The sequence below is a fragment of the Cheilinus undulatus genome, linkage group 9, assembly GCF_018320785.1.
Source record: "Cheilinus undulatus linkage group 9, ASM1832078v1, whole genome shotgun sequence".
Lineage (NCBI taxonomy): Eukaryota > Metazoa > Chordata > Actinopteri > Labriformes > Labridae > Cheilinus > Cheilinus undulatus.
The window spans coordinates 46,650,692-47,085,788 of record NC_054873.1 but is presented as its reverse complement, the minus strand read 5'-3'; the positions used below and the strand labels follow the sequence as shown (position 1 = coordinate 47,085,788).

General features: G+C 39.7%; 8 protein-coding genes across 13 annotated transcripts in view; 5 read left to right on the top strand and 3 right to left on the bottom strand.

The window, feature by feature from the left end:
• The first annotated feature begins 138,181 nt into the window (after nt 1–138,181).
• lrrc29 (leucine rich repeat containing 29) lies at nt 138,182–155,743 on the top strand. 2 transcript variants are annotated; one of them, XM_041796474.1, is made up of 12 exons: nt 138,182–138,245; nt 138,497–138,568; nt 141,752–141,853; nt 141,940–142,074; nt 145,339–145,518; nt 148,455–148,760; nt 149,093–149,309; nt 149,495–149,652; nt 149,746–149,961; nt 153,158–153,367; nt 153,448–153,665; nt 153,817–155,743. In XM_041796474.1, exons 2-12 carry the CDS (start codon nt 138,515–138,517, stop codon nt 153,983–153,985), a joined length of 1,965 nt encoding a protein of 654 aa, XP_041652408.1. In that variant the 5' UTR covers nt 138,182–138,245; nt 138,497–138,514; the 3' UTR covers nt 153,986–155,743. The 2 variants fall into 2 exon arrangements, with proteins under 2 accessions (XP_041652408.1, XP_041652407.1); XM_041796473.1 differs by having other exon boundaries at nt 138,201–138,400.
• A 6,108-nt stretch (nt 155,744–161,851) lies between these two features.
• Nucleotides 161,852–221,602, bottom strand: elmo3 (engulfment and cell motility 3). 2 transcript variants are annotated; one of them, XM_041796398.1, is made up of 21 exons: nt 221,348–221,602; nt 198,292–198,400; nt 195,655–195,695; nt 193,762–193,834; nt 188,410–188,460; nt 188,036–188,205; nt 184,593–184,692; nt 184,311–184,462; nt 181,486–181,564; nt 180,591–180,641; nt 180,333–180,455; nt 179,369–179,491; nt 179,156–179,260; nt 178,701–178,809; nt 178,444–178,580; nt 169,047–169,210; nt 165,145–165,257; nt 164,684–164,788; nt 164,476–164,555; nt 163,297–163,377; nt 161,852–163,206 (listed from the first exon to the last, which is right to left on the bottom strand). In XM_041796398.1, the coding sequence occupies exons 2-21, from the start codon at nt 198,367–198,369 to the stop codon at nt 162,994–162,996; spliced, it is 2,148 nt and encodes a 715-aa protein (XP_041652332.1). In that variant the 5' UTR covers nt 198,370–198,400; nt 221,348–221,602; the 3' UTR covers nt 161,852–162,993. The 2 variants fall into 2 exon arrangements, with proteins under 2 accessions (XP_041652332.1, XP_041652333.1); XM_041796399.1 differs by lacking the exon at nt 221,348–221,602 and adding an exon at nt 201,604–201,657.
• A 6,759-nt stretch (nt 221,603–228,361) lies between these two features.
• On the bottom strand, nt 228,362–254,616 carry e2f4 (E2F transcription factor 4). The gene is made up of 11 exons (XM_041795799.1): nt 254,241–254,616; nt 249,578–249,687; nt 243,341–243,502; nt 241,067–241,110; nt 240,909–240,973; nt 240,643–240,831; nt 236,934–237,021; nt 236,674–236,817; nt 236,406–236,453; nt 236,240–236,284; nt 228,362–232,927 (listed from the first exon to the last, which is right to left on the bottom strand). Exons 1-11 carry the CDS (start codon nt 254,403–254,405, stop codon nt 232,812–232,814), a joined length of 1,176 nt encoding a protein of 391 aa, XP_041651733.1. The 5' UTR covers nt 254,406–254,616; the 3' UTR covers nt 228,362–232,811.
• A 5,958-nt stretch (nt 254,617–260,574) lies between these two features.
• Nucleotides 260,575–299,672, top strand: c9h12orf4 (chromosome 9 C12orf4 homolog). The gene is made up of 14 exons (XM_041794669.1): nt 260,575–260,675; nt 263,309–263,497; nt 263,589–263,734; nt 268,186–268,367; nt 269,960–270,059; nt 270,249–270,373; nt 273,701–273,807; nt 274,004–274,201; nt 274,612–274,740; nt 277,498–277,566; nt 279,353–279,555; nt 290,019–290,076; nt 292,754–292,821; nt 297,749–299,672. Exons 2-14 carry the CDS (start codon nt 263,317–263,319, stop codon nt 297,839–297,841), a joined length of 1,659 nt encoding a protein of 552 aa, XP_041650603.1. The 5' UTR covers nt 260,575–260,675; nt 263,309–263,316; the 3' UTR covers nt 297,842–299,672.
• An 8,260-nt stretch (nt 299,673–307,932) lies between these two features.
• Nucleotides 307,933–395,238, top strand: slc45a3 (solute carrier family 45 member 3). Of its 3 annotated transcripts, XM_041795467.1 has the most exons (8): nt 307,933–308,005; nt 317,371–317,487; nt 346,056–346,141; nt 368,923–369,286; nt 378,753–378,943; nt 379,084–379,747; nt 387,041–387,306; nt 387,436–395,238. In XM_041795467.1, the coding sequence occupies exons 4-8, from the start codon at nt 369,139–369,141 to the stop codon at nt 387,874–387,876; spliced, it is 1,710 nt and encodes a 569-aa protein (XP_041651401.1). In that variant the 5' UTR covers nt 307,933–308,005; nt 317,371–317,487; nt 346,056–346,141; nt 368,923–369,138; the 3' UTR covers nt 387,877–395,238. The 3 variants fall into 3 exon arrangements, with proteins under 3 accessions (XP_041651401.1, XP_041651400.1, XP_041651402.1); XM_041795466.1 differs by lacking the exon at nt 346,056–346,141; XM_041795468.1 differs by lacking the exons at nt 307,933–308,005; nt 317,371–317,487; nt 346,056–346,141 and adding an exon at nt 347,353–347,448.
• A 6,109-nt stretch (nt 395,239–401,347) lies between these two features.
• LOC121515042 (fibroblast growth factor 6-like) lies at nt 401,348–424,258 on the top strand. The gene is made up of 3 exons (XM_041795602.1): nt 401,348–401,872; nt 402,403–402,506; nt 416,455–424,258. The coding sequence occupies exons 1-3, from the start codon at nt 401,536–401,538 to the stop codon at nt 416,629–416,631; spliced, it is 618 nt and encodes a 205-aa protein (XP_041651536.1). The 5' UTR covers nt 401,348–401,535; the 3' UTR covers nt 416,632–424,258.
• Nucleotides 424,259–427,207: 2,949 nt separating this feature from the next.
• Nucleotides 427,208–429,245, top strand: LOC121515041 (fibroblast growth factor 23-like). Its single transcript, XM_041795601.1, has 3 exons — nt 427,208–427,483; nt 427,852–427,955; nt 428,052–429,245. Exons 1-3 carry the CDS (start codon nt 427,276–427,278, stop codon nt 428,478–428,480), a joined length of 741 nt encoding a protein of 246 aa, XP_041651535.1. The 5' UTR covers nt 427,208–427,275; the 3' UTR covers nt 428,481–429,245.
• A 2,847-nt stretch (nt 429,246–432,092) lies between these two features.
• Nucleotides 432,093–435,097, bottom strand: part of tigara (TP53 induced glycolysis regulatory phosphatase a) — a 10,792-nt gene continuing 7,787 nt past the window's right edge. For both annotated transcript variants that reach the window (XM_041795599.1, XM_041795600.1), the window contains exon 6: nt 432,093–434,694. In XM_041795599.1, coding sequence (XP_041651533.1) covers nt 434,305–434,694 — 390 coding nt within the window. In that variant the 3' untranslated portion in view covers nt 432,093–434,304. The remainder of the gene's footprint in view (nt 434,695–435,097) is intronic.

Here is a 435,097-nt window from a genome sequence, read left to right as displayed (position 1 = left end):
ATTTCATGGAGCCAAGACTAGGAAGCTATTTCAGTTTAAAATGCACGAGCAGGTTCTGCAACAAAATTTTGCTTGAAGCAAGCATAAGCAAGCGGCAGAATCTGGGTAATGCATGAAACTTTATGGTTGATTAGAGGTCTGCAAACATGAGGTCAGGATCAGTTCATATGGAGCATGCACACAAGTTTGCTGTTGCAAGGTTTCTTCACAATTAAAGCCTTTTATTGCACTTATACTGTGCATGGGACAGCATAAGAATCCTATATAACACTGGTTCTCAACTGGTCCAGCCCCAGGACCCACCAAAATCTTTGACGACAAATTGCCTCCCAAATATCCACACATTTTCTACAATGCAGGTTTAGAAAAATAAAAATGCTGCACTTAAGAGCTAACCTTGCAAAGCAGATGGATTCATCCGTTTCCGTGTTTCTCACTGGCAAATCCATCTTGCAAAGCTCCCGTTTGAACCATTTGTTGAAAGTGACAGGACCAATCAGCAACGAGGGGCAGTAGAAATTGTGACAGGAACAAGAGACAGGACAAAACTCACATGTTTTACAACCTCCTTTCTCCATGATAATGTGTAAATTTTGGGCAATTTTCCAGAGATCTTGAGAAATTACTTCACTTACATGGTAAAAGCTGCTCTTCTATCGCAAGAAAAGGAGAAATAAGTTGAAATATTGATACAAAAAAATTGATTTACCCAGTATCACTGTAAAACAGAGTAAAATAAACGATATGGTTGCATGTTCTTCATAGATTTTTGCCTCCATTTTTTTCCAGACACACATCCGTGACCCACTGAAAACTGCTCCGCAACTCAATTTGGGTCCTGACCCACCAGTTGAGAACCACTGCCATAAACTAAACTAAACTAAACTAAAAGAGTTGAACAGTTTTACTGTTTTTTCTTTGCCTCCAAGTTTGAGAACTTTAGACACCTTTATATTTTTATACAAATGGAAAAACTATAATTAGGTATCCCAGCAAGGGCTCAGAAATGTGTTCTCTCATTCATAAGGTGAGAAAATAACCCATTTTGTGTTGAACTTGAGTCCTAATCCCTGAATTCACCCTTCATATATCTTCCATGCATTAAAATAGCCTTATAAATAATAATGATGTGCTAATGTGGACATGATGTGGCTTTATAAAGCTGCTATAGTGGCTCTGTTATCCCACCGTGAAACAGCTGTTGACATTATTCACAGCCGTGCTGCGTGCATCTGTGTTGGATGACTCTGTGCTCCATTGGTCGGGCCTGCAGGGAGGCTGGAGCGCTCCTCCAGTAGGCTGCTACAGTATGACGACATGAGATTTGCACAGAATGAACTGGAGCGGAATCGGATTACATAGGCTCACACAAATGTGAGTAATCTGTCATTTAGCAGCGACCCTAAAATGCACTCACAGCAGAATGCGAGGCGACCTCTAAATTAAACATGCCGGTTTAGACACGTGGGCGGGCTTTAATATAGAAGTGCATTAGAGCTGAGCACGCTCACACTATAGAAGTCTCACACAAGAGCAGACACGAGAAGGCGGTAAAGCCCACTGTGGTCTCTGTGGAAATGTAGAAAATAAAACATCAGTGTCTAAAATAATCTGACTTTAATCACAAAGTTTCTCATTTTCCTCTCTGAACAATAATGAGTGATGAACTATCCTGGGCACACACTGAGCATGCTCTAATCCATGAAGCTTTCAAACTAGTTATGTAATTACTCATTCAGTCCAAGTATGTCACAGCCTGCAGACCCGGAGCTCACATCCTATAGAGCTGACCACGGAGCGCCTCAGTGGTGACGTAACCACGGGGCAGGCGTGAAGAGGAAGAAGACTACATTCATCCCATACAGGAGTGGAAAGTAACTCATGACATTTACTCAAATTACTGTAATTGAGTAGCATTTTTTTTCCGATTTATCTGTACTTTTTTGAGTGCATTTTGAAATCAGACAGTTTAGTTTTACTTTACAGTGCATTCACAAAGTATTCAGTCCCCTTCATTTTTTTCAAATGTTGTAGCCTGATGCTACAGTCATATATATATATACATATATTTTGTCTTTAATCTATGCATAATAGCCCATCATGGCAAAGTTGAAACAGAATTGTAGAAATTTTTGCAAAAATATTAAAAATAACAAACTGAAATATTACACTGACGTTAGTATGCTCCTCCCATTTCTCTGGGTCTTTGCTGAGGTGTTTCCACACCTTGATTGGAGTGGTAAATCAAATTGATTGGACATGATCTGAAAAGGCACACACCTCTCTATAGAAGGCCTCACAGCTGAAAATAAATATCAGAGCAAAAACTGAGCCATGAAGTCAAAGAAACTCCCTCCAGAGCTCAGACAGGATTGTTGACAAGCACAGATCTGAGGAAGGCTACAAAACAAGTGTGCCACACAGAAGGTCTCTCTTCCAAGAGCTGGTTGTGCCAGACCGAGCTATCAGGGGAGATGGGCCTTCGAGAGGTGACCAAAAACCTGATGGTGACTGAGCTCCAGAGACCCTGTGTGGAGACGGGACTAAGTTCCAGATGGACAATTGTTACTGCAGCCCTATAGAGTTACATTTGTGCTTCAAGTCTGAGGGACTAATGAGAAACTTTTAGCAAAGACAAATACATTGTGTGAGCAAACGAATCGTATTTTAGGAAAAATTAAAATTGGGCGAAGAAAAATCAAAATGTGCCCATTATGTTCATGCTCAAACCTCCCCTGTGCACTCGCTAAAGTTGTGCACAGCTTTACAAATGTGCCACAAAGTCAACCAATCAGAGAACTTGGGGGTGTTAAACTCTGATTGGCTGCTTTGGCTCCAACAGGATTGCAGCATCTTGGAGGTATGTCTAACCAATGAAGAAGAGCATGGAGAGAAACGCATTTTTGGTAATATTGTAAATATCACAATCCTAGCTACTAACTACAGCATCTCTTCTGAGCAGGATCAAAGCACAATCTACTGACAGGTGGCTGTTGTGGAACATTTTGGTCTGGTTTTCAATCTTTTTTGCCCAAGGCACACCGAAGATCAAGCCAAAATTTCAAGGCACACCAAAACCATGTCTACACAAAACAGCCTCTTACATGTTATAGTAAATCAGATGTAAAGCATTAGTTCAGGCAGGCCATGGAGTCAAGCGCTGCCATTTAACTGAGATCAGCTGATCTCACACAAGCCCTCATCAGCTGAAGGCAGGCTTATTCATCCTAAGCATGCTATTGGCCAACAGCACTCATGCTGCCATATTAAAACTGCTCTTGCCTGCTGCTTTGCCTCTTTTTACAGCCTACCTCCACCCCAGCTCCTCCTTTATTCTGCCTCTGAGTTTGTTAGTGTCATAACTGCTAATAATAAAAAAATTATAACCAAACACTATGTGTGTTTCTTGACAAAGTCAACCTGACTGAACTTAAGTTATTGTGTAGTTGTAGTAATTACATATGGTTGTACATATTCCCACGGCACACCAAGAGTTGGCTCAAGTTGGCTGCAGTTTGCAGCCAGGATAATACTTTCTCCTGTTAGAATTATTATTATTATTATTATTATTATTTTAAAATTTATTTTTGGGTATTTGTGTGCCTTTATTAGATAGAGGAGGACAGTGGATAGAGTCAGAAACAGGGTCAAGAGTGGGGGAGAGACATGCGGTGAGGGTCCTCAGGCCAGATTCGAACCCGGGCCACCTGCTCCCCCTCCTGTTAGAATTTTTGAGAAAACTGTCTGGACCGTCCATTGAAGTATTAGTAATTCACGTGTAATACTAAGAGAATTTTATTGAAAATTTCAGGGATTTCCATTGATAATTTTGGGATTATTTCTTGGAAGTTTTCATGGATTTTTTTGTGTATATTTTGTACATACTTCTGTATATTTTGACAGTTCCATTGTAAGTTCTATTGCAGTGAAATATTTGAGTATTTGCATGAAAATTTTGGATTTTTTTATGCTTAGGAGATTTGGAGGGTTTGTCATTTTTGTGTCGATTTGGAAAATGTGCTAGTATTTGGGAGGAATTTTATTTGATTTTTTTTTTAGGAATGATTTGCTTTGAAATTTTTAGGTATGCTCACAGAAACTTAGGGATTTTATTTTTTGGGAATTTGATTTGTAATTGGGAGGTGGTGTATCCTTTGGTGTTGCTAGAATGTAATGGAATTTTCAGAAGAATTTGTTGGCATGTTCGAGGGGAATTTTCTACATTTTTCTTGGAACCATGGGACTATAATTGTTTTGGGGAAATTGCTTTGGAATTTTGGGGATTGTTTTGGAACATTTTCAGGAATTTAAATGGAATTTTTAATTAAAATGTGGGCTTTATAATAAAGTTTAGTTGAAACATTTGAAGTAATTTTTATGGGAATTTAAAAAAAAAAGATTTTTCGAATTTTTCACAGAAATTTGGGTAGTTTCTTCAGAATTTTAGAGAATTTCTGTTGATATAGGAAATCAAATTTGTCCAAATGGACTCCTGTTAAAAGACAAAGCGGAGCTTTTCAAACCTATCAGGTCTTAATGATCCCGAGTAAGTGGAAGAAACAAAATCCATTCCAAACAAAAAGGTTTAAGAAGCAGCCAATCAGAGTTTAACAGCCCCCCCCCCCCAAGTTCTCTGATTGGTTGACTTTGTGTCACATTTGTAACTCTGTGCATGACCTGAGCGAGCGCACAGAGTAAGCAACCCGGGCTTTATGGCTGAGTGGCTAGGCAGACGCCTCTTCTCATTGCAAAAGTCATGGAAGCCTGCTTGGAGTTTGTAAAAAAGTCTACATAAAAGCTCATTTTTATGTCTTTTTCTGGTGTTATGTCTTCAGTTTAAAAAGCTGAGTATGTCTATTTATTTATATTCATAATTTATTCTATTTTTCAACTAGAAAACTTAACATTTAACTTGCCAGGCTAACAGCTAGGACTTTAGCTTTAAGGAGATAAATCTTGACACAGTATGATAAAAATACTTCATCATTATAAGGTTAAAAAGTCATCATATTTGTCCATTCTGTTGCAAAACATGATCGCTCTTGGCCAAAGTTGAATGTTTTGCAGCTCTGCTGAGGGTGTTTCCCAATAGCTTGGGAAATAACATGAAGTTCAATTTCACCTTTCACTTCCCAGCCATGTGAAACCCCAGATTTTGAAATAAAAGACAAACTTCCTATATCCCTGTGTCGCGTATCTGAGCTAATAAACTCTTCTGTCTAAAAGGCTTGGCTGATAGCTTCAAGCACATAGCTGTGGTAAATTCTTAAAATGCTTCAAATGCTTCTGAGCTGTCTGAAAATATAAAAACACAGTCATGGGTGATGCAGACATCACGGGTGAGAGGCAATCAGATGATGACAGACGGACACACAGACAGACAGACAGATGGTCGGGGCAATTATGCTGGATTAATGCAGCTCCCCAAAAATTCATCACTGAGGACAAACATGATTCACGGGCCAGAACTACAAATCCCAGAGAGCCAGGATAGCACACAGGTTGATGTGGTAAATGGAGATGTATGCTACTTCATAATAAGAGGATTCATTTTTAATAAGAGACAGAGGTCGACTGCCAAATCTAGACAGAGATCAGCTGAATTATGCTCAAGAAAAGGGAACTTTTCATTAACTAGACATGACAAATGTGGCTAAACTGTTATTTTAGTTAAAGAAAAGGTGAGTCTCAGCCTCTAGTGTAGCTTTCTGAGGGGCTTTTTGAATTTTCAGCCATGGGATGTTCATCTTATTTCTAAAGCAAACTGAGTTTCCCTTCCATCACTAGCCTATTAAATGACTCCTTTATTTAACCCCTTAAAATTCTATGTAATATCAGTCAAAAACTCCTATCCAGGAATACAAATTAGATTAAAGGCTGTGTTTGAATGTTTTAGAGTACCAGCACAAACACGGTGTCTCTAGAAAGGTGACACTCAAGTTTTGTCCCAAGCTGTCTGAGTCATTGTTGCTGCTGCTGGTTTAATAAAAAATTAACCTTTTCCCTGTCTGAATTTTATAGAAAAACAGAGGCCTGTAGACGACTGTAGGTGGGAGGGATTAGCTGGAAAACTCACCTAAACCAAAGCATGAAGCCTTGAGGTTCAAAGCTGATAACAAAAGAACAGAAAATGAGGATTTACACCTGTTTTTATGAGGAAAGGTCCAGCTGCTTTTAAGTAAGCCAGTGTTTACTCACCTAAATACAATCTTAGCACAAAAAGTGAAAAAGTCTCTGTTTGGTAAATTATTTCTTTGTTGTGATGCTTCTTGACAATAAATCTTACACTGTTAAAAAGCCTGTTTATTTCCCTTTTAAATGGTGCCACATTTGTAAGGAACATGCCTTTTTGGGATGAGCAGCAGAGCTGAGTATGTGGGTTGCACCCATGAAAGATTTGCCGGATCTTCTCTTTCAACACCAGCTTATTCAATAGCTTATTCTACCATTGACTCTTGTTTGGTGGATTGGATGATTGAAGTCAGAAAGAATAAGACATCTTTGCAATTTAACAGTTTATTCATTTAACAAACAGAAGCCTCAGTAGCGTGTGGAAGAACCATACACAGTCAACAGCCTGGCACCTCCTCCTCATACTGGTCACCAGTCTGGTCACACACTGCTATGGGATGGCATCCCATTCTTCCACCAGCATTTGTCGCAAGTCAGCCAGCATGGTTGTGTTGTTCACTCTGGCACCAACAGCACACCCAAGCTGATCCCACAAGAGTTCAATGGGGGGGAGGTCAGGACTGCTGGCAGGCCATTCCATCTTCTCCACTCCCAAATTCTGGAGGTAGTCCCTGATAAACCCCGCTCTGCTGAGGTAAGCGTGGTCATCCCGGACGATAGAGTTCAGACACCAACTGTGGAGATATGGGATTGCCACTGGTTGCAGAATCTAATCTCTGCATTGAGATTTCCTCCAATGATGACAAGCCTCGTTTTTCCAGTAAGGATGATGCCGACCCACACCATCACACTGCCTCCACCAAAAGATGTTACTCTATCGGTGTAGCAATCAGCAAAGTGTTCTCCACATCTTCTCCACACTTTGACCCCATGATCCAGCTGCTGTAGGCAGAATCTGGGCTTTTTGCTGAACATCACATTCCTCTTCATGTTCAGGTTTCAGTGCATTTATGGCCAACACCAGCATAAACAGGCCTGACCGTGAAGGGCAGTCATGACAGGCCTCCTGGCAGTCCTACGATACTGAATATTGGCTGCTTGCAGTCTGTTCCAGATTATCTGGGCAGAGAACCGTCAGCCATATCATCCTGCAAACTATAACTGCGAATCAGTAGAAGACAGCCTACGGTTCCTTTGTGATTACGGCATAAGGAAACAGTCCTCTTGGGTTGTCGCCATGTGGGATGCCCACTTTGCAGCCTGTCTTGGACATTTCCTGCAATATGGAACAGGGCCTACAGTTTGGACAGGGTGCTAGGGCTCACTTTGAATAATGCCACATCTTGATTTTGCAGAACACCAGCTTGATCAGATCAGTCAAACGTGGCGTGTCACTTCTTGGAGCTACCACTGTTGCAGGGCCCATGCTCACGGGTGCAGACAATCATGTGTCTGGGGCACCTGGGGGGTACTAGAAGCTTAATACAAGAATCAGTTGCAGTTTGGCATTGGCAGAGAAGATCTGGCACATTTTCATAAGTGCAACCTCCATACTCAGCTCTGCTGCTCATCCCACAAATGCATGCTCCTTACAAATTTGCCAGTATTGCCATGTTTACAAAACTGCTCTAATTCTGTTAGTTTAGAATAAATCTGATAGGCTCTTTTAAAGGAGTCAGCTGAGGTGGTTAAAGCACTTGATCAGGATGCCTCCAGGTCACCTTCCTGTAGAAGTCTTCCAGGCTCATCAAACTGGGAGATGGCTTCAGGGTAGACCCAGAACTCACGATAGGGATTGTGTTTTCCATTAGGCCTGGGAATCCCTCAGAATCTTCCAGGTAGAGCTGTTGCTGGGGAGAGGGGCATCCAGGCTGACTTGCTTAGCCACCATGATAAGGAGAAGAAAATAAATGGATGGATGAATTCTAACTAAATTTCAAACAGACTTTTGTTCGGATCTCTTTTTCAGGTCATGTTTTTGTCCTCACCAGTCACATGCTCAAACATCGTCCCTGTAATATTTGTTTTCAGTGTCTGTCACCGACAGCACGGTCTGAAAGAAAAGAAGACAAACTGTTATTAAGTTAGGAAAATATGAAACACATGCAGCAGATATGATGTTGTAATTACAGAGACTCACATGGCATATTTACTCTCTTGTTGGATTCGCTGGTGCCTATATTTGTGTTGACACAGGACAGAGTGCAGCCTGCAGGCTGAGAGGACACACACATGGACTGAGTCAAACACAAGTAGATCAGGTGAGGATGTGGAAAGTACACAAAAACACTGCCTGAGTTTTCACAACACTTCAAACAACTTATGAAAACAAACTTTAGCAATATTAATCAGGGATGGCACAAATAGATAGCACACGGACCTGCTGGTGGGCTAATAGGTTTTCTGTGGTGTGTTGAATGTTGGAGCATTAAATCATAAGTTCTGAATGAAATAACAAGAAATAATAATGTAATTGAGAATAAATGGTTGTGCCTAAACCATATAAATATAAACTTTATCAAGACTGTCAGCTTCACGGACCAAAACATGCTACTCTGACCCCCAGTTTCCACATACTCCACCACTTCCTCTCCAGTCAATCTGTGCAATTCCACTCAAGTCCATCTCTGATGGGTCTCAGAAGCGCCAGGTCTATTTTCAGATTCAGTTGCTGCCAAAACGTGTCAATCCACATAGAACAGATCGATCCAAACAGGAGGAAAAATGTGCAAAGCATCCAGTCAACTTCACTTACATAAGTCAATACAAGGACTGATAGGAAATTACTACTGTAATAACATCATAACTCATCATTTTTGCAAAAGTAGGTCAGCAATCATTCAGAGGGTCACACAGCTCTTTTGGTACCATTGATGAAGAAAAGTTCACTTTTGACATGGAAAACAACAGATTTGTTATTCTAAGATTTTTAGGGGGGCTTTTTGCGGATAGAGTCAGAAACAGGACCAGAGTGGGGAGAGACATGCAGCAAAGGGCCACAGGGTCAGGCCACTTTTCCATTAACAATTTTGACTTTTATTTCATATTTTGACCTTTTAAACTAATTATTTAAACTTTAATCTTATGTTTTGAGCTTTTCAAATTTGACTTTTTATCCCGTATTTTGACATTGTAGACTCACAATTTAGAATTTAAAATCATATTTTTACCTTTTAAACATGGGATTTCAACTTTTATCCCATATTTTAAACATAAGAACTCTTTCTTTTGACTTTCATATCATTTTTTACCCTTTAAAACTCTTCATTTATATTTTTATCACATACTGTGACATTTAAGACTCCTGATTTTGAATTTTTACTCATATTTTGACCTTTTAAACACATTAATTTGACATCTCATCTTATGTCTTTGCCTTTTAAAAACATTTTATTGACTTTAGTTTCGTGTTTTGACCCTTTTAACTAATTGGTTTGACTTTGCAGCTCTGATTTTGTGCCTCAAACTTTTCATTTTGACATTTTTAAATTTCAGAATTATTAAAGTCAGTGCCTAGTTTCTTCCCCATGATTCATAAATTACTGATGAAAATGAGTTTGAGAGTTTCTGGTTGAATGTTTACCCTGTTAAACCTAAAATCTGGATTCCGGCCCCTGCTGTGATTGAGTCTCTGTCCTAAACTGTTGGCTACTGCTCTTTATTATATTCAGAGTGTATTTTTTAAATCTTACTGCTGCTGAGAAAAGAAACCATGCTGAAACAGCTTCTTTGTTTTTTCTAGTTTGTCTTTTTTTCAGATTTATTTTGAAGGCTTTTTGACAGGAAAGAGGATAGAATCAGGAACTAGGAGGAGACAGAATGAGGAGTCACATGAGCCACAGGTCAGTTTGAGTCCAGGCCGTCTATACTGAGGACAGCAGCCTCTGAACATGGGTTATGAGGACATAACTAGAGACCCTGACTGTGCATCATTGACGTGTGTTTATTTGCAGATCATTCTTCATTAGCCCTTTGGACTTATGCATATTTTTCGGAAATTGCCTCCCTCTCATTGCACTCCTCTGACACTCAACAATATTACATGCAAACCTGAGTGGTAAACACCCCGTTCTATCTCCACTCATGCCCATTTAGCTTCTGCTTTACTCTTTTAAAATGCATTTTTAAACGCGTGTCCTGCATTTCCCCTCTGCTCCTCCAGTGCTGGTGGAAAACATGCTCAGTCTCTGGTGACCTTGACCCCCATAAAGCAGTGACCTCTGCACTCCAGTGTTTGGTCCCATGGGTCCAATTATGACCTCACACATGTTAGAATCAGGGATGTTTCTGGGGTCACTGACATGGATGGCTTCCCTGACTTTTATTTACATTTCTGTTGGAAGAATCACTCAGGTTGATTTTACATGTAAATGGGACTTACTATACTGTACTCTACTATACATTTCATAGGCGCTGTATAAAAAGTACACACAGTGCATACTGTGCATACATTTTCCCTTTCTATTGTTCCTGTTTAGCTGCTGTGGTGCGGAGGCCATGAATATATCCAGCTCTACTTTTACGAGGCTTGATTACCTTGATGATTCCCCTCTTAGCAACGATTAAGCTTTATAATTAACTCAGCAGCTCTACCCACTTATATGCCAGAATATTCATTAAAGCATCTATTTGTCTTATAAACTTTTGATGAGCAAAATTATTTAATAAACCTCTGACAATAAAAACAGAATGATCTGAGTCTCTGCATGAATGACGGATCTGCTAATGCTGTTTTCCTCTCTGTGCTAAAGCAGTTTTGTGGTTTAATGTTGGTATATGTGAGAGTGTGGTGTTCCTGCCTGTGAGATCTGGTGGTTAGCGCGCCGTCTCTACAGAGTAAACAGAATTTAGACACGCCTGACAATGGTTTTGGCATTGACTACCTTTTTGATTGAGCTACGGTATTTCCTCAACAACAAACAAGAGGCATAAATTACGACGCAGAGCAGTAAATGATCGTCCCATATGCCTCACACGCACCAGTGCATGACGTGGAACAATCAAGCAATTTGTCATGCCTTATAAAAATGGAGAGCACTATTTACAGCTTCTCTCCATCTCTTTTATTTCCTTTTTGAGTGCTCGGCAGTAACATTTTACTAAACGTTCTGTGATGTGCTGTCCTGTCTTGTGTTTTTGTTCCTCCAGCAACGGTCTCTGGGAGTTTGTCGTTGAATCAGGACAGAACGGACACAGCCTCCTGGGTCACGGCCAAGGGGAAGGGGGAAAGCTGAACCTAGAGTCAGGAGCATGTGGGAAACAGAACTAAGAGGTTGAATCAAGAACTCACTTGTCTGACAACACAACACATCACAGTGCCATCTAAAGAAATTCATGAACACAGGGGGCCAGATAGAGACTTTGGGCCCCCAGAAAGAATGTGACACAGGGCCCCCCTAAACCGGCTAGCCAAGCGACAAATGTTGCATCATTTCTACAAAAATCTATGTACTTTAATGTATTTTTGAACCATGATTTACTCATTTATGAGCAATATTTTGACTATAGGTAAATTTAATTTACTTGCATTATTTTGCAGCACTGGACTAAACCATTTGGGGCCATCAGTACTGCATTTTACTCAACTTGATACAAATTTCAGTCTGTTGACCGATGCATTTAGAAAGGCTGGGAAATTAATCGCATATTAGATCAAATCGCAATATGGCCTGCTGCAATTTTAAAATCGCAGAAGTTGCAATATTTCTTTAACTTGAAATGTGTCAAAATGCCAGTGTAATAAATCATTTTTGCACCTGCAGAGATTTTATGCACATTATGCAAACATTCAAGTGTCAGGTTTTATGTTTTATGTATGTTTTTCTTAATCAAAATGAGTGACATGAAAATGATAATGTCCTTTAACAAAGCAAATGACATCACATTTGCAATACCAGCAAAAATAGTTAGCTCATTCCATATAAAACTGATGAAGCCTAGCGTTACTTCATGAAAGTCATACCCCAGCTGTGATCGGCTGTAGCCAGCCTCACCTCCTCCACCCCAGCCGCCTCCTTTATAGCTTAAAGCTGGTCGCACCCCCATATTCAGATTAATGCTAGTATGGACTAATTGCTTCTGAATTGTTTTCGATAAACATGGTCTTATTTATGAAATTATTTATTGCTTGAATTTGTAGAAAAACACATACGATTTACCCAAGAATAATCACATATTAAATTGCAATCGCAATATTTGGGGGGAAAAAAATCACAATTAGATTCCTTTTGCAAAATGTTCATCCCTATCATTTAGTCACTTTTGATTCAATAATGAAGCTTGTTATTAAGAATTTTTTTTTAAAAAACACACGTTTCATTGCAGGCTTTTCAAGAGCCCCTCCCTGCTGTGGGTCCCGGTAACCAGTACCCAGTAACCGGTAACCCAGTACAAAAGAACCCAGAACAGCATCTAAAGACCTGCAGGCCTCATTTGACTCAGCTCAGGTCAGAGTGCATGACTCGACAATAAGAAAGAGACTGGGCAAGAATGGCATCATGGGAGAGTTCTAGGGCTGACCAAAAAGAATACAAAAGCACATCTCACATTTGCCAAGAAACATTTTGATGATCCCCAAGACTTTTGGGAAAATATTCTTTGAACTGAGCAGACAAAAGCTGATGATCTGAAACAACAACAGTAGAAACATAAGAAATCAGTAAGGGGACAAAGACTTTTTCACAGCACGGTAAATAGGATGGTTGTGGTTGTTTTTCTTATTTTTTTACCACAAAAAGTTACAAATCAAGATTGTTATAAAGGTCTATAAAAGAGGCAAATAAAGGATACTCTACTTAAATGAAATATCATGATTTTAAAGTACCACCATTTCCAGACAATAAAAATACAATGGAGGGTCAAGAAGAGGGGCAGAAGTCGTCTCTGTGGTGACTGATTTGTTGAAATTTTGGGATAAACATGAGGCCCCATGACCTTGATCTTTGACCTATGACCTCAAAAATTTAATCAGTTTATTCTTGAATAAGAGTTGAAATGTAGTCAGAGTTTCATGAAAGCCTTCTGGAGATATTACGCTCACAGAAAATGACCTGGCAGGCGCACAGCCAGACAAGATGATGCCTCTGGTCTCTGCTATCGTGGTTACAGATAAAACATGTTTCTTTTGCATTCATTTCCATCTGAATCCTAATTTCCATCTCAACCAGTAGAAAGCTGTGTTTTCTTTTTTTTCTTCTTTCTTTATTTGTGTTCCACAAAATATTTCAATGCTGAATGCACACAGGCCTCAGTTTCTGACCTACCAAACATTTCACATAGCATCAATTCATGACAAGAGTTATCCCAGGACACTTTCCAGAGAAGCTAGGTCCAGAGCATACTCTTCACTTTATAATTCATGAAAGAGCTCAGCAATAAATAGCATTAAGCAGAGTTATAGTGGGAAGGAAAAATGATCCTTTACCGGGCAGCAGAACCAGACTCATTCTGATCAGCTATTGGCTGAGTTTGTGTTGGGGTTAAAAGTGATGGAAGGAAATAAGGAAAGAGAGGAGTAGGGAAGGATGCAGAAAGAGAAAAGGGAGGTGAATAGAAGGAGAGAAGAACTAGATCCAGAAAAGGACAGAAGGAGATGCAGCTTTGGTGAAGAGGAAGATGCAGAAAAAGAAAAGAGGGAACTGCAGGAAGAGAGAGGAGATGTGGAAAATGAGCAAAAGGAGATGAAGTGAGAGAAAAAGAGAGAAGCCTCAGAAAGAGAGAAGAATGAGGTGCAGAAAAACAAAAGAGAAAATACAGAAAGAGAAAAAAGGGAGATATACAGTTAGAGACTGGTGCCGAAAGAGAGAAGGGGGATGTGCAGGAGGAGAGGAGAGAAAGATGAAGAGTAGAAAAAGATAGGACATGCAGAAAGACAGAAAAGGGTGATGCAGAGCAAAGAGTAAGTAGCAGAGAAAGAGAAAAATGAGATACAGAGGAAGAGAGAAGTTTTAGAAGGAAAAAGAGAAGAGGGAGCTGAGAAAGAATAAAGAATGAGATGCAAAAAAAGAGGATAATGCAGGAAAAGATAAAAGGAGATGCAGAACGAGAAAAGGAAACAAGAGGGATGTGCAGAAGGGGAGAAGAGGGAGATACAGAAAAAGGGAAGAAGGAGATGCAAAAGTGTAGAACAGAAAAAAGGTGATACAGAGAGAGAAAGAGAAGTAGCAGAAAGAAAAAGAGAGGAGGGAAGCTCAGGATGAGAGAAAAAAAATCCCATAAACACACTCCTAAACCTTGTGGAAAGCCTTCCCAGAAGAATTGAAGCTGTTCTAGCTGCAAAGGGTGGACCAACGTCATATTAAACCCTATAGATTAAGAATGGGATGTCACTTAGGTTCATATGCGAGTCAAGGCAGGTGAGCGAATACTTTTGGCAATATAGTGTATTTTTGTCACTTTAGTACAACAACCCTTGCTGCCGTGTAAAGGTGATAAAGCTGTTTTTGGCTGGTCTACCACTCTTAGAGATGTTATTCCAGTAACCATGCTGCGACCAGCGCTGCCCATCAAAACCAGCCCAAACCACTGACAGATAAAAACACCTCTTTGTCTGGGAGCTGAAGGCTGATAGTAACCACCAGTTAGTAAGAGAGAGAGGAGGAAGAGTTTGATTGACATGGACAACCCACTGGCCTCGACATGGAATACATTTAGAAATCAATTACAGTCCTTGATGATGGAAGGAACACCCCTCGGTGGCACATTACCAGCTCCTAATCAAGGCGGCTAAATCGGAAAAAAAGATTATTGTGGAAGTGAAGCTGCACACGTCATTGACACAGCATGTGACTGCAGTTAGACATCAGCGTGTAAAAGATACAATCACGCTGTAAAACAAAGGGTTAATGTGGTGAAAACAACAGAGACGCTCATGCTCGACATGTCAACACTGTGAAGACTGCTGTGGTTATGTAATAACTAGGCTATCATATCTGAAGATTAGTCATAGTGTTGACTGTATCTAAGGAGAAGACACCTCTGAGCTGTTGAAATGAAAACAGCTTTCTTCTACAGACCACATCTGTAGCTCATGCTACAAGACTGACTTCTCTCTGGTGTCAAACTGAGCAAACAAGCTGACTGAAATCATCATAGCTGCATTTTCCCAGAAGTTTTATGGATCATCAGGATGTTTTCAGTCAGACTTGAGATGAGCCTTTGTGTTCTTTTTGCTCAGCAGTGGTTTTGGCACTGGAAAGTTCCCATGATGCCATTTTGCCCAGTCTTTTTCTTATTGTTGAATCATGAACTCTGACCTTAACTGAGTCAAGTGAGGCCTGCAGGTCTTTAGATGTCCTGGGTTCTGTTGTGACCTCCTAGGTGAGTCTTCGATGGGCTCTTGAAGTAATCTTGCTCGGCAGGCCACTCCTGGGAATACGGTGGCCCTGAAGGCCAACAGGATTAATATTTCAAAAGTGGAAAAATACATTTCACAAAACACAAAAATATTTTACAGAACACTAATGTATTTCAAAGAGCACAAAATAGATTTCACGGAGCACGAAATACATATTAGGAAACCACAAAGGGTAGGACCCTGGTACTTCTCACTGATTGGACGAAACCCAAGTCATTTCTTGATTCCAGTGGATACCACAACAGCTGATCTTTTTTTTTTCTTTTTTTAAAGGTTTGTTTTTGGGCCTTTTTGTGCCTTTATTTGATAGAGGAGGATGGTGGATGGAGTTGGAAACAGGGTCGAGAGGAGGGGAGAGACATGCAGTAAAGGGCCTCAGGCCGGATTCAAACCCGGGTCGTCTGCGTAAATGAGGCACCTTAACCTCTCGGCCACCTGCACCCTAAATCCACAACAGCTGATCTAGCGCGAAATTTAGTGTTTACCAGGATGGAAGAGGACATCCAGCTGATATAATGCTTTAACAAGGGACATACATGTACATGGGTAACGCCTTAGACCGCTAGGCTATCTGTGTGCCTCACATCTACCTTTTTTATTGATCATCATCATAATCATAGCGTGGCACAGAAAATTCACAGTTCATAAAACATAAAAAATGCTTTGCTAGATCAGTCTTGTTATCACGTAGCTATTCACTGAGAATATTTTATTTTCTGCAGACAAATTTATCTCCTTCAGCCTTTAATTTATTGTGGACTTTCTTAAAAGTTCAGTGCTTCCTGCTTAAAGCACAGCAGGAAAAAGAAGAGCCTTTTCAGATGATGATATTTCAATTTCCCCTTACAAATATATCTTCTTGGAGATGATTTAGCTTTTATCTTTTTTCCCTCAAGGTTCAATACAGAAACTACTCCCTGTAGACCTCCTCCTGCACATCAGTGCGCTGATGTAGGAGACAGGATTGAAGCTTCTATGTTAAGGTGAAAAAAACAGTAGCTGTAAAATTGAAAAAAGGGAGATGAAGCTTAGCATAAGTTCAGTCAGGAAGACCATATTATCCACGCTGGTTTAGTAGTCCATGTCTGCACTATTTCATGCATTCCCTCCTTCATGCTCTCTGCCACATCACAATCAGCTGTTCACATCACCTGGTCACACCTATCTGATAGCATTGCTCCACTTCCTCATTGTTAGCCTATCATATCACTGCTGCCCCTTTTAAATGTGGCTTTCTCCTCCATCAGTTCTTTCAGGCGTGGTTCCAAGTGACCCTCTACCTCCCCTTCACCGCCAAGTCTACAAGGTTATCATGTTCAGATGGACTAAGATGACTTCTTCAGGCGTCACCACCACCAGTGTCTGGACTCCACGAGGGGATAGATCTTTCCGCCGCTCAGGGCAGACACCCTTCGTTCACACTATGTCCTTGTGGAGTTCAAGCGCCAAAGAGACTCTGACAGTAATTCAATATCACATCTATGTTAACAAATCTAATTCATCATAACACGTAAAATAAAATATTATCTTTACATCAGTCACTGGTCACTCTGATTGAAATGTAAGTATCGAAAAGGCTATCTTTTTTCTGCTGCGCTTTAAGCAGAAAGCGCTGCACTTACTGAGAAAATCCACAAGAAACTTAAGGCCTTAGGAGAACGACTTATTTTGGGCAGTCTCAAGTTGGACAGTCTAAGGCTGGCCTCACACTAGATGATTTTTAATCTGAAACGATTGTAAAACCGTGGGAGATCACAGACTTCAGGACAATTTCCAAAGATTTTTCATCTTTAATCCTCTGAATGCACACACTAGATGACTCAGCCAGATTGTCAGATCACACACCCCCTGACCTGCCTACGACCTCACGGGATCACACGACTTCAGAAAAAAAAACACAGATGTCTGTTGATACCCTCTTGCTATCTCTCCACAACAGGCTGTCCTGGCACATGTTACAGGTGCAGCAACAATCATAAAACAGGGGAAAGACTCAGGACGAAATCCTGGCTGGAATTAAGGTACTCTTGTGTTTATGGTTGTGAGTGGTGAAAGTACGTATGATTTGTCAGGTGATGCTAGCTGGTGTGCTCTCCTTCATTGGTTGTTTTGTCAGTGGGACTACGACCTAGAATCGTAAATATCAAACATGTTTGATATTTACGATTCCGGGTTTGGGAGGCTACGACGTGATTTGGAGCAGTAAATTTATCATGTTGACACCACACACATGCAGACCATAGACTGTAGAAAGAATTGGACAAACCCCGTGTGACGTCAGTCGTCTGCTTACAATAGGCGGACTCAAACGGCTCTTGAAGCCAATCCGTGGAGGCTTCCATATTGAAATCATATTGAAAAAAAGTCACACGTTATCAAAAACACATGAAAAACACTGACTGGGCAATACTGTTCATGTACAGACAGATTTATCGGGCAGTAAATCACTTTACTACAGCCTTTTTGTGTTTCCTGTGGTCTCATGTAGACAGAGATTGTTCTCAAAACAGTGCTGTCTAAATGAGGATCTATTTGAAAATGAAAGCATGGAACAAAGCAGAACGTTGTCCTGTAAGCAAGGCCTGCAGTGAAAGCCTGGTCAAGCATCACAAAAGAAGAATGCAAAAGTTTGGTGATGTCCATGGGTCACAGACTTGATGCAGTTATTGCAAGCAGAGGTTTTTCAACTAAATATTAAGTCTTAAGCCCCGTCCACATGGAGGCGAAAACGAAATATATTTCCATTTTGTTTTGAAAAAGTTTTCTGTAAACACTGGATCGTTTCAGGAAATGCACTGAAAACAACTGAAAATCCTGTAGTATGTATGCCAAGCCTGTAAGTGGCACTGTAATGCTGCCACGGAAATGCACCAAAAGAGAGAAGAAGATTACGGAAAACTGCCACAAACTTTCTCCTGGTTGCCCTTCTGGTGGTAAAGGAGCATCAGATTTTGCTGTAAAAGCCATAATACGCTCAGTAGCTTTGGCAGCACGAACACAACCCTGTAATCCACCATTGTTGTTTTGGTTCGACAGCACATGCGGCGTAAGTGGGCTATGCTACCTCCTTCCTCTTGGCCTGATTTTTAAAACGCATGGTATATCTTACCATCTGTATGCAGACGACACTCAGATTGACCTGCCAATAAAGAAAAATGATGGCACCTCTCTTAAAAGTCTGCTAGACTGTTTTAAAGACTGGATGGCCCTGAGCTTTTTAAATTTTGATGAAAATAAAACAGAACTGATCATTTTTGGCCCAAGTGGAGCCCAGGAGGCATTTCTCAGGGACCTGGACCCTCTTTTACCATACATTAAACCCACAGTTTTAAATCTTGGTGTAAAAGTTGACAGTGATTTTAAATTGGATCAACAAATAAATTCAGTTGTTAAATCCAGTTTTTATCACCTGAGGCTTTTATCCAAGATTAAATGGGTTTTATCTTTTAATGACTCGTGCTTTTATTTCTACATGGTTACACTACTGTAATGCTCTTTATGCTGGTGTTAATCAGGTTTCCCTCGCACGCTTACAGTTAGTCCAAAATGCTGCTGCTCATCTTTTAACAGGTACACGAAAACATGACCACATTACCCCGATCCTGGCATCCCTCCACTGGCTTCCCATTCATTTTAGAATTCATTTTAAAATGTTATTGTTGGTTTTTAAATCTTGGATCAGCACCCCAGGACATCTCTGACCTTTTAAATGTCTACACTCCCTCGCGGTCCTTGAGGTCTGCTGATCGGCTTCACCACGTCGTCCCAAAAACCCGATTAAAAACCCGAGGTGATCGAGCCTTCTCTGCGGTGGCTCCCAAATTGTGGAATGAACTGCCACTCGAAATTAAAACATCCCCCACCCTACCAGCTTTTAGATCGCGTCTTAAAACTCATTTTTATTCTTTGGCCTTTAATTCAGCATGAGAGTTGTGTGATCTCTGTCCTTTAATGTCTTTTATGGTCCTAATCCCTGTGTTTTTATGGCTTTTATTTGTTTTTGTGTGTTTTTATTTCATTTTAATTGTTTTATTGATGTTCTTGCCTGCTTTTATGTCTTTCCTCTTAATGTTTTTTTTTTTACTCCTGCAGTCTTTGTGACTTCTTTGATTTAACTGTGCAGCACTTTGGTAAACTTGACTGTTTTTAAAATGTGCTATATAAATAAAGTGGACTGGATTGGATTGAATGCTATGTGTGACATCATCGTCTCAAGAAAGAGGTGGTTGGCTGTTCACACAAAGACGAGACGGTAAGCGTTTACAGATTTGTTCACTCTGGGACCCATTTTCACAAAGTAGCATTTACTGCCTCCCAAAACGCTGTCTCCGGGTGGATGAAACGCCGATACTACAAAAAACTTTTGAATATACTCCTGAATTCGTCTCAGTGTGGACGGGGCAGATGTATATACCTGGAAATTAAAGGTGAAATGTTGATCTCTTGTTTCATATTCATCTTTTGATGTCAAACCCAAATGTTTTTAGTCTACAGCAGAAATTTAAAGGAATGGCCTCACTTTTCCAGTACTTCTGCAACTCTGACGAACTGAATACATTTGACTGTACACAGTCAAGTTCAACCACCAACGCAGATCCTACCTTGGCCCCCCTCAGTGCTTTCATGATCCAACTTTATATACCTCAAAGGTGCTTATACCAGCAATCGGTGGTTTTATTTACCTGGAGACAAAGTCTTGCAAGAAAAATACCTGCTATGAAAAACAAGGTTTCTTTGCAAAAATAAACAAAAGACTGCCCAGGTTTTGAAAACAAAGTCTGTGGTAAACAGCAGTGAAAGCTAAAGTGTGCTGATGTACAAGAAAGTCCTTTTTTGAGCAGTGATGTAATGCACACTGTAAGTACGTTTAAACTGTCTTTATGTCCCTCATTATTTGCACATATATTGCATAAACACAAAGTTTTGCACCACTACATATGTGCAGGCCTACATATGCATGAACAGAGAGCCACAGATGGAAAGACAAACTGTGTCCAGAACATGTAAATTCCTGTCTGTCTGTGAAGCTGCAGCTGCTGTGGTCGTTACGTAACCTGCTTTCAATATACATGAAGATTTACATCCTATAGAACAGTGAAGACACACATATGACAATGAAATGCATGAATTCACTGTACATGAAGGCAGCTGCGCCCCCAAGATTAGATATGACAGGGTTCAGGGAGGTCAAAGTCGAGAGACAAATTGAGAATAACGCCCACACTGTGGACTCCACTTCTCGCAAAAACAAACTAAATGTTGTGTCCTTGAAACTCAGCCTGTCAGCTGAAGGCCCGTGTGCCACCGTCTCTTTCCTGTTTGACTGACTGAACAGCACAAGCCATGCATGCCATGGGAAATCAGAAAGCTTCCCTGGGTTCCACTGAAAGAATGTCTCTCTTCTTCCTTGTGATGAACGCTCCCACGGTCTGAACACCAAAGCATCAGAGAGCGTTAATGATTGTTATCTCGGAGTGAGCTTAAGCGCTCGGCTAAAGCAGTTAGTACCCACACACAAACACAGAGGTAGGGGCGTTTTTCCGCAGCAATGAGAAAACATTTCCTCCTCCCCCCGGGGCCGTGAGTTCAGCTGAGTGTGTTCCAGAGAGTGGCAGGCAGACTGGGTTTCACACTCCTCTGTTGGCAGCGCTGAACCCCTGGTGAACTCCAGCGCAGTGGAGGCAGCGCAGTGACTGAATGACTGATTGAATGACCCCACCTCCTGCAGACTCAGACAGTCCCAGCCAGGTTCGGTGGTGGCTGCAGCATTTCAGGCTGTATCGGAGATCACAAGTTGGAGTGACGCCCGCTGGAGTCTGCAGGAAAGAAGCTTGGCTAGAAGGAAGATAATTGGAGAAAAATATGGTAACACTTCACAACAAGGTACTCAAAAATGGGTAAGGTGACATATTAGAGCTAAACAGTCAATGAAAAAGTGGCAAAGTTATAAGTTAACCAATGAGGAGCTTACTGCTCGGTAACACAAGTGTCATTCTCACTACATATGCATATTGTTAGTTTGTTTGCAATATAACTCAAAAAGTCATGGACGGATCTTCATGAAATTTTCAGGAAATGTCAGAAATGGCATAAGGAAGAACTGATTAGATTTTGGGACTGATCTGGATCACTGTCTGGATCCAGAATTATTTTTAAGGATTTTGTACTATTGGGAGATAGGGCTAATGGTGGAGGTCTGCGCTGTTACCACTTTACACCAGGAGATGGCGGACATGAGTAACTTCAATCCCATTAGCATTTGTGGGTGTGTTTCTATTCAAAGTTTTGGAGTTTATAGAGTTTTAAAGATGCATGCCCGGTCGAGGAGACGAGTCGGACCGTAACAGAGAGAAAGACAGTGATATGTAGCAAGAATACTCACAGTCCTGGGAGGAATAGAGGAATATTCACCCTCTGCCATGACCTTTAGTCGTCTGGTGAGACCATGGGTGAGACTGTCAGTGCATCTGTTGGCACCGGAAGGACAATGCTTTCACCATGACAGTCCACACGTAGCAAAGCCAATGCTTTACCTCACCGGAGTATTTGGGGAATTACATTTTGGGAGTGATCTGGATCCAGGAAGGTTTTTAAGGATTCTTCACTATTGGGAGATAGGGCTTATGGCAGAGGTTTGCGCTCTCTGAGTGCTTTTCTAGTTCATATATGTAGTAAAACTTTGGCGAAATGGGATGGAAAATGATATAAACTGGCAAAAAAAAGGGTTAGCTGAGAAATAAAAAATAGGCAGATATTGGCAGAAACTGGTTAAACTACCAAAATTGGGCATATCAAATGGTGAAATGTGGTTAAAATGTGAAAAACTGGGGAGCAGGTGGCCTAGTGGTTAAAGTGGGCGTACGCGGGCGGCCCGGGTTTGAATCCAGCCTGAGGCCCTTTACTGCATGTCTCTCCCCCACTCTTGACCCTGTTTCTGACTCTATCCACTGTCCTCCTCTATCTAATAAAGGCACAAAAATGCCCAAAATTAAATCTTTAAAAAAAAAAGTGAAAAATTGGTGTACAGAGGGTTTAATAGTGGCAATAATGGGTCAACAGAGGCAATTTTAAGCTTAAGTGGCAAGAATTAGTTTAGAAGTGGCAAAAAAAAGGCAGAAAAAAGTGGTGGAAAGTTTAAAACTGACAAAAATAGGTGTTAAATGGCAAAAATGTGTCACAATTGGTGGGAAATAACCAATGAAAAGGGTAAAAAAATATTGCAAAATTGGTGTAAAGTGGCAACGGTGCAATTTTAAAAAATATTTTTAGGTTTTTTAGAGCATTTGGAGACCCCCTCAAAGTGTCTCGCGACCCATAAGGGGGTCCTGACCACAAGGTTGAGAACCACTGATCTACTCACTAGTCAACAACCGAGTGACTGAATGCAAGTTAACCTGGGAACAAATGAGGATTTACATGCTAATGAACTTTTAATTAACTTGCAGATGACAAGGAAGTCCTCATTAAAATTATTGGGTACCTAATGATTTCTTATTGATTAACAGCTGTTAAATGTGGCACTCAAATGTTTTGTAGTTATTAGAGAACGAATGAGGAATTAACTGTTACCATTAGTGAACAGGTAGATATAACCTTGGAAAGCAGATGGATTTGCCAGACTCCATGTCTGTCTTCAGGCAAATCCATCCATCATTCTGCAGTGTGCTGTGGTTTGGACCAACCAGCATCATCAGAGGAGAACTAGGTAGTAGCTATGGGCAGGGTTCAGTTGTAATCAAAGCCAATAACAATGGCTGCTGCCAGTGCGGTGATTAGCTCGGACGTAGCACAGCGGTCCCCAAAGTAGGGGATAGGCGAGACTTCGAATCTCTAAACTCTCTGCACCTGAACCGCGCGTATCAGGAGCACAAGACGCTGCACACATAAAGGCAGTCTGTAAGCCCTGACTTGTTAACATGCAATCAAACTGAAAATCCAGGTGTGTCACGCTTCCAGTCTAAAACAGGCTTTACTGCTTTGTTGTTTTTGTGACAATGACAATAAATCATTCATTTATTTATAACTAGTCCCACTGTTACATTACTTTTGCATCACTTCTTGTCCCCAGAGATCTCCTGTAACTTAACTGCCAAGAAAAATACACTGCTTAACCTTACATATTCACACTTAAGTGTAATAAACTGTAATGGCACTGTTCCATGCAATGAAAGAAGTAAGGATACGTGATGCCAATACAATCAGTAAGTGCTCCACAAGAAGTTAGTCTACAGTCGAGCACACCTACGTGTAAAGTCTGGTTGAAAATGTCAACAAAGGATGATCAGTTACTGATTTGTAGAAGTTAACTTGTAGTTAGTTTCCCAGTTGTTTCCAAGTTAACCAGCATGGGGTTACATGTTTATAAAGTTAGCAAGCAGTCTTATTGTAAAGTTCAGCCTGATGTATATATCATATTCCTCAGGCTGAACTGCATATATAATACTGAAGAATGCCACAGACAGAGATTTCTCATCCAAATCTAGTTTCCTCTCCCTCAGACAGCTGGGATGTACATAAAGAAAGCTGGCACAAAGCCTCGCCTGCAGTTCTTGCTGGAAACTCGCCGACCTCCATGCCCTTGATAACCTTACATACAACCACACATCCTGTTTACTGGGAGAGAGAGGCTCAGAAAATAGACAAGACAGATACATTGGACATGATTTGGCCACAGTGACTCTTCATGTTGGAAGGAAGTTGACTGCATGATGAATGTTGTGTGAAACACAATGCCCCATGGCACAGTGACTACCTCTGTAATCCTTCCCCTCTCCTGTTTGCTCCAATAAAACACTCTAATGGCAGCTAATCACTTAAGCTGTGCAGTATGCTGTGTAACTAAAGCACCGTCCATCCGGGGTCCTGAGGTTACGAGTGGAACTGATGACATATTCTCAGATGATCTCACAACAAGAAGGCTTTAAACAGTGCTGCTAATCCAAATGGACTGAATGAGTCAGGGGTCAGGAAGACAAAGACGACACTGATGGGTTTTATAGACAGAGTTTCAACAGTAACCAGTGGCCTGTTGAACCAGCTTTACACCAGTCCTGTCTTTAAGTTATGGTGCTACAACATGGAAGGTTCATCCTAACGAGTGTCACCGTCCAAACCAGCAAAACCAGTGAAGATATGACCTTTTCTCTCCATTTGAAGAAATAAAAAGACCTCAGTGTTTGGTGTGCTGCCTCTAATTCAGGCCAACAGCTGACTGCAGTAAAGCCTGATGCTTCTGCATCAAATGTGCATGGGAGTGGACCTTCACAGTTTTTTTTTCTACCAAAAGACCATTGTCTGACCCATTTATTAAGTGCTTTAGCATGATTTTACCTATGCCCCGTCCACACGGAGACAAAGTCAGGCGTATACGCAAAAAAATTTGTCATTTTGGCGATTCATCCACACAGAAACAGCGTTTTGGGTGACTGTAAACGATACTTTTTGAAAACGGGTCCCAGAGTGCATAAATCTGTCAGCAACTACCATTTTGTAGCCGTGTGGACGGCTATCCACTTCTTTCTTGAAACAATTGCAGCACACACAGAGTAGCTCCCTTAAGGCGCCTGCGTGGGTCCGACCAGAACAATAATGGCTGATTACAGGGTTGTGTTCCTGCTGCAGAAGCTACTGAGCTTGTTATGGCTTTTACAGCAAAATCTGATGCTCCTTTACCACCACCACGAAACGCACACACCATATGTTCTTAAATCCAATGCGGAGAACAACCTGAAGGGCAACTAGAAGTTTGTTTAAGTTTTCTGTGATGTTCTTCTTCTCTTTTGGTGCATTTCCATGGCAGCAACACAGCGCCACATACAGGCTTGACATATCACTACAGCGTTTTCAGTTGTTTTCAGTGGTTTTCAGTGGTTCAGTGCTTACGCAGATATTTCCTGAAACTATCCTGTCTTTACGGAAAACATTTTCAAAATGAAGCGGCAATATATCGTTTCGTCTCTGTGTGGGCCTTAATATTTGCTAATCTAATCTTGACAAGCTTAGAGCAAACAAAGCCCCTGACCTTTTAGACTCACGATTTTAAATTTCAAGTCATATTTTCACCTTTTAAACTTGTGAATTAAAATTTATTCCCAAATTTTAACCTTTAAAATGCACAATTTTCAATTTACTCATAATTTCCAGTTTTATCTCATAATTTGACCTTTCAAACTTATTATTTTGAATTTTATCTTGTATATTTGACTTTTACACTCATGATTTTTACATTTTATCTCATATTTTGAAGTTTAAAATGTATTATTTACAATTTTATCTCATATTTTGACCTTTAAAACTTATTACTTGATCTATATCATATTTGTACCTTTAAAACACATGATTTTGACTTTTTTGATGTCATATTTTGACATTTCAATGTATTATTTTGAATTCTAACTCATATTTGGACCTTTTAAACTTTGTGATTTTGAATTTATCTCACGTAATTGCCTTTTAAAGACTTTTTCTTGACTTTTAATTTCATGTTCTGACCTTTTGATTGTAAAAGTTTGACTTTTTATCTCAGATTTTTAGCCTTAAACTTAACATTTAGACTTTTTAATCTGAAAATCATCATGTCAGCAGTCCTTAGTTTTTTTTTTTTTTTTTTTAAATAATTAATTAGTGATGATATAACAATGACAGTTTCTGGTTAAATGTTGACCTGTTCTGCCCTCAGGTTAGACCTAAGTTCACAATCCAGCCCCTGCTGTGATTGAGTTTGACACCCCTGCCCTAAATCTATGGCCAGTGTAAAGGACAAACTGTGAGATTTGATGGTCAGCTACACATGTTGAGATGTTTCAATGCTATGTAAGTACTAAGAATCCTCTCTCATCATATATTCGTGTCTGAGCACAATATTAACCTCAAGAACCAGTAAAGTCCTCTGCACCTGATCCTTCAAGTCATCCACCTTTCAAAATAAAACACCTAAGATTTAATTGTAATTGGGGCCGAAGTGGACACTAGCTAAGCTGGTGCAACACCTTAATAGTGCTGTTAGCAGTGCATAAATTCCACCATAGGGAGGAATTTCTATTCAAACTAGTCTACATTTGAGCTGCTGCAGTCTGGAGCTGAGTTATTGACAAGTGGCAGTAAGACTCAGTGCAGACATGAAGCTCTGGCAGAGCAAAGCAGCAGGTCCTCCAGAGTTTAAATTACATTTTCTACTCCACTGCAAACTATAAAATAGAGTCTCCATCTGTGATTAATATAGTTACTCAACATTATTCCACAGTAGCAGTGTGCCGTCATTCTCTCTCTCTGTTTTTCCAGAGGACAGATAGGATGCACATCCCGCTGGGAGCAAGCAGCTGGACGCCTCTGCAGAGCAACTGCCGAGTCCTTGGTGGCGATAAAATGCTCAATGTCCTGTCCAGATTGTTCAGGAATGCTGGAGAAGAGCTCAGTGATCCATATGTTCTTTTCCACATGGCACAGCTATCTGGACTCCTCAGATCACATCCAAACCAATGTGTTTCATTAGAGCTGGCTGTACACGCTGCCTGTGGGGGATTAAGTCTATAAATCACAGCCCAGTTACTTATTGAAATCAGCAGCGGGCTTGCGAGGAGATATTCCCAGCAAATCCCAATCGACTCACTGCTGACGTGAGGGGCTGCACAGTTTTAGCTGTCCACTGGTTAGCAGGAGGGGTTCAATGCTGGAGATAGCAGTGGGAGACTTCCTTTATCACTCTCTCTTTATGTTTGCTTCCTTCAGTTGCAAGGCATGGACAGAACGGCCATTTCAGACCAGGTCTATGGTAGCAGTGTAGCAGCAATGCAAGGCTTGATCTTCATGTTGGTGTGCATTAATATATCAGGGGTTTCAGTCTACCTGCATGAGCATTACATCTCACAATCTTTACAATAGAAGACTCGTCGATTTTTTGAGCTGCAGTCAAAATAAACAGGAAAAATACAGAGAAAAATATTTACACTACATGCACAAAAGTAGTCAGATGCCTGCCCATTACACCAAACTTCTCTCTCAAACTTTTCAGCCCGAGAACCCCAAAATAAATGTGCCAGAGACCGGGGACCCCCACTGTACCTGAAGGTTGACCACAGCCATGAATATTTAAGATTAGTCATGTGCAGACAAGGCTGGCCATAAGGGGGGATAAAGAGGAGAGCTTTCTGGGGCTCAGCTCAACTTGGAGACCATGGAGGTCAGCAAAATCATAGTCCATTGTAAAGTTAAGCTGTGATAACCATATTTTAAATTTAACCTGAATGATAACCACTCATATCGTAGCAACAGATATCTATTTTCTAGTCATTCATGCCATTGGATATATCCATCTTAAAATTGTTAATCCCTTTTCTTAAAAATGGAATTAAAATGGGTTAAAATGGCAATAAAGGTGGTTGAAAAGGAGGTGAAATGAGATTTTAGAAGTAGCTGAAATGGGTTAGAAGTTGCCATGATTTGATAAAAGTGGCAAAAAAGTTAGCAGAAAATGGCAAAAATGGGTTAAAGGTCACATATTTCACCCCTATAAAACAAGTTAATGTTGGTCTCAAATTCAAGTGAATAAATAACAGAATTTATTTATTCATTAAATTGTGTTAAAATAAATACGGTGAATAAATCACATTTAAATTATTAATGATGCTCCAGCCTCCGTCCAAAAGGTCTTCAATTAATAAAAATATAAATAAATATATTTTTGAATTACTAGGTTATTTTAATTGATATATTGACATATTTATACCCATTCTATACACACTAAAATTTCCCAGGCAACTTGAACAGATCATCATATAACCCTGCATTAGCTTGTTAAGTATGCTAATTAGCATCTATCCTGCCGATTTCAACACAGACTTCAGCACTGGATAACTTTTGTAACCAATGGGACCTACTACAAAGTTTGGGAGAACTTTTCACAGCCCATCCTGGAGGATAAAGAGGTTAGAGCGGTGAGAAATCTGAGGATAACTTTACCTATGATGTAGCTGCTGACATGATGGAGTCCTCTCTCCCCCTCCTCCGAGGCTTACAGTTGAAGGTACGCATTTAGAGTTAATTTTATTTATAACACCAGAGCTCCCTTTTGAATAAAAACTCTTAAATCAAAGGAAATTTATAACCAGCTGGTGAGACTTTTTGTTGTTCCTTCTTGTTACAGTGACGTTCTTGTTTGAGGGCCTTTTCAAATGCTTTGATTGGTCTGCTGGACGACGTGTTGGCAGCGACACACCTGCTGAATAATGTAAGCGCTACTGTTGTTGTCTTTGTCCACTGTTGCATTTTACTGGGAAAGAAAACATCCTAAACAGGACACTTCTATCTGGGAATACTCAGGCTGTTGCTGTCATTTGCTGTGGTTGTTTGGTTGCCAGGACAGTGTGACAGTAAGTATGTTCTCTGGTTTTCCCTCTGTGTATGAGCTTCGTTCAACCTGTATCCGTTCGGTAACCGTCTGTACTGTACCTTCTTTGAACTGTTGCCACAAAGTTGGAAGCAAAGCATTGTCCAAAATATCTTGGTATGCTGAATCATTAAGACTGGCCTTCACTGGAAATAAGGAGCCTAGACAATAATCATGAGATGACTTTTATCTCACACTTCTAACTTTTTATCTCACAATTCTGACTTTTTATCTCACAATTATGACGTTTTATCTCACAATTATGACGTTTTACCTCACAGTTATAACTTGCTATCTAACAGCTATGACTTAGGATTCTTTCAGGGGTTTTTTAGAATTGCCTAACTTTCACATTTTTTTAAGTGGGCTTCCATACACAAAGCTCTCTTTCATACATAAACAAAAATGGGAAAAAAAAGGCAACCCCAATGAGATTCAGCCTGCATTGTTTGCATGAAAGAGCTTCCTCTTACAACCTGCTTGTTTGGCGAACGACACATCCCTCTCAGTTCTGGCTCGTCCTTGGGGCTTCTAACTACAGCAGGCATGAAATAAAAAGATAAAACTCTCTTAGAAATTGACTTTTCTTTTCTCTGCACTGATACAAACGTTGACTCTGTACTCACCTTCGTAAGGTAGAGATAAATTTCATGGTTAAATGATAAACTGAAATCCTGTATTCCTGCAGAACCAAAGGGAAACAACCTTCACACTGGTCTCTGCATCGGCCCTCTCAGGGTTTCAATCGACATAAAATCACTAATGCAAAGCTCACTTTGTAGCAGACAGGACGTCAAAGCTCAGCAAGGACAAACATCGGTATTTCTGCAGACATGTTTCATACAATCAGAGTGCGGTTAATCCACGAAATCTGAATTAAAAAGAGAAACCTTGACAATGTACTGATTATTCCCTTTACTCTGCATAGAAGTGCTGAGTTTTTCAGGTTAAGGAAGCAGAGGGAGAAATGCAGAGCGGTACATATTTCTTTTTTGTGGTTCTGGTGTATAAGAATCTAAGTGCTTCAACACGCATCTGGATTCGAAATAATTCTTGTACCATTAAAAGAGGCTTTGCACCAAGTCTACTGAGCATAAACGTGAAGTAATACTATCATTCCTGTGTGCACGCACAGTTCCAGTGTTGTATCAGTTCTTTGTCTCTATATCAGCGTTACTCAACACTGCTCAACCAAAGAGCCAAATGTTGAAAAATGCATTTGTAAGAGCCACAACCTAAGTGGTGAAAAGTGGCAATTAAAAAAGGTCAAAGGTAGCAAAAATGGTCAAATATCGGCAAACACTGGGAGAAAAAGTGGCAAAAATGGGTAGGAAGTGACCAAAAAAAAATTAGTTAACGGTGGCAAAAATGGTCCCAAAGTGGCAAAAACATGGCACACAATGAGTGATAAGTGACTAAACTGGGCAAAAGGTAAGAAAAATGGGCTGAAAGTAGCATATAATTGCAAAAGGCAGCTTAAATGGGCTAGAAGTGGCAAAAAAAGGCAAAAGGGGCAAAGAATTGCAAAAAGCAGGATCAAAGTGCCAAAAATGAATGAAAAGTGACAAAAAGAAGTGGCAAAAATGAGCTAAAAGCAGCAAACACTGGCAGAAAGTGGCAAAAATGGGTGGGAAGTGACCAAAATGGATGGAAAGTCACCAAAAAATGAGTTAACAATGGCAAAAATGGTCTCAAAGTGGCAAAAATGTGGCACATGATGAGTGAAAGGTGACTAAACCAGGCAAAAGGTGAGAAAAATGGGCAAAAAGTGGCATCTAATTGCAAAAGGAAGCTTAAATGGGCGAGAAGTAGCAAAAAAGGCAAAAGGGGGCAAAGAATTACAAAAAGCAGGAATAAAAGTATCAAAAATTAGTGAAATAGACAAAAAAAGGTGGCAAAAATGAGCTAAAAGCAGCAAACACTGGCAGAAAGTGGCAAAAATAGGTGGGAAGTGACCAAAATGGATGGAAAGTGACCAAAAAATGAATTAAAGGTCGCTAAAATGGTCTCACAGTGGTACTGATGTGGCAAAATGAGTTAAAAGTGACTAAAATGGACAAAAACAGCATCAAAGAGTGGCAAAATGGCAAATAAGTGGCATTTAATTGCGGAAGGCAGCTTAAACGGGCGAAAAGTGGTGAAAAAGGGCGAAAAGGGGCAAAGTATTGCAAAAAGCAGGATAAAAGTGTCTAAAATGGGCTAAAAGTGACAAAAACAAGTCTAAAATGGGCTAAAAGCATTAAAAATGGAATAAAAGTAGCAAAAAATTGCAATTCAAGGCAATAGTAATACACAGACAAAAAAAAACAGAGCTTGACAATAAAGTCTGACAATTAAAGCCGACTGTGTACATGTGGGAAACAAACTGATTAATAATAATTTCTAAGGTCAAATTTTCCTTTTTAATGTTTTCTGGGGGAATAATGTTTCAAATTAAGACATAAAAGATCCACACATCATCAGCAGAGAGCCACATGTGGCTCCAGAGCCACGCGTTGAGTATCACTGCTCTATATGTTTCACAGAGGGAGCTGCAGGCCTTCACAGCCTCTCTGATTACCAGGATTTCTCTTCACTCACTAAGGGTTAGGCTCTGACAGGAGAGCCAGCAGCTTCTGCTAAGGTGTCAAAAAAAGGCGTACGTAATAAAGCAACCCGCTGCCTCTACCCTTTACACACATGCAGAGACTCACATGTGGATCACGGTTATCGTTGACATCAGACAGGTCTGCTGATTCTGCAGACCCATTGACCTTCTGCTCCCTGCATGCAGCCTGACTCATGTCATCACTGGACGACCTCCTGAGTGTTTCGTGGTTAATTTGGTCCGCGGGATGGGTCAGAATTATCACAGGATCGTGTCACGTTAGGGATGGGGCATGATTCTTGAGTATCCAATGAGTCATTAATTAGTATCAATCCAAGGTAATAACGCTGGAGAGAAGTGTTCTGGATCTGAGTTTGTGAATTGTGTTAGGGGATAGATAAAAAGTGGAAAACCAGAGTGCAGTGAATGTGTCTCAGGGACTGTACTAAAGAGACACCTGTGTCTGGAAGATTCAGTCACTGATTATTCAGTATTCCTGGCTACCATTACACCATGAGGACAAAATAACACTCCAAGCAACTCAAAGAGGATTATTGAAAAGTATAAGTCAGAGGATGGATATAAAAAAACATTTAAACATCACCCAGAGTTCAGTTAAATCCATCATCAAGGAATGGTAGGAATATGGCACATGTGTGACTGAAGGAGTTTCAAGCTTCAGCAGCTGAGATGAGAGAGACTCTGCCGGGTTCTTCACCAGTCAAAGCTTTATGGGAGAGTAGCACAGAAAAAGACCCTGTTGAAGAAATCTCAGATTCAACCTGGACTAGAGTTCACCAAAGGTCATGTGGAAGTCTCCATGGTCAAGTGGAAAAAAGTGTAGAGAAATCAAAGACAATATTTTTTACCCAATATTAGAGATAGATTTGCACCCTTCCTGATTTCTTCTTTTCTTGCATATTTGTCACACTTAAATGTTTCAGATCATCCAACAAATTTTAGTAATAGACAAAGAGAACATGAGTAAATACGAAATGCAGTTTTTAAATGTGAATATCATTTCATAAGGGAAAAAAGCCATCTAAACCTAGCTTGACCAATGTAAAACAAGTAATTGTCCCCCTACACCTTGTGTTATCAAACAGGAGCATAAATTAAAGCCGGGTGTACACTGTACGATTTCAAGCCGACCATACGACAGTTGTAGAAGAATGTCATCTCATACTGTGCGACTGAATTGTTTACAACACACGACCATCGCGCATGAGTTGTGTGCTCACACTGTACAATCTGACTGTAGCGCACGACCTGAGTGCTTGAGGATCCTTCAAGATGTACTGTGACAAAACCCGAGGAGCTTCCTTTTTCAAAAGTCTCAGGGTGGGGGGGTGAAGTGTTTCCAGTCATACCACCACCAGAAAGTGATTCCAGCCGTTGTCATGGTAATTTAGTTCATGTCTGACAGTTTACAAAGGAAAACAATCCCCCAAAGTTGTTTATTCTGCTCACGTTTCTGCTCTCACTGTGAAGTCTCTGGGAGTTGTAAGGTCAAAATATCAAACATGCCAGAAATCCTCACGACTTGTCGAGAGCAGGTCATCAGGTCGTAGTCGGGCCGTGGTGGGCCTTCGTACCCCCCTGTACACAGCACAACAAATGGCGCCCAATCCGACTGAAGCACCCTATTTAAGAGTGAGTTGTGCAACTCAAAGTTCGTGTCTGAATGAGAAAAAAAAATCACACAATGTACACCCAGTTTAACTGTGATTGACCACACTTTGTTGGACAGCTAAGTTCAATTTCACCACACCCAGGCCTGATTACTGCCAGACCTGTTGAATACAGAAATCCCTTAAAAAGAACCAGTCTGAAAAAGTGAAGTAGAATTAGAGATCTCAGGACATCATGGCGCCATCTAAAGAAATTTAAGAACACATGAGAAACAAAGTCACTGGAAGTCAGTCTGGAAAGTGGTTACAAAGACATTTCTATGGCTTTTGGACTTAAGTCAACCATGGTGAGAGCCATTATCCACAAATAGAGAAAACAGTGGTGAACCTTCCCAGGAGATGCCGGCATACCAAATGACTACAAGAGTGCTTTGAAAACTCATCTAGGAGGTCACAGAAGATCCTAGAACCACATCTAAAGACCTGCACTCGGTAAAGGTCAGTGTTCATGATTCATAAATAAGAAAGAGGCAAAAATGGCATCATGGGCTAAAACCACTGCTGACCAAAAAGAACTCAAAGGCTCGTCTCACTTTTGGCAATAAACATCCCGATGATCCCCAAGACTTCTGGGAAAATGTTATGAGGACTGGCCAGACTAAAGTTGGACTTTCTGAAAAGGTGTCCAAAAAGTGTCTGGAACATCTGGAGTAAAAGTAACACAGCCTTTCATCAAAAGAACATCATACCAACAGTCGAACATGGTGGTGGGTATGGAATGGTATGGAGCTGCTTTGCTGCTTCAGGACCTGGACCACTTGCTGTAACTGATGGAATCATGAATTCTGCTCTCTTCCAGAAAATATTTCAGTGTGACAAATATGCAAAAGAAAAAAGAAATCAGGGGCCGCGCATCTGCCTGGGTTTGGGTCCGGCCTGTGGCCCTTTGCCACATGTCTCTCCCCACTCTGAAAAGGCCCAAAAATAAAGCTTAAAAAAAAAGAAAGAAATCAGGAGGAGACAAATACTTGTTCATAGCAGTGTATCTAAATATGATTATCTTTTGTGGTTTTGTTTTGGATCCCAGCCTGCAGCATAGCTCTTCATAGTCTGCAGTTAGACTTTTAAACTGAGGCAACCCCTTTAAACTTTTGATTTTAGAAAATTAACACCCAGTTTGCCTAAACCTAAAGCTTTTTTCACCAAAAAGAGGAGAAAGAAAAAAGGGATTTAAGGATTTTCTGGTACTTGTTGATCCTGTTCATCATCTAGTCCTGTTATTTTTGCAGAACTAAAGATCCTCATAAGGAGAACCTGTCAAGAACAATCTGACCTGACAAAGAACTTCCTTAGTTCTTCTTTCTTTCTCCTCCTCTCTCTTTAATATTTGTCCTTTTTAAGGACATTCAGGCATCAAAAGATGACACACTTGGTGCCTCCTAGCAACAGGAAGAAGGTCTGCTCCCCTTTGAGAGTTCCCGTTAATCTCTCCCCTCGTCTCAGCCTTTATGACCACACTGACGTCAAAGGCCGGCCCGCTGTTATTGTTTCTCCAGGATTCAAGAGCCTCAGACGCGGGATTCACAGCAGCGCCCTGCTTCCTGTCAGAGTCCAGAATAGCTGTCCTCTCTCACAGACTGACAGCGATCGTTGAAGTCACCTACAGTTCTATATGTGCTGTCGAGGGCCAGCTTCGTGACAAGGAGCCCGGCCTCCCAGGAGGGGGGTTACAGGCTGTAAATATCGCTGTTGTTGTTGAAGTGGATGATGTGCTCTGTGGGGAGGAGATGCACAGCGCTGGGTACACTCATGTTTGTGTTTGTGGGTATAAGAGAGGACTCAGGTAGGGGGCGTCCACGTGACTTACAGCATGTAGAGAGCTATGGATAAAGGGTCACATGCAGCTTTGTGCTGCTATAGGAGAAAGGCAGGTAGCACTTGTGTCTCTGCTTGAGTGTGATGATTCATTAGTGACCATGGTGTTTATGTCTAACATGTGACCATATCCCTCTGAAATCATGGTTCTTTCACATCCCAACCCTCAGCTACGGTCATGAACTTCTCTTATTGAAAGACAGAATTTCATGTGCAAGTGGCAAAGTGAGTTTTCCCTGCAGGATGTCTGGTTTAGGTCTTAAAGATCAGGGTAGAGGCAGTCTCCTCGACATCCAAAGGAGAAAGTTGTGAGGGTTTAGATATATGTTGTCTGTTTAAGATCCTCCAGGAGACCTCCTTTGGAGGTTTTTTCCTGAGGTAGCCAGGGAGCCCAGCGTAGACCCAGAACTTGGTGGAGGAATTAAATTTCCTACCTGACCCGGGATTGCTTGGGGATCCTTCAAGAACCCAGTCAAATGTACCAGTGAGAGAAAAGTCAGTGCTTTTTGCATTGCTTCTACCCCTGTTATGTGAAATAAAACAGATGAATGGATGGACAAAAGGCTGTCATGATGAAGGACGTCTGAAAGTACAAAGGAAAAAAAATGCAAAATTGGCCATATTTCTGATTAAAACAAAATATTTGAGTTTAATCAGCAAAAATAAACAGCCGCTATCACAATTCTCACATTTAGCCTCTGACTGGATCAGTGGTCCCCAACCTGGGGTCCAGGCAGGGGGCATGTTAGTGATCTCAGGGGGGCCACAGAATCCAGTCTAATCTGACGTTGTCATAAAAATATGTACATAGAGTTTAAAAATAACATGAAAAATAATGGACAATGATGTATTAGGGCAAACCTGAAAGATTAAAAAGAGAATCTGTTAATTTTTATGGAAAATAAAGTTGTTGTTTTTTTCTTGTTTTGGAAAGTCTTACATGTACAAGACAATAATGTCAGAGTTTAAAAATTCAGAAAATTTACTGAAAAAAAAATTCCTGAATTTAAAAAGCCTTACATAAAAAAACATCTTATTGTCAGAGATATACACTGACACATTTTCCCCATTTTGACATTTTAACCCTTGTCACCCACACCCACACAATAATGTTAATGTTTCATGTTTATTTATTTATTAATTTTTGTCTAATTTATTATTATTATTATTATTATTATTATTATTGTCTTTATTTTTATCATTTTATTTTTTAAAGTCTTAAATTTTAAGATACAAATATTTAAAAAATCCAAGTTTTTAAAATCAAACACACACAACAGCGTTAAGTCAACAATTTACAAGAAACCAAACTAAAAACAGTAGTTGGATTTTCCACTTTGTGATTTTAAAAGATTTGTCATTTTTTGGTCCAAAAATATTTATGACTGTTACACTCAGAAATTTCTAAATTTTTTTCTAGTCAATTATTCAGTTTTCAGACTTGAGAATTCCAAGTTTTTTCTTGAGAACTAACAAATCCTCCCAATTATTATTTTTTTCTAGAGTGGCCCTAATACACCATCATAATAATGAACAATACAGAGATCTTTGGGCAGCAACAAGTGTATGCATGCATGTTGTGTTTGAATTTTGTCAGTCACAATTAAAATTGAGGTGAATTTTTTTTTAACTGGGTCCCTGGGGGCGTCTTAGCTTTTGTTAGGAAGGAGAAGGGGGTACCTGGGGAAAAGGCTGGAACCACTATACTAGATTTACCACTGAGAGAGATAACTCTACTATTTATTCCTATGATGATTAACAATAGTAAAACAAAACATTTGTGCATAAAACTATTTATTTATGCAAAACATTTACTACAATAACTGATCAGCCATGCATTCACCACTATGCAAAAACCCTTGAGTCATCCTTTCATTATTGTGTAATAACTGCTTTTTTTCTTTACTGACTTCACTTTCTTTTGCTGCCAGGCCTGGTCAATCAGTTTCAACAAATACTCTATACGGACAATTATTTGGCACCATTGCACCAGCAGGGACTGTAATGACATTCAAATACATGTACTTTAATATGGAGTTGGCCTCTTTTTTGCAGCTATGGCAGCCTCCACTCTTCTTCAAGATTTTGGAGTGTTCCTATGGGAATTTGTACCCATTCATTCTGCAGAGTGTTTATGAGGCCTGGCTAACAATCTCCATGCCAGTTCACCCCAAAGGTGCTGGATGGGGTTGAAGTTCTGGCTCTGTGCAGTCCAGTCAAGATCTTCTACATCAAACCATGTCTTTATAGTCCTTGCTTTGTGCACTGGGGTACAGTCAAGTTGGAATAGAAAAGGACCTTACCTGAACCGTTGCCACAAAGGTGGAAGCATAGCATTGGCCCAAATATCTTGGTATGCTGAAGCATTAGGATTGGCCTTCACTGGAGAAAAGCTGCTCCTACCATTACACCGTCTCCACCAAACTTCACAGCTGGAACAATACAGCCAGACAGGTTATGTTCTCCCAGAATCCACCAATCCCAGACTCACCCATCACAGAGAAGCAGGATTCATCACTCCAAAGAACATGTTTACACTGCTCCACTGTCCAGTGTTGGTGTGCTTTACACTACTCCATCTGATGCTTGGCACTGAACTTGGTGATGTGAGGCTTCTCAACCATGGACACCCATTCCATGAAGCTCCCGTCTGGGCAGTATACGGGCCACAAAGTCTGGGTGCTTTGAAGGAATCTACACTTGAAATGAGACACGGCTATGATTCCAGTAAATAAGCTGAGTCTCATGTGAGAGGACAACGTCCAGGATGTGGATGTGGTAAATAGATCATCAGCATAAAGTCATTTCTCTTATTTGCCCTCCATTCTTTTTCACTTTTCTCCTCTTCTGTCTGCTTCTCCCTCTCTTCTTTGCTTTGTCATCCATCTTCCCTCTGAGTAAAATCGCTCCCTCTCTCCTCTCCTCTGCCTCACTGGTTCATCTCTGTCTTGTGTTGTTTGTGGAGGCTCAATGGAGCGGCGCTTACTGGCCCCTCGACAGATTCCAGACTACACAGTGCAGCTGTGGCTATAGAATAGACGTTAGCAGAGCTGGCACTGCGTTGCTCCAAATTACCCGCTTTGCTTTCAGTGTTTAAATAATGGTCTTAGCACAGAGTTAATGGCAGTGGTGGGAGGCCGAGTGATGAACGCACTGTTTTTTTTTTGGTGCAAAGTGCTCCTGCTATAGTGCAGGCTCCGGATGGCCTGGGTCCCCGGGTTAATAGGAGCCGGGGAGTGATATGTTGTCATAATGGAAATGAAGGCTGCTGGAGGGAGGACATTACTGTGATTCTTCCATGTGTGATGTTTGGAAGACGTGAATGCAGTCATTATTTCCTCCGCTCTTGTTGCATCTTTGGGGGAGGGGTCTTACAGTGAATGGGTTACAGAAAGCTGGTTGCCTTTTGTTCATGGTGTTAGTTTACATGCAAAAGGACAAAAAGCAGCACATTGATCATTGTGCACATGTCTGTCTTTTCAAATATCCCCCCTTTCTTGCTCTTTCTGTTCCCTTCATTGTGACTGCACACGCTTCAAAGACAGTAAGAGACAAAGTGCAGACATTCCTGTCGCCGTGCAGCCTCTTTCCTTTTTTTCTCTTGCAGGCCTGTGTTGCGGTAAGAGATTGTTTCATTAGGGGAATATTCATGGGTGGGGAGTGCAGGCTCAGTTATTGATGCAGCTCATTGGCTTTTTGTGAGGCACAATGGGCTCCCTTGATTGATTGTGCTAGACGGCCAATGATGTGACACAGAGGAACAGCAGACATGTAGAACTACAGTATGAGCTATCGTCTGAAATAAACCCCCACTGAGCACGCTCACACAATCATGCATGCAAACACTGCTGCATGTATGCAAACTGAACAAACATGACTCTGTAATGAAAGCATCATTGTTCTGTGACAATATCTCATCTTTAAGGATGAAGAGAATCTGACAACCTGCAGAAAAAGTCTCCAAGGGCTCACTCATTCTAGGCCTAGTTGCCCCCTACCATGCTGAAGCATGCTTGTACCATCATCCCCAGTCTCCCACTGGCCTGCTTTCACATTGCTTAAACCCAACAGAGCCAGGGCATAGATACATCGTTGCATTTAGAAGACAAATGCAATTTAGCAGCTCTCACAGAGCCTGCACAATGGAGGAATATGCAGACAGTACAGTGGTAACTTTCCTCACTTTCAGGCTCATTTTGATTAGTTTTAGTCTGACACTATGATCTTATTATCCATGCTTGCATTTGCTATCCAAATGCCCAAAAAGAAATCACTTAATGCTGTAAATGCATTGTCTGAACAACCCAAATATGAATGTTTTTATGGTGTAGTAACAGCAGGTCTCCACTGGTGGAGCTGTTGAGGAAACATACTGTAAAACACCTGCTAAAAGCCAAAGATTTTGTGCAAATATGACTCTACTAACGACTACAGCCTGTTATTTTCAAACTGACTGTATGTGGAGTATGCATTCAACTGTTACCATGCTGTCTATGTTCCAGGGTTAAAAGGCGACATTGAAGAAGCTTTAAGGTCACATATTTTACCCCTACAAGACAAGTTTTTATTGGTCTCAGAGGTCCCCAAAACATGCCTGTGAAGTTTGTTTCTGATAAAACACTCCACTATTGGATTTTTGCATGTCTAAAAACTCTGTTTCAGCTCAGAACAAGCTGTTTCTGTGGCTTTAAATGTCAATGAGCTGTCTGACCCCGCCTCTGACTTTGCCTCTCTCAAGAAATGGATGTGGCTCCCAATTGAGAGGAGGATCCAAGGAACTTTCTTCCAAGTGGGGAGGGCTAACCAAACCTGGGGGCGGGGCTAACTCCCCACATGACATCATGAGGGTTATATCTGAGAGCAGCTTGTTTTAGCACAGATTTTGGAGAAAGAGAGGGGGGCAGGGAATGGATTTTTCTGATTCTTTGGGGGATTATGGACAGGCCAGGACACATATTCTTGTTCGAAAAGCCTGAAAAGTGTATTTTGCATAATATGTGACCTTTAGAGGTGTGAAAGGTCCCCAAAATGGAAGCTAACTTGAAGATTTAACAAGGGAATGGACAACTTTAAGTCTTAAGATGGATAAAGAGTAACTCTTACTCTGAATCCACTCTTTATAATGTGAATACCAGAGTAAAATGTGATTAACTATGTATTACTTATTCACAAATCTACATATCAAATCACAAGCACGATTACACACCTTGACAAAATCATTGGTACCTTTCTGTCAAAAACAAACAATCAAACAAACAAACAAAAAACCAACCAAAAACAAACACTATAGAGTGGTGCAGGAATGAGTCCTAAGTGAGTTAGCATTTTAGCACTTCCGGGATTTTTGACTGAGTTTTCAGTTAAATGCCTGAAATAAGCTCTGTGGTGAACACAAGCTCAAGAGAATTTAACTTTTTTATCCTACAACATAAAATACATCTGAAATGTGCCCCACCTTTGAACTGTGTATCTTTTCACATCTTAATAAAGGTGGCTGCTAAAGGGAAGCTAACGAGGACTACAGCATTTGTCGGGAAGACTATAAGTTATCATCTGAATTGCAGCAACTGAGCCTCACTTGTACCCACAGGTGATGACGTTAAATTCAATTGACCGTGTTGTAGTTCAATGTAGCAGGATGCTAGCTTTTAACTTTTGTTGGTTATATTAATGAACGAGATGTGATGCTTATATTATCAATTTATGAAGTAGAGAACTAAAACGTGTAAGTTTCATAAACCTTTATTGGACACAGATCTCATTTTCAGCGATGATCAAAAAAATCCATAAAAACAATCGAATAGGCTTGCCGCTGAGGGAACCCATGCGACAATAACGTCCAGGTTTTGCCCACAAAATTACATCTCGACTGCACCACTCTATAGTCAGAAGCATAGAGAATCACACAAAGGTTGCATGTAATAATTGTACATGATTGGAACAGCTGCACAGCTAGAGTCGCTTTAAGATTCATGTTTCACCGTGATGCTGCTCATTTAACCTGAAACGCCAGATGGATGTAAACCTTCCATGGACGGTGTTTGGGAAAGGGCAGAGGCTTTGAATACACCCTCAGTGGGTGATTGGATGAATGTTCTGTCCGTCACATCTTTACGGGCCAATCAGAGCAACAAAACACGTGACATAGCTGGTACCGAGGTGCGCCACTACCAAGGAGTAAACTTCATAGACAGCTGCTTAACGCCAACCAGGGTGACTGTAGACATGTCAGTACACGACTTTTGTCATCTTTGAAAAGAAAACAACTCACTGCTGTTCTTTGTTTTGGTTTTTTTAACGCAGAAATGTCGTCAAGGTCTGATAAAACTGGCGCTTAGCTGCATCCTAATGTCTTTCACCATAATTACAGCCCTTACTAACGTCACGACTCTGCTGCGCCCAAAAGTACTGCCCTGCGTCACTGATTGGTCCTGTCACTTTCTAGGCGGGCCCTAACTGTTCAGACTGGAACTTTGCAAGATGGATTCGCCAGTGAGAAACACAGAAACAGGCAAATCCATCTGTTTTGCAAAGTTAGCTCTCGTCTCTTTCGTCAAAAACAAAAAAACATCTTAACAGTGGTAATTCCACTGTGCAATGATGCCCTTGCTGCCTACCTTCCACAGTCACAGCTACATGCTAACAGGAGGGAGAGAAACAGAAACAGTGTCTACTGTATGCTTTGTGAAGCTTCTCTTTTTTATTTTTGTGGCATCGAGGAAACACTGGAGTTTTCTTTAAGTAAGAGAATACTTTTATGAAATGGGTAACTGTAACTTATAACCATTATTTAACAGTAAAACTAAGCATTACATCATGATGACAAAGTAATCTAAGTTCTCTTAATGAGCACCTGGACACTGCTCATTGATTAGCAGACTTGTTGTATTGTTGTAAAAAAAATGTTTCTTTTTTTTTAATGGAGTGGTTTAGCAGGAAGATTAAACCCTTCGAAGAAACCTTTACGTGTCTTTTTCTGAAAGAGCAAAGTACTTCAAAAGGCCTATCCTAATATTTCCCTTGTCCGTCTCCATCGTCTATTATTTCCTGCTGAGATGAAGGCTGGTGAATGAAGTGGCGTGAAGCCACTACAACCAAGGTGGATTGAAAATGCACCCTGGCTCTCCTTGCTGCAAATACCATCACATTGCTCGATTGATTTTTAAGCGACAATTCCAAAGAGGAAAAGCATCACACGGATGCTCTAATACTTGGCTGGAAATGTACTAATATCTCAGTAGGTTTCACTGATCGAGGAACAAGAGCTGATTTTGGATGACAAATTTAACAGACTGTAGTGGCCAAATGAGCCTGCTCTGATCTGGTTCTGTTTTCCCCCAAAAAGCTTATCAAGACTAAAGTCATCTTCAGTTTCTGAGGAGAAAAGATCAATGCGCTGTGCAGTTTTTGTTCATTTGTGAGAAGGCATGCAGCCCGGAGCTAACCAGATTTGGTCCGAGTGGATTCTTTTGGCTTGTGACTCCACAGTGCCATAGCTTATTAATCAGAGGAGTGTTCTGCTCTCTGTGATAAGCCTGCATATTGTGTGTCTGTGTCTGTGTGTGGCTCTGCAACTGTGTGACCACCAGCCAGGATGTGGGAGCCTGGGCTGAGCTTGTACAGACAATACTGCACAGAGCAAACACTCTAACCAGAGGCTTGGTTTCATCCAGCAGCAAGCTCGCTCATCCCTCTGACCCCCTCCTATCCTCCCGTTTCTTCTCTTCTTCCTCCTCTCCTGCCCATCTGGACCTGTTCATTTATTCAGTTGGAGTCTCAGAAGGCCAGTGTGGGGGTCTGAAGCATGCTGGCATCCTCCTGTCCATGTGACTCCTCTGCGCTTGTGTTTCATGCATGTGAACCATCTGGGGGGGCTTACCCGTCCGTGCACAAATCAATGGTCATGTATCGATGCTGCTTTTATGAGGCACTTAACAATGAAAAAGCAATAAGCTATGACATGGATAATGTGGTGGGGCATCACGGGCATTGCAAAGCAATTATAACAGCCCTGCTCCTCTCCGTATGATTTACAGCCACGCCTGGTGTCTTATAAAGCTTTTTGATACCGGCAACATTTCCAGGAAGTGAGTGGAGGATTTACAGGACTGTTTGCTTCGTTTGTACCGCGTCACCTCGTCTCCATTTTCAGGGTTTTCACTGATATTGAGCTCAAGTGATATCATTAATAAACGGGGTGATTGTGCTTCTCCCTGGAGCCTACAAAGGTGCCGATGGGTGTGTAGGTGTTTCTAAATTGTCACTTATCACTCTTCACAGTCCATCATGGCAGATCTGTGCAGCGCTAATATTATAAAACCCAGCGGTTGTATGATTGCGTGTGGGTTGATAATATTGTTTGTGGATTTGCCCACAGCTTGCTTACCCGCTGATCATAATGCCGGATTATTCATGAAGTGAAACTGCAGAGAATTACTGTGAACTTAGTGTAATTATACAGCACCTCACACCGGCCCTACGTGGGCGACTGAAATGCAAAACTCACATGTTGTCAACAAAACTCCATATTTGATGAAAACTTTAAGATTGTGAGGTCGTCTGTCTTCAATCTGTCAATCTTCATGCTGTTGTGATTGACACATTTTGTCTTTGTGTGTAGGTGTTTCTGCATTTTCATGTTTAGTTTCAGTAAAAAAAGGTACAAACTTATTTTTTTTCTAATGAAAAACATAAAATATTATTCACCCAGATATACTGTAAATATGGAGCCATTATCAATGTGGTTAATGCCACATATGTTTATACATTGCTGTATACACATACAGAAATATAGAAGAAAGCTGTTCTTAAAATGATTTCATGCAGATTTTTTAAAGGATATATTTTTGGGCTTTTATGCCTTTATTCAGAGAGGAGGACAGTTGCAAACAGTGATGGAGAGTGGCCACCAGGTGGACTTGAACCCAGGCCACCTGTGCACACGGGACGCGACCGAGCCCCTAGGCCAGTCGTTCTCAAACTGGGGTCCACGAAATGATTCAAAATAAGTTATTAAAGTAATTCCATGTCATTAAAAATCAAATAGGGACCACAGTGCCATAAAACAACCATACTAAACAACTGACTCCCACATATGTCAGTTATTGACCAATAAAAACTCAGATGTGGTTGTGAGATATCACGTAAATCTATCACTCCTCACCTTTCAGTCACTTGGACGCATTTGGTGTGCAGGTCCAGCTAGCAACAATGGATAAATATCTAAGCGCATTCACTTCATCAAGTGATGCAACGCCCAACCCAGCTAAACTGAGAAAATCTGATGACAGCTGTCTGGAGTTTGATTTCACTGAGAACCGCGACAGAAAACCAAAATGTGCTGTGTGTCTGTGTTTGCAAAGGAAGCCACGAAGCCCGCCAGGCTTAAGCAGAAAATTTTCTGTCCTGTAAGGGGTCCCTAGCCCCGAAAAGTTTGAGAAGCCCTGCCCTAGGCCATCTGTGCCCCTCTTTCACAGTTTTAAGAAAACTTTTTCTATCTCTGATTTTGTTCTAAGCTAAGAACCAAATCTAACAATACTCCAGAGCACTCTTTCAAAAAATTAAGTGCAAATATGACAGGATAAAATTTTTTATTTTGCAGTCATGTGCTCCAATGTGCAAGGTTAAGAATGACACAGTAAAGTTGCATTGGTATATAATTAGGTGATGTGCAAAAATGCTTGACATGAATATAGTCAGGAATGAACTGAAACTTGCAGTGTTTGATTTGCACTGCAAAATTTTAAATTATTCTAATAATTTTGGAGAGGGACCTGGATGCAGCCAAGGACCTCCACTTCAAACCTGAAATCGGATGAGTGTCGCCATATCTCGTCTTGTAATACCGGAAGTCACTTGAAATGAACGTCTTTTTCGTTGTTTTCTTCGTGCATCACCACTATATTGATAGAGGCAAGTCCACCACATAAGGAAATACAAGTAGATGAAAAACACGGGAGTTTCCAGACTAACAAGCACAGTGATAACATTACATTAATTTTAATAAATCAATTTATGATCCAAATTCACATATCACTGGGCGCAGACATAATGTAACAGGAGACTGGCACCAATGTTGTTGCCATGTTGCCAGAGGCAAGTCCACTACATCACCCAATATAGTAGACAAGGATTGCACAAGTTTTTGGAATAAATCTGGTACTTTTTCCATTAACTCCACCCATTTTAATGGGACGGCTCAACCTAAGTTACATAAGTAAATTTAACTTTAAGTCATTGCAAAGTAAATTTTATTTCTTAGAGTGAACATGGAGCCTTGTGTCCATGCTCATCCATATTTCTGCACGTTTTCTGGAATAATTGGAGTTTGGAGCAAACGTTGTAACATTGACAGAAATTGCAGGGGCACTGTTGAGTTTAGTAGCCAACAGATTAAGGCAGACAAGCAAAACACAATAACAAAGAGTACGAGGGAAAATGTTGGAACTTTTAAACTTCAGATTGAGTGAGTTGGTGAGGAATGTAAAACATATAAATGACTCAAGACTCTCTCTTTTCTTCTAAGAGCCTGTAAGCTCCTAACAGACCACACATGAGCTCATGAAAAGCTTCTAATAGATTGAGCCTCTCTAAATGACACATGTTCCCCTCTCACACAGACTAGTCTCTTTTCCTCCTCTCTTAGTTCCACAGTAAAAGTCTGGATGGTTCGTACGGGTCGTTCTTGTTTCCACCCGGACATTAAGTATCTGTGACTAATGTTTTTGTGTTTCATTGTGCGTTTGTGCAGGTGTGACGCCGGTGGATAAAGCATTGACGTCACTCAGGCTCTTCTCACGCAGCATGAAACCACACCTCCTCATCGTTCTCTCCCTCCTCCGCTGACTGTCATTCCTCCCTTCACACTCTCTCTGCTGTCCTCTGACACGTTTCCTCCTCTCCTTTTAAACGTGTGTATCTCTGAAACAGCCTCCATGATCCTTTTATCACTTCACAGGTGCTATCTCACACCTGCACACTTCTCTGATAGTTAAAATGAGGAAAGGAGTAGTGAGATTAAAGGTCAGGGAGTCATTTCTTTTATAGTCAGAGTATTTTCTTTAACTCAAGAATTATGGGGACATTAAGCTTAAGCTTTCTATTTTTTTAAGATTTATTTTTGGGCTTTTATTGATGGATTAGGACCGTAGATAGAGTCAGAAACAGGGACAAGAGAATTGGGGGTCTTTAGATGTTCTGGGCTCTTCTCTGACCTCCTGGATGAGTCATCAATGTGCTCTTGGAGCCATTTTGGTAGGAGGGCCACTCCCGGGACGGTTCCCCACTGTTCCAAGTTTTCCCCAAGTTTTGTGGATAATGGCTCTCACTGTTGTTCACCGGAGTCCCAAAGCCTTAGGAATGATAGAGATGTCGATGACTCTGTTTCTCATCTGTTCTTGAGATCTTTTAGCCAACTTCACATTGTCAGAGAGGTTCTTTTTAAGGGGTTTCTGGATTCAACAGGTCTGGCAGTGATCGGGTCTGGGTGTGGATAGTGATACTGAACCCCGGTAAATACTTTTTCACATCACTATATGATTAGTTGAGTATGCTGATTAAGCCCAAATATTTCGAACAGTTTAAATGCCAGAGAAAATCTTTATCACCTCCACCAAAGAGGTTTTGTGATCAGCAGGGTTTGTTAGTTAGTTTGTTGGTTTGTTAGCAACATAACTCAAAAAGTTATGGATGGATTTTGATGAAATTTTCAGGAAATATCAGAAATAGCATAAGGAAAAACTGATTCAATTTTGGGATTGATCTGGATCACCATCTGGATCCAGGAATTTTTCAAAAGATTCTTTACTATTGGGAGATAGGGCTAATGGTGGAGGTCTGCGCTCTCCCTTTTCTAGTTTTTATAGTAGTTATAGTCTTTGTCTTGTAAAAGTACAACACATATCCCTGTCACCATGAAAATCCTGGATGTTATGTCAAAGAACGCTACATAAGGAAGTAAAGTTCTGTTCTTCTCTGTAAATCATGCTTTGCACTACCTACTTGTGATGGACCATATTTATTCTCAGACTTCTGCATGTTATCAACTTAACCTTGATAAAACCCTATTCCAAAAAACTTGGGACACTGTGTAAATGTAAATACAAACACAATGCAATGATTTTCAAATCTCATAAAGCCATATTTTATTTACTTTATTCCATGCTAATTGATGTTCACTGCCATTCTTTGTAAATATTTATTGGTTTGTTCATTTGATAAGCTACATTTCAAAAGTATAAGTAAAAATTAAAAGACATTCATGAGTACATTTGCCATTTTCTATGCCTGCAAAAAAAACACCTGTTCCAAAAAAAAACTTGGGATGCAATGCAAAATGTAAATAAAAGCACAACACAATAGTTTGCAAATCTTATAAAAACCCATATTTTTTTCAACAAAACACGTGATGCAGCAGCTATCGAGCTGCCCGTGCACAGCTACTGAGGAATAATGTGAAACATGGCGACTGTAGACATGTAAGTACTCGACTTTTGTTGTTTTTGAAAAGAAAACAACTCACTGCTGTTCTTTGTTCTTCTTTTAATGAAGAAATGTTGTATGTTGTCAAGTTCTGATAAAACTTGCGCTTTAGGGGCAGCAGGTGGCCTAGTGGTTAAAGGCGCTCCCCATGTACACAGGCAGCCCGGATTCGAATCTGGCCTGAGGCCCTTTACTGCATGTCTCTCCCCCACTCTTGACCCTGTTTCCGACTCTATCCACTGTCCTCCTCTAGCTAATAAAGGCACAAAAATGCCCAAAAATAAATCTTAAAATAAATAAATAAATAAATAAACTGGCGCTTTAGCAGCATCCACGCTAATCTCTTCCTCCATAACTGCTCCAGCTCTTGCTGCTGCTTGTTTACGTCTCGACTCTGCTGTGCCTGAAAGTACCGCCCCTCATTGCCGATTGGTCTTGTCACATTTTAACCGGGCCCAATTGGTTCATCTGCTTTGCAAGGTTACTACAGTACAGTGTCATCAAAAGATTCAGAGAATCTGGCAACAAAGTCTGGCTGCAGACTGCCTCTGTTCTTGCAGACCACTACTGTGAGACGGCACCACTGTCAGGACGACAAATCAAACACAAAGTGTGAAAATAGAAATGGATTAAACTTCTGGTTAGGTTTAGAACATCTAAAGCTAAAAACCTGACGTAAAACCTAATTTTAAAAATATTGCAAACATAGCTAAAGCGTACAAAGCTGTTTGCTACATTAGCTAAAGATAACATTGCTACGTTAGCTTCGTTACCTAGAAAGACAATGCAGCTGCGTTTTCTAACATAGCAATGTTAACTACGTAGCTAGCGTAGCTCTGTTAACTTCAGTGATGAAGCTAAAGCTAATGCTGCTAAAGCAGGAAATGGGAATTAGATACAAATTTGCCTACATCCTTTCTGTCCTAATGGTGGTGGTGTGTCTGCAGGGGTGGGTCTGAGACCATCCTGAAAAAGGATGGGCCAAATCCTATGTAGAATAACATTTTTATCCTGGGACAAACAGTTCAAAGGCATGATTTGTCTTCATATGTGCTGAAACAAGAATATGGATCAATCAGAGAGAAAAAAAAATCAACCATCAGGCGAGGCAAAATCTGGCCTGTTAAATTCAACCATCTAAATGTGCAGTGGAGGTCATCCCTGAAGGTTTTTGTTTTGAATAAAAAGCGTCAGTTCTTTTTGTAATTATGGGAAACTATGACCAAAAACTATGAACAATAAAAGAAAAATCTCTCCAGGCTAAAATGATGTTTAACCTGAGTTTATACACAAATACTGGTTTCAAATGATTATCCCATCCAAGAGGAGCCTACTGTGCTCAAAGAGTATAGCTGGAGCTCCCACAGCCTTTTTCCTCTCCTCCTGCTCTCTGTGAGTATAGGAGCTGTTTCTCCCTCAGAGGTTTACTGCTCGTCTCTCACTCTTCGCTAAGAAAGGAGCCTCTCGCTCTCTCCCATTCTCCTTCTCTTGTTCCTCACTCTCTCCACCCCCCCCCCATCCCTGTTGCCTTGTTTTGAGGAAGAGAGAGAGAGAGAGAGAGAGATGCTGGCTCCCAGAGGCAGACTGCTCATCCCTCAATAACTCCAGCAGGCTCCCTGCGGTGCTGAGCCCTGTCCTCCACCACTCAATTACTCCCCTCCGTAAAGACGTGCAGATGGGCTGGGATGTAAACGTGCACATAAGACTCTCCCACACACATTAAAGCAGACCTGTGCACGTTTCCATGCCAATTTACACACACACATAGGAGCACATGCACAGTAAGAAAAGAACACCAGCAGAGCTCCTGCACCGCTTGTTTCTGCTCTTCTCCTCTCACGGGCTCAGAAATGGAAAGAAAACAAACCTTCTTTCTTTATTTACAGGATTTCAGGCCAAAATCATGAGTGTTTTTTTTTTTTCTTCTTTCACCTGCCTTCTCCATCTCTCTCTGTCTTGCAGCATCAGATTCTCTCGCTGTCTGTCTCACTGTGCATCCACAGGCGGTGAATGTGAACGCAGCACAGACGAGCTCACCTCCCTCCCTGGCTCTGTTCAGCAGCAACAACTCAGTCTGACAATGACTCCCACTCACTATCACAGAGAATGCCAATAAAACCTACCTGATCCATTAAACATTTCTCTTTGTCATGTAAAATGGTTAGAAATTTTGTGTGATGTTAAAATGTCTGTAAAGCCACTTCCTGGATGGCAAAAAGGATGTGCAACTGACTGGACACCAGTGCTAAAAGGAGCTAATGTACAAAATCCCTATGGGGATCTGTGTAGCGCACATTTTGTACAAGAAGAGCTAAAAATGTCTGTATCAGATGCCTGCAAGTACAAACCCAGTTCCAAAAAAGTTGGGACAGTGTGTAAAAAAGGATTGCAATGATTCGCTTATCTTATAAACCCAAATTTTATTTATAATAGAAGATAAACAACATTAGATGTCAAAAATGAGACATTTTACTATCTCATTAAAATAGAAGCTCGTTTAGAATTTGACAGCAACACATCTCAAACTAGAAAAGCACTCTCAGACACAGACCTCAGCCCTATCTCCCAATAGTGAAGAATCTTTTCAAAAATCTCCTGGATTCGTCCCCATGTTCCCCCCACCACAGCATTCGCCGATTACTCCCACCCCGATGGGGTGGACATGCAGTGAGGCAAAGCACTGACTTCGTTATGGGTCGACTGTCATGGCGGAAGCATTGCCTGCCGGTGCCAACAGATGCACTGACAGTCTTCCCCATGGTCTCACTGGACGAATGGAAGTCATGGCAGAGGGTGAATATTCCTCTATTCCTCCCAGCATGGTGAGTATTCTCACTAAAATTCACTGTCTTTCTCTCTGTTACACTCTGACTCGTCTCCTCGACCGGGCGTGCGTCTAACAAAGTCTATTAACTCCAAAACCTTGAATAGTAACACACCCTAAAGTGCTGCTGGGATTGAAGTTACTCATGTCTGCCATCTCTTGGTGTAAAGTGGTAACAGCGCAGACATCCGCCATTAGCCCTATCTCCCAATAGTACAGAATGCTTTAAAAAAATTCCTGGATCCAGACGGTGATCCGGATGGCTCCTAAAATCTAACTAGTTCTTCCTTATGCCATTTCTTATTTTTCCTTTTATGACGAACCGAATATTAACTACTGGTGAAAGGTCTGGTCTCTGCAGCATGGCCAGTTCAGCACCAGCACTCTTCTATTGTGAAGCCATGCTGTTGTGATGATGTGGAAACTTTAAAGGACTCATTTGAACACAACAATTACTTCTTAACAAACTTACTACATACTTTTTAGCTTCCAAAGGATGTAAATGTTAGCTATGTTAGCTAATGTTAGATTCTGATTCAACACAAATTAAATCATGTTAAAAAATTTAAAAAACGAAACCAGACAGTAAAATATAGAGTTGTTCCGATACTGGTACCAGTATCGGAAATACGTCCAATTCTGCTTAAAATGCAGGTATTGGTATTGGTTTTGCTTTGTTTAGCCTTGCTAAATGTTAGCGCTATAAACCGGAGATCAATCCTTCGCTGCTTAAAAGGACGGCATGCACGAGCTACCATTTTAGAGCAGTGAAGCAGAACCGAAGGACCCGCTGCAGCAGCAAAGAATGGTTGCTGCGTGACATTTTTTCTCTGAATGTGACCGTTAAAATGCCTTCCAGACCAGTGCCTATGTGGCAGCATTTTCAGCAAGCCTGGAACTCATGTGACTTTTGGGGACTTTAATGAAAAAATCCACACCAGTAAACCGGAAATTGTACTTTTTAAATCCAATTATGCTTGCTTAAATGCTAACCATCATATTGTTTAGCCAATGGCAGGCTGTTCTGTCATCACCTCATGCTTGAATAGAGCATAATGGAGATAGAGCCTGTGATGCAGCCCCCTGTATTAATTTTGTTTTAATATTTAGCAGTAAAACTCAACAATCAGCAGAAAAACAACTTAAGGGTCACATAGATGCTGTACATGATGATTCTGTTGAGCCATATTCTGAGTCAAGTATAGGTCTAAAATAATTTTCTAGTCTGTGCAGTCAGTCCAGAAAGTTCACACTGGTATCAGATCGGTATTCGGTATCAGCCGATACCCAACACCTTGGTATCAGAATCGGTATCAAGAAGGAAAAATGGCATCTGAACATTTCTAACAAGAAACATTAAGGGAGTGACTGGTTACTGGGTTTGAGGGGCCCTGAAACTTCTGCATGCATGATGCATGCCCAGCAGAGGTTGCAGGGCTGAGAAGGACAAAGCAGGACTAAGTCACTGATGTCATAGTTGTCTCGTCTGCCAAAAGCCAGTTGTCCCATCTGCCTTATAGCGACTTGTGATGATAATTGCTTACTGTCTTGTTGCTATAAATTGCTTAATAAAATCATAACACCACAGCCTATTTATATCCCTTCCTTTATAAGAACAGTAAATGTATCTCAGCTTTAATAAGTCGTATCTGGCAGGGATGAGTGTTGGCTGTCGTCACTCAGAATCTGTCAGCTCTCTGAAGCTCCCACTGCACACAGAGGTCCCCTCTCAGACCGTCTTCACTACAACTCCACCATCTGCTCTGCAGCCGGAGACACACTCAGACACATACAAACATGACTGCACACTGACGGCTCAGTGAGACTTTTATTACCTCACATTTGCTCAGCCTGTGAGCCGGGTTTGTCATAGGGAAACATCATATGTGTTAAAAACAAATCTGGTTTGAAAATGTTCCTTATTTTCATGGATTAAAGCAGCAATGTGGAACTTTCTCAACACAATAGTTTCAAAGTTGATGTCGCAGCACATTGACTTATAACAGGGACAGTTGTGTCTTTCCCATTTCCACAGAGGGCCACAGTCACCTGCTTTCAGTACTACAGAACTTTGTGTAACTTATTCACAACCGTGCACTTACACTTAGGCAGTTTCAGACTATCCAGGCCCTGATCTGCGTTCACTTGACCCCAAAATCTGGCTCATTTGATCAGTATGAACACAAGCTTCCCAGACCTAGGCTTGAAGAGATGCAATCCAGCACAATTCATGTGCATTTAGCATGAGATGTGATCGCAGCCATAAGGGCTAAGAAAACAGGCAGCTCTATGGCTGAAAATGGCAGTTTTAAAGGTATTTCACTAATAAAGACCACGCTAGTCAGATATTAGTTTGAATAGTTTAATACTGACATGATGAAATGGTAGAGAAAGGCGAAGGGATGAGCTTAAGGGTCGACAGGCGCAGGGATGAGGTTGAGGGTCGAGATGCTGTGGGAAGAGGATGAAGGTCAAGGGGCGAAGGGAGGAGGATGAATGTCGAGGGTCGAAGGGAAGAAATTGAAAGGTCGAGGGATGAGGGCATGAAAGGTTGAGTTTATGAGAAAAGGAGCGGATGGATGTAGAGATGATGTGTGCCATCTTAAGCTGGTCAAATCTGAGAAACGCTGAAGATTCGGGACTTGCGTTGGTAGTGAGGGTTGATGATAGCAGGATGATCAACTGGCTTGAGCTGGTGATGGTGTAGCTGAAGGGAGATTGAGAACTTGAGACCTGGATGGAGGGGTCCGGTGACTTGCTGGTATTTGCAGCTGTTGGTACAATGTCCTGGAACCATAGGGGTAGAGACTCTGGGTGGGGGGACATCTCCTTGTTGCTCTCAGGCCCCCTTGGTCGGATCGGCATTTCGAATGACTGTAAACGAATTTTTGAAAATGGGTCCCAGAGTGCATAAATCCGTAAACAACTACTGTTTTGTCTCCATGTGGATGGCCATCTGCATCTTTCTTGAAACAATTATATCGAACACGGCGTAGCTCTCTTACAACGCCTGCACTGGTCTGACCGAAACAACAATGGCTGAATACAGGGTTGTGTTCGTGCTGCAGAAGCTACTGTGCTTTTTATGGATTTTATAGCAAAATCTGATGCTCCTTTACCACCACCGGGAAACGCATACACCATATGTTCTGAAATCCAACACGGAGAACAACCAGAAGGACAACTAGAAAAAAATTTGTGTCAGTTTTCTGTGATCTTCTTCTCTCGTTTCCCGAATTTCCGTGGCAGCACTGCAGTGCCACGTACAGGCTTGGCATATGCACTACAGCGTTTTAAGCAGTTCCGTGCTTCCGTGGAAATTTCCTGAAACAGTCCCGTATTTACTGAAAACTTTCAAAACGAAACAGCAATATATCGTTTTTGTCTCCGTGTGGACAGGGCCTAAGTAAGGAGCCCTCAGTGGTTCCTGTAATAAGAGACAAATTAGAAATAAAGGGGTTTTGGGCTGGAGGGATGTGAAAGCAGAGTCAGAGGCATATGAATGAGTGAGGCGTGCTTATATACATTGGGTAGCGAAATGGGATTAGGTGGAGGCGCGGTCTTAGTTCCTGGACTTTGTTTTTTTAAAACAAAAACTTCATTTTCTACTCATTTCCTGCCTCTTCAAAAACAATTGTATCTGCACAGCTCGGGTCCAGTTGCATGTTAGATGAGGAAGGACAGTTTTTAAATCAACTATGACAGAAGGATGGGCTCTTTTATCCAAATATAGCATAAACAAATGTCAGCTTGAGTGTTTGGTTGCTTCTTCTTCATTCTTCTTGGCAGATTTTCCAGCTATGTGCAAAACACCACCTACAGAAAAGACTGAGGACATACGCAGATGTGCTTGAGAATGTGAGGATGATACTAATGTGAAAGCAGACCAGCAGGGTGCAATCATACTCAGACATGGCACAGTACACCCATGTCTTAGTGGCACTTGGTTAGCTCCAAATCCAACAAACTAGATCCTAACATACTGCTGCTTTGAATACGTGTTTGAGTATCTAAAACTTACATTCCCATTCATACACAAAGATTTAAGTTGTTCCTTTTTCCATCTGTAGCTGTTTGCACACCCTCAGTGTTGTTGATTTTCTTATATCCAAGTCAAGCATGGCATGTGTACTGTCAAAATCAAGAAAACAAAGCGTCTCTCTACACATCCACATCCACAAACATCTACTCAGCGTTTTCTGCAAACACTCGCTCTTACACACAGAAACAAACATCATCTCTCAGTGTGGCGATCACTCTCACATGCTGTGTCACTCAAAGCTGGAGACTAAAACGTACTGAACACAACAGCAGCTTAGCGGCAGACACAGAGAAGTGTGTTCCAGCATATCTGTTTTTATACGGCTTAATAATGAGCCCTCCTGCTGGGACCATCCCACTCTGAATACTCTTTATATCAACACCTCGCTCGACTCATGATTTACTTTTTACATTATTCACGTCTGTTTATTCTCCCATGATTTCTGGGGTTATTTATGGTGCTGAATATCTTGGGTATAGCAAGTCATGAATGAATAAAATAACCGCTCTTATGTTTTTACTCATTTTTATGCATTTATTGGTGAAATGATGGACTTAGAGGGAGTGTAGCTGGACGCTGCAAAACACTAGGCCATATTCAGATAACATAGTGGTCTCCAATGGTGGGATGGGACTCAAAGGCCTCGTAATTTAATCCAACTCACAGCATAGCAACATCTGCTGATACAGCGATAAAGCATCTGCCCCCTCCCAGTTTGCTTATTTTTATGCATACTTGTCATTCTTAAATGTTTCAGATTATCAAACACATTTTTATATTAGATATAATAACCTGAGTAAATACAGAATGCAGTTTCTAAATGATGATTTTTTTTTTTTTGTCTTACCTACCTGTCCCTATGTGAAAAAGTAATCACCCCCTAAACCTAATAGCTGGTTGGTCCACCCCTGGCAGCAACAATTGCGAGCAAGCATTTTTGATAGCTGTCAATCAGTCTTTCACATTGCTGTGGAGGAATTTTGGCCCACTCTTTTCCAGCATAAACGACCTGTTTAAGGTCAAAGCATCACCATCAGTTTTAAGTCCAGACTATGACTAGGCCACTCCAGAATCTTCATTTTGTCTTTTGAAGACACTCAGAGGTGGACTTGCTGGTGTGTTTCAGAGCATTGTCCTGCTGCTTAACCCAAGTGTGCTTGAGGCTGAAGTCATGATGGCTGGACATTCTCCTCAGGATTTACTGGTAGACAGCAGAATTCCTGGTTCCACTGATTTCAGCAAGTGGTCCAGGTCCTGAAGCGACAAAGCAGCCTCAGACCATTACACTACCACCATGTCCAAATGTTGGTATGATGTCCTTTTGATGTAATGCTGGGTTGGTTTTACTCCTTCCAAAAAGTTTGACTTTTGTCTCGTCAGTCCACAGAATATTTTCCCAAATGTCTTTGGGATCATCAGGAAGTCTTCAGTCAAATGTGGGACGAGCCTTTGTGCTCTTTTTGGTCAGCAGTGGTCTTGGAACTCTCTAATGGATGCTGTTTTTGCCAGTCTCTGTCTTATTGTTGAATCATGAACACTGACCTTAACTGAGTCCAGTGAGGCCTGCAGGTCTCTGGGTTCTTTTGGGACCTCTTGGATGAGTCGTCAATGTGCTTTCGGAGTCATTTTGTTAGTCTGGCCACTCCTGGGAAGGTTCACCACTGTTCCAAGTTTTCTCCATTTGTGGATAATGGCTCTCACTTTGGTAACTGGAGTCCCAAATTCTCAGAGACGTCTTTGTAACCCTTTCCAGACTGATAGATGTCTATGACTTTGTTTCTCATCTGTTCATGAATTTCTTTAGCTTGCTGCGTGATGCATTTCTTTTTGAGATCTTGTAGCTACTTCACGTTGTCAGACAGGTTCTATTTATGTGATTTCTGGATTCCACAGGTCTAGCAATAATCAGGCCTGGGTGTGGTTAATGAAACTGAACTCAGCTGTCCAAAAAATATGGCTAATCACAATTAATTCATGATTTAACTAAGGGGAGCAAATACTTTTGCACAAAGGGTCAGTTAGGTTTTGATGGCTGTTTCCCGTAATAATTATAAATATCATTTAAATACTATATGTTGCATTTACTCAGGTTATCTTTGTCTAATATTATTATTTTATGATCAGAACTATTTCAGTGTGACAAACATGCAAAAAATAGGAAATTTAGCAAGGAGGTAAATACTTTTTCACTGCACTGTGTACCATACATATGATATATATAGAAAATTAAAGATCATGAGCATCCAGAATTGACCTTCAGCCTTATCTCCTTTAAGATTGCTCCAAATTCTCTAAATCTTTTATTAATATTATGGATAAAGATGGTGGGATATTCAAATTCTTTGTAATATTACAAAGAAGAACTTTTTTCTGATCATTTTTGGATGCTTTTTCTTTGCAGATTGGTGAACCTCTGCCATCCTTTACTTCTGAGAGACTCTGCCACTCCAAAATGCTCCTTTAATACCCAGTCATGTCACTGACCTGTTGCCAATTTACCAGTATTGGTTGCAAAATGCTCCTCCAGCTATTTTTAATCAGTAGCACGTACTTCTCCAGCCTTTTGTGGCTCTGTCCCTACTTTTTTGAGATGTGTTGCTGCCATCATATTCTACATGATTCTACATAATATTTTTTATGAAATGGTAAAATGTCTCAGCTTCACCATCTGATATGTTGTTTATGCTCTATTGTGAATAAAATATGGGTTTATAAGATTTGCAAATTATAGCATTGTTCTTTTATTTACATTTTTAAATTGGGTCCTAAGTTTTTTGGAACAGGCATTTGGTTTTTTTCTTGCAGACCTAGAAAATGGCAAGAGTACTCATGAATGTAATTTTGTCTTATAATACTGAAATGTAGCTTATCAGATATGTAAACAAAGATTAAACAACAAAATATTTGCAAAGAATGGCACTGAACATCGATTAGCATGGTCGCACATCAAACCATAACACCGGTAGAGCATTGACAGTTGCTCTTGTTTATGCTCTGATTCAGGACGCAGTTAACTTTTAAAATTTTGTGTACCGAGGCTGACATTTGGTCGAAAGCTTATCTGCCTAAATGTCGATTTAGCATTTGACCTCCTCCTCTGAACTGGGACAAAGCAAATAAACTAAAGGTGTGAAATCACCTGTAATAACTTACTATCACGACCAAGTCTAAAGTAGATGAGCTGGTTAAAGCTAAAGTTTCTATATGAGGTAAGGAGGACAGAATGTGTTACTGATGTCGTCCTGTCTGTCTGTCACTTGTGACACGTGCAGTTATAATTATCACAGTGTCGTTAAAGTGACTCAGTGCGAGTGGCTGCCAGGCGTCTTTATTGGCGCCTTTAATCTATGACCGCTCCACGTCTCATTATTAATATGGTAATGGATCTCCTTGAACAGATTAAGGGATGGAGTGCTTGGTGGTGACAGTAAAAGCTATTTTAGATTGGAGAGGCCTCGGAGGGAGGGGGAGATACTGAAGTAGATTTGATGTAGAGTGTTTTTTTCCACAGCTGCTGGCCTCTTTTGTGGTTTTTTTAACTAAATTGTGAAAAGTGAAAGTGCTCTTGTTTGAGACCTGTTGATAAATATAATCGGATGTGGAGTTTGAGCTCTGAGTGCATTTTATGTGTTTTTCAGTGTAACGGTGAGATTTTCAGTCTGTAAATGTCAGCTCTGCTCAGCGAGAGGAAAAGCACAGGTAACTGGCCGCTCCACGGTCCAAACGACGCTGCACTCTTTCTTTACTTTCCTTGTATAAATTCCCATTTCATTACCTGACACTTCCTTCAATGCTTCCTTCATATAGAGAGCATTCAGACCCCAGTCTGGTGCAGCCTGATGCTACAGTAAAAAAACAGAAAATCATATTTAGTCTCATTAATCTACACTCAGTACCCCATCACGACAAAGGGAAAACAGAATTTTAGAATTTTTAACAAATTTATGAACAATAAAAACTGAAGTATCACATTGACGTAAGCATTCAGACCCTTTGCAAAAACACTGTAAATCTAGCTCAGGTTCCTCCCATTTCTCATGAATGTTACAGAGATGTTTCTGCACCTTGATTGGAGTCTACCTGTCGTAAATCAAACTGATTGGACAAGATTTGGAAAGGCACACACCTCTCTACAGAAGGCCTCACCGCTGACAACAATATCAGAGCAAAAACCAAGCCATGAGGTCAAAGGAGCTGCCTACAGAGGTCAGAGACAGCATTGTTGACAGGCACAGATCTGGGGAAGGCTACAAAAACACTTCTGCTGCTCTGGAGGTTCCAAAGAGCACCATGGCCTCCTTAATTCTCAAAAGGAAGAATTTTCGCACAACCAGAACTCTTCCAAGAGCTGGTCACCTGACCAAACTGAGCCATTGGTGTAGAAGGGCCTAAGTAAGAGAGGTGACCTAGAACCTGATGCTCACTCTGACTGAGCTTCAGAGATCCTGTGTGGAGATGGGACAATGTCCCAGAAGGACAGCCGTCACTGCAGCCTCTCCACAGTGCAAAACACATAAAACCCTGCTTGGAGTTTGTAGAAAGCATGTGAAGGACTCTGAGACTGTGAGCATCAAGATTCTCTGGTTGGAAGAAACCAAGAGAGAACTGTTGTTCTCAATTCCAAATGTCACGTCTGGAGGAAACCAGGCACCACTCAACACATCTGCTCAACACTATCCCAACAGTGAAGCATGGTGGTGGCAGCATCATGCTGTGGGTGTGCTTTTCAGCGGCAGGAACTAAGAGTCTGGTCAGGGTTGAGAGAAAGCTGAATGGAGCAAAGAAAAGCGATAAAAGAGACTGGAGCAAAGGTTCACCTTCATCATGACAATGACTCTTAGCGCATAGCCAAGACAACACAGGCGTGGCTTAGGGATGACTCTGGGAATGTTTGAGTGTGGCCCAGAGGCCTGACTTGAACCCTATTGAAGATCTCTGGAGAGACCGTCCTCATCCAACCTGACTGAGCTTGAGAGGATTTGCGAGAAGCATGGCAGAAAATCCCCCAATCCAAGTGTGCAAAGCTTATTGAATGATAAAAGGACTTATGTCATGTGATATTTCAGTTTTTTATTTTAATAAAATTGCAAAAAAAATTCTAAAATTCTGTTTTCACCTTCTCATGATGGGGTACTGAGGAATTAATGAGAGAAAAAATGAATTTAAACGACGCTAGCATCAGGCTGCAACATAACAGAACTGAAAACAGTGAAGGGGGTCTGAGTATTGTATTTATGCACAATATATTTTTTCCTTATTTTCTGGCATTTGTAAAACATCTGCCTCCTTTCCATTTCTTTCCTTTGCTTTCCTTTTTTCTTTGTTTCCATTCTGTTGAATAAACAGAAAGGCCTCAGACAGACGAGGTGTTTAACATGACTGAATCTCGTCCCGCCACCTCCCATAATGCCCCTCTAACAAAGTCGTTTACAGAAGTCCTCCGTGCATGCCCAAGGACTTGCATGTCAGCAAAAACTGTCCTGTTGTTTATGAATAATGCATGGGGGAGGTTTTAGGAGTCATCTTTGGGGAGGGTTGAATCCCTGGAGCAGATAAATCCGTCATGTGTCACCGTGTTATGTGTTTATGTGAGAAGATGCTTATGTAGTATATCCAGAGATTAGACGCTCTATCTTCTCCTTTACACATCTTTCATCAGCACACCTCTGCTCTCGTCCTCCCAGGTATCCAGGCTTCCTCTCCTCCATTCCCCGCTCCATATGGAATTAAATAAATCCCAATCCATCGCCTTTTCCTCTGCAACACATTCATGTTTCAGCAGGATGGATTAGACCCGGGAAAGTTTGATCTAATCTCTCAAATCTGCAGCAAAATTTCCATCTGACTTTTTCCCCTGGCTGTGTTTCCCTTTGTCTTTAGCCGAGCATTTCAGCCATGTCAGAAGTACTTAAGTCCTTGAATCAAAGCAGAGAGAGAGAGGCGTATCACCCCCCTAAGGTGAGAGAAATCTTGCTTCAAACATATTAGTGCACTTCATTAGATTTGTTCATTAAAGAAGGCTCACAAGTAATGACTTTTCTGCACCATGTGACCGCCAAGTAGATTACAGTATTGATAATTGCATTAGTTTTATGATGAATATGTAAAAAGTGGAAAAGGAGAGTGGGCGTGTTTAATATCGCTGAATTAATAACATTTGATTTCGTCTCAGCCTCGATCTCAGTGATGTGTTTTACTGAGGGGATTATTATACATCTCTGCTGGATGGATGATATTCAGCCGTGTGTCATAAAAGAAGGAAATATGAGACAAAGATAGACGGATAAGAGATTCACACTTCTATGTAGACGTAGTTTATCTTTGCATTATTTTACAGCTTTCCTACTGTATGTTTTAACCATGTGTGCATGAAACACATAAATATGTCCACTTTCTTTGTCTTTTCCTGCAGCAGCATCGTACAAACTGAGCTGTGTGGTTCATGAAAGCCTTAAAATGTAACTGAAAAGTCAGAGTAGGGTTGGCTTTTAAATCCTATGAGATTCCCTGAGAATAAGATTGAAAAGACCTCTCAGTTTTTGGTCCAATACAAAATGCCTGACAGAAAGATGGTGGCATATGCCTTTAATGAATTAAACTCCTGGAAATACTTTTCTACATCAAGACTGAGGCAAAGGGATGGCTGCATGTGGGTGGTGGGCAAGTCTTAAACTAGTCTTAAACAGTTCAAATATGTTTAGAATTTGTCACAGTGAACATTTTAACCCTTAGGCATCCCTTTAAATGACTACACACACACAGTATGTCCCTAGGGGACATTTCTGCACCTACTTTAAATGCAAAAATTCATGATTCATATTATTTTTAAAAACAATTTTTGTTTATTTTTTCTGTTTTCTTTTATCACTTCCAGCTCTGTTCATGCCATAGCACATTTTTGGTCATTTTCAGGATTCAATGTGTTTTTAACCCTTTAAATGCCAGTTTATTTATTTTTCAATAAATTTCATGTTTTGACCTTTTGAACTAATAAGTTCGCCTTTTAATCTCAGTCTTTGGCTTAAAACGTATTATTTTGACTTTTTTCACTCAGAATGATTATTATCAGTGTAATTTATGTTTTTTCATATTTTACTAATGGTGAAAATGAGGTTGACAGTTTATGTTTAAATGTTGACCTTATGAGGCTCTTAGGTAAGGCCTAAATTCAGAAAATGCAATTGACTTTCACAATCCAACACCCACAAACATTTTTATTTCATTTCTTTATGCCTTTATTTCACAGAGCTATAAAAAAAAAAAATCCCTCTGTAATTGTGTCTTTTAAGTGCCCTACGGATACACGCTTTGCCCATAAAGGGTAATGGTGCCATCTAGAGGATAGTAGTAAAAATTGCAAGTCTAAGGTCTTTATTCAAAATTGCATCACAGATAATGGTGTTAACAGTGAAACATGGTATTGCAAATTTGCAATCAGAATAAGCAATGGTAATGGGTTTAAATGTGCAAGTTTTGTACCCAAGGGATGTATATGTGAGTATTTTTCCACAATACCAAACAGGTTAATGTAATGGTGTTGCTTGAAAAATTAAAAATGAGCAAAAATACACATCTTTGTGCAGTTTCATGCCAACAGAACACAGATTGGTGCAAGAATCCAAAACAGAACGTGAAGAATGTGCCTAGGTTTACCAAAGGGTTAAATTTTCATTAAAAATACAGCAAATGCCGTCCTCAGACTGGAAAACCTCTGTTTAGAAAGAAAAAAACACAATGATTACCAATATAACTTGAAACTGACAAAAGTGATAATCAATAAAAATCAACTGAAAATTAGCCAACGAAAGTCTGACATTGCTTTTGAATTGTGGTTCAACAGAATTATTAAAAAAAACAACAAACTAATGAAACTGTCCTGGACTAAAATGATGGTACCCTCGAAAAGATGTATAATAATGTTACCATGGGGACATGTTAAACTCAGGTGAGCCCTGTAATTATCATCACAGGTGTCTTCAAACTTGTAATCAGTCAGTCTGGCAATTTAAAGGGTGAAAAGTGGTCACTGTGCTGTTTGTATCATGGTGTGAACCACACTGAATATAGACCACAGTAAGACAGTTGTCCCAGGAGATTAGAAAGAAAGTTATAGACAAGGTAAAGGCTATAAGACCATCGGCAAGCAGCTTGATGCTCCTGTGACCACAGTTGACTGTATTATTCAGAAGTTTAAGGTCCACGGGACTGTAGCCAACCTCCCTGGATGAGGAGACGATAACAGGAATGGTAACCAAAGAGCCCAGAACTTCCACAGAGATTAGAGGTGAACTGCAAGGTCAAGGTACATCACTGTCAGAACGTAAATCTGTCGCTGTTTGAGCCAAAGTGGACTTAACGGAAGACGACCAAGGGAGACTCCACTGTTGAAAGCAAAGCCACACTGAGATTTGCCAAAATGCAGATTGACAAGCTACAAAGCTTCTAGGAGAACATCGTTTGGAAAGATGAGACAAAACTAGAGCTTTTTGGACAGTTACATCGGCTCTGTGTTCACAGATACAAAAATGAAGCATACAAAGAAAAGAAGACTGTAAGAACTGTGAAACATGGAGGGCGCTACATTATTTTCTGAGGTTGCTTTGCTGCATCTGGCACAGAGGGTCTGGAATCTGTGCAGGGTACAATGAAATCTCAAGACTATTGAGACATTCTGGAGCCAAATGTGCTGTCCAGTGTCAGAAAGCTTGCAGGTCATGGGTCCGGCAGGATAATGAGCCAAAACACACAGAGCTATAAACAGCCAAGAATAGCTAAGAACAAAACACTGGACTATTCTGAAGTGGCCTCCTATGAGCCACCATCTAAATCCTAGTGAACATCTGTGGAAGGCTCTGGATCATACAGTCTGGAGAAGGAACCCTTCAAACCTGAGACAGCCAGAGCAGTTTGGGGTCAAAATACCTGGGACAAGTGCAGAAGTCTCAGTGACAGTTACAGAAACTGCTTGGTTGCAGTGATTGCCTCAAAAGGTTGTGCACCAAAATATTATCTTAAGGGTACCATCATTTTTGTTAGCTAAGAGTAGCTTACATTAAGACCCTTTGCTCTTGTTTTGATAAAGAGATGTGGCCCAGTTCTGATAAAACCTTCCACTCTATGGCTACATCAGAGCTAAATGCTACACTGGTGGCAGCCATTGTACTTACCAGCTTACAGTACATTTACACCCCACCTCATGCTGAATCAGGCCAGGAAAAGAGCAAAAACACCTTTTCCATTATGAAAAGCCTTCAGTACTGTTCTTTGCTCTTTATTTGATAAAGAAATGTGGTCCATTTCTGTCCAGCTACTTCTAAACTAACTGCTACGCTGGTGGAAGTCATTGCTATCAGCATCCAGAACACCCCATAGTTACCGCCTTGTTCTCCTCAAAAGATGCTGATTGGTCAGGCCTGTTTTCAGTCCTGGCACAATTTTTTCAGCTTTGCAAGATTAGCCTGATGGCTGACAGGGATTCTGGCTGTTTTATCTGCTTTGCAAGATTAACGTATCTGCACTGCACCGCACAAGGTCACTTGTGTCATTATTTTAAAGGGAAAAAATCAGCTTGGGTACAACATTTGTTGTTCTGGTTTTTTCTTTTTTTGCAATTTTCAATAAAATGTCAGCCTCTGGGTCCTTTTCTTGAAATAAAAATGAAAATTGGTGTTGTGAGTGACAAATGACGAATGCAAAACACTAAAAATGACTAAATAGGACTATTTACTTCTTTAGTATTTATCAAATCGACCTCTAATAAATCAAATCACCTGATTTTTAATACTGATTTTTAAATTTTGCTCATATTTTTATCATCTGTTGTTACTGGTCACTGATGCACATTTCTCTTTCACCTTTTGCTTACATCCTTCTTTTATGTTTTGAGAACTTCTTGGTATTTTTATCTCTTTATTCCACAGAAAATTTGAACCAGTGATATTACTTTCTTGCTTTAACCCTTCAGCCACTAGAGCGCTAGATTAGTTCTCTTTCATGACTGAAGTCATAATTCATCCTCATTTTGCTTCTTGTTTTTAATGATGATTATGCACATTTCTAATCACTGTATACTGCGTCTGTCTTCATGTGCTAGAGAGAAACGCTGCAGTTAGGAAGAACACAAACATGCTGGCTGTTTCTGATAATTACGCTTAAGATTCTTGGAAAGCTTTGCATAAAAGTGAAACTGTCAAAACACACCTTTAGTCTCCCTGATGCATGTTAATGAGTTTTCATACAAACCTTACATAAACAGATTCAGTCTCTTCTTGATAAACTCGTGTTCTGCTGATGCTCTCACATGGAGCCTGTTTGTCTCTACTACGTGCTCCTGCACACACACATGCAAATAGAAAATCTGAATGAGAGGCGATGACCGGGAGGACAAACTGAAAGAAAAAAACGGCGATGAATGGAGGAGTTGTGTTGGCAGAAGCAGCCGCGGAGCCCTCTCACTGTGTGATGGCAGAGAAAGCTGCGGCTGTGACAGACTGAGAAGGTGTTACTGTGGCTCCTCTACAATTTCTGAGTCTATCACTCGGAGAGAAAAAATATAACCCGTCCATCTGGCCTTTATGGGAGATGATTCAATTTGTCCAGTCTCTTGAAAAATACAGTCTAAATGGTTCTCGTAAAGGAAGGGATCGTCCCAGGCTTCCTACATGTTGTTTTTTATGATTGTAAAACAAAATAAGGCTGGCTACACACTGAGATCTTAAACGATTTAAAACCATAGGAGACCGTAGACTTAAGGAGACCTTCTACAGATTTTTAACATCAACTTCAGCCAGACTGTGAGACCACACACCTGCTGTTCACTGTTTATAAAGAAGCTCAAGAACAGAAACAAAGTCTGCAAAGGATTAAAAAGCCATTTCTAAGACTTTGGGACTAGTCAACCATGGTGAGAGCCATTACCTACAAATAGAGAAAAATTGGAACAGTGGTGAACCTTCCTAGCAGTACCTGGCCTCCTAAGATTACTACAACACTGTATCGGAGGAGGTCCCAAAACATTTCAGAACAACACCTGAACACCTGCAGGCCTCACTTGACTCAGTGAAGTGTTCATGATTCAACAATCAGAAAGAGACTGAGCAAAAATGGCATCCATGCAAGAGTTCCAAGACCAAAACCACTGCTGACCAAAAAGAACACAAAGATTCGTCCCACATTTGACAGAAAACATTGTTGGTAACAGCCCCTGTGGGAAGCGAAAAGTCAGCCTGCGTGACAATGTAAAAGCCTGAGTTGTGGTAGTTTTGGCGGGAAATCTCAAACAAAGGGCCTTAAACAACAGAGGGACTCATCATCTCAGGAGTCTTTGCAGCACTTAACACCAAGGTGTAAAAAGGACACATCTCAGCCTTTCACTGGAGGAGACCTGAGGAGAAACTGCAAGAGGTCTGAGCGTACAAGCTCTTGTGTTCCCCAGTTCCATGCCATCACCTGCAGCAACTATTCCATGGCCATAGCGGTCTTCCACTGTGTTGTTTCGCCTGATTGTTTTGCACAGTCAGTCACAGGCAAGTTGGGTACAAAGACAGTATCTGAAGGACTCACAACTTCTCTCCCACAGCCCTGCTCTCATCCTAAAGAGGATTCCTGTCATCTATCGATTAAGTCGTCCCTAGCACTGTTAATTTGAGCAATGGAGAGCTTCATGGAAATCATGTCCAACATTAGGAAAGCCCAGTGCCTTATCTCAAGCTCATGTGGAGGTTTCCACCTTGTTACCAACAGTCTTTTAGCAGCCGTCAGACCTAAAAGAATCAGTCTTCTCTCAGACTTGTTAAAACTCAATGCAGAATCATCATTCAGGAGTAAAAAGTTGGCTGAAAAAGGAACATTAGTTCCACTAATATTGGGTAAGATTTGTGATACAGTAGACCAGAAATGCTTTACATCTGGGCAGTCCCGATAATAGGTACATAGGTTCCCGCTTCATTACAGTTTCACAAATTACACAATGGTGAGGGGCTGAGTTGAAATCAAACTCGTTTTCTCGGTGTTAAATAAAATCTATGTATAAACTTGAAATTAATCATTTGATAGTTATAATTTTGAGATGAGAGTGCAACATTTTCCCAAACTCTATCCCAGTTAATGGTTCTTGTAATTGCTTCAAGTCCAAATTTCAGACCTTTGTCACACCCATATAGGCAATTTTTTCATGGGCTCAACCCACATCCATGCATGCTCCCTACAAATGATGATGATGAAGATTTGTCACCAGGAAGCATTGTTATAACAAAGAAATGCTTTAGTTGGACATCCGTCTCCAATCACACACCGGGATCAGAAGTAAGAAGCTTTGATTTGGGCAGAAATTGCTGTAGGAAGTGTTCCATGTGCATTCATTGCAAGCTGACTTCATCTTGTTGTCTCTGCTTATGTGTTGTTGATTTACTTTGCTGTGTCCATTGATTTCCAGTACTGTCCATTCACCTACACAACACCAGTGAGACTCCCTTTGAATCAAAGTGCAGCTGCTGGGTGTCTGTGTGGTGAAGTTACCACACTGAGTTTTTAGCTGCGAGTTAGAGTTCTTACTTTGTTGTACAGTCCCCTTGACTGACGAGACAAAAGTTGAACTTTCTGGAATACGATATGGGACCACTAGCGGGTCCACCTGAATAGCTTGGGGGAAAAACAGATGAAGGTTTTGGAGTGGCCTTGTCAAATTCTGGACTTAATCATATTGAGATGCTGTTGACCTCAAACAGGCCATTCATGCTGGAAAATCCTCCGATGTGGTTGAATTAAAACACTTCTACCACAAAGAACAGTGTGCCTAGACTCATCGCCAGTTTTCGCAAACGCTTGCTTGTAGTTGCTGCAGGCAAATTTTTCCCACAGGGCCAGGTAGGTTTGGATGGCTTTTTCCCCTTCATGAATGAAATCATCTTTTAAAAACCGTGCTCAGGTTGTCTTTGTCTTATGTTAGTTTGATAATCTGGAACATTTAGGTGGGACGGATATGAAAAAATCCAACGCACTGTGGACGTAGGTTTGTCTAATGTAGCCCGCTCTCCTCTTTGACTGATGTTGAAGTCTCCTCTATTGCTCAGCCATCTTTAAACCACAGTCAGATATCGTTAATGTGATTTCAAACAAATCTGCATTAAAAACAAGAGTTTACAGCATGAAACCACATTAAGCGGAGTAATCACGTTCAGAATCATTACAGCTTTAAATGACTTGTTAAGATGGACTTTTTGTGTAGTGTGGGCTCACTCAGCCTCTAACCCACCACCCCCTCTGTTCCCTCAATACCCAGCAGTACATTAGCCAGAGAGCTACTATTACAGCTCCAGGTCCCCAGTGTTACAGTAAGCCCTCCCTTGGCTTAATGGTGCAGACTTCTCCCACCACCTCGCCCTGCCTCTCCTCGCCTCGCCGGTCCATCGCCAGCTCTCTCCAGGAGCACCAAGGTCACAGTAAAACAGAGGACACAGCAGCCTCCATGTGTTTCTGTTTGTGTGAGTACAAAGGCAGAAGAGAGTCATTAGCAGGCTCAAAAAGGGGTGAGGTTTTCTCCCTCCAGCTCACCCCCTGTTCACCAAAGCGAGGTCTCGCCATCCTCAAACACGTATGGAAGTGTCTAATCCCCCTCGGTAAAAGAAATTCCGATAGGACAAACTTCAGATCATTCTGCGTTGTGCGGAGTCAAGAGTGCCGTATCGATCTGCTCTGTCTGTGATGAATCCACAATTAGAGGCACGGTGGGCCACGGGGGAGTCTGTCCTCTGTTTGATTGAGCCTGCCCTCTTTGCCTTCACAGCTACAGTATGATACATTAAGCACAGCGCTGCAAGTGTATGTGAGACATCAGCAAAGAAGACATGAAGACAGAAGCAATAGATTGTGGAGATGCTCGCTGTCATTAAGGACGAGGTCGAACGACAAAGAGAGGGAGAAAAGGTAGACATTCCTGGTGGGTGATGTGGTCCCACAGTCTAGGGGGGGTGTGTTGGAGGGTGCACGACTCTTGAGAATCAGCAGAAGAGCAAACAAGAGAGACGAATTTCATTTACCATTAGGCAAGCAATTGCCTGGGGCCTCAAGGAAAAACGTTTTATAGTTGCCCAGGATGCCACCCTCTGAGGGGAAAGTGGTGTGAGCCCTGGATGCTTCAACTTCACCAGGAATTCACTATATGGCTACAGTAAAATCAAAAATCTACCTCCATACTGTCCACATCCTCACCTCTTCTCTTCTTTGCTCATCCAGCGTGTACTTCATCAATTAACCACTCACATTGCACACAACCCACCATGAATGACAGCAGACGGAGAGATGTCAGAGCATCCATGTCCTTGCAGAAATACAGAACTCACTCTTCTGATTGTTCCAAAAACAATTGGGCTAAGGGTCAGAAGTTAGACTCTAAAGTAACTTCTGCAAAAAATGTGTTCTTATGAAGATAATGGCATTTCTCTTCACCATAAGCATTGATGCTATCATTTTACTAGATCATCATTACTTTGCAAACCTACTCAGCATGCTTTTGTATGATCCATGGCTATCTAAGGAATAATGATCAACAGCTACAGAGGAAAAATAGAGAGTGGCAAAAGAAACACACAGTTGATGGATAAAGGTAACCTTGCAAAGCCACTGGATTGTCCAGATTTCATGTGTGTAATCAGACGAATCTAGCTTACAAAGCTTAAAGCTGACACGCTTGTTTCTGGTCAGAGAATAACCAGACCAATCAGCGGTGATGGGTGGCGTTACTTTTGAAACTACTGCGTTACATACTGAAAAAGTAATTGGTTATGTTACTGCGTTACCTACTTCTAAAACTAATGCGTTAGAGTACTTATGGCTTTCTAAATATTGAAACCCTTTAGCCACTCATTCCACTCGGCGGATATAAAAATGACACATAACTGCACGTCTGCATTAGACTGTGCAGACTCTAATGCCAATGTACAGCGTGATTTACAGCCCATAATCTGTGTCTCTGCAGCCTGAGAACACCGCTACCTTTACAGCTCTTTAACATGCTCACAATCTGACAACAAGCTGAGCAGAGGCGGACGGAATCACTCGGACGCTGTGCGTAATAACAGCGCGTAAGTGGAACGGTTGCACAACTGATTCAATGAAAGCAAACTGAGCAGTTAAACTTATGTTTCACCAGGATGCTGTTCTTGTCCCTATTATCCAAAAATCCATCATAATGGGGATAATTCAACAGTGTCATGCTTTCCTCTCTGTCATCTCGCTGGCTAAACAAGCTAACAATGCATGCATAATGGTACAGAACGTTTACCTTCCGCTGGCACGGCGCTACATGCCAACGTGACTACAGGAAGAGAGAAGGACAAACAGAGCAGATGCTTCAAGGGGCTTCCTTTTTTTCTTTCTCTGTTTTTGAAGCCCTGGAAGAGAGAGGAAATTCAGGATTTTTCTTTCAGTGACAGATTACTTTTATTTAAATGTAACTAATAACGAGATTACTTGAACTGTAAAACTGACGCGTTATGTTACTAGTTACAATGAGTACTCTAACGGATTACTTAGTAATGCAATAACCCCAGCACTGGCAGCAGCACACCTGTAGCTACAATGCAGAAGTTACAGGTGTGGTTTAAAGCACTCAAATATTATGTAGCATAAAACATACAAAAACCTGAAGTTATAGCAGTACTGCTTTCACTTGTGCAAACTTAAAGGCCTTTCTAAAGGTGTTTCTGGGAATATGTCTTGTACTACCAAATACAAAAGTAATTGCAGCCTTTTATTCACAGCCTGACATTGCAATTGCAATAGGATAAGGTCATGCAGCACTACCAGTGACCGCCAAAATTTATGGAGTTCATCCTTGAGTCAGGGAGGAAATTTGTGCAAAGTTTGATGAAAATCCCTGATGGCGGTCTTGAGAGATCCTGTTTAAAAGTACGGCCCTGATAGGCACAAAGACCCACCACCCAAAATCACAATCCCTCCAGCCCTATCTAACACCATTGTGGAGGCTTTCAAATCATGATTGTGGTAGCAGAACTGATTCAGCACCAATAGAGTTCCTTCGTATGTGTTAATGAGTTTTGTGTAAAGACACTGAACTATGAGGATGTGGTGACTCTGAGTTATATTGTTCCTTTTTCTGAGAGCTAATGTGTGAGACTGCTGGTTCAGTGTAAATAACATTCAGTTCTGTTTTGACGCCTCAAAAATGTTCACTCGCTCTGATCGCTCTCGGCCAAATGGGATAGAGCCTCACATTAGTGTTTGCCCACGGCCTCCATATCACTAAGACAGAAAATAAAGATTAGAGAGAAGGAGAAAAGTGAGATTTATTCTAGATGATACAGTAGAGCTGCAGTATGAAACTAAATGTGAGTCTATGTCGGAGGTTCCCCCATTAGAAATTGGGGTTGAGATGTTTGAGGGGTTCAGTCTGGAGGAATTTCAGCGTCAGAGCCCAGCAGTGCAGAGCAGGAGGACATCGGGGGCAAATGAGTGTTGGGGGGGGCATACTGCCAACTGGGTCTGCAGCTTAATTAAGTCTAAAGCAGGCGAGCTGCGGGCTGCCCTGTCGCCTTGCATATCAACGACCTGAGCACTTTCTAAGCACCTTAGCAGACAAGCCCTCCTTTGTGAGCCGGGGGAGTCTATTCAACGGGGGCCGCCGGAGCCCGAGGAGCTCCTCTCTTGTCTGTCCTCTGTGTGCTGGTTCTGCACACATAAATACTTCTGGTCCACTGAAAGAGAGCTGTAACTGTCTGTTTTCTGAGTCAAAATACAACAGAGAATTAGAATTATCAGTCCTATTGGTTTATGCTTGTTACCACTAACATACTCTTCATATTTTACTCCTCCATGGTATGGTCAGAAATTCACTTATAAAGAGTCTATGCCAAAGTTCAAGCTATCGACCCATTTAGAACATATAAACAGCCGATCTGACGTTGATGCATGGATGATTTTTGAGGAAAAACATCTATTATCACACAACATCATGTCCGACTGGAGCCAACACATAAACATAACAGTTTTTAAAAGGATTAATGAAGCTGAAAATGGCAAAACCAGACTTGTTAGATGACTTGTGATGTGATGCAGGGACACTGGTAGCCTTGGGCTTACATCCAGGTGCCTGGGTTTAGATCTGGCCTGTGGCTCCTCTCCTGTTTGTCACTCTCTCTCTTAAGTTTCCAACTCTATCCTCTGTCCTTTCCTCTAAATATGAGCATAACAGCCCCCCTGCCTCCCATTAAGAATATTAAATCTAATTTCAAGATACTCTAGTGACTTTTACATCCCCTATCAGCAGATTTCTTAATATTTTGAGCAATTCAGCCTTCCTTTAAAATCATGAAATAAGATGCTAATAAGGACTTAACAGTTGAGTGTGTTTTAACTAGATATTTTGGTAAGAAATATGGCAAAAAAAAACATGCTTAGATTGTCTTTTCAGACAATTTGTTTTTGAAAAATTTGTTTTTGATTTTTAAAGATATATTTTTGGTCTTTTTACACCTTTATTTAGAGAAGAGGAGAGCGGTTAGAGTCAGAATCAGGGATGAGAGAGAGGGGCAGAGACATGTGGGAAGGAAGCCACAGGTGGGACCTGAATCTGGGCCGCTCTTGCACATGGAGTGTGACCTAACCTGGTCATATGCCCCACCAAATATGTATTTTAGCAGGACAAAAGAATACATTTTAACCCTAGCTCCCTTGTCATTTTTAGCTCCATCTGTCCTTGTTTGTCCAGAAAACGGACATGCAGAAAGGTGTTAATTAAAATAATCATTTTTCAACATTTTTTTTTTACTTTCACTGCTTCAAATCTCCTCAACAACTTCAACCCTGACCACTTAAAAAGAAAAAAAAAAATCAATGTTACACCCTTTGTATGCCAGTTATTTTCCACTATGCCTATGACTTGGATTCAGTGAGATAACGTCTATGCTAAACAGATGAGTCTATCTGAGCGTAAAACACGCCAGTTTTTCCATCCTATTCTTGAGCCTCCTCCTCTACCAAATCATATGTGAGCGAATGCATTTGTTCATGTTAGGTTTATTTTATGTACAGGCATAAAAAATCAGGGATATATGTAGGATATGAATCACGAACACGCGCATTTCCACCTCTAACCAAAATGTGACCACAAATATGCCAATTACGAGCATCTATAAATTTACTGCATATTTGAGATATGATATATTCTTACCTATTGATCCAAAGGACCTGTGCATCCTCATGCATGTCCATCCACTTGCTATGAAGTGAGGGTAAAGTTGAAATTGTCCAAATGTCCCCCTTTCTTAGTCCCAGACTGCAGAACTCAGAGGTAGCATTTTCAACAGTAAACACTACACTTACGGCATGTCCGGTTGTAAAAATAGACGCAGATTCACACACGTAGGAGCACACAAACTTTTCCTTACACATGTAGCCCACTCTCAGACATCCATATCTAGTGCCATGAATCAGTTCATTTAATTCTGATGATGTTTAGTGGGTGAAATGGCGCTCCAAACAGTCTGAGTCCATGGAAGGAAAACCATATGTGCGTTGCCGAAGGGGTTAAAATGGTGCACTGGCACAATCTGCTGGATCACTGTGGAATGGTGAAATTTAGATCCCTGGTGATCGAGTGACTGCAAAGAAACAGTTGCTGTAAGTTGTTTTGGTGCCATAGACACACAGTCAAAAAACCTGTTTTAATGGAAGTCTGTGTGTCCGATTTCGGACAGACAAGGATGGATGGAGCTATTTCGCGTCAATCAAGATCTATGGGCAACACTTTTTTTTTAATATATATATATGAAGAAAAATAATAACTTTGGCCAAATGTGATGCCTCAAACTATGAAAATGTGACAACACAAAATAATGATGATAAAAACGATAAATGTCCTCAAAACAGACATAGTAGGATCTGAGGGTTAAAGGGAACACAGAGCATTTAAATTCTATCAAGACATACTGACCTTATTGGATAAGGGTGAGTGTGTTTTATATAGTGCCTATAAGAAGTACGCACCCCTTGGATGTTTCACCCTTTCATTGATTTTATCAAGCTAGTGAAGAACCCGACCAACAGTTGTTGTCTGCAGAGTCTCTCCCATCTCAGCTGCTGAAGCTTGGAGCTCCTTCAGAGTAGTCATAGGTGTCTTGGTGTTCTCTCTCACTAGTCTCCTTCTTGCACGCCCACTTAGTTTGTGAGGACGGTCTGATCTAGGCAGATTTACGCATGTGACATGTTCCTTCATTTCTTGATGATGGATTTAACTGAACTCTGGGGGATGGTCAGTGAGAAACTGAAGCAGGGGTAACAGGATGTTATCCAATAAATTAACAAAGAAAAATGTATTTAAAGTGGTATTTTTCAGCTATTATTGTAAAGTAATTCCTTAAATGAGCTGAATGTAAAATAAAACTAGTTTTAATGTGATATTTCTGCCTTAATTAAAGTAATGCAGACACAAACTTCCAAAAATGTATGTATTGTTTGTTCATGATGACTTGTGAAACATTAAACACCCACCATCAGGGATGGAGGGGGTCCACAGTCTTTTATTTTGGGGTTCAAGAGCTAAAAAATTCTCAACTTTGGGAGCCCCTAATTACTGCACTATAAACCTAATACACAATTTTTGTAGTGTTGTCCAAATTCATCCAGCATTATTATACCCTATGGTGCATTTACTGTATCCCACAATGCATTGTGAAAAGTAGTGATGCTGATGCTCACTATGGCAGTATTATTTACCATCATGCACCACAGTGTAAAGCTTAAGTAAGCTAAAAGTGAGGTTTGATTGCTCTCATACATGGCAGACAGAGAAGAGGAGCACGGTAAGCATGAAAACAGAGCAAAGAAACACATGAAAGTTCTTATTTTGAGGCAGTTTTTACTCAAATCTATTGTCTGTTATGCTGACATGCAAAGGATTTACAACAAAGTAATATTTTCTCCTATACTTAAAAGGGAATGAGTTTGATTTCAGACACAATTTATATTTAAATGTTCTCAAAAATGTAGAAAGTCTATGTTTTTTCTTGCAGATCATACTTAAAAAGACACCAATGTTAATCTAGTTAATCAACAAGTCTGCATTTTTAACATTGTGTTTGTTGAGTCACTTTAGGAAATGCTGTCTAATCTAGGCTACACAATGACACTGAGGGAACTTTTCACTTCCTTAAAATGCCAAACAGGTCAAATTTAGCCTGAATAGTCTCTAAAGGGTTAAACTTTCTGCTTTAGATTGTCAAATCTTTAAAAGGAAAAAAAGGTTATTAGATTTTTTAATGTTATCAGGATGAAAATCTGATTAAACAAGACTCTCGGTGTTTGCAGCCACAGTTAATGATCTGTTCTTATCAGTGAGAAGGTCAGACAAAGCCTTCTGTGATGAAGCGCAGCAGACTGTTCAGGTCTTTACCACCGTCAGCCCGTCTTTACACTGACCTCTAGTGGCCAGAGACGGGATAGATCGCTCATAATGGAGCCTTTCTTCATGAGGGAGACTGAAGCTGATGAAAAGGTGATTTTAAGGTGAGATTTCAGTCCCAACACTAGGACAGTCACACTGCAGGTCAGATGATATCCTTAAAGCAATCACAGAGGGTAGAGTCAGACCTTTATCACATCGTTTATGATACAGAGCCTCTAAATGTAAACTGAATCAGTTTGAAATTTCCTTTAATCTCAGTCAACATTTGCAGTAATGTCTCACAAGGCTGCATCGGTTGTCCAGTTTTATTGTATTTCATCTTATTTTTTTATTTACATGTCTTCCCATGATTGCTATTTCATGCTTATGAGGTTAACTGGTGACTCTAAATTGGCCGTAGGAGTGAGTTTGAGCGTGCCTGGTTGTCTGTCTGTATATGTCAGCCCTGCGATTGACTGGTGACCAGTCCAGGGTGTACCCCGCCCCTCGCCCAGTGACAGCTGGGATAGGCTCCAGCCCCCCCATGACCCTCAACAGGATAACCCGTATAGAAAATGGATGGATGGAACAGTAGAGGTTAGATCAGAGTCATCTCCATGAAGCTGCCAGTCTGTTTTGTTTCTTCTGATCGGCTCCAGTTTCAACATCGTCTCTTCTAAGTCAGATGATAGAGGCAGATGATAATATGATTATTCTAGGCTGAATTCACAAGTGCTTCCTTGTCGCTCGGTCCCAGTTAAACATAATTAGATGAGGCTCTCAGCTGCAGTACCTGTGCAGGGCAAACAGCTGTATCTGGTGATTTTCTTCAATGCAAAAGGCTGTTTTTGAGTTTATATCTCAAAAAATTAACATTTAAATTCATCAATTTGGGACTTTGATACCTGGACATTTTGAGTTTTTTTTTTTTTTCTTAACAGATTTATGACTTTTAAACTGATCTTTTTTCTTTTTCTCAACAATTTACAACTGTATACACTCAAATTTTCTGCATTGGTCTCTTGGAAATATAAGACTTTATAAACCAAAAAGTTTTCTTTTTTAAAAAGTATCATACCTCTTTATTTTATTCTTTTAGCATGTTCCTAAAATGCAGTCTTATTCTCCTACTTGGTGTGCCAAATGTTTGTTTGCTCCCCATCTTCTTTAGTAGATTTATTAAATTTAAATTTGTGTGACTGATTAATGCATACATGTACTGTTAAGCTGACCACTTTCAGAAATAAAATCCTGTCTTTATGCTGTTGTTCATAAAGAACCTTAGCTTTTTTGCATGACTGGTCTATCCCTCTAATACATGCTGTGAATATAGTAATGCCTCGTTTTTACTGTAAATGCATATTGGTACTAAACATGGGTCATCACCCTCATGAAGTAATAATCTGTATCAGCACTGGCCCTTAAAATCGTTAACATTTGACCCCTGCTATCATGAGCTTGTCTTAAATCTAACTTGAACATGCACATAATTAAAAATTTTCTGTCATGAGGACAAACATCATGGATGCTTTACAGTGCAACATTTAGGATTGTGTTTCCTTCATGCATGCACGTATTTGCAGTCCAGTTGGTAGAGATTATCTGATGCACATGCACAGAGACTCGATGCAGCAGTGCAGAGGTCAGATCTGATGTATTCTGCAGAGAGCTCACAGTGATCTGTGATGAGAGCGGGTGGGATTATTAAATTTGGACCTGCTGGCTCCTTCAGGCTGCTGCCTGGCTGACCTTGAGTTGCTGGCTGGCGGCGTCCACGATGACGGACCGGCTTTGTGGTGCTTGGCCAGTCAGCAGACTTATTGACTGCATGCATGTCTGTGGGGAAGACTGGCTGCCTGTTTGGTTACTTTATTCACTGGCTGGCTGGCTGGGAGGCTGATTGATAAGCTGCTGATATGCAGCTCGTTGATTGACTGGCTTGCTGGCTGGCTGTAATTCTGCTGTATATTTCATTAGGCCATCAATTTAGTGGCAGCTCTGCTGTTACAGAGCCAACACTTCACACACATCTGCCATCGCCAACACACCTTTATCACCCAGCAGAGCGCTGCACGTGTCCTCTGTGCAGATGGACAAAGCAGCTTTTGTTCCATTAGATCTGATTGGATCAAATTTATCCCACATAGAGCCGCGGTGGCTCATTTATGCAGGATAAAAGCACTTTAAAAAGCATTTGTACATGTTTTTAATGTAATGTTTGCTTAATTACTTTCATGTTTAACGTTGCCATTGTGTCATTTACACCTTTTCTATCACAAATCCAAAGAAAACAATTAACTCAGCAGATTAGAGCATTAATTAGAGGCGTGTGACCTTAGAGATTAAGCTGATTTAGTTTTTAATGAATGTGTCCAAAAGGTATAATTATTTAATTTGTTTGATCAAGTTAAAGACTGAAACTCCCACAAGCAGCTTTTTATCTGCACCTGAGATCAAATCTTTCATCACCATCAGTCCTTTTTAAATCTTTATCAATTAATTTATTTTTCTTTAACTTGCGGAGGCTGCTGTGAACATCAAACAACACTTTTATTTGATGCATTTAAGATTAAACAGTAGGTGTCTAATTAGTAGTAGTCTAATTTCCACATCTCTAAAGCTCAGCAGACATAAACACTGGTACAAAGCTGAATAAAGCTCCTGAACAAAAAAGGTACTGCAAGATGCATTCATGCTGGGCGATTATTTCAATGATTTAGGGACATGTTGGCACAGAATTAGATGTATTTTGTAGATTTAAACCTAGAAACTGATGCTGAATCCTTCAGAAGTAGGGTCCAGGTAATAACACAGGGCCTCATTCACCAATATCTACCTGAGACCTTTCCTAAATTTGTAAAGTTTCTTAAAAGAACCTTCATCAGGTGCATGACGTGTTCTTAAACAAAGCTGTGCTCTTAAATCAATGAGTGCCTCATGCTTATGAGCTGTTTTTTCCTAATTAGCACAGATAAATGCACCTTTTATGCCCATATAAGGGCATTAGACTGCAGGGCAGTGTGCAAACACAGAAGACACAAAGGACTAAGAAAAGAAGGAGCAAGTTTGAGCAATATCCAAAATCAAATAAACCACAAAAACAATTGCACACTTGACTACAAGTATAAGAAATGCTCTATACTTCTAAAGTGGATGTTTTTGCAGACATTAGCTGTATGCAATGAAGGCATAAATCAGATGATATGACTTATTCAGATAGCGCTGTCATCAGAAACAACATGCATTGCAGTTTAGTAGGAAAAAGTTGCAGCCAGATGGATGTGTTTCACACATCCATCTGGGAAAGCTTCAATAAGAAACATTTGAGAAAAGGCAGAGGTTTTAAAAAGTCCTTGGAGTATGATTGGGTGAACGTTCTGTCCGTCACATCTCTACGGGCAAATCAGCATGCTCAGCTACTGCAGAATAACGCCAAACATGGCAACTAAAGACATGTAAGTACTCAACTTTTGTTGTTTTTGGAAAGAAAACAACTCACTTTATTCTTCTTTTAACGAAGAAACGTCGTCAAGTTCTGATAAAACTGGCGCTTTAGCAGCATCCACGCTAAGCTCTTCCTCCATAACTGCACCAGCTCTTGCTGCTGCTTGTTTATGTCACGACTCTGCTGTGCCTGAAAGTACTGCCCCTCGTAGCTGATTGGTCCTGTCACTTTCAAACCGGGCCCAAACGGCTCAGATGGGAGCTTTGTAAGATGGATTCGCCAGTGGAAAAACAAAGAAACGGGCGTATCAATCTGCTTTGCAATGTTAGCATTTAATAGGAATTTTTAAAAAAGTCAAATCAGGGTTGAGAGGTGCAGCACTGCATCAATGAAGCATTAATGTGATCATGTGATATCTCAGTGTGCTTTAAAAATATTTTTTCTTCAGTTGGTGAGTGAGGCCCAAAAGATCTATTTATTGATAGTACTGCTTATTCTAAGTGTTAGTATTATCTGAAGTCAAATATGCTGGAAAAGAATGTGCAAAAATGTCAGTTAAGCATGGGAAGAGTCATCTGTTGTTTCTTTCCTCTTTGTGTTTGATCATAAAGTATGAGCATCAGCGCTGATCTAATTTAATTTGCTGTCTGTAGCTCCTTAAGAGCTTTTCCTTCAACCAGGAGCGTTGAAATGGTTCAAAGATGCTATCAGCCGACATGGGTCCTATTGGCAAACATGAGCCATCAGCAAATAAGCAATTAATCATGAACCAGTGTCAGCAGCCAACGTCTATTTCTTGTGCCAGACCAATTCAGTGCTGGCATTTAGCACAGCAAACTGATGAATCAATAAGAGATTCTTTTACTGGGCAGAAAAAAATCAACTGGTTTGTGTTCATGGTCAAACACAAGTGAAAGTGTTGGTGTGGTTGGAGTTTTATGCCAGAAGAATAACTAAAAAAAGCATCAGTAAGAACAGGCTCTTTCATAATCAATGCATAACCATATAATTAATTTAGACCATGTTTATTTTTACTACAATAAGACTCATTTCCAAAAACTGCAACATTATTTTGTTTATTAACACAAAACATTTTCAGATCCCTGAAATGAAATGTTTTGAAAAAGGGTTCCAGACTGCAAACTTTTAAAAACAGAAAAGTTTTTGTAACTGAGTTTTCTCTGAAAACAGGAACTTTTTCACACGTGCACCTTACAGTTCCACTCAACCATCCACACGTACGTGGACTACAACAAAAATGGAGTTTTGTCTGGGCTGCTCACTCCCAGTGGATATTTTCCTCAAATTTAGTCGCTCTGTCATTCAGGGTCACTTGTAGGAGCAACCTCACCTCATCATCTGCCCACAGAAATGTTTAAGTGTTCACCAATTTTGTATGCTTATACTTCAAATGCTTTTAGTGCATTGGTTGCTCTTATTAGGAAATGTGAAGTCATGATCAAACTACCAATATAGCTGCATCCAAGCTAGTCTATTAAACAGCTGCCGTCCAACAGAACCACGCCTGTAGCTGCTGCCTCTCTCCTTTAATGACACTGATTGGTCCGGTCAGTCTCTGGCTAGGAACAACCTTCTGTTTGAAGCTTTGTAAGGTGGATCTGCCTGATGACAGACATGGAATCTGAAATCTACCAGCTTTGCAGGGTTAAATACATGACCATTATTATAAATATGTTGTTGGGAGTCTGTTCAATGTGAGGGGTCTGGCTGCAGACCATATATTTCCGGTTTTAGATTTCTTTTAAAATTAAACTCTTTTTTTATAAAAACGTCTGGCAGATCCATTCATGAAATAACCACATTTCAAACATTACAGGCAAAAAAACAATAAAAAACAAAAACATAAATAAAACAGAGAAAAATGTCAAAGGTCAAATCTAGGATTTAATCATGTATAGATCTGTTTTAGTAGTTACACCAACAGTGGCTCGCTTTAGCTACGATAGCTTTAGTTAACTAAGCCAGCTACAAAGTTGATGTTACTATATAAGCAATGCAGCTAAGTAAGCTTTAAAGGTATGAGCTTTAGCAAACATAGCTAAAGAAAACTAAGCTCTGTAGATAAAAACCTATGTAGCCTATATAGCTGCTATGGGAGCTTAGTTTTAGCTATGTAAGCTATGTAGCTCCGTTATCTATAGCTAGATTAGTTTTAGCAACTTGAGCTTCAGTAAACATAGCCAAAGTTAACTTAGCTATGTAGCTACATTATCTATGAAGCTAAGTTAGCTTTAGCTACATAGCTACATTACCTAAAGCTCAGTTAGCTTAAGCAAACAAGCTCTAAGGTACCTACATAGCTTATATAGCTGCTTTGGGAGCTTAGGTTTAGCTTTGTTGAATATATATCTCTGTTATCTATAGTTAAGTTAGTTTTAGCAACCTGAGTTTCAGCAAAACAAGACTAAAGCTACCTTAGCTATGTAGCCACATTATATATGAAGCTAGGTCAGCTTTAGCTACATACCTACATTACCCACAGATAAGTTAGTTTTATCAACCTCAGCTTAAGCAAACACTGATAAAGTGAACCAAGCTCTAATGTACTTACGTAGCTTATGTAGCTGCTTTGGGAGCTTAGGTTTAGCTTTGTTAACTACATATGTCAGTTATCTAAAGTTAAGTTAATTTTAGCAACCTGAGCTTCAGCAAAACAAGGCTAAAGCTACCTTAGCTATGTAGCTACACTATATATGATGCAAGGTCAGCTTTAGCTACATACCTACATTACCTACAGCTATGTTAGCTTTATCAACCTAAGCTTTAGCAAACACTGATGAAGTGAACTTAGCTCTTATGTACATACGTAGCTTACATAGCTGCTTTGGAAGCTTAGCTTTAGATGTTAACTATAAAGCTCTGTTATTTATTGCTAAGTTAGTTTTAGCAACCTGAGCTTCAGCAAAACAAATCTAAAGCCAACTTAGCAATGTAGTTACATTTTTATGTAGCTAAGTTAACTTTAGCTATGTAGCTTCATTATCTGTAGCTAAGTTAGCTTTATCAATATGAGCTTCAGGAAACATAGCTTGAGCTAACTTAGCTACGCAGATAACATAGCTTACGTAGCTGCTTTGTGAAAATTTTTTTAGCTCCGTTGGGTATGTAGCTACGCCATCTACATAGTGCCATCTACATAGCACCATCTAATGGAGCTATGCAAGCTGCATTGGCTGCATTCAAATGTTTTCATGGAGAACAAGCTTTATTCCTGTAAACAGACTGTTTTTGAGGCTTTTTGAAATGTTTTTAATGAGGTTTTGCAGGTCTGCCTTTTGGCATCCTAACCTTTACTCTAACCCTAAATTGAAGTTTATTCTGATTTTATTTTGAAAGTTTTAGCATGTATTTCTGTCCTGAGATATGCAGTGTCTAAGACGAATGGTCTGTGAGAGGCTGTTAGTGGTGTATGGTCTGCAGCCAGACCATCTTGAGTTTAGTTCAATTGGTTAAGTAGGAACTGTAGTCCTTGATGCACTTGCCACGAGGTCCCAGCGCTTTATGGTGCCTTTCTTGCCCCAATCGCTCTCCCCATATTTGTTTCTCATCAGCTGTTCAATCTAAATAAAGGCAAAAAAAAAGAACAAAAAACAATCTTAAAAAATTTTATGGCCTTAATGTGCACTTTTGCAACAAATAACAAAAGAAAAATGTAATTTTCAGTGGATTATTTCTGTTTAAATGTGGCCTTAATCCATCACCTCTTCCTGCTCTGTTTTCTACTTTGGTACAACAGGATCTGTTGTGTTCTCTTTTGATGAAATTGCATCATTCTTACTTAAAGTCTGTTTGTGTTTGATCCTCGGCTTTTATTTTTACCACGCCAACTTGTTGCAGGTTTGTAGACATATTTTCAACCTGATGAGTGCTTTCATTCAGACTCAGTTTGCATACATAAATCAGATCTCTGTGCATGGTCTATATTAGGCCTAGCATTGTTTATGGCAGCTGGCAGGGGAATTTATGAACACCCATAAGCATATAGATCGATCCACTTATTATTCTCAGTAAAAGGCTTTTATTCCACATCATATAAGGGGAACATCCTCCCTAACCTCATCAATTAAACATGACTAAATGTTTCAAATATTCACTCTTTTGTTAGCTTTTAAAGCTCGTCATGTATCAGAGAGTGAGGAGAGTAGCACCCGGTGTGCCACCCTCCCTGTGGGGACAGAGGTATTAAAGTGGCACACCGCGATACTTCTCCTGATCAGTTTGAGGAGAAAAAATAAAAAACAGGCCACTTATGAAAGGCAGATTTCTTTCTTAAGAAGACATCAAAGCGCTCACTTCCCTCCGTCTGCAGGCTGAAGACAGAAAACAAGAAAGAAAGCAAGGTTGGAGGAATAAGCGCAGCGAATTGAGTTTGCCATGGCTGGATGTGATGCCAAGACCGGACGAAACCAAGTCAGAATTCAGGGATATATGCCAAAAGAAATTACTACAGCTTTCAGTAAGCATAATCCTCCACTTCAGCGTGTTTCTTTTTCTCCTCACAGCCAGAGGAGCTCACGGCGTCTTTATTGAACTTGTGCTGTGTACAGTATCAGCTGTCAAAGCAGGAAGCATTCAGACGCTTCAACAACTCTTTCCTAAAGTTTAGATTTCCCTCTTAAGGATTAGGAAACCAAAGAGCTGATGTGAAAATCTGCTTTGATTTCACCATCATCAGTCGGTGCTGGTAGGGATAAATCTGACTGTTTTGGTTTATTTTGAAGAGATCCAGTATATTTTCTTTGTGTCTAGTTTCTGATCTCTGAAAGCATCTTCCAAACCTCTGGAGTAGTTATTTGGAGGAACACCTCAGTTATGAAAATGAAGTGTTTTTACACCGTTACACTAAATTCATTATTACCACAAATGGCCTTGAAAAATTTTACACCCAATTATCACATAAGAAATAGAAGGGTTCAAATTACCTGCACATTTTCTTATTCTGTTCTCAGTTTTCTTTGTGGAATTGCTTCTTACTAAAAGCTTCCTCTGACTAAAGACAGCTGTGCTACCTTGAACCTCTTTTTAAACTACTTTAAATTCTCTCAGTACTCACAGTAAAGTGTTATTGTACGTACATGAGCAAAAAATGATGCAGCAATACCAAACTTTAACATGACTAGCTATTCTGCCTCTTAATCTCATGGTCCATTCTACCCTCACTCTTGAACAAGACCCTGAGGTACTTGAACTCCTTCACTTGGGGCAAAGACTCACTCCCCACCTGGAGGGGGCAGTCCACTGTTCTCCAGCAGAGAACCATTTGGAGACCTCAGACTTGGAGGTGCTTATTGTTTGTTCTGTTGTGGCCTATTATAATACACCAGTGTTAATCATTAATATTATAACAAAGACTAAACCCAGGGCTGCCAACTTGTGAGAAAACCTTGGAGCGAGACTTCGTCATTTGCGTGACTCTCACGCCGATTGCGTGAGAGTTGGCAGCTCTGACTTCACCCTCGTAAGCTAGCTGACATGCGCAACTCCTCCCCATGGGGGATCTGATTTGACAAGAACAGGCTGTCTTCCTGCAATTCAGCCAATCAGAGGTAGCTAGGGCAGGTGCTTGACTGAATTTCTAGAAATGCGTGAGGAATGGGAGGTGTAGCGTGAGTGCGTGTAAAAAGAGTCCATTGTGTGGCTCTCACGCCGATTGCGTGAGAGTTAGTGGCTCTGCTATACCCTTTAATAATAAGCTAAACCTTGTCGGTAGTTCCCACCTCTTTAGAAGAAGAAAATCAAAAGACCAGGAAACATTTTACTTGTATTCTGTTAAGTTTACAACACTTTGGTGGACGGTTGTAGAAAAGAGTGGCCTGTGATGTCAGCATAATTAACTTGCATGAAAGTATTTATATTTTATGCATAATTAATTGAAATTAATGCAATTATTTTGACAGTTCTACATTAGTGGTTCTCAACTGGTGGGTTGCAGAGCCCTTCAGTTGCTCATTTTGTCCTGCTTCTTCAATCCGTCACTATTTTACTAACTTAACCCTTTAGGTGCCAGTTTTTTCAAGAAAATATTCAGTTTTGATATCAAGATTTCAAAAGGCTGTGGCTTGGAAGTGGTTAGAGATAAAGGCATACTGTGAATGAGAAAAATCCTCAGTATGAACCAAACTTTGTGATGGGGGTAAAATCACTCATCTAATTTGCATATTCTGACATCAACCGTGAACACCCCTGCTGCCTCCACCGCCACTGGCTGTGCGTTTTTTCCCCCACGGCTTCTACCACATCTGCCGCTACCTCCGTCACTATTCACAATGTTTTGTCCACCCTTGCTACCCCCACCATATCCCCTCCTCAGCATTCGCCGATTACTCCCACCCCGGCCACAGTGAGGCAAAGCATCGGCCACAGTATGTGCTGCTTGTGGACTGTCATGGCGCACAGACTCGCTGTCGCTGTTCACAGACCCACCGTCAGTTTCAGTCTCACCAGACGACTGAAAGTCATCGTCAGAGGGTGAATATACCTTCTCTTCGGTGAATATACCCCAACGGTGGACAGACCACCCGGCATTGTGAGTATTCTCACTAAAATTGGCTCACTTTCTCTCCTCTCTCTCCAACTACAACTACTACCACTTCCTTGTCTCCTCGACCGGGTGTGCATCTTTCAAACTCTATTTACTCCAAAACTTTGAACAGAAACACACCCACAAATGCTGCTCAGATTGAAGTTACTCATGTCTGCCATCTTCTGGCATAAAGTAGTAACAACATTAGGCAACATATTTGCAGCTATAGCCTGTTTAATTCAGCAATGTTGCTTGTCGCAATTTTGCAACTTTGGCGCTTAAAGAGTTAAGTCCAAGCTGCTATTTTCTTTAATTGAAACGGATTCTGAGAAATTTAGGTCACGATTCCAAACTGAGGAGTTATTTTGACAGCTCCAGATCAGTGGTTCTTACCTGTCAGGACCCAAAAGAGGGTCGCAGGGTCCTTTTCAGTGGGTCCCAAACGTGTGCCTGGGAAACAAAAAGTCTCTTAAATCACGCTTGTCTCATCCTGTCTGTTTGATCTGTCACATTCAGTAGTAAGTTAGGGCCAAGCTGTAGTATTTGTTGAAAGTATCAGAAATTTGGGTCACATTTTCTCATTGAGGAGTTGATGGTGGGTCCTGAGGCCCAACCAGCCTAGAACCACTGCTCTCCAGAAAACACAAGTATGACACTTTTATAAAAAACAAACAAGACTGAGTCTACAAAGGTCTACGGTAAAGCTTTGTAAGGCTTTGTTTTCTGTGATGGTCTTTCTCTCCATGACTGGGCAAACCTGACACGCCAGATGGATTTGTTTCACACATCCATCTGGGACACCTTCCATACACAGCGTTTGGGAAAGGGCAGAGGCTTTGAAAAAAAAAAAACTCAGAGGGTGATTGGATGAATGCTCTGTCACATTTTCACGGGCCAATCAGAGCAACAAAACATATGACGTAGCCGCAACCGAGGTGCGCCCCTACTGACGAGTAAACTCCATATAGAGTCAGTACATGACTTTTGTCCTCAATGAAAAGAAAACAGCTCACTGCTGTTCTTTGTTCTTCTTTTAACGAAGAAATGACGTCAAGTTCTGATAAAACTGGTGCTTTAGCAGCATCCATGCTGATGTCTTCCACTATAATTGCACCAGCCTCTTGTTGCTGCTTGCTTAAGTCACGACACTGCCGCGCCTGAAAGTACTGCCCCTTGACGCTGATTGGTCCTGTCACTTTCTAACTGGGCCCAGATGGTTCAGATGGGAGCTTTGCAAGATGGGTTTGCCTGAGAGAAATGTTGCTTGGCAAAGGTTTGGCTGAGATGCTGTTGTTCCTAAACTCTCCCACTTTCTAATAATATGACTTACAGTTGACAGTGGAATATCCAGCAGGGGTGAAATTTCACAAACCGTCTCATTGCAAAGGTGGCATCCATCACAGTACCACACTTGAAGTCACCGAGCTCTTCAGGGCAACCCATTTAGGATCAGAAATGTTTGCAAATGGAGACTGCATGGCCAGGTGCTTGATTTCTACACCTGAATTAAAAAATGAACAGAAGTGGCCAGATACTTTTGTCCATATACATGTGTATCTTCCACATAAGGCCAGCTTCAGCGCCACCTATTTGTCTATTGTTAGAGTGACTAAGAGAGAGGTAGAATCAGCATTTAGGATCTCAGGACCACCTTTGTTTGTCTTCAGAATGCTGCTTGAAAACCAATAAGTGATATCCCTTAGGCCATCTCCATGCTATATGTAATCTATGAGCCAAATGTGCAGTGTTTTGATGAAATGGCTTCCTTGTAAATCCCCTTCTTCAGCAGCGATAGCTTGTAGGTGGCCCATGTTGAAATATCTTGTTTTACAGGGTCACTGATGTGAATCCATCTGATCCAAAAGCTGTTTTTCCCTCACACATGAATTTTATCCAAAAGCCTGACAGCAAACAAAAGTCACAGCCGTATTTTCTCAAACAATCCAAAATTAAACCCTCTCCAACTTTTTCTGTCACAGCCTGGGGAGACGGCATGCGAGCGTCTGTGTGATGGTGTGTGTGGCGGTGCATCGTGAAAGGATGATGTGCGTTTTCTGTACGAGTTCACGCTCAATGATTTCAGAACAGTCTTTGGGGCTTTGGTGTCCTCGTCCGCAGATCCCACAGCTGAACCTAATACAGGGGAGCGATGTACGCGGGGCAGGGAGCGGAGCGTGAAGGAGCAAAGCGGGGCGGATGAGAAGGAGAGTTTGAGTCGAGCGGAGAGAGAAAGACAGAAAAATCTACAGAATGATAAATACAGCTGTGATTCAATGCAGAATAAAGGAGATCTATCAGCATGTAACTGTGTCCCAGCATGCCTCAGTCACAGCTAACAATAATCCGAGACATGCGTCAGGCAGAGGTCAAAGGTCAGGAGGCGACCCTGGCTTTCATCATCCAGTATATTGGCTCTGGGCCGTACACTGTATGGGAAATGTCAGAGGGGGATGACGTTGGCTGGAGGAAAAATCAATGCTCTGTGAAAACACTGCTCTGCTGCCGGGCTTTGTTTCAGCACACAAACACACTAAGAACATGACGCAGACCTGAAACGACATTTACCTGAAATAAATCAGTCTGAGCCAGGATTTCAGCGGGGTTCAAAGGACAAGTCTGCTTTAATTTGCTATGTATGTTTCTGTCTTACCAATCTGAGTCCTCATCAACACTAGCTATAGATTTTATGATTTGATGGAAAGACAAAACAACAGTAATTTTAAATAGAACTGGTATTTGTAGATTTCCATCATGTGACTGTTATAGAGGCCTGCAGGGCAAGAAAAGCAAAGGGCAATGGCAGCTACCTATGACCACGTAGTGTTGAAGTACATGCATTTTATTTTCCTCTCTTCAAACATTACACATCCTTTCAAAATATGATCTTATTTCATTTCCAAAATGTGCTTGGTTTATAGCCTTTAACAATAAGATAATTCCCTGTTGCACATGCCACAAGGGGCGATTGTTATTTTTGCTGCATGTTTCTGGGGCTGTTATGCTCTCCATCCCTGAGTTTGATGCAAATATGATGCATAGTGCTTGTTGTGCAGGAAACAAGTCTGTTATAAGGATTCTCAAGCAGTGAAAATATTTCTCTGTATTTCTAAAGTTGGGTTGTGTAGCAATAGTAGTGATATTTGCACCCAGAGTGAGCTTTTCCCCTTCAAACAAGGTGCGTTTTGGGAAGCCAGGCTGCTGCATTGTGGCAGATGGGTACAGTTGTGCCACATAATTAAGCAAGTTTAGGGTAAGAATTGGCCAAGAACAATGTTGGTTCAATTGTACGCTTTATCTAATATTTTTGAAGCATTTTATTTTTCATTCAGAAAGCTTCTGTTTGCATTAGTATGCAACGCAAGCTTCAGCTACTGTCCTGATCAGCTTCTTCAGATAAAACAACACACTAAAAAAAAAAAAGAGCAATTTTGACTTTAGTGGTGATGATGTACCATTTACTGTTTTGACCCAGAGTACACAGAAAACAACAACTGCAGATGGAGACTCAACAGGAAGAAAAACGATAAATTTAGCCAGGTTAGTAAACTGTGAGCCCATACCCATGAACGCAGAGAGCCACTGCTGTCAAATGTGGGACTTTTCAAGACTTCTTCAGGACATTTCTGAGCAAGAATAACAGCTAACAGACACCTGCAGCCTTCATCACTCCCCATTAGAGATGAACAATACCAATGCTTTTAAATCGTATATGATACTGTTACTTTTTGAAATAAAAGTGTGTGCAGGTCATTCAGAAATTCATTTAGGGAGAAACTTTTATTAAATTAGAATGTTTGTGCAAGCAGATAAAAATTAAACATTAAAATATAATCATAGCACAAACCTTTATATAGAATTAAAATATCTACAACATAAAATGCCCATTTTTTTCTTTTTTTTAAAATTCAGATAAAGGCCTATATATTAGCTACAAATAGCCAAAAGTTTCAAGCAAAAATGTAGGAAATACCGGTCATCAGAGATTTTCATTTAGCTTATGTTTCTGCAACTTTGTCTTCATACATTTTAATGGTTTTAGCATGTGGTCTCAGTATTTTTTATGTTTTCTTATTTTGAAATTTACTTGGGGACGACATTGAGTGAGAAAGACAGGTGAGTTCACATCACAGACTGTAGAATGAATTCACATCCGAGTGAGTGGAGTTGCTGAAATCTGTTACCCATTTATGATTGGTCACCAAAGTCACATGGTACGGCAGGATCGTATTGATACTTTGCTAGAGGGATCAATACCAGAAGAGTACTTTGTAAATATTGATATATGGATACTGTAGTATTGATACTCCCACCACTACACCCCAGAGTGCCTGCTTTACTGAGCACCGGTGTTTTGACCTTCTTCAACTTTCAGAGGATAAAACTGTAAATGGCTGTGGCTTTATTTTTCTTATGGCTGGTAACTAGACAAGTTATGGTTAGCCTGATATGTTTACCTTCTAAAAACCTTATGTCAGCTGTTGAAGTGGATAGATGTGGACAGATTAATATGAATTGCAGTAAATAATTTCTGCTGTTGATATTTCACATTTAAAATATTTTTGTATCCAATATACCTAACCTTTTAAGCTGTAAATACCAGTGTAACACTGCATCACCCCTTTTTCAAAGTAGGACTAAAGAGCTTGCAGCTATTTTTTTCACCATCATTTCTCGCCTGGACTTTTTTCGTTAAAAGCTTGTAAAACATCAACCCTGTGATGCACAGTCAAGCTCTATACATCTTTTTTTTTTTTCAGGACAAGCCAGCTTTAAGAATATATCTAGAAAAAATATATCTAGAAAAAGTTATAGGGCTCTAAAGACAAAATAAAAATACAAATCAAAATTTAAAACTCAAAGATTTTCATTGATAACACACAGTAAACAATAGTGACAAAGCATTTTCTCTGCGCAGACTTGTTCTCCCATCTCTTGGGGACAAAAGAGTGAAAAAATAAATATTCTGTGACTAACAGTTTTCAAAATATCTACATGTATAGAAAAAAAAGTCCATGCGCTTTTTTGTAGTTAGATTGATTTGTGCTGTTCCTTTAATCAGTAGAGAAGCAACTGGTCGACTACAACTCCCACAATGCTTTGCATCTAAACATTGCCCTCAACAAATACGGCGCTGCCCACCGAAGCAAGCCAAAGCACATGATTGAAAATGGATTAAAAATGGACAAAAGGATGCTTATTATCGGATCTAACGCTGTGGATGTAATATTTAAAGACCCCTAAAAGTCACCGAAGTTCTGGGCTCGCTACACCAGCGTCCTTAAGGGCTACGGAGACATTGAGGGTAGCAAATGAACGGCATTCAGAGGAAAAAAAAAAAGTGTCTACAACGTATGGTTCAAAAGCTGTTAACGTTTTTCTAAACTGTATCGCTTCTTGTATACGACAACCCTGTCTTCAGAGACCCCGGGAAGCCAGCCAAGTTCTGGGCTCACTAGAAAATGTTCTGTAAGAGCTACGAATGCATGAAGAACGTATATAGAAAGGCACAACACAGAGCTTTCACAGGAAAAAACAAGTTAATGCCTATGACTTAAAAGATTCAAAAGCTACCAAGCAATTTACCAAGGGATGTGCCTTAGGGCCTCAGGAGCCAGGTTGACTATCCCAGATTTACTGAAATGCTCCTGGAACAGGGAGCTAGAGGATGATTTTCCCCAAAAAGCACTTCAAAGTCTCTTTTTTATCACTTTCAGTGTTTTTAAAATGAACAGCTTACCCTTTTCTTTGAAAAGCATTTCAGACATCCTTATCGGGCAAGCATCATGATGAATTGCATGTTTGACATCATACAATTGAGGGTTTTTTTAACCAGTAACGCTACAGCGTGCTGTGTTGTAGTTTCTCTCTGCAGTGATTGGATCAGACAGCAGCATTAACACACACATAAAGAGCCTGTTGAATTACTAAAAATGTTCAATTCCCCACAGACCTCTGTGCACTCAGAGCCAAATAACATTGATTCAGTTAGTGAATTTACTTTAGTGAAGAAATAAAATGTGCCTGTTCTGTGCTTTACTTCAGCAGCTGTCAGATTCAGGTTGAGCTACACGGCTGGAGAGTGTAGCTGACACAGTTTGATTTGATATTGTGCAGTCGACACAGCCTCTCCTGTGTGTTTAATCTGAGCTTCTCTGGAAGGTTGTTCCACAGCCTCCTCTGATTACCAGACTCTTACTGTTAGTTAGAGTAGAGACATGAAGATACAAAGTCAAACGTTTTATGCTGTACCTCAAAGGATTCAACTACTGCAATGTAAGATCACCAGTGTCTTTCTAAAAGAGTCCTAACTGAGGATTTTTGAGGATCAGAGATAATTAAAGCGAGATAGAGGACTAGTTTCTCTTGAGAAGCAGACTCACACTGACTACCAGTGAGCTCCACGACCTTAGGCCTGTAATATGAAGCAGATTTAAGACATTATCACTCAGAAGATGTGAGTTTTTATTCAAAATTCTGTGGATTTCCATTGTGAGATACTCTCCCGAGGTAAGGACTGAGTCTTTGCCCCAAGTGAAGGAGTTCAAGTATCTCGGAAAGATTGACAGACAAGTCAGAATTGGCAATACTGTAGATGTTACCAGGTCATCAAAGTGAAGAGGAAATTGATGGAAGGCAAAGCTTTTAATTTACTGGTCAATCTTGCATACCCTCACCTATGGTCAAGAGCTCTGGGTAATGACCAAAAGAACGCAATTGCAGGTACAACCCAGACATCCGGAGGGATTTCAGAGGTAGAGTCGCTGCTCCTTCACAATGAAAGGAGTCAGTTCAGGTGGTTTTGGTGTCTGATTAGGATGCCTCTTGGTTGCTTTCCTGTGGGGTCTTCTGGGCACGTCCAACTGGGAGGAGACCTGAGGGCAGACCCTGTACTTTTTGGAGGGATTATCCCCAGGGGTGGAAAATGACTAATCACATTTACTGGAAATACTGTAATTGAGCAGCTTTTTGTGTGCTTGTACCTTTTTGAGTATATTTTATTACTTTTATTTCAGTACATTAAAGGAAGAGGTCCCATTCAGGAACCTTAGAATTCCATCTGTGCTGTTTGCAGATGATATGGTTCTGCTGGCGTCCTCGGCTGGGGATCTCCAGCAGCTACTGGGACGGTTTGAGGTTGAGTGCAAAGCAGCTGGTAAGAGAGTAAGCACCTCCAAGTCTGGGGCCATGGTCCTCTGCTGGGAAACAGTGGCTTGCTCCCTCCAGATGGGGAGTGATTCTTTGCCCCAAGTGAGAGACTTCAAGTATCCTGAGGTCTTGCTCATGAGTGAGGGTAGAATGCAAACGCTTACCAGAGTGATGAAGAAGAAGCTGAGCTGTAAGGCTGGACAATCTATGTCCCAGCTCTCACCTATGGTTATGAACTCTGGGTAATGACCGAAAGAATGAGATCGTGGTTTCAAGTGGTCAAAATGAGATTCCTCAGGAGGGCATCTGGTCTCGGCCTTAGAGAAAGTGTGAGGAGCTCAGACATCCAGAAGGATCTTGATGTAGAGCCACTGCTCCTACACATCAAAAAGAGCCAGGTGAGGTGATTGGGGCATCTGATCAGGAGGCCTCCTGGTCACCTCCCTGTGGAAACAAACAAACAAACAAAAAAATCAAACCAGCTTTTGGAAGCTGAAGGGTGAAAAGAGGAGAGACATAGATGCTAGAGTGGACCCCTGATTAACTCAAGCATTGTTCAATCACTCTGACTCTGCTTATTGGCTGCTTAGCCAGGAAACTTAACCAACTAAACCCCATTAACTTCCTAATGTACTCACCCATGGTGTGAGCAATAATATGATAGACACATACCAGAAGGGATGATTGATAAATGATAAATTAACCACAAAAATTAGCTTTGCATATATGCCATGCAGTTTTTCTGAGCTACAGATGGATCCATGAAGGAGAGAGAGCTTAAAAGAGCTTGTGAGTGAAAGGAAACCTGCACCAGGGTAAAAGTCAGACAGATTTCTAAGGATTTATGATCACCTCCCTCATCAGTCTAAACTGAAATAAGCTATAGGAGGTGGAACACAAATTGTCTCTGATGAGGCTATCAGACTGCATGGTGCACCACACTCTCTCCTCTGCTTTCAATATCAACATAGTAATTCTTCTTAAAAATGAAGAAGAGGATCCTACAAAGATTTTAAAAACAGTATCCTGAAAATAGATTTATGTGTCTTTGCCATGCATGGAAGAGTTCATCTCATTTCTTGATGAAGGCCTGAGGATACAAGTGTGAATGTAAACACTCATCACTGCAGTGTTTCATGAATCATCGTCTCAAGAATCCATCAGCAGCTTCTGAAGGCTGTCAGGCTCTCTTATTCTGCATTCCTCCAGCTCTCTGCCTCCTGTTGTATTTTTGTCTCCAGAGCCCTGGGATGGAGGGATGGAGGATTTAGGTAGTAATGATCGAACCCACTGGACTGGACAGGGATAACACAACAGAACGGGCTCAGACTCCTCCGTCTTTTGTGGCGATAATTTGACCGTCCACGGTGCTCGGCCCGCTGAATGACCTGGAGAATTGCTGCTGGAGGATGTGGGTGATGGCGGGGATGGCAGAGGTGTGACTGGTGGGTGGAGGTGTAGACAGGATGATATTTTTCTATTTCTGAGGTGCCTGATTCCCACATGTAACGTGGACACAGCCAGGAAGAGGAAGAGTGTCGTAGAGGGGTTTCGTGACTTGTTCTGAAAAAAGGTCTCAGACACTTATTTACATTTTTGATAAGCTTGTTAACGGCAAAATCTCTCACTTTTCTCATTCTATATTTTGTGGAGTTTTTTGAGTGACTTGATTCATTGTCTAGCTTAACTGAGCCAGGAAAAATTATAGTATAAGTATTCAGTTCAATTGAAGCAAGTTTCTTCAAAGAAATGCTAAACCTGGATCTTCCTTTGAAAAGCACAGAACTGTACTTGCACTGTGTTTTTCCTCCCAGTGACATATTCTACCAGCACGGAAATAGTTAGAGTTTGGAGAACAACTTCATTAGACCAAAGCATTTTGGCTTGTGGCCTTCACCAGTCATGAAGAAACACATCAACAACATATTTTACTGATGTGGACATGTGCAGAAGTTTTAGGCATACAGGTGCCACAACCTGGGACCTGAGAGGGGGGAGGGGATGTCCTGAGTCAATTACAATACATATGACTACACGTGTGGCACTCAGCAGCTAAGGTCAAGCTAGACTGCATTTCTTTAGTCCTGGCCTTCTCACCCCTGGTGATGTACCAGTGACCACCAGCAATTTTTGGGACCTTTAGGACATCCACAGCACAACCAGGGGCTTGTGGCAGCAGTACTGCCAGCCTGGGTGATACCCTAGGCTGTGCTTCCACCCCTTACTCCGCCCTAGAGGTGTGGACTTTTTTTTTCAACAGATAATTTCCCATGCCCCTGGTAATATGCAAGGACATCCAGAGCACAACCTGGGTTGTGTCAATACTCCTTCCTGTCCGATGGTGCCCTCAGCAGAGCTTACTCACCACTACATGCTTTACTTCAGTCCCAGCTTTTGGCCCAAACATGGTTTAAAGTTCTGCACTGTACTGTGTATGTGCTTAACCAATGGTATGGCTCTGTATTTAACATTTTTCCTGTCTATTTTGGCCTAAAGACACGTGCAGCTTGTAGAAAAAAATAGGCAAGCCCTCTATTCCCTAAATTCTCTGCAAATTAGAGATGCGTCTCAGGACCATGAGATGCACGCAGTCCTGACTTGTTAACATGGAGGGGTCATATGTGTCCATGAGGCATAGAATTGCCAGACAGTGAAAGAACAGACGGGGGGCTGAAATGGGAGGGCTCAGTGGTGTCTGTCACCTTTTCAAAGCCAATGGATGGACCACATTCCACATCCTTCATCAAGAGGACCCATCTTGCATCTTGATCCAATCTGATAGGTTTGTTATTGGTCAGAGATTGACCTGACCAATCAGCTTCGTAGGAGAAAGTGGCAGTAGCTAGGCTCGGTTAAAGTGACTGCAAGCCTGTAAACAATGCTGGCTGGTGACAAGAGAAGCATTGATGTAGCTAAAGCGTCAGGTTTATCAGAAGTGGACAACATTTCTTTATTAAAAGAATAGCCAAAACTGGCTCAGCTAAGAGTTTCATTACCAACTGTCTCCACTGATAGTGAAGAATTGTGTGTTAACCTGAAAATGTCTGTTGAGCTCCAGTTATGTAGTTCACTCCTTGGGGCAGCGTGCACCTGCTATGTCAAATGTTTTGTTGCTCTGATTGGCTGGTAATGAATTTGACAAAGCTTTCATGCAATCATTCAACCTTGACCTTTGACTTCCAAAGTCTTATCAACTAATCCCTGAGCCAAATTGGACATTAGTAGAAATTTAGAAGATAAATTGCATTTATAAGAATGGCTTTGGATGCACGTACATGGAAATGAATGGACAACTGGAACACACAATGCTTTCAGCCTCAGTCGTCATCACAAGCATGGAGGCATTAAACCCCATGAAAAATTTAAAGCCATAACAGCTTTGGGACTTCTGCCCTCCTTACCTACCAGTGCTCTTTTTATTATTCTCCATCCTCTATTCTCATCTCATGTCACATTTTAACTTCCCCTTGTCCGTCTTTTCTTTCTCACTCTCCTGACAGCCTCCTTGAATCCTCTGTATTCACTTCTTTCATCTGCTTCGGCTACTTCACCCATAAATATTCATCTATGCAGTGTTTATTTTAATAATGGGATTCTTATATGCATGTCCACATTCACATGCTCATCTTTCATGTCCATTTACATCTTCAGCAGCTGATTCTCTGCACCCTTCATTGTTTGATTGTATTCCATGTGCTTCCTTATTCTGGATTCAGACGTGTCTCTGTGCAGAGGCCGTTAACCCACAAGTCTCAGTCCCTCTGCTTTGGATCTGCATCGCTGCTGTTTTTCAAACAGGTGAAGAAATCATAAAACATGCTTCCACTGGGACATGACTGTGCGACTTTACATTTGTTCCATTTGGGAGCCTGAACCTGAACATGTAAGATTCATGATGTAAATATGCAAAAAGAGTAAGACTGACTTAAAAATATACCATATCATAATCTTAACTGGATTTAAAAATAGATGTAAGGAGAGTTTTAAATTATTTTTAACATTATAATGCTCTGAATGCCCATGCTTTAATTCTAGACTGCACACTAGGCGTCTATCTGGCATCAGAAGCTTGCCTGATAAATGTGGCATTAGGAGAAAAACACACTTTTAGGACAGTCAGAGTCATCAGTTGGCTTTCCTGATGGTCATGCATTTTTGCAGACAGACAGAACAGAGAAAGAGCTTATGGTTGAAATCCTGGCTGAGAAGGCTATATAGTTGTTACATCTTTGCTTTCATGTATGTGAGCTGTGAAAGTTCAGACATCCAGTTGGTGATGCCTTCCGGTCTGTTATCCTTGGCTGTAGCGGGTTTTTAGTCAGAGATCACCAGTGGTGAGGCAAGTGAGAGACAACAGAACAAATGTGTAGGTTTTCCAGTAAAACCATCCATCAGAGCTTATGGCTGATGCGCGTTTCAAAAAGTGTGGTCTCCACCAAAGTTCGTCTTCTCAGCTGCCGTCTTCTCTGAGCAAAAGCTCTTTAAAAATGAACTGAGGCCAAGATGAAAGCACAGACGTAGTTTCCAGTGGACTATAGTAGAGAGGGACCATCCAGCTTGTTATCAAGTTCTAAATCAATGCTGAAAAATAGAGAGAGGTTTGAGAGCAACATATGCTCCCATCCAGACAACGTCTCTTCCAGGGAAGGCTTAACTTGAACCATGGTGACTGTAGACATGCCAGTACACAACTTTTGTGGTTTTTGAAAACAACTCACTGCTGTTCTTTGTTCTTCCTTTAACGAAGAAATGTCGTCAAGCTCCGATAAAACTTACGCTTTAGCAGCATCCACGCCAATGTCTTCTGCCATGATTGCACCAGCCTCTTGTTGCCACGGCACCCGAAAGCACTGCCTCCCAATGCTGATTGGTCCTGTCCCTTTCTAACTGGGCCCAAACGGTTCAGACTGGAGCTATGCAAGATGGAATAGCCAGTGAGAAACACGGAAACGGGCGTATCCTTGTGCTATGCAAGGTTACCAGGACTGTTGATTGGCTAGAATTCCACATCAGACAAGAATGGGACAACATTCCTCTCCCAAAACTGCAGCTATTCAATCAAAGAAAGGGTTTTACTCAGAAGATCAGTTTGAAAAAACTGGGGAAGCCTGGCTCCACAATGTATTATTTTTGTCTTCAAATAGCAGGTGTAAATTTTAAGTTATGGTTTTATTCATTTTTTTGTAATAAATATATCAAAAGTATTTTCAGATGGAGCTCTCCGGTATAATTTGGCAGTTTTCTGGGGGAAATAGATGTTTATTAATGTGAAAGTACTGTTTAGTAAAAGTACAGGCCATGTAAACAGATACACCAGACTCTGTTTCACTGAGCTCCAAACTAGATATTGTGTTGCTTATTTTGCACTTAAAAAGTTTTGCAACCCTTCTGATATTTTTATCAGTATTTTTAGTATTTTTAGTTTTCAATAAACACTTCTACAGGGAAGGTGTGAGACAGGGTGACTGCAGAGACAACTTTAATTAGCATTTTTCACAGCACAGAGGTCACAGAGAGAAACATTTGTCAGCTTAAAGTAAGTGAAAGAGTCTTCTATTTAAAAAGAAACTTTTAAATGTGCAGGACAAGATCAGCAATGAGATAAGAAGGAGGGCAAAAACCAACACAAACCAAAGGTCTTACATGGGGCAGAGTGTCCTGCTTGAAATGTATGTGACTGGTGGACAGTGATGAGAACAGTCCAAAGTCCCCCTTGTCAGAGTGACTAGCCCACATTTGGTTGAAAAAAAGGCCCTGAGACTGAACAATTATGGATTCTCAAATGGAGCTGGAATGCTATTGTAATGCTTTTTGTGTCTCAAAACAATGTAAAACCATAATTTCCTAAACTTTTGTTCATCTCAAATGTCAAAGAAGTGTAAAACAAGAGCTCTGTGACCTTGGTCTGAAACTAGAAAGGAGTAAAGTGATCAGACGTAGAACCAGCCTCATGTTCCTACTGACTTGAAGCTAGCAGTTGCTCTGTGACAGCAGGAGCCTTCTTAACAGATTCTTCACAAATTTACAAATGTCTTAATGATGCCTTAAAGTTAAGATCCAACCCATTTATGGATCATAAATCCCATGTTTAAAACACTCACATACGGTAAGGGATGTCAGTTAATGTCCAAGTTCAAATTCCAAATACTCTTCCCACTTCCAAAGCACACTGTGTGTAATTCATCTCTGCAGTTCTACGGCATATCCGTCTCTGGCATGTGCCAGAAGCAGCACTTTGCAGGTTATGCTAGGTTTATACTGCCAAAATAAATCAATCTACCTGGAGATGCAGCTGACTCCAAACTGCAGCGATGGAAAATAACTAACTACACTGACTCAAACTTGAGTAGCTTTTTTGTGTACTTATACTTACTTACTTTCTCAAATGCATAATGATACTTTTACTATTGTACTTCACTATGTAACCATTGTTTGCTTATTATTGTGTAATAATAATGTAATAGATGTAACAGGTAGTAAATAATGTAGGCTAGAAACAGAAGACTAAGAACGTCTGCTGGAGAGCAGGGACCAGTAAAAAGGGTATTTGAGTTATATGATGTGTATTATACAAATTAAAGGTGCGAATGGGATCCCAGTATTTACAACACTGCAGGTTTACAATACAGTTCAAGAGTGTGAAAACTCAATAGTCTCTGACGAATAGTTCAATCAACATGCAAAAATCCAAAAGTCCTTTCTTCCACAAATGTGAAGCAACGTATCACAACCTAGTCCGTTATGTTTATTGTTTAGGGTGGATTGTCCGAGAGCACATAGATGTCCGAGGAGTCGTAGGTGGATTAGATGCGTAGCTTCGAGTTGGAGGGAGAACAGAAAGACAGGCAGCACAGCCTCCTACCAGACCATGGATAGTTGCACACAGAACAGGGAACGGGGTCAGCTCCAGGCCGATTTCACTAGCTCGCCATCACTTTAAACCTTTCATAGGGCACCGTGCCTGTATACACAAACAGGGCCATTAAGAACCACAAAACATTTCTTTCCTATTCATGTGTGTATATAACATGGTAATAACATGAAATGCTAATAGCTAAGCTAGCATTGCTTATGCTATACAACCGACCACATGTTAGCAATTAGCATTAGCATGCTAGCGTTAGCATGCTAGTTAGCATTAGCTTAATCAACTTTAAATAACAAAATTATACACAGAATACAAAGACAGTTTAATTTAACAACATGTTAGCATTAGCATGTAGCTTGTGGCTAATGCTAAGGTCATTGCATTCATTTGTGTTTAAACTCACCAGTTCAGTAAGCACAATGCACAAGACAAGACAAGTTCCCCAGTCACAAGATGATCTATTTTGGTTCCTGAAGAGGGGTATACAAACTCTTAGTTTCAACCGACTTAAGATGAATTGTGAATTGTTTCAAATGTTTGGAGGTACTGACCTGTAAGCTGCTGTCCCTTGACTTCTCTCCCACACAACTGAAGGAAAAGAAGTCAGGGCAGCTTAAACATTACCTCCAAGGGATGTGATTGGATAACTAAGAACATGTGAACCTGTCATGTGGTGTGTATATGGGAGGTGTAGAAAACGTATTAGAATGGAATGGATTGGATTTCATTACTTGAATAGGTGGAAAATGAGCACTGGCCTATAGGGAATGGGATTTCAACAGGGAATGGATTTCAACAGGAAATGGATTTCAACAGTGAATGGAATTAAACCCTGGGTTACACCTACATTTACTTATACTCCGTAGTGGATGCTTAAAAGTCTCAACGAGGATCTGGGCATCGGTTTGGCTCAGTGGGTGGAGACTATAGTCCTCAATGCACTGGTTTCCAGGATCGATTCCCGGTCTCAGTGCTGTTTGGTGCATGCCTTTCCTCACTCTCTCCTCCCATATCTCGTGTCTCTCTTCAGTTGTCCTATCTGAATACAGGCAAAAGATCCCAAAAATAATCTTTACATGAGGAGGTCCAAGCTTTCTGGTCCGTAGTTTGGCTTTGACGACACATGACGGTCAGAAGCACAAAAGAAGAGAATAAGTCCACATTGCATCCAGAAGCAGCTGTTGCATTTACTGCATGGTAAAGGTGTGCTGTACCCTCAGGTATCAGAGGTAGTGCCTCAAACGTCAAGTAAATGTTGAATTAAATACTTTAAGTAACTAATTACATTGAAGCAGATTACTGTAATTGAGCAGTTTTTTCTTGTATCTGTACTTGAGTACATTTTAAAATAAGTACTTTCAATTCTACTTGATTACGTTTTACCTAGAAAACTATAGAGTAGCACAAAGAGAAAATAATATTCCCAAACACATCCCAAAACAGCTGATCCCTAATGTTTTTTTATTTTTTTGCTCATGTGTCTTGGGGGTTGTCGTCGTTTTGATGTGAGACACATTTGCACCCTGAGTGAAGTTATTCTGAGTTAGAGTTTTCTCCTATGACTCTGGGTGTTCCTAGGGATGCAGATTACATACTCTTCATCAGTATGCATTGCGGTGCTATGAGGTTTACTCTCTGCTTTGTTTTGGCCAGAGGAGACCAACTGTGGCACAGATTTTCGTGGGGTAATTGCATCTCTGCTGTAATGAAAATATTTAACCATATGTATATATTAACCTTGCACAGCAGACGGATACGCCTGTTTCTGTGTTTCTCACTGGCGAATCCATCTTGCAAAGCTCTGAACAGTTTGGGCCCGGTTACAAAGTGACAGGACCAATCAGCGACAAGGGGCAGTGCTTTCGTTCTTCCAATCACCCTTTGAGTTTTTTTTTCAAAGGCTCTGACCTTTCCCAAATGCTGTCTATGGGTGGTTTTCCAGATGGATGTGTGAAACAAATCCATCTGGCGTGCCAGGTTATACATGTACAGTGCTTAACAAATGTATCAGACCACCTGTCGTATTTGTCTCAGAGACCATCCAGCATCATGAAGTGCTTTAATGCGGACTCTTTCATTTTCAGTGTGCTCTCTACGTTTAACCATTTTGAACAGGAATGAGGAATTTCAAACTGAATTCACCAAGATTTGAGCCAGCTCACTGGGCTTCTCTGAGAAGTCAGAAATGAATCAAGCATAACATTCAACCACTAAAACTCATTTTTCTCTTCAGGAATGCAGGGAAAATAACTATAATTTGACATATTAATCAAGAAATATTAATGTGCTTTACTATTTTTTCAGTTTTTTAGTAAATCAGTAAATTTGAAAATTCATGGATAATAGTTATTATATTTTAGCATTAAAAATATCATTTGGTTTAAAGAGCTTCTACATATTGGTGTATTAACCATTGCAGAAACATAAAAAATGATTTTGGTAATTACCAATGCTGTTAATTTAGGGCAGCTGTGGCATAAACTTTACTTTGGTTAGGGTTAGGGTGGTCTAATAAATTTGTTAAGCACTGTATATAGTGGTGTATTTTTTTTCCAACTCTGGTAGAAACACATGCCATCTAACAGATCTAATGTGGGGCTAACCAAACACTGCAGTTTGTGGAACTTGCAGGCCATAAACACGTATTTCTTGTTTAATAATGGCACAATGCCAATCTTTGCTCAGGACAGACATAATTTTTATGTTTAACTCACGGAAGCTTCTGGATGTCAGATGCTATTAACCATTAAATGGCATGTTTTTCATATTTAAAGCATTTAAACCCCGCCACCCCTTTTTTTCAATTTACCCCCATTCATTTTGATGGGACATTTTCACAAGAGACAGTGCTGGCATGGTTTCAGAACAGTACCCAGATAGATTTCTCCTAAAAGTACCATTCAGATCATGGATGGAACACAAACAGACACCTGACCATGTGCAGATTCTACATTTCTATCCCTTTATCTTAGGTTTGTGTTCTTCTAGTGTACATCATTTCATATTCTATATTTTTTCCGATCATCTGATCAATTTCAGTAATAAATTCTCACCTATCCTACAGAATAAAGCACGTATGGAAGTGTCAGTTACATTTAAAGTGGAGCTTTTTCTTTTTCAGCCTGAACACAGCCTCGATCTCTCTCCCGTCCTGTGAGAGATAAGTGGCACTGACACACCTTAGTAAGCCAGCCTTCTTTGTCCTCTTTTATTTTTCAGGTACAACACTGAGCACCTCTGGGTTCATTTTTATGCAGCATGAGCTCATGTTAATAAAAGTAGCATCAGACATAATCAGATCATGAATAGAAAAGTTGTTTTCATGACCAGTTCACTGCACAAATGCGTGCCGCATATCGATTTTAGTGCTGATGATAACACGGGAACATTAACGTGATGTAAAACAGCAAACAGCCTTTTGGCCTTGAAGAAACATTTCTTTTTTACCTCCATTGTTTCCAGACAGGATTATTTAGCTGTGAAACAAAAAAAAGAGGCCAACCGCAGAGCTCGGCTGAGCTGAGCTGAAGTCTGTAATTACCCACGAGACCAGGGGGAGAAGAGGGAGAGGTGGTCATTTAGATGGGATGTTAATTGTAATTACCGTTCTGGTGGGATGTCGCCATGGCAACCTCAGCCACCTTTGGTCTCGGCCAGACCAATGGAGAGTTTGTGTGTGGGCGCGTGTGTATCTGTGAGAGTGTGTGGGACAAAGTAGAAGACGAAGATGTCTCAGTGGTGCACAGTATCGAGCAGTAAGGGCGCTAAAATGTTAGCAGTTTAATTTTTACGTAGCTTTATACAGAAATGGAGCACATGATAGTACTGATAAATAGAAGCCAAAACTGTAAGAGCGCCCCCTACTGACTGGCAGCAGTAAAGGCCAGATGAACTTCTTTGATGTTTACAAACTGGACATGTGTGGAGCTATAAAATCATGTCAAATATGTTTTTTCTCAAACACGGTTTCTGTCAGTCTCCACTCCTTTTCATCTCAAAACTATCCCCCTGTCGCTTTACCCTACATCCCTCAACCCTTCATCAATAAACCATTACCCTCATCCATTCATTACTCTGCCTTTACTCTCATACCTTATCTTATCCCACCACCTTACCTCATCCTTTCATCCCTCAGCTCCTACATTCTTCCTTCATCCCATCAGCCAATAACCCTTACCCTCATCCCTACATCCCACGACCTATACCTCATCTCTACAACCATGGACCCTTTCCTTATCGCTTCATCCCACCATCCCTCAACCCTTACCCTTCCTCCCATGACTCCTACTATCATCTCTTAATCCCTTCATCCCTCGACCCATACCCTCATCCTTTTATCCCACCCACACTGCTGCCACTCATCTCCATATCCAGACCTTTTTCATATTTAATTGCATTAAACTTTCTTGAAACCAGTCTGTCATTGGCTTCACTGGCCACCATTGATTACATGTCTGCAGTACAACTAAACCAGTTAACTTAAGTGTATCAGTTTGAAACTTTGCAAGATCAGTCTAACTGATGACAGAAGTGGAATCTGGCCTATTGACTGTGTAAGTACTGTACAACACACCACCACTCATCTGACAAGGTGAGGAGTTGAACTACTGCTGCAAATGTATGTAGATGTAGGAGGTAGCTAACAGTTAGACACTTTTAGCTTGTTTACTCTAAAGTCACGTCTGACCGTGAGAGATTTCTCGTTTTGAGTGTGGAGGCGGGTTGTTGGCGACTGACTCTGTTAGTGTGCTGTGCTGTGATTTGGTCATGCTGTTCCACACAACATACAATAAAAACAAAACTTGTAGATTTTTCAGTGATTTTCATCATGTGTGGGGTCTCTTACATTTTCGAAACGGGTTCAGATTTCTAAATCTGTTAGTGAGAGCCAGGTTTTAGCCCACCACATCTCTCTGGAGGTAGCTGCAGTGTAGTGACCCTTCATTTATCATGGAGTAAGCGAAGCTTAGCTCACTACATGTTACAAGTATCTGGCCAGTAGTGCCACTCAGAATCAATTTCCAACATGCTGCACATGCTCTCATCTCTTCATGCTCCTCCGCCCCCATCTCCTCCCCTCATAGAGCTCGTCCTTCTCCTCCTCTCATCAGTTTTTGGCTTCCTCCTCACACTGTTTGCTCTCTGCTTGGCTGTTTCCTCCTCTCATGTCAGCCGTTAATCAAACATTAGTTGGTGGACGGAGTGTACTTGGGGTTTGTTTACGACGTTTCGACCAAAGACTCTTCTATTTTCCACATTCAGGACTTCACTCTGTGTACATGTGGCTTCAGCTGAGAACTGTACCTGTGATTCATGCCATGCAAAAATAGCCCTTGAAGGAAAACAAGGCATGCTGGGAGCTCTGCACAACAGCAGGACTGTGGTCAGTTCAATAGCAGTTAATCACTGTGTACTGATTCTGGTTTGCATTAGGAATATTACATCTCTTCTTTGCATAAACATGTTTTTCTGGTGGTGAGAGCTGTAATGGTATGCTGTAAACAGAATTATCTCTGTCCTCAGCACTGTGTCCTGCACTTTATTGGCACCAACTATTCAGTCCAGGATGTTTGACAAACTCTCGCTGCATCTATTTTTTACACCAGCACTAGCCCAACATAGGATATGAGAGATTTCAGCAGCAATGATCCGCTGCAGTTATAAAAAACATCTTTAATGGACCTTACAAACAAGAACCAGTGGAGAAATGTTATCTCATTGTGCAGCAGAGTTTCTGTTTGCTGTGTCACGCCTGCTTGCTGTGTTTGTGGTGTGACATGGAGCGGACAGAGGTCAGGCTGTTTGCAGCTCCAGTGTACACAAGATATACCGCTCGTTGAGGTTTTTGTTAGCTTTATGAGTCCCTCCAGTCAACCATAGCTAAATGTTTGGAGCTGGGACTTCATTCAAACAGTTTTGTGTTATTAGGACACGAGAGGTCAGAGTCCATGTTTTTATTTAATGCTCACAGGGAGAAATAAGTTGGCATAAAATCATCAACCTCGACTGAAAACGCATGAGGGCTGAATGGCTCCTTTTTATCTAATCTTCATTTACAAACAAGTAGAGAGGCAGCCATGGCTATAGCAGGTATGCAAACCGGATATCTACAAACAAGGCCAACCATAAGGGGAATAAAGGGAGAGCCCAGCCAAAGTAGTGGCCCATGGAGGTCAGTAAAATCCTGCTCTATTGTAAAGTTAAGCTGTAATAACTGTATTTTATTTTTAGCCTGAATAAAAAGCATTCTCATCAAAGCAACAAACTATGAATTTGTATTTGTTTATGCTGGAGTACAATAGAGCCTTTTTCAAAATGTTAACCCCTTTTTTCCTAAAACAGAACTACTTTTTTATGGTAATGTTAAACATGTCACTGGGCACACTGAACTAAACCAGTCGGAAAGTCAGACTTCAGAGCCTAACCATAATGTGCACAAATTTCAGGATGCCAGAAAATACAGTTGAAAAACCTGACAACTTTTGGTGAAAAATGGTTTAGTTACTGCAAAAAGTAGCAAAAAATCAAATAAAAGTGGCAGATATGGGAAGAAAAAATTGGTGAAAAAGGACCAAAATTTGTTAAAGAGAGGCAAAAATGGGGAAAAGCGGATAAAGAGGTTGGAAAATATCAAAAGTGGTTAAAAAAAAATGTTCGAAGAGGCAAAAAGGGCTAAAACAGGCTAGAATTGGTAGGAGGAAAATGGGTTAACAAGTTACAAATTTAATATTTTATTTAATAATTTATGATTAAGTTTATTATAAAGTTTGCTAAAGGGGAAACTGAACAAAATGGTCTTGGGTTTCTTAAAGGTGGCAGGGGTTTATGTCTCCACACTGCCACCCACTCAGTCCATCAAAATGATTAAAGAACTAAAAATATGACCCACAAACAAAAACAGGTAGGACTCATTCAAATACGGGGAAGGTAAAAAATAATATTTTTGATTTTCTCCCATTCACACACACACAAAGGCACTCACACAAATTCTTTTTTTAAAGTCAAACACAAATAGATAGTCAACTGAAGGTGTGGCAAAAAGAGGCAAGAATTGATAGGAGAAAAGGGTTAAAAAGTAAAAATTAAAAATTAAAACAAAAATAGAAAATAACAAGGTGACAAAGGAAGAGGTGGTAATGAGTCATGACTGGGTTAGAAAAAGGCACAAAGGCTTACAAGCTGCAAAAAAATGGTTAAAATAGGAAAACATTGGGAGAAATGTGGTGAAATAGGGTTAAAAGGTGGACATAATGGGCAGAAAAAGTGCATAAAATGGGTTATAAGGATAATAAAGTGTTAAGAGAGTCAAAAAGATGCTAAAATTGGCAGGAAAATGGGTCAAAACATGTAAAAAAAAAGGGTTTAGTGTCAAATATGGACAGAAAGACGAGGTAAATATAGGTTAAAATGGCAAATATTGCAAACTGTCAAAAATAGGTTAAAAGTGTCCTATATATGCAGAAAAGATATGTAAATATGTTTTTAAAAACTAAAATATGGCAAAGTTTCAAAAAGGGTTAAAAGAAACAAACATTGGCAAAAAGTGACAAATTGTCACAAATAAAGATTTTCAATATCAGAACCCAAGAAAGGCCTGACACACTTTTCAGCTCCAAAATGAGGAAACTGAGAAAAAGGATGCCAGCACCATTGATATCAATAAATCACAACTGGGGTGGGCCCTTTTACTGAGTTTTTAGGGGCCCGGTCAATGCTGTGGGCAGGTCTGCCTACAAACCACAAGCCAACCCGGTCCTTCCTTGGATCTGCCTATACCCGAATAAAACCTGACAGTCCGCTCACAGTCTCCGCTCTCTTGTTACGGTCTGTCATTGTTTTCTCAGAAGCAGAGGAACCGCTTCTAGCAGTGGGTCTCAGTTTTCTGGCTCATCATGTTATCTTGTCTACATTTACATGAAAGTCCTCTCCCAAAATTTGCCATTCTTTTCTAGCAGGGAAAGCAGCTTAAATTCTTTTAATATATCCTTGCCAATCTCCCCCTAGTAGCCACATATCCCTACAAAGCAAATGGTTTGATTAGATCCATGTCTGTCATCAGGCAAATTTAACCTGCAAACAGCAGTCTGAATCAACTCTGCCAGGTCTGAGAATGGGCCAAACAATTCAGCGTCATTTAGCATTTAGGAGCTAAATATTTGGTACATTTTGGTATTAACTGTTTTGAAATTTGTGGTACTAAAAATGTATCAAACTTTGTCTAATCTTTTAACCAGCTACCTTTGGAGAGGAAGTGAAACCAGCTGAATGACAAACCCGGTTTGATTGTGATTTAATCTAAAAACTATACCATCAGAGCTGAAGATGTTTGATTTCATCTACCTCTTTTCTCTGTGTCTCTTCATGAGTCTCTCTGTGGTCCAACATCGTCTGACTGACCAGCGGCCTCCGCCCGCGAAGGTCTGCCTCTGGCGTCACGCCGTATAGATTTTCATTTGGGACATTCACTGCAGCAGAGGAGGAGGACACTGCTCCTGTCATGTCCAATCAGATCGCCTGTTCTTCTTCATCTAACCTGGCTTTCTGTCTGCCTCAGCCCGTGACCTAAACCGCCACAGCTCGGCTTAACTAGCAGTCGAATCCTGCTTGATGTCGAGGGATGGTTTAGCTTCAGATCAGTGTGATAAAAGTCATCCTGGTGAGGAAACATCTTTGGCATGTACAAACTCCTGAAGCATCCTTTATTTCCCATCAGTTTAAGGAGCTCATCTTTCATTTCATCCAGCATTTATTGATTGAAAGCAGTGAGCTGCTTTAAAGTGGAAAAGAAGAAGAGATGAAAAGAGATCTGAGAGCAGAGGTACGAGCGTGGCTTTCAGTTTTTGTCCTTTTAAAGGTAATATTTTGGATTTTTTTGCTCTGAAATGTCTGATTTTAAAATAAACCTTCATTAACAGATTAAACTCAGAGAAATCCTTACGGACTTCAGGGGAGGAGCACCATCATAAAATAAAAGCCCTAACTGGGTCATGGTTCAGTGTACGTAGTCACATGACAACTACATCTGAACCAGTTGAAAAAAACAAAAAAAAAGCAAATGTGACAAGTATTTACCCACCAGTTTTGTTGGCAGTAATGCTGGTACTTGTTCGCTAACCACTATTAACCCACCAATGAAGAAGAGGAAGAAGTTTGCATTTCAAAACACACAAAAAAGAAAAGTTGTCAGGTTCCCGTTGCAACATCTCTGTCTTGTTTTTAAAAGCCTCCGGACGTGGAATTGGAGAGGGTTATTGATATTACTGATGCTAATCCATTTGAAAGACTGCATGAACCGGTAGAAGTGGAGAACATCGGCGACAAATGTGTTTTTAAGCGCTCTGCTCAGACTTCATTGCAACGTCTCTTCCTGCATTAACATGAGCTAGTCAGAGGTCCCTCACTGACAAACGTGAGTCAGGATTTTACACTAGTAACCACTGCACCAGGATTTTATCAAAAACAGTGTTTCAGCACTATTCATAAATAGATGATAAATATGATACAGTGCTCCAATAAGCACAGATTTTAATTTGTGTATTTTGTTGTATTTATTTCTAATATGTCAAGTCAGGAAATATTGGGCTGTTTTCTATTTTTTCTTGTAGGGTTTGTTTTTGTGGTTGGCACGTCCATAAACAGCTCAAAGCTTTGTCATTTTGATAGAGCTTCAATATGCAGAAATCCCCTGCTGCCCCCCTTTTGGATTTCTTCACTGCAGACTAAGGCCTTGTAAATACGAGACTGTTTCAGGAAATACCCATGTAACCACAAACCTCTGAAAACGACTGAAACGCTGTAGTATATATGCCAAGCCTGTATGTGGCGCTGTATTGCTTCCACAGAAATGCACCAAAAGAGAGAACAAGATCACAGAAAACTGCCCCGAATTTTCTTCTAGTTGCCCTCCTGGTTGTTCTCCACAGTGGATTTTAGAACATATGGTATATGCTGTTCTCTGTGGTGGTAAAGAAGCAACAGATTTTGCTGTAAAAGCCTTAATAAGCTCAGTAGCTTCTGCAGCATGAACACAACCCCGCAATCCGCCACTGTTGTTTTGGTTCGATATGTGCATGCGGGTTAAGTGGCCTACGCTATTTGTGACATAATTGTTTCAAGAAGGATGTGGTTGGCTGTCCACATGGAGGCTAAACAGTAAGCGTCTACAGATTTGTTCACTCTAGGACCCGGTTTCAAAAAGTAGCATTTATGGCCTCTCAAAATGCCGTTTCTGGGTGGATGAAACGCTGATACGTCAAATAACTTTTGCGTATACTCCTGAATTCATCTCCGTGTGGACAGGGCCTAACCACCTGCAAGCACATCTGCAAACTCCTTCCACCTCTAAAATCTTAATTTTTCCCCTTTCTGGCCCTCCTCTTGCCCCCTGTATCTTTCTGCTACACATCCATCTGTCCATCAGCTCCACATCTCCAGGCTGAGGAAGCGACATAGCATGATTCTGTCATTTCCTTGGCCTCTGGTCCCCGAGCCATTTGAGGAGGGATCGATACCAAACATTAATGTCTGCTGCGCTCTAATCACAGCGCCACTGGCGGGAGATGGAGCAAAGAAACAGACTGTGATGCTCTCTGTTTTACTCTCACTCTCATTTTCTCTCCTCGTGTTTCTCTGCAGCCAGTCTGACACCTAGTGAGTATGTGAGAGGAAAGCAGCTGTCCTTTGTAGAGCCAGGAAATGTCCATGTGTTTCAGTGTCCTTTGAAAAGCAGCCAGTATCCTACATTGGCAATAACGCCTCTTTGATGTCGTCTTCACGTTTCATATTCATATTTTCCGTCTCATGTCAAGTTTTGATGTTTCTGCAGAGCGTCCTGTTTTCATTGCATTGCACTGAGCACGCCTGTGTGTGAGCAGCGCGTTAATGAATAAATGAATTAATTAGATCTTGTTTGATCCACCATCATCATCAGGCGTCTCTCCCCCTTGGTAATGACCTCAATAATGGGGCTGACTTTAATGGGATTTTAATTGATTTAGCTGCTTTAGTTTTCTGCTACATGCGTGTTTTCCTGAGCTCCTCAGACAGAGGTGAGTGGAGAGGTGACCCTTAACTGCTCTTAACACTGTCTTTGTCCAGCATGTTTCTAACATGTAAAACATCAATTAAAATTAAGATTTATATGTGTAAAGCTTTATTTAGGCAAAGCTGTTGTAGAAACAACTACGGTTTCACTGACTACATGAATTTTAACTAGGAGAGACTATTAATATGTTGCTCTTTGCACGTTTCTCAACTTCAGGTCCTCTTGTTGGCTGCTGCAGAGATGGAGACCTCAAGGCCAAATTTACATGACAAGATATCAGCCAGAATCTCTAACCTACCAGGCTTTTTTAAAAGATTTATTTGGGGCTTTGAATGCCTTTATTTGATAGGAGGAGGACAGTGGATAGAGCTGGAAACTGGAACCCGGGCCACCCGCATACATGGATAGCGCCGTGGACCGCTGGGCCATCTATACGCCCCCACCTACCAGGTTTTTGATTCCGCAACTGCTGAAGCCAACCTGTCAGCTGTTCCTAGGAAGCCCTGGGCTAACCAAGTCCGAAAGGCGCCCTTCTTCAGCCTCCTCAATGCTGGTGCCCACAAGACAGTTACAGTGCCACAACTCCTAGCCACTTCCATAATGTAGGCTTTGAACATGGAACCAGTAGTACCTCCCATGATGCACAAGAAGTTCTTCCTTCAGCGGGAGTTGCAGGTACTTTGTTATAGTAGTGTCATTAGCCTCCAGTGATTTCAGCGAGCGTTGCCCCTTCTAACAGGATGCACTTTGTGAAGCTAGGCTATATAGCACTGCAGTGCTCTGCGTTATTTAGTGAGTTTTTGTTCAAATGAGACAAAAACAATGCTAACAAGGTTGTACACTATATTCAACATTTTAAGTGTTTCATTTTCACCCAGAAAGCCAGTGTGTTTGGCACTATTTTGCAATGGAAGCTTTGTCTATCAGCTACATGCTTCAGAGTAAACAGCTGACACAGCATATTGTGCCAAAAACAGCTTATATAATTACCAGACAAATAAAAGTGTGCTGGATGACAAATTTCCATCCACCAATTCTGGTTGTTTCTCCAGTGTTTTCTTCAGAAGGTTGAAGGTCCATAAAACCCTGTTATGCAGTAAGGCAGGGAACTCTAAATGTGCAGTGATGCAGCCTGCAGGAGTCTGTGAGGCTATCCTCTGATCAGATAAGTCCTAAAGAAGTATTGATGCATCCCTCTTGTGGGTAGCTATGGGTTACAGTTTCCACATCAATGCCACCAGGTAAGCTAACCAGTCTCCACCAAAGTCTCCCTCCCAATATTGTGTTCTCCAGCTTATGAAAGTACCCCCTCATATTCACAGTTCATCATCACAAGTCCAAATGGCTCATTTTAGCTTAACTACTTCTAGCCTGCAAACCCAAACAGCTGTTCAGATAGAGCACATAGTGGGTAGCCAAAGCTTCAGTGCTAAATAGTGCCAAACCCAGAGGCTCTCTCAGTGGAAAAATAAAACCATTCAAAAGTGCTTGATATAGCATGCAACTGAGCCAACATTGTTCTGTTTTTTTTTATTTTATTTTTTGCCCCATATTCGGCATAGCCTAGCTTCTCCAAGTGTGGCATGTTTAAATGGGCAACACTTAATAAAGTCAGGGTAATGGCACTTCCATCACAAAGTACCTTATACAACCCAACTTCAAAAATACCAAAATATCACTTCAAGTGTCCCACTGGGACAGTGGAGTTTCCAGGTGGCATCCTTTCCAGGGCACCACCCAGAGTTTCCAAGGAAGACTTGTTCTCCAAACTGCTGTTTGGTGCAAATATGCCAATGACAATCAGAGCCTTTCCTTTTCCAACCTGAAGCCACGAGAGATGACCCTCTGGAGGAAAGTCCAGCTATATCTAACTGGTAACACTCCACCTCCTGAACCAGCACTGGCCCCTTCCCCACCAGGAAGTCTCCACACCTGAGGGTCAGAACGCTCAGGTCTCCTCCATGTGCCACGCAGCTTACTTTGACCCCACCCTTAAGCTTAGGTGGTGGCCCACAAGATGGCAGCTCTATGTGGTTTCCGAGCCTGACTAGACCCCAAGGAGAGAAGCCCAGCCACCAGACGCTCCCCGTCAAGCCCCACCTCCCCAGTTCTGGCTGCAGGTGGTTGCCCTGTTTTTCCACGTCCAGGCAAGTTAACTCTAATCCATATTTGCTTCATAGGGGTTTGTTGAAACGCTGGAACCAATTTCCCCAGTTTCTCTACCCTACCATGGGTTAGTGCACCCAGCAAACATAGTGCCCAAGTTCACAGACCCCTCCAACAATAAGCTGGCTATTCTTTGAGGGTTGTCCAGAGTACTATCATTTTTTTAAACAATGCCAAATGTCATAATGCAACACAAAACTCAAAAAGACCTGGTCTAATGTGGTAATATGGATTTATAAAAAACATTAGAAATGTGCAACATGTGTGGAGCTAAGGCTGAGGTTCCTAATGCTTCAGTTAACAAGCCATATATGTTGTTGACTGCGTTTTCTTTTAGGTTGAGATTTGTCCCAGCAGGTACACAAAACATGTCAGACTCTCCTAAATCAAATGGTCAATTATGTAACTTTGATGTGCACCTTTTTCACTATAGTAAAAGTTGAAGAATTATAATCATTTTTTCCTGGTCAGTTTTCTTCATCTACAGAGGATCCATGTGTTTCTAACTGTCCAGCTCATGCATATGTGTAGCACAAGTCCAGTTCAGATAGGACATACTGAACTGAACTGAACGTCCTGTACTGACCGGTTCAGACTGAGTAAGTGCATCACTCCTGCCCCTCTATCTCTGAGTGATTGTGTGTAGTTTATAAAAGCCATTCTGTCCTCTCCTCCATGCTAATGCCCCGACCATGGCCTTGGCTCTCTGCGCTGTTCTCCAGCAGCCAGCCGACCGGAAGACAGGATCAAACGTGGGAGGAGGAGATCTCAGCGACTGGAGTCAGACGCTCTTTCATCTCTCCTCTGCCATGCCGGCTCACTCTCTAATGCTTCATTTTCTCCACGCAGAGAGGAGGGAGGGAGTCTCCACAAAGAGAGCTTTCTCAGTGTTTCACTTTCAATTCCTCTTCAACTGATCCTGGAACAATTTCTTATGCACTCCAGTATTTGTTAATCCTCTGGTGTTTGTAATAGTAAAAGTGTGTTCATGTCCACATTTCATTTAAACAATTCTAAACAAGCATTTTCTATAGACTTCATTGGACCAGGAGACAAATAAAGTCCTTTCCTTGAGCTAACTGTTTCAGATCTGCAGACATGCAGGATTTATCTTTAGCCAAGAGGAAGATCAGTGAAGTTTAAATATTCTTATTAATCCAGAATTAGAAGGGAGACTCTTCCAGGAAGGGAAACTTGGCCAGATGATGGAAAAACAGAGCCATAAAGATAGTAAATGTATTTTTTACTCAATGATAGACTACAACAAGAGAACTGCAGCTTTATAGACATTTGTGATTTGTTTTGATGGATGCTGTGTTCAGTCAGAGCAGAAGAGACACTAAAGGACTCTAAAAGATACCCTTTTCTATGTATTTAGAGAGTCGGATCATATGTTGTAAATGTACTTTAATCTACATTAATCTGAAACTTAAAATGCTTACAGTACTGGGGAAAGTATTTGCATCAAGCAAATGTTAATATAAGACAAAGATAGCCAGAGTAAATACAAAATGCAGTTTTTAAATGATGATTTTATTTATTAAGGGTAAAAAGCTCTCCAAAACTACCTGGCCCTATGTGTAAAAAGTCATTGCTCCCTGAACCTGATATCTGGTTGTGCTACCCTTGGCAATAACTTGTAGTGAGTTTTTCCAAATCACTGTGGAGAAATTTTGCAGAATTGTTTAATTCAGCCACGTTGGAGGGTTTTTTTCCAGCATTAACAGCCTGTTAAAGGTCATGCCATAGCATCTCAATCAGATCTAAGTCCAGATTTTGACTCCAAAACCTTCATTTGAATATTTTTTACTCCATTCAGAGGTGGACTTGCTGGTGTGTTTCAGATCATTGTCCTGCAGCTCAACCCAAGTGCTCTTGAAGTTGAGGTCACACACTGATGGCTGGACATTCTCCAAGATTTTCTTGCAGAGAGCAGAATTCATAACCTTGCAAAGCAGATGGATATGCCTGTTTTCTTGTTTTTCAATGGCAAATCCATCTTGCAAAGCTCCCATCTGAACCGTTTGGGCCCGGTTAGAAAGTGACAGGACTAATCGACAACAAGGGGCAGTACTTTCAGGTGCAGCAGAGTCGTGACGTTAACAAGCAGCAGCAAGAGCTGGTGCAGTTATGGAGGAAGAGCTTGGCGTGGATGCTGCTAAAGCGCCAGTTTTATCAGAACTTTTATCAGAGTTCGTCTTTTAACGACATTTCTTTGTTAAAAGAAGAACAAAGAGCGGCAGTGAGTTGTTTTCTTTTCAAAAATGACAAAAGTTGAGTACTTACATGTCTACAGTCTCCCTGTTTCGCGTTAGTCTTCAGTAGCTGCGTACGTGCAGCTTGGTAGCGGCTACGTCACGTGTTGTGTTCCTCTGATTGGCCCTTAGAGATGTGACAGACAGAACATTCACCCAATCACACTCCAAGTTCTTTTTAAAGCCTCTGCCTTTTCTCAAACATTTCACAGATGGATGTGTGAAACACACGGCAGATGGATGTGTGAAACACATCCATCTGCCGTGTCAGGTTACAGAATTCATGAGTCCATCAATAACAGCAAGTGGTCCAGGTCCTGAAGCAGCAAAGCAGCCTCAGACCATCACACTACCACCACCATGTTTGACATTTGATATGTCTGGTTTTCTTTTTGGTCATGGAATTATCCCATGGATGCCATTTTTGCCCAGTGTCTTTCTTATTGTTGAATCATGACCTGTGACCTTAACTAGGTCAACTGAGGCCTGCAGGTCTTCAGATGTTCTGGTTCTTTTGTGACCTCCTGAAAGAGTTTTTGAAGTGCTCGTGAGTCATTTTCATTGGCTGACCACTCCTGGGAAGGTTCACTACTGTTCCAAGTTTTCTCCATTTGTGGATAATGGCTCTTACCATAGTTTGCTGGAGTCCCAAAGCCTTGGAAATGGCTTTGTAAGCCTTTCCAGACTAATGGCTGTCAGTGACTTTGTTTTTCATGTGTTCTTGAATTTCTTTAGATGGTCCCGTGATGTGTTGCTTTTTCTTTTAGCCCACTTCACTTTGTCAGACAGGTTCTATTGAAGGTAATCCTTGAATCCAGCCTGGTTGTGGCTAATGAAATTGATCTCAGTGGTTAAACACAGTAATTTCATGACTAAACAAGGTGGCCATGACTTTTTCCATAGGGCTAGGTAGGATTGGATGGCTTTTCCCTTAATAAATTCAGGAATCATAGTTCAAAAACTGCATTTTGCATATTTTTTAATTTGTTTGATGTTCTGAAACATTTAGTGACATTTCAAAGCCCTGTATAATGCTGTAGACCTGATATTATCATGCAGAGGATCTTAAGTAGTAGAGTCTGGTGATGATCTGGACTGAAAGCTGAAAAAGAGCAGTAAGTCCTCACTGGTTGACCTCCTCTGTGGACATCTCATGGTGTTAGAGCTCACGTTAAAGAGGAAAACAGAGGGGAAATGGTGTGCTGATATAAGGGAAACTCAAAGAGACCCAGATGGAGGTGTAGGGAAAATAATATGTTTAAATGTCTTGATAATAAAGCCTTGATCCCTCTGATATGTTTCATAATTGACTAAAGTCTTCAGGGAGTTTAAAGCCCATTAAATTACTGCAAATAGCCAGCACTGATGGAAAACGCTCTTGTGTGTGAGCATGCATCAGACGTGGCAAAAGCATCTTTCCTCAGTCCCATTTCATCCCAGCGAGTGGCCTCTCGTCTCAGCTCCCTGGTGTTCACAGATGCCTGTCACGTCTCTGTGAAAAGACAAGAGATGGGGGGGGGGCCTGACACCGATTCGCCCCCATCCCTCACCCTTCCTGATGGAGAGACAGGCGGATTGAGAGGTGTAGCTGATCCCCGAGAAGCTCTGCAGGCTTAATATCCCCTCTATATCCTCTGCCTGTGTCGTCTGGTGCAGCGAGTGTCGGCGCTGACGTCAGTGTTATTTCTGTCCATCTTTTGGTCAGGGAAGGGTCATCAACTCTGATGCATTATTCACACGAGCTGCATCAACCTCCACACGTCTTATCTCTGCAGGGCAAAGCAGCCGTCACCCCACCCTCAGTGGCTGAATAAACACCACACTCATGTACTGCCTATAGCTGCATCCAGTAATGATTCAAACTGACGGTGTGAGATCCTCATGGTGTATTTAATAGTTATTTTTGTTTATGTTGAAGGTAATCTGAGTTTTTGCTCATTTTAGTGGCCTTGTGTATATTTTTATGAGTGTAAACAAACAGGCAAATCCATCTTGAAAAACTCCAATCCACATTGTTTGTGCCAACCAAGAACTGTTCGGACCAATCAGCATCATCTGAGGGGAACAAGGCAGTAGCTATGGGCAAGGCTTATCCATCCATCCATCCATTTTTGTCTGCTTATCCGGGCTCTGGTCGCGATGGCAGCAGGCTCAGCAAGTAAACCCAGATAGCTCTGTCCCCAGCAACATTTTCATACTCCTCCTGGGGGATTCCAAGGTGCTCCCAGGCCAGATGAGATATATAATCTCTCCAGCGAGTTCTGGGTTTACCCTGGGGTCTCCTTCCAGTTGGACATGCCAGGAAGACCTCCAAAGGAAGGCGACCAGGAGGCAACTTTCCTGTCGAAGCAAAGGAGCAGCGGCTCTACTTCCAGATATCAGAGCTCCTCAGAGCCCAGACACCCTCCTGAGGAATCTCATTTCAGTCATTACCCAGAGTTCATGACCATAGGTGAGTGTTGGGACAAAGATCGACCGGTAAATTGAGAGTTTTGCCTTCCGGCTCAGCTCACTCTTCAGCACAACGGTGCAGAACAACTTCTGCAGGGCGGGGCTTGGTTGTACCCAAACCTGTTTATAATGGCTGCCTCCGGTGTGGTGATTAGCTTGGATGTACAGTGCTTAACAAATTTATTAGACCACCCTAACCCTAACCAAAGTAAGGTTTATGCCACAGCTGCCCTAAATCAACAGCATTGGTAATTACCAAAATCATTTTCTAAGTTTCTGCAATGGTTAATACACCAATATGTAGAAGCTCTTTAACCCAAATGATATTCTTAATGCTAAAATATAATTGTTGTTATCCATGAATTTTCAAATTTACTGATTTACAAAACAACTGAAAAAATGGTAAAGCACATTAATATTTCTTGATTAATATGTCAAATTATAGTTATTTACTTGCATTCCTGAACAGAAAGATGAGTTTTAATGTTGAATGTTATGCTTGATTAATTTCTGACTTCTCGGAGAAGCCCAGTGAGCCGGCTCAAATTTGAGTGTATCCAGTTTGAAATTCCTCATTCCTGTTCAAAATGGTAAAACGTGGAGAGCTCACTGAAAATGAAAGAGTTCGCACTGAAGCACTTCATGATGCTGGATGGTCTCTGAGACAGATATGACAGGTGGTCTAATAAATTTGTTAAGCACTGTATCTTTAGTATCGAGTCAATTTGACCAGAACTTGACCACAATTCTGTATGAATTAAAGTAAAAAAAAAAAACACTAGAAGCTTTTCATGATGGGAAAGGTGTTTTCACTCTTCCACTGACCTGCTTCAGCACAAATTCACGAGTTAAGGAGGGGAAGGGTAAGTTGCCATGTGAGCGGGTATATTCAGTGATTGCTAGTGGAGCAATTAGCTCAGATGTAGCCACAGCGGCAGTTTTGTCACAACTGGACAACATTTCTTTATTAAAACAAGGGCAGAGAGCAATGCGTAAAGCTTTCTGTGACAGAAAAGATGTTTCCGCTCTTCTCCTGGTCTGCTTTGGCATGGATTTGCGATCTCTATGGTGGGGTTTGTCAGCGTATCTAATGGCTGCTGCTCGGATGTAGCTGTAGAAAAGCAGCAGTAACTGAACCACATTTCTTTTAAATTTTGCCAAAGTAAAAGTTATGTACTCCTGTGAGACATAAGAAGAGAGCAGCTATCCTCCTTTATGTTATTTTAAACTGCACCTTCACAGACTGAGACTAGAAAAGCCCTCAGAGAGCGCAGACCTCTGCCATTAGCCCTATCTCCCAATAGTGAAGAATCCTTTAAAAAATTCCTGGATCTGTCCCCATGTGCCCCCCACCACGGCATTCGCCGATTACTCAGAAACACGGTGAGGCAAAGAATTGGCTTCGCTACGGGTGCCAACAGATGCACCCATGGTCTCACCGGATGACTGGAAGTCATAGCAGAGGGTGAATATTCCTCTATTCCTCCCAGCATTGTGAGTATTCTCGCTACAATTCGCTGTCTTTCTCTCTGTTACGCTCTGACTCGTCTCCTCGACCAGGCATGCATCTTTAAAACTCTATAAACTCCAACACTTTTAATGGAAACACACCCAAAAACTGCTGCTGGGATTGAAGTTACTCACGTCCGCCATCTCCTGGTGTAAAGTGGTAACAGCGCAGACCTCCGCCATTAGCCCTATCTCCCAATAGTACAGAATTCTTTTTAAAAAATTCCTGGATGCTGACAGTGATCTGGATCAGTCCCAAAATCGAATCAGTTCTTCCTTATGCCATTTCTGACATTTCCTGAAAATTTCATCAAAATCTGTCCACAACTTTTTGAGTTATGTTGCTAACAAACAAACTAACAAACGAACAAACCCACCCGATCACATAACCTCCTTGGTGGAGGTAATAAGAGAAAAAACTGTGGATAATTCAGTGAAGATGTTAATAGCTGCTGTATCTTAATGAAAGTGTGCACTGTTGCACATGCTGGTAATAAGAAGGGCTCATATTTGCTCTTAAGTTCATTAGAGACTGTTTTTCATTTCTTCTTTTTGTTTTATTTCTCCATTCAGTTTACATTAAATTAAAATCCTTCTAAATCCCTCACTAAATCCCCCTTAAACCATAAATAAGCAGGTGCTGTATATGAAGCCTCATCTCTGGAGTCATGACTTTATTATTGTCTATAACAACAGTTTTACAGGATGGTGTTACTGGATTATTCTCTGATGTGATTAATGCAGTTATAGCACAGCTACATGTGTTTCTATCAGTCTGATTCTCTTTTACTTCCAAAGAAAGCCCCAGTCTTCTCTCTAGTGTCTCCATTTTGGGAGTCATAACACCAACCAAACGGATCAATCACGAGAGGATATAATTAATCGAAAAAGACCAGAGAAGCTGCATCCTGGGCAACAGATTTTTCCCTGTCGGGCCGAGCTGTTGGAAGAGAGGCACAAAAATATGTTTGCAGGCACCGGCTTTCAGTCAAACAGTGAGACACAAGTCAGAGTGTTGGCAGCCTCTCAGTGTTAGGGCTGTCTGTGCAGTTTCTACAGCATGGCAGTGTAGACTGATACAGGGAACATACTCACTGCTGTCTAGAATTTAAACCATGTTAGTCGCTCAGGGTAATGGAAAGGATACAAGCAGGATGTAGTTCTGTCAAGAAATTAAAGCAACTATATGTCACTTTTCCACCTTTTAATCACATTTTCAAAGTGAGAGTGGTGCCTCTCCCTGATCAGGTGCCTGTTTTCAGGGCTATTTAACTTTGGCAGTGGGCAGAGGTTCTCTAAAAAAAAAGTGTGTATGGCTTCATGGCACTAGTTCACACACCAGCCTTCTGCTCATAAGAAGCCAGTTAGCTCGTCTCTGCATTATTGATCTGATGACTGAGTCTAAGAGACAGAAGGGGGTGGTGACAGATGATGCTAAGAAGAGAAAACAAGAGGGAGTAAACCTTAAACAGGCTTAGACATGTCGGCTTTGCAAAGTATTAGGGTGCAAGTCTAATGCCTGGCTGGCTATGTTGCAGGGTGCAAGTACACCTACGATTAAAAAAATATTAAGATTTAATTCTTGAAATTTACATAAAACAGAATGCAATGATTTGCAAAGCTCATAAATCCATATTTTATTCACAATAGAACACAAAAAAACATATCAGAGGATAAAACTGAGAAACTGTACCATATTACAAAATGTATTAGCTCAATTTGATGGTGGCAACACATCTAAAAAAAAACAAAACAAAACAAAAAAACAAGCATGCGGCGACAAAAGGCTGGAAAAGTAAGTTGTACTGATAAACAAGACTAGGTTGTGTGTTCTGGCAGAGGGCTTCTTGTTGGGATGTGTGACTGTGCTGTTCCTAATGTCTGTGGGTTGAAAATTGAAGGATCTGAGAAGTTGAAAGATCCTGTGAAATCCATGATTTGTGTCTTAACACTGTAGATATGTTGGAATATGGTTGCTGTAAATATGTGAAAACACTGAGATCTACATGTGACTGAAGTCTGGATTTAGACTGTAAGAAAGTTTTTCACCTCTTTCCTGGCTGGGTTTAATGTGGGCGGGGCCAATATGTGGACTCATGATGTCGTGAGCCCACAGTAGGGAATGACTCCGCCCCTCTAACACTACAATATAAAATCACAGAGCAGTTCATCTCAGTACAGTCTGTTGTTAGCTGATGTAACTGCCTTTACTGAAAGTTAACAGTCAGTTAAATGCTGTTTTTCTGTTCATTGTGAGGTCAATTTGCCAAATCTATCAGCCACAGTGGTCTAAGGATCATTTAAAGCATCATAACAGAGATCTGAGCCAGAAAACTGACTTTGTCGCTTCTTCTGAGGTCAACAAAAGGTCAAGAGGCAGGCTAAGGGCATGAGTGCTTTCCTCCATTCAGATTGTAGCATTTCATTAATTTGAGAGGATGGTATATCACCTGAGTGGGCGTGGTTTCAGCTCATTTAACAGACACGCCCACACCATCCTGGAGCAGATTTTACAGCCTCATTTTTCATGATTTTGAAGCTTAATTTTGCAAACTTAGATATGTTTTATTTGACTGAAATTTGAACTATGGGTTCATAACACTGTGACCTGTCATACGACAAACCTGAATACCAATTTTTTTCACTTCACAGGGTCTTTAAAACATAAAGCCATGTCGGCAGGCAACATCAAACCTGACACGCCACATCGACTCATATCCATTGCGTGTTCTTTTATTCTATTTCTTATCTTAGAACATGACACACACATTGAGTCAAACCCAGCCCTTATGCAGAACGATGAGAAGAAAATATCCTCCCTTTATTCTGTGCTCTTTTGTGTGGGGAGGGGACATATCGAGCGAAAAAAACTCTTCCACTTTCAGTGGTGTTCTCTGCACTTGTGTTAATAAAGACATGTTGTCCAGTTCAGACAAAACCGCCGTGGCTAAGTCCGAGCTAATCACTCCACTAGCAGGCCTTGTATACAACCACGCCCAACTTAGTGAGAGAGGTGACCAAGAGCCTGATGATCACTCTAACTGAGCTCCATAGATCCTGTCCAGAGATGGGACAAAGTTCCGGAGGGAAAACCATCACTGCAGCCCTCCACTGATCTGGGATTTATGTCAGAGTGGTTAGATACATGGAAGCCAAGTGGGCTTTCACTGACTTGTGGATTCAGTCTAGCCACTCTGCCAAAAGCCAAGATCATTGCAGTATATGCTGCTGTTGCTGCAAAGTTTGTGTGCTTTAAAAACACACATCATCATGTTTGTGAAGCCTCCTGCTCTCCTTTCTATTACTGCTTTTTGTAGGTATTTCATCAGAGGTAGCCCAACCTGGAATCATAATAACAAACATGTCTGATATTTATGATTTGGGGAGGCTCTGACTCGATTGGAAGTTGTAAAATAATATTATCACCACACATTTGAGGATTATTTGAAAGAATGGTCATTTGATATATGCTTACAAAAGGCCTTTAAATTGTCTAACCAGCCTTCTACCATTGTTGTAAAGAAATTTCTTCAGTCGGTGTGCTTTTACCTGCTTAATGAATATCCACTCTCCTTTTAGCTCTGATTCTGTTTTTCCCACTGACTCCTGGGGGAAATTCCTTGGATCTCTGACATCAAGCTCAGCTCTCACTCTACAGGTAATGTGCTCAATAACCAGCATGAAAATATTTATCACAGAAGCATTAAATCTCTGGCTTGAGTCTCGTTCTGTTCTCTATCTGAGCCTGCTCCTGCGGCTCTCTGGTATTCTCAGTAGACCTTTTTGTTATTCATGTATTTTATAAACCACATTCTCTCTAAGGTGTTTAATGAGGGGCCAGCTTCTGCATGCTTCTGCTCACTACCAGACCCCCTGCTTGTCTGGCAGGGAAACCCCACGGCTGTGGAGCTCCTTAAAGCTTTCATGTCAGTCACAGCAGGAGTTTCTGATAGCTGTTAATAGATAAAAATGTTTTTTTACAATAATATCAGCTATTTCACATATGATTCTGCTGTTAGTCAAATATAACATCCTTACCTTCATATCACATATGCATGAATAAACTTCAGCTAAGGCAGACCAGATTTTTTCATGAATGCATTACTGATTTGCAGACATACAGCTCAGTTTTTGTTTATAATGGTAAAATGGGACTCTCTCCATTTACCTGCAGGTAATAGTTATTCATTATCCATGTCATTTCTGCCCCCATTCCTTCCCATGATCCTTGGCTTACTGTATATAAATGCGGGGTTGAGAAGAAAGCCGGCTGATGGATGTGCGCCGCAGCCATCAGCTGCCTCCGCTAACGCGGTAATTGAAATGGTAATTTTCTGATACAGGATGATGACCTGTGTTCAGCCTGAAATCCCCGGCCTTATTGGATAATGAACATAGGGGGAGAATTGTCCCAACACATCACATTGGCTATTCACTTTTATAGCAGTCACGGCCCCTGAGGTTGTTTTTATGCACAGACTAGGTGAAGTGCTTTCTTCATTCAGTATGAATTTGGTCGTGCATCTTTCTTTGTCTCCTCTGCTGATGTGGAATAAAAAATAAGAAGAGCCAACAACGAGGCTCTGATGTGCAAATAGATGATAAAAATTCTGTCCTCAGACTCACTTTATATGCCTTCAGCTCTTCCTTACTGTTTCATAAGAACAACAGTGCTCAACAATGTGGTTTTAGATGTAAATGGCATATTTGAATATTAGCCATACTGTCATAACCACCTCAACTACCATTTCAGACTCGGTGCCTGTTTGCTGCATGGTGGACCATGTCAACTCCATTTTCATGACACATAAGCTGAGATCACCTGAGTGCACTGAATGTGTCTCAAGTGATTGTAGTGTGAAGACACCTGCTGGAAGGTCCAGTTACTGGTTAATCAGTATTCCTGGATACTATTACACCATGGAGGCAAAAGAACACTCCAAGCAACTCAGAGAAAGGTTACTGAAAAGTTTAAGTCAGGGGAGTGATAGAGAAACATTTCAAATGTGCTGAACATCCCCCAGAGTTCATTTAAATCCACCTAGATCAGGTGGTTCTCACAAACTAAGGCTCCGTCCACACGGAGACAAAAACGCTATATTGCCGTTTTGTTTTGAAAAAGTTTGCTGTAAAGATGGAGTCGTTTCAGGAACCACTGAAACAACTGAAAATGCAATAATGCATATGCCAGGCCTGTACGTGGCGCTGTTACGCTGTCATGGAAATGCACCAAAGAAGAAGAAGATTATCACAAAAAACTGACACAAACTTTCTTCTAGTTGTCCTTCTGGTTATTCTCTGCCTTGGATTTGAGAACATATGATTTATGCGTTTCGTGGTGGTGGTAAAGGATCATCAGATTTTGCTGTAAAAGCCTTAACAAGCTCAGTAGTTTCTGCAGCACGAACACAACCCTGTAGTACGCCATTAATGTTTTGGTCGGACGCACGCAGGTGCCTTAAGGGAGATACGCTATGTGAGACATAATTGTTTCAAGAAAGAAGCGAACAGCCATCCACACAGAGCCAAAACAGTAGTCGCTCACAGATTTATGCACTCTGGGACCCATTTTCAAAAAGTATCGTTTACAGTCACCCGAAACGCCGTCTCCGTGTGGATGAAACACAGATTCAACATATAACTTTTGTGTAGACTCCTGAATTCGTTTCTGTGTGGACAGGGCCTTAGTGAGCATGCAAGAAAGAGACTAGTGAGAGAGGCCATCAAGACACCTATGACTACTCTGAAGGAGTTCCAAGCTTCAGCAGCTGAGATGGAGAGACTCTGCAGACAACAACTGTTGGCCGGGTTCTTCATCAGTCAAAGCTTTATGGGAGAGTGGCAAAAAGAAAGACACTGTTGAAGAAAACTCAGATTAAATCTGAATTAGAGTTTGCCAAAAGGCATATGGGAGACCCCACGGTTAAGTGGGAGGAAGTTCTTTAGTCTGATGAGACCAAAACGGGGCTGTGAAGGATGGTGGTGGCAGCATCATGCTGTGGGGATGCTTCTCGGCAGCCGGCCCTGGAAGGCTTGTAAAGGTAGAGGGTAAAATGATTGCAGCAAAATGTGGGCAAATCCTGGAGAATAATCTTTTTCAGTCTGTAGGAGAACTACGGTTTGAGAAGATTTAAGATGCTTTCACACTAGGCCTAGTTGTTTGCACCGCAGCACATTATGATTCCTCCCCCTCTTCTCTCCCCCCGTCTTGTCTTCACATTAGTGACATTGATTCGTGCCCAGGCCCAGTTGTGCATGTACTCAGTCTGATACAGCAGTATGCACGTATGTTGGTCATGATTGAGTAAAACATCCAAGGGGATAGAATACTTTTTAGAAGCACTGTAGTTGCAAAACGTGCAACTACAGTGCTTATAAAACATTTTTTATAAAACTAGAACGTCTAGATGCACAAGGGAGGATGTTAGTGAAAACGGTGCAGTGATCTGCATTGAAAGTGCACACTGGAGCTAATTTTGCTCGCTCTCTAGTCAACGTTTAGACTTCCACAGCATGCATTCTCTCGTGTCTCGTGCATGGCAGAAGAGCTACTTCGCTCGACTTGACTTTAGAGAGGCACTAGTATATTTAGATTAGCGATAGCAGCCTAGGTGTCGATCCACGTAGAGTAGATCAAGCCAAACAGGAAGAAAAACGTTCAAAGCATCCAGTCAACTTCAAAATACAACACAATGCATGGACCACCATCTGTAAATCCCACCCTTATATCAGCTTTACATCCTATCCTGCAGCAAAAGCAACAGGCCATTAGTGGGTCAGAGGTAACATGGTGCAACGGATGAGGAAAATTTAATTTTTCTTGTGAAAAACCTTAGTATATTTTCATAATACCACATATCCTTTCAAGGAAACCTTTATCTTTTAATTTTCTGATGTCCTCCCCCATGATAGAGCCAAAAAATCACAAAAATCCAAGTGAATAGCAAATCAACCTCAGAATGACAAATAATCAGTTGTTTACGTACTATTATTATTTAATATAATGGATCTTTTGTTACCCTCTCCCAACTTTTTTGAAACATGTTGTTTTTTTCAATTAAACATGGGCTTTTTATGATGTGTAAATCATTCTGTCTCTATCAACCTTTACAGCGTCCCAACATTTCTGGAAAACGGGCTGTCCTTTATGAATGCATTCATTTTCCCTGAGCGTCTGTTTGGCAGGAGGCCTGATAGCTAAATGTGTTGCTCTGTTTGTCAGACAGGTACCTTTGTGTTTTTGTTATTCAAATCATTATTCTAATTGCTTTGCAGAGCTTTGATGGCTTTAGGGCAGCTTGTTAGCGAACCTGAACAATCAGCTCACAGTGACCGTGTCTGTTTTTACTGCCTCTGTCTCTCTCTGGTCTCTTGCCAGGTAACAATACAATCAACCCCCCCAGCTCCTAACATTCACACACCACTCACACACATTTAGTGATTGCTCAAACTCATTAACAACTTGGCTTTTGAAATAATTTACTGTAGTAAAGCTGAGACACACTAGTATTTAGTTCTGGCCTTTTTATGCTCCAATTGGTGTGAAAGGATTCCATTTGTGCTGAAATTTTATTATAAATATACATTTTAGATTCAGCATCTTTTTAAGATTAATTTTGGAGCTTTTGCTTTTCCTTTATTTAACAGGACAGTGGATGTGGGAGGAAGTCAGAGAGCAAGATCGGGGAACCACATGCAGGAAATGAGCCATAGGTTGGACTTCAACCTCGGATGTCTGGTTGTGAACTACGGGCTCTGTATGTGGGGGGTGACCTTAACCGCTGGGCCACCAGTGCCCCAGATTCATCATCTTAACAGAGAACAGAGTTTAAGCTGCAGGAAGCAGGATGAAGCTCAGCTTATGACGTCAAATCAGGAGGTGTTCTTCATTTCTTCTTTTTTCTCACTCTCTATTTAATATTCAGTACACCACAGACTGTACCAACCATCACAGGTAGTTTTAGGGAGCTTTACACTACAGAGCTTCAGCCCAAGGTCCAGTTGCATTTGGTCAGTGTGAATTCAAACGTACCACATGCTCAGGCACTGGGCCTGGACCAAGCAGCAACCTCTGGTTCTGAAAAATGAAGCCAATGTGGAAGTGTAAGAAATTGCAGTACAGTGAGTGTCCATGTGAGGCTGGCTGCAGGAACACCAGAAGTCCCATCTGACCACGTGTTAAAAAGACAGTTTTTACACTAGAAATCAACTGGTTCACAGCCTGGTTCAAAAACGAAACATGTCTCATTAGCTAATGTCTTCACATGCTCTCACTGTATGGGGGGGTTGATAATTTCGTACCACAATCGATTAGATTATATTTAGGAAAACCCTCGCTGCACTCTGATTGGCACGTCACATTTGATTGACAGATAGCTCGACATGCAGAGGCTATGTTTCTGTCAACCAGAATGCTAGCTTGCTAGCTGACAGGAAGTCAAGTTTAGTGCACGGGTTGTTAGGTTGATCCAAAGTTCGGTTGAGACCGCAACTTCAATATGAAAGTTGCCGCAGATTGGCTTCTAAAGCTATCTGAGTCTGCCTATTGTAAGCAGACAGCTGACGTCACACAGGCTTTGTCCAATTCTTCATACAGTCAGTGGCCTGGACCCACAAGAGGTGGTCTTGAGCATAATTCAGGTGGAATCTGGCCCAGTACACATGAAATGTGAGCCCAGCTATGCCCAAATATGACCTTACAGATGACTGCAAGTTGCAGTCAGCCAGGGGAGTTGCAAATAGCGTTGTTGCGATTCCAGTACCAGTGTCGGAAATAAGTAACCTGACACGCCAGATGATGTGTGAAACACATCTGGTAAACCTTCCATAGACAGCATTTGGGAAAGTGCAGAGCCTTTGAAAAAAAACTTGGAGGGTGTTTGGATGAACGTTCTGTCACATCTTCACGGGCCAATCAGAGCAACAAAACACGTAGCCTCAAATCGAGGTGCGCCACTACCGAGGAATAAACTACATATAGTACTGCATAACGTGAGCCATGGCGCCTGTAGACATGTCAGTACATGACTTTTGGCATTTTTGAAAAGAAAACAGTTGTGTTAAAACTGGCGCTTTAGCAGCATCCATGCTAATGTCTTCCACCATAATTGCACCGGCCTCTTGTTGCTGCTTGCTTACGTCATGACTCCGCCGCGCCCGAAAGTACTGCCCCTTGATGCTGATCAGTCCTGTCACTTTCTAACCGGGCCCAAACGGTTCAGATGGGAGCTTTGCAAGATGGATTCGCCAGTGAGAAACACAGAAACAGGCATCTCCATCTGCTATGCAAGGTTAGGAAATAAGGCTTCTATTTCCCTACTTGGCTAAACGGCCACTGAAATTGTTTTTAACTGACTAGTCTAAAGAGGATAAAATCGTTCGAAATCATTTTAATTCATTACAGGGTCGTTGGCAGGTAGGATGTAAGCCTGATATAGGCTACTGTTTAACTAACATTAGCTGCTAGCTCCACAGGCCTACATACCTCTTTGCAGATTTTTATCATGGCTTATGTGGCCTCTTTTCACTTTGATTGAGTAATTGTGCTTGAACATAACCCTCAACAGCCTACATACCACTTAATTTCCCTTTTCTAGTTAAAAAAAACTGAGCCAACCATCACAGGTAGTTTTAGGGTGCTTTTATGCTAGGGGCCTAATACCGTATCCTGGTCCACTTAAACCCAGCTCAGTTGCATTTGGTCAGCGGGAATGCAAATATACCATTCACTTTGGCACTGGGCCTGGGCATGTGAAGGGTGGTCTCAGGCATGACTCAAGTGGAATCTGCCACCGTATCTGGCCATGAGATGTGACACAGCCAACTATCACCGGTAGTTTTAGCAACACAAGATGAAACAAACTGGAACTGTCACTACTGCCAGTTCAGAGTAATAAGTAAGAGAATCCTAGAATTATAAACCCACGACTTCCTGTTGCATTTTTCCTGTTGAACCAGACACATACCAAACTGTGACCCACAAACTAAGACTGTATAGGAAGTTTTAGGGGGGATGCAGAAAGTGAAAGACACAGAGACAAATTTATGGCTGCAATGTCAATAACACTGGTGTACACACTGATGTAAGACCAGCCCTTTATTCAGGGCAGACATCAGTACCTGCTTGTGTACCTGGGTTAAGACTCTTAGTCCACTGAAGTCACACAACCAAGTTTTCACTAGCTTGACATACTGACTGTCACATCAAAACATTGATTGTATCTGCACATTCCTTGTTACGTCCCCTCTTGTAGGATCTATTTGCATTTTTTTCTCTCTATCTCTTCTCCTGTTTGATGTCTTAGACTTTAAATATTGAACGCCAACTATCAGCCAACATATTTGCATTTCATCTAGTCTCAGACATCTTTATAATCACAGTGATGTTTTGTAAGATAAACATGTAAATGCTCAGGTGAGGAGTCGTGACATCTATCTCTGTTAAACTGTGTGGTCCTCGTCTCTCGGCAGGCCTCATTCAAATAGGATGTAATGTAATGTAAATAAGCAGGGATGAGACGGCAGCGAGGCCAGGAAGCCGAGCGGGCAGCGACTGGAACGGGAGAAGAGGACAAAGGAACTCTGAGGCCCAAACACAAAGACAGATCAGGGATGAAAGGAAGAGCCACCACAGCTGACATTATTCGCACAGTAATTGGTTGTTTTTGTCTCCATCAAACGGCGCCCGTTAATGAATGGTTAGGAAATAAAACAGAAACGAGGACGCCTCGGCTCTAGAGGAGGCAGACCACTGATAAGATTCCACTGAAGTTTGCTTTAATGCCTTCATTACTTAAAGTCATTTCACAGAAAAGAGGCTAATAAAAGGCATGCTAAAGGGGTTTAATGCTCTGCTTTCTGTCCTTTAAATACTGAAATAGTCCAGAGAATTCTGATTGTTCAAGCTACATTGCGCTTGTGGTTTGGACTGAAACCACCATCTGGTGGTTAATGTTGATTTTAAAAGTGAACTACAGAGTTTAAGGTGCATCTACCCTGGTATGTCAAAGTATGTGGAGTGGAGAAGACATGTCAACTGACTCTGCCGCAACAATTTTTCTTTTACAATGCACCAAATGTTTTTTTTGATTGGTGAAAGTTCTGGACTGCAGGCAGGCCGGATCAGCACCCGGACTCTTCTATGTGAAACCATGCTGTTGTAATGGTTTAACATTGTCTTGCTAAAATATACAAGGACTTCCTTTGAAGAAATGTCTGGATGTGAGCATATGTCGCTCTAAAACCTCGATCTACTTTTCAGCATTGAAAGTGCCTCTCCATATGTGGAAGCTGCCCACGCCATAGAAACTAATACAACCTCACAACATCAGAGATGCCGGCTTTTGCACTGATAACAAGCTGGATGGTCCCTCACATCTTTAGTCCTCTGGGAATAGCATCCGTGGTTTCCAAACAGGATTTCAAATTTTGTTTCCTCTGACCACAGAACAGTTTTCCATTTTTCCTGAGTCAATTTTAAATGAGCTTTGGCCCAAAGCAGCAGTGTTTCTGGAGTGCATACGGCTTCTTTTTTGCATGGTGCAGCCTTAAAGACAGCAGAGCAACAAGGATTAACTTTTAAAGGCCACTGAAAAATAATAGACACATGTAAGTATATGTTGGCAATGACAGATGTGTCATATGGAATGAATTAGTCTATTTTTCATTCGAAAAGGGAGCATAAATGAGCCTTAACCAGATGTGTAATCAGATATTATTTTGATTTTTTTATGGATTTCTATCCAAACAATGGTGGCGTCTGGTCACAGCAGTCTGCAGAAGCCAGACTGCCTTGTTTGTTTGTCAGTATGCAGTGGCATAAAAGCTGTCGATTAAACCCTGGTGCAGACCAAACAGCTGTACTGAGGGTGCATTCACACCAGACCTGTTGGGTCTGCTTAAAACAAACTCTGGACCATTTTCCTGGATAGTCCACTTCATTTGGAGTGGTGTGAAAGCTCACACGAACTCTGACGTGGACCAAACAAGCGGATTCTGGCTGCATGAAAACAGGGGGTCTCGGTCCGCTTCCAAACAAACCCTGGTGCAGTTTGTTTGAGGTGTGAAAGCAAAGCAGACCAACTTGTAAACCAAAGGCAGGAAGTGGCATAAAGCATAATGATTGACAGATTTATTATGTGGAAAAAAAGACTGATGGAAGGAGATGGATTTTCGATTTCGTCTTCTTCCTTGCCTTCTTTACTTCTTGGTCACCGTTTGCGATGACAGTGCCCCTAACGGGCAGAAGTTGTGGGTGTTCAGTTTGGTCAATTTGACCAAAGGCAATGTGAATGTGAACCAAACCAAAGGAAAGTACAACAATGTTGCAATTTCCGTTCCAAGACGGACCGAGTCCCCCGGACCATCAGGTGTGAAAACGACCTGAGTCTGCTTGAAAGAGTGGGCATCTGCAGGATTCTTTTTTCTTCTGACTTTGAAACAACCTTGATCCTACCTGCAGTAACCACTAAACTTTTTTGGATTAAATCAGCATCCTCAGCCAGTCAAACATACCTGATGGATCTCCTGAAAGAGTTTGGGTGGAAGAGCAGGTCCTGTTCCACGAGAATTATGATGCATCTTAGTCAGTTCTTAGTCTTTGTTCACTTTTGGGAGTTTTCCTTCAGACCAATTAGAGTATTTTCCTGGCACATCAAATATTTTGGTCTGTTAAAAATTAGTTGTATGAACACAAACCAAACTTCAGGTAATCCTACAACAGTGGAACAATTTGGTCAGTGATTCAGGTGAGAGAAAGGGGTGAAAATCCTGTGAACGTCTTCTGATTGTAAGAACCCAGCTAATGTTTGGCCTGTGCTAATCCCATTCCTCCAGCCCCTGTTTCGTACTCTATCCATTTTCCTATCTCAATAATAAAGGCACACCATGGCCCAAAATAAATCTCAATGCATCTAGACCTCAATGCAACAGGCAAAATGTGCACATGCTGAGTGAGAGTGCATTGTCGGTTTGCATAAACTAAATTTGAAATAAGGTCTGTTATATATTTTTTAAATTGCAAATGCTCATATGAGTCTAACGCTTAGCACAACTACATAACTTCTGCCTTTTTAGATGTTATCTAGAGGACTGTTGCAGCCTGGAAACAGTATTAATGAATGACTAAATCAAAGAGGAGCACAAATCAACATCAGCATCCACTCGCCCAGTTCCCTGTTTGCTCCCCTAACTGGACTCTGTGCTGCAGTATCATTTCAGTCAACATTCAGCCGTACGTCAAACTCTGACACCCTGCAGCTTCAGGCTCTGAGTCTTGATGGTGGTGTGACTGGCACAGGAGGGGGAGTCTGCTCTCTAACGTGTTTCAATTCAGGTCCTGGATGCCCTCTGGCATTCCTCTGAGCTGCAATACCCAACTCTCCATTCCCTCCTCAGCTAGTCTCGCTTTTAATAGCTTAGTGCCGCTCCAGCTGCCATTGTTAGTCCTGGCTGACTGCGTGCTGCACCGAGGACAACGCCACATGTGTACCAGACCTGAAATAATGTGCATCTCTGCTTTCTAGAGAATAAACTCTCAGGAAGACTCCCCTGAATCTGAATGCCCTATTTTATACTCCATATGTCTGTTGACTAATGATGGTGCATCTCTATTAAGGTGTTCCCTCAGAGGTCATTGAGGTTAAAACGGTCTCTTCACCTGACCCCTAAAACCTCCTTTGCTGTTGTCCCAAGTTTAACAAGCACACAGCTCCACTCATGGATCTCTGCACTGCTGTGCACAGTGACTTGCATATAATTGCAGAAATATGGTGATTAATTAATGATGGCACATGCACACGCTCACATACACCATTAACTTGCAAGGTCAGCTTTGTGTAAGACCTCAAAGGATTTGGACAGTATCTGTCATTGGGTCTGTATAATTAGGACACTGTCATTTGAATTCATAAAGCCCCTTAGTCCTGATGACGTGTCATTTTTCCTAAAAGTCAAAGTCCTGAGAGGCTGTCAGCAGTTTCTGACGGTAAAAACAGCAGCTATTTATTTCTTGTGAACAAAAAAATAAGCTTTTGACATTAGGAGTCCTTCACCTTTTTTCTTATTGATGATCTTTGCAGAAGAAGAGCAGAATCTTCACATTTTAAAAGTGGTTAAAAAGAGGCAAACTAAGGCTTTATTGAATATAGGTGATACGTTTCTGAATAAAACTGATCCTAATGCTACTTAATTTGTGGTTTCTGTATCCTGAGGTAAACAGCTGTTTGACAGGTCATGGTGGAGAGAGACATTAGGGAGCTCTCAATCAAAACAATAACAAAACATGACGTTGGGAGTTTGGGAGCTTGGAAAACAAATCAGGAAAGTAGCGTAACTTTAAACAGCTTTTCTCCCTCATTATGGGAGATTTATCCATGTAATGAAAACGGGGATTTGTTGTTAAGGAAACATCCTAATGTAATGCAGTTTTTTTTTTTCAAAATCCACAGCCCCAAAAAATTAAGTAAGCTGTCAAGGTGGACAGAACTGTCAGGGCTGGGCGTGGCAATGTCTAGTGGGGCCACACTGTTTGGCTGGAGTTATATGTTATGGGAGAAGTTTGGCAGATGACAGAGAATGATTGTGGTCCATCACAAGGAAGCAGCAAAAAACACGGGATACAGCCGAAGAACAGAAGCTTCTAGTAGCTGTTCATGCTTCCTTCTGTAGCAGTCTTATAGACAGTCGAAAATATCAGATGAAGCTTTAGTAATGAGCACTTTTGAAGCCAGTCTGTAGCCGTACTTTAAACACAGTCTCAAACCATTTTTGATCAACCAAGAAAGAAGCAAAGAACTGAGACTACTGCAGGCCTTAAGGCTCATGTGTGCTCCCTGTACTTAAAAAAATCCATCAATGCCTCTGAATTTCTGCACTGAAATATCTATATTATTCAAACATAAGACCAGTGTTAATTTTGTCGACTAAAACTATGATTAAAACTATTCCTCAACAACCTTTTTTCCATGACAAAAACTAGACTAAACCTAACCAAAATAGATCTGTGATGACTAAAACTGACAAAAACTAAGTTTAGTTTTCATCAAAATGTCTAAAACTAGACTAAAATGTATTGTAGTTTTCGTCTGACATTCAAAATCTGTGATATTTCTCCCCTGCGGGTAAATCTGTCAAAAACAATGCATCTGTAGCTATTCTGCCTCTCAGCTGTAGAAAGCAGGGACCCCAGGTTCACAGGGTGCAGAGAACACACGGACATGATTTAGTACCAGATTTAGGCAAAAGAATAAATGCTTGGACCAAAAGTAAAGACTAAAATGTGAGGACTTTTCATAGACTAAAATGTTTTAAGTTTTCATCGACTAAAACTAGACTAAAACTAAAAAGGACAGAAATGACTAAAATGTGACTAAAACTAAAATGCATTTCATTTCAAGACTAAAACTAAGACTAAAACGGAAAAATAGCACTGCTTTAGACAAAGATGTGGATGTGAGTTCTTTGCCCAAACTGACCTCTGTAACACGGAAATCCCACACTCTGCTCAGCTCCTCTCGCCTCCTCGGCCTCTTCCAAGTCACTCTGGAATAGGTGCACGAATGTGCATCCAGTCTGGGGTCGCTACAGTGTGACATGGAAGTGCCTTTTTCAGTGCATTTCTCCCTCATTATAATAAATGTATGAATGAAAAGATGAGCAGAGCTGGTTATATATTCGTCAGTATTGTTTTAGTTTAGCGCCCCCTGGAGGCTGAACTGTACTTATTGTGATTTTACATGGTCAGTCATGTAGCTTATCTGTTTTTTAGGTTGAACAGTATAATGGAGGTCTCTCCCAGACCTCCACGACTCCTTTGTTGCTGCTCCGTCCATCCTCCACCCAGCTGTACTCTTGTAGTCTCTCTAAAAACTTAAATAATATTCTGGAAAAGTTTTTCAAAAAGTTCTGTCATTTTTCAACAGTTTCTTCTTTTTTTATGATGAACATTTTATTGAAATTTTGTGACATCAAGTACAACTATTTCATCAATTATTTAGTACTTATATACAAAATAAAAGAAACAAAATATATACATGAAAAAAAATCTGGGGAAAAAACAGGCTTGAATAGACAAAAGAGGATTTAAATGTTTCTTCTTTGTTGTGTTTTGCTGCCCTGGGTTGAACTCTTGGCTACTTTGCGCAACACTGCCCCCCATAATTACCGGTGGTATTGCAGCGTTTGGTCTGTACCTTTCACTTCCAACCTGCAGAAAAATGAAAGAAAAGAAAGAACAGAAAGTACAGTCAGAAACTCCCTCTGCATTTAGATTTCTAACAAACTGCCACAGCATGCTAGCATGCAGTCGTATCAGCAGTGCCCCATGCATAAATGTGTGTTCTTCCCTTTACATAACCTAAAGCAATGGAAATATCTGAGATAATATAAGCAACTAACCACCAATATATGTTTAACATGTTTTCTTATAGTCATTCCAATGCAAAAATTCCATATATGCTACATAAAGGATAAAATTAATAATGATAATAATGCATTTTATTTTTACATGACTTTTTCAGCACTCAAGCTCACAACGCAGAGCAAATCTAAAACAACGCAAACGGATTAACCACATAGATTTATATATATTTATATATTATACGATATATTTTTTCTTTTTTTGTGGAAAAATCACTCATGGTGTAGTTGTGACAGGATATGAAAAGATATGGGAGAATAATGGGATCCGGGGGAGATTTTTATCGTAGAAATAATTGTTAAGGACATTTTATGAGTTCTTTAAAAATTATGAATTGGATTTTCACTGCGTTTACAATCAAGAACTGAAAATTCTTATCCTTGAAGATACTTCAGCCTGGTTAGGTTTCAGGTAGACACTATTACTGATAGTTTTGTGTTTCTTGGCCTTTTACTCTGTATTGAACTGTCCTTACTGTCCTCTTCATGGCTGAAATGATGACCCTCCACTGGAAGAGGACAAATGCAACCATTTGACATCATTACCCAGGGTCCATTGCACAACAATGGAGAAAATATCCTCAAAATGTCTCTAAAGAACAAAACTTAGTCTGCTTATTTGACATACATATAGAGGACAGTTATAAAAAAAGTTAATGTAATATGATCAACATTTCTAAATATGCAGGGTTTTAGGATCTAAAACATGAAAAACATGAAAATATTTTTTAGTGAAACCTGAACCACAGTCAGCAATACACATGAATGAAAGCGTCTTATTTTTGCACACACATGAGTCTGAAACTGAGCAAGTGTTTCTTTTAAGACTGGGTTAAAGTCTCTTATTTTATACTGTACTTTTACATAAAAACATGGTGAAACATTTGAGAATTTTTATTTCATAATTTTCTGTAATGTTGACTGATGTGTTTGTGGTCTGTCTTTGTTCTGACTGAGTTTTTGTCTTTGGATAAAACAGTGTTATTCTCACTGCTCTGACCGTGCAAACATCTGCACATGGATAAAACGGTGTGTGAGCGCACTCTACAGGCAAGTGGTGGAACTGCAACATGCAGCTCTGAGTTTTTATGTCTGCAGAAGTACAGCGTTTTGCTGTTTGGGGTTCACATTCAGGGTTATTTCAGGACTTCATGCTCAGACTTTATCATGGGCTGATTAATAGTCTGACACATGATACATTTCTGCAACACTGAAGATGTTACTGATCCATTTCAGGTGAACTGAAATTTTTATCATGTCAAAACTGTTATATAATTTTAACTCACAATGTAAACTAGAATTTTATATATACTCTAACAAGACTAAAAATATATTTCTGTGCATAGTTTTGGAATTACATTGTATTAATGCCATCTGGCATATATTCGTGAGATAGGGACCATGCTAAGAAGACTTTCCTGATAGAGAAAATGATCAACTCTGCAGTAGAAAAGCCGTGTAAATGCTCTGTAGGTTGTTTCCATCCTCTTAATGTCTAATAAACCACAAAAATGTGAATGGAGGACCAGGTATGGAGAGTAAATGATTACATTTACTCAAATTACTGTAACTAAGTAGCTTTTATTGTGTAATTCTATTTTTTTTTTTTTTTGAGTACTTTATACTTTTACTTTAGCTTATTTTGAGGAATGTATTGTACTCTGTTACATTTTAAAAAGCTTTAAGTTTTTAACCTTGCAAAGCCGATGGATTGTCCAGATTCCATGTCTGTAATCAGGAAGTATAGCTTGCAAAACTCCGGTCTGAAGTGTTTGTGCCGGGTCTAGGTCTGACCAATCATAAGGCTTTTCCATTTTTTGGCTGCGCTGAGCCAAACCAAGCCATGCTGATTTACATTTCCATCACCAGTTTGGCCGCGCCGCACTCAAATGGCCCTGTTCATGAGCAGGGCCAAACCAGACCAGCCCCACCTTCAAGCGCACTGCGCTTCTCGGGATCATGACAAATTTTCACCCCACAAATCAATAATGACTGTTCTTTAACATATATGCAGGAAAATTCTCTCCAGAGAGAGAATGTTAAAAGAGCAGCTTGCAGCGCTGTCGGTTTACAGTTTGATTTTTGATTTAACACGATTTAAAGTCAATCAGACCAGACAGAGAGTAGAGGAGGGCTCAAAACACTGTGTCATCTGCTCTAAACGTGCCCTCAAACAGGTAGCTTGGTTGTGTTGGAAAAGCAAATCCCCTGCTGCGCTGGGCCGAGTCAAGCCGAGCTGCGCCATGTAATGGAAAAGCCCCAAGAATCAGTCTCAATTCAGGTGAACGAGGCGGTAGCTACAGCCGGGGTTTAGATGTACTGGCAGTGGATAGCAATGGCTGCCTCAAGTGTAGCAATAAGCTTGGATATAGCTATACAAAAGCATCTGTTGTATCAGAACTCAACCACATTTCTTTATTAAAACAAGAGCAAACAGCCAGGCGATAAGCTTCTCTTAGCAGTGATAGTTTTGCATGTATCCTGATAGACCTTGGCATAAATTTTTCTTTTCCTTTTGATTGGCATGTCGTGATGTGACTGACCAAACGTTCATCCAATCCCCTTCCGAGATTTTTTTTCATGTCCTGCCCCTCCCAAACACTTTCTATGGGAGGTTTCTCAGATGAATGTGAAATACATCCATGCAATGGAAAAATGAAACTGTATCTGGCGCGTCGGGTGGGCCTATTTATGGGATGCCACATCATTGTGGGGAAGCAGTTTTGGAAGCTTTAATCATTCATAGGAAAAAATTAGGCAAACGCTATTTTTGTTCAACCATCCCATTCAATCGTCAGTCCCACTCTCCCTGGAACAGAGCAATAATTGATATTATGGATCATTGGTGAGTGGGAAAGTGTCTAACCGGATAATGGCTATGAAATCTATAGGGACAGGAAGATGATCAAAGGTTACAGTTTCTATTTAATGTGATAAAACTTTCAAAAAATAAAAAAATAACTCTTTATGAAAAATTAAACCCAACATTAACAGCAACAAGACTAGTAAATTGTTTAAATCCATGTAGAGTTTTGGATTTCCATTGTTTTTTTTTGCCATTCCATCGATCCAAAAAGGAAAAGCATATTTTGGGGTGTCAGTCAAAGTGCTAAAATGGCTTTTCTGATCAAAAAAATGGTCAAACTTACAATTGGAAACCTCTGTAAATTCTGTGTAGGCTACAAATAAGTGGTTTCCATCCTCTTAACGTTTAATAAACCACAAAAATGTAGGTGGATAATGTGGATTTCACCACAGGTCAACAAAACCAGCCTGATAAAATCTATCTTGTCCTCTAAAAACCTCTACAAAAGCATAGCATCAAAACCATATTGAATACAGTTTTAATTTGTGGGAATAGTTGATCTCAATTAGGCTGTTTTTCCTCAGAAAAATGATAAATCATTCCTCCCTCCTGAAATAGTTAGGGGGCATCTTCATTATTACATCATATGTTCGAGTTTTTCTTTACTTTTATGGCAAGAACGTTAATAAAGACAGAAATCCAAAATACACCTGAAATGATGCTTCTCAACAGCCAGCAGAGGGTGGTAATGCGAAGCTTTTGGACGCCTCTAAAAAGCGAAGAAGAAAACTCATTACCCAGAATGCCCTGCCCTCTGACGTAATATATACTCTGCAGTCAGCTGGTTCAACCGAAGTCAGAAAGCCGACGGAAACCTACAGCCTCCGGTAGATTGTAAAGTAGCTTAGTGAAGTGACAGCCGGCTGGACAGCTCGTATGCCAGTTATGAAGCATTTTTATTTATTTAATTTATAAGGCAGCCGCATTTTTACCATATTTTATCTCTTAGAAGCTAATGTTTTTAGCCTAGCAGCTAACGCTGGTAAACTGACGAAGACGCCGTTGAACTTGTGCAGCTAGCTTACATTGAAGTGAATGTCTGTTTGAGACAGTTGTGATGGTTTAATTGTTTTATAAGGACGAAGAGGAAGCTGAGATGGAAGACTGCAATGGAGAGGACCCTGTGGAAACACCTGAGCTACCTCTGGAGGTCAGTTCATACATTCATTCATTTATTCACGTAAAACCAACATAGTAAGGGGTCACAGTAGCAGTCCACTGCTGCAGGATGAGCATGTGTCATTGACTGCTCCTATTGAAGGACAGTCAGTCAGTTAATCAGACATTCATGCCTTTAGGTAATAACACTCTAAATGCTGTGGTTCCCACACTTTTCCTGCAGGGCCCCTTTGGCCTATGAAAATATTTTTTCACGCTTCCCCCACCCTCAAAGCACAGACTGACACATAAACATAGATCCATACAGAAGGCACGCACTATAGTAGATATTTCAGGATATTTTTAAACTAGTTTAAGCAAAAAGTGATGCTGATTTATACATTTTAAATTGTAAATAACAGAAGGTCTGTCCTGTACTAGAAGCCACCTCTTTTCCACTAAATTCAGCTAAAATCCAAAGTTAAAAGTTCAACAGCAATGCTGGAGACCATGCAACATGGAACCACACCCACTTTGTCTGGAATTGCTCTAAGATAAAATCTTTATGGGATTGCATAAACTTGGCTCTCTGCAAAGTGTTCATGTTCACAGTTTTCTCACATTTGCTAAAACACTATTTCCCTTTCTCTGCACCAAACAGTCATTTATTGAATTTACTGAATGGGCCATCCTTTAGTAGACAAAATTTGCAAAACTCTAAACATAATCTCACTTTCTAAACTTATTTTTCATTGGATGCACTTGTGATGCAGAATGGTAATCGTCAATGGCAGAAGTTAAACAAAATAAGCACAGTTGTCACTGTTAGACTAGAAATGAGTATCGAAATCTGGTACCTCTGGGGTTAATACCCTAACAGCCCAAATGACGGGCGAGAAATGCGTTATTGAAAATGGGAAATTGATTTATGTGTCAAGTTTAGGGCTGAATGATTTGGGAAAATAATCTAATTGTGATTTTGTTTTACCCAATATTGCGATTGCAACTTGATATGCGAATATTTCTGAAGTTCCTCATTTCATGTATTTTCATGTATTTTTCAACAAAAATAATCAATAATTCATTCTATACTATAGTTACACGATATTAGATAAAAACCAGGGCTGAACAATTTTGAAAAAATATCTAATTGAGATGATTTTGACTTAATTTGCAAATTAGATATGAATTGTATTAAAGGGAATGATCATTTTTTATTCTATATAATTCTCATATTTAATAAAAAAAACAAAAATGAAGAAAATATAATTTTTTTGTACACTATTCTCAAAATATTTCACTAGAATGATTCCATGATATGTAATGCATAATGTCTCTGCCGCAAAAAAGTATAAAACTGGTATTTTGACAGAAATTTCAGGTCAAATAAAAATATTGCACATTCTGCGATTTGAAAATTGCAGCAAGCCATATTGTGACTGAATTTGATTTGTTATTAATTGCCCAGCCCTAGTTAAGTTGCACTGGTTTTCTTTTCTTATATCACGTTTGACTTTTATTTTATAAAGTTAAATCTGTGAATCATTTAAGACTCCCAGACAGCATTTAGTCTCCTGCTGACTTTCAACTCACTTTTTTCTTTCAAAAATATCACTTCAGGTACCGTTTTGGCACTAGCACCATGAAAAAAGTTCCTCAAACAAACCAGTTTAGTTCAAGAGTGATCCAAGATTGATATCAAAATGGATGGAGACAATCTGTGGGTCTGCAGAGGTAGCAGACTTTGAACAGGAGGAAGATCGACACTAAGAGCAGAATATCATCATATCCGTCATACTGTACCGCTCTCTATAATGCCCCTTTATGGATTTAGTATGAAAAGGCAAGCTAAAAGCTTCATGTTGCTTTCAGTTACGCTATGAGGATACTATTGAAAAATCCTTGTTGGGGAAGTGTGGGTGAGGAGTTTTGTTGAGCTGGAGTTTACACTTTTTAGGCTTCTATGAGAAATCTGATGTCAAATGTATATGCAGACTGAAGGATTCTCATAACTCAGTTATTATGCTGCTGACTGTTCCCAGTCATAGTGCTGTACAGTACCAGTCATCCCTGTTTTAATGTGGATGTTTGATTTCGACCACAGAGGTTTTGTGGAAGTCCAGTGAAAACTGGGGTTTGCGTTCACTGTTTAGAGAAAAAGGAAAAAGAGTTTGAGAAATGTGTCTTAGTAATTGTGAAAACCTGGGTTGTCTGGAGAGTTCTGTACATGCAGGAAGCAAATATGGTCAAGGTCTTCCCGTAACTGCAAAAAAGCTATCACTGAGAACTGGCTAAAGGAATGGCTCTCAGCTGATCTAGCTTCACAACCCACCAGCACCTCCTTAACCACAAACCTCAACTCAACTTTCTTAGATAAAAAAACAGTCCTTGTACTTTTGGGAATTTGAGTCACTTTTTAAGGCAGCTGCTGTCTGCAGATACTGTGAGGGACACGTCACGGCCTCTCTGTGTCTCTTTCTTTCTGTTATGATTCATTCAGGCTCTCTTTTTCAGTTTCTAAGTCTGTGTATGTGTGCTGTTCAGCAAAGCATGATGTGATGAGGCCAGTTGCCACGCATCGTGGGATACAAACAGACAATATGGCAGCAGGCTAACCGGCTAACTGCAGGAATGATTGAAAAATGAATTACAACTGCATAAACAGACGTTCAATATCAGAGATTCTGGTGTGGATTTAATTTTTAAAGACAAGCCAAGTTCCAGGCTCACTAGAAAACGTTCTCTAAGAGCTATGAAGGCATGAACAGTGTCATTAGAAAGGCAAAATAGAGGAAAGAAGTAAATTTAAAGAAAATGGGGCAGTTGAGACTTGAGATGGAACAAAAGATGTAATGGAATGAAGATATTTTGACACATCCTTCAAAATAAGAGCACATCATGGACTTTCTGACACGTATTTATCCAGGTGCACAACCGCCACCCACTGAAAGTGGCTTTGTGACCCACTTTCAGGTCCTAACCTAACTGGTGAGAACCAAGGGGCTACAGACTGCTGCACCAAACCACATACAGTGTCTATCATAGACAGCATCCTTGTACAGATTAAAGATTAAAAATGAGGAAGCTGCTTAGATGGAATGTTCTCCATGTTTCTGTGTAATTTAGGCAATGATAGTTAGCTTTATCTTGAATGAAGAATTTTCAAAATAGAATTCAAGCTGTTTCTTGATTGATTTTAATGTTTCTCACTGCTGTTTGTTTTTTCTTTCCATAGATCATAGTTTACATTCTGAGTTTCCTTCACCCGTCAGACAGGAAGGAGGCCTCTCTGGTTTGTCGAAGCTGGTACAATGCCAGCCAGGACCACAGCTTCCAGGTAACCAGAGACCCTTACTAATGAAGTGTATTCAAACATTGACCAAGCATGTCGCATGTTACCTTTCTGTGTCTTTCTCTGTGTAGAAGAACATCACCTTCTGCTTTCCGGCCTCAGCCTCGTCTCTTGAGCTGGTCAGAGGTCTGGGCAGAAAGTCACGGTGCAGTCTGATCATCAGCCAGCTGGATGGACACAGTATGTCCAGATCTCTACTACTGGAGGTGCAGTAAGCGTTTACTACTTAAAGAACTACTCTTTTTATGCCATGCCTTGACCAGGAAGCAACCTTTTGTGAAGCTTACTTGTTTGAACAATGCATTATCACATATTATTTCACTTGACCTTTATTTAACCAGGTGTATTTCCACTGAGATTCTAAGACCTCTTTTACAAAGGAGTCCTGCCAGGACGGCTGCACGATAAGTTCCTCACATGTGACAAAAAATCAGAATAACATCAAAGGGTAACAAACCAGAGGAACATGTGCATTCCCAAATGTCAAATGTTCCCTAGTTCTAGCTTTAAAATGTCCCAAACTAATACAGCATTTTAGCTTAAGGTGACCCTGTAGCTTAGACCAAGATGACAGAGCAAAAACATTAAGGTCTTTTACCAAAGACAGAGCGGATTTGGGGAATTTCATACATGATGAATCCATTTTGGAATCAGTAGAGAGCATAGATAAGAAGGTAATTTATGTAAATGACCATTTAACAAAAGATACACCAGTTCTCCATCCGTGTATTGTTTAAGGCCAACAAAATCTCTCTTTCAAGAGATCACATAGCACACATGTAAAGAATATCACCATAATCAATTATGGACAAAAATGTCTGTTTTGGGTATTCATATACCAAGTAACTGCACTTTAGTACGTGCATTCATTTATGCATTACCAATACATGCGTCTTTTGCAAACAACAGCGCATTTATCCTTTCTGTGGCTCTCTTTTCGTGGGTTGGTACCCCTACATGCTGTGTGCAGTGAGGCTGCTCACAATAAGAGTCAATGGGGTGAATTGCCAAGAGCTAAGAGGATTGTGGTGCCTCTTTAACAGCTTTTCTCCCTCATTTTTCCATAAACTTGCTTTTAAATGGCATGGTAGTATACTGAACTAAGCACAAGAAGTAAGGAAGTGTTTATCTGTTTGATTATTTCTTTGTTGTAACAATGCTTCTTGGTGATAGATCCTTTACCTTTGGAAAGCCTATTTATTTCCCTTTTAAATGGAGCCACATTTGTACAGAACATGCATTTGTGGGATCAGCAGCAGTGCTGAGGATGTGGATTGCACCTATAAAAAATCTTCCAAATCATCGCTGTCAATGCTAAACAGCTTGGCTTAAAGGAGTGAATGGGCATGTCTAATGGGCATAAACCCCTACTAATCTGGTCCATGTTGATTTGTGAATGTTTTAAATGCAGTTTTTGAAATTCCAAGTTAGATCATCTTTAGATAACTGGGGTTTAGTTACCCTTTCAGTATTGCTCATTTTACCGAGAAGACCTGGAGAAGCAACATTTATTTCACACTGAGGCCAAATGAGAAATATTAACAGCAGATCTGATATTTGAAGGGTTAAAATGTGATATTGAAGAGTTCATTTTTGCCAGTGTAAAACTCTCCTTCAGTCCTATAAAGCTGTTGTTTGTTTTAGAAGATACATTGCTGCTCTCATGTGAAGACCCAGTTACTCTGATGTTTTAAAGATCACACGTTTCTTTGTAAGATCAGAAAAGTCTCTACCTTGAGGACGTATGAAAGTCTTTTCAAATAACCTTTTGTCAGACTCAAGTTTGCTGTAATGTACTCTGCTAGGAGCCATAAATTAAAGTCTTCTCTCCTAGAGGGCAATCATAACTGTAGTTATGTTTTTAAAATTCTGTTTATTACCTGGTTAAATCTACTAAATATCTGTTTATCAGACATATCTGAATATCCTGTGATACGGACCAGGATGTTGTTGCTCCATCATGGTAACACTCATGATGCAAAATTGAAGTGAAAGTTTATCACATCCTGATATCACTAGATGTATAACATATCAGATGTTAAAACTGGGACATTTTAGCATTTCTTGAAAAATATTGGCTTATTTTGAATTTGACATCTATGGCCATGTGTACCATTGTGTAGCATCCCCTCTTCTTTTAACAACAGTCTGTAAAGGTCTTGGAAGTAAGGAGACCCGTTGCTGGAATTTTGGGAGAGGAATGTTGTCCCATTTTTGGCTGATGTAGGATTCTAGCTGCTTAACAGTCTTGGGTCTTCTTTGTTGGATTTTTCCTTTTATGATGTTCCAAATGTTTTCTATTGGTGAAAGGTCTAGGCTACTGGCAGGCCAGTTCAGAACCCAGACTTTTCCACTGTGAAGCCATGATGTTGTGATGGATATGGTATGTGGTTTAGCATCGTCTTGCTGAAATATGCAAGATCCTGAAAGAGATATGGTCTTGATGGGAGCATATGTTGCTCTTAAACCTCTCTCTCCTTTCAGCATATAGTATAGGATAGTTCCTTTCCAGATGTGTAAGCTGCCCACGCCATAGGCACTGATGCAACCTCATACCATCAGAGATGTCTGCTTTTGAACTCTGCACTAATAACAAGCAGGATGGTATCTCTCCTCTTTAGTCTGCAGGACATAGCATCTGTGGTTTCCAAAAGAATGTCAAATTTTGTTTCCTGTGACCACAGAACAGTTTTCCATTTAGACTCAATCCATTTAAAATGAGCTCTAGCCTAGAGAAGACACCAGCGTTTCTTGATTGTGTTCTTTGCGTGATACAGCTTCAACTTATATTTGTGGAGGGCATGGCCAACTATATTGACAGACGGTGATTTCTGGAAGTGTTCCTGAGCCCGTGCAGTGATTCCCAATACAGAATCAGGACTGTGTTTAATGCAGTGGCCCCTGAGGGCCCAAAGATCATGAGCATCTAATCTTGACCTTCAGCCTTGTCCCTTGTACAGAGATTTCTCCAGATTCTCTGCATCTTTTGATGATATCATGTACTATAGATGGTAGTATATTGAAAGTATTTGCAATTTTATGTTGAGGAACATTTTTAGATAGTCTTTAAATCTGAGAGACTCTGCCCCTCTAAAATGTTCCTTTCATTCCCAGTTATGTCACTGACTTGTTGTCAATTAACCCTATTTATTGCAAATTGCCCCTCCAGCAGTTTTTCATTAATACCACTTACTTTTCCAGCTTTTTTTGCCCTGTCCTTAGTTTTCTTAGATGAGTTACTGCCATCAAATTCAAAATGATCTTATGAAAAAGTAAAATGTTTCCATTTCATCATCTAATATGTTGTTTGTGTACTATTGTGAGTAAATTTGGGTTTATAAGATGTGCAAATCATTGCATTCTGTTTTTATATCCATTTCACACAGCGCCCTATCTTTTTTGAAATTGGGTTTGTATTTCCTCCCCTGATGTAATTGTCTGTATCTTATTTTCGTGTGTCCTCTCATCAGGTGGGTTTGTGTTTGGGCTCAAAGCTGGAGAGCTTGGCTCTGCCGGGTAGCAGCATAACAGAAGCCTCTCTGCTCGCCCTCCTGCCTCGCCTCACCTCACTCCGCAGGCTGGACCTCAGAGGTCTGGACAGCCTCTTCATGTCTGGGGCCTTCCTCTCGCGGGAGGAGCACAGACAGCAGGTAATATCAGCAGGTGTTTTATATAATGTAATGATATGATTGGATGAAGTACATCATGTTTCTAATCAGACACAGGAGTCTGGATTTTTATCATGGGAAGTGCTTTTGTTTTTAGTGGTTGTACATTTGTAAGCTGAGCTGCATATCACAACTCATCAGGCTTTGGTGTTTACAGGAGACACTGCAGATCAACTGTTATACTTATTTATAGCAACAGAATATAGTTCTCCTTAGATGCATGGAATCTGGTCGATCCATCGGCTATTCAGAATTAAAAACAGGAGGAAGCATTGTCCATGTTAGTGATATACCAGCCCCCATCAGCTACAGATCACTACAGATAATTGCATAAAGACACAGCTAACAATCCATTATAGTTTAAACATTTAAACTTTAGTCACAAATGTACCTGACCCAGTGTCTCCAAAGCCAATCAGCTCCAACCTCTATTATTTTTTCAAACTTAAGATCCGTTAACTGCGAGTAAAGCACATGGAAATCCTTTTTTTCAGGCTTATATCACTAAAGTGAGCCAGAGTGAAGCCTCTGTACACCTTAACTTCCTTGTCCTGTTTTGTATCACCTGATGTCTGTAGAGAAAAGGAAGCAGGTCATTGTGTCATGATCATAAATGTGAATGACTGCCAGAGTTTCCATCATTACTATACTGGATGAATGTTGACCTTTCATACTACTGACCCATGTGACACTTTTGAGTCATGCACACAGCTTTATTATTTTTCCACCAGTGATAATGTTTCAAAGTTCCAAAGTCCCTCCTTGGCACAAAGGATTTAGTTGAAACACAGCTAGCTCAATTAATGACACACCAACTGTTAAAATCATTCCATATGACAACCTTTTACAGACTATTTTTACTAGAAATAAACATGAATGACAACATAATCATAATTTAAAACAATGACATGACATGACAATGACATTCTACTGTTAGAGGTTCTACTCTCATGGTGATGTAAAATAAGGAAGCTACTGCTCTTTTTAATGTTTTGTATTCACTTTAAAAAGTCTGCTCAGTGGACAAGTCGAGTCATCTTCACCTGTGTTATTTAACATTTACCTTTTAACTCTTCTCTTTTTCTATGTTCTCATACTTTCTAACCAATCTCACGTTCTTTTTCAAATGATCAAGCTAATGTTATTACTTTGAATCCACCAGAAGTTCCTTATTTCCTTTCGTAATAAAAGAAGTTCCCATCCAGACAGGAAATAAAGTATCTTTTGACAAAGACGGTACAAATTTCAATATAAAGCATGACAAATCTTGGTTTCTTGAGAAAATCTCTTACCTTAATTGTTGATCTTAACTGCAAAGAAAGCAACTAAACTTGAACTTCTGACAAGTGTAAATGCTGTCACATTAACCAGGGACGGTGAGTCACTTTGTACATGCACTCCTGCATATTTCTTAATTACAACTAGGCCTGAATGATTTGGGAAAATAATCTAATTGTGATTTTTTTTTAAACCCAGTATTGCAATTGCGATTTCAAATGCAGTTATTCTTGAAGTTCCTCATCTCATGTATTTTCCAACAAACACAAGCAATAAATCATTCTATGTTACAACCAACACAAAATTAGATCAAACAAGGGCTGAGCAGTTTTGAAAAAATACCTAACTGATGTTTTTGACTTGCTTTACAAATTGGATATGAATTGTATTGAAGGGACTGACAGTTTTTATGTTGTTCTTGTATATAATGAGAAAAAAGTACAAAAAAAGAAAAAAGTAGGATTTTTTTTTTTGACTATTCTAAAAAAAATTCCACTTAAATGATTGCATGATTATGTAATGCATAAAATCTCTGCAGCAAAAAAAAAAAAGTTTTAAACTGGTAAATTGACATAAATTTTAGGTTAAAGAAATATTGCACCTTCTGCAATTTGAAATTTGCAGCAAACCATATTGCGATTTAATCTGATTTTAGATTAATTGCCCAGTCCTAATTACAACAGTGTTAAAAAAGTGTCTAACAGAAAAAATCTTTGAAGCTGCCTCCCAGCTCCAAGTCATGTCTCATTTAAATTGTAAATCTAAAAGTCAGCATCAAGTTTAAATGCTTCTCTCTAGCTTTATTTGATTTACAAATCAAGACCCTGAGAAGAAATACTTTACATTGTCAATGTATAAACTTAAAATTTGTTTCAGAATACAAATTATATTTTTAACAAGCAGCTTCAACATATTTATTATGATTTACTGTCAAAATGCAGCATTTACTTTACAATTCACTTATTTTACAGCCATGCTTTTATCATTAGTCTCTTCCTTTTCTCTTTGCTTGTAAATATACAGGTTATAAAAATAAACATATACATTACTGTGCAGAAGAAGAAGGCATGTTTGGGCTGAAATTTGAGGCTGAAGTAAGGCGTGTAATGGCGAGTATGCCCACCTGAGTTGCCCCATCGGGCGGGAAGGAGGATTGACACAACCCAGGTCATGCTCTGGATGTCTTTGTACATTATCAAGGGCATGGGAAAATAATCTGATGAAAACAAAACAAAAACCACAAATTTATTGTGGAGTTACAGGTAGTTGTGGCGCTAAATATAGCCTAGGGTACTGTTAGGGTGAGTAGGAGGGCTGCCACAACCCCCTGGTTGTCGTGCGTATGTTCTAAGCACCTGAAAACTGTTGGTGGTTGCTGGGCATTTTACCAGGGGTGCAAAGGCCTGGACAAAGGGAATGCTGTTAAGCTCGACCTTGGCTGCTGAGTGACACACGTACATGTCAAATGTGTCAACACTGACTCTGGCCGCCCTCCCTCCTCTCTTCAGCCTGAGGTTGTGGAACATTAGGAACTGTGAAGAACTGTTAGCGCTCTACATGCCCAAAACTTCTGCACAGTACTGTATGTTCTGAAAATTGCATGTAAAAAAGTAAAATAAAGCTCCATCTTCTTGTTCCAGGTCAGTGCAGCTCTGTCTGGTCTGGAGGAGCTGGACTTGTCAGACCTGCGCTACCTCTCAGATCTCACCTTTAACCGTCTCACCGGCTGCACTCCTCACCTTCGACGCCTCTCACTGGCTGGCTGCCATATTGCCTTTGAGTTCGACCCGTATCGAGGCTGTCCGGTGGGAGCCGTTGAGGACTCGTCAGCACTGCTGTCACTGAGGAACCTGCGGAGGTTGTTGATGGAGCAGAAATCCACCATCAAAGCTCTGGACCTCAGCAGGACCTCCATCACCCCTGAATCCCTGCGAACTATTGCACAGGTCAGTAAATTTTCAGCTCCTTCAACAAAGCCATCTTTGGTCTTTGGTTTATGCAAGAGAAGAGTCTGCTTTACACTGCAGTAGAGTTCACAGACCAAGCAGAAACGGACGCTGTTGCCCTTGAAGCAGGCAGCCCAGGTTCAATTTCAGGTTGTAGGTTCTTCCTGCATGACATTCCCAAGATTCTGATTCTATCTACCGTCCTATTTTATCCCACAGAAGCCCCAAAATAAACCTTATAAGATAACAGTTTCCCCAGGTTTACCTCACAGAAGACTCACACTTTAAGAATCAGAGTGTGTTTGAATCCTTGAATATTCTCTGTGCTCCAGGTTCAGGGTTTAGTCTTGGAGGAACTGTGTCTGCACGGCTGTAAGGAGCTGACTGACTACTCTATGGAGGTTCTGGTGAAGCACCAGCCGAACCTGCAGAGACTTGACATCAGCGCCTGCAAAGAGCTGACAAACAGGTCTGTAGAAGCCATTGCAGCAGCCCTGAAGTCACTGATACATCTGTCCTTATCCCACGACTGGAGGATCACTGAAAAAGGTACGCGGTTTGTTCTTTTGTGTCGTCCAGAGACCTAAATTTCAATTTGTGTATATAAAAGATCCCAAATTCTAAAACCTGACTTGCTTCCTTGAAAGATAGATAGCATGTCTTTTAACATCCCAGCTCTCTGTTTACCATCCCTTTTTTTCTGAGTGAAAGAGACAGTTTCTCATCTTCCACAGGCCTCGCTGACCTCCTGTCCGTGTCGACTCTGAGGAGTCTGGATCTGTCAGAGTGTCTGAATGTCAGTGGCACAGAGATCGTAAGAGGCCTGTCAGGATCTAAGGCTGCCCGACCACAGCTGGAGACACTCAGCCTCAAAAGCTGCACCTACATCAGGGTCAGTCTTCCAGTATGATTGTCCATATACATACATAACAATACTTTTTTAAACACATGGGGATTAGAAAGCTTCTCTTTCTTCTTGCTTCAGGATTTTGCAGTTTTCTCTCTCACCCAGCTTCTTGGGGATTCTCTCCGTGAGTTGGACTTGACGTCCTGCGTGAACGTCACCGACCTGTCGGTGCGTGCCATAGCAACATACCTGCAGAGGCTGATGATTCTGAGGCTCAGTTGTTGTAAAGAAGTGACAGACTGGGGTTTACTGGGGATGGAGGAAACGGCCAAAAATGAGCAGGACCATGAGACGGTGAGAAAATACACACTGTGTTTGTTCATGAAACTTCTAGAGCATCTGCAGCAGATCATATGGTGTGTTCAGGGTCGTTAAAAATGAAGGAATAATTTTCGTATATCCTGGAGGTCACAGGGGTTGATATGATTTTAAATACTCTCACAATAAGACTTCAGTTAGGACTAACTAGTCACAGATAAAAAGACACAGCTATACATAGCTTTCATGTATATAGTATTAATCCTCCACATGTGCCAGTCTGTCTCTAACAACAGACACACACTCAGAAACCCACATACTAGAACGAGCTCAGATATGTACAAAGTATGACATGAATATATTTACTGAGGTTCAGTTTTTCCTGTTTGATATAAATCTACTCCTAATGCTGTTTTATAAAGCTTCAAAATGTTGCATTGCAATTTTGAAATTGTATTCATTTATTAAGAGAAAAACGCCATCCATCTAATTGCTCCCCATGTTAAATCATGAATTAACTTTGGTTAACCACATTTTTTGGAAAGCTGAGTTCTGTTAAATTAGCCACACCAGGCCGGATTACTGCCAGACCTGTTGAATCCAGAAATCCCTTAAATAGAACCTGTCTGACAGAGTGAAGTAGGCTAAAACATCATATGTAACACATCATGGCATTTCTAAGGCTTTAGGACTCTAGCCAACCACAATGAGAGCCATTATCCACGAATGGGGAAAACCTGGAACAGTGGTGAACTGTCCCAGGAGTGGCTGGCCCACCAAAATGACTCCAAGAGCGCATGGACGACTCATCTGAGAGGTTAGAAAAGAATCCAGAACAACATCTAAAGACCTGCAGGCCTCACTGGCCTCAGTTAAGGCTGCTAATTGATGGAACCATGAATTGTGCTCTCTACCAAGAATTCCTGGAGGAGAATATCCAGCCATCAGTTTTTGACCTCAAGCTCAAGCACTATGCATCAGGACAATGATCCCAAACTTTTCCCATCGTTATGGCTGTATAGCTTAGCTTACTTGTTGATACCCCAGCGCTCTCCTTAAAGGGGCAACACACTGAAAGCTAATGCCACTGCTATTGCCAAGTGTCTTATACAACCCAACTTTAAAAAAAATATCAAAATATCCCTTTAAAGCATTTTCATTTCTATAGTACAAAGATATACCATAAAATCAAAGAAATACTAATAAGAAGAAACAATAACTGACTGTAACAAAAAGCAAGAAATGTATAAATTAAGAAGGAAATATCCAGAAGGTGCTTCCTGTGTTTGGTTGTGACTTCTCTCAGTATATAAATGAAAATTAGCGTATTTAGAAGACTATACTTTTCTTGGTGTACTTTCATTGAACAAAGGTGCATACTCTGAGCTAAATGCTCATTCTGGTAAAACTACTTATCCAGAATAGGATTCAGTCCTCTACCCTGAAGACAGAGTGACTAAACACCGTTTTCTACATGTGATCTATAGGTTGTGTAACAATGTTTACTTAAGGCTACACTATGTAGACTCTGTGTCAACAGACTAGTATATTTTGGTACCTTTGAGGCAAGATTTTAAAGCAGTAGCAGCTGAGTCATCAGTCATATGGGAATGATTTGACACAATAAAATATTCGTGACCAAGGTCATGTGTTTTTGCAACATTTGTCCACAGATTTTTATTTCTAAAATGTTAAGTATTTCTCAGCAGAACCAGGCATTAGTGGCTCATTTTCTAGCTTTCCCTTTAAACAGCCCTAGGAAAAGAATATTTCATATATTCTTAACCAGTAAAATCAAATCAAAATCATTCTGCACTGTGGAACACAATGTGTATGGCAGTGTATATCTCAATAGCATTCGGTTTTCAACCCTGACATTTGTAGATACGAAGACATTACATATCAAACCTCAATTCTGAAAAAGTTTGGGCACTGTGCAAAATGTAATGTAATGTAAGAATGTGATGATTTACAAATGTCATAAACTCATATTTATCACAGTACAACAAAAACAACATATTAAATGTTGAAACAATTTAATGAAAAATATTAGCTCATTTTGAATTTGATGGCAGCAACACACCAGAAAAGTAGGGACGGGGCAACAAAAGGCTAGAAAAGTAAGTGATCAGTAAAAACAGAGAATTTTGCAACCAATTTGGTTAATGTGCAACAGGTCAGTAATAAGACTGGGTATAAAAAGAGCATTTTAGATGGGCAGACTCTCTCTGGAGTAAAGATGGGCAGAGGTTCACCAATGAGTGAAAATTCAGAAAAATGTTCCTCAATGTAAAATGGCTAATACTTTGAATATCCCACCATCTATAGTACTAAATATTGTTTCAGGCTGAACCCTGATAAATAAACAAAAGCACAATCTAAAGCCCTAACATCCAGGGTATTAAAGGAAGAGACGGTCAGGAGAAGTAAAGACTGGTTTTCATGACAGGAGACAGAAGCTGGGTAAGCTCACCTGCACGGTGGGCTGGGCCTCTGGCCTTGTTCGCTTTAAAAGGGGGTTGTGGTGACTGGCAAACCCAAGCTTCATTACAGTTCAGTTTTGGTTTGGCTGGGTTTTAATTAAAAAACAATGACTAGTTTCATCCAAGTCCTTGGGATTGGGTTTGCTGCCAAGTCCGTTAAACAAGTTGGCGTCTCCTCATTTTCTCGGTGGCAGCCCCTTTCTATCTGAGTCTTGTGACCTCAAGTAAAGGTGACATAGCAGCAGCTATGTTCGTATTGCTGGCATGGTGCATTCAAGGCTATTGGACAATTGATTAACGTTTCCCACAGCGTAACACACTGTTCGTTTTCTACATGAAAACCAGTCCAAACAATTTACAAAAAGAAAAGAAGAGAGTGAGAGAAGAGAAACTCTTTCTTGCTTATAATTCCTAACAATATCACGAAAAGATTCAGAGAATCTGAAGAAATCTCTGCAAGGAAGGGGCAACACCAAAGGTCAGTATTTGGTGCTGTTAATCTTTGGGCCCTCAGGTGGCCCATCCCTACTGTTTTTTAAAAGCGTTGCTGCCATCAAGTTCAAAATAAGCTATTATTTTGTCATGAAATGGTAGTCTCAGTTCAACATCTGATATGTTGTTTATGGGTTTGTGAGATTTGGCTGTCACTGCATTCTGTTTTTATTTACATTTTGCACAGCATCCCAACTTTTTTGGGATGGATTTTCTGATTGCTGGACAGCACTGAGCTCATTGTCTTTTCTTAACAGGGAGATGAGCCCAGGTTCACCAGGACCTTTGGAAACATGGGCTTCTTCAAGCCTCCTCGTTTGCTCTTCTTGGAGAGACCCAAGCTGGTGACCAATAACGACCTGGAGCAGTTCAAGCAGCACGCTGGATCTTCACTGTTAGCGCTTAGCAGGCTGCAGGAGCTTGACCTTTCTGCGTGTCCCAAACTCACCGACAGCAGCATCACACAGGTGACAGCAGAGGAAAATGTCTCTGATTATCATGTTAATGAAACTGAAATCCACTGACTTTAATATTCTTCTCTCCTCAGGTGGTACGTTACCCAGACCTCCAGCGTCTGTCTCTCTCCATGCTGACAGAGATCTCTGACGCCAGTTTAGTGTCCGTCGCCTGGCACTGCCGCAGCCTCACCAGCCTCTCGCTCAGTCACTGCCCTGGTATCAGTGACTCTGGGGTGGCACTGGCTGCACCGTACCTCTGCCGACTGCAGCACCTCTACCTGTCCTGCTGCTATAACATCACTGACAAGTGAGTTAGAGTCTGGGTAATATTTAGATTTTAGCCATGTATTGCTTTCAGTTAAATAATACCAAGGTGATTTTTGGTCCATATCGCCTGCTATATCTTCAGCCTGTGATAAAAGATGACCCCTAAACTGCATGATCTTTGAACCCCTCAGGTCTTTGTTCGTTCTGATGCAGCACTGTAAGCGTCTGCGAACTCTCGACATCTCAGGGTGCAAAAACCTCTCGATGACGACAGTGGACCTCCTTCAGTCACAGCTGCCCTTCTTGGAAAACGTCCACTACAGATTTATCAGCGGGGCTGATCCAACCCTCGCTCTCTGACTGACAGCATGAATGTCCTCAAAAGACTTCTCAGAAACAAACCTGCCGACCAAAGCCTGCTCTGGGATTTGACTACTTGCACATTTCAGTTTTATTTTAAATAGATTTTGTGGCTTTTTATGCCTTTATTTTAGAGAGAGAAGAGTAGAAAGAGACACCATTTGGAGGAGGGAGTGGTGGACATAAAGGAAAGGTGCCGTAGGTTGGAGCTGAACCTGAGCCGGACTACATGGGGCGGGCAACATTGCCGCTCAGCTTTCTCTTGCACATTTCAGTGATCTTGAAATCTGAAATTAAAAGAAAATGGTAAGTTGAGAGTCGCTGCTTTAGTAAAATTTGTCACAAATGTCTTGTGAGTGATTTTGAAAAGTCAGACAACACTGTACACACTCACTCTATTTAAAGATAGTTAACACCAAGATCAAAGACTTTGGATTTAGTGTTTTTTGTTGACTTTATGTGGTGCATCATCACTGAGGGAACAGCTTTCATCTGCTAAGAGTAAGGCTCTTCAAAGTGTCGCTCTGTTCAGCGTCGAGACAAATCCTTAAAACTTGAACGTACAGCTGCCACAAAAAGAAGAAGCTTGTACATTTATGGCTCTTGGAGGTAAAAGTCTTTGAAAAAACATTAACACTTTACAATATGCTCCACTCTTCAATAGGTGACAACGATTGAGCAGCTAAATGATAGGCGACCACTAAGTACTGATTCATTGTTGAGTAACTACCTAGAATGATGATTCACTGAAATGATGAGTTACAGAGTTTACTATCTACCTGTTAACTTCTGGTTATATAGCAGTTAAAGCACAGCATGTAAATCATGTTGCCAGGAGGCTCTTAATCAAAAGAATAACAAAAGATGGTGAGTAGAGACCAGCTTGGCTTTGTTGGTTCTGCTCTGCTGTTTACTTCTTGTTTTGAATTGAAAACCCAGTTCAACAAATCTGCACTCCACAAGGTGTTTTTACTAAACAGTAAAGCACCGTTTCCATTTCATGGATGAATTTCACATAATAAAGGAGAAAAGCTGTTAAAAGTGGCCTCACATACAATAGAAAATAATCATGGTCCATCGCAAGTAAGCAGCACAAAACATGAATGACAAACAGCAGCTTCCAGCAGCAGTTCCCACATCCTTACAGTGCTGCGATAAAGTTTTTGCCTCATACTGATTTTTTATTATTTTGAGTATTTGTCGGACTTAAATGTTTCAGATCATCAAATTTAAAATTAGACTGAGATAACCTGAGTCAATACAAAAAGGCAGTTTTTAAACGATGATATCATTTATTAAGGGAAAAAGCCATTCAAACCTCCCTGACCCTGTGTGAAAAAGTAATTGCCCCATAACCCTAATAGCTGGCAATGGATCCTTCACATCACCGTGGAGGAATTTTGACCCACTTATCTTTGCAGAATTGTTTTAAATTAACCACACTGGAGGGTTTTCATTCATGTCAGCAATCAGATTTAAGTCCAGACTTTGACAAGGCCACTCCAAAACCTTTTGTTCTTTTTTTTTTTAATCCATTCTGAGCTGGACTTGCTGGTGTGTTTTAGATCATTGTCCTGCTGTTTAGCCCAAGTATGCTTAAGCTCAATAGCTGGACATTCTCCTTTAGCATTTCCTGGTAGAGACCAGGATTCATGGTTCCCTCAGTTATGGCAAGTGGTCCAGGTCCTGAAGCTGCAAAGCAGTCCCAGACATCACACTGCCACCACCATGTTTGACTGTTGGTCTGAAGTTATTTTGATGAAATGCTGTGTTAGGATCACCTTCAAAAAGTTTTGTCTGGTCAGTCCGCAGACTTATTCCCAGAAGTCTTGGGGATCATCAGGATGGTTTTAGTCAAATGTCAAACGAGCCTTTGTGTTCTTCTTTGTCAGCAATGGTTGCCTTTTTCCCCATTCTCTTCCTTATTGTTGAATCATCTTTTGGTAGGTCGGCCACTCCTGGGAAGGTTCACCAATATTTGAAGGTTTTTTTGTGGATAATAGCTCCCATCGTGGTTGACAAGAGTCCCAAATCCTTGGTAATGGCTTTGTAAGCCTCTCCAGACTGATAGATGTCAGTGACTTTGTTCTCATATGTTCTTAAATATCTTTAGATGGTGCCATGTGTTGCTTTCTGAGATCTTTTGGCCTACTTCACTTGGGTGATTATTTTTTCACATAGGGTCAGGTAGGTTTAGATGGCTTTTTTCCTATTAATAAATCAAATCATCATTTAAAAGCTGTATTTTGTATTTACTCTGGTTATCTTTGTCTAATATTAAAATTTGTTTGATGATCTGAAACATTTAAGTGTGACAAATAAGCCAGAAAATAATTATCACAACAATGTATAGAATCTGAGCTTTTTTTTTCTCAATTAATTGACATATTGGTGCAAAAATAAATTACATATAGTGGGTTTTTGGTGCTTTTCAACAGCAGGAACATTCCATAGAACTAGGGACCTGTTGAGGAACTCCCTGAAAAGTATCCGCTCAGGGGCAGTGCTTTCCAAAGACCCAGGAACTATGGGGGTAGGACCTGCAGTGCCTGACATTTCTGACTGAATGAGTCCTACATTCTTCTGTAGTTCTCTGAGTTGTTTCTTGTATCGATAGATCTACAGCTAAATTGTTCTCTCTGATATTTCTGTTATGTATTTGCTGTATAGTTAAATGTTTACAATCTTTCTGGGACTTAAAGCTGCAGTGGAAAGCAGACAACAGTTGACCGCAGGAACCATTTAGTTCCTTGAGAAGTTCCTGGTACTCTTGGTTGAAAAGCACCTATAGTGACTCAAATGTAACTATCAGTTACTCACTAACTATGGTACTTTTTTATGGTACTTTTATTGAAAGTGTTACTCAGATAAGACTTAAAATGCTGTTTGTGAGTCATGAAGCTGCATGATACTGTAATCAGATAAACATTCCCTCATTATAATGAAAAAGAAGAAGCTTGTAGGGGTTGAAATTGTACTCATGATTGTGTAAATATAGAAATGTTCTTATTAATCTAATTATTTAAATCTTATGTGACTTAACTGTAAAACTGAACTGTGGATTATATTTATAAATCATTACATTCCAGTGTACCATCAGACCAAAGCACATTTCTGTTGTTTTCAGCACTAAAAGGATCATTCTTTGTTTAAACTGTCATGTTTTCTCCCTCTGTATAGAGTTGTTGACTGTGTTTTTGATTTATTTCCCTTTATTATTTTTGTACTATAATGCTGGAGATTTTTTTTACATAATTAGTTCTGTTCTGCCGAGGATGGGATGTGCTCAAAGCTGATTTGAAGGAATTGTATAAGGAGGGAAGTAGTAGAGAAATCCTGTCACAAGTCAAATGGGAATCCTCAAACATTTGCTGAATCAATAAACTTGGTGTAATGGTTCAAACTGCACCACAAGAACTAAGATTTAAGCAGCCCATCTGTCTTCAGGTCAGAAATATCGCATTACACTAATTTTAGTCATGCATCTTAAATGCCTAATTTCAAGATATGAAAAAATAAAGCCCACGTCACTCAGAAAAATATGCCAATGTGGCAACAAAATTTACAACTTTAGTTTCTTGAAATGAGATTCACCAGTTCAGACACAGACTTCTCATTTTAAGACACTCAACAAGTACTGTCAAATCTTGGTTATAAGTCATACCAGTACAAAGTTGCAGCTTAACTTTGCCTGTGCAACAATTTACAATATGTTTAGTCTTGTCCACAACATCTAGGCTATTTCTGTGCAGCTCTTTTAATAACTTCTGTTCTCACCAAGCTGATTTTGCTCTGGTAGCTACCGCCAGTAGTTCTCAATTAGTGGGCCATGTATCCATTTTCAGTGCATTGCAAATATATGCAAAATGATGTGCAAAATAGTGGCAAAAGTCAAAAATAGATACTTTTAGTTTTAGTCGATGAAATTAACACTGACAGTGAGACATGAACAAGACATACAACTGTTCCTCTCAAAAATCATTTCAAACAATAGCGGACAGTTAGAGGTCATTTTGTCTATTTGATCATTGTGCTGACTCTGCAAGACTGCAAATTACAAACTGTGTGTTTTATAATATAACAAGATGCCAAGGCTCAGTTTGGTTTGGAGCAACATGAGTGCAGGGCAGTAGGGGGCTGGAGAGGGCGAGTAGGTGAGCTTCAACATGGTGAGGAAGCAGTTGTTGTTCACTATCAGTGAACCAAAACTGGTTGGGATCAGAACAAAAACATCTTTTTCACCAAGAAAAGCATTCACGCAATTCTTTGCTCTTCTATAGATCTGCAGCTTCATCTAAGCTACTCTCTTCACTGGTGGCAGCCATTGTTTGCTGGCTTGCAGTACAACCAAACCATGCCCACAGCTACCATAAACTCATATCAGTCATGCCAAAGCCAGTAGGGAGAAAAGAAAAATACATTTGGTACCTAGAAAAGCTTTCATTACAGTTCTTTGTGCTCCTTTGAATGAAAATGCTCTCCAGTTCTGAGTTAGCTCTAGCTACATTTGAGCTAGTCGCTTCACCAGCGGCCATTGTTAACTGGTTTTCAGTATAACTAAATAACGCCTGTCACTACTATCTCAGTCTCCTTAAATGATGCTGATTGGCCCATAAATTCTAAGACCAGGCACAAACATGTCAGATTAGAGATGTGCAAGCTGGATCTGTCTGATGACAAACATGGAATCTGGACAATCCATTAGCTTTGCAAGGTTGCATTATACCTCCATTTTACTTAATGCATAATTATGACTGAATGGGGTTGAGTGAGAGCGGGGGGGGATGCGTCTTTATGTATTCTAGCACAGTGGTTCTCAAATGGTTGTGCACCAGGACCCACCACAACCTCTTATGAGGAAGTGCGACCCAAATTTTTTAAAATGTTCATGCTGTCAAATCTATTCAATGAAAATCTTTTTGGTCCTAAATGGAAAAACACATAATGAACAAAGAGGCAAGACAAAACAGAGGTTTAAAAGAGCATCATTACAGAAGGACATGCAAGCATACCCCAATTTCCCAAGACAGCATGAAAGTTTTATTTCTTGAGGAATTTCCTTGTTATCTTGGGAAAACCAGCTGTGCTGTCTAAAGAAAAGGAGATATGTTTGTAGAATGCTCAAGACAGATACTGAAATCAGAGGAAAACCTGACAAATACACGTATCATTTAACTATATATCCACTCAGGGCTTCTGTACGTAGAATATTTGCTGCATTTATTTTTCTGGCAAACATTAAAATGGGTCGCTACCCACTTTTGGGTCCTGACCCACCAGTGGAGAACCACTGTTCTAGCATGCTTTGTAACGTGAAGCAGACACTTGCAGGTGACGGCTGCATAAGTGGTCAAGATGGCGCATGTCTCAGCATTGTATACTGGTCATACCACTTTAAAGGATGCTGCAATTTTTAAGATGAAAAATTTGGTATAAAAAGTGTGTCTTTTATTCCAGATTTTACTTGATGAATCGTTCACTCATTGCAAACAATGCAGTTATTATTTTGCTTATAATATCTTGAAATACATTTTTATCTCAACTAGTCAGGTTATGAGATTTTGACCTGAAATTAGACAGAACATACTCACTTTTATTTGAGTAATTTCAAACGGACTTGATTTGATCAGAAGCACCTTTCATTTAATTTTCACTGTAGCCTGATAAAAGATTCAAAAACCCTTTAAACTGTTTGAACACTGCTGATTTTTTTAATGCTTTATAATGCACAATTATGAGAAAGACTGTAAAGAATATGGATAAATTATGTTGATTTTTTTTAAATAAGCATAAATATTTATGCAAAAAGCACACACATGCTTATTTGTTTCTCAGTATAAATCTGTTTTATTCATGTGAAAGTCACCCAAAGAAAACAATTCATAGTGATTTGGATCACATGACAGAAATGCACTGCAGGAACAGCTGCTGAAATGAAAGAACCTGCTACCAGCATCGGCAGAAAGCACTCCAACAGTGTGAGGAGCTGTGGAGCCGTGTCAGTTCATGTTCAGAGTGTCCATCATTTTATGAAAAGTACCTGTTTTTAAACTTGTACATTTTTTTCTTGTCATCCACTGTTCATTAGGGCAAATGCACATTAGATTTGTGTTTACACACAAGAGGAACAAAGTCAGTTTGGTACCTGATGCAGATCTGCATTGCTATAGATGGGAGTCGTACAGTTTTCTAGAGCCAAGTGCACCAGCTGGGCGTACGTAAGGTTGGTCTTGTCCTCAGCATCCAGCTTAAACCCTACCTTCAAACCTTAACTCAGAAGAGTACCTATGCCTGGTCTTAGCATGAGGATTCATGGAGCAGTGAGTGCTTCCTTGATGCATGCTTCCATCCTGTCAAATGTCTGACAGAATATATGGATCATGACTTTTTCTGTAGAGACAAAGAAGTGCTTCTCATGCTGTTAGATGAATACAAACCATTTCTGCCACAGTATTTTAAAATGCCACACACACCTTCAATGCTCCACTGCCTTGATTTTAGGAATCCTTTGAATAAATATGCACCCCTAAAGTTTACCTTACCATAGAGTATATCACTGCTTTCTTTGAATGAAACATAATTGCATAAAAAGGAAGAAAGAGAAGGGACTCATCCATCATTCTGTAAACAAGCTGCAATGGCATGGTGTTTCACTTTAAGTTTTTTTTGTTAATATTTTGCTGGAAAAGTCTGACTTAAACTTAAAACTGCTCTATTCTAGTCATGTTAGTTACAACCAGGTGAAAAAACAGAGCTTTTATCCTGCTGGTGTACAACTTAAAGTTGGTGGCAGCTTTCAGCTCTAAGTTGCACACAGCGTTACACCCAAGTCTACGCCCTGCTGGTGCACCCTGCTCCAGATCATGCAAAGCCACAGGGCTTCATAGAAAAGTAAGTACCTGGAGGTAAATTTAACCAAAATATTGCCAAAATCAAAAACATACCAATGATGGAAATGTGATCTTTATGTGCCACATGTCAAGAAAGCACTGCACTGCAAAAACTAAAATTTAAATGGGTTTTTGTCTGATTTTAGTCAAAAATATCTCATTCAACTTTATTCAAGCAACAGTCACACTACAGGTCCAGGGGTAAAATAAGAAATAGCACACCACAAACTAAAGAATAACCCAACAAGGGCTGGTATAGGAGGGGCATGCTAACAAACGTGCATGTTGTTAAATTGAAGCTAGATGGCATTTCTTCTGTACGGGCTGTTTTACCTCTGGTAATAAGAGACCACCGGTGGTTTCTGGCCATTGGTACATCCACAGCATGACGACTAGCTCATTACAACCTTAGAACCCACCCGTACAGTACCCTAGGCCAGTGTTTCTCAGCGTTGGGGTTGGGACCCCCATGGGGGTCGCGAGACACTGAGAAGGGGTCTTTAGATGCATTAAACAATACTACGAATATTTTTTAAATTGCATTGCTGCCACTCTACACTAATTTGCCTAATTTTAACCCATGTGTATCATTTTTTCCCACCACTTTTGCCAATTTTGACACATTTTTGCCACTTAAAACCCATTTTCATCCATTTTAAACCTGTTCCACCACTTTTTTTCCTGCCTGTTGTTGCCACTTCACATCTAGCGTTGCCTCTGTTGACCCATTATTGCCTCTATTAACCACTTTTTTATCACACTTTACACCAATTTTGCCCATTTTAACCAAGGTTCACTATTGGATCTGCTCAATTTTGCCAGTTTAACTTCTGACTATTTTTCTGTCTCAGTTAACCAATTTTTCCTCCCATGTCACCAAATTTTCCACTCGTTTTTGCCAATTTAAAGCCATTTTAGCCAGTTTTAATTCCATTATACCACACCGTTTTTGCCACTTAAACCTATTGTTGCCACTTTTTGTTTTTTTTTTGCCACTTCAACCCATTTCTGCTACTTTTAAAATCCAATTTCACCACCTTTTCCACCATTTTTTTGCCATTACCAACCTATTTTAGCCATTTTAACCCATTTTAATTCTGGTTTAAATGAAGGGACTTACTTTTGTTTAGAAGGATAATTACTACATAAATGTAAAAAAAATATATTTGTTTAGTGATGAGTGGTTATTGTTCAGGTTAAATATAAGATATAGATACCACAGCTTAACTTTATAATGAACCATGATTTTGCTGACCTACATGGTCCCCCAGTCTGGCTGGACCCCGGAAAGCTCTCCCCTTTATCCCACCTCATGGGCAGCCTTGTCTGCACATGACTATTCCAAATTGTGCATGGCTGTGTGCAACCACCTTCAGGTACGATGGAAGGATGGAATTGTGACGCAATTGTTAATTTCCGAGGCGGATATAACCTAAAAACAGTAGTTCTAGTTACTTTCTTCAAAGACTTTTGGTCTTATTTTGTACTTCCTATACTTTGGAGTAATATTTTCATCAGGATTTGTTGGTTGGAAGAGCCCTAAAATAGACAATGAGATATTTTTGACAAGAAATCAGACAAATACACTTGCTTAGAGTGAGTTTTTGCAGAGTGGTTTCTAGTTAATGCCCATTAAAAAGCAACAAGCAAAGAAAATAAAAGAAAATTAAAAAATATTCAACGCATCATACATAGATTAAGATATATTTAGAAATATAAAATGATTATAAAACCAAACTAAAGTACCATTTCTTGAGTCAGTGGCTAAAGTGTAAAAGGTGTGCCCGTCTCTTTAGAGAAGAGTTGAAATTTCCAGAAAGTGGAAGAGGAAATGTGAGGACTAAATGTAAGTACACGTCTCAAAGACAGGAAGTGAGAATGCGCAGCATTAGTGCAGTCAAAGGTACCAGTCCACACCCACAGCTGTTATTGTTCAGAGTCCACAGGTTTGCTGCAGTTCGTGGTTCCACTTGGACATAATGACGAGGCCACAGAGGAAGAATAAAATGTCAGCATTATAAATCTGTTATAAGTGCATAGATGCACGTGTCAGATCACACCACACACTCTTTGTTTCAGATACACACTCACATATTTACACATTCACTCTCCCACTCTCTACTGCTCCGTCTGGCTAAAGTCGTAGCAGAAGTTGTAGTTGCTCGGAGGTTTAGGGATGACCGGAGCACTGTCGGGGATGGGAACATTCTCTAGGTCGAGGAGGCGGAGCTTAATCTCCATAGAGAGGAGGATCTCCAGCTCGCTGCGCATGGATTCACTGCTCATCTCCCTGCCGAGTAGGACGCTCAGTCCGTCTGTCCACAGGCAGAACTGGCAGAGAGGAAGAGGGTAAAAATACAGTTTAGAAAAAGAATTAAAAAGATGTTTTAATAATATCACTTAGTTCAAGGAAAGGCTTACATCAGTCCTGGAGGGGGCGATGAAGTTCAGGCTGTACTCTTCAACATCATATGTGATGCTAAACGCTAGGTCAAGGACCTCCTGTAACACATCAGAGGTCACATATTATGCAAAACACACTTTTTCAGGCTCTTCTAACCATAATATGTGCCCCTGGCCTGTCAACAATCCCCCAAAGGATCAGAAAAATCCCCCATTCAGATGTTCCCCTCATGATGTGGGGGGTTAGCTCCGCCCCCAGGTTTGGTTGGCCCTCCCCTCTTGGAAGAAAACTCTGCCCTCCTCTCCTGGTCCTCCTCTTAGCTGGCAGCTGAGAGGAGGACCAGGAGAGCCACATCCATTAAGCCAAATCCATTTCCTGAGAGGGGCGTGGTCATGGGCGGAGTCAGATAGCTCATTAACATGTAAAGACACAGCTCATTCTGAGCAGGGCTGAACCAGAGGGGTTTTAGACATGCAAAAATCCAGTACTGGAATGTTTTTTTAGCAACAAATTTCACAGGCATGTTTTTGGGACCTCTGAGACCAAGATAAACTTGTCTTGAAGGGGTAAAATATGTGACCTTTAAAGCCGGGTTTATACGTCTGAGGTGGACCTTGCACCACATTGCAACTGCCCGAAGGCTAGTGCAATTTTTATGCCAGTTCCTTGTCCTAACACCATATTTTCCAGCTTGTTTGTATTAAGTCTACTAAAACAGATACCATGTTGAAGTTGGAGCTGATAAATATCAAGTGGCAGTTGATAATACAGAAGTCTTTGCAAAGAAGAAAAGAAGTGACACCAAAGGAGATGAATGCTTGCTGAACCAGATGAGGCAGAGAATGGGGGAATTTTTTGCACTTCAGAATTGTGCATGGATGAGGAAATGCATGTGACATAGTTTTGGATGCCAGTAAGTATATCTGTCTAGTTGTATCACCGTCTGCAGCAAATTATCCCACAAAAACTTGTGTACACGTTTAAACTGCACAAAAACAATGGCAAATTATTTCAGTGCAATAACTTTGTTGCTTTGGTGCTTCTTGAGTCCCTCAAAAAAAATGCTGCATGCTTTTCCCTGCACACCTGGTGACTGCAGCAATAATTTTCCTCTTTGTCTCACTGTGTCACTTAAAGGGGATAAACATTTGCTTTATTAGCATAAGAAGAAACAAATGACAAGAAGTTCAGCTCACCTTGTTCTGTTTGCCTTTATTCTCCTTCATGTGAGGGCAGTCTTTTCCTGTCAGAAGGCCTTTGATATCGGCTACAGGAACTGAAGAAGCAGAGAGGCAAAGGCAACCATGAAAAGAGATGATGAAACTCATCAATAAATCAGAATCCAACTGTGACCAAAGAACTCCAACTCTCTGATTTTCTCCACAAAACCAATTCATAACTCACTCTTCTCCTGCAGCGTTTCAATGGCTGGATTTTCCGTGTCTTCTTCCACGTCTCCGTAGTGAAGCATTTTGTGATTTGGCGACAAGCGGCAGTACCATAGTTTATCTGGGAAACAATAATCACAGCTGTAAAACCACATGCATCTTCACCTCCTCCAGTGAATGTTTTCACATTTTTTTAAACCTACAGTTTACTATCCAAAAGAAAACCACACAAAATGAATAGTCAGACAAAAACTGTTTGACAACAACATGACGTATTTTGATTTTACAGTTTGAGCTTTAACCTTCCTCTTAACATGGAGGAAGCTTAGGCCTTTACTGCAACCAGTTAGCTCTGTTTGTTTTGACTTTACTTTCAGGCAGTTGTCATGTTGTCCAGCTTTTATACAGTCAATGTTTAAAACAAAGCACACACTGTTAACATCTTTTTTTCCCTGTGTGATGTGTTTTTTTTCTCACCTTGTCTGCGTCGGCTGCTGATCTTTCTGAACATCGTTCCCTGACACAGCCTGTTCAATCTCTGCTGGCGGATCAACTCCAGCAGCTCTGGCTTCAGACGCTCTTTTAGTTCACTGTAAAAAAAAAAGAAAAACAAAAAACAACAACAAAAAAAAATTATTATGAACAGAACTTATAACCTTTACAGTCTTAAAAACAAAGGCAGTGAACCTGCCATGTATAAATGTGCATGGGGAGGCTCTTTTTGAAATTGTGTATTTTTAAGATGCAATTTGGGCCTTTTGCCTGTATTTGTAGAGGGGATGAAGTGGATATCATAGGAATTCAGAGAGGGGGAAGACATGCGATGAAGACGCCACAGGTCAGACTCAAACACAGCTCAAAACATGAGCCACCGTCGTAGATGGGACGCAACCCAACTATAGGCCATCCGTGCCTCTGACTGAGTGTATGTGAGGAAGATGGATTAGATGTAAGATACTTTCACTTTTGAATTTCCAGGATGTGCCAGAATATATTGAAATATTGTTTGTAGTTATTTGATACATTTCAGTGACTATCAGGAACTTTTCTTGGCAACAACACTTCTGTAAAAATGTTTAATCCTATTTGTCTTTGCCCTGGTTTAACAACTTCAAATTGGAGTAAAATGTAAGAAGTTTGCTGATGCTTCTGCTCTTACTGCAAAAAGATGTTAAGGAAATAAAACACAAAATAGCCAAACACAACTAAAAATGACCATGTGTGGATGATGGTCAGTTTGGTCTTTCACATAACAAAGGAGGAAAATTTGAAATTAGTCTTCACTGAGGAGAAATAACCCTCTTAGGCAGAGAAACTGCATCACACTGATTGTTTGGTGACAAACAGCGGTGACATAAACAAGAGTGCAGTCAATCTGACTGGTTATTACATTCCATAGGGGTGGAAACTGTGCAGAGCTGTTGATACCGCAGCTGATTGATCATCTTGTTTTATTCTTTATGTACTCCAATCAAATTTTGTTCTTGCTGTATTTTCTCTGTATCCTGAAATCACTGTTTTTGAGTGAAAATATCATTTTTATTCAGTCTTTTAGCAAACTGTTCTTATTTGTTTGCACTATGCTGCATAAAGAGACGCTTCCATGTTTTGAGATTGTGCACTGAAACAGTGCTGCTTTATTTTTTCAATATTTAAGACGAATTAAATGACAGACTGAAAATTTTACTTTCACTTAAGGAACATCAGGATAAATGGGTGCTGTGAGTAACCAAAACTATCAAAAAAATAGATAAAAAATATATCCTTTAGGGGTGGGTAAAAGTATCGATTAATCGATATATCGCAATATTTCCTCCCCCAATTCAATATCAATTCAGCAAATCCTCTGAATCGATTCACCTCCTGGCCAGTGGGGGTCACTATGTGTGTGATTCGCGTTGTATGGACGGAGGCTGCGCTCGACCAAACAACAACCAACCATAACTATGTTATGTGAGGTTTATCACAATTTCCAAGACGACAGAAATATTATTTAAGTTTACATGCACTTTACGTTTTCAGTGTTTATACAGAACTGCCATGTTTTTTACTTTTGTACTCCATATGCACAAATAAGTTATTATTGTGCAAATTTTTATTTTCAGATGTTTTATTGCTCAAAAATATGAGGTGACTTACCAAATATGTTCACACGGGCATGAAAATAATTATCAAAAATTTTTCAACAGGCTATTTGTGTATTTCTACTTCTTACTGAATTGACATTGAAGGATTTGATTCAATATCAAATCAAATCGAATCGAATCGAATCGCAACCTAAAGAATTGAAATCAAATTGAATCGTGAGGTTCTTAACAATACCCAGCCCTAATATCCTTCATGCTTCAAATGGCCATTTAAACCATTATAAGCAAAGGTTGATTAAACAGACATTGTTAGTACTGGATATAAGCAGTGTTTGCTCTGGATTTGAATTGTCCCAAAAGCAAGACATTAGATCTGTTTAAAATAATTTTTGGCCCAATTCTGGTGGCCTAGAGCAGTGGTTCCCAACCTTTTTTCCTATGAGCCCCACTTACTTGAATTGTAGAGAGGCTGAGGACCCCCAAGACCCACACAAACAAAAGATGATACATGGATGTCAAAAAATTAACATCAAATTTAAAAGTTTCCATTGTTGAAATCTATATAAAATAGCCCCACATAAAGGTTTTCTTATCAAGAAACCTTTGCATGAACTATTTATAGGTGTTTTATCATGATTTTACTCAAAGCAGACAGAGCCTGGATCCTGGTGCCACCCAAAGGGGGTCCCGGACCCTAGGTTGGGAACCAATGGCCTAGAGTATGCGTCTTATATCTAAAGCTCCTGGCGCACAGGAATTTGGGTGTGTTAAACTGTACATAAAACCGGGTAGTAAGGGAGTTGCAGGATGCAAGAGGTTTGATTTAGGTCTGCTCGCTTTTCCATGAAAAGCAAGGTTCAACTACAGGCTGGTGCATTGGTATTTATGACCCTAACTTTTTAGATGAAAAAATAGGTACAGTGCCTTTAAAAAGTATTCACCACCATTGGATGTTTTACCCTTACATTGATTTTTCAAATCAAACTCGGTCAATAGAATTTGGCTTTTTTTAACCAAAAAAAACCAAACCCTAAAATGTCAAAATGAAAACAGATTTCCACAAAGTAGTGCCAAATGAATTAAAATATGCAGAGAAAAATATGTGACTACATAAATATTCATCCCCCTTCAAGTTAGTACTTAGTAAATGCATCTTTGCATCTAAGTTGCTTGGTTGGAGTGTTCTATTGTCTTCATGGTGTAATGGTAGCCAGGAATACTGGTTATCCAGTGACTGGACCTTTCAGACACAGGTGTTTTTATGCTAAAGCTTAAGCAGGAAGACTGTTTTTACCCATTCATTAGTCACCACTCGTTCATATCTCCCTTTTCCATTCTTTCTCTCTTCCTGCTCTGGTGATCAGCTGATTAGTCAACTCTCTAAGTACTCAGCTAATCAGATTCCTCGCTTGACCAATCATCATCAATGTGAACGCTGCAACCCTCCTCCACCCCAGCCACCTCCATTCAGTTCATCAGCATCTAGTCCAGATCCTCACAGATCTCCTGCTCACATCATCCTGCATACCTCAGTCTCCTCCTCCAAGCCACCTCATTGGTTCCTGGTCCAGCTTCTCAGAAGTCTACTCATCATCTGATCCTGCATCCCTCATCAACACCACCATCAGTGTCTAGATTCCATAGGGGGGTGTCCTATTCCTGCCGTTTGCCTCACTACATGAAGTCATCATGATGGAGTCTAATCCCCAAAGACTTTGCACACTTCTCTTTCAATGAATTTGTAAAATAAATTACTGTTAAACTTGTATTAAGTCTCACCTAATTGAAATACTACAACCACCTGAGACACATTCTCTGCACTCAGGTGACACCCATTTTACTAATTGTGAGACTACTGGCACCAATTGGCTTGAAGAGTTTTTTGTAATTTACTGTCAAAAAAGCCAAATTACATTGACTATGACTGATTTATAAAATCAGTAAAAGGGTAAAACATCCAAGGGGGTGAATACTTTTTAAAGGATCTGTACCAATAGTGTCTTTTGCTTTTTTATTGTACAAATAAAAATAAATGAGTTTAATGGAAAAAGGCAAGACACTTGCACTGCACACAAAGAGATTGTAAGATCAACTTTTTGTGTCTAAAAATCATTCTTCAAATTTTTCCTTTTTCTTGTTCATTACTTTCACTGAGTATGAGACTTCCTCTGCATAAAGTGTCATCTTTAGCCATGCAGGTGAAAACAAGGTATCAAAAAAATGACCAAGAAGCATGAGTACAGTTTTAAATACAGAACTGTTATCTAATCTGAGAAGATCTTGATGACTCACAGTACAGGAGGAGCTAGAGTCTCTTCTTGGTGCAGCCGTTCTGTCTGCCTCAGTTTGAGGATCTCGCTGTAGTTCAGAGCGTTCACTTTGTTCTTGAAGAGCTCCAGGGAGGTCGGCTTACTGGACAACGTCCTAGTGATCTGCTCCCTCACCACCTGCATCACCTGTGGAGGAAGAAAACCGGCTGTTATCTTATCAACTTTGAATTCTCTATGAGAAAGTTTACCAGAGATGCCACAGCCCCAAGATCCGTAGATAATAAGTGCAGCTTTCCAGCAGCTCAGCAAGAGTACTTCATTCATTTCCCCATCTTAGCCCCGCCCCTTTCTATTGCTTCATTCACAAAATCTCCCGCCGTTTTCTATTATCAGCTTGAAGTTTAAGAGCTCTCCTCGTCTGCAGTGTCAAACTCACAAAAACACACAGCCCATCCCTCCCCTCTACCACTGACCCATGCATTAGCAAGTCATTGATCAATCTGATCATTATTAACCCTTTATGTGAAAAAACCTCCCAGTAGCCTCGCACTGACCAGACTGAATAAGCTCCTTTAATGACAGGCAGACTGAGTGATTATTCAACCTAACATTTAGGAACAGTTTGAGAAGAGGCGACTATAGTTAAGAGAGGTTTTTAATATTTGCTCAACCCGAGTGATTGTGTGTGTTCTGCATGACTTGTTTGACTGAAGCTCACACAAACGGACATGGGGTGACCTCTGCTATACTGAAACAAGAGTGAAGAGCAGTGGGTCACACAGTCCCCTTACATGTGTAAAATCTATAGCTCCCACAGTGTGCTGCATCAGTAGTAAACGGCAGAAAATCCATATAAAAATCCATAAAATCTACAAAAGCGGGCCGACCCCAGCATTATTTGTCCTGCTGTCGCTCCCTGCACTCTGCTGACCTACATCATTCCTGTTCACACCCCAGTCGAGTTATTGTGAACAACCAGTCGCTAAGGTTTTATTTGAGCCTTTCAGTCCAGGTTTTTCCAAGCTTCTCTCAGCACAATAAAGCAATTTAATACAAAAAACTGTCTGCTGCAGCAGAGAATCTGCATGGGTTGGGTTATTCCTGCTGTTTTCATGGTGATTTCGGGTGTTGTCTGGCAGTTAAAAAAGGAAAAATGCCTCCAAGTTTAGGATTCTGCTCGAGGCTCTGTACTCACTGTGGGAGTGTGAGCAGTCGTACAACCAAAATATCAAACATGCAAGATATCCATCTGACTGATGGGGAGAAGCTGGTCAGGCCGTTGTGGATGTCGTGTCCCTCTTTACACAGCACGTCCGACTGAAGTTGGGTTGACTTCCAAGCAGGACGTGCAGCCTAAAATTTGTGTCTGAATCTGATAAAATTCACAGTGTATGCCCGACTTAAGCTAAAGTATTCTACGATTGTTCACAGTGCAAACCAAGAAGGCCACTTTCACAGCTTTTCTCCCAAATTATGTGAAATTCTAACCTTGCAAAGCAGATGGATATGCCCGTTTTTGTGTGTGAAATACATCCATCTGGCGTGCCAAACACAAAAGTTAAATATCAGTATCAGAAGATATGAACAGCTGATATGTTGGCCGCACATATTGGCAGTAAATATCCTGTATCAACCTTGAATATTGGCAAAAAATAACTGCATCATCAGGTATAGGTGGCCCTCTCAGGGGTCCTACTGTGAGCTCTGAACGTTTTGAAGCTCCAAACCTTAAATAATGACTAGAGCTTCTACTTCCCCACACTTTTCTCCACTTGACTAAGCCTCTCTTTGAACAGATGACACTTGGTGTTCTTTAAGGCCTTGGTTCCCAATCTGGGGTCCACCAGGAGGGCACCAGAGATCGCTTTAGTCAATGAAATTAACACTATTGCATATGACAGATTTAATCATAAATGTTAACACTATATATTGCATATATATTACCGTATATATTACCTTTAAATATCACAGCCTGGGAGATGCTTAAGTGATACTTTATGGTGGATAAATTGTAAGAACTACAAATTTGAAGTCTGGTCTGTGAATGAACACAGACAATACAATATCACAATACATGCTAGAACTGTAATAATAATGGGTCTGAAAGGGACGTCCCACAACTGGACATCCCTGACCTTGCAATTTTTCTTCTACCATGCATTACTAAAGGATTTGTCACCATTTTTTATTTCAAATTCAAAACCAACCCAAGCATTAAAAATGGCAAAAATACCACTGAATAAGCTTTTAAGTGTGTGCAATACATTTGGATAGTGGCCCTTCTTTTTTTTTTAAGATTTATTTTCATGCCTTTTCATGCCTCTATTAGACAGAGGAAGGACAGTGGATAGACTCGGAAAAGATTGGAGAGAGACACCTGGCAAAGGGCCACAGGCCGGATCCGAACCTGGGCCGTCCGCGCACGTGGGTAGTGCCCCAAACTGCTCGACCATCTGCGCACCGATAGTGGCCCTTCTAAGTATTGCCTGCCCCACTGGTAGATTTTTTCATCTAAAATCCGATATTTGGACCATCACCACTGTTTGTTTTTATATCCATAAACAAAAAAGTATGACACAACTAGGATTTATAGGACAATGCTGTTTCAAACAGGTGTATTGAGGTATTTTTGACAAGAAACTAGACTATTGCACTTAATTTGATTTAAGTTTGTGCGCTATATCTGAAGCCAGTGTCAGTGTTTGTACACAAATCTTTTGACAATGTAAAACCACAGAGAATGACATGTTTCCCTCTGGCAGTGGTGAAGGTGCAAATCTAAACTGTCAGTGTAATTTGTGTGAACATGCATGGATACAAAACAAGTGGCTAGAGTTTCACACTGTGTCTCTGCTACAACCTGCTGATCCAAAGTAACCCCACTGTGTAGAGCTGTCATGATGCCAGGATTTAAAGCTTAATACAAAACCAGGTCTGATACTTTCTAATATTTTAAAAAACGTGGTATTTAAAAGTCCGACAACCTTGCTGTACCTCTGAAGTGACACAAACCTCAGGCAGCCTCTCCACACCGTCATGTCATCTTTATTCTTACGCTGTAAATCATTCCTGCTATGTGTCAACATCCTCTGCCTTCATGAAGATTCATGTCTACAGCTGGAAACTTGCCTTATTAAACAACCCACAGACATACAACAATGAAATAATTCACATTCCAGCTGCAAATAAACACACAAAAAAAATCATCCTTACCTCCATCTTTCTTTCTTCAGAGCTGACTATTTTCACAGATTTTTAATCCCAAATTTAAACTGAACACTCAGAGAGGATAAACAGGGAAGACAGGCGGTGAAAGTGAGAGAGAGACAGAGAAAGATCACCTACATGACAGCAGAGGTGCAGGCATGTGGCTGTTTAGTAAACAGACACCCTGATAGTCTCACTCACACATGCACCCCCCCTCCTCTCTGCCCGGCCCCTCCGTTATTTAGCTGAACTGACCAATAGGATCCATGACTGGCAGCTGTCTCTGTTCCCTAAACCCTGCAGCATGTGCACCAGTGATTGTTTGAGTGAGTGTGGAGGATGACCGTTAACACAGGGGTTTACGGAGCTATACAGACCGGCTCATGTAACTGGATAGAAGGAATTTGTTTGTGTTTGTGAAGCAGAAACACACAGAGGGTTGCCACAATAACAGAATTTATATATTTCAATGCAGGTAAGAATTTAAAAAAACATTGATAAGAGCTGCATAATTTGTTGATTTTTAATCAAATTACAGTTGTGAGCACAATATCAAAGAAATAAAAGTGACTCCAAATTATTGCACTTATAATGAGAGCTCCACCCATTAAAAAACTCTTTGCAGTCATCTATTGGAAATATTTTAAGAAATATTATGCTCTTCATTATCTGGCTTATGTGTTAGATTTTACTCTAATAACTCAAATCAGCTCAACTTGCATCCTTTAGTTCTCTTCTCCATGCACACAACTACTCTAAAATAAAAGAATAATAACAATGATTAATTATCATTATCTCAATATTGATCATCTTAATCCTGATTACTGTTTGTTTTATTAAATCATCTAGTTCTAACCTTGATATCTGTTTCCAAACCATGGCAATTTATTCTATAAATTTTTGCAATTTGGAAAGTCTTCTGCTGTTTTTAGAAATATGATACAGACAAGGACTGAGCAATTTTGAAAAAACACGTAACTGCAATTATTTTGACTCGTATTGCAAATTCAATATGCTTTGCTGTATTGAAAGGAATGATCATTTTAATGTCCTCCTCATTTTACAGAGTCAATTAAAGTAGGTCATTTTGCATCTCTGCAGCAAAAATGTTCTAAACTGGTATTAACACACTTCAAAGTTTAAAGAAATATTGCACCTTGCGAAATTTGAAAATTGCATTAAGCCATATTGCAAATTAATCTCTATTGTGATTAACTGATCATCTTTGTTATGGAGTTGTTTTCAATTATTCCATCTCACTTCTCAGTTATGGTCCAGACAGTGAATTTTAAATGCAAAGTGTGTGGATTCCGCCACCAGGGGGCTCTTGATCAAAACGATAAGAAAACATGACATCATGGGCAGCAGGGAGTCATGGGAGTGATTCTTTGCTAATCCATCCCCACAGCCCAGATGTAAACTATGTTATAGATTCATTGACAGACACTTTAGTCTGAAGTAATGCCTCTAAAGACCAAAACACACATGCACCTGATTATCGCGTCACATCATATGACAGCCTCAATTGCCGTCCCTAGCTCACACTAACAGCAGCCCATCTATGGTCAAACTCTCCACCAGCCACTGCTGGGCCAGGTGCTTGATGCCAGAGCTGAGAGCCCACTCCAGGCTCACCTCCCCTCCTCACTGGGTAAGTGCAAAACAACATGAGTAGTTGTACTGCTGCATCACTGGTTGGCTTTCTGGTCAGGGCCTTTATGTGGGGAGTTTGCATGTTCTCCTGTGCATGCGTGGTTTCTGTTCGGGTACTCCGGCTTACTCCCACCAGCAGAGACATGCTAGTTAGTTTGATTGGTGACTCTAAATTGGCTGTTGGTGTGAATGTGAGCATGCATGGTTGTCTGTCTCTATATGTCAGCCCTGCGACTGACTGGCGACTAGTCCAGGGTGTACCCCATGCCTCTCGCCCAATAGCAGCTGGGATAGGCTCCAGCATCCCCACAACCCCCACTGGGATAAGCAGTTTAGAAAATGGATGGATGTACCGCTGCACCTGCAGCCAAGGCCCTCCACTTATTCTACACCTCAAACAAAATACAGCGCCAAATTTATTTTGCTAAGCTCTCAAACAGAGCTGCTACTACAGCAGCAATGATGGACAAAACAGCTGTTCTTTGTGGGAAACCCTCTGCCAGCTGCAGCCAGCCACAGCAGGAATATAGCGCCTGGCTGCCACTGGTGTGGGTTTGTTCATAGAAAAAAACTAGTGGCAATCATTTGGATGCGCATCAGACAGCGCCGGTGTGTTCTGGGTTTACGTATGATCAGACACAAGCGCTACCACTCAGTGCAAGAGGCAAATCATGTCAACGTCATCTGTGCCACGAGACTGCCATTAAGAGCTGGGTCTCAAACATTCTTAGGAGTCAAAAGAGACTATCCAGACCAAATGTGGTTTAGTAACTCATTCAACCACAGAGGGACTACAGAGAAGAGCCAGGCTTAGTGGGCAGATATTCCCAAAAAGAGCAGGATCTTCTGTGCACTATAAATAGATCATAGTCAAGGCAAACCAGGAGATGTTGGGCAACAAAATGTTCAGCAGATGGCAGAAAATAATCTTGATCCATCACAAGAAAGCAGCACAAGGCATGAATGGGATACAGCAACAGAACGGTAGCTTTCAGTAGCTGTTTCCTAGACACTAAAAAATAACTTTTGCATCTTTATAGGAGACCAAAAGGATGTTAGAAACATCAGGATTTTTCAAGCCTAATTCCAATGAGCCTCACTTGATCTCCATTTCACTCTGGTGCAGCCTCAGGACCTACAATCAACTCCTGAATGACCAAAAGTGACCATAAGTTCTGATATATTTGATCAACCAGATGCATTTAATAAAAAACAGAACAGTTTGGGCCACATACAGCTCATAATGTGACAAATCAAAGAGACAGGACAAATGAGCATTTTTGAAAAGAGCTTCTCTGACTGTATGACACATTTTTAGATAGTAGTTTTTAAAAGCTTTGGTCATTTTGGGATCTTTTCATCAACAGAGGTGGTATTGTTCTAGAAAATATGCTATGAAAAAGTACTGAGGTTAAGAACATTTTGACAACTTGAACAGAAGTTCTTCCACTTTATTTCATGAAACCTAAACTCTGACCAGCTCTATTTTTCTCGTGATCCAGCCGTCTCATTCTCGCCCTCTCGTATTGTTTCCAGAGGTTTTACGTCCCCTCTGTTGTTGTGTAATTACTGCTCGTGCCCCGAGCACTTTGTTTTCCTCATTTCCTTCTCCCTCTGTTTCTGCCGCCCACCACGCTTCTCTTTGTCCACTTAATGCCCCTTTGTCCCTGCCCCAAAGCACTCTGGGTAGGGGGCCGGGGATGGAGACAAAAGGCCGGTCTGCTGGCCTGGCGCTCAAACACTGGCCCTGTCCTGAGAGGTCAAAGGGTCAGCGAGTTTTATGAGTATCAAGAGAGAGCTCTGTTGGTGATGAGCGGTTGAATCAGATGCTGAAATGTGAATCAGGACAAAAGATGCAGCTTTAACCTTTCAAGACAGTCGGACTCTCAATATTTCACACAGGCAAGAGCATGTTGATGAAGGCCATTACCATCATTTTGATGCTGAACTTTTGTTGTAAGGTCTCTCTGGGTCTCTAAAAACAGGGTCAGGTCTATATGTGGGGGAAAACAAGGATAGTTAGCACAAGAATGAAACTAGACAAAGTAATAGTCTGTCATAAAACCTCTTTCTTAAAGCTAAAGCCCGAGTCTGAAGCTAATCCTTGGTGTTAAGACTTTCATAGTTCCTAATATAACTCCTGATTGGATTGATGCAAATGTCTATCACTGCAAAGATGCATTCACAGCCAAAAATAACCACCAATCAGTGCTGAGGCTCCAATTTAAACAGAGGTATTTCTGCTTTGTTCCTAGTGGTCAGACAGCGATCATGCATAATCTTGAAAAGCCAAAGGATTTGCCAGATTCCAGGCAGATCCATTTGGCAAAGTTTAAGGCTGAAACTTTGGTTCTTGATCACAGAATGATCAGACCCACCAGGGTCATTTGAGAAGAAAGAGTTAGTAGCTAACTGCATGGTTTAGCTGAAGTGACAAGTAAAGAGATTAGCATGGATGCAGCGGCAGTTTCATCAGAACTGAATGTTTCTTTATTAAAAGAAGAGCAAAATAACCACACTGATGTTTTTCTTGGTGGAAAATATGATTATGCTCTTCCTGACTTGCTTCACTGACAGTTTAATTTACCAACTGGCTCCACTGGTAGTGCACAGTTGGGTATTATTGACAATGGCTGACTGCTGAGCACCAGTCACCCTGCAAGTTGCTCTTTTTTAAAGGCTTTGTCCTTCCCAAACACTGTCTATGAAGTGTGAAACACATCCCATTCCATGGATGTGTAAAACAGTCTATCTGGTGTGTCAGGTAAGATCATGCAGGAGGGAGACAGGAACATTCATGACTGATTTATGTAGCTGTTTCTATGACTGTGCTTCTCCAGTATAACAGCAAACTCACATAAGAGTCCAACATTTCCTAGGGACAACTTTATGTTTGGCTCTTTCACTCCGTAATTGTTTTTTAGAAACTTTAAGAACAACCTCTAAATAAAAATTTCCAATTTTCACTTAATGTCCCTCAGGGAGTTATGGAGGAGGGTTTTTAAGAGGCACAGCATTAATGACATAAAAGGATGCTGCAGCTGCAATGTTTACAACACATCCATGACAGTAGCCAGAGGGAAGTGTGATATGATAAAGACAGTTCTTGCTATTATATTAGTGCTGCGTCATTGACATTGGACTTACCAACTACAGAGCAAAGAAGAACATACTGGCCAATCAGAAAATGGCATGAAGCAGCTTCTTAACACTATAACTACACTATTGCACTGGTTAGGTGATACGTTATCATCCATGCTCAGGAATAATTTGAGTCACAAAACCAGAAGACCATTGTTTTGATAAAGGAATTCAAATCATGGGACGTTCCTATAGGGCAGGTGAGACTTTTTGTTGAAGGGCAGAGGATTAGAACTTATTTATTTTGGCTCTTTTAACTGTAGCAAGTGTTAGAACCCTGCTTTTTCAACAGCTTATGTGGTTTTTGATTGGCTGGTTTAAAAACCCACTTTTTTCCTCTCAGAAATTGCCAGAGAGAGGCTGTTAAACTTCCAAACTGAGCTGTTTTTGCTCTGTTTTTTCTCCTAGTTACAGTGACATTCATGTTTTGTGATCCTGTTTCAAATGCTTTAATCCAAGCATCATCAACTGGCAGCCTGAGGGCCAGATCAGGCCCCCCAAAGCTTCCTGTCCAGCCAGCAGAAGACCATTAAATTCAGAAAAAGAGGAAAAGAAGGTGTTATACTTTTAAGAGTATCTTTTGGTTTTAAATGTCGTCACCTGTTAAATCCTTTCCAAAAAGAATTAATATTGGAATAGCTTTAGATTGACTTAACATTTGATCTGTTTTTATAGAAATCCACTTGTCAGTGATTATTGGTTAATATTTTTTTAAATGGGTTAAGACTGGCAGAAATGTTGCAAACAGGGCCAGATAAAATGGTGAAAAGGGGTTAGAGAGTGGCAGAAGTGAGTGATAAGTGTCAAAATGGGTTGTGGAGTGGAACAAAGGGACAAAAATTGGCAGGAAAAGCTGTGAAAAGAGGTTAAAATGAGGGCTGAACAATTTGAGAAAATAATATAGTTGCCTTTTTTTTATAACCTTATATCGGATTTAGAATGCAATTATTTCTTAAGTTCCTCATCTCATGTATTTTCCAATAAAAACAGACAATAATTCATTCTGTACTACAACCAACACAGTATTTGTAATGGCTGAATGAAGTAGTGAAAAGGAGATAGAAAGTGTCAAAATGAGTTAATATTGGTGCTACATCCCAACTGGGGAGCCCATTCTCTGGGATTGTCAGGGGCCCGGTCATTTCTGCAGGTAGGCCTGTCTCCTTACAGTCTGCTGCATTGTAGGTAATAGGGAACGATCTCACTGGTAATGCCTAAAATGTTACTTAGTTCTAAAAGAAAATACAAATTCTAATACAATAATATGTTAATCAGACCATGCTGTGGTTGTGTGGTTGCCTGGATGGTGTGAGTTGCGCTCTCATTTCCCCGCCAGTACTAACTATAAATGAGTCTTTCTCCGTAGCCCAGCATTCATGCTCAGCCTTTAAAGGCATGTCATGCTAAGCCTACTGTACCTTGTCGAAGTCTTCTTGCGTGGCTCTCATCTCCTTCCAGGTCTTATTGAGCAGCTGAATGCAGACGCAGAAAAGCTCCTCCAGCAGTCTGTCATGACTGAAGAAGATGGGGTGGTAGTCTGATCCCGTCTCTGAGGCTATTTTAGGTAAAAGGGATGGAGAGGATAGAGGACAAAAACAAAAAAATTACATGTTAAGTTTGTGATCAGCATTGGCAGAGAAATGTTACAGCATTAGGAGTTGGGAGGTTAACGTACGAGGCTCTCCAATTCGAAGGATTTCACACAGGATGAGTGTGAGCTGGATGCTGCTTCTCGCAAAGGGACACTCGTGTTTGTCTTCTCTGCTGCTGTTCTCCAGGACAAACTGAGAGAGACAAGATGGAGCAAAATTTAAGTCAGAGTTTATGAAGCCTTCTGTCCAGGCCATTCTTGTGAACACATGCACTCTTTGAGAGATCTTCTCCAAACGCTGTACAAATGTCCACTAAAGGATGTCCTGATTAGATTTTGGAGGCATATAGAATAAGAGGAGGTAGTATATATACTAGTATTATGTGAAAAGTCCTGTCATTCCCAAATACTTTGTATGGGAGGTTTCCCAGATGAATATGAAATATAACCTGCGTAATGTTTGTATGGAACAGTCTATCTGGCGCGTGCAAGTTTTATTCTCTGACACCCTGTGGCATTGGTTGACAAATCATACTCACCCTGCTGTAGGCGTCGGGATTATGTGTAGCAAAATAAAACATGGTATCCAAGGCAAGAAGACCTGGAGGCGTCCGCACCAAGTCTTGACCAGGGTTACTGTTGTTCTATAAAGGAGGTAATGAAAGAGTTTACTAAAAAGAGTGGATAAAAAGTACTAGTAAAAGGACCTTTGATAAGAAAAACTTGGAGAAAATAAAAGACCCCTGACTCACAGAGAATCCTAACTTCTTGAATTCTTTAGCACAGAGCGAGCGTCGTCTCTCGTGGCTCAAACTGTTCTCGCTTTCTGTCTCAAACGCCGCCTGGCGCAAACCATGGAGGATGTCTCTCTGCTCCTGGAGTGATGCAGAATAAGGACAAACAAAATAACCAAAATGTTAAGTTTAAGTATGGTGATTGTAGTTTACAGCACAGATCCTTGTGTTTTGTTAAAATTGGCAAAAATGTACACCACATAATTAACAAAATGCTAAACATATTACTTGAAAGCAAGGAGAAATTTTCCCCAAATTACTTAGCTACAGTCATGGACGAAAGTATTGGCACCTCTGGCATTTTTCTAGAAACTACACCATTTCTCCCAGAAATTGTTGCAATTACAAATGTTTTTGGTATACATGTTTATAGATGGTCTTGTAACCTTGAGATTGTTCATATTTTTCCACAATTTTACTTCCTAAGTACTCAGACAATTCTGGGCTTTTCTTTCTCTTCCCCATGCTTGGTGTGACACACACAGACACTCAACACAAAGGCTGAGTCAACTTTTAGACATTCTACCTGGCTTCAGGTGTGATTTCTAGATCGCCAGCACCTGTTACTGCCACAGGTGAGTTTAAATGAGCATCACATGCTTGAAATAAAATGATTTACCCACAGTTTTAAAAGGTTGCCCACAATTTTATCTGGCCCATTTGTTGAGTTTTGTGTAAAACTGTGTCAATTTTGGCTTTTTTCTTCTGCTTTTTTGTGTTGTTCCAATGCAAAAAAAATAAATAAACGTGTAACAAAAACATTTGTAATTCCAACAATTTCTGGGAGAAATGGTGTATTTTCTGGAAAAATGTCAGGGGTGCCAATACTTTTGTCCATGACTATTAATACTTTCCAGAACAACTTTTAAAATTTCAACTTATTAGTTCGTGTAGGTTCATAGAAATGCGTGTTTGTGCTGACCTGGCTGTAACAGTCCAGCGGTGTCCTCATGCGAGGCTCAAGGTGATTCAAGGTAACGGACTGAAGCACGTAGAGGTAGTGAGCCATCTCGTCCTGGACTGAACCAGAACTGTGGATGATGTTCTGAAAAAGGAGTATAACTGCTTTTTAAAAAGGAAGAGCCCTCTGACATTTATAATCATCTCCATAAATATTAGCTCTTTTTTAATCACATAATCAACTTAATAAAATATTAATGCAAATAAGAAAATGATTTACTTTATAAATGTACTGGCGAAGATTCTTCTTGTTCAGGAATGCAAACATTTCCTGGAAAAGCAAAAGACAACACACATTCAAACTTGGGTGTAATGTCATGTTTCTAACACGGGGTGGCGTCATAGTGTCAGTCTCTGATTAGTAGGTGGGAGGAGGGTTGGCATGTTGGACTCTGACCTCTCTGATGAAATCATCATTCACTGGTACATGCATCTCTAACCCAACCTCGCTCTGTGGAGAACTAATCTCTGATAAGAAGGGCGGATTTGTTGACTGACTGTAAAAGTGAGGAAGTGTGACAGTTTGTTTGAGTCATAGAGAGAGTCTGAGAGACAGAGAAAGGAGGCAAAAGCTAAATAAAGGATCTCTATCCGTACAATGAGAGAGAGGAGCAGGAAGAGAACAGAGGCAGAGAAAGACCCGGCTGTCTATGGAGAAGCTGAGTTGTGCAGAAGGAGAGGGATCGGTTGTTTCCAGATGTCTTTAAATGTAGCGTCTGCAGCACTAGGACTCACATGAGACCTATTAACACTTGCACAAAACTGCAGAAAGTTTTCAGGGTGAGCTGCATGAGTGAGAGCAAATAGCAGAATAATTACTCTTTTTCCTGCCAGCAAAAGTTCACAGTTTAAGACTAATGAAGCTGAGCAGACCATTGATTCAAAGCTGATCAAATGTGATTCCTCTCTTTTTACTCAGAAGTTTGCAGAAGAAGTTACCAGAATGTCTGCATGTAGTCAGAGTGCACAGGTTTGTCTGTTTGCATTAACACATACAATACAATACAATACAATAACTTTATTATACAGCCCTCTCTGTCACTGTGCAGTCGTGAAAGGGGCCCATGAGAAGAGGAAGTTCATAAAAAAACGTGTTAAAACAGAAAAACAAGCACCTGTCGGTCTGAGTCTCCAGCTGTTTGTAGTAGAGCCATAAGCAGAGCCATGGCTTTGGTCTGAATCTGCTGGTTTGTCCTGAAAGAGAGAGGAGAGAAACCATTCAAATGTTAAACAACAGATGCATGAAAAGGCTTATGTGTAGGAGGCTGAGATTGAAAGGGTGTGTATGCTTAAAAAGGTTCATGCCTCACAGTGACATAGTTCAAAATCAAAAACTGAAATCTCACAGGGACAAAGAGCAGAGAGCGATAACGTCACCATCAAAGTTTACATAGTCTAACTTCCTGTTACAGAAACAATGCCATCACTTTTAACACCCCACACACTACAGAAGTGTCACCGTGTGTTTTCACATTAACGGCCAATCATGAGCAGTTGAGACTTTCAGTCCTTCACTTCTTCCTCTATTTGACAGAGAAGCTCTGAGAACATTATGAAAATATCCTCTAAACTTTGAATGAAAGAACTAAGCTCAAATACATTAAAAAATCTCTGTACGATCTATCCACCTGTCCGTTTTCTATGCCATTTATCATCTAGGGTTTTGGGGAGGCTGGAGCTGATTTCAGCTCGGCAGGGAAACCCTGGACTGGCTGCAAACATCTTTTGGGTTTTACAATGGAGTATTAAGGCCATGTTTACTTTACAAGATTAAAGTAGAAACTTGATGAAAATAAAGTTTTAAATCTATACACTTATGGCAGGAATAAGGTTTGTAATTTTATTTTCAAGGGTAAAATGTAACAAGCATCCAGCTGACTGTGCTAGAATGACAAACACTGGTCATTTCTTTTCATTGCTATTGAACTTTTTTCATTAATGAGAAATGAATACCTGAAAATATACAAATAGTCCTTCACAGTGCTTGTCTAATTTTGGATTGCAAAGAAAACACAGTCCCTGCTGACCTGGAAAAAGTTATCCATTCATTTATCTTCTCTCGCCTGGACTACTGCAGCTCACTCCTTTCCGGTATCACAAAAAAATCACTCTCCCGCCTCCAACTGGTCCAGAACACAGCAGCTAGGCTTTTAACCTGTTTTAACAGACGACTGATCACTTTTAAAGCTTGTATAGCGCCAGGTTACATTTGTGAAATGCTGACCCCTTATGAGCCAACACGCAGCCTTAGATCCTCAGGCGGGGGCTTCCTGGTCGTTCCAAAGTCAAGGCTGAAATCTAAAGGAGACAGGGCTTTCACTGTCAGGGCTCCTCGACTTTGGAACAGCCTGCCTGAGGAGATAAAGATGGCAGATTCTGTAAAATCTTTTTAAACCACTCTTTAAAACTCACTTTTACACACTTGCTTTTCTGTGATGTCCCTTTTTATAATTTTATACCTTTCTTTATTATTGCATGTTAATTTACTTTGTCATCTCATGTTTACTTACCTAAATTTTACTTATCTGTCCTCGTTTCTATTACATTTCTGTTTTGAGTCTTATCTTTGCTCTATCCCTACTGATGTGATGTTGTCATCTTCATGTATTTGATTGGTTGTTTGTTTGAATATATGTATTCAACTCTCTTTCCGATACCTTTCGGAAATTTATAATAGGAATCATATTATTTTTCAATGACTCCATTTTACTTTAGATCTTATAATGTACTGCTCTAACTGCCATTCAAGATCTACTTTCTACTTTAATTTTTTTTTGCTTTTCCTCATTGTCCACATTAAGTTCTTCCCTTCTTATTTGAATTTACAGGACTCCTCTTCTGCTCTGATTGTTGATATTTATTTTGTAAAAAACAGTTTTTAAAAGTGCTATATAAATAAAGTTATTATTATTATAGTATGAGGAGGAGACCACAGCTCTATCTTTACAGCCTTGGTGCAAGTAGTATGCACACAGTGTATAATCATATTGTACTAGTATCATGATTGATTTAAAAACACAAATGTTTTCATGTAACTGAGTCAAAAAGGTGCAGAATTACAACTCAGCATACAAACAATTCACATCCAGAAGAGCCATCTGTATAAAGGAATTTAAAGATTTCCCATGAAAAGCCTTTTGAAATACTTCACTCTGCTTTAAACATCTGCAGCTGCTCGAGTTAATAATCAAGAGTTTATTCTCTAACTATGCTAACCTAATAAACTCAGGGACTCACTCTCATCTGTTTAAATTTCAGTCTTGTAATTTTATGACTAAGGCAACCTGTGGGGTTGAAAAATGAAGCCAACAAAGATGTGCAAACACTGCAGTTCCTCGAGACTGAAGCAAGACTTGAACCTGACTGCAGAAGCACTAGGAGTCACATGTGTGCGATCCCACCCAGAAGTCCAATCTAACCAGTACACTACAAGGATTAGTTGCTATCACCATGCCTTTTAAAGCAGGTTTATAGTATAAAAGCTGTTCAGCTCAGTACAAATCTGGGGCATTTTGCACTTATTATTGCATTCAAAGTGGTGCTTCTTATAACCAGTCAATAGACTACAGTGGGTCTGTTCCACTCATTTGGCTTGGACAGGTACGCTTGGTACCTCAACAAAAGGGTAACAAAAAAGTACGGGACAATATGGAACCGTAATTTTGTTTCCTTACCCAGTTTCTGACAGTGGAAATGCCAATCACTACATACTGTATCAAACCAAACTGACCTAGACCACTTGGTGGAAACACAATACACATACCCTAATGATGGAATGTCCATTTTACAATAGAAATAAAAATGTTCACAGGCAGTGATTTTGGTCTGAATATCTCAGTTTGTCATTGTCACACACTGAAAGAGCAGGGGGCGTAGGGGTCTTTAAATACTAGTACTCGGTTAAAGTGTTAGTGCAGTTGAACCACCTTTGTTTACTTACACCTGCAGGTGAGCGATGAGCCTCTCCATAGTGACTTCTTGTTTGACTGCCAGGAAGAGGCTATGACTGCTCAGCACCATGCTCTCCAGGATGTCCAAGGACACCTGCTGTATGGACGCATCGGTCGGCCTGGCGTTGACGAAGCCGGCAATCTGAGGGAAAAGAGAAAAATACAGAGAGAGAAATAAAGAGTCAAGATGATTGAGAGAGTTCTGAGTTAGGCAGAGGCAACAATGTGAATCTGTGTCAGAAAAAACAGACGGAGAGCTGCAGGTACGACACCTTCTTGATGAAGACTGATGACAGGTTCTCCCAGGAAACGATTCCATGATCCATCAGCTCCATGAAGCCTGTCAGTGTGTGGATCATTATCACATTGCTCCTAAAGGACACACAGAAAGATACAGTATTTTTAATAAGGCTGTCAAACTTCTTAATACTTTGAAATGAAAATTCACTGAAGCTTTAGAAAACAGCAGATTTTCTGTCATGATTTAAGCTACATAAGCTGTCATAAACAAGAGGGAATTCATTCAAATACTAAGGCAGAAAATGCTCATAAACTGACAAGTCTCTAGAACTTTAGTGTCTCCAAAAGCCTCTCAGAAATGGCGAACAAAGGCTGTGTCTGAAACCAAATATTTTCATACTATTCAATGTAATTTTGACAACAGATTGATAGATAAAGCAGGTTCTAGACTCATTATATGCAAATTATTTTGTGCATGCAAGTTGTATACTATAATGGCAGCTTGTCCTAAGGCAGTAAATACACATTATTTAGTCTATTTTTCATTTAAAGACTCCTACACTTAAAACAGAAGTGAGCAGTAGAGATGGGGGGGGGGGGGTGCCCCCCACCCTCATGGTCCAATTGTTGAAAAACGCACCCTAAAGTGCCCTCTTGGGAGCCAAAACGTGTGTTGAAGTGCATTCTTGGGAGCCAAAACACATGCTAAAGTGCCCTCGAGAGCCAAAACGCATGTCAAAGTGCCCTTGAGAGCCAAAACGTGTGCTTAAGTGCCCTCTTTGGAGCCAAAACACATGCTAAAGTGCCCTCTTGGGAGCCAAAACGCATGCTAAAGTGCCCTCCTGGTTGGCAAAACACACTAAACTGCCCTCTTGGGTGGAAAAAAACACACTAAACTGCCCCCTTGGCTGGTTAAAACATGATAAATTGCACACTTGGGTGGCAAAAAGGCATGTTTAAATACCCTCCTCATTAGCAAAACACACTAAACTGCTCCCTTTGGTGAAAAAAAACACTTAATTGCCCTCTTGGCTGGTTAAAACATGATAAACTGCCCTCTTGAGTGGTAAAAATGCGTGCTTAAGTGCCCTCCCAGTTGGCAAAACACTATTGTTGCAATGACTTTTATGTTGGGCCCTTTTGTGATCTAAATTGAGCCAGAATTATATCTCACAAAACCAGTTTGGTTTAACTGGTGCTAATATGGTGTTAAAATGCACTAGAATACAGGAAATAGCATCTACTTAATTGAAAATGTTCTGGGGTATTCCCCCAGAACATTTTCACCTCAGGACATCCTGACAGAATGTGTGCCCAGCAGTCACAAATCTTAATAGACAACATGTTATGAGACCTCCGACACCATCACACCCCCTCCTGTAATCTCCGCTTTTCAAACCTCAATCTCTTCTCTCCACCTAAAAGAACCAAGCACCAAACCTGGGAGGACAGAGCCTTCTCCATTGCTGCCCCCTCCCTCTGGAACTCACTCCCTAAACATATCCAAGACTGTACTGACTCATCTACATTCAAATCACTGCTAACTTTTAGGGCTGAACAATTTGGGAAAATAATCTAATTGCGATATTTTTTACCCAATATTACAATTGCGATTTAATATGCAATTATTTCTGAAGTTCTCATCCTATGTATTTTCCAACCAAAACAAGCAATAATTCATTACATACTATAACCAACACAATATTAGATTTTGACTAATTTTGCAAATTGGATATGAACTGTTGTATTAGAGAGAGTTATAATTTTTGTATAATTATTATATTCAACAAGAAAGGCATCAAAAAAAAGAAGAAAACAGGTCTTTTTTGTACACTATTCTGAAAATATGCCACTACAATGATTGCATATGTAATGCGTAGTGTCTCTGATGCAAAAAAAAAAAGGTTTAAAACTGGTATTTTGACACAAATTTCAGGTCAAATAAATACTGTAACTTCTACAATTTGAAAATTGCAGCAGGTCATATTGCAATTTATTCTAATTTGTGATTAATTGCCCAGCCCTAACAAAAACTCCCCTTTTTAAACTGGCTTTTAAAGATTGTTTCTGCTGCCTGACCATCTGCTTGTTGTCTGTTTGGCTGTTATGCCGTCTTTTGGTTGTCTTTTAACTATTATACAGCATCTTTGACTTTTTTGTAAAGCACTTTATAAATAAAATGTATTATTATTATTATTATTATTATTATTATTATTATTATTACGAAGAGAAATAAAGTTGGTGCTGCCAGACAAAACTATGAGACGGAGGAAAAGTTTTCCAGCTCTGACACCAAAATCCCTGCCTTCATGATGTGTCACAGTGGGACAACCATGACTGATCACTACTGTTGGAGAGAAACAGCAGACGTAGGCTACTTAAGAAACCTGGTCAGTGCCTGCCATTAGTATTAGCATCAAGCTCCCATGTCATTTAGCAGACACTTTTGTCCAAAGTGATGTACATATTGGCCCTGAGGACCTTGCCACGGTGGATGCGCATTGTTCTCTGATCAGGATGTGAACCCCAAATCTTCTGTAGCAAAGCCAGCAATGTCAACAACACAGCTAATTAGCTGTGATGTTGAGCTGCAACTGCATCATTCAAGTTTGGGAGAAAAAATAAAAGTTTTGTACAGTAAATAAGCCCATAGTGTGTTTGTTTACAGTCTTTTGTTCGGGGTAGTCTAGTTCCTCCTCTGTACTTTCCAACGTTAAAAATCAGTCACAATGGTTCATTGCATACCTACGCACAGTCTGTCACGTCTGTTGGTCAAGTCACAGCATTAATTTATGGATTTGCGATTGCCTATAGTGACCAACGTAGCAGGCAAAAAAAATGCACGTCAGTGTAAATCACACTGAACCCACTGTACCTGAAGCATGCTTACCCACATAACCTTTCCTCACCTGTCTGCACTCACACAGCTCCAAACAGGGCCTGAGCACAGATGCATCATCACACTGCAATATGCATATGCAGTTTACAAGATGCACAGTCTGACAGAGTCAGCACAATGGTGAAACAACAACCACATGGTGGTAAATCCGTTGATATAGCACAAACGCACTACACCTTTGTTTAAAATGAATGTCAAGAGGAAAAGTCGGAACAGCTGTACATCACGTGCAAGTTGCACACCTGTGCTTGTGTGCATGTGTAAGCAATTTCACTGTCATGAAGTCAACATCTACAATCCATGTCAGAGCCAAGGAAGACTGGAGTTTGGGGCTCATGGTACAGATTGCCTAGTGTGACTGCACCCTTTAGTTTGAATGTTTTTATTTAATATCTGTCTGGTGCTTGTGATCATTCAGTTCTTTCTCTTAAATATGTTTGAAATCAATTGCATTTAATAGGACTAAATATATATTTTTGGCCATAAATGTGCAGTGACTCCCCATCTATCTGAGGATAAGGTTCCACCCCCCAGCTGAGTTAAACATGCACAGACATACAAACAGAGAGTACTAACTCATTAGAGTCTTCTACTATCTTGACCAATAGGAGATGTCCATCTCTGCTGATGAACTCCTGTGCAAATGTGACATCAGTGGAAACGCTCGCCAGCTCCTTCAGCGAATCGCAGCGCACGCCTGCATCTGAACTCTGGATGCCTTTGAACAGATCTTCTGCACAACGACCCTGTGTTTGTAAGCATCAACAAAACAAACAGAAAAACAGAAACATGCCTTTACACAAAAAACCCTCAATTTTCAGCATTGCAGCTGATTCTGTAAGTCACACAGGGTGAAAATTGAAGGACTGAGCTGTAAGAGCGCTGCAGGAATGTGAGGAGAATGAAGTGTAGCACCGTGGTGGCTGAGAGTGTGGTCGACTCAGACTCACCGGTGCCTTGGTCAGACGCAGAATGCAGCCGTTCTTGATGTCCAGACGGTTCTACAACAAGCAAACAAACACACAAACACAGACAGCAGGAGAGAAAAAGGACTTAAAAATACATAATTAGAGTCAGACCACAGCACAGAGGAAGTTTTATGTTACAAATACATAAGCCACGTTCACAGACAAGCAAACTGTAAATCTATATCAAGTGAGAAGTGGGTGTAAAACCCATCAGGTCAGAGTTTCAACTATTTTTCTGAATGGCCATGAACTAGTATTTTTAATATAACTTGTCAGACCCATAATATCAGTTCTGCAGGGTAATGAAACCTTGTTATCTAAGAGCGGCCTTGCTGAATGTGTTTTGCAAATCAAACTAAAATTCAGATAACATGCATGAGTCTCCTGAATTTTTCTGTTCATTAAAACAAGAAATTACACAATATAGGAGGTTTAAGACTTTCATCTTTGCTGTTGTAGTAATGAACCAGGTATTTTTATCATTTGACTTTCACTTAAATCACACCAAAGTTTCAAAGACCCTGTATCAGGGCAAATCTCTGTGCATCCCCAGTTATCTTCATTCTATACACATCTGTAAAGCAGAACTCCATAACACCTATATGCACTTAGTAATGCTTTTTTTCTGCACAGTTAGGCTTTGCATCTGCAAATATTGGTAGTGTTTTTATTTTACACAGCCTACATAGTTTAATAGGGAGACATGTGGTGGAGAAGGTAGCACCGGCATTGGCTAGAGCAGTGTTACTCAACCCTGCTCAACCAAAAAGCCAAATTGTCAAAAACTACCTTTGCAAGAGCCACAATCTAAGTGGTGAAAAGTGTGAAAGTGGCAATAGAAATAAGTTTAAACTGGCAAAATAGGTGGAAAAGCTGCAAAAAGTGGCCAAAAATAGGTGAACGGGGATAAAATAGGCAGAAAATGACAAAGACTGTGTGAAAAATGACAAAAAAATGTGGAGAGAAAGTGGCAGAAGTTGGTGAGACGTGACAAAAAAAAGACTTACAGGTAGCAGTAATGGTAAAAGAAAAAAAAACGGCAAAAACATGGCGAAAAAATGAATAAAAAGTTACTAAAATTGACAAAAAGCAGAAAAGGGTCAGGGGAAACGGGAAAAAGTGACATGTAATGGCAAGAGGCACCTTAAATGGGCAAAAAGGGGCAAAAAGGGGAAAAATGCAACTTGGAAAAGCAGGATAAAAGAGGCAAAAACTGGTGAAAAAGGGCAAAAATGGGATTAAAGTAGCAAAAAGGGCAAAAAAGGGCAAATAAGGGCAATGAAAATGTACAGACAAAAAATTAAGATTGACAATTAAGTTTGACAATTCAAGCCTACTGTATAAGTGTGGGAAACAAATTGCAATGGATAATTCTGAGGTCAAATTTCTCCTTTTTTATGGTTTTCCTGGGGAATAATACTTCAAATTTAGACAGAGAAGAGCCACAAATCCTTACAAAAGAGCCACATGTGGCTCGAGCCACGCGTTGAGTATCACTGGGCTAGAGCCTGCATATAGGGGGCCTGGGTCCATCGAAGGTGGAGATAGTGCAGTAACTTAAACCCAGGTGCTAGGATATGCATCCAACTAATCAGTAACACATAGGGGAGGGTTAGGTTGACATGAAGGATTTTTTCAGTGTTTATCTTTTAATTAAGGCAGAAGTAAATCGTATTTCATGGTGACATCTTTCCAGCATATGACATCCCCCACACTCTTACCCCCAATATGCAACTCTATCCACTGTCCTGTCTCTCCAATAAAGGCAGAAAAGGCCCAGAAACTAACATTAAATCTCACATGATGACCCCCACTCTCTCTCACCATTTTTCTGATCTATCCACATGCAAAGAACTTTTTAAAACTTGATGAGTGCAAGCACTCTAGTTAGGTTTCCAGGTGAGAATGGGTGAGCCAGTGTGGTAATAAACAGGAAAAAATCAACACAAGTGAGCAGGAGGTGAAAATAATGTTTAGATTCTGCAAACACCATTACCATAAACAGTATGGACAGTAAAATGTCCATGCACATAATCGAGCTGCTCCATTATGTTTTCTGTTCTCCAGTACACTCTTCACTTGTTTATATTGTTAGGTGTCAAACCACACCAAGCACTGAGGAAAAGACAGACATAGTTGTTACAGTGTCAGTGTCATTTCTGCATTGTTCTTCTTACATCACATCTAGTCCCCCATCTCCTCTCAGTTTCCTGTTGTTAAGGTGAACGTGTGAACAAATACAGTTAAATCTAGAACACAAGTCACTCAGGGATATAAACCACAGTCAATTTATGGAGTCTGCCACAGGAAAAACATTTAAATTGTCCTTGTACTTAATTATTTTCATGTCTTTCAGGTTAATCCACAGCATGCAATGAATAGAACTTTAACACTTAGCTCTACCATTTCACTGCTGAAATGTAGACAAACCACCAAACTCTGACTGTTGTATTTGAAGGACAATGCACAAAATTAAATTTAAAATGTTGTTTTTTGTCCGGGCGCTGTCCTTTTGTTTCATTGCAGTAATGTCTCTGATGTTCTGTTAGCGCTGTAATGTAGACGGTGATGGCATGTCAATGACTGCAGCTAATAGGCATCCTAATAAACTGAACCAAACATGCAGTTTTTATGCAGATGTGTTACTCTTTTGATACCATCTGTTTTCCCTGGGTAGAGTTTGTGCATCTACTAGCTTTAAACCTCTGAGACCAGCATTGTTATATATGACAAGAAAGAGACACAGGTAATTCAAACTTGAATAATTTTTTACCTTAAATCATAGCTACTTATATTTTTTTCCTCTTGCAGCCTGCTTTGTGCTCTTCTAATGACACTATCCATGTCTTTGTAGCCCTTACATAAGTTTTTTCAGTAACTTCTTTTTTTTTTTTTAAGTTTTTTAGTTTCTGGAGTATCTAAAGATTAAATCCACACCAGTAACGCCAACAATGAACATCTCTATAACCATTTTTAAATCAGTCGTTTCTGCTGCTTATGCTTTGTGAAGGGTTGTGACAACCAGTGGCAGGCTGTTTGTAGATGCGTCATGCTTTGTCAAACTGAGCACGTCTTTACACTCAGATCATGATAGAAAACAGCCTGAGTAGCTCATAACGTAGAGAAAGAGACAGAGAGAGGCTGTGGCGTGTCCCTCTGCGTCTCTGCAGACAGAAACAGTTCAGCACAAGTGCAAGGACTTTTTCTGTAAATATGTGAATATTTAGAAAAGAAATGGTCACAGAATGATTATTTCTTCACTTCTTTTTGGTCCCAGAGATATAGGAGAACAAGTTTGTGCAAAAATAAGTCTTAGTCATTTTTGTTAGCTGTGTGTCATGGAGAAAAATCTTTGACTTTCCATTTCCGTTTAGTTTTTCTTTTGTCTTTAAGTCCAGTAACTTTTCAAAAAATCCAAGTGACATCACTGCAACACACATACTCTTAAACCAAGGTTGCCCTGAATAAAATGATGTTTAGAGCTTGACTGTGCACCACAGCGTTGATGTTTTACAAGCTTTTTAAGACAATAAGTCCAGGCGAGACCAAATGGCTCAGAGGGTTAATAAAGTGGTGAAGCTCTCAGTCTGCCGTGATTGTTGTGAGGCAGATTCACATTCACTTGTTGACTTTCACCCAGGAGTCCTTTAGTCAAACTAGCACTGAATAAGGTTGATTTACTTAACAGTAAACTTCTGTTTTCTTTAAATGCAGTATTATGACCTAAGAAGAGAGAAAAGTAACTAAAAAGTGGCACCAAACCCTGCCAGTCTGGCCTATGTTGTTATGTATTTCAGCAGCTTCTCAACAGTGTAGCAGTTGATTGCAATACAAAACGCATGGGGTGAATTTTAAATCATGTAGGTCTCCTGCAGCATGTGATAGAAGCAGCTGCATGCATTTGCAGTAAAGACGCCACGTCTCAGGACTTTGTACTGGTGTATTGGTTGCTTCAGTGTAAAGGACAATGACAACTTTTTAGACAAAAATTTGAAGTGCAGCTTAAACACCAGATAGTAAAAGTTGGACAACACCACACTCATAACTTGAAAAACACTTCTTTACAAGGACTTTCTGGGATCAGACTGCTGCTGAGAGCAGGAAATCATCATCAATTACAACCCTCCCTGAGAAAAGTGGAGTATTTCTCAGACTCATCAAGAAGCTTCTCTTAAAATGAAACATCTGTTTCACTTTAAGCTAAAAATCTGAAAGCAAGCCTCTTTGTTCCACTGTAAGAGATCTTGAAGTGAAGATCTTTAGTTTTCACATTGTAAAAAGCAGCTTTTTGTTCAAATTAATAATCAGTCTCCAACAGTCTGTGCTTTTTTTTCTGTAATGAAATCGTAATGTCTTCTGCAGACCTGACTTCAGCTGAAAAGGGGGAAGGGCTGTCAGTAGCAACCTTTAAAGGTCACCTGACGCCAAGAAGCTGAGTGTTGTTCCAGCTGCTTCACAGCTAAATCCCAAACTTCTTACCCATAGACTCACAGACTTTGAGCTGCATTCCCCACAACTGCGAGAGTGCCCTGATGTCGACTTTTCAACAACAATTTACACACTTTCTTTGACTGTGCATGTCTGCAGACTTTCCTGGGGGGCTTACCCAGAATTCCTTACAAACATTATAAAAGAAGTTGTTGCCAAGACCCCCTAAATGTCTAGAAATCAGTGTGTTTAAAAGCAGTAGACAATAGAAAAAAACCCTTCATGTTAGTAAATTTAGCATGAACATGATAGAAACAGCCACAGTAAAGTTTATCCGACAACGTAGTGAATCACTTGTTAATATTTAGAGGACATTTGTTGAGTTTGTTATTTTTTAGTCCGATTTTACATTAAAAAGTCTTGCTTTTGTCATTTTATAGTTTGCATAAAGACACATAATTATCATCTAAAGGCTGGACAATTTTCCTTATAATTTATTTGCAGATCTCATTTCTTTAAGTCACACCTAACTGCATTAAAGACACAAGGGTAGACTTTGGGATTTTGGGCCTTTTCTTTCTCGCTCCCTGTTCTCTGTTTTTTCATTTGGTCTCACACATCAACAACACTGACGACAGCCTCTACAGCTGGCTTCATCTGAAATCCTGTCTTCATTTATAGCAAATGTTGAGAAAAACTGCCCACAAAAGCAAAAGAGCTATGACGAAATTGTGATTTATGCCGACCTTGAACTTCTTGGATTTACGATGTTCTCTTTTTAAAGAGAAAGCTTAAAGAGCTGACTCATGTCTGTTAGTTAACATCTTCAAGATGTTCCCTGACATTTACTGAAGCTTCCTGGTACAGAGAGATATTTACATTGATCTGAGCAGAGAAGTGACTCACTGATTCAGTGATGTAAGTCTGGACTCCGTCAGCATACTGAAGAGCGTAGTTATCAGGACCCGGGAGATTCCAGCTACACAGAAAAACACACAAACTTATTTTAGACTACATACTAATACACACAGTTGATTGATAAAACAGGACAAGATGAGGAAACATTATTCACCACACTGGATGTTTTACCCTTTTATGGATTTTATGTCTATGTCAGCATAATTTGGCCTTTTGACAAAAAAGTCTCTTTAATGTCAAAGTGAAAACAGATTTCTACAAAGTAATAGCAAATAAACTAAAACACAGGTAATGTAAAATAAGCAACTGCATAAATATTGACCTCCTATAGTCTGTATTAAGTAGAGTCATCTTTGGCTGCAATCACAGCTCTCACATCTGGACTAGGGCTGGGCAATTAATCGCAAATTAGATTAAATTGCAATATGGCCTGCTGCAATTTACAAATCGCATCAGTTGCAATATTTCTTAAACTTGAAATATGTAAAAGTAGCAGTGCAATACATTCATTTCTTGCAGCAGCTTAAGAAGCTTTACCTACTCCACCCCAGCCGCCTCCTTTATAGCTTAAAGATTGTTGCATCCTCATATTCAGATTCATGCTTCTATGGATTAATTGCTTCTGAAATAATGTCATTTTTTTAATACACATTGTCATTTATGTGTCCACCCATATGGGGATTTCTAGCCATGTGCTCAATGGAAAGTCAAAGCATGCTGCTGAGCTATCTCTGCCAAGTAAAACTGTAGGCTATATCCATTTTGCAATGACATGGTAATATGTATGATGAGTTTTCCTGACTGAATGTAGGTTATAATATTAATTTATTTCTTAAATTTGTTGAAAAATGCGCAAGTTAAGTAATCTAATAATAATTGCATATTAAATCGCAACTGCAATATCAGGAAAAAAATCGAAATTAGATTATTTTTGCAAATCGTTCAGCCCTAATCTGGACACTGTAATTTTACTCCAATCTTTCTTGCAATACCACTCAAGCTCTGCCAGTTTGCACAGGGATCAAGCGTGAACTGCCCTTTTCAAGTCTAGACATAAGTTCGCTATCGGATTGAGGTCTGGGGCTTTGACTCAGCCACTCCAGAACATTCACCTTGTTGTCTATAAACCATTTCTGTGTAGCTTTCGCTGTATGCTTTGGGCCATTGTCTTGCTGGAAATAAATCTTCCACCAAGGCATAGTTCTCTTGCAGACAGATAAGATCGTCCTCCAGGATTTTCTAATATTTTTCAAAATTAATTTTACTGTGTACTTTTACAAGCCTTCCAGGGCTGACTACTGAGAAGCATCCCCACAGCATGATGCTGCCACCACCATGTTTTGCAGTGGGGATGGTGCGTTCGTGGTGACATGCAGTCTTTTGCCTCTTGTCTGATGGCTAAAAAGCTCCATTTCGTTTTTTTTTCAGACCAAAGAACGTTCTCCCACTTGATCCTGGAGTCTCCCACGTGTTGGTTAACTCTAGTCCAGATTTAATCTGAGTTTTCTCCAACAGTGGCTTTCTTGTGTGTCACAAGCTTAATGCCGCCCTTGTCATGTCTTCCAAAAATTTAACAAAGGGGATATTTATACAAAAAACTGCTTTCCTCTGACATCTAGCCTCTTACTTTGTTGCATATTAGCCCCAACAATGGTAACTATCATATTTGTAAGGACAGCTCATGCACTTTTGCAATTCAAAGTGCTTTACAAAGTAATTAAATAACATAAAACACCCAGAAACGCAATTAAGAGCAACAGAAAAAGATTTAATTAAAAAAAATAATTGAGCAAAAACATTTATATTAAAGCAGAAAATGGATGCATGGTTTAAAAGAGGATATAAAATGAAAGAAAGTGAGCAACAAGGTCATAGACTTACCCATCACACACCTCCTTTATGACAGCAGACAGAGGCTTTTTCTGCACAAAGACAAAATAAAAAACAACTTAAACTTGCACAAATGGTATAAAAATGCAGATTAATTCACACATAATTAAACCTACACACCTGTTGAGTATATATGGGTCATAAGAACAGGATAGTGGCTCTACAGTCAGAGTATTTTCTCAGTCAGGGAGAACTGGACACATGCTTCAGTAATGACGGGCTGTTATGGGATTACGGTACCACAGCTATTCTGTCTGGCTGCAAACCTCGTGTGCTGAGGAGAGGAAATCCTAGCGCTCCCCAATGCTTTCTGAACAATGTTCCCCTCAGTGCCCAGATCCCTCTTTGTACATAAATAAAAGCCAGACTACTTCCATGTCTGACTCTCAGCCATGCTGCTCATTAGTGGTCAGCCCCGTGGTCAACCAATCAAAATGTCTCTGGGCTCTGTGGTAGACCCAGCGGATGCTCTGTTATTAGAGCCAGCCAACCAGGGCGTCCAATCAGAGGTGTTGCAGGCAGACGGCTGTGCCAGGATTGGTTGGGATGTGAAATTTAAATATTTTGAGTTGAGATAGGACATTCAGGTCCAGAATGAAAATTCCTAAATGCTCTGTTATTCTGTTTTTTATTTCAGGGTTATTACAACAAAAAGACGAGGAAATATCAGCTTAAGTTTCAGGCACAAGGCCACTATGCCTGTACTGGATGGACCCTTTGTTGGCTAGGGAAAGACGGATGCTTTTGTTGACCACATATGAGGGAGCATTTGACGTAGTGTTGTGATGAAACTGGCCTTTACATGGGTATAGTGAAGGGTGCAGCCATTAGATTGAGAAATACATAGACTGTAGAGTGTTTGATAGGATGCCCAAGACAATGTATTTAGAGCTAGCACTGCAGGGTGTGGTAATAATGTGCAAATACTTTTACTGTGGGCAATATTGCAATTGTAATGATGATGTTATGCATAAATGCTATCATGAGTCTACTTGCTTGGTTATCAAGGAACATGCAGGAAATAATGATTGTTTTAAAGACTGTATTTCTCAACTCAAAAGATACAAATATAAAGTAGCATTAAATAACAGAAGCTTTCACAGTACTGCTTTCAAAATAACTTCATATTTTCTAAAAACAAAATCAAAGTTTGGAGATAAAGGTACTGTGTAAGTGTTTTTGTTAACGTTTCAAACACTAAAAAATACATAAATAATTGCAGCCTTATGCAATTATGCATTTGCACAGTGTGCACATTGCAATTTTTGGATTAAATGTGCAGCACTGATTGATACCACAATGGTTTGATATTTGCTGTCCCCTTCTGCATTTTTACCTTACCACTGAGCATAACAGAGCAAGGAAAACTGAAGCTCCACATGAAGACACAATCACACATTCACACATGCAGCACACCCCTTCCCCATCTCTTGAGAAACTGCAAGAAGTCATGAGTGATGTGATGTAAGTTGTGAAAAATGGAGGGATAGAATCTATCATGGCCACTACATATACCAGGAAATGAAATGAGCAAATGTGCCAAACACAGAGGAAATGTTGTTGAGATGAAAGACAAAAAAGTTTCTGCCATCATTGCAGGCAATGTTTTACCTATCAATACAAGATATTTATAATAAGGCTGCAATCAAAAATTAGCCTATTTTAATAGTGGATTAGTCATAAATTATTGAATTGATTGGTGTTATCTTAGGATGTTTAACATGACCCTTACTGAACAAGTAATCCTCGTAATGAAAGGTGAAGTGTGTAATATGTAGACTAGTTGCATTTAGCAACTCCTTTAACTCATTTAATCCTGTTGGTATTAAGGTCTGTTGTGAGTTATGCTCTTATTTATTAGATATTTTTCACAAAGTTGTCCCTAGATTTAGTCTTTCGGGCACAGACAGGTATGTTCTGTGGATGTGTAAAAGTTTTTAGTGTTGTGGCCTTTACTGCTGTGACAGATTTTAGTGTGACCAGCCTCAGGGAGTTCCCGAGCTGCACAGCTCCTTCGGAGGTTGTGTTTATGGTCACCACTGTGGACTCTGGGTTTACCAAGATCAGCAACTATAGCAGCCTGAGAGGAAGCGCTGCCTAAAAGATGAGAATTTCCCATGGTGGGTCACTGGTGGGAGAATTTAGAAGTCAGCTAAAGCAAAAACTGGGACTGTGATGACATGACATTACTCTATGAGGATGTTATTTTAAAATAGTATCATGAAGAGGAACCAATTCATCCATATTTATAAGAGTTTAGAGATTGACTAACTTTCTATTACTCTAACTGTTTTCTACATTTCTTTAAAATTTTAAAACATTTTTCTACACTTTTGGATACCTTTTTCAAAACATAACAAGGTGGTCTTTATTATATTCATGATTGATTGAATCAAAAAGTACTTCAGCTTTAAAAATCTACAGATCTTCAGTCATATTTTCATCCAACAGTGGTCTCAAGAGAAAGAGACAAAACTGTTCAAATTACACAAAACTCATGGTTAGGTTTCTGTAGCCCAAGGCTGCCACTGGTTAAGTGCAATTCAGAAGCAGTTTAAAAACAGGGATTTAAATAATTGAATAAATATATGAGATATCTGCAGTCATGTGCATGCATGTGTACTTTACCTGGTCCAGTTGAATGAGCTGGGGATAAGCCCCCGGCATCTGGATGGCTATCTTCACTATGTCCTTCTGTTGAGGCATGATGGCACCTCTTCACTCCCCCACTCTCTACCTGTGAATAAAACACAAATAAATCCACTCATCAGTCTACATTTATTATGTTTATGAAAGGAAAATATATGGCTTCTATCCTATAAGATTTAAAAGGATAAAATCATTCATGATAAATTTATTGTGTATCAGATGGATGTACAGGGAAAAACTACCCAAAATAAATCTTCAAAAAAAAAAAAAAAAAAAAAACGCAAACAGTCTGTTTTCAACAAAAACTTGTGATGAGAAAAATGAGACTGAGCTTGAAATAAATCAGTCTATAAACTCCAAGATCAAACAAAATATTTATTTGAGGTGGGTGGGAAAACAAAGTTTCTTCCCACGATGATATAATTCAGTGGAGCCCAAACTATGGCCCGTGGGCCAAAGTGTGCACAGACATGACGTCATCTGTAAAGCACCTATTCTTGGAGTCCAATCTGTGATTGTTTTTACAGTTTATTTCAATTTGGACATTTCTGACATCTAACTATTTCTCTTATTACTCCTGTGTCTTCTGTGTTTGCATACATCTCTGCAGTCTCATGCCCTTATATGGGCATAAAGAGACATCTCTTTTTGCTGATGAGGAAAAATTTGCACAAGTTCCAAATTGAAGAGCAGTTCGGTAGCCAAACAACCTGCTCTACTGAGCTGAGCCAAGAGATTGATTTCCCGTCACAACAAACAAGACTAGACAGGCATCTGCTGAGCATGAGCGCTGTGTGACACCACTTGTCTGGGCTTCAGATGGAGGTTTTTTTAAATCCTGCCTGCTGCATCTGGGACACAAAAGTAGGTCAGGCCAGGCATGAGAGAATTTGCCGGTTTGGCACTTCACCTTATCAACTTTCGTCCTATACTGCTCTGGTCTTCCAATGGCTATCATCCAGGCCTGAGCCAGGCCTATGCCCCATCTCTCCAGGTATCCTACCAGCTGACTGCTCCATGAATCATGCAGCTGCCCTTGGTGTCTGGACCAGCCCACCGGGTCCTGGACACCCAGTATGCGGTGAGCTGGATCAGGCCCAGGAAAGCCCACAGGTGCCTGTAAAAGCGCAGCTGCCATTCTTGCATCAAGCAGCCAACCCTTGGTAAACAGACTTGAGCTTTCACAGCCCTTTTCCAGTCGTCTGACTTATATTACTTTACGCCACATGTCACACCTACCTATTCACACCCTTTTACTCCACATTCATACACTAATGGCAGAGTTAGCTGTGGAGAATTGGCCATCAGTGTTAGCTAATCCCATTCAAACACATTAATACAATTTAACACCCCCCTAATGAAGCAGTGGGAGCAAACTGAGCGTGAGAGAAGACGAACTGCCACAAACTTTCTTGTGGGTGCCTTTCTTGTTGTTCTCTCCGCGGTGGATTTAAGAACATCTGGTGTTTGCTGTTCTCAGTGGTGGTAAAGGAGCAACAGATTTTGCTGTAAAAGCCATAGTAAGCTCGGTAGCTTCTGCAGCACGAACACAAGCCTGTTATCTGCCATTGTTGTTTTGGTTCGACTTGCCACACTATGTGTGACGTAATCATTTGAAGAAAGATGCAGTTGGCTGACAGAACAGTAAGCATTTACAGATTTGTTCACTCTGGGACCCGTTTTCAAAAAGCAGTCTCCCAAAACGCTGTTTCCGTGTGGGTGAAACTGCGATACGACAAAATAAACTGCATATACTCCTAAATTCATCTCTATGTGGATGGGGATATAGTCTACCTTCTGATCCACAGTCATCCATCCTTACTCTCCTGAGCACATGAGCATTAGACACCCACCCTAACATCCATCTATTCGTCTATTTCCTATACCCCTTATCTTGTTGGGGGTCACAGGGGGTCTGGAGCCTATCCCAGCTGTCATTGGGTGAGAGGCGGGGTACACCCTGGACTGGTCACCAGTCAAACGCAGCCTGTCTTAACAATGATACCCAAAAATACACCAAAGGGAAGTTGTCACAAAGGAGTCCAGTCGGCACCTCTGGCCATCAGTCAGCATCCATCCTCGCAAGAGTATAGCAAGACTGGGAGGACTCAGTCCCTAAGACCCTCACTTTAATCCGCCTGCTCAGATACCAGAGACGCCATACTGTCTTGCTCAGCGAACCCGTCGCCCCATGTGTGAGTCCAGGTCTGTGGTTGATCTCAGCCTCACAGTCAGCAGATCGATGGATTACCCTGCCAAGGTAGGGGAACTGCTCTACAACTTCAACACCATTCTCACCATTCACAGACACAGATTTGATGGCGGCATCCAAGGCATCCCCAAATGCCTGGATCTTTGTTTTGGTCCAGGAGACGTGCATTCCCAGAGCTTCAGCCTCCACACTCAGCAACAAAAAGGTAGCTTAACATCATCTGCAAACAGCCAAGGGATGTTGTGTCTTTCAGTTTAATACCAGAACAGCAAACCTAACCGGTGAATCAAAGAAGAGTTTTTATGGGGTAGAAGAAGAAGTCACCTGTTGGACAAACTTTGATGATTCATCATGTGTGAAAATGTAGTCACAGTGGGAGTCTTACACCAAAAGATGTGAAAAAAAGCATTTGTATTGGCATCAGCACCAGTTATATTCTTACTTTAAACAATGGTATGAGTTCTGATTTTCCCACTCAGAGCATCTCTGCATGGTACTGCACTGCTGTGTCAAACTAATTAAGTTAGATGATAGTAAGTAGTAATAAAGTGAAAGCTAACAGAGAGCAGCAGTGAATGTGTGGGCCAAACTGACCCGTTGAGATGTTATAAATGACTCATAAATGACTCACGGCAGTTGTTTCAGCCCTCATTTTCACAGTGAAGCCAAACAACACTGTTCCTCTTTCACTCTGTGTTTATGGAGAAAAGCCGAGAGGGCTAATTACTGTCTGTACACGCACAACGGATTGTTCGCTCCTTCTTTTCAGCTCACACACACACATCGTACACACTTCCTCCTCAGCCTTCACGCACATTCCCAGAGGATACAGAAGAAGCCCTTGTGCCTCCAACCCTTCCCCCTTCCTCTTCGCCGTCAGCACATGGAAACAATACAGCTGGATCGACATTCTTCTGTACGTTCACCATGAGAGAAACACGGCTGAGCTTGTGCCTGCCTGGATAATAACTCTTGGATAGTTAACATACCATCAATCCAGTTTAAAAAAGGAAACTCTCACAATTTATGGCAGCATTCAGAGCTGTCAAAACAACCACACGCCTTTACCGTCCTCTCACCTTGCTCGCCCTGAGGCGGTGTCTTCCCTGGTAAAACGCACCTTCAACGTAAGAATAAACACAGGAGGATCTTCTTTCTGCAGACTGAAGTCCTGCCGGTTTTAAAACAATTAGCAGACAAGAGAGCAATGAAACCCTGGAGCACTGTATTAATTTCACTGGTGCAAAGTTCAACGTTCCCCCAACAAATATCAGTGTGTACAGCCTTAATCTTGAAGAGATTTGGCCGGTGTGTTTGTTCTAGGGCAGCTTATGAGTCAGCAAATTCAGGTGCAAGCTGTGGATAATGCTACGTCATGTCTTTGAAACAACAAAGAGCGTTTGTTGGCTTTACGCTGAGTATCAGTCTGAGCTCTGAGGATGAGTTTGAGACTTAAAGCCATGTGACTGCCAGCTTAAACTTAATTATTACCTTTTTAGCACAGAAAACACCTTGTTTTGTTTATAGTTTCTCATAGGGGTGAAAAAACGGGAAAAAAGAGGCAGCAGGTGTTGGAACTGTCTGGTGATTAAGTGGGTTTCAATTTTAGTTGCAAGTATAGCTTCTCTGGAAGGAAAACAGTACAAAAACAAACCATTACAGTCGAACGAGCCATGTTGTTTCACACTTGTTTTGTCCATAGGTTTTCTTGTCTTTAGGATTAATTTTGGGGCTTGTAGGCCTTTATTCTGAAAGGATGGTGGAAACAAGAGGTGTTGTTCCAAAGTCGATAAAACTGTGAAGAGTTCAGACACCTGACTGCAACTTTTTGAGTATTGGTGCTTGTTTTGAAACCTTTAAAAGTTTATGAACTGTCTCTTACGACAGGTGTCAGAGCTTGGCCTGCATTGCCGGAAGTGGGACTCGTTACTGGTGCGGGTTGGACTCCGCCAGGGCTGCCCTTTATCACAGATTCTGTTCGTAAACTTTCATGGACAGAATTTCTAGGCACAGCCAGGGCGTTGAAGGGGTCTGGTTTAATGGCCTCAGGATTAGGTCTCTGCTTTTTGCAGATGATGTGGTTTTGTTGGCATCATCAGGCCGTGACCTTCAGTTCTCACTGGAACGGTTCACAACCGACTGTGAAATGGCTGGGATGAGAATCAGCACCTCCAAATCTGAGGCCATGGTCCCCAGTCGGAAAAGAGTGGAATGCCCTCTCCAGGTTGGGAATGAGATCCTGCCCCAAGTGGAGGAGTTCAAGTATCTCGGGTCTTGTTCACGAGTGAGGGAAGAATGGAGCGGGAGACTGACAGGCGGATTGATGCGGCATCGGCAGTGATGCGGTCTCTGCATCAGTCTGTCGTGGTGAAGCAAGAGCTGAGTCGAAAGGCGAAGCTCTTGATTTACCGGTTGAACTACGTTCCTACCCTCACCTATGGTCACGAGCTGTGGGTAGTGACCAAAAGAACAAGATCAGGGACACAGGCGGCTGAAATGAGTTTCCTCCGTAGGGTGTCTGGGCTCTCCCTTAGAAATAGGGTGAGAAGCTCGGCCATCCGGGAGGGACTCGGAGTAGAGCCGCTGCTCCTCCATGCTGAGAGGAGCCAGATGAGGTGGCACGGGCATCTGGTCCGAATGCCTCCTAGACGCCTCCCTGGTGAGGTGTTCCGGGCAGGTCCCACCGGGAGGAGGCCCCAGGGAAGACCCAGGACACGCTGGAGAGACTATGTCTCTCGGCTGGCCTGGGAACACCTTGGGTTCCCCGGGGAAGAGCTGGACGAAGTGGCCAGGGAGAGGGAAGTCTGGGCTTCCCTGCTTAAGCTGCTGCTCCCGCGACCTGACCTCGGATAAGCGGAAGAAAATGGATGGATGGATGGATGGAATTGTCCAGATTCCATGTCTGTCATCAGGCAGATCCATCTTGGAAAACTTCAAGCTGACATGCTTTTTCCAAGTCAGAGAATGCACCAATCCGCATCATTTAAGGAAGAAAGAGGCAGTAGCTAATGCATGGTTTAGTTGTACTGCAATTCTCTAAACCAGCGGTTCTCAACTGGTTGGTTGGGACTCAAAAGTGGGTTGCAGAGCTATTCTGAGTGGGTTTTTAATGTGTGTGGAAAAAAGAGGCAAAAAGTCCTTGATGGGCATGCATCTATACATTGTTTTTCATTATTGGTAAAAATATATATTTTCTCATTATTTCAGCTCGTTTATCATAATCGTGCAATACTAACACTGCGTTTCTGAATGTTTATCGCTAACTGTTGGGAAATGGGGTGTGAAATGTGTTAGTTTTGTACTTTTGTATTTTTTTTGTCTTTTCTTTAGGTCATGTATCTTGTTCCATTCAAGATCCAAACTGAGACATTATTCGGTAAAATAAACGTGCATTGTTGAATATTTTTTGAAAATTTGGGTCACAGTTTGTCATTGAAGATCTGGTGGGTCCTGAGGTTGGACCAGTTTAGAACCAAGTCTCTAAACAATGCCAGCAGGGGAGGAGATTAGGATGGATACAGCACTAGCTGCTAGCTGCACTAGCTTTCTTTATTAAAAGAGGAGCAAAGAATCTCACTTAAAGCTTTTCTTTGCAAAAAAAATGTTCATGGTCTTCTCCTTCTCCATCGTCAGAAAGAGCTTGATAAACAAACTGTCTCCACTGATAGTGAACAGTAATAATTGCAACAACTGAAGGTATAAAGTTTGTTTGATATTTACGATTTGTGGCCTGGGAGATACGATGCAATTTGGAGCATTAAAATAATTGTGTGGACATAATAAAGCCAAAATGTTAATCCAGATTATTTAGTCAAAATGAAGATCAAGAACATACATAATTAGGGATGTCAAAATATTAAAATTTTAATCATGATTCATCTCATTAGTTCTGGAGTTAATCACAATTACTCCAATCCTTTTAACTGCATTTAAAAATTCCACTGTTTTGCATTTAAGACTTTCATTTTGGATTTTTCTGATGTCATAAACTAAGGGTAACTGACTTCCTGTTTGGATACAGACCTGACTTTATGGGTAGACTGATTTCTTTTGCAGAAAAAGAAAGAAGGGTAAAAACGTAAAAGTCTGATAACACAAGAATCTTGTCCACTGAGCCCTCTGTGGGTTGGATTTAGGGCTGAGTAATTAATCATAAATTAGATTAAATCGCAGTACGGCCTGCTGTACTTTCAAAATTGCAGAAGTTGCAATATTTCTTTCATTTGAAACGTGTCAGAATAACAGTTTGATATTTTCATTTTTGCAGCAGCAAGGATTTAATGCATATAATGCAAACATGTAAGTGTCAACAAAGTGGTCCATCTAAATATGACATACTGCTCACTAATCCCTGCTGATGCACCACACTGCTGCTGGCAAAGCTTCACCTCCTCCACCCCAGCCTCATCCTTTTAAGCTTAATGCTTGTTGTAGCCTCATATTCAGATTCATGCTACTATGGATTTATTGTTTCTGAAATAATTTCACTGTTTTCAGTACACGTCATAAATGTTTCTGTCCATATGGGGTTTTTAGCAATCAAGCCATGCTGCCTGACTAACCCAGGGAGCATGTTAGGGGCAGAGCATTCTCTGCAAAGTAAAACTGCATATCCATTTTGCAATAAAATGGTCAAATGTATGATGAGTGTGCTCCTGACTGAATGTAGGTTATAATAAAGAATGATCGATTGTAGGGCTGAACGATTTGCAAAAATAATCTAATTGCGATTATTTTTCCCAATATTGTGATTTAATGTGCAATTATTCTTAGGTTCCCCATCTTATGTGTTGTTCAACAAACACAAGCAATAAATCAGTCTTTATTAAAAAAGAGCACCATATTAGATATAAAACTAGGAATTAATAACTTGGAAAAAAAGAAAAGCGATTTTGATTCATATGGCAAATTTGATATCAATTGCTATATTGAAAGGGATGACCTTTTCTTGTTGTTCTTGTTTAGAATGAGGAAAATATAGCCTACATGAGGGAGAAAAGTAGGATTTTGTAAAAAAAAAAGAAAAAAAAAACACAAAAGAAACTTTGTTTGCGAAATGTGTAGACCAGTGATACTCAGCGTGTGGCTCTGCAGCATCGTGTAGCTCTTTTGTGATGATTTGTTGCTCTTTTATTTCGTAATTTTATATATTATTCCCCCCCAAAAACCTTTAAAAAACTTTTTGAACATTTTCACAATTTTTCAGCTATCTTTAGCTGTTAAATACCACCTTATTCTTTTAAGGGTGGGGGGTTTTTGCAACTTTTACCCAATTTATTCTACTTTAATCCGATCTTTGCCCTTTTTCACCATTTTTAGCCACATTTTGCCCACTTAAGCTACCTTTTGCAATTAAATACCACTCGTTACATTTTTTCCCAAATTTCTGCTTCTTCTTTTTGCCACTTTTTTCCCATTTTTTGCCATTACGTACCACTTGTTTCCTTTTTTTTGCCCATTTTTGCTATTTGTTGCAGCTTTTTGCCCATTTTAGACAGTTTTCACTCTTTTTTTACCACTCTCTGACTATTTTCTATATTTTCTCCCAATTTTTGCCCCTTTTCACACACAAACCGCTGCTGCTTTAAGACCATTTTTGCCACCTAAAACTTATTTTTATTGCAACTTCATGCTCTTTTTGCCACCCTTCAACACATAGATTGTGGCTCTTGCAGAGGTATTTGTCAACAGTTTGGCTCTTTGGTTGAGCAGGGTTGAGTAACACTGGTGTGGAGCATAAAACATCTACTGGAAAAAAATTGTATCTGGTATTTTGACCCATTTCAGGTTGAAGAAAAATTGCACTGTCTGTGATTAGAATATTGCAGCAGGCCATATCCCGATTTAATCTAATTTGTGATTAATTGCCCAGCCCTAATCTATTGCTTGAATTGTTGAAAAATACATAAGATGAGAAATCTAATGATAATCACATGTTAAATTGCAATTGCAATATTAGGGGGGAAAAAAATCGCAATAAGATTATTTTTGCAAATCATTCAGCCCTAGTTGGATTTCTTTTAAAGACATGTATTTGGGCTTTTGATGATTTCACATTTAGAGAAGGATAGTGGAAAGAGTTGGTAACGGGATGAATGAGTGGGGGACAGACTAGAGGGAGAGGAGCCAGAGGGAAGACTTGAAACTATACTGCCTGCATACATGTGGTGTTACCTAACCTCTAGGCCATCTGCTCTCAGTCTGCAAGTTTTTAAAGGGAAATGAGACTTTAAGGAGCTGTGGTGGGTGTTTCTTTTAATGTCAAGGCCAAAATCATACTGATTGCATTTAAGATTTAATTAAATGTCTAGCCCTATGTCATAGCTCACCTAATTGACCATGCCAGGGCCAAAGAAGTGGACTGTGCTTGAGTGCAGTACAGCGCACTCACATTAGTCAGAAAAGCTGGACTTTGTGGGTCAGACATGCTTGGGAACGGTACAGATTGCCAAAAAACTGCAAATCTTTCACCTGAGTGGTATAATTTGAAAATATTTAGGTTTTCTGAACTAAAAACTTAACAGCAGATGAATCTTTCTAAAGCATGTTACCATTTTGAAAAGAAGACTTTATGAGACTTATGTGGGGGAGTAAAAAAGCCAGAACAGAGAGTAAAACACATCTAAGACTCCCAACACCCCCGGTTAACCCGTTCCTACTGATGACAGAGCTCTATTAGCCTCCACTCATCCTGACCTGTCTGTGCATGCTTCACTCCTAACATAGAGCTTCATACAGCTCAGGAAACTCTCTACCTCTACCTTCTTTACAACAAGACCAAGCTGGCTTCCTTAACTGTCAGGCTACCTGCAGTGTGACTCACTAGACCTATCACAAACTAAATCTAAACACACTACTGGCTGCAGGACGAGCCACTGAGGAGAACAGATAGAAGATGAGCTTTTTTAAGGGAGTTTCCTTTTACACTTCCACTAAAGCCCTTTCACATGTATTTTTAAAAACCGGCAAAGTTTGTTTCACCCCTTTGAGTGAAAAAATGCTGATCAGTTAAAATATTGAAGAGCTCGGTGTTTCCTTTGTTAACCTCAGCAAAAAGAGAGAGAGAGAAAGAGGGGCGGTGTTCATCTGAGTCTCACTGAGGTTAACCCAAAGTCTGTGCCTGTCTGTGCCTGTCAGTGATGTCCCCTCCATTAGGTAACACACAAACTGAAACTACACGTCTGTCTGCTCTTAGACAGAAGTCAAGTCAAGGTGTTAGTGCACTAATCTGGATGTAAGGAGTCCAGTCGGCATGTTAAGCCATGCTTTTAATGATTAGTAACTGTAGTTGACCCTAAAGCTGCCAAAACGTACAATACATCGATTCTTCTCTTGATTACATCTTCTACAAAGACACTACCTTCATTATTAAGGATTCACTATCACTATCTAACCAGGATTAAAGGGTTTGACATCTTTATTAAAGCTGGAGTCAGCAGTTGGAGTCCCTACAAAGTCAAAGGTTGGCAAATATTGACATTTCTCGAAATCTTTAGGCTTTATGGGCATGAGCAGAGAAGGTGACAGGGATGATAACCAGGCTGCAAATGCAGACACTACCAGGACCTGAAATTCACCTTTAAACTGAGGGGAGTTCCCCCCTTCATTCTTCACATGGGGGGACTTTTTCTTGAACATAAACATAAAGTGATGGGTTTTTATCTACTTGTGAAAAAACAGACTGATGTTAGTGTAAAGACCTCTATTTGACCTTTAACCCTTAGGGGTCCATGTTCATATAGGCATGATTTCATCATCTGCTACTGTTGTCACATGACAGCATGAACACAAAGCCACATTTTGCATTGCAATCACTGAATGTGGGAAGTATGATTTTTAAGCTTTCTTTCAGTTTTTGTTTGATGTGAATAGGCCGAGTAAAACAGGAAATATAATCATTTTAATTTGATATAAAAATTAATTTCACACATAGGAGACAGTGGACCAAACTGTACAGGACTGGCACTGGTATTCTTCTTTTTTTTTTTTCTTTTTTTTTTGACAATTTCAGCATGTTGTAATTTCTTTTTAAAATATCCATTTATACATTTTCTGAGTGGTTTATTGTCAAAAAAGGTATTACAAAATGGAAAAACAACCAGTGGACCTTTAAGGGTTAAAAGCAAACAAAACCAGCAAGAAAAGTATTTTTACTTCTACATATTTAAATCAGTGTTAAGTTTGTCGACTAACTAGACATTAGTTATCAGGGCTTGATCCTGTGTTAACTAGCCGAAAACTTGACTAAGACTAACAAAAACAGATCTGTGATGACAAAAACTGACTAAAAGTTAGTTTAATTTTCATCAAGATGACTAAAACTAGACTAAAATGTAATTTAGTTTTTGTCGGACATTAAAAAATTGTGATTTTTCTCTACTATGGGTAAATCTGTCACAAAAAAATGCATCTGTATCTCTTTTGCAACTTAGCAGTAGAAAGCAGGGACCCCAGGTTTGGTAGAGTGCAGAGGACACACTACTGTGACTTGGCACCAGATTTAGGAAGGGAATAAATGCTTGGACTAAAAGTAAAGACCTAAATGTAGGGACTTTTAATGGATTAAAACTAGACTAAAATGTTTTTAAGTTTTCATCGACTAAAACTAGACTAAAACTAAAAGGGTAGAAATGACTAAAATATGACTAAAACTAAAAGACATTTCATCTTAAGACTAAGACTAAAATTAAAAATACGTAGCTGTCAGAATTAACAGATGACAAGCAGTTAACTGTTTTAAATGCTTGTCATCTCTGCTAATGGATCAGTGTCAGATGAAAATTTACTACTCAAAGACCAAAAGCGCCTTTAACAACAATTTCCACAGACAGGATTCAAAGTGAGCTATGTGTTTATTATTGGTCAGCATCATGTTGAGGATGATTTTCACTCAGTCTGAGATCAATACTAATCCAAAAACAGTGTTTAAATACAGGGTAAGATGCACCACTCTGTTAGGAGTCACTAAAACTAACAATTTAAAGTTCCTGATTGTAATTTTAACTTCGTTTCTCCACTATCATAAATGAAACTAGGACTGTCATCTCTGATCGGGCTGATATCTTTTTCACTTCTTCATTTCAGTTTCAATGCCTGATAACCGTGATTGGCATCATTACTGTTGGTGTCATTGGAAATTACCTTATTGCATTGTATGATATGGTTATTAAAAATGAGACTAATGCTCTGATCAAATTATATTGCACATACATATTTTCTTTCTGTCTTTCTCCTTCAGTATGCTTCTCTTCTGCATCAACACACCGCTGCATTCAGGTCCTGTAAGGAAATTTGTCTCAGAACCTCTGTGGTTCTTTGTTTAACTTCTGACACAGACTCTAAGCGTGATCCTCTGTACACAGGTTTGATCTTAGGAAGAAGGAAAACCATACACGGTGATAGATCAGGTGACTAGGGAGGGTGATCATCACTTTGATTAGTTTTTTGGTCCAGAAACTGCTTTAACGAGAGCTCAGTGTGAGCTGGAGAGTTGTCTCTAGTGCTGCAGCACTCGAGAATGGTCTTGGGCTTGAGACCAGTTTCAAGACCACATTTTGAATGTCTTGGTCTTGTCTCACACACGACAGCATTTTTACTCGGTCTTGTCTAGGTCTTGGACTGGCAGGACTCAGGATTTTCAATCAAGGCTGGTCGAGACCAGCACTGATCTGCTATTCTTCCTTCATTAATGTGATAACAAGGAGAGGCTCTCGCTAAAACAACAAGTAGATACACCTGCAAACACTCAGACATCAGTCCATCTTATTTCTAGTCAGAAATACCTCTGAACACTTAGTTAGGCCTCATTCACCTGACAAATCTAGATAAACATCTTATTTTCAGATACTTAAAATAATTCCAGACTTGTCAGTGGCTTTTAAATACATACAAGGGTTTATTTTTTACAAGAAGTTAGTTGTATTATTTTTTAAGATTTGAGATTTTTGCATGTTGTGCTTTGAAAGAGTTGCAGACACCTTGTTTTTAGTTGGTCAAATTTATTAAAAAGAAAAAAAAATGAGAGAATGCTATTTAACTGTTCTACCTTGTTGTGGTTCTTCAAATTGATTTTTTTGGTCTTGGTCTTGTGTTGGTCTCAGCCTTGACTCAGTCTCGACCCCCAAAAGTCTTGGTTTTGTCTCAGTGTACTTTCACTGTCAACACTCGTCGTCTCGATGAAGAATGAAACCATTTTTCCAGAGTTGTGCTCTCTCTCTTCAGACTTTTTCTCTCAGTTTTTCTAGAACCTGTTGGTAACAGTGTTGATTCACCACTGACCCACTCCTCCAAAAATGATCCCCAGAGATCAAGCTTGACGGCACTTCTTTTGTCCAGGCCTTGTCCAGGTGAAAAGACCTGGACACCTGGATGCCCAGAGATCACCAGCAGTTTTCAGGCCCTTGGGACATTCACAGCACAACCAGGGGCTCGTGGCAGCCCTTCTACTCGCCTGGATGGTACCCTAGGCCGTGCTGATAATATTGAAGGACATCCAGAACGGACTGGGGTTGTGTCAATCCTCATTCTCTCCTGATGGTGCCCACAGGAGACTTATTCACATCTATGCCTTACTTTAGCCTCAATCTTTGGCCCAAACATGCCTAAAAGTTCTGCACAGTACTATATTCATGCAATGTAGGACATTTGGTTAAAGTAGAACCATCAATCTGCTTCTGATGCTACTTTTTCATAGTACAGATCATGAAATAATAGCGACTCAATCACCCAAAAAATCTGTGATACTGATAAAGTTTCAAAAATGTGACATCCTTAATTCATTCCTGGTCTCTGGGAACAACTAAAATTCTGTTGTGTAAATACATAGGCGACATTTTGGTGTCAAAACTGATTATTTCATTATAGACAGCGTCATAAGTTTGCCTGCATTATCTGGCAGCTTAAAACAGCTAAGTTCCCAGTCCTGGTGTCTGGTCATCTGTTTTTTTTGTGGCTGTGGTATCAAAACAGGTACTGATCTCACCTGTGTCTCCTTTCCTCCGTGTCATTCCACCCTCCCCATTTCCCAACCCTTTCCACTGTCCCTCCCTATCTCAATAAAGACAAAAGCCCACAAGTAAATCATACAAACAGTATCCTGTCAACAAAGGCCGACCTACTAATCTAATTTAATGCATAAGCAACATTATATGCTGCTATTGTGACAGTTGATAGAGTCAGAAACTGGGAGTGGGAAACGACGTGCAGAAAAGGAGCGTCAAGTTCAACAGCCCCTGCACAGGGGGCAAACATACACAACCACCAGGCCATGGGTGATGAAGATTTGGATCAAATTATAGAATAATTGATAAAAATTAGGCAGCAGGTTTGCTGTAACAGTTTCAAAGACTCCTTCGCACCATCCAACTTGCAAACAAAGGCTGTATTTATTTGCAACCTTTCTGTACAAGACCTTCTTCAGGCCTGACGAAGATCTAGTACCAAAAGTTGCAAATAAATCGCCAATAAATGCCATGCCCTCTGATGCACCTGTCCAAAGAAAAAGATATGGAAAGCAATACTTCCATAACAACTGAGTTTACAACTTTGATGGGATTGTAGTAAAAATTAGGTCTTATTTACACCCAGGCAACAAAAATAGAAGTGCTAGGCAACCAAAACTGGGTCATGTCTCATTTTTAATGACCAATAGTGGGTTAGTGAGGAGTTGCCAGCCTATTTGTGCAGCTTATTCAAAGCTCTCTCTCCTTCTGTCAAAGCAGCTTTGGTTAAAACTAGTCCTGTTAATATAAACGCATTAATGCTTATGATTAATCTGGAAATCTTAATGCATTAAAAAAATAATAATGCAGTTAAGCCATATGACTAAGTTTGACCACAGCTTCTTTCCGTAGTCCTCCTGCGCGGATGTTTACATCCCTGGGGTGAAAAGGTCAAAGGCGGGTCAAACGCAGCCAGCAGTGATGAGTGAGGAGACAGACCCAGGTCTGCTTCACTGCAAATTTAGATTTAAAAAAGCTGTCCCATGGAGGTCTGGATGAAACTAAAGTTGTACATACTGCTATGATGAAGTGTCATTACACTGAAGCACAACGAGTCTGAAGTACAACCTCTGGGCAAAACACATCTTTGCTAAGGTTAGCAAAGACACTAACAACAACTCGGGGTCTAGTCATAATAGCTCATGTTAGAAAAGATGCTAACAACAACATGGGACCAAGCCATGATAGCTAATGTTAGCAAAGACACTAACAACAACACAGGATCAAGCCATGATAGCTAATGTTAGAAAAGATGCTAACAACAACATGGGACCAAGCCATGATAGCTAATGTTGCTAATGTTAGCAAAGACACTAACAACAACACAGGATCAAGCCATGATAGCTAATGTTGCTAAGGTTAGCAAAGACACTAACAACAACACAGGATCAAGCCATGATGGCTAATGTTGCTAATGTTAGCAAAGACACTAACAACAACTCAGGGTCTAGTCATAATAGTTAATGTTAGAAAAGATGCTAACAACAACATGGGACCAAGCCATGATAGCTAATGTTGCTAATGTTAGCAAAGACACTAACAACAACACAGGATCAAGCCATGATAGCTAATGTTGCTAAGGTTAGCAAAGACACTAACAACAACACAGGATCAAGCCATGATGGCTAATGTTGCTAATGTTAGCAAAGACACTAACAACAACACAGGATCAAACCATGATGGCTAATGTTGCTAATGTTAGCAAAGACACTAACAACAACACAGGATCAAACCATGATGGCTAATGTTGCTAATGTTAGCAAAGACACTAACAACAACACAGGATCAAGCCATGATGGCTAATGTTGCTAAGGTTAGCAAAGACACTAACAACAACACAGGATCAAACCATGATGGCTAATGTTGCTAATGTTAGCAAAGACGCTAACAACAACACAGGATAAAGCCATGATGGCTAATGTTGCTAATGTTAGCAAAGACACTAACAAAAACACAGAAAAAAGCCATGATAGCTAATGTTGCTAATGTAAGGAAAGGTGCTAACAACAACACAGGATCAAGCCATGATAGCTAATGTTGCTAATGTTAGCAAAGACACTAACAAAAACACAGAAAAAAGCCATGATAGCTAATGTTGCTAATGTAAGGAAAGGTGCTAACAACAACACAGGATCAAACCATGATGGCTTATGTTGCTAATGTTAGCAAAGACACTAACAACAACTCAGGGTCTAGTCATAATAGTTAATGTTAGAAAAGATGCTAACAACAACATGGGACCAAGCCATGATAGCTAATGTTGCTAATGTTAGCAAAGACACTAACAACAACACAGGATCAAGCCATGATAGCTAATGTTGCTAAGGTTAGCAAAGACACTAACAACAACACAGGATCAAGCCATGATGGCTAATGTTGCTAATGTTAGCAAAGACACTAACAACAACACAGGATCAAACCATGATGGCTTATGTTGCTAAGGTTAGCAAAGACACTAACAACAACACAGGATCAAGCCATGATGGCTAATGTTGCTAAGGTTAGCAAAGACACTAACAACAACACAGGATCAAACCATGATGGCTAATGTTGCTAATGTTAGCAAAGACCCAAAAACAACACAGGATAAAGCCATGATGGCTAATGTTGCTAATGTTAGCAAAGACACTAACAAAAACACAGAAAAAAGCCATGATAGCTAATGTTGCTAATGTAAGGAAAGGTGCTAACAACAACACAGGATCAAGCCATGATAGCTAATGTTGCTAATGTTAGCAAAGACACTAACAAAAACACAGAAAAAAGCCATGATAGCTAATGTTGCTTATGTAAGGAAAGGTGCTAACAACAACACAGGATCAAGCCATGATGGCTAATGTTGCTAAGGTTAGCAAAGACACTAACAAAAACACAGAAAAAAGCCATGATAGCTAATGTTGCTAATGTTAGCAAAGACACTAACAACAACTCAGGGTCTAGTCATAATAGTTAATGTTAGAAAAGATGCTAACAACAACATGGGACCAAGCCATGATAGCTAATGTTGCTAATGTTAGCAAAGACACTAACAACAACACAGGATCAAGCCATGATAGCTAATGTTGCTAAGGTTAGCAAAGACACTAACAACAACACAGGATCAAGCCATGATGGCTAATGTTGCTAATGTTAGCAAAGACACTAACAACAACACAGGATCAAACCATGATGGCTAATGTTGCTAATGTTAGCAAAGACACTAACAACAACACAGGATCAAACCATGATGGCTAATGTTGCTAATGTTAGCAAAGACACTAACAACAACACAGGATCAAGCCATGATGGCTAATGTTGCTAATGTTAGCAAAGACGCTAACAACAACACAGGATCCAGCCATGATGGCTAATGTTGCTAATGTTAGCAAAGACGCTAACAACAACACAGGATAAAGCCATGATGGCTAATGTTGCTAATGTTAGCAAAGACACTAACAAAAACACAGAAAAAAGCCATGATAGCTAATGTTGCTAATGTAAGGAAAGGTGCTAACAACAACACAGGATCAAGCCATGATAGCTAATGTTGCTAATGTTAGCAAAGACACTAACAAAAACACAGAAAAAAGCCATGATAGCTAATGTTGCTAATGTAAGGAAAGGTGCTAACAACAACACAGGATCAAACCATGATGGCTTATGTTGCTAATGTTAGCAAAGACACTAACAACAACTCAGGGTCTAGTCATAATAGTTAATGTTAGAAAAGATGCTAACAACAACATGGGACCAAGCCATGATAGCTAATGTTGCTAATGTTAGCAAAGACACTAACAACAACACAGGATCAAGCCATGATGGCTAATGTTGCTAATGTTAGCAAAGACGCTAACAACAACACAGGATCCAGCCATGATGGCTAATGTTGCTAATGTTAGCAAAGACGCTAACAACAACACAGGATCCAGCCATGATGGCTAATGTTGCTAATGTTAGCAAAGACGCTAACAACAACACAGGATCAAGCCATGATGGCTAATGTTGCTAATGTTAGCAAAGACACTAACAACAACACAGGATCAAACCATGATGGCTAATGTTGCTAATGTTAGCAAAGACGCTAACAACAACACAGGATAAAGCCATGATGGCTAATGTTGCTAATGTTAGCAAAGACACTAACAAAAACACAGCACCAAGCCAGGATAGCTAATGTTGCTAATGTTAGCAAAGACACTAACAACAACACAGGATCAAGCCATGATAGCTAATGTTGCTAATGTTAGCAAAGACACTAACAAAAACACAGAAAAAAGCCATGATAGCTAATGTTGCTTATGTAAGGAAAGGTGCTAACAACAACACAGGATCAAGCCATGATGGCTAATGTTGCTAAGGTTAGCAAAGACACTAACAAAAACACAGAAAAAAGCCATGATAGCTAATGTTGCTAATGTTAGCAAAGACACTAACAACAACACAGGATCAAACCATGATGGCTAATGTTGCTAATGTTAGCAAAGACACTGACAACAACTCAGGGTCTAGTCATAATAGTTAATGTTAGAAAAGATGCTAACAACAACATGGGACCAAGCCATGATAGCTAATGTTGCTAATGTTAGCAAAGACACTAACAACAATACAGGATCAAGCCATGATGGCTAATGTTGCTAATGTTAGCAAAGACACTAACAACAACACAGGATCAAACCATGATGGCTAATGTTGCTAATGTTAGCAAAGACGCTAACAACAACACAGGATCCAGCCATGATGGCTAATGTTGCTAATGTTAGCAAAGACGCTAACAACAACACAGGATCCAGCCATGATGGCTAATGTTGCTAATGTTAGCAGACGCTAACAACAACACAGGATCAAGCCATGATGGCTAATGCTGCTAATGTCAGCAAAGACACTAACAAAAACACAGAAAAAAGCCATGATAGCTAATGTTGCTAATGTTAGCAAAGACACTAACAACAACACAGGATCAAGCCATGATAGCTAATGTTGCTAAGGTTAGCAAAGACACTAACAACAACACAGGATCAAGCCATGATGGCTAATGTTGCTAATGTTAGCAAAGACACTAACAACAACACAGGATCAAACCATGATGGCTTATGTTGCTAATGTCAGCAAAGACACTAACAAAAACACAGAAAAAAGCCATGATAGCTAATGTTGCTAATGTTAGCAAAGACACTAACAACAACACAGGATCAAACCATGATGGCTAATGTTGCTAATGTTAGCAAAGACACTAACAACAACTCAGGGTCTAGTCATAATAGTTAATGTTAGAAAAGATGCTAACAACAACATGGGACCAAGCCATGATAGCTAATGTTGCTAATGTTAGCAAAGACACTAACAACAACACAGGATCAAGCCATGATGGCTAATGTTGCTAATGTTAGCAAAGACGCTAACAACAACACAGGATCCAGCCATGATGGCTAATGTTGCTAATGTTAGCAAAGACGCTAACAACAACACAGGATCCAGCCATGATGGCTAATGTTGCTAATGTTAGCAAAGACGCTAACAACAACACAGGATCCAGCCATGATGGCTAATGTTGCTAATGTTAGCAAAGACGCTAACAACAACACAGGATCCAGCCATGATGGCTAATGTTGCTAATGTTAGCAGACGCTAACAACAACACAGGATACAGCCATGATGGCTAATGTTGCTAATGTTAGCAAAGACGCTAACAACAACACAGGATCCAGCCATGATGGCTAATGTTGCTAATGTTAGCAAAGACGCTAACAACAACACAGGATCCAGCCATGATGGCTAATGTTGCTAATGTTAGCAAAGACACTAACAAAAACACAGAAAAAAGCCATGATAGCTAATGTTGCTAATGTTAGCAAAGACACTAACAAAAACACAGAAAAAAGCCATGATAGCTAATGTTGCTAATGTAAGGAAAGGTGCTAACAACAACACAGGATCAAGCCATGATGGCTAATGTTGCTAAGGTTAGCAAAGACACTAACAAAAACACAGAAAAAAGCCATGATAGCTAACGTTGCTAACGTTAGCAAAGACACTAACAACAACACAGGATCAAGCCATGATGGCTAATGTTGCTAATGTTAGCAAAGACACTAACAACAACTCAGGGTCTAGTCATAATAGTTAATGTTAGAAAAGATGCTAACAAAAACACAGAAAAAAGTCATTATAGCTAATGTTGCTAATGTTAGCAAAGACACTAACAACAACACAGGATCAAGCCATGATAGCTAATGTTGCTAATGTTAGCAAAGACACTAACAAAAACAAAGAAAAAAGCCATGATAGCTAATGTTGCTAATGTAAGGAAAGGTGCTAACAACAACACAGGATCAAGCCATGATAGCTAATGTTGCTAATGTTAGCAAAGACACTAACAACAACACAGGATCAAGCCATGATCACAAATGTTGCTAATGTTAGCAAAGACACTAACAAAAACACAGAAACAAGCCATGATAGCTAATGTTGCTAATGTAAGGAAATGTGCTAACAACAACAAAGAATCAAGCTATGATAGCTAATGTTGCTTGTGTTAGCAAAGACGCTAACAACAACACAGGATCAAGCTATGATAGCTAATGCTGCTAATGTTAGCAAAGACACTAACAACAGAGGATCAAGCCATGATCACAAATGTTGCTAATGTTAGCAAAGACACTAACAAAAACACAGAAACAAGCCATGATAGCTAATGTTGCTAATGTTAGCAAAGATGCCAACAATAACATGAGATTAAGCTATAACGTCAAGCTTCACCGGCGCAGTCAGCAGACCTGGATTTGTCCCCAAAACTACAACATCTAAGCTAACTAATGCGATCACTAATGGCTCACCAGAGACTGCAGGCCATTGACATCGCTAAAGACAAAGGGCTTCAAGACACCCTCTGGAACACTCTTCCTGCAGACATTCGTAGCGCTCCATCTCTGGACATTTTCAAAAAACGTCTCAAGCACCACCTGTTCACCACAGCCTACAGTCTTCACTAAACCACCCCTTACATTCATCCTACCCCTCACATAGTTTGTCCATGTCTATGTGTTCCTGTAGAGCATCCTTGGGTTTCTTGAAAGGCTCTATATAAATTCAAGATATTATTATTATTATTATAAGACATAATCCGGGTCGCCTCGGATGACCCGTACCACAGAACACCTACGAGAACTACTGTCACAAGAATCCGTGAACTGTATGACAGCTAAAAAGGCAACTAAAGTGGAGCAGCTGGCCCGAGCTACATTTGTTACACCGACCAGAGACCACTGGACATCAGTCAGCAACTTCAGCTACCTCGGGGTAACAGCACACCTGATCATTCACTTTACAGCGCAAGTTATTTTCTACCTGATGTGTTTGTCTGCTGGGCTCTGCTGCAGTTTATAAATATTATTGCTCAGTGAATTAAGACACTCTGATTTACAAACCACAAATAAGTTTAACAACTCTAGTTTGTTTAATATCTCTTCATTTAAACACCATACATGTACTTATTTATCTCAAACAAAAATACAAGTAAATGGTAGTATTTTAAATGTTATTTTATAGATAATTATAATAGTAATAATAAGAATAATAATAATAAAAAAATAAGTGTAAAGCACTTTCAAAGGGCTGTTAACAAAGTGAAAATGAAAATAAACACTTGATAATAAGAACGTTTAAAAATCTAAATATTACTAAAACTAAAGAGCATAGGGATGTGATTAACTTGATTAATTTTCTTAATCAATTAACAGCACTAGTTAAAACATAATGATTGAAAGTCTGGATATTTTATAAGCTTGGGTACTTTTTGATACTGTATCATTTTAAATATATGATACTGAAAATGAATATCATTGTGTTAAGAATTTAAGCACCTCTACAATACTAGCTGCAGCCTTACTGGGCTCTTCATCTATACCATTTATCCCGTTCAGGACCACAGGAGGCTGAGCCAATCCAAGCTGTCATTTAAGAGGCGGGTACATCTGGACTGGTCACCGGTCAATCACAGGGCTGACAATATGACAAAGAAACACTCATGCTCGCACTCACTCCTACAGGCAATTTAGAGTCACCAGCTAACTTAAAAAGCATCTCTTTGGACTGTGAGAAGAAGCTGGAGAACATTGAGAGAACATGGAACATGGAGAGAACATGCAAAATCTACACAAAAAGGACTTGTCTAGTCAGGATTCAATCCAGGAACTTTCTTGCTTTGAGGCAACAGTGCTAACCACTGCACCACCATGTAGCCTCTTATAGTTCAGTTATTTTCATAATTATGAAGGAAAATCAGGCATTATTGCAGGACAAACAGACTGTAGACAGTCGTAGGCAGGCTGGTGATGGTCATTTCCACATGAAAGCGTTATTATAATATTGGGAAGTTCAGTTTAAATACAGTGGCATCTGTCTGTAAATGTCAGATTGTAGTGAAAACACTTATTTCCCCTTTGTGTCAGAATGCCCTCTTTCACTGAGGCTAATGATTTATAAACTTTGATGTGGTAAAGATTAAAGTGTTCACCACATTTAGCAGCTGTCAGAGCGCCTGTGTTGTTCTGTGAGCACTTTGCTTCATTAAACCTAAAACCAGCATCATGCAGAGACCTTTTGTCTGTCAGAGTCCCTCAGAGCGCCTTAAAGACCCCCTGGACTCACTCACCCCCCACCACTATGTGAGCCTGTGTGTGAGTGGAGGAGGAAGCTCTCAGCTGCCTGAAATTCCTAACCTGACACGGCAGCACACAGACACGCAATCACTCACAGGAACAATATATCTCTAATAAAAACATGAAAACTGAGCCATTTAGTTACAAAGGATCCTTCGCAGCTTTTGCCGGAGGAAGCCTGTAGATATGATTATATCTGGAGTAAATTTGAAACTGGCATTTTATAGCAATTTCATACATGTTTAAGTATGCACATTCACAATAAACTTATTGTAAATGTCATCATCCATCACAATAATTTTGGTTAATCATTTTATGTAGGCATGTGATGCTTTCTCATATAGCATGCAGAAATATTAACTATTATGGCAATGGCTCCAGCATTGGCTCTGCTGCTCATCCCAAAAATGCATGTTCCTCACAAATGTGGCACCATTTTAAAGGAAAATAAACACAAACTTTGTTACTTTATGTGCTAAGTTTACATCACAGAAAGAAAAAACACGGCAATGTCACTTTAATCCAGCTTTGGTCAGCCTAATTTCCCATGCAATCAACACCTCATTTAAAACCTATTCATTACATTGGCACAGATGCAACACATTTCAGAGACAGCTCTAGGGCTGCTTGACAGTTTACGCTTCTTCATTTAAATCATACTTTAGCTACTGAATGGAGGTCTGGGTATAATATATGTCTACTCTGACACCATAATGATGGATTTAAGAAGCTCAAGGGAGCTGTCAACTACCCTGGACTAATTGGTGCCAATTATAAGGTGAAAAAATAGGACCTGGGCTAACTTGGGCATGTTGCAACCTTTGCATACTGCAAAGAATTACCTAAGAAAAACTGTGCATATCATGTACCATTGAAACCCACTGTAAAAACAGTTTATTGAAATAATGCATAAATATAACTACATAAACAGACAAGTAACTTAAGGTCAGAACTGCCTGAGAGCTTATGCTTACTCAACAGTGATATGCTGCTCTGGGTTATTAAGTACCCACGAAACTGTTAAAATCAGCTGTATTGATCAAATAGTGCATTAATAGACAGCAATTTCTCTCGAAGTTGCATTCAAAATTGTTGACTATAGTCAAGTAATTGTGAAAACAAACATGTCAGTGTAATAAAGAAGTATAAAAGTCAGCTGCAGAGCTTTTTCTCAGCCTGTGTCCTACCTGGTTTGAGAAGACAAGTCGAGGTTTACTGTCCTGCAGAAACCGCCGCAAACGGAACGAAAAACATTGGTAGGTCTCCTTTCCTCCTTCTGTCTTTGAACAGTCTCACTCCTCAAAAGTAACCTTTTCTTATAGAAAACATTTAAAATGTTCGATAACACAAAGAATCTATCCTCAATAACTTTGTAAGATTTTTTTTAGTTTGGTAAAAAGTTCCGGGTTGGTTTGAGTCGTTCGGTAGAGGTTGGAGTTTGTGTGAAGACGGACCCAATTTGACAATGCATTTCCGGTTACGGCTTCCAGAATAAAAGTAGGTAAGATGGGCAGAAGCAGAATCGTTGAAAACGTGAGTGGAGCTACATATCAGCACTTTATATTACAATATTTGATAATTGTATGTGCGTACATGTGTGATTTTTACAGCTAGGTGGCTAGCCATTCATTAACTTTGTTCCCTGACCGTTAAAGTGCTTTTACTCTGAAAGAATTGGAACAAACCTGGAAATGCTGTTGCTATTTTATGCTTAGCTCGACCATTTTTACTTCGCAAATTTCCAAGAAGTTATAGACGGATTAATTCAAAGTTCCGGGGAGGATAAAGCTGGTTAAAGCCGCCCCCTGCTGTCCCCGTTGTTACAAAGAGCACCTCTTATTTCTTACAAGAATAATAGTTCAGTGTTAATATAAGGCTGTATTAAAATCTTTTGGCCCATAGTGACCCAGTGCTTTACTGGACCAACTACTAACCACATTGTTATACTCCTTGCCTCTATTTCTCAACAAAAAGCAATCATACTTCTTCCCTAATTCATCTCCAAGGTTAGAGTCAATATTCCTTACAATACCAGGCTATAAAATGGGTTAATAACCACTTATGAAAAGGATTTTACTGCTAAAACCCATAGACATGAACAATTAAAGGTAAAAATGGACCGAAAGTGATTTGTCTTGGTTGATATGAGACTCTTCTTTTAGTTTAGGGGCCAAAACATTCAAACAAAGGGGTAGAGGCAAGGAGAAGGCAGTACAAAGACGGGAAAGGAACTTTTTATAATAATGGTCAAGCAGAAGCCAAGTGGACATATTTCCATACTGTTTTTAACAGTGGTCTATTTCATCATGGGTCATTTTGTAGTTGTTTTCTTGAGAACCAAACATTTTTATGTTGATATCTCTACTACACCAAACTGTTCTTTCCTAATGTAATGATTCCTCAAGGCTCAAGAAAACTACTGAATTCCAGTAACAACCACAGGAAACATTTATTATTGAATTCAGTCATCCCTGCTGGATATTCCACAGTCAACTGTGAGCGATATTAGGAAGCGGCCTGCCACAAAGACTGGAAGACCACGTAAAATCACAGAGCGAGGTCAACAAATGTTCCCAATGCTCTGCTGATTCCATAGCTAAGAGTTCTGAGCGTCCACAGGCATTAATGTAAGCACGGTGGGAGCCTCATGAATGTGTTTCCATGGGCAAGCATTTGCATGCAAGTCTCACATCAAGTCCAACGCAAAGCATCAGATTAAGGGGTATAAAGCACAGCAAAACTGGACTGTGGATCAGTGGAAACATGTTATGGAGATTGCGAGCCAGGCATTCTCGTCTAACATCAGTGGCTGACCTCATAAATTCTTCCTTCATCACACATATTCATCACAATATGTGTTAATCTAATATTGACAACCTCAGTGCAGACAAAGCCCTGCAACCCTCAAGATCTATGGTGCCTCTGAAGGGGGGCCCTGACCTCAGATTGGGAACCAGTGGTCTAAACGGCTTCAAATTCAAAATGAATTGAATCACTTTCATTATCTAAATGTCCATTGTCATCTCTATCCAACTGTTTATGGGTCAACGTTTTCTTTATAATATGCTTTACATGTTTATATTTTTATATTTTACTTATAGGGAGATATTAGCTCCTTTTTTCTTTTCAATTAAATTAGATTGTTGGAAAAAGTCTGTACTGCCCCCTATTCTCTTTCTGGTTGTATTTCCGTTACATACAGCTCCTTATCACAGAAGCTTTCCAGCAGAGAGAGCTGACAGGAAACCAGGGAAAGGAGCAGATAGAGGGTTAAACTGAACCAGAGGCGAAAGCAAGGCTTATTAATAGAGAACCATTCAAACACAAAAGAATTCAATGCATTTAAAGACCCAACATACTGGGAAAATAAAGAGAAATATAAAACACGCCTGTCCTAAATGGCATACCTGCTCTGTGCCCCTTATGGTGTTTTAGTGCTCTGAAGTTTCTGACCGGAGATCAGCAGCAGTCTTAGTTTTCCAACAGACACAGCCAGTCCAACCCAGAACATCTTCCTGAGGATTTAGGCCCACAGTTTGCTCTGTCTGTGTTAGACACAGCCCTAAGCCATCCTGGAAGTCCTCCACAAGCTGCAGGGGTCCCGTGGTGGAAAATTTCATTCATTATGCACCACAAAAATTGGTATTTGTCCTACTTTTCTTTCTTACAGAATTTCAAGTTTTTATTTTGGTGATTAATCTTCACTTAGGTCAGGACCTGGGGGGTTGTTTCTTACCCCTCATTGATGGATTTGCAAACCAACCAAGTGCATACCACCACCTGCTGTAAGGAAAACTTTGACCTCTTCTCCCTTTGTTGCCACTTTTAATCAATTTAAATGCTTTTTGCCCATTTTTGACACTTTCATCCTGCTTTTGCATTTTCTGGCACTTTTTGTTTTTTTGCCATTTTTGGTACTTATTTGCCACTTTTTGCCCAAATAAGCTGCCCTTTGCCATTAAATGCAATTTTCCCCCCATTTTTTCCACTTTGCTGATTTCATTTTAGTCACTTTTCAGGCATTATTTGCCACTTTTTGAACATTTATGCCACCTTTAAGTAATTTTTGTCACTTCTCACCCCTTTTTTGCCACTTTCTGTACTTTCTGCAACTTTTCCTCCCCATTTTTGCCACTTTTATGCCTATTTTGCCCCTTTTCACCCATTTTTGCCACTTTTTGACCGTTTTACCACCTTTAAGTCATTTTTATTGCCACTTCAACCCATTTTTGCCACTTTTCACCATTTTGATTGTGGCTCTTGCAAATGTAACAATATTTTCTGTACGTTCTTGCAACTTTTTCTCCTCATTTTTCCCACTTTCTATGACTATTTTGCCCCTTTTCACCCATTTTTACCACTTTTATGCCTATTTTGCCCCTTTTTTGACCTATTTTACCACTTTTTTTGTTTTGCCTATTTTGCCCCTTTTCACCCATTTTTGCAGCTTTTTGACCATTTTACCACCTTTAACTTATTTTTATTGCCACTTTAACCCATTTTTGCCACTTTTCACCACTTAGATTGTGGCTCTTGGAAATGTATTTTTCATCAACTTGGCTTTGGTTAAGCAGAGTTGAGTAACACTGATGTACAGTGAGGCAATCTGATAATATATTATTATCCTATTTTCCCACTTATTACATGGCTTCTTACCAAGTCTGAAACAAAAGCATCATTTGGAAAGGAATGAATGTGTTTAAAATTATTTATTTTTCTAAAAACAGTGTGTTAGAATCTAAAGTTGAAGCTGCAACAACAGCAGTGGTTGACTCTGAAGTCTTGATAAAAAGAACAAACTGGCTCCCACCTGAGACTGTCCATCATTAAAGTGACGTTACAGATGTGAAGTTAGGGTTTAACAGTATGTACCATCAGCTGCATTAACTGGAGGAAGTATAGAAAGTGATCCAGTGTCACTCTGACCCCTCACTGATGGGCTTCCTGTCTACCTCTGACCCCCCACTCTACAGAGTCCTGGTCCACCACAGTGAGATTAAAGGACAGGAGGAAAGAAGTCGTCCAGCTGCGTCATGAGGTGATAGATGTTTCCAATCAGTCAGGTCAGGTGATGCTCGGAGGTTTATGACTGTTGACTCAGCAGAGGCTCGCCTCGCTTCATGAAATGCCATAACCACCTGAGAAACATCTTTATTTGCTAATCTCTGAATCTTGATGGAAGGGCTGAACGATTTGCAAAAATAATCTATTTGCAATTTTTTCCCCCCAAATATTGCAATCACTGTTCAGTATGCAACTATTTTTTGGTTCCTCATCTTATGCATTGTTCAGCAAACACAAGCAATAAATCATTCTATAGTTATATCAGTTATAACCAGCACAATATTAGATAAATTAAAATAGGTGTGAACATTTAGAAAAAAAAAGTACAAATTTGATATCAATTGCTTTACTGAAAGGAATGATATATATATATATATATTATGTTATTCTCATTTTGAGTAAGAAAATCATACACATGAACAGCAAGGGTAGGATTTTTGTAAACTATTCTAATGAAAAGACCTTTGAATGTAATCATAATGTGTAGAGCAGAAAATCTCTGCAGCAAAAATATGGTATCAAAGTGGTATTTGACACATTTCAATAAACTAACCTGAGACCTTTTTTGACTAGTTAATATTAATATAATATTGTTTACATGTTTTTTTATTTCCATCCAAGATGTCTGTAATTTCAAGCCTTTAACACTGAGATCAGTCCTTATAAGTTTAGATATTTCAACTACATATTTCTGGTGCTGTTATGTTGTCTATCAGTTGGTTTAACTCAAATATGCACTCATGATTGGAGAACAGGTACAGGAAAACAGGGATTTTTTTTTTTGAGATTCTTAGCCTGGAAAAATTGTGTTTTCAGAAAGCCTGAAGCAGTAAGTTGTCGCAAAAATTGCAGATTTAATCAAGAACAGACTGATGAGATAGAATCAGAAACTATGAGGAGAGAGTGGGGGATGATATGAGGGAAAGAAGCCACAGGCTCTTTCACCCAGGCCTGAACAGGACAACAGCTTCACTGCATGGTGGGCCCAGACAGAAACTACTAGACTTATTGGTGCCCCCAATTAGGGCTGGGAAATTAATCGCAAATTAGATTAAATTGCAGTATGGCCTGCTGCAATTTTCAAATTGCTTTAACCTGAAATCTGTGCCAAAATACCAGATTAAACCTTATTTTACAGCAGAGGTGTTATAAATTACATATCATGCAATCATTCAAATGACTTTTTTTTTGAATAGTCTGCAAAAAATCCTACTTTTTTCATTTTTGTACATTTTTCTTAATGAATATGAGAATGACTGAAAAATGACCTCTCTCTTCAATACAAAAATTCTTATCCAATTTGCAATACGAGTCAAAATCAGCACAAGAAGTTATTTTTAAAAAATGTGTAGCCCTTGTTTAATCTGTTATTGTGTTGGTTATAGCAGGGGTTCTCAATGTTGGGGTTGGGACCCCATTTTGGGTCACAAGACACTGAGATGGGGTCTCCAGATGCCTTAAAAAACTAAGATTATTTTTAAAATTATACTGTTACCCCTTTACACCAATTTTGCCAAATTTTAACACATTTTTGCCACTCAAAACACATTTTTGTTTGTTTTAAACCCTTTCCACCACTTTTTTCTGCCTGGTTTTGGCACTCCTAAACCAAATTTTGACACTCTCCGCCTATTGTTGGCTCTGTTGACCCATTATTGCCACTATTAACCCGTTTACCACTTTTTACCACACATTTCACAATGCGATATGCCCATTTTCCCAGTTTCACCCAGTTCATCCACTTTCTGCCTCAGTTAACCCTTTTTGCCCATTTATATAAATTTTTTATCCCATATGACCAAATTTACACCTATTTTTGGCACTTTAACACAATTTCAGCTGCTTTTTCATCCCATTTTACCACTTAATGTGCCACTTTAACCCATTTTTGCCTTTTTTTTTTGTGGTTATTTTTGCCACTTTTATCTAATTTTTGGCACTTCTAACCCATTTCTGCTACTTTTAAAATCCAATTTCAACACCTTTTCCACTATTGTTTTCCATTATTAACACATTTTAGCTATTTTTAACATATTTTAATACTGTTTTTATCAAAAGAATTTACATTTTAAGAGGGCTACTTACTGCACAAATGAATTAAAAAGATATTTGTTTCTTTGATAAGCAAATACCACAGCTTAACTTTACAATGGACCATGATTTTGCTGGCCCCCAGTTTGGCTGGGGCCCAGAAAACTCTCCCATCTTCCCCCCTAATGGGCAGCCTTGTCTGCACATAACTATTCTTCAACATACATGGCTGTTCAGCCACCTTCAGCTACAATGGGGTCTCCGGTCTCTGGAACCTTTTGTTTGGGGGTCGCGGGCTGAAAAGGTTGAGAACCCCTGGGTTATAGTGTAGAATGATTTATTGCCTGTGTTTGTTGGAAGTAACATAAGATGAAAAACTTCAGAAATAATCGCATCAAATCACAATATTGGGGGAAAAAAAAAATCACAGTTTGATTTTTTTCACAAATCGTTCAGCCTTATTACGAAGTGCAACATACAGTGGGAACCATGCTCTGTGTAAGATTTACACAAGGTAAAAATGGGATAGAAGTCCACTTCCCAGACTTTCAGACGGTTTCTAGGAGGAAAGGTATTGTAACAGTGGTAAACATTCTCCTGTTCCAACTTTTTTGAAACATGGTGCAGGCATTAAATTCAGAATGTGTAATAATTTATCAGACTGAACATCAAAATATCTTGTTTTTGTGCTGTAATCAACTGAACAATATTTGCAATCACTGCATTGTTTTAATCTACAAAGTCCCAACTTTTTTGGAATAGTGGTTTGTTCATGTAGATATTTTGATCTCAGCTTTCTGGGTAATGAACACAGATCTTCCTGATTCATCTTTGCAGTTATGGAAATAAAGGCATGCCTGAGGTTTAAAGCTGGGGCATGGATGGATCATAAGAATTAAAACATACCTATAAGTCTGCTCATTCAGAATTATCTTTCATGAATAGTAAATGGATGAGGTGTTTAACAATGCAGCAAAGCCTCCCTTAAGGATGACCTCACTGCACTTACAGTAACCGCACACATGACACCATGACAGGAAACTGACACACGTCAACAACGCAACACGTTTCTAAATCTGGAATGGACTGAAACCATACACAACACAAAGAATACCAAAGTGTTTATTTTCTGTCATTCAATGCAACTATACAGCTCAGCAACGGTTAAAAACGGACTGTAGGGTTCAGTCTCACACGCCAACACAAACAGACAACGCTCATTCAGGGCCAGCAGCGCCCCGCTGAAGGATTAGACAAACTCACAACACTGTCCAAACACGACTACCCATGGTGGAGTGGATGAGAACCAACCAGTCTGTTCACAGTGGTGTAAAGTGCAACAATGAGACAGGGTGTAACGGTAAAGCACGACGTTTGGTGGATAAACTCCTTAAAATGTTGAAGTGTAGAAGCCCCAGATTAGTTGCAGTAATAATAAATCTATCATAGGTATAAAAAATAAATGCTATTCTATACAAGCAGGAGAGAGATATACACATTACATACATGTAAGCCAGGGTGAGACATTACATCAACACAAGAAGGAAGAGGAAGCTCTGTGGGAATATGCCAAGGATTCATTAAATTTAAAGTGATAGGCAGCATTTCATTGACCATGAACAAAGAGCTTTAGACATAAATGTTGAACAATCTGTGCCAAATATACAAAAACAGGAGCTTTTATATTGACATGGGGATTCTTTTCACTGCATTAGTGTAAAAAAATCCACCAGGAATACACACGTCATTTTACATACAAATAAACTTGAGTACAATGGTTTCATAAACATCCATAAAAACTGAAAATACACAGAAGTCGTTCAGGAAAGGGGAAGAAAACGTGATTCCTCTGACGTACAAAGTTAAATTATATATAACAGCAGGCAATAAAATCTGCAAAGTTCAAAAGTCCAACAGCAAAACAGAACTAAAGCAAGCTTATTTTTATGTTAACAACCAAACCTCCCAGTGAAAAGCCAAACTGAACCAGTAACAGCGATGGTTCTCATCTTCTTAACCTAAATGTTTCAAAACTTTAAACCATTCGAATTTAATCAAATGAAAAATGCGGCAGTTTGGACCTTAGATGGACAAAAACCTGATTAAACAAAGCAAAGGACCAAAAAAAAAGTTCAAAAAGTTCCAGAAGGCCTGACATGACTTGAATGCATATATTTTATTTCACTCTGTCACATAAATTTTTGTTGTTTTCAAGAGATTTTAAGAGTCAACACATCATCATAGCAAACAAGCTGTGTTCATTGCAAACAGCAAGACATTAAAGCTAAAATCTCCAGAAAACAACAAAAAACATATTTTGATGAAAATAAAATGAAAACACCTGTGTCCACTTGGGGCTTCTGTACATCATTCGATGAGTTGTTCTCAACTGCTGTGTTATGACCCAAAAGTGACTTAAAAGAGTGTGAACAGAGAAAATGTGGCTAAAAGTCTATCGTGTACAAAAAAATCCTAAGCGAATATGCATCTGTATCAGTGGTGAGCAACTGGCTGCTCTCTTCCTCAATCAATGCGAATAAATGGATTTCAAATATTAGGAAAAAATAATAAAATCTGCAGTGAAAATGTGAAAAAAGACATTTTTAGAATGATCTTTGATTATTCATATATCTTGAGTTCTTCACAAGAGGGGCGTGCAGATGGTCAAGTGGTTTAAGGCGCGTGGACCGGGTTCAAATCCGGCCTGAGGCCCTTTGCTGCGTGTCTATCCCCACTCTCATCCCTGTTTCCAAACCTATCCACTGTCCTCCTCTATCTTATAAAGGCCCAAAAGTAAATCTAAAAAAAAAAAAAAAAAAAAAACAAACAAAAAAATGTTCTTCACAAGAAATAAGAGATCAATAAGAGATGGCTGTAATTGTTGCTGTATGGATCTTTTATGTGCATCATTAAATGCAAATAAAAAGGGGATAGTAGTGTAAAACAGTGGTTCTTAACTGCTCGAGTATCAGGACCCACCACCACCTCCTTGAGAAAAATTACAACCCAGATTTTAAAAATCATGTACTAAACATTTATGCGGTTTGGACTCATCAAAAAAAGATGAACAAAGACAGGTCAACTGAAAAATAACCATCCTAGAAGGACATGCATACGTTTCATTTCACTCTAATTTTCTGAGACAGCGTGGAAATTCTATTTCTTGAGAAGTTTCTCCTTATTTTGAGAAAATCAGCTTTGCTATCCAAAGCGAGATGCAAGTAGAAATCTTGAGACAAATATTGAAATTCACTCCTTATCTTAATCAAACTTCAAATAATACATGCATCAATCTACTGTTCATCCATTTAAGGCCTCGGTGCACAGACTTTTGTCCCCTAGCACACACTTTTGACCCAGTGGAGAGAGCTTTGCGACCCACTTTCAGCCCACCAGTTGAGAACCACTGGTGTAAATAGCCTGTAATAGCCTACTATTATTATGTAAAACAAGTTAAAATCCAGCCTACATTGGCCTCAGTTCAGTGTTTTTATTTGATTAAATTAGGTAGTATTTACATTAATGTTAAAAATATAAATGCATGCTCCTTTCAATATAAAATAATATATAATCCTGTTTGTTAAAGTCATTAGACTTTAACAGACAGTGGACCTTGGGAGACTTTTCCTCTAATTTTTTACTTTATTCTCAACATTTCCACTTTGTTCTAGCCCTATCAAATTAATCTTGAGGTTGAATGATTATTTTTTCCTTCTCCATTGGCCCGAATCCTCTTCCCTACTAGGAGAACATACGTCAATATTTTAATTTTACTCTATTTTTCTGTGATGATGGGTAAATGTCAGTTGTTTTCTTGAGATCTTGAATTACTTGTCTCCTTTCTCCAGACAATGACGCTGGTTATGTCTCTGTGATGGTGAAAACCAAGGTGATAATTTAGGTTATCAGTCCTTGATATTCATGAGAACAAAGTATTTTACCAATACTTTAAGGGATTTTCTTCAAACTCTGCATGAATGTCCACTCTGGTTCAAGTATGAACTGGTCAGCAGTCAAAGGTCAAACTCACTGAAAAGAAAACTTCCATACAGCACACTCACACAGAAACCAGCACAGCCCTTCTTGAACCGGTTTTGAATGGTACTTTCACTATCTGGCAATGTTATACCTCACAAACGGTTCAAACATTTATCTAAATACAACTTAAATGTGGAAAATTTGTAAAATAAAAAGTATGCAAGCATGTCTCTGCAGAGCTTATGGAATTAGTTGCTTTCTGTTGTGTCCTGCCTTTTAGTTTGGACCCAAACTACAACATTTTTTATAAAACTACTATAAATGGTTGAGAATGTTTTAGAAATGGGGGTTGCTATGTCTCCTTAAGGAGGGGGTAGTGGGTCCTGAGGCCAGACCAGTCTAGAACCACTCTCCTAGGGCTTTTTAAACATTTTTGTTTTGTCCTTTGCATTTGTTCGATCAAGTTTTCTTCCATCTAAGGTCAAATCCACAACATTTCTCTTTAAATATCTGAGTGGTAGAAATTTCTCACACACGAGTTAGGATCTTATTAAGACGCTGGTGACGATGAGGACTAAGAAACTACTGTTAAGGACTTTTTGCCACAATTTCCCACATTCATGATGCCCTTTGTGGTCCTACTGGAGCTAGTGAGTCAGAGAACAAGGCTGGTTTCGCGCTGTCTTCAAGGAGACACATTTTAACAAGCACCGAAGTTTGTTTCTGTAAAGTCTTAACACTTCCTTGTGACTCTAGCTCTTCGTGTTGGTGGATTTATTAGCTTTAGGGTCAGACCCTCTCTCCCTTTTACTGGCACACAAAGACCGCCACACTCAGTCACTGAGAGGTTTGATTCAACAAACTGAAACGCTCAGTCGAGGCTGAATAATCAACAAAGCACTTCAAACATAAAGCGTGCCTGTTTGCATCTGGTACCTTTGTTTATTCGCAAACGATGGCCCTGCATGCAGTAAAAATGTAGTTCATTATTACACATTAGTTTTGTGTGCTGGTATTACAAAATATATATTCTCTATGTACATGAGGACAGTGCATATTTAACCAGCTGTGTCTGAGCCACGCATAAGCAGATTCATGGAGATGGAAGCCATTTGTGTTTGTCTGCGATGACTCGTTTCACCTGAAAGGAAAAGGGTTTCTGTTTCTTCTGAGATCTGACTCATGTTAAAAGAGCGTTCAATACAAAACTCACTCACACGCTCATGTAAAGTATGCCCACACACACACGGGAAAGCTGATACACAAACATAATGTCTTATCATTAATAACAATCCAAAAATATAATTTGTTTATAATCGCTGAATATTTTCCTTAGAAAAGCAGTAAGTAAATGTTTTGTTCCTGCGTGTATCTCTTCATGAAGCTGTACATCGAGCTCGTCAGCCCGAGCTCACGGCGTCGCTGCAGAGGCGTCTGAAACACTTGCCAGATCACGGTGGCTTTCCTGCTCCTCCTCTCAGCTTCATCGTCAGTGAGGGGGGAAAATATCTCGGGGGTAATCGTAGGTGGATTAGCATGATGGGTAATTGTTTCCCACTTTGACAACAACGTCAAGTGTCAGAGGTTGAGAATGGGGACGTCAAAGAGGTCGCACAGGCCTTCTGTCTCATCCAGGTTGTAGATGTAGTCGTGGTCGCTGGGTGGCGGTGACAGACGGAGGAGAGGCGAGAACACTGGGGGTGAGACAGAGAGAGATGACGCATGTAGGATATTTAAAAGGAGGTGGAGTAAATTTTTCAAAATACAGTTATTACTGTGAATTACAGTAAACATGTACTTTCACTGTGTTTCTTTATCTAATTCTATAAACCTGTGCATCCGAGTATAAAAGCTCAGCCCAAAGTCTAAGTTTTATCCTTTCCTCTCATTTTCATTTAAACTTATTCAAACTAAACTGAAGCAGAAAAAAGAAAATCAATTGAAATAGAAACAATGCAAGCACTTTTTACAAAATGCTCAGACGAAATCCAAAGGGCCATGCTGTAGAGTCATCTACCAGGTTAGGTGCCTGAAAATGTTATTTTCATAATTTTACAGGTACAGGCACTGGTAAAAACAAACTCAATGTAGGTGGGGTGGCAGGTGACAACAATAAAACATAGAAAATCATGGGCTATACAACAACCATTACCACTATTTCCTACTTAAATAAGAGAATATCATTAAGACTTAGTTCCAGGAAGCTTGAATTAATTCTAGCCACATATTTCCTCCATGTTACCTCTTTATTTTCTCATGTGTGGACTTGATCTTTGGCAAATGCTCTGTAGGAGCCTGAGGGACTGTTGTGTGTGTGTCACACACTGTTGTAAGCTTTGAGTTGGTTTGTGGTTGGTAAAGCATGTGTTCACTGGAGTGTGTTAATGTGTGTGAGAGAAAGAAAAGGTGCTGATGTAGGCTTATTCACTGCTCCTTATCGTGTGTAACGTGCACAAGACTGTGAATATCAGAGAATATGCAGAAGTCTACTGCCCTTGTTAAGACGCTGATTGTGCAGCAGCTTAAAAATAAAGAACTTTAAATGAATGTGGCTGTATACATACATCGGGGTGGAAGTAACTAACAACATTTACTCAAATCACTGTAACTGAGTAGCTTTTTTGTGTACTTTTACTTTTTTGAGTAGTTTTTAAAATCACTGCTTTTACTTAAGTATATATTGAGTTCAGTCTTTTACTTGATTACATTTTAAAAAGCATCGAGTACTGAATAAAAAAATAAACCCTAAAAGCCACAACAAGGAGGTCTGAGCTTTCTGCCAACATGAAAACAACCAGTGGTTTGGCTTTTACAACACATGACAGTCAGTACATGCACATAGCGAGAATAATTCCATATTTCCTCCCAAAACAGCTGTTGCATTATACTTTAGGTTATGTCAGACCTCAGAATAAAAAACCTGGTTGGAGCTCCATGTTTTCTTGTTGCTACTACACATAAAGGACAGCTCATATTTCACTGTGAAAGCCCCTTAGGTATCAAAAGTGGCTACTCAGTACTTTGAGTAAATTTTAGATGACTTACTTTTGACTTTTACTTGAGTAGATTTATAGACTAGTACTTTTACTTCTACTCAAGTAAATTTTAACCAAACTAACTGTTCTTTTACTTGAGTACAATAGTCTAGTACTTCTTCCACCTCTAGTATCAAGGTGTCCAGGTGGATCTGGGTATTAAATGGGGAAAACTGCAGGTATCTGGATGTTTTTGGGTTCTGAGCTCCATGAACAGATGCATGTTCGCAGAATTGGAACTGTGCAGGATTCTGCCATGCTGCATTGAAAAAAAATTAAATTATAACATTAGACTGTCATCATAACTTTAAAACCTTGCAGATGATTTGCAAGTTTTGGAGGAATTTTCCATAAAATTCCAGAACATGTCTTATTTAGGGGCCACTTAGCCTTAGCACACTCTCCCTCCATTCCAAGGAAATCAGAGCACCCTACCCTACCTAGACATGAGCGTGCAAAATGTGGCTGAGTTGTAGTGGAAAGGGGTGTATATGGATTGAGCCAAAGTGCTGTCAATCACCATGAGTATGCCACCACCATCATGCATTGTTCAAAACCTTACACCAGGGGTGATCAACTACATTTGTACAAGGGCCAGCTTATCCCTGGGCATTTTGGGGGCCAAACTTTAAATAAACCAAATATATTTTTTTAAAATGGTCTTATTCTTCTTTTCTTTCAAATGTTTTTATTTTATTTTGAATGTATGCAATTTTCAGGCTCTAACAGTGGGATCAGTCACTATATCGCAACCAGCCACAAGGGGGCGACTGAGATATTTTAGCAGTTGTCATGTTGTCTATCACTTGGTTTGATGCTAATATGCTGGGTAAAGATAATGAAAAACTCCAGCATGGAAATTGCACTCTCAATATAATAATGATAAATTTGTGTTTAACATCTATTTGCTAATAATGGCTGGCAGGTGGATTTCTGAAAAATGGATGAAGCATAAAGTCATTCCTGATGAAATTGTTTAAATCTCAGTTATTCTGGGAATCAATTTAACAACTGTGGGGAGTTAAAAAAAAACAAACAAACAAAAAAAACATCATACCAGAATTACCACAACATATTATTTCCTCTGGACGTTTTGAATTTGTTAATGTTCTGGGGGCCAGATGGGAAGTTATGGGGGGCCTGATGTGGCCCCCCTCCAGTTGATGATCACTGCCTTACACTACTGAAAATTGGCCTCCAATTATTCTGTACTGCAAAGGGTTGCATCATGGCTCAAATGCACTGTAGTAAATAACAGCTTTCTATCTCATTAGATCATAATCCTGCATTGAAAGAAAACACTGCGATTAAACAGAGAAGCAGGCATTAACACTAATAACAGTTTTATCCTGACCACAAAGAAACAATCAGTAAAGAAGGGTACATGGTTGTTAATTAAACTAAATACCAGCATAAACCAGCCTGCTGTTAAAATTTTAATTTTACAAATTGGCTGAACTGGGCCAGTCCTCTGATTAACTTGTTTACAGGAAGCATCTTTGCTTTAATCAGGCTTTTATTATGATTGTGTCTATGTTTGTGGCGAGAAATAGAAAAAGTGTTTCATGGTTTTCATTCATTGTATGTATTTAAAATTTTACAGTGTTACTGTTTCATTTGATTTTTTCAGCAGGGATGGTGACAGAACCCAGTTCTGCATTTCTTTAAGCAGAAATCAATAATTTTAGCTTATTAATGCTGCTGAAAAGTCAAATGTTTTCTGTGACTTTAAGTCATCTTCTATTATAACTAGTGCAAAAACAAACATTTAAGGATCATTTCCTTTTAGTTGACACACACAAATACAATTTTCACATTATCAGAGCAAAGCCTTGCACGCCTGAGATCTTTGGCGCCCCCTAGGGGGTCCCATACCCATGGTTGGAAACCAGTGAATTAAAAGACCAGTACAGAGGAATGAAAGAAATGCTTTCAAACTGATTGTAAATCTATGTGTTTATGCAAACTCACCTTCTGATGACATCAAGTCCTCTAGCAAATCTCCGCTCATGATCTCTGTCAGAGAAAAAGTGATTTTAAACAGTCAGTATATAAGGTACTAAAAAAGGGTGAATAAATGGGAAACCAAAGGAGGAAAAATGTCTTATTACTACTATGAATGATGAGAGAAATTTACCTTTAGTTGGATCAAACATGTCTGACAATTCTTTGGGAAAGTCCAACACTGTAAGACAAACCGCAGCATAATTACAGTTTTACAGTGACTACAGGGAGGATATTACCAACTACTGCAGTGGAGTCAGACATACTAGTCATTAAGTTGATAGTTTACTCAGACAGGGACAGTAGTTCCACTTAACCACGCATGTAAATGTACTGAGTACCTTAATTATTCAGTGGTTTCAGAGAGAAAGAATTAAAAAAAAAAACAACGTAAAACGTACATTCAGAAGGATCTGATTTAATTGGTTCAAATACTGCAGAGGCAGACGAGGAGACAGAGCCATCCAACGAGGCAGACGACTGTAGCTGCTGGGTGACTGCAGGAGTATCTGTCGTCGGGGTGAGGGGCGTGATGCTCGTCACTTCTGTGAGAAAATATTGGCCATTACGTTACAACTGATTTAGAGTACATTCAAAAAAGCTGAAATCTTACATTTTTTGACACCGTGAATGGGTAATGTGCCTTATTTTCCCACCCTACCTGTTACTGAGGCTGTCTGGTTGGCTGCTGTCACTGCCGTTGTGACAGGAACGACTTTTGTAGAAGCTGCTAGAGCTGCTTTGGGCACCTGAGAGACACAAAGATGGAGGGAAGAAAAGGGATGAGTTTAAACCTTATTCACAAAAAAAATTATTAAAAAAAGTAATCTGCAATGAAAAGTAAAAGTCTCTGTTACAATTTTTTTTTTTTACCCTTGGGGATGAAGCAATTAAGTGACTCTGAAGCACTGGACTCATTTGCCAAACTTTCTTGGGAAGAAATTTGATCTTAAAACCCCCAAAGATGATTCTTTCTCAGCTTTCTTATATGGGAAATTTTCACTGGACAATCTTACACACATTTGAGTTCTGATTTGCCAGGAAAATGACAAGTGTAGACAGCTTTTACTTCATGTATGCAATGTTTGGTCAGAACAGCAGAACGAAGATTTTTGAATACAAACTTTAAGATTAGCATACAATTATTTACACATTTTATTCACTGTATTTTACATGTCATCCATAATGTTACAGCAAGTAATGTTCAGCCAAATCATGCAGATATTCAAAGATTATGATATGATCAGTGTCTCTTCTGTTTCTGGCTTTTGTTCTGCTCAGATTTGACAAGAAACTCTTTCATATTTTGACTTCATGCTTGCATCTATTTCTAAGGACTTGATCCTCAGAACAAAACCCTCAAGTCTGACTCATGACAGCAAAACCCTGGATTCATTCACAAATTTACAATTCTATTTACATGCCTGTGAGTCACACAGAGCGTTTGCGTGGTTGAGCACAAGAGAGACTGGTCAGAAACACAGCAGAGTGGTGCCGCAGATGACCCAGTGGTTTGAGGTGGGCGCCCTGGGTTCAAGTCCGGCCTGTGGGCTTTCCCATGTCTCACCCCACTCTCTCATCCTATTATTGATTCTATCCACTGTCCTTCTCTATCAATAAATGTACAAAAAGCCTAAAAGTAAATCTTAAATAAAACAGAAACACAGCAGATTGAGCAACTTAAATCTGGATCATCTGCAAATCAGCTAATTTGTTCTTCCTCTCCTGAAAACATATGTGCATATACACACATGCATTTGAGCAGGTGTGCAGTGAAGAGCAGGGACAACAGTCACACAACCAACGTTTCCCTGCTGTTGCAAAATATGTCAGCACTGTCTCTTCTTTATCTGCATAAGATCCCCATTTACAATAGATACAGCAGCGGGAAATTTGCATCAACTCTGTTTCCCTCTTGTATGTATTAATACAGCATACTATAAATGCTGTGTGTCTTTGGCTGGTCCACATGTGCAACAGGAGATCCACATTGTTAATTACCCACGGCGATGAAATCAGCAGGGGGTTATGTAAAGGGTTCCGTATCTTTGTTTGTTTCTTTGTTTGTTTCTTTGTATGTGTACAAGATAACTCAAGAATGGAAAGTCAGATCTTCATTAAACTTTCAGGGAATATTGGGATAGACAGGGAAGAATCGATTAGATTTTGGTGATGATCCGCGCACCCGTTCAGCTTTCTCGCACTTCGAATTTTGAACACCATAGTAATCAATGGGAGCGTGAGTTCCTCGGTGGCGCTGCTTAGGCGTGGGTCTGCCGCCTCAGACGGCCATTCTAGTTTGTAACTAAAACTGTGACTAAAAGTGTTAGTCTACCACCTTTTCTCCAGGAGGACGAGACAAAGATGAGTTAAAAATAAATCTCAATGATTAAAAACTGATGAAGAGTAAGTTTAGTTTTCTTCAAGGTATGCCAGCATCTTCATTATTGCAAATTTGTGCATTTCAAATCAATTAAAGTATTCATGACTTGCATTAATACGATCATTTTACATTTATTTTAACTTTACAATTCAGCTGACTAAATTGGTTCAAAGACATAAAAACATGGTGACTAAAAGTAAATACTAAAATGTGAAGACTTCTTACTAACAAAAACTGGATTTAAATGTTTAGTTTTTGCCGACTTAAATCATTAAAATGTGACTGAAACTTAAGAACATTTTAATCTTAAGAATAAAAGTAAGACCAAATTTAAAAAGAAGCCAAAAATTTAATACTGGACCCAGAAGAGTTTCAGCACTGGAGTTATTTAAGATATACTGTATGTAATGTGCATTTAAAGATGCACTGTCTATGATAATCAGAAAAACATGAACAAGCTAAAACTTGGCATTTATCAATTTAAGATAAAAGGTGCAAATATTTTGCAGTTTAAGAACTGCTTCATGAATATGTCTGCCACTTTTCTGAGAGTCCACTCAAGAGCAAATGTAAGGAAAATCTGGATGAAGCATTGGTGAATGAGGACAAATGGGTGCTTTTCAAACCCAAGTACCAGGACCTCTTCAAAGACTTAAATGGTTCCTGTGTCCCATTCTTGTTTGAGTTTAACCTTAGTCTACAGTTTGGGGATGATTATGCAAATCAGCCCAATGGCTGGCCAATCAAACATATTCTGCATTTCAGGCTGGCCCCAAAGTTCCAGGATCTTCACTCCTAAAATACAACACATACGTGCCCAGTCCGTCTCTGCTCCAGCACGGCATTTGAGCAGATAGGTTTTAGTTTAAGTCAATGAGAGAGCTTACACCAGCTACGCTGCTCTGCATCTCTGCTCCGGCAGAGCTCCGGCAGTCCAAAGCCCTCCACAGCAGATAAGCTGGACTTCTGTTTCTTCCGGATGCCAGAGACCTGTGCGTAAATTCAGCACGGAACAGATCGAACGGGGTAGGAAGTGTCACCGAAACCAAATCAAAATATCTGGTTAAATTTCAGAATAAAATACTCCGGGTTGATGCCAGACAGTATTTTTTTCACTACATCGACAACAAGTCTTAATGGGGCGTAGTAGAGCCCGTAGTTAACAGGTTAGAGGAGCAAAAAGGATCGCATACATTTATAAAGTGTTACTGAACCATGGTAGAAGCACATTAATCTGCATGAAAGGACAAAGAAAGTTCATCCTACTCCTGCAGTTCAGAACAATAGCTTCACATGTTTATGTTTAACAGTTTCAGTAGTTTCTACTCGCAAGGCCAGGTGTGATTCTATAACTACTGCGAAACTCCTCTGTCTCACGGGTCTTGTAGTCCAGTGGGGCTGCTCTGTGCTGTACTGCAAACGCAGTCAGTGGGTGTTGATGGACGGCGGGGCACGCAGTCAAACTGCAGCGCAGTCGTGCTGGAGCAGAGACGTGTCTGGTGTATTTTAGGGGTTCGAAAGTTCTACCTCCAGCGCAGTGGCTTTTCAAGGGGTAAATCTAATACCCCTCAAACTAAATTTAGTACCCTGTTCCTGCAATCAAAACCAACCTACTTCCTATTCCAAGAGAAAGTTGCTACTGTCTTAACACACCTAACGGCTGGTCTCATACCCATCGGTGTTTTGATCAAGAAGGAAAGCTCAAAAGTGAAACTGAGGGGCACAGAAAGCCTCACTGTGAGCCCCCGCCCCGGCACGTGGGTGGCTCATGTTTAAGACCAGCTTGTGGCTCCTTCATATGTCACTACTCATTCTCTCATCCCTGTTTCCAGCTCTATTCACCACCCTCCTCTCAAAATAAAAAAGGAATAAAAAGCCCCAAAATAAATCTTAACAAGAAAATAAAATGAAAACACAGCCTCTCACAGAAAGCAGTTCAATACATTCAAAGAACTGATGCATATAGAGAGCTGATATGTGAGTGGACCTGGGGGGCAGCAGCGGGTGGCTGAGAGGTAGCTGTGGGCGCTGGGAGGTTTTGAAGGACATCATCTGGAGGAGGGACGGGTAAAACAACAGGAGAGGCACTGGATGGGTCCTTGTTGACGAGCAGAACCTCGATGGGACCAGACGAGCTCTTCAGACGGATCTGGTATTTCCTCTGTCCGTTGGGCACCTGGGGGAGAAAGATCACGTAAGCACACCTGAGACATGAGTCAAGCAGAACACTCACAAACCTCTCAGGTAACTTACGGATTCTGGTACGGGGACCTCGAGTTGTGTACCAATGGGCGCTCTGATCGCTAGGAGTGTGTCACCTAAGAAGGAATGACAGGTAGGCGATGAATGATAGAAATTTAGTTTAAACCTGAGAGAAAAAACTATAAATGTAGAGCAAGTGAAATAAATACCTTTAAAAGCCCCACAGAGGTCTTCATGTTTAACATATGCCACAGTACCATGTGTTAAGGATCACTACTACTATAGAGGCAGACAAATCCTGACTAATGGCTCAGAATGGCTTCTGTGAGATATTTAGTTGTTAAATTAGTGGACTGCCCCTTTAAGTGAACAGGACAGAGTATTAGTAAGAGCTACACTGCTGACAGAGTGGGCAGAATTTGTGGAGATATGGTCTCAGGATTATCCTCTATAACATGGCCAGATGGTGGTGAGATCTGATACGTTTTTTTCACTGCTCCGTCATTGTGTCTGAAGCTGAACCCCCTTCCTACGACGGACAAAGAAGCACATTTAGCAGTGTTTATATCCCTGCAATTCATCAGGGCTTGTCTGATAATGGCTTCAAATAATTCACACAGTTTGACACTGCTACCCTTGTACTTAAGGACGTTTTCACACCAAACCTGTTTTGTTTAGTAAAAATAAATCCTCGTCTGTTTGTCAAGTTAGTGTGGTTTGACTGTGCTGGTGTTAAAGCTGTCACTTCAAGACTGCTGTGGTCATGGTTGATCATTTTATTACATGTAGTGTGTCACAATCAAGGCCACAGCTAGGATGTCATGACCTCCTGATGGAAAGTCTAGCATGTTTGATTTTTCTTCTTGCCTTCTGCTATTTGTTCCACCATGTCAGGCACATTTAAGGGATATTTCTTTATCTTTTCAAGCTGAGTTGATTAAGGTATTTGGTAACAGTAATGGTAATAGCCTCCAGCGCACCAGAGAGGAAGCTTAAGGAGAAAATCAGCCAAAAAAAAATAAAATGCTGGCTCAAATGTATGCAATGTCAAAAAAAATTTGAAGCATTTTATTTTTCTCCTAGAACATCTCTGGGCTTGGGGACTATTTTTGATACAAATTTCGACTGTGTTCTTCTGCCTCAGCGTATTTTCACCTCCTGATCAGCTGTTTGGGTCTGCAGCTTCAACAGACAACAACAAACAAAAACAAAACTAAAATTGAGCAATTTCAACTCTTGTGACAATGATGTGTGGTTTACTGTGGAAACTTCTATGAGTGGGAGTACACAGAGGAACAACTACAGATTGAGACTCAGCAGATGGAAAGAGAGGAGAAACTCTTCGGTGGAAACTGGTGAGCAGGAAATATCCCAAGTTATTTGGTGGTGTAGGTGTTTAAACTGTGAGCCTATAACCTGCTATATGCTGCTGTCAGCACTAGGACATTACAGCATTTCTGATCAGATGATAGCAGCTCACAGACGCCTGGAGTTCCCTGCCTTACTGAACACTGGTGTTTAATTGAGCTTCTTCAACTTTTCACGAATAGACTGGAAAAAATAACTCCAACCAGAAGAGCCGAATGAAAATTTTTCATCCAGGTAACTTTATGGCCTTTGTTTGATTCTTTCAATAGCTGATAAATGGAAAGCTACAATCAGCACAATTGTTTACCTTTTAAACACATGATTTGTCAGCTGTTTAAGTTGAAAACTAAGGCAATACGCTGAGGTGGAAGAACATGTAGCCTAAAGTTGCATTGCACAATAGTACCAAGCACAGAAGCTTTGTGGGGGGAAAATTAAACACTTAATTTTTTGATATACTGTTAACTGTTTTTGACCCTTTTGTTACATGGATTTGCGAAATTATGAGAAGCAACTGTATCTTTTGTGCTATATAGTCTTTCCAGTGCCACCAGCATGCTCTCCTTAAAGGGGCAACACACATGAAAATCTCTGGAGGCTAACCCACAATTTCCACATACTCCACAGTGCTCCAGTTTTGCTCCAAGCAAATATTAGCAATTTCACACACTGTCTACAGTGCTGCACAACACAGCCCTGATCAGCTTGAGCTAATATGTTTGCTTCTTTCCTGGTGTCGACTAGCTCAGACCCTCTTACTCCCAGCATTATCCTGTAAGTTGTGATGATTAGTCAGATACCACGATGCAAGTCCGTCATATCTGCATGAATTTGCAGCTCTGAGATCACCTAATCCGACACAGTAAACATGATCATGACAAATTGTGTAGTTTGACCTCAACATTAGGGGTGTGTTCACTCCTGGATATCTTTAGCACTTTATGAAATGTGAATCAGACCATGAGACGGAGCAGATAGCCAGAGCAAATGAGGTATTCTAGGCAAAGTGGCCCTCAGTGCTTCATTACAGGTTACATTTATGAAAAAAAATTACTAGCAAAAAAAAAAAAAAAAAAAAAAAAAGCTCATATGACACAGTATGCAGTGAAGGATATGGGCTGTTGTTCGAGTCGTCTGTGACGTTCTTGATGCTCTGTTGGACCCAGACCTTCTGCTGGTCCAGCTCATGTTCCCTGAGAGCCAGGTCATCCAGCTCTGCCTTTAGATCAATGAGCTTATCTGCTATCTCTCTGGTGTTACAGCCTGGACCTACACCCCTGAAACACAAATACAAAAACACAATTATATACGTACAGTACATAAAGACAGTCAAACACTTTCATAAACACTACTTTCAGTCTTAATCTCATAGTCTTAATAACTCCAGGTCTCCACACCAGCAACATAACTGAGGGCTATGAACTGAGCTGATTCAGAATCAGGGACCTGGTATGATACATGCAGACTCACGCTTAAGTAGGAGACAGTTATCTTTACTGTTTAAAGTAACACCTGTGCCTACCTAATGTAGGAAGTCATAATATCTGTGGCTAAAAAACTATAAATAAAATACAACGGATATGACACAGATCTTTGGATGTGGTTTCAAACACCTGCAAGTTTGAGCTAGTAATTAAGCTTCAGAGTTTTCCAGTACCAGGTGCTTTGCTGCATAACCAGACAAACACAGGAAAATATCACAGTCCCACTAATATTACTCTTCAATGAAGATAGAGCAAAAACGTTCTTTATTGAGACAGTCATTACTCTACTGCCGTCACTGAGTTAAACTGTGATAAAGGCAAAAGGGTGTTTGTCAAAGCAATCATCTATACCAGTGGTTCTCAACCTTTTCAAACCGTGGCCCCAAAAATAAAGGTGCCAGAAACCGGGGACCCCCACTGTACCTGAAGGTGGTTGCACACAGCCATGCACAATCAAGAACAGGTGTACAGACAAGGCTGGTCATAAGGGGGGATAAAGATGAGCTTTCTGGGGCCCAGTCAGACTGGGAGACCATGTAGGTCAGCAAAATCAGGGTTCATTTTAAAGTTAAGCTGTGGTATCTATATCTTACATTTAATCTTAATAATAACCAATCTTATCACTAAACAAATATCTTTTTTATACATTTGTGTAGTAGATAGCCTTTAAAAAATAGTAAATCCCTTTGTTAAAACCAGAATTAAAATGGGTTAAAAATTGCTAAAATAGGTTGGTAATGGCAAAAAATGGTAGAAAAGGTGGTGAAGTTGGATTTTAAAAGTAGCAGAAATGGGTTAAAATTGGCAAAAAAGCAAAAAGTGGCAACAGTGGGTTTAAGTGGCAAAAACGGCATAGACAGTGGTTAAATGGAATTTAAAAATGGCTGAAATGGCTTTAAAATGGGTGGAAAATTGTGCACATGGGTGGAAAAATTGATATAAACATGCAAAAATTGGTTAACTGAGACAAAAAAATAGGCAGAAATGGGCAAAAATGGGTTAAACTGGCAAAAATTAGCATATCCAATAGTGAAATGGGGATAAAATGGGCAAAATGGGCATAAATGTGATACAAAAGTGGTTAAAAGAGGCAACGTTAGATGTGAAGTGGCAAGATTTGTTTCAGAAGTGGCAAAAATAGGCAGAAAAAAGTGGTTAAACAGATTTAAAATAGATAAAAATGGGTTTTAAGTGGCAAATATGTGTTAAAATTGGCAAAAAAGGTGGGAAAAGTGATAGAAATTGGTTAAAATTTGGCAAATTGGTGTAGAGTGGAAACAGTAGCTGCGTTTACATGGACACTTCTAATCGGGTGAAACCCTCAACCTGATTAGAAATGCCGCATGTAAACACCTAAATCAACCCGATCAAGCCCCATCGATTAAAAATCTAATCGGTTGCAGAGGGGTGGTGTACACCTTTTCACGACCCGATCAGAGGGAAAATTCTTCCATGTAAACACCTTCACCTGATTGATCTGACATGTTCTTTCTGCGCATGCTCTTCGTCTTCACGTAACTGCGTGGTGACGTATTGTTGGGAGCCATTCTCGCCAGCAGAAACGGGGGACTAGACTCAAAAGCTGGTAGTGGAGAAGCCAAGACTCAGGGGATGTTGGCCTCAATGGGAGACGGAGAAATAACGTAGCAGCGGGACTATATGCCACTGGAAACCAATAGCAATCATAAATCATGTGACCTGTGTGTCACATGATTTAGGGTTGCTAATGGTGACCGTTGACGCAGTAGCCGCTATTCTGATTAAAAACGGGCACATATAAACACCCGATCAGATAGATTACACACAATGTAAACACTTGACCCAAAACATTTAATCGGGTTGATTTCAATCAGATTGGAATAAAAGTGTCCATGTAAACGTGACTAGTGTCATTTAAAAAATATTCTTAGTATTGTTTAGGGCATCTAGAGACCCCCTCTCAGTGTCTCTTGAGGGGTCCCAACCCCAAAGTTGAGACCCGCTGGCCTATACAATAATAACGTGGCATGAATTTTTTGTGTTTTGATTCTTAAATTAGTTTGTTTGTAAGTCATTTCCATCCACCCTCTCTTCAGTGTGAAAGTCTAAAGCGTAGTTCTGACCAGTGCTGCACGATTCATCTGATTGCAATCACAACATCAGGACAATTAAAAACTTCAGGTTTAGTTTTTTTTTTAGTTTTTTTTTTCTTTAAGATTTCATTTTAGGCTTTTTAATGCCTTTATTGACAGAGGAGGAAAGTAGACAGAATTGGAAACAAGCATGAGACAGCTTGGGAGAGACATGCAGGAATATGCCACAGGCCAGATTTGAACCCGGGCTGACATGAGTACGCCTTAAACCACTAGGCTACCCCCCTGGTTTGGTATTTTCAATGCTACTTCATATTGACATGTGTCGAGTTAAGATACAAATGCTAACTATGATTTTTCTGCATTTTCCTTGATAACTAAGCAAGTAGACACATGAAAAAATCTAATTTATGTATTACATTGTAATTGCATTTGTAAATTGCAATTTTGTCCAGTAAAATTGTTATTGCACATTATTACTAAATCATGCTGCACTAGTTTGGACCAAAGATTCATTTTTGTCACAAAAGCAAATGAAAGAGAGAGAGAACAAAAAAAGGATACAGACTTGGGAGTACAGCTGCTTAATTATGGCTAAAACCATAATCAGTTATTCTGACTGATGCTGAGATCAGGATTATCAAATACTATCACTAATTGATTTTACATTTGCATTTGTGCATGAGCTGTAAATGATAAGGCCTGAGTAAATCATTGTATTTCCTTGTGAGGCAGCTGTAGTTTTGTAACCAAGTGTTACAGTTTCTTTGTTTCAAAAATTTTGGAACCATTCTATACAGGAAAGGTTGAAGAGGCGTGTACTCAGCTAAATCAAATTAATGTAGGTAAATAAATTTTATAAATCGCCCTTCATTTTACCAGCTATTTGCCAAACCTAGCAGCCGTGGTGTAAGCTATGGTACAATCCCAGAAATAGAAAAAAAAATGCATCGTGCTTTTACTTAGAAATGTGTTTAGATGTACTGGAGTGAATTTAGAGTGAGCTTTGAGGGAATGCTGAAGGGATTTGCACCAATCTATGCACTGAGCTTGAGGCTGTTGATATCACATCTTTTGTTATTGTCCCCCCATTAATACCGGAACACTTCCGTTGTTTGGAGGAACTGGTGTCGCCTCCAAGCCTGTTACATGCTTTTTTTGTCAAAGCTGCCCTGTAGCATACCCTGTAGGACCATGCTGCCCTGAACTCCACACAGAGGCCTACCCTAAGTTGCACCTCTTTAAAACTGTAACACGTGGCCTCCTGCGTAGTACTGGGTGACTGCCAGTGTCTGAGTAATGTCTGCAGACATATTGCGTGTACTTGAGGGGGAGATAAGGGCTGCTGATGACCATACAGTCAAATCTACATGCTGTCATCCAGTGTCCTTATGCATAGGTCTCATTCAGTTCCCAAACAAGAGGAAAAAATTGCCCCGTTGATTAAGTGGCTGCACTTTCCATTTCCTACAATGTCTCCTTTCTTTTCTTCATTAAAACGACTGCTGTAGCACAACAGCTCACAACGTTGTCAGCTCCAATAGAATATGCCTGTTTGCCATGGTTTCTGGTACTCAAACAAGCAGGAAATGTGGCAGCAGGATTGTAACTGGCAGAACATTCCCACTGCTGAGCAGCGTTTGGGTGGAGTATTACAGAGCGATGCAGATAGACCAGCACACAAGTATGTAGTGCTCACAAAGTTGCGGATCATGACAGCAGAGTTACAGTGTAGAATTGGCACAGAAGCATAAACCAGGCTTAATGAGCAAACAGTGACTATTCAGACAGGAATTCACCCTGAGAACAGCTGATAACACTGCATTTTTTTAGAAACAGGTGAGCTATAACTGTTGATAAACATTAACTGTAGCCCATGTACGATGCATCACATTTCATCTGCTTGGGAAGAGTCTTTCTAGAACTCTGACTAGCTGTTGAAACATAGGACATGGCTTATGTTCAGCAGTTGGTGGCCTAACAAACTGAATTGCAGGCAGCATGGTCAGCTGGGCTGATTTGAGCTGCAGCAGCTCAGCTGCAAATGTCCCATGCAACATTCTGCAATGGTCTCATTGTGTCATGAATCTGTCGTCTAGACTGCTTTAAAGCGGACATATTTTACCCTTTTAAGACAAGTTTATATTGTTCTCAGAGGTCCCCAAAACATGCCTGTGAAGTTTATTGCTGAAAAACACTCCAGTATTGGATTTTTGCAAGTCTAAAAACACCTCTGTTTAAGCCCTTCTCAGAATGAGCTGTTTTTGTGTATGTGGCTTTAAATGTTAATGAGCTGTCTGACTCCACCCCTGACCACGCCCCTCTCAGGAAATGGATGTGGCACTCCTTATCTCACAGACACTTTTATCCAAAGTTTAGGACCTGACTGGGATTCAACCCATCAATCTCCCAGACCATAGTCAGCATGGTAACCCACTGAGCTAACCAGCATCTCAGCTGGTAGCTGAGAGGATCAGTAGAGAAGGGCAGAACCTTCCTCCAAGCAGGGAGGGCCAACCAAACTTGGGGGTGGGTGCTTACTCCCCATGTGAGGTCACTTGGGTAAAATCTCAAAACGGTTTGTTTCAGCACACATTTTCTGAAAGGTGGAGGTGGATTTTTCTGGTACTTGAGGGGATTGTGGACAGGCCAGGGGCACATATTTTTGTTAGAAATGCCTGAAAAGGGATTTTTGCATAATATGTCCCCTTTAATAACTGTGCAGAAATGGTGAAGGGCTAGATCTAAGTACTTGCAAGTTACATAAATGCTTCCTTTTATCACATATGCTAAGTCATTCTTGTAGACAAACACCATATAAGACCAGAAGAAAACCCCAACATATAAAGTGGCCTGCTAAATGATCATGACGTAACTATTTCAAATACAATTTAAATTTATGTTTTCCTTTACCATTAAGCTAGGTCGCAATGATCCTTTAAAATAGCAAAGATGTGAGGGGAGATTTCATTAGGGATGCACAGATACCACTACCAGTATCAGGTATCAATACCAATACCAGGCCAAGTACTTGTACTCATAAAACACTGCAGATCAGGGCTGAACGATTTTGGAAAGTAATCCACTGCAATTTCCCCCCCCCAATATTGCAGCTGCGATTTGATATGCAAATATTCCTTAACTTTCTTTTATTCCTAAGCAAGGGCTGAACAAATCTTTAAAAGTGTCTAATTGTTATGATTTTGACTCATATTGCAAATTGGATATGAACTGTTGCATTGAAGGGTTTTTGTCATACTTCTATTTAATCAGGAAAGAGTACAAAAATGAAGAAGGTAGGATTTTTTCTGGTCTATTCTAAAATAAATGACACCTGAATGATTGCATATGTCATGCATAACATCTCTGCTGCAAAAAAAAAAGTTTAACAGTGCTATTTTGACACAAATTCCAAGTCAAAGAAATATTGCACCTTTTGCGATTTGAAAATTGCAGCAGGCCATATTGCGATTTAATCTAATTTTCGATTAATTGCCCAGACCTAGTGTAGATCCTGCCCTAAGTATCATTTCAAAGGATAAAATAAGGATAAAAAAGTAAAGGAGAAAGAAAGTTATTCACTGATGAACTGACAAGAGTAGGGATGAAGAACATCTGATGAAAAAAAATGAACCCTTAAAATAAAGTTAGGAACTATGATGGTATTACTGAAGTTGCACTCAGTATTGGTGAGTACTTAACGTAAGTACTCTGACTCGTACTTTGTGTGGAAAAATGTTTCATCGGTACACCCCAAGATTTTGTTCATCTCCAAGAACCACAAAAAGCCTCTTACTTCCACTGGATGCTGTTCTTGGATTTCTTCTCTATAAGTCCGATTCCTTCCAAAACATTAGTGATATCATAGATTCGCCGTTTCTGCCGCACTGCAAGGGTGTCTGCCGCCTGAATGACAGAAGAAAAGAAATGAAAAACACATCAGAGAACGCCGCTGTCTCCTTTAATACATTCACAGATAAAGACACAGACAAAGACGAGCTGCTGTATCTGTGGCAACAGGTTCAATTGCCTCCAACCAAAAACCAATAAATTGCACAACCCAGTGCTGAGAAAACTTCCTCCTCAGCCTTGTGGTGTTTGACAAACATATGATAGGCATTTGGCTGCTGCTGATAAGAATAGATTTGGCACAGGGATCTGTGGTTACATAAAAGCTAAGTTAAAGTATATGCATTTTATACTAGACATAATTTTATTTCCTCGTCCACTCTTGCAAAGAAAATGTGTCGTTACAAGATAAGCTGCTGTTTCTTTAAGGGCATGAGTCTCTGAGGAGAGGGAGAATCCTTGATCAGTGGTGACTGGTTAATTTACCAAGGATGCAGTGTTGTTGTTATTGTGGGTAGGTGAAAATAGAAAATGCATGACTGTTTATTGCTCTAATACCAGCCTAGAGCAAAACAAAATGGCCAACGTGAGTGTGAGCGGGTGTGAGGCCGCTCTCTGTGAAGTCATTGAGGTCACTGTGGAAGAGACACTGTTCTGTTACACATGGTAATGCATGGCTGGTCAGGCTGCCATCTGCTTCACTGTGTTTGGCTGAAACAAACAAGCATGGCAGAATTTGAGGAAGTCTTTCTATTTATATTCCAATTTGACAGTCATAAATCAACATGTATTAATATATAGCTATCCTAACAGCATGCTAGAATCATGTTTTCTCTAGATGAACTGGGGGCTTTTGACAAGATACTGGCTGAGAGCTGTGCATAGATGAATTTGTTCTCAGTCTTTATCTTATCAAAGTAAACAACAACCGGTTCTTCAAGTAACTTAACTGGCCCTTAAAATAACAGAGTACGCTGCAAGAAGGATAAGAGTTTTGTGAGGAAGTTAATGCAATGTGAGTGTGAAAATGTTAGATACTGATCAACAAACAAACACAAACAAAAAGAGGTGCTGTAAGACCATACTCTTTCTTAGATTAGATGTGATATTAGTCTACAATGAGCAGAGCAACATTTAGCAAAGTTACAAGGACAAAGAAAAACTAGCGTTAATGATCAGAAATGTTGAGCAAAGCCAGACTCATAATGAACATCAATCTGCTGAGGCAGTGTTAGACTGTGCTGAGGAGGTGGAATACCAAGAGATGCAAACAGATGACATTCATAGAGACATAAAGTAACAACAACAATAAACAGACAAATAAAAGAACAGTAATAACAGTTCAAAAGGTGTGTTTTAGCAACAACAACTAGGTGCGCACAATATCCTTGTCATATTTCTTCTTCTTACATTTTATCCCCTTTCCTTAAATTTTGCAGTGTGGTCCAAAGACTGAAGTTTTAGGTCTGAACAAAAGCTAGTTCAGTGTTTTTTTCACTAGAGAGGAATGTTTCTTTTCATGTGATTTCAAGCATTTCTTCATATTGTCATACCATCCTGCAAACCTGTCGTTAACTCAGGATAACTGATTTTAATCTGAAGGCACAAGCAGAAAAAAGGGTCAGGTTTTTATTTAGTGCTCTACATTTCTCACGGCCTGTCAGCATGTTTTTACTGTGCCGTTGGTGGCTCTCAAAAACACATGTAATGTGCATGTACATCATGGATTCACAATATTGCATAATATATTTTTGCCGATATCCGGTATGACGATATCTCCAAAGTTATTTTAATTTGATGCTGATACTGATGTTTAAAGTTTGGGTCATCATTCAGAATCTTCAGAGCTCACTGTTGGCCTCCTTGAGTATGTGGCGCCTTAGGTAACCTCCTTTACCTGACAGTACCGTCATGCATTTTGCTGATATTAAGGACCAAATGTGATATAGATTATATATTGGCTTTAAATATCAGCTAGTTCTCATATCTGCCAATACTGATAGTCAACATTTTAAGCTTTTATCTGCTGACACAGACATCATACCGATTATATTGTGCATCTCTAATGTTCATGTGGTGCACTTGTTTTGGTTTTCCTTCTGAAATACATCTATGACTGATTGTAGAATAAATCAAATGTTGTGTGTCTTGTTTTTATGTCTGTTTCTAAAGCAAACAGATTGTTACAATATGAGAGGAACAGGTGAATTGAATTGGTGAAACAGAGGAGAGACTTGACGTTCTTTACAGTAAAAACATGTATATATTAGCCTTGGTATGAGCTGAAATGACTCTGGAAACATCGACATGTCCCTAGGGATGCACAATATCATTGGCTTATCAGTATCAGCAGGTAGGAAAATTACTGTAGATAATTACAACTTATATACATGACTGTAAACTTCAGCCATATGTACGGATAAGTTTGTGGAATTTAAGGACCAACAAACCTTTGTCAGGTGAAGTATTTCTCTATGTTCATCCTTATTCCTTAAACTTTAAAGTGTTTTCAAGTACTGACGTTTTATGTCTGAACTACATTTACATATATCTGTAAAGGCTAGGATGGATTTGTATTGGAATAAATATTAGAGCTATAGAAAAACTTAATATCTTCATATTCTTAACCAAAAGCTCTTGCTCACTGTCTAAAATATAAAAATAATTTGTCAATGTCTTGGTACAAAATTGTATGTATTTTTGCCGTTGTTGGGTATGCACCAATACCATATTGTTGCCGATACCTAGCCTAAATACTTGTACTCTGAAAAGCTTTGCTGATACCATACTTGCTTTTATTTAACAGCATACATACATGATATCAGCAGATACTGGCCTAAAAAGTGAATAGTAAGTATTGGCAGATATGAACATTTCCGTCAATGTTCATGGACGGTACCTTGGCTAAAAAATCTGCCTATATCAGCTGCAAAATAAGTTAGTGGTTTTAGGCTGGACCTACGTCAGCTTATGTCTTTTTCTTTATTCATCATCATTCCTTACACTTTCAAGTGTGTTTCAGGAATGACATTTGTTAATTTGTTCATCCTCAAACTTTAAATAGTGTGTTTTAAGCACTGGAGTTTTAGGTCTGAACTATATTTAAATATTGGTATTGGCCTAAACTAATTTGTAAATATGGGCAAACAAGATATTGACAAAAATATAATATTGTGCATCCCCACATATCAGAAATTGCAAATGAAGAAGACTTTATGGGGGCAGTAGTTTTATGTTGTTTTCCAGTTCTTCTTTGCCTGATTTTCTGAATATCTTTGTTTTGTAAGTTTTTATTCTATTTTTTCTTTTTTTTTAACATGTTTGAATTAAAATTAATGATACATACATTTTGGACATCAGCAGACATCCACATTCATGCATCCCAATAAAATGGTCAGTTTTTAATACTTTTTTGATACATGTTTTAAGAAATACAATATCTCTTTTTTATCAATGGATAGTACCATCAGGTATTAAAGGTATAATAAACTAATATCAAGCATATTCTTAACCAAAAGCACTTGCCTAAAAATATCAAAATAGGTTTTGCAATGTGTTGGTACCAAAGTGGTATGTCATGCATGTAATTGTACTTATTTGTGCAATTTAGAAAGTGTGCAAGAAGTGCCTGCAATTTTTGGTAATCATTAGGAATGAACCAGGCGCCAATACAAAGACTAAGTACCTGTGCTCCTACCTATTGTTAGCACATTGCTCATTATTTGAGCAGGTGAGCATGGTTGGAGCCATGTCTGCAGCCTGGTGATATGTTAACATAAATAAGTGCTACAAAAGTAGAGCAGACTGCAAACTACTTCTGATGAAAATAAACTTTTGAGATATGTTTAAGAACTGTGAAGGTATTATTCAGTATTCATATATGCACTTTGTACATATTTGTATGAAAAAGTGGTTACAGTGCATCCCTAGTACAAACAGGAAATGATCCAGTATTGTGTGCCCTGGGCTTCTATTTTGGTTTCTATAGAGCTGAAGCATGTGTAATGCAGCTTGATTTTACTTAAGCCAAATAAAAATATAAAATTCTGGTATAATGGGAACTCTAAATCAACTTCCTAGCTCAGTATGAGACTTAAACCAGGACTGTTGTGTAGAGCACAGCTAACTTTCGTTATTACAGATGCTACTGAAAGATCACGCAAGTTTAAATGGAGACTATTGGGGACTAACTGAGTGGATCATCGTCATTAGAGAACAAAGACTACCAATCAGGAATAATTGTTCATGTGTGAAGATGCAGAAGGGTTTGCTCTGAAGGGAACGACAAAAGCTGACCCACTTTTATTAACTTTGAATCTGCAGGGGGCAGAGTCTGAAAAGTTGACCGGTATTCCCAAAGATTAGAGTGTAAACTCACCCTGCCCAGTTTTATATGATAAACATAACGTGGCATGATGCTAAAGTGAATGTTTTACAGTAAAATAGCTGTTTAAGGACAACAAAGCCTTCCGAAAAGAGGTAGCACCCATTCAAATTAGCCTGTCACTCGGCTAGGCTAGGCTAACAGGCTAGCTAAAATGAATGTAACCAAACGACAGGCTCAAACTGACATGTGCTAGCTAACAACAAAGACTGGGCTGCCTGCTCACCGCTTTCAGATCCAGAACCCCGTCCTTCGCCTCCTGTAATAAAGTCACAAACTTGGTCGTGAGCAGTCCGAGACTCTTCTCGTGTCTGCTGGGAGTCTGTGGCTGCAGAGAGTCCCCCATAGCTCCCAGTTCGCCTCTGTTACTGGCCGTCTCCAGCTCCATCATCGCTGCCTCCCCGACCAAACCCAGCCAGCGAGCCCAGGAAAGCACGCTCCACCGCCGCAGACAGACACGGAAACCCGGGGGAAGTGTGCGGCAGTAAACGGTAGTTAAATCGGGGAGTCTGATCTGGTCTGCTATAATAATTTTAGTAAATCGAGTTGAACAGGCTGAGTGAGATAATTCAATGAGCGAGCACTCGGTAGAGAGAGCCGTTGGCCACGCGATGTATGACGGGACGGTTGAATTGCGAGGGACCGTCTGAAAATACCCACGTCGATTTTTAAACGTGTGACCAAAATGAGCTGCTAAAATGACACAAGAACAAATTTTTAAAAATCAATCATCAAATCTATGGTATCAGGGTTGTTTATGATAGGTAGTATCTGTTGAAATATTTACCCACAAAAGGAGGGACTATTCGGAATTTATGTGGACGGACTATTTGTACACGCTCCCTAACCTAATCAAACTTGAAGAAAACACACGCACGCGTTTTCGACCGTGCACAAACACATACACACCAAACAGAAAAAAAAACAGAAAAAGTCCATTTAAAAATCTCTTGAAAAAAGTCACTAAGTCTTTATTTAACGTTTTAGCTCTGTTCATACTTCCTGAGATCCTAGGAAAAAGGTGTCACCCATTTTTGAAATGTGATTTCTGTACTTTACAACCTCTTTGGCCTTACAAAAAAATAAACACCAACCGTGTTGACTTAAAAAATGTTAATTTTTAATTTCGCACCATGTACTGTGAGACACATTTCAAGTAAAACCAGAGCCCTATTTAGAGGATAAAACCATTGAGAAAACAGTTTTCAGTGAACACAATAAAACTATTTAAATAACATAATTTTTAATATAAAATAATATATTAACTAAAAGGGAGAATAGCACTCTTGGGTATATACATGGCCTGTCAAGCTCACTATATGGTGCAATATTTTTTCCCCAGCTTTACTCTGGAAATTTAGTAAAACAAATTTTCCTCAACACCCATTATTTTGAAAAAGATGCATTCTGTTTTAAAGTAACATGTAATTTTGACACTCATCTTTTCAAACAAAACTGAATTTTCAAGGAATATGACCACGTTTTTTTACTTGATTGCATTCTGTCACTTCATTCCCTAGAGCTATAAAAGAACTGTAAAAAATCAGCATAATATTATCATATTTTATTTTATTTATACTTAGAATAACACTTAAGTAACAGGGTGGACAGGGGGTATCAAAGTGTACAGGGAGTAACAGGGGGGTAACAAAGTGGCAGGGCTGTGTCTAGCCTTTTCAGGGCCCTGTGTGAGATGCTGTTTGGGGGCCCCTAGTTTGCTAAACTACCATGAAAAGATTCCTAATCCATTAGATCAGGGGTTTTCAAAGTGTGGAAGAGTGAGCCTCCCCTAAGAAGAAATTGTTCATTCGGTGGACCCCCACCCACAAAAAGGATTCAAATTGCAAAAAAAAATAAAAAATTAAAAAAATTAAAAATTAAACAACAACATTTCAAACTTTTATGTCTAATCTTTAAACATTTTTAACATTAATATAATTTGGATATTTTGGTTTGCAAATGTCCTTAAACATCTGCCTCTCCCTCCTATTAAGTTATAATGCCATTAAATACCCCTTTTTTCATATTTTTTTTTGGCTATTTTACAACTTCTTTTTACCTCTTTTCCCCATTTTTTCCACTTTTATCTCATTTTTACCCTTTTTCACCTTTTTGCCCATTTAAGCTACCTTTCATCATTAAATATCCCTTTTTCCCCCATTTTTTGCTCATTTTTGCGACATCTTTTTGCCATTTTTATCCCATTTTTTGCCCCTTTTTTTTAACCATTTTTTGCCACTTTTTGTCCATTTAAGCTTCCCATTGCCATTAAATACCAACTGTTTTCTTTTTCCCAATGTTTGCCTCTTCTTTTTGCCATTTTTTCACATTTTTGCCCTTTTTACATTATTTTCCACTTTTTGCCCATTTAAACTACCCTTTGCATTACATACCACTTATTTCCTCCTTGTTGCCCATTTTTGTCACTCTTGACTGCTTTTTGCCCATTTAAGTCATTTTCCACTGATTTTTTTTGTCACTTCTCACCCATTTCTGCTACTTTCTGACCATGTTTCCACTTTTTCTCCCCATTTTTGGCCATTTTCACCCATTTTTATTTTTTATTTATTTTTTATTTTTTGTGGCTTTTCGACAATTTTGCCACCTTTAAGCTATTTTTATTGCTACTTCAAGCTGTTTTTGCTACTTTCCACCTCTTAGATTGTGGCTCTTGCAAAGGTATTTTTCAACAGTTTGGGTCTTTGTTTGAGTAACACTGCTCTATAGCATAGTCCCTGTAGTAACTATAAGTCTATCCATTTTGTTCAGTGCACAGCAGAGGTTCGCAAAGCTAATCAACTTTTTTCTGGTTTATGGTTCCGCGCCTCCCCTGAAGCTCTGTGGCGCCCCCCAGGGGAGGCCTGCCTCACACTTTGAAAACCACTGCATTAGATAATCCATGAGCAGGCTGCAATCTACCACACTTCATGAGCAAAACAGACTGCAGTCATGATAACCTCTCATATTAAATTATTTATGCTGTTAACCTATTTTTTTCCTGTGGGCAGAGCTAACAGTTATATATAGCACAGTTTACATTACACTTCCTTCAGTTTGTGATATTATGGTTCTTTTGAAAAAAGCAAAACCCTACATCCAAAATCTGACACAGCTGTGGGAATGGAGGCAGGATTATTCAAACTAGCAAACTGTAATGTCACAATAAATATTCTAAAACATGTGGAAAAGAGGGAGACTTGAGAACTTGAGTTTGCAATAATCCACCGCCACAAAAGTCCAAAATATTCAACAACAGGCCAATAGCTATCATCCACTTAATAAATAACTAATGTTGTTTATTTTAGGTCTATAAAGTACACTATTAACTTAATGAATTAGTCTTAAGTAATCTTAAAGTAAAGTAAAGACAGGCAATTTTAATTCTCATCAGATGAGAATGAACATTCAGCTCTGGGGCCCCCTGGTAGCTTGTTGGGCACTATGCATTTTCATTTGTCAGCCTATAGCAAGAAACGGCCCTGCAAAGTGGGCAGGGAGGTAACAGGGTGGACTGTGACTTGTTACATACATGCATACATAAATACTTACATGTAACTATGTATGTATCTTTTGTGCAATATTACATGCATAGATACACTTATGTATGCTAACCCTGTGCGATAATACGTGCATATACTTGTCTGTATCTGAAAATTCTGTGCAGTAGGGCTATGTGCAATCATATTAGCACTTTAAATAAACAGGCCAAGGGCAAATGTGCAATTTTGCACATTCATGGTCATGTTCAATACGCCATCACTTGGGCCTTCTACCTTATACACTTAAACACCTTACACACTTTAACTGCAGCAGTCATTTTAGTCCTGGTCAGTCTTAAGCAGGGTCATGTAGCCACCCTCTGTATTGTTATATGTGAGTCTTCGATGTTTACATCTAGTTTTATGTATATTTTTTATTTTCATATGTGCACACTTTATGTACACTTTTATATGTATACCATCCACCTGCCAGGGATTATGGATGGAAATTAGCCTATGGCCTTAGTCTGGCACAGTTACATGTTCATGTTCATTAATGTGCACTGTCCATTGCAATAAATAAACAAATAATACATAAATATACAATTAAAGTCATTAAATTAAAGCAACTCATTGACTTCCAATCCCCACCATTCTCCAACAACACAATCAGCACCATTTAAACAAACTCGTCCGTATATCACAGTTACACCCTCATGTGATCTGTTGAAGAAAGGCAGCTCACTGACTCCTCCAAGCCTCCAGCATAGAATCCTGTTAGTTAAAGTCAAGTAAATTAAAGTGAAGTTGTTCATGTACTTGTGATTATCACACAGCCTCTGTATTATACGTATATTTTTTATTTTCATATGTGCACACTTTATGTACACTTTTATATGTATACCATCCACCTGCCAGGGATTATGGATGGAAATTAGCCTATGGCCTTAGTCTGGCACAGTTACATGTTCATGTTCATTAATGTGCACTGTCCATTGCAATAAATAAACAAATAATACATAAATATACAATTAACATCATCACTTTTTTGTGTTAAACTATGAAATTTCTTCATGAATCCATTAAAACTAATCTAACACATCTCTTTTGAAAGTGCATGACAAAAAAAAAAAGTAAAAGATTCTACCATTTAAACAAACTCGTCTATATCACAGTTACACCTCATGTTATCATTTTGTGTTGTAACAGGGTGGATCTTTTTGGCTAAACTCAGCCTTTACTTCTCATGTTAAAACTAAGATCGTCATTCTGATCAGTGAGGGAGATTTTGTGAATGTTAATGTTAATCAGCTGTCATGTCAAACTTTCTATAAAATCATGGTTTTGACTGAAAACTAGGGTAACAGGGTGGACATGCTACGGTTTAACCACATCCATGAATCACACACATATGGACAAAACTGTTGGTACTCTTCAGTTAAAGAACAAATACCTACAATGGTCACTAAAATAACTTTAAACTGACTAAAGTAATAATAAACAAGAAAAGCAATCAGCGAGGGCAGACCTCTGCCATTAGCCTTATCTCCCAATAGTGAAGAAACCTTTAAAAAATTCCTGGATCCGTCCCCGTATGATGCCCCACCATGGTGTTTGCCAAGTACTCCCTCCCTGGTGGGCTGAAAACATGGTGAAGCTAAGCATAGGCACTGACAGTTTCACCCATGGTCTCACTGGACAAGTGAAAGTCATGACAGAGGGTGAATATTCCTCTATTCCTCTCAGCATTGTGAGTATTCTCGCTACAATATCGCTGTCTTTCTCTCTGTTACAATCCGACTCATCTCCTCGACCGGGCATGTGTCTTTCAAACTCTATAAACTCCAAAACTTTGAATAGAAACACACCAAAAATGCTGCTGGGATTGAAGTTACTCATGTCCGCCATCTCCTGGTGTAAAGTGGTAACAGCACAGACCTCCGCCATTAGCCCTATCTCCCAATAGTAAAGAATCCTTTAAAAAATCCCTGGATCCAGACGGTGATCTGCTGTGCTCTTGGGTACCGTCAGTGCAGCAGAATCATTTTTTAGCCTTCCCCAGATCTGTGCCTAGCAACAATCCTGTCTCTGAGCTCTGTAGATGGTTCCTTTGACCTCATGGCTTGGCTTTTGCTCAGCTGTGTGGCCTTCTATAGAGAGGTGTGTGCTATTCCAAATCCTCTCCATTCAATTTAATTTACCACGGTTGGACTCCAGTCAAGGTGTAGAAACATTTTATCAACCATCCAGAGACATGTGAAGAACCTGTGCTGAAACTCAAGTGTTTTAGCAAAGAGTCTGAATACTTATGTCAGTTTGATATTTCAGTTTTTAAGAAAATTGCACAAATTTCTAAAATTCTGTTTTCCCTTTATCCTGATGTGGTACGGAGTATGCATTAATGAGAGAAAAAAAAGATTGTTTTCAACTGTAGCAACAGGCTAAAGCATAAAAAATCTGAAAATATTGAAGGGGTTAGAATACTTTCTGAATGCAGTGTATGTGAGCACACTGCTGCTCATACATAAGTTCATAAGTCAGTGTCCCAGGTGCCCCCAAGTTCTTAAAAAAAGTTAAGAAAGTAGAACGTAGTTTAAAGGGGAATACATTTCTGACGTATGCTCATGCACAATGTACATAACTGTGTCTGAAACAAATCCTAATTGAAGTGCCTGTCAGTATGCTTGCATCAAAAACTGAAGCAGATTAATGATTTGAGCATAATTTCATTTTTGGAAATTTAATTCCTTTTTTTGACGAGAAAGTTTACTTTTTCATTACAAAGATAATAATTGTTGTAACAAAAGTACAAAAGTGAATTTCAGTCAAAAATCACCCAGAAATTGACCACCTTTGGTCAGCAGAGGGCGCTAGTACACAAGGAACTACAAAGAGATGGGCTAAAAGCTCAGTGAATTGATCTGTTTGGTCCGCAGATTCGTTACTATGTCTAATAGCACAATACATGAAGGATCGTTAAAAATAGTTAACTTTTTTCTTTCCTAAAAGATAAAGCCTAGAAACACGCGATATATCAGTTCAACTGAAAATATGACCACTAATAACTGAGCCTCAGTTTGGCGAAAGTGCTTTCTACATGCAGTAAGCTACACTCTGAAGTCAGCTGACTCAAACCCAAACAGTCTGCTGCCTCTACACCCTGAAACACCATTCAAACTCAGGTAATTATGCAACTTTAAATATTTATTTTTTCACTAAACGAAACAAATGGTAGTGTCTCGGTCATACGTGCTCATAGCAGGGAGACTGTCCGTTGTTACGCTCAGCTTAGCTCCCAAATGTTAGCTTTGCTGCTAGATAACATGCAGCTAGTTCTACAGCCAAAGGATGAAGTGTGATGGTTCAAGTCGTGGCCGTGCTCACTGGTGACTATCAGCCGAAGGCGTCAGTGGTTGTCGTAGTTAGAAAGGCCATCAGGGACGGAAAGTGTCCCCAACGAGGGCTGCTTGTTATTAAAATACATGTCTTGATGGTATTATTGATAATATGGAAGAAAAAACTCTAAAGACTCATTAGTTTCGACGCCGGACACTACGACAGAGGCAGAAAGTCAGCCGATAGTCACCAGTTAACACGGTCACTCGTTCAATCGTAACAAGGCTCAACCTAGCTTACACTTGGCGTTGGTTTATCTGTCAGTTTATAGCATTGTATGAGGCTTTTGCTAGCTAATTTAATAGGGTTACAGTGATGCCTTCTCTCCGCTTTTATGGCTTTATGGTGGCAATTTTTGTTTATACCCAAAGAACACAATGAGATTACAGTGTTCATAGAGCAAGACATGGACTTGACATTTGCATATTTATGCCCTAAATCAGAGATATAGGTCCATAACATCATTAATCACACAATAGATAGTGTAAAAATACAGAAACAGCAGGCAATACTTCGTCACTGATTTACTAACAACAAAGAATGACACCCATAGTTTGTATGGTCAGTGCCTTCGAAGCATAAATGCATTTGGTCCAGGTATTTCAGGAAACATAAAAAATACCTTGTGTTTTTCAGTGTGAGCTGAGTAAAACAATTAACACCATTATTTAATATTTAGGCTCAAATAAATGACTTAGAAACAGAACAATGCATTTTCTTGCACAGCAAAAGTTACTGGAGACAAAGGAAATGCTCGCACTTGTCCACTGGCATGACTCAAAAATACATCATGAAATTAAACATGGAGCTGTTCATTTTCAGCATTGTCATATATCACATAAATGCCAACATACTGGCTAGTGTGTACAATTTATGCCGCTGTGCATTATCATCATCATGACTTGATGCATTCCTAATGTCACCTAAACAAGATAAGAAGAGATACACCTTTATTGATCCCCCATTGAGAGAAATTTGGTCATTACAACAGTTCAACAGGAGAGGAGAGGAGAGCAATTAGCAATAGCAAAAGAGAAAATGCGAGACACTAGACCAACTACACAGAAGAGCTAAAGGCTGCTACCAGAGCAACCTGGGCTTCTATAAAACCTCAGCAGTGCCACAGACTGATTGCCTCCATGCCATGCTGCATTGCTGCAGTAGTTTATGCAAAAGGAGGCCCAACCAAGTATTAAGTACTGTATATGTGCGTTCTTTCTGGTAGTCCAACACTTCTGTGTTAAAATCCTCTTTTATTATTGGTGTTAACTAATATTCTAACTTTCTGAGATCATGGATTTTGAGTTTTCATTAGCTGTAATCCATAATCATCAAAAGTAAAATAAATAACATCTTGCAATACATCAGGCTGTGCGCAATAAATATATCATATATGAGTTTCACTTTTTTAATTCAAAAACTAAAAAGAATCAGAGTTTTTTTATATTTTAATTTTTTTGAGATGCACCTGTATTAGCTTTAGTAACAGCTGTTTTCCATGTCATGATCATAAGACTGCATCAAAATGATGAGAGCTTGGTCTCCATTCATGAGGTAAATGTATTTATGCTTAGTCAGGAGGCATAGCGAGTTTCCATTAAATAATATGTTTGTTTATTTATTGCATTTGCAATTGCAATTTATTGCAATTGTGATAAAATTGTTTTCTATCATGACGCCCTACTGTTATTTTCATGATGACTTTCTTACTGTCAAACTTGATGTTATATTTCACAACATGAGGTAACTAAATCATCGGCATAGAACAAAGTAAACAGGTCTATTGCTAAGCACACACCCAGAATTACAGCCTTTTTTCAGAGAGCTAATGCATTCAGGTAAACGAGGATAATTTTCAACCTTGTAGATAAACCACTGAGAAAGTAGCAGACAGGCTCCTTCCTGCCTCGTCGAACCTTCATAGTTAAATTTGAACACCAGACGTGTAATTTTTTTTAAGAAGGAACCTTCAGCTCTGAAATTTTACAAACACTTACCAGGTTTAATGTTTCGGTTCATCCAGAAAACACATAAATTTGGAGCTACAACATCTATCAGTGCATACATACACATATACACATACACATGTTTATTAACCAGATTGGGGGTTGTGGTAATTGTGCACTCTTCGAGACAATCCTTGAGGATTAGTCCTAACATTTTAGTAACTATGCATGAGAGCTATAGTCTAGTTTTGTAGCCTGGATTTTTTTCTTGACTTCTGACACTGATATTACGGGCAACATCAAATTAGGTTGTCTACCAGCAAGCCAGATAAACACATCACAAACACCATTGCAGTTCTATGACAGTGCTTCACTGTTTTTTGGAATATTTTCATACTTGATTTCACTGATTGATTGCTAATATCCTAAAGTGTATATTTTAATTTATGGCTCTCTGTTGCCTTCTTTTTCAGCCGCAGCAATGAAGAAGAACAAAGGCAAAGCCAACGTTACAACTGGGAAGGAGTTTGTGTTTGAGTTCAAGGCAGGGAAGCACAACTGTGTCCTTAAAGTTCCTCTGCAGTTTCCTGTACAAGAGAACATCAGTGACCTTCACGGACGTCTAATGCTGCTACATAAAATTCCCTGCTACATAGAGAATGGTGAGAATTCTGCTCCCAAAAACCTTTTAAAGAAATCGAAGTATATTTGATATAACTGATTTTTTCCTCTTGTTTGCATCTTTTCCTGCAGAGCTGAAAAATTCACTTACCAGCTTTGTTGAGAAGGAGACCATCCTGGATTATGACAGAGAGGCAGAGCTGGCCCTGCAGAGGCTCTCCACAGGAGATGTAGACATAAACCAGCTCACCAATGCATGGACAAAGTCTTATGTGGAGGTGATGATGCATCTTTGAATGTTTTGATTGCAAGCAGCTGCAAATAGTTTAAGGTCTCAAAGCAATACGGATGCAGTCCTTGTTAAAAGTATTCACCAACGTAACCGCTTTACCCTGTTATTGATTTTATACATCCGTCATGGTCAATATAATTTGGCTTTTGTGACAAAAAAATAACAAAAAACCCTCTTAAATGTCAAAGTGAAAACATATTTCTACAAGGTAATGTGAGTTAATAAAATATGTGGGTTAATAAAGTGACCTTATAAATATTCATCCCCTGTAAAGTGACTGACCTAATTCAACAGAGGTCCAGCTAATCGGTGCTAATAATCTCACAATTAGTGAAATGGGGATCACCTGCGTGCAATGAATGTGTCGCAAGTGATAGTAGTGTAAAGACACCTGTATCTGGTTGGTACAGTCAATGGTTGATCCGTATACCTGGCTACCATTACACCATGAAGTCAAAAGAGTGCTCTAGGCAACTCAGAAAAAGTAATGGGATGGATACAATTTTTTCCAAGGCACTTGAACATCAGCCAAGCTTAAGTTAAATCCATCATCAGCAAATGGAACCAATATTGCACGTGTTAATCTGCCTATTAGGCCATCTTCACAAACTGAGTGAGCGTGCAAGATGGAGACTAGTGAGAGAGTCCACTAAGACACCTAGGACTACTCTGAAGAAGTTCCAAGCTTCAGCAACTGAGATGGGAGAGACTCTGCAGACAACAACTGTTGGCAGGGTTCTTCGCCAGTCAAAGCTTTATGGGAGAGTGGCAAAGAGAAAGACACTGTTGAAGAAAACTCAGACTCAATCTGGACTAGAGTTCACCAAAAGGCATGTGGGAGACTCCATGGTCAAGAGGAAGAAAGTTCTTCAGTCTGATGAGACCAAAATGGTGCTTTTGGGCCATCAAGCAAGACACTGTTTGGCGGACACAAACACACCATTCCCACTGTGAAGCATGGTGGTGGCAGCATCATGCTGTGGGGATGCTTCTCAGCAGCCAGCCCTGGAAGGCTTGTAAAGATAGAAGATAAAACGAATACTGAAAAATGTCGGAAAAACCTGGAGGACGTTCTAATACAGTCTGACAGAGAACTACAACTTGGGAGAAGATTTATTTTTCACCAAGACAATGAGCCGAAGCATGCAGCAAAAGCTGCACAGAAATGGTTGAAAGACAACAAGGTGAATGTTCTGGAGTGGCCGAGTCAAAGCTCAAACCTCAATCCAATGGAGAATTTGTGGCTGGACTTCAAAAGGGCTGTTCACACCTGATCCCCATGCAACCAGACAGATCTTGAGCTAGCTACTATCCTCCTCTCTGAAACAAAGGCATGAAAAGCCCCAAAATATATCTAAACAAAGAGGGTTTTTAGTCAAAAGTCCAAATTATATTTACCATGATTGATTCATAAAATCAATTAAAGGGTAAAACATTTGAGGACCGGATGTTAGCATAGAATTGACTGGACTCAACAGATAAACATGGCTAACTGACATCAGTTCAGGAAAAATCATTTTGACAGTGGCTGGTTTCTGGCCAATATCGGTCCAGATATTAAACCAATTGGTAAATTAGGAATATAAAAATAGGTTCATATTTCAACAGACTAAATAAAATCATGCACAGTTACATTACTCAGTCATCATGCTTATGTTATATGTAATGCACCAGATATAATTTCTGTTTTAGCCTTGGCAGGTGATTAAAAGTCTAAGACAATGGCTGCTACAATCTGATCGTATATCCACTCTCCCATGTCTCTGTTGTAGTGCAGCAGGATTTCAAATTGTCCTTGAATGCACCGGCTTTCTTTGGTGCAGTCATGGATCATTTAAGTAATTTAAACAGAAGCAGTGCAGTGCATCTGCAGATTGATTATTCATGAGTTCTTTAGAAAAAAGAATCCCATTACATGAGCCTGCACACTGTTTAATGTCTTTTCATTGCACTCAGTTACACTTTGATGCGTTTTCTCCCAGAGGTCCAATACTTGGCGGCGGTCACGTAAACTTGAGAATGGAGTCATCAATTTCAGATCATGGGTCAATAAAAAACAAACACTTTAAATGAAGCATACTAATCCAGCCAGCACATTTAAGTGTTGCTTATTTCAAGCTTAAGGAAGGGCAGTAAGATCGTTAAGTGTTAAAGTTCACGAGTCTAATCTCTGCTGTCACTTGTTCGGTGGCATTTATAAAAAGTCGAGGCCTGCTTCTGCTTGTGTTATGAAGTCCAGTCCGCTGAGACACGTAGGACTGGCTGCTTGTTAACTGTTTACTGCAGTGACACAGAAATACACATGGACGCCTTCCAGTGTCCGTCGTGTTTGTGGTCTAAGGATTCCTGGGCTCGTATAAATAGAGGGGTTTCACATTCTCAGCACTGTTCTGTTGCTCTTTCTAATTATGGAAACGGCACATTGACTGCCCTGCTTAATTGAGCAAAACATCCAAACTGTGTTGATGATGCATTTTTCCCTCAGAAAATTGACACTTTTTTACTGACAGTCAGCATGTTGTGGTCACTTTTACTCACAGTGTGTGTAGCCGTTCATCACCCACAAATGAAAACTTGTTAACTGATCAGCAATCCTGCAAATTTTGATAAACAGTGTGGTGAGGCGGGAAAACAGCCTTAACAAAGAAGGATAAAGCCACTTATTGAGACCTAACAAACCAACTCTTCATCATGTTGAGTACACAGAAATTAATCAGAGTCAGAAACTTTATCAATCCCTGTGGAAATATGGCTGTTACAGCTGCTCTTTTACACCAAGATAGCAGTAAAATATACAGGTGCATCTAAAACAGTGCTTCTCAACATTGGGGTTGGGATCCCCTTGGGGGTTGCGAGACATGAGAGGGGGGCACCAGATGCCTTAAAAAACACTAAGAGTATTTTCTAGATAATACTGTTGCCACTTTAAACCAATTTGACCAAAATGTTAACCCTTTTTCATCACTTTTAAACAGCAATTTTGGAACATTTTTGCCTTTTAAACCCCATTTTTGTCCATTTTAAACCCTTTTCCATCACTTCTTTCTGCCTGTTTTTGCCACTTCAAAACCGTCTTGCCACTTCTGCCTATTGTAGCCTCTGTCGACCCATTATTGCCTCTATCAACCACTTCCTTTTGCCCATTTTAACCACAGTTAACCCATTTTTGCCTGTTGATAAAATTTTTCATCCCATTCCATTTAATTTCCACCATTTTCTCCACCATATAGCTATGTCACCCACTTTTTAATCCCCTTTTACCACTTTTTGTGCCTGTTTTTGCCACTCTACCCATTTTTGGTATTTTTTGCCACTTTTATCTAGTTTTTGCCACTTTTAACCCATTGATGTTCATTAAAAATCAGTTTTCACCACCTTTACACCATTTTTAGCCATTATTTACCAATTTTTGCCATTTTTAACCCATTTCAACAAAGTTTTTAACAAAAGTTCTTTCATCTAAAGAAGGCTAAATAAATAAATAAAGATATTTGCTTCTTTGATAAGAGTCATTATTATTCAGGTCAAATATAAAATATGGATATCACAGCTTAACTTCACATGGACCATGATTTTGCTGACCTCTATGGGCCCCCAGTTTGGCTGGATCCCAGAAACCTCCCCCCTTTATCCTTCCTTATGAAAAGCCATGTCTGCACATGACTATTCTTGAATGTTCCTGGCTGTTCAAACACCTTCAGGTACAGCAGGGGTCCCTGGTCTCTGGCACCTTTATTTTGGGGTCGTGGGCTGAAAAGGTTGAGAACCCCTGATCTAAAAAATAGAATATAATTAAAAAGTAAAATATTTAAAAACTCTTTTGTTTTGACATTGAGGATTATGGCTTACAGCTCAAAAAGAAAAAAATCCACTATCTAATAATATTAGAATATCACAAAACATCAGTCCAAAAAAGGATTTATTACACAGAAAGCTGACCTGCTAGAAAATAATGCTCATTTATGCACCTTAGTAATCAATTAGAGCTCCTTTCACAGAAATTACCACATCTATGTTATGTGTAATGAGCCAGTCACTCTGTTGCGCCGATAGCAGCCTTCAGCTCGTCTGTATTTTGTAGTCTGGTGTCTCTCATCTTCCTCTTCACATTTCCCCAGAGATTCTCTGTGGGGTTCAGGTCAGACCAGTTGGCTGGCCAATCAAACACAGTAATACCATGGTCAGCGAACAGGTTTCTTGTAGTTTTGGCTTCACTGAGGGCAGGCGCCAAGTCCTGCTGGAAAACAAAAACAAATCTGGAAATTAAACTTTCTGAAGTACATCTGAGGAAAAAAAAAAGCTTTTACATGATATTCTGATTTTTTATAGATGCACCTGTAAATGAATGAACAAGGTTGTTTTGGTCTTCCTCTCACCATGTGACATTATGGAATAACTTCTACCTGTCTGTCTTTGTTTTTCCCTTTTCTGTCACAGACTACGCTGGAGCACGCTCGTCCCGAAGAGCCGAGCTGGGACGAGGACTTTGCAGATGTTTACCACGAGCTGATCCACTCTCCCGCCTCAGACACGCTCCTTAACCTGGAGCATAACTACTTTGTGAGCATCTCCGAGCTCATCAGTGAGCGAGACATGGAGATTAAGAAGCTGCAGGAGAGGTGGGTGGTAGGGATAGACACCCTGACTGAGGATGCTTGACTTACTAGCAAACACTGTGTTTTATCATCCCTCTTAAAATAATCCTGTATGAAATAGTCTATTATCAGGGTTTGTAGGCACGGTATAACTCAGTTAATTTGGTTTGGACCAGGATTAAAAGTCATACACTGATGCTCACCCTCTGGTCTGATTAATATTCACCACTTTTTGTTTACTAAGTGATTATACATGAATACCATATAACTTTGAAGCACTACAGAAAATCCAGATTGAAGAAAGTGGATTTTAGATTTTGTTTTAAAATCTTTATATCTCCATTTTTGTTTCAGTGTCTTGGAGTGTATCAAAGCAGTGTTATCATAAGATAAGAATATATTTTCATGTGAACCAGATTGTTAAAATAGTCCTTAAGCTGTTGATCCCTCACTTAAAATATAGATTTTCCTGAAATAAATGTAGTGGTTGTTCTGGGATAAGCATAAAAATGCACCAAGCAAATTCTGCTTGAAAATGGCTTAAGACCTCTGACTTAGGACAATATCAAGAATAAGGGTGTTTAAATCAGTAATCCCTGGGTACTGGTTTTGCTCAGTTGGTGGAGAAGGTGCCCATGATGCTGTCCTCAATGCACTGGTTGTAGGTTTAAATCACAATACTGGTGCTGTTCTCTTTTTACCCATGTTTATTACCTCCTATCAGCCAATGCTCGCCCCCAAAATCTTCAATTGTTTCCATGATACAATGTGATGCCAGTGTGTCTTATTCAGCTTGTGTGCTGATGTTGCTTGAACTTTTCTGTAAAATGGACCTACATAGGTTCTTTGCAGATGAGGTTGTGCAGCAGTGAACACACCTAGGGGGCAAGAAGCCATTCTGCATTAAGAAATGCTACTAAAAAGGCTGAGTTATTTTATGACTATGCATAGTGTCCAAAGTGTGAAATATTAAAATTCTTAACTCTTAAGCTACTTTTGTGCCGTGAAAGTAGTAAAATATTCTGGCTTTTTTTTTTTTGTGACAGAGAAATGGCAGGAATTAAAGAGGACATATTATGCCAGATAAACTTTTTCCAGGCTTTTCTTACAAAATATTGCCTCTGGCCTGTCCACAATCCCCTCAAGTACCAGAAAAAAAGGATCCTGATATCAGATTGAATCATTGTCATAATGAAATCAAATTGTGATACAAGTAAAGATGCAAAGCCCTAATCAATACAAGCTAAACTGTCATTTTGTCCATGCAAGATTTTCTATCAAAATTAAAAGTCACTTCTCTTGAAATGATAAAACATTCAACCCTCATAACCAGAGATTTACACATTTCCAGTAATTCATTAATGAATTATCAGCCTTTTTATCGATTACTATTATGTGAAAAGCTTTTAAATGATCTTCTGTCTCCTTATTGACTCAAAGCGGCAGCGAGCAAAGAGAGTGATTATCTACTGAAATTCACGCAGTGGTGTTTTTATGTCAGTCAACCGTTTCTGTAGATGAAGAGTATGTGAAGCTTTCTCCTGAATTGACCTCCAAAACCGTTTGATAAAAGGTGTAATAAACAGCATATTGATGATAATGTTTTTTTTTTGTAGACAAGCCTCAGAAATGGACAAAGTGATGCATGAGCTGGGGAACACTTTAAGTGACCATGACGTGAATGCCGTTGCTTCTCAACACTTTGATGCCCAGCAGGTAATGAAGAAGTCTGTGAGCTCTCTCTGTAGTAAAGTTGGAGGCAGATGGACCTTAATCTGGTCTGAAATTTATAGTTTCACCTCAGGGATTTTAGGGGTTTGCTTGCAAATGCTTCCTTTCCTTTCAGATTGTTGTCAAAGCAGTAGATTTAAGGGCTAATTTTTATCTGTTTTTCTTGTTTTAAAGGTTTTGGAGAACAAATGGGCCAGTGAGTTAAAGCAGGTTACCGGCATTCAGAAGCAGGAGTATCAGGAGTGGGTCATCAAACTGCACCAGGACCTGCAGAAATCCACCAACAGCAGCAAAATCAAGTGAGTTTGACAATGTTTGTGTACACACTGAGGCGTACCGTGTGTAAACAGGATATATTGTGTGTATGCTGAGGCATCGTCTTTGTTGTGCACATATCTGATATCTGTAGTGTTGAATTACACCCATTTGACCTGAACAGGCTCTGCAAGTTCAGAGCAGATTTTTTTTATTTAGCTTCAAGGTAAAGCCTCAACAGCTGAACAAAGACCATCAGCACTGGAGTCATGTTGCTTAGATGTTTTTGCTTGTTATGTAGCATAAAAGAAATCCTGCAGCAGCCTAGACTGACATCATTAGAAAGAGAGGGACAGAGGAAAATGTCACGTTCTTTTGTAGCTGCAGCAACCTTGGCTTTTCTGGTTTGTGATGGTAAAGGTCAGCTTTTTGTACAGTGATTTAAAGCTACTGTGGGTTATAGAATAGCTATAAAACAGACTGAAATTGATACTACTCCATCTCTATGACCTACTGAGGCAAACTTACATAGCAATGGAGTACATTTTTAACAATTAAACTTGCATTTATAAATGGGACTATGAGTGATTTTAATGATAACTCGGTAAAATAAACACCATAGAACTGATCCAATTAAATGCGAGATATCCTTCATGTGAAATCTATCTAAGGACGTATCAGACTAAATCATGGCTAGAGGTCAAACTAAACTCTTAACTAACAGGATCTCAGCTTTTCCTCTTATGCAGCACGGCTCATCCAAAACACGACACGTCTGCTGCTTGCTCTGTGAAGCTCCGGCTCCATTTACATAAAAATCAGAGCTATTACACGAGGTCAAAAACTCGTCTTACCCTGAGTGATGTTTGGCTTTGCAGCATCAGTTATGAGTGGCACTTTGGGATAATGAGTCTGTGGGGTCAACAGAAATGAGGTCTCAGAGAGTGGTGGTTCAAATTCGATCTCCTACGTTTATTGGATTTTTCATCAAAACACAGAAAGCAGCCAGGATGTATGTGCTAGGAGCTTCTCAGACAATGTGCTGAGTTTGTGTTAGTTTGTGTTAATGATGAATATCATTATCTGTGTGTGGGTGGAACTTAATAATTCTTCATCAGCACTTTGTACACTTTGTAAATCTGCATCTCAGAGCTGCAGCCTCTAAAGGAAACCTGAAAACATAATCCAGGTTAATTTTGTGAATCCTTTGATAACATTTTTCTAATTTCCTGAAGCTTGTGTAATCCGGATATGAACTGCTCCTTCACTTTTATTCTTTTTTTTTTTTTTAAATAAGCTACAAAATACTGCTGAATGCATGAATATTTTAAAAATCTCAACTGCCTTATAAGTTCAGAAACCCTCTGTAAGCAGTAAACAACTCATCTTAGAATAAAGTATTTTATATCTTATAATGCAAATGCTGCAAAAACTGAAATTGTTGTACGTTTACTTGTCTGAATTTCCACTCAGACATATCTACACAGTTGGCACAATATATAATTTATATTTTCAGTACATTACTAGTAAATATTAAATGATGTGATGCCTATTTTGATTCCATGGCAGCAAAAACCTCAACATAGGAGAAAATGGCAGCAACTTGACATGTTTTGTGGCTAAGTTTGAGTCATTTGGGTCAGATGCAGCCCTCTAACACTCCTGAATTTCTCTGTTATTCAAAGCAGCACCCACTTCTGGAGCGAGACACATTACTCTGGCTAAAATTTACTGTACAAAAGTAAAAGTACTGGTCTATAAATCTACTTAAATAAAAGTAAAAAGTATTTAATTTAAAGTGGACTTTAAGCACTGAGAAGCCACTGCACTGCAAAATGTGATTTTTCCTTACTGACAAGAACAACTAGAGAATAAATCTCTAACCAGGTTGTTCCTCCATAATAAAATGAAATACCCAGCAAAGCTGACAATGTTTTTTAAACTCATATAGAGTTTAATTTAACACTTCAAAAGTGTCTATAATGATCCACACTACAGTACTTCCAGTTAAACTAAACTTTTGAACATTTTAAATATTTAACATTATGACAGAGCTGCAGTAACTCCTTAAATCTGAGGTAAGGTGGGTCTCCTCTGGCGAGAACAAAGCAGAGTCAACCCCATAGCAAGGCAATGCATGCTAGGGCTGGGCAATTAGATTAAAATCACAATATGGCCTGCTGCAATTTTTAAATTGCAGACAGTGCAATATTTCCTTAACCTGAAATGTACCAGAATACCAGTTTGATACATTTTTTTGCAGCAGGGGATAGCTTCACTCAGGGTGCAATTGCGTCTCAAAAAGAACAACAATTCATCAGAAATGGAAGCAAAAGAACCACAGTAGGGATCACTGACAAACAGGCAACGTCCAAACACGACTAAACACTCTGCCAGAGGGCATGATGGGAAACTCAACCCACTCATCCCCCCAGATTTTAATCTGCAGTTGGTGGAGCTTTTATAGAGTTGAACTTCCTGTTTGGACTTACTACGCTGGTTTTCTCAACATAATAAGGTAATTCTGCTAGAAACTACCAAAATTTCAATGCTTTTTCAGTCCCTCTTTTTGTTAAACCTAAGTTCCAACAACATTTTTCAATTAATTAAATATGAGCGATTGAACATTTGTAGAAAATAGGCCATATTTTCTCATTAAAGAGGTGGTGGAGAGTCCTGATACCTGACCAGTTAAGAGCGACTGCTTTAGAGCATAACTGCTGGGAGACAATCAGAAAATTATGTTTCATTTTTTGTGTCACCACTTTGTGAACTCTTCTTGCTCGCAGGAGCTTTGGGTTGAAAATATGGCTGTAAAGGCTTATATCTTAGCTAGCTATCTTACATAGCTACTTTTTTAAAGTAGTTTTCTGCACGATCAAATGTAAAAATAATGGATACGAAGGTGTTAACACTACAGAAGAAGTATTGAACATTTTTACAACTTCAATTAAAGCCACATTAAGATGACAACTCAAGGATGAACATAAGCTTAATTTTAAGGTATAAAATGCTAAAAATAAAGCCTCCATTGCTTGCAAAAGGTAAAATATCCAACATTTGGCTCAGATAATTTGCATGTCGAGTGTCTTAAAATAAGATGTCTACATTATTTTACTGTAGATGTACACATCTTATTTTAAGGAAGGAAGTTGTTTATCTGGACTTTATGGATGAATGGGCATAAAATACGCATCATTAGATGTTCTGACTTGAAATCAAACAGATAGACTTCATAAGGTTTGGGTTTTTGCAGTGTAAAATATCCTTAGCCTGGCTTTCCTCAGATTCTGTGAGTTCATTTTTGGAAGTCTTGCTGCAACTGAATATCTGCTTTAGTTCATATTTTTGTTTGTATCTTTGTGTTGCAGTGAGGAGATCAAGGTGCAGCCCAGTCAACTGTCAGAGGTCGCAGATTCAGGGGCGAGGATGTTTGAGGAGCAGCCTCTGCTGGAGGAGAGTTTCACCATTCATTTAGGTGCTTCAAATTAAATGTTTTTCAGTATTTCTGCAGAGCTTGGATGTCAGTAACCATGATCATAAATAAACAGCTTTATAGCATACTATTTTAGTAGCATAATGTATGCATGTAAGGATAGAGACTGCAGTAGACATCTGATTTGTCTGTGTTTGTTTCTTTTTGTATTTATTATGTGTGCATATTTGTCGTCCAGGAGCCCAGCTGAAGACTATGCACAACCTCCGTCTGGTCCGTGCAGACGTGCTGGACTTCTGTAAGCACCGGCATCACGGCAGTGGTGGAGCAAAGCTGAGGCGGCTGCAGACGGCTCTGTCTCTCTACTCCTCCACTCTCTGTGGTCTGGTGTTGTTGGTCGACAACCGGGTTAACTCCTACAGCGGCATCAAGAGAGGTTAGAGGACATATTTAGGAGAGAAGTGGAGGATCTCTTCCCTGGTGGATGGTTGTCATCTTAAAAATCTACAGTATTTGTTCATTATATTGCTGAGGACAGTCAGAGCTCAGCCTGATTTTCTTTTAACATCACTATGAGAATAACTCATTTTTCATGGCGAGTTTATTTAGACAGACAGACAGGTCGTATCCTCTGGCTGTATTTCTTCTCTCAAGGTTTCTCTTACACAAGATAATACAATATATGGTGCCATGGTGATTTAAAAACTATAAGTTGTAACTGATTATCGAGCCCTTTCTCCACATGTTCTCAACCCTCTACATTGCTTATAAATGCAGATGAAATCAGACTGCATATTTAAAGATTTCTTATTTTATTCTAAGCCTTTTTTGTGTGTTTACTTCCAGATTTTGCAACCGTAGCCAAGGAGTGCACAGACTTCCACTTTCACGCTCTGGAGGAGCAGCTGGAGGAGGTGCAGCAGGTGGTGCTGTATGCCCGAGCCCAGCGGAGCCACAAACAGAAGGAACAACCTGGTAGGGCTGAATGAGGCTGGAAAAAACTGGCAATGCAGTGTCTGTTCTTCCTGTGATATACAGTATATCACCATCTGTAAAAATTCAGCAAGTTTTCCAAATAGATGCAGTCAGTTTATGTGGGCTTAGATATCAGTAATTAACATTTGATTATTTAAAAAAAGATGATTTCTATTCTATACATATTTTTAGTTCAGTTCTTACATTATATTAAATATATTTTAAAGCCAGCTACAAGTACTTAATTTTTATAGTTGTAATGGTGTGAGAGTGAGTGAGAAATGGGATGAGAGTGGGGAGAGACATGCGGCGAAGGGCCACAGGCTGGATTTGAACCTGGGCTGCCTGGTACATGGGCTGCACCTTAGACCGCTAGGCCATCTGCATGCCCTAATAATTGTAGTTCTTTACCAGCACCACAAAACAGAGATACAGCCGCTTTCAGTAGCAACTCAAACTTAATTAGCAGGTGTTTTTACCCAACATGCAGAATTTTTACAGCAAAGACGTTAAATGCGCCACTGCAGCTCTGTCATGGTAGCAGCCATGGTGAGACAAGGGACCATTTCAACTAGGGCTGGGCAATTAATCACGAATTAGATTAAATCGCAATATGGCCTGCTGCAATTTTTAAATCGAATAAGGTATATTTCTTTAACCTGAAATTTGTTTACCAGTTTAAGACTGTTTTCAGCAGAGATGTTGTGCATTACATGTCATGCGATCATTCTAGTGGTCGTAGTGGACATAGTAGTCATATTTTTAGAATAGGGTACCAAAAACAATCGTATTTTCTTCATTTTTGTATGTTTTTCTTTTTAATGAGAATAACATAAAAATATTCAATCCATTTAATACAACAGTTCATTTCCAATTTGCAAAATGAGATGAAATCGTCACAGTTAGATATTTTTTCAAAATTCTTCTCCTACTTCAACTGTTAAAAATACATGAGATGAGGAATGTAAGAATTAATCACATATTAAATCGCAATTTTAATACTGGGTTAAATAAAATGCAATTAGATTATTTTCTCAAATCCCTCAGCCTTAATTTCAACCATGAAATGAAGGATTTTACTCATTTTGAAACTGAGCCATCTGAGGCCATTCAGGTACTCAACAAAGAAATATACAATAGTCTAGTATTTTTTGTTTATTTACAAATGTCAGTGTGAAATTCTATTTGCTTGTATCTTTAAGGCTTTAGACATTTCTGAAACTCAATAATAGCACTGCAAGCAGTTTGATCAACCTTAGCTCCTTTTTATTCATACGAGGCTTTTAAAAATGGGTTGCTTTTCTGTCAATAAAAGTTTGCACTGAAGTCCAGGAACATATTTTCTTTCTTATAGGCTTTGACAGTGTTGTAGAATAGTTCCACAGGGACGTAGTTAGGGATACCTGTATGATATGAGAAAAAAGTTAAGTGTTGTTCAGTATTGTTTATAATCAAAGTATAATTCAGAGAATGCATATTAGATGTAGTTGCAGCTTTTGCAAAATGCTTCTCTTGAATCCAGTGAAGAAATCTATTAAGCTTCAACTCTAAATGGGCATTAATAATTTAAGGATCACTGGTTGCTTGCTTGATTTTTACCTGACTGCTACAGGACGTGAAAACATGACCTTTAAACTCAGCATCCACCCAACAGTTGAAATGAGAAACCATTGCATGCTTTTTTTTATTGCAGTAAATTCAGACAGTTGTGATGTGGGTATGCAAGTACTGATACTTTGATAATGATAAAACTGCAGCTTCTTGTACCACCAGGTTATTTTTATAACTTCTCATTTGGCAGGACTGACTGTACATTTTACCCAGGCTGTGGCTAATGTGCTGTATATACCCACTACTGTAGAAAATGGATAATTCTAGACATCCAGACTTTCTATTTTAATCAGCTATGCATTAAAAATGCCTAGCTAACATTTTTATACATGGTATATTTAGCAATGTCCCACAGACTCAAAGCTCTGACTTATACAAGCTATGTACACAATCTCTAAGTGCTTTGTTTCTGTTCAGTTCTGCTAAACATACAGAATAGTTTCACTTTGATGTCAATCTTTTTATCCTTTTTATGTTTTCAAGGCTGTCAAGATTACATTATACTTACTTTCACACCAGTGATTTAAAAGTTAGACTCAAATGAATAAAACATGGTTGGAAACATAAAAGCGGTTATCATTGGGGACTCAAAGGTTCAGAAGCACCAATGTAGAGAAAATAATGATGAAGAAATATTTATAGCATGACAAAAAACATTCAAAGGTCCATTGGTCCATTAGCTGTGCTTTCCTCATGTTTTGTAAGTTATTACTTCAAGAATTAAAACAATTATATAAATAAAACTAGCTTTTAGCCCCGTAGATTTTGATCGTTGTCATCTTTGTAGTAAAACTACAGGTAATTATGAAAAAAATTACATGACAGCATATTTATTTTAAATTGAAACGATAAAAAATTAGGGAAAGGAAAAAAAGCAGCTACCAGTGACACTTAGGGTTGAACAGCAGAGATATAGAACCATTAAATCTATTAATCATTGTCAGAAATCCTTAAAAATCTGGTATTTTTCTCATTTTTAGAGTCGGTCTTTCTGTCCATTTGTTTGTCAGTAAAAAAGTTTGTGCCAATGTCACTATCACAGCATAAACTGAAATGCTCATGGAGTAAAGTTGATCTTTATTAAGCCATTAAACAATACTCATGAATACTGATTTTCTTTGTATCTTCTTATTACTGTCCTGACAGAGGTTCCAAGAAATGGAGGAGATGACAAGAGCAAAAATGTTGAAAGAAATCCCTCAAACATCCTCCCAGGTAAACATCAGTATGTTTCATACAACGACTTTTATACTGATAAAAGCTCCTGTCAGGACTTTTAGCCAGATATGAAAGGGACTGACATTTTCAGAGTCAATTAGGGTCCTGAAGTTTTCTACTCGGGTATAGGTAGTTATTTTGGAGAAATTTTACTGAAGTACAGGATTACTAGTCTAAAAATGTACTCAAAGTAAAAAGTACTTTGCTTGAAATTCTTTAAGGTATTAAGTAGGAGGGGGTTTGGGATTTTTGCTTTAATCTCCCTTTCCCTCAGCTATTATATATTCAACTTATCCAGTGCAGTCTCTCAGGTATGGTGTGGCCTCACTCATGTATGAGCTACAGCCAAAGGGAGATAGTCACATTAAAGACGAGGCAGGCAACTTGAAAGTAATCAGCAACAAATGAAGAGATAAAATAACCCAAAATTAATCAAACGCTGAATTAATGATGGTGTGTGGGGGTGTATTAGTGCCCATGCCGTGGGTTACGTGCACATCTGTGAAGACACTGTTAATACTGAGAGGGGCTGCAGATTTTTGGTGCAACATACTTTTTCATCCAGATGATGTCTTTCAGGAGTGTTCTTGCATAATTCAGCAAGACAGTGCCAAGTAGGGCTGGGCAATTAATCAAAATGTATGTAAAATATGTCATGTTGCTAATTTCAAATTGCAGAAGGTGCAATATTTCTTTGATCTGAAATGCGTTTCAAAATACAAGGTTAATACATTTTTGAGGCAGAGAATGTGTTTGCATCATGCAGACATTCAAATGTCTGCTTTTTTCTTGAATAATTTGCAAAAACTCCCTTTCCTTGTTGTTCAGTCTCAGATTAATCTACCAAATATGGTGCTCATTATAATACAGAATGATTTACTACTTATTTGTGGAGAAATACATGAGATGAGGAACTTAAAAAATAACAACAGCATAATAAATCATGATTGCAATATTGGGGAAAAAATTGCAATTAGATTATTTTTTGCACATGTTACAACAGCATGGCTTCACAGTAAAGGAGTATGGTAGTAGACTGGCCAGCACACAGTCCAGACCTGTCCCATTGAAAATGTATTTCACACTATGAAGCAAAAATAAGACAAAAATAAGACAAAAGAAATCATAATTATCGAGTTAAATGTTTGAAGAAATGATGAAGACACACAGTAGTACACACGGTCCTGTCCCAACCTTTTTGGAATATGTATTGCAGGCATTAAATTTGTGAGAGTGTTGAATGTATTTTCTTCATGCTGTTTTCAGTTAAATATAGGTTGAAAGGGATTCTCAAATCTCTCGTTTCTGTTTTAATTCACATTTCACACAATGTCCCAACTTTTTTTGGAATTGCAGTTTGTAGTAGTCGTAAAGATTTGTTGTCTTTTCCGTTTTTTAGTCATAGGTTTTTTACTTATTAATGGACGCTGTTTAATAAGTGAAATAGGTGTGAAGAATATACTTGAGTCAAAGTAAATTTACTGCTCTTAAAAACTACAAAAAGAGTAAAAGTGCACAAAATACTACTCAACCTAAGGAAATATATTTTTTATTTATCACCCATGGAAATTCAAGTGATTCCTCTGGAGATCGTTGACTGTTAGTCAACAACAAAGATGAGATTTTTTTAAACACTACCTTTACTTTTTCAGAACCCAGTCTGCAGAGACATAAGGTTTATTAAGAGCCACAAAATGTAAAAATCCTATTTAGTGTGGTTGTTTATTATTTTCCTATTTCAAACTGTTGTTTGATATTCTGCCTGCTGTGTCTCCTCCTGCAGGTGAGTTTTACATCTCCAGGCACTCTAACCTGTCCGAGTGCCATGTCGTCTTCCACCTGTGTGTAGACGATAACGTTCGTTCAGGCAACATCACAGCTCGAGACCCCGCCATCATGGGTTTGAGAAACATCCTGAAGGTCTGCTGCACACACGACATCACCACCGTCACCGTCCCTCTGCTCCTGGTCCACGACATGTCAGAGGTGAGAGTATCAGAGTGAGCGTTTCACGGTTAATAGCTACATCTTTATTTTCTTGATATTAATACTGGAATAATAAACGGATTGCATAAGTCAGATTTTATTAGAATAGATAAGAAAATATTTTTGCTCAAAGTACTAGTTTTTAACTCATCATATTTTGCAAGTTTTATTTATTTGACAGTGGTGTGAGTATAATAGCTGTCACATAATTTTTGTTGCATTTCCATCAGATGGTTTTTGCTCAGGTCATTTAACTACCCTATGCAGTTATGTATGTTTCCACCATCAAAGTTTGGAAAAGTACCAAAATAACTGATCTGTCACAGCCTCAAGTTTTGCACACTTCTGTTGGGTTTTTACTTATCGCATAGATTTTGAATGTGCATACCAAAGGGTGCATGGTTGGCTATGAAAATGCAAGCAAGATCAAAGTTTACCACACCAAACTGTACCAGACTGTACTGAACCAAACCGGACAGCTTGGTGGAAACAGACCTTTGATTTAGACTGGGGATCCTCACACCATGAGCAACTCTGAAGCCTAGTAAAGTCCAACGAAATGAGCTGAAACCTGCAGCAGCTTGCACAAGCCACTCTGCAACATTCTGAAAGCCTGTCAGCTCACACTGCTGCAACTGCAAGAGATGCTGTTGTTTCTACTCGTGCTTTTCATGCCTTTCTTGTAGCTGCATGCAACTGTAGCATATGATATTGGTAGTGGTTGCCCAACGGTTCCAATGCTTCCCAGGGTACTTTCTTAGAAAGTGAGCTTGAAGTCATAATCGATCTTCTCTCTTCTTTGTGCAAAACTCCACCATTGCAACCAACTTTGCAACTTGGTTAACAAGCTAACCTCCTCTCTGGGTTTCAAGGTGCTTCTTAAACCAGCTGTTGGTGACTAGACAAGCTAGTTTTTTTTCCAATACAAAGCCAGTATAGTGCAGCATTTTAGTGCTGTTTATCATCAATGCTCGATCAAAATCCAAAAGGGGCAGTGCTTTTTATATCAACTTTGTCAACAGCGATGCCTAAGCTGCAGTGGCAGAGGAAAAAACAATCTCCATCTGCTGCTTATGCCAGGACAGGACAGGATTCCTCTACCTTACTTTATTTTTCATTAAATAAAAGAAAATAGCTCATGGAGCTATTTAAAAGAGACTTAATGGATACTTCTGTGAGAAGAAGAAATAAACTTGTGTAACCTAGCAGTTATAAACACTTGAGATGCGCTCTGGATTGTAGCAACACCACCAGCCAGCCTAATCTGAGCTGCGATGGCTCCCTTCACACAGTTGCAACTGTCCTCTACATCCTTCTGACACAGTCTTGTTTGCATCGTAGATTTAATGCCTACAATTTAAAGGTGAAATAAAATATTGTTGGATTCAGGGGGCTTGGGCTGCAATCACAGCAGGTGTTTTAATGCTTTTCTCATCTATAGCGCCTCATTGTGAATAATTTTATTTCATATTTTTCCCAAAAGCAGGTCTATCAAGTAGGGTTGTTCCGATTCTGATACCAGTATCAGAAATATGTTTGATACTGCTTAAAATGCAGGTATTGGTATCGGTGAGTACATGTGTTTATGCACCGGTCCAATACTGTTGGCTTGGCGTTTGGTGTTATATTTTGCTTCGTTTAGCCATGCTTCGCTGCTGGAGGGCACGTCATGCACAGGCTGCTGATTAAGAGCAGTGAAGCAGAATCAAAAGACCCACTGCAGCAAAGAATGGAGGCTGCGTGACAGTTTTTCTCTTAATGTGATTGTTAAAATGCCTTCCAGACCAGCGCTGTCGTACACAACAAGAAGTGGCACAGCTTATCAAAAGTTAAGTAACTTTTTAACCATAAATCGTTGCCACTTGTTTTTCCTCTTAAAGCTAGCCGTTGTTCCCATTGACGCAATTGATGCTTTTGAATACCTTGTGGCAGCATTGTCAGCGAGCTTGGAACGTTTATTACCACTCGCTCGAATGTTAACGCGAATGATAACCACCATATTGTGTACTCCTTGTTAGGGTCGGTCAGCTAGTTGCAGGCTGTTCCGTCATCACATTATGCTGCCTGAATAGCGCATAATAGAGAGAGAGATAGAGTGATAGAGAGAGCCTGTGATGCAGCCCCCTGTATTATTGTTATTTTAATTTAGCAGTAAAACTGAATAATCAGCTGAAAAACAACTTTAGGATCACAGAGACGCTGTACATTAGGATTCTATTTGTTGAGTCAAATATACTGTAGGTCTTAGAATTATTTGCTGGTCTGCACAGTTAGTCCAGAACGTTCACACTGGTATAGGATCAGTTCTCGGTATCGGCCGATACCCAACACCTTGGTATCAGAATCATACTGGAAGAAAAAATGGTATCAGAACATCCCTACTCTCAAGAGGGATGTGAACAGTGAGTGTGGACGACGTCAATACCCCAAGCTTGTGCACATAAGGCTTAAAATAATGTGACACCTTCAGGAGTTAACTACACTTATATTGAAGATTCAGTTGTCCTTGTTTGATAAATTTCAGCATATGTAAATCCTGCTCCCTTTTTTCTTTCTTCTTCCTTTCTCCCACGTTACAAGGTGACTTACTTTAGCATAAAATCAGTTTAGAGTTAATGAGATTCCTCCAAATAAAATACAGTTAAGGAGCAGATAAAAGGATCAAGGTTTGACTTGGACGGTGAAGTTGTTTGCCTCCAAACACATGACTTAAATGGATTAGGAGAAGGTTGTAAACCAATCAGAGCTAAACTGCTCTGCTCTTGACAGCCCTTGTTTGGTGGCGTTTTCCTTAGGTGGGCTAGGAAAAAGCCAGAATTTAGGGTATGTGGTTACTTAGTGCAGTTACTGCCAACAAAGAGGTTATTCTAACTTGAGAGGCTTATGGAGTTGCTTTTTAATAAAAAATGGCAAGCCCAAGGGGATGGATGCATGGTTTATTTTGCTAAGCTGTGTTAAAGTATTGAATGAATAGGCCAAATTAACTTCTGTCACTCAAATGCAAACTCACATGTCAATGGAAATCACAGAAATTGTCTCAGAGTATCACGTCAATATCTGTTAGGGATTAAATGTTGCTCAGTGACACTTCTGCTGGGTAGATGAAGCTCGAACTGAAATCCTATTAGCATAATATTTCATCTGTTTGACTTTGACGTTGGTGTTAAGTCTAAACAGTTTGTTTTTGTTTGTGGTTGAAGGTGACGAAAATCTGCTAGCGTCACAAGTTTCCGTGGTTCTGGGTGACGGCATGAAGTCTTCTCTTTCATTCTGTCCCGGTCTGACTGCTCAGCATACTCAGCTGTGGTCTCCTCTGTGAGGCTCTGGGTCCAACTGAACATTTCCCAGGTTTAAACCGACAGGCCAAAGTCCTGAACTTCAGTGTTTACTTAATACCTCTGAGATTGTACAGCAGCTCTCCTGTACTCACTCAGTAGGGAGGAGCAACAGAGGCAGCGTTAAATACGGTGGCTCTGAGGGTCAACTGCAAATAACATTTCACTGATAGAAAAACCGTCTCACTTAATGATATATACATTTCACCTTACTTATAAAAATTTAGTGAAACACACAGCATTTTCTGGAATACAAAAACATGTGAGCCCCTTTCACCCTGAAATAAACCTACCCCGAAAATTTCCTGACTTCCATTACACAAACTGTTTTTCATTTTCATGAAATATCTTTGCTTCTAAATAATGTTGATGCTTGGCAAAACTATTTTTAACCAAACTTCTTGTATACTATCGGAAACGTAATTGCCTATCTTAAAATGAGTTTTTGTTTTACTAGATTTTTTTACTTTGTGCAATTTTTTTTTTTTTTTTGCATTTCACAATTTTGTTTTTTACAGTTTCTGATGTTTTAGCATTTATTCAGTCTTTTATGTTTCACAAAATATTTTTTATGTAGAGCAAGATGTTTTTAAAGATATATTTTTGGAGCTTTTAATGCCTATTTAAAGGGAAGGATGGAGTCAGAAACAGGGATGAGAGATTGAGGGAAAAACTTGCAGGAAAGGAGCTACAGGCTGGACTTGAACCCAGGTCGCACACATGGGGTACGAGCTAATGCTAGGCCATTGCAAAAAATGTTTTCATACCTCACTATTTTTTTTTTTTTTTTTGCATAAGGCAAATTTGTTCCATGTAGGTTTTTTCCATTTGACAAATTGTTTTTGCTTTCAAATATATTTTTTTGTCTCACGATTTTTTTTGTTTTACAGAATATAATGACATTTTGTTATAACATTTTTCATGAGACTTATTTTTTTCACAAAATGTTTTTTCGCTAACCCAAATGTATCTTCATTGATGAAGTGTTTTTTTAGTTTCATTAGTTTACATTCCACATGTTTTGCAGTTGACGAAATATTTTTACAAGTCATTTAGTTTTCTGACACATTATGAAATTGTACAACTTTTCAATTATTTTTTTATTTTTTTTCTTTTGCTTTTTTCCTACATATTTTTTCACAACATTGTGCTTTACAAAACTTTGCTTTTAAAAAAATATTTTTTGCCCCCACCCCCCCCCCCCCCACCCCCCCCACACACACACAGTTGTTTGTTGTTGTTGTTTTTTTTTTTTTTGGCTGTTTTTCTGGTCTCACAAAATGATTTTGCCTTTCAAAAAAAAGTTTTACAAAAAGTTTTAAGAGCCTCACAAGTTTTTCTATCTTCCACAAAATGTTTTTCCATTCCACTAAAAGTTTATGTGTTATAAAGAATATCTGTCTGGTTTAGTTAAATGTTTTTGAGTTTCACAAAGTGTTTTTGTGCTTCATGAAAATTTTCTGGGTTTTCAGAAAATATTCACAAAATGTTTTTACATTTAATGAAATGTTTCTGCATTTACCAAATATTTTAGTGTTTAATAAAATGTTCATCACATTTAGTGAAATGTTTAGCAGTTGGCCTTTAGGGCCTCCATATTCTAGTGAATGATGAACTAAGCATAAATCATGTACAGAGGGCAAAATCCCTTATCACATTCAGCTGGATTTTTAAATTTTATTTTTTACACGGTCGGGCTAAAATATTAATGGAATCGGGGTTTTCTGACTGCCAGCTCCATGAAAACGGAATAAACTTTGAATCCCTTTAGATGGAGAGTAAATTCTCAACAAGCCTCAGTCGGAGGTTCCCTCATGCCTCGACTTGCCCGGTGTGATTTTTCTTCTCATGTCTAATCAAGAGTCTTTGTTTATATAACCAAAGACTTCTGAAGCCTTGGGAACCAGAGGGAATTTAATTGATAGCTTCTGGTTTCACATCAGCTCTTCATCTGTCATCTTCCTTTTCTTTTTTGGACCTGTTTGCCATTCAGAGGCCATGTTTGCCTGTTTGTACAAGCCTATTCTTGTGTTTTGGCTCAGAAAGAAACAGACATAGTTTGTCTACATGAACTGTAGACAGCAGTATAAATACAACAGGGCTGTGGCTCTTTTCTTATTTTAGTTGTTTTCTTCCTTGGAAAATGTTAGTTTGAGGAAAAATGAGACAGACATGAAATGACTTTGTGCTCCATAACACTAAAATACATGTTTTTGTGTTCGAAGGATGAAAATTATAAACTCTTAAACCTATTTAGAGCGATAATCACCAAACAAAAGGATTACATAATTATACAACTGTCATGAACTTTCTCTGGTAGCAAAAACTACAATTTTTGTGCCTTTATTTACTGGGCTTAGACCACAGCAGCATTTATGCTCCTTTAAAGAACAACTGCCAGCTCAGCTCCAAAGGCACTGCAAAAATCACTGCCTACAAACACATGAACACAGTTGCTATAAAAGTTTTCACCCCCTTGGATTTTCAGAATGGATTTTATAAATCAATCATGATCAATATCATTTGGAAAGTTAAAAATGAAACAAACTTCTTTGATGTCAAAGTGAAAACAGATTTCTACAAAACAATGTCAATTCAATGAAAATATGTAATGCAAAATAAGTGACTGCATAAATATTCTCCCCCTTTAAAGTGACTGACCTAATTCAGTACAGCTCCAGCCAGCTGGTACTAGAGTCTAGGGTCAAGTGGAAGAAAGTTCTTTAGTCTGATGAGACAAAAATTAGGCTTTTTGGCCACCATTTCCACTGTGGAGCACAGTGGTGGCAGCATCATGCTGTGGGGATGCTTCTCAGCAGCCGACCCTGGAACGCTTATAAAGACAGCGGGTAAATGAAAAAAATGAATGCGGCACAATAAAGAAAAATTCCGGAGGACAATCTTGTTCAGTCTGCAAGACAACTACGGCTTGAGAGAAGATTTATTTCCTGGCAGTACAATGATCTGAAGCATACAGAGAAAGCTACACAGAAATGAAAAACAACAAGCTGAGTGGCCGAGTCAAAGCCCAGGTGACTCTACTAAATAAAGACTTGAAGGGTGTGAATATTTATGCAGTCACTTATTTAAATTTATTACATATTTTTGTTCAATTGACATTACTTCCTAGAAATCAGTTTTCACTTTGATACTATAAATTTTTTGTTGTTGTCATTTTTGTGACAGTAAAGCCAAATTATATTGACCATGACGGATTTATAAAATCAATAAAAGGGAAAAACATCCAAGGGGGTGAATACTTTTCATAGCCACTGAATATATTTTAGTTGAATACTTAAGTTACCCTAAATCCTTAATTTTAATTGTTGTAAAGCCAAGTTTAAATGGGAAAAAAACCTGCCTGAGGACATCCTTAGTTGCAGTTTAGATCATGAGTATGCAGTGCTGCATGTGACATAATAGCTTGTGCTCTGATGCTGTTAGGACGCGGCGTAGATCCAGGAAGGCCAGCATTTACATGCTGTGTGTTTCTACTACATTCAGATTAAAACTCATTTTGAAGATATGCAACACAAAAGTAAGGCCTGAATTGCTTGTAGGAAGTAAAAATTTCTGTCGAATGAATTAAGATGCTCTATTTTTATTCAAGTACATCATTTCAAGACACTCAAGTTCAAATTTCCTTTCATTGTCAGCAGATGTTTTTACTTATTATAAGCACTTGAGGCCTTATTGCTTGCCTCCTATATCCTAAAATAGAATTTGTATGTGGACTTATCACAAAAGTGTAGCTTTAATGGTTACAATAAGATATTTTGACAAGAACTAAGACACAGATGCTGATTTAGATCTGAGTTTTTGTGGTATGTTGCCGGTGTCAGTCAAACAGAAAAGCTCTTGGGTGTGCTGTCCTTTTTGTTGATGCATCACAGAGCAATTGCTCAAGCCTGTGCTGGTTATCTCATGGGCCTCGATGACACCGCTCTGTTCAGTTCATGGATCCGGTTTGTTGACTTGTGGGTGAAAGGCTGTGTGAGTGTTACCAGGGCCTAAGGTTGTCAGAGTTTTAGGTACTCTGATACTTTATGATAACATTTGTTTTAAATGAAATGGAAGAATATGGTTGCTCTAAAACCTTTAGTCATATTTCTAACATAAAGTTGCCCGAGTAGAAAAGAAAAACTGTATTGCACTAGTTTTTAAAAATGTGTGGATATTGTGCAGGTTTGTTTCTTTTGTGCAGTTTAGACATTGTGCGGGATTTTGTCGCAGTTTTATGTTATGAAGAAGAATGGTTTACATGATATTGGGTGCCTCAGACAACCTAGATCATTTTTAAAATGGCAGTATGTAACTACTCTAGTTGTCCTTGCTGGTCAGAGCTGACCCCGTCTGCTCTGCCTCTTTATGAAGCATATATAACCCAGTTCTGTTCTAGAGCTTTACAGTTTACCTTTTCCAGCAGTAACAAACATTTTTACCCTTCTTTTGAGGTGTATTATAAATATGCATTGTTTGCATAAAATTACACCTTGTTTTGGTGTCAAATTGTGCAGAAATCATTAAATATTTTGGCTATGGGTTTTGAGGGTTATAACACCCCTGGGCCATTTTTGACCCTCAAAACCCAACAAACACGATGCATCTGTATTAATAAAACTCTGTTAATTTAGATATTGATCATGAAGGATATTGGCAAAGGGTGTGGTTGGTCACCACCCATGATATTTTTAGACATGTAGGTCAAGAAATACATATGTGCATATTATCTTTAGAAAACAGGTCACAGCTGAGTCCAGGAAATCAGAAAGTAATATCAGCTGTATTTATTTACATAGAATTTAATATTATGTCAGCAAGACATGAAATTGTGGTCTTGATTGCTTATGTTTGAACTGGACATTGTTCCTGTGACTTAATTACCTCCAGCTCTCATCAGATGGTAAACATTTTTCTAGAACTGAACATTTAATCCTAAGCCGAGCACAGGCTGTCTAATGACATGAGAGGTCTACTTGTTTGGCCGAGGAGCGGCGCGAAAAGGGCTCTGAAATTACGCACACAGAGAGGACAGTTCATGGTACATACATGATTGATTCCAATAGGATGGACAGGCAATAGGATGAGTGTCAGGGCCCATCATTGTTTAAAAGTTGAGTTTTCACTCAGCAGAAAAGGGGTTTGGAACTCTACGAGCTGATCAGGCTGCACAGCAGTGCACCATTGAGGGATAAACTTCTCTCTCTCCTCATTTGACTCTGCTTTTTTAATGCACTGATGCCAGGTCAGGTGAAATAACCTGGTGTCAGATCAGATATTGTGAATACTGTGGTTGCTGTTATAGCCTTAAAAAGCAGTATTATAATGAGTAATCAGGACTCCAAATTCACTGTCAGTGGATGTTAAAAACAAATACTTTGATACAAGGACAGAGTTGTGAAAAAGTATTTTCCCGCTTTCTGATTCCTGATTTTTTTTTATTATCTATAACACTTAAATGTTTTGGGACTTCCGGTTATGGAGTCTTCCTGAGCAGCAGGCGATTGCTGAGCTCCGACCCTCTGGGCCTTAATTTTGCTTTTCCATTTAGACTACAGTCACTCAACCAATTGTGCTAATCCTACGTTTTATTCTTTTAAACTCTGACATCCAAAATGCCACGCAAAAAACAACAAATCAAAGAAAATCAAAGTGGAGGAGGACGTGGACGCTTGCTCGGATGGGACTTTGCTAGATGAGGAGGGGGAGGAAGAGGCTAATGCTCACGGGCAAACTAGCAAAGCTAACGTGTTGGCAGCTATACAGCTACTGAGAGTGGATTTCTCAAATCAAATACGAGAGGTCATATCATCTAACCTCGAAAAAAAGAAGCACTTTCTGTATTCACCAAGAGACTTGATACAGCCGAAACTCATATTAGTAAAGCAGACGACATCTCTCCTCGCTCATTAACAAAGAATCGCCCCTACAAAACAAAGTTCACAAGCTTACATGGAAATTGGATGATCTGGAGAATCGACGTCAGAGATCTAACCTGAGGATAATTGGTTTGCCCGAGAAAGCTGAGGGCTTCGTTTCTTCAGTCCTGGCTACCTGAAGTTTTGGGCTCGGATGTTTTCCCCAGTCCATCCGTTATTGAAAAGTTTTGTATCATCAAACCAATTTTAATATCTCACAAAGACAACCCAAGTAAATACAAAATGAAGTTTCTAAATGATGTTTTTTTTTATTTCTTAAGGGGATAAGAAACCCAAACCTATCCAAAACAGGTTAAAATTGGTTTGATGATCCAAAACATTTAAGTGTGATAAATATGCATAAAAATCAGGAATCAGAAAGGAGGCAAACACTTTTTCACAGCACTGTAATATTTTTGTCTGACTTGTTCAGATTTCATGCTAGTCCCGCTGTGGTAATTAACTTCCAAGTCTAAATCTATAGATGTTCTTTGATTTTACTGGAATAGTGATGAGGCTAAAAAGCCTGGTATACTGAAAGCTTTAGTCCACCATCTCCCAATGCTTCATTCTGTAAGCTAAGGTCAACTGCAATGCAAACTCACAGTAGACAGAGGAGAGCAGAGGTGACTAGAGAGGTAGGGTCATACCTTCAGTTGCATGTGAGGTGTCAGCTGTGAGAGTTAAAATGTTGAGTGTAAACGCCGTTACTTTACAGGAGAGTCTGCATTTGACGTAGTTAATATGTAATATATAAAGTTTCTGGTTTGCACACCTACGTAAGACTCTTCAGACATGCCTGAGGAGATATGTGATGTATAATGGTGTTAACTGTCAATGTGACTCAGCTAAAGCAACACCAGCCTTTTTTATACTTTGAGCCCAGAGTAAATACAGTGTTTGTATTTTTAAATCACACACAAACACACTGAAAATAAGTAAACAATTAGCTTCCTTTTTAAAGAGAAGTGAAAAATTAAATGAATATTTTATTTTCTGCTCCAACTGATTTATCATTTAACATGAAAAATCTGTCGTTCAAGTTGAATTCTATTTTTTTGTAATTTGAAGTGGACATTAAAATGACCTTGTGTTTGATTTTCCTGTTCAGTAGATGAGCATTTGTGTCAAAAATATTAATCATTATCATATTTTAGTATCGATTTTCTTCAGAAAGCAGGCCAGTGTCCTAATTTTCTTTTCTTTGCAGGAGATGACCATACCGTGGTGTCTAAAGAGAGCAGAGCTGGTTTTCAAATGTGTCAAAGGTAGGGGAAAGTTGATCTTTGGTGTGTGTTTTTTTTGAGCAAATGTGCCTCTCCAGCTTATACTAACATTCAGTTATTTGAGCTAATGAAACCTTCATTTCCTGAGGGGTTTTTATCTTGCACTAAGAGCATAAAAACATGAAATCATGAATAACAAAGACAGCAAGAACCACACACAAAAAACATCATACTAAAATCATTCACATATGTTACTAAAGCTTCCCATTTGTTTTGAGATGCTGGAGTTCATACTGAATTGTCAGGTTTTATCCCTACATAATAGAAACTTTCCATTTCACACATGGTGAGCTTCAGAGGTATGACACTCCTAGTAGGTTGTTTGCAAGCGTGTGATCCCGAGTGCCCTTAGGGGGTCAGGAAGTGGAGGAAAGCCATTAGGAATGAATGGGGGACTGAGAAGAGTTGGTACTTAACAACTCTAAATGGACCTGTGTGCTGCGCTTTCATCAGGAAATTTCTACATACATTGAATATGATTGCAACACTTCACAAAGAAATGATGTTTACCACAGTTTCACTGATTTACCTGTAATGGAGGCGATCAGTATCAAAAAATTCAGTCCTGCAGGCCTTCTAGTGTCTAGCATCATCTAGACAGATGAAGGCAGAGGAGTCTAGAGGAGACTTGTACTGAGCTAAGAGGCTAGCTGAGCCCCTCTGATTATATCCACATTTCATCATAAACATGCTTTTAATTGAAACGGTGATGTATTGTCAACCAAATAAACCTTGTGGTTAAGAGCTTACGTTCCAGTTTCCTTTCCTTGGCCAAGAGCCAAACAACTAGTTCTCTAAAAAGAGACAGATTTCCTGTCACAACGAGAGTGGCTGGATGTTGGTGAGACAGGCATCAGCTGAGGAAATATGAGTAAAATCAGAGTTTAATGTGCCAAACCATGACAAAACTGTACTGAACAAAACCTGACCACTTTGTGCAAACAGGTCATGCATGAGCTTTGTGTGACGCTTCAGACAGAGGTGTGTTTTTAATCTCTACGTGCTGCTGTTTATCCATTAGTTTTATTGTTATTATTATGTATTTATTTATTATTATAGTGGCTGGATAGTTCAGATCCCAGCAGGAGCACGAGTGTCCAGTGTGGGTCCTTGGGCAAGGTCTTTAACGTCAGGGACACCTGTCCCAGATGTAAGCTGCTTTGGATAAAAGTGTCTGCTAGATGGCATTCTATCATTTTTGCCTAAAGATTTCACTCATTTTAAATGCTGGTTTAATAAATGGTCATGAGAGAAACACACTCTTCCTTTTATTGAATTATTAGCTATCAAAATAGTAAAATTGAGAATATCTGACAAATTTGAGTAATTTTTCTCTCCAGAATTTAGAATGAAATGAATGCTGCCCTCTTGGAAACAGAGTCTCATCCCTGCTTTAAAGTTTTAAGGACTTAAACTTAATAATTTTACCTTCCTCAAACTTTAACTGGTATTTTAAGGGTTAAAGTTTCAGGTCTGAACTACAGATCAGTCGATGGGTGCCCAGCTCTGCTAAAATCATTTATACTTTCCATGTTTGAAAAAAAATTTTAAAAACTTAAATTTTTAAAAAAATATGATAAATCGCAGAATTTCTTTAGTTAGTCATGAATATGCTCCCCATTTTGAAATGCCACTATTCTGCAATTAAACATTTCTGTTTTTTTGTGGATTTTCGTACTGTTCTAAGCTAAGGGTGATTGAATTCTTGTTTGGATGGAGACGTGCTTTTAATTTGAAATAAATAAGGACCTTAAAGTAGTATGAAGTTAATATCATGCACTTGACCACAGAAAAAGGGTACAGAAGGAAGTTAGGAAACAGAAAAAATGGTTGATGAAACAAGTTCTAGATAAGTTTAGACATGTCCGCTGAGCTGTCTGTGAGTTTTAAAGTGAATTTAGACATTAAAGGGGACATATTATGCAAAAATCCATTTTTTCAGGCTTATCTAACAAAAATATGTGCCCCTGGCCTCTCCATGGTCCCGTCAAGCACCAGAAAAATCCATTCCTTCCCACCCTCTTTTTCTCCACATTTCAGGAAATGTGTTCTCAGATTTTCCCCTCATGACCTCATGTGGGGAGTTGGTTCGGTTGGTTCGGTCAACCAGGTTCGGTTGGTCCTCCCTGCTTGGAAGAAAGTTTCACCCTCCTCTCCTAATCTTCCTCTTGGCTGGCAGGAGAGCCACATTCATTAAGCCACATCCATGTCCTGAGAGGGGCGGAGTCAGACACAGACACAGAAACAGCTTGCTCTGAGCAGGGCTGAAACAGAGGGGTTTTTAGAAATACAGAAATCCAATACTGGTGTGTTTTTTCAGTAACAGACTTCACAGGCATGTTTTGGGGATCTCTGAGACCAATATAAACTTGTCTTAAAGGGGTAAAATATGTCTCCTTTAAGGATCAGTGGTGGACTTATTCTACATCACTGTGGCTGCAGAGAGGTGCTGCGCTGGCTTGAAATTGTACTGAAAGGGACAATAAGGAATGCAATTAATGCAAAAATTAATGCACTAATTATGGGCCTAAACTAATCCTGATTATTGCAATAACTCTGACAGCCCTAGCTATAAACAATGCCTAGTTAATGCTGAGCAAAATGAATAGATATATACAAAATAAAGTGATTTTTTATGCATTTGTCGTCTCATTTGTAGGCTTCATGATGGAGATGGCTTCATGGGATGGAGGTGTTTCACGCACGGTTCAGTTTCTTGTGCCGAAGGTGAGAACTTCGTGTACTACACATACTTTTGGTTTCACAACACTCAGTTAAGATGACACACAATGTTTCTTTGAGTAATTGCCTTCCTGCAAAGCTCCATGTTAACAAAAAATGTATGCTCAAGGCTTCTCTTGTACATAGCAGCACAAAGAAACACCTGGCCGAGCAGTACACACCTTTGAGAGCAGGCAGAGGAGAGAAAAGCTGTCCATAAATCATAGATCATAGAGCTTTATGTGCTCTTGACCGTTGTTTACACTGCTGTGATAAAAGAAAGCTGCAGGATTAATGCTTAGTCCTTCACCAGTGACTCTTCATTTACCTCTACATCCAGGTTTAATCTCACGTCTTTATGAATATTGTAAATTTGTCAAATAGCAGATCTGCTTTGGAAGTTTAACTTAAGCTTGAAGGAATCTTTTTTCTGTCACATATTCAGAGGATTGGGAGCTGAGCGCAGGATGAAATATAACACATGATTTAGCTGGATGTTGTATGCCTGTGACGTTTGTGGTTTGTCAGGAAGGCAGCAGCACCCATAGAAAGATCTCATGTTGACAGGTTAAGATGATAAAACAAGCAGCATCAAAGGACTCCGACTGCATCGGCTTCCTGTCAGCTACATGCTCAGACGCCATTTAAAATAGCACTTCTGAAACAACACTGTTGTCGACTCCTCAAAGAGACACGGCGGCTAAATATACTCGCTGTGTTTGTGTGACTGAATACGCGCCTGTGTTTTCAGCTTAAACATTAATACTTAACATTCTTATTTGACGGCTGGCGATGCTTGGAGTGACACGGTATGCTCTCCTGTTAAAGTCACAGCTGCCTGGGTTCACATCCTTTCAGCATCTTGACTGCTGCTCCCCAGGAGGGTAAAAACACCCTGTGATGTTCAACTAAAAGGCCTGTTAACACTTGGCTGTACACAAATGCTCCTCATGTATTTTTGTTTTCATGGGCACACTTTCAGAGGGGTTTATCAAACTGTTTAGTTTGTCCCCTTTTTGAGCTGCACAATACTGGAAAAAAATGCAATATCTTAATATCTGTGTTTGCTGTTAATATCCGGAAAATTTAATTTGCCTATTTAGACCAAAGAGAGCCTTTAAAACAGCCTGGCTTCCTGGCTGGTACAACCAGTGAGTCCTTCTCATACGACTCAACTTCAAAATGGTAAAATATCCCTTTAACAATGATTTATTTCACAAGAGTGTACAGTCCCTTTCTCATCTTTGTGAAATTTCTTTGGCGGATAGACTATCGTATTGCCTTTATGAACTTGAAGGGGGAGTGAGGCAGACAGCAGAATAGGATACCCCACCCTTGAATTCTATATTAGGGCTGGATGCAGGGTTATAGAAATACTGAGAGCCAATATCAGAGCTTACGAGGGAGATTTTGGGGTATGCTACCCCCTGAAAATTGTTTTAATTTCCTTGATCAAACTATGTGCATCTTTGCCATTTTATTTGTCTGCACACGAGTCTTTGCCCCAAGTGAAGGAGTTCAAGTGTCTCGGGGTCTTGTTCATGATTGAGGGTGACAGGGAGCAGGAGACTGACATGGGGATTGGCTCAGCATTGGCAGAACTGCAGGCGTCAATTTACCGGTCGATCTACCTCCCAGCCGTCACCTATGGTCATGAACTCTGGGTAATAACCGAAAGAATGAGATCACGAATACAAGCAGAGTTTTCTCCAGAGGTTGTATGGGCTCAGCCTTAGGGACAGGGTAAGGGACTCAGACATCCAAGAGTACCTGGATGCAACTGAGGACCTCCACTTCACACTGGAAATCAGAAAATTGCCGCCATATCTTGTCTTCTAATACCGGATTTCACTTGAACTGAACATCTTCTTTGTTGTTTCCTCCATTTGACGCCGCCACATTTATAGAGGCAAGTCTGTCACTTAAGGAAATACAAGTAGACAAAAAATAGGTTTCAGTTATAAGTATAAGTTTTCAGACTAAGAAGCACAGTGATTACATAACATTAATTTTAATAAATAGATTTATGATCCAAATTCACGTATCACTGAGCACAGACTGAGACAGCACAAACTTGCACAGTCCTTGTCTGCTGTATTGAATGATGTAGCGGGCTTGCCTCTGGCAGCATGGTGGTGACATCTGTGTCTGGCCAGCCAGCCAATCTCCCATCGCATATTATGTCTGTGCTCAGTGATACGTGAGTTTGGATCATAAATAAATTTATTTATTTTATTTCATTTTATTTTTTTATTTAACCTTTATTTAACCAGATAAAAAAACCTATTGAGACCGAAATCTCTTTCACAAGGGTGACCTGGCCAAGAGGTCAGCAAAAAAAAAAATTAATGTAACGTTATTGCTGTGCTCGGTAGTCTGAAAACTCACATATTTTTTGTCTACTTAAATTTCCTTATGTGGCGGACCTGCCTCTATTAATATTACGGCGGTGCATAATGTTTGAAGAAAACGCTCGTCCGACTTCCGGTATGAAGTGGAGGTCCTCGACTGAAACCAGGTCCCTCTCCAGACATCTGGAGGGAGCTAGAAGTAGAGCCGCTGCTCCTTTGCATCTCAGGGGGCCAGTTGAGGTTGTTTGCAGGCAGCTATTTTTAATTTTAGTCTCACTCTTAGTCTCTGGATGAAATATATTTTAGTTTTAGTCATATTTTAGTAATTTCTACCCTTTTTAGTTTGAGTGGCGTTTTAGTGGACGAAAACCCCCAAAAAACCTTTAGTCCAGTTTTAGTAAATCTAGTACCAGCTTATGGTACTGTGTTCTCTGCACTCTGCTAAACCTGAGGTCCCTGCTTTCTACAGCTGAGAGGCAGAATAGCTAAAGATGCATTATACACTGCTTGGCCAAAAAAAAAGTCGCCACCTGGATTTAACTAAGCAAATAGGTACGAGCCTCCTATTGGATAATTACTGCATGGGCGATTATCTTTCACCTGGCAACAAGTTATTTAACCCCAGCTGATGCGATGAGTAGCTTCTCATTTCTTAAACAATCATGTTGAAAGACACATCCTGTGGTCGTGGAAAAGATGTTAGTCTGTTTAAGAAGAGTCAAATCAATGGCATGCATCAAGCAGAGAAAACATCTAAGGAGATTGCAGAAACTACTAAAATTGGGTTAAGAACTGTCTAATGCATTATTAAAAACTGGAAGGATAGTGGGGACCATCATCTTCCAGGAAGAAATGTGGTGGGAAAACAATCCTGAATGATCGTGATCGGCGATCACTTAAACGTTTGGCCAAATCAAATCGAAGAAAAACAACAGTAGAACTCAGGGTATGTTTAATAGTGAAAGTAAGAGCATTTCCACACGCACAATGTGAAGGGAACTCAAGGGATTGGGACTGAACAGCTGTGTAGCCTTAAGAAAACCACTAATCAGTAAGGCTAATCAGAAAAAAAGGCTTCAGTTTGCTAGGGAGCATAAAGATTGGACTCTGGAGGAATGGATGAAGGTCATGTGGTCTGATGGGTCCAGATTTACCCTGTTCCAGAGTGATGGTCGCATCAGGGTAAGGAAGAGAGGCAGGTGAAGTGATGTACCCATCATGCTTAGTGCCTGCTGTACAAGCCTGTGGGGGCAGTGCTATGATCTGGGGTTGCTGCAGTTGGTCAGGTCAAGGTTCAGCAACATTATGTGCCCAAAGAATGAGGTCAGCTGACTACCTGAATATACTGAATGACCAGGTTATTCCATCAATGGATGTTTTCTTCCCTAATGGCACGGGCATATTCTAAGATGACAATGCCAGGATTCATCGGGCTCAAGTTGTGAAAGAGTGGTTCAGGGAGCATGAGACATCATTTTCACACATGGATTGGCCACCACAGAGTCCAGACCTTAACCCCGTTGAGAATCTTTGGGATGTGCTGGAGAAGGCTTTGCACAGTGGTCAGACTCTCCCATCATCAATACAAGATCTTGGTGAAAAATTAATGCAACAGTGGATGGAAATAAATCTTGTGACATTGCAGAAGCTTATCAAAACAATGCCACAGGGAATGCGTGCTGTAATCAAAGCTAAAGGCGGTCCAACGAAATATTAGAGTGTGTGACTTCTTTTTTGGTGTCCACTTTTTTTTGGCAAGGCAGTGTATTTTGACAGATTTACCCACAGATTTTGAATGTCCGACGAAAACTACATTACATTTTATTCTAGTTTTAGTCATCTTGATGAAAACGAAACTTAGTTTTTGTCAGTTTTGGTCATCAAAGATCTATTTTTTTGTTAGTCTTGTTTTGTCATGGAAAAAAGGATGTTGACGAGCATTTTTAGTCATAGTTTTAGTCGACAAAATTAACACTGGTGGTTTGGGCATCTGATCATGGTGCCTCCTGGTCGCCTTCCCTTGGAGTTATTCCTGGCTGTCTATGTATAGCATGTTCAAGAACAGAATGAATTTCCTCCTTTTTCATAGGATCAAAGACTTTAATAATTTGTATTATCCATGCTTTTGTTGCATACCAGCTGCTTAAACAGATTTTACAGCATATTAGAGGCAAACATAAAAAGATTGATTCTTGAAAGGCTGTGCCATCACTGCTCTTTTCTGTATACAAGCTCTCAGTGTTTGTTTAACATGTAAAAGTACACAGATTCCATTCTTAGTTTTAAAATAACTGAAGATCTCTTGCATCCACACAAAAACAGTCCTTGATAATTATTAATTACAATGACAGCATTTTACAGCTGATGCTAAGCCATAGCTAGGAATGTAACCTGGTATGGACCATGTCATGTGCCTGAGGTAAGTGACCATGGCGCTCTGTTGAGCTGAAAAGAGTGCCATCTTCATGACACAGACCTCGGACTTTTGGCTTTAACAGACCCGGTTTACCCTCTAATTTTGCTTTGTGGTCCACCCTGCATGTCACTAACTAATAAAGGGTTTGTCTTTTTTTCACTGACAGAGTATCTCAGAGGAGATGTTCTACCAGCTGAGCAACATGTTGCCTCAGATCTTCCGTGTCTCCTCCACCCTGACCCTCACCTCAAAGAACTGATGGATGAAGATGCTCCTCATTGAATCCTGCTTATTTACACAGCAGTAAGAAGACAGGAGTCTTTAAGAACTCTTAATGAACAGATATGATGATGTAGCACATTCAAACGAACAGAGTTTTGTGGCATTAAAGCACTTACAATAGAAGGGAAAAACATTTTATGTGGATGTTAAGCCTTTGCTTTTTCTGCAACAACAAAAGTTGCACAGTGTGTAAAAGTCTCCTCTTGAAAGCAGACTAGATTCAGTGGTTCACCAGAACAGCTGCTGCAATTATCATTTCAAGCCTCTGGGGTGTGGTTATGGTGACAGAGTTTTATAACATCATGGCATCATTTAGCGGCGCCGCAAGTATTCCAGTGTTCCTTTAAAACTTCACTGTTTAACAGTGTGCACGTTCAAGCTCCAGCATAACAGAAAACATGGTGTTGATGTTTAATCTCTCTGGTTATGGAGTGAAAATGCAATCAGTCAAGCAGAAATATGACAACAAAGTGTCGTTTCCAGACGTGATGGAGCTGGTTGGAACAAGTCCTGGCAAGAGAACAGATGTGACCCATTGACTGTACATAAATATGGACAATGTCTCAGCTCCTTTACCTTTACTTAAGTGAAGCCAAAATACCCCTAAGACAGGTGCTGACTGATTCTGCTGGTGGAATTGACAGCACACCCCTTCTGCTAACTGCAGCAGACATTGAAGTTACTGATAGAATGTCATAGGTCCTTCAGCATTGATCCCATTGTCACTTTAAAGCAGACGCTCATGGTCATAGAAAGTTAAATGATAGTATTTTTTGGTGCATTTAAACCAAGTAGTCCAGTTCAGTTGTGGCATGGTACAAATTTATTTGTGTTTCCATATTCAAAAGTTGGAAGTGTCGCAAAATAACTGACCTATACAGTCCTACTTTTTTGCACCTATTTGTAGGTGCACCAAATTTACCTTTCCAACCCTAAAGAATTAAATGTAGATAGATAGTAGATAGATAGATAGTAGATAGATAGTCATTTATTGTCATTGCATTGTAAAAACACAACAAAATTATGTTTGGCAGTCTCCTCTGTAGCAGCAAACACAGAAGGTGTAGAAGGTGGTTAGAAATTGGCAGCCTTACGTCATCCATCCTGCTGGCGAGGGAGTGGGCACCCGAGAGAAAGATGCATGGTAGGGCAGGTTTGTGTGGGGTCGCTCTTAGCCTAGCCTGCAGCCCAGCTCGTTTGCCCCTTGTCTGGCGTCAGATTGTAACTTTTTCATGAGCCATGAAACAGCTCATAAAAATCAACTATTTTGCTTCATCTGTCATTATCCTCTAATGTCTCTCAGCTTCAGCTGTTTCATTGAACAGTACTGAAACGGTCTAACTTTTTAGCTGAAGGCTGGTGTGTGAACGGAGGTTGTTTTCACACCATTCACATTGCACTGGGTCAAAGGGACCAAACTGTCTGGAAAACGTCCAGCAGGTGCGTTTGTGATGCTGTTGTCCTAAACAAAGGGCGGTGAAGAAGAAAAGGAGATGTAGAAGAAGACGAGTCTCCTCCGCTGGTCTTTTTTTTTTTTACCACATAAGTAGACAGTGAGGCAGCGAACTGTCCAGCATGTCATTCTTAACATGAGACGAATTAATCGGTACTAAAGAAAGTGAGGCAAAATGAGAGCGAGAGATGACGATGTGTTGCCATGGTTTCACAGATGTGAAGCGAGGTACTGTCATGTAAGTGTATTAAAGGAGACATATTATGCAAAAATCCCTTTTTCAGGCTTTTCTACCAAAAATATGTGCCCCTGGCCTTTCCACAGTCACCCCAAGAATCAGAAAAATCCATTCCCTTCCCCCCTCCACCTTTCTGAAAATGTGCGCTGAAACAAGCTGTTCTCAGATTTCCCCCTCATGACCTCGCCTGGGGAGTTGGCACCACCCCCAGGTTTGGTTGGCCCCCGGCTTGGAAGAAAGTTCCAACCTCCTCTCCTGATCCTCTTCTCAGATGAGAACCACATCCATTAAGCCACATCCATTTCCTAAGAGGGGTGTGGTCAGGGGCGAAGTCAGACAGCTCGGTAAGATTTAAAGCCACAGACACAGAAACAGCTCGTTCTGAGAAGGGCTGAAACAGAGGGCTTTTTAGATATGTAAAAATACAATGCCGGAGTGCTTTTAAAGCAACAAATTTCACAGGTATGTTTTAGGGACCCCTGAGACCAATATAAACTTGTCTTAAAAGGGTAAAATATGTCCCCTTTAAGTGACATAAATATATTAGGTTTATGCCACTTCCTGCCTTTGGTTCACAAGTTGCTCTGCTTTGCTTTCACACCTTAAACAAACCGCACCTGAGTTCGTTTGAAAGCAAACCAAGACCCCCGTTTTTAAGCGGAACCAGAGTCCACTTGTTTGGTCCACACTAGAGTTCATGTGAGCTTTCACACCACTCCAAACGAACTGGACTATCCAGGAAAATGTATCAGAGTTTATTTAAGGTGGACCATACATCTCTTGTGTGAATGCACCTTATTTTACATAGTGCTGAAAGCAGGCAACTATTGCTCTCTGTGGAAATGGGATAGACACCATTCTCCCTGAAGTTACTGTTAGCTTGACTTTGAAACTATTGCCTTGAATTGGAAAATGTACATAGTGTTGCTTTAAAACAAAACTATAAAAAGAACAACACCTCGCCATAATCAGCGTGACTACGAACACATCAGAATCAGGGTTTTAGGAGATATTTTTCGACATGGGGGGGCAAGGGATTATATCCTCTGCAGCAGTCAGACAGCAGGGGGAGTGCTTGATATTTTGGCTTCACTCCCTGGCAGCAGCTGTTACGTCCATCCAAATGTCTATGATGGGACCTAACTCACATTTCTCTGTTTTGACTTTATTTTTACCATAAAAAATAAAATTTATTGATGTAGATTTAAGAGGGCATCATATTTATCAGCTTTTATTTTGTGATTTTTATTTAAGGTCCCTGTTAAGTGAACATTTCATCTATTAATTGATCATTAATTAGTCCTGATTATTGATGTCTCGCCTGACACTCAGCTGTGTAAACTACTACATGCTTATTTGATGTCTGATTTGTCCCAAGAGACGTGGCATTAACTCAGCTCTTCTAGACCTGAAGACTGATGATGTTTCTGCTGTGATGAGCGATGGGCCGGTGTTTTTGTGCTGCATTGCAGTGAGTTGTAGCAAGGACTACTCAGTGTGAGTGCACGTGTTTGTCCCTCCCCTCTACCTCTGTAACAGCAGATGGCACTGTTTTTAAAGACAAAGATGTGAAAAAGACTGCACACTCTTACAAGCTCACTGTATCAGAAGATATGAGTGTTTACTGCCTGTTAGGATTCCACTCAATGGATTTACTCCACATCATTATGAATGAGGAAACATGCTGTGAAAAGTTCAGCCTTAATGCTCATGTATTCTCAGTGTAATTAAAATATTTGTGAATAGTGTTTAATGTTGAATGGTGTTTTTATGTATTATGGATATCACTGGTTCTCAACTGGTGGGTCAGAATCTAAAGGTCTAAAAGCGGCTCACAGAGCTGCAGTGAGTCACAAATGTGTGCCTGGGAAAAAGGCAAAAAATCTATGATGTATGGAAGCCCGAAGTGGTCACACATCCATGCATTTTCTGTCTATTTTGCTGTGATAATTAGTTAATTTTTGAGTGATCTTGTCTTGTTTTTTATGTTATCTTGAGATTGTAAAGCTGGTTTTCCTATGATAATGTGTTGATGTCTCAATATCTTTCAGAAACAATCAAAATTGACATGTTATCACAAGAAACAGAGTAAATAACATGCACGCATGCCCCTCTGCAGGGGACGTGCATGCATATTACAGGCTTCTGTAATGTGCTTTTTGAACATGTTTTGTTGCATCTTAAGTCGATTTATACTTTGATTTTCACTGATTCCAAGCCATACCATATGCTGTAAGCCCATGTAGCCCTGAACCCTACACAGAGGCATGCAGCCATTATGCAGGCCTGCCCAAAAACATGGCTGGGCCCATTAAAAGCTATAAATGGTCCCTTCCAGATGCCGTTTAACATCAGTGCATGCACATTGGATCTGTTGCAAGTGCAAGCCCCCTTGTTAAGATTCGCCTCCTGGGCGTGTCTCGTCAGCTTTGGAGTGGACTGGTAAAAAAATGTTTGCAGGTGGTAGTGTGGCAAAACACTCTTGACATACTATCCAAGTTCATGGAGTCCACCTGGAGTGTTATGGAAAATTTGACATTTCATAAAAGGCAGCCATAAAAAAATGTGTAGTTTTTGCTGCTTGATTATTATTGCTTAAATTTCAGATTCACTATGTCTCTGTTGACATCCATTGACCCCTGCATGACTCTGGGCCCTGAGATGCTTTATTCTTCCCCTTATGGGCAGCCTCGCCCACACGCATCTCCTCAAAAATGTAAATATGTTTTGAAACAATGCAGGCTTCTGCGTCGACTGGCCTATTGTGTGCACTCTAGAATGTCATGAGAAGTTCCCAAACTTCTCATGACCCCCAAAATAACTGTGTCACAGACCAGGGACCCCCACCATCCCTGAAAGTGGTTAAAGCATAAGATGTAGCACAATGGATCGTGCAAATTTACATTTTAAGTAGGTTTTGTAAACATTACTTACATTTAAGCACAAGTTTCACTTATTGATTACTGTTTTATTATTGAGGTGGCTCGGGCATTTTGTCCGGATGCCTCCTTGACGCCTCCCTATTGAGGTTTTCTGGGCAGATCCCACCGGGAGGAGGCCCTGAAGAAGACCCAGGAGACGCTGCAGAGACCCCGTTTCTCATCTGGCCTGGGAGCGCCTTGGGATCCCCTGGGAAGAGCTGGACGAAGTGGCCAGGGAGAGGGAAGCCTGGGCTTCCCTGCTTAAGCTGCTGCCCCCACGACCTGACCTCGGAGAAGCAGAAGAAGATGGATGGATAGATGGATAAGTTTTGTTTTATTTTAAATCAAATTAATTTAAAGGCTATGTTTGATATTTTCATATATATTTTTAAATAACCACTTTACACATTTTAAATTTGTCTTTTTTTTTTTTTTAAAGCTTCTCACGACTCCCCCCCCAGGGGTTCTGACCCCTTAGATACCATTTAAAAGTTTGAAAATGCTCTAGTCACCCCAGTCAAGATGCAATGTAGTGATGGAATCAACAAGATAAATCTCTAAACCAATGATTATCAACTGGAGGCCATCCAGCCCCCTGCTGATTATTAACTTCTGAAAATTTAAGAGGGAAAAAATATGGCATTCAATTGTTTTGAGTTTTTCTTGAGGTATGAATAAAACTTTCAACCTGGCGGCTTATCGGACCAGAAGCACACTAGTATTTCTGTAATTTTGCATCATAAACTTGTAATTATTATTGTAATCTTGATTAAAATTGAAGTTTTATGCATCAGTTTTTCACATATGACTCTCTCAGAGTGCTTTTTCCCCCTCTGAGAACCTTCATAGAAGATCTGTTTCCTGCGTGTTTTTGGCCAATCACGACGCAGCATGTTAGCATCGAACTCACTGACTGACATCAAGACAGCTCCAGAAATAAGTAGCTAAAATATCTCAATCGCCCCCTTGTGGCCGGCTGCAGTATAAGTGATAGGGTTTGTTAAACCCTGTTGTTAACCCCTTGTTAAAGGCTTAAAGTTCCATCAGTTTTGGATGGAATTAATGGTTTTACAAGAATATGTTTATTAGACAGAAATATTGATTTTATTTTAGTTTATTTCAATGTCCAGCCCCCCACAGCATTGGTCTAGAAGAAGCTGGCCCTTGTTATAATGGACCCCTGCTCTAAAGTACCTCCTTGAAAAAAATTTAAAGTCTATATTTTCACAGGTCATGTAGACCTTAAAACACCATTTGAGACATTTCGGCATCAAGTTTTCACCAGGAAGTCGAGCAGGCTTTTACACTCCATGGGTCTTGTGCAGAGTTTACTGATGTAATGCTGTTTATTAGCAGACCCTGACGCTGACGTGATCTCAGGAAAAGGGCATATGAGAGAACGTTGATTATTTATACCAGGGAAGCTAATGATATGCATATTCATGGTAATTCTTGGTCAAATTCAAAGCATTTTGAATGCACCCATGACGATGCCATAAGCACCCCAGGGTGCTGCAGCACCCCTGTTGAGAAAGGCTGCTTTAAAGTGAGTCAAATTTCTGCAGATGGTGATACATTTAGTCAAATCTTCTTGGCGGCATCCGTGTCCCTCTCTGTGGTTAAACAAGTGCAAACAATTCCACTGTCTATCCCTCAGCTGATTCAGCTACAGTCGCTTCAGTCTTCTCTCTTTTCTCCTTTTGTTTCTTCTGCAGTTTAATCAACTGCAGCTCAGTTTTTATCGACTCCAAACCCAACATAACACGCTCGGTTTAGATACCAGTTTCCTTTAAACAATCAAGCAGGAAATGTGGCGACTGGAGCAGGAACTGGTGTGAAAATCACACTGCTGAGACACGTTTGGACAGAGTACTGCAGAGCAAAGTGGACACAGAAGTATAACATTGGCTTATGGTCTGAAATGTATGGAAGCCCATTTCTGGGACCTAAAAAAAAAGAAAAATGTGAAAGATAGGCAATTCTGATGAAAGTCAAAATTATGAAATAACAGTTATATTTATAATTTTGATTTTTTTTATCCCATAATAAATATTCTTTATCTCATAATTTTGATTTTTTTCCCTCATAATTTTGTATTTTTATCTCGTAATTATGAATTAATATCATAATTATGACTATTTTAGCCCACAATGATGACTTCTTTCTCAAAATTCAGACTTTTTCTTATAATCTTGACTTTTTATCTCGTAATTCAGACTTTTTTCTTATAATCTTGACTTTTCACCTCATAATTATAACTTTTTATCTCATAATAATGACTTTTTTCTTATTATTTAGATTTTTTTAACCTCATAATTTTGACTATTGAACTCCTTATAATGACATTTTTCTCATAATTTTGACTTTTTTTCTCATAATAATGACTTTATTCCTATAGTCTTTACTTTTTATCTGGCATGAGTTATGAATTTGTTTTTTGTTTTGTTTTAGAATTGCCTTACTTTGAAATTTTTCTTTTTTAAGTGGCAGACATGGGCCTCCATAGAAATGCAATTTTTTCCTTAAATAAATTTGAGCAGTTGAATATTTTTTGGATATTTAATTTGTAATTTGTCATTAATGAGGTGTTGATTGGCCCTGAGCTTGACCTGTTGAGAACTGCTGTAGTATATGTTAACATTTAATATTTTAATCAAACATCTCTACACTTTGTTGATGTGGTTGCTTCATGGAAATGTTCTAAGCCTATATGACACATTTTGGATACTGTAGTTGTGTTTTCCTCTTTTTAATCCCCCACTTCACAGTGATGCACTTGCAGTGTAATTTGGCGCAGCGTTTCATTTAGAGTTGATGGGTTATCCACAGGCTCATAATCTCTCTGAAGTTAATAACCCATGTCATTCATTGGTATTACATTCCTGCACATCTAATGGTGGCCTACAAGCTGTTTCAGACTGGCTCAAATCAATTCAGCTTGTCAGGAAGTTTACCACTGCCAAGTTCAGTGCTGGGATCGAGATGATTAAAAGAGTCAAGCAATCAAAGCAAGATGCCTCTTCTTCCTTCAAGATAAACAAGATGGTCAGTGGCTGTGTGCTCTCTTTAAAGCTGAAACTGTTTTATCACACTGCCACATGGAGAACCCACAAAACTGTTAGAATATGCATTGCTGTGTTTGTCATTTTTAGGGTTGGTCTCAGCGGCCTGCAGTGTTTGGTTTCCTGACTGAGCGAGAGTATTCTGCTAATTCAGCACCATGGTCCTCCTCTCACTTGTATGTGCGGTAGGTTGTTTAAGAATCAGGGCAACTTTGCATGAAAAGGATTCATCCATATTGAAGTTTTACCCTGCAGAAGTCCAAGTCACCCGATGAAAACAAGCACCAGGCGGCACCTGTTCAAAGATGTTTGGACAGAAGTGAAACCCAAGGCCGTCTTCAGTCACAGCAGCCGGGGTCTGAAGTATTCATTGGACAGATATGTCTGATATGTGTCTCACAGGCACCGAAACATGACCAGCCCTCCGCAGCATGAGATAACCCATAAATTCAAGTCATGGCGGAAACATTGTTTAGGTAAGCTGAAGTGAAAGACACCAGTTCTACCTGAAATAAACTGAACCGGATCAGTGATCTGTGTGGGCCAAGCAATAAATCCAAAGTGAACTTTTTTTCCTTTCTTTTTTACACATCAAAGATAAATTCAAATTAAGGTAAATTCAGTCTTTACAGTGCCAAAGGATTCAGTGATAACAGATTTACTTGCCTTTTTAAAATAATGTGCATGAAATTACAGGATAAGGCTTGATTTTGGGTTTTATAAGCTGCCTTAAGTATTCCCCTATAGATTAACAAAATAAAGAGCACTTATTGGCGCCTTCTGAGTGGACAAAATTTGACAAATTGCCCTCTTTGGTGCCCTTTATGTAGACAAAAGTTGCCAAAATTCCTTTCTGGTGCCCTGAAAGTGGACAAAATTTGACAGTTTTCATCTTTGGTGCCCTCTAAGTGGACAAAGTTTGACTTACTGCCCTCTTTGGTGCCCTTTATGTATACAAAAGTTGACAAATCACCCAGTTTGGTGCCCTCTACATAAACAAATTTGACAAACTGCTCTCACTGATGCCCTCTATGTAGACAAAATTTGACTTGTTGCCCTCTAAGTGGACAAAATTTTAAAAATTGCCCTCTTTGGTGCCTTTTATACAGACAAAAGTTGACAAATTTCCCACTTTGGTGCCCTCTTCATTGACAAATTTGACAAATTGCTGCCATTAATGACCTCTATGTAAACAAAATGTGAAAAAATGCCTCTTCAGTTAAATACTCAAAAATGGGCTCAGTGCACTGTAAGTTGACAAAAATTGGCTCAGTGCTTTCTAAGTGTACAAAATGATAAATTGCCCTCCATGCTGCCTTTCCATTGGACATAAAGTGATAAAATGCCCTGCAGGGTGCCCTATCAGTGGATGAAACCGTGTGTCCAAAAGTGGAGAAAATGCATTGACAAGCCTTTTGGCTGTAAAGGTAATTTTCATTTACATCCCCCATTGTGTACCTTTGTTAAACCAATGGTTAAATGGTTCGTTATTCCTTATTTTTTTTGGTTTGTTTGTTGTTTTTTTGTTTTTTACAGCGATACAGTAGGTAAAATCATCATTAAAAACGGTAAATCATAACCAGGATTTCCAACTTTTTCACAATAAATCTTCGACAGCTTTCTGAAAGATGGTGCCCCACTGCACACAACGGGTGCTCTCATATCATGAAACTTGGTGAAAGATACAGATAAACATGATGCCTATAATTATGAAAACATAACAAAAACAGTAGGCCATTAAACGCAGTGCCTGCTAAAATCTATACTGCTTTCAACACAAAGGAAATTACCAAGCATTTTAGACAGGGGATTGGCTGCTTCATTTCAGATAGCCCTACAAATCAGGTCAAAGTCTTCATAGTCTCCACTTTAGCAAATGGCAGATATAAAGTCTACTTTTATACTCAAAAACAAGATGAAACCCTTTTGTGGAATAAAAGAAAGGTGATTAGAGGTTCAAGAATTGCAAAAGTAAAGGTTTTAAATGAACAGTTGGAATATTAAGAAATATTAGGAATACATTTTAGGAGAATATCACCAAAATCTCACGCCTACACCTTTAAAATTAGCTGTTTATTAATATTTCTAACAGCCTTTTCTCTCTAACGTCACAGGCACTCTTACCGGAAGTTGCTTGGATTTGTACTAAAAGACGAAACTTGACACTTACGTTGCACCTTTTAAAAAGACTTCAAAATACATTTTATATCTATTATTTGATAAGGACGCTTCCTGTGTCGTTATAGTGTATTATCAAGGTCTTTTATGTAGCTAAGTGAGCCCGTTGCGGACGCTTACGCCCTTTTATTTTGAAGTTCTGACCGGATATTGTGTCTGTCATGGCGGCTATCTTGACGGCGGTTGTCACAGCTGGGTATCGCTGCTTCTCTACAAGTTGAGTAACAGCGCTAACGTCGGGACCGAGCAAGTTGCTGCATGGGTTTCTCGGAGCTGCACATAACTTAAGGTGAAGTTTGCTCTTTTTAAACTCCTGTAGTGAGATAAACCTGTTATTTAGCACGTACTGGGAGTATTTGGCCTTGTGTATTAGAGAGAAATCTGACGCGGTACTTTGTAAGTTAACGGTCGCTCTGTGGGTTAAAACTTATTCATTGTGGCTTTTCCTCAACGACTGACCGCGTCAAAGCTGAAGACAACAGGGGTTAAATTTCGACCTAAATCTCGGCGTGTATCGCTGGTTTGGATGCTTATTTCATGCGACGACAGAACCGGTGATTTGTCTGTGCTGAAAATGGAAGACTGAGATTGTGTTTGGCTGGAAGAGAGGTGTAGAGAGGACCGGGGTCCAGCAGCGTGGTGCTTTCTGGAAGTTTTTCCACTCTGCGTCGTAGACTGCAGCTCCACACCGGGCTCCCTGCACTCACTGATGCGGTGCCAAGTGCCATGGTGGCAGCAACTTTGCTGGCTTACCGACTCACACAACCGTCGCTGCGATACTCACGAGAGGCTTCGTGTAATTGGCTGTTAACATTTGGCGCTGTGTTAGCGAGAACCCCGCTGTTTTGACACATGGATTTATGGGGGGAGGAGGCGTTTCAGGACACCCTGTTTGGGAAGTTGCTCCCAAAGTTGTCCAACTGGCAGCAGCATCGACTGAGACCACGCTTGGATGTTTGTGGTTGTTTTCATGAGCTGATCAGTACGGGGTGGGCAACTATGGTGACCCAGAGGTCAACATTAATGGTAGTCAGATTGTTGTAAATTGTAGACACTTAGACGTGTGTACTATTCTGCTACACTGCTATTTTTAATTTTATGATGTCATTTTTTTATTACTCTTCTATTTATGTGCGCTTTTGGTTTTTAGGGACGAGAAGGTGATGAGGCAAAATACATTTCATTGGATTGACTTTACATTGTACCTTTAAATGCATATAAAATAAAACTGAAAAGGAACAGACATAGCCTTTATCACTTACAAACTTACAGACAGTAGAAACAGATATTTTCATATCTGCTGGTACTGATCATTGACTTTAAAGCTAATATCTGCATACTGATATCATACTGATAATATCATACATCACTAAAGAAAGTTATTTCCCAAAGGAATTAACACAGTATTGATTGAGATTTAGTTTTCTGACATTTCTCGGATTCATTTAGAAATGCACTACAGTTTTACCACAATATTTTCTATTAAAGAACAAATAGTGATCAACAATTAGTGTGCAAGTATTTCCATCTAATCTAATAAGGGATGCACAATTTTGGTGACAGGATTATCTATCTATATCAACAGATTGCAGCATACAAAGTTAATTATTTTTATTGGCAGATATGAAAATGTCTATTATATATCAGGAGTACATACTGGCAGGGTGCAATTACGTTTGCACAGTTTAAAGTACATTTTTTCTCTTTTATCTTTATTCATTGCACTTTATAGGAGGACAGTTCTAAAATCTTTAATGATTTTAAAAATCAGGGGAAATTTTAGACAGTTTTAGATTATTTTTCATCCTATAATCCTTTAAATGCATTGGACAACTAAGGAAGGCAGTGAAACCACACACCTGTCATCCAATGTGAGGACATTACAATAAGAATTGCACCCTAGGGTTGAACGATTTTGAGAAATAATCTAATTGCGATTTTTTTTCCCCAATATTGCAATTGTTCCCTAATTTTCTTTTATTCCTAAACAAGGGCTGAACCATTCTTTAAAAGTGTCTAATTCTGATGATTTAGACTCGTATTACAAATTAGATATGAATTGTTGCATTGAAGGGTTTTTTTCATTCTTCTATTTAATCAGAAAAAATTACAAAAATGAAGAAGGAAGGATTTTTTTATAGACTATTCTTAAAAAATGTCATCTGAATGATTGCATGATATCTCATGCATAACATCTACTGCAAAAAAATAAAACTTCTATTTTGACAAAAAATTTCAGGTTAAAGAAATATTGCACCATTTGTGATTTGAAAATGTCAGCAAGCCGTATAGCGATTTAATCTAATTTTTTGATTAATTGCCCAGCCCTATTGAGATCTCACAGAAACTTGTGTGATCAAACGTGACTTAAGAGCAAAACAAATATGGAAATCCTCGGCTGTCTGATGTGTATAGAGCCCAAAGCACACTGGTGCTGTTTGGACGGTCATCCAAATAATTGCCCCCATTATTTTGCATACACCAGCAGCATCCTGCTGCACCTGGAATGGTGCACAGGGACAGTTTACACCACTCCTCTGTTCCCAGCAGGGCTGGCTGTAGCCGGCAAAGTTGTGCAAAGTGTGTTCCTGAGAGAACAGCTGTTTTTTTTACATCTTAGCTACCCAGTAGGAGCTCTATTTGAGAGCACAGAAGAGGAAATTTGACGGTATCAACCATTCAAGATAAATAAGTAGGAGACCTCGGCTGCATGTGAAATACCTCTGCTCTTGTGTTTTTTTTTCCACTTAACCAATAACGCAAGGGGGCGAGCCCTGAGCTAGCCTTGTACCTGGCCCAGTGGTGACACATTGCTGCCGGTGTGTGACACTCGAGATTCGTTATATGATGCGATGCTGTGGCGGTGGTGTGTTTTGGGTTTTCTATACTTGCAGCAAAGGTCAGAAATCTGGTTTAAAACCCTGTATTGTGTGTAGGCAGCTGAACAGACTACTTTGGACTTCAGGCCTTTGCACTAAGTCCATTGTTTCTTCTGAAGTTGCTGCACATTAAAAAAGAAATACAATCTTGTGTTGGTGTTATCATGTTTGACACACAGACTCCAAAACTTTTTTCTGTCTTTTACAGAACAGGGTGTGGGTTTTCGTCGCATCCGTCCAAGTTGTTTAAATGGATGGGCGACGATTCAGAGCAGCAGCAGCAGCAGCTCCCTCTCTCTCTCCTTCACTTTGACACTTCACTTTAACCACTGTGATGTGCCATTTATTCTGTAGACTTCAATTATGGAGCACACAATAATAAGGCCTTCTCCCCATGGAGATGAAAACGATATATTTCCATTTCATTTGAAAAAGTTTTCTGTAAACACGAGATTGTTTCAAGAAATGTCCGTGTAAGCACAGAACCACTGAAAATGGCTGAAAACTCTGTAATATATATGCCAAGCCTGTAAGTGGCGCTGTAACTGCCACAGAAATGCACCAAAGAAGAGAAGAAGATCACAGAAAATTGCCCAAAACTTTCTCCTGGTTGCCCTTCTGGTTGTTCTCTGTGGTGGATTTAAGAATAACTGTTGAATGCTGTTCTCCATTTGTTGGTGGAGGTTAAGGAGCATCAGATTTTGCTGTAAAAGTCATAATAGGCTCAGTCTGCAGCATGAACGCAACCCTGTAATCCGCCATTGTTGTTTTAGCTTGACCCGTGCATGCTGGTTCAATGGTGCTAGGCTATGTATGATGTAATAATTCAAGAAAGATGCGGTTGGCAGAGACAAAATGGTAAGTGTTTACAGATTTGTTCACTCTGAGGCTGGGTTCAAAAAGTAGCGTTTACGGCCTCCGATAATGCCGTTTCCCTGTGGATGAAACACCAATAGGACTACAAACTTTTGCATTTACTCCTGAATTCATCTCTGTGTGGACAGGGCCTGAGAAAGGCAGAAGCAAAAAGATGCTCTCTGTCTGTCTAACCTGTCATAAACAGCACCATGACACACACATGTGCAAATAAACCAAGGCCTCTGTCAGGACCTGATGTTTTCTCCTTCAAGGAGAGAAAGAACCACAAGTCATCTTGAGTTGTCTTTGCAACTTATGTCTTTTACTGTGAACTTTCACAATGAATGAGATTACAGATCAGAATAATGCATTCAGTGTACAAAGACCTTTCAGTTTTAGGTCTGTACTTCAGCTAGTTTTGAATTGTTCTTTTTTAATGTCTAAGCACTCTGTTGTGTTTGTTTTGGGGAACGATCCCACAAACCTGCTGCAAAATTAGATTAAATAACAGGTAATTTCTAGTACTTGGGAGACTTGCTGTTCTTTATGCTTTAAAAAGTGTTGTATTTATAGTGTTTTGGCTCAAATAAATGTAGAAATATCAGCATTTCAGACACTGGAAGAAATCCAACATCTTACATCCCTAGATCTAATGTATTTGGTCTTTTTGCACGGTGTGTAAGAGGCATCCAAGATCTAAATCCTTCATGGCAGACTTTGTCATACTTTATTAAAGCTTCTAGGTTATTGATTTTGAAACTTGACTCACAGTGAGCGAGGACGGGGGCACACATGGAGTGCCAGCCCCTGCTTTAAATGTTGATTCTTGTTGTTTTAATGTGCTGGTCAGGTGTTAAAGAGATTAAAGTGATCAGAGAGCTGGTGAAGCTCAGATATGCTTAGACAGCTGTGACCACATCTTGGCAAATTAAACAGCATCATGTATTCATTGTACTCAGAATAATGAGAAACAACTTTGTTGTGTTCTTTATAAGGAGAAGGTCCACCTGTGTATGAGTCCCACCAGACCGAAGGACTCTTTCACTGTAGCTGTTGGAAGGTGAGCTGACTCAGTGGCTGCTTTTGCTAAGTTTCCAAGCAGTCTTCCTTTAGGAAACTTTGACTTCCTTCTCACACTGATTACTCACTGAATTACTAATGATAACTTGGTACAGAAAATAGCAGGATTTGCCTGTAATGACTAGACTGTTGAAAAAAGAGTTAAGTGGCTGGCACAGGGTGGAAGATATGTGAGGAAAAAAGTCTGCAAGTCAGTGATAATTTTAGAAAAGCTTGTCTGGAGTTTGGTATTTCTTCAGTACCTCATGTTTGAAAATGATACAATTTCTTGATTTATTATATTGTGAAAACTTCTACATACCTCATGCTTTATATTCTGGATCTTCTTTCTAAACATAAAATCTCTATTTTGAGGATACAGCATCAGGAATGTAAACTACATTTTCAACTTGGCGTGCTGCTTCACAAGCAAGCTGCTGGTTTAAAGCTAGCCTGTTTTTTGTCCTGTGAGAACCATTGAGGGTCCAGAGCCACATTAAGAAGGAAGAGGATCAAAAGGTTAAACAGCTCTAGTCCATGACAGAGGGACTTTTATTGTCACCGTGACCATGACTCTGCCGTTACACAAAGACCTCTTTCCTCTCTCCATGGACCACTCAAGTGTGTTATTCATTCTGTTTGGGAAAATAGACTCTTCTCTGCTGCCCTGTTGGCCCCTGTAGCTCCTCTCCGCTCTGCTTTTGATTTATAACATCAGAACTTTTCACCTTATTAAAGAATGAAAAATCAAATTGAGCTCCTTGATTATAGTCTCTATGAGGAAGAAGGGCTGAGCAATGTATTGAGCTTTAAAGATTTACTGATTCAAATGAAATAGGGGAACGCAATATTATTAATGTTGATTCAAAGACTCTCTCTTTCTCCTCTCTTTCATCATTTTGAAAAACAGATTATTTAAGATTACAGAAAAGTATGAGAACCTCAATGTATGCAAATGTTTCCACATGTTTTTGCACAATTTAGAGTTAATCTGTCTGCATTTTTTAATACTGCAAAAAATGTCCCTATTCTTTGTGTCAAGGACGCCTGTTTTTGTTGCCGTGGTGTTAAAGAGGTTTAAATGTGGTTTGATTTTTAATAGACATATCAAAGTTTACAATTCTGCCTGTAGTAGCCACTGAAGCTCAAGTGAAAGCTGCAGCCCTGCTGCTTTAACTAGAGATGGAATACTGAGTATGTTAAAACCTTGTTCTGTATCTTTCAAAACCTGCAAATCTGTAATGTTTTAGTTTATACTGCTACTGAGTCCCAGGTTTTGTGATGTAACATTATTTTTAGTGCTGTCAAACGATTAAAATTTTTAATCAGATTAATCACACGGTTGCTGTGGATTAATTTTGATCCGTCATGATTAAATATCATTAATTTTTAATCTATATTAATAGCATTTCATTTTGCATAAGCAAACAGACCCAAGAAAGAAGACTGTTCCGTCGTGTTTTTTTTTTGTACTCAGATTTCCCATTGAGAGGGCCAGCGTGCTGTTTAGCGTCTTTCATATCGAGTTGGTTGGTCACTACCGGATCAACGGCCCATTTGCGCATGCGTGGCGGTAACCCTACTTGGACAAACTGCCCAAAATGCATTGCCAGAGACGTTTCAGGGATTTTGAGTCATTCTGCGCTGTAGATGGGTTAATTGCGTAAAATTTTTTTTTTTTTAATCATGATAATGGATTAATTAGCATTAACGCGTCAATTTTGACCGCCCTAACTATTTTATATTAACACTGGTGCAAAAAGCTTACATTAGTTCCTGGAGGGGGGACATAAGCTCAAAACATCAGTATTGTGCATCAGATAGGTCATTTCCACCAAGTGGTCTGACTTAGTTTGGTACGAAACGGCACGCATTTTTTTGTGTTTCCATAGAGCAAAAACTTGGAAAGGGTCCCAAAAAACTGACCCATGCCATCCCACTTTCGGCACTCTTCTGTGGGGGTACCAATCTTACCTATCCGCCTCAAAAAGGTGGAGCTACACACACAACAATAGGGGGTTGCACTGACATCACATCAGCATGCAGCATGGCTGCTAGGCTCTGGGCTGCTAAACATAGAAGTGTGCTCTGTGAGGAGCAGGTGAAAACAGGAGACAAACGGACTCATATCTGCATTAATTGGGGATATTTGGACTCAACAGAGATCCACACTGTTTCCTAGTCTGTGGATACTGATAAGTGGCCACAAATCAAGTTTCCTGATGTTTATCTGGACCGGATTTTAAGTATACAAAGTAGGGATGCATATATTATTGGTCTGGTATCGGCAGATATTAGCTTAAAAAGGCAATTATTGGTATCAGCAATATCAAAATTTCTGTTGATATTTACATCCAATATTTTGCCTGTGTATTTCAGCATATATCGACTGTAAATTTTGTCCATATATACTAGTAAATTAGTGGAGTTTTAGTCTGAACCAACAGACCTTTGTCAGGTGAGGTCTTTTTCTTTTTTTAATTCTCATTCTTTAAACTTTAATGTGTTTTTAAGGACTAAAGTTTGTGTTCATGGTCATCCTTAAACCTTAAAGCATCCAAAAGGACTGAAATTATTTGTCTGAAAAGCCTATTTAAATATCTGTATCGATATCGGCTAAAACGAATCTGTAAATATTGGCAAAAATCCAATATTGTGCATCCCTAATACAAAGCAGAGCCTGAATGTTAAGGGTGTTATTATTATCAATAATCCCAAGCCATAATGCTCTTTCACCAAAATGTAAAAACCTTGAACCATGAGCAACGATAGGTTGACGGTTTACTGAGCGTTTGCTAAGCTAAAGACTAGTAAACCTAACTCAGTCATAATTGCATTTAATTGGATGTGAAATTATCTGACTTTGGGCATGACTAAAAATGTTTCAAAGATAATATATTGGTATATATTGTAAGTATTGGTATATATTGTGTTCCATCATTCAGCTCAAAGATATTGCGCTATGAGTTTTGCTGCATATTGCACTACTGTATTAAGAAGATGCAATCTAAAAGTTTTGCCCCTGATGATCTGTGACTGGCGGTCGATCTGATCTGACTAGCTGGGCTGATGTGTGGCCCCAGTAGGTGCTCACGCTGCTCTCTGCAGAGCTCATCTGCCCCACAGTGATTGAAACTCTTCTTCAGCCAGGATGCTGTGGCTAGACCAGCTGGCTGTTCCCCAACTGCTTTCTGACAGGCTAATATACCCCCGAGCCGGGCGCGGGATAATCACCCACCGCTGAGGACACCAAGCTACTTAGGCAGACTGAAGGCTTTGCCGTTTTAATCAGTCGTAGGCTGTTTATCTCCTGCTCCGAGTGCTCTCCATGCTTTCCATGTGTACCTGGATTCTCAAAAGAATTACACTCAGCTCCAGCATATGTTTTTGAAAACAGGTGCTGGATTAAGTGGTGAATGAGATATATTTTCCTTTAGCTAACTCCTCGTAGAAGGGAGGGTCCAAAAGCCTTAGCTGGAGGGGCTCTGGGGAGTGGTGGAGAAAGGGGGGTCTTACTCTTAAGCTCTATGTCCTCTTCAAAGCATTGTGAGCTGCTGTCGCCCCGGTATCATGTGTAACCATGAACAATCACAGGTATGTGATGTGTACAATGGTTGTCTGTCACATCAGAGGAGAGTAGGACGCCAACTTCAGTGGGAAAGCACTTCTTCATGTCTCTCATGGCAGGCTTGTTTCCTTACATTTCTGCCACATGATGATATTGATGTTCTGCTTTAAAAAGACTAGTAGAGCTGAGAAGGTTTTTAAATGAGGGAGAAATATCAGATTTGAAATGTCCAACAGCCCACCTCTTAAATCTCCTTATGGTTAAAGGGCTGTTGACAAAAATTTTCATTGATGAAGTTAACACCGTTGGCTGAGTTTCTGATTGGTTGCAAGTAAGTGTTAGGGAAGAAGGCAATTAATTATTACTAGGGATGGAGCTTGTTAAGTGTAATTGATAATAATACTCTTATCAAAACTCTGAGCTGAGTGAGAAAGGTGAAAAGGTCATTATTTCATATTTCATGTTACTGAAATAACAAATTTCTCATCAGCAAAACTGTATTTATACAAGTTTCTTGTCAAAAATTAATTTTTGAACATTTGAACACATCAGGATAACTTCCTTGCATTCACCTAATTGTCATTTTAACTGAACTGAGCTTAAACGCATCACATTATAACTGTCTGTGTGTTTTCACTGAAATTTGTCAATTTGTTCATTCTTAAACTTTAAATTGTGATTTTTAGGACTAAGGTTTTAGGTATGAGGCTCAGTGTTAGTTCATACAGGACACAGTAGTCATACGCCCAGCTGTGATCAGCTGACAGCCAGCTGATCCAAATTATCGCCTCCCAGCTTCCACAGCCAATCACAGCTCTTTCTCTAAACACAGCTGTGTATTTAAATATCCTTCTCATGAATCCCTGCTTGAATTAATGCTGATGCACCACCAAAGCATCACCTCCTCCACCCCAGCCTCCTCCTTCATAGCATCAAGCTTGTTGCACCCTCATATTGAAATGCATGCTACTTAGGGACTGACTTTATTTTGTTGAATATGCATTGTCATAAATGTATATATTCATATGGGGGTTTCTAGCCATGCCCTCCCTGGAAATTTGATGCATGCTGCTTGACAAACCCAGAGAGCCTCTTTAGAGCAGAGCCTTCTCCGCTTAATTTAACTGTATATATTTTTTGGAATTAAAATAGTCAAATGTATGATGAGACTGTTCCTGACTGAACTATAGTACATTTAAATATCAGTATTGGTATTAGCTTGTACTTATTTGTTAATATTGGCATATTTAATACTTGCATGAATCCAATATTGTGCATCTCTACTTTCAGTGCTGATCTGAACCGGTGTGGAAGAAAATGGTCCTGTAGCTGCTAAAGCCCGTGTTGTGATTGCATGCCACTCCCAGAACAGCTGGAGTCATTTTTTCTTCAAGTGGACAGTCAAAGGTACTCTATTTTGGTTTAAATTGTTGTACAATGCCAATGTGCTTTTAGCATTGTGTATGGATAAGCAAGAACATTATTGATTTTCAGGTTCCATCCTTAATGAGTACTGTGACAGTTGTTTATATCGTTGATCCGATGAAAAGATTACCCATGTGATACCCAATGAAATGTGAAATTTAGTGTTTCTGATTACTTGATCAGTGATTGACTGACCTAAGATTGTTGAGTACAGTCAAATTTTGAGTATCTGATGCTTTTTTAAATCTCAGTGTTAAGCTTTGTGCAACATACCTGTACAACCTGTATACCAGTATGAAATGCTGACAAAAGGCACTATCATGACCAGAAGTGCAGCCTCAACCCTCGCCCTGATGTGTTTGGAAATTGCAAGCAGCTGCTTGAATTTGCTGGAATACATACAAGCACAGACCAGGCTGACAGGGTTTGGCACCACTATTTAACATCTTTTCTCCTTCATCAGGCCGTAGTCCTGCATTTAAGAAATCTGTGGTGATCAGAAAGACTCCTCAGTTAAGGAAAATCAGTGACCCAAGGGGGGGGGGCAGCACTATGTTGTAGACTGGGAGTCTGTACTCCACAGCTATTAAGGTTACTGTAGGATGAAAACTGGTCTACCTCAGTGGAAGCTTGGTGGGTAGCATGCAAGGCAAACTGCACATGGCAAAAAATACAAGAAAAAGCAAACAGATGTCATGCAGAAACAGACTGGTACAGATCCAGTGATGACAAGCTTATCTTTTAAATTAATAAGGGCATTTTAAAAAGAGGATCAACACAGAGCTTCAAAATGGAGAACCCTCGTTGTTAGACGTAGGTGTGAAGAAGCGAGGCTAGACCAAGGACACATGTTAATCTAGAGCTTACTGGAATGAACAATTTGTCCCAGTTAGTCATCCAGAAAGAATGCAGAAAAAAGATACCAGCGTAACCTCACAGGAATCTTCAGTTTCTTTTTGATAAAATCACCACATGAATAAAAACGACAACTTTGTAAATTTCCATTTTGCACTCGTACTCCAAATTTTCATGGTTGCTACCATAATGACCACTCTACTTCATTTCCTAATCAGTAGCATGCAAAGAGAAGAGTAAATCATGAATGTGGCATCTGTTTTTAACCAAAGATAAACTGTTGTTACATAAATTATGCTCTGAAGATAACAAATTGCAACAGTGAGATGCAGGCTACAAGTCTATAGCCAAAAATGTCTGCAATCATTGATTCCAAGCTACCCTTTTATTAAGAATACTTTTAAGGCTTTTGCTTTTATGATGATTGGACAGCTGAGGAGAGACAGGAAACGTGGGAAGAGAGAATGGGGGAAGACATGCCTCAAATAACGCCAAGACTGGGAATTGATCCTGTGACCTGTGTCGAGGACTTTAGCCTCCGTATGTGAGTGCCTGCTCGACCCATTGAGCTGAACTGGCAAATTACTGTAAGTTAATATTGTTTTCAAAATCATTACGGATCTTATAAGTCTTTGTGGTTAATTGCGAATAACCATATCCAGGGGTTTTAATTGGTTGACAGCCATTAAAATGTACTCGAAGAAAATTTTGGGTTAGGTGTAAATTTCTAAACTGTATAGGCTTTTTTCCAGCTATTTAAAGAATCGTTACTCTGATTTTGTTGGAGGCAGAACTGGTAAAATTAAACATCTTCTCTGCAGCAATAGAAAATTATCAATAATGGTATGGATGAAGACTTGGATCATTTAAGAGTATTGATAATGGTATCAGTAATGAATGATCCACATCCATACCCAATTCTAGAGGTCACCATATCACAGCCATATTCAGCTTTTTTTACAATACTTTATCTTTTATTTTGTTGTTTTTTTTCAGTGCCTTTTGATGGTTTTTCAGTGGTTAATACTAAGGCTGTGCAATTAATTGCAAATTAGACTAAATGCAATATGGCCTGCTGCAGAAGTTGCAATATTTCTTTAACCTGAAATTTGTCAAAATGCCAGTTTGATATATTAATTTTTTGCAGTAGCAGAGATTTAATGCACATTATGCATACATTCAAGTGACAATAAAGCAGTCCATTTAAATATGACGTATTCCCACTAATCCTTGCTTACATCAATGCAGATGTACCACTCTGCTTTAGCTGGCAAAGCTTCACCTCCTCCACCATAGCCTCCTCCTTTATAGCTTAAAGCAGTGATACTCAGCGTATGGCTCTTCTGCGATGATTTGTGGCTCTTTTATGTCTTAATTCGAAATATTATTCTCCCACAAAACCTTAAAAAGGGAAACTTTGACCTCAGAAATTATCCATTGCAAGTCACATTAATCCGTTTGTTTCCCACACTTATACCGTAGGTTTTAATTATCAAACTTATTTGTCAACCGTTATTTTTTGTCTGTATGTTTTCATTGTCCTTAATTGCAACTTTTGAACCTTTTTTCCCTTTTAATGCAACTTTCAATCAATTTTTGCTGCTTCTAGCCTATTTTTGCCACTTTTATGCAGATTTTCCCCTTTTTTGCCACATTTCGCCCATTTAAGCTGCCTTTTGCCATTAAATGCCACTTCTTCCCAATTTTTGCCACTCTGCTGCTTTTTGCCCATTTTAGTCACTTTTCACTCATTTTTTTTGGCCACGTTTTTGCCGCTTTTTGAGCCTTTTTGCCACCTGCAACTATTTTTTTTGGTCACTTCTCATCTGTTGTTGCCCCTTTTCACCCATTTTTTGCCACTTTTAGACCATTTTTGCCACATTTAACTTAATTTTATTGCTACTTTAACCCATTTTTGCCACTTTTAGACCATTTTTGCCACCTTTAACTTAATTTTATCGCTATTTTAACCCATTTTTGCCACTTTTAGACCATTTTTGCCACCTTTAACTTAATTTTATTGCTACTTTAACCCATTTTTGCCACTTTTCACCACCCGATTGCGGCTCTTGAACTATTTTTCAACAGTTTGGCTCTTTGGTTAAACAGGGTTGAGTAACGCTGGCTTAAAGCTTGTTGCACCCTCTTATTCATTTTCATGCTACTATGGATTTATTGCTTCTGAAATAATTCCATTGTTTTTAGTACTCATTTTCATAAATGTTTCTGTCCATATGGGGGTTTCTAGCTTTGCTCTCCCTGGATAGTCAAAGCATGCTGCCTGACTAACCCAGGGAGCGTCTTTTGAGCAGAGCCTTCTTCACCAAATAAAACTGTATGACTATTTTGCAATAAAATGGTTAAATGTATGATGAGTGTACTCCTGAATGAATATAGGTTATAATATAGAATGATTTATTGCTTGAATTTGTTGAAAAATACATAAGATGAGGAACCTAATAATAATATATATTATATATATATAACGTATATTAAATTGCAATCGCAATATTGAGGAAAAAAATTGCAATTAGATTGTTTTTGTAAATCATTCAGCCCTGGTTATTACTGTCTGTTAGGTAAAATAACCTGCAACCTGAAGGGGAAGTGTTTAATTTTTGTCCCATGATTTTTCCTGTCATTGCTTTTATGCTTTTGATTTTCTGTGTGAAGGAAATGAGATGATACTTTGACTGCTCTTAAGTGTTTGCCTTAGGGTTTGATGTAATTTGAGCTGTTGACTTCCACGGACAGACTCCATGCTGGCTGCGTCTGTTTCCTTTGTCTCTGCGTGAATGCACATTTAGCAGGCGTTCATTTGTCAGATCTGCACACTGTATTTTGTTGTTATCTTTAGGCAAACATTCAAACCTCTCGGGTCTCGTACATTTACTGCTGAAGTGAATGTGTCCCTGCAGCAGTAATCATTATAAAAACACTGAGCTCATTTGTTGAAACAGGAGGGGGCAGAGGAATGGTGATGGTAAATTGGATGGGGGAAAAGTGTTATTTTTTTCATTCTGTGTGTTTTTTCCCTGGAGGAGAACATTCACCAATGAAAGGCACACAACACCTGCTCACAGAGACTGGGAAAATCTTACAAGTGCTGGAATGAACATCATTAGACCACCATAACTCACTAACAGCAGGGGGAGAGGGCTGAATATTAACAAACCTGTCTGGTTCCTGGATTTCTCCCTGACGGGAAGCAGAGGAGCACAAAAGTTTTTCCCAGCTCTCTGCAGAGCTGCGGGGTCAAAGTCCAAACAGTTTCCCTGTAATAGTGCTCAGAGCCAGCTGGGCTGGAGAGAAAGAGTGCTTACAGGCTCCCCTAATGGGCCAGAGCTCAAAGAAAAGATGACAGCTACCCTACCAACAAGGAATGTCACCTCTGTGACATTGTTATCATTCAGCTTCTTCTTTGTTTCTGACACCACGGCCGCTTTCTCACACTTGTTGCTGGGCGCTGTATTTGAGTGCTTCCTTTTCTGTTTAGTAAGCAGAATTTGAAAGTGATGACTGTAATAGTAGTAAATGCAGGATCTCTGGCTGACCTGAAGCGGATCATTTTTGGTTGATTTTCATTAAAAAATACATGATTGTAGATTGGACTGATCACCGATCACCTGTGTTTACTACTCTGCTGTCTGTGGCTGTGTGCCTCGTACTGTAATAAAATCCTCCAGTCCTGTTCATTAAAGATAATAATCTAATGTTGGAAGTGTGATGAAATCTGCAAGATAAATGCTAATTAGCAAGCTAAATGAGGTAACATGATATTACATTATGGCAGTGTTACTTGACCCCGCTCAACCAAAGAGCCTAACTGTTGAAAAATACCTTTGCAAGAGCCACAATCAAAGTGGTGAACAGTGGTGAAAAAATGGATTAAAGAAGTTAAAGCTGGTAAAAATGGTCAAAAACTGGCAAAAATGTGGCTAAAAATTGGTGACTGGGGTAAAATAGGCATAAAATAGAATAAAACTGGGTGAAAAGCCACAAAAATGGAGAGAAAACTGGCAGAAATGGGTGAGAAGTGACAAAAAATGTGTTACAGGTGGCAAAAATGGTTATAAAGCGGCAAATAAGGTGGCAAGAAAATGAATGAAAAGTGCTTAAAGTAGGAAAAAAGGTAGGAAAAAATGGGCAAATATGGGAAAAGGTGACATTTAATGACAAGAGACAGCTTAAATGGGAAAAAAGGGGAAAAAATACAAATTGCAAAAAGGATAAAAGAGGGAACAATAGGTAAAATGGTAAAAATGGGATAAAAGTGACATATTGGCAGAAAGTAGCAAAAAGAAGAGGCAAAAATGGGCTAAAGCAGAAAAAAATGATTAAAAGTGGCAAAAATTGCAAATAAGGGCAATGGAGACAGACACAAAATAAGGGTTCACCATTAAGATTGACAGTTAAAGCCCACTGTAGAAGTGTGGGAAGCAAACTGATTAATGCTACTTGCAATGGATAATTTCTGAGGTCAGAGTTTCCCTTTTAACCCTTTACCTACTGAGCCGGTGCTGTGTTTTATATGTCAGTTTTATATATGTTTTTTTACTGTAACTCTGTCAAAGTTTGTCTGATCAGAAAAATTCCAACGATGTTGGAAAGCTGAGAATTGTGGGCATGCGCACATATGTGGTTCATTACAGTACTCACAACCATATGACATGGGCATTCATAGCAAAACACCATAGCAAAACACCAGAAGTATCGTGAGACTGCTACACGGATTCTCAACACTGTAACTCTTTGAAAGTTTACTCAATCTAAAAAATTCCAACGCTGTCAGAGAGCTGAGAATCTGTGCTTTCCGGCAATATATGATGTGTGGTATATATATTATGGTAATGTCAAACAGCACCACGAAAATGGCAGCTTTGGCAGAAGACGAATGAGAAAGGAGAGTGAAGGAAGAGAGTAAAAGGAGAGCAAGCGAGAGTGGTGTTTTAGTTTCAAAAAATAGTGTGAGATAGTGGCATATAACTGTACCATAAAATAAACACATTTGTTGGGAGGGGAAATTTGTTTCCTTTACAATATGGAACAGTCCCATAAGCTCCATAAAACCTGATCCACACTAAAGAATTATGGATCCCTTTGTTGTCAGCACCACAATAACAAGTTGGTTAAACTCATTAATACCACTTTAGGCCCACAATCCTTTTTTTGGTTGTTCACGATGGCTCCATGCCAGACTATGCAACAAAAATGTTGTCCCGTCTTGGCCGACAAATTGGCCACACTACAAGAGTGATCCCTACCGCTCACCGTATGCTGACGTCACCACTGTCTCTGCGGCTGAGTGCGAGTACTAAATCTTAATTTGTCATCAGTACAAATCCACAATCGCTGTCGGGTGCTCTGTCTAAACTGTAACACAGCGGCCCACTGCTATAAGCCTTGAGCTTAATGGCCACCTCCTTGCCGCCATAATTGTCTTTAATTTGATGCAGGCAGTGGTAAGCTAATGTCATTGATAGCATCACGTAGGAACAGCACTATTAGCACTGTTTGATCGAGAAACTCGGGATAAAGTCGTCCAGAGGCTGTACCACATTCTACTTACATACAACCAAAGTATTGAGTGACAATATTCAGCAGAGGAATGTGGACATAAACCTGTAAAAGAGATTGAAGGCCTGTGGTGCTAGCACTGCTATTAGCTTCATTCTACAAACCAACAAATACTACCGTGCGTCGTTATGGTGTTATGCTGTTTTACCATTTCAGTGTAAAGTTGGATTACAGAATTTCTTTAGTAGACCGTAGACAAATGGATACGTGCTGTTGCATGCTTATTTTGCATTTTATCAGATGGGAAATTAAACATCACTAATCTGAACCAGTTTTGAGAATGTGAGACACTACACATGACAACCAACAATGACAGATTTAACTGTTTTGTTCTTTGTGTGTGTGGTGTGCAACAATAACATAACAGATTAATTCACCAACAACTGTAATGTCACAGTTCCTCTCCTTGTGAGTTAAATTGTGGTATGTTTTGCAGGCCCTGTTTTGCATTGTCGCCACAGATCAACATGTCGGTCCTCCATTCTCATGTCCACATTAATGCTTTGAGTGTACTATCCTCGCTATGTCTGTGTTTGTTGTGCTTCAATGGGTCATTGTTCTGTTCAAGATAACAATCCACAGAGAGCGTGCTTGGCTATCCTTTGTGTTCATCCACACAGCAGGGTTGTAAATATTGAATGTTTTACAATCTTAAGTCAGAGCGGTTTCGATCACCTCCCTCATGGATCAGAGAGCAAAAGATCACTCTAAACACACCTCATACTACAATAAGATCTGGCAGGATAATCATAACGGCCATCATAATCAGACGTGCATACTTTGGTCAGAAGAGAAGGATCAGGCCAAGTCTTTTGCAGTATGTGCCCCACCCACCAACCAAGTTAATATTCTAAGACTTATTTCATTTTATATACTAGACTAGTTGCAATTTTAAGGCTGTAGAATACTAAGTTTATTTCTCCTTAGGAGGTTTTAGTGTATTTTAGGTGTACCAAGTCAGTAAAAGCATGTTGTTGACCGGATAAGGATAACTTTTTTGCTCCTTTTATCAGGTTATGCTGCCACCTGTAGGAGGTTTTAGTACATTACCAAGCTAAGTAGACGACCAACCCTTACCAGCTGCTGTAACAAAATAAAGAATATAATATCAGCTGAGTGCTCAAGGCATCCCTATTAGTAATGTGATTTTCACTTTGACTTTGTCCACTGTTTTTGAAAATATGCAACCACTTACCAACACCACTGTCACCTTGTGACACTGGCACATCCAGGTCTTTGGACAGCATGCTGCACAGCTGAGCTTCTGTCAGGTCACAGTCTTCTTGGCAGACTCTCACTGGTGTGAAAGGCTAAAAACACGTGAAAGTCGAACATAAAGGTTATCTGTATTCATTTTGTGTCTGGTTTGTTCCGAGACATGAATATTTCCCATCTTGTCTTCAGTTTTTGCAAGAAATCTCTGCATGCCAAAGTGTGTGGGTGCACTGGCACAGGTTCAGTTCTCCAGTGGCTTGCTTGGCCAACTGCTCTTCTCTTTAATCTTCATTTGCTGCTCTGTGTTCTAGTCCATCAAACTTAAATATACTGTATTACAATGGCTGAAGTATTCCTTCTAGACAGCACTTCCTAAAAACAGAAGCATTTAGGAGACTGGTAGAAGGCAGACATTATTTTTGATTATTCTGCAATTTGTAATTAGTTGTATAATTCAGGAAGTTCTTGTTCAATGTACAAAGGGTAACTCAAATTTATTATATCATGAATCATGTTATATCTTTTATTTCTTAGTTTACGTAACTCTCGGACAGAGTACACTGCCACGTGTAAAACTTGCTTTTGTTTGTCACACTGTATATAAGCTCATGTCATCCTGCAATAAATCACAGAGAATTATTGAAACACGCACTTGTTTGTCAGTCATCTTTCTCTTCCTTCTGAATCAGAGATGTTGCTTTTATATTGAAAGGAGAGAATGACTAGTTGTTTTGTGAACTAATATAGTTTCTTTATAACCTGATTGAACACATTATTGCAGTTCAGAAGCCCAGGTTTTTTTTTTCAGCTTACTCAGGGTTATCCAAAACAAAGTTGTTTTTAAAATTTGTTAAAACCCCAAAGTCCGACTTCAGTCTTGTCTTGCCTCTGATGCTCTCAGAACTAAACAAGAGCTCCAGAGGCCTGCATGACGAAGCTGGATTAACAAAGCCGGGATATCTCTCCATTAGCTGGATTGATTTATCGGGACATTCGCAATCCAGATCATCTGTACGACGAAGCTGGTTATCAACTTGATAATTGCAGCCAGGGTTTTCCAATCTGGATCAGTGCGTGCTCACATAAAAGGGGTAGTGTTTGCAACGTTTGACCAATTGCAAACATGGAGAAACCCTGTAGGGCAGCGTATTTCTCAATGGAGGAACAGACAATCATTCTTAAAAAATATGAGGAATTTAAAGCAGTCATCCAGGCCAGAAGCAACACTGTCGCCACAGTATAAGCCAGGAAGGACTGCTGGCAGAAAACTGCCAACTCTGCTAATGCGTAAATTTGTCGGATTATACAATATTATTTCATCAGACAATATAAACTGACAGCACTCTGATCACTCAGTTTCACTTTATTACGGCACAGATGTTTGAGGAAGAGCTTCCTCAGAGAATTTTGTGTTGTAATATTAATTCCTCACCCTGATGGCACGAGTAGTTGGGCGTTCCATTAATCCATGTTTCTGCAGTTATGCCATGTGTGAACATTATTATTAACCCCATTATTTCACATGCAACCCTAGTGAAGCAAAAAGGGCTTGGGAACAAGCGAAGATCAAATATAAAAACAAACATCAAAGCGGCGAGTGACAAGGCTTTATTTCTCCACACTGTCTCTGTTGTGTGGATGAAATCACCGGAATTTATCTATCATCTATCCCTAAATATTCTTTCTCTCTTAAGCACTCTTTTCATGATCCGTGCACCAACCAGGATCTTCTAAGAATGGGCAGGCCATTTTCCAAGAGAACTGATTGGTCAGGAGGCGGTGCTTTTATACTCGCTGATCTCGTATCTAGAACATAACCTGCTCTGGAGCAGGTTAGGCGTTCAGCTTAAGTTACCGCGGTGATTTATCCCGGTAAGAAGTGAACCAGTGTCGTCGTACAGAAAATCCAGAGTTAATCCTTAAGTTATCTCGATAAGAGAAAATCCAGCTTTGTACAGGCCTCTGCTCTGCTCCAACTTATCCTCACTTTGGAGAAGGCAGGTTTTCAATACTTTAGACAGTGGAATGATGGTATGTGCCTTTATTACTAAGCCTTGTTATAATTCACTTTAATCTGATTTGACCTGTTTTGGAGCTTGAGATTGATTTTGTTGTGCCATTGTGTACCCATTTATTATAATCATTTACATTTCACTCACGGGGAGAGCAATCTTTTAACAAAAATAACAAAGACCTGTGTTGTGATGCAAACTGCCTAATTTTCCATGCTTGCATGTTTGTGTTTCTCCATGTTAAATTATATTTTTTTGTCCAGCATTGTGATCAAATTTGATGCACCAATACTGCTTTTGGCCGGTATTATACATAATGTGCTCCATAATTTGCCTCAAGGGGATATGAGTTAATACCTTGAACCTTCCATCAGATAGAAGCACTAAGCACTGGTCAAGCTGCATTGTTACTGCAGTTTTCTTCAAACCAAACTGTTATTTGTTGAGTTGCATTGCAGCTTTTTTGTATGAAAGGGTGAAAAAGGGAAGCGTGACAGCGTAGAAAGTAAAAACAGAGCCAAGATGAGCTGGCGAGTGCTATGAGATGGAAGTTTGAGACGGAGACGGACGATTTGTTTCTGAAAAATACAGCACTGAATCTATCATCTGGCAGTGATTCAGAATTCAAAAGGAAGACAACAAAATGTGGTAATCTGTAGAATATGCTGGGAGATTATGGCTGCACTAACACAAGACATTGCCAGAGACATGGCCCGAGTAAGTGTTGAAAAGCCTAGATTCAAGAGTCTGTCGGCCCACAAAATGATTTACCCAGACTCGATTTTTTGCTGAAAACTCCCTGACAGTTTCCATGTCAGCGAGGGAAAAGGTGGCCCAGCAGCTCGCAACCGTGATCCACCTCTCCAAAACTACAGAGACTTGTGTCATCTTTACAGTTCATAATATCAGCAACTAGAAAAAAAGAAGTTTGTGCCTCTTTTTTTGGTGATGACACTGGATACACTCCTTGCACAAGGTCTGAATGATGCTCTTGTCATTAACTAGTCAGACACTGGTCGAGTGTTCATCAGCACAGATAGCGGACTAATGTAATCAAAGCTGTGAGCCTGAAGGTGGTCTAGACTGCAGGCTTTTGACCATCGGCTGCATCTTGTGATTGGTGAGTTTTTGTGTAGGATTGCTCCACCTTTAACCAGGAAGTAGAGGTAGTGCACTTTGTTTAGGGAGCGGTGTCACTGCATTTTCAACAAAAAAGATGCAATTAAAAGAATAAAAACATGCCACAACATGACCAAAATAATGATTTTATGTTAAGCGCTCTTTAAGAGATAACTATAATCCAGGGGTGGAAGAAGTACATGACTATTACACTCAAGTAAAAGTAACAGTGCTGGTCAAGTAAAAGTGGACAGTTTTTAATTTACTTAAAGTACTGAGTAGCTACTAAAGAGTTGTACAGTAAAATATGATCTTTCCTTATTGCTAATAACAAAAGAATAGGTCTCCAACCAGCTGTTAAGGTAAAGTCACACCTGTATACTAAAGTTAAATACACAGCAACATTGACAGTGTTAATTAAACTCATAAATTAGTGTCCATTTTCATCCACACTATACAGTTAAACTAAACTAAACTAACAGTTTGAAAGTGTAAAATATTTTACTATCAGTCAAAGCTGCAATAACTCTTAAAATCTGTGGCATCAAAGCCAAGAGAGACAACCTCATAGCATGCCAGTGAATACTCATGAACAGTATGCATCATGCAACCTTAACGATCACCTAAAGTCACAGGCAGCAACGTTAACTCAGTGGATTACTTCACTCATGGTGCAAATGCATGTCATTAAAAGTACCAGGGATCACTGTACAGCAGGCAACATCCAACACAACTAAACACATGTAAACACTCTGCCCAAGGGCATGATGGGAAACTCTGCCCACTCTGAATGGAATTAGATCAGTTGACTCTTTACAGAGTTGAACTAAAAGTGGCAGATCAAGCCTTTCAGATAACTACTATACTGCACACCATTTCACTCAGAATGAAGTTAAAATTCACCTCCAGGGTAGGCCTGGGCGATATGGCCTAAAAATCTAATCCCAGATTTTCTTAAAAAAAATTTTGATTTACGTTTTTAAATATTTTTTTTCTTTTCCTTGTTCGAAAAACACACAGAAATGACCAAAAAAGTATGCATGTTTTCATTGTATTTTATGAATTAAATGTAGCAAATACCAACTTAATTATCCTCTTGGGTAAGAGCAAGCTGTAATTTGGTCTCAAAAATGCAACTTTTTACTGCAAGGAGAGTTTACATCAACACAGAAAGGCTGCAACTATTTGCAGAAATCTGACATGGCATACAGAATTCATGTCTGATCATAATTTTTTTTTTTTTTAAATTTCTGTATGTTCAATGTTGTGTTCTGCTCCTATAGTTTTAGGTGTCACCTCAGTAATGCTGAGGTGAGTCAAGCTGCAACTGACTACACCTTATTTCCTATTGGGGGCGTTCAAAATAAAAGCCCTTAATAAATATCAACAGCTACAGACTTTCATTGTGAAGGAATGGTCAGAAGTAGCGTTTTTATCATTGTTCAACCAACTTTCTGCAAAGTGCAGCGTTTACAGCTGCATCTCTTCATACATCTCTGTCTCGTTTAACGCCACAACTCGCTTCTAGGACTGAACAGGGACTTAATAAGCGAGTCAGGAGTTGAAACACATTTCAAACTGTTGAAACAAGCTGAGGCGACCCAGCTTGTGTTAAAGCCCTAGACAGACCGACGGATATGCTCTGCACATCGAACACATTAAACAACAAGTTAAAAAACACAGGTTTAAATTGTTTACTGTATTACCGTCTAAATACAGCAGCACGAGTGAGTGACGTTCAGTTAGTTACGTGGCTGCTGTTACTGCTAGAGCAAAACTTACTGCTGACTGGACTCAGAAAAAGCCGTTTCCATCACTTTGCTAGCCAGTGGCTGTGTCGTGCCTTGTGTGGGCTCTACAGCTGAACACACCCATTTAAAAACTGGTAATGACGGCGATGCAGAAGTCCATTCCGGGGCAGAATTTTTACAATTGGCATTATTGATACTGGTTTACTGTCCAGTGCCCACCACTAGATTTCAGTGCTACTGACTGCTTTAAGTGTGTGTTTGATGGATGTAGTGGTCTTGTCAATTCTGTTGTGAGACACGCTTTCACCACTCGGCTGCTTGTCTCTCTTTGATTGAGATGTTGCATACGTTAGCCGTGCTGCTTCCTTTAGTTGCCACAGCTTTTAAACAAATATTGCAGCGTGCTGTGGTGTGTTTATCGTCTGAAGCTGCAAACCTGAACCAGGCCCAAACAGCTGGCAAAAATATACAGTTCTTAAGGGATGAAACTTAGTATTTTAGGATTAGATGCTCTGCTTGAAATCTCACTGGGGCATGTCTTCAAATCTGCATGTCTCAGATCTTTCTCCAAGTCTTTTTCTCTGCCAACATTTTCTATCAAATTTGACCATAAAACATGTCAGAGTTTTTCCAACAGGTGACTTCTTCTTCCCAACATAAATCATCATCTCTGAATCAGCTGTAGCTTGACATCATTTAACTAATGCCACACACCAGATGTGCATTAGTGATCTCCGTGAAGCAATATTAGCTAATATCAACGTTTAAGCAACAAAATTGACTGAATAGTTGATGGCCTGCCGGTCTGTGTCTAGTTTGTATACCCATACTCTTGCACATTACTTTGTTAAGTCAAAAGTCTTTTATGGTATTGCAAAAGACAGAATATCCTTTTATTTAAAGCTGCTTCCATGTTCTCCCAGCATCAGGAGCTCGCCATTGCCTCTTGTTAGTGTTTGAATATCTGGATTTTCCTCTATCAGGACCACCAGAGTTTTAAACAAAAACTGAGCTCCTGGTCGCTTAGACGGCAGCACTTAGTGGCTTTTAGGTGAGAGAAAAGAACAGACCAACAGTTTTCACTCTCACACCCCCTCTGCTAGCCTAATTCAATTTAGCGACTTTACTTAGTTCGCCCACATGGTTCAAGTGTGGAGAGGGACTGTGTGGCATTGATGGCTAAACAGCCTGAGGTCCAACTCTCCTGAAAGGCGGGGAACAGACAGCAAACAAGCCTAATGCTTCTCCATAATTCCCCGTAAATGAGAGGCACTACTTAGAGAACTGGACATGGCTGCTAAACGGCTGTTTAAGTCCAGAGGAGCCGTGTACTCAGCCTGGAGCCGGGATAACACAGGCCTGTCCTCAGACACTTTCCCATGGTGATAAGGACTTGGCCAGATGTTAGTAATACATATTCACACCACTCTCTCCCTCTCTTTCTCCCCAGAGGGTGTGTGAAGTGGTGAATGTAGAGAGAGCAGGTCTGGCGAAGTATTCAGTGTGCCAAATTTTGACTGACCCCACCACCTCCTGATAATTTCCTACTGAATCTACCAGAAAACCCCGATCTGTGGGGACAGTCAGAGGTTTCCAACTTGATTTAAAGCTCTTTGAAGTTCGGCAGTTTGAATGGGAAAAGAGCATATTATAAGACACCACAGTGTTCTCTTTCATGTAGCGGGCTGAAAGGGATGCTATTGAGTGTTTGAGGGAGTCCTTTGATATACGAGATGCTCTGTGTCTTGTGAAAGGACCAGGCTTATGATTTGACTCAATATGTGTGTCTTTGCTTTGATGGCGGCTCCTGCCAGTCCCACGTTTTTGTCAGAAATGCTTCCTATAGCATACGGCTTATGGGATCAGCCACGATGGGTCTCAGACAGTCCTGCAGCTCACATATGTGTGAAAAGACCCCGCTGCTCACGTACATCGCACGGTAACACTCTCAACACAGGCACTAGCTCTATAATGAAAGTTTTTTTCCACCCTTTACAGTAAACAGCACTCTTTTGTGAACTCATTTGGATAGTTTGATGTTATGAACCCCCTCTGGCGCTCTACAGGACATGATTAAAATGAAGGAAGGAGCAATTTGTCTCGATTGCATGTTCTTTTTGTTGGCAAACTAAAGAGCTGATGATGGATATTTCTTATTTTCCCAGAAGGCTCTGAGTAGCCTTCCGCTTTTTTAATCTGCATTCTTGGGTTGAGAACACAAATACAGCAGAGTTTGAAAACTTTCCTGTAGAGATGCACGATTGTGGCAGATTGTATTCTGTTAACTGGTCCAAGTCTCCCTTGATAACAACATTTCTGTCATGTTTGAACATGAACATGGATCAGAGTTTGTCCAACAAGTCATTTCTTCTGTCCAATAAAAAAACCTCCTCTGTAAATCAGGGGTTCAGTGAGGCAGATGGCAGCATTAAATGGATCTAACTCAACAGATAAACATCTGCTGCTTACAGCGGTTCATGCCACATTATTTTCCGATGGGCTGATGTCTGCCAAACTGGCTGAATACACCCGATACCAGTGTTAAACGAAGAATCCATACTTTCCTGTCATGAAATTGTGCTGTTTTTTTGATTTGCTGCTTTAGCAGAAATTTAACTTGAGTACTTCTAAAATGTAAACAATATTGGTGTTTTAAATCATTACTAAAAGACTAGTTCTTATCAATTCTCACTATTGAAAATGGGAAATTTTAGTTACCACCTTTCGACCATACTCCAACTGAGGCCATCTTCCTGTGATGCCATCTTTGGGGTGGGTTATTCAAATGTTGTTTTCATGTCGTACTGATATATACCAGGTAAATGCCAACTGTAGATCAGGCCACACATAATGTTGGAAATAAATGTGTCAGTCAGGAACACTCGCCATGCATTTTAACATTTTATTGCAAAGTTTATATGCAGTTTTACTTGACAGAGAATGCTTTGCTCAAAAGATGCTCCCTGGGTTAGTCGAACAGCCCGCTTTGACTATCCAGGAAGTACATGGCTACGATCCCCCATATGGATAGATGCATTAATGATGATGCATACTGAATACAGTAAAGTTAGTTCAAAACCAGTTAAGCCATAGTAGCATGAATCTGAATATAAGGGTGCAACAACCTTTATACTATAATGGAGGAGGCTGGGGTGGAGGAGGAAGTGTTGCCAGCAGCAGCATTAATGCAAGCAAGGATTACTTAGAAGTGTGTCATATTTGAATACACCTCTGTGTTGAGGGAAAGAGCTGTGATTGGCTGTGGGAGCTGGGAGGTAATAATTAGGAGATCAGAGCTAAGATTTTTGATAACCACAGACATAAAAGAAGAGGCTTCTGCTAAACAGAGATATTAACAAACATTTTTTGGGCCTGACATGAAGGAAAGAAAGAATTTGTTTGCCTTGACAACTTCACATAAGAAGTGTAGCTCTATGGTAAAGTTCTCGGGCTGGGTGATGCAGACTTATAATCACATCTTCATGGTAATTTTTTTCCTCAAGGGTCATATGTATATAGATTTTTTTTTCTTAAATGAAATAATAAATTGTTGTCTCAATGCTAAAACTATAAACTTTGATATGAGTCTAGTAGACAGTTAACCTAACACTTGGCAAATTTTTATTTGAAAGGATAGAAAATTGCAGAAGAACTCCTGGACTGTCTAAAACTGGGTGAACTCTCTGGGTGTACATTCAGTTTTCATCAGATCGAGACGCACAACTTGACTAGAAGTCACTAACTTTCAGTTAAATAGTGCGTCGTTTGTCATGTAGTGTGCAGGGAAACACAACAGCAGACTAAGGTTTAGGATTAGGGCCCGGCCAGCTGCTCCAACAGGTCGGATGGATTTCTGGCGTGTTCGATCATTTTTGGTTGTATGACTGCACACACTCCCACAGTGGGAGCAGAACCTTGAGCAGAATCCTCAACTTTGAGACATCTTGTCCTTTGCAAAGTGTCAGACAACATCCTAAATATCCATGAAAACAGGAGGAATGACTTTCTAATACAATGTAATGCAACATTTTAACACATGTTGCCTTAGTATTTGTGTAATTTAGATGGTTCTCTCTCCTTTTAACTCGTGGCAGCATTTGTTTAAAAATATGAACCTTTTTTTGACTTTATGGTTTAGAAAAGTATCAAAGTATTGCATAATTAGAAGATCTTAGATGAAGTAATGCTGTCTTTTAATAAAAGTCCACTATAAATGTGACTGCAGGTCTGCTGCAGGGCATAGCGTTAGTTAAAATGATTTAATAGTTGTGTCCCCACGTAATACACGTACGTGGACTGTCGGAGAGTTTCTGTTTCAGTGGGAGTGGGAGGACTCTGCCCTCGTCGTCCATCTCTACCATCTGGTTTGTAAAGCTTTGGAGTGAGGCATTGATCATTGTGCCTCGGGGCCACTCCTGTCCTGAAAACAGCTGGAAGAGGGAGATGGACCTGTTGGTGTCCCCCTGTCTTTACCTCCGTCTGTCCTCTGTGCTGGGCTGTATTAACTGTATCCCTGCAGCTGGACGGGTCATGACCTTAGTGTTTCTAGTTTCTTGAGAAACAGCTGGAAAGGCTTCCCGGCACTTTTCTCTCCATCTGTAACTTACCTCCACCCTAAGCGTCCGATAAGTCAGCCAATGACTTTTCAAAGTATCTTAAAGGCTGCAGATCTGCCTTTCTTCTGGATGATGACACATGAAGTGAATGGGACACTTTAACTGTGCTGGATTAAGTTGAAGTTAAAAAAAATCCTCCTTCAAACTACAAGACTGGGAGCAGTCCATAATATATCAGTCTACTTTGTCAGTAACTTACTTTTTCTCTAGTTGCCAGTGCAAGAACTGATGTTTGGATAAATTGTAAACAATCTGACTGTAAGACAGGCTTTTATTGATAGCTAATTATTGACTTGGTGCATCTTCACACCTATAGTTTGTATGCTCCGGTCTGAGTCATGGACCAGTCTTTAGCATTTTTTACGTAATTCCCCCAAGTAATTACAGGTGGATCAGAATGTGTTACAGAAGGAAATTGTTCTCTTAGTGATCCTCTAGGTGTGCCTCTCTTTAACTCATTAATTGCCAATATGAACTGAAGTCTATGGTACTGGATAAATAGTATCAGTTGCTCCCTTTGTCCAGTGAGGTCGGCAGAAGTGACGGTCATACAGCAGGAGAAAGTTAGTACAACCAATATGGCAGCACCAGGGAAAGGACATTAGGAATGCAGGCAGAGCGCAAACAATGTGGACATGACACATGAGGTTTGCAAGAAGTGCTGCATGAAAATAAAATACCATGGTAATATGCTAAAAATGAAGGCAAGGCTAATGCTAACTCAGCTAAACAATTTAAAAAATGGTGTAGACAGCAATACATCGCAATGTCTGGTATCACAATGCTCTGTGTATTGCAAAATGTTTAAAACCGCAACAATATTGAATCATGGCATAAGTATCGGGATAATATCATGTCGTGGGGCCACCAGTGATTAGGGGTGGGAATTCATGTAGCACTTCTTGCAAACCTCATGTGTCATGTCCATCTCATTCGTGCCTGGCTGTCATTCCTAATGTCCTTCCCCTGGTGCTGCCATATTGTTGTACCTTCTCCTGCTCTATGAATGTCACCGGAAAAACAAATGTCCAATCATTGATTTTATTTTTCCATTTTCATAGACTTCAGTTCATATTAAGCAGTTCAGTTGAAAAAATCAATACTTGTTGGACAAGATGATATATCACCACACAAAATATCACGATACTATGCCGTATCGATTTTTTTCTCCCACCCTTACTAGTGATTTCCACCCCTAAAAATCCTACATTTTCCCCTGAAGACCAATAGTTTGAAACCAACATATAGTGCTTAACAAATTTATTAGACCACCTGTCTCAGAGACCATCCAGCATCATGAAGTGCTTTAATGCCGACTCTTTCATTTTCAGTGAGCTCTCCACGTTTTACCATTTTGAACAGGAATGAGGGATTTCAAACTGAATTCACCTTTTTATACCCAAATTTGAGCCGGCTCACTGGGCTTCTCTGAGAAGTCAGAAATGAATCAAGCATAAAATTCAACCAGTAAAACTCATTTTTCTCTTCAGGAATGCAAGTAAATAACTATATTTGACATATTAATCAAGAAATAGTAATGTGCTTTACTATTTTTTCAGTTTTTTTGTAAATCAGTAAATTTGAAAACTCATGGATAACAATAAAAATTATATTTTAGCATTAAAAATATCATTTGGGTTAAAGAGCTTCTACATATTGGTGTATTAACCATTGCAGTAACAGAGAAAATGATTTTACTACCAATGCTGTTAGTTTAGGGCAGCTGTGGCATAACCCTTACTTTGGGTGGTGGTCTAATAAATTTGTTAAGCACTGTATGTCTACGACGATACTGAGATGCTTCTGTCACTGTGATACCATGAAATCCGATGTTTGTTTTGATATTATTAAGACTACCCGATTGGTACAGTGACAACACTGTTGCTTAATTGATCCTGTTCCCCCAACCAATCAATTGATCAGTGCTTAGGTGTTATTCCAGTAACCAAGTTCTTCTTTGGTTGACAGGCCCTGTTGACAATGGCTGTTTTGATCCAAAAAAGCTCACTGTTCCCCACAGCTAGACAGATTGATATCTGTTCATGTTCTTATTACAAACTAACCTCACCAGAGTCCAACAAAAAAGTAGCCAAGACCCACCAGTCCAACTGGTCATGGTACAGTTTGGTCCAGACCAGGGCTCGACTGACAGCTTTCACTATGGTGCAAACAAACTGCACTTACTTTTTCCTTCTGTTCACTGCTAGAAAAGCCGCTAAATAACATTTCCTCCTAAAGACAATGAGACATTCTCACAGCAACCTACATAGTAGTTTCTGTTCCTTATTTTAGATATAAATATCTTTCTGAACATCGTCCCTTAAATTTCTCTTATTTTCTCTAGAGATTAATGCATGTCCCACAGTCCACTAGAGATCAATTCTCTTATTTCATTCTGAGAAGAGAAAACAGCTCTCTCAAAGTGTGTGTTACTGATGTTATGCCTCTATCCATTAGACCCTTATGGATCTACGCCAGAAAGATAGTTACCTTAGTGATTCTTAATGCAGGACTCTGTTCTGTTCATACAGGAATCTGCAGGAAGAGAGAAAATAACTTCATGGGTTTATTCAGTGAAACGGCGCTACTTTATCTCGGTCTCCTCCCTGTATGGACTCAGAAGATCAGAGATCACATTAACTGAATATTTTCCATCTTTAATGGAGTTATAAAAACGATGAAGATAAATCTCAAGGCTGTCTGTCATTTTGAAGGGTTAGATAACAGAGTGTGATCTGCATTCCACTTTGTGGGAAAATTCTGCACAGAATTACCATATACAGCAGTTAACAATGCCACAATGTGGCATACAGCGAATGTTTGCACAGTTTTGAACAAGACAGACCAACAAAAGAAGCCACATCAGGGAGGATCAGTAGTGCACTAACTCTCTCTGTTTTCCTTTCTCTCATACACACGTTTGAGAATGTGTTTATTAAACGGGGAGGGCTGCCTGACAGCTAATCACTCTACACAGCTTTAGAAATCTAATGTACTTCTGGGCTTTTCTTTAAAGTAATTTAAATGTTAGTTACATTTAGATTGGCACAACAGCAGGTAATGTGTCTGATTGTGGGTTTAAGCATGTATGGAGGTCTGATAGTTTGAGTGTAAACCATGTTTCAGTCAGTGCATTTACATGCAAAGTTAAGTCACACTATAATTACAGCGAGGGGCGTGACGAGATCTCGTGGCACAAATCTTGTGAGACTAAAATGTCCTGAGATTTCTTATTGAAGTGAAGAATGTCTTGCGAGAGCAGTATCTCCCATGAAGTGGTCCAGTTTAACTGGATATTGCCCATGCAATTGCTCCTTACACCCTCGATTAATGAGGCAGCTAGTCAAGACAGGGAGCACTGCTGATCCTCTGTCACCTTTGTGAATCACCACTGACCACAGTTTAGCACACATGCACCAAAGTAACTAAAAAATGGAATAAGCACACACAAGCCAATGCTAATGTAACTTAAGCTAATGCATTAAAGCTCAGCAATGACAAGTACTGCTGGTTTATTTCTAGTGGTTGTATCTTGAAAGGTGTTGCAGACAGTGTTCATTCTGGAAGCTATTTTTAGTTACACTCTTAGTCTTATTCTTTCAATGAAATGTCTTTTAGTTTTAGTCAGGGATGTCTGATATTGGATTTTTGCTGATATCCGATATGCCAATATTTACAGATTCATTTTAGCCGATACCGATATCGATGCTTATATTTAGATATGTTCTACATAACTTAAAATTTAGTCCTTTGAACACATTTTTAGGTTTGAGGATGAAAAAAGAAACTGTGAAGTTTAAAGAATGAGAATGAATTAAGAAAAGATCTGAATTTACATAGGCCCGTGGGACCAGCCTAAAACTCCACTAATTTATTAGTATGTTTGGCCAGATTTTACAGTCGATATGTGCTGATATGCATAGCCAAAATATTGGATGTAAATATCTATAATAATTTTGATATCTGGCCAAAATATCGTGCTTCCCTAGTTTTAGTCACATTTTAGTCATTTCTATCCTTTTAGTTTTAGTCTAGTTTTAGTCCATAAAAAGTCCTCACATTTTAGTCTTTACTTTTAGTCCAAGCATTTATTCTTTTGCCTAAATCTGGTACTAAATCATGGTACTGTGTTCTCCGCCCTCAGCTAAACCTGGGGGCCCTGCTTTCTATAGCTGAGAGACAGAATAGATACAGATGCATTGTTTTTTGACAGATTTACCCACAGTTAAGAAATATCACAGATTTTGAATATCCGACGAAAACTACTTTATATTTTAGTCTAGTTTTAGTCATCTTGATGAAAACGAAACTCACTTTTTGTCGGTTTTAGTCGTCACAGATCTATTTTTGTTAGTATTAGTCTAGTTTTTGTCATGGAATAAAGGCTATCGACAAACATTTTTAGTCATAGTTTTAGTCGACGAAATTAACACTGGTTGAAGATCTAAACAAGATAGAATTTTGTTCCTTAACTGGTCCACTGATTGCCGTAGATCACAGGTGTCAAACTCAGGGCCGGGGGCCAAATCCAGCCCATGGAACAGTTAAATCCGGCCCGCAAGATGATCTCTTATTTCTGTCATAACTGACCCATCAGTCTGAGGTCAGCAGATTTCCTCAAGTATAAAAATGTGAACCTATTCTTGATGATTTAAGAAATCCTTGTTAAGTCATAAAATCTGAAAAAGTAAGGAGTAACAATATTTAGATAAGAAGTCAGAAATGTGGGAAAAGAAATTAATTTGTCTTTTAATTTCACATTTTCAAGACTCAAACTTAGGATTTTGACTTTTTATTTTGTATTTTGAGCATTTCAACTCATAATTTTGACTTCTTATATAATATTTTGAACTTTAAGATTCATAATTGGAAATTTTAAGTGATATTTTGACCTTTCAAACCAATTATTTTTTATTTTACCTCATGTTGTCAACTTCAAACTTTGACTTCTTAATCCCATGGTTTGACATTTTAGACTCACAATTTAACATTTTGAATTATATTTTGACTTTTAATTTCATGATTACAAATTTTATGTCATATTTTGACCTTTTAAACTTGTGATTTTGACTTCTTTCTAATATATTTGCCATTAAAAAAACATTATTTTTCAATTTCAATTTCATGTTTTGACCTTTTTGAACTAATATTACTTTCCTCTGATTTTGAGCCTTTAAACTGAGCTTTTTAACTTTTTAAATATCAGAATCATTTATCATCAGTGCTAATTTTTTTTAAATATATTTTATTACCGGTGAAACAAGGTTGACAGCTTATGGTTAAAAAGGTGACCCTGTTAGGCCCTCAGGTTAGTCCTGAATCCAGAATCCAGCCCCTGCTGTGCTTTAGATTGAGAACCTTGCTGTGGATAGTTACTCATATAGCCCTGTCCATTAAAACAGCAGGTCTAATGTGTAACAGTGAAAGAAGCCCATGAGAAGTAGACATTTCAAGCAGTCAGTAGAAAGTTTTAGTAATTATAACTTTATGATCCTATTCTAAACTAGAAGTGGAGTTGTTTTACTTAAACTGAGACAAATCTGATACATGGATTCTGTCTGGGTACTGCAGCTTCCTCCCACAGTCCAAAGACATGCCCGTTAGGTCAAATAGTGATGCTAAATTGCCTGTAGGTGAGAAAGTGAGTGTGACTGCTTGTGTGTCTCTCTGTCAGCCCTGTGATTGACTGGCGCCCAGTCCAGGGTGTTTCTAGCTTCTCTCGCTGGGATCGACTCTACCCTTAAATATTAGATGGATGATGCTTTGCAGTTCCTTTGTTGTGGACCTGTTTTGACAGTACTACATGCAGATCATGCTTTGAATTTGTAGAAAAAATGACAATTTAAAGTTACATGAATGTGTCTTGTATATAAAACCTGATTAAAAAATCCAGTGAAGAACCTTGATTGTGTTTTTATTGTTAATTTTGAGCTCTGTTAGAAAGAAAATCAGCCTCATCTTAAGTATAATGTATCTTAAGAGAGCTTGAACATCATGGGCTCCTCTTGTTGCAGCCTTATGGATCGATTCATAATTAAATTTTCATTATTTATGATAGTGAGGCAGCTGTGACAGTAGTATAGCAGTGTGCAACAGATGGCTCTGTGTAAGTGCATCACTGATGGGAGTCTTAAGGGGCTGTATAGACGTGTCTGGGGTTATCTATGTAATGTCTTAGTATAGATAACTCCTGGAGAATGTTAACTATCAGGTGCTCAGGGACGCATTGAAGAAGTGCTAATATTGAAGGCGCTACATGTTAAAAGCTATTAGGTATGTATAGAAGCTGTGTGTTTAAGCAGCAATGTCACGTATTTACTTAAAGGTTAATTTGCTGTGGAAACACACAGCGAGTGATTGATCCTTTCCATCGGTGCTATGTATAATGTGAGTGACATTTAGGCTTTATTGGGTCCCTGCTGCTGTGCCTGGAGAAGTGGCCCTTGAGTTCTATTCCTGATGCACTGTTTTGGTTCCCTTGGTTTATCAAAGCAGGGAGCAGCGTGTCATAGCTTATTATGGGCATGCTGGGTTTGGCTGGCTCTGGAGAAGCCGAGCCGAGGTTTGTGGAAAGGGCTACCATGGAATTAAAACAGTCTTTGCCTGTGCAGAGGACATGTGCATATTTAGGAAAGGCTGTAGTCAAGCACACACCCCATGTAAACAACAGACATGTGTTGTCACAATACCACAGTTTAAGCTCTGACTTACACTAGTAAAATATGAATCTATTAATACCTGTTTCAATACAATAACAACAAAAATAGAAAGTTATTTGAAGTATTTTTGGCAAAAAAATGCAAGCACACTTGGGCTGAATGATAATGGGGGAAAATACATTGCAATATTTTCTTTCTGCCAGATATTGTGCAATTATTGCATTATGATAAAAGGAAACTATACCAGATAAATAAAGTGCTTTTTTATGTGCAATAGTTAGATCTTCAATCAGTTATATTTTTTTTCTTTTTTGGGTTTTTGAGTTATTTTTGGATTTTGAATCTGAACCCTTTCCTACTTTCATCACACAGGGATTCAGCCTTCTGACAGCAGCTCTAACACACATGAATTAGGAGGAATATCTCTTTTCTAAATTGGTAATGACACTTTTCTAAGGCTAAACTTTACAATTAACTTGTTGCTTGAAAGCGAACCCTGTGGCTTTGAATCAGACAGAGGCATGTCCATGCTATTAACAGACTGTAAATATGGCCACAACACTGACGAGCGCTGAGATGAGATGCTGCTGAGGCTGGGAATTCTCACACTTAATCAGCCTTACATGACTGAACTGGTTCCCTGGTCAAATGTGGCTGTTGCTTTTGTGCACATTGCAGATGCACTTGTTAAATGGATCGTTCAGCTCTATTGCATGCTGGAGTTGTCATGATACCACAGTTTTAAATTTTGATACAATTCTAGTTAAAATCAAACTATTTCCGTACCTGTTATCATACCACAGCAACAGATATGATCTCCTGGAAACCCAAAGCAGGTCCATTTAGTCAGTTTAAATTTCCAAACAGCACATTAGAAAGTACGACGGCATATTAGGGCCACACGAAGAGAAAAAAAAAGAAAAGAACTAAATTTTTTTTGATATTACGAGAATAAAGTCATAATATAACAAGAATAACGTCGTAATATAACAAGAAAAAACTCTTAATATTACGAGAAAACAAGTTGTAATATTATGAGAAAAAAGTCATAATATTACGAGAATAAAGTCGTAATATTATGAGAAAAATGTAATATTACGAGAATAAATGTATTTTTTTTTATTTAACCTTTATTTAACCAGATAAATCCCACTGAGATCAGGATCTCATTTACAATGGTGACCTGGCCAAGAGGTCAGCAGCACATGTCAAATATCAATACAAAATTAAAAAGGTTTAGGCAATAAAATTAAAGTCATAAGATTATGAGAAAAAAGTCGTAATATTATGAGAAATAAGTTGTAATATTATGAGAATAAAATATTACAAGAAAGACAGTCTGTCATGGCGCCGTGGATCTACGACGGAGTATTGTCCTGTTTCTGATAATAATTTGATGCTGATGTGCCAAAAGATGAAGTTTTTCCTTATTTGTGAAACTGATACTAAAGTATAGCTTCACAAGATGCTCAGCATTGCTCATTTTAATGGAGGCGGTGCCCCGGCAGACTTTCTTTCTTGTAATATTTTATTCTCGTAATATTACGACTTTTTTCTTGTAATATTACGACTTTATTCTCGTTACATTACAAATTTTTTTCTCGTAAAATACGACTTTATTCCCGTAATATAATGACTTTATTCTCGTAATGTTAATATATATAATTTTTTTTTAATTTTTAATTTTTTTTTTTTTTCTCTTTGTATGGCCATAATACTCCGTCGTAAGAAAGGTTCACACCTAAACCAGAATTTGAAACGCTGTTCAAAGTAATTAAAGGCTTTATATAAATGTTTCCTTATACATTTCAGAGAAGAGAACCCAGAAGAAGTGTCTACAGTGATCCTACTCTGTCTCAAATCTACCTTTTCTTATTAAGGTCATTTTATGTCCGTGATTGTGCAGAGCTGTGAGGCTGTCATCAGTCTGCAGGATAGGATGGAAAGGAAGACTTTTAGGGACCAGGAGACATTGCTGTTTCTCTCCTCTGCTCTCTGTCTGTCTGAAACTGAAACTAGGATTAATGCAGGAATCTTGAAGAGATTTTAAAAAGCTTTGGTACTTTGATTATTTAAGAAACAGAGATTCTATTAACCCAAATCACATAGTTTAAAAAAAGTCTTGAAAACTTTTGGCCAACTCAATTGCAGCTAGAGTAAAAGATTCTGAAGCAGCTTCATTTAGTTCAGAGCCGTTAGTAGAAAGCACCGTCAGCTCGTTGGGAAAGAAAGTGTCTGGTATGTTTGGAACTCAAGGCTTTGGGGCCTTTTGGCTGGAGCCTCATTTTTTCTCCGTATACCTCATTATTCTTACTTCATACTGTTCCCAGGACTGACATGCTGATAACTTAGCTGGTGCTTCAATTTTAGGCTGATTGTGTGGCATAGAGGATGTGTAATATGTACATTTGTGCTTAGGTTGCAATGGATAATGTCATACCAATGAGAAAGCAGTGCAGTTTTATTTAGGCTAGTTTTGTTTGCATGGTTGTCTTGGTCCAAATTTACCTAAACTTAAATTTTTGACCCCTCTTGGCATTTTAATCAGTCAGGACTGATAGATTGTAGCCGAGTGAGTGAGCACCCGGCCTTTCTCCAAAATGGGATTTTCAGAATTCTCTTAATTCCAGGCAGGCCGCTCCTGTTGCAGAGGAGTGCTGCCAGCAGCAGCCACTCTCCTCACTCTGTCTTCATATTGATCTGCCTCCAGGCTCCACAAATGGAGATTCCTTAAAGCCAGCCCAAGTCTAATGACATTACTCAACACACCCTCTCCCCCTCCACCCACCCGGTAACCACCCTCCCCATTTAAGATCTCCCTCCGCTCCACTTTTTTTTTTCTTCCTCTCAGTGTTATCTAATTAAAAGCTTTTCCGTAGAGGGCCGCTCTTGGCCTCGAGGCGTGGGGTACGGACGGATATGGCAGCAAGACAGGGCTGAAGAAAGTGTTTTTGTGTGTGTGCATGCAAGCATTTGAGGGTGTACCTCTGTGCATGTCTATTCAAATAGGCTTATTCTTAGCTGAGCTGCTGAACCCAGTGAAGGGTTAAGAGAGACTAAGCCCCCAGACCACTTTTCTCCACTGAAATCTGTTAATGTTGGTCTTGGTGGTGTTAATCAATTCTGGTCCAGATCTCTACATTTGAGTCAAAAGTATTCTACAACTTTTTTGATTGCATTGTTTGAAACCCAGTTATTGCAACTGAATTTTTCTGGCTGATCTGGAGGCAGATGATGCATGTTCATTCCTGCAGAGCTCAACAATGACCACATGCTTTTTCTGTGACTGCAGTGTCAGAAAGTGGATTTCTGTAATAAAATCCTCTGTTATAAAAAAAGATGACTTTGGCGGTAGTAGCAACAGCTAAAGATGCACAGATTGTAACAGCTAGGGCAGACACTGATGATATTAACAACTTAGCTGATCCTGATACAGAGACCTTTTTTCAAAAATGACTTCTGGTGGTGTATATTCATACTTTCATACTGGGCATGTATGTGCTGCATGTATGTGCTGTCATTGCCTTGTCATTTTTCATAAGTTTAACCTCAATCCCTACAAGTGACTTGATTCAGTAAATACTGGAACAGTGCAGGAAGAATTCAAAGTAAAAGCAAGCTGTACAAATGAAGCAAGTCTCCAAAGAAATGCTGTACCTGGGTTTTACTTTAGAAAGCATAAACTGGTTTAATCATAATGTGTTTATCTTTGGTGTGGAAACAGAACGCTTCACTAATAGCAGAAGTTTAGAGAATAACTTTATTTAACAGATGTACTTCAGCTTGTGCTCTTCATCAATGTCATCAAGAAGGAGACTGCAAGCATGTTCAGCCAATGTGGACAAACATATTTGCTGCAGAAGGTAAAGATGGCAGTCTATAATTTTCTTGCCTCTTTTGGCCAAGAACTACACTTCGAAAAAATGGGCAAGCCCTAAATTCTCTAGATTCTCCACACATGGGGCATGCGTGTCAGGCATGTGAGATGCAGCGCTCAGGCAGGAAGTGTGAAAGCCCTGACTTGCTGACATGCAAACCAAATGAAAATCAATTTGTGTTGTGGCCAAGTCATGCATCTATCACGCACATGAAACGGCCCTCAAACTCCCACTTTGCCACCACTTTTCCCTTTTCTTTGACAGCAAATAAGAATTTAGTTATTCAACTATCCAGTATATCAGATGCCAGCATTAAATTAACAGGAATCCACAGATAACTATTAGCCAGTGACATCAGTTCATGCTGAATTTTTTTCTGATGGCTGTTTGCCAAAAGTGCTGTTAAACAAATGCATCTGTACAACCGTACTGACAGCCAACGTTTGCAGGAGTACCACACATTTCCGTGTCAACAGTAGGCTCCACCAATCAGAGACACAACTTTGAATCTACAGGAACTTATTCAAACTTATTCAAACTTATTCCACCTAAAAGCCGTATTGTGAAAAAACTTTTGCAAGAGCATCAGCTGAAGAAAACTGTTAAAATGAGGGCAAAAGAAACTTCAATTCAAACAGGAGACAGCACACATGAATTACTGAACTTACTGGAGAGAAGCCCCACCACCTCTCCCTTTCTCATCCATGCATGTAAATCTGTCACCCAACAGTAGTATTATGCGAATAAAATAATTGCTGTGTTTTTTTAATTTGGCAATTAAAGCTTATCATCTCTGTGTGGAAAAACAAATTATTGATCTGCCCTGCAATGAATCCTTTCTGATGATGGTGTTTCTCTTTTTTTCAAGGATCCCTGGGGGATTATTTTGTGCAATCAAGCCTTCTAAAGCTGAAACTGGTTGCCAAAAAGCCGCATGCGGCTCAAGAGCCCTAGGTTGAGTATCACTTCTCTAGATTGTGTCATGCACAGGAGCATATATGATTGTTTTACATTATAGTGTGTCAGGTAATGCTAGCACTGCTTAGATTAGCTGCATTTTGCAAAACAGTGTCCAGTGTCATGCAAGATGGAACAAAGATGTGTTAAAATAATTGGGCCGGATTTTGGCTGTTTTCTGAGTGTTTATTTGACTTTAGATGAGTCATCACTGATTATGAAAAATCAAATCCACTATGGGGATAATTGGCTGTCTCATCAGTCCCCTCCTTTGTTGACAGTTCAAACTGATACTGCTCTAGACCACTGAGGTCGTAGCCTCCAGGAGACCCTGGTGGAGGGAAGTCCTCTACACTGAAAGACATTTCTGTCCTGTGTCACTGCGGCTTCTTGAGTTTTGCCTCATGTATAAGTAAGTCAGTAAGGTTGTTAAACAGGCTGTGTGACGATGTGGTTTATGTTGAAGTGACTGAGTGTGTCGTATCCCTCCTCTCAGCCATGTGCATAACGCTTTAAAGGCATTTTTGGAAATTCCTGGGTCGAAGCACCTCCACTGAAACTCTGAGGTTTGTTTTTTTTCTTTCAAGGCGGTCATGCAGGAGTGTGAGCTTAAAGAAGGTAATGAGATAGAGGTGGGAGCAGCCCCTGCCCTGAACATGACACTGGGTGGGGGCTATAATACAGAAGTTTTAGGGAGTGGTTACAGCTAGTGAGAGAGGAGAGACAGGGGAGTGGCCTCTGTGTGGGGCTGTTAGATGATATCAGTTCATTCTTTGTCTCCTGCTGTCTGTTGTTCTCCCGTTATACAGCACAGGTGAGTGCGAGTGTGTCGCTGTGCTTTATTTACGGCCCTGTTTTTAGCCTTGGTCTGAATACTCTGACAAAACGCAGAGGGTTAAACTGAAATAAGTATTTTTTTTAGACCAGCGGAGGCAGACAGAAAGCAGCAGGATTCCTCAAGTGCTTTGGGATTTTCCCAATTCCCACCTTACAGGCTGAGGCACAGAGGAGAGAGAGGAGAGAGTGGGGAGGGGAGGGAGAATAATGGGAGGGATGCAAAGGAGGAGGGCTAAATGAGAGAGGAGGGAACCAGGGGCACAAAAAAGCAGCAGGATAAAAAAAGAGTCAGACTCTTGAGCACAGAGTTGAAGCAGGTGGTCAAAAGAGTAAGCACAGATATGCTCAGGCTGAAGCAAGCGTGTTGATTGGATAAAGAGAGTGAGCAGCCTTTAAAATAGATTAGATGCTCAATTTTCAGCAGTGCATGTCTGAGGATGGACCTTTGAGCTTTGCTTCTCTGGCTGGTGAGTGTCCTTTATGCTCCAGAAACTCCTCCACTTTGTCATTAACTTTTCATTGCCCTTTTCATGCTTTCTCATACATTGTCTTACTTTAATTTAAGGAGGACTAAAAGTGTAAAGGATGAGACAGGCGGTATTAAATTTATTTCTTTGTAACGGAGAAGAAGCCAACACATCCATGTGGGATTCCTCAATGCTGTCAGTCAGTCAAGCGTGATGAATTTCCCCTGAAAGTGATGAGTTCATTGTAGCGAGTGATCTGAACTGTACTTCTATATTGTGAGGAAGTGAAAGGTCAGCTGTATCTTTTTATTAAAGAGTCTAATTTAAGCAGCCTTTTTGACAGAGAAGTACCAATGTGACCTTTTCATCATTTTAACAAGAATGCTCTTAATATATGCATGTAAGGCTATTTCATTCCAGGAATTGTCTGATTAAAACACCAGCCAGAGTGGCCTAATTTAACACAGGGTTGTATTTTTATGAAGTAGTTATGATTATTATTTTAATTGTGTGTTTAAAATGCAATTGAGAAGCTCAAAACATCTGCAGGGAGTAACTTTGAATAGTTGTGTTGTGATTAAAAAGATGTAGCTCCACAAACAACCAAAACCAGCTCTGTGTTCAATTAGATAAAATTTGGATTATAAGTCACACCTGTATAGACGATGCAGTCTGTTTTTTTGGGCTTTTCCAGAGGGAGAAAATGCTTGAACTGTTGTCCTGTGCAACATTTTTGACTGCATTCAGTATGGATGCACAGATGCATCGTTTCAACACCAGTACTGGTGATCTCTTCCTTTAGATGCACATCTGCAAATGTTGCATGACCAGATGTCAGAAGCAGACTCAACCCTGTTTTGTAGTGTCAATTTGATTTTGGCATCTAGCTTACCTTACTGCTGCTATAGAGATGATTTTTTTCATCAGGTAGAAGAAGAGATCTCTTGGAGAAACTCTAATCTGCTGACATGTTATTTGAACATCTGTATCAACTCTGTTTTTCACAACCAGTGCATCTCTATCTGCAATGTGAAGCTGTGCATCTCTTTTAGTACGATCTCCTTTTACCATAAAGATCACATCGTTTGCACTCCTGCTACAGATTATATGGTATTTAAGCCCTCTGCCTTTGGGGATTCTTGTGAAATTCAGACTAACAGCCTGTATGTCGCTGTTCCCACCTCCAGTCATTTGTTGTCTTTAACTATAGAATGAGTTCGATTTACTGACTGAACAGTGTTCCACCTTTTTCTTCATATGCTGATATATGACTGAGGAAGGGAGAAAAGCTGTTAAAAAGTGGCATTGGCAGACCTTCTGCCAGGTCTGTGTTGCTGTGCATCCCTGAGAAGTGAAGAGACCACTGTCAAATTTTTAATAGTGTCAGGGTGTGTGAAGGTGACTGAACAAGTAATGATGATGTCTCAGCATGTTACACTGGTGGATTTGCCAGTAAATAATTTCAAATCTGATTAATCGCAAATTAAATTTAGTTTTGTCAACTAATGCCAAGTGAACTCTCTGAGACCGACATCATATATGGCAAGAACAGGCAGTTGTTTAAAGTTAAATAAGTTTTGAAGCCACTTTTTGCTTATTTCAGCTTGCCTTCCACTATTCTAATGATGTCATCCATGCCCACCTAGCCTTAAGGAGGCTTTCCAGATGAGCTTAGTACTTGGATGACTTTCTGGGACATTTAAAGATTAAATCCACACCAGTAACTCAGACAATAAATGTCTTTTTATCAATTTTTATGCATTTTCGATCATTTCTGCTGCTAGCTTTGCATTAGCCACCATATTGTTTTACCCACAATGCATTGTTACTGGCTGTTCTCTTATCACATCAGGCTTTGTCAAACTGCACACATTTTTACACTAAGCTAATGAAGGAGACAGCCTGCATCTGTGATGTGGCCCTCTGTGTCACCGCAGACAGGAACTGCTTTGAATAACGGCTCAATACAAAAAAAGCACAAGAACTTTTTAAAATATGTGAATATTCAATACATAATGTTTTTTTTCCCCTTTTAACCGCTGTTTCATTTAACCTTTCAAGTGACATTACTGCAGCACACACATTCTTAAAGGGGCTGTCCTGAAGGAAAGGATGTGTAGAGCTTGACTGGGTTGATGAAGCTCTTTAAGACAACAAGTCCGGGCGAGACAAAATGGTTAGGGCAAAGAGGGTTATTCCTCGATCTTCCTTGCAGGTTGGCGCCTATATTTCTGATCCGGGTATCATCAGTTAATGCTTGGTTGTATGCGAGTATAACCTTACACAACCTACTTATAACCTTATCACATTTTCTAGGTAAAAATAGTGCTTAAGTGTGCTGTTTCTATAAGATGCTATGGATGCTATTGGTTAAATGTTGTTTACACTCTGGTTAAAGAACATTCTGACAAAGACAGTAGGCTTTACCTGGAGCTACAGTGACTACTTCTTGATGTTTCTCTTCTTAAATCACTTCCCTATATCTTTGGCTGTGCAAAGGTAAAAAAAAAAAAGTCACCTTGGGGTGTAGCTTGAAGGAGGATTTGAGGGGAATCCTGGTCTATTTTAGCACATTATGAGCAGTGAAGCAGCAAAATGCCATGAAAGGGGTCAATAACATAGGGTCTTGTACAATGTGTGATGGTGGCAGCCACTCTTGCAGTCATAAAAAGCGTGTTTCAGTATTTTTCACACCTGTATAAAGGACAAAGTCAACTTTCTAGATAAAAAATGCTATTAAATGCATCTTAAATACTGGATTTTACAGTAATTAATACAAAGATAGGAGTATTTCTGCATCTTCATTCCATGACTGCATGCCACAACATGTTGCTCAGGAAAACCTTTTTAATGCAATTAAGTGTTTGTTGATTAAACCTTGCTTAAACTCTTGACTGCTCTATTAAGTAAATGTAAACACACCTGATCATGGTCGAATGAAATCTCATTAGCGTTTGCATGGCCTCTTATTAGCCCTTTCACCTTGACACAATAGGTTTTCAGTGACTGGAACGCCACGGACCGTGGGGAGGCACGTTATCAGCCACATTGACTCACAAGAGGCCACATGGCTGAACTTTGCTGCTCTCCATTGTTGAGCTATTTGCATGGGGCAGAATGATAACGGTCACTCCCTGAGCTGTAGCGGGTTACATTCTTGTGTGTAGGCTTACCTCGACTCACCCCATGTAGCACACACACACACATGAATACACAAATCCTAACTCCCTAATACCACACCAAGGCAACCAAACGTAGCCTGCATTCCTCTCATGTTCACCTGCTCATGTTGTGTGTTGGTGTGCATTTTTAGGTCTGCGTGAAACCTCTGATTAAGTTTTTCCACTGGTACCCAAATATAACCAACATATTTGTTCCAGTGTTTTCAAGATTAAAGTCTGGATCCCATATTTAAAGATAAATATGTAACTGTACCCTACAGTACAATTCAAATGTGTAACAGTTGAAATCATTGCATCCAGAAAAGTACTTTAGACTGTTTTAGCTCCGCTAAATGAACATTGTTGCTGAAGACGAGAATTTTAAGTCATGGAAGTAATGAGTGATGAGTTTAAGGTTGAGAATGTTTCAAAGTGGTAGGGTGGATGCAGAATCACCAAGAAGACAAAAATATTGTAAATGTTTTAAGTTTTTTCAGTGTGTGCTGCCAGAGGCAACCACTTCTACCTGACTGCCAGTATTTACGGCCATTATTTGATTATATATTACTAATATGTACAGCTAATATTGGCTGTAAAATTCAGCAGAAATGTTGTTATTTGCTGATATCATTATCATACAGATAATATTGTGCATCCCTCATCCTTTATGATAGCCCTCAGTGCTAACCTGATAGGCCAGATAGACTGTTTCTGCATTGCATGGATATATTTCACATTCATCTGGGAAACCTCCCAGAGTGTTCGGATGGGGCAGGACTTTTAAAAAAAATATTAGGAAAAGTGTTCTGTCTGTCACATTCATTATAGGCCAATCAGGCAGGCGCTGATGCAGCTTATGAGTGGTGGATTTTGTTGGCAGATAAAACTCATGCCGAGGTCTTTTGAGAGAGCTGCAAAAAGAAGCTTGTAGTATGGCTCCTTGCTCGTTTTAATAAAGAAATTTTGCTTGGTTCTGATAAAACTGCCTCTATAGCTACATCCAAGCTAAAGGCTACACCAACAGCAGCCATTGCTACTGGCTTCCAGTACAACTAAACCCCTCCTATAGCTACCGCCTCATTGTTCTCAAATGCCTGTTTCCAGACCTGACTCAATCGTTTTAGATTGGAGCTTTGCCAAAAAGATCTTCCTGATGACAGACATGGAATCTGGCCAATACATCTGCTTTGCAGTGTTACCTCAGTGCCAAGCTGTAACAAAGCCACCCACCATTAGCCAGGGCTGTAGCTTTTAGAAATGGCCAATTCAAGTTTCAATTATTGTTGCAAAGTCACTGGCAATTCTACAAAGGTTCAAACAAAGCTCACATAACTGCAACTGCAATATAGAATGAAATATACATGTGAAACCTCACTGTGCTGCAAGAATTAAAACCACAGAAGGTCAAGGGTGTGCTTTTTAGTCCCTTACCATGATTTTGAGTCATCATGGATATTGCTTTGAATGGGCTCACAGATTTAGCCTTGGATCATGCTCATTTTGATATGAGAAACAGCTTTACCTATCTAGAGGAAATTTGTTTTTGAATTGTATTATAATGTTAAATAAAATGGACAGTTGGTTCTGTTTAGAGACGCTAAATTAGTTTTTCTTTCTTAATGGTGGCCTGTAAACAGATTTAGATGTGCTGTAGCCACTGCCTGTCTGGCCTTGGTGCCATATTATAACCAGATTCAGGTGAAAATATTGAGATATGTTTTTACATTGCAGTAAAATCAATTGAAATCTTGTATTTTTAGGGATTGACAATATTATCAATACCAGCATGATAAAAGCTCAGTAAATTTTAAGTATTAGTAGATATGAAAAATTCTGAACGTTCTGAGCTACATGTATAAATAAAGTTATCGGCTAAAATGTATCTGTAAATATTTTGGATGTTAGCAAAAATGCAGAACAGTGCATCCCTAATAAAACTACTAGTGATAAGTTTAACAGACAAGTAATTCTGGTGATGACTAGCGAAGGTCAACAAGTTTTATCTTGCTATTTAAATCATGCTATTACATCATAATTAGAGTGTATTGGTTCATCCCTGCTTGTAGATATGCGGTTAATAAAGGATTAGTGTTGTAAATGAATTATAAACTGCCTTTCAAACTCAGTATTGCACTCTCTTATAACCTGAAGACACTGATGGCATTTCTCTCTGGAGCCATGAACTATTAGTTTCTGTCATCTTTTTGGGTCTTTTAAACTTTAGGGATTTGCTCTGAGTCATCGTCTTAATTAGGTGCAGGGATGGAAGGAGGACTTCACATTTTTGGCACAGCGAGGAGTGTCATTAGACCCTCAAAATGAGACAAGGTCGTCTTTCCAGCTCCTTCATTAGATATATGCTGTTCCATCATATTTTCTCTCGGCGGCACTATTTTAAAAGAAGCGGTGACAGGTTGACTTTTCATCTAACCAGGCTGGAGGACGGTACACACGGAGAATATTAGCAGCAGACAGCTTTGAAATGTTAGGTCGGTCACATGATTTGCAGTGAAAGGCAGGGTCGAGGGTCACAGTGACGGATGTGGGCTTAAGATTACAGGCTGGGGGGCAGGGTCAGCAGAGTCAGAGCTAGCTTTTAAGTGAGAGGAGGCCCGACACAAATCAGACACTAAAGATTTTATTGAAGTAGTTAAACTTGTTCCGTGTTATTATTTAGTTGTCAGAAACAGAAGGAAACGGTGTGTTTGGTAAAAGGTTGTCAGAGGTCGGATGGTGTCCTCATCTGGATGACAGGCCGCGGGACGATGTGGAACAGCTGGTGGAGATGGATTTAAGAGAGGGGGACAAGGAGGAAAGCAGACGGATTGAGAGAGACAGGGGAAAAGGTTACATGTTTAGAAATGTGATATATTACATGGAAAATGTCTGTTTCTTAGCAGTTTCGAAAAATATAATCTTACTGCTGCAAAAAAGAGCATTGTTTAAGTTATGATCAAAGTATTTGCAGTTTGGAGTTGTTAAAGTGAGGTTTTGGGAGATTTTTTGCATTATATTAAAGAGAAGTGGAGGTGATACAGCAGGAGTTTTGTAGACTTGCAAAATGAATAAATGAATAAATGAATGCTTTGCACACCAGAAAGGGTTCACAGCTTCATGCATTGAGACACCATGACGCACACTTTCATATCCTCCTTCTATGTGGAAATCTTCAATTTCTTCATCACAAATGCTGACTGAGGATAACGAAACAAGAACGAAAACTTTATGTACAAGTTAGCGTAACCCTTAACTGAGTGACAAAGCACAAGTCAAAGGTTGAACTGAGGTAATGATGGTCTGAAGTCACACAATGATGGTTAATCTCTGGAGGGCTCAATGCATGTGGACTTCAGGTGAAGGTTGTCCATTCTTCAGTAGTTTTCAAAAACACATTACATTTTCTGTTATTTCAATGAATATGAATTAAAAAGCTTTTGTAATGGAGAGGAATGTGTTAAATGAAATTTCACAGCACATTTCTGCACACTAATTCACGCAAATACAAAGGTAAAGTTTCTGTACTGAACTGTTGCCGAAGTATTTCTGCAATTTAAACAACGTGTAGGAGTTTGGTTGCAATTTTTTGTAGGAAGGAGGAAGTTCTAAATACTTGGTGCCCAAGAATTCTATTTCTGTTACCTTTTCATCAAAACAGGTTTCAATATGAATGGATTTTAGCAGTGCTGCTAATATTCACATCTGAGGTGTTATGACCACCCTACTTTAGCCACCTGCAGCAGATATGGTGTTATCAATAGACCCACTCCTTGTATCGCTGTAGATTAAACTATGTGTTCAGATAGAATATTGTTAGAAAACAGTTGCACATGCGGTCTTTGCAGTCAGATATATAAGTCAGATATATAACATCAATCCAGCAGTCAAAATGCATGCAGTGGCTTGGTTTGAACACAAGCCTTCTGTATGAGTGTAGTGGCAGTTAAATTATCTGTATGCAAAAAAAGAGGAGATGAAACGAGCTGAAAAAATGTAAAGCAGGTGCAACAATCAGACGATTTTAAGAGGTAACGGAAGCTGAAATGTCCTCTCATATCTAAACAAAAAAAATGTGATAAAATGTTGGAAAGGCTTACAAATGTTAGGAAGTGGAGCAGGACTGAACAATAAACAGTGTGCATGTAGTGATCTATAACATCCAATTCAGGTAAGGAAATACACACATCTATTCACTAAGAGATGTGTTGGTGCCTGTCTTCACATGACACTGAGGTAATGACATTATTGCAGTATTGTTATCAAATCATCATTAATTAGCCTCGTTTTTTGTTAATGAGAGAGCAGAGGATGAGAGCTACAGGATAAGGTTGTCTAAATTCGTTGGTGCTTTATGATACAGTCTTTTATTTTAGAGGCTGACAGAACTGAAAAGAGCTTCCAATAACTACAGATCTGCAGTAATATTTTAGCCCAAAGCTGCCACAAAAGAACAAGCAGCAGCAGCTGTGGTCAATTCAAACTGACAGGCTGGTAAATACTGACATTTCTCAGGTACTTTCAGCAGCTCACAAAGATTCAAAAGTTGCATTTAATGTCTCTTACAGTGAAAACTGTCAGAAAGCAGAGGAAGGAATGCAGTGTTTTGATGCTGAAATGCTGCCAATATATTTGTGCAATTAAGACACAGTGCACAAGTTTGATAGCTGCCTTTGGTCTTAAAAAACAATGTATTAACCTCTGTGCTTGAGCAAACCAGGGCCAGAGGAGTTCTGTTGTTGTGTTGTCTGTATGTTTATCAGTAGATTCATCCTGACCATTCTTGTGAATTCAATATTTCTAGAATGCTGTGAGGGATTTTTCTTCAAACTGCAGAACTCTTCACTGACTCGAGGATAAAGTGATTCAATTTTGAAGGCCAGAAGTCAAGTTTTAAAACCAGCCCATCCCTTCTCCACCCACTACTGTACTTTCACTGTCCAGCAGTTGCAGAACTTAGAGAAGCCTTTCCCTAACTTGAGCATGCTGTGGCCCAGTTTGAATGCTGAAATTCTCCTGGGGCCCACCAAAACCCTCACACACCTTAAAAGACTCAAAGTATTTACCTCCATAATTTTGTTTTATAGGCAGAGAGTTTCATTGTGGACAGTTTGCTTTGCCTATCAAAATGACTTCAAACATCCCATCATGCTGCTTGCTTTTATAATGATTCAGCAGTGCCTTCAGTCATTTTTGCATTAATGAAGAAGGATTTGCAGAGTCACCAATTACAGTTAGGATCAGGTGTCTGTTAAGTCACCTATGTTTTCCTTTCTAATATTCATCTCTCTGAATGTACTTTGTGACCATGCAAACTCTCTCCGAGTAATGTCAGTGCCTCCAAAACACTCAAGGGTGACATAAAGGTTAAATCGGGCTTTGTTTGTTTTACTAGTACTTACTATTAAAGGTCAACCAATAGTGCTTTTTCAGGGCTGTTATCAATGCCAATTAGTGCATGATGATGCACGATATATTTTTGTCATTAAAACAGACTGTACTTCAGAATGACAAAGATATAACTGCATAAGGGAAAAATTAAGGAAAAGAATAAATGTAGCTTTATCTCTGTCAACATGACAAATGGCACAGAGCAACACTGTAGCAGACGGAAACAGGAAGTGATGCACCTTTGAATTGACTTTTACTGATTATCAATTAGCAAAATGCTAATCAGCTAAGTGTCAAATAAGGGCATCATAATCGACTTGGTTGATCATCTGCCTTCTCCTATTTATGATTTATTGAATTGTGATTTCTATTTGTTAGATTATTCTTATGGTTTTTTCCAAAGTAAATGGTCTTTTGTGGCCTACCTGCAGTACCTCCAGGGCCCACGAAGGCACCCCAGACCACAGTTTGGGAAACCGTGCCTTACAGAGGCATATTAACCTAGGACTGGCCAGATTCCATGTTTGTCGTTAATCAGATCCATCTGCAAAGCTTCAAGCTTGCTCCAGGTCAGGGAATGGCCTGACCAATCAGTGTCATGCAAGGAAGGGAAGGCGGTCACTATGGGTGTGGTTTAGCTGAAGCGACTTCAGGCCTGTAAACAATGGTGGTGGATGAGGAGATTAGCGTTGATGCTGCTGTAGCGGCAGTTTTATCAGAACTGGAGATCAGCTCTTCATCTAAAGAAGAGCAGAAAGCCACAATGAAGGCTTTTCTTCTTGGAACTGGCTCCACTAGTAGTGAACAATGATAACAGCTGCCTGTCCAGCTCACATTATGCAGTTGACTCCCTAGGGCAGTGCACACCTACTACATCACGTGTTTGTGATTTTATCGGTCCTTAATGAACGTGAAATGTAGACAGTTGTACAATCATCCTCTCAGTTTTATTTTAACAGGTTCTGCCTCTCCCAAAAACATGTATAGGGTGTTGCCCAGATGGATGTGAAATACATGCCATGCCATGGCCCATGCCATGTTTATGTGACACAGCCAACTAGGCATGCCAGGTTAGAGGCATGGAACTGCCAGCAGAGGTTCTAGCTCTTGCTCGTGGACTGAAACAGTGCTGATTTTTTTCTAGTATTGTGTTGAAATTTGAAATTCTGGTTTAATTTGAGTGCCTTACAACAGAGGGAGGACTGTGGGAGTATGTCAAAGAAGCAGGCAGCAGAAAAGCCGGTCTCGCTGCTCCTCCTTGCACACGGTTGGGTCCATTAATGTGCAGAAAGGCAGCGGTGCAGCAGCCATTCAGCCTGAGCCAAACACACAGCCAGAGCCTCCTGCTGAGGTTTCTGCAGCCTCAGCCACGACTCTGCTTGTGGCTCTGATGTCATCTCAGAGCAATTCCTTCCTCTCTTCTTTTCCAAACCCTGCTGTCTGCTGGGAGACCCCCACCTCCATCCTGCTCACCCAACACCACGTACACACACTCAGTCACACTCTCTATAACCTACCATCTGAACTCAGCGTTAATAAAAGACTTGGAAATGGACTTGATACCTCACTATATCACATTTCTCTCTCTGGCACAATGTACACAAAGCCTGTTTTGTATTGTACAAAAACCGCTCTGAGTCATTAGGACTGTTTTTGGGGGGCCTTCAGCTGAATAGAGCTTGGTAATGGAGCAGTGGGAGAGCTAACAAAAGCAGCCCACCACCACCACCACCCCTCCCCTCGCCGGCCAGACTCAGGCTGTAGTGTTTAAATACACCAGGTGACAGGGAGAGCTGCTGTGTTTGTATCTCTGTGGCTGTGGGAAGACGAAGGACAGGACTGGAGCAGACTGTAGAGTCAGAGGTGTCTTTAGTCCACTCGGCATGAGCACTTTTAGCAATTATCAGGACAACCCGCCCTTGAATACTTCCTCAGTTGGTCTTCTACATGTGTCAGTCAAAGCTGAGACTGACACTATAATGCTGACAGAAATACAAGATTGCAGATGAAACAACCTAAACATTAAAAAAAATGTGGGGGCATTTTGCCCTGATTTAGACAGGACAGCCACCCACTCCACCAAATGAGCCAAACCAGCACCCATTAATGGCTTTTTGTGTTCACAGCCTCCATGTCTGAGAGCTTTAACTGCATTTACCAGGGCTGAACAATATATTATATTACAGCCATGATGGAAATCTGCGCCTGTGCAATAGCCACATGGTAGAACAACCAATGTTAGTCACATGACCTGAAGCACACCCTTCTGCCACATCTGTGCTGCTTGATGAAATGATTTTTTAACTGACTAATCTTCGTCAGAATCCTTTCTGATGTCAGCAGCAGTTAGAGGACTGATGGTGCTAAAGCAACATGAGCAACGAGTGTGTGTTTAACTTCTGATAGCGGTGCTAAATCTAAACTTTTTATACGGTGCCTAAACGGTGTCTGAATCAACACTTGTGGAGGAAAAAAGTGTGTTGAAAGTCAGTGGGAGACTAAAAGCTGTCTGGGTATCGTAAATTATTTACAGAAATGTCTTTACAAGATACCAGACGAATATGGGATAAGAAAGGAAACCAGTGTAACACATAAATCACACATATTCCATAAACATTTTCTTGCCCTTCATTTGGGATGGCAGGGGGTCACACTGGGGTGGCAGTGATTGAAATGAAGTTTTGATTTCTGTGTTGTAATTTGGTTCGGTAGGTATTGGATCAGATTTCCATACTCATCCAAAGGCAGTTATGAAAATTTCTACAGACATTTAAGTCAACATCAGCTGTACAAACCTGAAGTGTGAATCACACATTGGCTTTAAATATTGGCAAAGTTTACAAGTGTACCAGGTATCAGATATAGGTGGTTGCCTAGGATTTTGGCAGCTATTTTTAATTTCGGTCTTAAGATGGAATGTCTTTTAGTTTTAGTCACATTTTAGACATTTCTGTCCTTTTAAGTTTTAGTCTAGTTTTAGTCGATGAAAACTCAAGACATTTTAGTCTAGTTTTAGTCCATTAAAAGTTCCCACATTTTAGTCTTTACTTTTAGTCCAAATATTTATTGTCTTACCTAAATCTGGTACCTGGTATCTGCCAAACCTGGGGTCCCTGCTTTCTACAGCTGAGAGGCAGAAGAGCTATAGATGCATTGTTCTTTGACAGATTTACCCACAGTAGTGAAATAACATGGATTTAGAATGTTTGACGAAAACTGCATTACATTTTAGTCTAGTTTTAGTCATCTTGATGAAAACTAAACTTAGTTTTTGTCCATTTTAGTCATCACAGATCTATTTTAGTTAGTCTTAGTCTAGTTTTTGTCATGGAAAGAAAGGATGTCAACTAATAGTTTTAGTTGATGGAATTAACACTGCGCCACACAGTCTAGGAGGTCCACCGTGAGCCCTGAACATCCTGAATGGAGCTCCAAACTTAAAACTGCTACCAGACTGTCTACTTCTCTGCTCCTTTATAAGCTCTGCTCGACTCAACCTTTCTTTGCACAGAAGACACTGTGGGGTTTTTTACATTAAAAAGGTGCTCATCTATCGGTATCAGCTAAAATTAGGAGGAAGGAAATATGGACATATCAGATATTGGCCTAAATACAATATTGTGCATCCATTTTAGCAGCAGAAATAAGAAAAACAGTAAAATGCTGATTTAAAAAAGGATTAATGTGCATAAACACACACAACTTTTATCCAGGAGAAGTCCTGATAAAATAGCAATAAATATGGCAGAAGGAAAACAGTATCACAATGAGCTGAATTTTAATGCTCTGTGGTATCGGAAGTATTAATGACAAACAAATATACAATTGTTATTTCAACACAGTGCTATTGTGAGCGAAGACAGAAAGACAGCGATAGAAGATCAAGAAGGTGATACAGGGCAAACATTTCTTTTTTGGTTCTTTCACAGTGGTTATGCCCTAAAGGAGGTGGAAACACACCAACTCCTCCTCACAAATGTACAGGAAGGTGCTGGATTTTGTTAGATCCTGAAGTCATGCGTCTTTCTGCCTGATGTTTCTTTCTGCTCTGCCTTCCTTCAGACAGTCCACTGCTAACTGCTTTCTTTCACAGGCTGGCTAATACGTTTGTGAAGAGCCTTTAGCATCCTATTAGATGCACATGTTACCTTTACAGAGAGTTGAAGATTAAAGACAGTGAAGCAAAGTGTAAGTTCTGACCTATGGACTGATGATTGTGAGCATCACACCACTTTAAAAAATCTAACAGCCATAAAATATATAAATAAGAAAATTCAGGGGAAATGATTTAGTTGGTCCTACATCACTTGTAGGAAAATCACATTTATTTTGCCTTTCACTGCGATTAACAGTGTCTAATTTTGGTTTAACTAAAAAACATCCAGTCATTTATGTTCACACATAAAAATTTCAGAATATTTTGAGGAGTTTTGTGCACCAAATGGGCTTTTAAGTGAGTGGCGGCGTGGACATGTGGGTTGTCAGAGCACCAATCCTTAGAGGAGGAAACTGAGAGTGCATTGGCCTTAGTCGACTGTATTTAAAAAGAACACTGGTTGTATTTTTACATCTGACTTTGGGCTGGTTATATGGAATGCCTTTATTCCTGCCACCATCTCTTTGCCCTTCCATCCTCCCTCACATCCGTCTGACTTGCCAACGCCACTCGGGTCAAGACTTCAGCAACCATTCAATTTACAAACCCCTGGAATCTGACATGCATTTGGGCAGGCGTCCAGACGAGCCACGCCTGCTTGTACGGACGAATCAGATTTCTCTATTCTTGCCACTGAGGACCCTTCTGTTTTCGGTGAGAACGTCTGACAGAGAGTCAGCTGGGGCGGCAGCAGAAGCTTTCACACTGAGACCCCAGAACCATAAAGGCATAACCAGTCGTGGGCAGATATGTCAAAAGGCTCCTCTTAGAATGCAGGTCAGAGACGGCGCTGACCTCAGGGGTTGAAGAAGGACGAGGAAGAAATGCAGAGATGTGGAAGGAGGAGGGGAGCTGATTGTACATATCCACGCACGCACAGGATATGGTGGTAGGGGGTTGTAGCTGCCAGACAGGCCGCAGGGGCAGAGGCTGGTCCCCTGATGGGTGTCTTTCAGCGTGCCCAGGCTGGGTGGGAATGAGATGTGACGGGTGTGAAATGGTCCTCTTTCTCAGTGACCCAGGCCCCTGCTAGGTCCAGCCTGCTAACACTGTCGCTTTGTCCCACACGTTCTCAAAGAGCCTGACTATCAAAGACTATAAAGGCTGAGCTGGGGCTGTATGAATGCTGGAGGCAGTCTGACAGCATCACTGATGACATGCGGATAACATTTTTGATTACGATGATGCGACAGGAACAAGGAGGCTCAGAGGGGCATTGTGAGCCTGTAAAGCCTGATGACAGCGATTTCTGAGAGTGACTGTAACATTTAAGGACACATGCTGAGTCGATGATTGACGCTGCCTGTTGCAACTTCCCAAACCACTCTGGATTCCTGAGAAATCATTTTTCATATCCTATCTGCTGTCTACGCCAGCATGTTCAGAGCATGTTACCTAACCAAAGTGATTTTCTTAAACCTCAGAAGATTTATTTCCTTGGAATGCAGCATGATTTGATTAGATCATTCACTGAGCCCAGCACATTTCTGTGATTACCCAAGTCTTGCTAGAAATGATGACATCCATTTTGCTGGCTGGCAGAGAACAGATGGGCAGCATTGGCAGAGAAATGTCACACCAAATGCAAATATAGCACCTTGTTGTTTCTGTTTTTGCGGCTGTTCTGACTGTTCCTGCTCTTTCCCTCTGCTAAAAGAACTAACACCTCGCTGGAGGATGATGACGACAATGCTGATCCCGCTTCTACTTTTTGTTTTCGCTCACCAGGAAGTAGAGAGATCTGTATGTAAATCTTCACAGATTAGAGGCAGTCTGGTGGTATTTAAACTAGACATTTTGCTTTTCCTCTGCTAAAACTCCCCCAATTAGTTTGAAGAGGTTTTATTTTGACCAATTACCTGCCATGGTTATTAATAGGGCTCATATAAAGCAGTGTTTCTCAACTGGTTCAGCCTCAGGACCCACCAGTTTCTCTTAAGACAAATCACACCCAAATTCCCCCCCAAAATTGACAGCAGGTTTTGTAAATTTAATCTTCTGAACATGATTAGACCAAAATACATGATATGAAAAGTGGATGTGACAAGATTGATGAGATTTTGAGAAACACCCTCATTATCATAAGAAAAGTAGCTTTATTTATTTCAAGAAAACAATGTTAAATTAGTCGAAATACTGACCAAACATTTACATTTACCTAATTTCACAGTAAAGCAGGGTAATATAAAAGATATCGCTACGGACTTCAGTACTTTTGCCACCATTTGTTTTACAGACACCTATCTGCGACCCACTGAGAACTGCTTCTTGACCCACTTTTGGGTCCCGACCCACCAGTTGAGAACCACTTATGTAAAGCATGTGGTTTATTATCTTTATCCGCATTTAATTTTACAGATCACCAAAATGAAGCATATAAATGACACTATTTTACCTCCCCCCAGGGTCCATCTTTCTCTCCCGGTCACATTTAATGTCCCACCTACACCACTATCTGACTGGCTAGATGTCAAACAAGTACCATCCAATCAACACCGAGTCCTGGGTGCCACTGACATAGTGAACTTACTGTTCTATGTGCTGTTTCTCATGTTGACAGATCTAATGCTAGAGTGTTTAACTTTTTTTTTTATCAAGCAGTATTTCTGTCACATTAAAAGTGTTTTGTTTGTCAAAATAAATACACATCACCAGACAGTACCAGCTGACCCTTACTTAAAATAGTTCTACTTAGAATTCTGGGTAAAATGAGTCTAAAACACCTATCCAGGGATAACCACATTAAATTGAATGCTATGTTTGAACCATTTGGAGTACAAGCACAAACAAGGTGTCTTTAGAAAGGTAATAGTTAGAAGTTTCTTCCAAACTCCAGACTCACTGTAGCTTTTTTTTTTTCATTTCAGAAACACTATAGTGAAAGAGAGGGCTGTAAATGACTGTAGCTGGGAGGGATTAGCTGGAAAACTCAACAGAGCCAAAGCGGCTAGTTCAGGTTCAAAGTTGTTGTGGCACTTTTATTATTGTTTGTGTGTTTGTAGCCTGACAAATGCATTAATTGAGGCTGCTGTAGCAGCTTTTAGCATAGCATGTGGTATACTTATGAACAGTCATTCTGTAAAGCCGGCTGGTTTGTTATCAAATTTTTAAGGGGTCTTAGTGATATACTGATCCGACTTTATAAACTCTGGTACCGATCAAACCTGATACCAGTATTAAATCAATAACCTGCTGTGTAGTTATCACTGTGAGGATGAGACTGGGACTTAGGGAGTTGAAAGCTAGAGTAAAAAAGTAGCCAGGCAGCTGGGCAGTCTAGAGCTTCTTTTTTTGACCAAGGCACACCAAAAGCTTATCTCTACAAAACAGCCTCTTACATGTTACAGTAAACCAAGTGTATGGCATTAGTGCAGGCAGGCAGCGGAGTCAAGCACTGCCATTTAACTGAGAACAGCTGATTTCACACAAGCCCTCATCAGCTGATGGCGAGCTTATTCATTCTGAGCACGCTGTTGGCAAATCACATGCTGCCGTATTTAAACTGTTCTTGCCTGGCTACACTTTGCCGCTTCCTCTGCAAGCTTCTTTTTACAGCCTTCCCCCACCCCAGCTCCTTCTTTATTCCGCCTCTGACTTTATCACTGTCATAACTGCTAATAAAAACTATTTACAGCCACACTGTATAGCTGTAGTGATTACTTATGGTTGAATATATTTCCACGGCACACCAAGACTTTGCTCAAGGTCCACCAGTGCCACACCATTTGAGAACCACTGGTCTGCCGGCATGACCAGTCCCCACACCCAATCTTTCAGAGTGTGAAGTTTATACGGATGGACAGATATCTGTCTTTTGAATGTTATGGTTTTAGCAGGAGTGAATGCTTCGTACATGTCAGGTAAAGCCAGTCACAACTTGTCATTCCCTCTGTTAAGTCAACAAAGAAAAAGTAGGTTATAAGTGAGTAATTGGCTGTTTGGCTGACAGCTGCTGTTGATGGAAAGCTCTATACAGCTAATGCTATTCTATAGTTTTAAAATGTCATGCACTTGATAAATTGATGGAGCATTACTTTGATTGCAGCAGAAATTGAGTTGCCAGTCTGTGATTTAAGAAAGTCTTTGGCCTGCAGCACTGCGCTGCTCTGTAACATCAGAGCTCCTGGTATCTGCAGCAGAGCTCTTTGCTTTAACATCTATTCACATCAGATGTTTTCACACACTGATGTAGAGGTCAGGTAGAGCACCTTTAGAAAGGATTTATGTACTGGCCATAGACTGTAGAAGGAACTGGACAAAGCCTGTGTGACGTCAGCCGTCTGCTTACAATAGGCAGACTCAAACAGCTCTTCAAGCCAATCTGTGGCGGTTTCCGTATTCAAATCACGGTCTCAGCCGAACTTTAGATCAACCTAACGGCCTGCCCTCTAAGTTAGACTTCCTGTCAGCTAGCTAGCTAGCATTCTGCTTGACAGAAATGTAGCTTCTGCCTGTTGAGCTATCTGTCAATCAAATAAGACACTCCAATCAGTCCTCAGTGAGGTTTTTCCTAAATATAATCGAAACAATCATGGTACAAAAAAATTCAACCCTGTACAGTGAGAGCACATGAAGACATTAGCTAATGAGACACGTTTGGTTTTTTGAACCAGGCTGTAAACCAGTTTATTTCTAGAGTAAAACACGGCTTTTTAACAGGTGTTCAGACAGGATTTCTGGTGTTCCTGCAGCCAGCTTTAAGTGGACACTCACTGTATTGCAATTTTTTGCACTTCCATATTGGCTTCATTTTTCAGGACCAGAGGTTGCTGCTTGGTACTGACAGACTACCATGATTCCCTCATGTTTGCATACAGCTTACTTTCTTTCTTCTTCCTTTGTTTGATTAAATGTATAGTTAAACCCTCACCTGTTAAGCGTTTAGTTTTGTCAATGCTGATACTGATGCTTAAAGTGTTTTTTCATCGTTTCCATTGGTATAAAACTCTCACATTACCATAATTTTCACACGTTTGACCACGGAAACACAATAGAATCAGTCCAGCAGGTCACATGATGTGCCCAATAACAAATCCCTTCTCTTAATCAGCCAGCAAGTGTGCTAAATGCCAGCATTTGACACAACAGATAAACATCTGCTGCTGACATCTGTTCATTACATACAAATGTAGTGTTTTTGAAGGGCCAATAGCAGTGTTAACTGATGCCTCAAGGGTTGGCCCATTGTCATCATTACCTCATCTAGCTTTCAGAGTCAGACCGACATCAGATGCAAGGATCGGATTGGTTGAAATCACAGAAGGATTGACTTGGTTGAGGATGAGCACATGCCTTCTTGACTTTATGAAATGGAGAGTGTCAGCTGTTGTCAGTGCAAAGATAACCCTTCTAGGTGTGGTTGACTTGCCTGTCAGTGTGAGATTGTGTGTCTAAAATAAAGAGCCGGTTGTTGTTGGTCACCTTGGTGACAGACAGACAGACGGTACAGTTCCTTAGTTTTTGTGTCTCTGGTACAACTTAAGTGTCTTAACTTTGTAAAATGATCCCTCTCACATGTGACTTAATCTACCTCCAGCCTTCCAGCCTCTCTATAGTCATGGCTATTCAGGAGCTAAAATTGTCACCCACACAGAGCTGAACAATGGTAGTGCTCTCAGAGAATTTCTGGAAGGAGGACTCCTGTACGTGAGAGAGAGCTTGATAATCAGGATAATGACGGGATGGGCAAAGGAAAGGCTGTGTTCGAGAGCCTCCCACTAATACTAGTTATTATGAAGAAGGGAAAGGAAGGAGTGGTGTGGAAAAAAGACTGAACACTTCAACTGAGACTCGATTACTTGATTATCAAATCTCCAGAAAACATGTTTATGAGACTAAAAAAAGGCGAGCGAAGCAGCAGGGGGAGAAAAAAAAATGGTCTTGGCAAATGGCTCGGTGTGTTTGCCACGTCTCTGCAGCTGACTCATCTCTATGTCCGCCTGTTGTTGTTCCTGCTGTCCTGAAGCTGTTGGTGAGGAGCTGAGAATGTATCAATATTATATCCTGGAGACTGTCACTGCTGTTTCCACGTTTCTGCGCAAAAAAATATGTGAGAGTATGTTTTAATTGGATTCTCAAGTCAAACATGAGGTCATTATTTTCGGTTATTTCACACTTTTTTAGTACCACATCTTTATAACATGCTAATTATGATTTATTTAATTAATAATAGTAAAGAAATCTACTAATGCAATCGAAAATGTAAGATCTTCAGTCCCTGTTTTTACCAAAATCTGCTGAGTGAATGGCTAACCCTAACACATTGCATGTTGGTGTCCAATTAAGACATCGTGCAGGAGTTTGCATGCAAGTCTTGGTAATTTAAAACAAGAAAATAGAGAGTTAGAGAGGGAAATGTCTCCTCACAGATGCTGACCTAAGAAAAAAAAACATTACATTCATTTCTGCAAACAAAGACGTTTACTGTAACTCTGCAGAGTAATTTAGGAGTAAAAAGTGGGCTTGAAATCCAAATGCTAGGATTTTAGAGGGCGGGGAGGGCTTTTTATACTTTATTTGAGAGACAGAGCAGTAGATAGTGTTGGAAATGGGAGACATAGAGTGGGATATATGACAAAAAAAGCAGCTTTAGGTGAGCTCATGCCTGGCCTACTTGCCTTGAGAAGAACAGCTGCTGTACATGGAAGATGCCAAGAACCCATTAGACCAGCGGTTCTCAACAATGGGGTCATGAGACACTGAGAGGGGGTCACTGGAAGCCTTCAGAAAAACATTTTAAAATTATTTCAAATTGTGCATTTTACCTATTTTTCTAAAAAGATATGCATAAAATTACACTGAAAATAATGAGTGTAAAATTAAAGTCATGGCCATTTGGTGAAATTTGTGCTTAAATCAAAGTCATGTTTAAAAACATCCTTAGAATGTAGGTCTGCACATGACTATTCTTGAATGTTGATGGCTGTGTTCAACTATGCTTCAACCACCTCCAGGTAAAGTGAGGGTCATCAGTTTCTGCCAACTATTCGTGAGCTGAAAAGTTTAAAAACCATTTCATTAGACCATCGGCACACTAAGGCTGTTAGAGTTTAGATACTTTTTCAATACTACATGTTTTTACACATTTGCTGTTCCTGTCATGAACAAAAGTATTGAAAAGAGGCTATTCTTGAACAAAAATGCATCTGTTTTATAAGACAGCTGCATAGAGGAGGAATAAATTTGTACAAAGTAATTCAATTTCAGTTATTACTGTAACTATTCATTATTCTCTGAATTTTCCTTGATAACCAATCAAGTACTCATTTATTTAAAATCACAAGATCACAATCAGTACACTGTTCAGCTTAATCAATCATACATTATTCCAAATCATGCAGCACAAACTGTAAAGTTACAGGGCAGTTCTACCCACAACTATGAAAACAAGATAATCAAGTTTAAGTGATGACTGTGCTGTAGATTTTATATTTATTATTGATATATTTCTATCATCTTATTTTGTTTGTGGAGTTCAATGGAAATATGATGGAGATGATGTAAAATCAAGTACTTATCTATATAAAAACTATAATCTCATGATCAATCATAATATTATTGATAAGGCTTTTTGCAGTGATTAAGTAGCTCTACAATGAGTCAATCAAAAACTACAGGCATACGCCTACAAATTATTTAGATTGTGCAAACACAGCCTGATATCAAAACAGGTATCAGTATCATTTGATTTTCATTAGGTTTGACCTAAAGCAGCAGAATATTCAATAATTCATTCAAACAGCCTCAATGAACAACTAAACCTCTGCTTATGAAACAAAGATCATTCTATCCCAGCTATCTGGGGGTGTTAATGACTAATTTACATAGATTTGCCCAATTTCTTCAAATAAATCATGACTCATAGCATATCTTTGTGTAAATATCAACTTGTTAATGCTTATAACACAATTCTGAAAAGAACTTAAGAATATTGAGTCGGACTTTTTGCAACATAAAAGAAAAATCATGCAAATAAACTACATTATAAACATATTTTCCTGCAGTTATTTTTATATTTCTAAGAGGTTTAGTTTATGTCTAAGCTGGTTTCATGTTAATAATCCTGTTCCTCATAATCCTTTTTCCAACCTTTGCTTTTTTAAAGCATAAGATGATTCACAAATTTACGAGATTAAGTCCCAAGGAATGTACGCCTGTTTCTTATTCAAAAATATTTTTTTTTACAATTTTAATAAAAGCATCTTTAATCTCTGTCTGGCTTCATTTTAGTTTTGATAGTTGTGATGTTTCTGTGTGAAATAAACATAAATGCATCAAAGATTTGTACTTAAAGCTACTTTAGTTTCCTTGTTAGTTGTAGTTTTGAGCCTTCTATGTAATGAGCATGTGCTATGTAGTAATATGGCCACCATAATGCAGACTTAATGAGTGAGAAAAAGGACGGATCACGCTCTATTAGAGAATACATTTTCGTCCAAGTATAGAAGGAAAATAGTTTCATTATGTGGTTTGTTTCTCATGTTGCAAATGAGAATATGGACCAATAAGTGCAAAGAGAAAAAGGTATCAGAATGGAAAAGTAGACCAATCAGATTCAAGCATACAAACAGTTTGGGACATCCCTACCCCTAACCTGAGGATGCCCACAGCCAGATGTAGAAGCCTGGACATGACCTGGTGAGCTGTGCTCCAGACGTTGAACAGCAGTAAATAAAATGTCTGACATATAGTGAAGAGTCTGTGTAAAAACTGTGTGGCACATTTAGATTGTTTATAAGTTGCTCTAAGTTTCCCCCCTCTCTGCTCCTTCAGATCCAGAATGCTGAGAAGACGATGAATCCTCCAGGTCATCTGAGACATACACGTGTCTGTGCCGCTGTCCCTCCCCGACAGCCCTCCGGTCCCACTGGGGCACCATCTGCCTCCCAAAGCTTGCCCCCCTGTTCCTGCCCAGGTCCCTCCCCCCTCCCCTGCCCTCAGTAGTGGCCATCCCAGAGGGGAGGAAAGACGAGCCAGCCCCCTGTAAATATGCCTGGATGGAGGTCTCAGTGGCGTCTCGTCCTGCTGAACTCCCTGACCTGTGGCCTGGAGATCTGTGTGGCAGCTGGGATCACATACGTGCCCCCGTTGCTGCTGGAGGCTGGGGTGGAGGAGCGCTACATGACCATGGTGCTAGGTAAGGCATGGATAAGGTCCTGTAGAAGGGGAGATCTGCTTACCAGGACCCTGTTGTGTTTTGTTCCTGCTTCATTCTCTCCTACATTTTCATTATGCTGCTTTTATGTCCTCTGTGGCTTGTTTACTGACCACAGGAGTCTTTTGTTTCTTGTCCAAGTGTTTTAAATGTTAGATTTTATATCCTTTAAGAGCCTTTGGCTCACTCTCTAATAACTTTGTCTATTGACATGGGGCTTAAAAGCAATAAGATTTTATTTATTCAGTCTGATTACTTTGTTTGCTGTGGTTAATTTAAAGCCATAATACAAATGGAAAACAATTTCATTAGTTTCAGCTGACGTCATAAGAGGTATTGTAAATCAAAACCGACGTCTCCCTCTAAAAAATAATGTTTTTATAAATTAGTTTTATGCCTGAAGGTGTGTCCAGCATTGTCCAGTCGTGGCTACGTTTTTGTGTAGTTGTATGTAGGCGGTTTCAGCCTCAGGGCTCCTTTCTTCTTTCCCATTTAGCCCATAAAGACATAATTGAGGCTGTTACACAAATCAGCAGCCAGATCATCTGTTTTTTTCTGTTCAGGTCATGATCAGGCACTAATTTAAAGGCAGCAGGAGGCCAAACTGCTGGAGGAAGAGCTTCAGTCTCCAGACAGACACTCTGCATTTCATTTAATTCACTTTACACAGCAAACTAACAAACAAAGAGAAACTGTGTTTCTCTCAGTGAAACTACTCTCTTTTCAGTAGTTTTTAAGCTGTCTTAGGCTGGTTCAACACAGGACGGTTTCAAAATGTTCACAGAATTTAAAAATGTGGGACACCACAGACATGAGGACAGTTTGAATCAATTTAACCACCACACAGTAGCCATTCGTAGTAATGATTCAACAGTGGCGATACCACTCATATAAGGATGTTCAGGCTAAATGCACATTTAAATTACATTTAACAGAGTAGCCTGAAGAAGAACATTCTCAGAAAACAGTCAAATTCATTTCAGGGTTGTAGTGTCAGTGGTTATGACATTAGGCTGGCATGCTGAGTAGAGTGTGGCTAAAATTAGCTGCTAGGTCTGCCATCCTTTGCTCCTCTATGCAGATTATTATCATGTTTAATGTGGTTAATCATCACTTCAGTTAAATATAAGTCAAAGCCTCAACAGCCTATATACAACTTGAATTCCATTTTCTAGTTCAGAATACAGCCGGTGCCAGCTAACCATACACTTTCCTTCGATCAACCATGTGATTGGTTGTCCTGGTGTGCTTTCTGGTTTTCAATGACAAAAGAAATGAGAAGAGAAAAGGTTTTACGGTATGTTTTACACTAAATAATATATTTGTGTTTCTGCCTTCATTCCACAAGCTGGTGTTCTTTTCTAGTATTCTGTTTGACTCGGGGCACACTTGTGTTGCTGTTCTGTCATGTTTGTTAGCTGTCAAAGTTTGCAGCGTCTAGTTGGTGGCTCGTCAGGCTCTGCTATTGGCTGTCATAGATATTCATTAAGGAGCAGCCCAATCAGGAATCATAAATGCCAAACATGTTTGATATTCAGGATTCCAAACTGGGGAGGCTCTGACTCTATACGGAGCAGTCAGGTAATATTGAGTGACACCACACACGTGAGGATGAAATGGACAAATAGTAATTCACAGCGAGCCTCAGATCGGACTAGCCCTAGAAAGTAAAGACTTTTCATTTAAAAAAAGATTATTTTGGGGGCTTTTTGCATGAATTAGGTAGGAGAGAGAGAGAGACTAGAAACACACCAAACATGCGCCGGGATCTGGTTCAGATCTGCAGGTCTGCAGCCTCTGTATATTGAGATAAACCTGTGCCCAGAAATTAAGACATTTTGAAAGTATATTGATTAAATTAAATGGTTTGATTTTTAAGATAAATATTTATAGCATACTCAGAGTTTTAACAATACAAGTGTAAATCTAATGTTATCAATACCTGTTTAGATACCACAGCAACAAAAAGTGATCTGGAAAGCTTAAAAGGGTTTAATTCAGTTATTTTTTATTTCCAATCTGCACTTTAGAATTCTTTATTATTATTTTGCATATTTAATGGGTCTCAGTTTTTGTGCAGATGTGTGAAGCTTTCAATGTCCACAGGTGGAAATGTAAAGAACAATGTTTAGGGACCAGGAGAGATCCTTGTCTCTTTACTCTGCTCTAATGTAAAGTTTGCGTGTAGTATAACATAAGATACACCTGACCTTAACGACATATTCAAAGACCAGTAGATTAAACACTCAGAGAGGCAGAGAGAGAGATGGGCACAGAAATATTGTATAAGTTCTTTAGAGTGTAGCTGCTATAAAACATCCAGAAAATAGCATCTCATTTCTCTATATCACTGCTGTGTTTGTCTCTATAGCATTCACTGTCTTTTGATCACCCACCACTCTCTCTTTTTCTCTCTCAGCTCTCGGCTGCTTTGAGTTAGAAATATGACTGTGCTTTATCTGTTTCTCCTCTCCATACCTTGATTCCTCCGTACTATTAAATAAAAAATACTGGATATTGTATTATTTAAAGCACATGGAATCAAATATCCAAGTACTAAAACTCTGACAACCTCAGCTCACTAAAAAAGTTCTCATTTCAAAGCGTTCTGCAGTTGTATTTCATGTTGCTTTGTATAATGTGCATAAATATTCCATCTCTCCCATACACAAAGGTCATCTATCTAAAACACTTAACATCTGATTCGCTCAGCTCTGTAACAAAGCTTTCCCATGACTTTATGAAGTATAAACTGTACTGTTTTTTTCATCTGCTTCATGTAGGATCTGTAGAAAAATTACCGGGACTATAAATGGAAATAAATGTAGGACAGTGTTTGAACAGAAAAACACTGAAACTCAAACACAGTTTTCACCATAGCAACACCGAGCAAGCATTGTAACTGTTCATAAAACACTCCCTAGTTAGAAATAAAGCAGGAAATTAATCAACCCAGACACCACATTTAGAAAGGGATGGGACTGAAAAGACAAAACAAACCAGAAAGTAAGAATTTTTTTTTTTTTCACATTGAAAGTTTAGAATTCATGTATGAAGCAGGGAGCACGTGTTTGAATGTTTGTTCTCTGTTTAGTCTATGGGGAGATGCTTTCAATGGAGTGACAGACTTTTTTCACAGTTTTATCTCACTGTCAGTCCATTTTTCCACTGTTGAGGTGTCAGACTGCTGCTGAAATAGCGAAGCATGATTGTGAGACGATGATACCACTTTAACTCAGTCCTGCTTTGCAGTAATACATTTATGAAGCCCATGATACACGTGTTTAGATCAGACTTTACTAGAGAGGCATCGGACCAACTGTATGATTGATTTCAAGCTAAAACTAGAGGTTGTGTCGTTTTTCATAACATTGTGTGCTTTTATTGGTTATTTATGAGTCAAAAACATGAATACTTTCAAATCTGGAATATAGGCCACTCTGGTATAAAAGATGTATAGATAAAGGTTTAAACTGTCTAACTGCATAATGATATCCATGAGCTACAGCAAAGACCACAACATGCTTTCTCTGTGCAGCTGTGTAGCTCCTTTGGTGCCGTCTGTTTCCACCATGTGGAGTTTGCACTCCTGCCAGTTAAAACACAGTATTTAGGCTCTCAGCCTGCAGTGATTATTGGAATGTACAGACAGTCGCACAGCCCACCTCTGCTGGTCACTGTCTCTGATGAGTCTTTTCAAACAAGTTTATTTGACTTAGCAGTGTACAGTTCATTCTTTATATGCAGAATAATGACTAAACAAGGGAGAAACCATTGTAGAAGTGGAGCAGACACCCACAAGTCTGTTCTACATTTCCTAGCACATTTGCGCTGCTTTCATTACACATTAACGGGGAGCTAATTTTCAACAGCCAATGGTAAATGTCATAGCATTTTATACTGGTTAAAAGGACAGCCAACATTTTGAATAAGTATTTAAAATGAATTTATAGACTTGAATTTATTGTTTACATTAAATCACCAACTTATCAGGACTCTGAGAAGACTGTAGAGATAAATATTATGTTTTTTTTATACATTTACTAAACTCCAGGTTTAGCCGCTGCACAGATGGGTGACTCCTTCACCTCAACTTTGCTTGTATTGTTCTAGTGAGGCTCCTGCTAAAATGTTTGCCTGGAGTGAGAAAGAGCTGGTTGAAAACACAGCAGGTGGTATTCAGGAAAGCCTAGTGTGAGTGAAAGTCTCCCTCTGTGAGGTGAAAGTGTAAACAGACACTTCAGTAGTTGTTTTCACATATGCATTCCTGAAATTTTCCAGAAATTTCCTGGAGGACTACCCTTGAAATCATTCTGAGCTGCTCGTTTAAGATGCACCTCAAACCAGGAGACTATGCTGCTTGGTTAGTCAGATACAGAGTCTGCTGTACAACCCTACAGGGGGATTATTGTCTTTGTATTAAAGCTATGTGTAGTTCCACACAATCATGTTATCAAAAAAAGAGCAGAGAAGAACACACTGTTTAACAGAAAACAGAATGAAGTGGATTTATTACATACATGGAGATTGTTGCTGCTGCTCAAGGCTAATTTTCCTGAATAATTCCTGCTGACTGGGGTGAAGGCATAGGGAAAAATGGCTGTTTATGTTGAGAGATCATGTTTAGAAATGTACTTTTCAGCCATATAAAAAGACAGAGTGCCCATAAAAAAGTATTCACCCCTTTTAAAGATCAATTTTGGTCAATTTTATTTGGCTTTAATAAAAAACAACTCTTCAGTGTCAAAGTGAAAGTAGATTTCTATAAAATTATGTCAAATAATATGTAATGTAAAATAAAAGAGTGCATAAATATTCACCCCCTATAAAGTGACTTACCTTATTCAACAGAGGTCCAGCCAGTTGGTGCTAGTCTTCTCACAATTAGTGAAATGGGCATCACCTGAGTGCAGTGAATGTGTCTCAAGTAATTCTAGTATAAAGACACCTGTGACTGGAAGGTCCCCACAAACACACCATCCCCACTGTGAAGCACAGAGGTGGCAGCATCATGCTGTTGGGATGTTTCTCATCAGCCGGTCCTTTAAAGGCTTTTGAAATTTTCCTCAAAACTTGACTTGAGGACAGAGCTTGAGCAGTTTTGCAAAGACAAATAAAGCGAAACTGCAGTGTCCAGGTGTGCAAGCCTGATCGAGATCCATCCACACAGACTCGGTGCTGTGCAGCCAAAGGTGCATCCACTAAATACTGACTTGAAGGGGTGAATATTTATGCAGTCACTTATTTGATGTATTTTAATTTAAGTGGCATTCTTTTGTAAAAATCTGTTTTCACTTTGACACTCAAGGTGTTTTTTTGTTATTTCTTTGTGTCAAAAAGCCAAATTATATAAACCATGATAAAATAATAAAATCAATACAAGGACACAACATCCAAGGAGGTGAATACTTTTTAAGTAGGCCCTGTATAACAGATGGAATCACAACCTTTTTAACCTTATAACTCAAACTCTATGCAGTCAATCCAACTACCATTAAAAATGTGTCATTTGTCTTTTCACCAAGAAATAGAAAAGAATAAATACTAATAAGGACTCAGGTCAATGAGGAGAATAGATAAGGGTATGAAATTCTATCCAAATGCATAATCTCGATTGCCTTGCATGAATTTTCTTTAACTTCTACTGAGATTCTTTGAACAAAGCACTCCACCGTGTCCAGGAATTCTTGGAGGAGGCAGGAAAAGCGGCTCATTTTACTGTGTGTGTACAACACACCGTCTTGTGCAACAGGCGGATGTACAGACCACAAACACTCGAGAGAGAATGTGCATCTGATGACCGCACCGTAATGTCTGGCTAAGGTATAATTCAATTTAATCTCTGGTTGTGTAATTGTAGCCTCAGACCGTTCTATCTAAACCCAGGCTGTAAGAGTTTACTGTAACTATTCAGAGCTCGGTCTAATGTAAACATTCAGACAGGCTTGTTTGTTTAGTTCTTTTTTGTTAAATCTCAGTTATCTTCTTGCTCACAAACTTCAGACATGCACACACAGCTAGCTCTGTCATATATATCTGCACACTGTAAATAAGTTTACCAGTAAGAAATGTGAATAGTTGCATTATCCTGTCAGCCCAAATAGCTTTCACATGCTCTCCACTAAAGGCTTCTTTGAGACATTGTCTTGTGACTCTACAGATGATAGCCACTAAACTGAAAGGCTCAGTACGGATGACAGAAGTGTGTATTCAAGTTTAAAGATGAAAAACAAGCACTTCTACTTTCTCTTCTAGTAAATGCAGCTGTAAATATGAAGAAAAATGATTTCATCCTAGACTTCCTCCCAAGCAGCCTGTACTGTAAGCCAATCTGGAAATTGCACTCAGCGTAATTCTCATCTCTCTGTATTATAATGGAGTGCCTGAGTGTTATTTGAATGAAGACAGATAGTGTGTCCTGGGAGGGTTAAAGCTAATTTCCCCAAGCAGTAGTGTCAGGTTCTCAGACGGCTGTTTTCTGCTTTAACTAATCACCATTTGTTGGCTGCTTTCTCCTCCAGTTGTTACTTACTGTCTCCAGTTTCCTCTGTTATAGTGTATCAGATAATGAAGTCTCCATTTATCTGGCTCTTTTAGGATATTTGGAGGATATTTAAGTAACAGGCACAATGGAGAACAGGACATTTCAGACTGATTTATGTGTGTAAACAGAGCTGGAGAACAGCTCGTATTGTACTCAGAAGCTGGAAAGCATTACTTAGTGTGTGTGATATATTATGTAGGTTTATTCCAGGGAGCTCTGAGTGGCTACTGAGTGGAAAGAGTGTGGCTGAGACAGTCAGTCCTCCAGCTGTAGATGCTGAAGATTGTTATGATGGGCCTCCACAGCTGCAGTGAGAAGAAATGTGACAGAGGCGCTGAGAGCCGGCTGCAGTCCTCTTATTCATCTTACTCAAATTGCCTGCCTGTCTCATTTTCTGCACTCGTCGTCGTCGGAGTACTCTCCAGACACCGGAAACACAAGTTGTGTCTTTCCCACTGTGTTTCAGTTTCATATGAAACTGTAGGAGGACATAAAGTGGGCTGAATATTGGTCGGATTCATTTTATCTTTTTTGTGGAGGTTTTGACCCCTAGTGGTGCTGTAGAGCGACATCGTTAGAAGGAGTCTCAGGATTTTTTTATTTTGTATTTTTGGATGTATGTACTAGGGATGGGAATTTCAAGTCCTTTTTCAATAGCATGTGCTTTAAACAAAGGCTGAGCAATACATTAAAATGTAGATTGACTCACAGTATAGCCTAGATAAGAACAGCACCTTAATGACTGACCTTCACTAGTAATTCACAAGGTGCCTTTGAAAAGTGAAACTTTTGCCAGAAAATTGAGACTTTTCAGGTCAGCATGTGTGTCCATGGTGTGTTCTAATTATCCAGACCTGACTACATGTGGAGTCGGAGCTGTGGGGGGTTTACCTCCAGGCAGAAGGCCATCTGTAGGAACGATCACCAGCAGTCAGTGAAGATGGCAGAGGGGCACATGTAGCTCACCTCCTGTTGAAGCGTTTGCATGGAGAGAGGGCTGAAAACATACCACAGAGGGCATGAACACTCACCAACCAGACAGTGACGCTGTTGTGAGCTGAAAAGAGATGTCATAGGTGCATGTGTTATTTGACAAGGATTTTTTTTTAAATACCGGTGGAAACTCAACATGTGATTACAGTTTCATTTTTTTGCCAAACTTCTTTCTTAATACGGGTGCGTCAGAGGGAAAAATGCCCAACAAAAATTCAAAGGAAACTCTGAAACACTCCAACTTGCAATAGAAGTTTCATTTGTTTGTAATGTTTTGGTTCTAAACCTTCATCAGGCATTTTCCAATGTGTGGGAATTTCCTTTGAATTTGTACCAAACTGGTTTGTGACAATGTTTCAGAAGTAAAATTACACATCATACATTTCTTAATTCATATTGCACACTAGAGGTTGGACAAAATGCTAATGCAGCTTTACGCTGCCTTGACTTGTGTGAAAAATTACAAAATTTTTGTGCTAAATATCAATATTTTATTTAAAACAGTAATAATAAGCAAAAAACAGGTTCTGTTCCTACGTCACTCAAGATGTCACAACTTCATGACTCCTCATGAGAGTTCTAAGACATAGATGAGGATAATGTGATCAGAATTAATTGGTATAAGAAGAAGTTTTAGGCAAGAAAAGAGTAGGAAAATGAGAAAATATTGCACTGGCAGCAACTTTTTTCAATATAACCAACCATTATCAATTCAAAACCAGTGTAGTTTACAGTTGTCAGCACTCTGCATCCAAAGCCCAAAAACTAGAGATGCAAGTGAGGGCTGATACTGGTACCAATGTTTTTTTTTTATCACTTTTTTTGATATAAGTCTCCCACATTGCCAACATTTTCAGTCATGTTTGACCACAAATGCAGATCAGAGTGTGTTCAAAAGGTCACGTCATTCTCCCAATAACACATCTCTTCTTTGTTTCAGCAGTTAGGTCTTTTTATGTCAACTAGGGCCAATACAGGCTGTTACCAATGTTAAACCGATGCATCTGTGCATCTCTTGCAAAAAAAAAAACAAAAAAACCTTCAAAGTCAACTTTTGAATACCCAGCACTTGGCAATGTAACGTCTCTGTCAAGGCCAATCAGAATCAAGAAGGGGCAGAACTGCTGCTATGAGCTTTGTCAACAACAATGGCGGTGTAGCAACTAATCCAACTCATTTTTTCCAGGGTTTAATGTTCAGGTTTAGAGCAATAAAAGGACATGATTCCTCCTTCAAATCATTTCTTAGGGATATTTCCTTAGATAAAGGAAAATACTGAGCATGTGGAGCTGTTAAAAGCAGACTTCACAGTCACTCCTGTGGGAAGCAGAAGTCAACTTCTGAAACCTCTTACCAGTAAACATCAGAGACTGAGGTTTTTAGTGCTGCCAGCACAGAAAAGCCATTAATAGACACAGGACTTCATCATGTACTTAACCTTTTTATGGGCATTTTTATTGTTAATTTAATCAGATATTTTTATATTATCATTACCATAGGCCACATATCACATATTGTTTATCATTGTAAGTTTCCCAACCTTTATTGAACTCATTACATTTGACATTTTATTTAACCTTTATTCAACCAGGAGTATTCCTAATGTGATATAAAATCTCTTTAACAGTCCTGGGCAAGACAGCAGCTTCAAAGTCCGATGCACGTGACAAAACAACAGACCAGAAAATACAAATATCTGTAATCTGGAAATCAGCAGCATGTGTCAAACATGTACATTTACTGGTCAAATGTTTCCTAGTTCTGGTTTAATATTCTTAAACTAATACAATGCTCAAGTTTAAGGTGTATATCCCCTTTGTCTCTGTTGTTTCTCCTCTAAAACTACTTTTTTTTTTTTAGTGTTGTCCCAGGCTCCTTCAGTGTACAGTACCTCTGTTTTTTCTTTCACAGGTATTGGTCCGGTGCTCGGCCTTTTGTTCATCCCTCTGATTGGCTCAGCCAGTGACCACTGTAACAGCAGTTATGGCAGACGACGGCCGTTTATTTGGCTGCTGTCTCTGGGAGTCCTCCTGGCTCTTGTCATCATTCCCCATGCTGATGTTCTGGCTGCACGCCTGGCCTGGGGTGGGCGCACGCTCCAGGTAGGACACCTGTTTTTGTTTATAATTATCAGTTTGATGAATGTGACTCAGAGAGCACACAAGTTTAGTACCATAACTCACAATTGTTAATGAGTAAGATGAAGCTTTTAATAATGTTGTATTTGTGCATGTTGATGCAGGTGGGCTTTCTAATCCTCGGGGTGGGTCTCCTTGACTTCTGTGGACAAGTTTGCTTCACACCACTGGAGGCTCTTTTATCAGACCTGTACCGGGACGAGGAGGACTGCGGCCAAGCCTTTGCTATGTTCTCCTTCATGGTCAGTTTAGGAGGCTGTGTGGGTTATTTGCTCCCTGCACTGGACTGGAGTCGTGGTCTGCTCTCTGTTTACCTCGGAGGCCAGGCCGAGTGCCTCTTCTCCCTTCTCATCCTCATCTTCGTCTCCAGCGTGCTCATCACCATGAAGGTGTCAGAGGAACCGTCATGTGCCAGCAGTGGCTTAACTGGATCTGGATCTTTACTGGATACAGGGACTGGTGGGATGGAGGCTGGCCGTTGTGGCATGCCGCGCTCGTGCTGCTATCTGCTTAAGTGTAAGCTGAGGCTGCTGAAGTCTGGACCCCTGCTGTGCCTGCTGAGGACTTGTTGGTCCATGACCCCAGCCATCTACAGGAGCTACTGCCACGTCCCGAGGGTAATGAGGCAGCTGTGTGTGGCTCAGCTCTGCAGCTGGATGGCGGTCATGTCCTTTATGCTATTCTACACAGACTTTATAGGGGAGGGGTTGTACGAGGGCGTGCCCAGTGCATTACCAGGAAGTGTGTCCAGGCAAAGATACGATGAAGGTAAGAACTAAGAACTGCTTTGTCTGAAACCATCTTTTTGTAAACGCTTAGGTAGCTCATTGTGGTTGGATTGCATGTTTGATTAATAGTTGTGTTAATTAATCTCTCTAAACAAGATCTTTACATGAAACCTGTGGCCTGTTTCAAAAGCTTTGAAGAAGGTTTGTCTTAAGTTGGACTGTTAAGTCTGCACTTAACTCATATCTAAAGGTTTTATATGCAACTTTCAGAGTAGATGTTTAGTAGATGTCACACTCTCCTGTGTATCCAGCCAAAACAAAGCTATCTGCACCATAGAACTCAGACAGATTATCACAATAAGGGCTTTACAAGTATCATGTTTCAAAAATCCAAATTCATCACAAAAAAGGAAATAACATTGTGCACACAAGCAATGATTTCTCACTCAGCATGTATACATTTTACATTCTTTCCTTTGTTTTTGTCGTCACATGCTCTACATTGATTCTTGTATCGTTACAGATGTAATAAAACTTCGAAATGCACATCTGCTACAGTGCAGTTAACAATAAGCCAACTGGTGCCAGCAGACATGAATATGCATGATGCTTCAGATCACAATCTAACATGGATGGCAAAGTCTCTCTGCTGGCAGCCAGCCTGAAAGTAAAGATTCTGGACTATTTAAAGACCATAAGATCAGGAGTTGGACATAAGGCGTGCAAAATGCAAACCATTCAAAAACAAGGTAAAATACTGCAGCAACACGGCCAAAATCCATCTACACATTACAAAACAGCTGGCTGATTTGCTGTCAGCAACAACTGCCCATTGGTGAATATCATGCATCCCTAATGCAGATGAAAAACAAAAACACTTTTTGCAAAAACTGGTGGACTTACAGTAAAATAACCAGAATATTACAGTTGAATGAAAAAAAAAAAGTAGATCGGGCAGTAGAGAGGGCCATTTTAAGTAAAATAATAATAGTAATAAATGTATATTGCAGCAAAAAAACGATTTCATACCGTTCTTTATATATTTAATATTGGTCAGTCCAACTTTTCGAATACCCCTCCTCTCCTCCATTCAGCCCTAAACTAATTTAGATCTTTATATTTTTAAGTATTTTCTATGAAAAAGCTGCTACTACTATTTTGGAAAGTCTGTTGGTTCTCCTTTGTTTGTCCTCTTGTGATGAACTCTACTTCCACTGTGCTGGTGAGTCTCTAGACCTATCTTTTGCCATCATGACCTCACTTCTACCTCTGGTCCACGTAAACTGGCATAGGGTCTGTCCTGTCTGCTGTCTGCTGTGTCCCAGCTGGGAAGGATGCACGCACATTCCTCAGGCACAGGTGGAGGACAGAGACCCAGCCTGTGTTCCTGCATGCCTACATACCTTCGTTCTGACCTGATTTTGTCTCCTGTAAAGATATAGGACACAGACAGCAACTATAAATATGAAGTCTCACGCAAGACATTACATGACACGTTGAACCTTCGTGTCATTATGCCATCGAGAAAGACAAAGTCCTTTTGATTAAATAAGCTTCAGCCAATCCAGAAATCTCAGGTATTACTTCCCACCCATGCACTTCAGAAATGTTAAAATATATACGCCATGTCTTTATCCTCTCCCTGTTCCTGCTCTTTTAATCAGAGAGTTGTCACTAATCCTGCGAGACAGTCCTATGGCTTTATTTCTAAGCTATGCAAAAGCTTCGCTGCATGGTTCTACCTAAATATATCCTTTAGATAGAAGGTGTACAGACAGATAAACCTGAACAAATCTGTCCTGTCAGTGGTAAGGAGAGCCAAACATGCCAAGGACTTTGATTTATTTTACAGGAAGATGTTTGAAAAGAACAGTAAAGAGGATGAATGGAGCTGAAATAAACAGATGTGAGGCAGGCGTTCCTGCCCACGTTGAGAAGTTACAGATGTTTTAAGTCTCTTGAGCCGTACTTTAAATAACGCTAGGGAGGTGGATTTCAAGGAACATTACTCTATCAAAGTCTCTTGCAATTATTTGAAGGAAATTCAAAAATTCTATGCGAAAGACTAGGATGTACATCTCAGTAAGTGGGTAACAGATGGTGTTTTTACAGTGCATTACCAACAGTACCATGACGAAGCTCCACAGTCAGTATGTCTTAAGATATTCGTCTTTTCACAAAGGTTGTTTGATGTCTGTGTATTCACATTGTATTTTGGCGTTGTGAGAGCACAAGACAGCATGGCATGTCATCTCCTATGTAATAGGGATGGACACGAGTATTCAAGTACTCAATATGGCCATCATTACTCTAGCAATGTTTCACTACTCACATTATGTTTCAGGCAACAGCATTTTGACTGATTCAGCGTTTCATGTGTACTCAAACTTTCAGGCTGTAACTGAGTAAACTTGTTCATAGATGTTAACAGTTAGAAAATAATAATATAAAGATGCATAACTTTGCAAGCTAAGGCTCTGGCTTTATTAGCACAGTGAACCATAACACGGCAACAACTGCTTTACGGCTGCTAAGCAACTCCCAAGAGGTGACTTTGTAGTGCTGGTTATCACCTGTGTTTCTTCTTGGGAAAAGATTTGCCTGCTCCTATCAAAGCTGGCGACAGGAGATTTTCTCACTAGGTTCTTTGAAATGTGGAGGCTTCAGTGAGTTGATGGTGTTTGAGCAGAAGTAAAAGCCACCATCAAGGCTAACAACAGCTAAGAGAATAGAACAGATGAATGAGGCCAGAGCAGCATGTTGAAAAAGTCACTTCTTTACACCTCAGTAGTGAACATCATGCTTTCTTCTGATATTTAATGGCAGTCAGTGAAGTGCTTTCATATGGCTATCATCTCAGAGTACGTATGCTTACCCAAGTGACGGGATGATTGGAGATTGTAACCAGATGAAACCTTTTACTTGATATGAATAAATGCCTGAAAATTTGAAAATAATCACCCATCCCTAGACTTTATACCAAATTTCTCATCTTTCTTCTGTCTTTTCCATTATTTTCCCCTACTAAACAACATGCTCTTTTCCTCGCTCATTACATTACTTCTATTCTTTCTGCTGTCCATCTAATCCCGGTTTTCAACCAGCCCTCACCACTTTCCCTCCTCTGAGTGTCATTTACAACCATCTATCCTCATTCTTTTCTTTTCCCTCTCTATCTCCCCGTCTGCTATTGTTTACTTTTCACTTTCCCTCTGTCTCCCTCTCCGCTCCCCGTGCTCGCTGGACCTCGAGGAATGTCACACTCACAAAGAATTAATGTCAAGAAATCAGCACAGAAAGAGCATGTTCATTCACGTCAGGTAGACGGCCAAAGGACACGACTCTGAGGCCTGTGTGAGGCGCGTTTGTTTAATCTGAAACACAGCGGATGTTATGAAACCACATCATTCAGCCTGCAGATGTTCCTCTCCATCAACATTATGCACTTCTTGTGTGTAGCTGCTTGGACTTCTTCACAGCAGATGTCTGAGGAGCCTGTGCTGCAGAAACGGCCTGCACTATTCTCCCCAGACAGTTTCAGTAGCACCCTGGCCTGGTCCCAAATCTCTGAGGGCTTGAGCTTTTGGTTTAGGTTAGCTTCTTTAGTGTTTGTGAAGTGGGCTCAGCAGCTTTGCTTTCCAGGAGTAATATGATCCACATTCTCCTTTCTCATGAGTGATTTCTGCTCTGCTGCTGAACTTTTGACCCCCACTGTTCACCGAGAGCGAGCCGAGATATCAGACTAATACAGGCTGAAATAAATTACAGACCAGACGTGTATTCAGCCTATTTTCCATGGATTAGTGCTTCAATAAAAAATAATTAAGGCGTGGAATAAACGAGTAGATAAAAGGGGAAAAATAAAATTGAAAAAGTTTCCCACAAGGACAAACTCCCATAGCTAACTCACAGTCACTAAAACATATATTTCTCAGAATGATTCAATTCTGTCATCTATCAAAAAATGGAAATTAAATTTTCTGCAACAACTTTAAAAGGAGATGAGATTCAAATAAATAAAAAAAATCATTGTGAACTGAAGATCTAAGCATGCATGCTTTAAAAATAAATGCAGTTTCATCTGGGAGAATAAGAACATTGCCTCCATAAATTATCTTAATTCAGGGGTTTAACAATTTGTAGCCAGAGATTACAATTTGGCTTATTCCTCTGTTTTGGGGTTATGATTCAGTATGGGCTCAGATTAACTGAAAAGCCACAAGAAGTCCTGGATGCATAGTTCTTGGTTTCTCTTATTTATTATTTTGAGCTGTCAGAAGTCACAAGTCTGTTTTTCCATCATGTGTTGTTTAAAACCACCTGTTGTAGTTGGTATGGTCTGTAGTATAGTGGTAATTGAACAAAAAAGAGCAAAACGAAATTATGCAAAATAAATAGCAACACAGAAATGGAAAAACATTTCCTGATTTGACATTATGAAATAAATACAATGAAAAAAAGCATGATAAAATGTGTGCATCCTGGAGAAATGTATCACATTTGTGATTTATAAAGCGGTGTAGGAGTTATTCATTCTAAATCACTGCTTTGTGAGCCAGTCATAGATGGCAGACTGATTTATGCACAGGAAGGGACATTATGACATGGTTTGAGCAATTTTTATACACATTGCAGCGGGGCTCCTCAGGTCTGAACCCTGAAAATAGGTCCATACTATAGTCCCTCCTCCACCAAACATCACAGTTGGCACAATACAGTCAGGCAGGCAATGTTTTCCCAGCATCCACCAAACCCAGACTCATTTGTCTGACTGCCAAACAGAGAAGAGTTATTTGTCATTCCACAGAACACGTTTCCACCACTCCACAGTCCAGTGTTGGTGGAGCACTGCACCATCTGACACTTGGCTCTGGACCTGTGTGATGTGATGTGAGGGTTGCATGCAGCTTCCAGGCCATGGAAACCCATTCCATGAAGCTCTAGTCACACAGTTTTTATGCTTACTGTATGTTAACTACTCAGAACTATCCAGCTATGGAATCACCATGTGCCTTAGCACAGTGTTTCCCAACCATTTTTCTTTGGAGCCCCCCTACATGTACCTAAGAAAAGCGGAGCCCCCCCAGGGACCCAAGAGAGAAAAAAAGGCGACACACTGACGCAAAAATCAACATAGATTTCAATTGTTTCACTTACAAAACCCTAAAAGGCCTATGCATGCTTTTCTTATCAAAAGATCTTTGGATAAATTATTCAATAACTGCTTTATCATGGTTTTAGTCAATATTTGCAAATCTGATTTTAGCAGCCTCAGAGCAGACAACGCCTTACCCCTCCCCCAAGATCTTTGTCAGAGCCTTAGCAGATGTTGACTCTGCTCTGTGATATTACATCATCTTCTGCTTCCTGGCTGAGTTGCTGTTGTTCCTAAACATTTCCACTTTCTAATAATATCACCCCTAGATGACTGTGGAATATTCAGCAGAGGTGAAATCTCACAAGCTGTCTTATTGCCGAGGTGGCATCCATCACAGTACCACACTTAAAGTCACTGAGCTCTTCAGAACAACACATTTGGTTTCACAAATGTTAAATGGAGACTGCATGGCTAGGTGCTTAATTTTATACATCTGTGGCAACAGGTCTGATTGAAACACCTGAATTCAATGATTAACTGGTGTGGCCAAATACTTTTGTCCATGTACTGTATCAGCACTTAGCCTTTAAACTGTATAAGCCCTGGTAACTGCTTTGACATGCAGAGGCTTTTTTTAAAACAGAGCAGAGAAGTTGAAGAGAGGGAAACGAAGCCTGCAGGTCTCATAGCTCCATTCTGTGACTTCTTTATAGTTGCTCCTGCATCTAACTTTTCCTTTTCATGTGTTTTGTTGTCTGCTTCTTTATCATTTTCTAGTGGTCAGCAAACAACAGAATTCCCACCTCATAGATTGGGGTGTTGATACCTTTTTTATATTCCTTTTCTTCATTTAGAAATGTTCATTGAGTTAAAGCGTGCATCAAGCCATGACAGTTGAGGACAACAAAAATACTGTCACGCTCTTATCCTTAATGTTTCATACTTCAGTGTTGATCTGTCTTTGCTTTTTGGCTTGAGATTGTTTTGTCAAATGCAGGATGTGTTTCTTCAAAGGTTGTCACTGATTAGTCTCAGAAACCTTCAGCAATCATCATCTATCACCATCTCTTTTGGGAACAGACGTGAATTTCTCCGTGAGTCTAGGGAAGCCAGAGAATAGCGATACAAAACGTGCTACATAGCATCAAGCTGATTAATACTGCAAGTTTGAATATTAACTAGAATTGTTGGCTGTATTTTTAATAAGACATCTGTTATTAGAGGGAAATAAACGATCCTTACAACACTGTTGTTTTCTACTAGTAATGTTGTACATGTTTACACCAAATCCTGCTGATACGTGATTGGTCAGTACATCTTGTACTACAAACAAAAACTAGAACATTTAACATGCTGAAAATGTTGACTCCTGTGTACAGATTCTGTATTTTCATGTAGAATCAGTAAAAAGTGATTAGTCACTGTTTGTTGGTTTAAACTTTAGCCAGTTTAAATAACAAATATTTGGACACGGCATCAGCAAACATGGATTACTCATTGGCCCAAGACTGCATCTTTTAAATCAAAATTCAAACTCAGCCGGCTGGTCAGACCTCATTAAAATACTTGACTTGTTGGCAGACTTGGACCAGGCGGCTCACTGCCGGAGTAAACATGCACAGGCCTGTGTGGGTCTCCCTCTCTGTGGCGTTAGAGGGATTTATAAGGTTAATGCTGTCTGTCCAGTCAGACACCCCTTATGTTGTGTCCATGAGTGTCTATGTCACAGATCTCTCTGAGTGTCTCCAACACAATAACAGACTTGAAAACTCTGGTAGGATTCTTGTGAAAATCAAACGATATCCATACCTGTTTATATACTGGAACAAAAATTAAAGTTCTAGGCACCTTGTGTTGGGTAATCTTGCATTTTTATCTCCTGCACAATTTCCAAACTGCACAAAACTTTGCCGTCGTGTAACTCAGGATCTGATGTTTCTTCAAAGCTTTGGTGCTTTTTAATGCTATTGACTATAAAAATTACTGATAATGTCTTGTTTTTAAGCTGTTGATCCATCACAGTTCAAAGCTAACATATAGCAGGACTGGCAGTGGTCAGGCATGCTGTGCATCTGTCAGCCGATGTGACCAAGGTTAAGAAACAAGAGTGAAAAAACATCTCAGGTTACAAAAGATTAAAGAATAGGCTGTCCTGATATTTCCTGAAACTTTTCTAGCATATATGAGGGCTGAGAATAATTTTCTGAGGGTAATCTTAGTTGTATTTTCTCTCAGGTATCCGTATGGGCAGCCTGGGCCTGTTTCTGCAGTGTGCTACCTCAACCTTCTTCTCCCTGGTCATGAGTCGCCTGGTTCGACACTTTGGCTCACGGTGGGTCTACCTGAGCAGTATGGTGAGCTTCACGGCCTCTGCTTTGGTCATCTGTCTCTCCAAAAGTGTGGTCCTGGTCACTGTGATGGCGGCTCTTACTGGCTACGCGTACGCCACGCTGCAGACCCTGCCCTACACGCTGACCTGCCATTACCACAAGGAAAAAGAGGTCAGTAAAGTTTGAATCACTCTATGGATGTGGGATGTAGAGCTGAGGGTGCAGCAGCTTCACCTGAAAAAAAGAAGTGATGATTAAATCTGATATTTAAGATGACTGTTGCTTTCTGTCTTGTTTCAGGTCTATATGCCAAAAGTCAAAACCAAAAGCTTGCATAAAAATGGTCTAACAGCCAAGAGGGACTCAGTGTATTTGACTCCTGCAGAAGAGGAGGATGGACTGAATCATAAAACAGGGACTCCTTACGGACAGACCTTCTTCAGCCAGAACAGTTATGAGTACTACCCCGGTCCGCACAGCGTGAACGGCTCTTCTCACAGCCCCACTGAACAGGAGGAGACCGAGTCCAGCTGTGAGAAACGCGGTGTGGGTTTGGACTTTGCCATCCTAGACAGCACCTTCCTGCTCTCTCAGGTGTTCCCCACCCTCTTCATGGGCATGATCGTACAGTTCGCTCAGACCGTCACCGCCTACATCGCCTGCTCTGCTATCTTCGGTGCTGTCGCCATCTACCTGGCCAGTCAGATCATCTTTGACCAAAAGGACCTCCTAAGAAGCTGAGACTTCAGTGGATAAGATCTGTAAGAGATGGATTCACGATAATCAATCAGTCTGAGGTTTCATAGTAGACCTCGTCAATGCACTTCTGTTCCCAGAATGCCTTGTTCCAGTGCTGTGTGCTTTGTTTCTGTGTTGGCGGCGTGTCTGAGCAGGCCATGTGAGGTAATCTCTCACAAAGTTTTATTTTGACATCTTTCTGTTGGTTTCTTTTCTCAGGTACCAAAAACAGATTTACTGTAAAACTCACCAACCTCATTAACATCGCTACTAATGTTCATGTTTTTATAATGATGTTATTCTGAGCTATCCACAAAGTATGGCCTGTTTGTATTCTAGACTCGTCTGCAGCATCACCAAGCTTTTAAAGACTGGTCTTCACTAATATGACAGACGTGTCTATCTTAACAGCAGGAGAGTGGAAAGGTTAATATCACAGCATTTTTTCCATTTATTCAGAAAGTAGAATCACAATGAGATGGATGATATGACATAAAACCATGTATCATTCTTTCTGTTAATACTCAACTGAAAGTTAAAAACCAGAAGTGGGGATGCACGGATGCATCACTGTAACAAATGTATCAGCTAAAACCTGCCCTTTTGAAAGACATCAGCCAAATGATGAGTTGCAGATGTTAACTTGTGTCAAATTGGTTAAATGCTGGCATTTATCACATTTACTGTTGTACAAATTCTCATGGTAAAACATGAGAGAAAATGTTGGTGTTGTGGAAGTGTTGCACCAAGAAGTAATGTAACATCGGCATTGACCCTGATCTTTACAATCAGTGTTTCACTTTCAGAAAGTCAGATAATGATTCATTTCTCACTCTTGGTTTCTGAATCTGATACCAGAACAGTGATTTTTTTGTGTCTTTGATTTTTACACTCGGATCAACAGGAACAACAAAAAGGAATATGAAAAAACAGGCCTACAATTTAAATTTATTTTATTCTTAAATTATTTATTTCTGGTTTGTGTGACCCAGTGCAGGTGTTGTGCTAAGAAGAGCCTGCTGAGAATTAGGTCTGAAATTTGGAAAAATAATTTAATTACGATTTATTTTTCCAGTATTGCCAATGTGATTTAATATGCAATTATTTTTAAGCTCCTCATCTTATGTATTTTTCACCAAACACAAACAGTAGATCAGTTTATATAACAACCACCACAATAAAACATTATTACCAGAGCTGAATGACTAGGGAAAAAAAATCTAATAGCGTTTATTTGGACTGATATTGCAAGTTCAGTAAGATTTTTTGCAATAAAGGGAATGGTCATTTAATGTCATTCTCATTTTAATTAGGAAAACATACACAGAAACAAGGAATGTAGGATTTTTTTGTGTGTACTATTTGCAAAAGTTGACACTTAAATATTTTTATGATCTGTAGATCCGCTGCCAGTGTGCATACAGCCCTTTATTGGTATATTAGTATATTATCTACTATCTACAAACACCTTTCAGCCCAAAAACACGTTATTTTCAGCCAGTCATTTCTGACTTCTACTAAGCTAAGGGCAGAAAGCGTTTATAAACAATAAATTGTAGATCATTTGTCAGCAGAGATTTAACCCAACATAAAGAGGACTAAAGTCCTTATAAAGCTGTGCCAGATACCACATTTTAATGACGTGGATGCTCTGGCATGGTGCGTGTGGTTCTCAGCACTGTACATTCATTGGGTCTGGGGGTGGACATTTGATCAAGTTTTGATTTAGATTACGACTTTACTCGACTTTCCCGAGGCGTTCAAAACAAGGCAATAGAGATTAAATTATCTCTGCCATATACCGTGATTTCATGTGTGGTAAATGAAGCGCACCCTCCCTTCCTTTACTGCACAGCATGTGCTTAACGCCTCCCACCAAAAACAGCTCTCATTTAAATTCAAGTGAGGAGCAGAAAGAGCCACAGCATGTACTACAGTTAGCAGAGCTAAAGAAGATGAGATAAATGCGGCCATGAAATACTTTCAGGAATGGTTTTGGCTGCTCCTTAAGACAACATGACAGATTTATACAATCACACATGAAATGATTTTAATACAAGTCAAAACTTCTGTCATTGTGTGTGTGTTTTTTTTTTTTTTTTTTTTTTTTTTTTTAAATCAAACAGCCCTAAGAGGGTCATGCAATTAGGAAACATTTAATATTAAAATCAAATATGACCTGTTTTCCCCCATATTTATTTGTTTGATCAGAGCATAAAAAATTTCCTGGTCTGTGTATTGGATCAATTTTATAAAAGAATACGGAATTGACAAATAGTTTTCCATTTTCTGCCTTTTTGATTTAATGTTGAATATTGCTAAAAAAAGAATGATACATGGAATGAACTTGTAATTCTACTTAATTTCTAATGAAAAGGGACTCCTGGATGAATAAGTATGGCAATTTTATCCAGTTAGGAGGGGTCAGAGACTTAGAGTTAACAAAAACAAGGTGTAAATTTAATGAGTCATTGAGAGGACGTTCTCCAAACACACTGAACCCTATGTTTTCTACAAAAACACTGTCTGTATTCTCTAATCAGACATCCCCAACCTGTCACATGCCATTTAATCTAAACTTGTTGCCCTCAGTTTGATCCAGGAGATCTTTTAAATCTCAATCTGTATGACATCAAACAACCCCGTCTGCTCCATCTGGATTGGTTTCCTCGTCTGGATAAAGCTCCAGAGCAGCAGGAGATGAAATTCAATATTTACACCAGAGAAGTAGTAGTAGTAGTAGTTCCGTTTTGTATGCATACTCATTTAAATGTCCAGTTGACATTGGCCCTATCTGATACCCCCACTCCAACCCCCCCATTCATCAATCTACTGCCATCATTAAATGTAAATATTTTATAAACAAAGTTAATATTGATCCCTATGGGAATTTTTTATGCAACCCGTTGCGGTGAGGTCATTCAGTACGTTTACATGCACAGTTGAGTCAAACGACGGCTTAATTAGGATATTTAACAGGACTACTGTCTTTGTCCCTGTAAGCACCTGGGAAATGGATTTATTGACGTTAGTGTGTCTGACTCATTGCTATGCCCTCGTTCAGCTAGTTACTACCAGACGTTTATTCACCTAACAAACTAGCAAGCAGCCAAACAATAGTATGCCAGTCTCACAGTCTACTGTCTCTCTAGCTTGTGGGGATTTCTGAAGGCTAACAACAACATGGCTTAACATGCATTTTTAAAAGCCCAGTTTCAGTCAGACTAACACAATAATTATTCTTCTAACTGCATGTATATGTACTGATTGACAGTAGTGGTTTAAATATGAAGTGTTTTACTGGGACTGGAAAATCTGCATCAAACATCCTCTGTCTCGATAATCAGGAGCAGTCTGCTGGACTGCTCGCCCTTCTCGACTATACTTGTCAGAAGGACTGCGGTCTCAGGTTAGCACGTTGTCCTTATTTCGCTGATAAACACCCCCTTCTGCCTAAACCTTTATTTTTAACTGTATATTTAAATGACAATCTCAAACATCCAGATGGGCTTGTTATGTTATGTAAACCTGGGGCAGGTGGGGTAGCTGACCACCAGCAACTGTGACTGATAGCCCAAAAAGAGTCAGAGCCACTGCAAACATTTGGTTACTGAAATGATGCAAGAGTAGGTGCTTGAGTTTGAAGGGAAGGTCAATCTAAGGCATGTGTGAGTGTGAGTCTGTGTATACATGGCACAGAAAGCATGAGTAATATTTACATGCAAGGGTAATAAAGTCTGAGTTTGTGCTGTTTTTTTATTTTTCTGTTAGTCCTGATTAACTGCACTGACCATAATTTAACCCTTTAATTTGCTGTATGGTACAACCAGATATGGGGATCAAACCCCAGCTCCATTAGGACCTGGTTAAGCATTTTTCAAAACCTTAAAATCAGAAACGTTCGAGCGTATCAATGCTTCTATTAAGTCACATGGTCCTATAACGTGATAAATTAAATTTAATCAAATCACTGATGCACATAGACCTACAAAAATGTATTAGGGCCACTATAATAGATCAAAAAAATATTTTTATTTCTAACTAAAAAAAAAAAAAAAAAAAACTAAGTTGGACATTAACAAGAAACCAAATTCAGTTTTGAGTTTAAAATGTCTTCATTTACAAGGAAAACAACTACAAATTTTTAAGATTAAATGATGTCAATTCTGACTTTTTAAAGTTGAAATTAGAGATGATTTTAAGATTATAAAGTTATTAATTTAGGACATTCTGAATTCATACATATATGAGAAACTAAACTCAAAAACACTGATTAGATCAGAGTTGTGTTCCAAATTTATCTAGCATGTTGTTTTCCTCTGAATTGCCCTAGTTTACAGCAGCCTCTTTAAAGTCTGGATGCTAATAATATTGGGCTAATTTTGGACTAAATTAACAAGTATTTCCTTATTGCTCAGCCCTTGTAAAAAATTATAACTTAAATAGGCCCTTAACTGCAGTGTTTGTACATGGCAAACATCTGGTGTGATCTTCTTCCATGTTATCAGCCATTTTCTACTTTCTAAACTCAAAAATTGTAATGTTTGTTTCTTAAACATTTACTTCTTTTTTAACTCCAAAATTTCTCAGTTTGGCTTAGTAAATTTCCTAAACTCAAATTTCAAATTTTTCTTATTAATTTACAACTTAATACACTCAAAAATTCTGAGTTTGATTTTGCAAATTTAAGACTTTATAATCAACAATTATTAGACTTTTCTCAAAAATGGTCCTAAAACACCATGGCAAAGATGGTCTAATAACATTTTCTTTGACTGTCAGCTGTAAAAGAAAAAAACAAAAACAAACCTGTCACTTGTCTGCTGCTGCTGCTAGTAATGGGAATTCCAGGACTTTTTAGTAGGGCCGATCGATTTGTGAAAATAATATAATTGTGATTTTTTATTTTCCAATATCGCAAATCGCGATTTAATATGCAGTTATTTTTAGGTTCCTTGTTTTATGTACTTTTCGGTAAATGCAGGCAATACATTATTCTTTATAGTAGCCAGGACAATACTAGATAAATTAAAATAGGGATGAATACTTTTGAAAAAATATCTTATTGCAATTATTTTGGCTCATATTGCAAATTTCATATCAATTGCTCAGTTGTCATCCTCATTTTAAGAAAATACTGTAAATGAACAAGAAAGGTATGATTTTTGTAAAAGACAGTTGAATATTGACATAATGTGTAGAGCATTAAATCTCTGCTGGAAAAAAAGTATTAAACTGGTATTTTGATTAATTTTGCAATTAAATACCCAGCCCTACTTTTTAGTGATCTGGATCGTTTGACTCGGCTCAGTATGAAGAGCCGGCTCTTGCTCAGTCTTCATTCAGTCTCCAGTTTGGCTTCATTTGACCTGTTAACTTTCGCATTGTTATGACATATGATCAGTATTTGTGCTGGCATTTTACTCCATCTAAAAACCAAAACCAAATGTAATGTAATTATTTTTCTCCCTGAAATACCTTGCTAGGTCAGATGAAACCTGCTCACTGACTGGGATGTATGACACTCCTGATATAAAACATGAATGTTACACTATCAAGAATGAGTCATTAATGTATGGTGTTCTTATGTTAGTATGGAGAAAAGATCATCCCTACTTATCAATCACATAATACAGAAAAACACACCACATACAGAAAAATAAATAATAGTTTTAAAGATATAAAACGCCCTAAAACAGGATCCAGATCTTATTGTTCATGTAAAAGAGCTGGCTCTGTGAACCTCCTCGTTCATGAACGACCCATCACTAGCTGCAGCTCACTCATCATCCTCTCCTCAGAGCAGACGTGGCAAGATCCCCAAAAATTTGTGACAAGTCTAATTAGTTAAAGAAATTAATCCAATTTTTAAATCTGTGCTAAAACTTTCAGGATAAAAGTGAGTTATCCAACTGCACAAGAAGACAAAACGTCACATTATGATATGTTTAAGGTTGGGTCACTAAAATGACTGAATCAGGTTAAGGTAACTTAAAGAAACTTAAGAAACTTAAAGAAAAGCAAATTCAGGTTTTGATGCAAAACTTGTATTAAACAGCTGATCAAACAGCTGATTAGAGTTGAGATTTGCCTGTTTTCTTAGTAGTACATATCCTGTATATTCCTGTAAAAAGAGAACTGGTATGTCTAAGACTAAATAGACAACTTTTTCACAATAATATAAAAGTACTGATAAGGACTTTCATCATTAAGGAGAATCTATTCTGGTATGAGTATCATTAAGAGTTTACTATCCCTATCCCTGCTATGAATAGTGGCCTTCAGTTGAACTTTGAAAAGAAACTGGTTGGTGTAAACACCGTGCCTGTTTTAAATCGTTTAGGGGTTCATCTGAGCGTTTTGTATCTGGGGTTGTCTGATCCTACATGAAGAGTGTTGATTTATGTTCAGCAGATACAAATAGTCCTGGAGGATCTTATTGCCTGAGGTGTTCAGTGGAGGATTTGTTTGTCATGTTGACACTGCTGCAAGACAGGAACATACTAGCAACTATATTGTCCTTTTCACCCCGTAAAGTGTCGAGCATATCGCTTAGGTTGTTTTACAAGTGCCTGTACATTTTTCAAACAAATTTTGTACATATGTATTTATTTATTATTCTTTTATTACAGAAATAGCACGTATTAAACTATTGGCCTCTTTGGCATCTTTGGTAGGTGCGAGGGTGAAGGCTGTTTCTGTGAATAAGATAAATTATTTGTATAGATGTGGTGTAAAAAGCATCATCAAAGCTATAATTTATTTTAACATTACCATCTTTATCCTGTAGCTTTGACATCACAGAGTCTATGTCTGATAAGGATGTGTATTAAATGAGCTGCAGATGAAAATAGTGGATTTTATCAGGATTTTCCCTTGTGGTTGCACACTGTGCATCAGCTGAAAACTTTATTTCTGTAACACAGCTGAGATCTGTGTGATTTCCTGACTGATGCAGCTTGTGTGATTCAGTAACCTCTTCATTTTGTCAATACTGCTTTATTTGGGTTTATATAACCACTGTTTTACTGTCAAACTCACCAGATACTGCAGATATCGTTGAACTGGATGGATTGTTCATAGTCCATTTTGCTGTCAACCAAATCCCCTGGTATTTTCAGACAAAAGTGCCAATGTCCCAACTCTGTTTGGAGCGGAAGTTGTCATGCCCCTGTGTTACTGAACTGTTTTAATTTTTAAGTTTTTGTCAGAAGATTTCAGTCCTATGTGTCATTTTCATAAATGCATTCAGCCATAATAAACCGCTGTATTTTATGTTTGTTTTAAATCCATCAGTTTGTATAAATATGCAGTTACCAAATAGATTTTATACAAAATAAAACTGCATTCTTTATGACACGTTGTCCTCGGGTGATTAACTGACTCATTTATGTTTTAAATACCGTACCTGACATGTGACATGTGTCAAAGTCTGCATGGTAATGTTCTACATGATGTCCCAGACATATAACCTTGCAAAGCAGATGGATACACCCCTTTCCTTGTTTTTCACTGGTGAATTTCATCTTGCAAAGCTCCCATCTGAACCGTTTGGGCCCAGTTAGAAAGTGACAGGACCAATCAGCTACGAGGGGCAGTACTTTCAGGCATGGCAGAGTCATGACGTAAACAAACAACAGCAAGAGCTGGTGCAGTTATGGTGGAAGACATTAGTGTGGATGCTGCTAAAGCGCCAGTTTTATCAGAACTTGACAACATTTCTTTGTTGAAAGATGAACAAAGAAGAGCAGTGAGTTGTTTTCTTTTCAAAAACGGCAAAAGTTGAGTACTTACAGGTCTATAGTCGCCATGTTTGGCGTTAATCCTCAGTAGCTGCACACACACAGCTTGCTAGTGGCTATGTTACGTGCTTTGTTGCTCTGATTGGCCCATAAAGATGTAACAGACAGCGCGTTCACCCAGTCATACTCAGAGGTTTTTTCAAAGCCTCTGCCTTTTCTCAAAAGGTTTCTATTGAAGCTTTCCCAGATGGATGTGTGAAACAAATATATCTGGCATGTCAGGTTACCAGACATGATGCATGAAGTTGAATGTTACTTATACTTTGCATCAAACTTAATACTATATTGCTTTATGGTAGAACAAATGTAATACAAAAGAGACACTTTGCTGTGTTTTTGTGAGGTTAAAGGGGACATATGCAAAAATCACCTTTTCAGGCTTTTCTAACAAAATATGAACCCCTGGCCTGTCCACAATCCCCTCAAGTACCAGGAAAATCCATTCCTTTCCACACTCTCATTCTCGACCTTTCAGAAAATGTGTGCTGAAACAAGCCGTTCTCATATCTTACCTGTTGTGACCTCACATGGGGAGTAAGCATCCACCCACAGGTTTGGTTCGCCCTCCCTGCTTGGAAGAAAGATCCACCCTCCTCTCCTGATCTTCCTCTCAGCTGCCAGCTGAGATGCTGGACAGCTCACTGGGTTATGCTGCTGACTGTGGTCTAAGAGATTGATGGTACAAATCCCAGTCAGATCCTAAACCTAAACTTTGGATAAAAGTGTCTGGAACATCAGGAGAACCACATCCATTTCCTGTCAGGGGTGGAGTCATAGACATGCAAAAATCCTAGACTAGAGTCTTTTTCAGCAACAAACTTCACAGGCATGTTTTGGGGACCTCTGAGAACAATTTAAACTTGTCTTAAAAGGGTAAAATGTGTCCCCTTTAAGAGAACAGGATAAAGTAGGTTTTATTCTCAAGCCTCTCAGAGTTGCTAGGGATTCACTGATAGATCAGTTTAACATCTGTAACCACTGATATCAGCCACATCCATTGGATATAAATGATTAGGAATATGCCAGATAATTTTCAGTGATATAGATTTGGATTCTGAATGTAAATAAGACATGAGGAGCAAATAAAATATCATCAAAAAGAGCTTGATTTAAAAAAAAAGGATGTCAAAAAAAGCTCAAAAATAGTTCTGTGGATCCCTATAGATATACTGAAACCAATAATTGGTAGATTACTGTGTGGCATACAATAGATAGAAATGCATGTTATTGGCAGAAGTTCTGATCAACTAATTTTAATGACATTTATGTAGTTCCATCGGGCCTACAGATAAAATATGTTGATGCAGTGTGTTTGCTGGTCAAAGAGCTGAAGAGGAAGTGCTGTTGGCTATTTGGGTGTTGATTAACTGTATAACTGAGATTTGGGTATGTCCTGTTGTTCTCTGGCTTTATTACAGTAAAGAGATGCTATAAAACTGTGTTTTCCAACCATTTTGCCTTGGAGCTCCCCCTACATGTACCTAAGGAAAGTGGAGCCCTCCAGGACCCAAGAGAGAAGAAAAAGTGACACACTGTCATCAAAAATTAAAATTAATTTTAATTGTTTCACTGATAAAACCCTAAAAAAGGCATATGCGTGTTTTTTTTAATCAAAAGACCTTTGTATAAACAGCTTAATAACTGCTTTATCATGATTTTAGTCAATATTTGCAAATATAAGTTTGATTGCCTCAGAGCAGACGAAGCCTCATGTCCCCACTAAGATCTTTGGTGCCACCCCTGGGGGGCCCTGGACCCCAGGCTGGGAAGTAATGCTTTAAAATATGTTGTTCACTCACTATGATTGCTTTCAGCTAAATGCAGAGGGGCCACATATTGGTAAAACAACCCCTGTATATAACTACAGTAACTGATCTACTTCTTTGAGTGTTCAGTTTGAAATGTCCTAAATTCTCCATGCAGTTTGGTGGACAGACACTGAAGACTACGTGCTGCACTCGAGTGGCTACAATGAGCTTGGAAATGGTGCCATCCTTTGGATACTCTGAGGAACTGATGTGTGGAGAGAGACTGCTGGTGCACAACTGCACCGGCTCCACTGACGCATGGGCATGCTGCTGGTGGCATTATCTATTACATGGAAAAGATGATAGGCTTTCATGTTGCAGGGAAAGGCATGCTGACAATGTGTGCCATTCCATGACGGGCCTCTCCAGTTTGCTGCTCATACTTCTCACGACTGCACCAGGAGAAACACACTGTTTACGGTGGACTTACCAAAATATGATACTTATTTAAAATGTCACTCTTGGCCTTGGTTGCCAAACCACAGAGGAAGGAGTCTGTGTCTTGCTCAAGGACGTGTCAGCAGGAGCAGTTTTAGTCATTTGGAGGCCCCGGCGCTTCTTCATTTATCTAAAAGCATTCATAACTAGTGAAGAAAAATAATGTGTTGCATTTATTTTAAATGAACAAAGACACAGACCAGACTACAGGGTATACCCAAATGTGAGTAATCACCTCTTATGTGAGTAACACTATAATCAAAGTCCCAACATGTCTCAAGGCAGTGTGTAACTAATAAAACGTGAATATATGTGCACTGCAGGTACAATATCAGCTCTGCTGCCTTGAAAAATGGACTCAAAATACAACCGCAGTTCTAAAAAAGTTGGGGATGCTATGTAAAATGTAAATAACAGAAGAATGCAATGACTCGTAAATTTCCTAAGCCCATATTTAATTCACATTAAAAACATAAACAAGATATCAGATGTTGAAAATGAGACATTTTATCATTTCATGAAAATATTAGCTCATTTTGAATTTGATGGAAGTAGCATAGTCCAAAAAGTAGGGCCAGTGACATGGCTGGGTATAAAAAAAAGCATTTTAGAGATGGAGAGTCTCTCAGATTAAAGATGGGCAGGGGTCCACTTATCTGTGGAAAAACGGATTTCACAAAAATGTTCAACAAAAATGTGCAAGCACTTTGAATATCCCACCAGCTATATTCCATAGTTTCATCACAAGATTCAGAGAATCTGGAGAAATCTGTGTGCAAGGGACAAGTCTGAAGGTCAAAATTCATGATCTTCAGGCAGCCATGATTCTGAACTGGAAATCACTGCTCGGGTTTAGGAACACTTCCACAAATCCTTGTCTGTCAACACAGTTGGCAGTGCCATCCATGGATGCAAGTTAAAGCTATTTGATGCAAAGAAGAAGCCATATGTGAGCATAATCCTGAAACTCTGCTGTCTTTTCTGGGCCAAAGCTCATTTAAAATGGACTGAGGCAAAATGGAAATCCGTTCTGTGGTCAGATAAATCAAAATGTGAAATTCTTTTTGGAAACCATGGACACCATGTGCTGCAGCCTTAAGAGGAGAGGGACCATTCAGACACCATCTCTTTCAGGGAGAGGCCTTGCTAAACCACATACACATCCATCACAACAGCATGGCTTCACAGTCGAAGAGTCTGGGTGCTCAACTGGCCTGACACCAGTCCAGACCTTTAACTAATGGAGCATCATAAGATGAAAAATCTGACAAAAGCCCAGCACTGTTGAGCAGCTAGAATCCTAGATCAGATTAACCTGACACGCGAGATGAATTTGTTTCACACACCCATCTGGGAAAGCTTCAATAGGAAACGTCTGAGAAAAGGCAGAGGCTTTGGAAAAAACTTGGAGTATGATTGGATGAACATCCTGTCTGTCACATCTCTGCGGGCCAATCAGAGCAGCAAAACATGTGACGTAGCAGCTATTGAGCTGCGTGTGCGCAGCTACCGAGGAACAACATGAAACATGGAGACTGTAGACATGTAAGTACTCGACTTTTGCCGTTTTTGAAAGAAAACAACTTACTGCTGTACTTTGTTCGTCTTTTAACGAAGAAATGTCGTCAAGTTCTGATAAAACTGGTGCTTTAGCAGCATCCACGCTGAGCTCTTCTGCCATAATTGCACCAGCCTCTTGCTGCTGCTTGTTTATATCACGACTCTGCTGCGCCTGAAAGTACTGCCCCTCATCGCTGATTGGTCCTGTCACTTTCTAGCAGGGCCCAAACAGTTCAGACAGGAGCTCTGCAAGATGGATTCGCCAGTGAAAAACAAGGAAACGGGTGTATCCATCTGCTTTGCAAGGTTAGCTAAACCACATACACATCCATCACAACAGCATGGCTTCACAGTCGAAGAGTCTGGGTGCTGAACTGGCCTGACTACAGTCCAGACCTTTAACTAATGGAACATCATAAAATGAAAAATCTGACAAAGACCGAGCATTGTTGAGCAGCTAGAATCCTTGATTTATAGACTGTTGTTAGTAGAAGAGGGGATGCTACACATGGTAAGCATGGCCTGCTAATAAGTTGTTTATGTTCTATTTGGAATAAAATATGGGTTTACGAGATTTGTAAATTGTTGCATTCTGTTTTTATTTACATTTTACAGTGTCCCAGATTTTGGGGAATTTCGGTTGTGTAGGGCCGTCTAGGATTTATCAAGGTCCAACATCAGTGCTCTAATTTCTTTTTAATTGCAGATAATCAGATGATTTATGGACCTTTTTGGCACACTTTAGTCGAGCCACGTCAGCGTCTCCCTGCAGCCAAAGGGATGTAACATAAGTCCACCACTGCTCCTAAATGCTTCCTTTTACTTTAAAACTTGCAGACAGCTGAACGGATAAGTCAAAGTCATCTGCACCTTTTCCAGTCCCCGTATTTCCTTTGCACGTTCATGTTTCCCACAGTGAACATCATGTTACACTCTTTGATCTTCCTATAAAAGCAGGTCTGTATCAAAAGGAAAGTCAGTTACCTTTGGTTTAAGGCAGAAGAAAATCCAAAATGACAAAAACAGGTTTGAATGAAAATAGTGGAATTTTAACATGTGATTAAATGATAAATGGGAAGTTCTGAGATGAATCACAATTTAAAATTATAATCTTTTACAGCCCTAATAATTCATTATCTTATAGATTTGGTGTTTCTTAATGTCTACCTTGCTGTAATTTGCTTGATATTAAGACTTAGCTGGACTTTTACAGTCTTGACCTCAGGGGATTTCATCTGGGCACCGTATTTACATTCTTAAAAATCCTCTTATTCAATAAAAATAATTTTTCACTGATACTTCTAAGTCCTAAGTCTTCAGGCCTCTTGGTGCACAAGGCCCCAGGCACTGCCCACCTTTGCCTAATGTTATTAAAAAGTTAGTGAACGGCAGGCTACAGCAGAAGTGGGACCATGAGAGCCCTGTCATTGCTCTCTGGTGACAAGTGGGCCTGTTTTTACACCTTCATTCTAAATAAGGAAGCGGCCTGACAGACATATGACCACCGACCCAATTTGGGAGCAGCCTTAGTGCCCCATCGTGTCTCACGGCCACTGAACGCCACCAATGAGCTCTCTGCTCCTCCAGTGCAGCTCTGACAGTAAAGACTATTCCCTGAGCTCTCCACAGACTTGGTATTTTCTTTTTTTCTGCTGTCAGCACGCTCTCTCCTCCTGTATTGTCCCAGCCGTGAAGTCAGCATGATGTCATCCAGGGATGCGATAGCCCTGGCGAGCTCGGATCAGGCTTTTCGGTGAGTGGTGGAGGATTTGGAGAACAGAGAAGGGGAAGAGAGAGAGTGTGTGTGAGAGAGAGAGGCGCGGAGGAGCTGCAAAACATGGTAATCACCACCACCAACATCACCACCATCACCAGCAGCACCATCACCTCCAGCTCTGCCGCGCACTCTCCCGTCTCCTTGCGTTTCATGCCCAAAGCCCTGCTCTGCGCTCCAAAAATAACCCTCAGCCAGCATGCCGAAGGAAGCAAAACAAGAAGACAAGAGGTATTTTTAGGGTCATTAAATTGGACCACGTGGGCCGAAGGTAAACCGGATGGCCGTGGCGCAGAGGCTCCTCGTCAGTATGTCCTGCGAGGCCGGCTGGACGCTGAGCGCGCTGCTCCTCCTGGGCTTTCTGCTGGGGATCGTGTCAGCGTACCCGTTACCGAGCAGCAGGACGAATGCAACTTTACTGGAGAAAAGATGGGAGACTCTGTTCTCTCGCTCTGTACTGGGGATCTCTGGGGAGAAACCAGAGCTGAACTGGGAGAGTGACTATCTGCTGGGCATCAAGAGAGTCAGGAGGCTGTACTGCAACGTGGGCATCGGCTTTCACCTCCAGATCCTCCCCGACGGCAGGATCAACGGTGTACATCATGAGAACCAGTACAGTGAGTTATCCCTCCACCCATGTAGACAGAAAAGAGAGGCGGTGAGCATGGAGCTGTGATGGGCAGGCTATTCATTTGCATGATCATATGTCATCCCACTCTGAGGGAGAATTGAGTTTCCTCCACAGCAAAGACAAATCTATTCAAAATCCATCAGTGCTGAGCACCCTCCTCCTCCCCCAGCCTCAACCATGACATGAATGTATGGACGCTTTTAGACACAACTTATTTTTACGCCGCTCTGTGAGGGCGCTCCACACACCAGTAGCCGTGCACGTCAATGCAATCATACCGCAATTACTGCAATAAGCACAATGCGCTTAATTGGCACGCGCCTGGATGCAAATGGAAGATTAGGGGGGGGAAAGGTGCAGAACAAAGGCTCGGCATACTGCGCAGCAATCTGCAAGGTTACACCCATAGACGCAGGGAGAGCACAATGCTCCAGCAGTCACTGTAATCAAATAGTGAAGCAGCCAGGATGATGGGCTGGATTTTACCCTTATGTTGCTCTCTTTGTCTTGGTTCAGGTCTAATAGAGATCTCCACGGTGGAGAGAGGAGTGGTGAGCCTATACGGGGTGAAGAGTGAGTTGTTTGTCGCAATGAACAGCAGAGGAAGGTTATACGGAACGGTAGGTATGCACTGTATTTCATTTATTGTCCAGCAATGTTAGTTAAAGGCATCCTGGAAATAAGACGCACTTGCATCACTTGCATAGTGATGTATTTCGGGATGGGACTCCAGCGGGGGCGGGCAGGAAGAGAAGGGGGGGGCTGCTCATGATGCGTTGTGAAATCCATATATTTTAATTTCATCAGGAATGTATAAAGCTCTATTTAAAGCAAGTGTGCCAGGCCTGGTGGCCTATGGGTAAATAATGATGAGGCTAACAGATGCAGGCTTGAGTCCTGACGCCTCTAATGTGGTCGTGTGTGAGTGTGTGTGAGGAGGAGGGAAAACCCCCTGACGCAAAGGAACCTGTCAGCAGAGCTGCCAATCGATTTTAACGGCAAAGCGCTTATTTAGCTGGAACACGCAGCCTGCAGCTCCTCCCAGCTTCAGAGGAAAAGGAGAAAAGGCTGGATTAGGAAGGAATATGAAATCTTTCTGAAAGGTGTCTTAGAACAGACCTGCAGCTGAGCCTTCTTCTAGAAATAGGGCTTTCACCAGAGCATCCAGAGCAGGGCTGTTCAGTTAGTTTGGAATGGGGGCCACAACCTGGAGAAGCATCCAGAAGAAAGGCCTGAGAGACATTGCATGATGTCCTCATTTTTTGGGGAAAAACTTAAAACCCCCTAAACTTGATAACTGGTTGTTCCACCTTTGGTGGCAGAAACCGCAAGCAAGCATTTGTGATGACTGTCAGTGAGTCTTTCACATCACTGTGGAGGAATTTTGGCCCACTCTTTGAGGAATTGTTTTAATCCAGCCACATTGGAGGGTTTCCCAGCATGCTTTGGCTACTGGTTGTGTGTTCTTGCACTGCAAAATAGTGACAAAAACACAGAGGCTTTCTGGGTTGACACTTCAAAAATTTTTTAGAGTGTGTTAATTTGAGGCAACATTACTTTGTCGCCCATTTTTACCAAAAAAATCGCTGTAACCATCTATTATGCCATGTAGCCTAGCTTCCTGGCCGTTACAACCAGTGAATCCTGCATTTAAAGGAGCAATGCTCAGAACTAGAATAGAGGAGGAGGTTGAGGAAATATCAGAGTTACTGTAAGACCTCAGTTAATAAATTATATCATGTAGGAATGGTCATTTTTTTTTAAAGTAATACAGAGTTTAAGGGGCAGAAATTCTACAAACTGGATCTTTAAAGGGCCACTAAAAATGATCTTGGGGGCCTGATCTGGCCCCAGGGCCTCCAATGAATAACCTGGAGAGCGTCAAGGTGTGCTGTTAGATGTAACAGACGTGATAAAGGTGCTGTGGTAACTTTAGAAGTCTCTGTGCTAGGGCTGGGCAATACATTGAGCTTTGCAATGCAGCGATTATCTTAGGTGGCTTTCACACCAGGTCAGGGTCCCAAACTAACACTCGCCACTCACCAATTATGGGTAGATTTTGTCTCTGGCTGGTAAATTTTTAAGACCACTCGCCACTCTGGCGAGTTATTTTTTTACCAGCGAAAAATCTTTTTTTTTGTGAGTGGAGAATGATGCTGGTATCGGCTGGTTTCCTGGCAGAATAATGTGTATTTCAGGCCGAGATGATCTTTGGTCACGTAAGTGCATCAGTCATGACTCATTCACAGCGCAACGAGGTGGATAGCTGGTTGTTACTGTACCCATACCTCCTTGCAGTGTTGTCAACTTAGCGACTTTGTCGCTATATTTAGCGGGTTTTGAGACCCCTCTAGTGACTCTTTTCCGAAAAAGGGACTAGCGACAAATCTAGTGACTTTGTCTGGTGTTATTGGAGACTTTTGAAGATTCTGACATGAAAGCACGTATCGTTGTAGCGCCTCTTGAGCAGCGGGCGCTGCCGTGGGCCCCTCCCCGTCACAAAGCACTGACAGGCAGCCCGCTTCTTGCGCAGTAGTCCCTCTCAGTTGCGGTCAGAGCAGGAGATGCTCATGCCTCCATGTCCAGACTACAGATTAACCGTGCTGTGAAGGCGCCTTGATAGTTCTTTCTATTGTCTCTATTTGGTCCATTTAGATTGTTAATGAAGACTGTATAAAAAAAAGTAAATAAATTGATTTATTGTAGGCTCTTAAGTGGACCATAAGGTTTAAAACTGAACCAAATGTAAGAAAATTAAACTTCTGAGAAAAATAGAATAATAAATAAATGATAAACCAAAAATAAAATTTAAAGTAACTCTGCCAGAGTATCTCTTGAGTCATTTTGCCTAGCCCACATAAAGGAGGGTTGGAACTGTGAAGTTATAAAAAATGAATCAACAGAAGCAAGTTCATTTGTCGTTCTACACATAATAAGGGTCTTTTTACTCACTTTTTGTCTCTTTTAGCATACATTATTGCTAGTATTAGTGCATACTAATTAAATATTGATTGAGAATCGCATACAAGACCCAAATGACATGTTAACTAATACTGATAGCAAATTACAACACTTAAAAGCAATTTTTATTTGGTTGGCTGGTAAAATATTTGCCTTGCTGGTAAAAAATTTCACTTACCAGCCAGGATGGCTGGAAAGTGAAAAGTTAGTTTTGGACCCTGCACTAGGGGCCCGGTCCCGGATCCGAGTGCACTTGAGCCCAAAGTCCGGTTCGTTTTGGTTATGTGAATGCAAATGAACCATGCCCGGGCCCACTTGGGGAGGTGGTCTCGGACGATTCAAGTGGACTCTAGCACGGTTCAGATGAGATGTGAATGCAACTGTGCTTGGATACGGGACAGAGCGTTGTATCAGCACATCTACCTGCACAGCCACCTGCTGTTTCAGCCAGGGGGGGAAGGGGGAGGGAGAAGAATCTCGCCGTGGTGCGGTTTGAAACAACTGGGCCTAATGTGAAAGCGCCCTAAGATAAAATTTAAGCACTATAGTGATGGCCTTCTGTTCTTCTCTTGTGGAGAAATATCAGAAGAGCCATAACCTTGCAAAGCAGATCCCAGGTCTGTCATCAGGCAGATCAAATCTGGGAAACTAGTACTTGATCTGAGGACAGACAGACCAACCAACGTCATCTGCAGAGATCATGGCCATGGTTGGTGTTTTTGGACTGCAAGCAGGTGTGCAATGGTGAATGGTGAATCTGGCATTTAACTCAGATGTAGCTTTAGTGACAGATTTGATCAGATCAGGACAGCCTTCCTTTATTGAAAGAGGAGCAAAGAACCACACCGAAAGCTTTTCTTGGCAGCGTGGAAGTTTCTGCATCCGTCCTGACCTGCATCTGAATGAGTTTTATTCACCAACAAGCTCTACCTAACCTTGCAGAGCAGATGGATTTCAGACAAATCCATCAAGGAAACTCTAATCCACAATGCCTGTGCCGCACAAAACAGGGTTCAGACCAATCAACGTTTGAGGAGAACGAGGCAGTAGCTATGAGCAGGGATTTAGTCGCACTGATAACTGACAGCAATGGCTGCACGCTAGTGTAAAGCAATTAGCTTGGATGTAGCTGCAGTTTCGTCACAAGTGCGCCACATTTCTTCATGGATTAAAGAGCAAAGAACCACACTGAAAGCTTTTTATGATGGAGAAGGTGTTTTCGCTCTCCTGCCGACCTCCTGACCTGCTTCAGCATGGGTTAGTGATCCTTACAGGGGAGGCTGAGTTCTGATATCTGCCACTGCTGAAAGTATCAGCAGTTGGAAGAAACACAGCATTTTTGTTAGAATTGTGCCACATTTCTGTATTAAAACAAAAGCAAAGAACTACACCAAAAGCTTTGCTTGGCAGAGGTCATGTTTCCCAAGTTTTATCCACATCATGCTCTGCTGTTTATGCGACCTGGCAGAGTTTGCCTACAAAGCTGACGTTACTTTGGAGATGCACATGGGTACAACCTTATTCTGTCTTGTTAATCTGACTGACCTGTTATTATTTTGACAGACAGAACATTTGTCCAATCACCAGTCTATCTGGCACATCAGGTTAAGCTCCACCATTCATAAATTACTATAGTGTCTGCCTGCTGAGGTAATATTCCTTTATGCTCTGACTGGCCTGTAATAAATGTAAAATAGTCTATGTGGTGTCCTGTAAGAAAGGACACCCAATTATGGGCTGTTTGGGCCACTCAGAGGGGCTCATTATTCAACTGACACAAGAGGCTAATAATAATCACATTTGTCATGATAATTCATTCAAGGAAATTGTAATTAATCTCACGCTTCATTGTGCCGTTCCTCGCACTTCAGTTAGGGCACTGCAGTGTCTCCCTGCAGCCACAGTGTTGTTAAATGATTAAACCAGTACTCATTAATGTCTCATTACACTTTAAAAACTCATCTACCTTTGAAAGCAGGTCTGAGGAAGTCAGTTACCTTCTTAAAAATATTATGTACTTTCTTTTAAAAAAAACAGTAAAAGAACTGTTAAACCTTTGTTTTATGGTGTAGGTTTCCATTCAGTGAAACATCTCATGTTTTAGCTGCTAAAGCTCCAATTGTCTAAGATTCTATTGGATTAGGGTCTGCATACATCAGTGACTGTTCTGACTTCAGCTTGTGTTCTGTGCCACACATTTCTCCATTCTTGCCAGTGTGCAAGGTTTTTACTCAAGCTTCTATGTTGTTAGTTGGGCTGGTGTTTTGGAAAATGGAACTGGGCTGTTGCAAATGCCAGGGCTTTTTCTGATCCCAGTCAGTTACCGCCGGTATAGTCTATGTTGGTGTTGATTTGGAAAAAAAAAAAAAAAAAAAAGATTGTTTACAGTAAGAACCACTAATGGCAATATGCTTAATGACTACAAAATAATCAATAGGTAGTCATCATTTTACTGTGCAATATAGTTTATAAGGCACCCTTGTAATATCTTATCCTACTTCTAAAACATTGGCTGTCTCCTATTTACTGGTGCAAGCAATAATCTGGTGTCAAACCACAAGTTATGTGCTGATATTACTGCAAGTCCAGCCACCAATATCACACAGTGAATAAGACCTGACTCTGTGGAACATCTGCCACCATTCAGTATGTCGTGTGCAGGGATACATAAAAATCCAGGCTACTTTCCACTATTTTACGACAGCTTTTTGCCCTCATTATGCCATATTCCTTCATTTAAAGAAAACTGTGATTTACTGTAAAGTACATAAACCTTGCGTAGAGCTTATTTGATTGAAAAGACTCTTGAATTAAAAACAAGTGACCAGAGGAAGAGGGTAAAGCAACTAGTAAGATGTAAGTCTGTGCTTCACAACTACTACTGCAGGTTGACAGCTTAACCAGTTGATTATAGCTAACAGGAGAGCAAACTCTTGTCATATGTTGTGGACTTTGCTTAACAGGGTCGAAATCTTTGTTTGAACCTTTTAATAAATCTGGATTTTACAGTATTTATTTTCAAAAAAGGAGCATTTTCTTTTCTTTCATATATAGTAGTTTAATCTTTTTTAGTTGATTTTACAGATTACAGATGCTTCTGGAGCCATTCTCACATTGACACTTAAAGAACTGTGTTTTCTTTGGTCTTCAGCATTAGTTTCATTTATGAACCTATTAGGTTACTGCTTGATTTGAACCCAGGTCACTGGCTTTGACTGGCCTCTATACATACGGTATATGGACATAACCATGAGGTTACCAGGGCTGCAGTTTTTAAGGTCTTTTTTCATGTAAATGCTGGCTGTTGATATGTAACATTTAGTTTTTGACCCATGTGGATTTGGCTCAGAACTGGCTTTGTCGTTGTAATTTCTTTACAGAAGAAAAAATATCAAAATACTTGCGTCAATATTCAGCTTAAAAAATACTAAGCCCTTTATTCAGAGCATCTTTTACAATATAATGTATATTATTGGTGTATCTAATGCCCACTGTAATTTGTAACTAAAACCCTTTCTGTAGAATACTCAGTCAGATCTTCATAACAATGTCAAATAGAAGACTATAAAGCACCTTTGAGTAAAGGTATATTTCTCATCATACTCTTCATACCACCTAACCTGACATGAAAGATAGACTGTTTCATATTTCCATTGCATGGGATATATTTCACTTTCATCTGAGAAACCTCCCATATAAAGTCTTTGGGAAGGGCAGAACTTTTAAAAAAATTATTGTACAGTGATTGGACGAATCTCCTGTCTGTCATGTTCATTACAGGCCAATCAGAGCCACAAGACAGAATGAGGTATAGGTAGCACAGCTCCGGTAATGTAAGTGCCACAGACAGATGCTGTTTTAGTTTAAAATGGTGAAGCTTATGGCAAGGCTAGTGGGGAGGAGTGCAAAGGGTTCATTGTGGTTCTTTGCTCCTCTTTGAATAAAGAAATGCTGCCCAGATCTGAGTCAAACTGTTGCTAAAGCTACATCTAAGCTAATTGCTTCACCTGCATCAGTCATACTGGCATGCAACACAGCGAAATACCGCTTGTAACTATGCAAACTCATACCGGAGCAGGTCTGGAGAAGAGCGAAATCATCTTTTTCCAGCATGAAAGACTTTCTGTTCAATTCTTTGCTCTTGTTTTAATAAAGAAATGTGGCCCAGTTCAGATAAAGCTGTCGCTACACTACAACTACATCTGTTCTAAACGCCACACTGGTGACAGCCATTATTATCGGCTTCAAGTATCACTATAACCTGCCAGTTTCTACTGCCTTGTTCTCCTCAAATGATGCTGATTGGTCAGGGTTCATTCTCAGACTTGTCACAGTTGTTTCAGATTAGACCTTTGCAAGATACATCTGTCTGATGGCAGACATGACACCTGGCCAGCCCATTTGCTTTACAAGGTTCCCTACCTCTGTCAGATGGTCTGACTCACAGCTACCTGTAAAAGCTGATACCCATAACACATACTAAAATGCGATGTCCAACAAAATTACACTGTACTTGGACAAGTTCAACTTTCCAAAGGCTTTCTTCAAACTCTCTGCTGAAAGTTTAGTACCATCCTATGAGATATGGATCTCTGCTGGCAGCTTAGTGGAGGTTTAGATGACCATAATATAAAAAAAGATTTACCCACCTGTGAATAGAGGATACCCTGAAGGCAAGTTAGCTTATCCTGTGCTCATTACTTTTATATAACAGCATTAAAACACCATGTTTGCATCATATTTATCTATACATCTCTATTTTGCAAGTATGCATGTCTTCCCTTTGTTCCTTCATTGTTTAATTTATTTATGTTATCTTGGGTTTCTAGCACCAACACAGAAAAACTACTGTTTAAACTATTTAGAGCTGAACTGACAATTTACTTTCACGCAGATATTAAAAAGACTGCAGATAACTGCTGAAAGACGTAATAAATTTGCCTCCAGAGCTATGGAAGTTATTAATACATAAATGTTGGAGGTGGGGGAGGACACATTGTGTTGAGCAGAGCCCCGCTGACAAACAGCAGCTGGTTAACTCACTGTGGCACACAGATTTGACAGACAGAATGTGAGTCGGTTATCTGTTCATGAGTGATGAAGTGCTAGCTTGAGAGTGGGCTGAAGATCTGATAAGAGATTGAATTAGGCCACACTGCCTCTGAAGGAGAGCATTTTCTCTGCTGCTGTTCACTGTACAAGCCATGAAATGTCAGCACTGTGTGACACAGCAGTCCTTTTTTTATTCAATGTAGTAAAGCCTCCATGCTGAGTTTAAAAAAGGGGGACACTCATACCTGTAATGTAATGAAAATGAAAAATTTTAACCCTTTTACTTTAAGGTTTATTCTGAAAAAAGTCTTAAAGATTTTAGTGTGTCTATTATTTACAGATAGTTAAATCTTTTGGAAATAACTATTAATTGTCAAAGTGTTCATAGCATTCAGCAGTTTAACTATTAAAGAAAAATTTATAGTGTGAGAAGAAGAAGCTGAAAATTGCACTAATAGCAACATGTTGGCAGTACCAATCATCACAACAGATGTGCTCCTCTTTGACAGAGACTAGGTAATTACATTTTTTATTGAATGCCGCTGGAGCAGCATTTAAGAGTAACTTTTATGCTAATCGTGGCAACCTTGGGCATTGAAAAGCGCATCCTTCCAATGCATTAGTGCAAAAGAACTGCAGTAACTTGAGTGTTCCCTTGAGCCTGGCTGCAGAAGAGGTCAGAAGTCACATGCACACCCCATGTCAATATGGCCATTTTTACCATAGAAATACCAGCCTGGTTCATTAAATGATTTGGTTGGAACAGACCATTTTGTCACAGGAACATGCTGCACTATCCTTGGCATGTCAGATAGACTGTTTCTTATATCCATTACATTGAACATGTATATTCACTTTCATCTGGGAAGCCTCCTATACAGAGCATTTAGAAAGAGGAAGACTTTACATACTCTACACATTCATTACAGGCCAATAAATCGCCAGTAAGGAGGTGTTGTAGTTTCCGAACAGTGGAGCTTGTTGGTGGATAAAGCTCATGCTTAGAGCAGTAGAAAAATGTGCAAAAACATCTTCCCTGCCAAGACAAAACATTCAGTGTGGTTCTTTTCCCTTTCAATAAAGAATTGTTGACCAGATCTGATAAAAACCTGTTACTAAGTTACAAGTGACCTCAAGCTCCACTGGCAGCAGTCACTGCTGCTGACTTGCAATACAACTAAACTCCACCCAGAACTATTGCAAAATGATGGAAAAGCAAGTTGGTAAAGAGTGAAGACATCCTTTTCACCATGAAAGGATTTCTGTGTAATTCTGTGGACCTTTTTTGCTCTTGTTTTAATAAAGAAATGTTTCTGATAAATTTGCCGCTATACAATAGCTACATCCTAGCTAATCGCTCCACCAGCAGCCATCGTATATAACAGCTTACAGTACCCCACCTATGACTATTACAAACTCAAGCCACTTATTTCTCTGTTTCTAGCCTGATAGAGTTCTGACCAAAAATGTGAAGTTGAGACGGAGTTTTTGATATGGTGCCTGCCATGGACCGGCTTTAGAAACCAAATGAGTTACATCACTCAGACTTCACATTTATCATAAAGTCTATGGCTTAAACAGACCTTTAAGACTTTAAAAGACCCACATACCTGAAAAATCTAATTGTTTTGATGAGACTGGATCTATTTCATGGATAAATGGTTTCTATATGATAGGTAGCTTTTTTGAAGGTACCATCGCTGCCAGCATTAGCTGCTGCTGCTTTAAGGCTCATTTATGTTCCCTTTATGTATGAAAATAGATCTGTGCAATTGAAACAATGCAATTATGACTACCCACATACTTAAGCATGTCTGTTACATTGGGGTGGATGTTCTAAAATGAATCCACCAGAGTTCGCTGTCTAACATGGTCCTCTACAACTCCTTTGTTGTTGTCTGTCTCTGTCCCCAGGTGAGCTACTCAAAATTGGCAATATTTCCTCAGAAAGTTTGTGTAAAGCTTTGCCATTTTTTGAAATATTCTTCCTCAATTTATTTTGTTAATTTGGCTTGAATTGTTGGCTACATTGCTCAACTCTGCCCCCATGATTACTGGTGGTATTGCAACACTTGGTTCATATCTGTAAGCTTCAAGAGAACATGCAGAAATATGGACAAAATAAACACCAAGTACGGACAGAAAATCTGCCTGTATCACTGAATTTCAAACATAGAGCAAGGATAAGCCTTTAGCCATGCAGCTGATCCTTCATGGAACCTTGAGGAACTGTTAGTGTTTACATTTGTCAGCTAGCACAGGAGCTTCACATTACTTAGAGGTGGATGCTGTCCAGCCTGGGGGTACAGGGGGACACTGCAGAGAATAATGGTTTATCTTAATGACAGATGATGTCAGGCATCTGGTAGTGCCCACTTTTGGAAACTATTAGCCATCTGCAGATGCTGATATATCCTCTGGGAATGTTGGTGAACTTTCTGGTTGATTCCGGTGTTACCAGGGGTTAGTGATAGATGACCTCTAGCCAAGACTATGTGGTTTCTGTGGGCTTTATTATTTCCAATCTAAATGGAGCTTTGTAAACACTTGTGAGATCAGTTAGTTAGTTAATAGGTTTTAGGTCTTGCTGAAATAGCAGCATCATGATGCAGATTTGTACATTTAAAAGCTTTATCATGTCTGTCCTCAAGAGGAGAAGAAAGGTTTGTTTAATGGAGGACAAATTTATAATTTCTGCGGCATTTCAGGAGGTTTAAATGCCCATGACTTTTACCACACAATGCCAAGGAGACTTCACTCAGGATGTATTTTTGTTCAAGAACATATCAGATCTGCACAGTGGTGTTGACTTTTACTCTTAATGAGACTGTCCATTCTGCACATACTGCTCATTTGTTATTGGTTGGTTCTCTTTAGACTAGAACAAATTACAAACCCAAAACACTTCTACAATATAAACTTAGCACAAAAAGTGAGGAAATTTGTGTTTGGTAGATTATTTCTTTTTTGTAACAATGCTTCTTGGCAATAAATCTTATACTGTTGGAAAGCCTGTTTATCACCCTTTTAAATGATGCCACATTTCTAAGGAACATGCATTTGTGGGATGAGCAGCAGAGCTGAGTATGTAGGTTGTGCCCATGAAAAATTTGCCAAATCTTCTCTGCCAATGCCAAACAGCTGATTCTAACATTGACTCTGGTTTGGTGGATTGGATGATTGAAGTTTGAAGAAACAAGACATATTGGCAATTTAACATATATTCATTTAACAAACAGGAGCCTCAGTAGCCTGTGGAAGAACCATACACAGCCACAAGCCTGGCTCCTCCTCCTCATGCTGGTCACCAGCCTGCCTGGTCACACTGCTGTGGGATGGCATCCTATTCTTCAAACAGCATTTGTCACAAGTCAGCCAACGTGGTTGTGTTGGTCACTCTGGCAGGAACAGCATGCCCAAGCTGATCCCACAAGTGTTCAATGAGGTTAAGGTCAGGACTGCTGGCAGGCCATTCCAGCCTCTACACTCCAAAATTCTGGAGGTAGTCTCTGATAAACCCCGCTCTTTGGGGATGAGCATTGTCATCTTGGAGGATTGAGTTCGGTCCCAGACTGTGGAGATATAGTATTGCCACTGGTTGCAGAATCTCATCTCGATATCTCTCTGCATTGAGATTGCCTCCAATGATGACAAGCCTTGTTTTTCCAGTGAGGGAGTTGCCAAACAATGGGTTCACTCCAAACAATGCCTCAACTTGATTTTGCGGAACATCAGCTTGAAGTTGCCCTATCGCATGGGCCCTATCCAGATCAGTCAAATGTGGCATGCCACTTCTTGGGGCAGACAGCTACTGACCACTGTAGCAGGGCACATGCTCACAGGTGCTGCCTGATTGGAAGCATAAACAGGCATAAACAGGCTTTCCAACGGTATAAAATTTATTGTCAAGAAGCATTGTTACAACAAGTAAATAATCTACCAAACACAAATTTCCTTACTTTTGTGCTAAGTTTATATTCTATATTTCAGTGGAGAATCTGTGAATAGAGAACAGGCTGTGACCATCTTCTTGGGCCTGTGAAGCTAAGGCAGGAGTCAACTTTACTCCCATGTTGGTTTTGGGAGATGTGTTTGCCCTGGCCTGGCCAATCTCAAAACACTTTATGAAGACAATAGATCTAGACTGTATGCTTTATACTCTTTTTAACAGACCTAACTTTAATCCACCATGAGCCCAACACTTGGCAGCATTTAGTGAAGAAGCAGAGGAAAGGAAACGGTCTTTACAAGGCAGAAACCTCAAGCAGAACCAGAAACATGTTAATGCTAAACTGGGTTGTGCTTCTGTTGTGATGACAGAATATGTTGCACTATTTTATTGCTCTTGTTTTTATGTTTTCTGTTCTTTCTTAACTTTACAGTGTTTATGTTAAGGCCAGACACACAATATTGAATTTTTGCCAATATCTGATATGCCGATATTTCCCAACTTTTTTTTTTCAAAACTATCAAAACCGATACATTATATGGACAAAAATATTTGGCAACCTGACCATTACACCAACAAGGACTGTAATGACTTTATTTGTACCTGTACCTCAATATGGAGCTACCCCCCACCTTTTTTTGCAGCTGTAACAGCCTCCACCGATTTTAGAGTGTTTTTGTGGGAATTTGTGCCCAGTCATTCTGTAGAGCATTTATGAGGTCAGGCACTGATGTCAGACAAGAAGGCCTGGCTCAGAATCTCAGTTCCACTTAATCCCAGAGGTGCTGGATTGGGTAGAGGTCAGGGCTATGTGCAGGCCACTCAAGTTCTTCCACATCAAAATCATCAAACCATATCTTTATAGTCCTTGCTTTGTGCACTGGGGAACAGTAATGTTGGAATAGGAAAGGGCCTTACCCAAACTGTTGCCGCAAATTTGGAGGCATAGCATAGCTGAAGCATTAAGATTGGCCTTCAGTGGAGAAAAGGGTCCTAGCCCAAATCCTGAAAAACAGCCCCATAGCATTGTCCTTCCTCCACCAAACTTCATAGTTGGTGCAATAAAGTCAGGCAGGTAATGTTCTTCGGCAACTGCCAAACAGAGAAGCGTGATCCGTCACTCCATGGAATAGTCTTCTGTTTGTCCATCTAGCACTTAGCACTGGACTTGATGATGTTAGGCCATGGAAACCCATCCCATGAAGCAACCTCTGCACAGTGTTTGTGTTTACATTTATGCTACAGTGAAAATTCAGAGCCCCTCAACTATAGAATCAGCAGAGCGCTGAGGATTTTTTTTTTTTTTTTTTAAGATTTATTTTTGGGCCTTTTCATGCCTTTATTTGATAGAGGAAGGACAGTGGGTAGACTTGGAAACAGGGAAGACAGTGGGGAGGGACATGGGGCAAAGGGCCACAGGCCGGATTCGAACCCGCATACATGGGTAGCGCCTTAAACCACTCGACCATCTGCGCTCCCAGCGCTGACGAGCTTTAGCACCACATGCCTTAGCAGTCGTTGACCACGCTCTGTAATTTACATGGTCCTACACTTTGTGGCAGAGTTGCTGTTGTTCCTAAATGCTTCCACTGTCCAATAACATCACTAACAGTTGACTGTTGAATATTCAGCAGGGATGAAAATTTCATGAAATGTTTGTAAATGAACACTGAATGGCTTGGGGCAATTTATACTCCTGTGGCAAGAGGTCTGACTGAAACAACTGAAATCAGTAAGTAACAGGTGTGACCAAATACTTTTGTCCACATAGTGTACCTATTGTAGATATCAAACAATAAAAGCAAGTGTCTTGGTGCAAAGAGGCGCTGAATCGAGCAGAGCTGAGAGTAAACAGTCTGGTAGCTGTTTCTCATTTGGGACTTCGTGCAAAATATTCAGGGCCCCCTAGGGTGTGTGGCACCTTTAGCAGCCACTTATACCTGATGGTACACTTCCTGATATTTAAGGCTAATACATGATTTACACTGCCAATATGTACAGCCGACATATCTGCTGTAAATGTCAGCAGAAGTGTTCATATCCGCTGAAACTGATGCTGATATTATTGTGCCTTGCTAGTGTCTTTACATTTTTGCATCACATTAATGGTTTTTAATTGGTTTTTACTTTCTGCAGCATTTATTATGTATTATTTTGAATATTTCCATTGTTGTATTTGGTTTTGATTATATAATATTTCTTTATTTAAAGGGTTTCAGATTTTGCAGATCCTTTCTATTCTTGTAAAACTTTTGGGTCTTGCAGCAAGTTTTCCTTGAATGATAACATAACACCTTTACTATAAGTTTTTTCTTCTAATAGCTGATTAGGTGGATGATTTGACTTGTGCTGGGTTTAAAAACGTGTTTTACAGTAGCAAAGTCAATATAGAAGAGCTGGTGCTGCTGGGGTTTTAAACTGTCAAAATACAGTATAATCCATTATCCCCAGTGCTGCTTGTAATCTAAATATAGCTTTATATTTTTATGCATTGCTCAGAATATTTTTAAAGATGTTTTTTAAGTTCTGCTTTAACAAGCTTCAAACCACAAAGTGTCTATTTCTTTTATTAAAATGCACACCGTCTGTGTCTTTGTCCTCTGCAGACAGTCTTCCATGACGAGTGCAAGTTCAAGGAGAGCTTGCTCCAAAACAACTACAACGCCTACGAGTCTCTGGTTTACAGAGGCTCCTACATAGCACTCAGCAAGCATGGCCGTGTGAAGAGGGGCAACAAGGCCACCACTGCCATGACTGTAACACACTTCTTACCCCGAATATGATGAGCGAAAACTGGCAATAACAAACTGATTTGCACATGTGGATTATTTCCCAGGTAACCTAAATACCGTATACGTACGTACAAACACAAAATACAAAAATGGACTGAAAAAGAAAGAAATACCACTATATCTGATAGTATTTATTCTAACTTTATATGTATATTTGGGTAGCTTACTTTGTATTAGAAATGATGGAAATGCCATTCTTTGCTGCTTTTATGATTTTCATCATTTTGTGATAAGAAGGGGGTGGAGAGATGTCAATTATCCCCTCCGTTTATATGGGTGCTTGCTGGAACTGTTTGAGCCCTTGGCCTGTCAGTGGATGACAGTGAAATGAAATGGATACGTTATTACCTCAAAGCACCATATCCTGAGAAGAAAAGGAAGCAGAAAAAGAGAAATGTGTGCATGAAATTTCTACAGAGAGGAATGCCTGTTTACTGAAAATGTTTTTGTCGTCATCCATGAAGGACTTGGACATTTCCCATCCTCTTTGTTCGACTGTCTCTGTCTCTGTCAGGGCAACTAGAGCACTTGCAAATATGGCGCTGGTTTTTCTTGCTTTGTCATGAGGTGGCGGTGCCTTGAATTCCTACTTGCGGCCCCCTTCCCCTAGCATGCGAGAAACGTGGTGCTCGAGTCAGAAATAGGAATGAAACGCAAGTCATCACTCCCTCTGACACCACCCGGGGGGCTTTAGCCCAATTCCTAGAGGGCCAGAGGTTTCTCTACTTTATTTTCTTTCCATAATTAGACAAATTAAGTAATTGAGACTCTATGCTGCACAGGACCCAGTGGAGCCTCTTGTTAAAGTGGAAAGCTAGATTTAGAGTCAGCACTCATCCCCCTGCCCCCCATGTTCGTCATGTCCAAGGGAGCTTTGACAATCCCAGGTTTTATTTTCACTGATTTTGTAGCCGGATCATGAGTGTGTACAGTATGTGTGGCCAAATGTGTATTTTATGAATGAATGAGTGGGGAACTGCTTGGTTTCAGAGCCTCTTCAGTTAATAAGCCTGTTCTCAGAATATCATAGACCTGACACTATGAAGCAAATGTCCTCCGCTTCTTTCTGTTGTATGTTGTAGCCCCCGTCATTCAAACTGAGGTGATGCAATTTGTTCTTTAGTGTTTATAGTTTGTTGTTGATGACTCACTCTAATTTATCTAATTTATTTTTAAATCTATCTATAAAGCTAAGCTATCTGATGTTGGGAGCTCTTTGACTGTGGTTGGTTGGCTGATATTTGGCACATGGAGTGACATGTTCATGCATAAAAGAGAAGTTACAGTGGATGTTGATGAGTAGGAGATTCACTGTCAGTCTGCTGTGTTCATTTGAGAAAGTGTAACTACACCAGTTTGTTTCTGAGAGAACTGGAACTGCTTTAATTTTTCTGACGATAGAGTTTCTGCACCAGCTCTGTGTAAGCTCAAACATAACCTAGTTTGATCTTACGTTTTTAACTTATGATGGTGTTTATGCACAACTAACATTCAAGGTGTTGCACCAGTTGAGATAGTTCAATTCTAGGCTTTAATGGCAAATGGACTTGAGCTTAAAAAGCTGCTTTTACACCACTGGTCACCTACACATTCATGCCCTTTCACTCCACATTCACACACTGATGGCAGAGGTTGCTATGGAGAAATGACTGTCAGTATTAGCGTATCTCATTCAACACAACCAAACCCATTTACACACCACCAACGTAGCAATGGAAGTAAAGTGCAAAGGCACATCCACATGTGACTGCAGGAGCTAGGATTCAAATCTACAACTTTCCAGTAGCAGGACAACCAACTCTTCCTAATGATCCACAGCCACTTAAGATGCTAGTTAAATCCTACACCTGACTCCTTTGTGAAGTCCTCTGTGGAATTTGGCGATTGTTTTGAAAGATGGGAGGACTTGGAGGGTTAGGCAGTGTTCATTTTGTCAGCTGAAACTCTGTTTTTTTTTAAGACAGCCTTTTTCCACGAGGAAGACTAAGACTATCTTAAAAATAGATCTCTGGTGATAAAAAATATCTGACTAAAAGTAAGTTCAGTTTTCAACTAAAAAAAGACTAAAAGGCTAATGCTGCACAGTTGGACATTAAAAAGCAATATTTGTGCACAATGCATTAAAGATAATTCAGTATTTTTATTTATATAAGTAATGAAATTATTGACAGCGCATAAATTAGTTTTTCACATTTACATTAATTTTACAATTTGACTAATTAAATTAAATTAGTGTGAAGAAAATAAATGTCTTGACTAAAAAAAGAAGAGAAAATGTAAGGACTTTATATAAAAAAGTAAAACTGGACTAAAATGTTTTTTAGGTTTTGTCGACTAAAACTATACATGTTAAAATGACTAAAATGTGACTAAAACTAAAAAGCACTTCAATCTGAAGGCTATGACTGAATTTAAAATAGCGGCCAAAATTAACTCTGCTGAGAAAGAGCAAAGGGTTTTCATGTTGTTTGGTGTCAGCAGTGTGAAACTCCAGCTTTTGTTTTCCAAAGCCTAGCATTAAATAATTTCATATAAAGGATAGCACCAATTGATGCCACTTTTGTTACTTTATGCTGGCTAAATAATTCATTTTTTTAAAATTGCAGTTAATTTCAAAAATGTCATAATTTACCATAATTTCTTTTTTGTTTAACTTTGAAATTCCATTCTTTTGGAGAAGTGGAAAAAGTACAAGCCTATCGTACTCGAGTACAAGTACAGTTACTTTGGTTCAAATTTACTTAAATAGAAGCAAAAGCATTCAAGTGAAAGTAAAAAGTAAATAATTCAAAGTTTACTAAAAGTGCTGAGTAGCTACTTTGGGCTACTCAAGAGGCTTGCATTGTGTACTGCATAGTCTATAGTTTTTTTTACGTTAATTCAAGGACCAATGATGAACTTATTTTTCATCATTGTGGCTTCAGGAAGATGTTGCAGTGGCTAAGCCAAAGTGTGCTATGAGGAAAAATAAAGCATTCGTTAAGTGTAATTTTAAAAATCAATGCAACACTTAAGACTTTGATTGCATTGTGATCAATGCATTTATGCTGACAGCCCTTGTTGTCACCAAATCATAATGTTGCTTTCATATTTTACAAACCCTTCCCTGCTGCTTGAAGATTAATGGAGGTTACCATCAGCTGTTAGCCTCTTAAGAAACAACTGTAATGAGAGGCAGCGCTACAACAAAGTGATTTAGAAAAATGCTTCACACTGATTGTTCACATGACCCAAATTGGATTGGATGTTATGTCTACTAATTTATATGAAGCTTAACTCTCTGTGGTGCAACAAAATGATGTCTTAACTGAAGTTAAAACCTAACTAGTTTCAGCGTAGGGTTTACAGCAGAATTTAAGACAGAACTTACAAATAGCTGGTGCAGCAAGTGACTGAACTTTACGTCAGGTGGCTCAGTGTGTCTGATTTTTTAGATGATGTTAATGATTGATCCCAGATTTTAAAGCTATTTATGCATTTTTTTTCAGATTGGTCCTTGAGCCACAGTTAAGCTTCTTGTGGAAAATGTTGCCAAAAGCAGTGAACCAAAGGGATATGGTAGCAATGCTCATAAAGGCTCTGTGTTTGCAGCATAACATACTTGAATTCAACAACTGCTCGCACTCTCCTTTCATACTCTGTAGCTTCATGGAGACAATGAGGTGGTCGGGGACAGAGAACTAGCAGAGTGGGATCTATCAGCCATGTCCAGAGGACTTATATGGGGCTCTGCATGCGGCACTGGTTGTTTGTTTAACTTGACAAGGATGTGGATAATGTGGGGTAAAATACCTGAGCTTCAGACCAGTGTGCCCCTCGCCCGTAAATGTCAGACTGGACAGACGGCCCCTGGATTCTTGTCCGACTCATCTGAGCCACTTTAGTACCAAGGTCGAAGATGTGGGCTGTGTCTTCTCATCCATCTCAAAGACTTTAATCCTGTTGTTTTAGGGAGTTCTGCACCTGCAGGAGACAATAATATTAGTCCTGAATGTGCAATGAAGATGTGAATGATTTGGCACCTTTCTTGTTCTTCTGATCAAAGTCTATTTATCATTGAAGGTGCATTAGAGCTCTTTTTGTTATATTTTAATACAGTTATCATGTTTGGGTATCTGACCTGCACATTTTCTAAGTAGCAGAAACACTGGTCAGGCCAATGTGGTAAGATGTGAGTAATAAGAAAGTAGCAAGGCTAATACAGATGTATGTTATCATATTTTACCTCATGCCCTTTCTAACATTACTGTAACACTGACAAAATGTCTGTGAGCGCTGGTTCACGTGCCCTTTAAGCTCCAGCTTGTGTCTAGTAGCAGAGACGAATGTGAAGCGTCTGTTCAGTGCGAGCGAGTCCGTGAGTGTGCGTTTGTGTGTGCATGTGTCGAACTGAGCACGCTCCTGTCATGTTCTGTTTCTGCCAAAGCGACAGTAGAGATGGTATCAGATAGATTTACCATGAGTCAGGAATAACAGGGCATTGTCTGTGCAAGCTGATGTACTGTACGCTCCTCTCTGAGGAGAATGAAGACGAGAGGGATGAAGGAAGTTAACAGAGAGACTACTGAGGGATTTACTGTAGAAAGGCAAATCTGAGCAAGTGTGTTTGTCATGTTCCTGGTCAAAAATATCTCATTACACTTAATGCTACAGATGAATAACATTGGGAAAAGGTGGCATTGAAATGTCTTATAACTTTATGAAAAAACGTTTAAATAATTGGTCCAAATAAATGCAGTGACTTTGTTATAATTTTTTGGACAGGAAGTCTATATTTGTGTTTGACCACACTATACATGAAATAAAGGGATGTGCAATATTACTTTTCCACATTATGATTATAAGAAGTGTGGTGAAATAAACTATTATGACAGAATTTTATAAACCTGAGCTATACCTGCCTGATCAAGCGATTTACTTACCACTAAATTAGCACCAAGTACTCTGGGGAGACAGGTACCTTGAGCTTCATCTGACTTAGTAAAAATGCTGTATGTAAAATGTACAAATGCTAATGAAGACTGTATGGCTTGTTTGTTAAAAATTATTATTCCTATATATAGGAATAGAATAAAGTTTTTGTGATATGTTTGTTGTAAAGGCTCATATTGCAGTTGTGCAACCATAAGATAAGCCACATTCACCCAAAAATCTTGATACAAATGAGATCAAATTTCAAGATATTTAAGGGAAAAATAAGCCCTGAATTACTTGTAACAAGTAAGAATATTATCCCATGCATTTGGTAAAGTGTACATGTTATGAGTCTCTAAATTAAGGCACTTACCAATAATAACAGTGCTTAATGCAGTCAGTTCAGGCATTTTTTTTTTTTTTTTTTTGCTTTAACATCCTGAAATAAGACGTTTATCTGAACCTGTCTGGTGATTGTGCCTCATAATAATCCTGATAAGATATTTTGACCAGAATGTGACAAACACACTTGCTGATAATGGGATTTCTGCTGAGTATCTGTTTGCTGAAAGCACTGCTGGGGTTTGAGTTAGTCACTATGTAGCAAAAAGAATCAAATGCTTCCAGGAAAAAGTGATGTTAGAATTTGAGGGGTTGTTTATTGGACTGAAAACTGTGATCCAAGAGAACAACTTGACCTGTTCAATGATTTTAATTTCTGATGCCATACCATTAATGTCATTTGGGGGTTTGCCTCAAGTAATTCTTATGTGATTCATTTAAAGTGATCAGCCTTTAACTCATCATCATGATCGAAAATGATCATTTGTAGCTTTTTCAGGAGGGATTCTGTGGCAGTGAGGATGTTTCAGGTGTGGTATTTTGGCATATTTGTCAAAAGACACATTTTTGATAGAGTGCAATTTACTGAGCAGTGGGACATGCTGTTTTTGTTATGGATTCATTACAACCAAAAGTACCTTTCTTTGATGTAAATGTGGTACTTACTGTACTAGTGCTGCACGATTAGGCAATAATGTGCATTTATGATTATACTGGACGATAATGCTAGTCCAAAATGCAGATATAACAATAGTTTTGGGGTGTATTTTTCCCAACTCAAAACATACAAATATCAAGTAGCATGAAAATACAAAACCTGAAGTTATTTAAGAACTGATTTCAAAATAACTTTAAAACTTCAAATGAAAAAAAGTTTTTCCTTTGAGGAACATAAGCACTTCTGCAAAGTGCAAAAGTAGCACTACTGTAAACTTAAAAGCCTTTCTGCAGGCATTCTTAAAACTTTTCAAGTACTACTTTAATTGCAGCTTTGTATGCGGTTATGTAATTGCACAGCCTGATATTGCAATTGTGATTTGATTTATTGTGCAGCACTATACTGTACTGTAGCTCTGGTCATTGCAGTGGTTCTCAACTGGTCTAGCCTTAGGACCCACCACTCCCTTAAGAGGACATTGGAATCAAAATTTCTGAAAATATTCAGCCACTCAAACTTATTTTGGACCTATAATGGAGCAAAACTAGGCAAGATGAGGCAAGATATAACAAGCATGTTTGAAAAGCACAGCATCCTAGAAACCCTGGGAGGACATGCATGGGTACGTTTTATTTCCCTTTATTCCCCATGATAACGTGTCAATTTGAGGTGTTTTCAAAAGAGCTTGACAAATTACCACATTACCATGGGAAAAGCCTGGTTGTTCCAAGATAAGAAAACTATTTCAAGATCTTACGAAAACAGCCAAAATGTCCACCCCTCTCACTGGAGAGCAAAATAAAATATAATGTAAAGATGTGTGTCCTTCCAGGGCTTCCATCTTTTTAAGACTTTTTGCCAAATTTTTCTAGGCACACATTTGCAACCCATCAAAAACAGCTCCCTTTTGGGTCCCAACCCACCAGATGAGAACCACCAAAACATTTTATTTTTCAGGGGAAACATTCAGTGATTGGTTTGTGATTTCAAAGAGGAAAATTTTAACCTAATGTGGTCACTGAAATATCAACTGACGTGTGATTTATTCGATGCTGTTTACACTTAAATCAACTGATCTTGCTTCAAGGTTACGAACTGAAACTGTCAATGAAATATGAATCTGTTTCATGGTCTACAACTTTGCATGACTTTGTTTTGAGGCAGAAAAGTTAACTGAGAGAAAGTAAGAAAAAAAAGGCTATCAAACATGAACCCTGACCTCCTAAAGTCCTTTATATGCATACTGAGTTTTAAATGGAGCGTGTATGTGTGAGTGTGTGTTTCCCCCCTTTGATAACAGATCAAGTGTCTGGATTATTTATCACGCCTGCTCAGCTGGTTTTAAATTGTTGGGAAATAGGAGGTCTGTGGGAGGATCTGGGATCAGACGTTAATGTGTGTGCTTATGTGTGTACAGTATGTGTGTCCCTGTGTGCCGGCAGCCTTTGTGTTTCTCTCTCAGTTTTCTATTCCTGCACTGAGGGGAGAGTGCTTCCTCTGAGTCCCCCTCCTCTTTTTGAACATATACCTCACCTTCTGCCTTAGTTCCGATTATTGAAATGATTGTAAATTAGTTTGAAACAACAGACTTCTCCAATCATTTGTTTCTGAAAAATATGATGACGAGTAAGTAAAATACTATATTACAAATGGTTTTCCTTTTATTTTTGTACGTATGTGCTGTGCACAGCAGTCAACTGTATTCCTGAGATGATAATAAAAGACTTTTTGTAAAGACGGCTGTGACTGAATGATTTTAATCTGTGTGTTTGCTTTGCCATGCTTCTTCACCTTTTACAGAATAACACTGATCAGGGTCAAAGAAATTCTCAACACCAAGTCAGACATATGGTCAATGAATACCCATATCTAAGCATCTGGCGCCCTCTTATGGTGAATCTTAGTACCAGAGAGAACATAAACTGTTAAAAAGATTTTTTTCTCCCACTTCACTTTTTTTCAACCAAACCCTGGCACCTTTTTACTTTCTTTCATTTTCAACATCAACATTTTCATCTTTTCTGTCCATTTTTAGACTTAGACGTGGATTGTTCTGTAAGGAAGTGGTGATTAAATATAGCATAGTGAATACACAAATAAACAACATTATTCCATAATGAAGGACAAAAACAGACTCATGCAAACAAGAACAACACCTCATACCTCACGGAACAAATACCCATCCAACAGAACTTTAATTTTGCAAAACAATATTCCAAAAAAAACTAATTCAACTGCAGAAAGTACGGCTTGTAAAAAAAACCAAGGCATTCTTAGAGATTTTACAACAGCCTGTCTTTCTTTATCCCCCCCTCAGCTAAGTACATACAGTATATGGACAAAAGTATCTGGCCACTACTATTAATCATTGAATTCTGTTTTTTAAATCAGGCCTTTTGCCACAGGTGTGTAAAATCAAGCACCTAGCAATTTAGTCTCCATTTGCAAACATTTGAGATACTTAAACAATATTAAAATCAATGTATTTAAAGGGGACATATTTTACTCTTTTAAGACAGGATTATATTGGTCTCAGGGGTCCCCGAAACATGCCTGTGAAGTCTGTTGCTGAAAAAACACTCTGCTATAGTATTTTTGCATGTCTAAAAGCCCTTTTGTTTCAGCCCTGCTCAGAACGAGCTGTTTCTATGGCTGTGGCTTTAAACGTTAATGAGCTGTCTGACTCTGCCCCCTGACTATGCCCCTCTCAGGAAATGGATGTGGCTTCATCGAGATGGCTCTCCTGAGAGGAGGCTGGAACTTTCTTCCAAGCGGGGAGGGCCAACTAAACCTGGGGGCGGGGCTAACTCCCCACATGACTTCATGAATGGAAAATCTGAGAACAACTTGTTTTAGCACACATTTTCTGAAGGGGGGGGGGGGGGGGGGGTCTGGTACTTGAGGGAATTGAGGATAGGCCAGGGGCACATATTTTTGTTAGAAAAACCTGAAAAAGTGACTTTTGCATAATACATCCCCTTTAAAAACACTACAGTCCCTGTTGGTGTTATGGTCAGGCATCCGATTACTTTTGTCCATATAGTATATTTCCTCCCAAAATAAACGGGTCTTTTAGGAAGACCTTTAAAAACACAGTATGTACAGTTCTTTACCAGAGGGCTCTCAATCAAAAAGACAAAAAAGATGGCATGTAGAGCGGGCTGCCCAGTTCCTTTGCCTACTTGTTTGTTTTGAATTAAGGACTGTGCCCACTACAAAACTGCCCCTCATGTGGTGCATTTACTGAAAAGTAAACTACCATTTATGTTTTATGGACAAATTACAGATAATGGGGGGAAAAGTTCAACTAAATGAAATGTGCTTCTTTTATTGAACGGTCCTGATTTCAGAGCAAGATGTAAGCAGGTAGGTCATGATGAGCAGCATTAATCCTAAATTCTGGAATGCCTATTGGGGCCACAACTGTGGGGAATGAGGGATGGGGACAGTAGAGTTTGTTATGAGGGGATCATGGGTGAAATACACTATTAAATCTTCATCTTCTGGGGCCCCAACATTCATAATGATGCCTCTGGTCTCTAATCTAACTACACATAGACTGTGTGGTCATTTGCCTTTGTTAAAGATGCTATAACTTTTTAAAACTGATTTTACTGCATACATGAGCTACAAATACTTCTCAATAACATGCATTAAAAAAATCTGCTTTATTATGATCAAATGTATTCAACATTTTCTTTTTAATGCTCTACTGCCAACTTTCCCATATAAAAAAGACCTAGAAAAATTAATGTTTCCTAAAAGTTAATGAACAGTTTATTATGTAAGAGGAAGTGAAAAGAGTGGAAACTATTTACAGTCAGTTAATAAACAAAGTATGAGTCCTTGCTCTTGGAGGGCATTCAGCAACTAATGTGACTCAACAGAGGAAATATTTATTAACAGTCAGCCATTTAATTTATGAGAGCCCTGTGGCAGTAGAATCCATACATTTAAAGGTTTAGTTCTACAGGTTAAATTTCTCCTTCAATGACCCACAAATCTTACTTAAATCTGTGTGTAAAGTTTCTCTGGCTTTGCAGGATAGTCCAAATCTGGCTTCAACAAATTAAATAAAACCATACACTTACATACAGTAACATGGATATTTTATAGATGTTTTATACCTACCTGATCAATGACAACAGTTGAAATGCTACCTCCATGAGTTCTTCTATTTCTTCATCCTTTCTTGCCTGCTTCTGCCTCTGAAATCAAAAGTTGAATCTTAATTTTGGATTCATTAAATTAAAAAAAAAAGTTGAGAGCTGAATTAAACAACTAAAATGTACCTGCTATCAGAGGAAAATAGGACAAAATAAAATATATGTCATCAATTTTGTTTGTGTATTATGTGCAGGGCTTCCACTAATCACAGACCTTTTTTGTACGGATTGTTTTTTCCAGGTACACTACAAGCAGCTCCACAACCCACCTGTTGAGAAACACTAAATATTTGTATTTGCCTTGTACCAAAACGCTTTGTGGTCTCTTATACAGGTAAATAATGTTTTGCCAGTAAGCAGCAGGAATTCCACCTCAACAAGCACTGAAAAAAAAAAGCAGGTCGGCTTTGAGTCATTGTGGTAAATGAGTTAGCTGCTTTATCGACCTTCTGTTTAAATAGACCTGTTGGACTTTCTCCTCCTCCAGTAGCTGCCCACACAGCGACCTGAGTGTTTGTGCTGTCAGGGAAATAAAGCACGGCGTCCCCATTGATCATGCAACCAGCTTTCTTCCTACTCATGGTCATTTCTGTGTCTGTCATGGTGGACTGTACACCGAGGCTCTGGGACCCTGAGCGACTTCTTCAACATCAGCAGAGCAGCTTCAGTACGGAAGAACATGGAGATATATCTGCTGGTACAAGGCGTTTCTATTTGGAGCAGCGTGGATCAAGGAGAAAAGTCATTCAAAGGCCCTTTCTAGGTGAGTGTCTTTATCAGTGAGTACATGGCTAGTCTAATTTGTAATAATTTAAAGAAGACAATGAAAAACTTTTAGAATTATTATTCCAAATATGTTAATTTCCTTTGAAACAATATAATGCTTTGTCAAAAGGCTCAGAAAAATTACATAACAGTTGAAGAAATTTACTTTTACATCAAAACTAAAGCTGGAAACACATTTCACATCGCATATTTAACTGTCAAAACTGTTAATTTTTCATGTCAACCATACAACAAGTATGATTTTATGGCAGCTACTTATGTAAAAGTCTTGTTTTGAACTCTATGCACGTATTGGTTTTAAATTTTGAACACTTACTGACATGTTTGAACTTGTTTTTCTTCCAGTTATTCTGCCAGCAAGAACAGAAACAAGCAACTTTGTGTCAATATTTGATTTGAAAAGAAAGAGGTTCCTCTGCATGGACAGAGAGGGAGAGCTGTATCACTCTGTGAGTACTTTATCAAACTGCATTTATCTGAGTGAATGCATGATGTCTGTGGACAAAAAACATACTCATGTTTTGTATGTTTTTCCTTTCTTGCAGAGACAAAGAAACAGAGAAGAATGTCTCTTCCAGCGTATTTGGTTAGACTTTGAGAACCCCCGTGAAGTCTTTTACTCTACAAGTGGAGAACGACTGCTCAAACTTGAAGCAGCTGAGCTGCCGGTTTCCCACCATGAGCCACCTGAACCTCCATTATCCTTGATGCAGAGGTTCCTGGGTAAGAGACGGAAGAGGAGTGAGGATGTGAACCCCTCGGATCCGCTACGATCAGAGTCACATCCTTCACATTCGGCTAAGGATCACAGGCAGGACACAGAACCCAAGCAACAGCCGCCTGAACAGGAACAAACTGGATCTGTGTCCAAAGAGACCATCACGTCTTGTGATGACCCCCTGCGAGTTTTACAGCCCAATGTGCCCGTCAGTCCGGTCAAAACAAATATAGCAGAACAGGCAGAACATGATTAAGAGAATGAACTTTGATTATCACATGCAAAACCAAGACACTGAAAGTTTTTGCTCCATATGAAAGCTCTGGGCGAATCTGCTCATAGGGAGTATTTACTCTTAAATATTGTTCTACATTTTCAAACTATAGTATCACTGAAACCACAGCCTGGCTTAAAGCACAGGCAAACTGATATCAAAGAGTAGATGTTATTAGCTGATGAACATTAAACTATTACTATTTCACAATTTTGGGATTCAATTTTCCCATAACTAGTTTTCATAGAAACATGTCAGTTGGTACTCCATGTTACATCATAGCAGCTTTAAAAAGGCCTTTTGTTTGAATAGCACATGAGGGATACGTTTGGCAACATTTGACATAATCAGGCAGCGAGTTTGGTCCAGCGTCCTGCTGTCCTTTAACCTCCTTTGTCAGTTAAATTTTAAACCATAGGCCAGATGTGGCAACGCTCGTTTTGCACATGTAAAAGTGTGTAATCTCTGAGTAATTGTGAATATTTATGCATACACTAAAGTCTCATAGGGGCTCAAAGGTTTAACAAAATTTAAGCAGTCTTCTGTTACTGATAAAAAAAAAAGAAAAAAAAAATCATAAGCAGCAATAAATAAACAAGATCTAATCATGTCAGGTGCCGGCCACCAACAGAGAACAGTGATGAATGGTATTTATTTATTGAAAAGTGTGAATCCTACCAAGCCTGTTGTATTATTTATATATTTCATGTTGTTTTGTTTCTGAATAAATAATAACTATTTTGTGGATTCCGTTTTTGCGTTTTTTTATCCAAGAACGAGAACATAATTCTTGCAATTTTATTAAGGATGTATAAGCTGTGTTTCAGGGGTCTTTGGAGTTAAAGCATGAAGGATTGACCTGGGACATGGAGTAACAGGAATCCCTTCACTTGACAACAGCCTCTTCTGTGAGACTCTTTCTTTAGAAGCTGTTACTATGATCAATCACAAATCAAGTGTTTCCTAAAAGCATAGTAAATTACGGAGACTTGCATACAATCTATGGCTAACATATTGCTCCATACATGTCTTACTGGATGGAATTATAGGATCTAACTCTAAAACTACCAGAGATTCAATGTGCATACTTCAAAAATGAACCATACATATCATCAATAAGACTCCTTACTATGCCACACAAATCCGCTTTTTTAAAATTCTTGTGCTATAAAGTTTGATGAAAGATGATGCAAACAATGTCCTGTACAAAATATCATAAATAAATTACAAGTTCTCCATAAAAAAAGTTATTAAAAGAGATGATTTTTACAATTTCTACTGTTGAGTTTAAACTTTATACCAATGTGAATTTAAAAACAGTTTAAAAGCAGTTGACTGATTGCAAGGCAGCTGCCACAGCCTTGAAAATCTGTGGACAGTCACTTGTTTTTAAATGCCCTGATGAAGACTTTGTGAGTTGAAACGCGTAGGTGCTTTAGCCCATTTATTAAAGGCTTTTTACCTTTTTCAACAAAGTGTGCCTTAGGTTTTTCTCGTTATGACTCTTTTTACCATACATAATACAAGTCTGACCTCCCCCTCTGTTTTTGGTATCATGTACTTCTAATTCACATTTAACTAAAAAAAAAAAAGGTTCATTCAGTGATTTTGGAAGCTTTTCATGTCATTTGATAATAATTTAAGTTACGCTTAAACACTCACCAGCCACTATATCAGGTATACTTTCTCAACTGCTTTGACACAAATATTTAGTCAGTTACATGGCAGTATGTAAGTTTTTTCAGGGATGCATCAGTACATCGGCATCGGCCAGTATCGACTCTGTTCACAAACTTCAGCCTCTGGCAGACAATGTGGCATGAACAAATATCAGTAGCCAGTGTTTGTGAAAGGCTTTGACCAGCCTGTCTGGCACCAACAACCATGACCTGTTCAAAGTTACTTAAATCGCCTTTCTTCCTCATTCTGATACTCAGTTTGAACTTCAACAGATTGTCTTGACCATGTTTACATGCCTAAATGCACAGGTATACCTAATGAAGTGGTCGGTGAGTGAATAAGCATTTAGCTTCTACACATGCATGTTCAGCTGCTATTTAATAAATGACTTACGACTTTGTTGAAATGGTCTATATATAAATGATTTGTGTTTTAATGATAAATGAATAAATGCTACTTCTCCCAATAAACTAGATGATAATAAAACATTCAAGTCAACCTAACATTTATCTGTAAAATCAAAATATTTCAGTCCACAAAGCACAACAAAAAACACAATGGAACCTTCAGAATTTGGTGAACACATTTGACCAACAACTGATCATATCCACAGAAAAGGCCACAAACAATGGTATGATGATTCTACACATAACCAAACTCTTAAGTAACTGGAAAATATTAGATCTGGGCAAGGACAAGGCCTCTGCTCAGCATATTTCTGGGATTGGGCCAAAACTCATACCTCCAGTTTTCATTATTTTATTGTTTTAATAGATCAGTGCTATCGATCACGCTTTACATCTGTCAATGGGTTCTTACCAATTCTGAAAAAGAGTTAAAAATATGCTGACTATGACCATTCACTGTAAAATCATAAGAAAAATACAGTGTTTTTTAAAATTCCCTGAAAAGTGGTGTTTTTGGAGATATTAGGTTTTGGCCCAACAGCAGCAATATACTGGACCTGCTACCCACCGGCACCTGATAACCTGGGCTGTGCACAGTATCTCTGTTTAAGAGCAACATTATATTTGTTAAATGTAATATAAAATATATATCGGGATCTTTTTGAAATGTAAAGTAACAAAAACGATTTCAGCTCCACATGGGCAAAATGCCAAATGTGACACAGATAAGATATTCCTTTATTAGTCCCATAAGGGGAAATTCCAATAGACACAGGCACTTTTATTAACAGTCAGCAGCACAATGCCAGTATGCATCTCAAAAATTATGGCAAAAAGGCTACCAATTTATGAAATAAGGTGTATCCTTTTGATTTATATTCAGATTTAAATTGAGTTAATTTTGTTAGCTGAAAAACACAAGTAGAGTTGACACAAAAAAATTATTTATGATAAAGAGAAGTGCATACACAGTCAACAGTAACTAGGATTTCTCTGCTTCAATACCAGGTTTAAGCTAGACCTGGATGTCTTTTTGGTTTTGAATGAATATTAACTCATCATTTCAAGTTTGGTTGAATTATAAAGGCAGCCTGAAAACTAACTTTTTAGAGTTAAAACAACTAGATTATTTACAGTGTACTGTAAACAATATTTTACTAAACAGTAGGCCCTTTTAAATCACTATATAAATATAAAAAAATATTTGAAAAGTCTTGTCCTTTAACTTGTTTGAAAATACATTGATTTATCTTTAAAACTTAGATTTCACAGCCCTAATGTGGACTACTAATGTTCAAATTAAAACAGAGGCTGTATAGGTTAGTGATCTAGATGTAAAATCCATTTTTAAATACATTAGATTATAAAAACTATCTACTGATATCTTGATACAGAAACATCAGACGGCAAATTCAATATAGCATATTGAATAATGGATCAGATATTAATCAGACAGAATCCCAGAAAGAAGCCTTCAAATATGTACATTTTTATTTGTTTGTTGTTAACCATACATTTTCTTGAATGCATTTATAAAAAGAGTGATTGATATTTGTGAACAAATGACTGCACACGTGCCTCCTCAACACGTAACATCACTGCACAGTTTCCTGTCCGGTATTTGTCCTCACTGACCAGAGTGTTAATTCACAACAATGACCAGTCACTGATTTCCACAGAGCAAACAGTGTTGCTTAAGTTTCTGACCAAGATAGAACTCCGAGAGAATAAATATAGAAACACAGACTCATTAGAGAACACATTTGCATTAATGAACAGCCAGGCAGTAACAAAAGTGGTGATGACATTGCCCTGCAGCACAAACCATTGATCTGAGATTAAATGAAGGGGCTCAACTCATGACTCAGCATATAAATGCCTGCATTTAAAAAACAAACAGAGGTTGAATGGAATATGATAATTAATTATGCCTTTTTTAAAATATCACTGAAGTTCTGATGTCAACTAATAATACTGTAACTTTACTACACAGTAGAGGTGCCATTTTCATTTTTTAAACATTGATGCATGATTTGATATTATGGCAGAAAAAAAGAAGTCCTGGGCAACGTGCATTAAGTATTTAATTGTTTTAGTTTCCAAAAATACAGCTGATCTCCTGCACAATGCCTAAATTGCACAGATATAGTGGCAACATCTTGCTGTCAAATTTAGACAGTGTTCTCTTTCTCTTGTGGCAGCCTGGTTATCAAACTTGTTGATACTTTCAATCCGATCAATCATTTCAGTCCAAAAACTAACATTTGCAACTATTCAAAAACATTCATTGCAGCAGTAAAATGTGTGTTTGGCATCCTCTTCACTATTTACAGATTTATATGACAGAATTTGAGGAGTGATGCAATAGTATCTTAAACCCTGTCAGAGTATACAGGTAGATCCTGGGGTAGTGTTGGCTGGAAAGCAAGAGTGCAGTGCTGATTTAAGGCCAAGCTGGCAATAGCAGAGCAGATGGACAAACCAGAAATCTTGCAGCTTACACAGTCTGCCAAACTGGGGGGACGTTTGTCAGGTGATTGGATTTTGATACAGTTGCACAGCTCCAGTTGTCTGCATGGACTTGTTTGCAGATGTCCCTCTATTGATAGTTATTAAAGTTACAATATGTTGTTTTTTGTAGTGAATTATCTAAATGAATTTTAGGAATAACTATCCTCTTTTCATATATATTTTAATGCCATCCAAACTAATAAAAACCACATAAAGTGATGACAAGTACATTGAACAAGAATTAACATTCAATCCACACAAAAAAGACTGCTTGATTTTTTATCAAGACTGTTTGGTTTTTATTATCTTCATAAAACATAAGCAAGCACACATTGTATCTTTCTGTGCTTTAACACATCTCCTACACTGCCGTTTTAGACTGCATGTAATAACGAACCAGCCCAAAACCATCAGATTCATAATGAAAACGATAATGAAAAAAAATATTCTACTTAACAGAAGTTTCCCAACAGTGTGTCACTGCTTTGCACGTCGTTTCAACACGCACCTGCATCAATATTTTCTTTACAGATATTTATTGCTCTAAACTTTGTGACCAAACAAACACTATTGTCGCTGCAGGTGCTAATAAATTCCCAGTTATAATTGGGGAGTGACTGGCATGTTTGCATGTTTAACCTTATTTGGAAGGCAAACAGGGGTCCTCAAAAGCCACAACACCAGAACACCTGCTTGGACTATCACCAGTCAATTCAACAAGCAAGACTCATTCGCTACAGCCATTGCCATCTTTTCTTATTGTTTTGATTGAAAGAACCAAAGTATGGAGAATTTTGATGACCTCACTGCCACTAAACAGATTCCTAACTCTCTACTTGGCCTCATAATTCTGTTGTTTGACATGTTTAATTTGATCCAATTATCATTTGAGTAACCTTGACCCAAATTAGAGATAAAAGCCATACTGATTAATGTGCGGTTATTTTAGATTGTGTTTGTTTTTCTTTCCACTTCCTTTCTTGTTATGTTTTGTTCCTCTTGGGAAGCCTATTCCAATATCTGGCAAGGGACTGCAGATGGAAACAGCCTTTTGGCTAACTCCGGTGTTTCTACAGAAACACTGATTAATCTGCACTGTCCCAGTAAAATAAAAATAAATACTTAAAAAGCTAAAATCTTTTGAGATTCTCATATTCCCTCTTTAAATGCCCCTTTCTTATCTTGTGTCCATTTCTTCCAATCCCGTTTTACTGTTTAACATGATCTCCTCTGTTCGCAAACACGCAACACATTTCTGTCAATCTAAACTTGTCGTCCTCTTTCCTAATGGTTAGTAAAAACCGGCATAGACCCGTGTTTGGACTCAAAGAGAACATGTGTGCTTTGTCTGAACCCTGAGGCAAGGAGCAGTTTAACTCTTCCACAAAGTAGCGCGCAGCTACGCACATGTAGGCACCATGTGTGACAACCAAAGCATGGACGGGGACACCCCTGACCCCATCGTCTGCTTCTCCATCAACAGGAGAGGTCTGTTGTTGAGCAGATAAAGCGGCTTCTTCATCCCCTCTGTCATCCCAGTGTTCGTCCCCAATTCGGCAGAGCATTTTCTCCCAAAACTCTTTGACCCGCTCCTTCACCTGAAGAGAGCATAAGTTTGTTACAAACTACGTCATGCTTTGATTGCACTCATCTTGCACTCACAGCAGACATCACAAACAGTGGCTACGTGCAACTGTGGAAGATTAATGTGAAAGGTTGTTTATATTATAAACAACATTGTCATAATCCAATTCATGCCAACTCATTCTGACGCACCTGTAACACATTTAGGAGAGTGGGGAGGGAGGCCTGTAGCTCACACTGATTGGGGCGCTGAGTGCTTACGTCAAATCTATCTTTGTATATCTGCAGCATCATCATCATGTGCTGGTCACGTACTAGGTTTGAGTTAACATCCAAGCCAAGATCTAATAGATGAAGCCTGACGAGGTTCCTTTGAAATAGAACATCCTTCCTTCCTACGCCCCCTCACACACATGC

Excerpts from the sequence above, each read along its gene's own strand:
- lrrc29 (XM_041796474.1), top strand. The coding sequence starts at position 138,515 with ATGGAAGACTGCAATGGAGAGGACCCTGTGGAAACACCTGAGCTACCT. Across the intron at positions 149,962-153,157 it reads ATGAGCAGGACCATGAGACG|GGAGATGAGCCCAGGTTCAC; the intron begins GTGAGAAAATAC and ends TTTTCTTAACAG. Across the intron at positions 153,666-153,816 it reads TGCTATAACATCACTGACAA|GTCTTTGTTCGTTCTGATGC; the intron begins GTGAGTTAGAGT and ends TGAACCCCTCAG.
- elmo3 (XM_041796398.1), bottom strand. The coding sequence starts at position 198,369 with ATGCCTCAACAGAAGGACATAGTGAAGATAGCCATCCAGATGCCGGGG. Across the intron at positions 184,463-184,592 it reads CATCAGTCTTCATCAAGAAG|ATTGCCGGCTTCGTCAACGC; the intron begins GTGTCGTACCTG and ends CTTTTCCCTCAG. Across the intron at positions 180,642-181,485 it reads CTGGAGACTCAGACCGACAG|GAAATGTTTGCATTCCTGAA; the intron begins GTGCTTGTTTTT and ends TTGCTTTTCCAG.
- e2f4 (XM_041795799.1), bottom strand. The coding sequence starts at position 254,405 with ATGATGGAGCTGGAGACGGCCAGTAACAGAGGCGAACTGGGAGCTATG. Across the intron at positions 236,818-236,933 it reads CCAGACAGCCTCAGTAACAG|AAGTGACGAGCATCACGCCC; the intron begins GTAGGGTGGGAA and ends ATTTTCTCACAG. Across the intron at positions 232,928-236,239 it reads GGACTTGATGTCATCAGAAG|TGTTCTCGCCTCTCCTCCGT; the intron begins GTGAGTTTGCAT and ends TCTCACCCCCAG.
- c9h12orf4 (XM_041794669.1), top strand. The coding sequence starts at position 263,317 with ATGAAGAAGAACAAAGGCAAAGCCAACGTTACAACTGGGAAGGAGTTT. Across the intron at positions 290,077-292,753 it reads GGTTTTCAAATGTGTCAAAG|GCTTCATGATGGAGATGGCT; the intron begins GTAGGGGAAAGT and ends TCTCATTTGTAG. Across the intron at positions 292,822-297,748 it reads TTCAGTTTCTTGTGCCGAAG|AGTATCTCAGAGGAGATGTT; the intron begins GTGAGAACTTCG and ends TTTCACTGACAG.
- slc45a3 (XM_041795466.1), top strand. The coding sequence starts at position 369,139 with ATGCCTGGATGGAGGTCTCAGTGGCGTCTCGTCCTGCTGAACTCCCTG. Across the intron at positions 378,944-379,083 it reads GGGGTGGGCGCACGCTCCAG|GTGGGCTTTCTAATCCTCGG; the intron begins GTAGGACACCTG and ends ATGTTGATGCAG. Across the intron at positions 379,748-387,040 it reads CAGGCAAAGATACGATGAAG|GTATCCGTATGGGCAGCCTG; the intron begins GTAAGAACTAAG and ends ATTTTCTCTCAG.
- LOC121515042 (XM_041795602.1), top strand. The coding sequence starts at position 401,536 with ATGGCCGTGGCGCAGAGGCTCCTCGTCAGTATGTCCTGCGAGGCCGGC. Across the intron at positions 401,873-402,402 it reads ACATCATGAGAACCAGTACA|GTCTAATAGAGATCTCCACG; the intron begins GTGAGTTATCCC and ends GTCTTGGTTCAG. Across the intron at positions 402,507-416,454 it reads GAGGAAGGTTATACGGAACG|ACAGTCTTCCATGACGAGTG; the intron begins GTAGGTATGCAC and ends TGTCCTCTGCAG.
- LOC121515041 (XM_041795601.1), top strand. The coding sequence starts at position 427,276 with ATGCAACCAGCTTTCTTCCTACTCATGGTCATTTCTGTGTCTGTCATG. Across the intron at positions 427,484-427,851 it reads CATTCAAAGGCCCTTTCTAG|TTATTCTGCCAGCAAGAACA; the intron begins GTGAGTGTCTTT and ends TTTTTCTTCCAG. Across the intron at positions 427,956-428,051 it reads AGGGAGAGCTGTATCACTCT|AGACAAAGAAACAGAGAAGA; the intron begins GTGAGTACTTTA and ends CCTTTCTTGCAG.